Genomic DNA, 457,550 nt, shown 5'->3' with positions numbered 1-457,550 from the left:
CTTTGTTTATATAATTTATAGTTTTTTTTTGCGCGTCGCGCTGCACATTGTTCTTACCTACCCACTAGATTATTTACCCTACCTTACCAATTTGTCATTATGCAGGTTTCTATAGTTAATTTTTATTGTATAGCTATAATAAGTTAACTCAGTGCCCGGTAAAACCAACTGTGGTTTTTGTGGCGCTGAATGTAACAAAAACTCTCTGTACCTATATTTTTTAAGTTAATAAATAAGTAGAGGGAGTAGGGACCGCTGAGATATCCGCGGTGAAGTACAGACTGCAGACTGCGGTTCTTCATAAGTTCATAACAATGCTGTATGTTTCCGGAGGCCTGCTGCACATCAATGTCAGATTAATGAAATGTTCACTTTTCTGCATGTCATCAACTTACATTGTTACCTTGTTACTACTTACCTCATAAATCTGACGGCTCGATTAAATCTCAAAATGCTGATGGTCTTCGCTACTATTACGCCTTCGCCCTCGTTATGATAACGCCAAAACTCCAAATAGGTAGGTAACAACTTTGCAGTCTTGATAAAAAATGACTAGGTATTTTCCAAACACACATACAGTTATACAGGTAGGTACATACCTATATTACATTACAGGTACATTAATGATAGAAAAGTTGCATTCTAAGCCCAAACATAAAGAAAATATTATCTTTCTTGTACTATCGGTGACCGAGTTTATAAGTCCAATACCTAATACCAAAACAAGCTCCTTTTAGACATTATTAGTAGGTAACTACGTAATTAATTAGTTAATTGTACAAATTGTTAATTGCTCTGCAAAACTTTATCATTAAGTATACCCATAACCATTAATATTTAACTATGACGTTATTGGCAACAAGTTTCACTGTACTGAACTATATAAGAAATACAAACAAGAAAATATGTACTATTTTAATAATGATAGGTACCTAGTTACTAATATCAATTAAAGAAGCTACAGTTATTGAGGAATAGGTACGTAGATGAAAAACTTTAAGTAAACTATAAGGAAACACTAAAACAGAATAAACATAAATTGTATTTTGTGTCGTATTTGAGTCACATGCACCACTAGTCATTATACAACAGACCTTTATGCCAAGTTATTACATAAGTAATTTTCCATCCATCCATCCATCAGCCTGTATGCGTCCACTGCTGGACATAGGCCTTTCCAAGAGCGCGCCACCAAACACGGTCCTCCGCCTTCCTCATCCACCCGCTCCCCGCCACCTTCTTCAGGTCATCGGTCCAGCGGGCAGGAGGTCGTCCCACACTGCGCTTACCGGTACGCGGTCTCCACTCCAGAACACGTCTGCCCCATCGGCCGTCGGTTCTACGACAGTACATGACCTGCCCATTGCCACTTCAGCTTGCTAACCCTTTGAGCTATGTCGGTCGCTTTTGTTCTTCTGCGAATTTCCTCGTTCCGGATTTTATCCCTGAGAGTGATACCCAACATAGCTCGCTCCATAGCGCGCTGAGCGACCTTTAGTTTGTGGACGAGGCCAACTGTCAGATTCTGCTCCATACTTAATTAACGTATAAGTAATTTTACTAACATCATATTCATTATTATCAACCGATAGACGTCTAGGGCTGGACATACATAGGTATCTTGTAGGGACTTCCACACCCCAATGTCTTCCAAGGTGGTCTAAAAATAAAGATGAGTAAGACGAAAATCATATCTAATCGCGGAGATTGCTTTAATAAGCAATAAGGCCTGTTTTTTAACCGATTTCGAAAAAAGAAGTAGGTTCTCAATTCGTCGGAATCTTTTTTTTAGTTTCATAGGTTGTTTGGTGCAATAAAGTTTTCTATCAATCTATTTAATGCCCACGTCCCCACCTAAATAATCATTGCGCTGCACTCGAACTAGACGACTTATACCTGGGACACACAATCCAGATAGATAGGTCAAATTCCGAGAGAGGAACTGGACAGCGTTCCCGAATCTCGTCAATCCAAAATACCTCAATGATTGAAGACCGAAGTCTTCGAACAGTACGTATTGCCAATGATATATATGGATCCGAAACATGGTCGCTAACTATGGGCCTTATAAGAAAGCTCCGAGTTAATCAGCGGGCGATTGAGAGTTCTCTACCGTTTGGGCTGTCTATACGTGATAAAATCAGAATTGAGCAGATCCGTAGGAGAATCCAGAGTAACCGACATAGCTTAACGGGTTAAAAGCTGAAGTGGCAATGGGTAGGGCATATAATATTCATTGGTGTTATTTTCAGCAGGTCGCCTATCCACCGACGTAGACGTATTAATTTATGGCAACCTTTTATTTTATCAGTTGACACAGAAATGGAAAGAAAATTTCACTGTACGTTGCGCTCTAGTTATCTATACTTTAATACTTTAATATATTATAAATGCGAAAGTGTGTCTGTCTGTCAGTCTGTCTGCTACGTTTTCACGGTCCGGTTTTCACCGCTGAACCGATTTTAATGAAATTTGGTACAGACTTGGGATACATCCCGGGGAAGGACATAGGCTACTTTTATCCCGGCAAATCAAAGAGTTCTTACGGGATTAAAAAAAAAGGTATCGACGCGGGCGAAGCCGCGGGCATCCTCTAGTTATCTATAATGTTTTATTATGCTAATAATTGGGACCCTAGTGAGTATATAAGACGCTAAGTTAAACAGAAATTCCTAAGCTACTATTTTGATAGGCATAGAGCCAAATCTAGATACTGAGAATGTTTTTATTGATGCTAGTAACATCAGTGGTGGCGTTGGATGTAGATCTAGGAGATCCAGCAATGAACCAAATTTTGTATTTCAAGGAGAGAACGCAGGTAAGATTAACAACCCATACTTAAGAGTTATAATAGGTATATGTATGTATTATTCAATACCTTCATCAAAGGACAGTGGGCAACAGGTATAAAAGGTAAGGTTATAATATAAGGATACCAATATAAAGCCCAATTTTGTATGTAGGTACCTAGGTCACAGATTCATAGTCAACATAAGGGAGGTACTTACATTGATTGAATGTTGAAACCAGCTAGGAATTTAATACGTGGCTAAGGGTGCCTGATCACTAAAACGAAGCAAAGCAAATACGTGTTTAGCAGACCGATTAGATTTTCATTGATATTAATTTTATTATTGGAAATCTGATTGGTCTGTTGAATTCATCTCCGCTCGTTTCAGTGGCCAAGCACTCTAGTGTGTAATCATTTATAACTTGTTTACTTTTCAGAGTCCTGCAGGATTGACTACAAGCGCTGGCTCATCTGTTTCTCATTGTGAAGCTACCAGCACATTAAACTCTCGGCTGATGAATAATGAATTCTTTATGGAATCTATAACGCATAGTAATAGGGAAAGAATTCCTGAACGCAATGTTCATGCAAAGGGTGCCGGAGCCTTCGGATACTTTGAAGTAACACATGATATCTCACGCGTTTGTAAAGCTGACTTTCTAAATAAAGTTGGAAAGAAGACGCCGGTCGCAGTCCGCTTTTCACTAACTACGGGAGACAGAGGAACTTCAGATTTAATTCGAGACTCGAGAGGGTTTTCCGTCAAGTTCTATACTAAAGACGGGAATTTTGATATAGCTGGACTAAACACACCTATGAATATATGTAGGGATCCACTTCAATTCCCTCCTTTAACTCATGCGTCGAAAAGAAATCCTGCAACGAATCTATATGATCCTAACGCATTCTGGGATATCATAACTTTGCTTCCTCAAGCGTTATTCATGTATTTATACATTTTTGGTGATCGCGGTATTCCAGCTAATTACTGCAATATGCCCGGCTTTGGAATTCATACGTATCAAGTAGAAAATGAATTTGGGGGTACACAGTTTGTAAGATTTCATTTTATGCCTGATGCTGGCATTAAAAACATGTTTTCAGAGGAAGCCAGAAATATTAGTTTCTGGGACCCTGATTATTTAACAAGGAATTTATATAAATCAATTGCTACTGGGGATTTTCCTTCGTGGACAGTGAGCGTGCAGATCTTAACCGAATCAGACGTGAAAAAAGCGGGTCCTCAGGTATTCGATGTTACGAGAGTCGTTTCCTTGAAGGATTATCCCTTACATCAAGTTGGTAAAATGGTATTGAATAGAAACGCAAAAAATTATTTCGCAGAAATGGAACAGTTGGCATTTAATCCAGCTAATACAGTAAATGGTATCCTTGGAGCGCCGGATAAAATATACGAATCACGTCGCTTTGCCTATAGAGATGCCCAGTTATATCGCATGGGGGCCAATTTCAATAATATTCCTGTGAATTGTCCATTCCAAGTCAAAACAACTACTTATAACAGAGACGGCTCTCCACCGGTTGGTGATAATGAAGAAGATATTCCTAACTACTATCCTAATTCATTTAATGGACCTGTTCCCTCTGTGACAAAGCAATGTCCAGGATTAATTGACATAACTGAAACCAAGGGAGACAATTTAGATCAAGCAAAAGAATTTTACGCCAATGAAATGAAAGCGGACGAACGATCTCGATTGGTTGAAAATTTGGTGGTTTCACTGAAACCGGTTTGTGAATTTATCCAAAAAAGAGCGATAAAAGCATTTAGAAATATTCATCCAGATTTAGGTAATCGAGTTGCACAAGGATTACGATTGAATAGTAGATGGACGTAGGTAGGTAGCTTGTTACCCGATCAAAGAATATAATTATTATTATAAACATTCCTACTAAATAAATACGAATTTTTTGTAATTATTAAATTGTAAATAAAAAAATCCAGAAATCTATTTTGAGCAATTTTAGACTATAACTCACAAATTAGTCGATACTAGAGCTAATTTCTTAAACTGGACCCTTTCAAGTAAAGATTTTTATATAAACCTGTGGGGATGATACTGCCATTCTGACGAAATTTGGTACAGGATTAGCTTATATCCCTCGGACGGACATAGGCTATTTTTCATCCCGGAAAATCAAAGAGTTGCCACGGGATTCCCAAAAACCCATCCGTTTAACCGATTTGTATGAAATTTGGTACCGAGGCAGCTTACGTCCCTGTGATTGACATAGGCAACTTTTTATCCCGGAAAATCAAACAGTTCCCACGGGATCTTTAAAAACCTAAATCCACGCGGATGAATATCTCTAGTCTCTAGTAATCTATAAAGTAATATGTAATGTAAATTTACTTCGAGGATAGCGACGCGACGGATGGAAAATTATAACGTAATTAATTATGTAAATAATATGTATAGTTAGATATTTATTGTACCCATTTACTTTAATACGCAGCTTTGTTAAATAAAATGATAATATATTTTAATGATAATAATAATTATAGTGAACTACTATATTACATGACATAACATAATTTTAAGGCCATAAGGAATAATTTGTTCGACAATTACTAATTTGTATTGTACTTCGTTTGTCGCACAAGCTATGATGAAAATTCCACGAACATTAATCGGCCAAGCTGTACGTTTTTTAACCAAGATGTAGGGTTTGTAGAATCAGAGCTTGTAAGTAGAGTTATTTGTTATTTATTGTTATAAATGTGATATAGTCAAGAGCATTTAAGAGCTATATACTTTGGACTTGGGATAGGTCCCATGGCCAGCACAAATCTAAGCTCAGCTAGGGGCTTGGCTCTACTAGAGATCTCATAACTTTTTAACAGTGAAAACATTATGAACTAGTGAGGCTTGCTTGGCAACCTTTACATGAAATGTTTTGTTCTGGTGAGATTACTAATTACCCAACAGCTAGACTATTCCAAAAATTTTGCATAAACGTGTAATCATTTATAATTAATTCATGAACTCAGTACCCAGGTAGGTATATTTAACACGCTCAAAACTTAATTTTATTAGTGGGTAAATAATTTTGAGTTAAACAACACACTAATAAATAAATTAATTTAATTCAAGAAGTAATAACCTTAGGCGCTCATCATGAGAGTGTTTGTATTAGATATACTAATACTAGTATTCGTGGTAGCTATGGAAGAAGATCAAAGGGATCCAGTCGCCGATCAGATTTTAATTTTCAAGGATAAAACAGAGGTATGCTTTGTTATAAAATCATCATCATCATCATCTCAATCCATCGTAGGCCCCCTAGCACTAGTTTTCGCTCAGAATGATAAGGGTTTACGCTATGAATAATTCGCTATCATGGAGGACTCTCAGGCAAACACATAGCCATAAAAATTTAATGATTTGTGCCCGGCTCTAACTCCAGAACAGGAGGCTAAGTCTCAGACCACTAGGATACTGCGAGCTGAAAACTATAATGTGTCACTAATTTGTATAACAGTGGAAATAATTTTATACTTTAAATATTTATATTGAACTAGCTGATACCCGCGACTTCGTTCGCGTGGATGTAGGTTTTTTTAAATTATCGTGGGAACTCTTTGATTTTCCGGGATAAAAAGTAGCCTATGTGCTAATCCAGGGTATAATCTATTGCCATTCTAAATTTCAGCCCAATCCGTCCAGTAGTTTTTGCGTGAAGGAGTAACAAACAAATACACACACACACACACACACACATACAAACTTTCTCCTTTATAATATTATAATATAATATAATATTATAGTGTGATGTGATGGTTCTAAAATTTACACCTCGTTAACTTTTCAGGGACCTATAGGTGTGTTAACTACACAAGCTGGTGCGCCTGTCCCATATGATGAAGCTACAAATACATTGGAGAGTAATAAAGATTTAGTAGATAATGAATTTTTATTGGATGTTCTTAATTCAATATCGCGAGAAAGAATTCCGGAACGTGTTGTTCATGCAAAAGGTACTGGAGCATTCGGTTACTTTAAAACAACACATGATATCTCAAATATCTGTAAAGCTGACTTTCTAAAGAAAGTAGGAATGAAGACTCCAGTGGCAGTGAGATTTTCAGCAGCAGCAGGAAATAAAGGAAGTCCTGACTTAACCCTGGATTTTCGAGGCTTTTCAGTGAAGTTTTACACTCACGAAGGAAATTTTGATATAGTTGGATTTAACACTCCGATGTATTTATATAATGAACCACTTCATATTTTACCTATTATTCATACAGCAAGAAAAAATCCACAGACGAATGTTTTGGATCCTAATATGTTATGGGACTTATTAACTTTAATTCCTGAGACTATACACATAACGTTACTGGTGTTTTCCGGCCGTGGTCTTCCAGCCAGCTACCGAAATATGCCCGGCTTTGGAATCCATACGTATCAGGTTGAAAATAAGTATGGAGAGCCACATTATGTCCGATTTCATTTTATCCCTGATGGAGGTATAGAAAACTTATCATCGGAGGAAGCTCTAAATCTTACCGCTTTAGAGCCTGATTACTACACAAAAGATTTGTATAGAGCAATTGCGAATGGGGATTTTCCTACTTGGACCGTTAGTGTACAGATCTTAACCGAAGAGGACATAAAAAAGGGTAAATCCAAATTGTTTGATGCTACAAGAGTTCTTCCGTTAAAAGAATTCCCTTTACACAAAATTGGACAACTAGTTTTAAACAGAAATGCTAAAAATTTCTTTGCGGAAATAGAACAGTTGGCTTTTTGTCCAGGAAATCTAGTACCTGGTATACTAGGAAGTCCAGATAAATTATTTCAGGCGCGTCGGCTGGCTTATAGAGATACCCAATTATACCGCTTAGGGGGAAATTTCAAGAAAATTCCAGTGAATTGTCCATTCCAAACCAAGGTTTATACTTATAATAGAGACGGTGTCCCTCCAGTTGGAGATAATGAAGGAAATGCCCCGAACTACTATCCTAATTCGTTTAACGGTCCTGTACCCTATATGGCACAGCAAAGTTCACGTTTAATCAAAATTGATGAAAAAAGAGCGTATAACTTTGACCAAGCTGCAGAGTTATATAAAAACGAACTGACAACTGAAGAGCGAACTGAACTAATTAAAAACCTAGTCTCTTCGTTAGGACCCGTGACTAAATTTCTTCAAGACAGAGCGATTAAAATCTTTACAATCATAAATAAAGATCTAGGCTTTCGTGTTGCACGGGGATTGAATAGTACAACAATGTATTATAAGTTTTGATTATATAATATATTCTTAAAACACATGATATCAAATGTATAAGTATAAAATCATTTGAAAAACTTTATACTACTATTTTATTATATTTATAATTCGGTTTTCCAAGATTGTACCTATGTAGTGATTTAGCTTAAGGTATAATTTTCTACTTTGATTTAGCATTTTAATTATACATATTCAATCCTTTAAATAAATGTTGTTTTATTGATTGAAACTTTATATTTAATGATTTTAGTTTTACAATAAGTGAAAGTTATCGATAGAGCAGGCTAAAGAAATTAACACTAAAACGTCGGTAATTACTTATGCATATCAAAATAATTGATTATTGTAATTTATGGTAAATTTAAACTTATTCCAATTTCGTAGCCTTATTTAACGGAATGATAAGTATTATTCTTAATACATTATTTGTACGAATCGTTTAAACATGCTATAATATTATGGTTTTCCATGGTACATTAATGTTAAATTAAATATTACAAAGTAATTTTGTAAAGTGTTGACTTGTCTTGACGCTCAGAATGATTGTTCTCGTTTTATACGTGGTAAGCACTAATGCTTACCATGTATAAAACGAGAACCATTACTAATAATGGCGATGGAAAATGTACAAAGGGATCCAGTAGCAGATCTAATTGTGATTTTCAAGGAGAAGACTGAGGTAAGTTCATTCAGAATTATCATTTAAAACTAAAAGGGAACTGGGATGCCGACCTTTGCGTAACGCTGATAATATCTCTTTAAAAGGAGGTTCACGCACTAACTACGGTACAAAGAATATAACTTTTGAAGGAGCACAAATGTTTAATAAATTACCTACAGAAATAAAAAATATTACTAAGATAAACATTTTCAAAAAGAAACTTAAAGATTTTGTGATTAAAAATATCTGAATCGGCTCGTGCAATGTGTAAGAGCATTGTCGGGTACATTATAGATATTTAGATATTAGACTACCTTACCCGCTACTATTTTACGATTGTGTTGTTTCTTACCGCTGTGCCGAAAGATAAAATTTGCTTATATTAAGTTTATTACTGTAATTTCTCATTAAGTGAAATTTGTATAATTTCTTTTGAGAATAAAATTCTTTAACCACAAGTTGTATTAATTTAAAAACCGGCCAAGTATTTTATATTATTATTTCCAACATTTTGCGTGATAAATCAAAAACTGTTATGCATAAAAATAAATAAATATCTTTTTTAGAATGTACAGGTAAAGCCCTTTCACATGATACCCCACTTGGCATAGTTATCTAATTTTGAAAATTGAAACACAATTTTTTTTTTTAAATGATATAACCACAAATTCGTGGTTTTCAATTTTATTCCTGTACTTGTGCTATAAGACCTACCTACATACTAAATTTCATGATTCTAGGTCAACGGGATGTACCCTATAGGTTTCTTGACAGACAGACAGACAACAAAGTGACCCTATAAGGGTTCCGTTTTTCCTTTATCACGTTTAAAATGCATCATAATTTGATGCCAATATTACTTATCATTATCACCATCATCTTCCTCGTCACTAGCTACAGAGCATGTACATACTCTATTTGATAATATAGGCATTTATGAGGTAGGGCAAATTCTTTCTGTCTGCGGGCTTTCTCATCCAATCAGTTTAATGTAACTTTATACATGTCATCGCCTATGTCTGCTGGAATACTTTGTCTGAATCTGTAGAGGAGCACCGCTTCCTCGTTGCTGGGACATGGCCTCTACTGGAGAAACATTCAACTGCAACTTTCACCGTTTCCCCCCTTTAAAGTGATTCGCCGCTTCAATGTACTAGCTTATATTAAAAATGCATATAATTTTAAAATCATTTATACATCCATACATGTAATTTTTCAACAAATTATTATTGAGGATGCTCCAAAACATTTAACCCATTTTTTCATGCTTTTATAGGTGTGTTAACTACAAAAGCTCGTGCACCTGTCCCATATTATAATGATGATGAAGCCACAAACATATGCTGAATACCGAAATTAGATGACTATTCGTGGAACAAATTAGCAATTATGATATTAAATATGCACGACGTAAAAAAATCAATATTATGAAGAATATTGATTGGTTGATAAAATCTGTAAACTATTTTTTTACAAAAAAAAAAAAAATATTGTTCGAAAAATTATTCAAGTTACTAGATAAGTTGTTTAGTTTGAAGCGACTGAAGCTATGAGCAACAGCTAGGCTATTCTAAAATTGGTTTCTGCACTATAGTCTTATCATGTAACCATTTATTAGAATTATGTTGTGTAACTGTTTTTTGATAAGTACTCAATAAGTAGATTTACCACACTCAGTACTTAATATGAGTGGTATATGAATAGTTTAGAGTTCAGCACCACACAAAATAAGTAAATTATAAAAGTGATAGCATAACAACCAGACTATTCCAATATTTGTTTTTGCATAAACGTGTAGGGGGAAATAGGGCAGATAGATGCAATACACGAAAGATATTTTGTTTTGGATTAGTGATATTATATGAATCGTCACCACGCTACAAAAATATGTCTTTACGTGTGTTGCACATAATATACAGGGTGTTTGGTAATTAGTATATAATGACGACACGTACCCCTGCTACTTTGATCTGATAAATACAATGCTGAAGTATAATGACGAAACAAAATTATAAAAATTTCCATACAAAATTAAAAAAAAACATTATGTCAAAGTTTTCATGACCCTAACGTGCCCTAACTCACTGAGATCGTTGGCCATCTTTAGATAGGCTAAGGCCAACGATCTTAATGAGTTAGGGCACGTTAGGGCCATGAAAACTTGGACACTAAAAAAATTAAAATTTTGTATGAAAATTTTTATAATTTAATGGGTACGTGTCGTCATTATATACTAATTACCAAACACCCTGTATATTATAGTAGCAACCTGCAACATCCAGTTAGTTTTTGTATTTTAACACCTTTAAAAATGTTTTGAGTACACCTTAAAAATAATGCAGAAAGTAAAAATATTTTAGCGATCTCGTATGCAATCTTACAAAGATTTATACTATACGAAATGTTACTTAATGGATCCGGTATGTATTTTTAATGCATTTTTTAAATTAATTTACATGGTTTCAGTTAATCTACACTTTTTTTCTAAATGTTGTTTGTAGATACAGTTAAGTCCAGGTGATGAAGAAGCATCAATGCAACACATTATTTATTCTTAGGCTAGCGATAAAAATATCCAAAAACCGGCCAAGTGCGAGTCGGACTCGCGCACCGAGGGTTCTGTACTCGGGTATTTGTTTCGACATTTTGCACGATAAATCGAAAACTATTATGCATAAAAATAAATAAAAATCTGTTTTAGAATATGCAGGTAAAGCCCTTACATATTATGATGCACCACTTGGTATAGTTATCTTATTCTGAAAATTTAAACACATTTTAATTTTTTTTTAATGATGTAACCACAAATTCACGGTTTTCGGATTTATTCATTTATTTGTGCTATAAGACCTAGCTACCTGCTAAATTTCATGATTCTAGGTCAATGGGAAGTACCCTATAGGTTTTCTTGACAGACACGACAGACGGACAGACAGACAACAAAGATATCCTATAAGGGTTCAGTTTGCGCACAACAACAGGTTTTTTTTTTACTGTTTGGACCATTCATAGCAGAATTATAAATAATATCTAAAAATAATCAAGTTTTCCCCATTTTCAGTTGTCGTCAAAATGCTCCAAACGATGTTTTAATCTATCTCGTTGTCAGTGGGGCAGAATGACATAAATCCCGTTTTTTACTTAATAGGTATGTTATAACTTTTTTATCTCACTTATTAACCAGTTTTTAGGGTTCCGTACCTCAAAAGGAAAATGGAAACCTTGTAGGATCACTTTGTTGTCTGTCTGTCTGTCTATCCGTCCGTCCGTCCGTCCGTCGTGTCTGTCAAGAAAACCTATAGGGTACTTCCCGTTGACCTAGAATCATGTTTAGCAGGAAGGTAGGTCTTATGACACAATTAAAGGAATAAATCCGAAAACCGTGAATTTCCACAATTATAATATTATAATTAATAATTATAATTATAAATTACAACAATATATAATATTTATAACAATATAATATAAAGTTTGCAATGCACAGAGCAAACAAAAATATATTAAACTAGATGATGCCCGCCTCTCCGTCCGCGTGGATTTAGGTTTTTTTAAAATCCCGTGGGAACTCTTTGCTTTTCCGGGATAAAAAGTTGCCGAAGTTAATTTCCGGGGCGCAAGCTACCTCTGTACCAAATATAAATCCGTTTCACCGATTTATATGTGTTCATATAAATCGGTTAAACGGATTGACCCTTATGAATCCCGTAGGAACTCTTGGAATTTTCCAGGATAAAAGTAGCCTATATCCGTTCCCGGGATGTAAGCTAACCCTGTACCAAACATTAAAATCGGTTCAGTGGTTGAGCCCTAAAAACGTAGCAGACAGACAGACAGACAGACGGGCACACTTTCACATTTATAATATTAGTATGGATGGATAATATTTAAGAAGCGAAACATCATTTTCATTTTTTTCTCTGCATCAATCGGCCCTACTTCCCCCTCAATCATGTATAGTTATTTGGCATGAACTCAGCTGGTATGTAAGTATATCTAACACGCTCAATACTTAAATCATTTAGTAAATAATCAGTTTTGAGTTCAATACAATATAAATTCAATAAATAAATTAATATAAATTCAATAAATAAATTAATTATATTCAAAAAGTAATAAACTTAGGCGCTCATCATGAGAATGTTTGTATTAGATATACTAATACTAGTTTTCGTAGTAGCTATGGCAGAAGATCAAAGGGATCCAGTCGCCGATCAGATTCTAATTTTCAAGGATAACACAGAGGTATGCTTTGTTATAAAATCATCATTTGAAAAAAGTAATAATAATATTAGCCATGCTAATCATGACTAATACTCCCATTTGCCCTGCAATTAAGCTTAATTAATTTAAGCTTGTGCCAGAAGTGGGTAAGACAAAAGTGCAACGGGTGGGGTTTGAACCGCCGACCTTCCGGAATACAGTCCATCATCATCTCCATCTATCGCAGGCATTCTAGCACTAGTTTGTTCTCAGAAAAATAAGGGTTTAAGCTATAATTCACCACTAAGAAGAACTTTCAGGCATACACATAGCCCCAATAAGCTAAAGATGTGTGTAATGAGGCTAATGTATACACTAAGATTTATTTATTATTTAATTATTATTTATTAAGATGCAGTGAAAATAATTTGAAACTATAAATTATAAGTAAATTTTAAAAATTACTCCTCGTTAACTTTTCAGGGTCCTATAGGTGTGTTAACTACAAAAGCTGGCGCCCCTGTACCATATCATGAAGCGACAAATACGCTAAATACCGAATTAATAGATAATGAATTTTTTATGGACGTTCTTGATGCACTATCGCGAGAAAGAATCCCAGAACGTGTTGTACATGCAAAAGGCACCGGAGCATTCGGTTATTTTAAAGTAACACATGATATCTCACATATATGTAAAGCTGACTTTCTAAAGAAAGTAGGAATGAAGACACCAGTGGCAGTGAGATTTTCAACAGCAGTAGGAAACAAAGGAAGTTCTGACTTAGCACTGGATTTTCGAGGCTTTGCAGTGAAGTTTTACACTCACGAAGGAAATTTTGACATAGCTGGATTTAACACGCCGATGTATTTATATAATGAACCATTACATATTCAACCTGTTATTCATGCAGCAAGAAGAAATCCAGCGACGAACATTTTGGATCCTAATATGTTATGGGACTTATTAACTTTAGTTCCTGAGACTATACACATAACGTTATTGGTGTTTTCCGGCCGTGGTCTTCCAGCCAGCTACCGAAATATGCCCGGCTTTGGAATTCATACGTATCAGGTTGAAAATAAGTACGGAGAGCCACATTATGCCCGATTTCATTTTATCCCTGATGGAGGTATAGAAAACTTATCATCGGAGAAAGCTCTAAATCTTACCGCTTTAGAGCCTGATTACTTAACAAAAGATTTATACAGAGCAATTGGGAATGGGGATTTTCCTTCTTGGACAGTTAGTGTACAGATCTTAACCAAAGAAGACATAAAAAAGACTGGAACTAAAATGTTTGACTCTACAAGAGTAATTCCTTTAAAAGAATTCCCTTTACATGAAATTGGAAAACTAGTTTTAAACAGAAATGCTAAAAATTTCTTCGCGGAAATAGAACAGTTGGCTTTTTGTCCAGGTAATCTAGTACCTGGTATACTAGGAAGTCCAGATAAATTATTTCAGGCGCGTCGACTGGCTTATAGAGATACCCAATTATACCGCTTAGGGGGAAATTTCAAGAAAATTCCAGTGAATTGTCCATTCCAAACCAAGGTTTATACTTATAATAGAGACGGTGTCCCTCCAGTTGGAGATAATGAAGAAGACGCTCCGAACTACTATCCTAATTCATTTAACGGTCCTGCACCCTATATGGCACAGCAAAGTTCACGTTTAATCAAAATTGTTGAAAAAAGAGCATATAACTTTGACCAAGCTGCAGAGTTATATGAAAACGAACTGACAACTGAAGAGCGAACTGAATTAATTAAAAACCTAGTCTTTTCGTTAGGACCCGTGACTAAATTTCTTCAAGATAGAGCGATTAAGATCTTTACAACCATACATAAAGATTTAGGCTTTCGTGTTGCACGGGGATTGAATAGTACAACAATGTATTATAAGTCTTGAATAATAATAAATTCTTAAAGCACCTGATTTAAAATATTTTATGCTATAAATTCACTTGAAGAACTTTATATCATCATTATACTTCTCTAAGGGGTTTCGTTTGAAATAATTATTATATTTATAATTTGGTTTTCTAAGATTGTGTGTAAAGTGATTTAGCTTTATAATTTTCTATTTTGTTTTAGCATTTTAACTAAACTTAAATGTAGGTATGTATGTATATCCTTTAAATAAATGAATTTTTTGATCAATTGAAACTTTATATTTTATGATCTTAGTTTAAAATATTTACGTAATATAATTTTGCAGTAGGTATTTATTTTTAATTCTTTTCTCCCAGTTTTTGGTCATAATAATTTATTATACGCGATTATTATACGCAAATGTATTATATATACATTTGGGTAATTGTTCTTTGAAGCAACAGTTCATTTGGATTGAAAAAAAACCGGCAATGTGCGTGTCAGGACACACATAAGGTATGGTTCCGTAGCTATGCTAGTTGCTGAAAATTTAGAGGAGGGAGATATTATTTCTTCAATGGTTTTTTCTTCTAAATCATAGTGAACTCTTAAGTATCTATTAAAATACACTAAGGATATTGGTCTGTAAACTAGGTAGGTACAGATATTAGTGAAACTTATGAAGAAAGTAAGTTTAAGTTAAACTAATAAGTATTATTACTAGCCCACAGGCTAGATAGTGAGTAGTAGGAACAGAATAGAGCTAAATTGGTGTTTAACAGGGCTCTCTCCGTCACTCGTTTCTGCTCGTTTCATACAATCGTAGTTCCAATTTCATTTGAATACTAAGCAACCAAAGTCCATGAAATTTTGCAAACATATTCTAGAAACTAATATCTGTGTCTGTGGTGTTTTAGATTTTTCTAAAAATATGTAGTTTTAAAATTACAGGGGCTCAAAGATTTGTATCAAAATTTTTAAGACCGCGTAATTTTGAAACCGAATATTCTAACAGAAATCTGGAAAACCACAGACATAGATATTAGTTTCTAGAATATGTCTGCAAAATTTTATGGACTTTGGTTGCTTAATATTCAAATGAAATTGGAACTACGATTGTATGAAACGACTGACGGAGAGAGCCCTCTAAATCAAGATTTAAGATAGTATGATAAGATTTTATGATTTTATTATCATTCCTAGACGGCATGAATATCAAATCGTGAGCGAAGATCGAACATTTTCATTATTCCGTACCAAAATGGTGAAAAAGGAACGCTGGAACAATGTCCATCCGCTAATCTGTTACACTTGCCTATTTCAGTAACTAGTAATGCAATCGACTTTAAAGCATTAGTTTTTAATGTTTACAAGTAATTGTAATTTTATTCCAAGAGAAAAATTATAAATATTGCATAAAAAAATTTCAAAAGAAAAATAAAACCGGCTTCAAAAACCACAAACACTAAAAAGTAAAAAATATTTTTTGTTTCTACACGTGTAATGTATGTATGAAGTCGGGCAAGCTTCACACTTGGATTTCTAGTTTCTTTTATTATGCTCGCTCGACTTCATATAAAAAATATTATTTACTTTTTAATATTTGTGGTTTTTGAAGTCAGTTTTTTTTTAATTTCACAATTTTTAGTGAGTCACTGTACTATAATATGCTATGCCCAGTTAAAACCTTACTGTTTACTAAGCTATTTCACTGACCGCGAGCAATTTGCTCTTATCTATTGAGGAGTTCTGTTCTCCGTCTCCGAAGATATTAGCTCGTCAGCACAGCTCGTCACGTTCAAATTTCAACTCGTAGGTACTTCGCACGCTAGTGAGCAAAATTACCACTTTTCTCGCAGATTTCAAAAGGCAAACGAATCTTTTCAGAGCTAGTGAGATGAAAATAATATTTAACAATAAGTGAAAGTTATCGATAGAGCAGGCAAAAAAATTAACACTTTAACGTCAGTAATTACTTTTACTAATTATTAAAAATGATTATTGTAATTTATGGTAAGTTATTAAACTTATTCTAATTACGTAGCCTCATTTATCGGAATGATAAGTGATTATTTTTAATACTTAATTTGTACAAATTGTTTTAAGACGCTATAAATACTATATTTTTCCCGCGGTAAAGTGTTATTTCTTGACGCCCAAAATGATTGTTCTCGTTTTAAACATGGTACTCGTAGCATTAGTAACGTCGATGGAAAATTATCAAAGGGATCCAGTAGCGGATCAAATTGTAATTTTCAAGGAGAAAACTGAGGTAAGTTATTACTCCAAAACTATTAGGAAAAGCACGTTAAAAATTCGTCATAATTTGATGCCAATATTACTTCACATTATCATTCTCATCGTCACTAGGCAAAGTGCATGCACATGCACTATTGCATACTAGCTGATACCCGCGACTTCGTTCGCGTGGATGTAGGTTTTTTAAAATTCCCGTGGGAGCTCTTTGATTTTCCGGGATAAAAAGTAGCTTATGTGCTAATCCAGGGTATAATCTATCTCCATTCTAAATTTCAGCCCAATCCGTTCAGTAGTTTTTGCGTGAAGGAGTAACAACACACACACACACACACACACACACACACACACACACCACACACACACACACACACATACAAACAAACTTTCTCCTTTATAATATTAGTGCGTTAGACCTTTGTAAGGTAGGGCAAAATCTTTCAATCTTCGATATTTCTCATCCAATAAGTTTAGATCAGCTAGTTTATGGATGTAGCCTTTGTATGGCAGATCTCTCCCAATAGACTTGATTAGATACTTCAATGTACTAGTTTGTATCAAAAATGTGTATATTTTTAAATCATTTACATTTTTAAATAGATAATTAAAGTCCAAACAATTAAACCCCTTTTTTCAGGGTCCCATAGGTGTGTTAACGACGAAAGCTGGTGCACCTGTTCCATATGATGAAGCTTCAAATACGCTAAATACCGAATTATTAGATAATGAATTTTTAATGGACGTTTTTGATGCAATATCGCGAGAGAGAATTCCGGAACGTATGGTTCATGCGCAAGGCACCGGAGCATTCGGTTATTTTCAAGTAACACACGATATCTCACATATCTGTAAAGCTGACTTTTTAAAGAAAGTAGGAATGAAGACACCAGTTGCAGTAAGATTTTCAGCATCTTCAGGATTACGAGGGACTACCGAGTTTGAATCGGATTCTCGTGGATTTGCAGTGAAGTTTTATACTCGAGAAGGAAATTTAGATTTACTTGGATTTAACACTCCAATGTATTTCTATAATGAACCACTTCATGTCATTCCTGTTGCTCATACACCAAAAAGAAACCCAGTGACGAACGTTTTGGATCCTAACATGTCATGGGACTTTTATACTTCAATTCCTGAGGCATTACACATTCATATATTATCATTGGCTGGTCGCGGCCTTCCGGCTAGTTACCAGAATATGCCTGGCTTTCCAATTCATACATATCAGGTTGAAAATAGACACGGGGAATGTCATTTTTGTCGATTTCATATTATGCCAGATGCTGGAATAAAAAATTTAAAGGCAGAGGAAGCTAGAAATTTTGCCGTTTTTGACCCTGATAGATTAACAAAAGAATTATTTCGAGCAATCGAGAATGGTAGTTTTCCTTCTTGGACAGTCAGTGTACAGATCTTAACCAAAGACGACATAAAAAAAATTGGACCTAAAGCTTTTGATGTAACAAGAACTATTTCACTATCAGACTATCCTTTACATAAATGTGGAAAAATAGTTTTAAACAGAAATGCTAAGAACTTCTTCGCAGAAATAGAACAGATGGCCTTTTGTCCAGGTAACCTGGTACCTGGTATACTAGGAAGTCCAGATAAATTATTTCAAGCGCGGCGACTGGTTTATAGAGAAACCCAATTATACCGCTTAGGAGGAAATTTTAAGAAAATTCCAGTGAATTGCCCATTCCAAACCAAGGTTTATACTTATAATAGAGACGGTGTCCCTCCAGTGGGAGATAATGAAAAAGACGCCCCGAACTACTATCCTAATTCATTTCACGGTCCTGTACCCTATATGGCACAGAAAAGTTCACGTCTAATCAAAATTGTAGAAGAAAGAGCATCTAACTTTGACCAAGTTGCAGAGTTATACAAAAACGAACTGACAACTGACGAACGAATTGAATTAATCGACAACATAGTTTTTTCGTTGGGATCAGTGACTTATAAACCTCTTCAAGACAAAGCCATTAAAATCTTTACAACTATACACAAAGATTTAGGCTTTCGTGTAGCAAGGGGATTGAACATCACTATATATAACAAATCTTAAACAATGTATTCTTAAAACACATGATTTACTTGATAATTGCGTAATATCTATACATATAATAATATATTATAGAAAAGTGGTGTCTGTACAATGGAAATATATAAAAAAAAGTAGCAGGGGTTGTTATTATATCGATGCCGAATCCGAAATTGTAATTAATTTTTTTGTTGTCTGTTTGTCTTTTTGTCTGTGTGTTTGTGCACGCTAATATCAGAAACGGCTTATTCGATTTAGATACGGTTTTCACTAATATATTGTAGTAAACTTCACTTAGCATTTAGTGTTTATTTCATGTCAATCGGTTCATAAATAAAAAAAGTTATGTCAATTTAAAGAATCACGGCGAACATTTTTAACGTACATGCTGCCCGAAAAGTCACTATTCCACGCGAACGAAGTCGCGGGCACAGCTAGTTATTTTAATAAAAACATATTTGAACTTCTTAATCCTATGAAGAATCAGGCATTATTATTATTATTAACAACATATTAATAATAAAAGTTGACTAAAAGAATACCTTTTGAGTGATTTTCTCACTGTGAAAAATATTAATTTCATTACACCCTCGAGTCAAAATTCTTGTGGCCCCTTTATGACTTGCCGTGAACGCAGCCAAAGGCGTTTAGTTAGGTACTTCAGAGTCAGACTGATTTGAAAAAAAAAAAAAATTATCTGTTCTTTCTTTCTTTATCATGATAATCCATTTTTTGAATCGTTCAGTTTTGTCGTTGTTTCTCGGTTAACTTTTAGTTTTGCCACCACAGCTCAATTTTTGTCCCCAATGTCGTGTAACTTGGAAGAAAATAATATGAAAGAGGTTGCCCGGTTTCGGAACTACACTGGACAGCAAATAAACCGGGCCACCCGCTACCTTGGAAGTCTGATTCGATTTTCTCAAAAAGTATAAAACTTACAACTATCAAAATTATACCTGCAGAAAGTGCATTTCATAATGATTAAAATGAATGGAAATTCATTGCGATTAATCAATTAATTAAGTGTTTATTAAGGATTTTACAAGGAAGAGTCGTTTTCCAGCCATGTTAATCGTAAGTAATCATGAAATGAAAACAAAAATTAAAGCCAGAAACAAAGATAAAATTAAAAAAAAAGTTTTTGGTCAGTATTCAGTATTCCCTCTCCTTGCTCGGGTAACTGCCAGCATCCTCGTATTCATCCACCTCACGAGCCTGACGATGAAATCTCAAGGAATTGCATTCCGCTCCTCTTCAATTGCGATTCGCAGCTCTGGAAGCCTTGTTGTAGCCGATATTCGGGCTCGAACCCGACGTTTCAGCTCATCCCATAAGGGTTCTATCGGATTCAAGTCCGAGCTTCGAGCTGACCAGTCCATTGTACGAATGCCCACGTCGCATACATACTGGGTCACCACATGAATAACGTGACGTCGTGCATTATGATGCATAAACTGGCATATTCTGCGCGATATATCCTGCGTAAGGTACCACATGGTTTGCGAGGATTTCAGTAATGTAGCAATGAGATCAATCCACGTGTACGGCCCCCTGGTTCGATGAAAACTAACGCTGTACATGCGGTTAACGAGACGCCGCCCCAGATAATTACAGATACTTCTCCATTAGCAACAGTTTCCTCGATGCAACACTGAGAATAACGTTCTCCAGGGCAACGATATTGTCTTAGACGTCGATCATTTCAATGTAGACTCACCCTGGTCTCATCAGTGAAGAGTACATTACCCCACTGTCCTGACGTTCAGTCCCTATGCTCTCGAGTAAATTCAAGTCGTGCTTCATGGTGGGCTACCGTCAATACTGGGCCTGTTGCAGCTCTCTTTGGAGTCAGGTTCAATTCAACAAGTATCCTTCTGATGGCGTCTGGGCTTATGACCACTTGGCGTCCGTCACGCAGACTTTATTGGACTTGAACTGCGTTGAGGCGGCGATTTCGCAGAACAGAAGTTGGATATCGGACGTCGGCATTCGTACAATGGGCTGGTCAGCTCGAAGCCCGGACTTGAATCCGATAGAACACTTATGAAATGAGCTGAAACGTCGGGTTCGAGCCCGGATACCTGCTCCAACAAGGCTTCCATAGCTGGGAATTGCAATTGAAGAGTATTGGAAGGCAATTCCTCGAGATTTCATCGTCAGGCTCGTGAGGTGGATGAATACGAGGATGCTGGCAGTAATCCGAGCAAGGGGAGGGAATACTGAATACTGACCAAAAACTTTTTTTTAATTTTATCTTTGTTTCTGGCTTTAATTTTTGTTTTCATTTCATGATTACTTACAATTAACATGGCTGGAAAACGACTCTTCCTTGTAAAATCCTTAATAAACACTTAATTAATTGATTAATCGCAATGAATTTCCATTCATTTTAATCATCATGAAATGTTCTTTCTGCAGGTATAATTTTGATAGTTGTAAGTTTTATACTTTTTGAAAAAATCGAATCAGACTTCCAAGGTAGCGGGTGGCCCGGTTTATTTGCTGTCCAGTGTAGGTACTGCCTACTAGGTACTAGGTACTTCGGAACTAGGTAATTTTTAACCGACTTCAAAAAAAAAAACCGGCCAAGTGCGAGTCAGACTCGCGCACTGAGGGTTCCGGAAATAATTTTTAATATCTTTTAATCCATATGTATGATATACATGAAGTCCAGTAAAACTTTACTTTCTCTTTGAAAGATTGTAGAGGAGGTCAAATGCTATCAAGTTAGGGCTCCGAAAATGTACCAGAGTCATAATTTCTATGTGGTTACTTTGCCGAAAATGCTATTTTTTTTTGAAGAGTTACATAAATTTTTGGCCTCCAGATTATCTCTAAAACTTCTACACATTCTTGGCTATCTAATAACGTACAAAACTTTATAATAAGTTGAAAATTAGCTAAAAAAAAAAAACGACAAAATAATTGCACAAGGGAGAAATTTCTTAACTCTGAAATTTTTAATAAAATGGTTTTTTCTTTGTTTATAGGTAGTTTAAACTTAAAGGGAAGTAACAGTTCATAATAAGGTTTAAGGTATAGCAAAGGTTTTTCTTTCACGGTTTATTGCGATGTTCTAGCTCGGCAAAGAAATATTTCATACATCCAAACTATGTACGGAACCCTAAAAGAGCGAGGCCCGACTCTCACTTGACCGGTTTTTTCCTTCCTCAGATTGTATGTGTAACATAGCCCTTTAAAGAACTTTTTTTTTACGAACCTTGCTCATTTTCTTGAAATTCGACAGTTGGCTGGCGACAGGATCACTTTCATTGTTACACGCAGCCTCTGCTGCTACTGCAACTGTTAACAACAGTGCAAATATCTTCATTATGACTGTAGGTATTCGACTCAAGTGACGGATAACCACGAGACCTCAATACGTCGCCTTATATATCGGAGTGAGTTTTATTTGTTTATACAATCCCACCAAAAACATTTCATGTAAAAAGGTTGCCAAGACTCACAAGTTCATAATGCTTTCACTGTTATAAAGTTATGAGATCTCTAGTAGAGCCAAGCCCCTAGCTGAGATTAGATTTACGCTGCCCATGGGACCTATCCTAAGTCCAAAGTATATAGCTCTTAAATGCTCTTGAGTATATAACATTTATAACAATAAATAACAAAGAACTCTACTTACAAGCTCTGATTTTACAAACCCTAAATCTTGGTTAAAAAAGGACGGCTTGGCCGTTTAATGTTCGTGGAATTTTTATCTGATATGACATTTAAGCCCGGAATAGCTTGTGCGACAATCATGAAGTATAATACAAAGTAGTAATTGTCGAAAAAACTATTTCTTACGGCCTTAATATATTATGTTATGTCATGTAATAGTTTCACGAACATTAAACGGCCAAGCCGTACTTTTTTTTACCTAGATTTAGGGTTTGTAAAATCAGAGCTTGTAAGTAGAGTTTTTTGTTATTTATTGTTATAAATGTTATATACTCAAGAGCATTTAAGAGAATTACATTACTTTAGAATTTTTGACTAGAGGGGTTTTGAATGGCAATAAATCTGAAACCATAACAGGTAGACAATTGATACTTGGTACGTTTGATAAGTCTGCCGAGGACATATTATCCTGAAAATATCAGCATTCTAGCGATAGACTTTACAAATAATTTGCTTCCCCCAAACGTGGGATTTCGAATTTCATAATTTTTCTGTAGTTTGTATGCAATTTCTAGTCTACATACCAAATTTCAGACTTCTAGGACTTCGGGAAGTACCCTAGAATTACAGACTAGAAGTTTTGACTGTCAATAAATCTGAAACTATAAAAGCTGGACAATTGATACTCAATGCGTTAGTAAATTTGCCAAGGACATCTTATCCTGAAAATATCAGCATTCTAGCAACAGAATTTACAGATTTGCTTTACCCATAAGAGGCGTAGAGGGGGGAAATTTCCAATTTCTTAATTTTCCTGTAGTTTGTATTCAATTTCTAGTCTACATACCAAATTTCAGTCTTCTAGGACTTCGGGAAGTACCTTAGAGGTTTTGAGTAGAGGTTTTGATGATCATCAGTGAGGGACGAAATCGGCGTATTTTAGGTATCAATAAATCTGTAACCATAAAAGCTAGATATTTGATACTTGGTACATTTGGTAAATTTGCTGAGGACACCTTATAGTGAAAATTTCAGCTTTCTAGCGTCATCCAGACCGAAGTTATGACGGTTCGAAAATACGGCGAAACACTTCGAGAAAAAGGTACGTAGCGCCCCGGCCGCCGTTTGGCTCGTCTTGGCGGGGGCACTGCCGTGCCCCCTGATATTGACAATATTGCACTATTCGAACAAAAATAAACTAGATGCTGTCAGCATCTTTGATCGTCTGAAATTAATATTTTTCTAAAATATACAATTTTTAGGGTTCCAACGGGATCTGTTAATAAGCCTCCGCGGTCCGTCCGTCCGTCTGTCTGTCATGAACCGAAAGTAGAATTTTCTAAGTGTCTGCTTTATCGTTATCTAATATGAGCAAGTGAAGGTTACAGTAACTAGAAAAGAGGTGATAACTTTCAAACGGCTGAACCGATTTTCTTGGATTAAGTATAGCTAAGAACACTCTCGATCAAGCCATCTTTCAAACAAAAAAACTAAATTAAAATCGGTTCATTAGTTTAGGAGCTACGATGCCACAGACAGAACACAGATACACACGTCAAACTTATAACACCCCTCTTTTTGGGTCGGGGGTTAAAAAAACCTGTAATAGTTAGACCGTTAGTTTTATATTTCTGTAAAATACGTATTTTCTATTATCCATAATTATTTCAGATTTTCGATTGGTGAACTTTGGATATAAGGGGGGCGGGGGAAAAGGATTTTGTTTTGAACCTTTTGAATGATAAATCAAAAACTGTTATGAATAAATTAAATAAAAATCTGTTTTACAATAAACAGGACACAAAAGTTCTTTCATAATAATTATGATACCTCACTTGGTAGGTATAGTTAGTTACCTTACTTTGAAAATTCAAAATACAAACTATTTATTCACAAGTATACTTTTTTTTGTGATGTTTAACTACAAATTCACGGTTTTCGGATCTTTCCCCTTACCTATATAGACCTACTATAAGACCAACCTACCTGTCAAATTTCATGATTCGTAAGTCAACGGGAAGTACCCTTTTGGTTTCTTGACAGACATGACAAACCGACAGACAACGATGATCCTTTAACAGGGCTCTCTCTGTCACTTACTCCATACAATCGTAGTCCCAATTTCATTTGAATATTAAGCAACTAAAGTCCATGAAATTTTGCAGACATATTCTAGAAACTTATATCTGTGCCTGTGGTCTTTTAGATTTTTCCAATAATATGTAGTTTTAAAATTACAGGGGCTCAAAGATTTGTATGTAAATTTTTAAGACCACTTAACTTTGAAACCGAATATTTTAACGGAAAACTGGAAAACCAGAGGCATAGATACTAGTTCCCGAAACGTTTCTACAAAATTCCATTGAGTATAATTGGTTAGTATTCAAATGAGAGACGAACTACGTTTGTATGGAGCGAGTGACGGAGAGACCCCTCTCAAGGGTTCCTTTTTTCTTTTGAAATTTGATATTTTGAAGTACGGGACCCTAATAATTCAGTGTTACTTCCATGGAGTTCGGAATCAGCTTAGCTTGGTGATTCCGAACAGACAATGTGTTTCAGCATATCAGTATATACCTAAGCGCTATAATATAAATATAGTTTATATATTCTTGTGTTAAATACTTTAATACTTTTGTCTCTCGACTTCTTTTGTCTTCACCCACTTGTGCAAATGTGCAGTCATCAATAAATTTAAACCAATTTTCAATATTTTTCTTGCAATAATAACTGGAATTGTTCTTAAATTTGCGACACGTATATGATATTTGTAAAATACCTAAAAATAGCTGTAAAATAGGGAAAGGAAGATCTTCGTTGGGTACCTACCAGGGAATATTTTCGGTCATCTTTAAAAAAACTAAATCAAAATCGTTTCATCCGTTTGGAAGCTACAATGCCACAGACAGACACAGATACACAGTCTTACGTTAAATTTATACCACCCTTCTTTTTGCTTTTTGCGTCGAGGGTCAAAAAGACAAGCGCTTAGTCTTGACGGTTCACTGTAGATGAAATAGACACACACCGTCCACTCCAGGGCTTAAATATATTCAAGCTCTGGAGTCTGGAGAAATGAGGAACTTATGGGATTGTTTGAGACCACCCCTCCACCCTACCCTGGCGCTATTCAAGGACCCTGATATATAAAATTCAGGGGTTCCTTGAGAGAAAAAAGCTGCCCCGTTCTAATATAAGCTTATCATTCATCTAAGAAATAATTGAAATAAGTATTGGATATCGAATTTCTGATTTTTTATATTCGTTGATATTGAGCATGTTATTTGATTTTGAATAAGTAAGGAAATTAAAAGACAAACGTATGACATGTTTTGAAAATACTTTTTAATTAATAACTTCTCATGAGATAGAAAACGTAAACAAAAGTAAAAAAATAACAATTAAAAAAACTTGCAGATATTATTTTTATGCACGTACATAATATGGTAGTTTTTCAATATTTTAGATCAGGCAAATTTAAAAATCAGAACTTTAACACATTTTACCATTATATTCATTATACAATTATTATGTAGTATATAATTAGGTTTTAGTTAGAACATATAGTGATGTTCATTTCTTGTTTTAAACGATCGCCGAAATCTTGATTAATAGAGGTAAATAGTTCTAGCGCTCTCTTTTGAAGAAAGTGAGTCGCGGTCTTCAACTTAGACACTATATTTTTAATCAGCGTTGATCGTTCCTCTTCTGTCAGTATGTTGGCGTACAAATCTCCAGCTTGGTCGAAGTTGTCTGCGCCGTCTTTTTCTATAATATTAATTAAACCTGTACTATGTTTTGGTACAAACGGCTCAGGACCATTAAATGAATTAGGATAGTAGTTAGGCCCTTCACCTCCACTAACTGGAGGCATACCATCTCTATTATAAGTATGAGTTTGGACGAGGAATGGACAGTTAACAGGAATGTTGAATACATTTCCTCCCAAACGGTATACTTGTGCATCTCTGTAGATCAAACGACGTGCTTCATACACCTTATCAGGTGCTCCGTGTATACCTGGAACTAAATTACACGGACAAAACGCTAGCTGTTCTACTTCTGCAAAGAAGTTTTTAGCATTTCTATTCAAAACGAATTTACCGACTTCATGTAATGGATAACGATCTTCAGGAATAATCTTTGTGAGATCGAATACTCCAGGTCCTTCATTTTCAACGTCAGTTTCTGTTAAGATCTGAACACTAAAGGTCCAAGACGGATAATCACCATTTTCAATTGCCCGGTATAAATCTTTTGTTAAATAATGAGGATCGTCAGCTCGAATTTGTCTAGCTTCCTCAGCTTTCATATATTTGATACCACCATCTGGCAAGAAATGACATCTGATGAAATATTGATCCCCATTCTCATTTTCAACCTGATACGTATGAACTGAAAAACCAGGCATATTTCGATAACTAGCTGGAATACCGCGACCAGAGTATGTATACATCAGCATGTGTAAACTCTCAGGAACTAGAGTAGCCCGATCCAATGCCATGTTCGCATCCGGAGCATTTGTTGCTGGATTTGCTCTAGCTGAACGAGTTATAATATGACCGTCCAGAGGATCCTTAAATGGAGCTACCGGAGTATTAAATCCAGCTATGTCGAAATTTCCCTCACGGGTATAAAACTTCACTGAGTAGCCTCGATTATCTAAAACGAGGTCAGCACTTCCCCTGCTTCCTCCTGATGTGGCAAACCTTATGGCAATGGGCGTCTTCTGTCCGACTTTTTTCAGAAAATCAGCTTTACAAATATGTGAGATATCATGTGTCACTTCAAAGAAACCGAACGCTCCCGTACCCTGACCATGAACAGCTCGCTCTGGAGTTCTTTCCCGAACAAGATTACTCATCATGCCCAAAAAATGTTCGTTATTAATTAAATTGGTATTCAACGTGCTGGTAGCGTCAGCATAGGAAACAGGAGCGCCGCCACACGTAGTTAACCTACTAGGCCGCTGAAAAGATAACATTAACTTTTGAATTTGCAATTATCAAATTACATTTTACTTATTTATCATATTTTATCACTACATACATAACTAGTGGTTCGCCCCGAAATGAGGCCTACCATCCCAGCGCGGTATCCCATAATTCCCATCAGATAGTTGTAAGTATACATTGTAATAGAAAACAGTGACAATATTAATATTAGTGTAACATTATTGTATGTTCAAAATACTGATACCCATTAAAAATGTAATAATTTCGTTTATTTTACTCAGCTACTTTATCAGGTCTACTGTTCAGGAATCAGATTAATAATTATGATTGCTTAACAGTGCTCTCTCCGTCACTCACTCCATACAATCGTAGTTCCAATTTCATTTGAATATTAAGCAACCAAAGTCCATGAAATTTTGCAGACATATACTAGAAACTAATATCTGTGCCTGTGGTGTTTTAGATTTTTCTAAAAATATGTACATAGTTTTAAAATTACAGGGGCTCAAAGATTTGTATGTGAATTTTTAAGACAGCGTAACTTTGAAACCGAATATTTTAACAGAAATCTAGAAAACCTCAGGTATAGATATTAGTTTCTAGAATATGTCTGCAAAATTTCATGGACTTTGGTTGCTTAATATTCAAATGAAATTGGAACTACGTTTGTATGGAGCGAGTGACGGAGAGACCCCTCTTAAATACCCGTTGTAAACGAACCTTATTTCTGTTCTTGAAATTCGGGAGTTGGTCCGCGGCCGGATCACTTCCATTATTGCTCGTAGCCACTGCTGCTGCCGCGACGGTTAGCAAGAGTACAAACACCTTCATGATGTTTGGATTTGACACGACTAAAATCTGCCATAGGCCTTTTTATATCAACTTGAGTTACACATATTTGTTTATAGATTGACGACATTGTTTGAAAAGAAATTATAAACTAGCTGTTTTCAGTAACTTTTTCCGTGTGAAATGGGTGAAATGAATATTTGATGAAATTTTTTCTTAATCAAAAATAATCTCTGGAATAGAGAGTAAGTACTATGATAAATCATAGGATTTTCCTGGAAAATCTAGGCTTTAGTTTTAGTGGTGAAAGTCCAAACTAGACTGAGATTATCATTAATTTTGGACTTTCATCAGTATTCTTTTCGCAAATCCTGGATTTTTGCATTTCCTCAGATACGAGTACCTACATGTAAAAGTCTGAATAATAACTAAACCAGAACGAAATTCGAGCACCCTGACTCCACGCAGTCTTGTCTGTCCTATCCTTAAAGTTATTATCCTGAGGAGCTCCTGAATCAAGCGAGCTTACGAAGCATCTACTTATAGCGAAATGAAGGTCGAGCAGGAAAGTTGAATGAAGGCTGAAGGAGCAAGTCTTCTGGCGTAGCTCATTCATAAAAACAGCCAGTAAAAAATTCACTGAATACTGAATTCAAATTTCATACAACCGAAAATAGTATTATTTCAGACCAGTTCGGAATTTCGGATTATTACCACTGAGACCTCATTTACACGAGACCTTTAAAAGCGTACAAATAGAAAGATGTACCTATTCCCGAGTATCTGTTCACACCAATGACTTTCTAAGCAAGGACATCGCACTGGCGCGCAAAACAAGGGACCAAGTAAGTGTGCTTATACTCGGTGTAAGCACACTTTCTTCATTAGTCGCATGTTGACTGCTAAGCTGTCAAGATGCCTAAATGCGCGATCAAAAAGTGCCGAAATAATACGTTAACGACGCAGAAAAGAGATGGTGTGACTTACCACCGGTAAGTTAATTTTATTTACGTAAGGTAACATGCGAAAAAGTGTAAAATACTTAGTAAAACCATTGAAAACACTAGAAATATCTAAAATTATTTACAATGTTCCCATTCCTTTCTCTCACGCACATCGGAAAGAGACAGATGGAAGGGCGCGTCACGAATGTCGGAAAAACAAAACTGTGGAGTAGCTTTTTTTTTGTTCAATGTAAAATCTATTGGCCATTATTGTATCACATTTATTTTATTATCTTTTGACGACCTCCGGTGCGCAGTGGTAGCGCGGTGGATTTGTATGACGAGGGTCCCGGGTTCGATTCCCGGCTGGGCCGATTGAGATTTGCTTAATTGGTTTAGGTCGGCTGGTGGGAGGCCTTTGGCCGTGGCTACTTACCACTCTACCGCCAAGCGATTTAACGTTCCGGTACGATGCCATATAGAAACATCTATAACGGGTATGGATTTTACCCCACCCCTACAAGTTAGCCCGCTACTACCGTAGACTGTATCATCACTTTCCACCAGGTGTGATTGCAATCTAGGGCTTTTAATTTTTTTTTTAATATAAATCATCCCACGTAAAACCATATACATATAACTAGTAGGGCGCGTGAGTTCGCGGCCCGCAAGCGGACCGCAATTTTTCTGCTCATCAAGTTGAATTTAGGGTCCTGATCATTTTTTGCCAAGAAACCACTCTTCCATCTTTTATAATCTTCGAGATAGACACCGGCGAAATTTGTATGGCCGCCATATTGAATCCGCCATTTTGATTTTATTTTTCAGCTCCCTGTCTATTGGATGAAGTTCTGAGTTATTGAAGATAGGTGGGGGGTGCTCGAACAAATGTGTTCGAGCACCCCCCACCTATCTTTAATACCCTGGCCGTGCTCCTCACCGAAATCCTCAATCATCAGCTCTATCCATATTTTTCCTCCGAATCATTTTTTGTCCTCTATACGAAACTATCGGTAAAAAAAAACATACAAAGAGGTGATCAAATGAGTCAGTCAGTCAGTCAGTCAGTCAGTCAGTCAGTCAGTCAGTGAATCAGCACGAGCAGATATAATATAATAGTTATATAGTATAGATATAGTATAATAGTTTCATATTTACAAAAACGAAAAATCTCTCAAAGAAATAACAAAAATTAATAGTGCTACACTACTCCATTCCTTTTTTGTTCAAGTTTGCTTCTAAAATCACCTTATGAAGCTTCGAGTGCAATAATCGATTTACATTGCGGCTTAATCACTGAGGTTAGTTTACAGGACTTGAATGTTAGCAGGAATGTATAAATGGAGCAGTTGAAGCTACATAAAGTGAATTTAGAAACGTGTGCCATGTTTTGGCTCTTGTGTTGTATGCCACGATGTGTCCATATGCTTAGAAAGTCATTGGTTCACACGTAAAAAAGCGTTGACGTGTGAACATATTATAATTGGGAATACATTTGTTCTATCTAAAAGCTTTTTTAATGGACGTTAAAAAAGCTCTCGTGTAAATGAGGCCTAAGACTTTTATTTACCGGATAATTCGGATAATCCCATACAAATGACCAAAAACAAAAGTCATTCTTATTCAGTGAATGTTAACCATTTTATGTGACCAACCGATCTCTAACGAACCTACGTTTTGCGTACTCTGAGGACCTAGTTTTTTTTTAATTCTCCTTTTTTTTTGGGTTTGGTCAAAGATGACTATGAGTATTTTCAAAAAAATATTCGAAATTTAATTCGAAAACATAGGTTCGTTTCGTTTGTGAATGGTTAGTGACTCAAAATGGTTAACACCCACTGACTGTTTTATCAAAGAATTCATAAGACATTTTTAAGACCTAAACCACGCTGACGAAGTCGCGGAAGTAGTCTATAAATTAAAAAAAAGTTTAGTCAAATTCCAAACATACAGACAATGTGCTTCATCGTATCAATAGAAGTGCTTCAGTAACAGATATGTCATATTTGATTTGATTCCTATTTGATATTTTTTCTCTCGAATCGTCTTTTGTCTTCATCCACCTGTGCAATCGTCGATAATTTTTTCGATTTTTCTTTTTTTCTTTCAAAAATGTTCTTGTAGTTAGGTACACATTGAAATTCACATTCATTTATTCAAATATCTTTGCCTACTTCACGTAGGCCAACCACTTTCTCGACGATTTCTGGAGTTACATGAAATAGGTACTTATATTTTGAAAATTTTAATCAGAGGAAGCTTTACCATATCATATTTAAAATAAAGAACTGAGAACATTATTTTTTGTTTGTGTCTGTCTGTCTGTTTGTTCGCACATCACGCTGAAACTACGGAACGGATTTGTTCAGCCAAGATGTTGGCAGCGTAATGTGACATAGTTTAGGTTAAAATAAAATTACCAATTAGCCAAAAATCAGGCTATAACATAGTTAAATATATTTTTTTTTCACCCAACTGCGGCGAAGCCCAAAGGAGGGTTATTTATTCATTGTAGGCAAGCGCTTAACCACAATTCAAAATTCAAAATATTTTTATTCAATTAGACTTTTCAAGTACTTTTGAATCGTCAAAAGCATCTACCACTGACACAATCACACCTGATGGAAAGTGATGATGTGGCTTAAGATGGGATAATTAAGTTGCTCATTAGCACTAAGTAATAAAAAAAATATTATCAGACTTGGCGTTTTGTACACTCTTTCGTTTAAAGCTTGAACGAACTTTCAGTTGTAAGTTGATGCAAAATTATTATCATTGCCTACCTCACCTATAGATAATTTGACTTTCAAAAAGTTTTACAAAGTGCTACCAATTCATGTTTTCAGATGAAGATCGTTAGAAAAGTTGTTTTTTTCTAATATTTTTAAGGGGCTTTTATAGGTGTCTATATGCCAGCCCCATCGGTACAACCTAAATTAAAATTAAACTACAACCATTTGAAAGAAATAAAACTTAAAGAAATTGGTATTGCTATATAAGAAGTTCAGGAAGAAAAAAAAAGATTCCGACAAATTGAGAACCTCCTCCTTATTTCGAAGTCGGTTAAAAACTTAAACAGCACTAAAACCCGATTATTACCCGCGAACACCGATAGATAGCGAGAGATATTATAGTAAAATTGTTTTTCTTTCGCTCGGAATGTTTTAACATTGTACCTACTATATTTATATGTATTTATGAACTCAGAATTTTTCCCTCTTTCATTTGATATCCCAGTCTATACGAAAGAAAATAAAATCTATTAATTGACACCTGATTCATCAAAATCGGTCCACTAATTTAGGCACTACGGTGGAACGCACAGAATCTGATACAAACATACATACCTATAAGTATAACCTATTTATATTTATACCAATAAATAAAATTGGAGTGTCTGTCTGTAATTTCGAAATAACTACCTCATATTAAGGTCATATGGTTATTTGAACGATACCATAACTGAATCACACGTTTTTAAAATTTTTGTCTGTCTGTCTGTCTGTCTGTCTGTCTGTCTGTCTGTCTGTTTGAAAAGGCTAATCTTCGGAACGGCTAAACCGATTTTAACGGGATTTTCACATACAAGTAGAGGATTGACCAGGGTGTAACATAGGCTACTTTTTTAACCGACTTTCAAGAAGGGAGTTGTGTTTTTCTACCTATGTACACCGAAATCTCCGAAATTTCTGAACCGATTTGCGTCATTTCTTTTTTAATCGATAGAGGAACTTTGCGACATTGTTTCATAAAAAATTTGGATTCCAACTCCTCAATCCTGATGCTGCAGGGGATCTAACCAATCCACGCGGGCGAAGCTGCGGGCATCAGCAATATAGATTGTAGTATACAATATAGATTACTAAAATCATAACCCCTCCGTACTTTGCCGTAGTCGGGTAAAAAATATAGGTAGTTAATTGTATGGATTTTTTTTCAACATAGCAAAGATTCAATATAGCTTAATTATATTACAATTAGGTATTAGCTGATTCTCGCGACTTTGTCCGCGTGGATTTTGAAATGGCGGCTGACGCGGCTCTTTTTTTAAATTTTTTCCACCTGAAGACATAAGTCGGTGGGACTTGCACATAGTAACTTGACTATTGACATCATCTATATAAAACTTTCATGCACGCTCTCAACAATGCAGTATCGAGGACAAAAGTGACCTTGAGTGAATTTGCAACAATGTCAACAATATAGAATAACTATTTAGTTAATAATGAGGTAATAACATATATTTATCTTTACTCAAGTGTGTGGATTAATTATACCGGGTAGAAACGACACAAAAAGCCAGCGCGGTAAAAGTAGGTAGGTATATCGTATACGGCAATCTGTAAGAAGTATGTACCTACTGCTAAGTAGTAGGTACGGTGGTGTTGCTGGACAGGGTCAACTGAATTAGACCAAAAACAACGTGCCGCCGAGCGATTTAGCGTTCCGGTACGATGCCGTGTGGAAACCAAAGGAGTATGGGTTTAATGAAAACCCATACCCCGCTTTCATCAGCTTAGACTGCATCATCATTTACCACCAGGAGAGATTGCATTTTTCTCTAAGTTGTTCTGTTTTGGGTCGTCATTATTCATTTGCTTCTAGTGTACCTACTTGTAATTATTATTGTAACTAGCTGTGCCCGCGACTTCGTTCGCGTGGAATCAGCGCGCTTTATACAGCCACGGACGCTCAGGCGCGAGGCGTGTAGTACGTACTCTGTACGTTAAAAATGTTCGCCGTGATTCTTTAAATTGACATAACTTTTTTATTTATGAACCGATTGTCATGAAATAAACACTAAATGTTAAGTGAAGCTTACTACAATATATTAGTGAAAACCGTATCTAAATCGAATAAGCCATTTCTGATATTAGCGTGAACAAACACACAGACAAACAGACAAAAAAAATTAATTACAATTTCGGGTTCGGCATCGATATAATAACAACCCCTGCTACTTTTTTTTATATATTTCCATTGTATAGACACCACTTTTCTACAATTTTATTATATGTATAGATAAGTAAGAAGTTAAACTTACGGGAATGATAAAAAGTTAAGTGAAAGTAAAATATTCTTTATTGCATACCTACCAAAGTAATTACTACAACATAGTAAGTTGTACCATAGGCGGCCTTATCGGAAAACTGGGAGGTCCCCCAGGCAGCCTTATGGTATGTGATATAAAGTCAAAATCCGAGCCAATGTGTTTTGAAAACATTGAGCAACCTTATAGAAGTAGATACAAACTTGTTATAGATAAGAAAAGAATGTTAATGAACACATTTTCCACAAATGTAGAATGATACAAAAAACGATATGCCATTAGATATAAATAGTTAAATTCTGTTTTTTACCCCGTTTGTTGCACCTGTTTTTATCAAGTGATATATCGAACTATGCTTGCATTAACATCGATTCTGCTAGCTATGGCTACTGTTTCAAGAGCTGAAAATATTTCTACTTCTTTTACACGTAGCAAGCATGATTCCTCTGCAGATCAAATTGAACTTATCAAGGAGAAATACGCGGTAAGAGGATTCAAATTCTAACCGTAAAGTCAGTGCACTCATTACTTGGAAAAAACCGGCCAAGTGCGAGTTAGACTCGTGCACTGAGGGTTCCGTACTCGGGTATTTTTTCCAACATTTTGCACGATAAATCAAATGCATAAAATAAATAAAAAAATCTGTTTTAGAATGTACAGGTAAAGCCCTTTCATATGATACCCCACTTGGTATAGTTATCTTATTTTGAAAATTGAAACACATGTTAATTTTTTTTAATGATGTAACCACAAATTCATGGTTTTCAGATTTATTCCTTTACTTGTGCTATAAGACCTATCTACCTACGAAATTTCATGATTCTAGGTCAACGGGAAGTCCCTATAGGTTTTCTTGACAGACACCACGGACGGACGGACGGACGGACGGACAGACAGATAGACAACAAAATGATCCTATAAGGGTCCGTTTTTCTTTTTGAGGTACGGAACCCTAAAAAGGGATATTATTAAGTAACGGGTGATGCCTGCGACTTCATCCGCGTGAGTTAAACTTTTTTATTTATAAAAATCCCATTGGTACTCTTTGATTATCCGGGATAAAAGTACCTAGCTTACATCCATTTCCGGCATGCAGTATATCTCTGTACCAAGTATCCCAGCGATAAAATCCACGTGAATTTAGGTTTTTTAAATATCCTATGGGAACTCTTTGATTTTCCGGGACCAAAAAAAGCCGACGACTTATTATTTTAGTTATGTTGATAGTTTGATTTTAACTTCGGTCGTTCCATTTTCAGGATCCTATTGGAATTATGACAATCAGTAGCGGAGCGCCAGTCTCTCACAGCGACGCAACAAACTCGTTGAATTCCATACTAACGAATAACGATTATTTTATAGATAGTTTAACTCACTTTAACCGGGAAAGAATTCCAGAAAGAGTGGTTCACGCCAAGGGCGGGGGAGCTTTTGGTTATTTTGAAGTCACTCACGATATAAGCTATATTTGTAAAGCTGAAATGTTCAGCAAAATAGGAAGGAAAACTCCAGTTTCACTTCGTTTTTCGTCCTTAATACCCGAAAAAGGAGGTAGTGATGTATCAAGAGATGCTCGAGGTTTCGCAGTTAAATTCTACACAAAGGACGGGAATTTTGATATAGTAGGATTAAATATTCCAATATTTGTTCTAAAAGATCCGCTTAAATTCCCTAACTTTGTTCACGCGGCAAAGCAAAATCCGTCAACCAATCTCAGAGATTACAAAACTTTTTGGGACTTTACGACATTAAACCCTGAGAGTTTTTTTCATCTTCTATTTCAATTCGGAGATCGTGGGATTCCTGCTAGTTATGTGAATATGCCTGGCTTTAGTATTCATACTTATCAGGTTGAAAACGAACATGGAGAAAAACATTTTGTTAGGTTTCATTTCATACCTGATGCTGGAATAAAAAATTTAACGACAGAGGAAGCGTCAAGAATCGCAGCTGAAGATCTTGATTATTTTAATAGAATTTTATATAGAGATATTGCAAATCGTGAGTTCCCTAGCTGGACAGTCAGCATTCAGGTATTAACATTGAAGGATGTTAAAAAATCTCGGTACGACGTGTTTGACGTCACAAGATTAATTTCTTTGAAAAAACATCCTTTAAAAGAAGTGGGTAAACTAATACTAGATAAGAATCCTAAAAATTACTTTGCCGAAATAGAACAATTGGCTTTTTGTCCCGGAAATCTGGTTCCTGGTATCCTCGGAGATCCAAGTCAGCTATTTGAAGCACGTCGTTTCTTATATAGAGATGCTCAGTATTACCGTTTGGGTGCAAACTTTAATAAAATATCTATAAACTGTCCTTATCGTACAAAAACACTAACATATAATAGAGATGGAACTCCTCCAGTCAAAGACAACGAAGAAGATATTCCAAATTACTATCCAAACTCGTTTAATGGTCCAGTTCCGTATACGAACACACATAAGTCACAATTAATTAGCATAATTGAAAACCCAGAACCAAATAATTTCGAGCAAGCAAGTGAATTGTATGTAAACGAAATGACCAGTGATGAACGAAGTCGATTAGTGACTAATATAGTTTCCACTTTGAAATTGAGTACAGTAGTAACTCAGAAAAGAGCAGTGGTCATTTTTGAAAGAATACACCCAGATTTAGGTCGTCGAGTGGCACAAGGGTTGAAAGAAAATCATACATTATTAGGTTCAGTATGATTATAAAAGACAACAACCTCCGTAGACGGGATATTCCGAACAAAAAATTTTGCAGGTTGCAAGTTGCAACTCGTTTTTACTTACAACTAGATGTCCTGTAGTATTATACTAATTTCGCCAGCTTCATAGAAAATGATTTTTATTTGAAATAAATCTTCTATAGGTACTAATTTACTTTAATGATAAAAGGCTATAGAAGAAAAAACATCATATTATGGTATGTAACAAGATGATTAAAAATAAACGTTTTATTTGTTTAAATGCCTAATAATGTTGAATTTGTCGCTTTCAAGACTTACGATCATGCAGCAACCTGTTATAGATAAGAAAATAAAACACTAACCCTAATTTCCATGAAAATGGTTTTGATATAAGAACTGTATATACGTCAATATAAGCCGATAAATTTATTTTAGTTTGCCATTAGTGAATCATCTTTGTAGTAAATTACTTACTAAAATGTTTGTATTGATATCGATACTGCTAGTAATAGCTTTAGTCGGAATAAGTGGAAATAGAACTATGTGTATGAAGAATATAGACCCCGTTGCGGATCAAATTGTCCTGGTCAAGGAGAGATATGCGGTAAGAAGATCCAAAATTTCACTAGCTTCATCATCATCATCATCAACAACCCATGCCCGGCTCACTACAGAGCACGGGTCTCCACTCAGAATGAGAAGGATTTTGACCATAGTCTACCACGCTGGTCTAGTGCGGATTGGGAGAATTCACACACCTTTAAGAACATTATGGGAAACTCTCAGGCATGCAGGTTTTCTCACGATGTTTTCTTTCACCGTTAAACCAAGTGATATTTAAATTACTCAAAACCCATATAACTCCAAAAAGTTGCGTCGTGTCCGGAATCGAATCCCCGACCTCTAATTAGGAGACGGATATCACAGCTTTGCTTTTCACTAGCTTGCAATGTTATTACGTTAAATGGGTTAAATATAGTATAAATTGCTAGAATCTAGTGAAAGTGTAGTAAGTGTACAGGGCTAACGCAATACGCAAGTTATGAAGGCTTCAGAGGCGCAGAAGTCTGCGCTATCACTTTTCCTGGAGCTATCGATTGACACACCATACCTAATCATAAAATTCAATCTCTTGCTTTTAAATTAAAGAAGGAGATCAAAAAAATTTCGCTATCGAAACAGTTTGCCGGCCAGATTAAAACACCATCATCTTACTTTCAGGGTCCTATTGGAATTATGACAACCAGTACTGGAGCACCAATATCTTACACTGACGCAACAAATTCTTTGAATACTGTACTAATGAATACCAGAAATTTATTAGAAACATTAAGTCATCTTAACCGGGAGAGAATTCCTGAAAGAGTGGTACACGCCAAGGGTGTTGGAGCTTTTGGTTATTTTGAGGTCACTCACGATATACGCTATATTTGTAAAGCTGAAATGTTTAGCAGAATAGGAAAGAAAACTCCAGTTGCAGTTCGTTTTTCATCTGTGATAGCCGACAAAGGTGGTACCGATGTCGAAAGAGATGTTCGAGGTTTCGCAGTCAAATTCTATTCACAAGCTGGAAATTTCGATATAGTAGGAATTAATTTACCCATGTTTATTTTGAAAGATCCAGTTAAATTTCCTAATTTTATTCATGCGATAAAGAGAAATCCGGCCACTAATATTAGAGATTTCAAAACGTTCTGGGACTTTTTTTCATTAACTCCTGAGAGCTTTTCTCAGCTTCTATTACAATTTAGTGATCTTGGAATTCCGGCTAGTTATATCAATACTGCTGGCTTCAGTGTTCATACTTATCAGGTTGAAAACGAGCATGGAAAACCATATTATGTTAGATTTCATTTCACACCTGATGCTGGAATAAAAACTTTAACGACAGAACAAGCCAAAATAATCGCAGGAGAAGATCCTGATTATTACAATAGAATTTTGTACAGAGCTATTGCAAATGGAAAGTTTCCTAGTTGGACAGTCGGCATACAAGTCTTAACTTTGGACGATGTTAAAAAATCTAATTTCGACGTTTTTGACGTTTCAAAATCACTTCCATTAGATAAATACCCTTTAAAAAAAGTGGGTAAATTAATACTAGATAGGAATCCCAAAAATTTCTTTGCTGATGTAGAACAGATGGCTTTTAGCCCCGGCAATCTGATTCCTGGTATCCTCGGGGATCCAAGTAAGCTATTTGAAGCACGTCGCTTCGCGTATATGGATGCTCAATTCCACCGTTTGGGTGCAAACTTCAATAAAATATCTGTAAACTGTCCTTATCGTACAAAAACACTAACATATAATAGAGATGGAACTCCTCCAGTCAAAGACAACGAAGAAGATATTCCAAATTACTATCCAAACTCGTTTAATGGTCCAGTTCCTTATATGGATACACATAAGTCACAACTAATTGAAATTGTTGAAAACCCAGAACCAGATAATTTCGACCAAGCAACTGAATTCTATAATAACGTATTGAACAGTGATGCACGAAGTCGATTAATTATTAATATAGTCTCTACTTTGAAACTAAGTACCCCCATGACACAGAAAAAAGTAGTAGCAATATTTGAAATAATACATCCAGATCTAAGTCGTCGAGTAGCGCAAGGATTGAATGCAACTCAGACATCAGAAGAATGTGTCATTTAATAATAAACAGTAGTATTTTTATCCAATGTTTTTTTTTTCTTCCGTTACTTTAGTTTTCTGTTGTTTCTGTTATTTTATTTCTCTTTTGTTTCTGTTATTTATTGATTTTGTTGTTGCTGTTATTTTGTTATTTTATTTTTTGTTCTTTTTATGTTTCTGTTATTTTTCTGTTGTTTTTGTTATTTTATTTTAACTTCACTTGTCGGGGGTGTTATAAATTTTTAATTTACACTTGTTAATTAACGGAATAAAATGTACTATAGTTTAAAAATATTCCAATTGGTTAGGTTATAATTGATTCTACAAACTACTATTTTCAGTTTTCTTGTTAAAATAAAATAAAAAATATTTAAGTCGGTTCTCTTTTATTGATTGCTGATGACATTGTGCTCATCGGAAAAGATGCGTCCAGAGCAGACTGCATAAATGGCAAGAGAATATGAAGAGTGTTGGCCTGAGGATCAGCCAAACTAAGAGCCAAACGTCAGCTGTTCTGTTACTTCGGTGGCCCCTCCAGTTTGTCTGAAATCACCTTGGATGCTTTACTTACCTGAAAAGGAACCTACCGTCAAAATTTTAAGTCAGAGGTTTTGGTTGTGTGTTATTAGACAGTCAGTTAGTCACCCAGTCAGACAGTCAGTTAGTTCATCAGTGAGTCAGCACAAGTTATATGTATAGATTTTCAATGTAGCAATAGATTGCAGTGGTCACCGGAGGTGTGAAAGTAAATTTTCGCTTCACTTGTTATAAGATAGACAACGATAAAAATATGCTGTAACTCTTATTTTATACTAACTCTGTAATTTTCAATTTTGTATAAATGTTAATTGATATCATTGAGAAAAAATAATTTAGTGCATAGATAAAATTTTTTAATTAATGAAATCATAAATTTATTGTTACCTACTTTAAAATACCTTTAGGTACCTTTTTAAATAAATAGCTGATAATAAGATTTAAAAAGCAGAACATAATTATTTGAGTTAAAAAAATTAAAATACCACGTTTTAAAATAACTATGGGAATACAAACTTACTCTTATGATTTGAAACGGTAAACGTAGGGCGCATGGAATAACAAGTGTTTAGTGAGTACAGGCTCTGTCGTTGACAAACATATTATTATATCAGTTCATATCTTTGTTATTCGTAACAAATACATAAATAGATATTATATAATAAGCAGAAGAAGCACAATTCAAAGGTTATTGGGGGGGGGGGGGGGGGGGGGTTATTTCGGTATAACGATTAGTAAGTATATATAACAAAAAATACATTTACAACAATTTTGTGTAAATTCTGAATTGATAAGTTAATTGATTTCATTGAGAAAAAATAATATACATTTCGGTAAAATAATAATGGAAATTTTTAAAGAACAGTTACTATCTAACAATGCTAAGACGTAACATCAACTGTATTATACTTGCTGAAGTAACACCTTTTATTATTTCAGAGCAATAAAAAAACTGTTGGGTTACTTAAGACCCAATTCAAGCAATTACGTACGTTGATCAATTTTATTATACCCAGTTGGGAAATCGTGTCGGACTCTCCGTGGTCGAAGGAAGGTCACAATATTCAAAGCATTATAAAGCCTGTGGTGAGGTGTACCGAAGTTGTTGCTCGTTTGCATATGACAAGGGAGAATGTTAGTGGTTCTAGTGGTGTTGGCTGCAGTGGCTGTCGCGGACGAAAGGGACCCCTCAGCACAGCAGATCATCATGTTCAAAGAGAAGACGACGGTGAGTTTTACCATTTTTAGGGTTCCCTACCTCAAAAGGAAAAATGGATCCCTTATAGGATCACTTTGTTGTCGTCTGTCTGTCTGTCCGTCCATCGTGTCTGTCAAGAAAACCTATAGGGTACTTCCCGTTAACAGGGCTCTCTCCGTCACTCGTTTCATACAATCGTAGTTCCAAATTCATTTGAATATTAAGCAACCAAAGTCCATGAAATTTTGCAGACATATTCTAGAAACTAATATCTGTGTCTGTGGTGTTTTAGATTTTTCTAAAAATATGTAGTTTTAAAATTACAGGGGCTCAAAGATTTGTATGAAAATTTTTAAGACAGCGTAACTTTGAAACCGAATATTTTAACAGAAATCTGGAAAACCACAGACATAGATATTAGTTTCTAGAATATGTCTGCAAAATTTCATGGACTTTGGTTGCTTAATATTCAAATGAAATTGGAACTACGATTGTATGAAACGAGTGACGGAGAGAGCCCTCTTAACCTAGAATCATCAAATTTGGCAAGTAGGTAGGTTTTATGGCACAAGTAAAGGAATAAACCCGAAAACAGTGAATTTGTGGTTACATCATTTTAAAAAATGTGTGTTGTTTCAATTTTCTATGTAAGATAACTAAACCTACCAAGTGGGGTATCATATGAAAGGGCTTTACCTGTAAATTCTAAAACAGAGTTTTATTTGTTCTTATGTGTAATAGTTTCTGATTTATCGTGCAAAATGTCGAAAAAAATACCCGAGTGCGGAACCCTCGGTGCGCGAGTCTGGCTCGCACTTGGCCGGTTTTTATTATTTGTTGATAGGTTATTAGGTGATTAGCGTCGAGCAGATTCTGTGAAAATTTCAAATCTCTACCTATCACGGTCCATGAGATACAGCCAAGTTAAAATTTCAATGTGGCGAGGAATGTTAAGTTTCACTATATAAAATCATTCATTATACAGGTACTTGAAATTTCAATGCAATGGTTTTGCAATCTAGGTAATTTTAGAATTAATTACAGTTCAGTTTCTGATTTTTAAGCTAACAAATCACGCATAGGACATTACCAAAAACTGTGGTATTTTTATCGACTCTATAAAAATCGATCAATTTATCAATTATTTATTGATCAATTTATTAATATTAGTTGTAATAATGGTACTGGCACTCAGTATCATGTATATAAACTATCTTATTCCCGCGACTTCGTTCGCGGGGACTACGCAAATTTCATGCCCCTATTTACCCCCTTAGGTGTTGAATTTTCAGAAATCCATTCTTAGTAGATGTCTACGTCATAATAGCTATCTGCATGCGGAATTTTAGCCCGATCCGTCCAGTAGTTTGAGCTGTGCGTTGATAGATCAGTCAGTCAGTCAACTTTTCCTTAATTTAATTATTTTTATTTTGTACTGGAACATCTTGAGACGTATTTTGTGCCTACGGGCTTGGGGAGACTCAACGGTTCACAATGAGCTGTTTCTGGAAGTCCCAACTTTGATATTTTCCACGATTTTGAATTCAAACAAGGAGCACTGTTTACCAATACGTCCATTTATTACGTAGGCACCTATTCAGGAGAGCGAGACAGATACATATTAAACACATTTAACGGATTTTTAACCCCCGACCCAAAAAGAGGGGTGTTATAAGTTTGACGTGTGTATCTGTGTATCTGTGTATCTGTGTATCTGTCTGTGGCATCGTAGCGCCTAAACGAATGAACCGATTTTAATTTAGTTTTTTTTATTTGAAAGGTGGCTTGATCGAGAGTGTTCTTAGCTATAATCTAAAAAAATTGGTTCAGCCGTTTAAGAGTTATCAGCTCTTTTCTAGTATTCTTGTAGAAAAGAAGGTTAGATAACCGTTAGGTTCATAATATTATGTCAATTGACAAATGTCAAGCTGTCAAGATGGACGTTGCCTAAATACATAATTATTTATTTGAAAATGATGTTTTGGAAAACTCAGATACTTTGGATCGTCGGGGGTGTTATAAATTTTTAATTTACACTTGTTAAATACATATATTAAAACGCTGAACAATTTTATGATTCCAGGGTCCAATTGGTATAGTGACAACTAGCGCTGGAGCACCCGTTCCTCACAGCGAAGCATTAAATACGCTCAACACGAGGCTTCTTAATAACGAATTTTTCATGGATACCATGACACATCTGGTCCGAGAAAGAATTCCCGAGCGTGTGGTTCACGCGAAGGCTGGCGGAGCCTTTGGATATTTTGAAGTAACACACGACATTTCACATATTTGTAAAGCTAAATTATTCAGCAAGATCGGAAAGAAGACACCAGTAGCTGCCAGATTTTCGCCAGTCGTCGTAGAAAGAGGCGGCAGTGATACATCTCGAGACCCTAGAGGTTATGCTGTGAAGTTTTATACTGAAGAAGGAAATTTCGATATAGTAGGCTTCAGTACCCCTATGTATGTTTACAATGATCCACGCCTGTTCCCTACATTCGTACGCGCTCAGAAGAAAAACCCAGCCACAAACCTTTTCGATGCCAATACTGTATGGGATTTCTTAACTCTGCAACCTGAGAGTATACACATGTTTTTATTAATTTTTGGTGATCGCGGCATTCCCGCTAGCTATAGAAATATGCCTGGTTTTGGCATCCATACATACCAAGTTGAAAACGATCATGGCGACATACATTTTGTCCGATTCCATTTCACACCAGATGCTGGAATTAAGAACTTAAGATCAGAGGAAGCCAGAAAAATCGGAGCCGAAGATGCGGATTACCTCACGCGAGATTTGTATAAAGCTATTGGAAATGGTGAATTCCCAAGTTGGACTGTCAGCGTGCAGGTTTTAACATTCGATGACGTGAAACATGCTAATTTTAATGTGTTCGATGTCACAAACACTATTCCTTTAAACGAATTTCCTTTGAAAGAAGTAGGGAAAATGGTACTTAATAAAAATGCGGTGAATTATTTTGCAGAAATAGAACAATTAGCATTCAGTCCAGCGAATTTAGTTCCCGGTATTCTTGGAGGCCCAGATAAAGTCTTCGAAGCACGTCGCTTAGCTTACAGAGATGCTCAGTATTACCGTTTGGGGGCAAATTTCCATAAAATTCCGGTGAATTGTCCTTTCCGCTCCAAAGTTATGCAAGTTTATAATAGGGATGGTCGAGCTCCAGTTAAGGACAATGGAAAAGATATACCAAATTATTTTCCGAACTCTTACAACGGCCCCGTTCCCTATGATGACAAAAATAGAACACCATTAATTGAAATTACAGAACCTGAACCTAATAACTTCAGACAAGCAACTGAGTTGTATATGAATGAGATGACCAAAGAGGAACGCAGTAGACTGGTTGAAAACGTACTCTACAGTTTAGGGTCTGCTGCCAGTTTTCTTCAAGAAAGAGCAGTTAAAATCTTTAGCATCATACATCCGGATTTAGGTTACCGAATAGAGCAAGGCTTGCGATCAAATAAAACTAAGCAGTATCATGATTCTTATCAGCATTATTAGAGTAAGTTCAGTGAATAGGGAACATTAATTAATTGTAAATACTTACCTATTTATTATTTAAATAAACAATGTTTTTAAATTATTATTTATTAGCTCCAATAATAATAATTCTAATACTTTGTGTTACTTTTGTGATACTTTACGTGCTACAATATTTATTTCATCAGTACCTACCAGTTTACTAAGTGCCTATACCTACCAAGACGTCGCGTCGCATCGGTTGGCCTCCGAGTCGAAGGTCCAAGGGTCTGATCTTGGGCACGTACCTCTAACTTTTTAGAGTTATGTGCGTTTTAAGCTATAATTCAATATCACTTGCTTTAACGGTGAAGAAAAATCGTGAGGGAGGAAACCTGCATGCCTGAGAGTTCTCCATAGTGTTCTCAAAGGTATGTGAAGTATGCCAATTCCCTTGGCCAGCGTACTATACTGAGGCGAAATAATTTTCTGTCTGTGAGGAAACCCGTACTTAGTAGTGAGCCAGCGATCGGTCGATTATTATGATTATGATACCTACTATCATTCAAATCAAGAAATAATATGCCTATTCTAAGCACGTGCTTCATTATTAGGGTTCCGTACCTCAAAACGAAAAAAGGGACCCTTATAGGATAACTTTGCTCTCTGTCTGTCTGTCTGTCGTGTCTGTCAAGAAACATACAGGGTACTTCCCTTTGAGCTAGAATCATGAAATTTGGCAGGTATGTAGGTTGATTTTAATGTAAAGGGAAAAATCCGAAAACCGTGAAATACTTACATTACAAAAAAAAATGGTTGTTATTGTACGACGGTACGAGTCCAACTTGCATTTGACCGGTTTTTTTTTTAATTGATTGTAATGAGGTTAGAGTAAAAACGTTGCTTCTTATCAGAAAAACGTACCTATATAAAACATCAAAATAAAGCAAACATAAAAATATTTGTTTGAATACTTTTTTTGCGCGACTATTTTCAGGTCAAGGTTTCTTATAGCTGTGGTTTTCATAATAAGTAGGTATTACATCAACTATTATTTTATTTAATAAGCTAGGTCATAATATTATGCATAATCTATAAGTAAAGGGAGACACTGATTAACTAATATAATAATATCAACGTGTACAGGCGAAATCGTTGGGTTTAGAAACTTAAGATTTTGCAGGTTGGTTCTCTCATGTAGCTATGTTGTTTAGGGTAAAAAATATCCTGCATGTCTTAACTATAATTATATGTCAAGAGACACCTCTAACTTTTTGCAGTTATGTGTGTTTTTAAGTAATTAAATGTCATTTGCTTTAACGGTGAAAGAAAACATCGTGAGGAAACCTGTAGGTATGCCTTCTTGAGAGAGAGTTCTCCAAAGTGAGAGTGCTCTCAAAAGTGCGTGAAGTCTGCCAATCTGCATATTATGACATCTACAGAACACTATCTTATGAATCAAATCTCGCTTGAAGGATTTTTAATAAGCGATAGATATTCGCTGCTCGATTGATTAGGTATGCTTCGGACAATCCGCTTATATTTCGTTAAACAAATAGAATTAAATTGGAAATAGCATATACTTAGGTAAGTACCTTTTTTATTCCATTACAAGCTAGCCCTTGAATACGTTCTCACCTGGTGCTAAGTCATGATGCAATCTAAGATGGAAGCGGGCTAACTTGGGACGAATATGGCAGTTTTACTAAACCCATACCCCTTATAGGTTTCTACACGGTATCGTACTGGAACGCTAAATCGCTTGGCGGGACGCCTTTGCCCATAGGGTTGTAACTGCGGCAAAAGCATCCCACCAGACCAAACCTGAAACAATTTAGAAATTATAAATTTCCCAATTGCCCCTACCGGGAATCGAAACCGAGGCCTCTCGCTTATAAGACCACAGCGCTCACCACTGCGCCAGGTAGGTCGTCAAAAGTACAGGTACTCAGAACGAGGTGATAATCCGTAGCAGAACCATAGTTAAATGGATTAGCAAGCTGAAGTAGGCAGGTCATGTCCCAAAACCCAGGTCTTAGACCTACATTTTTTCACATTTATAGACTTGCGCTTGGCTGCAATCAGATCTGCCGTCTATGTTCAACAAAAACCTTGGTATGATCTGCACGTAAGACTAGCAAATGTATGAAAAGTTGAAATGTCGTTAATAATTTTCGCAGGCGCAAGATTTTTACGTGGGAGATGGCGAGTCAGACAAGGGGCTTCTTCGTCCGCGTGGATTTAGGTTTTTAAAGATCCCGTGGGAATTGTTTGATTTTCCGGGATAAAAAGTTACATATGTCAATTACAGGGACGCAAGCTACCTCGTTACCAAATTTCATACAAATCGGTTTAGCGGATGGGTTTTTAGGAATTCCGTGGGAACTCTTTGATTTCCGGGAAAAAAAGTAGCCTTTGTCCGTCCTCAGGATATAAGCTGATCCTGTTCCAAATTTCGTCCAAATCGGTTAAACAGTTGGGCCGTGAAATGTAGCAGACAGACAGACAGACACACTTTCGCATTTATATAATTAGTATAAACGATTTGGACCACAAAAATGCAAAAAGGTTGCTTTAAATTTATTTCTGTTGCCGTGTAAGTACCTACCTATAAATTAGTTGATTACATAATTAGGGATGTCCCCAATCAGTGCTAGACCAGGCCCCATCGAGCTCACGGTCGTCCCTGGAGTCAGATGTAACGCAAAAGTTAAGGTGCCCACGCACTTGAACTGAACTGCAACTGAACTGCGCGTCGCGGCAGCGCCCCGCACGATATTCTCTCCAGCTGCGACGCGTGTACCGCGTAGCGCGTCACTGCCGCGCGTCGCGGCTGGAGGGAATATCGTGCGGGGCGCTGCCGCGACGCGCAGTTCAGCTGCAGTTCAGTTCAAGTGCGTGGGCACCTTTAGATAGATGTATGGCATGCAGCGAAAGGGCGTGAATGATCAATATCTCTTAAGTGAACGGGCTATCTGTATCAGATGGCTTGTAAAGAGGAGTATAGGTGTTATTTCTATCGGCTTCTCGTGTTACACATATCGGATCCAGCTTTCTAGTGAAAACAGAGCGTTTGTGGTGCGTTGTGCAACGTACCGGAAGACCGTAAAAAATTATTGACAACTAGAGGATGCCCGCGGCTTCGCCGGCGTGGATTACAGTTTTTTATTCCCGTAGGAAATCTTCAATTTGCCTTCCCATCCCCGGGATGTATCCCAAGTCTGTACCAAATTTCATTAAAATCGGTTCAGCGGTTGGGCCGTGAAAACGTAGCAGACAGACAGACACACTTTCGCATTTATAATATTAGTATGGATAAATCAATTTAAAAGAAAAACTAAACATTAGATAAGAATGACTGTATCTTATCACATTGTATCTAGATCGTCGGCTAGACCAAAATGTTTTTGTTTTTAGGGTTCCATACCTCAAAAAAAAAAAAACTTAAAATATGCTCATGAACAAATAATGATTAGTTTCAGAATATAGCAAGTGGGGTATCATATGAAAGGGGTTTGCCTGTAAATTCTAAAACAATTTCTTTTTATGCATAATAGCTCTGAATTTATCATGCAAAGTGACGGAAAAAATACTCGAGTACGGAACCCTCTGTGCGCGAGTCTGACTCGCTCTTGGACGGTTTTTTACATATACATCTACAAGTAATATCATTGACAATCTTATTATTTTAGACGTGCCAGGGTAATTGACCTACAAAGAAGCTGATAAGTACAGCTATGAATAAAACTGCAGATTCAGAATCAGATCTCAGATGACATCAAGTACTTAGTCGTTAAAAATAAAGTTGTCGCTGTAATTATTAGGTAAGATTAAATTATTATTTTACTACGAAAAAAAGAGTTTTTTTTTAAATTCATCATATTAGTAGGTAAGCGCTTGACCACGATCACACCTGATAAAAAGTGATGCTGTGCCCTAAGATGGGACGCGTAATACCTAGAAGATGCGTATTCACTCTTGTTCTAAAGATACCTGCAGTATTGCAATCACACTAATATTATAAAGGAGAAAGTTTGTATGTGTGTGCGTGTGTGTGTGTGTGTGTGTGTGTATGTTTGTTACTCCTTCACGCTAAAACTACTGGACGGAATGGGCTGAAATTTAGAATGGAAATAGATTATACCCTGGATTAGCACATAGGCTACTTTTGATCCCGTAAAATCAAAGAGTTGCCACGGGAATTTTAAAAAAACCTACATCCACGCGAACGAAGTCGCGGGCATCAGCTAGTAGGTACATATAGTAAACACAGTCTCCCTAAGTAGTAAGTACATAATAATATAACAGATAAGCTTGACTAGGTACATTATTATTATAAAAGACATATTATTTTTGAGGCTCAATAGATCAACGGTTAAGGAGCGGAGCGCGGTTCAAACCCCACCCGTTGTAGGTACCATTGTCGTACCTATCTATACTCTTAGCAGAAGCTCTACGCTTAGTTGGGGGGAAAAGGGGAATTATAGTTATGTTAACATGGCTAATATTCTTAGTTCTTTTCCTCATTATGGCATAAAAATCATCTGTGACGCACTGGAATAGCGCGGTAACCCCATCAGTACTCTGAACCCGTTGTTATACTGTTCCTGCACCCCGTCAAAAATTTTAAAACGCTACGGCTCGGCCGCCATCTTGTTTTTCCAATTTTTTCCACATTTTCTGTTAACCGTTTACTACATTCTATAATAGTTAAGAGTTTGAACGGAGTCCCTTAAAAAACAAAGGAGCTGCAAAAATCACGTCGGCTGCCATCTTATTTTTCCGAAATGTCATAATTTTTCCCCAGCCGACTCCCCCACCTGAACACATCTCCCCTACATCATTATATCATTTTCCTTCTCTTTCTAGAACAATTATGTCAATGAGTGAGTGAGTGGTAATCGAGCTATTATTATGTGCGGGGTCCTGGCAGGTACAGTATAACATCGGCTTCAGATTGACCTGCGATTTTAAGATAGGCATCTTACTTTGACAGGTGTCAGGATCTACACTTGAGAGGAACTGACAAGTCTTGATACGGTTATGCATCAAACTGCATATTCTGATAAGACTCAGCTGTCAAAACAGTGAAGGGCATCCACGATGCAGTTGTTGCTACTTGTAGCAGGTAAAATCATTGTAGAATTTTTTGAATGTGATATTTTCAGGGTTCCGCAATCCGAAGGGTGCCAATGGGTGCCCTATTACTGCCTCCGCTGTCCATCCATCCGTCCTTTTGTCTGTCTGCCAGCGGGCCGCATATCGTGAATCGTAATAGGTAGAGAGTTGAAATTTTCACAGAATCTATTGCCGCTATTATAACAAACTAGCCGATGCCCGCGACTTCGCCCGCGTGGATTTAGGTTTTTCGAAATTCTGTGGGAACTCTTTGATTTTTCGGGATAAAAAGTAGCCTATGTGCTAATCCAGGATATTATCTATCTCCATTTCAAATTTCAGCCAAATCCGTCTAGTAGTTTTTGCGTGAAGGAGTAACAAACACACACACACGTACATACACAAACTTTCGCCTTTATAATATTAGTGTGAAGTGTGATAATAAAAATTTCAAAATAGCCGTCTTGAAAAAAATTAAACAAATTTTCTAATACGATGGGTACGGAACCCTTCATGTCCGAGTCAGTCAGACATCTTTTCCTATTATATCGTAGACTAGCTTAATTATTTAAATCTACTCAATGTCGTCTTCTTATTTCAGTAATAACGGAATTATCAGCGGTTGTGACGGAAACAGAACAATGGGATCCAGCCGGCGACCAAACTTTACTTTTCAAGAACAAGACTAATGTAAGCTCAATAAATAATAATTAACAGTCCGTACTAATAGGTATTCCAAAGGATTTACCGATTTATTAAGTCGAGCAAAAATCAATCGATCATTAAAAATATAATGACCGTAATGAACTTTTATCATAAATACTCCGAAAACTGAAATATTTGAATAAATGAAATTATAATACATAATATACATATATTATGGTGCTCCTAAAACTTCAATCTTAATTTCTGAGGGTCATGCCCCCTTTTATACTTATATCACATAATGGTAGAGGTTTTCTTGGAATAATAATGCGGTGAGTTTCCAAGTCCTTACTTGTAGTGACTGAGTATTATTTTAACTCTTTTTATCGATTTTTTCTAATTGTTAGTTAAATACCTTGGACGTTAAATACTTGTTAAATATAATAACCAGGACTGACAGCTTAACTGACAGAGCTCTGAGACACGGAAGAAATAAGGAGGTCTAATTCGGACCTCCAAATTATGTTACTCATACAGATGCCGACTTGGGAGAAATTTTAGTTTCTAACTAACATTTTCAGGGTCCCATCGGAATGTTAACTACAAGTGGTGGCGCTCCAGTTTCCTACGAGGATGCTACGAACACGTTAAATACTCCATTGATTCATAATGAATTCTTTATGGACACTATAACTCATAGAGTACGAGAAAATATTCCGCCTCGTCCCGTTCACGCTAAAGGCACTGGAGCTTTTGGGTATTTTGAAGTAACACATGATATCTCACATGTTTGTAAGGCTGCTTTTCTAAAGAAAATAGGAACAAAGACGCCAGTTGCAGTGAGATTTTCAACGGGAGAAGGAGAAAGAGGAAGTTCCGATTTAAACAGGGATAGTCGAGGTTTTGCAGTGAAATTTTATACGGAAGAAGGCAATCTCGATTTGCTTGGATTTCATACACCTGTATACCCTTACAAAGATCCGCTTAATGCTGGCACTCGGTGGCATGGAACTAAAAGGAATCCAGCGTCCAATCTTTATGACTTCAACACATATTGGGATGTAGTGACTCTAATCCCTGAGATGATAAACTTTTATTTATTACTGTACTCTGATGGCGGTATACCAGCCAGTTACAGAAATATGCCTGGCTATCCAATCCATACGTATCAGGTCGAAAATGAAAATGGGGATGAACATTTTGTCAGATTTCATATCTTGCCAGATGCTGGCATTAAAAATTTAAGATCAGAGGAAGCTAGAAATTTAAGTGCTATAGATCCTGATTATTTAAGAAGAGATTTATATCGAGCGATTGGGAATGGTGATTTCCCCAGTTGGACAGTAAGCGTGCAGATTTTAAGCACAGCTGACGTGAATAAAGTTGGATCTCAGGTATTTGATGTTACAAGAACAATTCCTTTAAAAGAGTTTCCCTTACATCCAATTGGTAAAATAGTTGTAAATAGAAACGCTAAGAACTTCTTTGCAGAAATAGAACAGCTAGCTTTCTGTCCAGCTAATTTAGTACCTGGGATACTTGGTGCGCCTGATAAATTATTTGAAGCGCGTCGATTGGCCTACAGGGATTCTCACCTGTACCGCTTGGGGGCGAATGTCAAGAAAATTCCTGTTAATTGTCCATTCCAAACAAAAACTTTTACGTATCTCAGAGACGGAGTACCTCCAGTTGGGAATAATGAAGAAGATGCTCCCAACTATTATCCTAATTCGTTCAACGGACCTGTCCCCTACATGCCAAAACATAAGTCAGCTTTAATTAATATTGTAGAAGGCAAGGCTGACAACTTTGATCAAGCTGCAGAATTTTATGCAAACGAACTCACTAACGACGAACGAACTCGATTAATTGAAAATTTAGTATTACCTCTGCAGAATGTTCATAAATTTATTCAAGAGCGTGCTATAAATATTTTTACAACGATTCATCCAGATTTAGGAAATCGTTTAGCACAGGCATTAAATAGTGCATCGTAAAATTTGATGATTATTTAATCTTTTCAAATTTTTCTAGTATTATTTCGTTATGTTCAATATTGCTTCATAATATTGTATCAATAAAATTGTTACGAGAACTACATAAATTGGAGTTAAAAATTCCTAGTGAAATATTTAAAATTATGTAGAGAACTTCATTGAAACCCATGCTACTGTTATTTAGAATTATCAGTAAAAAAAAAATCAAAAGAGATTTTTCGGGACTTCAAGTGAAAACTGATAATACAGACTGAGCAAAGAATTATTGTCTGTCTGTTTGAGATATCCTTATCCATAGGTAGTAGGTACTTAATGTTATAAAATAAATGCGAAAGTAGGTCTGTCTGACACCTTTTCACGGCTTATAATTATAGTTTAACCAACTGGAAAAAAAATTGCACAAAGATAGCTTGCATCCTGGAGACGGACAGTTACTTTTTATCCTGGAAAATCAAAGAATCCCCACAAAATTTTTAACACACTGATATCCACGCGGATGAAATCACGGGCATTTATTTATTTATACTTCAGGGCGTAGACCGCTCTTATTTTGTTAGGTACCTACTCGATCTTGAGGGTGTGGTAGTGTACGGATATAAATCCTCCATAATTAGTCCAAACTTTGTTGTTCTTTTTTATTTATGTCGTCATTAAACATAGTTAGGATTTGACTTATGGTGTGCCCCGAGCTGAAGCCTTTCAATAGACGGTAAATAGTATTATTAAAATATGATTTAAATAGAGTTTTAGAGAGTAAAGGCGGGGACATGACAAACTAAAATAAATCGTTGTTTAATTGGTCGAGTTTCACTGTTTTGATAAACTAAGATTAAGAATTAAATAGCTCTTTTAGTGGACTCAGTAAAGTAGTAAAATAGCCAATCTTAGCAAGTCCTCAGAAACAGCTCCGATTTTGATGTGATTTGTGTGTGGTCCGGCAAAGTGCGGATCGGTTTACTTCAAACACCTTTGAGAACATTATGAAGAACATGTAGGCAGGTTTCTTCACGATTTCCTTGAAACAAGACTAAGAAAGTTAGACTAGACATAGACACATAAATATAACCATTTATTAGATCTGATTAGTGATTGCAATCATAATTACTAATTGTTTTAGGAGCTAAGCACCTTATTTTGATCTCTATTACATTACAGATCCAATAAATATAGCTAATTAAACTAACAATGACGTTTTAACCCAAAACAAAGGACTATAAGCAATTTCATAGCCTTCCTGGAGTCTTATTCTGTGAACCAAACAAGAACTAAAGTCTACACTCAAAGTTTTAATTCCAGTCAAAAACTTATTTAGGTATTTAATTATGATTATTTATAAAATAAGCTTATTTATAAGACTTTTACGCCCTGAGGATTTTATATGAGTGTGAACGCTAAACTTAGTACTCTGAAGTCTGAAGCATGATCAACACGTAATGTAAAAAAAAGAATCAAAAACTTCCAGAGATTTATAACAGAAATTTGCAGAAACAAAAATACTACTAATTGTACTTAATTATTTTAAGATATAAGCTTAATAATTAATTATTAACTAATCGCGAGTTAGTTTTGAAGCTAATCGCGAATAAGGCTTCTGTTGAAAATTCGTTCAAGTTTCCATGGCGATCATAATACGGTCCAAATACCTTTATATAAATTTAGCTTTTATTACTAACGCTATAAGGTTCACAAATAAACACGGTGTACACTTTTACTCTAAGTTATTTTACCATGCCATAACAATAGGCCATTTTGACCACATGTAGGGCTAAATAAGGCTCAAGTATTGGGTCCGTTCTAGGTGAAAGCTGAGATGCAATTTTGGTTAAACGTGTTGGAGGTAATAAGCTAAGGCTTTTGTTTTTGTTTACGAAATAGGGATATGGCTGCAAGAATATGCCTATCTAGTACCTAGACATAAATCTATGTGTACAAAAATAAGCACTAAATTACATTTACTAAATATAATAATTTTTCAATGCAAGGAATTGAGAACGTCCTATTTTTCTGAAGTCCTGAAGGAACCAACTTCTCTTTGATTTTCCGGGATAAAAAGTACCTAGCCTATATCACTCTCTAGGTCTTTAAGCATATATAATAATCATGCAAAAAATCGCATCCATCCGTTGCTCTGTTGCGACATGATTGAAGGACAAACCAATAAACAAATAAACACACTTTCACATTCATAATATTACCTATAATGGGAGCTTTGAATAACAGCGCCGATGGTAACTTTGTAGGTATACGTTATTAAAACAATGCTAATAAATAATCAGGAAAAACAACAATCGCCTAACATTAAGTTCACACATAACACTACATTACCATGTCAATAGCGCACTGACCTCTACTGATATAAGTACGCTGGACCTGCGATTGCCGGTCTGTCTTTAAAGCCGCTTGATTTGTCAACCCGAACCTCCTCAGTGAGGTACTTTGAATCTAATAAAAGTATGCTCCTGGAAAAAATATTATATTATCGTTAATGACAAAAAATCATAGATTTGGCTCGCTCCAGCAATGCGCGAGGCTGCACTTGTTTCTATAGTATGGCATATTATTGTAAATTGAACACTTGAAAAGAGCAACCGCTGATTTATTTTCGGTAGGAACGGCATTCCGAACCAGTGGTAAATTATTTAGACGATTCAAAGTACTTGTAAAAGTATACTTGAATAAAATATTTTCCAATCTACTATATTTGAATTGGCACAAAAAATAACAGTCATTTTGTATGGCACACCTTTTCCAGCGTACTTGTATATCATGCTCCTCTCAATGCAATAATGCAAAAGCGACATTTATGATATTTGCATAATTTTATTGCCATCGTCTAGGTGCGGCCAGGATTTAGCGCTCAATTACTTCCTTATAAGGACATAATTGCTCTATACCTAAAGAATGGCAACAATTAGCTATGTATTAACCTGCGACTTGTCACACTTATCGCGACAGATAAAGTGAAATCTAGTCACGGTTCCTTGACAGTAATATAAATATGCTTGTGTAATTCTATCGCTCTATAGTCATAGAGCCTACCCGTGCCTCGGAGAGCACGCAGAGCCGTTTGGCGCCTGATCTCTCTCCTGTCGTGTCGGATTGTCGTCCCATTGGATTATGAAAGTGACGATATTATTATTTATTTTTATTTTTCATGTACCAATATTATAGTTACAACGTAATAATAAATTAAGTGACAATGGGAATGCTTATCTCTAAACAGAGATTTCTTCCAGCTTTTCGTTCAAGGTTGTGAGTAAGGCGCATTAATACGTGCAACAGTTTGCTTTTAAATTTTTTTACGGACAGACCGGTGGACTGGTCGTAGCCAAAATTTCACTTGAGTTGGAACGTGAGTCATGACAATTTTGTAGATTTTATGAGACTTTATTGTAAGCGTCAACCGAAAGACATCCACTGCGGAACTTAGGTCGTAGGTAGGGAAATACGCATACGCCACGGTTTAGCGCCGCCTAAATGCAGCGACTTTTTGCGACAAGTTTGATGTCGTCTGGCCACCTAGAGTTGAGTTTGCCAACACTGCGCTTTCCTGTGCGCACTCCGATCCATTCCAGTAAACATAGGTTAGTCTAAATTTTGAAAGGTTTGTTATGTCTTCATCCACCATTATTATAAATTATAAGATTGACCGTTTCCCTGTTACATAAAAATATAATAATTGAAATGATTATAATTGAATAATGATTTCGTTCCAATAGCTGCAACGGAAGTAGTGGTAACAAGCTGATGTAGTAACATCCCGTCTTCAATGAGGCTTCAATTTATACGGAACCATAAACCTTCTTATTTATTGATGATTTTTCCGTTATTGATTTACATTTGATGTGATTTGATCTGGTTACTAGCGGATACCCGGCATGTGCTACTACGCTAAAACGCTAAAAAAAGTCGCACTATTGCTTTCCTAATGAAATTAGTTGGATACTTTTAAAGTCTACAACGGGCATAGGTAGGAACAATTTTTTTGTTTCGGCGGCGTAAGACCCTGGCATATGGAAGTCTCTATAGGGGACCAATGTCCAACAGTGGGAGTCTATGATGACGAGGATGATGATGACCTCAAAACGTAGGTCTGTTTCGGAGGACACCCACAGGCGGGGGTACAAGAAGTTGCCAACTCCTGTCCTGTCGTTAGGCGCTGAGGTGGAACTCCGTGAGGTTTCTAGTCGGTCCACCCCTTTTTTATTCAGATATAGTACAAGTTAGCCCTTGACTGCAATTTCACCTGGTGGTACTTAACTGATGATTCAATCAATGATAGAAGCGGGCTAACCTGGAAGGGGTATAGCAGTGTTTATTAAGCCCACACCCCTTTGGTTACTAAACGGCATCGTTCCGGAACGCTAAATCGCTTGGCGGCACGGTTTTGCCGGTAGGGTGGTAACTAGCCACGGCCAAAGCCTCCTACCAGACCAGACCAGAGTTTTAGAAATTATATAATCCAAACCCCTGACGGGAATCGAACCCGGGACCTCCCACTAATAAGACCACAGCGCTTACCGCTGTGCCAAGGAGGTCGTCGATAACCCTACTTTCCCGCGGCCAGTGGTATCCATGTATCCATGATGGATTTTCCTTATGGGCAAAATGGCACTATACCTACTGATTTGTAAGATTAAGCTTTCAGTAAGTATAAGGTTCTTTAGGTGTACCTACTACTGCTTTTGATACGAATTCGTGAATTCTATATCACAAAATATAGCCATACAATTTGTATGAGGAATTGCGAACTAGATTCGAATTTCATTTAACGGCTTTGGAAAACGCTTACGCTGCAGATCAACAATTGTAAGATTCAGACGGGATCCAGTGCGTAAAGAGCCTTCATACCTAATAGAATAACTTAACAGGGCTCTCTCCGTCACTTGCTCCATACAATCGTAGTTCTAATTTCATTTGAATATAACCTCAGCAACCAAAGTCCATGAAATTTTGCAGACATATTCTAGAAACTAATATCTGTGCCTGAGGTGTTCAGGGGGCACGGCAGTGCCCCCGCCAAGACGAGCCAAACGGCGGCCGGGGCGCTACGTACCTTTTTCTCGAAGTGTTTCGCCGTATTTTCGACCCGTCATAACTTCGGTCTGGATGACGCTAGAAAGTTGAAATTTTCAATAAAAGGTGTCCTCAGCAAATTTACCAAATATACCAAGTATCAAATATCTAGCTTTTATGGTTACAGATTTATTGATACCTAAAATACGCCGATTTCGTCCCTCACTGATGATCATCAAAACCTCTACTCAAAACCTCTAAGGTACTTCCCGAAGTCCTAGAAGACTGAAATTTGGTATGTAGACTAGAAATTGACTACAAACTACAGGAAAATTAAGAAATTGGAAATGCCCCCCCTCTACGCCTCTTATGGGTAAAGCAAATCTGTAAATTCTGTCGCTAGAATGCTGATATTTTCAGGATAAGATGTCCTTGGCAGATTTATTAAACGCATTGAGTATCAATTGTCTAGCTTTTATAGTTTCAGATTTATTGACAGTCAAAACTTCTAGTCTGTAATTCTAGGGTACTTCCCGAAGTCCTAGAAGACTGAAATTTGGTGTGTACACTAGAAATTGCATACAAACTACAGGAAAATTAAGAAATTCAAAATTTTCCCCCTCCACTCCCACGTATGGGAGAATCAAATTATTTGTAAAGTCTATCGCTAGAATGCTGATATTTTCAGGATAATATGTCCTTGACAGACTTATCAAACGTACCAAGTATCAATTGTCTACCTGTTATGGTTTCAGATTTATTGCCATTCAAAACCCCTCTAGTCAAAAGTTCTAAAGTAGGTACTTCCCTAAGTCTTAGAAGACTGAAATTTGGTATGTAGGCTAGGGATTTCATTCAAACAACAGGAAAATAAACTTTTCCCAGTCTGTACATTTAAAAAATGTGTTTCCTGAAGTCCTAAAAGACTGAAATTTGATATATCTGCTTTAAAATTGAGTTGCAAGATTCCACCCAAACAAACATAGTTACATACATTGCAAGTGAAATAAAAGCTTTTAAAAAAAGAGGTAACGATAGAGAGCGGGCCATGAAAATGATGTAGGTACCTACAAAAAATAGATCCAAAAAAAAAATCTAGGGCACCTGACAAAAAGAAATGAAATCCCACCAAAAACATTTCATGTAAAAAGGTTGCCAAGACTCACAAGTTCATAATGCTTTCACTGTTAAAAAGTTATGAGATCTCTAGTAGAGCCAAGCCTCTAGCTGAGCTTAGAATTAATTGCGCTGCCCATGGGACCTATCCCAAGTCCAAAGTATATAGCTCTTAAATGCTCTTGAGTATATCACATTTATAACAATAAAGAACAAATAACTCTACTTACAAGATCTGATTTTACAAACCCTAAATCTTGGTTAAAAAAGTACGGCTTGGCCGTTTAATGTTCGTGAAACTATTACATGACATAACATATTATATTAAGGTCATAAGGAATAGTTTGTTCGACAATTACTAATTTGTATTATACTTCATGATTGTCGCACAAGCTATTCCGGGCTAGATAATGTCATATCAGATAAAAGTTCCACGAACATTAAACGGCCAAGCCGTCCTTTTTTAACCAAGATTTAGGGTTTGTAGAATCAGAGCTTGTAAGTAGAGTTACTTGTTCTTTATTGTTATAAATGTGATATACTCAAGAGCATTTAAGAGCTATATACTTTGGACTTGGGATAGGTCCCATGGGCAGCGCAATTAATTCTAAGCTCAGCTAGAGGCTTGGCTCTACTAGAGATCTCATAACTTTTTAACAGTGAAAGCATTATGAACTTGTGAGTCTTGGCAACCTTTTTACATGAAATGTTTTTGGTGGGATTTAGATTTTTCTAAAAATATGTAGTTTTAAAATTACAGGGGCTCAAAGATTTGTACGTGAATTTTTAAGAACGCGTAACTTTAAGACCGAATATTTTAACAGAAATCTGGAAAACCACAGGCATAGATATTAGTTTGTAGAATATATTATATCTGCAAAATTTCATAAACTTTGGTTGCTTAATATTCAAATGAAATTGGAACTACGTTTGTATGAAGCGAGTGACGGAGAGACCCCTCTTAGTGAAATACACGCACGTTACAAGATCTGGATTACATTAATTATATAGCGTGGCGATGTCGCTGACACAATACATTTTATTATGCAACGGACACACACAATGTTAGGCCGCTTGCACACCAGTTATTTGAAACCGAAAGTGAATTTATTTCCAGTGTCTTCCAAGCATCATCATTCATCACCATCATTAACTCATCGCCGGCTCACATACAGACAGACGTCCACAGCTGGATATACATAGGTGTTTCAGGGAGTTCCATACGCCACAGTCTTTCACCGCCTGAACCTAGCGGCTCCCTGTGACTCGTTGAGATCGTCTATCTACCTAAGTTGGCTGTCTTAAAGTTTTTATATTATTCAGATACAAGTTAGCCCTTGACTGCGATCTCACCTGGTGGTAAGTGATGATGTAGTCTAAGATGGAAGCGGGCTAACTTGGAAGGGGTATGGCAGTTTTTATTAAATCCATACCCCTTTGATTTCACACGGCATTGTACCGGAATGCTAAATCGATTGCCGGCACAGCTTTCCCCTAAGGTGGTAACTAGACACGGCCGAAGCCTTCCACCAGATCAGACTAGAGAAAATTCAGATAATACATTTATTAAAAATAATATTATAAATGGAATTGAATGGAGTTTCATTAATTCCGTGCCCCTCCTGATCGGTTAAAATATATCTCAGTATACCACAGCCCTATTCAGCCGTTATGAAGTAACTATTGACTCCTCGAGTCAACAGACGCGCACACTCATCAATACACTTCGGAACGGATTAGTTCCGCTGATCATGTATGGGTTAATCACTGTTACATTGTTTGTTCTGCTATTTGGATGACCGAGTGACATGTATGTGAGAACTTTCTTTGCAATCATCATGCCATATTTGCAAAGTGGAGCGGCGATAGTCTGATGTCTGCGGTATGTTTCCTATTTGATGGGTTGGGGGTTCGATTCCGTGCACGCACCTCTAACTTTTTGAAGTACCTAATAGAAGCCATGCAAAAAATCACTCTTAATTAATTGAAGGAAGTAACAAACCAATAAACTAACAAAAAAACAACGCTTTCGAATTTACCATATGGAGAGTGAGATAGAGATTCTTTACCTACCAACCTTTTAACAAACGAGCAGGTGGTCACCTCATGTTAAGTGATTACCGCTGCTCATAAGCATTTTCAGCACCACAACAAGAACCACCAATGCGTTGCCGGCCTTCAGGAATTCGTTGGTCAGCCTCTTGAAAAACCCCGCGTTGTTAATCTAGTTGGAACGCCGGCGAAGGGAGTTAGTTCCACAATTTGTTCTGGATCTGGCACAACGGATGGTCGAAATGCACCATGCACCCAGGGGGTGAGATAGAAATTGCTTACGGGTTTTATTATCAAATCTTTCGTAATCTCTTAGAATAAACACGGTCACAGACCTCCATTATAGGCATGTCAGTTACTAACTAGGGTAAAAATTAACCCACTTGAAGAGGTATTTCTATTTGCGGTTACAAGCGTCCAGTGATTAACCAATATGGACTAAGAGCCCGCGAGGACCAGACCTTCGCTATTTTATAAAAGTTAAAAGTTTCTCTCCGCATCGTCTCCACGACAGGGAGTCTAAACGATCAAGGACTATGAAGTTTGGATCTTGATGGCTTTGGTAGATAACAGGTAAAAAAGACAGATTTTTTTTTTGTCAAAGTAGTCAACTTTTTTTATACTTTCTTCGTGATAGTATTAGAAATCATGTCATGCATTGCCAGACACTTAGTAACGTGACAACTTCTGCCAGCAACCCAAGACCATTGATTTGATATCTAACCAAAGCCCAAAACATATTAAACTTTTAGGGTGGGATTTTTCTTCCCTGTGTTTGGAGACGATGCGCAGATAGACTTTCAGCTTTTATAAAGTGAAAACAGTCTGGCCTACACAGGCTCATTCTCTAATAGGTAATCTACTCCAATTGATTTCAATACAATTAATCACGTAATACGTCGTTTTATTCTTTATCGCTAAACGAATCTACTCTGTCACAATACATCGATTCTCATTCATTAGATCGGTCAATGGTGTCAAAAGTTAAATAATTAAGCCGATAATGATTTTTAAGGTTCAGTTTAGTTAAGCGACACAATGTTTAATCTACTTAATTAATACTTTGCAGCTTGTAGATTCAGATTTTTAGTATCACACAAATATGGGCTTAATCAGATGGTTATTAAATAACTGAGCCTACTCGGTTAAAAATAAATAAGTATTGAAATAGATCGAGATTTTTATGTCAAAAATAAATAAATACCCGAATAAGTGTCCGATTGAGATCCTCGTTTCGTCAGAATTGACTTAAATCGATTAGAAAGAAAAGCTCACAAGCATCTCTGTCTAAAGCTCGATGTATAATAGGTATTTACTACTAGATACCGTATCCATCGATTCTCCACTAGATTTCAACACGGGGTTATCAAGGGGTGGATTAATAGGTTCCAGAATGACCGGCAACACGCCGGCAACGCATTGGCGATTCCTCTGGTGCTGCAAATGTTCATGGGCGGCGGTAATCACTAAACATCATGTGACCCACCTGCTCTCTTGCTCTGTGTTGCTGAAACCAACCTTTAAATAAACGATCAGTCGATAAATACTGTTTGTCTGTTTAGTTAGTACCTACCAAATTTCGGTGACATAACGCAACGTAATCTTACGCAGAGCGATCTGATTGTATCATACGGCGTTTTGGATTGAATATCGCACTTCCTCTGTTTCACGTAATGGAGTTCCCATACGATGATTGCTTCAGTAGCGTTTCAGTAGGGTTGCCCCCTTGCGAGTAGCCACCTAAAAATAGTAATAGTTGAAAAACAAGTTAAGTGAGACTCAAACTGGCACACGAAGAGTTTTGTATCAGCGTACAAGAAATAGGTAACAATTTTTTTTTTTCAATTTAAATAGTTGCCATTTTGAAATTTTTACTATGAATGTATGAATGAACATATTTTTATAGTACGCCACAAAAGTGCGACGATGGGATTTTTTAAATTTTGATTGTATTTATTTAATGGGAAGACGCTTTATTATACCTAAATATTAGGTAATACAGATTTATAATACTTAAACCTTTTACCAGTGGTAGATGCTTTTGACGATTCAAAAGTAATTGTACAAGTCTAATTGAAAAAAAAAAAAAAATTTGAATTTAATTGTCTTCAATGTTATATTAGCTCTCAAGCATGATTATATTATTTTGATAATGGTTGTATTCATGGCGATGAGTGATGACAACCCTAGGTCAGAGTGGACGGTAAAGGCTCGTTCATATTTGTGAATCGTGTAAACGGGGTTACTGGAGCACGGCTTTGTGAATCGAAACAGATCGAAAGTGTGATAAGCGTCAGTTAGTTTTACCTTTTAACTTGAGTTATTGAATTTTAATTAACGAGAGCGGGAACTTTCTCAGGATAATTAGTAATTATGACTTTACAAATGAAACTTTTAATCTCTGACTGTGTTTGAACTGGCGTTTCAAGCTTGTATGATGAACAGTAACAGCTGAATCAATTTTGATAGAATTTTACAGGCACTCAAAAGCTCAATTTACAGATATAGGTAACTAGGTTCAGTAGTTTCAGAGTAAGTATTATATTTATTGCAACCTAGATATTACTTTGTATAAAATTAATAGAATTTAAAAAATTTAAATAAAAATATAAAATTAATAGAATTTAATAAATTTAAATAAAGAATTTAATAAAGATAAAGTAAATAAAAAAGTTACTCATTCCACTCCAATAGTTTCGATTATATTAAACTAGAGGATGCCCGCGGCTTCGCTCGCGTGGATTTCGGTTTTTTTTAGTCCTGTAGGAACTCTTCAATTTTCCGGGATAAAAAGTAGCCTATGTCCTTCCCCGGGATGTATCCCAAGTCTGTACCAAATTTCATTAAAATCGGTTCAGCGGTTGGGCCGTGAAAACGTAGCAGGCAGACAGACAGACAGACACACTTTCGCATTTATAATATTAGTATGGATTTAATAAATTTTCTAGGTATCTAAAGATAAAGTAAATAAAAAAGTTACAAATTCCACTCCAGTAGTTTCGATTATATTAAATTTATAGGTCTAAGCGTACAAATCTGTCATCAATAAAAACGTCTAATAAATCTTAGTAATTTCTTAAAATACCTATCTTACAAATCAAGATAAAAATCTCAATAAAAAGAAAATCAATTTCACTTTCATCGATCGATAAATCTAAATTAACTTGTCCGTTTGTCTAATGTTTCTTATCTAATGGTTATAAGTTAATAGTAGTATAATAAGTTGAGATATAAGAGTTATAACAACCTTCTTCCGTCGGATGCTAAGCAGCGGTAATCAACTAATCTATTTAATAAGTTACTTTGGTATAAGGTGTTATACACAACACAGTATTTTAGTTGATAAGTGATAACAAATTACTTAGCGCTCTTCTGTCTTTAGTCAGTTCTCACTTTATAATAATAACTAACTTATGCCCTACTTCGTCTGCGTGGACTACACAAACATTTAACTCCGCCTTTAGGGGTTGAATTTTCAAAAATCCCTTCTTACTGAATGTCTATGTCTACGTCATATTAATACGAGTACCTAGAGCAATCAGTCAGTTAGTCAGTCAGTCAGCTTTTCCTTATATATATTTAGATAACACTGAGAATCTACACAGATACACCTAACCAAGCAGCCCAAATCCTTCACCAAGAGCTTGCTCTGAAGTACGGTCTCCTGGATGAGAGGTTGCCTGGTACTCGAGTGCTATAGAGTCCGGCTCAATAGGGTCCTATATGTGTCCTATACTTTTCGTACTACCACAGTTCCCTAACTTTTTTTACGATAATGTTCTTATGGCCTGTTCCTATATTTGATGCTACTTATGTAGCCTATGAATCGCCTATTTTCCTTTGATTTCACGTCACCCATAGCCCAATATTTAATTTACCGTAGATTCAGGATCAAACCGAGAGTTCCCTCACTCTAGTTCACTGTGGTACTAGTCGATTAAAGAACTTAAAAATAAACCAAAACATAGGTTCGTTTTTGATTGGTTCGTCACGCCCACTGACTTGTTGTCTTTGTCATTTGTATGAGATTACGTAACAGAGAGAACCCCGTAGTAACTTTTCGCTGTGGATAGAGTATATACTCGTTTCCAATAAAGGCAGACCCCTAATAAACATTTCGATGGGTCAAAAGAGAACATTAAGTACCTACTCTACTACAGCCACCATTACGCAATCATCAATCAATTACCACCTGATAGATCCCTTTGTGACATCGTACATGAATCCTCATTCAGTGTGCAGACTTTGATCCCTACTAAACAGCTCAATAGGTAATCCCAGATTTAAAAAAAAACTAGTTGATTCGCCCCGACTTTGCCGGCCTGAAGTATTAATATATGTATCTGTCGGATCGAGCCGAGGATTGTTTAAGAATTGATGAAGGCAGGTGAAGACCCTTAGGGTCTGCTTCGATCACTAGGCGATCTTCAGACGTGTTAAGAACAATACTTCCGTTTACTGCATGTCACAACTACCAGCGTAACTAGGTAAACCTAACCTAACCTACCTAGACCGGCTCCTCCACCCCTTACACCGGTCCCAAACCAACCATCTAACCTAACCACCACAATAACAACTCGTTTAACCAACAGTACCACTTTAGGTAACCACTACTCTAAAACCTACAGTACGACAGACTATTCCTACTGAGAAGTGTTCTCGGCAACAACCGGACGAATAATGCCTCGCTACGCACAGCGTGTCTGATTTTATAGTCCAACGACGACAGTGGGGAGATGACGTAATGTTCAGTGAGCAAAGTATTGACAGCTAAAAGTCGGTACCGCCGACACGGCCATTCTGACCTGCGTACGTCCTCGTACGCTAAATGTCACAAAGCATGTGAGGACAAAACCATAACCACAAAATCACTATACCGCTCGTCTATCCTGACTAGCAGTTAACTGTCAATGAACATCTTTCTCATTCTAAACCTGGACATCAATGTCCCCTCAACCACTCAACACTAGTGGACCGGACATCAGCGTCCCCTCAGTCAGTAAACCTCTGTAAACCAGAAACATTACAATAATTAACGTACAATGCTATTGGTTATGATTCTGACCATCACGGCTTTTTCTAGGGCTCTTTGGCTTGACTAATTCATCACATCTCAACACTTGACGTGGAAGTTGACACAACCAACCTAGGTTAAGAAATCACTTTCAACTGATCATCTGTCTAAAAAATAGGCTAACACTGCGAGAAGAACCAAAACCTAATTACAAGAACCTATCTACTGACATGTTGCGACGCGAAATTTAGTTGAAACGATTCTAAACTACAGTTCATATGATTAGAGCGCAATTGCTATTGCAACTCTTAATCAATCATGATCTAAACATTATTCAAAACTAATTTACCACTGGTTCGGAATGCCACAACCTAGCGAGAAGAACCAGCAAGAAACTCGGTGGCGTCTAACTGAGTCGTTAATTTCATCTTCACGAGAAAAGATCTCCTTAAAGAATCATTGCATTGATACTCACATCTGAACTAGATCACATTATTGACTTCTCTTTACTTCAAATGTCGCAATAGCTCACCTTCTCCACTCTTTGCGAATTACAATACTAAAAGCCATAGTATCGTGCGCTACGGCGCCTTGAACACTATCCATAAAAGTATGCAATCGCCACACCACCGCGTATCCCAATCAAGGAATCGCCAGTAAGTGCCCGGTTTCCGAATGCAAGCTATTCGATTTCATGGGGAAACTCATTGTCCCAATTTATTTTAACTCTGCACAAGAGTCATCAATGATTCTTTACTAAACGGATTACTTGATTCCAAAACTGGTTTATAACGTCATGACGATTATCACAAAAGAGAACCAGAAAACAAAAGAACTAATCACAAGACTTGGCATCTAACTGAACTTAAAAACAAAAATTTTTTTTTTTTTTTTGGTTGTTGTTAAGGGTATGTGGTTAACTGTAACTGTGCGGTGTCTATGACAGTAAAACTCTTTTAACATCGTCGCGTCACGGCCATTCTGACGCGCGACCGTCCTCGGGAGCTAGCTGGTGACCGGTCCGTCCCCACCGTCCCTGATTCATGGATTGTCCGATATTGCTCGTGCGCGTTCGTGCTCGCCTTCTTAAATCAGCGCCGACATGGCCATTCTGACCACAGGTCGCCCTCGACCTGCCAAAGAAAAAAAAAAGAACACAGTACCGTTGTACGAAACAGATTACGCACGGAAGCCCTACTCCTCGTTGGACACGACTAATAGTGAAAGTAAGGAGGCCCTTGTCCTCAACTTACGTCACAAAACACAAAAGTAAGGAGGCCCCTGTCCTCAACTTACGTCACAAAACACAAAAGTAAGGAGGCCCCTGTCCTCAACTTACAAAACACAGAAGTAAGGAGGCCCCTGTCCTCAACTTACGTCACACACACAAACGTCACAAAACACAGAAGTAAGGAGGCCCCTGTCCTCAACTTACAAAACACAGAAGTAAGGAGGCCCCTGTCCTCAACTTACAAAACACAGAAGTAAGGAGGCCCCTGTCCTCAACTTACGTCACACACACAAACGTCACAAAACACAGAAGTAAGGAGGCCCCTGTCCTCAACTTACGTCACACACACAAACGTCACAAAACACAGAAGTAAGGAGGCCCCTGTCCTCAACTTACAAAACACAGAAGTAAGGAGGCCCCTGTCCTCAACTTACAAAACACAGAAGTAAGGAGGCCCCTGTCCTCACACAAAGCGGCAATATTAAGATTTTGAAAAAGTGCAGATTACCTGTAGCTTTCACCTCCTGGACTTGAATCAGATGTCCTTGTCTTTGTCACCATTAACCACTCGTTTCCAGATATTCCAAGCTTTGGTAATTGATTCACGTATCTCCAAGAGTTTTGGCTCGACCTTGCAACAAGCCAGCTATTTTCTTCGATGTGGTTAGGTGGAGCTGAAGAGGCTCCACGGTTCATCCCACTTCTGATGTCGGATCGAGCCGAGGATTGTTTAAGAATTGATGAAGGCAGGTGAAGACCCTTAGGGTCTGCTTCGATCACTAGGCGATCTTCAGACGTGTTAAGAACAATACTTCCGTTTACTGCATGTCACAACTACCAGCGTAACTAGGTAAACCTAACCTAACCTACCTAGACCGGCTCCTCCACCCCTTACACCGGTCCCAAACCAACCATCTAACCTAACCACCACAATAACAACTCGTTTAACCAACAGTACCACTTTAGGTAACCACTACTCTAAAACCTACAGTACGACAGACTATTCCTACTGAGAAGTGTTCTCGGCAACAACCGGACGAATAATGCCTCGCTACGCACAGCGTGTCTGATTTTATAGTCCAACGACGACAGTGGGGAGATGACGTAATGTTCAGTGAGCAAAGTATTGACAGCTAAAAGTCGGTACCGCCGACATATCTATGAAGGAATCTTCTTAGAGTATGAACTGGGGGAAACTTGAATAATTTATTTATTCAGAGTCTAAAAACATTTGAATCGTGCCTTGCTCGTGACGTCAAGGTCAAATGAATGATGTCACCGTTTTCCTGTAAAGGGTGAGCGCAAAAATGTTCGCATTTTCCTTGCTAGTTTAAAAAAGTTAGTGTGGAAGGTAAATTACAATTATTTAATCTGAAACAAGCACTACAATTTTATTTATTTTTATGAATATTATTCCGTTTTAGGGTGAAATACTTGCAGTCTTGCATCCCTTGTAAACAAACCCTCTGTCAGCACAATGGTAGTTGATAAAGCTGGTTTTCTTCTTACGCTGATTGTCAGCGCCGACGCTTAGCGCGTAGCTATAGTCTGCGCCGATCTGTCAGCGTTATTCAGGAGAGCTTCACAGTAGTTGAAAAGACAAAGCCACATAATGCGCGTACAACCACGCACAGCTCAATGATGCAGCTCAGCAGCGTAGATCAGTCAGTGATATTCAGGAACGGTTCTCACAAATGCGTATTGATCTGTCAGCGCTGACGATGGTGTTAACCATCCGTCCAGCCTTAAGCTGTCACATATCTAATGTGTGTGCAAGCCTAACCATCCCGTCAGAAAAAGTAAAAGTGAAACAATTATGTGCTTATTATTGAGATTAGTTTCCGAACAACCCAATTGACCTATCGTTTGTCCATTAATAGATAATTATGGTGCAACGGATCAACCGGTGCGCCGGTGCCGGGTGCTCATGTCGATATCTAAACTAAACTGACAGGTCTAAATCTAATGCTATCTTTTTTCACATATAGCAATACTTTTAAAGGTTTTATTATATGTTAGACTAGACACCCACTGACTAAAATCCCTGCTGGCTCCTTGTTGACCGCGAACCAGCGTTTTAGCCTACAACACAGCAACATTTTGTCTTTTTCATCTTTTTCCACTCCTTTTCCTCTTCTTCCTCCTCTTTCTTCATAAACGAGAGAGAGGGCTTTGAAGATTTTGGCCTGCCTAGTAGTCCGCCATTTTACTTCTTTTCCAAAATAGTTTATCCTAGGAGAGGATATTATAGGCTACTTTTTAAAAAGTCCCCACAGGATTTTCAAAAACTTGAATCGCGGACGAAGTCACGCTCATCTTCTAGTCTTAATATAAAAACATATATCTATCCTGAAATCTACCTGTATCATAGATAGACTGTATTGTATGTTTGTGTAATAAAGTCCTATCTGGTAAATACCAACTTACGTTGATAACATGACAGGTGCAAACCTAATTTTCTATTAACGACTTTAAAACTCTACCTTTGAAAAATACACACGGCTGTACAGTTTGTTTAACATGATAGATAAACTAACTTACTGATCTGCCCCGGTTTCGCTTGAGTGGAATTTTTGAAAATTAGTGAGAGATTAGAATTTCCAAGAAGCCAAGAAATACTTACCTGTTAACTTTTGGCCAAAAGTCCAAATACCAAATTTTTAAACACGAAATATAACTTTTACACTATCTTGGGCGTGCAAAGTCAACTGTTTCTATGGGATCTTGTCATTAAGAAATTCGTCAATTATTGTATGACTAGCTTAAGCCCGCAACTTCGTCCACGTGGACTACACAAATTTCAAACCCCTGTTTTACCTCTTTAGGTATTGAATTTTCCAAAATCCTTTCTTAGCGGATATCCATGTCATAATAGCTATGTGCATGCCTTTTAGCCCGATGGGTCCAAAAGTTTGAACTGTGCGTTGATAGACCAGTCATTCTTTCAGCTTTCAAATTCAAATTCAAATTATTTTTATTCAATTAAACTTTTACAAGTGCTTTTGAATCGTCAAAATAATCTACCATATCTTTGATATTATGCTTATCATCCTTTTCAGCAGTCTGTGGACTGCAGTGCAGATATTTTATTCGCGTCGATTTAAAATAGGCACTTGTTAAATTGTTTATGTCGAGTAGTAACAAGTAGCAATCACATAGGCGCAGCGGCTGCCATATTTGAGGCTGTTATGTCATCTCAACCCATTTTGCGAATGGACGTAATTTAAATAATCATTTCCTTATCTAACACAGATTTCTTAACTATGCCTAAAAGTCTACTGAAACCTTACTAAGTCTAGGTATATATGTTGCAGCGAAATGGCATTAGCCGGGAATTAGCCAACTCTCTTAGTGATATGGCTACCTCCCGGGAGATGTTAAAACTACTGCGGCCGGGCACATGATTATTTATGTTCTAACTAAATTCATACATTCGTAGGCTGGGCACTTATGTTCTATTGGGTAATATTATCTTCAATTCAATTTTAATTTATGGCGTGGAGCTGCACCAGGTGGGCGCGATTTACTTCGCCAATATCGTGTGGGATTGAAGAGACACGAGAACGGTTGGTGATAGCTGAGACTTTCGGGTAATTTTATAAGTGGCAGGTTTTTTCAGAATATGTTAATTTATAGGGTTAGTTTCTAGCCTGGAACGACACAATATATAAAATACACACTATATTACATGGAGTTATAATTACAACTTAATATTATTATATTTAACATATTTACATAAAAATTTACAATATGGACTAAACACAGACATTAACAAACACTCAACATTTACTGGACGCGGGAATTTTGATGGAAGAACATCATAGAGAGGATGAAGGAGTTTAGGACAAGAAAAGAATATGTGAGAAACAGTACCTTCGTCTAAGCCACATTCACACAGGGAGTGATCTCTAACTCTGATCTTGCACAGGTGGACAGGTGTGCAGGAATGACCAAGGCGTAAGCGACAAATCGTAGAGGTAACCCACCTATCTGCATGTCTATGAGAGAAGAACCATGGGCGTCTTGGAATATCTGGTTGCACTGAGGCATAGAATTTTCCTTTAACCGCTTTTGATTCAATCCAGTATGAGTTCCAGGACTTGTCCAGATAAGTTTTTGACAATGCACCTAGATCTTGGGAATTATTTTTAAAATGTTCATGGGAACCCATTTGTATCGCAGCTTTAGCACATGAGTCTGCTGTTTCATTTCCTACAATGCCAGAGTGACTTGGGACCCAAACAAGTGTCAAATCTAATCCGTTTTGATGACAGGAGAACAAAGCCTCCCTGACCTCTAGAATAATGGGAAATCTTGATTTATTCCGGAATGGGTTTTCCTTGATAGATAATAAGCAGCTAAGGGAGTCAGTAAAAATAACAGTTTGTTTCATGTTATGGGAGCGGGTAAACAGGATTGCTTCTAATAAGGCAACGGCCTCCCCTGTGAACACCGAGGACTCAGGAGGACATTTAAACTGTAAAATGATTTTAAACCTGGGAACCCAGCAGGCTGCACCGACACAACTTTCTGGAGACATCTTTGAAGCATCAGTGTAGATAAGAAGGTGATTTGACCAATTTTGATGAACTAAGCTTTGAAATTTTGAATTAGTATCAGGGGCTCCTTTGACCAAACCAAGATCAGTAACCACAGAGGGATTGAAAATCAGGGCTTTATATGCTGTGGAGAATAGAGGATTCTTTGGTAAAGATAACAAGGGATGAGGGAGATTGGTAAATTTACGGAAACTATCCAATAGATAAGAAGAAGGATTGCGTGGGCTAAGGACTTGCGACAACTGTTCTAATTTGGTCCACAGTGGGTGAGAGGAAAGCTGTAACATTTTGCTGACAAAGCGGTCACATAGGTATTGCCGTCGGAGATGTAAAGGAGGATCAACACATTCAACTTGTAGAGCGTTAGTGGGGGAAGACTTCATTGCACCCAGGATGATTCTGAGGCAACGATATTGAATTTTATTTAACTTCTCAGATACAGTTTTATTTAAGGGGTCTAAAACAAATGAGCAGTAATCAATGTGGCTACGAACTAAAGCATTATATAAGAGTTTCAGTGAGTAGGCATGAGCACCCCACCAAACTCCCGCTACTGCACGTAGAACATTGATGCCCTTTTCACATTTATTGGTTATATATTCAGTATGAGCCAATCCGTTCAGTCTGTAATCGAGAATAATACCAAGGAACTTTGCCGTATCTACTAAGTTGATGGGTTGATCCTCATAACAAAAGCTAAAGTTAGGGATAGACCGCTTCCTCGTAAACACGACTGCCTGGCATTTAGCCACTGACAAAGATAGGCCATGGTCAGAGAGCCACTGCCCTAGATAATACAAAGCAGAGTTAAGACATTGGGATATTTCCTCTACAGATCCTGAGCTATGATAGAGGACAATATCGTCAGCATACTGCAGGATGTTACAAAAGTTATTTACAGACAGTTCTAGATCTTGGGTATATATGCTGTACAGCAGAGGACTTAGAACAGAGCCTTGGGGAAGACCTTTCCAGACTAGTCTGGGGGGAAGAGTGGATGACTGGTGTTTTACCACAACTGACCTGCCAGAAAGCAGGTTACATATGAAATGTATTATCCTCGGTGGTACACTCAGCTGGTGCAGCTTTTGCCTGAGCGACGGAAGAAGTACATTGTCATATGCAGAAGCTATATCAAGAAAAACACCCACAAGGTATTCACCCTTACCAAAGGCAGTCCGAATGTCTGTAGTGAGTATACTGAGACTGTCTGCAGTACTGAGACCCTTGCGGAAACCAAACTGCGAAGGGGCCAGTACTCCTCTGCTTTCCATTATCCACTCTAATCGGTTTTTAAGGAGAATCTCCGTAACTTTTGCTAGGGTGGACGACAGTGCAATAGGTCGGTATGAATTTGGATGTGATGCTATTTTCCCAGGTTTGAGGAGGGGGATAACTATTTGAGACTTCCAGGAATCTGGGATTATTCCTTTTTCGAAAAAACTATTAATCAAATTTAGAAAACAATTTTTAGATTTATTATTTAAATTTACCAAAAAAGAGTAGGGCACACCATCTTCCCCAGGGGTTGAATCTTTCAGACCACTGAGAGCAATCTGAAGCTCTGAAAAGGAAAAGGGGGCATCCATTTCGCCCATAATGGGTGCTGGTGTAGAAACTGGAAAATCGTCCTGATGGGGAACATACGGGGGAGCGAGTTTGTCAGCAAAAATGCTAAGCCATTCAGATGGATTGTTGGAGCTAGGATCACAGTGGTTGAGGGTTCTGCGGAATCTTCTTATGTTTTGCCAAACAATTGAAGAAGGAGATCTAGGGCTAAGTGATTCACAGAACTTAGTCCAGCCAAACTTTTTCTTTTTTGACACCATTCTTTTTGTTTTAGCGTCAATATGTTTGTATTTAATAAAATTCTCTTCTGTCATATGAGCGGTGTACTCTTTCTCTGCTGCCACCCTCTGGTTAAACAAATCTTTGCATTCCCCATCCCACCAGGGAGGGGAAGGCAAATGATTTGAAACAGAAAGATTTTTACGAGGAATATTGGAGTCGGCCGAAGAAATAAGAGATTTGACAAAGAGATCATAGTAAATCAAGAGGTTTCCATCACACGAAAGGTCAGGTAGAGAGTCCATCAAGTCATCTACAGTTTGAGCATAGCGAGACCAATCTACTTTCTGTAATTTATATTTTAGCAAAGGTTCAGGGTTGGAGGTAGGGATTGATCTATTGTTTAGAGTTAAGATGATTGGGAAGTGATCGCTACCATAGGTACTGGGAAGAGTTTGCCAGGATAGCTGAGATGCAAGGGAAGTCGAAGAAAGAGATAGATCTACTGCTGATTTTGGGTTCTGATTGGGATAAACTCTACGAGTCGGAGAGCCATCATTCAGGATACAAAGGTTCATATCCTCAAAGATGTCAATCAACAATGAAGCGAATCCGTCACAGTTATAACACCCCCACAAAGTATGGTGGGCGTTAAAATCACCCATAATAACAGTTGGACTGGGAAGAGAAGCAAGGATAGTTTCAATTTCTGGAATCAGGGATGGGTTTGGGTGAGGGATATATAAAGAGAGGAAGGAAATATTTACAGCTCTCACAGCAACAGCATTAATCTGATTACTGTGAGGGGGGATAGGAAGAGAAGAAAAGGAAAGATTGTGCCGAGTAATATTATCTTAATATTATCAGATGCTCAGTATTCTATGATATTACTAGATTTGTTTATTGAAATAATCTAATTTCGTTTTAACATCTCCCGGGCGTTAGCCATATCCCTAAGGAAGTTGGCTAACTCCTGGCGTATACCATTATATAAAAAGAAAAGCTGACTGACTGATCTATCAACGCGCAGCTCAAACTACCGGACGGATCGCGCTGTTTTGTTAAAAAAAGATTTTTGAAAATTCAACCTATAAGGGGGTAAAACAGGGGTTTGAAATTTGTATAGTCCACCCGGACGAAGTTATGGGCATAAGCTAGTAACACTTTAAAGAGGTAAAGTTTGGATGTACTTAGTAGTTAATGTTTTTAGGGTTCCGTACCTCAAAAGGAAAAAAGGAACCCTTATAGGACCTCTTCGTTGTCTGTCTCTCTGTCTGCCTGTCGCGTCAGTATATTCAAGGGGAAAACCAAGGGAAAACCTATAATATTGAAGTTCGGCAGGTAGCAATGTCTCATAGCACAAGTAAAGGGAAAAATGTGGGACAGTAAATATGTGGCAACTTCACAAAAAAAAATATGGAAATCAGTGTTCACGATCAAATAATATATTTAGTAAATTACATCATAGACAGCACAGTATGTCATTAACTTGCAGTCTTGTACAGGTGTTAGAGCGATAATAATTGTTTGCTATACTGGTTTGAGATTTCTTGATGGTACAGAACCCTTTGTGAGCGAGTCCGTCTCGCATTTGTGCCGATTTTTAGTCGATGACAACCTCTTCTTTCTCTTGTTGTTGAATAATAAACGAATAATTATTTAATTGGTTTCATTCTAACAGCCGGATACCAAATTTAAAGACCGACGAATAATATCTATTTACTAATTACTACCAATGTAATGATATTCTCTATAAATTAAAATACTAATTTGTTGATTGTACAGCCTTCCGCAAACATTATATAAATTGTGTAACAGTTTGTCTTTCTGTATGTCTACACAATGCAAGTCAGTGTGCTTAGTATGAGATTGTACGGCGTACGTTATTGTATTTCGTACGCCGCATGTTACTCGTTTTCTTCCTTCCTTCCTTGGTTTACCCTAGATAGCTAACGTTCGCGATAAATTAACATTTTTGTATCATATTTTGTATTAAAATACAAAATAAACTATAAAAAATAAAAGCGACATCCGGCTTGGCATTTTATGATACATAACAATGGAAAGATTAATTATGGTAAAAAATAACAAACTACTAAAATCACTTTTATCTTTAGCTAACCATGCATCGAAACGACACAAAATCCTCAATTAGGTATATCAAAAGTTAGCATTTGTCAGTCCGATCACCGATGCCTACACAACTGCAGCGATCTCACTGGCGACTGAGTTGGTTAGCGGAAACAAAACAACGATATTCAACGATTCAACGGAGGTTAGTTTTCTCGGTTAGTTAATGCCAAAATTCAGTACCAGTGGTTTTAATTCGTTACGTTTTCGCTTGGAGCGCTGGCTGTAGATGTATGGCCGAACTTAAGCTTTAAAGCGAGGTCGTTAATGCCCAATTTATTTTAACGCTGAAGTGTTCCGACGCTCGAATTCTATCAACGTTGGTGTAATATAAAATCTCATACTAAGCACACATGGTTTGGTACATACTGTAGATAATTAAAACATGTACTGTTAAAAGTTAATTAGGTACATGTCTCGTTATTTTGAGTTATTGAGTAACTGGGACGGTGCCGTTGCTTTTGATTTTGATTTATATGATAGGAATAGGATTGCTTCTAAGAAGTCAGATATTATAGAGCAATGAAATCCGCATATTTGTTGTTCCCGATGTTTCATATTATTTCACGATGCAGGTAAGGTCCAGTTGCATAACAGGTAGTTAAAGTTACGAGGGTTACTAATTGATTTATTACATTTTTAGCTTTAACATTGATCATGCAGGTATTAATAGGTAGGTGCTAACTTGTGCTTTTCATTGGTGGTCAAAGTTAACGGCAACAGCAACGTAATTTTAACCACCTGTCCTGTCATGCATCTCTTCCTTCTCTTCAGTTGTATTTTTCAATTGCTTTGACCGGATAAAAGTTTTGATTGTAACACACCAAAACCTTAGGACTCAAGCAACTTTGATTTCGTTCTTAGAGGTAGCTATTTTGGACCGTCGCGTCGCGCGTCGAGTCTATTTTGTTAGCAGCAGAGTTAGACAATCTACCGATGGATAGTAACTGAAACCAAAGGCATAATGTGCTTTTAAACGTTCTTTTTCTAAACCTCAAGGAATAGCGGTCAAGTTCAAATCTATTTTCCATAAAACCATAACAATACGATTCAATATTCGGAACACATTATTTAAATGGAATATTTTAACAGTTCCAGATGAGAACAAATTGACATTTTACTGTGAATCAAATCGTTAAAACTAATTGTATAGAAAGTGTTGCAAACTAACCGACATGTGCGAAATGTTTACCACAGGCGATTCAGCAAAATTACTTTTGGCAGAATTAGTTTATGCAACTTTGAAACTTATTTCTGAAGCTCGAAAGGCCTTAACTGTGTGTAGTTTAATAAAATCGATTGAAAAGCTTTTATGCCTTGTGTTAGGGATATTTAGATTCTAGAGTGTACAGGCGATTACCGTTGATTATATTCGTCAGTAATAATGTCCGTTTGGTGATTCGATTGCTCCTATTAATTTTGTTACAAAGATTTAACGCGTAAAACGCTTGGGGCGTCATTGAGAATTTTTGTCCTTACATTAACAGATTTTTAGATCCATTTCTCTGTTACGTTATTGTGTCTCAGCGTTTGACTTCTTTCAACCTTGGCAGAGTGAACTAGAGTGAGGAAGCTCTCAGTATAATCCTGAATCTGCCAAATATTAGGCTAGGGGTGACGTAAAATCAAATACATAGTCGTTTTATAGCCTACCTACTACATTTGATGCCTGCCAGTGTAGTTTGACACCTCAACGTTTTGTTTAGAAGTTTCGTAACTGTCGGAAACTGTACACTGGTAAGATGTAAGATCTTATATTGACCCTATGTAAGTTCATTCTCCTTCGGAAAGTCCTTGAGAGGAGACCGCGATAAAGCAAGCGTAGTGTGGGACACCCTTCAGCACAATGGACTGACGATATAAAGCGGCTGGCGGGAAGTGGCTGGATGAGAACGGCTGAGGACCGGGTGTGGTGGCGCTCTATAGGGAAGGCCTATGTCCAACAGTGGACATCCACAGGCTGATGCTGATGATGATGAAGTTCAATAATAGTCAAAAATAAGTCAAATAATGTCCACGATTACTTGCAGAAGTTAGCTTTTAGCACCGTATACTCTGGTAGGAAAGCAACTTCTGCAGTTTTGTATGCTTTAAACTTACAGAACTTACTAGCATTTCAATGACAGAGACTTCTGCAAGAAAACTTGCCAGTGGGCATTTCGCCTAAAGCATTTGAACAGGTGCGGTGCGTATAATAAGTAACTATTAGTACGTACCAATCTAGTTTATAGCATCGATTGAATATACTTGTCATTAGCAGAAAACGCTTTCTATAGCCATTGAATGTAATAATCACGTTATCAATGGATTGATTAGATCGAACATTGTTTATGATTATTGTTGTGTTACATAAGTCCTAAATATTGACTCTAAGGCGTTAACGCATAGGTACCAGTAAACCGGACCCACATGGTCACTAGACCCGGGAAATAATCAGAGTGAACTAGAGTTAAGGAACTCTCGATTTGATCCTACGATTTTTGTCTGTTTGTTTGATTGTTAAAAAAAAATTGTTTATGATTATTGTTGTGTAACTTAAGTCTTTAATATTGACTCTAAGGTGTTCTGGAGTGGAGAACGCGTACCAGTAGACCCACATGGTCACATGACTCAGGAAATAAACAGAACCACGATGCGCCCCTTCGGCGGCACTCGCGTAACATTATCTCTTGTGTGTGTTAGGGAGAGAGAGAGATTAGAGTTAACGCGATAGAAAGAGAGGCGTTTATTAAATTTCAGGCAGCTTTGCTGCGCGAGCTGAAAATGACCACCTGTAATGGACATACTGTAGTGAATTTGTACATTTCATAGTCATATTTGTATGGAAGTTGTTGGCGTAAACAAATTAAAAAAAAAGTAAGTAGGTATAAAGTGACACTAGCCAACTACCTGTCATTATGATCATAATATTACAGTTATTTTATTCATTATTAATCAACAGCGTTACAGATAATAATTTTACATGTTATCAAGCAAGGTTATCAAGATGAAGATCTTTACAAAAGACCAATTTTTTCTATACTTAGTGCCATTTTTGTTGTGCGCTAGGTCTTGTATGTTTTCTAAAGTTACTTCATGTTTTTTACATGTTTTACTAGGTAGGCTTATAGCCAAGTCGAACTTTTATTTCGTTACTGAAATGATTTTAATTAAGCAATCATCGTCATCAAATGAAGTAAGTACCAATAACATTATGTAACAGTTCATTTGTTTTATATCGTTTAATCTGATACCGCTGGTGGGCAAATTGCTCAAATCGTCGCATTATATCACTCTGAATCGGTTCGCAATAGAGCAATTCATTTTACATGTTTACTTTTGGTTCGCTCGTTACCTACAATCTGAAGCAGTTGCAAAATAAAGGTCCTTCACAATAAATACAGCATATATTTCGGAGAGTGTGCTAAGGAACTAACTATTCGACCTAGTTTACTATCTGCAGTCTGCATAGTCCTTACATAGTTGAAATCCCACGGACTCGTACGAAGCGATTCGCTTCCTCGTTTCTTATACGCACTACTAGAATATGGAATGCCCTTGCGGCTTCCATCTTTCAGGCTAGCTATAAAGTCGCGAATATCCCTTTTAGCTTTGCTCACGTTCCTGAGTAGCTTACGTGATCAATTTACGACTATTAATGTAAACACTCTTATATGTACATTTCATTAGTATAGTTGTAAATTAATTACGTAAGCTACTTTCGTAAGTAAAGCTTACAGGTGTAATCGCTGCTAAATATTAGTATCTTCAAAAGAAGAGTGAATATATTCGCATCTTCTGGGCAGACGCGCTTCACCATAGGCTGCAATATCATCTTCCGTTTGGTAGGATTGCAGTCAAGCGCAATCCTACATAGATAAAAAAAAACAAAAAAAAATATGACACCCTTCATACTAGTATCCAAGCGTGTCCTTTTTCCGACATGCGTCGTAGGTATTCCTAATTGCTCAGAGTCGTGACCCCTTTATATAATAGTGGGGATTTTTTTGATATAATAACGAGTGGATTGTAAACCCTTTCGCATTCTTGGTTAGAGGCTTGGAGCGCTCTTTAGAATGTGTGCATGGTGCGTTTGCGGCGCGTCTGTTGCGCATGTGTTGGGCATGTGTTGCGCGTGTGTGGCGCGTTTATGGCGCGTGTGTGGAGCTTGTGTGGCGCGTGTGAGCATGTGTATGGGGTATCTGACTGTGTGGCGTGTTTGTTGCGCGTGCATGGAGCGTAAATAATTTCCAATCCCGAAAAATTAAACGGTTCCCGCGAGATTTTAGAAAAGTTAAATCCTCGCAGACGTAGTCGCGGGCATGATAAATAGTTGTATACAAATGTAAAGGCAGAGTATCAGGAAGCTTTAACTTTTCCGCAGACAGAAGATTTATTGTCTTCATTGTGATACGACATAAGAGTGACCATTACTAGTGGGTAATACAACTTATTAACATATCGAAGAGTTTACAGACTTTACAGCTAGATGATCGTTTTATATTGCAATTGATGAGTGATATCCGGAAGTCTAGTAGTTGGTAATAAAAACTTGTATAAGTGTGTACACTGTACGTGTGTGTGGTGTGGTGTACACACGATAGTTTCCTTGTAATGATAAGTTTATGGGTGTAGATGTTACCTGTTCTATTACGTATTCTGAGGCTACAGTCAAAACTCCTATCCAATCAAAGCCACTTAAAACTGCAAAAAAGAGCCAAAAGTACGTTTTTCAAATCGGAGCACCCCGATAGCAATCTTTTCTGTCAACGCGTTCAGTTAACGCTGACTGGCTGACTGACTGATCTATCAACACACAGCTAACACCATGTAGTGATTACATACCTACTCTTTGGCTAACACTACTGGACGTTCGGGCTGGAATTTGGCACGCAGACAGTTATTATGACATATGCTAAGAAAGGGGGTTTTTTTTTTAAATTCAACCCCTAAAGAGGTCAAATAGGGGTTTGAAATCTATGTAGTCCTTGCGGACGAAGTCGTGGGCATAAGCTAGTCTTTTATACGATAAATAGAAGTAAAGTTGACCGTGATGGACAAACAGTGAAAGCGGAAAGCAGAACTCAGAGATCAGAACTCTAAACTTCTCGCTATGACTGGCTTACTTTACAAAATATCTAAGTTAGTAGGTAAGCACTTGAATAAAGCTAATTTTGAATTTAAATTAGGTATCTCAAATGTAGGTGAATGAATAATGAACAATAGTGGCGACACGGTTTCCAAGAAAATAATGTCTTTTTGTTTGCTATCAGAAGACCAATTAATAATTTATAAAATGCTGTGAAGTAAGAGAGAGTAGCAGGAAACGGAAACCAATTATACAGATATGAGAAGAAATTGTATGAAAGTCTGCATTTTCCATAAAAATGGGGTAATGTTATAGTCGTATAATAAGTCGGCTAGACCCGTGATGGCTTAGTGGTTAACGCGTCCACCTATTTGGTCCTATTCGAGAGGTCGGCGATTCGATCCTGGGCACTACCTAACTTTTCAGGGATCAAATTATGTGCGTTTTAAGCAATTAAATATCACTTGGTTTAGCGGTGAAGGAACACATCGCGAGGAAACCTGCATGCCTTAGAGTTCTTCATAATGTTCTTAAAGGTGTGTGAAGTCTGCTAATCCGCACCCGGCCAGCGTGGACTTTGGCCTAAGCCTCTGCGTTCAGTAGCGGGCCGGCAATGGTTTGATCATGACGAAAATAAATTGTATGAAAGTCTTTGCATTTTTCATAAAAATGGAGTTGTACGTTACTGACGTCGGCGAGCTAACTTTAAGAGTTCCGTACCCGAAGACTTCCAACGGGGCCCTAAAAAGCCTCCACTGTCCGTCCGTCCGTCCATCCGTCCGTCCGTCCGTTCAGCGGGCTGTATCTCTAGAATCGTAATAGGTAGAGAGTTGAATTTTCTTAAAATGTCTACTTTTATTGCCGCTATAACAACAAATAATGAAACATTAAAAATGTCTGTCATCACAATTTAAAAAAATATATTTTAAGACTGGCTTCTGAAGCTACTACTTTTCTTATTAGAAGATAGGTATAGTTACTTAGTGAAAGTGATTTATGAGTTTTGTGATTCATACAGAAGTGGGTTCAATATGTCATTACTGGGTGTCTCATCCTGTAAGAAAATGTTGATTTTCCCCTGATTCATATCAGGGGAAAATCCTAGTGACACGTTCACTTTCGAGAAAATTACTCGGATTTACTTACCTAATTCTTTCGCTTTGTTATTAAATAGACCGTATACCTTTATATGTATACTTAACACGGCTACAATTTAATTCTTACATAGCTTACATTCCGAAGATGGACATAGGTTACTCAAAATCAAAAAGTTTTCACGGAATTTTTAAAAATCTCAATCAACGCAGACGAAGTCGCGCGCAACATCTAGTAATATTTAATAATATTATTATCATTTTATTATGACAACACTCTACCAGAAGCGTTTTAGTTACAATTGGCAATTGAGAACGCAAGAATCATCAGCATAATTATGCAATACTTACTGTAAGAAAAATATTTTTTAGGGTTCCGTGCCTCAAAAGGGAAAAAGGAACCCTTACAGGATCACTTTGTTGTCTGTCTGTCTGTATCGCTGTCCGTCAGTCCATCTGTTCGTCTGTCTGTCGTGTCTGTCAAGAAACCTGTAGGATACTTCCCGTTGACCAAGAATCATGAAATTTGGCAGGTAGGCAATTCTTATAGCACAAGTAAAGGAAATAAAAGCGAAAACCGTTTTGTGGTTCCATCATAAATTTTTTTTTTAAATGTGTTTATGATTTTTTTTATTTAATTACTAAGTAAATCACATAATAGATGGCGCACCGCGCAGTCCGTCATTAGCTTGCAGTGTTCTATATAAAAGTGTTCTGTATATGTATCTTGTACGATGGTACGGAACCCTTCGTGTGTTAGTCCGACTCGCACTTGACTGGTTTTTATCGATATTTCCTTAACACCTGTGAAATGTCAAGTATTGTTCGTATTACTCGATCTTTAAGTATGAAAACACTTGCGGCCGTGTGAGTGGCACATTTCAAATATAATTACCTATTTCGGATATTATCAAAACATTTGGAAACATACTTAGAAAGTATACGGTAAATATACCTTTTACTTCATCATGATCAACCCATCGCCGCGCTGGCCAACTACGACTAAGTAGGTAAGTATCTCCCTCTCAGAATGACAAGGTTTTAGGCCATAATCTGCCACGCTGACTCAGTGCGGTTTGGCAAAGTTCACACACCTTTGATTATATTATGGAGAACTCTCAGGCATGCAGGTTTCCTCACGATGTTTTCCTTCACCGTCAAAGCAAGTGATAAGCTTAAAACGGACATAATATAACTCCGAAAAGATAAAGGTGCGTGCCCGGGATCGAACCCCTAACCTTCCGGAAAGGTCTAGGCTATCACCACTCGCACCTTGTCAGCTTTTACTTACTGTTTATTATTATTAGGTTTTTCTATGTCAAAAAATTTCTGGAGCGGCCCGTGATTGGGTAACTTACACCCCGTAGCTCGTAGAACACGAAAAGCCATCTGAGCCTGAGCTCTTTTTAACCCCCGACCCAAAAAGAGGGGTATTGTAAGTTTGTCGTGTGTATCTGTCTGTGGCATCGTAGCTCCTAAACCAATGAACCGATTTTAATTTAGTTTTTTTTTTGTTTGAAAGGTGGCTTGATCGAGAGTGTTCTTAGCTACAATTAAAGAAAATCGGTTCGGCCGTTTGAAAGTTATCAACTCTTTTCTAGTTACTGTAACTTTCACTTGTCGAGGGTGTTATAAATTTTTAATTTACACTGAAAAGCGCAAAAGAGTACTCGGTGCACTTTTTGCGCGAACACTAATGTATGTTAGTCTAGAATCTAGATTATAACAATTTCCTTCGTACTTGGCTATATTAGTCTCCGCTAAGATTTGCAACCGTGGCCGAAATTCAGCTCCGTAAACAAATAAATACCTACTTAGATAATATTATAATGAGCTTTTAGTTATTTTCTAACAAGATAATTGATTTGATTTATTTGAGTCGTTTAGTTTGGCCGCTGATTGAAATGTATGTTATATTATATAACGTATCATAATAACACAGTTGATATAAATTGCTACATGGTTAGTATGACTGTGCAAATACGAACTTGTAAGAAATAGGTAACTTTTGAAGTCGGAAGCGAATTGATTGAATTTAAAAAACTGGTCAAGTGCGAGTTGGAAAACGCATGAGGTAGGGTTCCGTAGTCATGGTTGCTAAAAACTTTGAAGGTCACTATTTCGTAAACGGTAGATTTTTCCAAATAAAAATTGGTTGTCTGTAAAGTCGGTTTACTGACGATAGTTGAACGTGACAACAAAGGCCGATTGTGCTTCTTTGTCGCTCGTTCCGCGCTCTCGCTTGCACTTCAAGCCTTACATGGAACGCCTCAGAGCGAGGTAACGCCGCATGAGTCATGTTTTTTCGTGCGTGCAGCCGGCTCTATCGAATTATAAGACGTTGTCACGTCAAAAATATCTAAGACACTTCGTAATGATTTTAAACTGAAAATGCGCTTACCTTGCTCAATGGCTCTTCTACTTATATTGACCTACGTTATATTTTATAGTTACCTACGAGTAAAATTCAGTCTTGCTACTCGTATCAGCTGCACTTGCAGCAACTGTACCTGCAGCAATTGATTTTATTACCGCTACATAGAACCATAATTAAATTTTCAAATTTTTTTTCAGGGCATCTCCTGAACATGAAAAGCGTGAGTCGAAATAAAAACGATGTACCCCCTCGAGATATACCTACCTTGTAAGAAAGGTATTTTAAAATAATTATGGGGTTTCTCCCATACTTTTAGGAAAAAATTATATAAGAAGCGTATTATAGAAGCAGGCGTTATTTTGCGGAAGTCCATGATATACAAGGAACCAAAAGCTTAATTTGCTATAATCCGCCAAAGACCATACAGATTTCGTTGGTTTGGCGGATTATAGCAAATTAAGCTTTTGGTTCCTTGTATATATAAGAAGCCTCAAAGTGATTTAGCAATAGTATATAGATAAGATAGCAACTAGTATGGTTACGGAACCCTAATTTATACGTGTTCTGGCAGGCACCTGACCAATTTTGTTTACACATATTATAGCCCGAAAAACGGGAGCTCTATGTACATATTTACAGTACTAATTAATAATAATTATATAACGAGGTTTTATTTAAGGCGTTTTTTGTGCTCTGCTTTCGTTTGACCCAGTGACTTTACCGTGATTAATGTTTATCAAAGCACACACCGCGGGTTACGGGTCAATCTCATTAAAATCTAATACACGCGATTCGATAATACGATATTAGATGTGTTGGTTGGAATAAAATGTTAGGGTTATTAAAGTATTATTATTATAGACTTTATTGCTGATAGTTGAATATTTTCAACTATCAGCGTGTCCTGTTGACACATAGGCCTCTTCCAGCAACTTCCACCTTTGCCTGTCACGCGCTATACTTTTCCATGTTGCTCCTCCTACTTTTCCTATGTCGTCTTCCCCTATTAAAAAATATAATTATCATCCATACTTAATATTACTATAAATGCGAAAGTGTGTTAGTTTGTGGGTTTGTCCAACACCGTAACGGAGTTATCGACGTTATTTTTTTATATGGATATAGACTACTTTTTAATCTCATTAGCGTCGCCGGGAAATGCAGTTTTCCTAGAAGTTTACTGAGATTTTGTTTACTTTTAAGTCTGTTAAGGAAGTAAGTATAAATTATATCTAGGCCTGTATTATTAAGCCTCGGGATAAAACCAATTCATTTGCATTTTTATTCCTTACACAACTATCATGCTACAAATAACATGCCCAATATAATGAGTACTTTCCAATATCTTCTTACCAACGAAAATCCTCTACAAACACTAGTTTATACTTTATTCCTTTGGTATAGAGTTCAAAATAAAAGTTGATACGGTGTTTCAACTGCAAATGCCGATTAAAGTAAGACTTTATAGCCGAAGAACTGGTGGTGAAAAAGGCAAAACCTGATAAAAGCGACACGAAATGAGTATTACGTGTCCCTTCAAAACGAGAACTCACTCGCCATTTTTACTCTATGTGTCAACTGTCATGTCAAAAGTGCAGTTTACCTTTAAAATAACAAGTGTATTTTCTTGGATTATAGCTAAGAACACTTTCGACCAAGCCGCCTTTCAAACAAAAAAAAACTAAATTAAAATCTGTTCATTAGTTTAGGAGCTACAATGCCACAGACAGATACAAAGATACACACTTATAACACCCCTCCTTTTGGGTCGGGGGTTAAAAATGAGGACTCACTCGCCATTTTTACTCTATGTGTCAACTGTTATGTCAAAAGATGGTTTTCGTTTAAAATAAGAACTAAAACGTACTTTAGACATGACAGTTGACACGATAAGTTAAAATGGCGAGTGAGATCTCATTTTGTACGCATTATATCGTGTCAGGTGGTAGCCGGACTGTGATCCTGTGAGAAAAATTGCTATTGTTTTTCTTGACTTTATTAACTAATCGTGAACGAAGTCATTTGACTTCGTAGTAAATAAAAATAATACTTACACTTTTTATCTTGATTTTACACATTATTTAATATAGATACATACTGTGTAAGTTTCAGTTTTTACCAAGTACCTCATCAAAGTTTTCCGCCAGGTCTCGGAGTTGCATTAGATTTGCGCGTGCGCACACATCGAACGCCATTCATCATCGTAATGATTGAGGGTTATGTCACTGTTGGCGGTCAGGTTGTAAGCTTGGGGGCAAATATCGGTTAAATATTACATTACGAATTTTGTTAATGCAACGTGATTTGGCGCGATTGTGTTTCTGCTAATAAATAAAATTAGGCGGATGTGCATTTAGGTATCTAAAATAACGAGATCTATTAGATGTCTGAGTTTGTCTCCAAACAATTTAAAAAAAAAGAAGATTTACATAGCTCACAGGGATTTTGTACCAGGCAAAAAATACAGAAGATGTTAAGAACTATAAAATTGAATAAAACTAAGCTTAAACCTATTAGTTAGAAAATATCAAAAAACAAAAACGATTCCTTGTGTGAGCTAAAGCGGACGATGTCGCAGTGTTTTTAACCGACTTCCAAAAAAGGAGGAGGTTCTCAACTCGTCGGAACCTTTTTTTTTATGTATGTTCCCCGATTACTCAAAGACCCCTGGACCGATTTGGAATTTTTTTTTTGAAAGGGTATATTGTGCAGGTGGCCCCATAAAATTTGGTGAAGATCTGATGAATATCTTCGGAGATGGAGAACAGAACTCCTCAATGGATAAAAGCAAATTGCTCGCGATCAGTGTAATAGCTTAGTAAACAGTAGGGTTTTAACTGGGCATAGCATATCATATTACAGTGGAGCCACTAAAAATTGTAAAATTGTATTTTTTACTTTTTAGTGTTTATAGTTTTTGAAGTCTGCTTTATTTTTCTATTGAAATTTTTTTAATCCCCGTGAGCTAGATAAATATTTTTTTTTGTTAAATTTTTTGGAGACACACTCAGACATCTAAATTCTAAGCGCTAATCGTAACCAGCTAGCTACATAGTAAAATAGTTAAGTGCAGATCCATTATTAAAAGTTTTTCCTCTACCTTACAGATTAGATTACCTAGGTAATAAAATGTACATCGTAACAGCCTATCCATTCACAGAAGATTTGTAGCATTTAACTCAATAAACGAGTAGCTAGCCGCATTCGACCAGTTTTCCCGTTCCATTCAAACTCCTCACCTCGAAGTCCCATTCCTAACCACCATTGATGCATGGTGTTGACGTAACCACAGTTTAGCAACCATACAGTCAGACAGTCTATACCAACCGGCTCCTCTCACCAAAGGTTGTCTAGGACGGATTGTTTTAGTGATGTGACCGCCTTAGCAAGTTCAGTTTTTCCTTTTGTATGTTTTCCTTTTTTTTATGTGCAATAAAGTATTCAAACAAACACACATTCATTTGAGTGCGGGGAAAGGGAATGCAGTCACAATGCGTAAAATTTTGTTTGAAAAAAAAAACCGCAATTGAGAGGCTTAAAATAACTAATAATAAGCTGACCCTGAAAAAAAATCTAGAGTATGCTAGGGCAAAGAAGAAGACAACAGGACAATAAATAGACATGCACGCCCCACAAGCTTTGCAAGCAAGCATGTTTTTCAGATCAAAATATACAGAGTAGGTCGACTTGTTGTCATAATATATTATTATGTTTTTCTTATACTCAGTAGTGAAATTGGTGTTAATCTGTCAATTTTTTAGCGAAATTCTCATCATTTAAAAAATCTTAAACTATATTTTACTGTGTAATTGCTTCTTCTAACTAGAAAGGAGTGCAGTGTGAGAGAGTTCTGAAAAGTTCTAGCTGAAATTCTAAGTTCGTAAAATAGTGAGTAGGTACGCATTTCCCCATTACCAAGTTTTCACTGAAAAACAGACAAAGATTTGAAGCATGATTGACTATAAACGTTCTAATGCTAAGAAAAGAATCTCGTTGATGATCGCAATACGCAAAAGTTTGTAGTAAAGCCAGCTCTAGATTAGCCCGACTGTAAAGTAGCTAAACTGTGGCAATGGGATAGAGATGCTGTACGTTAGAGCGAGATAGGATTATTTGCCCTGTTTTTAACATTGAATGGACGAAGGTTCTGAGAATAACCTGTTTAGGGTCAGACGGACCAATTTGTTCTAATAATAAAAACTGAGCTTGACTTTTGAATCACTTCACACCACACATCATGAATATCTTCTAAATCTAGTTATATTATCATCATCGTCAACCGATAGATGTCCACTGCTGGACATAGGTCTCCTATAGGAACTTCCACACGCTACGGTCTTGTGCCGCCTGAATCCAGCGGCTCCCTGCAACTCGCCTGATGTCGTCCGTTCACTTAGTGGGGGGTCTTCCAACGCTGCGCCTTCCGGTGCGAGGTCGCCACTCCATCACCTTGGGACCCCAACGTCTATCGATTTTTTGAACTACGTGCCCTGTCCATTGCCACTTCATATTTGCCACTCGCTAAGCTAGTCAATACATATAGTGCAATGGTATACTGTCGCCTTTGCGAACGGTACGTACAGGGTTCGGTTGCCTGCCCCATTGGTATAGTCATCTAGTTGATATAGCTTATTCGGGTGCTAATCATGGAGTTCGAGGTTCATATTCTGGGTCAGCCCAAGTTAGTTATTGGGGTATGACAAGAAATTTTCCGCCCAGAGTTTGGGACATGGCAACATGTTAACTTATACCCCGAAGGAGTGCTTCGTTAATATAAATACTAGTTATACCCGTACCAAGTTACCTCTTTAGACTGCATCATCAAATGTTACCTGGGGTGTTATTAAATCAAAAAAATCATTGCGATGCCGTGTACCGATAAAAGGACTACAAAGGCGTTAAAATATTATGATTAAATAGAGCACGGTACGCACATGCAAGTTGGTAAACGATATCTGTTCGTTTGTCAACGCACCCGACCTACCAAACCTGTTAGTCGACGTTACTTGTAGGGTGGCAAGGATTCAATTTTTTAAATTTCGATACAGCAAGTCCTATAAGTACCTACTTTGCGAATTCTCTGGCAATTACTTATTCCTGCTTATTATTCATTTGAGCTATACTTGGTTATACTTGGTTAGCCAAGGAATAGCTCTTGTCATTTTAGTTCTAAAACCATGTAAGTCAAAATTAACAACATATTCTACATTATATAGTAGTTTACATTATACATAATAGTTTAGTTACCTACTAGTAAACAGGTAAGTACGAGTACATCTATTTTTTTTTAAAGAAAAAAGACTATCAGGCAAATTCAACATGGCAAATACTTCGCTTTTGCTGTCTACCATAACATATCTGACCATAACATGTCTGACTGTAAAACATGTAGCTAAAGAAGTAGAAAGACAGTAGTTTTTAAATTTTGTTATTGTATAAACATACGATAACAAAATTCAAATCTACTACAATCTTCCCGACCAAAGCCCTAACTTGTAATCGAATAAAAGTAAATAAGAATAATCGCAACCAAGCGCAGATATACTATAAGTAAATGAAAAAAATCTCGTTTTAGTTTGGCGCATGGTCACCCTACATAAAATCAGGTGCAGGCGCAGTTTACCTTGCGTGTAAACTGTACGGGACGTATGCTCACGTCAACACTGTGACTGGACACTCCTTTCTTACTTGCCTACTTGCCTACAATCCTTTCTTACTTAAGTACTTACTTGCCTACAATCTCATTTATTGCCTATTGGCACTGTTTACAACAGTTAGGGAACTTCTAACAAAACGTTGAGTCTTCGATGTCCCTGGCAGGCGTGAAACGTTAATACATTTGATGTAGGTATAGGTAGCCTTATTGTAGCCCTATTTTTAACCCCCGACCCAAAAAGAGGGGTGTTATAAGTTTGACGTGTGTATCTGTGTCTCTGTGTATCTGTCTGTGGCATCGTAGCTCCTAAACTAATGAACCGATATTAATTTAGTTTTTTTTGGTTTGAAAGGTGACTTGATCTAGAGTGTTCTTACCTATAATAATTCAAGAAAATCGGTTCAGCCGTTTGAAAGTTATCAGCTCTTTTGTAGTTACTGTAACCTTCACTTGTCGGGGGTGTTATAAATTTTTTATTTACACTTGTTCTATAATGATTTCACGTCACTATAGAATATTTGACATATCGTCCATTCAGGATCAAACCGAGAGTTCCCTCACTCTAGTTCACTCTGCTTTTGGTAAGAGATGCTGATGAGGTCTAGACAGTTATTTTTACCCGACTACGGCCAAGCCAAAAGAAGGGTTATGATTTTAGCAGTCTATTTATCTGTTGAATAGGTATTTGCTTGTGGCTTAGTGGTCAAGACGTCAGCCTTCTATTCAGTGGGTCTAGGGTTTGATCCCGGGCACGTACATCTAAATCTTCGATTTATGTGCGGAATTAAAATATCTTGCTTTATTGGCGAAGGAAAACGTCGTTTTTTTTCCTATTCACGCTAAAATTTTCATTCAGCTGTGAGATCCTGCATCTTATTTTGCATCCATCAGGTCGATACCTACAAGGTACAAGAAACCCACTTTGACTTTCCCATACCTGATAATATTCGAAAATATGATATACAAGAAGTTTTATCAGGACAATAACTTCGTATTCAAGCAACTAGTGACACCGGCCACAGCTATCTGTGGCGATGAATAATGGCGGAAATTTATGTGACCCCATGGCGAAAGCGTTATAAATGGATGACCTGGAGAAATATTATGTCGGTACACTACACTACTATCTAATACTATAGGAGAAAGTAGATTTATGTGTACGAAAATATGAGAGAAGCTGAGAAATAACATGAGAAATAAAAAATCGGTCAAGTGCGAGTCGGACTCGCACACAAAGGGTTCCGCAACATCGTGCAAATCTCAAATTCCTTGCGACTTGGTACTATCCAACACTAGCTTCTCCTTTCAGCAAAGGTTGCCTGGTAGAGATTGCTCTAAGCAATAAGGCCGCCTTTGCACACAATTGTCTTTTTCTTTCTGTGTTGTGTTCCTTTTCATGTTTTTATGTGCAATAAAGACTTCTATCTATCTCAAACCAGTATTATAAAAATATGCAAGTTAATGACAGACAGCGCTATCTTGATGTGATTTAGTAAACTAATTATTTGGTCCGAACACTAGCTTTTATTTTTTACATTGTTGCCAAAAATTCACGGTTTTCGGATTTTTCCCTTTCCTTGTGCTATAAGATATCGCTACCTGCCAAATTTCATGATTCTAGGTCAACGGGAAGCACTCTAAAGGTTTTGTTTCCCCGAATTGATAGACACGACAGATAAACAGACAGACAGACAGACGACGAAACGATCCTGTAAGAGTTCCTATTTCCTTTTCAGGTAAGGAACCATAATAAATTAAAAGACACAATATAGCTTCAATATGGCTGATTTTGTTACCTTTAAACTATATTAAAAATACAGTTCTAAATCTCTATTATCCCTTTCATATTACTCCCTGCCAAGTTTATTATCATGCGAAGTAAGCTTGCTTTCTTTAGACATTTACATAGAGGAGGACAATTATCATTCCCAAGCTTAGTGTTGGAAGGTAGAATTGCAGGCAAAAGAGTTCAAGGTCACCAAAGACGCAAATGGTTGGACGAAATAAGGGGGTGGACAGGGCTTATTTACCCGAAGTTAAAAGAGGCGGTTTTAGATAGCTTTTAGATAATGATCGCCAAACTTCGTTTCGAAGAAGGCACACGATAATGATTTTTCCCTGCAGCAAAGCACTAGAAACACTATATCCATTACCCTTCCTAGTCGGGTAATGAGTTTTTGTTCTATATACCTAGTATAATACCTATGTGTGTCGCTTGACAAAGGCCAAGCGCGGGCACGAGTTGAACCCGCGACCGATACCCATGGGAAACAACTAACCGTTACCATTGGTTCCCTTGTATTCCCAACTAGCTGACGCCCGCGACTTCGCGTGGATTTAGGTTTTTCGAAATCCCGTGGGAACTCTTTGATTTTGCAGGATAAAAGGTAGCCTATGTGCTAATCCAGGATATTATCTATCTCCATTGCAAATTTCAGCCAAATCCATCCAGTGGTTTTTGGGTTAAGGAGTAACAAACATACACACACACACACACACATACACACAAACTTTCGCCTTTATAATATTAGTGTGATAGTGTGAAGTGTGAAGTCCGTCGACCATGTGCACGGCTTCGGCAAGGTGGCGGCGTAACTAACTTCGCAAGTAGATGACGCAAAAGCTTTTAGGATTAACGCCTTTTGGATAAAATATGATAAACTCAAAAACGGATGTTTGCTTTTGTACAATAATTCGTTGTTATTAGAAACCCGGCTTGAATCCATAGCCAATCAGGGACCCATCTGAAAAACAGCGCTTAATGCTCTTGTGTATTACAAGGCAATTGCTTTATTCTGTGCTAGCTGGGAGCTTTTTGTCTGACGTACTGGTTCTTTATACCCTCAAAGTATCTCAACGACATAATTTATTTTAGTCAAAGAGTGTATGTCTATTGATTTATCTAAACAATGCGATGGTTATGGGAGACATTTTGTTTTTATAAAATCAAAATGGGCGTCGCGAGGAAAATAAAGTCGAATAATTGAGTGGCAAATATTTTAAAAGGTAAAATTTAACAGCTATAAGCTCCGTTAGAGAATATCTATCTATTTTATTCAATTATTGCTAATTCAATGCAGAATCTGCATTGGTGTAACTAAAACCTGACCTTTAATATCGCGGTCATATCTCAATATTATTACGTCATACAGTAACTATTTTCTGAAAAAAGTTCATTTTTACTATCTAATAAAGAAAAATAATTAAGAATAGTTTTAAACAATTAATAACACAGACCAATAGTAGGGGTAATAATGTACAAAGTCCAAAGGCGCCTTGCCCTCCGTCTTGATACCATACTAATGTACTAGATTGTAACTTTGAGGTCTGAATTATGACGTACAGTCAACCTATATCCCTGATAGAGAACCATGTCATTCTAAGCTCCAAGCCGAATCATTCTTAGCTTAGAGACAGTTTGTCGTAAAACTCAGTACGACAAGGTGGTAAAGTGTTATTGTTTTAAGGCGAAACTAAGATATTAAGCGAAAGTCTCTATACCATTGTCTTGTGTTGAAGTAAATTCGTATCTAAATGGGACATCGTGTGTAAAATTCGTACCGGTTGCGACGTTCGTATGAATAATGTTGTTAGTGGAGGAAACGATAGCGAAATGTAGAATAGTTTGTGATTGTGCCGCTCTATAAGACGTGTAGAAAACATTATTATTCCTTTGTAGTTTATATTACTTATGTACTTTTGTTTATCTTATAACGGGGCTCTCTCCGTCACTTACTCCATACAATCGTAGTCCCTATTTCATTTGAATATTAAGCAACCAAAGTCCATGAAATTTTGCAGACATAATCTAGAAACTAATATCTATGCCTGTGGTTTTCCAGATTTCTGTTAAAATATTCGGTTTCAAAGTTACGTGGTCTTAAAAATTCACATACAAATCTTTGAGCCCCTTTAATTTTAAAACTACATATTTTTCGAAAAATCTAAAACACCACCGGCACAGATATTAGTTTCTAGAATATGTCTGCAAAATTTCATGGACTTTGGTAGCTTAATATTCAAATGAAATTGGAACTACGATTGTATGGAAAGTGACGGAGAGAGCTCTGTTAAGGATCACTCACATGTTGGAATGCTGTAGAAGCTTTATGGCACTATTTTTTGACGCTATCTTTAGTGTGTTTACAAGGAAAGTTATAGAATACGATTTTTGGTAGACTAAGTTTTGAATTTTATTTTTGATAAAGAAGAATGGCAGTTTCGAGCGGCCAGTGGCTATTATTGAAATTAGTGTTAAATTAAAGTATTCTTGCTAAGGAATAACTTTAACTATGGCCGTCACAATCTATACATATAATAAAATTGTAGAAAAGTGGTGTCTGTACAATGGAAATATATAAAAAAAAAGTAGCAGGGGTTGTTATTATATCGATGCCGAACCCGAAATTGTAATTAATTTTTTTTTGTCTGTTTGTCTGTTTGTCTGTTTGTCTGTGTGTTTGTGCACGCTAATCTCAGAAACGGCTTATTCGATTTAGATACGGTTTTCACTAATATATTGTAGTAAGCTTCACTTAGGATTTAGTGTTTATTTCATGTCAATCGGTTCATAAATAAAAAAGTTATGTCAATTTAAAGAATCACGGCGCCTCGCGCCTGAGCGTCCGTGGCTATATAAAGCGCGAAAAGTCACTATTCCACGCGAACGAAGTCGCGGGCACAGCTAGTGTTCAATATGTTCTAAGAAGATCCGAAATTAAAAGATTCGCAAGAGTTGTGGTACAATAGTTGTGGTAATAAGTAGCGTCTCACACAGAAAAAGACTATTATTTTAAATCTAAGCGCTTTGTAAACTTACTGTTGGTGTTCCGAAAAATAATAAATAAAATAAAGGGGAATGCCCAACCTCACTCCATGAAACCCTCAGCAACCTGGGTGGTCTATTCAGCTTCTGGCGTCAGCTTGGATAGCTGGAGAGAAGATTGCGGCGGGGAGGGGCAATGCCACTTGCCAGCCAAGAGAGAAGATAGTAAGGGAAACTAACTGACTTAGGTATACATAATATCAACGTACAGTGCGAACCGCCAGGTCTAGAAACTGAATCGCAATTTACAAGTAAGCTTACACACTGTTACTTATGAAGAGTTTTCAGTTTTTTTTTTCAGAAAATTCAAGCAAAGCCGGGTCAGGTAACCAGTCATTGGTAAAGTGTGTACTCATCACACCACTGTGACTTGTGAGATAAAGCCAGCTAGTAGCTATTGTTTAGTAATAAACTCACAGTTTTAACTGGACAAGTGGCGTTTCGACATCGTTTCTCGTGTATCGTAACCGCGTGTCGCAAGTTAATTATCAGAACGAGAAACATGTTGACAGAAATTACTTATTTGTAGCATGTAAAAAAGTAAAATATATAGGTAGAGTTATAATCTAAATACATATATAAAAAGAAAAGGTGACTGACTAATCTATCAACGCACAACTCAAGCTATTGGACAAATCAAGCTGTTTGGCATACAGGTAGCTAAGTCCACGCGGACGTAGTTGCGGGTATAAGCTAGTCTGTATATTATATAGTATGTATAAAGCTAACTGACGCCCGTGATTAGTCGCCGTGGATTTAGGTTTTTAAAATACCGTAGGAATTCTTTCATTTTTTGGCATAAAAGTATTTTAATATACTATACCAAGTGGGGTATCACATGAAAGGACTTTACCTGTACATTCTAAAACAGATTTTTATTCATTTTTATGCATAATAGTTTTTTATTCATCGTGCAAAATGTCAGCAAAAATACTTGAGTGCGGAACCCTCGGTGCGCGAGTCTGACTCGCACATGGCCGGTTTTTTTATTAATGATTTATTGTTTGTCTCTACCAGTCTCTACTATCAAACAGATTTGATTCCACCTTACTCCGTCTGTTTGCGCTGGCCCTTAGAGTTGTTTCAGAGTAGCGGTTATTTTTGAGCACATAGGATCATTCTGTAAACAGCATATCTTCCCTTTAAAAGCAATAATAGATTCACATAACGACTCGTAGGTACATCTTTCTAGCTTACAAGTGCACTTCTGGATTTTGTACATGCGCTGAAGGTTTTGTAATAAATTCTACGCCAATGCGGTATATAACGACTACATAACTATATTCTGCTATCTACCACATGAACGAAATTATACAGGTAACTTGGAGGCTGAAAGCTTTCGGGGCAAGCTCTCAAAAATAGAACTTTTTGTATCTGAGGATACATTTAAATTAAAAAAAGCTGTGTAAAAATTTCCTGAAAAAATTCAAATAATAATTAATTTTTGTAAATATCATGAAAGAAACCCCTATGGATTTATACTCTTTTCAAAGTTTAATAACTTTTCCCCCCATCGATTTTGAACCAAATATTTACATATATAGAAAAAAGAAGCTGTGTAAAAAGTTAAATACTTACCTGCGCCAAAGTTAGATGGTGAACAAACTGCATAACAAAAACGAATGTCTATAAAAGACAAGGCAAAGTATGTAATTAAGACAAGTTGGAGCGAATGAATTAGATTAATTAGCAAAATTAAAATATATCTTCAAATAATTTCTAGTTTCTAATAACCAAGATTTATATTAACGCCTCAATAAGAAACCAATGAATACAGTCATTGAGTTATAGAAAATATGATAGAGATGCAGATCGCAGACCTTTTGACTAACTAAAGCTATTATTCAAAGACGTAGACAAAGAGTTGTTAATCATACCAATATTAGAATTGCAAGCGTGTTTGTATGTCTGTTACTTTCGAAAGCCTTAGCCTCTGAATCGATTTTTAAGAAATTTAGTACGAACTAGAGAAACTACATAGTACTTAGGTACCTACCTACCTAGTCGCTGGACGATTTTTACGAAATTTGACTAGAGTTGGAGATCCTGGAGATTTAAAACTTTAGTCCAAAACTAAGCAAACTTAAGTTAATGAGCATCAGCTCAGCCTTTGTTTTGGTTTCTTTAATCACTACGGAACGGTACGGACCAACAAATTGACTTGATTTTAAAGTTAAAGACTTGGAGAGTTACATAAGCTATTTTTATCCCGGAAAATGTAAACGGGCACTTTAGTATGGAAACCACACCCGCAGCGGCGGATACAAGCGAAATTAAGTATGTATTCAAATACGGCTCTGATCTATACCTACAGTCATAAGTCGCGTTGTTGTGGGTCATAGGAATCACAAAAAAATTCAAATAATAATTTTTGTAAATATCATGAAAGAAACCTCTATGGATTTATACTCTTTTCAAAGTTTAATAACTTTTCCCCCCCATCGGTTTTGAACCTAACATTTACATATATACAGAAAGGTTATAATATTATCTTTGATTATTTAAAACAATTTGGTTCATGTCCGCAAAGCAGGTCAATAATATTATGCCCGGTTAGATATCTTTCTCCGGATTTCACAATATAGGTCCATACAGACAAGGTCGCGGGCGTCATCTAGTCTAAATTATTTGAGTGCAAATACTGTATTTTTTTTGGAATCAGCGGATCTATCTGAAGACGACTGGTTCTATTGTTCATCAATTACATTGATGCCATTTTGCAGAACATCACAGCCTCTAGAACATGACAACTCTGATTACAGTAATCAATTATATTTACTTTTACTAAATATAATTTGGACACTTGAAAGAATAACCCTGAAAAAAATTGGAACGCATAAGTTTATTTGCAAACTAAAAGCTAATATTTTCTTTCGCAAGTTGACTGACCTCGATTATTTTAACGATGAAAATAAAAAATAATCATTATTATCGATCAATCACTAACCGATCGATATTATCGATCTTTACTAAGGCAATTGTAAATCAGCTGACCTAGTTATTACATTAGACATCGTAAGTTTAGAGTATAGCCAGATAAATCATTTTCTATTTTCGAGAGCTTTGTACGATACCTATAAGTGTTATAAGTATCTTTTTGTGTCGTACTACTCCTGAAAAGCTGAAATTATAATATGTCTGCAGGAAAGTCAGTTGACCATTCATATTATTAATTAGGTATTGTTATCGATGCAAACGTGCGTCTGTCTTCTTGTTACCGTGTCACGGTTCATTCCTTTAACCTATTAGGACAGTAAGTACAAAAATAAATTGCATCCAGAGAAAGACTTAAAATTTAAACACATTTAAATTTTTTTTTAATGATGTAATCACAAATTCACGGTTTTCGGATTTATTCCTTTACTTGTGCTATAAGACCTACCTACCTGCCAAAATGGTTCTAGGTCAACAGGAAGTACCCTATCGGTTTTCTTGACAGACACGACGGACGGACGGACAGACAAACAGACAGACAAGAAAGTGATCCTATAAGGGTTCCGTTTTTCCTTTTGAGGTACGGAACCCTAAAAATTAACTCTTTAGATCGCGCAGTGCCTTACGGTAATTCCTTTACAAATAAATTTATAACACCCAATATAAAGTCAACAAAATGCCCGCATAATTCATCTGAACTATTATGGAATTGTTGCCAAGTTGGTACTTTTGTTCCGTCCACAAAAGGATTACCTAATAAATTTGAACCCTAGATCTGGTTATAAACATTCTGAACGCCGACCAGGACATTTAGCGTCATTATTTATGTCGGTATTATGTTATTTACACGAAATAATTTAACCCCTACTACCAGTATATCTTTGTACATCGCCGCTTAGATCGAGTACTGTGATAGAGATTAATAATAATGATTACATGGCATGATACTGTGGCTGTGATCTTGTACGCTAATTTTTTAACCCCCGACCCAACAAGAAGGGTGTTATAAGTTTGACGTGTGTATCTGTGTATCTGTCTGTGGCATCGTAGCTCCTAAATGAATGAACCGATTTTAATTTAGTTTTTTTTGTTTGAAAAGTGGCTTGATCGAGTTTTATCAGCTATAATCCAAGAAAATCGGTTCAGCCGTCACTTATCGGGGGAGTTATAAATTTTCAATTAGCACTTATTAACTAAATTGATGGGGCTATCTATCTATCTAACCTTTTCATCAGGGTGAGCGTGTTTTTATGAACGGGATTGCAAAATATTTAGACCTATCATTTTAATTCATGGTAGAGATTGCGTAAAACAGAATTAGCCATGTGGTCTAAGTTGTAATTCGTCAACCTACATTTTGATACCTACAGCGTTAATTCGGAATACTTCAAATGCTGTATGAAGTCCGTAAAACTACCGCACTTCTTGTATTAAACTTTGATGACTATAATATTGAATGCTTACTTTTACGTAATTATTACTAACATACCACAAAGTGTGGTCATAGACAAGGACATACTTTTTAAAGATTACAAAATTAGAGCAATGCAGTTGACTGGATATGATCGAGTTTACAGTGAGAAAAGTGATAATGAATTTCAATGAGCGCAAATCTGTGGTAGCCCCGCTGTGTCCGGGTTATCAGCGGCTAAATGTTAATCGTGCGAACTGAGAGAAGGGACCGTGCGAATACTGGAACATTTCGTCACACCAGTGTTCCGTACCAAAGAGAATAACCATTGTGATTCACTCATACTTACCCTCAGACAATCTTGCACTAAAGTACATAGGTATGTTACCTAGCCACCTATGTACCTCTAGCGCATGATTTTTAACCCCCGACCCAAAAAGAGCGGTGTTATAAGTTTGACGTGTGTATCTGTGTATCTGTCTGTGGCATCGTAGCTTCTAAACTAATGAACCGATTTTAATTTAGTTTTTTTTGTTTGAAAGGTGGCTTGATCGAGAGTGTTCTTAGCTATAATCCAAGAAAATCGGTTTAGCCGTTTGAAAGTTATCAGCTCTTTTCTAGTTCTTACTGTAACCTTCACTTGTCGGGGGTGTTATAAATTTTTAATTTACACTTGTTAGACAATTACTCATTCACTTATCCATATTAATCCATACTAATATTATGAATGCGAAAGTGTGTCTGTCTGTATGTCGTCTGCTAGTTTTTCATGGCCCAACCGTTTAACGTTTAACCGTTGATGATATTAATGGGAACAGGGAGAGCTAGAAACTATTGAGTAGGGTACCTTATATAGGTACTTTGTTTCCATTATCTATGCTAGAAACGGGCTTAGGATGTTTGTTTTGTCTAAAATCCTAAGTTAGAAATAGACATTATGACCTATAGTACACTAGCTGATGCCCGCGACATCATCCGCGTGGATATAGGTTTTTAAAAATCTCGTGGGAATGCTTTGATTTTCCGGAATAAAAAGTATCCGTTGCCCGTTTCAAGATGCAAACTATCTGTCTGCCAAATTTCTTCTAGAGCGATTGTGAAATGAAAAGGTAACAACAGCAAGAACAACAATAACAAGATAGCATTTTCGCATAAATTATGAATATTTATTATATTGCCAGTGCCAGCAAATGAATTCGTGGAAAAATTAAATAGAGTTCAATATTCATGGTAGAGCAGTAAAGATATCACGAAACCAGATAAATCATATAATGCTTAGCATACTCGTAAATTATTAAAACGTTGGTATTTCTGGGGTTTCCTGTACTTATTTTTCACCTGCCTTGCAAAAGTTTTCCTTCGTTATCCTCAAATTGACTTCAATTTACAAAACCCATTGCAGTCTATTGTCTGGTTATGGTGGAGGAAAACTTACGTGCAAGAACGGAAATTGGATTTCTCAAACAAAAAAATCGCGGAAAATTGTTTTAATTTATGACTTTTAAGTTATGTTTCTCTGTCCGAAAATGTTCTGTAGGTAATAGATACCTGTAATTTGTTTTTGTAACTTCGTTAAAAAAATGTTGGTTGTTTTCCAAGCTTTTCCCGAAAATAATTAGCTATCATTTTCATTCATAATAATTTCATATAATTTTAAGTCTTTGTATTTACTAACAAATCGGATATTTTGGCTGTCCCAAAGAAATAATTATTTATTTAGTAAGTATACTTAACACATTTTTTATTTTTTGAAAAGCTTTTTTCTAAACTTTTCCTTTGATTTTAGCAAAAAGCACGCCTTTGCAAAAGTTAAAGGAGAAATAATCCCATAAGTAAGAAAACTTTTTACTAACTTTGATATATAAGTTTAAAGTAAACGCTCTTGGAAAATTACTAATGCACAAAATTAGTTACTGTCTCGAAAGCAAATTAAACAGACTGATTGATGTACAAAACGAGTGTGCGCGTGTTTTCCGATGCCAACAAAACAGCAAAATAGCACTACAAAAGTTCAGCGGCCCCATAAAGGCCTCAAAAGCCTTCCTCGGGGACTCGCTTCGCCAGACGGCGCGAACAAAAAACCAATTTCATAAAACTATGCACCCGACTGCATACGCGGTCCACAACAATAAATGAGCAAACCCAGAACCTGATGCCTAGTGCTAATATTCTAGCCCATTGACGTCCTACAGCCACGCATTTCCGTTTACAACTCAATGAATGCTTTACGTACAACGATACCAGAAAATAAGCTTTCAAATAAAACAGACGCAGCAATGTACAGCGCGCGTGGAAAACCACCATGAAACAAATTTACAGTAGTACCGGAATCTGCAAGTTCGTCACTCACACAGAAGCAGTAGTGACGTCGTGAAGGCTTTGACTGCACTGTTCTCTGGTAACTGGTTACGTCGCGTCAGTCTGCACCGAGCCGTCGTTCGAGTTGCATGTGTCGCGCGGCGCTCTATCGCCTCCGATCGCGAAAAAAGTTTAACACACGAAACTTTCTTGAGACTTTCCTTTCAACCAAACACTGTTGAAGTGGAACTGTCTTGTTTTTGACCTTTTTGTCTGGTGACCTTTTCGCAAAACCGGAATTCGGGTAAATCGGTATCCCGAAGAACGGGTTTGGGACCCGGGTCGCAGGAGCGTGTTGTGATAACTTGATTTTCAGTGTTTTCTGTGTTGAGTGTGACCGGATTTTTTCATTGCCATTTCACTGGTCCGTTTGTACTGACTAGTCTCTGCCTCTTAAGGTCGGCTGCAGATAACTGTGCTGTCAAACTTATCAGTAAGTATAGAAATTTTATCCTCGAAAAGATTTTTGTTTGAACGGCCAACTGTAATTTTTTTGTAACTACAACTGAAATAGTTTGATTTTTTATTTCTTTTTCCAATTATAAGTATTTTCCATTAAAAAACTATAAGGATTAAAAAGATTTTTAGGGATTATCATGAAGAATCCATAACCAATGATAGTGAAAATGACTCTACATTTTTCAAAGTCTTTATACTTTACTGCTCTTAATAAGATCTAGATAATGCAAGGGAGAACATGCATTTTTTTCCAGATCCAACACGAACTTTTGTAAAAAAGCACGTAGCTTTTAAATTCTCTACATATTTCTTATTTCTTGTTGAAAATAAGATAAAATCTTTAGAGTATGTTCTAAACCTGTAACAATACACAAATCATAACTTTTGATAATACCATAATATCCATCTAGCAACGTTACACAATAATAAATAACATTACCTAACATGAGGCTTAAAAGTTTAATTAAAAATCCGTAACAATAACACAATTTCCTATTGTAAAGTTGTTTCCGTTTCGTACAACAGCGAAACGCGCGGAGTGTAAATTATTACTTATTGAGTGAAGAAAATTGCCTTTGGAGTAACTACTATGTTGCTTGCTGGCTTTTTAGGAGAATCTGCTTTCCGAACGGAATGGTGGAGTCTTGACATTTTACAAGAGTCACAAGTTTGCTTATAGTGAGTTTGCACTAAAACATTGAACAAGATGAATGTTTGATAGACCGTCATATGTGACGAATCTAATAACTTGTACTGTTGAATTTACGTTTGCGCTATAGCAAATCGAGTAAATTCTTAGTGTGTCTAAGATTTGTTTCAAGATTTGAAATGTCACACTCAAGTTCTTCTTCAACAAAAACGACAATGCAAATGCAGTTGAAACCCCTTGTTTTCAGTAAATTTTCGTCAGAGCTCACGGTGACATCAAATAAGTATCTTTGAATTAAAAAAGTTACGATTAATTGACGATTTGTATGGCCAAAGGTCGCAATTTGATAATCCATACAAAGGGAGATTAACGCCAATAATTGCTGGTGAATTGGCAATCAAAATATGGAAGCTGTGCGATAGGTTTGGATATCTTTAAATTGTAATTCATCTTCCGCGCCCGATTCCGGTTTGACCAGGGGACTGCATAAATTAATTCAAATCGATTTGGTAGGCTTCAAGGTTTTATACTTAATATTATATTCCATACTCTATGTCTAAACTATCTAAATTATATTAACATTATGTACTTAAACAATTGTTGGTAAGTACTTCAGACATTGAAGTTTTTCCTCGGCCATGTTTAAAGACGTTCTTAGTTGCTCGAAAAGTTTAATATTATTCATTTTTCTAAAAATGACTAAACTAACTGACCCGTCCCAGCTTTGCTCAGGTAGACTTTTAGAAAACCTGTCTAAGAAAAGTTATAAGTAATAGAAAAAATGAAAATCTCAAATTTTTAAATATACTTAGCTGTTTGAGCTACACGTTCATATGTGAGTCAGTAAGTTTCTCCTTTTATACTCCTACTAGCTTCGTCAACTTGGATTACAAAAATCTCTTTCGCCCCCTTAGGGGTGCAATTTTCAAAGCTTCTTTCTTGGAAGATGTCCATGTCATAACTAATAGCTATATGTCAAATTTCAGCCCGATTCGTCCAGTAATTTGTGCTGTGCGATGGTAGATCACTCAATCAAGAAAGAAAGAAAGAAAGAAAATTCATTTATTCATCTTGTTAGTAGGTTGGTAGTTTTTAATAATTACTTAATAATAATCGAAAAACTTCCTGCACCCACATGCCACAAGATGAAAATTAGTTACAATCAGTCATTCAGTTACCTTTTCCTTATTTAGATAGATAAAAAAGAAGATAGGTCAATAATGTTACAATGTGGGCTGTGGCAGCTGAAAGAATGACTATAAGTAGAATGTCCGAACATGCTTGGTCGAAGTGAAAAATTGAATCTACAATAAGTAGGTCTCTGTTACTTTAGCTATGTCTGAAGATCAGATGAAAGCGAAAACAATTGAAAGATAAATTGAAGTTTGATTAGCAATCTTGTTTGCAATAATAAAGAAACAGTTGATGTTTAATAAGTTGAAGAAATTTTTCTTATCTAACAAAATCATTATCTTAAAAAAATCCATTAAAAATTAACTAGTGTTATATTATTTTGATGACTGTACCGTCAACTTTTAGGGATCCGTATCTCCAGAGAAAAAAGGAACCCTATAGGATCACTTTGTTGTCTATCTATCAGTCAAGACCTGTCACGAAATCAAAACCTATAGGGTACTTCCTGATGACTTAGAATCATGTTTGGCAGATAGCAGATGGAGAAAAATTCGAGAAAAACGTGATTACATTACAAATAAAAATTGAAAAGTGTTATTTCTTGTACGACACTACGGAACCTTTCGTGTGCGAGTTGAACTCGCACTTGACCGGTATTTTTGCACAGCAGCTAACTTACTTGTATTATATCACCCACGCAGGCAATTTATATGTAAAATACAAAAAGTCTAACGAGGTTACTATGATTTTGAATTTTACGTAAAACTATTATAAGAATAATAACTATGATAACATTTTACGTGTCAAAATGCTCAAATCAGAGCTAAATATGCTAAACTATCACTGGACACAATGAAGTATTTATTTAGAAAATAAATAGAATTCTTTTTTACGATCTTGACCTTTGAATTCAGAGGCTTAGTTGAGAGAGCGTAGTTATAGAGTAAGTAATCTAGAGGTTTTAGATAAACCAGTCACAGCTTTATTTGTTTCTAGAATATGTCTACAAAATCTTATCTAGTTTGATTAAATAAACATTCTACTCTATACTACAGCTGTTGTATTTATTCTGTCAATTTTTATGGAAAACGTGATTTGACAATTCACATAAACACTACCTAGTGGGGTGGTGAGTTAATTTACTCAAAAACTTTAATTTAAGTTTCTAAAGTCTAGACACTGGACACAGCTGCAAATACAATCTTCAAAGAGTTCTAGAAGTAATTCAGATTTAAAATACACACGTATTCGTACATACAATACCAATTTGCATGTAAAGGAGATACGACCTCGACCGCTCCGCATTTAAATCGAAAGTGCCATGTGTCCATTGGAAATCTATTTCCAATAGATGTGCAAAAAGCGATTAAAAAATCAACTATTGAACGTTTTGTGATGACAAAAAAGTTGCGTCTCTGACTTTATTATTTTTTATTTGCAAAGCAAAATTCGCTTTCGACGAGCGTAAGTAATGTGGTTGCACTCTTTTTGGTTTTTTTCTCGCTTTGAGAAATTGCTTATTCTTAGGCTTGGAGCATACAATATTATGAGAGTCGTACTCTATAAATGTGAAACGCCAAATGCCAAATGCCAAATTGAACGGTAACCGTTTAAGGGCCGATCCAACCATCAAATAACTTTTATCTGAGGAATAAATTTGACGTATCGACAGATTTCCAATGCAAAAACTGTCAAACCCTCTTTATTCCTCAGATAAAAGTGATTTGTCTTAGCTCAATAGTTATAAAAATAAGTATTTTAAAAGTACACCATCAACAGTTTCAATTATTGTTATTACATTCAAATACTACAAATATAGAAGTGAATATTAAAACAAAGGTGCATTTATGATATAATAATATAATATAGGATACTTGGCACGTAATTGTAACAGTGTACATAGGTACTGATTTACATCTCACACAAAGTGTTTGTGAATTTCGCTTCTTCTCGGACCTCGGAGTTTTTGTTCACTTTTTATTTGGCCTCGATCGCTCAGTGTTTAATATCGGATTTGAGATTTCATTTCATAACTGTACTTAGTTTGCGAGTTGGCAGTGTTTTTGTGTGATACAATTACTCAGTTCGGTTACAGCTTGTTTGCGTTATTAATTTGCAATTTTATTTCGAATTGGTTGATCTTTGACATAAGCTATACCTACTCTATCTAACTAAAAATCCATGAAGTCGAAATTGTGGGCCTCATTTAGTTTACTATAAGTAATAATTTCAAAGGCTTATATACTAGCTATGCCTGTCCATAAATGAAATGAGGTTTTTCGAACTGCCACTTCAAGTTCGCAACCCGTTGGCCTATGTCAGTTAATCTGGTTGTCCTACGGATCTCATTTCTGATTTGATCTTAGAGAAATTACTAACAAAATATCAATATTAATTGAAACTAGAAATTGCCATGACGTCGTTGCATTAAAACATATTTGCCATGCTTTATTTTTTGCGCTCAACGCAATAAGCGCGCTTAATTGATCTTTAACGGTTGTGATTTTTTTCTTGTTTTCACAAGGTTTATATATGAGGCTTAATTTAGGGGGTTTCTATACAGTACCTATACAACAAAGTCACTTGTCACTGTTCCAGAATTCCAGATGTTGGAAAAAATCAAGCCGATTGAAAGTTTTCATCTAAAATTCTGTCTGGTTCTTTTGAAATATAACAAAATAACCACACTGACTCTACATTAGTGACTCTACGTTTGGACCCGTGTTAAGCCGGGGCGGATTGCTAGTTATATATTTAAATGACCTTATTACTTACGAATGTACAATAATTCTACGCTCATACCTTATATTTCTATAGTGATATTGATATAAAAATATACATAGAAATCAGTCTTGCGTCTCCTTTTTCCGTTTCATTGAATTACATCACAAAAAATGATATCGGATCCATTACAGAGCAAATCTTGACATGAATGAAGAGATTAGAACAGTTCGACTCTTGAACAATAAATCTAAAGGTAATCGTTAGTATTTTGATTGATGAAATTCCAATTGGTAATGACGTAATTGCATTATTTTATTAATTGCGGTTCGTAAGAGTGGCAATCAAAATGTATTATTGTGCTTGAAATGTATTTGTGTTTTGCAGCACTACAATTGTTTCTAAGATTAGTAGACATTACATAAATAAGTTTGAAATCCCAAAAGATAAATTAGGTCTTCTTGGTAGGAAAGGCATTCCGAACCAGTGGTAGATGTTTTTGACGAATCAAAGGCACCTACTTGTAAAAGTTTAATTGAATAAAAATATTTCGAGTTTTGAATTTTGTACAAGTTTAGATAGATACTTAGGTACATGTATTCAGTAATCAATAAGAAAGTATTTAAGTATTAAAAAAATACTCTGTAAATCTGTTTCAATGGTTAATATTCAGTCCTAACTAATATTATAAAATGGAAAAATGAATCTGTTAGTCTATTTGAAGACTGAACCGATGTTGACAAAGTTTTATATTTATCCTGGTGTAAAACATGGGATGACGTAAATTTCATATCATAGCTAGTTCAGTTATTATAAGTAGGTAGGTATGAACATTATACCTAGATGATATAAAATTATCACCATTATTATCTTCTAAAGATTATGTTTCTATTTTCCGTGTTTTCAGTTGCAAGTTGTCTATCAATAATTTTAGATTAGAATGTCCAATACTATTGACAAGTACCTAACAAGTAATAACTTCTAATTAGCCACATGTTTCTTAACTACATAGTAGGTAATACAACGATTTGCAAAACACTTGTATGTTTAGTTTTGTCACTCGGCAATATTATCTTCGTTGCGACACTATCGCATATCGGTGTCAAAACTCAAGATTTGTGTAAGTGTTGCCAATATTTATTTTTGACAGTGTATTGATTGAAATCTTATGAGCTTTAAGCTTGCTTAACATAGTTCAGCGAATCTAAATATATAAAAGGAAAAGTTTACTGACTAACTTATTGATATCTATCGACGCATTAACTACTGGACCGGGTTAAAATTTGTCATGCAGACAGCTCTTGACCGAAACGAACAGACTGAACCGATTTTCTTGGACTATAGCTAAGAACACTCTCGATCAAGCCAACTTTCAAACAAAAAAAAAAAAACTAAATTAAAATCGGTTCATTAGTTTAGGAGCTACGATGCCACAGGCAGATACACAGATACACACGTCAAACTTATAACACCCCCTTTTTGGGTCGGGGGTTAAAAATATATGTTGTGTAAACGGAGTGTTAGACTGTATCATCATTGAAGTTAAAGGAGTACTCAAAAGCCAAACTGCTGCAATTAAAAAATCTGCGTAATTTCTGTGACTGCAACCGCGGGCAAAGGTTACTTAGTTAGTACTAAAACGTTGCATAAATTGGGTCAAACTGTTTCATAAGCATCTAAGCACAAAGATCGGAAGGCTTGAAACATTGTAAATGCATTAAACAGTATCTAATTGAGAAGGTCACGAACAAGAACAATGGACTCACAAAAACTGTGCACCGTTACTAAGACGAAGAAATTCTGGGGGTACCGATTGTAGTAATAGTAACCTATTAAACTTTTAAAGCATACGCCCGCGACTTCGTCCGCGTGGATTTAGGTTTTCAAAGATTCCGTGGAAACTGTTTGGTTTTCCGGGATAAAAAGTTGCTTAAGTCAATTACAGGGCAGCTACCTCGGTACCAAATTTCATACAATTCGGTTAAGCGCATGGGTCTATAGGAATCCCGTGGGAACTCTTTGATTTTCCGGGATGAAAAGTAGCCTGTGTCCGTCCTCGGGATAATATAAGCTAACTCTTGTACCAAATTTCGTCAGACTCGGTTAGACTGTTTGGACGCGAAAAGGTAGCAGGCAGACCGACATACAGACACACTTTCGCATTTATAATAGTAAGTATAGAATGGATTAGCCATGTCACAGTTAATCATGACTTTCCCCTCCAACTAAGCCTAAAGCTTGTGATAAGAGTAGGTACGACAAGAGTGCAACGGGTGGGGTTTGAACATTGAACCGCCGATCTTTCAGATTTCAGTCTGCCAGCTATTGAGGCTTGACTCTGATACAAAATATTTCTTTATTGCAAAAATAGGTGATTTATCTTATTTCACTAATCATATTTCACTTATCGAGTCTGTGATTGCTAACAATTCTTGACAAAAACTAAAACCAGGATAAATATTATGCATTTTCTAGGAAAACGCATCCGTCCCATCTTAGGCAATATTATTAGATCTTTGGGCGTAATCGTGGTTAAGCATGTGCTTATCGAACGAATAAAAAGTGTAAATTAAAAATTTATAACACCCCCGACAAATGAAGGTTACAGTAACTAGAAAAGAGCTGGTAACTTTCAAACGGCTGAACCGATTTTCTTGAATTATAGCTAAGAACACTCTCGATCAAGCCACCTTTCAAACAAAAAAAAAAAACTAAATTAAAATCGGATCATTAGTTTAGGAGCTACGATGCATACAGACAGATACACAGATACACAGGTCAAACTTATAACACCCCTCTTTTTGGGTCGGGGGTTAAAAAATGGGCACTCTAAAACTAAACCAAACTAAAACTAATACAAATTGTTTAATTAGAACCATGTTTATTGTTTCGCTGAATTTTTAAGAACCTATCTTAATTTGTAAGTTTCGTGTTGATTCTTCTCGCTGGAGAAGGCATTCCTATTCACTTGACAATACGATATTTCTATTGATTTCTTCTATATTTTTGCAACATTTCCTGAAAACGACGATTGAAGGTTACTACATATTTGTACTTAGATACACGGTAGAGCAGATCTTCAAGGCGGTAGTTATTAAGTAAATTAAAGCATATAAAAAATTCAATTTATTTTAAAATCCCTTTAAAACCACTTACTTATAAATCACTATAAACTAAAGGATATAATTATCGAGCCGGAAGTAATACACATCTAGGTAAATATGAAGGCAAAGTAGCTTTTTATAGAAACAACTGCAACTACGCGTATTACAGATGTTATTTGCATATTATAGAAAACGAGACGCAGCAAGAAATTCTGTATCAAATCCCGGATATTGACACGATATATACCGGATATTACTATCCGATGTACAGGTACACTAACTAACTAACTGTAATTATTATAAATTTCACCTCTTTTTAACCCCCGACCCAAAAAGAGGGGTGTTATAAGTTTGACGTGTGTATCTGTGTGTCTGTGTATCTGTGTATCTGTCTGTGGCATCGTAGCGCCTAAACGAATGAACCGATTTTAATTTAGTTTTTTTTGTTTGAAAGGTGGCTTGATCGAGAGTGTTCTTAGCTATAATCTAAAAAAATTGGTTCAGCCGTTTAAGAGTTATCAGCTCTTTTCTAGTTTTCTTGTAGAAAAGAAGGTTATATAACCGTTAGGTTCATAATATTATGTCAATAGACAAATGTCAAGCTGTCAAGATGGACGTTGCCTAAATACATAATTATTTATTTGAAAATGATGTTTTGGAAAACTCAAATACTTTGGATCGTCGGGGGTGTTATAAATTTTTAATTTACACTTGTTACATTTTTCCTTGTTTTCTGTTTTCAATCTACAAATACAGGGTTAGGACTGGATTCAGTAACAGTCAATAATTATGTCTGCTTAACATAATACGACCGATCAGCAATTTTTGCGGTTTTTATCACTATTTTATTATTTTTGTGATAGTGTTTATACCTACACTTCAAGGAAATTTGTAAATAATTTTTATATACATAACATAAATAAAAAAATATATAATAATAATAAATAATAAATAATGTTCTTTATTTCAGGCAAAATGTACCCATATTATTACAGAATTATAGAAGTTGTCTAGTGCTAATAGCACTAAACAAGGCGTGCGCGGCGGCCGCCTGCGGGAGCGGGGGGCTCGCGGTGAGGCGCCGGCGCGCGGCACGATGCATTCGCGGCGCGACCGCCTCCAAATTACCAGCGTTAATATTATTTGTATTCGATTTATAATTGATTACATTAAACATTTTATAAAACCATCAAAAGTGTTATCAGTACAGTCCATTTCAAAGTGCAGTGCAACACATCACTATACAGAAGTCAAATAAAAAAGCTTAGATCTAAATAGAATAAATAAAGACAAAAACAAGTAGGTACGGTACAATAATGTATTACCGTCTTATATTTATATCTTTATTTTCGATTCGCACTGCGATGCTGCGTCAATCAATAAATATATATGAGTATTTTTTTTAGCATTAGTTAAGTGAATCCTATTCGATACATTGTATAATTATCTAAATAAGAAAAATATTAAAAAATCATTGGAAGTCCCTAATAGAAACCTAATATATGTATAGCAATGGACGTCAATCGGCTGACGATGACGATAATGATGATATCGAACGATCTTGATGTACCAGATAGATTAATTTCTTTCCATAGTTCGGTAAGCATCTATACTAAGTAGTGATTAGCGAGGGTCAAATTTTCTGAAATAACATTTCTTGTCTTGTCAGATTAACATACTTAACACTAGGTAGATGTTAAATATAAATTAGGTACATGTTTTAAATATAAATTAGAAGGTTTTGTATGTATCGTTGGTTTGAAAATAAAGATGTGACCCAAATCGTTCAAGTGTTGTGCAATGCCACATATGTTCAAACAAGCTTAGCACATTGTGGCGCTAATTCTCAGGGCCGATAGCACCATGAAATTCGTACTACATACCTACTTCTATCTTGGTTTACCGTAACCTCTAAGTTTTATCAAACAGGTTTGGATCTATAGGCAACATGATGTTGACGCAAAACTAATAACAATATTGACTATTTTAACACAGTCAGTATCTAATATTTACTTTATATTATTTTGCTGCATATTTCTACTTGAAACAGTTATTAAAATTACCGAATCAATCTTGTATGAATTTTCAGTCATTTTAAAGTGTATTTTTGTGCTTTTTGCCTATCTAACAGATAAATTGACTGAACATAGTCTCTATACTAACATTTTTGCATGTAAGTGGTTTTTATAATGAAAACGTCCACGCCTTCGTGGATTTTCAAAAATTCCACCCTAGCAAAAGCAGGTCATATACCTGTGTAGTATAATGCTTATGAATTTCCATGCAGAGCCAAGGCGATTCAGGTAAAAATATACAAAATAATATTCCACTGTTCCACTAACACGTTGGTCGTCAAAGTAAACCACTAAAACGTAATTTGCGTACACAAAAGATTATGGTATGACGAAGCAATTCGTTATAATTATTAGGTACATATGTCATAACTTTACGATGGTTTAACAATTTCGATTATACTATACCGATACAGTGACAGATCCAAAGATACGAGTACTTGGAGAAGTTGTGGAATAAATACCCTAGGGATTGAAAAGTATGAGATACTTTGGAGTTTGGTTAAAGAAAGTTCTTGCTCAGGCCAAGGCTCAAAAAAGGCTTTAGCGCTCAAAGTAGAAGCATCATCTATCATCATCATTTTCATTTTGAGTCATGACCAACCCATCGCCCGGCTCACTACTGGGAATGGGTCTCCTCTCAGAATGAGAAATGTTTGGCGAAATGTAGATCGCAAGAATTCACACACCTTTGAGAACATCATGGACTCATCATGACCTCTTAGGCACATAGGTTTCCTCACGATGTTTTCCTTCACCGTTAAATCAAGTGATACTTAATTGCTAAACCGCTGTTGAAAAACGAATCCCGAAAAGTTAAAGGTCTGGGATCGAACCACTATTATGATAATATCACACTAATATTATAAAGGCGAAAGTTTGTATGTGTGTGTGTGTGTGTGTGTGTGTGTGTGTGTGTGTGTGTGTGTGTGTGTGTGTGTGTGTATGTTTGTTACTCCTTCACGCAAAAACCACTGAACGGATTTGGCTGAAATTCAGAATGGAGATAGATAATATCCTGAATTAGCACATAGGCTACTTTTTATCCCGGAAAATTAAAGAGTTCCCACGGGATTTCGAAAAACCTAAATCCACGCGGACGAAGTCGCGGGTGTCAGCTAGTGTTGCAATAAAAAATCTGAGATATGCTTCATCACAAATGGCAGTCGGGCATAATTCTCAAAAGCAATGTAAATTCAAACAAAACAGCAATAAACGTAATCACGCACACATGCCGGTGACGAGGCAACTTGTCATAAGTCATAACTTGATGCATTACTCAATGAGCCGAGTGCTCAATGCAGAGAGATGTCATTTTACTAGAGTGTGCAACGTCCAAACAAAAACGCCTTATCTTGATTGGTGTAAAGAACATTAATCGTGCTTTTGTCAAGCAGTAAATTGGCACTAGAAACTTTTACTGTTTGTTATTAGTATTTTTCCAATATTCTAGATCTTTATCATATTCTGTCGGTAACGAACCGAATGAAGGACGAATAGATGAACGGACGCACTTATGGTAGGTAGTTAACAAGACAAAGCACTATTAATTGCCAAAGAAGCTCTATAATTATTCAGTTCATGACTAACCGACTCAAGGATGGACTAAGATAGTAAAAGACTAAGAGATGATTTTCCAGTCATCAAATATAATAGTTAACTGAGAAATATCTGGTTTTAACAGTTTTTATACAGGTATATAAGGTATATTGCTAAAAGAGATAGATGTTGTTTACTTAAAAATGTGATGGTATTACTTCGAAGTTTACGTGTTGGTAATGATTAGATGGAGGCACGTTTTCAACGCTTAATATATACACCTCTAGTAACATGATATATCTCTGGTTCAGTGCACCTAATAGGCACAAGGCCGACAGTATTTGATCTGATCGAATTCATAATATTATGCTAAGCTTTAGATTTGCCGATTGCGTCACATTCATGCTCGACTGTAAAGACTATTTGAAAATAAACTGTGTCCAACGTCCTTGAAGTTTTTTTGCTTACTTTTGGGAAACTGCTAAAATAATGATGATTGTCAAGTGCTTAGCTAAGACACTTGAAGCCATTTGAAGCCTATATTTTATATTCGAGATTTGCTTTGAGTTCACGTCCGATTCGATTACATCGCAAATATGCTAAGTTATTTTAAAGGATATTAATTATATTTTGCTATTCATGAATATTTTAGTGAAGTTCACAAAATTCTATGAGAATCGTTTAGCGTTATAGATCTTTATAATAATTATGAAAAAGTTGCTCCGAGTACCCTGGTTTGACCGGGATAGCTGAAATTAAAATGAACAAAGATTTTCGTGATAAATAAATAAAAAAGTTAAATAGTGTAGATTCTTGAAAAAAAAAAAGGTCTCAAACAGTCTGTCGTCGAAGCGAGAAACATGCTCAGAAGAAATAAAACTAGGAAGAATTAATTTGTAAAACACTGCTAAGTATTTCCATCAGAAATTGAAATAAGTCTAGTAAAGTTTTTCTTCAAAAGCTTTGACTACACCATCTAACAATCAAATAGAGGACTGATAGACAGTCAATATCATCTAGCTGCATTGTTCAATGGTTGTTCAAATAGTACATCTATCAATCCTGTCAGAGTTACATAGAAGTGTTTGATCATTTCTAGGTCTTTATTAACTTATAGCCATGATTGATGGCTTTGAACTGAATTCGAGTTAGTGTCGGACGTTTTCTGAAATTTCTATTTAATTGGTGAAAGTGTTAACTTTGTTACCCTGGTATTATAATAATAGAATACAGTTTTCTAAAATGATCACTCAATTTTCGGTGGAACAGAACAGCGCAATTATATTTCGGAAGAATTCAATTGCTGAAATTTGTTAGCACAGTATATAATTCGAAAAAATCTCGAAAATACATTTGTATCGTTTATCCTTTTTAAGGAGGTTTTGACTCCGGGAAATCTTGGAAAAGGACAATGGACATTTTTGTACGAATCTTGAGCCCATTTTTCTGAACAGCGACGTTATATAAAAGCTCATGGGATGCACTTCATTTCATTATAGCAGCTAAGTTCAATGCCAAGGCGAAAATGGTATTTAGCCACGTTTGAAAAAAGTAAAAATGAAAATTTTAATGAATTTTTACGAAAAACTGACCGAAAAATCATTTTCGCGCTGGATTTGAACTTAGCTGCTATATTATGATGAACTGAAGTCCCTCCCATGAGCTTTCATATGACATGGGTCTCATAACTATAACAAAATGTTGAAAAATTTGGCTCAAAATGACGCATGGGCCCTTTTTATCCGACTATGCAAAGCAAAAGGAAGGGTTATGATTTTATTTTAGGGTAGGCGTGGTTTAATATTAGGCTTTCCTCATAGGTAATTACAACCAAACGACTTAACATTCCGATACAATGCCACGGAGAAACCTAGGTGCTATAAAACTGCCAATTCGCACTTTTTCCAGGTTAGACTGTATCTTAAACTTCCATTTTGGGGATTGCCTAGTTATGTAACTATTAACTAAATAAAAAACCTTGGTTTGGTAACTGGTAATCAAATATGAGAACTAATTTTTGGCTGGCCTATGACAAATCGATTTTTATTGTATTGAGCTGTTAATAATATGCAATTATAACTGAGCAATTTTAATTTGATATTTAGTTAGTTATTAGATGATAGAAATAAAGATATCTGGATATTTATAAAGATATTAAATTGTTTTTTAATAGTTATGACATTAATAGCCTATGTTGTAATTATGTTCTACCTTATCTAGATATTCACACCCACCGCGTACAATTTTTTATACTAGTTATAAGTACAAAAATATATTTAAAGTGTTCAGTCTTTACTGATTTTAAAATATTCTACTTTATTCAAGGATTTTGATCATAATATTTTTATTGACTTACTAGGCATATGATGCCCGCGAGTTCGTCTTAGGTTATAGTATAGGTTGTTACGGCTTATTGTAGGATATAGCATAAACCTGTCCATCTTTAGTGTGAATTTATACAGATTTTAGTGTTTACTTTAATCTATGCAGTAAATTACTCTTATAACTTGTAGACACCTGGTTTTCTACAATAATAATTATGCAATGTCATTTACGCGTTCGGCGCGCACAATCGGCGTCGTTTTCACGGTCACCAGTGGATCTTTCGCGAATTAGTCACCAATACCTACTGCTAATGACAAGGTGAACATCTTCATAACGCTTCAGTATTGCGTTATCTTCGCGTAACTTGGCTAATTGGTTTTGATAACCTTGAAGACATCCGGAATTCCTTAAGTCAATTGAATATTTGGAAAAGCAACCACCGATTTTCTTGCTAGTCTCGGCAGGAAGTAGGAAAGGAATTCTGAACTATTGGTAGATGCTTTTGACTATTCATTGTATTTGAATAGAAAATCTTTCCATTTCTATTTATTTACCTTATTAAAGGAATCTAACGACATGGAGGATTTATTTACGTGGAAAAAGAAAGCTCTAACAAGTGTAAATTAAAAATTTACGGTCCCCGACAAGTGAAGGTTACAGTAACTAGAAAAGAGCTGATAACTTTCAAACGGCTGAACCGATTTTCTTGGATTACAGCTAAGAACACTCTCGATCAAGCCACCTTTCAAACAAAAAAAAACTAAATTAAAATCGGTTCATTAGTTTAGGAGCTACGATGCCACAGATAGATACACAGATACACACGTCAAACTTATAACACCCCTCTACTTGGGTCGGGGGTTAGAAATAAACTGCAAACAGGATTAGCTTAAATTAGAGACGTCAGTCTAAAGCACGCTTCACCTTTTGAGGATTTTTGCCGCGCACAATGGAGCCTCATTCCAAATCGTAGGTACATTTGGTGTAGACTCTTGAGTAGAAATAGGTGTTCTAAGATTGGAGCAGTCTTAAATAGTTTCTCCACCTGAGGTGTCTCTATTGTTTGGTTCTGTGGTTTTGATTTCCAAACCGTTGTGAAAATACTACGGATTTACGAAATTTTGCCTTTTCAAAGACTTAGGGTAGCTAAACCATAACTTGACTAAGATATTTTTTTAAAGTACTCCTATTCACTTGCGAAGTGAGGTTAGAATATAAAGTAAAGCACGAAAGTTCTCAGCAATAACTTTAAAGCTTACTATAGCCAACAACAGGTTATGAGTTATGACAGACAGTGTTAATCTTGATAAAGTTGTGGATTTGAGCCAAAAGGGCAAAGCATCAGTCAAAAGGAGAATTGTAATAGCATCATTTCGTAACACAACAGGACCATATCGATGACAATAACTCTGCGATGAGATATCCTCGTGTTCATTGTAAGTATTTTCTATTTAAGTAGACAGTACCGTAACTCAACCTAATCGCGAAATTAGTAATTACAATCGGCCGACCTTTAGGGTGTAAATCGATAAATTCTCTCGGCCAAGAAGTTCGCAATTGGGCTCAGGGTGAAATGCGCCTCTGGCCTTAATTTCCTTTTAATTATGTGCCGTGGTACCGTTAATTGTGAGCAGCACCATTGTTGCATTGGGGTAGGGTCACCACCAGGAAAATCTATAAACTGGGACATGGAGCTCGAAACCTTGGACTTTTTATCGTAAGATCCGGACGTATACCTACTGTCTTTTCTTTTATACCTCACAAACCTACCTCATACCAATCCAAACCTCATGCCTGTCTCATATCCAATACTGTCCGAAACTTCTGGCTCTACGGAAGTCCAGCGCTGTGTCTATGAGCCCGCCACAGAGCCACATACAAAGCAAATATTAAGTGGAGTTAATTTTGGTACCTACTACACACCACGCATGTTATTTTGAATTATTATTTATTCCACACTCTCTGTGACTTGAAATAAACACTTTTTCTTTCTTTCCTTCAAGTAAGATATGTATTGATTGTTAATTTATGACGCAAAATAGTCGTTGGTAATAGTCATTTGGAAAAGGAACCAAAAGGCCGCGCTGGATGGATAGACATCCATTGCTGGACGTAGGTCTATAGTTGGGACTTCCACACTCCACGGTCTTGCACCTTCTGAATCCAGCGGCTCCCTGATTTCTGATCAAATCAGAAATTAGGAGATCCGTAGGGGAATCAGAGTAATCGATATAGCTCAACGGATAGCGAAACTGAAGTTGCAACGGGCAGAATACATGCTTACTTCGAAAATCCCATAGACGTTTTAGTCCAAGGTGCCAGAGAAGCTACCTCACACCGGAAAACGCATCTGACAGACTATCCACTAGGTGGACAGATGACATCAAACGAGTTGATATAACCCGGATAAGTATACTTATACAAAACCTCAGCCCAGACGGTCCCGGACACTCCAAACTAAGACAGAACAAATCCTAGGAAACATTGATGGATGGCAACCCTGCATTAAAGGCAAGTTGCAATTACGTTCTGGTTTGGACGGTAACTCAATTAACACTTTCCCGACTTTACTTGGGAATAAGGTCGCGGAAAACTGGAATAATTTGGCGCGTAAACATTCGGCAGCTCTTTATGAGTAATTCTTCAAGCCGGATCTCTTCGAATAACCACCTACTACCTATTATTTTACTCTGTCTTTATTTTTATTTGTTGCTTTGTATATACTATACATATTTTTGTTTTGTACATACAGTATACCAACCAAACTAAAAATAGGTGCATAATCCTTATTCTTGCTATTATTATTTTTTTGCTATTGTTAAACATGTAAAACTTAATATTTTGTTATTAATAATAATATTATATTAAAAAAAAAAAAGTTATCAAATATAAATTGGATTGATAGATGACGTTAATATTATATAAATCATAGGAATTAAAAAAAATAAAAAAAAATACTAGAATATTATTGTAATATTTTTGGTTTATATTTTTAGTTACTCGTTTTTTTTTTGTCTTCATTCACTTTTTGAAATATGTAATTATAATGTGTTTTAATATTAAGGAAATATAAATTTAATTAGACAGTAAAATTATGTAATAATGTACCTACTCAGAAAAATTAACTGTACATAATTTATTTTGGAAATAAATGGCTTATTATATACATATAATAAGCCATTATATATTATATACAGTATGTACACGTCTGGCTTAGGATTGGATTTAACTTTTATTTAGGTAGTAGGTAAACTATGTATAGATTTCTGTAACTATTAGGAATCCTTGATCTTATAAAAAGCAATTAGCATGATGATAAATGCAAATTCATAAGATTACGAACACGTGTTAGAAACTGGTTCTAATTTTATTGTACCTCAACCTTAAATGTTAAAAGTAATCTGACGAGTTTTATATGTTAGATTGATTTGAAGAACAATTCGCTCTTTATGTTGCTTTCAAATAAGTGATCGTGTGTATATCCCTGGTAAAATGATTGCCGAATTAAGTTTATGAAACTGCAAATTAACATTAACCACACACCTCGTGTCACAATTCGGAAACTGGCTAATTGCAATCCGGTTATGCTACAGCCACACTACCGTGTGATATGGCATTGGTTATGGCCATAATTGAAACAACAGCCAAACCTATTTATGGCCATAATTTTACAATGTAAGTCAATATGGCATATGACGGCAGGCAGGTGGCGGTCTTAATCGCATATCAAAGAGGATTACCGCGGTAATTTTTTTGTCTAGTGGCTACACCATACTTTGTTCAGTGTGCGACGTGGATTCAACGGAAATGCATGTGCCAACAGACATGGGAGTGAAATAGAAATCTATGAAAAAGACTAATCTATTGCGCTTTCCTTGCACTTTTATAATCTCTCATCTTCTATTTATATCATGGTTTGTTTGTTAAAATGTAAAAGATTCATGTAATAGTAACTGACACTCATAAAGTATAACGCCGTTGCAGCTTCAATTTCCATCTTGAATAATATCACTTTTTCCACCTAGTTCATTGTAATTCCTAGGTAAACTCTAATGCAACCACACTACTTTACGTGGTACTTTAGGCACTAATTTAATGCCATAATTATTGCGGTAAACGGGCAATAGACGGTAAGGTAGTGTGGCCGTAGCATTACATTATTATAATTTCAGAAATTGACCCAATAATGTTTAAAAGACATGAGCAAGGTTATTCATTGTAATCATATCAATACAATACTTATTGTTTTCACTTTGTACTTAACAATGGATCGATCTTGATAGACAAAACTTGAGATACTGCAATCAGGTACTCTAGTCCACGCACTTAAATAGAGACAACAAATATTCGTCTTTATTGCGTTGTAATAGAGTTTAAAATCGTATTGTACGAATATAGTCATGTCTCATATTGTTCTTGGATATATTTGAGGTCTAATCAGTCGAGGCAATTTTCTCTATAAATAGAATATATTGTTATTATTCATTTTATCAAAGTTATAACAATATAAAATTTCCGAATCAAATTATAATTAAATATTTTCTAAACTTCAAAACCTATTAAATAAAATGGAGTTAATTGTTTCAATATTTAGTGTTGTGACTGAGACCTACCTAATAAAATGCTAATCGAAAATAACAACCTGATCGTTTTTGAATATTTTTATTAACCCCCGACCCAAAAAGAGGGGTGTTATAAGTTTGACGTGTGTATCTGTGTATCTGTGTGTCTGTGTATCTGTGTATCTGTGTATCTGTGTATCTGTCTGTGGCATCGTAGCGCCTAAACGAATGAACCGATTTTAATTTACTTTTTTTTGTTTGAAAGGTGGCTTGATCGAGAGTGTTCTTAGCTATAATCCAAAAAAATTGGTTCAGCCGTTTAAAAGTTATCAGCTATTTTCTAGTTTTCTTGTACAAAAGAAGGTTAGATAACCTTTAGGTTCATAATATTCAAGTGTCAATTGACAAATGTCAAGCTGTCAAAATGGACGTTGCCTAGATATACATAATTATTTATTTGAAAATGATTTGTCGGGGGTGTTGAAAATTTTTAATTTACACTTGTTACAATTCGTTTTCCCTTTATTTTAATCTAGCCTCTTCTCGCGATTTCATCCGCAGTGTAAGTTATAGGCTAGGTATGGAGGAGCTCGGTAAAATAACTATGTATTATAATAAATAATTGGTTCAGTAGTTGCAGAGTTTATCGATTAGGTACAAAGTAAAACATATCTACAAACATGATTCTAGGTCCAAAGGAAGTAGGTACCCTATAGGTTTTCTCGATATACACGACAGATGCACAGACAACAAAGTGATCCTATAAGGGTTCCGTTTTTACTTTTGACGTACGGAACCCTAAAATTGTAAAGTTCCGTCTAAACGCGGCACTGTCCGTTTGATTAGAATTAGTTAAGTCACTGCGACGTAAGCGTTGGAGAAAACAAATCTGTTTCACTTTCATTTCTCACTTGACGCGTTTTCAATAGCAAGGTCGATTTTAGATTATTGTAGAAATTGAGTTAAAATTGCTTTTTTTTTGTTTTAACTGACAGAACGTTTGTGATAGCGATAGTATTTTTTTGATGGTAAGTACTTGATAATGGTGTCTAATGCAGGCCATGCACGTATCTTATTGTTTAACGTAAATTATTACATTAACACCAGCATGGGGTGCGTTAAAAAAAAATTATGCCTAACCACAGTGTGTGTTCTCTAAAAGAAGCGTTCCAACTTCCAACCCACAATCAAGTAATAATTTTAGATGTTAAGAACAAACTGATTGATCGTAAAAGGGCCATTTTAGTTGATTATAGAACCATAAATTATATGGAGTAACGGGATGCATGTATGTACTACTTCGAAGTATGTATCTACTTCGAAGTATGTATTCCAGATTAGTTTCTTTGTCTATAAACTAGAATATTTTATTACAGTACAGCCGTCTAATTTCAATAGGTATTATTTAGTCAGAAATGGATAAAAGTGGTTGCTATTTATAATCCAATTCCGTCCAAATAAAGACTCGGTTGACTAGTCATTTAAATTCTATCCGAAACGCAAATCTAATTAAATCTATCACCCAGCCAAATGGTCAGATTACGTTGCTCGGAAAGCAATAACGACGCATTGTATCGAAGTATAACCATTAGTTCCGCACGGGTTGCCTAGCTTCTTCTCGCACTGCAATCGATCCGAATCCAAGAATACCGCAAGGCATCGTCAAGGTTGCACCCGAACGTAGTCGAATTTCCACAGACATTTAAGGCATGAAGCGATTTGCTTCCTCGTTTCTAATTCGAACAATCGTCTTTGAGCGATGGTGGCGGCCAATCTCAAGAATACATAAGTAAAATCTGTCGAAAAGGGGCACAGTGAAAAATCGACATCCAAATTCAATCCGAGTTTTCTAGATATGATTTATCTCAGATTCGGAATAGATGCAGTGCGAAAAGAGCCTCAGCCTTCCTATTACTAATGATGCCAAATAAACAGCTTTCGCTCCAATCGGTAAGAATCCATTAAGGTTTTATTGTATCATTGCGTTTCATTGTCTAATACAAATAACGCAATGTATATCGTAAAACTATGAAATACATTGAATCATTGAATGATCTAAAATTGGTATGGAGAGCAGTATTAACTGATGCAGCCTGTTATTATTTTCTGTTATTATGAGGCTTTGCTGTTTGTATTAATAATAATTGAACTGTGGGAGATTTAATGTAAGCTTTAAGTTTTGAATTCATTACAATTAGGCGAGAGTGAAAATCGAATGCGATACTTATTTAGTTGTAAAACGCATAACTGTCTTACTAATTACTAATTGATGACTGTGACTTCATCCGCGTTTCAGTCAGTTAGTTAATCAGTCAGTCACCTTTTCGAGCGATCAACGCACGATTGTAAAATCGGTTAAACTGTTCAAAAATTAGCAGGCAGACAGACCGACACACTATCGCATTTATAATATTAGTATGGATTAATATGGATATTGATACGGATAGAATGGCCCTAGCATGTAATTTAACTTATGGACATATTAGGCGAGATAAGTTGTGGCCTGCCTCTGCATACAATGTTTTATTATTAGCGGTTTTGAACTGTTACTTTTCAAATAAGACAGTGCATTTATTTGCGCTCTTGCCCGATAGATACTTGATCCGGATTTAACTGTTTATGGGGAGAGATTGCCTCCACCGCCACTCTTATGGCACAGCTCCACTATTGGTACTCGGCAAACGACTCGAATAATTCCAAATATCTTCAAAGCAAGAGCATCTAGGTATCTTCTAGGCAAGCGCGTTCTAACTTAGACCTCATCATTGTTTTTTAAGCATGAATGTCCTCAAGTGTAAGCTATAACACAATAAAAATAAAAACTTTACGTTAGTTTGGCCAGCAACAAACAACTGCCCACACTAAAGTATTCGGATTTCGGGATAATGTTTTGTTATGGTTTAAATAAGTTTGGCAAATCAGAAGCAATATTCTGTGATAACGAATAGTCTCTGTGGTGTATTAGATATATATATTCCGGAAAAAAAATCATCCTATGTATGTGCAGAGCGATACTATTGCAGCCGGCCACATAATTCGTGCACCATATTTATGGTGTAGTCCCGTTGTCCCCTCTAGCCGCGTCCCCGTTTATCCAATTAAAAATTTTAAAAACTTGTCCCGTCGTCCCCGCTACCGTGTCCCCGTTAACGGGGACAACGAAATTCGAATAAAATTATTAAAAACTTGTCCCATCGTCCCCGTTTTCTACTCCTGTTTAACGGGGATTGCGGTAATTGAATAAAATTGTTAAAAACTATTCCTGTCGATTAAAGGATTGGTGTAGGTATTTTTGGCAAACGGCGCCTTACTAAACTATGCAGAACGATGGCACTAAGTTAAACAACCTTACCGTACACGAATCATTTGCCGAATACCAATAGTGGAGCCGGACCATTGTGCGGATTACTGTGCCTGCTATTATGAATTCATTTCGTCGTAATGGGTAACTTTATTGTCGGTTATTATTAGAAACATTAATGTAATAATTTAATCTGTATTATTAGGGCGGTTGAAAGTGCGAATGTATTATTTCATTTCATTTATTTATCTCATTGCTGTCATGTACATTTTTTAGTTAACTTAAAGCTAAATAAGTATAGGCACATAACGCCCTGCCAGGGCATCGCAATTTACAATATATTACATTTATTATAACACAATCATTGAATTATTATCTACGATCTCTAATTATCGACATTATTGTTCACGATGACATATTTTGTAGGGAAAACCTATGTAGTGGTGATAGCCTGGTGGTTAAAACGTCGGCCTCTGATTCAGGAGATCCAGGGTTCGATCTGTGGTTTGCATCGTTTGATCTCGGGTGCGCACCTGTTACTTTTTAGAGTTAGGTATAGGTAGTGCGTCATTATATTGCTTCGTGAGGAAATCTGGATGCGCATTGTTGGTCTAGATATTTGAATTTATGCTTTAGCTAGCTGTGCCCGCGACTTCGTTCGCGTGGAATAGTGACTTTTCGCGCTTTATATAGCCACGGACGCTCAGGCGCGAGGCGCCGTGATTCTTTAAATTGACATAACTTTTTTATTTATGAACCGATTGACATGAAATAAACACTAAATCCTAAGTGAAGCTTACTACAATATATTAGTGAAAACCGTATCTAAATCGAATAAGCCGTTTCTGAGATTAGCGTGCACAAACACACAGACAAACAGACAAACAGACAAAAAAAAAATTAATTACAATTTTGGGTTCGGCATCGATATAATAACAACCCCTGCTACTTTTTTTTTTATATATTTCCATTGTACAGACACCACTTTTCTACAATTTTATTATATGTATTGATTGATAGGGCTCTCTCCGTCACTCGTTTTATACAATCGTAGTTCCAATTTCATTTGAATATTAAGCAACCAAAGTCCATGAAAGTTTTGCACACATATTTTAGAAACTAATATCTGTGTCTGTGGTGTTTTAGATTTTTCTAAAAATAAGTAGTTTTAAAATTACAGGGCTCAAAGATTTGTATGAAATTTTTTAAGACCGCGTAACTTTGAAACCGAATATTTTAACAGAAATCTGGAAAACCACAGACATAGATATTAGTTTCTAGAATATGTGTGCAAAATTTCATGGACTTTGGTTGCTTAATATTCAAATGAAATTGGAACTACGATTGTATGAAACGAGTGACGGAGAGAGCCCTCTTAATATTATGTTCTCTATTTGGTAGACTCCCACTAAGAAAAAAATCTGACAATTAGTAAGGGGTTTAAAAAAACCGCCCCGGAAGAACTGCAAAAAGTTAGTTGAATGCAAGAAATATTATATCAATGTATTTCTATTTATTCTCTACTAGATGATGTCCGCGACTTCGCGTGGGTACCTATATGTTTAAAAAATCTCACGGGAACCATAATATATTTTATAGGATGTACAAACTTTCGCCTTAATAACATTAGTGTGATGTTTGCTGTAATATAAATCCACTAGCGACCCACCCCGGCTTCGCACGGGTGTTCCGGGATAAAATATAGCCTATACGGATTCGGAAAAATCCCTCTAAGTAATGGTAAAAGAAATTTTGAAATCGGTCCAGTAGTTTTTGAGCCTATTCAATACAAACATACAAACATATAAAAAACATAAAAATACAAAGGTTTCCTCTTTATTATTACAGTCACAAAGCTTAAAGAATACAAGCACTTGCTTGCGGTTAGACGCCCCGACTCCCCTTTAAAAGCTTCTACGAGTCGTTCATAGAGTTGCCCCTGCTTATAGTGCTGGTAACTGACAGCTGTCAGGACGATCCGACGTTGCGGTTCATCAATTCCTTAAGTAGCAACACTGGATTCACCCTTGCAAAAGAGTGAATTAATAATATTGAGAAAAAGGTTAAGTACCCATAGAGTAAACCTAAGATTCGCTTAACTGTATACAAATATGGTACGTTGGTATATTTGTTTATTAACGTACGTAAATAAGTTAATCTTTTTTTAAACATCGTGTATTTTACTTAACTAGTTTTCATAATTATTATTTTTTAATTATAGCCAGGATCACTCGACATGATGTAAGGATTCTAACGATAACCCCATATCTACGTCTAAATCCGTTCAGGCATTAGGAAGTTATGGCGGAATGAAGATACTCACATACATACTCGAACGAAAAATAATTCAAATAAAATATTATTTAAAAATATTAACAGTGATATAAAAGTAACGGTAAATGAGCGTACAATATGATGGCGTACAATATCCGGTAGCTTTTCTTACATTAGCCGTGACACTTTCATTTATTTGAGCGATGACCACGGCGAAACTACGTGCTCGAGATAATAGTAATATTGATTGTAAAATACCGGGTTCCGTACATAGGTGTAAAACGAAGATTACTTTACTTTTTAGCCCTTCTCATTCTGAGGAGAGACACACTATGTATAATGGTGATCACGATGACTTTTTAGTCTCACCAATGTCAAACAAGTGTAAATTAAAAATTTATGACACCCCCGACAAGTGAAGATTACAGTAACTAGAAAAGAGCTGATTACTTTCAAACGGCTGAACCGATTTTCTTGGATTATAGTAAGAACACTCTCGATCAAACCACCTTTCAAACAAAAAAAACTTAATTAATATCGGTTCATTAGTTTAGGAGCTACGATGCCACAGATAGATACACAGATACACACGTCAAACTTATGCTTTTTTTGGGTCAGGGGTTAAAAAGTCAAAAAAGATCCTGACATCAATGAAGAAAGAAAATTAGATACGAAAATCATATTTGTAATGATTAAAAAAATTTAATAATTTCATGGCTTTCGATTCGCAAATCTGCATTGTATTCGCGATAGTTATCAAAACATTTTAGACTGCTTCTCATATTATTTATCTCCAAAAAAATATATAAGGATAGTAGTTAAGTATTTCGTGGAATAGCTGTTAAGTAACAAGAAAAACTAAGCAATGTTTATTTTGGAATTCAAGCATTCAAAAAATGTTCCTCCTCTTCTGAACTGAATTTTATTTTTAAACAAGGGTTTCGTAATCTGAGTGTAATCTTTTAATGGATTCCGAAGAAAAAGCTTTCTTAAATAAGAGTAGAAGGTTTTGAGCTACTTTTCGAAGTAGAGTGGGTTTTATTAGAGAGTTTTAGAGGGCTTTCTTCCCTAGCTACAGTGACTGAGCTTTAAATACTTTCATAGATAATCCGGAATTTAAATCTGCGAAAAATTAGAAGATAGAGTCTTTATTACCTCCCGAAATATATAAGTAGGTACATAATTGGGCACTTTATTTTCTTGTTTATCAATTTTATTTTAATAATAATTGATAAACCGTAAAATAAAGTGCCCAAAGTCGGTCTCAACACTATAGTTAGCCTATTTGGGTTAAATTAAGAGGGCTCTCTCCGTCACTCGTTTCCACTCGTTTCATACAATCGTAGTTCCAGTTTCATTTGAATATTAAGCAACCAAAGTCCATGAAATTTTGCAGACATATTCTACAAACTAATATCTATGTCTGTGGTTTTCCAGATTTCTGTTAAAATATTCGGTTTCATAGTTACGCGGTCTTAAAAATTTTCATACAAATCTTTAAGCCCCTGTAATTTTAAAACTACATATTTTTAGAAAAATCTAAAACACTACAGACACAGATATTAGTTTCTAGAATATGTCTGCAAAATTTCATGAACTTTGGTTGCTTAGTATTCAAATGAAATTGGAACTACGATTGTATGAAACGAGTGGAAACGAGTGACGGAGAGAGCCCTGTTAAATAGGTAAAATCTCTAAGGATCTCTAAAAACCACAAGGTAAGTTACCGGTCAGATGTAAGTGTAATTGTTGAGTTATATAATATTTTTTAGTGTGAAACAAAATATAATTTGTTGTCTTGACAAATTGTTGTTAGGTAGGTGTGTAATATAAAGTGATTGATAGTGTTTTTCTGTTGTTTTGGTACCTGTTTGACCTCTAAAAGGGGCCATTTTGATATTCTTGCTATTTGCCTGTTGCCTTTTTACGACTAAACCGGTCTTCATAAAATTTGCCAAAGAGACATCTTTCTGGAGATTTAAACTTAAAATCACTTTTAGGGTTCCGTTCCTCAAAAGGAAAAACGGAACTGTCTGCCTGTCTTTCGGTCCGTTTGTCTATGTGTCCGTCTGTCTTCAATTTTCCAAGTAAGATAACTATACCAAGTGGAGCCAAGTAAACCCCTTTCATATGATATGAAAGGGCTTTAGTTTAGGGCTTTACATTCTAGAACAGATTTTTATTTATTTAGCTTTTGATTTATCGTGCGAAATGTTGGATAAAATACCCGAGTACGGAACCCTCGGTGCGCGAGTCTGACTCGCACTTGGCCGGTTTTTTCAAAGAAGTTCAGCACGCGACGCGGATTCATCTCATTTGGGGCTTGTGTCTTTGGCTGTACGATGGGACAGCTAGGACACAAGCCCCGCTGAGGTCAGTTTTTAGAACACTTTGCAGTCATATGCCTCGTGTTCAGATTGGACTACATGTATTGCGATCTTTGTTTTGCTTTTTAGGTTTACCGGATCTGGATTCCAGAGATAATAAACAGATAATAACTCTAAGTAGTATTGGGCTTTTATTAGCCTACTTTAGATATCATAAAATTCATAATATACTACTACTAACATGATAAGAAATAACATATTTAACATACCTAGCTACCTACCTAGTAAATTATGCTTACCTACATCATAGCACGTAGGTGGCGGACTTTCTCAGTATTAGATCTAAGGCATTCATTATCAAGCTACTAGCATACTACTAGGTATGCTTTTGAAGCAATTTTATAATACAGTATTAACACATGAGTAGATATATCAATATCAGTCGCTAGGTAAGTATTCCATGTAACTTTGGACCTCCAACGTCGAATTCACAAATTGATACGTAAGTTAGCTATATAGATTTCAATATGGTCGAGTTACATTTAACATGCTAAGCACACGGTGACAGCCTAGTGGTTAAGTCGTCGTCCTATTCGCGAGGTGCGAGGTTCGATCCCGGGCACGCACTTCTAACTTTTCGGAGTTATGTACAGTTAAATATTACTTGCTTTAAGGAAATTGCATCGTGAGGAAACCTGGATTGAGGATTCTCCATTATGTTCTTAAAGGTGTGTGAATTCTGCTAATACGCACAAGTTAGCCAGCGTGGTAGACTATGGCCAAACCTTTCTCATTCTAAGAGGAGACCCGTCCTCAGTGGCTAACCGGCGCTAATTTGATCATGATTAAGGCACATAAATATTATGTTCCGAAAAATAAAAGACCTTTAATAGGGCTCTCTCCGACACTTACTCCATACAATCGTAGTTCCAATTTCATTTGAATATTAAGCTACCAAAGTCCATGAAATTTTGCAGACATATTCTAGAAACATATCTGTGCCTGTAGTGTTTTAGATTTTTCTAAAAATATGTAGTTTTAAAATTGCAGGGGCTCTAAGATTTATATGTAAATTTTTAAGACGTACGTAACTTTAAAACCGAATATTTTAACAGAAATCTGGAAAACAACGGGCATAGATATTAGTTTCTAGAATATGTCTGTAAAATTTCACGGACTTAGGTTGCTTAATATTCAAATGAAATTGGAACTACGCTTGTATGGAGCGAGTGACGGAGAGACCCCTCTCAATAAGTATACTGTAGCTCGAAAAACTTGTTTTTGGCATAAAAATAAAGAAAACAAAATAATTAACCAAGAAAAGCCGAATGCACTCACGCAACGGATTAACATCAAGTAGTTAGGTAGGTACTTACCGTATTTTTTCGCTGTAGGTAGGTATAGCTGAATATAATATACGGTATGGGGCAAACGAGGTTGCACGTGATATTTTATAAGTTAAAGTAACCCCCAGGGTTTGCTCAATAAATCCCTTGAAGTATGGAGATGACCGCAATATCCGATTTTGGGAAATCATGATCATTTCAATTATTTAATACGTGAGTTAGTAAAATAATAAAAAATCGGCCAAGTTCGAGTCGGAATCGCACATCAAGGGTTTCGTACCATCGTAATATAAGAGTGTTTTTTAAAGTTTTTAATTTATACGGCTGCCATTTTGATTTTTTTTTATTTGTTGTTATAGCGGCAATAGAAATACACTCAGATAATTTCTGCACTACCAATTAGGTACGGTTCATGAGATACAGCCCGCTTACAGATAGACATACTTATAGACGTATAGAGGACGAACAGGGAGGCTTAGTTATAGGGTTTCGTTGGATCTCTTGGGGTACGGGACCCTAAAAATATCACTGGCTGCCTCATTTAATGTCCCAGAATGATTTTATTTCCCACTTGAAACTATTTGCGTAAATTGAAGTATCTATCAACTTCTGATATAGATCGATAATAATAGATAAACACATGAAATTGTCTTATCTATTTAGATAAAGCTGTTGCGGTGAAGCGATTCATCCTTTTAATACCTATTCATAATAAAGTATTTAGTTAATACAAGATTATTTATTGTTTTATTATTTTTGAGTAATAAAGACTTATTACATAACTAGCTGATGCCCGCAGCTTCGCCCGCGTGGATTGGTCAGATCCCCTGCAGCATCAGGATTCAGGAGTTGGACTCCAAATTTTTTATGAAACAATGTCGCAAAGTTCCTCTATCGATTAAAAAAGAAATGACGCAAATCGGTTCAGAAATCTCGGAGATTTCGGTGTACATAGGTAGAAAAACACAACTCCCTTTTTAAAAGTCGGTTAAAAAAGTAGCCTATTTTACGCCCTGGTCAATCCTCTACTTGCCTGTGAAAGTCCCGTCAAAATCGGTTCAGCCGTTCCAAAGATTAGCCTTTTCAAACAGACAGACAGACAGACAGACAGACAGACAGACAAAAATTTTAAAAACGTGTGATTCAGTTATGGTATCGTTCAAATAACCATATGAGCTTAATATGAGGTAGTTATTTCGAAATTACAGATTTTATTTTTTATTCCAATTTTATTTATTAGTATAGATGGATATTATATTTGATAAGACCTTCAGTTACAACGAAGACGGAGGGTGGAAGATTATTAGAATAATAAACCGAAACAGTAATATAAAATCTTCTTTCAGACTCTATCATTAAATATGCGACACTAGGTAGTTTCGTTTTGCGTTTCGGCGTAAAACAGCCTTAAGCACGCGTTGTGTAAACAAATTGTTATTCTTGAATGTTAGGCTGATGTTACGAGTAGGTATTATCCAAATTACATAATATCTTATTCCGGGCTTTTTGAAATAATGGAAATTAATTAAAATTCCGAGTTTTTACATTTTTATCGATATTACTAAAGAATTCCAAGTTTTAATATAATAATTAGGTACTACAGATGTATGATTATGCAATTTTTAAACAAATTTTTGGCAGCTTAATGGTAAGCTTATCTGACTGGAATGAGAACAGTATTTCTGGGACATTTATTTCAATACACGGTTACATATAATTATTGCCTTATCGGTTGTTAAAAGCTCTTATTATATCATCCAATGTTGAAATGCATTGAAATCAATGATTTGATTTTAGGGTTAAGTCAAGTTTAAGCTAGGAGACCTGTTCTCAGTAGTAAGCTGGCGAGTGGCTTTGTTGAGATGATGATGATGGTAGAGAAGCGCATCCAGAAGGTTTTGCACCATTCAGTAAGGCCCTGTAACGCCACTTAGCATTCCACTTCGTCATTTCGAAGTTATTATGAATAGAAACAGTAGTCGTCAACGTTACATAATACTCTTCCGCATGTGTATGTCGCTCAACTGTCACAAACAAGCTAACAAGGTTATGTTAAATTTTGTTTTGAGTGCCTCTGAATGCTTTTGAAGGTGTTTTTAACCGAATTAAAAAAAAAGGGGGAGGTTCTCAATTCGTCGGAATCTTTTTTTTTAAGTTTACACTTGCGGGATAGACATAACGGAACGAAATCTCTGAGAAAAACGATATCTCTGAGAAAACTTCTGGTCTATGTCTTTGTTAGATGGAAAGTTGAAACTTGGCGGAACCTTCTTTCCAACCCAAAAAGAGGGGTGTTATAAGTTTGACGTGTGTATCTGTGTATCTATCTGTGGCATCGTAGCTCCTAAACTAATGAAACGATTTTAATTTAGTTTTTTTTTTTTGTTTGAAAGGTGGCCTAATCGAGAGTGTTCTTAGCTATAATCCAAGAAAATCGGTTCAGCCGTTTGAAAGTTATCAGCTCTTTTCTAGTTACTGTAACCTTCACTTGTCAGGGGTGTTATAAATTTTTAATTTACAATGTTCCATATCGCTAATACTAACACTACTCTATCCCACACATTTTGTTTCTCAGAAAATAAGGAAAGTCTGGCGGTAGTGGGATCTTACTCTATTACAATATATTACTAATGTAACAATGCTCTACAGTCTACATCATCTTATGGATAACTGAAAGTGCTTCCGATAAACCACGACTACTTACTGCCAAAACACCCTGGGAATGAAGAAGAATAGTCATTTTTCACACAGTCAAACTCATGTGTAACTAATTACCATAAAACTTTCAAATTAGCGATCCATCTTAGACAGCATCATCTTAACATCACGTAAAATCGTGCTCAAAGGAACAACCTGCAAGAAAATACCTGAAATTATATAATATCGTTTAAACGATGTCTACACAGGTTTGAAATTTAAATACAAAACTGTGTGTTAACAATCGGGCTCATATTTCATAACCGGGCTCAAACAGCCGCAAGCTAGACTAAGCCTTAATAAAGCGCTGTCAACTGTCAAACTGTCAACTGTAAAAACGAAATGCACCGCAACACCCTTAGTACGACTTTGTATATCTCGACCACGTTAATAGAATATTGAAATATTGCAACGTCAAAGCAAACTGGACTTAAACTGCTTTGTTTTAAGAATTTGCAGCCAGCACCTCAAGAGGAATCTATCATAAGTATATAAATAATAAAATAATGTTTATTTGTTTGTTAGCTATACGTTCACGTATAGTTCATACAATTAAGTAAAAAAAACTTTATACAGATTACAGACGTTGCTGGCTCTTCCATAAAGATTTCTGCTATGGTAACATAACATTAATCATGTCATCAATAGTGGCATGCAAGTCGTTCATCGAAAGAGGCATTGCAATGCATGCAAGGCATAAGGTGCCAAAACTTCGGTAGCGCAGAATGTGCCACTTTAAAACTAGGTACTTTAGGTCCATTTCAGTACTCGAAATCTATCAACGTTGTCGAGATGTGGAAACTCGTGCTAAGGGTACAGTACTTGCGTGCACAATGTCTAACGAGAAGGGCTTCGCGGCTTTCTGCGATATGCAAAGTATAAGGGAAACGCTAATCTGGTGTTTGGTGCAAGATATAGGTGATAGAGTAGTAAGACTCTCCTATAAATATTATGTTTTTATGCTAAGCGCTCTCCACTTTATGCTGAATCATGATGTTTTGCCTGTAAGGTGCCATCTGCCAGTCTTGTGACAAAATTCGATACAAACTATCGCTGCAATACAAATATCGCACTGAGGAGATTATCCCATCTAATCCATACCAATATTATAAATGCGAAAGTGTGTCTGTCTGTCTGTCTGTCTGTCTGCTACGCTTTCACGGCTAAACCGCTGAACCGATTTTAATGAAATTTGGTACCGACTTAGGATATTTTCCGGGGAAGGACATATGCTACTTTTTATACCGGAAAAACAAACAGTTCCCGCGGGATAGCACTCTATCTTTCACGCATCAAATAAATCAATAAGAAATCCTAAATTCCCCAACAGACTGAGCCAGGAATGGAACTGAGAACCTTGCACTAAAAGACAACAACCCAATCCACTGGAAGGAGTGTGTTAAGACAAAATAAGAACTAAACTTAAAACTAGAAAACACAAAGAACAATATTTTGTGTATGACCTAAAAGGACTCCGCCTCAGCATAATGCTGCAGTATTTGACTACCGCAGCGCTGATTTTCAGGCAGAGCCCTGGTGTCACGACCTGATAGCGAAACAGTGCATTATTAGTGTTATGTATTAATAGGGTAGAAAAGATATTATAAATATCCATACTTAATATTATAAATGCGAAAGTGTGTCTGTCTGTCTGTCTGCTACGTTTTCACGGCACAACAGTGTAACCGATTCTGACGAAATTTGATACAGTGTTATCTTATATCCCGGGGACGGACATAGGCTACTTTTTATCCCGGAAAATCAAAGAGTTCCCGCGGGATTTCTATACACCCATCCACTTAACCGATTTGTATGAAAGGTACCAAAGTAGCTTGCGTCCCTTTAATCGAAATAGGCAACTTTTTATCCCGGAAAATCAAACAGTTCCCACGGGATCTATAAAAATCTAAATCCACGCGGATGAAGTCGCGGGCATTCTCAAGTTATATATAAACTAGGCTTCGCCCGCGTGGATTTCGATTTCGAAAATCCCGTAGGAACTCTTTGATATTCCGGGATAAAAAGTAGCCTATGTCCTTCCCCGGGATGTATCCCAAGTCTGTACCAAATTTCATTAAAATCGGTTCAGCGGTTGGGCCTTGAAAACGTAGCAGACAGACAGACAGACACACTTTCGCATTTATAATATTAGTATGGATGAGTGGAACGTTTGTTTTGTTCCTTGCACCACCACCCCACTACACTATGCTCTAGGCTTTGTTGATGTACTGTCCTCTAACTTTCACCGCGGTATCACTCAAATCTCCCATCTCATTAGAATACGGCTCCCGGCTACATGTCCTATGTTCTGAACCTATTTGTTTGACACCAAATATTAGAATATAAAGTTTACTTACTTCTTCTTATTATGTTTTTTTTTGTTGAAAATATTACAAAAAACTTCAAGCTAGCCTTATCTAATTACTATACAAATCAAGCCCGCGGGGAATGGTGCCAAGAATACTGGCTGCATTTCCGCGTTGGACAGCCAGGCTGATCCGTTGCGCAAAAAATGAGCCAGTCCTTCTGTCACCCGATGAGGCTATTAAACGCGGTGAAATGTCTCGTAAAAAATTTTTTGCACTAAGACTCCATGGCCCCAGGGTGTCCACGGCAAACGGAACAAAAATGTAACTCTCAATAAGAAAGCAATAAGAAAGGCATACTTGCGCCGCTTGCCGTTTTCAGCCATTTAGTTTGCTTAATAGCTTTTAGTAGTGTTCTCTTCTAAAAGAGAGTAAGGAAGTAAGTAAGAACTTACTTCCTTACTCTCTTACTTTGTTAGTAGAAACTATATAACCCTATTGAACCTATACTCTTATTCTTTATTATTACTCTAACTCAATTCTCTTCTTAGTAGAATCTGCTTTCTGAACCGGTGGTAGAGTCTTGCCTTATCATAAATGGCACATGCTGTCCTATCCATATCCATACTAATATTATAAATGCGAAAGCGTGTCTGTCTGTCCATCTGTCTGTCTTTCTGTCTGTCTGTCTGTCTGCTACTGAAATTTGGGGGGGCGGGCATCCTCTAATATGAAATAAATTCATTTCATTTCATTTCTTCGGTACTATAACTTTTTGTCTAAACTATACAAGATACGCCATAGAATAGAGGAATCGGACCACAACAAAAAGAAGATTGGATTGCATAGTAAAAATTCTACAGAAAACAGTAATTTTTATCGGTATGAAGGGCATTCCGAACCTGTAGTAGATTTACTTGATGATTCGAAAGCAGTTTGTAAAAGTTTATTTGAATAATAAACTTTTCTCTTTCTATGATATTAAAATATTATAATACTACTTCGCGACTTAGTTTGCGTGAATTTAGTTTTTATAAAATCCCGTGGGAATTGTTTAATTCTCCTGGATAAAAGTAATTAGTCTATTTCGTTCATACATGTAAAAAATCATGTCGTTCCGTTGCTCTGTTTTATTGCGGCATGATTGAAAGAATAATGAACTCACAAACACACTTTCGCATTTACAATATTAGTAGGATGTAAGTGTAGAAATCGATTTATTATTATTAGTGGGCACACGAATCTGTCAAAGGTATGCATTTGCCAATTAATAAAACGATTTCAAGGACTTTCTCGTTCGCGTAAGTTACGATGCGGTAACGAACGGTACTAGTTAAAACTTGTACCGGTTACATTAAGATTATTAGTTAGAAATTGTGTGTAATGTTTATATGTCTGTCAAGTATCGAATGGCATAGTGGCATGGTATATCTAATCTATGGCGCCATGCTATTGGCATAGTGTAATATTTTAAAGTTGGTACTCGAAATCTCTAGATAAGTATAAAAAAAGTCTTAGAATCTTCTTTAAACGGGTCTTCGATTATCCTTCTCAAGAATGCAAAGTGCATTTCACCTAGGCAAGAAGTCACTGCTTACCCCCTTCTTTGTCCTAACATGTTTAGTGACTTCGTACAGCTAAACAAAGCAATAAGTAAAACATTTCGTAAGATTTAAGGTCTACGAAGATGCAAGATGGATCGACTTATTTGATCAGTTTTAAAGATTTGCTTCGGTCACTGTTTTGGCTTTAAAGTCATTAAGTACATGTCTTGTTTTGGCATCTTCAAAAGATGTTCTATTAATCTCCCATTAGGCATCATAGTCAAAGAGTCGACATCATCTTTTGATTACTAAAAAGTACAAGAGCTACTTCCTACAGAGTATGTTAATAAGGCATTTTTTTATAGTACACGACACATATTTAACTATTAGACATTTTGCTTTAAAAACATTATCTACTAACTTAACTAACTTATTTAAAACTTAAAACAAACTAAATATTGCTTAGTTACTAACTCTGGTATTTATAATATGAGTAGTTATGTAATTAGGATCTCTAAGTTTTGCTAAATACGAATTGATTTTAAAACTTTATAACTATCCTATTTGTCCTGTTTAGTTTTTAAACAGTATAATTAGTAGAAACTGAACCTTGGAACTACAAAATGCCTTGAATGATACATACTCGTATTTAATTTACGTAGAGTTTAAGGGTCATATTGCATTTGTTTTCATAGTAGACCGTTGAATAACGAAGGTTTTTGGACTATAATGTGTCAAATGATCTTGAAAAAACTATTAATAGCCAAAACTGGACATGAGGGTCACTATGGCGATTATACCATATTTGGACAAGATCCTGCCGCGAATCTCATAAATGAAAAAAAAAACATCATTCATAATGTCAAATGTTGACGCAACTCTGCTTTGCTAATGTTATACCTACCTTGAGATTTTTATACGGAAATGAACTAAGCACACTGGAATATTCATTGTCACATCACACTAATATTATAAAGGAGAAAGTTTGTATGTGTGTGTGTGTGTTTGTTACTCCTTCAAGCAAAAACTACTGGACGGATTGGGCTGAAATTTAGAATGTAGATAGATTACATCCTGGATTAGCACATAGGCTACTTTTAATCCTGGAAAATCAGAGAGTTCCCACGGGATTTATAAAAAACCTACATCCACGCGAACGAAGTCCCGGGCATCAGCTAGTATTTATATAAAAGGTTTTAGATATACAAAAGTTAGGAGTTCGATTAAATACCACTTCTGGGCATCATCATAAGGTCCGTCAACCGATAGACATCCACTCAGCTGGACATACTTAAGTCGCTTGTTGGAATTTCCACACACCATGGTTTTGCCCCGCCTGAATTAAGCGGCTTGCTTCAACTCGCTTGAAGTCATCTGTCCATCTAAAGGGGGGTTTCCAATGCTGCGCTTTGCGATACAAGGTCGTAATTCGAGTATCTTGGGACCCCAACATCTAACCTTTCAAACTATGTGCCCTATCCATTGCCACTTTAGAGTCACAACCCGCTGAGCTTTTAACATTTACTCTGGTTTTCCTACGGATCCTTATTTCTGAATTAATCATATAGAGAAACTCCAAGCATAGTTCTCTTCATTGCCTGCTGAATGACTTATTGGCATAGCTATATCTAAATTACTATCACAGCCACTTCAGTTCAATCCTCTGGGCTTTATCGGTTACTTCGGTTTTCCTACGAATTTCCTCTCTTACACAGATGTCACAGCTCGCTGCTTTGAATTTGTGGAGGGGGCCAGCTGTCAGTATCCAAGATTCCTCTCCATACATCCGCGATGATATGGACTATGGTATCGACAACACTTAATAAAGTTTTCCAAATACTGTCCAACCCAGTTGGGTTTTTCAGCCATCTTCCTTTTCGACAACACTTTACTAATCGGGATAGTTTAAAAAAATAATGCGTAAGTTAGTAGGTGGTCTATAAACACTAAAACTTCAAGGCCAATTATTTGAATAAACCTACGATATTTACATACTTAATAACATAAACATTTAAAATAAACTTTATAACGTAAATATTTAATGTTTTTATAATTTTACATTGGAGGTTATTGACAAAATTGGTTATTGCTATTTGGTGTTAAAATATCAATACGTTAACGAACGGTTCTTATTCTGAGGAGTGACATAATACAGTTTGGTTAACCTTGGTGACTGAACACGACTAGAATATAAATAGGATAGAGAAGGCTGTATCACTTGAGATATATGACACCAACTTTAACTAAATGCATGTTAGTTTATTTTTAGTATGATTTTTTGGCTTTAAAAAACTTCGAGTTCAATTTCGAACTTATTTCATTTTTTCGTTTATTAGACACACATAACAAATTACGACAGTAATAACCAAGTAATACAAGCCATAAAATAACTCTCTCAAAAAGTCACTCTCCAAAAAAAGTGTGTACAGGTGGTGGAGAATGTAGATTTCTAGAGTTTTCAAGTCAGCAGTAGATGACTAAATGAAGTATAAAACCTAATCGATTTCACCGATGCATTGTGCCCAGAAGTAAAATGCTGGCAGAATTGCTGTTTGGATAACTAAGATTAAGTATTTTAAGATTTAAGTCTCTGAGAGCCGACAACCCTTTTTGAGTTCTTCAAAAGAAGGGATCGACCCTTTTTTTGAAGAACTCAACCCCCGATTCTTCAGAGTATACTTTGATAAAAAAAAAAAACTATTTCTATTTCATCCTAATAACTTACAAAATGTATTTTTAAGAAAAATAGAAAATTAAGAGTGACCTCGTACAATTTGGAATACTACCTTGATAATTCAACGCAAAATGTTAACAATCAGATTTAGCACCGGATTCAAAATGAAGTCGTCAACGGTAAGCGTTGACTTTTTCTTCCGCTACAAAGTAAAACCCAGTTTACGTTCATTCATCTGACGACAATAACCGACCGACTACTTTTTTTATCTGTTCCGTCGCTTTAACTCGAAATCTGTACCTAGGTGCATAAAAAACTACAAGGTTTTCCCAATTCTAAGAAATAAACAGTTGAAAGTTATTTTAAATACAGTTTTACTAGCATACGACGTTAGTGTTCGTGCCTACTTCGTGATTATTTACTAGAATGCTTAACTAAATGCCTATCTGAGACTTTAGCAAGCTCCTATCCATTTTTTATACAGTCCTATCCATTTTTTATACATCCTAGTATTTTTTTATACAATTAGATATAGAATATTATGTGAATTTATTTAAAATTTAAGTAAATAGGTGCTTTTATAGTTTTTATAAAAATCCATGCGTTTTTAATTGAATCATAATTAATTTTCCAAAAAAAGGGAAGACGTTCCCAATTTGACGTGATCCCAATGCGAGAGCACCGCCATAATTTTATCCTTTAGCTTTGTTAATATTGTAAATATACATAGAAAGAGAGAAAAAAGAGTGAGAGTGCCAAGGAAGTAATGAATGAAGCGAACCTCCGAGGTCGAGTGGGTTGGAGCTGAAGTATGTGAAGCTGAATAAAGGGACGATGAAGAGAATCTCCTGAAAATTTGATACCCTCGTAGCTATATCTTAGGATTTCAGGAACCGTCCCAGTTAAACGGGAAACCTTAACTTCAGTTTATCATTAGGTATAGAACGTTTCATTAAGAGGGCTCTCTCCGTCACTCGTTTCATACAATCGTAGTTCCAATTTCATTTGAATATTAAGCAACCAAAGTCCATGAAATTTTGCAGACATATTCTAGAAACTAATATCTATGTCTGTGGTTTTCCAGATTTCTGTTAAAATATTCGGTTTCAAAGTTACGCGGTCTTAAAAATTTTCATACAAATCTTTGAGCCCCTGTAATTTTAAAACTACATATTTTTAGAAAAATCTAAAACACCACAGACATAGATATTAGTTTCTAGAATATGTCTGCAAAATTTCATGAACTTTGGTTGCTTAATATTCAAATGAAATTGGAACTACGATTGTATGAAACGAGTGACGGAGAGAGCCCTGTTAACGTTCAGTGTTTTTCCATTTCACTAGATTTGTTTAGTGAAATGAGGTACGTAATCAATTATTGGGGTATATCTCATATCGCCATTTCCCTGCGACATAAATAACGTAAAGAACACGCGGTTACATCAATATGTTTTGAATAATGCCGTAATAATTTTGAGTAATCACCACGTGAGATTTATGAACAACTAATATTTCTTGCAAGTCAGTACTTTATACCATGACATGACAAGACTACAGAAGTCCGCAAGAAGTTACCGGCAGTCTCTGCGTCACCCGCTCCATACAAACGAAGTTTGGTTCTCATTTGAATATTAACCAATCAAACTAGATATGTATTTGTAAACACTTTCTAGAAACTAATCTCTATATCTTTAGTTTACCAGATTTCCATAAAATATCAAGTTTTAAAGTTACACGGGCTTAAAGATTTGTATATAATTTCTTGAGACCGAGTAACTTTGAAACTGAATATTTAAACGAAAATCTGGAAATCTACAGACTTAGATAACTCATCAACTCAACAATCATTGAGTTTAACTGGTTAGTATTCAAATGAGAGTCAAACTACGTTTGTATGGGGCAAGTAACGAAGAGACCCCTTTTAAGCTTCCGCGGGTAAACCAACAACTAATAAATTAACTTTCAACAAAGCAAAAGCTTACGTATATATTCAAAACACCTTGTTAGACCTCGCTAACTGCAGTCAACTATTACTACCACTGTTGCCACAATAATAACTATTAGGTTAGGAGCTAGTGAACGATTTTTCGAAGTATTATGTACGGGTTCGAATTTTCCATCACTACTTATATAATATTATTATAAACGTGAAATATTTGTTGGTTTGTCCTTCAATCACGCCTAAAGAAGCAACTGATCGGCGCGATTTTCTGCATGACGTAGACATAAGGTACTTTTTATCCTGGAAAATCAAGTAGCTCCCACGAGATTGTAAAAACCTAAAGCCACACGGATAAAGTCGTGTTCATCAGCTAGTAGAAATATACCTAAATACTCAGCAAGAATAATAAAGTACCAAATAATGAGGATATAAAGACTTGCACTTGACTGTAATCACTCCAAATATAGTAGGCGATAATAGTTTTGATCTTGGGATAGCAGGTTACTATGGCACAAGCAGTCAAAATCAAAATCAAATCAAAATCATTTATTCAAAATAGGTATAACTGTACACTTTTTGTTGGTCCGATTTGTTACATTTGAAAGATGATATAGTGATGATAATCAATTACGTAAACTTAAAACTAAAGTTACGAGGGTTCCAAACGTGCCTAAGTCTGAGAAGAGCCCACAACAAATTCATATCACGGACTGCGGAGGCTTAGTAACAGAGCCCCGTTGGCACCCTTCAGGTACAGCCTAAAAAAGCCGTCTAGTATCAATAAGTAAAGCGCTTCCCAGAAATAGTTCACCAGCTCTTCTCCTACACCAGAAATGGTAGTTCTCATTGCAATGAACAATAGCCAGTAATTGGCGTATTCACATCTATCGCAACTCCGCAACGGTCCCGTATTTGGAAAAGTCAAACGTGTTTTATTTGACCCCAGGACCCCGGTGAACTTCGGACCTTATTTACGCCCGGTTAGGGTTGACACTCGCCTACATTTTTGCATTTTCCCAGAGTGTCAGACAATGCAATTTTTTCTAAACTTCCTTTTGTCTTCACGTGGATATATTTTTTTTGTTTTTCATGTGACGATATTTTTGTGTGTATTTTTCATTAATATATAAAAGTGGTGATTGTGGTCAAGCGCTTGCATAGTAATGAATAAAAAAAAGTAACCTATGTCCGTTTCCACTTTCGTCTATGGGAGGCATCGGCCATAGCTAATCACCATTGCAAAAATGTGCCATCAAATGGTTTAGCGATATGGTACGATGCAGAGCGACCTATTAGGAATATGGGTTCTGTGGGTGGATAAACTGCCACACCCCTTCCAAGTTAGCCCGCTTCCATCTTAGACTGCATCATCCCTTACCACCAGGTGAGATTGCAGACAGGGGCTAACTTTTATTGAATAAGAAGTCCAACATTTGTAATGAAATAATTTGTCTACATTTCAGACAACTTATGCCACTTATCTCTACCACCAATTCGGAAAGCAGAATCTACTGAAAAGAGCCAACAAGAAACTCTTTGAGATGCAAACTAACTCTGACCACATTTCGTCTTTGGTTGAGCAATAGCCGTGACAAGAAAACAGAGAATTTTTTATCAGTATTATCTATTATGCCTATAAATATTTATTAAGTATACATCTTATTTTCATAGCTTATTCAATCCTTTTATTGATGACTAGCTGATACCCGCGACTTCGTTCGCGTGGATGTAGGTTTTTTAAAATTCCTGTGGGAACTCTTTGATTTTCCGGGATAAAAAGTAGTCTATGTGCTAATCCAGGGTATCTGTCTATGTAATGTAATCTATCTCCATTCTAAATTTCAGCCCAATCCGTCCAGTAGTTTTTGCGTGAAGGAGTAACAAACATACACACACACACACACACACATATACAAACTTTCTCCTTTATAATATTAGTGTGATAAGTATAGTATTCTAAACGCTTTAAAGCTTTCTTCTAGCTTTGTAAGCTGTTACACTGTATAACGACATTTTATTCTATAACCGGGAAATGAAAGTATCTATCTATAAGAGAAAATAGAACAAATCAAATTTACGACGGCGCGCCGAGTTCCATAAAGGTATAAAGGGGTATGAAGGGGTATAAACCCAGCCGCCGACCTTGACAGCAATCGGCCATTTCTCATTTAACCGCACACCCCCGTGAGCGTTCACAGGGATTATGTTAAAGGCCCTTTACACATTACGGGTGCGACACGAGAATCGATTAATCCGTTTCTCATTCATTTTCATATTTATCATCATTAACCGATAGACGTTCAATGCTGGTCTCTTGTAGGGATTTCCACATGCCACGGTCATGCGCCGCCTGAATTTAACCCTTGCGACACAGTTTTTCTTTGATTGCTCTTGTTGCTACGACAAACTAGTGGAGACAAAGATCTCGCCAGTGGTGTACAAAATCAGCGATTTATCACTTTTATTGATAAGGAATCACAATATATCGATTGTACGTTTCTTGAGCGAGAAAATAGTCGATAGTTAGTCGCTTCTCGGTCGGAATTGCCTTAGGTATAGGAAAAAAATGAATTTCCAGAAGTGGCAACTATAACTACAGTATGATTACAAATCAAATCTGATTTGTTTATCTGATCACTCCAATACAGATAACAATAGGGGTACAGTGTCAATGTCACATGCATAACAATAATTTGCATTGCATTTTGTTCATCGATTTGTATAAGAAGTCATAATATTACGCAATCAGTCAAGATAGTGAGGCGTTATGAATTATTCAAAGGCACCCTAAAATGTACGTCAATAAATATTTATATTTCTTCGAATATTCATTATATTTAATGCATGGATACCGATCTAAACGAGTTAGCTCAAATGATTAAAAAATGTAACAGTAAGCCACCTACAGAAAAATATTAACACATAGTATAGTGGCATAGGTCAGGGGCGGTGAACCTTTTCGTCCAAGTCTTGGTAAGAACAAAGGTTTAAATCATTATATCCTAGTGAAAATATATATATAACTAGATGATTAGTTTGCGTGGATTTACGTTCTTAAAAATCCTAGGCGAACTTATTGATTTTCTGTGACACAAATAAGACTTTCAGGGCTGTTGGATTGTGAAAAAGTAACAGACTGATAGACAAACACTTTCGCAATCATAATATTAGTATATATTATCTAGTATTAAATGGAGTTGCAATAATAATAAATGAAATCTCCTCCTTCAAGTCAGTTAAAACATTTTTGAATCTCACAAAGAAATACAAATTAAAATGCTTTCTGAAAAAGGTAATGCCACAAACTTCCGGTCTACTTTAAGCTGTTATCAATACATCATATAGTCTAGTAACTGTTCAAGGTAAAAACCTACTATATTAGTAACAAGCTTATTACGCGACTTCGTTCAAGTGGATTTAAGTTTTTAAAAATCACGTAGGAATTTCTTAACGTCCTTTCTTTATCTCAATTGGATGAACAATGCGTGAACGCATAGATAACAAACAGACCGGCAGACAAATATTAATTTTTATAATATAAGATGGACTAATAGCTAGTTTAGTTCCAGTTGTTAAGACCTAGGAAGTGTTTATGCCAGCCTATAATAATAATCTATTACGTCATATTTTTGCGGAGGAGGTCGAGTCTTATTGCAGCTATTATAAAAAGTTTAAGACAGATTGCTCTTAATAAAGATTACCGTAAAAGGCTGACAATGTCATGTCACAAAGGAAATAATTCGTTAAAATGTTGCCATATACGTAAATGTAGCATTTTAGGTTCGTATGACTCAAATCGATTATGTATGAGTCGGCTAAGCGTTGAGATTAAGGATTTTTCCATTTAATTTTTGATTTACGATTACAGCATTCGTTTTTGCACTGTGCAATGCATCGTACGCATTATGTATGTGTAGGTATTAAAAATGTTATAAGATTACAAGTTAAATAGATCGTAATTTTAATGAATCTAAGTTTGAACGTAGAACTTTTCTCTACCAAATGTTTATTAACTCTGTAAATCTCGTCAATAGTATGTGAAAATTCAGTAAAACTAAATATCAAGCGAAATAAATTCTATTTTTAAGGTTTAAGTATAGTTTTTAAGAGAAAAGTTCGATTTAAGTATAGTTTTAGTTCTAAGTATAGTAGTAGTTCTAAGTATAGTTCATCATTTAATCAGAAAGAGAAAAAAAGTTATTTCAAACTAAATTGAAGTTTTACTTGGTCGTGCAGTAATCTCCGAGGAATAAACTTTATGGGTGCCATATAAACCCTGAATTTAGGTGTCTGGTCGCCTAAAATATAATGCAGACTCCGGTAAAGACAGTCGGGTTCCTTTATGTGCGACTTGCTAAGGTAAAATAGACTCAGTCGTGTGGTGTAAAGATGCCTTTTTACTTAGGGCTGTCTCATTCCATTTTGATAAAATTTTAAAGTACGTACGCTCGTAGAAAAATATTATTGTTATAGACATGTTGCTTAAATACGTAATATTGTATGAATAAAAGTTAAACTTTGTATAGGTATACAAAATGGCATGGCAGGAGTGTCACCTGGTGATAAGTGGTTACTGTCTATATGAACATCTTCAACAATAGAAGAATTACTGTCAATGCGTTGCAGTTTTTTCGCAGTTTAGGTATCCGCCTATTAAATAACCCCATATCCTTGTTGCAAAATTTTAAAAGTTAATATATTTTTTATACCGGTAAAATTTTAATACTGGAACTATTAAATTTTTGTACGGAAATCGCACTAAAAATACATATTACATTTTTCCTACACAGTCGCTATTTAGGCTCCGAATTTAAAAGTCTATCTTATTAAAATTCTATGCAGACACCGACATTAAAAGCGTTCGCTTTTCCTAATGCAGGTTTTACCGGTTCTATATTATACCAGTTGTATAGTGTGAAGACGCCATTTTAGTCTGTAGTAGTATTATCTTGCTTTACCTTTTACATTTACGTGGAATAAAGGGTATTAGAATATCTTTACTCTACAATTTAATTTATTAACTAGCGAACTCGCCCCGGCTTCGTACGGGCAGCTTATTAGAATTTTTGTGGAGATCTCTAATTTTTTTGGAAATAAAATACAGCCTATGTTACTTAGGAATAATGTAGCTTTCTACTGGTGAAAGAATTTTCGAAATCGGTTCAGTATACTCGTAGATGATGTTAAAGAATAAACTGACTGGCTGACTGAAATATAACTCAAGCCTCTGGTTCTAGAAATTTAACAAATAGATTTTCTGTACAGTGTAAATTTCACCCGAGTAGGTAAAATTTAATCAAGTCGGGTCAGTTAGTGTGAATTTCGTTAAAATATTTTAGATATACATTTTTAATTCTTGTAATTTTAAAATATTTTTGCGGACAAACTATACAGACAATTTGTAGAATGTTTCTATAAAGTTTCATTAATTGTTGTTGGTTAATATTTTATTGAGAACCAAACCACGTTCGTAAAGAGAGCGTGTTAGGGAAAATTATTTGAAAAAAAAAATTATCCACCCTGTCTTAATTTGACAATTAAAATTCTTTACACTTGGTCACAAAAAAAATGTCTAGACAAAGAAACACCGCATAGGCTCTCTTTATGCTCTGAATTCAACTGTCTGTACCTAGTCGTTTAAAATTCAGCGCAGATGCCCCTAGATTAAAGGGAACTCGAATTCTTACTGCGGGATTTTATAGCGCCAATATTGGCTGCTAGTTTTAATATTTTAAGGTTTTATTCTGCTCCTATAATATTAGTTTAGTATTTTATAAAATAATGTATGCCTTAGAAATTATTACGTACTACAAAATTTTCTTTTAATTAAATACCGATGTGCATTTCTTTAGTTTAAAGAGTTTTTGCTTTAACAGGGCTCTCTCCGTCACTCGTTTCATACAATCGTAGTTCCAATTTCATTTGAATATTAAGCAACCAAAGTCCATGAAATTTTGCTGACATATTCTAGAAACTAACATCTATGTCTGTGGTTTTCCAGATTTCTGTTAAAATATTCGGTTTCAAAGTTACGCGGTCTTAAAAATTTTCATACAAATCTTTGAGCCCCTGTAATTTTAAAACTACATATTTTTAGAAAAATCTAAAATACCACAGACACAGATATTAGTTTCCAGAATATGTCTGCAAAATTTTATGGACTTTGGTTGCTTAGTATTCAAATGAAATTGGAACTACGATTGTATGAAACGAGTGACGGAGAGAGCCCTGTTAAGTTTAAAAATATATCAACCATCTTCAAAAAGTCACTGTTTACGTGTGGATACCTAGTTCGCTTAATTTTTAACTATTACTTATTTAGAACTTAAGTATTATTAAGTAGATAATGGTTAAAAGATTATTCAAATGCTATAAAAACTGTCTGTGTCTGTCTGTGGAATCACAATCGAAACCCTAACAAAAATAAAATCTTCACACCACATGTTTCACGCGATAATGTTCTGCATCAAGAACCCAGCTAGACATTTCAATATTTCCACGTCTATTACTATACACTGGGTAAAATTCTTCAAGACGTTGCTGTAATTAGCAGCTATAAAGCCAATATTTAGGTGTCTGGGCGTTTAATATTCAATACAGATAACAGTAGTTCAGGGAGCATGTTCTTAACAGGGCTCTCTCCGTCACTTACTCCATACAATCGTAGTTCCAACTTCATTTGAATATTAAGCAACCAAAGTCCATGAAATTTTGCAGACATATTCTAGAAACTAATATCTGTGCCTGTGGTGTTTTAGATTTTTCTAAAAATATGTAGTTTTAAAATTACAGGGGCTCAAAAATTTGTATGTGAATTTTTAAGACCGTGTAACTTTGAAACAGAACATTTTAACAGAAATCTGGAAAACCACAGGCATAGATATTAGTTTCTAGAATATGTCTGCAAAATTTCATGGACTTTGGTTGCTTAATATTCAAATGAAATTGGAACTACGATTGTATGGAGTAAGTAACGGAGAGAGCTCTGTTAATGCAAGGCTTTACCGGGCCAATATCGAGCCAGCCAGTGTGAAGATACCATTACTATTAGGGCTGTGCTTTCAAGTTTTGCTAGTTAATTGAGGGTATGAAATGTTAAGATGGTTCTTCGATTCTTGATACAGAACTTTTATGTATTTTTTTAGGGTTTAGATTGTGATTTCACTGACGTCAATGGTTAAGATGCTTTACGACTTTTCAGGTCAAGTTCAAGAACTAAATGTGTTTATTATGCATTATTTAGCTTCTGATCTTGTGTAATTTTTTAATTACTTACTGATACAATTAATGAAATGTCATATTTTGTTATTAACTATTTTTTCTTATAAAATAGGAAAATAAATAAATTTACAAACTTAGAATTACGGTCAGATAAATAAGTGAAAAAGATGTTTTATTTAATTCAGTAATTTTTGCGTAAGAAACTTATTAGTTTTTCTGTACTAAAGCTAAATTCCATCCAGCATCCATTCCATTCCATCAGCCTGCATGCGTCCACTGCTGGCCTGCCCTTCTTCGGGTCATCGGCCAGCGGGCGGCGGTAGTCCCACACGGCTGAATTTGTGTATCCAATAGAGATCCAGAATCAAAATTCCGGCTGTTCTAAATCTAATAACAGACTTTGCTTTAGGATTCCGCTCGCCTCCATCGTACCAACCCTAATGCGGGTGGTGTGTGCGTTGCAGACGCGGGATGCGATCGATACCGCCGTCTGCACGCGTCTGCACTGCGGCCTGACCTTGTACTGTATAATTATAGCCCGCTTGTGTATGCAATGGACCGATTTCTTTACTAATTAGCACAGCGTATCCATATCCATCCAATATTATAATTACGAAAGTGTGTCTGTCTGCCTGTCTGTCTGTCTGCTAGCTTTTCACAGTCAAACAGTTTAACTGATTTTAATGGGTACAGAGTAAGCTTACATCCCGGGGAAGGACATAGGCTACTTTTTCTCCCGGAGAATCGAAGAGTTCTCACGGGATTCTGAAAGGCGCATCCGTTTAACTGATTTTTATGTTTGGTACAGAGGTAGCTTGCATCCCGGAATCTGACATACACAACTTTTTATCCCGAAAAAAATCAAAGAGTTCGCACGGGAATTTCAAAAACCTAAATCCACACGGATAAAGTCGCGGGCATCATCTCCTTTTTTATATTGTAATTTTGAACCGTGACAGTCCGTTAAGTAAACTTCCGTTAAAATTTGTTGATCCGCCTTTGGGTAGCTCCTTGTTGAAAGGACAATCTTTTTGCCGGGATGATATTACAGCCATACTAATATTATAAATGTGAGTGTGTTGTCTGTTTGTCTATCTGCTATTCGTTTCCTTTTCGTGGCTCATTCGTTTCATCAATTTACCTCTAACGTACCCTTAACTTCGCGAAGTTGTGTACCATCATCTAGTGCTAAAAAATTTAAATAGTTAAATAATATCAAAGTATAACATTAGTTCAATTGTTGCTTAAAAAGAAAAAACAAGTTCTCTTTAGATTAAATTTTTGTAAGACCTGTTTCAAGTAAGCCAGTCGGCTTAACTTTTCAAGCACTCTACTGGAATTAAAATTTTGAACCTGTGTTTTAAAGCGAAATGGGTTAAGTATCCAGTAGAAAAATTTCATTTAGCTAGATTTTATTGAATGTAAATTTAAATTAATAAATTATATACTGTATTACTGTTAATTTTGTATCATTTATAAGGTGGATTTTTTAATCGCCATATAATTGAAATTGAATTGAAGAATATTTTTATAAAAGTAAGTATAAAGAAGAGAAAGTGCAATAACAATAAACTCATTATCGTCGGTTTAGTAAGAGATCAGCTTTTATTGAATAATTTTTCTATTCGATAATCTAATAATAAATAAAATGACATTTCTGAACGGCTGACAAATTGGGAAAAATTCTCGACCGAATTTCGGTTAATCTCCTAACCAACTACTTACGCGTAAGTATTTTTTTTTATTCATTATAAGCAAGCGCTTTACCACAATCACACATGATGGAAAGTGATTTTGTGGCCGAAGTTTATTTACCTAGAAGATGCATATTCTTCACTCTTGTTTTATAGATTATAGTGTCAGTATGTGCACAAAAGCATGCACAAAATACAGATCAAAAAGCTGGTAATCCATAAAAGGTAGGATTACTAATCTATATTAATATTATAAAGAGGTAAAGTTTGTAAGTTTGTTTGTAGGAAGTAATCTCTGGAACTACTGAACCGATTTTGAAAATTCTTTCACCGGTAGAAAGCTACATTATTTCTGAGTGACGAGTGACATAGGCTAGTATTTATTTTCAAAAAATTAGAGATCCCTACGAATTGTAATGAGCTACCCTTGCGAAGCCGAGGCGAGTCGCTAGTGTAATCATATTTTTATAATTCCAGTATACGGTAACGTCTCTTAAATGGATTTTTTACGATATAATATAAATTCAGTGTGTACGATCGTTTACAATACTAAACTGCGCGTTTTATTTATAAAATTATAATTAAGTATGATTGCATTTTTTGTGGCTGATGCCGAAATGGCAGTGATATAATACAATTACCTACTATGCTGCCACGACAAGTAGAGCAAGCAAAGCAATTGAGATTAAGTGCAGTGTTTATTTTATTTCAATAGGTATCATTAACTCAGGTGCGTGAAAAAGCGGGGATTTTATTTTGAAGTAGGTTTCTGTATCAGGTAAGTAGGTTTCTGTAAAGAGTAACTTCTGAGTTTCTTGCCGGCTCTTCTCGGTGGAATCTGCTCAGATCGGATGGAGAGTTATGAGTCAACGTCGAAGGTATACCTACGTTGTATACGGCATACGATTGAAATGAATTGTTATCAAGAAACAGTTAAAAATTATTTTGCTATAATCCGCCAACATATATCCGATTATAGCAAAATTATTTTTAACTGTTTTTTGCTAAACATGAACTTCCGCAAAGTAACGCCTGATTCTATCCAATATTTGAATTGTTATCAATAAAGACACCATGCCTCTGCTCCATTCCACTCTGCCAGTGATTTGCGCCTGAGTTATTCGTTCCTCCATCTAAAATGACCTAGGATGGCAATCACGTAAGTAGCCTATTACCACGTTATTACAGTCCCCTGTAAAACTACGGCAATGACAGGTGTTTAGTGAAACAATGCTCGGTCGCGCACCGCCGCGCGCCGTCTCTGCGCGACCTTCGAGGACGCTTCCGTCGCCTCGCGCCTCGCGCCTCACGTGACCGATGTGACAGCTAATTATGCGCACCTTGATTACAGATACGATACATAGGTCTAGCTAGTCTATTTCTAGTTAAAAGAAATCGACTTAGATTTTGCTTTATTTACTTTGGCATACTGTTGAAATTTTTGTTATCAAGGAGGACACCATGCCTCTGCCATGGCAATCACGTAAGTAGGCTATTACCACGTTATTACAGTCCCCTGTAAAACCACGGCAATGACAGGTGTTTAGTGAAACAATGCGCCGGTTCTGCGCGACCTTCGAGGACGCTTCCGTCGCCTCGCGCCTCGCGCCTCGCGTGACCGATGTGACAGCTAATTATGCGCACCTTGTTTTTTTTTTTTTTTTTTAATGGAGACACACAGTATAAAAACTAAACAATAGGTAACACAAACCAAAGCACATACACCACAACAGTCTCCAACGAAAAGTTTACACATATTAAAACACACAATAGCCGGGTATAAAAAGATAGTACAGAAAATAGGTAAATTACATAAAAATTATAACAAAAAGAAAAATTATATACAGGCTGTAACCAGAACTCTAGAAAAAACGGAGACAGATGATAGTACTGATGATTAATGATAAGATACACCCTGATCCTAAATTTTTAAATGTTTACAATATATTTAAACATCTGACAGACGCTGGAGGTCAACGAACGTTCCGTAAATAGGTCACTCGAAGTCAATTCCACGTCGTAGGTGGGGCATTGGCCCGAGTTTTGCACGCTATGCAATGTGGGTTCGAAAAGTACTAAATCACTAAAACTGCAAGATAAGACAAATGGTTATTGGCATTGGATTGTGTTACGGTAGTATTATAATATCGCCATGTTTTTGCTAGCGTAAGTATAGTCCAAGGTAAAAAGTGACCTAAAATTCTACCACTTAAAGTATCTGTATCCTTGTAATTTTTAACGACCCAAATGAAATAACTATCTCAGTATAAAATCTTCGTAAACGCAGGAAAGTATCATAATACTGATTGAATAATTATTAAACCTTTCAATCATAAAAAATGGGGTTCAGTATCCAAATTAGCATTATTAGCGGTTATTGGACGTAATAAATTACTACAAAATTTATTTAAAAGCAATAATTCATCGACAACAAGCTTTAAAAATAATGGCCTTTTATATCATCACCTTTCCGCTCTATATTTTTATTTGTTTTTTTATATAATATTATGTTATTTTTTACAATCAAATCCGTGAATTTATTTGCGATTCATTTTGTAAGACTTTTCCCACGGAATACATACATCCGATCACTTGGAATAAGGGACAATTTACACTTACCGAGTGCTAAGCTATCAAGCGTCAATTCTGACTGCGAAATTACTCATATACATACTCGACCTACGTACGTGATTGATAAGCTCACATATAAAAAGTTAGTTATTCGATACACAATGATTCCATTTAAAATTTTCCTTTATTCATTACTAATACTCCGTTTATTTTGATTATTCGTACAATTTTATCAATTAGGTCTGCTTTGACATGCCAGAAAAATAACATGACTTTCTTTTTTCTCCTAGTTGTTCTAGATGTTACCACAACAATTATCCAACGGGTTATAATAACCATAGAGTCTGAAACATTGAACGTACGCCCTATTAGATTTCAGTTCACCCCCTAAAGCGTTGATCTATCAGTAATTCAGGTATTGATTATTTTCAACATAACTAAACTCTCGATAGAACGAGTAAGTAACTCGCGTAATGTAAATGAAGCCTAAGATTCATGTGTAAAGTAATAGAATCGAAAAATAACGGTTGATATGAGTAGGTACATAAAATTTTAACGTTGGTTTATAAATAGTAACGTTAATATGCATAAAGCGTACCGTTGTCGATATATTTTTATGATCATTTTTTGAGAATTTTGGAACGACCCGTTAGGACTGTATCCATCCTCCGTCGATTTTTAGCCATATTCTGTGCGGAACTGCAATTATACTGCAACAAAACAAACAAAACTGCAAACTAACGAGCAAGCAGGTTATCTGATGTTAAGTGATTATTATCGCCGCCCATGAAGATTTACATCCGCCCCTTGATTAATCCCATGTTAAAATCTAGTCGAAATATCACCGAAGTATATTTTATTTATAGTGTACGGTACATCTCAATAAAAAACACCTACTGTGCCCACTCATACGCATAATTTACTAACACATTTATGTACCACACGCATAAAATTATTTAAATTTGAGTAACCGTGAAACTGTTGAGTAAAGTAAGTGTCCTATTCAAAAATTCGCATAATAAGTCAAAAATAAACTTTATCTACTAGTCATAGGGTTCAAAATACCTTGAAAACTAATTAAATTGACTTGGCAACGTTAGTAAGCACTGCTTATATGAATGAGCGCAATAATACGAAACAACCAAAAGCTAAACCTTACAATAGTTCTGCGCTTTATTGTCCTTTTTATGACAGCTATTTGGATTTCATAGCAAGTCGAAAAGGATTTGAGGGATAATTTTAAAAGCTTTAAAATTCACGATGTTGTGTTTCAGAGTTCGACTTTTTTGATTTGAAAAGAGAAACTCTTAGATTAAGGACTGGTCACCGCTACGGAGCGCGACGGAGACCAATCCTTAATCTAAAGAGCATTTGCTGAGTTTTTTACCGGCTCTTCTCAGTAGAATATTCATTCCGAATCAGGTGACTACAAACGTAGCAGAGACACTTGTCTTACATGAAATATAATAAAAAAATTGATTTAAGAGGGCTCTCTCCGTCACTCGTTTCCACTCGTTTCATACAATCGTAGTTCCAATTTCATTTCAATATTAAGCAACCAAAGTCCATGAAATTTTGCAGACATATTTTAGAAACTAATATCTATGTCTGTGGTTTTCCAGATTTCTGTTAAAATATTCGGTTTCTAAGTTACGCGCTCTTAAAAATTTCATACAAATCTTTGAGCCCCTGTAATTTTAAAACTACATATTTTTAGAAAAATCTAAAACACCATAGACACAGATATTAGTTTCTAGAATATGTCTGCAAAATTTCATGGACTTTGGTTGCTTAATATTCAAATGAAATTGGAACTACGATTGTATGAAACGAGTGGAAACGAGTGACGGAGAGAGCCCTGTTAATTTGAACGAGAGATTAGGTTATCTTTAGTTACGCGCTTAAAATACCTACTGCCAATATTTTAACTATAAAATATCAACCCTTAAGTTCACAATTCACATGCACTTAGTAGTTATTTAGACTTTTAATCAACACTACTCGTATAATAAATAATTAGTACAGGTTTCCTTAACTGCAGATTTTTTGGCTTTAATTTTGTTTTATCAAGGTCCTGTTGGAATTTTTCAATATCCTTTTCAGAGGCAGATATTTCGGGCAGTTAGCGCACCCTTTTATGATAGTGTTTATAAATAACTACAATATAATTAAATACCTAGGTATCTGTTTCGTCACTAAGCCAGACGTAGACTATTTCATGAAATAAAACTGGTCTACCTACGATTGCATTTAGCAGATCAGGTGGTAGACATAGTTTGTCAATATCACACCTACGCGTTGCACTGGAATTTGCTGTACCATTGCCTGTGAAGTCTAGACTTTTTAACACTAGATCTAACTAGGTATTTACCAATCCTAGGAGTGCCATAGAGTTCACACTTCGTAATGCTCTGATTTTATGCAAGCACTTTTATCTTGTCACTTAATCCACATCTACTGAGGTTTTTTTTATTTTTTTTTATTCAGATACAAATTAGCCCTTGACTGCCATTTCATCTGGTGGTAAGTGATGATGCAGTCTAAGATAGAAGCAGGCTAACCTGGAAGGGGTATGGCAGTTTTCGTTAAACCCATACTCCTTGGTTTCTACAAGGCATCATTCCGAAACGGTAAATCGCTTGATGGTGCGGCTTTGCCAGTAAGGTAGTAACTAGCTACGCCCAAAACCTCCCACCAGACCAAAGATTATATGCGAAAGTTCTGTTTATCTTTCTGTCTGAACTTTTCCCAAAATTCAATACAGCGGTAGGTAATATTTTTTGTAATAAAATTTATGTACAATGGGTTAGTTTCTTATTCTTATTGGTAGTAGGTATGTTACGTTTATGACATCGTGTGAATGTATGTCAACCTTGAAGCTTTCTTAACGAAAGCAGAGTGAACTAGGAAAGGGAGCTTTACTAAGTGGGCCACGAGGTTTCTCTCATATGTATACCGGAGTAACTGAGCAAATCTAGCTTCCGACTATAACTCTATAAGTTAAGTACAGAATACTAAACTTAACAGTACCACCCAGTAGTACATACCTCTGTTAACTTGGCAGTGTGATATATTCCATACTGAATTATAAATGCGAAACCTGTGTCTTTCTGTCTGCAAGTCTGCTAACAAGTGTTCGTTTTTAACGGGTGGTTTGGCGAAATAAGGTGCAAGACATAGCTTGCTAGTTTCTAGTTGCTACTTAAGATTGCACTACTAACTTCAAGAAGTTTAAAATGCTTAAAATTTAATCGTCTCGGACTATCTGTTTTGTGTGCACATACATGTAAAAAAAGTACGTGTACATACGTGTACAAAAAGTTGAAAAAATCGCTGCTATGGAAACATTAAAATAATAATTCAATTCAATTCAAAATTCAATTCAAAATATTTTTGTTCAATTAAACTTTTACAAGTGCTTTTGAATCGTCAAAATAATCTACCACTGGTTCGGAATGCCGTTCCTACCGAGAAGAACCAGCAAGAAACTCGGCGGTTGCTCTTTTCAAGTATTCAATTTACAATAATATGCCTGTTTATATTTTATTAATAATAATTTTATTTATATTAATACTAATTGACTGTTAAATTATGATAATGTTTTTCCACTACCCGAATGCAAAAAAAAAATACTTTTTAGTAATTTAATGTACTAGTCGCTTATTTCGGAAAAGTTAGTAAATTAAACGCTACTCTGATAACTTCAGTGGATTTTTCCTACATTAACGCTGAAAGCTGTGTATAAGAAACTAATGTAGGCGATATTATGTATCTTAAGATTTTCTGAGAAGAGAAAAAGCTTTGCCTAGTGGACCATGAGTTTTGCCTCAAGACTCATGTGTGGAAATTACGCCTTTTGTTGCTGTCGCGCGAAAAGAGGCGGGTTTTCCACGAAACTGGAATATTAGAAATTCCAGTTTTTTATTCAGCAAGTCTTAGAATAACTTGGATATTTCTAGTTTTTCATTTCGCTCGTGCTTTGGTGCCCTTAAGCGACCTTGGATGGATTGCCAGGTGTAACTGACATAAACGGATAAACTGACTGACTGACATATTCACCTTTTACTCGTATAATACGCTAGACGATTCGCCCGCGTAGATTTAGGGTTTTTAAAATCCCGTGGGAATTCTTAAATTTTCCGGGATACAAAGTAGCCTAATAATATGTCCATCCCCAGGATGCAAGGTATCTCTGTACAAAATTTCTTAAACAAATGGGCCGTGAAAAGGTAGCAGACAGACAGACAGACACACTTTCGAATTTTTAAGTAGAATAAGTATAATAAGTAATAAACTGTATGTATAATACCTACATGCTGAATAAACACCAATATCATAATTTCACACACTGCATTTGGTGTTGCATTGTGCTCGCTATGAGTACAATAGTTTACGCCAGGGCTCGCAAACTTATGGCATGCATTATGTATAATAAAAACATTTGCATGTTCCGGGACTAAAATAGTGCTATGGCAACCTCCGCTGCTATGAAAACATTAAAATAATAATTATTGATTGTTAAATTTTGATAACGTTAACGTCTGTTGGTTGTTTGTCTGTCAGCGAGCTATATCTAATGGAGCGTAATAGGTAGAGAATTTAATTTTCACAGTGTGTATTATTTCTCTTGACGTTATATCAACAAATAAAAAAGAAACCCAAGATCGCCAAGGTGAATTATTTCAAAATAGCCACCATGCAAATGCATGCTGCATGCCAAATTTCAGCCCGATTCGTCCAGTAGTTTAAGCTGAGCGTTGATAGATCAGTCAGTCAGTCAATCAATCAATCAGTCAGCTTTTCGTTTTATGTTTAGACTAGCGACCCGGCCCGGCTTCGCACGTGTGGACATTTATTTTTTCTATTTTCCGGGATAAAATATAGCCTATACGGATTAGGAAGAATCCCCCTAAGTAATGGTAAAAGAAATTTTGAAATCGGTCTAGTAGTTTTTGAGCCTATTCAATACAAACATACAAAAATACAAAAATACAAAGGTTTCCTCTTTATAATATTAGTATAGATTTAGTAGTTGAAGGGTTAGCAGCCCTGGCAGGCTTTGTGCAGTATATAGCAGCTAATCCCCTGAGCCGGGCGTAACTGACGCAACTTCCGGTTGAATGTCAAGTTCAAAGATTTACGGACGTGAAGGCTATCGTTGTCAACGATCCCCCGTCGATTTCCTACGTATGATATTATTGTTCTTATCTCTATCTGCCCTGGTTCGTGCATTCTCGGTTCCTAGATCGGTACATTTGTGATAACCAAATTTCAAATTGCTGTGATTGGCTGAATTTACCATGTTCTTGCTGCGACAGTGAGTTTGAGCCACTAGCGGAACAATGTTAGCCGGTCAGAAATGATTGCAATTAGTCAACCTGTTTGACGTCCGTGTTCTGTTTTCGATTACAAAAAAGAAAAAATTGTTGTTGCAATCATCAATTTTAGCAAATAGTGAAAGAGAGTCGGCCAATCAGAGGTCAAAACTACCGTCACACTTTCTGTCACACTATGGCAGTAGGCATACCGAGTAATGAAAACAATTTTTCATTTTGTCTAGGTCGAAGTAGGGTTGCCACCTGGCTCTTTTTGATTTACAGGCTACACGATCAAAAATACGGGGTTAAGATTTGAAGAAATTTGAAAATTTGAAGTATTTGAAGAAATAGGCGTTGGTTCTCTCTGAAATGCATGGAAAGCCTATTTAGATATTTCAGTTTATTTGTAAGTTTTGTATTTTGTCTCTGTATGTTGCCGTGTCTTGATTGGTGAACTGTGTTTGCAATGTGGTTTTAAATAAAAGATTTATTTATTTAAATAGCTTTTAAAAACTCTTAGTGTTGTAAAGCAAAATGTTATACATTTCATGCATACAATCTTCTCATTTCAACTTAAAATTACATTTAATTCGTAATTCCACCTTCACAGTATCAATACTATGGCCGTAGCCAGGAATCGATTGCGGGAGATGTTTTATTAGGGCCGGAACTGAATCCTGTCATGAGGAAAAAAACATTCGCTCAACTTTATGGGCTAATTACCTGGTTAGTGGAATTTCGCCTTTCAATTTGACAGTGAGATAAAATACAACAATAAAAAAGCGCGAGCGCAGTGAGCGTAAGTGTTTTTGGTTCAATACAGAAAAAATTAAAGTGAAAGGGAAACGAGTTTAGCCATAGCAAGATTTTATTTTTAAAGCTTCCTATCCATACTAATATTACGAATACGACAGTATATCTATTTGCCTATCTATTTGTTACCCTTTCACGGCCCATCTTCTTTACCAAAATTTTGGTACTTACTATTCAGAGGTAACTTGCATCCCAGACATTTTTTTTAGGCGGCTTTTTAGCCCGGAAAATCCCCCACGGAATTTTTAAAAATCTAAATTCATGCAAACGAAATTGCGGGGTTTACACCAAGTAATAGAAATTCAAAGCGCGAGTGAAGTGACCGCGAAATGTTTGATATATTTCCAAAAAAAAAATTGGTAAGCAAATGCAAGAAATAGTGTAAGTATTATTTTAGGCTTAGGTTTTTGACGGCTTCCCAGGCGCAGTCGCCATTTCAAAATTTCTGGTCTGGTGGGAGGCTTCGGTCATGGCTAGTTATATGGTTAGTATGGCCCTAACGGCCAAGAAATTAGACTGCATCATCACTTACCACTAGAAAAGATTAAAGTCACGGGCTAGCTTGTATAAAAAAAGGCTTACATCCTCAAACCAAGCCCCGCCGCCTTGGCTACGACCATGATCAATATCGAGTGGGTTTCGGCTACGCATTGCCGCAAAAGGAAAATATTCTTTCTACTGGAAATAACGTCAGTGTTTGATTTCGCCAGCCAGCTCCTGCTGAATTTGTAAAAAACCGGCCAAGTGCGAGTCAGACCCACGCACCGAGGGTTCCGTATTCGGGTATTTTTTCCGACATTTTACTCGAGAAATCAAAAACTGTTATGCATTAAAAAAATATGCATAAAAATAAATAAAAATCTGTTTTAGAATGAACAGGTAAAGCCCTTTCATATGATAACCCACTTGATATATGTAGTTATCTTACTTTGAAAATTGAAAATACTAATATTTGTTCATGAACACATGACAGACGGATAGAAGGACAAATGGACAGACGGACAGACGGAAAGACTGACAGACTGACAGACAACGAAGTGATCCTATAAGAGTTCTTTTTTGCTTTTGAGTTACGGAACCCTAAAAATATTTAGTTTTATTTGCCCCGTATTTTATTTTCATAATTACAGGTTTCTGTATCCTGAAATACGGGGTAACCAGTAAAATACGGGGCCTCTGGCAACCCTATTCGGAAAACACTGTCACATTCAAGTTAATGTCAAATATTTTGTTTTCAATTACAGAAAGCTGCATCAATCATTATTACAATATTTTCTTTGTTGTGATTGGCTGAATTTTTGAGTTTCAGCCAATAAACAGACTGTTTGCCAATTAAACGTCATAACAATATAAATGCCAGAAAGTTTAACCAAATAAAACAAACTTAATGAGAACCTAGTGAGAATGCAAACGGCACACAATTTATAATACATATTATGTTAGTCGTATATAATAGATATTATAGTAGTCGTTCACTTTGGTAATAGTCAGATTGTCATCAGTAAAATTGATATTGGTCGATGAATCGTAAATTATTGTTCAAATATTTTTATTATCTATTTATCTTTGAACAGAATGGAATAGAATGAAATGGAATCGAATACAATGATAAATTTTTATTCCTGTAAACTTTTAGGTAAACTTCAAAGTGTTTTTGGATGGTCAGAAAAATTTACCACTGGTTCGGAATGCCGTTCCTACGTTTTCTAGGGTTTCGTACCTCAAAATGAAAGACGGAACTCTTATAGGATCACTTTGTTGTCTATCTCTCTGTCTGTCGTGTGTGTCAAGAAAACCTCTAGGGTACTTCCCGTTGACTCAAAACCATGAAATTTGGCAGGTAACCTAACTGCGTAATTTTGGGTAGTTTTTTTAATCGATAAAGAAAGTTTGCGACATTGTTCAATAAAAAATTTGGATTCCAACTCCTCAACCCTGATGTTGCAGGGGACCTGACTACTAAAGCTAATGGGATTTAAAAAGTGTCGATTATTAATTGATATTGAAGGTATCTATACCAAGTAAACACTTTGTCGTTGATCTCAACCCTGATGCTGTAAGAAATTTCATTCCTAAATCCTGGTGATCCCTCGGGATTTGAAAAGGATCATCCGTTTAAATATTCTTACGTGATACGGAAACAAGTTGCATCCCGGGGACGGGCTATTACGGAGAGGCAACTTTTGTTCTGGGAAATGAAAGGATCGGGATTTTTAAAAACCTAAATCCACGCGAGCGAAGCTGCGGGCATTAGCTAGTTGTAAATATATTTAGAAGCTACTATAAGATAATAGATAAGGTACTTATTTCCTTATATTTTTATTGTATGGCAGCGCGCGGTTTTAAATTATAAATTGCACGTCCTGTCCTTTTCTGTAATACATTTTTTTCTCAATATCTACCGCTTTATCTCATAGCAAGAGTCCGTAAGACATAATACAGTGAAAATAGGCAAAATATACAATTTTTGCAGTTTCCACGTCAGTACCTGTCGAATTTTTCTAACAGTGTAAGCAGCAGAGCTGAGTTTACCATCAAGTGTTGATATGTGGGTGTTCCATAGAAGCTTTGCATCTAACATTATACCGAGAAACACGGGGTTCTCCTTTATTTTCAACATATGATTATTTATCAATGAATTTATGTCATTTAAGGTCCTGGTATTGGGCAGTGTGAATTCAACACACTTGGATTTCTTTGCATTTGGAAGTAAATTGTTAGCAATAAATCAGAGAGTGACCTGTGATATGGCATTACATATAGTATACATTGTCAAAAATTATAATATTAAAGCTGTGCGTATTGCGTGAGGAATAGGTTGCAAGAGAGTTGCAACTTGCAGGGTTTGATGCATGCGCTATTGCCAGCAAACATGAGACATATTTTTATCTACAGGCAACGTCTGAGTAGGTAACGCATACGTCTAACGCAAGTTGAAATGTACCAGTGTATTTAGTTAGACCTATTGACAAGTTTGGAGTTGGGTGCAGTCTAAATGTGGCCCGTGTGTTCAGACTGTCAGTTTCTGTCAGTTTCACGTGTCGTCCCCCGCACTTCACCACCCCGCTTGCACAAATCGAGACAGCACGAAATTTTCAAGATTTCTGGGTGTAATTTCTGGTTTTCGTAGTTCCCACATAATTATAACAATATAAAATATATAACGATAATTTTTTTACTACATAATATTCATTAAATTTTCTAGGTCTGTGGTTTTTCCAAATTTCATTAAATTGCTTCGTTGTCTAGAAAAACGAGCACAAAGTTGGGCCTTTTTTTAAAGAAAAATACAAATCTTTGAGCCCCTGTAATTTTAAAACTACATATTTTTAGAAAAATCTAAAACACCACAGACACAGATATTAGTTTCTAGACTATGTCTGCAAAATTTCATGGACTTTGGTTGCTTAATATTCAAATGAAATGGGAACTACGATTGTATGGAGTAAGTGACGGAGACAGCCCTGTTAATCCTTTGTGGCGCTTTGTTTCAGTGTTATGATCGGATCAAATTTAAACGATGTTTTGTTCATATTTATGTGAAAACTAATAAAAATATTAAACTGAAATGTACTTAATAGTAAATTTTTTTTTTTTTTTTTTAATTATATAGACTAGCGCTTGGCTGCAATCAGACCTGCTAGCAAGTGATGATGCAGCCTAAGATGGAGCGCGCTTGCCTAGAAGTTGCCTATTCACTCTTGACTTGAAGGTACCCATATTATAGGTGGAAGGGAAAACTGACGCCGGAAGGGCGTTCCATATCCTAGCGGTTCGAATTAGGAAAGAGGAAGCAAATCGTTTCGTACGTGTTCGAGGAATTTCGACTACGTACGGATGCAGACCTTGACGATGCCTGGCAGTACGATGGTAGAAAGGTGAAGGTGGAACCAGGGATCCCGGGCTTCTCTCTAACTGTTATCTAACTTTTCGGAGTATTATGCGTTTTAATCAATTGAATATCAATTGCTTTAAAGATGAAGGGAAACATCGTGAGGAAACCTGCATGCTTAGAGATCTCCAAAATGTTCTCAATGGTGTGTGAAACCTGCCAATCCGTATTGGGCCAGTGTGGCAGACTATGGCCTAAACCCTTTTCATTCTGAGAAGAGACCCGTGCTCAGTAGTGGGCCGGCAATGGGTTGATCATGATGACGATGATGATGACGGATCTCTCGGTGCACGAGTCTGCAATTTTTTGATTCGAGCCATAGCATGCGAAAAAATTATATGTATTATCATAATATTATGTACACAAAAGTAGCCCATGTCACTCTCCAAGTCTTCAGCTATACCTACTCATGCAAAAAATCACGTAAATCCATTGCACCGTTGCAAGTTGCAACGTGACTGAAGGACAAACCAACAAACATTCGCATTTAATATATTAAGGGTAGTGATTATACATGAATTCGTCACTAAGTCAGTGTTGAAAGCAAGGCTGTTTATAGAAAGACAGGGAATGTTTTGTAGGGATCTGTGTGGCTGTCAAGTGTCACGGCTGATCTCGGACACTTATCCGGCCCCGCGACACTATCTGCGAATTTACAACTAGACAACTACTAAACGGTGAAATGAAATATTCTCGTAATGCAGTTAAGAGCTTCCTGATGCCGACGTAACTCTAAATTTTGTAAGCCCGATCTCGGAAAATCGTAAAACAAAGTTGCAAACTATTTGTGTGTTCGCTTATAATCCCCTAAACTTCATTGCGGATTTCAAGGCCCCTTCCCCCCTAATACCCCGATTGCCATGTAGAGTTGTCGTGTACTATATTTAGGTGGTATTCATCTTTAATGTATAATACTAGACTCTTCTCAGTAGGATATTATACTTTCTGAGTCCGGCGGTAGAGTCCTAACATAATTATCATAATTGCAGATGCCCCATGAACGACTCACGCACCCCCTGTTAGTGCGTTGATGGTCCCTTGCCAGAAAACTTCCCGCAAGTCCATACAACAACTGTACAAAGTTTCATGGCAATCGGATGAATGGTTTAGCCTAAGCGACGAATAAACAAAATATTTTATATGAGAGGGCAGAATAAATCGCCAGGTAGCCTTGAACTAAGTCAAGGTCACCTAGCGACTTTCCTATTCATTTCTACAGTCCAAGTACAATCAGCGCGACACATTTTCTCGCGGTTAATTCATCAAGATACTCTATCGGCGTCTCTATTATCTCCATTTTACAAAAGGCGACTTTTCACTTGACGATGATGAATGATGACAGAAAATTAACTTATTTTCATGTCAATAAGCTTTCCAGTTTTTCCCAAAACGGCTTATAATGTTATACTTAACCACTTTTTGTCGATCGACATTTTCCTGACAGCTCGACGTTGCAAGTAAATAATAAATCTTCCAAAGCTTTTATCATCAGTAATCAGGCTAGAAAGGCCCGATTACTTTCTCTGAACATCTTTATGGTATGGTGTAGGCAAAAAGTGAAGAAAGTTCTACCGTGTCTAGAAACTAGGCAACGTAGCCACATTAACAATATATTGTGTATGGAAACGAAAATAAACGAGTATTTTCGTATTGACCGGCAATCTATACTAATAAATAAAATTGGAGTGTCTGTCTGTAATTTCGAAATAACTACCTCATATTAAGCTCATATGGTTATTTGAACGATACCATACATAACCTTTTTTAACCGACTTTCAAAAAGGGAGTTGTGTTTTTCTACCTATGTACACCGAAATCTCCGAGATTTCTGAACCGATTTGCGTCATTTCTTTTTTAATCGATAGAGGAACTTTGCGACATTGTTTCATAAAAAATTTGGAGTCCAACTCCTCAATCCTGATGCTGCAGGGGATCTGACCAATCCACGCGGGCGAAGCTGCGGGCATCAGCTAGTATCTAAATATAAAAGCAAAAGGAGACTGACTGACTGATCTAGCAACGCACAGCTCAAACTACTGACCGTGGGACTGAGGTATGCAGATAGTCGTTAGAAAAATTGTTTTGTGGCTTTTTAGGTATATAATGTACCTTTGATTTATTATTTAGCTGTGAAAATTAAGCACCACTTTAGAAAGTTTTTGGATCTCCATTTTGTTGCATTTTTATCACTGAAGCACAAATTTTACAAAAGGCGAATAAAAGATCAAAGTAATATGCATAATCGTGTGGTAAAATGCAAAATTGACTGAAGTCAGAACTTTCATCAAAGTAAACAAAGTTTAAATCAACTGTTATCAAAGAACCATCTAATGACAGCCCAACTCGTAATGTAGGTATCTCTAAACAGCCCAATAAAGCCTACACCCACTATTTACTTACTTCCTGAAGGTCTACAATTTTCTAACACCTAATGTCACTGAGTTGTCATACTTACTAGAGCAGCAATACATCGCAAAATAAACTTAAACTGACTGATATAAAGTTTACCAGGCGTTTTAGTTATGAAGCTGAATGCCAACCTTGCTTGACAGGTAGGTATACCCAATGATGAAAAATAAAAATTTGCTCTAAGTTTACATCTTCGAACTACGATACGCTCACTTTCATAGCGTGACCAGCAGGGTGATTCACTAACTTAGTGTCTAACACTGAATTATAGCTACCGAGTGCATTTGGCATAGGCCAGTTGAACATTGCTGCTTCACTGAGTGATATTAAAACGTTTTTCGTAGAAAACCTTAAATGAATCCATACTTATTAATATTATTAGTGTCTGTCTGTCTGTCTGCTACATTTTCATGGTCCAACAGTTTAACCAAATTCTGACCAAATTTGGTATAGAGCTAGCTTATATCCTGGAGACGGACATAGGCTATTTTTTATCCCGGAAAATCAAGCAGTTCCCACGGGATCTTTAAAATCCTAAATCCACGTGGACGTAGTCGTGGGCATCCTCTAGTTAAAAAATAAATTTCAAATGAGCTCGGTGGCTATAATTTAGTGTTAGACACTGAGTTAGCGAATCAGAAGGCTGGTTAGTTCATATCCATTCTAATCATCACTCACTACCACCCATAACTCGATATCGTAGTCAACGGGTAAATTGTCACTGAATAAAGAAAAATAAGAAAACTAAATACGATACGTCTAATGTAAGGATCGCTACTCCATAGTCGAACTCAGTGTCTAATAAGCTTTGTTTCCTGAACGGGACGATACAATCGGTGATGTAAAAACACAACACTCGTAATGTAGAAGTTGCACAACACCAGAATTGGCGGTGATGCCGTTATAATAGGCGGCAATAGGCGGTCTAGTGTGGCACGACCTTAATTCCCAAAATGGAGTACCGCAATTTATTGGCGAGCACGCGATGCCGAAAATGATTCTATGCTAAGGTAACGGTGAATCGTACATTATAGTCATGTTTTTTTTTTATTTTTTATAAAATAATATTAGCCATGCTAATCATGACTAATACTCCCCTTTCCCCTCCAATCAAGCGTAAAGCTTGTGCCAGGAGTGGCTACGACAATAGTGCAACGGGTGGGGTTTGAACCGCCGACCTTTTGGAAGTTAGTCCGCTCCTCAACCGTTGAGCTATCGAGGCTTTATGTATATTATGATATACAGGATGTAACCAGAACTCTAGCAAAAACGATGACAGGTGATACTGATAAATTACTGATAAGATACCATTAAAAAAAACTACGAATAAAAAACCTATATTTTTAAAAGTTCACAACAATAATTGCAAATAAAACATCTGACTGATGCTAGTGGTCAACGAACGTTCCGTAAATAGGTCACTTGAAGTCAATGCCGCATTGAAGGTGGGACATTGACCCGAGTTTTGCACGGTATACAATGTGGGTTTGAAAAATACTAAATTACTAAAACTATAAGATAAGGCAACTAGTAATTGGCATTGGATTGTGTTAAGGTAGCATAATAAAAACGCTAAATTTTTGCTAGCGTTCCCTGTTACACCCTGTATTTTATCAGCTAGTCAAATTTTAATGGATCGATAGGCAAGCAATAGGTTACAAAGTTAAAAAATCAAACAAAAATCAACCATCATAGAGAGTGTTGGTGATCGTTGATACCACCCCACTTTTAAAAGAAATAAATTCATACATACCTACTTATTTGGTTAATCCTCTACTTGTCTGTGAAAGATTAGCCGTTTAAACAGACAGACTGTTGGCAACAACTCGTTCTCACGTTCGGTGTTGCTTGGTGTTGGTGGTTATGCTGTGGTCGTGACGTCAGAGCCCCCTCCATCGAGACGAAAAAGATGGCGCTAGGGCGAGGACGTGGCGTGGAACGACAAGCTTCAGTTGCTGTTTGCGCTCCAACCGATTTACATTGCATTATACGGGTTGATTTTACTATCTGAGACTTTAATTGTTTACATCAGAAGTGTGTAGTAACTTACGCTTTGAGGAAAAATCGGTCGAAACGCAAACGTACTTTTCCACCTAGAGGTCTTCAAGTGCCAGGACACCGTCGGCCGCGATGGAAACGTAATAAGGTATCTCGTAAAGATACCGAAACTGTGAGTACTTTGAATAATTATTAAAGATTTAGTGAATATGGTTTAAATTACTAAATCGTATTCTCAAACTTTTGTATAGTCAGGTGAGATAATTCGTTACTAAACTAAGTTGAAGGTATCAGCTCAAAGTCTGGCACGATTTAATATTGCGTACAGTCTATAAGTGGTCCTCGTGGGAATAGTGATCGGTAAACGAAATTGTCATTTAGTTCCAAATTCAAAGGAATATGTTTTAAAATGGTTAATTTTTAGTTTGTTCGAATTTTATTTTGGAACTAAATGTTAAATTCACGTTTGTCTCAACTTTTTTTTTCGAACAAAATGTTATTTAAATTATAGTGGGTCAATTATTATAGTAGAATCAGTAATATACGTCCTTAGAAGATAATAATTTAAAAACTTGTGACGATTGAGCTTGTTATTTACATAGAAGTTTTTTATAATAAAAATTTTAAACATGTGGGTAGTATACGTGACGAACAAGTTAAAATGTTATAGTGGTAGTGGTAAAAGTAATCAAAGAATGTCTTAGGTTAGTCAAACTTCACAAGTGAAATGTTAGCTCAGATATAAATCATGATAACCAATCCCGAACTCGTATACTGAAATGAAATGAAATTTATTTATTTGCTGAATATCAGTTGTTGAGTTCAAAATTATAACTAAGCAGCGACCTTCATATTCTACTTCATAAGCATGCAAATATTTAATACTCATCAGGAATAATCCGTACAAATAATCCTGATGAGACCAAAAAGTGAATTAATTTCTATGGTAACATGTCTCTTAATTAAATGTCAATATTAATATTATAATAATAAGTTATTATATTAATTGTAAGTAAATGTTACATAATATATGGGGTTAAAAAGTGTATATTTTTGATACATGTCACGAGGCGTTTATAGATACCGGAAGTAGTTGTCCGCGCATATCAAAATCTTTAGTAAAGGGATTTCAGTTTAAAAACATTTATTTATCAATAAAGAGCATAACAGTCCTTTTAGATATCAGGAATTACAGCTATTTACATTTACAATGGTAGGTACTTACGCACATGATATCAAGTATCCATTTTAGTACTTCATATTATCTACATTGAATAATTGTGTGGGTAAGTAATAACATCCATACGTTTACAATACTAGTTTTTAGGGAAGTTTTCGTAATTGTTCTTCTTTTAAAGCATAATTGGGAGTGTATATATCCTGTTATTATTTTTCTGATAGGAATATAAGTTTGAAGCGCGTACGAGTGACTTATATTTAGAATTTTCGTATCTTTATAGAGGTAATTCTTTATTCTTTCTTTATTTGCATTCATGTCTTACATCATAAATAAAATAATATCATAATATTACAACATGAAACCCCGTTGGGGCGTTGCAAAGTAAAACATATGTAAATAATCAAAGGTAATATTACAATTCTTATGAAATATGAAATATGAATAGCAAAAATTATGAATTAATTATATGGTCATTAAATAAAAATAAAATAAAAAAGTCACATATAAATAAAGACTATGGGAGTTTTCAAATTATGTCCTATTATAATTAATCAGACTTTTAAAAAAAAGTACTTACAAATAAAAAGTGGTTAACAAAGTTATTACAATCTTCTTATATCGTATTATCGTATTATTGAGGTATATTCATTCAATAGTTCATGCACACTGTAGTAACATTTTTGGATTAGCCATTTTTTTAGTTTTGTTTAAATATTGTTTCTTTTGTTTCATCTATTATTATTGCTATACAGGTTATTTAAATCAGTAAATATTTAAAAAAGAGCCTTTGTTGCAGTTTTAAATAAGTACTGTACAGGTTTACCTTAGTGCTACCTAAGTAAATAATTAATTAGATAGATAATAACTTTAAATTATTACAGTAAAGATTATTTACATATGAAGATTTAGTTTTATTTTTTTTATATTCTGCGTGCTCATCGACATAAGCATCCCCTTTTCGATATTCAATATACAATAGAATAGAATAGAATAGACTAGACTAGAATAGAATATGATATAATATAAAAGAATAGAATATAATATAATAATTCAAGTAAACTTTTACAAATGCTTTTGAATCGTCAAAATAATTTACCATGCATTACAATATGATGTTTGACTAGAGCGATATAATATTAGGGCGTACTTTTGGCATACAAGATGAATAATTTTACGTAAGGTTTCTATTTAAAGATAAAGCTGAATTTTTTGTTGATACAAGGGTTTTTAGCAGAATTACAAAAAGGTAATAAAAAAAATGTGTTAACATTCCTTTTGATTCAATTGCGTTAAGCGAATTTATTTTTACGTTATAGGTATGTACCTACCTATTGGGTACTAGGGAGTAATAACTTGCTTGGACGGAATGTAACAGAGTGATCCGATTTGGTTTATCCCCGAGAAAAGTAATGTAATAGTAGTAGACTCGTATACACATTGACCTCTGAAAGCATTTTAGCTATTTTTTGTACATCCAAACAGAGAACCGTTTTGTATACATGTACAAGTCAATTAGATTGAACTAGAACGAAGGTAAAAGGATTGTACATTATATTTTAATAAAATAGACACAGACAGACTAGTAACGATGAAAGTAATATTTCTCTTCAGAGTTAGAACTATTGCCTGTAGTCTGTTCAATTCAAAAGTTTTGTTGCATTTGTTGGGTACCTGCTTCAAAAAAAAATAATAATTACGGATTGTGGTGTGTATAATATGATAATGAAGCTTTATTTAGTTTGTAAAGTTATAGTATATCATTAATAATGCAAATTAGAATAATATTTAAAAAATAACTATGATTTATGTTGGTAGTTAATACCTAATATTACAAATGTGGGTAAAAGCTTCACATTTGCGTTGAACAAAGAAATATTCTTGTCCGGATAGCTAAGTGGGTATTATTAACTTGAGAAATTCTCATTAAAAAGATTACAATAAGAGGGTAGACAAATGCAACATTTTTATGCTCTCAGCTGCAATTCTGTGCTATAATCAGGACGGGCCGAAAATAATAAAGAGTGACAGTAAGAGTATATTGTGCGAATAGAAATATTAAATAGCATACAGTGGCAGTAGATGAATTCCCTGCGCGAATGGACAGATGAATGAGTTAAAAAGAAAGTCTTGGTTTTGGCAGTGGCATGCATCGGTGTCGCTCATAATCCATGACTCTCTGTTTATCATTTTTAATTAGCCTAGTAATTATTTGAGATAGCGTAATTTAATATTTGCATATATGGAATATGAAATACCAATTATTATTATTGTTTGATACTAGAGTAATTCATGAATTAAAATAGTTTGTGGGTTATAAGATTATATTTGGTGACCAACCCTTGTAATTAATAATGCAGTGAACTAGTGAAATCATTAATATAACTGCAGTTAAGATATTGATTAGTTTAAAAAGTGATAGTTTTAGTATGATAATAATTATTTAAAGTTAACTTTGATAGCACCAGCTTTACAATCAAATGTTCCGTTTATAATAAAGCATTGATAGTTAAAATAAAATGGATGAGATCAAATATGATTCTTATGAGATCAAATACCTTGTATTATGGTGAACCAGGCACCGGTGATCCCTTGCGTGGATGCGCGGTAGATAAAGATAGTGTGGTGATTGCATACGTGGATGAATAGTGTCGGAGCACTGTGTGGGTGCACGATGCTATGGCATTGAGTATGTGTTCAGAATTTAGTAAAGGATTTTGAGATTTAGTAAAGAGGTATGATCTGATTTTAATCGTGAGTGCTAATGCATTGCTTCTTTAAAGAATATTCATGGAGTATTAAAAACCGTGTTGGCAAGGCTACCTTGTGTATTATGTTGAGTAATCTATTTAAAATTAAGTATGTATAGCAACATAATTGATACAGCGAGCCGTGATAAAATTTTGGAAGATTAATTAGTTGGAATATTGCACCATGGATATAAGATATCACACTGGGATACGAAGCTTGAACTTTGATAAAATATTCGAAAGATAATTGGGAATATTGTACCATGAATATAAAATATCACATTGGAATACGATGCTTAAACTTGAAGGCGAACTTGGTACGCTTAAGTGAGTGAAATGCTCTTTAAGTGCAAGTGGTCTTCAAGTGATCTTCTACGATGCTTGACCTTGATGGCGAACTTGGTACGCTTAAGTGAGTGAAATGCTCTTTAAGTGCAAGTGGTCTTCAAGTGGTCTTTTATAATGCTTGGAACTTGATGGCGAACTTGGTACGCTTAAGTGAGCGAAATGCTCTTTAAGTGCAAGTGGTCTTCAAGTGGTCTTCTATGATGCTTGGAACTTGAAGGTGAACTTGGTACACTTAAGTGAGCGAAATGTTCTTTAAGTGCAAGTGGTCTTCAAGTGGTCTTCACCAACTTGGTACGCTTAAGTGAGCGAAATATTCTTTAAGTGCAAGTGGTCTTGACCAACTTGCTGCATTTAAGTGAGCGAAACGCTCTTTAAGTGCAGTTGGTTTTCAACTACGACAAATCTGGTCCCCTAAGTGTGGCAAAGTCCCTTTAGATGCGGTTGTTTTGTTCTTTAAATTGAAAGCTGTTGTTGTGATGAGTGATAACGAATGGACAATATTCCTGGATCCTACGAGTACATAGTGGAGGTATCTTGTTAAGTTGCGAGCTGTCGTATGATTGTTAAGTGATAAGTGACAATGAATGGGCAATATTCCTTAGGAAGTTAGGAAGGATCCTTACAAGTAGGTAATGTGAATCAGGTGTTAACGGTTGTTTATTTTGCAGTAATTTTATCCCGACTCGTGGGGTGCCCGGGGCGGGCACCATGCAGCATGGCCGTGTTGGCAACAACTCGTTCTCACGTTCGGTGTTGCTTGGTGTTGGTGGTTATGCTGTGGTCGTGACGTCAGAGCCCCCTCCATCGAGACGAAAAAGATGGCGCTAGGGCGAGGACGTGGCGTGGAACGACAAGCTTCAGTTGCTGTTTGCGCTCCAACCGATTTACATTGCATTATACGGGTTGATTTTACTATCTGAGACTTTAATTGTTTACAAGACAGACAGACAAAAATTTTGAGTACTTGTGATACATTTATGTTACAGATCAAATAAGAATATGAGCTTAATATGAGGTAGCTATTTTTAGATTACAGACAGACACTTCAATTTTATTTATTAGTGTATCGTGATGTGTTATCGCACATCTTCGGATTATCAATGATGAATTCATTTCATACCTACCGTCACATTTGACGATAAAAACGTGATGATAGGCTAATTTGTAAATCATGCTGATTTGAATTATGCGAAAATCCCTTATGTTGCTTATTGCTCTCAATATCTTCGATAAATAGGTATGCCTAGGATGACCTATCTATCAGTTTGATTACTTGGAACGTGAATAATAATATCAATGTAATCTTACATTGATTGTAATGAACAAAATAATATGGACCTCATTATTTAGAATAATTTACAAAAACACTGGGGGGCGATTTTTCAATCGTCAAATAACTTTTAACTGAGGAAAAACTTTGACGTTTTGATTGATTTCCCATACAAAAACTGTTAAAACCTGATTCCTCAGATAAAAGTTATTTGACGATTGAAAAATTGGCCCTAAATCGGTACTCTTCTTGTCTTGGGTCTTGGAGTTATTAATGTAAATCTTTGAGCCTATGTAACTTTAAAACTACACATTTTTATATATATTATACTTTATTTTTGCTTGGAGTGCGCTTCGAATAAATTCCTCAATCTACATACACACAACCGGAAATACTTTCTACAATAATAATATATATTATTATGTACAATAAAGATAATCAGGAAGTATAAAGTAAAGCCCATTTAAGTGGCTACAACATTCCATTGTATCGGGACAAGTTTAAAATTAATTCATTTCGAGATTGTTTGTTTTATAAGTAAGTACTTATACTCGTAATTGGATTGAATTGAATTCTATTCCGTGTTGAAGTACTGAAGCCTTGAAACGATTTGTGCTATGTCAGGAATTTCCATTAATATAATATGGCATCCTATTAAGGGTCTTGATTTAAAAATTCCATTGTGAATTAAATATTTCTACACAAGCTAGTACCTATTCGGGATTTGGCGTTCATTAAACTAATAAAGGATAATAAGTCATAATATAATATTATCATAGTTAATACGACAGTAGATTTAAAATAGTTTATAATTTACAAAAATTAAAAATTAAAATTAAAACTGAAACTTGATTTTAGCGTCAGAAAGCTTCTGTTTAGGGACCAAGAAAATCCGAAATAATAATTTGAAAATTACCTAAGTATATTTTCAAATTATTATTATTATTTTAAAAATATTATTATAGGGAATCTTAATTTTCTAGAGTAAGCCGGAACGGTTTGAACTGCACGGTCATGTAAACTAGGTATCTGCTTAGCTTACGGTGTAAGTACATGTCAGTCAGTCAGTTTCTCTTTTTATACATTTAAATAGATTGTAATCTCTTCAATTAAAAATCAATCTGCAATCCTCAAAAGTCGAACTTTTAATTACGTTTTTACGCACCACCACTCAAGCGTTTAAATACTGGCCTTACTAACCCAGATACGAACTTGTTTTATTTTGAAAAAATGTTTATTTCCGAACTACTTTAGAATTGAATCCAAATACAGATTAAAAATTTCCGAACATAAACTTTGTATTGAAATAGGTTTGAACGGAAATTTTTTATCCATTACAGTCGTAACTTATTCATTCACTATCGGTTGCCATAAATCAAAATCTAGTAAGTGGCCATTTTTTCAAATACGAATATAGCGATTTTTTTTTAAATATTATAATAATTTATTGTACTTAAATACAAGAACGAGTTTCCTTCCCTCTGTACTAGGAAAGACCTTTATTGGATTGTTTGGTATGCTCTTGTATGTATAATTTGTATATATAGTTATATACTATATTGTTGTAAATCAAAATGAAAATCGTAACTAATTGTATGATATCCTTAAAGACTATATATTCTTATGGAAAATTTTTAATCGACAGATACATTTTAACTGAAGATATAGACATTTTGACAGATTTTCACAATTTTTTATTTGGTGATTGAATAATTGGTCCTTTATTTAGTGAAAATTCAGCTCTTACTATGTTTTTGTTTTTGTTTCTGGTGATTTTTATAAATCTATGATTACTGTTTATATTTAACTTGTAATAAAACTGTAACTGGATGAAATCTAGACGGTTTCTAAAATTAGTTAGGTACTATGTTTTAATAACATACATCTAAGGCGCTCCGGCGAAATGTAATGGAATATTTAATTTAAATAATTTAATAATAAACGTGCATTTCTACTTTAAGCAAAATGTCTTCCCGGCGAAGTAAATCAACAAAAGTTATGTAACTCGATTCAGACAGCATTGTACTGTGTTGTACTAAAGTCTAGAATATGCGCGTTTACCTTTTAACTTGTTTTATTTACTAATGGAATTGAAACCTTAAAGTATTTATCAGAAGGTTATTTTTTGATTGATGAGAATTCGCAAAGGGATGCAAAGTGAGCTAGAGTATCCGATTATGGAAATGTGTTTTCTTAGTGTCTATTCAAACAGGTCACACCACAACCACATCACAGCGTCATAAATGTCGCCAAGCAGTGAACGGTTTAAAGGTGGAAGTTGTGTTGTCACGAATGATTCGGTAGACCCGATGTGGTCAGCCGCTTGCGAGCTAAGGTCATGAGTGGTTATGTTGTTGCCACAATGTCGTCAATGTTGACAACGTCATATTGACAATAGTTGACAAAACGTGCGTGAAAGGAATTACACATTTTCATATAGTTTTGTTCAAGCGATATTTTTACCACTGGCATGGAGTAAGGACATGAAGATACAGAAGTTAGACAAAGCAATCATGTGGATGAAAAAGTGACCTGAACTGACCTACATTTACTTATGTTTACGTGTTTAACTTGACACGGCTAGACTGTAGGGTTGCGTTTATACTGTGACTGTGGTATTGTACGGTTGTGGCCCATCTATTAAGGACCCTTAACGTTTGTTTGACACACTGAATCTATGTCGCTTTATATAATTATTTGTCTTCCGCTAATGTTTGATATTAATTCTATATGTGGCTTTATTTGGATAGGTTAATGTTGTATCAATTATTTCCTCATCTGTTCGATAATGAGTAATTTAGATTCAATGCATCGGATTTGAATAAGACGTGATTAGCATTGTTACTTACAACTTTTTCTCGACACATTTCCCTATCTAGTTGGCAATTGGTTTCTCCATTTGACTTAATCTTCTCGGAATCTAAATTGCTGTTGCATTTTTATTTTTCCACTAGATCTAATTATTTTCAATAATAATTTTTGCTATAAGTAAATCAAAGCCATAGTAATACCATATTTTCAGTCATATTTTTCAATCTAACACGATATTTTTGTATTAAATTCTCAAAGAATTTTATAGTTATCTCATATTTTTCTATTTATAAAGCATATTTCTTATTTATTACATATTTTCTCAATTCCTTTGTTTATTTACTAAGCCCATTTTTGATGCCTCATTTTAACACAATGAAAAGTATTTATTTCAAATGTTGTACTCTAAAGAAGTGAATTACGTTTGAGGCATTTAAACCGCCTGGGGTTCTCCTTAATGATAGTATTTATAACAGAAACCGAAGTTTCTGTTTCAATTACATGGAGAAAGAGTAATAACCATTACCCAATGGTGACAACTGACAAATCCCTAACGACCGTGGCCGACAAGCCCTTAAAATATAAGACGTCGTTGACGGAAACTATTAAACCAATTATCTTCTATTACTTAACTTTGATATAGAGTCGCGGCGGTAATTATTATGCGTTGGCACGTGAACTATCATTTAGCTGTAATCGTAATTTTATGCAAACAAATGCGTGAATGACCACAGAGTGCTCATTAGCGGGCTATTAGGATGTAAAGGTTTACGCCTACTTATAAGTTAAAACTAGATCCCGTCTTCTTGTAGCATCGACATTTAGTAACTCGTCAATCATAAGCCAATATAGCCTCGATAGCTCAACGGTTGAGGAGCGGACTGAATTCCGAAAGGTCGGCGGTTCAAACCCCACTTTTTTCGTTGCACTTTTGTCGTACCCACTCCTGGCACAAGCTTTAGAGGGGAAAGGGTAGTCTTGATAAATATGGCTATTATGCTTTAAAAAAAATACGCATTTCTGCATATGAACAAAAGCGATTAGTTTGCCTTAAACTAAAGAAATAAAATAAGATTATAAAAACAAACACTTCAGTAAACGTAATAACTTAGTCTTAAAAGATAGAATGTGGCATATCAAACGCAAAGCGTTGCATAATTTGCCGCGATAGCAAATAAATTGTACTCATACAGTGTGCCTAGTATGAGATTTTACACTTTTACCGGACGTCGTTAATAGAATTCGAGCGCTAAAACATAATAATCACACTTAATATTATAAAGGCGAAAGTTTGTGTGTATGTGTGTATGTTTGTTACTCCTTCACGCAAAAACTACTGGACGGATTTGGCTGAAATTTGGAATGGAGATAGATAATATCCTGGATTAGCACATAGGCTACTTTTTATCCCGGAAAATTAAAGATTTTCCACGGGATTTCGAAAATCCTAAATCCACGCGGGCGAAGTCGCGAGCATCGGCTAGTGTCAAAGTAAAATGGAACTAACGGTCCACTCTACAAAAAACAATAAGCTCACGTGGCACCTGAAGTCACGTGGTGTGACAGGTCTAAATTAAATTAGGTTTGCCTGTCCTTTTCTATTCATATTTGTAAGAAAAAGATGCAATTACTCAAAAATTTAGTGACGCTTAGAATCAATTAACCATTATCTATTTTACCTTATTGCTGAAGTGTTTCGACACTCTAACTCTATCAACGTTCGTGAGATGTAAAGTCTTATACTCGTAGTTCATACTAAGTCTACTATTTATTGATTCAGGTGTCCCCTGTAATACTGACAAATGAAATAATAACTTCTCAGTGTCCAGTGTCCACCTCCGATGGTTATGTAAGTGTCCATAAGCCACGTCCGTCTTGTTTCAGACGTTGGAAATAAATGACCCAAATTCAGTACGCAAATTGTTTTCTAGCGGTTAATCTTCCTAAATAAATGCTAAGTTGTCTACTTATTACCTTATAGATAATATATATGTATGAATAAGTAATTTCGAATAATTCTTTGCGACTTGGTACTATCCAACACTAGCTTCTCCTTTCAGCAAAGATTGCCTGGTAGAGATTGCTCTAAGCAATAAGGCCGCCTTTGCACACAATTGTATTTTTCTGTTTTCTTCCTTCTCTGTCGTGTTCCTTTACATATTGTTGTGTGCAATAAAGACTTCTATCTATCTATCGATATATAGATATTATGGGCAAAGTATTTTGAAATGTTAGAAGTTTTTGATTTGTATGAGTAATTTATGGTCCCATAATGAATGGTATGAATAAAATATCCATGGGTAAAATACAATATGAAAAAGTAAATTATGTCACTTATGAGGTTTTCATTTTCATATGTAGCAATTACCTACCACTTACTTTTGCTTTTTATTCACTAGACTACCTGCGACTTAGGGTGAGATTTATAAAGCGCACTTTGACTTTGCTCAGACTTAAGATTGAGTTAAAACGAGACAGATTTATATGAGAGATATACATCTGTCTCGTTTTAACTCTGGCTTAAGTCTAAGCAAAGTCTGAGTGCGGTTTATAGATCTCACCCTTAGTCTGCGTGGATTTAGGTTTTAGAAATCCCACGGGAGCAAAAAATCGTTTCAGTATAGACTTACAGACCTGTCATGGACTTAAAGAGTGTCATAGGCTACTTTTTATTCCGCAAAATCAAAGAGTTCTTACAGGATTTTTAAAAGCTTAAATCCACGCAGACAAAGTCGTGGGAATCAGCTAGTAATGTAGGGCGATAAAGCAAGCTAATGAAATCATTGTAAAATGTACATTTCTATTGCTATTTGCTAATAACGCAGACCCAATAAAATAGGTAATCAACGTTTATATAAACACGTCAAATAATTGGCCCAGTGGTATGAAAACCACCAGATTCTTATCGCATTTAAATGTGGTCGGATAACTAGAAGCCTACTCTGTAATTCAATTTCTCTATTCCACGTTTATGTAAGGGCAGGTGCTATTTCTGCATTGTGAGAAGTACTTAAACATTTCCCATATTTCACCCACAACGACAAATTAAAAATATAAACTAAATGAAAATGTATGTCTTCACTAATGTAAGTTTGGATGGAGGGTGTAATATCCGGAACTAGTGATCCGATTTTGGAAATTATTTCACTGATCGATAGCTACAATATCCCCGAGTGCTACAGGGTAGGTATTATAGTAGGCTAGGAATAAATTTAATCACGTACAAGCGATCCTGCGAGGAAGGATCCCTGTGAATCGGTTGGTGTTGTCTGCCTGCCAGTGGGAGGTCTGCCAACATTGCGCTTTCCGGTGCGAGATCGTCATTCCAGCACCTTGGGACCCCAACGCCGTCTACAGTTCTTCAAACTATGAACCCCGCTTATACACATTTCAGTCACCAGTTTCGGATGCATGATCCTGGCTTTGAAAATGGCATCGTAAATCGTAATTGTGTATCTGTGATAATTAAATAATGCAAATTATACCTATTATATTTTTTTAACCTTCGTCCCAAAAAGAGGCGTGTTATAAGTTTGACGTGTGTATCAGTATATCTGTGTATCTGTCTGTGGCTTTGTAGCTCCTAAACTAAAGAACCGATTTTAATATTTTAATTTCTTTTGTTTGAAAGGTGGCTTGATTGAGAGTGTTCTTAGCTATAATCGAAGAAAATCGGTTCAGCCGTTTGAAAGTTATCAGCTCTTTTCTAGTTACTATAACCTTCACTTGTCGGTGTTATAAATTTTTAATTTACACTTGTGTTTTAATTTATAGACTAATGCTCTGTTATAACTAAGCTCTAGTTGCGATCAAACCTGCTGGCAAGTGCGCTTGCTTAGAAGATGTCTATTCACTCTAGCCTTACTTATACACCTTATTATGCCTATTTACTCGATTAGTCAATTGTAAGCGATCAATATTATGATATCGATCGTCACACCGCAGCTGTCAAACTACGTCAGCAGATAGCTTTGCTTAGGTCTGCTGGCAGAGTGAATTAGAGTGAGGGAACTCTCGGTTTGATCCTTGAATCGACGATATCTCAAATATTAGGCTATGGCCACTATGGCTACCTGCTTCAAATGAACATATTGATATCCGCCAGTGACGCCTCGGCGTTTTGTTAGAAGTTCCCTATCTGCCGTGGACTGTATTGCTGGTTTGAACGTGTTTCCTTGTGTTGTTACAGAGCATGCCGCCGCCCGCCTAAGGCATGAGCGGTCGCGGAGCGGGGGGGCAGCGCTGCCAGCTGATCCTGCAGCGTTGCCTCGCGATCCACCTCTCCAAGCCGGGCAACGCGCCAGATGACTTCTGGATGTACGACTCTGGATACCTGCTGTTCCAGGTAAGAGACTACAAACCTCCAAATGCAAATCTAATCAAAGGTAGCTGTGATAAGATGTGTGACCTGAAGAAAGTGGCGGGGAGCGGGTGGATGAGGAAGGCGGAGGACCGTGTTTGGTAGCGTGCTCTTGGAAAGGCCTATGTCCAACCGTGGACGCATACAGGCTGATGGATGGATGGATGGATGGATAGCTACTTGGATTAGAACGTCCACCTCCTAATCGGAGGTCGGAGGTTCGATCCCGGGCACTCACTTTTAAGCAATTAAATGTCTTGTTTTGATCGGTGAAGGAAAACATCGTGAGGAAACCTGCATGCCTGAGAGTTCTCCATGTTCTCGATGGTGTGTGAAATCTGCCAATCCGCAGCGTGGCAGACATGGCCTAAACCCTTCTCATTCTGAGAGGAGACCCGTACTCAGTAGTGGGTCGGCAATGGGTTGATCATGATGAATTTTAGTACAATTGGTGCCGCTTATGCTACGTCTGTGACTTTACCAACGGTTCGGAATGCAGAATTAAAAAAATATTGATAACTGGCATAATATGCCCGCGACTTCGTCGGTGTGAACACAAATTTTGAACCCCTATTTCACCCTCTTAGCAGTTGATTTTTCAAAAATCCTTTCTTAGCGGCTACCTAAGTCATAATATGTATGCCGCAGTCTGATCCATCCAGTAGTCAGTCTGATTGTCTGTCTATTAACATATTTCCATCACTCTTTGCACTGCACATTTTTTGCAGGACAAATCTTAACGAATTAGTATTTAGTGGCGCATACATCGAGTGTTGAACATGAAGGGATCCTTTCAAAATCAATGCATGGAACCATTCATACCTAGTTTGAACTGCAAAAAAACGTACACAATTTTAACCGTGTGATTTGAACTATTCTATTCTCAGTATTGAGACGAGCTACTACGTATTCGTTAAGATTAATCCTGCAAAACGACGTGCGGTGTTAATCACAAGTTAATGTCGTATTAACACCAAATTAAGATAAGTTCACACGTTGCGATATCATCAGTAAAATTAAACGCAAATAAAAATGGAAAATGTTTTTTTTTACGTCTGAAGCATCATAAAGAGACACATGCGAAATCCAATTCTAAAACACTTTATTACACTTTCGATTTCCAACGCGTGAGAACTTGCTGTGGCCGGACGTGGATGTAAACATGTCGGTTCGTTGGTTTGCTGTTGATTAGACTCACTGAAATTAACATATTAATACAAGTTCGCTGGAAGAGGTGTGCCATACAAAAACCGGCCAATTGCGAATACGACTTGTGCACCAGGAGTTCCGTACTCGGGAATTTTTTGCGACATTTTGCACGATAAATGAAAAACTATTATCCATAAAAATAAATAAAAATCTGTTTTAGAATGTATATACGTACATGTAAAGCCCTATCATATTATGATACCCCACTTGGTATAGTTATCTTACTTTGAAAATTGAAAATGCTAAGTAGTTATTTTTTGTTCATTAACAAATTTTAATTTTTATTGTGATGTAACCACAAATTCACGGTTTTTGGTTTTTTCTTTTATTTGTGCTATAAGACCTGCCTTTCTGCCCATGATTCCAGGTCAACGAAAAGTACCCTATAGGTTTTCTTGATAGACACGACAGACAGAGACGGACACACAGACAACAAAGTCATCCTGTAAGGGTTCGGTTTTTTCTTTTGAGGTACGGAACCCTAAAAATGGCAGTTAATTTTTGTGTTAATTTAGCGCTCTTCCGTGCGTACCGGAACTAAACATTGATACTTTGTGTCAAATGGTCTTGTTGACACTATGTTGACAGATGTTTCATCAATAACAATTGCTTCAAAAACAGCAATTACAGGTCCAGTGTACTTGAGAGAAGTCAGTGATTAGACTGGATAGTGCTTGCGGCGCAGTTCTAGCTCGTTTGTTGAATCTGCAAGAAAAATTTTTATAAAACATTACTCATTAAGACTAAATTAAACGAAATAAAATTGAACACCTTGACCTAAGCAATAAGTCTAATTATTTCTACCTTATTGACCTCATGGTCAAACTATTATTTTAGTTTTCATTTTTCGGGCCGCTTTTGAATCACACACTTATTACAAAACTTGCAGAAAATATGCAATAAGTTTCAAACTTTGTGAAGTTTTTTTTCATGATTTTTCAAAGGTGGTTTGTCAAAGTTCTTTTGACATCTGTGAAATGATATCTGTGAAATGATCCATCTCTAAACTGCAGATAAGTATCACGGACATTTGTTTACGTCTAGGTAGGTACTAGGCAGTTATATCTCACAGCTGCGCTTTGTTTAAATCACTATTATACTTTAACTACCATTGCGTCCATTTGTAATGCACGTTGATTGAAAGCAATGCGTGCTACTGTTAATGTATTCAAGATGCATAGAAAAGTACCTAATATAGGATTCTTAATCATCGTCACAACCCATCGCCGGCCAACTACTGAGCACGGGTCTCCTCTCAGAACAAGAAAGGTTTAAGCCATAGTCCACCACGCTGGCTAAATGTGCATTATCAGACTTAACATTTATGGAGAAATCTCAGGTAGATTTTGCATGTAAATGTCTCTATAACATAAAAACTAAGGCTGAGATATATAGAGCGAACTTTAATTTTACTCAGACTGAAGACACTATTAAAACAAGACAACGTTATACCGCTGACATAAATCAGTCTCGTTTTAACTGAAATTTTTAGTCTAAGCAAAGTCAAAGTAAACTCTAATACATCACAGCTTAAGAATCCACTAAGAAAAAAATCTGAAAAATTCCAACGGGATTTAAAAAACCTATGTCCGCGTGGGCAAAGTTGCATGCATAAGCTAGTTCATAATAATTATGTAACATAATACTCAATACAAGATGCCATTCAAGCATTCAATTGACTATTTTTGAAGATACTTCAAACCATAATTCTTTCTATCCATAGTCAATTGTATGCACTTTTAAGGGCTAATTCGGTCTAAATAAGCTATTACACTTAGGATATGACCTGAATAAATCATAAGTGCATCGGAGTTGCAATATACATCCAGTGAACTAAATAATTAATTTAGATGTTATTTGTATATACTCTTAGTCAAAAGAGTCTGCCCATTTGTCCAAGAGTACGCCCAGACCGCAGTAGCAACCGATCCTTGATCTTTCTTTAAAAAAAAGCGAGCAAACGAGCAGGCGGTTCACCTGATGTTAAGTGATTACCGCCGCCCATGAACATTTGCAGTACCAGAGGAACCGCCAATGCGTTGCCGACCTTTTGAAAATTTGTTGGCCCCTTGAATAACCCCATGTTGTAATCTGATGAATGATCTAAATTTTGTTTATTGTTTTGAGAGTAGAGTTTAATAAACACACGAGATTATTAAAAACCCTGGTAAAAGGTAAATACGCTTACCGTTCCTAACTTAAACCTACAACTGAAACCGTCTTGCTCGGCGACAAAGTTCACACATGCTTAATTGGACGTCAATTTAAATTGAAACCTTATTTATTAGACGATAAAATTTAATTTCAACTGCTTGATACACGTGATTCGTTCACAATAATTGGGAGCAAAATAATTATAGTGATATATTGTATGATGGACTAAGAGCCAGCACGTGCCAGACCTTCGTTATTTTATAAAAGCTGAAAGTTTCTCTGCGTACTGTCCTCAACACAGGGAGGAATGATCATCGACTATGAAGTTTGGATCATGGTGGCTTTGGGAGATAACAGGTAATAACGGTGTAAACAATCTTACGTCAAAGTATAAAGTCATTTTTTAAATATTTTCTTCGGAATAATACCTATTAGAAATCACGTCATACATTGCCAGACACTTAAGTGTCGTAATACCACACCTCCAGATACCACTAAAATTTAATAAAGTGTTAAAGTTTAAACTATGGTTTTCCAGATTTTCGTTTAAATATTCTGTTTCGAAGTAACACAAGAATTTACATAGTTATAACTTTAACAAGTGTAAATTAAAAATTTATAACACCCCCGACGATCCAAAGTATTTGAGTTTTCCAAAACATCATTTTCAAATAAATAATTATGTATTTAGGCAACGTCCATCTTGACAGCTTGACATTTGTCTATTGACATAATATTATGAACCTAACGGTTATCTAACCTTCTTTTCTGCAAGAAAACTAGAAAAGAGCTGATAACTCTTAAACAGCTGAACCAATTTTTTTAGATTATAGCTAAGAACACTCTCGATCAAGCCACCTTTCAAACAAAAAAAACTAAATTAAAATCGGTTCATTCGTTTAGGCGCTACGATGCCACAGACAGATACACAGATACACAGATACACACGTCAAACTTATAACACCCCTCTTTTTGGGTCGGGGGTTAAAAATAGTAATTTTTACGCAAAATCTCGTAAACCACAGACACAGGTAGGTATTATTAGTTTCAGAATGACTCTGCGAAATTACATCGAGATTGATTAGCTGAATTCAAATTAGTACTAAACTAAATTTCTATGAAGCTAGTGATGGGGAGACCACCGGCAAATCAACAGCAAACAAATGCAATAATAAATGATAATTGCCATGTGCCTATTCGCATTATAGTAAAGGGTTCGCATTTGACCCGCACGGATGCCCAACTTTCTACGCGGTAGCGTTCTGCCTTCACGTAACATTTCTTAAACTTTACTCGGATTCTGTAGTTAAATATTAATATCTTAAGCTCCGGCTACACGCTCCGTCTTGCCTGAGAGCTTGCCTGCACAAGCCAGTTTGCGCAGTTAAGTACGTGCGTGTGGACGAAAGGACGGTAGAGTCTTCTAGCACGACGATCCACCGGATCCAATGCTTCAAACTGGTAGGTACTTAGCAGAACAATCCCTTTTCCTCATCATCATGAGCCTGTGGACGTCCACTGTTAGACATAGGCCTTCCCTATAGAGCGCCACCACACCCGGTCCTCAGCCTTCCTCATCCAGCCACTTCCCGCCAGCCGCTTTATATCGTCGGTCCACCGTGCTGGAAGGCGTCCCATAAATGACTCTACCTAATGTAACTGTTTGCAATAGTTTTGCGTAGACAAAAGCCAATGCGAATTATTGGCTTTTGTCCTGCAAAATGGAGATAGGAGATAGGCTGTTAAAAATCCCTTGGGAACTCTTCTATTGCCCGGGATAAAGAATAGCCTATTGCCACTCCAGTGTGGTGATCTGCAGAGTTATGTCAGTTATTCTGGTTCTCCTACAGATCTCCTCATTTCTTCGACATTCAATCACGTATAGAAACTCCAAGCATAGCTCTCTCCATCGACCGTTCTTATGGGGCGCTATCGATATTATGGACCATCTATTAATATGTAGATTGTAGACCAAAATGTAATAAAGTGCAGCATATCTATCATCCATAATAAGTTAGTATGTACTTAACACTGAATGTTTTCGCTCATAAACGTCCGGATTCTGTCTGCAGGGGAAATTACGACTGGACAAAGATGAGATCGGACAAACAAAGCCTTCCAACCGAGCCATTGTTTGAGGCGTATTGAAAATAACCAGCTCGGTTTTTATTTCATTTTGATACCACTTTTATATTAATGTCTTTTGAGATTTGCTTTTTTTTGTGAAAGATAAATTATATTTTATAGTCTGTTGACAACCATTGTTTCTTTTTTTTTTCGTAAATATTGTGTCGATGGTCTAGATTCGGATTTGGGACAATAATATCGTGACTTTGGGTTATTTTTCTTTTGGTTTAAACACCAACTGTTTGTTTATCAGTAACGTTAACTCCATCACTTACATATCTATGCCATCACTGCAAACAATAGGTTAAATAGATCGTAGGTCTATTGCGTATCTCAGTGGCTATGTAAGTTATTTTGGATTACACTATAGAAAGGTACAATCTCATAAGTTTTATTGGGTTATTTCATCATCATCATGATCACCAATGTCTATCGACAGACATCCACTGCTTATTAACATAGGTCTCTTAGGTTAGGGGCTTTCACACGCCACTGTTCTAGCGCCGCTTGAATCCAGCGGCTCCCTGCGACGTCGTCTATCGTCCTAATAGGAGGTCTTCTATCGCTGTACTTTCCGGTGCGAGGTCACCACTGTAGCACCTTGGGACCCCCACGTCTATCTGTTTTTCCGAATTATGTGTTCTGCATATTGTCACTTCAGCTTTGCAACTCGCTGTCCACCGAGCCCACGTGAGTCCACCATGCTGACCCAGTACGGATTGACAGATTTTTGGCCTATGAGAACATCAAAGAGAACAAACATTGCAGCCAAGTGTTAGTCTATTTAAAAAAAATATAATGAAGAATTTACAGGTAGGTATGCAGGTTTCCTCACAAATATTCCTTCACCGTTAAACCAAGTAATATTTAAGTGCTCCAAATGCACATAGCTTCGAAAAGTTAGTGATGCGTGCCTATGATTGAACCCCGAATCCACGAATAGATGGCTAACATCTTAAATTAACCACTAGGCTGTGATCGCTAGTATAATTAGGTAATACCTTGTAAAATGGATGTTCTTTTTGAATCTGAGGTGTTTACCAACTTATAATAAGGGAGGTATCATAGCGTGTAATTCAATTGAGCGACCGTTAAGGTCGGTGATCGTGGTTTACTCAGTTTTGTAACTGATCACTAAGTTGGTCAGCCACCGTGACTGCCCACTATTGTTAAGGTAAACTTCCTTAATTATTTTACACCATCGAACAATTTCACGATTACAAATGTAACACCTATTATAAAAAGTTAGACAAACCTGCCAATTTGCCCTGCTTCGTTGAGTAGGCTTATAAAATACTAATATTAAACGAAACAAAGTCCCTTAAGATCTAACTTCTAAGATTCTCTTACGATAACCATAACTGAATATAATTGAAAAATACAACAGAAAATATTCTGTAATGTGGATACCTTAGCTATCCTAGCTAGCTAGCTAAAACTTCCTCTGGAAGTGTTCTAAATAATGACGGAAACCGCACTAAAATACTTAAAGAACAACAGAAATACTAAAGAGACTTAAGAAGTTATAAGCGTATAAACAGACAAAGTCAGGAAACTACATGTTGGAAAAAGACAGGGAATTAGCATCTTTTCCTAAAAGTATTTTAATGACCATACACTCTAATAAAATGGCGTAGCACACAAACAAGTCATTTCCTCAATTTAATTATAGAAAACGCTTAAAAGGGTTCACTGCATACTCGTAAAACGTAAAACTTTTACTGGTTTATTATGGATAGCGGCCGCAAAGTGGAGTTTTCGTCCCGGGTCGTCTGATGCTGAAATGTTTACGTTCACTACAGTACGGAACACCCTTTTGTTCTTTTACAAACTGTGTCGAAAAGAAAAATCGGCATTTCAGACGTTGCTAAAACATTTCTTCATATCTATACCATTTACTTGTACAAACTCAAATTTTGACAAAAGAATAGAATCACTAGCAGTCATATTTCTAAGAACAACTTTGGGTATCTGTTATCTAGACACTTGCAATCTAGATGGCGAAACAAAGAAACAGAGAGTGCTACCCAGGTGCTACCATAATGATATAAGCGTTATCATGTGCTGAAACGTGGACAGAGGAAAGGATAATTCACAGAACTCAAGTAGTTCAGAGTGCTACAGAAAGAGCTTGCAATTTTATAAATGGAATTAAATCCGGAACAAACTAATTAGTGTATGAACAGAAGTGACCAATAAACCTCTCAAGGCTGACGTTTAAGTGAGAGTGGGCCGATTGAAGTTTGCGTCCTTAAATCTTGGCAAGCAGAGGGTATGATGCACCATGATTACATCTGATGCAGTGATTACATCCGATAAGTGACTGTTATTGGCTAGATCCAACCTCTATCCATCAGCCTATATACATACGTCCACTGGTTAGACATACTTAGGATTTTTGGAGTGCGCGCTAACATAGTACAGTCTCCCATCTGCCTCATCCTGTTCCCTGGATTGGTTTGGTTGGATATGAAAGGCCAAATACAAAACGTTGCTACCATAAAAAATGTATGTCCAATAGTGGATACGCAATGGCCGATGAAGATGATGAAAACCATCAATTGATTCGGTCGATAAAAATCGGCTTAAATCATTAAGCCCTTTTAGATTTATTATCATTTAATAATTTAAAATTTTCATCCGAAAATGTTGAAATTCAATCAAAAATCGAAACTATAACTTGCGAGGTAGATAAATATTGGAACGCTGTACCAGACTTCAACACGTAAAAGCCTTTCATTTTGAAGCATATAATTTTTATTCAATAGCGTATAAATTCCGATAGCGGTCTCGCTCGTGTTAATGCACAGCAATGTTAAGTTTAATTTGTCATAGTTTAAAGTAACTCAGGCGTACTTTATGCGGCATTGTGTGAATGCACTTATATTGGTATGCGATTGACTTTAGCAATTTTATCGCTTTCCATTATTTAGATTCCAATTGATAGGATTATAATCCGTGAGAACTTTCTGCGAAATACTGAACTATTGTTACATGAAGTTGGATTCTGGATTGTGTTTATAAATTACTAGCTATTGCCCTTGGCTTCGCTCGCGTGGTTCAAGGGAAGAATAATTGAGGTTTTTGTTACAATACTTTTTGATGCAATTGTTGCTTATTGAGCTTAAGAAAAGAAGCTAATTTCACTGTACAGGTTATCAACTATATCTATGGAAAAAATACGTTGATCTGTAGGTCCGTAGCTGTTTTATTGAAAGACAAATTCTTGAAAAATTGCATGCTATCTTGCGGGAATTGTTTGGTTTCCCGGGATAAAAGTTGCCTATTCTGTCTGAGCAGCGATTAAAAGTTGCTATGTTCGGCTAAAAAAAACAGTTTTGTAATAGATTACAGAAGATTGTAGTAAAAAACACTTTCACAGGCCATTTTACTCACACATTAGAATGGAGATTATCATCTATAAATCTGAGATCATTTAAAAGATTGCACGTTGCATAAGCGATGATAACCTACAGGTGTTCATTATCTTGTAGCCTGTGGCGGATGATGGTTTAAGGGCTTTTGATTATTATCCGTGAGATGTTAGCGTTTTTGAACTATTATTACGAAAGTTAACATGTTAGAGAGTAAAAGTGTTATGTTTAAAATGGATAAATATTATGCCCACGCCTTCGTCCGTGTGGATTACACAAGTTTCATACCCCTATTTTACCCCTTAGGAGTTGGATTTTCAAAAATACTTTATTAGTGGGTGTTTATGTTATAATAGCTCTCTGCATGCCAAATTTCAGCCCGATCCGTCCAGTAGTTAAAGCTGTGCGTTGATAGATCAGTCAGTCAGTCAGTAAGCTTTTCCTTTTATATATTTAAATAATAATAATATTTTTTTAGTTTATTTGCAAAAAAAAGATTTACAAGGTATGCATGGACCCCTAACTCCAAACAAAGTATAGACTGTGTTATGGGAGTTAGTGCCTTCCCTGTTGCATTTGCTCTAATTTAACTTAAAGTAAGGTACGAATAAGTAAAAGTAAAGAAATTAAAATTAAGTTAATATAAATGAATAAAAGTATTTGTGTAGTATGGTATGTGTGTGTGAATAAAAAATAAAATAAATCATGAATCATTTTGATGTACTTGTCATTGCACATCAATTATACGATTCGTTACCGTTTCCACTTAATCTAATTTAATTGATTCGATAATAGGAAACGTAAATATATTCGTTACGTAAACAGGCCCTTTCTATTTAGAAGTTAGGGAAACAGGTAGTTTATTACTAAACTTTCTTCGGAGTGATGTTGTCTTTTAAATTGATCCTTATTAATAGTGTTTAACCGTTAAACCAAGTATCTACGTATTTCTGCCATCTTATCTCTAAACTGGTTAGGTAACCACAAAAAATAGTTTTTAGGGTTCCGTACTCCAAACGTTCTAACAGAATCCTTTTCCAGGATATTAAGCCTCCGCTGCCCGTCCCTCTCTTCGTCCATCTGTCTGTCATAGGTAGGCAGTTGAAATTTTCACAGAGTGTACCTATTTGTTGTTATAGCGACTATTGCTGCTTTAGCAACAATTAATAAAAACCAAGATAAGATTTTCAAAATGGCTGCCATACGAATAAAAAAATTCAAAATTAGTTATTATTCGATTCAAAGGCATCAAAAAACCCCAGCATGTCTTTTTGCTTTGTTAGCCTTACTTATAAGTTTAAAAATATATTGTATTTTTGTAGATCTAGGTATGTCATATTCAAAAATTCTATTTTATTTACTTTTAAGAAACTCGATAAAATAAGTATCGCAGCAGGATTTCAATTTGTAATCCACGTTATTCTGATATTACATGAAATTGCTTTCATACCTAATGTTCTCATATTATATCTATAGAAATGAAAGCCATTCCTACCAAAATGAGAGAGAATGCATCTCCAAGTTCATTGCCGTTCAGGTAGCACTTTTTCTATAACATAATTACAGCCATTAATAGAAGCTATTACGGCTGTGATTGAATGAAAATCTTCCCATACTTTAGCTCTATGTAATCAAGCATAAAGGCGATCAGCGTAATTATACTTCCAATTTTGCTTAAGTCATCAACGGTTAAACCTATAACGTCTATCATCCATCGAACATCCAACTGTATAGACATGAATGTAAAAGGAATTACTTGAATTGGTTACATTATCATCATCATCATCATCATCAGCCTGTGGACGTCCACTGCTGGACATAGGCCTTCCCTAAAGAGCGCCACCACACCCGGTCCTCAGCCATCCTCATCCAGCCACTTCCCGCCAGCCGCTTAATATCATCGGTCCATCGTGCTGGAGGGCGTCCCACACTACGTTTTCTTAAACGCGGTCTCCACTCAAGGACTTTCCGGCTCCAACGGCCATCGCCTCTACGACAAGCATGGCCTGCCCACTGCCACTTCAGCTTGCTAATAGTTTGGGCTATTAGCAAGCTGAAGTTGCAATTGGGTTACATTATGCAGCAAGTTAACTATCTATGAGTACCTACTTACATTGCTTGAATTTATTGGCAGCAGCGGTTTCATAATAAAGTCTATATTTACATTGCTTGAATCCTTGTCTGCAGAGGTTTTATGATAAAGTCGATTAGTTGTTTTAGACTTTATAGTCTCAGTTTCGCCTTGGTCAGCTTCCCGAGTAAAACCTTTCCTTTAGACTTTGTCAGGTGAAGCAAAATAGGGGCATATTTTACAGCTCGCACCAGTAGGTACTCGTATATTTGGACAGTCAAAACTGAGATGGTTGATTGAATACCTTATTGCACACATGCATACATACAAAAGAAATATATGAAATATATAGAGTATAATCAAGGTATTTCTTTTGAGATGCGACATACCATTTTACCGGAAACGCCACTATAGTAAATTTTTTCGTAATATCTCAATTTTAACTGGATTGTGGGTTTGAACGTTTTTAAGAAAACCATTTACAAGTGTAAATTAAAAATTTATACTTAACACCCCGACAAGTAAAGGTTACAGTAACTAGAAAAGAGCTGTTAACTTTCAAACAGCTGAACCGATTTTCTTGGATTATAGCTAAGAACACTCTCGATCAAGCCACCTTTCAAACAAAAAAAAAAAAAACTAAATTAAAATCGATTCATTCCTTTAGGCGCTACGATGCCACAGACAGATACACAGATACACACGTTAAACTTTCAACACCCCTCTTTTTAGATCGGGGGTTAAAAATTGGGCAGTTTGTAACATACGCTCCCTTCTTTACGCAACAATTTTCAGGTAATCCTTTGAGGTTCGAAGCATGTGCATGCGAAATCCCAGTACGACCCGCTTTTTATAGCACAAAATATTATATGAATGCAAAAAACCCTTCTTAAAGATTGTATATAGATTAGTGGATAGTCCTCAAATTGCTGTTGTATTTGATTATGTCTGTCATGATTATTCTTCGTAAAATAATTTTGACCCAAATTCTTAACAATACATAAAAAGAACAGCTATAGTGTTTGTTCATAGTACCCACAGTACCCATTGTTGATAGATATTAAGAAGCGAAAGTTAATCTATAGGCGATTTGCTATTGAAAATTAATTCATTATGGTGTGAAATTAATACTATCAATTTTGTACATAGTAGAATAGAAACAATCAATGTGGATAGTGAAAGAAAAATATTCCTAAGATTGAACATTGTGAAACGCCCAACCATAGATGATAATTTTCTTGTAATTTTGTATTTCTATTTCGATTAGATGGTATAATCCCAAGTGATTAAAGATTAATAAAGCAAATGAACTATGATATAACAACAATTGTGACAAGGTTTTGCCTTTGGTTTCGAAAAAAATTAAGATCAAAGTTGGGTTCTCGAGTGCGTTGTAAGTTGAAAGTATCTCAAATATTATCTGTGAAAATTGTTTCATAATCGATTTGCGTTTGCCAATATTGATTGCGTGATTTCATGATGATTTCAGAAACAAGAAAACTAACAAATTATTACAACATATAAATGAAAAAGATACAATATGGTTTTTCAATCTATGACAAACCCAATCAAAAGCTTTTGATAAATCTAAGTATCTACAAAAGAAGTAACGACATATTATAGGTGCATACTATATTTGTGATTCTAATGGTCCAAGATCCCACTGCTGCCAGACTTTCCTTGTTTTCTGAGAAACCAAATGTATGGGATAGATTAGTGCTAGTGTGTACTTTTCAACCCGCGACCCAAAATGAGGGGTGTTATAATAAGTTGGATGTGTGTATCTGTCTGTGGCATCGTAGTTCCTAAACTAATGAATCGATTTTAGTTTAGTTTTTTTTTTGTTTGAAAGGTGACTTGATCGAGAGTGTTCTTAGGTATAATCCAAGAAAATCGGTTCAGCCGTTTGAAAGTTATCAGCTCTTTTCTAGTTACTGTAACCTTCACTTGTCGGGGGTGTTATAAATTTTTAATTAACACTTGTAACGTACGCATATTTATTTGCTAATTTGTACCTCAGACCAATTTAAAGATATCAGTTGTTAAAGGCACGTAAAAAAACTAACTTTTCTTTATTTCTGAGTGCTAATTTTTATGTATACTTCCTGAGTATCATAATATAAAACTTATGACTCAGACTACAAGTAAGATAAACTATTTTTTTTTTGAGTTTTGAAGCGTGTGGCAGTACCTATTGAATATTAATTTATTAACAATACAGTTGACCCCCGGTAATCCGACAAACGCTTTTCAGGGCAGTGTCGAACTATCGATTTTGACGGATTATAGAGTACTGCCTCAGACCCCCTATAGTCCGGCTTTTTTTACAAAACAGTACCTTGTTATCCGACAAATTAAAGATCCAATGATAAGATTCTATATGTTATACATACTCTGAAGTACAAATCACAGGTACTTCACTATATATGTCAAAGTAAATTCAATAACAATAGACTTGTCGGATTTTAGGGGGTGCCGGATTAGACAGGGGCCGGATTACCGGGGGTCCACTGTATTCTGTAAAAAATACATGAAAATCAGCTGTCAGACTAAGAAAAGTAAGTAATGTTTTTAAATAGGTACTTTCAGTAGCTGATACCTAAAAATTGGCTCACGGCACAAGATAGCAGATATGCATATGTTACTAGTACCTACACACTACTCCATCCCACACATTTTGTTTCGCAGAAAATAAGGAAGGTCTGGCAGCACTGGGATCTTGCTGTATAAGTGAGAGCATAATACTATGTCAGACATATAACATATTGTCATTACATCCATTGTTGCTAGACATTTGAAGCGAAAGTTCATCAAGTGGTTATTTATTACAAGAGAAAAGGCAGGAATGTTACAGTGTAAAATATGTTAGTAAATTGAAAGTTGTGCGATCCAAAATGAAAATAAATTAGGCGTGACAACATCGCAACGGTTATTAAGTAACGGATATTAGTGTTTGAATAAATCGAGTACTTTGCATCTACTTACTTAATATTAGTTATGGTATTAGCGAAGCGCTACATCTTTATGGCGGAACTAGCCGATGCCCGCGACTTCGCTCGCGTGGATTTAGGTTTTTGAAACTCTGTGGGAACTCTTTGATTTTCCGCGATAAAAAGTAGCCTATGTGCTAATCCAGGATATTATTTATCTATCTTCATTCCAAATTTCAACCAAATCCGTTTAGTGGTTTTTGCGTGAAGGAGTAACAAACATACACACAAACTTTCGCCTTTATTATATTATAGTGTGATGATATTTAACAAAAGCTTCAAAATAAACCCATATACTTACTTAGTCTTTTTCGCAGATAAAATCATATTCTGGGTCTTCCTAAAATATCTTATCCTTAAATCGAGCATTGCGTCTCTTTATGAGGTCGAGCTTTCTAGGAACCTTATTTTAATATACGGATGCATTACGGAATGCATGAAATGAATGAATTTGTAGCATATGACATTACGGTACTATATAGAGTTATTTTTACCAGAGCTACTTTTACTGTTTCATTTCTTTCTTTCACCAGTTTTTTTTACAGCCCTAATATAAACTAATCAATCTAATACGAAATGTAGTTCATCATTATCTCTAGCGATCGAAATTTACATCTAAGGTCTCTTGGTAGAGATAGCCATACTCAGTGGTATTATGCCATTTGTGTTCAGCAGAGATTCCCGCGCCTCGTTCGATATCGTCTGTTTATTGTCTACCAATACTGTCTCTTCTGATGTGAAGCCCCACTTTAGTCAATTTCAGAGTCCATCGTTCCTTAGTTGTTAAAGCTATGTAGGTATGTATGGCGACTGTCAACTCAAATCTGACCACAATTATGTAAAGATATACAGTCAGTATACAACAGTATACAGTATCTAAAGATAATAAGTCCTGATTCACTGACTGACTGACTTTTCAACACCCAGCCATGATTATTGGGTCTGAAAAGCTGTAATTTTGCACAGAGGTTCCCTTTATACAAGGAATAAGGTCAGGTTTTCAAAATTCCCACGGAAGCGTCAAAAATAAATGTATTAAATAAAACTATAACTAATCATAATAACCGCAAGTGAATTCAGTTAAAATTAACATTTCAACGTATTAGTTCCAATAAAAATCATACAAACAAAAAGCTAATGATGTGGTCACAACGTGAGAACCTCCTATACTTTGCCGGTAATCTGTATGATGGAAAGCTATTAGATTATCTAGTGTAACATGAGCTTTACCGCCTTTGCGGTCACATGTAGGGAAATTATTTAATAACACATTTCCGTGTGTTCCGTAACACAAGATACTAGATATGTTAAGATCTTTCTTATTAAGATAATGTTATGATCGCTAGCAAATATTATGTTTCATAGCCCTATTTATTGTTAATTTCATTGATACATTATCTTAAATTTTAGTAGTTTTATACAAAATTAGGTAAAACTTTATAATAATAATTATCCTTCATCACATCTTCACGTAATTCGCAGTAAGTAAATCAAGAAAAGCAAAACTGTTAATTATAAAATCATGCCTTTGACTATCTTGATATACTTACTTTATTTTTGGTTGTTTGTTTATATTTTACACCTTATGTGGCTATACTCGGAGTATTGAAAATGAGGACAAAGTTAATAAAACTTTTACTATTTAGCGCGATTTGTATTATAAGTCTCATCTAGTAATTAATAAAGTTATTTTGTGTGATAATAATCGTTGATCTATCCAGGTTGCGCCTGTAAAATTACTGAGCGCATCACAAAAATGGTTCTCAGTGAAATTGGCTCGAATTTAACTTTGCAAAGTGTAATGGTACCGAAGTTATCCTCGTACGAAGTTGTTAGAGCGCTCCTAATACAACTTTTCCAGACAGGGCGCCGAACTGAATTTGCCGTTTTGTATATTTTTATCATGTGAAAGGTTTTGAAGTATAAAGGTTTACTTTGATTTCATTCCCGGAACCAGAGTGAACTGCGCTTCAACAATAATTTAGTAGAGTATGGAAAAAGGCTACACCTAGGTATTATTTCGATTTTATTTAATTCTTTATAAAATGGATTTCGCTTCTGTTCTTGTTTTCTGCTTTAGTTTGTAAGTATAATAAATACAAATTATACTTAACTAACAGTACTATCTGGGAACTTTAAAGAAAAAATTAAATATTAATTTTTTCGACAATTATGGAGGTGTTTGCTGATTTAAAAAAACTATTCGGGAAGTCGGGGGTTCGATCCCGGGCACGCATCTCTAACTTTTCGTGATTATCTGCGATTTAAGCAATTAACTATCACTTACTTTAACGGTGTAATAAAACATCGTGAAGAAACCTGAGAGTTCTCCGTAATGTCATTTAAGTGTGTGAAACCTGCTGATCCGCACTTAGCCAACGTGGCGGACAACGGCCTACACCATTCTAATTCCGAGAGGGACCGTGAGTTGGCGATGGGGTGATCATGATGAACTAACATAATTGTGTAAGTTACCTATAAGAGCAAAGCAAAGGTAAATAAGTAGGTTTTTCATAGGTGCATTCTACTTGATGAATACGCCATCATAATAAAGATGTGCTTCCGTGAAGCGTTGAAAAGTTGCTGACGTCTGACCTACGCCCCCGTGGCAGATCTTTAACCTCGCGATGACACCATATTACTCGGCTTACACCATGAAACTATACCGTTACTACTAGGCACACTAGATACAGGCTGTAACCAGAACGCTAGCAGAAACGAAGACGGTTGATATTACTAATGATTACTGATAAGATATTACCAATAAAAAACTCTAAAAATATAAAAAAATCACGTGTTTTTAGAAGCTCACAATATATTGCAAATAAAACATCTGACTGACGCTAAAGGTCAACGAACGTGGCGTACGTAGGCCACTCGGAGTCAATGCCTCGTCGTAGATACACCTGTATATCTGCTACTATACACACTAGATATAAGTTTGACGTGTGTATCTGTGTATCTGTCTGTGGCATCGTATCTCCTATACTAATGAACCAATTTTAATTTAGTTTTTTTTGTTGAAAGGTGACTTGATCGAGAGTGTTTTTAGCTATAATCCAAGAAAATCAGTTCAGCCGTTTGATAGTTATGAGCTCTTTTCTAGTTACTGTAACCTTCACTTGCACGAAAGTTCACAAAAAATTCTAGCATAGAAGTAAATCGTACCAGTATTTAAAAAGAAGCTTTGGCATATTTTATGGCTATTACGCCTCTTGCAGGTCGACCTGCATCAGACTATTTTTACTATAATCTACGTTACTTTACATTTACTATAATTTATTACGTAATTACTATAATTTAATATGTAGGTAGATATTATAATAATGTTACAAAAATTCACGAATCATAAGTTCCGCTAGGAAGCCGTAATGTTATAATTTACAGTCACTACAATATGGACATCAGGATAGCAGGCTACAATATCTATCGAAAAGACAGGGGTGATGGTTATGGAGGAGTTGCAATAATCACACATAAATCTATTAGTTCTCAGGTATGCCAGACTAGTTTAAATAATACAGAAATTGAATTTCTCCATGTCAAAATTCATAATTCTGAAAGTGTTGAAAATATTTGTGCCATATATTATTGTGCCCCATCAACAAGAACATCGCAAACCAATTGGGATGAACTGTTTTCATTAAATAGCCATAGAACTTTATTACTGGGTGACTTCAACGGACACCACTCGAACTGGTCAAACAAGATAGATTGTAGGGGAGCACAAATTTTTGAATCCCTTATTGAAAGTAGCTTTATAACACTTAACAATAGCAGTAAACCAACTAGAATAACATTAGTAAATGGGAATCTACAACAATCCTCCCCTGATCTATCCTTGTTATCGTCAGATATTGCGTTAAATTTCGAGTGGCAAACCACTAACGAATTACTAGGAAGTGATCATGTAGCTATTAAGTTGTCATTTAATTACTGTTTACCGGTTAATAATTTTATTAAAAAAAGGAATTTTAAAAATGCGAATTGGAAGTCTTATAGTTCAGAGTTAGAATCTTTATTAGCTGATTTAGTTATGCCATCAGAATTACAATATGCTTATAATCTATTTTTGGACTGTTTAAATAAAGCAGCTGATAAATACATCCCATATATTAAAATTAATCTGAGTCCAAATAATAATTTTGCGCCTAAGCCATACTGGAATATGATTGTCTCAAAATCTATTGCTGAACGTAGATTGGCGCTCGTAAATTTCAGAGCAAGCCCCACGCCAAATAATTTAGATACATTACAAAACAAAATTTCAACAGGCCAAAGAGTAATACGTAATTCTAAATCAAAATCATGGCAAAATTTTTGCGATTCAATTAGTGAAGTATCTTCAATAAATGAAATGTGGTTCCGCATGAAATGGTTAAAAGGACGATATTCAAAAAAAATTTTATTGATAGAGACTGTGCTAATAATCTTCTTCGAAGTCTTACGCCTGACTATCTTGTAAACAAGCGTCCAAAGTTTTACTCGAACAACTCACATCTAGAAACCCCGATCTCTAGACAGGAGCTGGAGGTGGCCATAAAATCTAAAGATACTGCCCCGGGGTCAGATATGATTTCATATTCGATGATCAAAAACTTACCAGAACGTGGCAAAGACTGGTTGCTACGATTATATAATATGTGTCTAGAACATGGATCTGTTCCACAACAATGGCAAGAAATTAGTGTCCAACCAATCCCCAAACCAGGTCAAAATCAACAACCACATGTAACATTACGACCTATTTCTTTAATATCTTGTATATGCAAAGTATTTCTCTCGATTTTAAATACAAGACTTGAATGGTATTTTGAGAAATCTAACGTATTTTCTGCATACACGAGTGGCTTCAGGAAAGCGCGCTCGTGTCTAGATAACTTAAGTCAGCTAGTTATTTATATTGAAACCAATTTAGGCCGAAAGACTCCCACGGTTTGTTGCTTTATAGACATAGTGAGTGCATACAATAACGTAGATGTTGACAGCCTTCTGTACTCACTGGATTGCTACGGTATTGGATCGAAATTGTGTGGATATCTATGGAACTATTTGAATTATAGAACCATGAACGTAATAGGTGTAGACAAAATAAATGTAAGCAGACATTGTAGTCGTGGATTAGCCCAAGGAGACCCCCTATCTCCGTTATTGTTTAATGTAGTGACAGCACACATTTGTAAAAAAATTCATGATGTCTCGATTTCCCAATATGCTGATGACTTCGTGTTGTATGCGGCGAATAAAAATTTGGCTATGGCGGGAAATAAATTACAAGTTGCATTGGATTCATTTGGGATGTTAGTTCAAAATTTGGGCCTCGACGTTTCGCCGTATAAGAGTAAAATATGCATTTTTAACAGAAGTCATATTGGGAAATCGATCAATCTCAGAATTGGAAACCATCCTATGGAGGTTGTTGAGAATGTGAAATATCTAGGGCTGTGGTAGGATCGAAAACTAAAATGGAGTAAAAACATCAACGAAGTTAAACAAAAAGTTTTAAAGTTTTTAAATATATTTAAAGTGTTGGTTGGGCCTGGTTGGGGTATTCATCCTAAATGGTTGAGGAAAATATATATTTCTCTTATAAGGAGTAGACTTGACTATGCCAGTTTTTTATTTGATAACAGCGCACGATCACATTTGGCCAAATTAGACGTAATTCAAAACCAAGCTATGAGAGTTATTGGAGGATTTGTGAAAACCACCCCCATACATGTCATGGAAAGTGAATTATGCTTACCACCATTGACTGTACGTAGACAATATTTAGGTGGAAAGTTTTGGTTTAAAGCAAAGTCATCCAAAGAAAATAAAGTAATTGCCCTACTTAGCAGATGTGCAGCTGATTATCAAACTGCCTATTGGAGAAGTAAGAAAAAACCCCTATTAGTTTCAATACACTTAGATTATAAAGATATCTTCATACATTCCAGTACACAGTTAGAAATGTTTTCATTAAATACATGGATGTCTCAAATTAATGTTTCACAAAATGTAATTTCAATACTACCAGAAGTTCATAAAGCTAAACGTTTATATAACTCTGTTGACCTTAGGTTAAAGTGCGCTGAACATCTAAATTCTAAATACCCTGATTTTTATAAAATATTTACTGATGCATCAATTGATAATGACAGTATTGGCGTTGCTTTTTACGACCCACAGACAGAGACCAATATTAAATTAAAGATAAGCTCGAGAATATCCATTATGCACGCGGAACTGATTGGTATAGCCGAAGCTATGGCTTACATTCAGACGATAAATTATGATAAGTTTGTAATACTCTCGGATGCGAAAAGTGCATTGCAACATCTGGCTCGGTGTACCTCATCTATACGAGGAACACCGATAGCCTATACTATATTAGATCTCTTACAAAAATTAAAACAAAACCGAAATATAATATTACAATGGATTCCGTCACATATTGGTATTTCTGGCAACGAACGGGTTGACTCCTATGCAAAGCAAGCCTGTAATGACGGAATCGAAATGAGCATTGCGCCGTATTATACAGAATACATATACGTGGTCAAAAAACGTTGCAAACAGATTTGGCATGAATACTTTGATCAAAGGTCCAAACAAAAAGGAATTTGGTACAAGACGATCCAACCTCAGCCCTGTGATATATCTTGGATGTACGACTGTAATAAATTGTGCCGGCAGGACTTAGTAATCTCGTACAGACTTCGCTCCGGACACATTCCGTTAAACAAATTTGCATTTTTACTAAAAAAAGTATCTTCACCTTTTTGCCCAGACTGCCCAGGTGCAAGGGAAGACGTTTACCATATATTGACGGAATGTATCCGAAGTGAAGTGCCGGACAGGACGTTGGGACACGTCAATATTATTTTGACAAACCCAACGTCCGATGCAGCAAAAGATTTGTATAGGATGGTCCGTAAAAATTTAAGACGTAGAGTTAATAGATAATAGTATGTAGATATAGTTTTAAGTGTTAGAATAATATTAGTTAGAATAATGTTAGTTAGTGTTAGAATAGGATAATAGAGACCTACCAGAGCCACATGGTCACACTGGTGACCCAGCTCTCTAAATGAGAAAAAAAAAAAAAAATATGTAGGTAGATATTATAATAATGTTACAAAAATTCACGAATCATAAGTTCCGCTAGGAAGCCGTAATGTTATAATTTACAGTCACGATTGTTATTCGAGTAAGTAATTGTAATAAGTTACATAAATAAACTATTTAATTACATCTTATGTTCTTCTGCAGGAAATTACAAAGTTTTAACAATTTGTACGGAACTTAATAAGGCATGAATGAACTATTCCGTATTAAGCACACAACGATATCGCCTTAATTTAATTTCTATAATTTAGTTATTATCTGAAGTAATACATTACATTTGACAAGTAACACCTAATATTATATTAAGAGGGGTCTCTCCGTCACTCGCTCCATACAAACGTACTTCCAATTTCATTTAAATATTAAGCAACCAAAGTCCATAAAATTTTCCATGTCCTTTGATTGAGACAACTGTGTGGAATTCCTCAGCTTACCTATTTATTTTTTATTTTTTATTCATTGACCTTGCTTGACCACAATCACACCTGATGGAAAGTGATGATTTGGCCTAAAATGGGACGCGTTTACCTAGAAGATGCCTGTTTGCTCTTGGTTTAAAGATACCCGGATTGTAATTGGTAAGAAACACAGATCGCGGAAGAGTATTCCAAACCTTGCCATGCATATGAGTTAAATAGGGGTGCGTCCACTACTGGCTACGCTGGCGGGCAAAGCAAGGCCTCGCGCGTGAAATTTGGACCCTGCTAATTTATTTCCTGTTTGTAAATCTTTTATAACTTCCCGAAGTTATTAATTGTATGTATAAATATGTATTTTAACTCGTGCTTTGACAAAATGTTTTACTGTTCAACAGCTTTGCTCGTAAAAATATTGATATTATCAGTTGTTTTGGTCCGGAATTGTAACTGATAAATTAATACGATGACCTTATATTATAAAGTGAAACGATACAGTCAAATCTAATGGCAAGTGTAAAGTACCGATTTGGTACTTAGAAAAAATTGAACTTTAGCCAATGACCTTTATCGCAGGGTTTATCTATATAACCTTTTCTTATAGGTAAAAATATACCAAATTACTTTTACTATTATTAAAAACATCCAGTAGGTATGAAAATTTAAAAACACACTACCTAGCCTATTGTACAGACGATTTTGTTATAAATACATTAGGTGTACAATTATGAATACTTTACCACTATTATATTATTCTATGACTTTACTTTTACTTTTACCTAGAAGAAGGTATGCCGTCATTTTTTCGAAAAGGTAAAGATAAGAAAATTTGCATTCCCACGTGTTGCAAGATAACAGTTACGTATAGTAGGTACCACATCGTAGTCAGTTATCGTGTCTAAAATCTAGAAAAACAAAGTTCAGTGCGGATGTTCTCACGCGAACGTTAACTTGAAATGTGTTATTTGATCGTCCTTAACTCATTGTCTAGACAGACTTTGTTTTAGTTTATTTCTTTAACCGGCTAAACAAAAGGAAAGGATTTAGAAATTCGACGTTCATTAAGTCCTTATTGTTCCAAGAAAGTGGTAGAATGGTTGTCTTCATCAATCAATAGAAATAACTGGACCATAGGTCTCTTTTAGGGACTTCCATACGCCATGGTCTTTCACCGACTGAATCCAGTGGCTTCCTGCATCTCGTTTGATGTCGTCTGTCCTCCTAAAGGCCGATTCACACCAAGCACGTACACGTGGCACGTGCGTAAACCCATAACACACTGGGTTACGCATACGTCCACGCTTTAGGTAAACGGTGTGCCATGTTTCATACAGTTCCATACATTACAATGGTATGCGCTACATCTACGCTTACGCAGTCTGTGTGAACGAGATATAAATCCTAAAGGGGTCTCCCAACTCTGCGCTTTCCGGTGTGAGGTCGCCATTCCAGTACCTCGAAACAGCAACGTCTATCGAACGGAAGAACAGAGTCAATAAACTCTTGAAATTATTCTAAAACTATCCTAAAAAGATATTATATCAACCCGCATTTAAACTACATCGCATAAATTAGCCGTATAAAGTAATATTCACACGGCGATGGCGAATCGCACGTGTTTTTGCGGAATTAATATAATATTATCGGTTGTTAAAATGAATATTATCTTTAATATAATATTTATTATAGAACTGAGACATTAGAATAGAACAAAACCATACCCATGCGAAGACAGTAGAGACATCCATGCCTTTGTATTACAACCCAATTGTATTAAGTATTAAGAGGTCTACAATGAAGTACATACTTATAACGGCTATCTGTTACAACACATACTTATTATAATATCCAAAATTAAGTGCTAAATTGTTAACGGAAATGGTTTTTGGATGATGAAGGCAAGTCATTTCATACATTTATTAGCGTATTTGAATGACATTGTGTATATGTGCTGGTTAGTTATGTAGTGAATAATGGGAAAATGTAACCGTGCGGTACCTCACCGTGTGAACATGCCCTTATAAAGCTCAAATAACGGTTTGATACGCAATTAGCAAAAACTCGCAAAAAACTGGTGCCATTGTCTGATTATACCTACTAATACCGTTATGTTGCCTTATTACTAGTACCTACTATGTAACAGGTTAGTCATATTACGTGATTAATATAATAAGCGCTTTGGCGATGAGCGTTATTATTATCATAAAGGTCATTTTTAATGACGCGTTTTCAATTTACCTAGACAAAGTTCACGTGCTCTGATTAGGGTAATTAAAATAGGTTTTTATATGCACACTTCCGTTTCGCGGATTAAGTATCCATTAATATTAAACTGTTACTTACAAATTATCGCCAGCCCACTATTGAGCGTAAGTCTCCTTCCATTATTATAGGGGCTTCTGGTCGTGCCATCATAGTCCACCACGCTCGCCAAGTTCGGATTGCCAGACTTTACACACCTTTGAGAAAGCTATAGAGAAATCTTGGGCAAGTTTCCTCAGGATGTTTTCCTTTACCGTTAAAGCAAGTGTTATTTACTTAATTACTTAAAACACACATACCTACATACCTATACTCCGAAAAGTTAAAGGAGCTTGACAAGCCTACTAGTAAGCTACTACCGCTTTTTTGCCTAAACATATTTTGCTTAAATAGGTACTGCATAAGCCAGGCGCAGGTGGAATGGTTCCAAGAATTAGTACTGCCTGTATTACGGCACTGAGACAGCCTTGCTGATTCTTTAAGCCAACTTTTCTCTTTTCTCTGTCTCCAGAAAGAACAACCGCATTGTGAACGTTTCACTTATATTTATTTAATCCGGAAGTCTATGTAAGTGAGTAAATGTAATTATGACGCACACTTCTAAAATGTCAGCGAATTTCAAGGCTCAGGTAGGTAGCTAGGTCAACTTAGATGTTACAAGTAGGCAGGTAAATACAATATCCGTTGCGTGACATTTCATTAAGGTGATTGCACATAACAGCAACAGCACGAACCGCACGCGCTGGCTCTGCCAAAAGCAAACGCATTTTAAGGTACTAAACTCTCTTTGCACATGTGGATAGTGGAACTTATTTGAACGCGTAGATATATTATACTTCGAGTATGGCTCTCCTGCTCACTCGCTGAGTGACTCTGTAAATAATGACACATTACCACTTACTACACGATGTTTTAATAAAAACACTCTATGTGCTATAAAACATGGTAGTGGTCAATGTTTATTATAATAAAATACACTAATCCGTATTTTTTTAATGATCACGTAAAGTAAAGTAATACTGTACAATTTAATAAATCTCACCCCAACCCAACTCATAAAACCCTAACATTATTTCGCGTGATTCAAATTTTAATTCATGTCTAGGGTTCTGTATCCGAAGGGTGCCAACGGGATCATAAAGGCTCCGTTGTGCGTCTGTCTGTCTGTCTGTCAGCAGGCTGTATCTTATGAACTGTAAAAGGTAGCGAATTGAAATTTTTACATTCCTAATGTGTATTTCTATTGACGTTATAACAACAAATAATAATTATTCCAAAATGAACGCCATTTAAATTCAAAATAATTAAGAAATACTTGAATCTTGAACGATGGTATAGAACTCTTCGTATGCGAGTCCGACTCGCTCTTGGCCGGTTTTTTCCTCAACGGTACATCGCAATCGCATTCTCTTACGAAACTTGTGTAATAAGTTGTAATCACCATCCTTTGAACCTTGGCACGATCTTCTTATCGTCGTACAATCGTGATTGTAGTTTATTTCCTTATTCTTTTGTCTGAATATACGAAGCATCACATTTTTAAACCACGACAGGTGTTTTAAGTAATAAGGTTGGCTGAGATTTAAGCAAAATATTTGTGTATATAATATATTTTGCTCTATTTCCAGACTGAGGTATATTTTGTGGTTGAACATTGTGATACACATTATCTCCATGAATAAAGTGATAAGAATAAACCGAAGTATGAAAAATTGATTTGACACACAACTCACAAGCAATAAAAAAATGATTTGCAAATTGTTACTTAAAAATACACCTTATCCTACGGGAAAAGAGTGTAGTTTTCCAAGACAATGAGCTACTTTACATGATTTTCTCGTTAATATTTTCGAGATCATTTGCAAACAATTACCGACCTTACACTTTCCACTCACAATGCAATTTCACTAAATTGTATTAAGCAATAAGTCACGACCCACCTAATAATACAGATCATTGTATTATGAAGTTATTCTTTAAGTAAATAAAGGTCATTATTGCATAGAAACTGAACTCTAGTTTATACTCCATGTTACTGTGATCAGATGAGGTCTGCACGCAAATTCCGAAAGGTTGATTGATGAGCATATTTGGATTAAAATGTTACAGTAGGGGAAAATTAATACCAAACAGAACATATTAGATAAAGATAAGCTACAAGCTCGTATTTTTGACCAATTGACACATCAAACTACGCAAGTTTCCACTATTGTGCAAATATCTTTTCTTGACTAGTAAACTACGCAAACGCATACTTGACTCTAGTTTTATATGAGTGAATTACAATACTTATAAAACAGACTTGAAACTACATTTCAATGCATTCAAGTACAGAAAAACATCCAGCAAAGATCCTCTGTCGAATATATTGGTAAAGTTTTTTAGTTCCACTCGAGTTAAGTTAGTTTAAGAGTTATTTTAGAAGAATCGCGTCAAATTATAAATATGTGAATTTATACATTAGAGGCTTCAGGCTTTACATAATACAATAACATAGTGTCATTAATCAGCTTCAATGCGTATCACGTAAGACGTAGGTATCTACCGGGATGTTTAATCTCACGTAACTAAACGACTGCAGTTTCGATAAAAATTAACATGCAATATGCCATTTACCAGTTTTTTACACACATACGGACAATACTAAGTACTTCGCACGGGGTTACTGCATGCATGTGAATTCCCAACAATGCCCGTTATCTACCCGGTACTTAATAGACCGGGAGCCGATGAAAGATTTAAGAGGTCTTGGTATTCAAAAGTACTTGTTAAAGTTCATTTGTATAAGTATAAAATATTTCTACTTATTTCTCAACCACAACTGAGCACAAGTCGCCTCTTAGAATGAGAAAGGCTTAGGCCAAAGTCCACTACGCTTTCCAAGTGCGCTTTCTATATTAAAATGAATGATATCTACCTGGCTTTAGGCCTTATAATAGTTATTATTATAGACCGTTTTTCATTCGTTTGCTTAAATACAACATAAATAAATCGCAGTAATCTTCTCGGAGAAACGTGTAACCGACGTGATTTGCCCGGCGCTTTAGACCTTCTGGAGTGGACCTTAAGTCTGTTACTTTCTGCTTCTATCAAGTTCCTTCTCAAATTTTTCCACCAGATTTTAGACTACACCTCTTTAGCTAAGTCTGATTCGTTTTTGTCCCGTTTAAGATTACTTCTTGATTGCCAAATGCCTGCAAAACATGTGTATTGTGTTTATTTTACTGTTACTTAGTACCGATTGTTCCAAGTTGTATAGAAAGATTACCGCAGATATTACGGGTTTTGAAGATGAAATAACTATAACAAATGAACTTTTATGTAAACAGATCGCACAGTCAGCACAAGAAGTTTCACCTGTCTGTGCTTTTCAATAATATAATGCGACATTGCGGCACACCACAGGGTCGAATCGTAAAATAATGCCCATTTTCTGATCTATCTTTTGATTTTTGTATGACACATGTACAAAATTGACATGACAATGCAGTCACTGGCCGATAACAGCAAATCTACGCTAAGTGGCCTTCTGTACATATAAGCTGAGTGCACTGAGCTGACCAGGTGCGTACGGCGGCGAGTTACTCGCACGCTTGTCTTGCAAGGTGGTGCTGGTCGGGTGCCAGGTGGCTCTAATGAGCTATGACCTTTAAGCTGCATTTTTCTGGATGCAGTACGTGTTGTGTGGATTGGTGTGCGTTCACGTTTACATAATTTGAAATAAGTATAACTAAATAATATTTTTTGCTCTAGACCGAGTTATAGATTAGTACACAAATAATAAATACATAATTAATACTCTCAGGCATTTAATGTTTATGAATGTCTTCAAGTTCCACCCCCTTTCACAATTGCCGTCGATGATGTATGCAAATTAAGAAAATCGATCATTACATCGATAACATCAATCACTCAACAACTTGTCTTGATAAAAGATTTTTATCAAAACAACTTTAAAGTACCTACCTATTTACATAGAGCTTCTATCAATATGCAAGCAATTATGTACTTAAATTATTTACTCAGTTACAGTTTATCTCTATGCATTTATTAATCTGTATAAAACAGCTGTGCATGTAAATAAACTAGTTAAGAAATTAATATTTACTAGATATTGAATAAAATTATTATGCTTGATAAACAGAAAGTTTAGTTAGGCGTTTCCCTTGAGGAAGGTTTCCGTTTTCCCCGCACATTACAATATTGGGACCTTCAAAAGAAGCGTTCTGATACGATGCCGTGTAGAAACCAAAGGTGTATGGATTTAATGAAAACTGCCATACCCCTTCCAGGTTAGCCCGCTTCCATCTTAGACTGCATCATCACTTACCACCAAGTGAGATTGCAGTCAAGGGCTAACTTGTATCTGAATAAAAAAGGCGTGATCCACCTTATTTTATTTTATTTTATTTTTATTGATAAGGTTCGCTAGCGATTTTTACAAAAATGATCTTAAATTAAATAAAGTTAAATTACATGACGTTGTATGTAAAATCATTTTAAAGCAAACACTACATGCACATTCATACAATTAACATTTAACAATTATATTAATCACATTAGCAACATGATACAAAAAGTAGCTAAAAACTTTCCGAAATAGTAAAAACATAAAAAAAATATTCAAGGTGCAATGGTAATTGAATAAATCTAAAACTATAGTAAAGTTAACCTAGGAGTAAGAATAACCTTAGGCTGCATCATCACCTACTATTTTGATGTGATTGCAGCTAAGTGCATGTCTATTTACATAATGAAAATAAAAAGGATAAGATCCGGAATAAGAAACTCCGCAAGAGAACCAAAGCTTACATAGCCCAAACCATCAGGTGGAACTGGCTTGTCATAGGGACGATGACCGTTGGATGGTGCCCTTCAGTACGATGAACTGACGATATAACAAGGATGGTAGGAAGCGGCTGGATGAGGAAAGCGCCACCAACCCCTCTCACAACAGGGGTTGGTGGTGCTTACTAGAGAAGGCCTATGTTCAACAATGATCGTCAGCAAACTGAGATGATGATGATTGCGTTCCATTTTTAAAAATAAGAAAACAACCCCTTCCTTCCTATAGAGCGGTCGATACATGGTAAGTATACTGAGGCCATAAAAACGTAAAAAATTGCAGAAAACATAGGAGTATACTCAATTATATAAGACTACTAGCTGATGCCCGCGACTTCGTTCGCGTGGATGAAGTTTTTTAAAAATTCCGTGGGAACTCTTTGATTTTCCGGGATAAAAAGTAGCCTATGTGCTAATCCAGAGTATAATCTATCTCCATTCTAAATTTCAGCCCAATCCGTCCAGTAGTTTTAGCGTGAAGGAGTAACAAACATACACACACACACACACACACACACACATACAAACTTTCGCCTTTATAATATTAGTGTGATATAAATAACAATACATAATACAATCTTGTTCTATTGTTCGCAGGTAATTAACAAGAGTTATTCAATGCACATAACTTATATCTACAGCGAACGTAAGTATAACAATAAATTATTGAAAATAGATAAAATAAGACCTTTTCTCATAACACGTCAACTTTCTACCAGCTTCAAACTTCTATCAAGATCAAATAAAAATTAATAGCTAGTTAACAGAGTTGTATTTCAGAGTGAGTAATTTCTAGCTTTGATTTTTTAGATCAAATGACCCGCCTAGTAAACATGATTATGCACTTCTTCCTATGAACATTTGCAGCACCAAAGGTACCACTAATGCGGTGCCGACTTTTTAGAAATTAGAAGAATCGTCCTACTAGTTAGGAATGCCGTTCCTACCGAGAAGAGCCAGCCATGCTGGCTCTTCTCGGTAGGAACGGCATTCCTAACTAGTGGTAAATTATTTGACGATTCAAAAGCACTTGTGAAAGTTTATTTGATTAAAAATCTATTCTATTCTATTGTAATAACCCCATATTAAAATCTAGTCGGAGCACCGCTGAAGGGAGGTGTTATTTACAGATTTCATTATTTTTTCTCGTCAAATTCTATTTCTTTCCTCGATTCCTCAGTAGGAACGTATTCTCCAATATTTTTTATTTCACTTAGATTTCATAGATTTTATTTTCTATACGACATTTTATTTCACAAAGATTTCCTAGCTAGTAGCTAGAATATAAAATACTAGATTAATTTCGCCTAGATGTCTTAAATCTCTACATCATCGTCCTTTGAGTAACACCAAAATTAATTTTCTCCAATCTCCGAAAATTGTACGCACGAGGTACACATATTAAAGTCTTATTAAATAAGAATTTTATAATCAAACTAATAAAAAATTCCATTATGTACCCGTCAATCATAATATGATCATAAGCTCATTGTACAAAATGAGGTGTTGAAATATTCAATATAGGTATGCTTATTATTACGATTTTGCAACACCCACTTTCCACAGCCTTCTGTTGTTATTTTAAATTAATAAACGTACGTAGTATGAAAACCATATAATCTTTTATTAATTTGGTAGTTATTCACAGTCTTATAAAAAAGTGTAATGAGTGAATGAAAATACACTGGGTCTTCAGGGCTAGCTCATACTCGAAGTGAAGTGGAAACGAGAAAATACAAGTGTAAATTAAAAATTTATAACACCCCCGACAAGTGAAGGTTACAGTAACTAGAAAAGAGCTGATAACTTTTAAACGGCTGAACCGATTTTCTTGGATTATAGCTAAGAACACTCTCGATCAAGCCACCTTTCAAACCAAAAAAAACTTAGTTTAGGAGCTACGATGCTACAGACAGATACACAGATACACACGTCAAACTTATAGTGAATAAAATACTTAATAAGCAAGTACTTACCAAAGTTCTGTTTACGAGTTTTAAACTAACGCCTTGCGTGTTATCTAATTTTACCGACATGGCAAATTACAAATAAAAAAAGTAAAAGTGAATAGCTAAGGTAAACAAACAAGATCTTTATGTTTCTGTTATATCAAATGGATCAACAAAAGACTTATAATAGCAGTGTAGTCTAGGAGCAGATGGAACGATTTCAACTTGTAAAAAATAGAACTTGAAATAGTAATTGTAAAAAATCCAGATATTGCAATCCCAGAGTAACTATGGTTTAAGAAAATGACTCTCCCTTGCATACTAAACTTTATTGTTCAATAAGCATAATGCTACTAACTGGGCAACCTTTCCTTAATACTTAAGTTAAAATCACAGTTTAAATAATATCTACTGAATTAGATTAAATTAAGGCTAATTTTTCGTGATTCTATTGCGTTCCTTACAACTATTTTATTTAAAGTTTTAAGGTATTTAAAACATAAAACAAACCAAGAGGAAAATGTTGCTATTGGTCCGTATAAGTTTTGTAGATACGAGAATTACTTAGAATCTTGCCGATGACTTATATTTCAAACGCATGGTATTAATTTGTTACCTGCTCTTAGGTTAATAGTAGAGGTACCAAGAAGCCTATTGCAAAAGATCGAAATCGTACAATTTGACTTTTTCTATAATGCCCAATCTAAAAAAAATATTTGATTGTTTGTTAAGTTCGGTTTGGTTAATAGGTTTCTTTCGCAAAAGAATAATTAGTAGGCAGTACGCACAAATATTTTTTTCTATTAGCTACATTTTGTAATTATACGGTTTTCTTTAAATGGTTTTTGCTTATTTTGAAACCGATAGGTACTTATTTCTATTGTATGTTTGATATTGCCTAATGTGTATATTATTATTTAAGTTCATTCATTTCTCTTCTACTAATAATAATTATGGACCTACAAAATACTCTCTAATATATCGAACTAGCTGATGCCCGCGACTTTGTTCGCGTGGATTTAGGTTTTTTTAAATCCCGCGGGAACTCATTGATTTTCCGAGATAAAAAGTAGCCTATATGTTACTATCCATCCTTTCATTTATCTCTGTGCCAAAAATCAAGTTGATTGCTTAGTTAGGGCATGAAGGAAGGAGAAACACACTTTCACAATTAAACAAACATACACACTTTCACAATTACAATATTAGAGTATAGATATATATTATGTAATTAACAAGTGTAAATTAAAAATTTATAACACCCCCGACAAGTGAAGGTTACAGTAACTAGAAAAGACCGAAAAGACCTGATAACTTTCAAACGGCTGAACTGATTTTCTTGGACTATTCCGCGCCTACGATCTAAAGTATCTGAGTTTTCCAAAACATCATTTTCAAATAAATAATTATGTATTTAGGCAACGTCCATCTTGACAGCTTGACATTTGTCAATTGATATAATATTATGAACCTAACGGTTATCTAACCTTTTTTTCAACAAGAAAACTAGAAAAGAGCTGATAACTCTTAAACGGCTGAACAATTTTTTTTGGATTATAGCTAAGAACACTCTCGATCAAACCACCTTTCAAACAAAAAAAAACTAAATTAAAATCGGTTCATTCGTTTAGGCGTTACGATGCCACAGATACACAGATACACACGTCAAACTTATAAAACCCCTCTTTTTGGGTCGGGGGTTAAAAAGGAAGGACTAAATGAAAAGTCTAGATCTACACCTAGCACTTTTATAATTTAAATTATATTAGGTTATATCGAGAGTGAGCTCTCTGCTTGCCGATAAGCTATCTTTTATAAGGTTTTACTCCAATTAAAACTTTATCCAATCTTTTAGATCACATACAGTATTCAGAACAAAGTCGTTAACCGAAATGTAACCAATTAATACGAATGCGATATACTTAAATAATCGTTAATCTTAAATACGGTCACCGACCTTTCGCCCGTACTATATCTGATCAAGGACAAACAACTTACTCCGCCTTTCTATGTATGGGTCTTGCAAAACTGTATACGGTCAAAGAAGATCCTTTGATACTAAAACCGCTCACCCAAAATCATGACTTGACTATAAAGAAATAAGCTCTAAAATCGCATCTAAATACTATTTATAAAGGTCATTTTTGGATGCTGTTGAAATGGTATGCGATGAAAATATTTGCTGCATTTTAGTGCATGTCGGATTCAACACGACTTCTGACATTATTTTGCGTAAAGTTTTTGGTCTCATGGGCACTTAAAGATACCGGACAGGCGCCGTTTTAGCCTTGGGCGTAAGAGGGGTTTTTTTTTTAATTATTATTTTTTACTGGACGTTCATAATCAAAAATGTTATAAACAAAATGATATCGGCGAGTTCATCCGCGTGGATTTTTTTAAAAATCCTATTAAAAATCCATGGGAAATTTTTCATTCGCCGGAATTAAAAGAAGCCCCGAGATGTAAGGCATCTCTGTAGGTACAAAATTGCTCAAATGACTATAGAAATCCATACTTCCATACTAATATTATAAATGCGAAAGGAAAATAAAAGGTCTGTCTGTCTGTCTGCTACAATTTCATGGCCCAACAGTTTAATTGATTTTGACGAAAGGTACAGAGTTAGCTTATATCCCGGGGATGGACATAGGCTATTTTTATCCCGGAAAATGAAAGAGTTCCGCTCAACCGATTTGCATGAAATTTGGAATCGAGGTAGCTTGCGTCCCTGCAATTGACATAGGCAACTTTTTGTGCCAAAAAATCAAATAGTTCTGAAACCATGGGATCTTTAAAAACCGAAATCCATGCGTACGAAGTCGCGGGCATCCTCTTGAATAGACATAAATAGCTTACTTTGTCAATTAAGCTTTTTCTTGAGAATCACCAGAAGTAGATAGGTAGGTAAGTACATGGTAAGTACGAAACTTTTTTTAAATTTCAATGACATGTCAACGATCTTATCTGGTGGAAGTGGTAAATGATGATGCTCCTGGTGAAAGTGGTGCATGATGATTCAGTCTCGACCTGAAATGAATGTGGAAATTATTTCCAGGTATCCAAATGATACACTTAGATAGTAAAGTATACCACACTAACCTTGAAGATAACACACAAATATAATTAATAGGTCCATGTTGTTACTTAGACTTGGCATTTACATCGTAATTCGTAACGTGATAAATTGCACGTCTTTCGGGAGCGAGTTATTGGGCAAGCGGCATTATTGTTTCAATCTGATTATCTGTTACAAATAAGTTTGGCAAAAAGAATTCTAGGCGTGAGACAGGTTTATTTTAAATTAAATGCGTGAGTTATTATAGATTTGGGTGTGAAATAGATAGAAAGATAGTGAAATACAATACTTGTAAAAACAAAAAGTATTTTTAACCCCCGACCCAAAAAGAGGGGTGTTATAAGTTTGACGTGTGTATCTGTGTATCTGTGTGTCTGTGTATCTGTGTATCTGTGTATCTGTGTATCTGTGTATCTGTGTATCTGTCTGTGGCATCGTAGCGCCTAAACGAATGAACCGATTTTAATTTAGTTTTTTTTGTTTGAAAGGTGGCTTGATCGAGAGTGTTCTTAGCTATAATCTAAAAAAATTGGTTCAGCCGTTTAAGAGTTATCAGCTCTTTTCTAGTTTTCTTGTAGAAAAGAAGGTTAGATAACCGTTAGGTTATTTGAAAATGATGTTTTGGAAAACTCAGATACTTTGGATCGTCGGGGGTGTTATAAATTTTTAATTTACACTTGTGTAGCAAGATTTGAACGAGAGTAAAGATTGACGCATACCGATGGAATGCAGTGCAGCCGAATTTTTTACATGACAACGGCTGCCCATGTGAAAAGAGACAAGGCTAATCAAAACTTTATCGAATCTTTTAGACTCTGAAGTTTTAGGCCGAGATCTTATAGAGCGTACTTTGACTTTGCTTTAAAACGAGATACTTAGATTTAATTATGTCGACGATATAGCGTTGTTTCGTTTTAATATAGATCTCAACCTCAGACTCAGACTTTTAGGCTGAGAGCTATAGAGCATGCTTTAACTTTGCTGACTCAAGACTTTTAGGCTGAGAGCTATAGAGCATGCTTTAACTTTGTTTAGACTTAAGTTCCGGTTAAAACGAGATAAAATTTATGTGGGCGATATAGCGCTGTCTCGTTTAAACAGTCCGTGCAAAGTCAAAGTGCACTCTTTAGATCTCAGCTGTAACCTTAAGTTCAAAGAAAAACTCACAATTGCTCATTTAGATTCAATGATTCGGGGAAGCAAGAGCGTGACACGGACTTTGCGAAATATAACAGGTTGGTCCAAGGTCCAAGGTGCAAAGGTTGTCCATCGCCATTCAGCGGGCAATGCTGCCAGCTTGATGAGCACTTTTGGTCCAGGGGCGTCCAAGGGTGGTCTTTTTGACGACGATAAATAGTGTTAATTTATTATTATTAATTTATATAAATTGGACGTAATTATATATTGCAATAAGTCAAAAAAAAAAATTGCGAATATCCACTGCAGTATTACAGTGGTATTACATGTAATACGTCATAATGCACCGAGGACAGCCCGTGATAGAAAGCGCGGGGCAAGTCACGACACGGCGCGAGAAAATCGCGCAATAAATTGCTGAGGATAATTGCAGGTAATAGAGCGAACTGTGACATCATTAACTGCCTTTGTAATTCTAGAGGCGAAGTGTGGAAGCCCATGTGAACTTTGAAGGTATTTCTTTTAGAAAACATTACGAATGTTGGGATCATTTGTGTGGATATAAACGTCAATACAAATGAAGGAGGAAAAATATATCGAGAAACCTATTGTCACGAGATGATTTTCATCTTCTTTATCTAATGCATGGAAGGAAAAATTGGCTGAGATAATATCAACATGCAACTTAAATCTTTGGGTCTAAATACTTCATATTTTGTACTTAGATTTTGTTTTTAATGTGAACCCCAAAAAGCAAGGTAAAGGGAAGGCAGGGAAGAGAAAGAACAACAATAGATCATAGGAGATATCAGGAGAAAGATTAGCGTCATATGCATTAACAGGTGTAAGAGATAACCAGAGAAAAAGATGGGGGAAGTCTTACCGACTTGTTAAACAAAAAAAAGAGCACTTTGTCATCACACTTCACACTCATACTATAAAGGTGAAAGTTTGTGTGTGTGTGTAATGTATGTTACTCCTGCACACCACAATGACTGAATCGATTAGGCTGTTTGAAATAGAGATAGCTTATGACCTAACTTAAAACACAGGCCATGTTTTATCTCGAAAAAAGTTCAAAGGGATTCAAAAAATAATCTATATTTATCAACCAGTGATTGATAAAAAGTCCTTACTTGTTTCTCAGGCCGATCGCAATCATAATAAAAACGTGTTAAAAAATAATAACCGAGATGTGCAGTAAGTTTTACAGGCACCGCATTGTACATTAAAGAGAATCGATTAAAAAATCGATTCAGTTGCATTCGGCAGATCGTTATCGTAAAAGCAATCGAGCAATAATGTGACTGGAGCGGTTGATTGCTCTTAGTAATGGAAGACGAATAGTTTTATTTTTAAACTTGCACTGCAGGATTATGACCTGCGATTAAGTGCATTCGTATGGAAGTACTCTCGTGACGTGAAGGTTATAAAGATTACGTACCTATGTAATTAATATCTACATCATCATCAATATCAAACCGATAGACGTCCATTGCTGGACAGAGGTCCCTTGTAGGGACTTCAACGCGCCACGGTCTTGAGCCGCCTGAATCCAGTGGCTCCCTGCGACTGGTTTGTCCGTCTATCCACCTAGTTGGGGGTCGTCCAACACGGTGCTTTCCGGTGCAAGGTCGCTATTTTAGCACCTTGGAACTCCAACGTCTATCTGTTTCTTGTACTATTGCCGCTTGAGCGTGTTATGTCGGTTACTCTGGTTCTCCTACGGATCTCCTCATTTAAATTGAATGGATTCGAACCTACGTCCCTCCTGGGCATCCCACCCAGAGGGCCTTTGACCACTAGGCCTTGGTACACTTTCTCAATGAAAACATTTCACCAAATTGTCCACGTGTTCTAATATTACCATTGTTAAATTCTTATAAATCCGACGATATTTTAATATGTTGAATCAACCCCCTCTTTGACGTCCTCCTTTCTACAGCCCTAATATTGAAAATTCATCCCCAAGTCTCTGTCACAAAACTATGTCTTAACAAAAATAGCTCGCTGTAAGTAGCGCTTATTAAAAATGCCTTCAAAATTGCGTTCACGTAATAAAATGGCGAAGAACAAACACAGTCTACTTTCAAAATTAACCTTTTATGTACCCCGGGGCGGCCGCTGTAATGATGCGCCGTGCAATGAGGATGTGGTGTGGAGTTTTAATACCGTTTAAAGGCTTAAACAAACAGAACTTCCGACAGCAGCATGGCGCAACAGAAAAACGTGCGACACGGCTTCTAAAAGTAATGCTCCGGTTAAAAGATCATCACCGTTGAAGGATGACTTTCACAAGGTAACCTCAAGAGTTCAGCAAGACTCGTATAGTTGTACTATAGAATATTTCATAGTAGTACCTTATAAGTACAGAAGGCTCATTTCGCAAGGCATTCCGAACCAGTGGTAGATGCTTTTGACGATTCGAAAGAACTTGTAAAAGTCTAATTGAATAAAAACATTTTGAATTTTGAATTTTGAATTTTGAATTTTGATTTTTTAATAAATAGGGACTCGTTACAATGCAATAAATTTTAATTCAACATAGAACTACGGTCTGTTTAACAAACGCCTCTCTTTCTATATGAATCTCTCTCTCTCTCCTTTTCATGAAAAAAAAAACTAATACGGGACCCGTTGAAAGGCAGCGCCGCCAAAGGTGTTTTTCTAAGTCACGTGACCAAGTGAGCCCAGCCTCCATATACGCCGCATTAACTTTGGTGAACAGCAGAAGATCTACATTGCTGTAATACAAGTAAGAGTTTATGTGACGAAGTGCATCTTAAATTGTGCTCTTTCAGTCGCTTACTGTAGACACGCGACAATTTGACGACCTTACACTGAACTCATGCACAAATCGTTATCTGTATAAGGGACTCCACTCAAGCATGGCTCCTACACCTATTTCACAGTTTGAACTCCTTTGTAAAGTTTCTTGCATTAGAACTACGCACAAGCCACGTTGTACGCTTGCCACCGCGCGTCGTGTCTGTTCAAGCCTTAAACTAATGAGATGGTTTTACAATGAGATTATAACTATAGGAAGATTTATACGTTCAAAGTGCAAGTTACGTAAACGACATAAAGAGGCTTCTCATTTGACAATGATTTATTTACGTTGAAGAAGTGTTTGTTATAATTTACGAGATGTCGAAGTTCACCACGAGATTTTTATGTGTTTTTTACTAGATTATGTCCGTGACTTCGTCCGCGTGGATTTATGTTTTTTGAATATTCCTTTTATTTTAGATGAGCCATGATAGACAACAAACGGATGGCCGAGGTAACAGACAAACACTTTCACATTCAAAATGTTAGTATGTATTTTATTGTACTAAGTCTCTTATTATATTAAATGCCGATCTTTGATTCTGTTTTTGAATTAGCGAAATACCTAGCTACAATTTGTTTAATAGCTTTAATTTGTTAACGAACAGTTACTTTTTCATGGCTCAATATCAATGGCCTATATATTTTGATAAAGGCAAGTTATTTATTTTAGTTTCATAAAAATGGAAAAATGGAAAAATTACCTAAGAATTAATGGAATATAAACAACCCGCCAGGAATTTAAGAATGTAACAACAAGCCAGTAAAGTAATTTTTAGAATCATTTTCATTGAAAAGCTTTGTTTTTACCTGTAGTACGTACTTAAATTTTTTCAGCTCTCAAAAAATATTTTTTGCTATTTTTACCCGGGGGTATCTCTAACTGGTCAGTATCCATAAATATTAGTTCTGCATGATTAAGCGCACTGGAGCACTTTTGTACTTTTTGAGTTGGATACGTTCCAAGTGAGCATGTATGGATTTGGGTTGGAGGGAGCATTGTTGGAAAAATATGCCACAGACTATTATATAGCTCCAAAACAAGGAGATGTTACACAGGCCACTTGAAAACTTTTAAGGAATTAAATTTACCAATGCAGCTTAATTTTGCGACGCTATTACTTTTTTGCCGATCAACAATTAGTTTTTCTTAGCTGCCTCCTCTCTTACTGTATCATATTTATTATTACTAAGGGTTGTGACCTTTTCCATTATTCATATACCAAATGGTAAGTCTTCTTGGCATAACAATGCGGTGAGTTTCATACGGCTCGATTCTAGAGTTTCGATGTATACACTAATTTTTGTGAATTAATAAATAAATTGATTGTTTGATCATATCTAAATTAGATTAAAATAAGACTGTTTCATAATAAAGAATAGACTGGTTGATAATAATTAATTAATCTGATATGGGAAGAGTAGCAAAAATATTTTCACATTTTAACGAAACGTTTGTTTCACTTTCATTATAATTTCTACGCTAACTCTAGTTAAGTATTGTTTAACTGGAGGGTGCTGAAGTCGACAACTCGACGGTACTTGACTGACAGCGTTAATTATAATTCGAGCCTTGGCGAAATGTCCCTTAAGTCGTGCTGAGAGCTCCATTCAGCTAAACTTTCGCCTTTATAATATTAGTGTGATTTTGAGCGCAGCTTAGTTTGGACTTTGGAGTAAAGACTTATACCACTTTATTTTAAAGCATGAAATCGACCTTGCATCATTACCTATTAACTATAAAAATAAACGTAAGTAAGTATATAATTAGACCCAAAATGTTCTAAAATAAAATTGTGCATTCCTTTTTTTTTTCAAATTGGAAAATATTTCAATTTTTTATTTAGTAAGTGGATCGAAAATACGTCTCTCCATAAAAGATTACATGAATTGATTTTTTTTTCAAGTCATTACTAATTTTGAGCATTTCGCCGTGCCTAAACGTTAAGTATAGGGGTTACCGTCTTGTGCCAGCCTCCCCTCTAAACGCCTGACTTGTCAAATTTTGTAATAATTGCTGAGGGACGCAACTTTGGGGGTAATGCCTTTTCTTCTCCAACTAGAAAAGGGGCCGTGTGTAGAACAGTCTATTTGAAACCAACCACCCGTAAATCGTGATAAATTTTTTGATTTATAATAAAATTCATTATCTATGAATTTGGATATATTAACTTAATAAGTTTTTCGTTTTATTAATAGTTGAAAAGATATTAAAACTTGATTTGGGCAATAAAATTGAATGCAGTGAAGAGAAAAGCTTGAAAAACATTATAATGTCATCAGTCAAAGTTCAACAAAATACCGAGTGCATTATTTTGATTTAAGACTTTATTACCGCTGCAATAAAATTTGAGAAACGTCTGAAACTTAGCTATAATATGATGCCATAAAGTAGATATAAAGTATAAAATTTTGCTACATGAAAGTAGACGCAAAAGTATGTTGTAAAAGTTTTGAATGTTATGGTTTTATTTTTGGATATAATATCAAAGTTTATGATGACGTAGAAGAGTAACGAAAGGTGTAAGTATAGGTTTAATGAAAACTGTCATACCCCTTTCAGGTTAGCCCGCTTCCATCTTAGACTGCATCATCACTTACTACCAGGTGAGATTGCAGTCAAGGGCTAACTTGTAGCTGAATTAAAAAAAGAGTTCTATGTATACAAAGGCGTAAGTTAATATTATATCACTGCTATGCGGTATCATACTGGAACATTTGCCTTAGCTTGGCTGGTTGGCGGCAGCTAGCCACGCCCAAATTCACTACTCGCTACAAGAGCTTAGCAAAATAAGCAACTAGTTTACTTACCCTGACTTCAATCAGGTGGAATTTTCGAACATCCGTTGTAGTAGGGATCAACAGGGGTCAACATGTTTTGTTCTATGTTAGTGACCTTGGTTCTCCTGCGGGTCTTTTATTTCGAATCTTGTCCTTCAGAGAAACTCCTAACACAACTCTCGCCATAGCTCGCTGAGTGACTTAATTGGAGGATAAGTTTGTCAGTACCTACTCGTAGTTAGTAAAAGTGGATTAAATACAACGTCTATCTATTTTTCTTTCTATCAACGTAATTCAAGGCAGTCTAGGTGCAAAGTTTTCCATTTTACTGTCCCGTCCGGTTATAAACCTGTAGAAAAACTCGCCACCAAATAAAATAGGTAGTGGGTACAGTTGGCACCAGAATCTGGTTACCGTCGGTTTGTTGACGCGTGCCAGCTTAAGAACTTGTGAAAACTTGTTTCCAATATAATGCTTCATTATTATGAGTGGAGGAAATATAACTTGATCATAATCGAGACACATTTCTTTTATCTTATACTCGTTTCAGAAAGTATGTTTTCTAACAAGACAGTCTATGATAAAAAGTTGCTATAGCCAGTAATGAGTTAAGCTCAGTCTTTATGGTGCGGTGTAACCACGGTGTGACCTTGTAAATAAAAATGTTTAGCGAAAGGTTGAGGCCCAGGTTTATTGCCGCCAGGAATAAGATGAGTAGCAAGTTAGAACATAACTGTGATGAACCTTTTGAAGTACTTACAAAAGCTCATACATATCAAAAGTCTGTAGAATAAGTCTAGAGTCAATACTCTAGGTATTTCATTTTAGAGTACTTTATCATCATCATTGTCAACGAAGACGTCCACTGCTGGACATGCGGTTTTTGACTTCCACACGCTGCGATGTTGCGCTGCCTGAATCTAACGGCTCTCTCCAACTCGTTTGATGTCGTCCGTGTACCTAGTGGCCCGGTCTTCTAACGCCACACTTTTCAGTGCGAGGTTGCCATTCTAGAAACTTGGGACTCCAACGCCTATCCAACGGCCAGCAACCCGCTTAACTATGTCGGTTACTCTGGTTCTCCTACGGATCTCTGCATTTTTAACCCCCGACCCAAGAAGAGGGGTGTTATAAGTTTGACGTGTGTATCTGTGTGTCTGTGTATCTGTGTATCTGTCTGTGGCATCGTAGCTCCTAAACCGATGAACCGATTTTAATTTAGTCTTTTTTTGTTTGAAAGGTGGCTTGATCGAGAGTGTTCTTAGCTATAATCCAAGAAAATCGGTTCAGCCGTTTGAAAGTTATCAGCTCTTTTCTAGTAACTGTAACCTTCACTTGTCGGGGGTGTTATAAATTTTTAATTTACACTTGTTGGTTTGATCACATAGAGAAACTCGAAGCATACAAGAGCTCTCCATCGCACGCTGATAGACTGAACTTATTTATGAAGTCCATAATTAGCGGCCATATCTCGGATACTATGTTTATACATACTCGGATATTATGTTAACACTGGTAAAACGCACTGTTCGAAGACGCAGTGTCTTCATGTACTAAGGATTTTTTATCACATTACCTTCTAGTCATCAACGAGTAAGACGTTAGCCAATCTAATAACCCGCCTACTGATAAAAAGTATCTAAGTATACAATTTCACTTTCAACCAATACTAGTGCCTCCAAATACACTTTCCTAACTCTATGCGAGTGGGTAGTGAACATGTAATGAAAAGTCGTTTGTTTTTATTATGGTGCCTACAAAGAAAGTAAAACTAAGTACTTAAAGTGGTCCCATTAGCACATGTCAACCTGTTCATATCAGCTGATATTGTACTTAATTTTTTTTGCGAGCTAAGTTAGGGTGTGAACTTTCAAATGAATCTACTATTTATTTTGTTAATAAAACCTTAAATTAGGTAAACGACATCACGACAACTGAATAGGTAGGTATATTGTAATATCCAACCCATACAAGACTATATTATATTATAAATGCAATAGTGTGTCAAAAGTTAACGCCGCCCATTAATATTTACAGTAAGTACCAGAGGAACCGCCGATGCGTTCCCGGTTTTTAGGGTTTCGTACCCAAATGGCAAAAACGGAACCTTTATGGATTCCTCATGTCTGTCTATCTGTCTGTCTGTCAATATGTTATATTATGCCATGTACGAGTATAAAAGCAATTAAGTTCAATTGAGAGTTTGAAAGTTATCAGCTCTTTTCTACTTACTGTAACCTTCACTTGTCGGGGGTGTTATAAATTTTTAATTTACACTTGTTTATTATAATATTAGTAAATAATTAAACTTTTTTAATAATTGATGGGCAGAAAACTCTTAGAAAACAATGTCTACTTTTCGTCTTCTTATTACATTGTATTACATACTTAGGTAACTAACTGGTAATTAGCAATATGTGTACACTTTCGTTAACGAAGTTTATTTTTCCCTACACCATTAACGGTAGTTGTGGTGTATATAGTTTAGGTTAACAAAGACAATAGCATGTGTCAGATGGACATCAAGTGTAAAGTGACTTTGACAGACGACAGTGACAAGTGAATAGACTGTGATTTGGCAGGAGAGCAGCAAACATGTAACCACGTGAGTTCTAGGTTATAATAGTGGCGACGAGAATCTAAAAACATCTCAGTGATTAGTGCGTGAAAATAATAAATTAGGCCGGGATTACACGGAAAAACGGGTGCTAACAATGTCCGAAATAAGATTTCAGGAATTTAACATAAAGAACGACGAGTGGGAGTCGTACATCGAAAGGTTTGGTTTTTTTGTCGAGGCAAAAGGTGTGACGGATATTTCAAAACAGAAAGCAATATTTTTCGCATCATGCGGCGCAGATTTGTTCGGTTTGGTGAAATCATTAATTTTCCCGAAAAATATTAATCAGATTACTTTAGGGGAAGTAATCAATGTACTGAACAATCATTTTAGCCCACGACCAAATGAAATAGTGGAATCATTTAAATTTCACATGAGAAAACAGGACAAAAACGAGCATATGCCGGAATACATCGCAGCACTAAGAAAGATGTCGAAGTACTGTAATTTTGTAGATTTAGAGAGAACTTTGAGAGATAGATTGGTATGTGGGGTGTACGATACAAAATTACAGGAAAGCCTATTAAAAAAACAGGTTTAACCTATGAATTGGCAGTCGAGATGGCATTACAGGCTGAGAAACGCGAAAAAGACCTAAAGGTCATCAATGTAAGTGAGGTGAAGGACTCAGAGCCGGTGGCAGGGACTAGTAAGATTAACAGTGAAGATGAAGCGATGGACGTGAGCACGGTGAAAGAGAAGAAGTCTTTCTGCTTCCGTTGTGGGGGGAATCACTTGTACAAGAAGTGCAGTTTTGCTGCGACAAAGTGCTTTAAATGTTTTCGGGTAGGCCACATTGCCCGAATGTGCTCGAAGAATAGAAAAGAGCAAGGGGAAGTTAAAGAAATAGATGAATTTATGAACGGCATGCACAGTGTAAGTGGAGCAGAGCGAGTGCCGCCTGTATTGGTCGAAGTCAAGTTGAACGGGAAGATAATACAGTTTGAAGTGGACTCAGGGTGCTCATACACCATTGTATGTGAAGACCAGGCCCGGGGCATATGGAATGGGGCATTGCCGCAGTTGACACCAACAAACCTAAATCTACACACGTGGACTTATAAGCCAGTACAGTTGCTGGGTAGTGTGGAAGTGCACATAGAATATGGAAAATTCAAGGGGCACTTGACATTGCTAATTGCAAGAGGACGGGGACAAAACCTGCTAGGAAGAAACTGGTTCAAGTGTTTAGGGATAACAATTGGGGGTATTAATTGTATGGAAGTCGACAGCCTAGCTAAGACCTTGGAGAAGTATGAAGAAGTGTTTAAGGAAGGATTAGGTGAATATACAGGACCAGAGGTAGAAATTACTTGTAAAGAAAATGTACAGCCAAGATTTATGAGAAGCCGCCCCATACCCTTTGCTATACGGGATAGAGTGTGTAGGGAGATAGACAGATTGGTAGAGACAGGCGTAATTGAACCAATACCGTTTTCAAATTGGGCTACACCAATTGTTCCAGTACAAAAAAAAGATGGAAGCATTAGGTTATGTGGTGATTACCGGTTGACAGTCAATGCAGCGACTGAAACGGATACATATCCCCAACCAACAATTAATGAATCATTGTCAGAGTTAGCAGGTGGTACAATATTTTCAAAACTTGACCTGAAAGAAGCATATACCCAAGTAAAAGTTACAAATAATACAGCAAAAATGCTAACCATAAATACTCCAAAAGGCTTATATAAAGTGAAAAGATTACCATACGGATTAAAAGCATGCCCGGGGATATTTCAAAGGCTAATGGCCAATACATTAGCGAGCATAAAGGGGGTGACAGTACTCCTAGATGATATATTATTAGCAGGGAAAAATGAGGAAGAACACATTCAGATTTTAGATAAAGTGCTGCAGTGCCTCAAAGATGTAGGATTGAGATTGAATAAAAAAAAATGTGAAATAGCGACAGACAGGGTGGAATTTCTGGGATATGTGGTAGACAGGCTGGGCATCCACCCAAGTGCAAAAAAAATAAGCATGATAAGTAATTCCAGAGCACCTCAAAATGTGAAAGAGTTACAAGCGTTTCTCGGGCTGTTGAATTTCTATGAGAGATTTATGAAAAACAAAGCAACATTATTGGAACCGCTGCACAGATTGCTAGATAAGGATGCAAAATGGAAATGGACAAAGAAGGAAATGGATGCTTTTAATAAGGCTAAGTCTGTGTTGTCCAGTGAAGACACATTAATACATTTTGATAATACCAAGCCGGTAGTGTTAACATGTGATGCCTCCGAATATGGAGTAGGGGCGGTATTGGCTCACAGGATGGAGGATGGAAGCGAAAAGCCGATTGCTCTGGGATCACGAACACTAACTAAGGCGGAGAGAAATTACAGTCAATTAGATAAGGAAGCGGCGGCCATTATGTTTGGATTAGAAAAATTTAATCAATATTTATATGGTAGACAGGTATTGATATATACAGACCATAAACCGTTACTAGGAATATTTAGCCCTAATAAGGCGATACCAAAAGTTTTATCACCTAGAATGATGCGATGGGCATTAAAATTGAATTCATATGATTATGAGTTGCAGTATAAATGTGGATCTAGCATAGTGGGGGCCGATGCACTGAGCAGATGGCCAATGGAGACTAGTGAGGAAAAAGCTCAGAAAATATCACCAGAAGTGTTGTTATTGGCCGAAAAACCTAGTGCTATAGAATATTCAGCTAAAGATATTGCAGACCAGACAGCAAGTGATGAAGTGATGGCAAAAGTTAAGTATTGGATCTTGCACGGTTGGCCAGATAGAGTTGAGGATGAAAGATTAAAAATATATTGGGTAAAAAGGAAAGAATTATCAATTAGCAATGATTGTATCATATGGGGAAGTAGAGTGGTTATACCGCCCCCTATACGTCAGCATATGTTACAGGGTCTACATGAGACACATGATGGTGTGGTGGTGTCGAAATCGATTGCTAGAAGTTATTTTTGGTGGCCGGGGCTAGACCATGAAATTGAGAGTTTAGTGGCAAACTGCGAGAGTTGTCAGGTGCATCGGAACATGCCTCAAAGTACTGCACATTCATGGATTACCCCTGCCAGCCCATGGCAACGATTGCACATCGACTTTGCAGGCCCTGTGGACAACAGAATATTTTTAATAGTGGTGGATGCTCACTCAAAATGGCCTGAAGCTAAGGTTGTTAGAACTACATCAACTGAATGTGCAATTAGAGCACTGAGAGAAATATTTGCAGAACAAGGGCTGCCCGAGGTGTTGGTATCGGATAATGGGACGGCTTTTACATCTGCAGAGTTCAAGAAGTTTATGCAGAGCAATGGCATAAGGCATATCTTAACTCCTCCATATAGCCCATCATCAAATGGTCAAGCAGAGAGGACTGTACAATCAATCAAAAATAAACTCAAGATTATGTCAGGTGGCAACCTAGAAGTTAAGTTGCCTAGGTTATTATTTGGTTTGAGGACAGCGCCAAGTACGGTTACAGGAAAGACACCAGCGGAAGCGTTAAATAGAAGACGATTTCGAACAAGGTTTGACATAATACATCCATTCTCAAGGAAACCAGTGGCAGATAATCAAATAGAAAGCAACAAAGAAGTCCCTGTAAGAACTTTTAAAATAAATGATAAAGTATGGCTACGGTCTTACTCACGAGGGCGAAAGTGGGTAAAAGGTGACATCTATAGGCTGAAAGGACCGGCAAGGTTTTTAATCAGAATAGAGAATGGCCCAGTGGTGACCAGGCACATCAACCAGATACGAAGGCGAGATGCAGACAGTGAGCTGAGCCCAGAGGAGATGCGGGACAGGTTAGGGATACCCCAGGAAGCAGTGGTTACGTGGAAGGGGGGAATAATGAAACATTAGTTAATGCAATAATAATAATAAAAAGACTAAAGGGGAAGGTATGTGGTGTATATAGTTTAGGTTAACAAAGACAATAGCATGTGTCAGATGGACATCAAGTGTAAAGTGACTTTGACAGACGACAGTGACAAGTGAATAGACTGTGATTTGGCAGGAGAGCAGCAAACATGTAACCACGTGAGTTCTAGGTTATAATAGTAGTTTTATTGCCAGCAAGTGTAGTGAAAGTGTTTGTTATTTACTAGGTGTTAGGAACAGGTTGCTACTGACGACTGTCATTTTTTACTGCCTTTATCTTAAACTCTACTATCTAACACAGGCCCAGTTGCATGACAAGTCGTTAAGACGCACAAATCACAAGAATGAAATCACGTGAAAGATTATTTACGCGAAATACCAAACAAGCATATCATTAATTAACCAGCCAAAAACGAAAAATTCCCAAATTGAAATGTTTGGGAACACCACACCCACATAGTTAAAAATTAAAAGGTAAAAATTTTGTACAAGTCTGGATTAGTTAACTTTTATACCAAAATTTTAATATCTCTAATAATATAGACTTGTGCGAACCACTTTTACTTTTATTGGTTGTCAAAGTTGAACTATAATCTTAACATAACTTTAATCGCCTGTCATATAACTGGACCTAACTAATAATAGGTAGTTTATGCTCTGAAACTACTACTATTTTTTTCGTAGTATTAAAACATTTTTTGCTGTTGGGTATAGCCCATTTTTGAAAGGAGACAGGCAATCTAAACTCCGCAACTAAAATTTTTAATTGACCATAATTCAGCGCTCAAGAGTGATGATGAATTAAATAATGATGCAGTCGTAATCCGGTTGACTCAGATATAGTTTGATGGAAGATTTCAGTAGCGAAAGAAACCAATTTGAGATCTCTGTCTACACTACGTTTGATTACCATAAAAAATTTAAGACACAGATATTAGTTTCTAGAATATGTCTGCATTTCATGGACTTTTGTTGCTTAATATTCAAATGAAATTGGAACTACGATTGTATGAAACGAGTGACGGAGAGAGCCCTGTTAAAGTTGAATACAGGAGAATCATATTGCTTTTATAGTGCAATAAGATTTTTTTAACATTAATTTAACAAATTCAAGTTTATTTTGTTTAAAAAATATGAATTAAGTTTTTTTAGGTACTTAGATACTACAGAATTCTAGAAAATCAAATTAATCCTTGATTGTGTATGGTGTATAGAATCCCTAATTTTCGTACAATTAAGTGTTTTTTTTTTACTTTTTAAAATGCCAATTGCCTTTTGTTGCAAAAAGGTGTCAAGAATGTCTTAAAATATATTGTTGCTTACTGCTGAATTTTTTTAAGACAAAAAAGAAGGTATTTGGGGTAAGAAACACGTATCAAAGGGTGCATTAGTCTCGCTGCTGCGTTTGACGTGTGGGGGATATCCCCGTTTCAGAACCAGTATAGCTTGAGCTCTGATTTTTACGTACGGCTATTTATGGAAGCCGCAGCTGTTGGAATTTATATAGGTTGTCAAAAACATGAGTGATTCTCGTGGTTTATTTGAAATAATATTTGGAGTATGCAGGCAACGTTGAGTTTTAAATGTTCACTTTATTTACATACTAGCGATCGCACGCAGTTTTGTCCTCGTAGGAATGTCGCAAACTTCAGCCTTATTCTTTGTCTACATTATAAAAGGAGCCTCTGTGCAAAATTTCAGCTATCTAGGTCTGATTTGGGCTGGCCGTTGATGAGTCAGGAACTCTCTTTTTATGTACTTACTTATTTAGATGTCCATGGTGAATAAATCTGGTATTTTGTTTAATATAGGTAATAATTTTATTACCGTCTTAAAAATAGCGATCCTACTGATGTCGGATTTCATGTATAATTTTTATTTCATAGAAAAAATACATATATCAAATCGTATCATATCAAATTATGAAAAATAATCTGCTAGGTAGATTAAGTAACTTTGGAATTATGGACAAATTAATCTCTTACTATCCGTTTAAGCTTAAGGCGAACGCTTATTAATACTCGAAGAGCTTTATTTGTTTGATAGTTACCATCTCAAACGACTATTGGACGGTGTGCAAACAAGGAGAGTTCATTATATGCTGGTGTGCCGGGGAAATATTTACCAGCCACTCTGAATGAGAGAGACGTCGCGTAGAGCTTAACTGGATAAGACATAGGATTTTATTCTGAAGGAACAAGATTTTCATATCATATATTTTTATGGCACAAACTTTGTTTGCCTCTTTGATTAGAATTTGGTGATGTATTTTTGCAGTCATTTAGCATTCCAATTCTTTAGGCAGAATAATTTACCATCAGGTGTGATTATAACGCTAACTTATGTTTGTATTAAAATATATTTAAGAACTTGGGTTGATTAAGGCTGCACCAAAACCTTAATCAACCCAAGTTCTTGCAATACAGATTTTTTTAAAGTTTATGGGTTATCTATCATATTCCAAAGCAACACCATCTTGTTCTCACTTAAGGGGTGCGCCGTAGGGCTAGATAATTTCGTTAGCTCCTGTAGTGTAGTGGACAGCCCTGACTTATGAGTTGCCAGTTTCCAATCAATACCACCTGTTTACTCTGCACTGCGGATACATCACATGACCAAAATTCTGTACAAAACTATAACTAAAAGTAACGAATATAATAATTATATCAGTTTTTACTTAGACTTATGCTGTTATTTAGAAGAATATTTTCAAAGCAATCCCACTTCTGAATATAAATCTAACTAAAAGTTAACTAATGACGAATATTACTCACGCAAGTTACTATTTTTTATCAAGGAATAATTACTTTTTAGACTATTGTTGTAAAAGTGCTTGTTCGTTATTTTATGAGTTTGCTGATTTGTCCTTCAATCACGTCACAAGAGAGCAAAGGATTGAAGTGATTTTTTGCGTGAGTGTAGTAAAAGACCTGGCAACTGATATAATGCTAATTGCTACTGTTTATCCCGGAACATCAAAGAGTGCTCACGGGATTTATAAAAACCTAAATCCACGTGGACCATATCGCGGGCATCACTAGTAAGTAATATAGTAAACAAAAAATACATTTAAATTACTGTAATAAGATTCAAATTAATTTTTCAAAAAATAAAAACTTCACTACACTAGGGAGTTACCAGCACGTTGAATCGTAAGAATGTAAAGTTTTCCATCTAAACAGGACTTAGTCAAAAGTATACAAAATTATAATAATTTACATGCCACCACAAAGACGTCATAATTTGAACCCATAACTTATCGCAGAATCCATTTAATCATATTGAAAGCTATTAACACAGGCATTCATCAAATGGTACAAAAGTATTCAAGTTTCCGTTTTATATCGGTAAGTCGTGAATATTACCACCTTTAAACTTTAAACTATCAAATGTCATCCGTGATAACTTATGTAACGAGTAGAAAAGTTTTAAAATAAGTACCTATTTTATCTCTAAAAAGCCGTATCCGTCCCCGTCAAAGGTTATCGGAAATAGGTTAATTGTTTATAATTATTTTGGGTGATAGACTGATAAAAGCTAAGGCGGAGATCTAAAGAGGAAAGCTGAGATCTTTGGACTTTGCTCAGCTTTAAATAGTTAAAACGAGACAGATTTATGTCAGCGATATAACGCTGTCTCGCTTTAAAAGTGTCTTGAAAGTCTGAGCAAAGTCAAAGTTTGCTCTAGTTATAAATCTCCTAACTTTTCAAATTATAAACTTTACGTTTTATCGATCGTAAAGAACGATTTAAATTAAGAGATTATTTTAAATTATCAATTAACAGATGCGCTTCGCTACTGTAGTCTGTAATTATTGTGGATTAAAAGTAAAAGCTCTCATTTATGATTCGTTGGCTCACTCGTAGAGCAAACATCGATTGATGCAATAACACGTAATCGAGGCAATCTCCGTTCATTCCGGACGACTGGACGGCACCGCTGCCATGGGATGAAAACTACTATGAATAACCAAAAAAAACAATTTTTTTTAAAGAATTTTTGTCAAGTTCATCGTAATGCGTAACCCCTTTCCCCTCCAACTAAGAGTAAAGCTTGTGCTAGGAGTAGGTACGACAATAACCTTTGGGAATCGAGGCTATCGAGAAATCATAATAGGGATATATCAGTAACTTTTTATCAAACGTCAAAACACACACAAGAAATACTGGATAGTGACGTCACAATGATTTGACGTGCTTTTTTATTTAAATCGATAATATAAAATGGTCATTACCCTTAAAACTAATAAGGACGTGGATTTTATGTATTTTGGAAGACCCTCTATTTAAATTTAAATTATTTAATAAAATTAAATCACTGAGAAATAATTTCTTTTTGACATAACAAAACCACCCTATCGGACATTAGATAACGAAACAATGGTAAGGAATTTATTTTTTAAAGTTTGAGTAAAACAGAAAAAAGGAGTGTAGTCTAAAACTAAGTGAATTTCTTTATTCCACCATAGCTTCTAAATGCCTGAACAGATTTAGATGTATGGGGTACGGTAGAGTTCTTACATCATTGAGAGTGGCACTGGTCATAAATTAAAACGCCAGTACGGCTGTGTTAACCGCACTCGAGTTTTATAACATGCAATTTCACATGTACTTTTCGTGATATTTTCAAAGAGCTCCTAATCGAACGAGTCCTACTAAATTTTCCATTCCCCCAATAGCCCTCTACGTCACAGACAATAGTAGTGACTGGCAGTTAAAGGCGCCGACGGGCGAAATTACTCCCGTAATAAATTGTCTCGAATAGACAACCAACTGAACGTTCGAAGAAATGAGAAGAGTCTTTTTGGTTTTACTTCTTTATTGAGTCAGATTGTTAAATCTGATACTGATTCTGACGGTAACTAAATTTTAGAGTACGCTCTCTCCAATACAATAAGAAAAGGACAGAAAAATTATTTTCATTTATAACCATAAAACCTCGAGACCTTAGGTGACGTGAACTAGAATGAGGGGTCTCTCAGTTTGGCCCTGAATCGACGATATATCAAATATTACGCTATGGTGACGTAAAATCAAAGAAAAATAGGGCTACTTTAGGGCTATCTGCCTCAAATGTACTAACATTTCAACCTTACAGCTTTTATAGATTATTTTTAAAATGGCTGTGACATGCAGACTGACGGACAGATGGACAGTGATAGATGGATCGGACGAGACTATAATCTGCTTTTCCACGGAACCCTAAAAATGTTATCTATACTCTAGACGCAGTAATAGCCTGTTTCCGGGATGGACCGGACAAACGGACGCACTAACACGTGGGACGTATTTAAAGCCACAGACGAAGATCTCATTATACCTATATCTAGGCTAGCTGATGCCCGATAGGTCTGTTGACCCAGCAGTTTGAAGTATAAATTGATATGACAATCAGCCTGTTTCTGGTCAGTTTATTTTTTTACCAGCCGTGCCCGATGGAATTTACTCTCCCTTATTTAATACGCTTGGATGATTTTCACCACGCACAGCACTTACGAATCTCAATGCGTATTTTAGAATTTATAGAATTTCGCTTCGATTCGCTGCCAGTGTGGATCGGATCTTAGGGATCAATTTTCAAAAAGCTTCTTAGCGTATCCCATAATAGCTATCTGCATGCCATACAGTTCGATCCGTCCAGTAATTTGAGCTGTGCGGTGATCAGTCAGTCAGTTATTCAGTCAGTGAACTTTTCCTTTTATTCATTTAGATTAGGATTATTATCCTTTACATAATATAGGTAACAGACAGGTATACTGAGGTGGTGCGGTAAGTTACCTAATAGCTATAATATATTATTAATATATTACTAAGTATATATAATATAGTTAGCTAAGTAATATAATAAAATACGATCGAATTAAAACAAGCAAACATCTCGTAGTATACAAAACTCAAAAGCAGTTATTTAATCTGTGGCAATTGACACAACAAAATATAAAAGCTAACATTACCACTCGCGAGGCAATAAAATCTCTGGCACAAGTGGGGCATTCACCGCAGTGTGGTGTTACGAGTACACACTACATACGCTATTGTATCATCAATAATGGCTTCTTAAACGGTCCTCTACATATATCACAATGAAATTGTCCGATTCTTGTTTCCGCGTGTAATGGAGAATGCATGATCCACTTATGTTCTACTTTGAATCTAGTTTCAACTAAGTAGCTGCCCGTTACATACCTAGTACCTACGTGGCTTCGTCCGCGTGGATTTGTGTTTTTAAAAATTCTGTGGGAACTCTTTGATTTTCTTGGATAACAAGTGTAAATTAAAAATTTATAACACCCCCGACGATCCAAAGTATTTGAGTTTTCCAAAACATCATTTTCAAATAAATAATTATGTATTTAGGCAACGTCCATCTTGACAGCTTGACATTTGTCTATTGACATAATATTAAGAACCTAACGGTTATCTAACCTTCTTTTCTACAAGAAAACTAGAAAAGAGCTGATAACTCTTAAACGGCTGAACCAATTTTTTTAGATTATAGCTAAGAACACTCTCGATCAAGCCACCTTTCAAACAAAAAAAAACTAAATTAAAATCGGTTCATTCGTTTAAGCGCTACGATGCCACAGACAGATACACAGATACACAGATACACAGATACACAGATACACAGACACACAGATACACAGATACACACGTCAAACTTATAACACCCCTCTTTTTGGGTCGGGGGTTAAAAAGTAGCCTATGTCATTCTCAGTTTTATCGGTTAATGATAACAAGACACACTTTCACATTTATAACATTAAATCGTCGGCTACTGTAGATTGACATTACTTTACAACTTGGAAAATTACTGGTGATACATTTTTCCGGCTCCCTGCCACTCGTTTGATGTCGTCTGGACACCTATTTTCTTCCAAAAATTCGTTTTCTAATACGAGGTCGCAAAGCATCTTGGGCCCCCAATGACTATCGTTTCTCCAAACTATGTGCACCTTTCATTGCCACTTCTGCTTCGTATTCCATTGAGCTATGTCAGTTACTTTGGTGCTTTTACATATCTCTTCATTTCCATTTTACCGAATCTAACTCGGCTAGGCTGCATTCTGAAAGATTCCAAATGTCTTCTCGTCCAATATTCCTCAGTGCCTGAAAACTAAAATCTTTGAACAGCGCGTGTTAACAGTGATGACATACGGATTCGAGAATCGTTAACTACGGTCCTCATAAGAAAGTTTAGAGCTAAATTTGTTTGTTCTAATTTTTTGTGTATCAAACCAAACGCAAATCTTTAAATTACGCAGGTCATTCTATTAACCTGCAAACCCTTTTAGTATTGACTGTCCTATTACGCTGATATATTAACTATCTATTTATTAGCAAACACATGGACCCAATATAAATCAAATCAGTAATGCTGACACAGCTATAAATCATGGTGGTCGTGTAATCCTGTTCTCGATCACTATCAATGATATTAATGAACATATCGGACTGACATACGATCAATACGAGCTTAACGTACTGTGTGTGTCTATTTGTCTGCCCATGACATGAATATGTCTTAACTGTGTAAATGGAATAATCACCCTGTAAACATAAACCTACATTACCTACGAGTATGTTAGGCCCACTTGCTTAGGACAGTTCAACGAGTTTAGTTAAATTTTGTAAAGCTGTCACTTCTTGGCAAGAGCATAACACGGTTACCAAAAAGAGACAGCATTATTTAACTAAATCAGTCTGGTACAAGTGATTCAAAAATAAATAAGAAAAGCATGAAAACAAAAAGCTTTGGTACTAAACGAATTTCGACAATGATCTCTTTACATGTTATTTTTTTAATCTGTAAAACAGAATAAAACTGATCATAAAATGAAATCTGTAAAGTACAAAGTAATTATTCGAAAACTCAATGCCTACATTACTGAAATATTTTTTATTTGTTATAGTGTAACGTCTCGGCTCTTTTAGTATAGAAATCTTGTAGACATTTTATTTTTCCATAGATACTCCACGATATTAAATATGCCACATGACGTGTTCCACAGATTTCTGGGACTCCTTTGATATCCTTTTTCCACTTCTCTATAGTCCGTTCTACCTTATTTTTCTTAAAGATAAACAAAACGCAGCAACCTCATCAGAGAAACGCGTAAGCGACGTGATTTTTCTGGTGCTTTAGACCTTCTAGAGTTAGGTTTTTCACTCTTATCATGAGTCCTTTTTCAGTCCGCGGTAACAAGATCGTATGGACCGCGTATACGCCTCTTACCTATTTCAGAGAGAAGCTACGCGTTTATCTTTTAAGTAAACGAAGGAAAACTAAAAAACACCTAAGTACCAACATTGCGTTTTCCGGTGTGCCATTCAAATCATACATTTATCTTCAAACAAAATCGTACAGGAAAACCGTTATTATTGCTAAGTTGTCTACTAGCGCTAATTCATAATTAATTGTACTTTATCTACTAAGGAAATTAAAATTAACCTGCGACCACCTATAGGTATAATACCTACCTATGCCTAATAACCGTTGTAGGTATGGTATGTAGAAATTATATCCACTGAATTACATCGTTAAGGCTCAGTCCACGAAATGCGTGGCCGGAAACGTATCCAACGCGGCTCAAGACCAGACGAGATTCTATTAAGAAATCACACATTTTGAAGGGAATCGAATTCAAAATCTCCCACCTATAAGATCACAATATCTTATCTATACTAAAATAAACTATAAATGCGAAAATACATTTTTTGTCTGTCTGTCTGTCTGTCTGCTAGCTTTTCACGGCCCAGCAGTTTAACAGATTTTGACAAAATTTGGTATCTACTTTTTATCCCGGAAAAGCCAAGCAAACCGATTTGTATGGAAGGTACACAGGAAATAGACATTTTTTATCCCATAAAATCAAAGAGTTCCCACGGGATTTTAAAAAAACCCAAATCCACGCGGATGAACTCGCGAGCATCATCTAGTCTGCAATAAGCTGAGCACTTCGTGTATGACGACGTCGCCCGACACAAGCACCACGATTTCTCCAGCGATGTCGCCGTCGCGCATTGAGTGTGACTACGCCTTTAGATTACACAATTGGCCTCTGACCCGTTGTGGCCAATACAGAATACCTTATAAATTATATCGATAGGAAACACTTACGGTATCCCATTATGCTGTCATGAAAGTTAGACGAATCAACGTTCTACCTGCTACCAGATTGGATTCATCGATAATTAGAAACATCAGAAAACATATTGACCATACGTAATTACTAATTAAAGATATGATTTAACTACCTAATCAGTCATATCGAATTTTAAACTGTGAATTAATTGACGATTAGTAATTAGTGGCTATATAAATAACAATTTGATGATGGATGATGGGTCTGAGATGAAAAATTTGATTTGACTAAGTTTTTTTATTCAGATACAAGTTAGCCCTTCACTGCAATTTCACCTGGTAATAAGTGATGATGCAGTCTAAGATGAAAGCTGGCTAACCTGGAAGGGATGTGGCAGTTTTTTACTCTTTTGGTTTTTACACGCTACACAACTGAAAGCAACTTACTTCTTTGTAACTCTCTCTGTTGCTAAGGAATACTAACTTTAGGACTAGTTAAAAATGAACTCTATCTGAACTATTAGATGTATTATCTAATAAAAGAAGTATCGCAAAAGGTAAAGTACTGCTGTTCATACCTTTTAAGCTAAGAGACATGGCGGACCTAACGGAAACACTTTCGTTTTCATTTATCATAGAAATAGGTTTACTATGACTAAAAATAACTCGATCAGTTTCAGCCGCGTAACAATTCTATATTGGTTACTAATAAAATTAAATGCTCAAGCTATATTTTTAAAGAATACGTAAACGGAAATTGTTATACAATCAAATTGAAGTAATGCGACTATTTTAAGGCTAATATGCCGATTTGAAGAAGGAATGAACCAAAGCCTTTCAAGTGCAGACTATATCGTAGCTGTGGGAGTTGTCCTAGATCCTTTGTGAATTATTGAAGGTCTATGGCCTTCAGCAATGAGAAATACGGCACAGAGTTCTTGCTTTTGCTAGTGTGTTTAAATAAGTATTATTTGAAAAGAGCAATTTTTACTCAAAGATGTGTTTTTCAGTAACAAGTGTAAATTAAAAATTTATAACACCCCCGACGATCCAAAGTATTTGAGTTTTCCAAAACATCATTTTCAAATAAATAATTATGTATTTAGGCAACGTCCATCTTGACAGCTTGACATTTGTCAATTGACATAATATTATGAACCTAACGGTTATCTAACCTTCTTTTCTACAAGAAAACTAGAAAAGAGCTGATAACTCTTAAACGGCTGAACCAATTTTTTTAGATTATAGCTAAGAACACTCTCGATCAAGCCACCTTTCAAACAAAAAAACTAAATTAAAATCGGTTCATTCGTTTAGGCGCTACGATGCCACAGACAGATACACAGATACACAGATACACAGATACACAGACACACAGATACACAGATACACACGTCAAACTTATAACACCCCTCTTTTTGGGTCGGGGGTTAAAAAGGATATTCCATCCTAGTGGTAGATTCAGTGACGATTCAAAACCACTTGTTAAACTTTATTTGAATACTTAAATAACCACCTTTGAATTTAAAAAAAAAACTGTTTTTATCTCTAATTTAAACAATTTAATACACGCAGTTTTTGGTGTTTAAAATATCGTTTATAACGAAAGTAATGGACAAAGCCACACGCAGTTTTGGTATGAGGCAATCTGTAATGTACAAGTAATGGATTTGTATGTTAAATAATATTGAATAACTTTCATAATAATTGTTATTATCGTCAATGACTCTATGTAAGAGTTATTAACGGGTTTTTGCTCAATCAAACAATTATAAAGTCTTTAGCCGCTATGGTCAAGTTATTTTGACAGGTTCCAGTTAAGTTCTCGCGTCCATTGATAGGTTTTCAATGGAATCGCTTTCTATTAATTCATACTTGTATGAAGGTACCTACGCACTGCTCTAAAGGTTGTTATTTGTTTGTTTTGCTTTTCACCGGATGCTTTTAAGTTTTACATCTAATGTAAATCAAATTAGATGATGTAAATACAGACGTAAAGACTTCATAGTACTCTTTCCTCGTTTTATTGAAGACTAGCTTATGTCCACGACTTCCTCTCCGTGGACTATACAAACTTCAAACCCCTATTTTAGCCCTTACGTGTTGAATTTTCAGCAATCCTATTCTAGCGGATGTCTACGTCATAATAGCTGTCTGCAATCTGCATCCCTTTCAGTCCAATTCATCCAGTAGTTTAAGTTGTGCGTTGATTAGATCAGTCAGTCAATGACTAGCTGATGTCCGCGACTTCGTTCGCGTGGATTTAGGTTTTTGGAATCCCGTGGGATCTCTTTGATTTTTCGGGGCAAAAAGTAGCCTGTCCCCATCCCCGGGGTGCCTATATCGGCACCTACAGGTACCTACCTATTTTATCTTGGAAAATCAAGGAATTTCTAAAAACCTAAATCCACTCGGATGAAGTCGCGGACATCAGCTAATCTAATAATAAATCAGAGCTTTCAAATTAGTAACTATAGAAGCGTTGCTGAATTTCTAAATCAGATTAACGTTTTGCGCGGCTTTTTATAATATTTTAAAATTTTGATCGCAGAATATTGATAGCCCTTTACTGAAAAGTTAAATATATACCTACAGGCATGATTATATAACCATATTGTTTTCGGGTGTTAAATATGCCGACACCGTCAATTCCCATAGCGTACTGTTTCCAAATTTTACACCTCAACAATGATTGCGATTGTATGCAAAATGCGTCGGTATTGTTCGAATTTTTTCACACGTTGTAAGAATATCCATACGCTGTTAACGTGTGCGTCCTTCAGATCTTGCCGACTTCGCAGTATTTGGAACCTATTTTTTTTTACCGAATGCCGTAAGGAATAATTGAATTGACAAAAAACCTTTTACTTATACAAAACATCCATTAAAATTCAAATAAGTGTGCGAAAAAGCTCTAAAATTCTTTGAATTTTAATGCCTAACTGCATCATCATGATGATCCATCGCCAGCCCACTACTGAGAATAGATCTCTTTCACTTTCCTCTCAGAATGAGAAGGGTTTTGGCCTCAGTCCACCATGCTGGCCAGTGCAGATTGGAAGACTTCACTCTTTTGACAACACAATGGAGAACTCTGAAGAAACAATATACTATGTATTTCAGGATTTTTGGAAATTTCACCCCCTCTTTCCCCATTGATTTTCAAAAGTTACTCTCGGATGAAGCCAGGACGGATGAGCTAGTGAAAAATAAGCGTTTATATTGTAACCAATAAGATAAACTCTTTAAATAATATGCCAGTTTAGTTTATCACACTATTATAGAGTAGGAACTAAGAAGATAGGTATTGTTACAAACGATTGTACCATAAGTATTATTTATTACATTACATAATAATTGTTTGTTGTGCCACTATCGATGTGTTAAGTCAAAATACGGTTCAAATGGTTGGCATTTACGATGACCAGTAGGGTTACTACGAGTATCCATGTCTCGACAACGTTGATAGATTTCTCCTACACCTCGTTTTAAAGTCGTTATTTCAGTAATACCATCAAACTAAATTGTTATCATAGAACCTGAAATAAAAATCATTTTCTATCATTCTATGTCAAAAGTAGTATCGCCCTAGACATCAAGTGTCAAAATGTTACTTCAGAATCCCCCGTCTTATGAGTAGTAGGTACTTAATCTAGGTCATTGTTGGTTGTGGTGTCATCTGTGTCTGTCGGGGGTAAAGGCACAGTAAAAGGAGACAAAGTAGTCTGACGCCTTAGGTCTCGTGGTAAACGTCCCTGCATTACTATGGAGATCCCGGGACGCTCGTTACCGGTTACCGCACGATTGCTCTGTCTAGATGGCTTCGTCGAACCTCTGTTAGGTAATAACATATCATCCTTACTCTGTGGCCTCCTTGCCCGGGCATGTCCTCTTCGATAGCTAAACTATGTAGACTTTTCAGGAGGTCATTGATTACTATCGATTTATATTGCACAAAGTTATCGCTTTCGCTGGCTGTAGATTAACTAACGAGCTTGAGCCTTAAAACAAGGTGGTTTAGGGAATATTTTACTCTGACGTTATAGTGTTTCAATATTCGAAATCTATCAACGTTTGTCGAAAAAGAATTGAACGAGAAGTGAAAACTCGTACTAAGAGTTGAGTTAGTATGATTGAGATTTACGGGTGCGCATTGGTTATTGTACAGATTTGAGTTTATAGCTACTTCAATTTTGAATGCATACAATTGAGATTTATTGATGCTTTATTATTTACTTGTATTAGGTACTTGGTTATTAAGTTAAAGTTACGGTCAATTGAAATAATCTTATAATTTATTTTTATTGTTTGTTTTACGTTTCCGTCTATTAATTTATAGTACCAGTCAGTCACGTAAATAATAGAGTTCCTTTAGTAATCACACTAATATTATAAAAGCGAAAGTTTGTATGTGTGTGTGTGTTTGTGTGTGTATGTTTGTTACTCCTTCATGCAAAAACTACTGGACGGATTGGGTTGAAATTTAGAATGGAGATAGATTATACTTTGGATTAGCACATAGGCTACTTTTTATCCCGGAAAATCAAAGAGTTCCCACGGGATTTTTAAAAAACTACATCCACGCGAACGAAGTCGCGGGCATCAGCTAATGAAAATTATGGACAAATCAAACGTAGTATAGTAGTAGAGTTTATTGATTTAGGTACTAGAATCTAGATGACTTCATCCATTTGGATCTAGATTCTTAAAATAGGACTCTTTGATTTCCCGGCATAAAATGTAATTTCCTTGGTCACTCTCCATCTTCTGAATAAGTTATACGTATAAAGGAAAAGGTGACTAACTGACTGATCTATCAACGCACACCTCAAACTACTGGACTAAAAGGCTTTTGAAAATTCAACCGCTAAGAGGGTAAAATAAGGGTTTAAAATTTCGGTAGTCAACACCAACGAAGTCGTGAGTTAACTATGATCATGTAAAAAACCATGTCGATCGATTGAAGAACAAATCCACAGACAAACACACTTTCGTATTTTAGTACTATTATTTATTTATTATTATTTAGTATTTTAGTTTATTTAGTTATTATTTATTATTAATTATTATTTAGTAGTTATTTAGTATTTTAGGTTCGTATGATTAATGAGAAAAAGCGCGAGTGCGAGAAATACTACATTGCCTTTAAATAAGCTTTCGTTCTCACAGATTTTTTATAGCCACAATTTTTATAGCTGTGCAAGAAACAATCATTCCTTGCATGATTATGCCTGCATGCTACAATAAGAAAATAATGACGCGCAGTCCTGGAGTGGGAGCCTCTCTCACGGGAACCGCCCGCCAAGCGTGAAGCATAGCCTACAATATGTGTGTGTGTGTGTGTGTGTGTTTACATACCATGAGCTTATGGGAAACAACTGTAAGGCAAAATGAAATAGAATTGAATTGTATCCCAAATGAAAGTTTTTGTTACTACATGTTATTTAATTTCATACTTAAGCCTCAATAGCTCAACGGTTATAGGAGTGGACTGAAATCCGAAAGGTCGCCGGTTCAAACCCCACCCGTTGCACTATTGTCGTACCCACTTCTAGCACAAGCTTTAACGCTTAGTTGGAGGGGAAAGGGGAATGTTAGTCATGATTAAAAATGGCTAATATTCTTTTTACAAAAAAAAAATACTAGCTTATGCGCGCGACTTCGTCTGCATGGATTACACTAAACCCCTATTCAAACTCAAAACTCAGTGAACTTTTCAGTGAAGCGAAGAACTCAGTTAGTTCTGTTTTGGTGTCCTCCGTCGTTATTTACCTTTGCCTGTGTTTGTTTTTCGGATTTTTCAGCGTCTTTTTTGTTTTTTTATATCCATAAAATAATGAATTAATAAGTATTAGAATTATTGTGTTTTATTTCATTTTCAACATAAACCCTTTCAACATACCTTTTCAAAAATTCACCCATTCTACTCTATTAGAGTAGACGAATAGGGTAACGAATAGGAGCTGTAGACCCTTGAGACAGACAGCCAGAACTTAATAATTGGATCACGCTTGGCACCCTTTGGTTACGGAACTCTAAAAACTTTCAGCTTCTATTAAATACCTCGTCAGAATTTCCCACCACTTCTACGGCTATTACGTTCGGGTAAAAGCCGCGAACTCCCAAGATGTGGACGATAACGAGTCGCATTCATTTCCGAGTTCCACGCTTAATTAATTGAATTGTTTGTTGTATTGTAATTAGCCGTGCGGACACCATCACAGCTGTTAAGCAAAAGTTTAATTAAAAGAAAAACATGTAATTATAATCTAGGATTATATTCTTTACGAGCTTTTATTTAGTTAACAATGTTAATTACAAGACTAGCAGTTAATTATAATAATCAAATCATTATTATTATCTAAATGTATGAAAGGAAAAGCCAACTAACTAATCTATCAAGACACAGCTCAAACTGGACGGATCGGGCTGTGAAATTCTTCTGAAAAATCCAGGCTTATTCCAAGTTTACTTTACAATACATGGAATAGGTACAATATATGGAAATTATACTATGTATACCTACTATTTTTAACCCCCGACCCAAAAAGAGGGGTGCTATAAGTTTGACTTGTGTATCTGTGTATCTGTCTGTGGCATCGTAGCTCCTAAACTAATGAACCGATTTTAATTTAGTTTTTTGTTTGAAAGGTGGTTTGATCAAGAGTGTTCTTAGCTATTATCCAAAAAAATAGGTTCAGCCGTTTGAAAGTTATCAGCTCTTTTCTAGTTATTACTGTAACCTTCACTTGTCGGGGGTGTTATGAATTTTTAATTTACACTTGTGTAACTCTGTTGTTATTAGATAAGTATTTTATCTTTTTCGATAGCTTAAAGTTTATTTTACACAAATTGTTTAAGTCCTATTAGACCCTAGTTTTCTTATAATAACGAGAATGTGCAATCGGGTTACAGGTAATAACCTGCTACACAGTGCTAAAATGAAGTCATGAGCCACAACTTACTGCGAATACTTACCACAAAACTGCTTATAAAAAGTTACGATTGGACATGTTTCCAGTTTTTTTAAGTCACAGCACACATAAGTTGCACCAAATTATTAAATATTTCACGCAATTTCCGTACTTATCAAAATAAGAAGATGGATCAGATTTCTTTGCGATTTCTTGTCAATTTCCATGAACTTTACTGTCAAGCTGTATAATAACTTGATGTCATCTAACGATACCTCGAATTTGGATGATGTCATGGTTCGTAAGCATTTCTTGGCTGTATACTGTGGTCATAAGGTCATTCACATAACCATAACGTTCAAACTTCAAACACGGTAATATTTTGTATCGCTAAAGATCAAAATAACGGGTACATACTTACGAGTAATGTACCTATAATTGTGTTGGTTGGGTTGTTTTATACCGCGTGCTCGTTTGCATAATATGCTAAGTTTATAATAAAGTTCGCAAGTATTTTATATGTTAATTTGACCATCCGTTAAATCCTAGCACTTATTACATTAATTCTATAATAAATGCTACTACTCAATGTCGATATACAGTATAGAGATAAAAGGTCACCTATCTATTTGACGCTTTGAAACACTGCAGCAGTGCTTTGGAACTTTTTTGGCATAATCTTCTTTACTCTGGGCAAGAACATAATGTTCCAGAGTTATCTATTTGTTCATCTTCGTCGCTAACCTACAGACGATCACTACTGGACATAAGATTTTCTAGGAATTCGCACACACCGCCGTCTTGTGCTGCTTGAAAAGCGGCTTTTTCGCGCCTTTTAATACTAGAGGATGTCCGCGACTTCATCCGCATGGATTTAGGTTATTAAAGATCCCGCGGGAACTGTTTGATTTTCCGGAATAAAATTCCTATGTCAATTACAGCGACGCAAGCTACCTCGGTGCCAAACTTACAAATCGGTTAAGCGGATGGGTTTTAGGAATCCCGTGGGAACTCTTTAATTTTCCGGGATAAAAAGTAGTCTATGTCCGTCCCCGGGATATAGGCTAACCCTGTACCAAATTTCGTCAGAATCGGTTAAACTGTTGGGCCGTGAAAAGGTAGCAGACAGACAGACAGATAGACACAGACAGACAGACAGACACACTTTCGCATTTATAATATTAGTATGGATTAAAGTATATAGTATATAATATATAGTATGGATAGCGTGTTACCTAATGGGGAGCTTGCCAACAATGCTCTTTCTGGTGCATGTTCGCCAGCTTCTTACCTCCTGCCCATTGCAGCTTTTCAATGCATGTTACTCTGATTCTCCTACGGATCTCCTAATTTCTCATGTTATGATCAGTCTAGTCCTAAGACTTATTTCTAGTTTCATCGAGATGTCAACCTAATATAATCAATTTCAGTGCTGCAAATTCTTAGTTATTATGTTTTCTAGTTCAAAACAAGATCGTAATACATAAGCTCTACAAAATCAGAGAACAATATCCTGTAGGGTGGTTCTACATAATGCATTGTTTCTGATTTTACCTCTTTAAGTGCAAACGAGAATTTCTATTACCATCAATCTAGGCAACAGGCGCTTGTTAAATCGATTTACAACGTATCTGAATTGATGCAGTTGGTAAAGCAATGAAAGCGGCCGTGCAGTTTTGAATTGCGACCTGCCGTTATTACTGACTGGTGGAATATCTACGTCTTGCACGCGAGCTTTAGGTCTATTTTTTAACAGGGCTCTCTCCGTCACTCGTTTCATACAATCGTAGTTCCAATTTCATTTGAATATTAAGCAACCAAAGTCCATGAAATTTTGCAGACATATTCTAGAAACTAATATCTGTGTCTGTGGTGTTTTAGATTTTTCTAAACATATGTAGTTTTAAAATTACAGGGGCTCAAAGATTTGTATGAAAATTTTTAAGACCGCGTATCTTTGAAACCGAATATTTTAACAGAAATCTGGAAAACCACAGACACAGATATTAGTTTCTAGAATATGTCTGCAAAATTTCATGGACTTTGGTTGCTTAATATTCAAATGAAATTGGAACTACGATTGTATGAAACGAGTGACGGAGAGAGCCCTCTTAATACCATAGCAGCTCTTCGTCAGGGTCGGTGCAGACGAGCTGTATTTGTGGTGCAAGTCAGTTGCAAAATTGCAATTTTACACAGCTAGACAAAAGGAGTCCTAATGTTTTCTGGGTGTATTTGTGGGTGGGGGTAATAGTATCTGGGTGTGTTGGAGTTTCTTATTCCACCATATCTTTTAAATGCCTGAACAGAGTTGAATGTATGTGGTATCATTAGAATCCTTATATTATCCCGAGTGATAGTGGCTATAATTTTTTTTAAAATTAAGAGGGGTCTCTCCGTCACACGCTCCATGCAAACGTAGTTCCAATTTCATTTGAATATTAAGCAACCAAAGTCCATGAAATTTTGCAGACATATTCTAGAAACTAATGTCTATACCTGTGGTTTTCCAGATTTCTGTTAAAATATTCGGTTTCAAAGTTACGCGGTCTTAAAAATTCACATACAAATCTTTGAGCCCCTGTAATTTTAAAAATACATATTTTTAGAAAAATCTAAAAACCACAGGCACAGTTATTAGTTTCTAGAATATGTCTGCAAAGTTTCATGGACTTTGGTTGCTTAATATTCAAATGAAATTGGAACTACGATTGTATGGAGTAAGTGACGGAGAGAGCCCTGTTAAACTATATTGTGCCTGTATGGCGATTTGTGGTTAATTCATTTTTACCACTAGGATGCTATTTTATTAAAGCGTCGTTTAGTTATTCAAATATAGTCAGTAACTAAATTTCGCGAGTAAGTAATGTGTATTTAAATAATGCTGTATAATTGTCTACATGTTTTAACACAGCGATGTTATCGGATTCCGTCTTGCTTAGCGCTAACTCACTGTTGTAACTATTGTACCTATTTTTTAACACCAAGATGTTATCTGAATCCTCGCTTTACGTTAATTAACATGTTCGAAACATAGCGAGTAATATTTGGCCAGCAAGTGTTGCAATTGCCATTTGTTGAGAAGGCGAAGTACAATATTTCGAAACGATAAAGGACGTTTTTGAAGTCGGTTAAAAGGCGCGACTTCGGGTCAAGGCAATGCAAATATCGTGCAGGAGGTATGTACTTGAATGAGGAGAAATGTACGCTCGCTTTCTTGGTAATTTTAACATCATAATAAGCTGAAATTGCTGCCAACGGGTTCACGTTTTGTATGAGGAAATAAAAGTAAAAAGAACCTAGAGAAAGAAAACTTTTAATAAACCTAGGTAGTCTCACTACTCACTAGGTACCTATAACTCAATCTTCCTATAACTTTTCCTTAGAACAATTTTTTATCGTTTTACGAGTAAGATCTACAGTGTATAAAGTTTAAATTTACACATTGGCAATTTTCTACTGCAACCAAAGGTTTCCATAGATGAATTGGTATCTGTTTGCCCAAAAAATTTCGTGAGACACCGGACAGAAATGAAGCTTCTTACGCATTGTACGAGTATATAAAATTGTATACTCAGTCTCGTCCACTTGGTAAAAATACTCGTTGCTCAACCAATGAGACTTAAATGCGTTACTGGCCTTGCAGGAATTTGTTGGTCCGCCCTTTGAATTTCCCCATAGACCCCCATAGAATTTTTAGTGATTAAACAGTTTATAAGATAACCAACAAAGCGGACAGGTCAGGGTTAATAGGCATCTGGTGTCAGTTTTTAAATCTTTTTTTCTTTCACAGAGTTTCCTGGCCGCAAACGCAAAATGCTGGTGGGCGGGGGCCCTCGCAGCCGCTACCGCGGAGCTGCGCTACGCCGGCTACGTAGCCCCAGGGGTCCTCCTGGTGGCGGGGGCCCCGAGAGCATTGGAGACCGTCCGGGGGGCCTACTCCCGCTCAGTGTTGAAACCACCGCCGACTTACCTCATTTGTGGCCTTGGTGAGTACTGTTTTTACCCGACTGCTGCAAAGCCTAGATTTTAGCAGTCTATGTATGTGTGTTTGTATCCAGATTCTGTGTGTTCCACCGTAGCGCCTAATCATACTTATATTCCTTGTAGCTCGTTACCTACTTGAAATAAATATTCTCCAATACTCTTTATATTCTATATCTACATTTTTAATCCGTGAATTTTTATTGATGGACTATCCAAGAACAATCTTTACTACGGAACTTAACTGAATCACCTAACCTAAGAAGTAAAATATGGAAGTTGACATAGAAACGTGAGGAATATGTACTAATACAAAACTGAGGAATAAACTTATTCCATGTTTAGGTCTTAGTAAAACGGCAGTGAAGCTATCGAAGCGAACAGTCTAAATATAAAAACTTTAAACGCTTTAGCCCCGTCTTTCCCATCCAACGCACGATAGGTACTATACTAAATACTCTTAAAAATACTAGCTTGTAAAGTTATACCTATATGAACTTTCTTCTCATTTTTGCTCTGTGAAAAAACCTACGGTGTAACAACTTTTCTTTCTACGATTTGGTACCTACGCCATTTAGGCATACCTACTCACGATCACTGAAAAGACCCCCACAATCCCACATATTTATCGTTTTTCAGCCATCAAAAGTTAGGGGAGAACCCTTTATCCGCATTTAATCCCTCAAGAACCTCAAGAACCTTATTTAGCCGATTCATACATTGTCATGTGGAGGTCTTCAATTTTTGTGCCCTCCAAATCGGTATCTTTTTTGAATAAAAGAGCCTTTCCGATTATAATCACAGGAAGTGTAGGTTTAAAACTTCCGTGGAACGAAAAGGGGTAGAGTTTTTCATGAAAAAATAAAAATGTAGGTATCGCGAATGACTAAAGTATGGATTCCAGCCGTAACTTTTGGATTTTTGTAGGTTTAGAACAGAAATGAAAGCTTTTTATTTCAATACACTTATACAAAGTGCTTTCAAATGATCAAATGAATCCACCATTGCATTGGTTCGGAAAGCCGTACCTACCGAAAATAACCAGCAAGTAACTTGGAATATGTTAGTGTAGCATTTATTTACATGGAGATAAACGCAATTATTATGATATTACGATACATAAGTAATATATTACGCATATATAAATACATACTACACTTACAAACATAATTTTTTTCATTTCAATTACAGGTATTTAATTTAATTATAGCGTTGGTGCTATAATTCGAAAGTGTCAGTGGTGTTGATAAAATCTTTATAAGAATCATGTAGGTATTTACATTGCGTAAAATTTAAACTCCTCACAACTGGTCAAGGCACTTTTTCTTCATGGTCAATTAACTGGGACATCCGGTGTAAGTTTGAGTTATATCTACTGGTAATTTGCTTTGACAATATCATTTTAATATCATGATCATCATCAACAATCTATAGACGTCCACTGCTGGACATAGAACTCTTGCACCGCCTGAATCCAGCGGCTCCCTACGACTCGCTTGATGTCGTCCGTCCACCTAATGAGGGGTCTTCCAACGCTGCGCTTTTCGATGCAAGGTCGCCATTCCAGCACCTTGGGACCCCAATGTCTATCGATTTAACTATGTACCCGCCTATTGCCACTTCAGTTTCGCCACCCACTGATCTATGTCGGTTACTCTGGTTCTCCTACGGGTCTCTTTATTTCTGATTTCATCACGTAGATCACGATAATAATCATAATCATAATAATATTCATAATCATAATCATATTCTTTATATGCTGAGTACAGGTACAAAAGGTGGTACAAATAGCATACAATGAGTCCAGTGTATTCAACCATTTCTGGCGACGATTCAAAGATTTTGATATTATAAGTATTATAATCATCATCATCATCATCAATCCATTACCAGTCCACTACTGAGCACGGGTCTTCTCTAAGAATGAGATAAGTTTCAGCCCATAATAATTAATCAGCCACGACAAGCGCTGGCCCAGTGCGGATCGGAAGACTTCACACACCTTTGAGAATAAAATGGAGAACAGGCATGTAGGTTTCCTTGCGATCCTTGAATAGGTACTTCATACTTGTCCTTGAATACTGGCTTTATAATATTGTATTACTTAGTAACAGCTCTGCAATACAATAACAATGATCGTCCTTGCAAGGCCGTGGGCCGATCGCGTAGGATCGTATAACATGCAGCCGTTGTTCACCGTAGGAAAACGGGATTTTTGAAGACCAGTCGCACTTGACATTAACTGGTTTGTACACGTGATTAATTCCTAGACAAGTTGTGTTCAGGTTTTAAATGCTTTGATGGTCAACTCGAAGAATCTAAATATGTCGTTTTGTGCATCAAAATTGTGGTGTAAGTATAATAGGTACAGTGGTCAAAATATGACTTTTAGTGTTACGTGTGCACCAAAATAGCAAAAGTTATACTTACTAAGTTAATAAACTATATATAAAATATCGTTAAACCACGAAATAAGCTTAAAATGATTAATTTATACCTACTAATTTAAAGTTTAGAATCAGCTTTAAGCATAGAAAATTATGAAAACAGTTTACCATTTAAACCTAGAAAGGTCTTAGAATTACTGTTACAAAACCAACATTTGAGCGATAGTCATTGCAAATTGAAAACAACTAAAATAAATCAAAAAGTACATGAAGCGTACATTGCAAACCACTTTGAAATATTTGTCCAACAAATATATTGTTCGCGTAAAGGTAAAGAGAATTTACAAGACACGGTTTTAACCATTGAGTTGTAGACCATAGAGGTACGGGCCTCAGGCATTTGAAGTCGCATGAATTCAAAAACGTATATGTGTCATGCACCACCACTACAAGCGTATTTAACGGTGGCGGTGGATGTAAACGCGTCGTGTGTCCTACATGTTTTGTTTTCAGCATACCATTTTCAATGGTATGAAGATTATACAGTTATCAAAAATACTCGACTCGGCGCTAATAGATGGAATAGAACGCCATTCCATATGTTTTCGCCTGTCCTTAGACTTCTATTTCATCGTACGATACCTTAGAATTTTACTACACTATATTACGATGGTAGAAAGAAATGTTATACACTACAAAAATAAAACTAAACTTAAAAAACTACGAATAAGAAAATAAAAAGTGTAAATATTTCAAAGAAACAATTAGTAAGCCCCTCCATCAGCTAAAAAAACCTTAGCAAAATGCTGCAGTATTTAACTATAGTAACGCTTATCTTTAGGCACTTTTTAGGAAACCTCCACCTCTAGTACGCGGCAACTCTCTGGTTTAACAAATGGTCTGGCGGAAAGGAAACGCGACCGCGACGTATTGTGTTCTTAACAAGTTTCCAAATAAATCTTCTTTTAAAGTTCACGAACTCGACAGTTCGTGCTCAATGCACATTTTGTGCGCTTTTTCATTGGATGCCAGCTCTATGATTATTACTGTTTTTATTAGAAAAGATTTCTTATTTCTTTTTAACTTTAACTGTATTAAAAATTGTCGCTCAGTACACGTGCGGAACCGTCATTGCAACTTGTTGCGACTGTCAACCCTCGCCTTCGGCTGCGCCTCGGCTCGGGTAGACATTTGTCGGAACTCTTTGCAATGACAGCCTTGCCACACTTGTAATGAAATATACTATTGTGTGACGCTGCCGGTCGTCTTCTTACAAAAGTGGACTTCTAATTTTAATTCATTGCTTAGTTGGTAATTAATAAGCTTAATATTTAGAAATAAATAAATAAATACCATTAAGTTAATTTGATAGAGTTAGAACAGTTAACAATTTACGATTTAAATATGTACACAATATCAATAGCAAATAAGTATGTATACAAATACCAACAACAATTAACACTGTACTAAAATAGTCCGTACAAAGTCAAAATTCAAAATATTTTTATTCAATTAAACTTTTACAAGTGCTTTTGAATCATCAGAATAGTCTACCACTGGTTCGGAATGCCGTTCCTACTGAGAAGAACCAGCAAGAAACTCGGCGGTTGCTCTTCTGAAAGTGACTTCTTTCGTTCCATTCAAACTCTATGGGTCATCTGTCACGTCAAAAGTACGGTTCACCTTTAAAATAGGACGAAAATCGTCCTTTTTCACTCACTTTTTACGCATTATACCAGAAATTTTACGAGTGCAAATTGGACTGCATAACCACGTTTTTATCTGTCAACGCTTTTCTCGATCTTCGAACAGATGTTTTAATGATCTACATTATAGGTGCAACCAATGTAGACCGGAACTACATAACTTTATAATAAACTGGTTGAAAATATTCGATTTTACTTTCTTCGAAGTTTAAGGGCCCCGGATTAAGTATGCACTTTTGCAACTGCACTCAAATTTCTCCCATTATTGGTAAAAGAAATTTCGTTGTAACTTTTCGAACTTGTGTAGAGATTAACAGTTTTATCAGTTATATTATTGGTATTGCAATTAATATTATGTATTATTGCAGCCAAAAGTAAAGTACCTATATCCAAGGGATTTTTAAAAGATTATAGGCAAGCGCTTGACCACAGACCACAATCACACCTGATGGAAAATAATGATGTAGCCTAAGATGGGACGCGTTTAGCTGGAAGATGCCTATAAATACTCTTGTTGTAAAGATACCCTTTTTTTTAAATTAATGTAAATTCTCTCTGTATAAACTCTGTCCTTATTTTGAATCAGTTATAAGTTATAACTCAGTCGCATAAACGTGTTCGCCCACGGGCCATTTAAGCCGTTTAATACAATATTGGATTCTATTTATCTCGCGTCGGATTAGAATGGCGAAAAACTAGTTCCAGCACCCATCTGTGCGCGTAATAACGCAGCGGGTGCTTGGTTGTTAGTGCGATATAAATCTGGATTAGTATTTTAGAACTGTTAAATCCTTGATAAATTTTACGCTTTCGATGTTTCGACTTAAAATATTTACAAGAAACAGATAGAAAACAGCACAGCTTTAGCAGCTGTTCACAGAGTAAAAACTGTATTGAGTGTCTTGGAGAACAGAGCAACGTGGATTGTACCAGAGGGCGAGGAAGGTCCCTTGCATGAGTATACCCCCAAAGACATCATTTCGTGATGATCACGACCACTCTGCCAAGAGTGTGCTACGACAAAAAAGATCTTATATTGTGGCTAATTCTGTTATACAGTCTTTTAAAATGAAGGTGCTATCTTGCGCTATCCTTTTCTGCAGGGAGCATTATTAAAAGGGTAGCAATACATTTCTGTCATTTTAGTTTAGTTTAGAGATTATGTAAAGAAAATCTTGCAATAACCTTGTAATTGGTCACGCATTAAGTTAGGTGATGAAAACATCTAAAAAACTTAATCCTTGATTGGCCTTATATTGTTGCTAATTCTGTTGTAGTCTTATTATTAAAGGGGTAGTAAATTTCTGTCATTTTAGTTTTGTTTTGAGATTGCGTACAACATAATTGACCACATTGGTGCCTACTTCCGTATTAAACTTGCAATAACCTTGTAATCGGTCACGCGTTAACTTAAGTGATCGAACCGCCTAAAAAACTTAATCCTTGATTGATCTTCCTCGTGGTGAATTGATTAGGAAATACATTAAATTCTATTTTGGAGCATATTACAAAAAACTCACTTTTTTGCGCCCGTGATGTTTTAATTTTAGAGTCTGTGTCAGGAATTGATAACGTTTATTATTTTAATACCTATAAAACTTACTCTTACGGACAGAATATAGAAACGTGAGTTATGTATTCATAAAAGCACTTATAGGTATATTTTTCAACAAAAGAGAACAACAGAGACGAATAATACCACATAGTGTTACATCAAAGAGGCATGAAAAAGGCGTATTTAGATGTTAATCTCAATGTTATTGGCAAATTGCTTGGGTTTTACTGTACACTGAACAAGTAAATAACTTTTCCTTATCATATTTCATAACACTACTTTGTTAAGGTACGTTTTGACTAATAAACGATATGTACGACAGGGTGGACCAATTTCTATAACATCATAATGATGACTGTATATGACTATATCTTTATAAATAGTATTACGAACTATAATAATAACACGATAATGATAATAATTCTACTATTCTAATCTAAATATAATAATCTAAATATACTACATTAACTATAGAGTACAGATTACTATAGAATACTACGTGTGGTAAACAAGAAATTAAAAAAGTAGAATATACCTGTATTTTATGATACCTATATCGACTTATATTGTAAATAGAAGAAAATTCAGATTCACATTTCATAAGTAGCTATACGTTGTCGTGAAGAATAATTTTATCAAAAGCGAAATTAGTAATATTACATAGATACGTATACAATACATATATAAAAGTATGCGCACAAACGAATGCAGAATTATTAGTGTACATATTATTATTATTTGCCAACAAAATATTTTTGTCTAGGTTTTCCCTAAGATTGTGGTCGATTAGTGTTAGGGGCTGTTATTATATTATATTATATAGATATAAGTACTGTTTCATTAAACTGCTCATGGCACAGGGCATGGGTTGCAGGAAGGTGACAGTTGAATAACGGAATTCAACGTCGCTGTCAGTTGTCACCCTTACAACTTGCACTCTACCCTGTCTACGACTAAAGCAAACTTCTGTCTGGCTATTAAAATGCACCTTTAAACATACATAAAATACATCCGTGTCGCCGATCCTTGTCATGATAACTATAATCAATTCTCTCTCGATGGACACCGATAGCGGGTGACATATCGAAAATTGATCGCACTTGTATTGCCAATACAATCGTCTAATGCTTTCAAAACAATATCGAGTGAGGAGGTAAGTGATTGAGCAATTAGCTGTAATCAGGCATTGCATTAACTATCTGATGCCCGCTACTTCATCCGCGTGGATTTAGATAAATCGCGTAGGGTTTAGGTTAGCTGTGTGGACTTTTAGATAAATCGCGTGGGAATTCTTTGATTTTCCGGTATAAAAAGTAGCATAAATCACTTCAAGACTTGAACTATACAAGTGCAAATAATCACGTCGATCCGTTACTCTGTTGCGACGCGATTGAAGGACAAACTAACAAACAAACACACTTTTGCATTTACCAGAAGCATTTGTTGTGATGGAGAGATACTGCCTATACTCTATCCACGGAGAGAAGTTAATATAGGGCTCCCTCTGTTACGCATACAAATGACAAAGATAAAAAGTCTGTGACCAACGAATACAAAAACGAGCCTGTTTTTGTTATCGTGGACAGAGTGGTACGGAAAACAGGCTCTCCGAGTAAGCAGCATTTAAACTGTCCCAAAGTTTTACGTAAATACGGGAAATCAATCAATGGCAACTAAAATAGAAAGAGTTAGTTAGATACCTACTGTTAGCGTGCTTATAGGTTTCCTGAAAGTAACGACATCCTGAGAACGTTCGCGGCCGAACTTTCAGGAAATCGCGGCTTGGACTAGTTTATTTGAATAGTAAAACTTCCTGGTTTCCGTGTATTTTGAATCAATTCTTACTAAAAGTTTAAGCTCTATAATCTGTCCATTAAAAAATTTGAATTCTATAAGTACTTAAGTTGTTTAGGTATTCTAGATATTGATGCGATTTTAGAAGGCAAAGTAATATACCTACCTACGTACATATCTATGCCTACGAACAACCAAGCAGGCAATACCCACCATCACGCAACACCAATAAAATTATATATAAAATAATATAATAAGCATGATTTACTCCGACACCGGAGTATATTAGGTACATATAAGAAAAAAATATTAGGTACTATTTAGTAAATATTTGGACACCGCTTTAATAGAAAGTATGAGAGCAAAAGTCTTTGACGAGCAGTGTAATGAGATAGTGTGATTTTCAGTATGATAAAACAAAGAAAATCATGGGAATTGTAACATCCGTGTGATAAAATATTGATAACATTAAAGAGAGATGCTTGGAGAAACAATGAGCCAGATTGTGATCTGTCACATCCAGGGTTAGTATTATTAAAGTAGGTATTCTTAGGGTAAAATTTATAGAACGTCCTTTGAATTTGCTTAAACTTAAGATTGAGTTAAAACGAGACAGATTTATCTGAGAGATATACATCTGTCTCATATTTACTCTGTCTTAAGTCTAAGCAAAGTCAGATCGAGATCTCATATTATACTGGCCGTTGTAAGGCAGATTCTGAGGTAAATTAATTTTAATCAGTTTAAAAAAAATTGAAAATCTATACATATAATAAAATTGTAGAAAAGTGGTGTCTGTACAATGGAAATATATAAAAAAAAGTAGCAGGGGTTGTTATTATATCGATGCCGAACCCGAAATTGTAATTTTTTTTTGTCTGTTTGTCTGTGTGTTTGTGCACGCTAATATCAGAAACGGCTTATTCGATTTAGATACGGTTTTCACTAATATATTGTAGTAAGCTTCACTTAACATTTAGTGTTTATTTCATGTCAATCGGTTCATAAATAAAAAAGTTATGTCAATTTAAAGAATCACGGCGAACATTTTTAACGTACAGAATATATGCTGCCCGAAAAGTCACTATTCCACGCGAACGAAGTCGCGGGCACAGCTAGTGTTACAATAAAACTTAAAGCTAACCTTATCTAAGTACATGCCCACCTGGATTTAAATTGTTTGAGCGTATGTAGCTCTCATACATTCCTCATATAAAAATTTCTAGTTATAACATACGAGCCAAATACTCAAGAAATAAATCTTGTCTTCGTGAGAAAACTGACTATAACGGATTGCGCGCTCGTTCAGAAGTAGGAACTGGGCACACTGACAGACATCCGTCCTTCGCTGCCGGAAGCATAAATCAACTAGGAAGGATGCTGGACAGATGTGCCTACTCGTAATACTATGCTATACAGGTCCGTAAGTAAGGCATAGTTTACGTTGCATCCTTTTACCCTATTGAAATGTATGTTATTTCATTTTCTGTATAACCATTGGCTCGGGTACCTCGTGGAAATATTGCTTGGCTAAATAGAAAGTAAAATAAGTATAAACTATATCTATACTAATAAATAAAATTGGAGTGTCTGTCTGTAATTTCGAAATAACTACCTCATATTAAGCTCATATGGTTATTTGAACGATACCATAACTGAATCACACGTTTTTAAAATTTTTGTCTGTCTGTCTGTCTGTCTGTCTGTCTGTCTGTCTGTCTGTTTGAAAAGGCTAATCTTTGGAACGGCTGAACCGATTTTGACGGGACTTTCACAGGCAAGTAGAGGATTGACCAGGGCGTAAAATAGGCTACTTTTTTAACCGACTTTCAAAAAGGGAGTTGTGTTTTTCTACCTATGTACACCGAAATCTCCGAGATTTCTGAACCGATTTGCGTCATTTCTTTTTTAATCGATAGAGGAACTTTGCGACATTGTTTCATAAAAAATTTGGAGTCCAACTTCTCAATCCTGATGCTGCAGGGGATCTGACCAATCCACGCGGGCGAAGCTGCGGGCATCAGCTAGTAATAAATATATATATGCATAAGCCAGTCCTAACTCATTTGTTGTCGGCGTATGCCCGACTAGTTTTTGTCCTGTACGTTCGTCAGTCAGTCGGGTAAAAAAAGTGAATTTTAGGCAGCTTTTAAATTTCATACCCAAAGCGCTTAAATTCACTACAGTTTATTTATCGATTTTTAGACGACATCGTACAAGATCGACGGATCGCTAAGTGGAACAGTTTTGCTAGTAGGGTAACTAGCCACGGCCAAAGCCTCTCAGAGCACCATAGGTTAACGGTTAGTTGAAAATAAACTACGGTTGGTTTACCAAAACTAATTATGTTAGCATCAAATTAGCATTATTTACTTACATACATAAATATTTATGTCCATATATATTACTCGTATCAATGCTGAGCAAAATAAATAATCATTGATGCCTCTATACAAAAGCGGCGCATCGAAAACCTTGTTCTAAAGCATCTGTGACCACAAACCAATATTGGTTTAAGCGTAAACGATTATATTCAAACAATTAAACTTATTGAACGTACTAATGTAAATACAAGTGTTTGTACATAACGACGTAGCTCCGTAACCTTGCTTATTATATATTAATATGTCACACGACAAAAAGTTGTTGCCACGTTGTAAGGAAACAAGAGAGCAAGTTATACTTGCATTCTCCATCCAGTTCCAGCCTATGCTTAAAATTGCAAGTTAGAGTAGACAAACAAACAAACAGATTGACAAGGAGCGAGTTAATAAAAATGTGTAAAACTTTAATGGAATTTTCGTAATATGGACACGACAAAAAAAAACTCATAAACCTAATTTTAAAGTACTTTTTGATTAAAAAAAAAAAACTAAATTAAGATCTTGTGGCCTCACAACCTGAAGTTCTTACAATGTAAAGGTGGCCTAATATAGAACAATAACTAATAACAGTGATCTGTATTGTAAATGTGTTAATATTTCATTGGTAGTAATAATAGTACCTACTAATTTTGCTAATGGTATACCTAATGCCTACGTTGGCCCTGACGGTGATAAATGCTGACACCGCGTGGGAAAAAGATCATTTCAGGATTTATGGCGCGAAATAGCTGTGTCAATACAATAATGAATATATTATTATATCTATTATGCGAAATGTCAAGACTGATTTGACTCGAAATGCGAATTACGCAAAGTGATGTGGAATGGTTGACTTAATTTGGAATAAATAACAAGTGTAAATTAAAAATTTATAACACCCCCGACAAGTGAAGGTTACAGTAACTAGAAAAGAGCTGATAACTTTTAAACGGCTGAACCGATTTTCTTGAATTATAGCTAAGAACACTCTCGATTAAGCCACCTTTCAAACAAAAAAACTAAATTAAATCGGTTCATTCGTTTAGGCGCTACGATGCCACAGACAGATACACAGAGACACAGATACACACGTCAAATTTATAACACCCCTCTTTTTGGGTCGGGGGTTAAAAATCAATAGCTGGCTGACTAGAATTTTAAACTTTAATATCGCAAAGAACCGTTATGTTTCAAGTTCAGATTGGACTGCTTATTTTGCGCACAGCTTCCAACTTAATGACTAAAACTGAATTTTACATTTTTATATAATTTTAGGCTCATTTCTTGGTTTAACAGGGCTCTCTCCGTCACTCGCTTCATACAATCGTAGTTCCAATTTCATTTGAATATTAAGCAATCAAAGTCCATGAAATTTTGCAGACATATTCTAGAAACTAATATCTGTGTCTGTGGTGTTTTAGATTTTTCTAAAAATATGTAGTTTTAAAATTACAGGGGCTCAAAGATTTGTATGTAAATATTTAAGACCGCGTAACTTTGAGACCGAATATTTTAACAGAAATCTGGAAAACCACAGACATAGATATTAGTTTCTAGAATATTCTGCAAAATTTCATGGACTTTGGTTGCTTAATATTCAAATGAAATTGGAACTACGTTTGTATGAAGCGAGTGACGGAGAGAGCCCTGTTAACGACTCATGCAACTGAGTCGAAATATCGATAATTCAAAATCATCATATTAATCCTGGTATTAACATGATTTTTACACTTTATTCAAATTAGAAACAACAGTCTTATAGGCACTAGGCAGCATCAAGTCAGCCTACAATTCGCCACCTGCTTATTACTTTCACCAGCACGACCTTCATGGACCTTGCGCTGCGCACGCGCTGAATCTCGCGCTCCGCAAAATGGCCGCTTATGTAACTCTTTTTGTAATAATATTATACTGCCAAACGAATTACATAATAGTGTAAACAAATTATAGTTGGCGCTATATTGTTTTACGTTTCAACTTAATATAAAATGCCAATGTGGCTAATCTTGCTGTACCTAGGTACCTACTTACTTAATCTCAAACTAAAATAATAGTTCTAAATCTATTGCTAGTTTTAGTCTATACTAATATTATAAAGAGGAAACCTTTGTATCTTTGTATGTTTGTATTGAATAGGCTCAAAAACTACTGGACCGATTTCAAAATTTATTTTACCATTACTTAGAGGGATTCTTCCGAATCCGTATAGGCTATATTTTATCCCGGAAAATAGAAAAAATAAATGTCCACCCGTGCGAAGCCGGGGCGGGTCGCTAGTACCTTATATTGTGGCTAATTCCGTTGTCCTTTTCCGCAGGGAGCAACTATGAAAGGGATATGTCATTTTGCTTAGTTTAGAAATTGTGAACAACAGAATCAGTCACACAGCTTGTGGGCCCCCGAATTGCAAAAAGGACACTTTCCATCTTCTTAAAGTTACAAAAAATATTATGCCACAATTAACGCACATAAGCTATAGGTACCTATACTAATTAGTAGGTAAATGTTCATTTATGAATTATAAAATTTTATTTTCAACCTTTTTATCACCCAAATGTTGTACAGAACGCAAATTATGAAGATAAAATCTTAATACCTACAGTACAGTTTACAGGCGAACAGCAAACTAGTTAAAAAAATATCTTACTATCATTTTTTTTTTAAATACTTTGTTCTGAATCCTCTACACATACCTAATTCTAACTCATTTTTCCAATCTTTTCCATTCTTTTGTATCGTATCTGATTTGATATCATAGAAAAACTGTATGTTACAACTTATTTATACTGTACAATAAAACATGCCGACTAACTGTTAGTGTAATACGTAATTGAATTTTTACAGTTACTTGTAGAGTAAAAAACGTAGAATTTTAACTTTTTCGTGTAAGAAATATTTGATTGTGGTCGTTTTTCTGTTTTCGTGTATCTATTACGTTTGTAACTGTCTCTCCAAAATATAATATAATATTATTTATAAAAATAGTGTCAAATAATCAGGTAATTTTTGACCAAAAAGGGACGCGGCCATAAAATTTTTGATTAATCTTGGACCTTCACCACAGATGTTCCTAAAGTAATTCTAAGCATATCCTAGTTTAAGAAACAAAGAAATATGCATGCATGCATGCATGCAAAAGAATTAGGCGGTGGCCATCTCTGTCCGACTCTTTCCCTTGCCAGGCGCATATTTCTTCATGATTCCCGGACTAGATATGGTTAGAAGTACTCAAGGATTCAATAATTTCTCCACTAAATGACGCGTGACGCATGACTCGTTGATGATGTTAAGCAATAGTACCTAATGCGAAAATAAATTTAATTAATGTTACTCAATAAAGTATCATTATTCACCGCAGAAAGTGTACTCACTATCAACGGCTGATTCATTACTCTAGTTTTTATTTGCATTATAGTAGTGTCAATGAAACTTCTGATTCGCCCACTCCGTGTGGTGTGGTGTAAGATATAAGAGTAGGCAGCCATAATATTTAAAATTCTAGGTATGTGTTTCAAATGAGACATTATTATCGGTAAAATATTTTACTATTTTAATCATTAAAAGCATCCGAACTTAAACGTAGATTCACATTCAAAAGTGCGTGTAAAAGTTTATTCAAAACTCTGCTAAACCTATTTTAATCTAAAAGTAAAGAAAAATAGAAGCACTTAAATAAATCTTATTAATGTCTTCATTGAAACCTAATTGAAATTTGAAGCTCATTGTATGTTAAAGATTTTCATAAAAAAGTAGAAATTATTTGTATAGGAATAGCAAAAAAGTTAAAAGGGATGACAACAATGTTATTATATGCCTTTTAATGTAGTAGTATTTGTAATGAAAATATTAATTTGTTCTGTGATTTCATCAGGACCCTGATAGACGAAGATAGAAACTATTTCAAAAGTGTTTACTTAGAGTTTAGACAGATCCCTTATTAGTTAGTGACTCGTCATAAATTACAAAATTTAATACATATTTTGAGCTTTTAAACGCCTAAAGCTTTAAACTTATACGCAAAAAAATCTTGGATTACCATATTCAGTTGGCGTCTATTCACTCTCGCCTATGTCCAGCCTTTTGCTTTCTCTCACCATAGATGGGAAGTTTTTTTGTGAATTTCTTGAGTTCTGACAAGTGATCGAGAGCGGATCAAATTCGATTATTAATTGATTTGCGTCGTCAACTATTTTATTGAAAGGTAAAAAAATAAGATAGTAAATCTTAATAGATGATGCCCGCAACTTACGCGTGGATTTAGGTTTTTTAAATCCCGTAGGAAATTTTTAATTTTCCGAGTTGAAAAGTAGCATGTGTCCGACCCTGGGAGGTCGACTAAATCTGTACCTTTCATCAAAATCGGTTAAACAGTTGAGCCGTGAAAAGCTAACAGACAGACACACTTTCGCATATATAATATTAGTATGGAAAATAAAAATTGATCAAGTTCACGAGAGTCGCACTCTTATAAGGTCTGCCTCAATGGGCCGCCTCCAGTTGTTGATAGATTGACCAGGTATCCATGCTGCCATTGAAACGCCACTTGAGCAGCGTTTCCCTTCTCTATCTACCTAAGTAGGTACCTACCTGTGAATAACCGATCACCTGTTATCATTCTTATTGCAAATCGATCGATGATCGACCATTGCGTCCACAATACAAACTCATTCAAAATTATACTTTACGTCAACGGCTTAGAGTCCATTATTGTAAAAATTGATTTACGGCAAAAAAATAGGCATCCGCTACAGTAGATGAGCGCACGTCATTTTTATTGTGCCAAAGATAGCATCTGATCGTGACTTCTGGTCACAAAACGCCTCTTTGATCTTCCCAGTCACCGCCGATTGCCTATTAAAACCTCAGACAAACAAAACGTTCTTGGTGTTATAAAAACTGCGACGCAAAACGTATATCTTAGGGTTCCGTATCCAAAGGGTAAAAAGGGAGCCCTATTAATGTTACTCTGCTGTCTGTCTGTTCGCATGTTACAGATCTCTAGCTCGTTTTATGCTAGGTATTGCAATCTCGCTTACAATGTGGCCTAGCCGCGTCGATCTTTTATTCGGGAGGGGTTCAATTCCACACGCATAACTTTTCAAAATTATGTGTGTTTTAATTAAGCAATTAAGTAGATATCACTTGCTTTAAAGGTGAAGGGTAACATCCTGATGAAACATGCGTGCCTGAGACAAACATGTTTTCAAAAAAACACTCAAACATAGTTTTGAACCCCCGACCCAAAAAGAGCGGTGTTATAAGTTTGACGTGTGTATCTGTGTATCTGTCTGTGGCATCGTAGCTCCTAAACTAATGAACCGATTTTAATTTAGTTTTTTTTTTTTTGTTTGAAAGGTGGCCTGATCGAGAGTGTTCTTAGCTATAATCCAAGAAAATCGGTTCAGCCGTTTGAAAGTTATCAGCTCTTTTCTAGTTACTGTAACCTTCACTTGTCGGGGGTGTTATAAATTTTTAATTTACACTTTCGTTTGGGATTGATTGGTGTCTCAAAATGCTTAATAGCTGCTGAGATTTTCGTCTCTGTAATTTGAATGGGATTAGAGACAGAGAGAACTCTACACACTAACTTCTTTCCGTTGATAGAGTTTAGGAGCCGATGTGGACACGTTACAATCGCGCCGCGCTGTGTGTGATTCAGACTTTAGAGTTACATAGCGTGTACTGAAGATATTAGCGAACATAAAAATAGGTAATGAATTGTCTCTTCAAAAGATTGAGCTTTAAAAGAAGAGGACTGTACCTACTTGGAGGCTATTTATTAAGTTTCTTTGACTGTGATTGATAAGTTGGTTTTGGTCTGTAGTACAGAAATGAACTTGTATGGAATTAACTATGTCACAAATGTTACATAAAATCTATATAAGGGGAGAAACAGAAAAAAAAAAACAATTTTAAAACTTTGTTTAATACCTAGTAATAAAGTCACATGAACAAAATAAAAGGCTACCTGCAACATTAATTTGCTTTAATCCACCAAAGAAGACAAATCTTTAAGGTGTACAAGATACAATATGCGATATGCACCGCCCGCTTTTCCAATTTATTAGTGGGGCGGGCGGTGAGAAGCCGAAAAAGCAAGCACCTCCCACCAGACCAAAACAGAGACAACTTAGAAATTATAAATTCCCGAATTGCCCATGCCGGGACTCGAACCCGGGATCTCCCGCTTATAAGACCGACCGGAGATCGTCAAAAAATACAAGCCGTTGTTAAATCTAACTCGATATTAACAAAGCAAATTCTAAACTATAAATAACCAGAAATTATAACAAATGATCGAATCGACGATGTGTGAATTTGTTTCCCAACCGAAGTTAGATCGGATGTTCTTTGGTTACGATAAAAGAACAAGTATAGCACGTTATATTGCAGCGAAAGTATTCTTAATGAGTTGCACCTCGGGCTATAGACGCCATACGCCATACACTGGCTCGGTATTGACGTTCATTTGACACTCTTCCGTCTCAAACAGATCTTGGACAAGGTCATTGTGAAATAGCACTTGCTTACATTTAAATAGAGCATAATTTCCCTTGTGATGAATTTTCAAATCGGAAGTAGCGTACTATGCGTTAGAGCTTACAGTCATTTGTATGTGAAGACAATTGGAACGAGAGCTCGTAGGAAATCTCAAGGAGGTGCTTGGTACTACTAAAAATTCCTTTGTAAGGCTGTCTCTCTGAATTGTCTTTGTCAGATAAACAGGATGCCTACTAGCTGGGCCACTATAAGTTCGTAATCGATGACGGTCGATTCTGGTGGCATCTAATCAGTAGTAGGCGTCTTAAAATTTGCCATAAAAGAGAAATTCACAGCACTGGTTTCATACCATGTAGATATGAAGTGCTGTTAGAAATTGGTTAAGACGACTCGAAATATCTAGCCTTCTCCAAAAATAATTCAAAAATTATGAATGCCAGCTGGTAGGTCCTGTTTGCTATGAATTAATCAGGCAACGCAAAACCATTTTACTATGGTATAATTCAACATTATTGCCTAAAAATTAAATTATGGCTTAATAGTTAGTCTTAGTTACGAGGCAGTGATATATTTTTGGACACCGTTAAATGTTCCTTTACTGTTTTTGCAGCTCACTTTTCAGCCGCCAAGAAGATTGAATTGAAATGCACCATCTTTCAGCTTATCAAGCATCTCCCAAAAATTTGCTACAAGCTTTCGGGCCAAATGTGCGTACGCAAGCAACGCCAACGACAACGCCTAGATCGATGTTGATGTTTCGTACTGACAAGCAAATTAGCCAGCCTTTGTCTCGTTTAGACGTATTGCCCGTGATAAGTGATTGAAAGAGTCCAGATAAGACGACCAGTGTGCTTAGTATGAGATGTTACAATTCACCAACGTTAATAGAATTCGAGTGTCGAAACATTAAAGCAAAATGGATTGTAGCTTTCTCGTCTTAAAGCTCAATTTCGTCTATACATCTACAGCCAGCGCTCCAAATTGAAACTTAGTGAGGTTAAAATCAGGGTACTGAATATTCTACTTTATATCAAGAACTTTTAGGTCCATTTTACTCTTGATGTGTTCGAATTGTATCACTTTTTGTAACGAATAATCTCGTACTAAGCACACAGACGTGGTGTTCAATTATGCAGTTCATTTGATCTTGTATGAATGGAATTACATAGCGATATGACCAGATTGTTATTCAATGTTAGTTAACTGGTGAAACTTTCTTCTATCAACGATATACATTGTCGAAAAGATTGTTTTGGTTGACGATTAAAACTTTCACCTTTAGAAAACAAACTGCCTTTATTAAAATCGAAGTAATTACATCCTAATTGGAATTTATATCGAAATTGATCCCAACGCAGACGACCGATAATACACGATCCGATTAAAGTCGCCGAAAATAGAACACAGGGCATTTTACTAATTTAGTGCGTTAAACAACTGATTTTTTTGTGGCATTTTAATAAAATGTTTAAAAAAATGGTCTATGGAATTATTTACTTTGCCAATTTTAGTAGAAGAGAAGGATAAAATGAAACCTACACTATGTGTGTGCGTGTGATAACGCAGACGGTAGTGTGCATTGAATCGACACTATCTCTTCTCTCCACCATCTGTAAGACGCTGTCGCCAAATTATATCCAATAGATATTTTAAAGCAGCCCCTTACATGAGTGCACTAGGAAAGCAGCCATTAGAGAGGACTGGCTACGCATCGCCAAGCGTGCCACATCATTGTAGTGACGACCAAGACCGCTTTGTGAAGAGCGTAACGACAAAGAAGATTTTAAATGAGCAGTTCTTTCTTATACGTAATAGATTATTTGTTCAACGGCTCTAGCAATCCAACACACCACAGGAATCCAATTTTAAATCTATGAGCAATACTTATGGATGATGTATTTTTGTAGATTTACCTATCAAGTTAACTAAAAAGGTGCCATCCCTGAGTTCCTACAGGAAATCTAATCGTAAAACATCGAGCTAAGCTTGGTCTCGCCCAGGTACTTGACTATATTATCGATGTTGGTTACAAGCATTCTCGGACAAAAGCAGTTGTTTCCGCTAGGCCTTATATTTCAAGTATCATAAAATACAATCGAAATTTTTCCGCAATGTTACGAATTAACTAAATCGCCAAAATTAACATAAAATATCGATACCAAATGGAACGGATTCATTCAGGAAACTATTATGCGACCGACGGAGCTCTGGCGGTGCTCAATTTTGGTTATACCGTTAAGAAGTCGACTAACTATTAACCTGGTTCCCGACAGTAACCGTAAACAATAACTAGCGAGCGGCAATTCCATAAATGTAAGAAGCCTTCACGACTATACCATGTGTGACCCCAGGGCTCTTAGAGTCCTTTCAGTCATGCCACAACCACTCTAATGTCCGCCGGCACAAAAATTGTATGAAAATAAACATTAGCGAGTGGCAATTCCATAAATGTAAGAATCCTTTATCGACTGCACCGTGTGTGGCCCCAGGCTCTAGGGATCTTTTGGTGGCACCTCTTAGGGCGCAACATCCACACCACATGATAAAAATATTACCGGGCACAAAATTGTATGAAAATAGACAGTACTAGAGAGCGGCACTTCCATAAGTCCGTACTTCACAACCGTAACTCGTGTGACACCAGGCTTTTAGAGTCCTCAGTCTCACATAGGTCGTATGGCGGAGGTATTCAAGCTACCGCAAGATTGGTTAGTCTGTTAGTCAGTCAATATTAGCTACATAGGTACCTACGTGCAGACAAATCCTTTCCAACGTTGTCCTGGAGTTTTATTACCTGAAATGAACTGTACCGAATCTTTAGTAGTTTCAGGCAGTTGCAGGGAGACCATTTACGTACGACCACTACTTGGTGACAATTTCGACACTGTAGTGTCTGGTGTGGTCGTGGTCCGTCTGAATAGACATTTATTACGATTGAAAGCGATCCCTGACGAGAAAGTTGCAGTAATTGTACGGAATTCACTTACACCTATATTAAGATTCTTGGAATCTGATAAATAATTAGGTAAAGTGTTCGCTACGCCCGCTTCTTAAAACCTTCGACTGTTCAGCGACGTTAATATGAAATTATTCATAATAAACACCTTTTATGGTACAGGCAGGATGTGTTTTTGAAAGCCATCTTTCATACTGCTAATTATTTTTTTCGGTGTCAGTGTGAAATCCACTACAACACGTCCAGTCTACTGACGCAAAAACAAAAGAGAAGTCTACTCGGAGCACGCTTTATACAAACGTAGTTTTCATTTGATTTATCATTAACTAGCCGATGCCCGCGACTTCGCCCGCGTGGATTTAGGTTTTTTGAAATCCAGTGGGAACTCTTTGATTTTCCGGGATAAAAAGTAGCCTATGTGCTAATCCAGGATATTATCTATCTCCATTCTAAATTTCAGCCAAATCCGTCCAGTAGTTTTTGCGTGAAGGAGTAACAAACATACACACACACACACACACACATACAAACTTTCGCCTTTATAATATTAGTGTGATCAAGTAGCTTGTTCCCGCGACTTCGTCCATGTGGACTACACACATTTTAATCCCTTATTTTACCCCTTTAGGGGTTGAATGTTCAAAAAGCCTTTCTTAGCGAATGTCTGAGTGTGGACTGGCAGACTTCACACACCTGTTACGTACATCATCCTCAGGCATGCAGTGATGTTTTCGTTCACCGTTAAAGCAAGTGATATAATTGCTTAAAACGCAAATAACTTTAAGGTTAGTTAAGAAAAGTTAGAGATGCTTGCCCGGGATCGAACCCCGTACCGCCAGCTAGAGCCAACATCACTAGGCTATCACCACTTAGGTAATATCAATTGTCTGTATGATATTAAATTCCTAAGATTAACAAGCAATTAATATAAAGTACGGACATATTTTCAGTTCAATAATAATCATGAATCATGACAGAGCTTCAGGCGTACTTGCCATTTATATAGTTTATAGTAGAAGCAAACTAATATTATTATTTGTTCATTACAATATCTTGTTACCGGAAACTTATATTTATAACAACTGCGTCTGACCAGCGATATAAATGTTCAATTAGATGCGGCGCATCATAATAACATCTTCCAACGAACATCGGTGTCCTAACTTCTGTCAATCGTAATCCATTGACGCAGTCCGTTTCTACGAACATATCAAGTTAGAATAGGTTATACTTCACACTATCACAAAAACCTATATCCACGCGAACGAAGTCGCGGACATCAGCGAGTAAGTACCTAACTAAGCTATGAAATATGATAACTTGAGTAATAATTTACAGTTATTTCGCAAGTTTGATTTTTACAAACAGACTGCATCTAAAGCAGATTGCGATTGATAGGCTCTATCAAGATTGATAAGATAGGGCCAATGATATTTGAATTTTAAGAACACGTTCTTACTATGAAACGCCGAACATTCTCATCTAGTGGAACACTTATATCGCTGCGTGCAACAGATTGAATGACTCCGTAATTCAATCGATCGCTTTCCCTATATTAGCTAAGCTTTTCCTGTCATGCCTCTGGTGAGTATTTAAATGCCGCTGATGCAAATCGAGGAAATAATACGGTTTCATTGGGTTTCAAAGATTTTCACCAGTCAACGATCTTCGCGATAACTGGACATTGATTTGACAGATCGGACGCGACCAAACACATAAGTCGACAACGCACAACCAACTTATACTTACAGCCAATCACTATTATATCAAAGTAATTGCGACCTTATTGAACCGAATAATAATTCAATCAGCAATAAATGACTTACGTAAATGTATCGTTAGAACAGTAGTTGACGAGCGTCGAATCGATCTTGATGGTTATCAATCTGACATAGAGGCAGCCGTAATCGATATTTACGAAAGTGAATGTGAAATTCGATAGACTCTAAAGAAAGCAAAGGTTAACCATTATGACGGTAAAGATGTACGTGAGCTCGGGTCTGCTATTAAATTATCGGAGCGATTCGCGTACATCAATTGGACTATTAGGATTAAGGAAGATAACGAATTTATGAAGCTTTCGTTTCGACAAACGTAGAATCAGAATGGAAACAGACAGAATTACATGATGTGTTTATAACAATCAACTAAACATCGACTTAAACAATATACTGATTCAATACAAAAGATTATGCTCCAATGCAAATGGTACCACGTTACCACTCCTTGTACCACGCTACTTGGGGTCGGCATGACATGCCTTCTTCTTCCACTCCCTTCTATATCATCCGTCAACGTATCATACACCCCTTTTATGACGTAGGAATGGATATGGACTTCGTCTGTGGTGCCATTTGCTGGCGCGCGTGTTGTGCCTTTTTAACCGACTTCCAAAAAAGGAGGAGGTTCTCAATTCGTCGGGATCTTTTTTTTTTTTTTTTTATATTTTTTATGTATGTTCCCCGATTACTCAAAGACCCCTGGACCGATTGGGAAAATTTTTTTTTTGTTTGAAAGGGTATACTATGCAGGTGGTCCCATATAAATTTGGTGAAGATCTGATGAATATCTTCGGAGATGGAGAACAGAACTCCTCAATGGATAGGAGCAAATTGCTCGCGATCAGTGTAATAGCTTAGTAAACAGTAGGGTTTTAACTGGGCACAGCATATTATAGTACAGTAGGGCCACTAAAAATTGTGAAATAAAAAATTTTCAAAAGAAAAATAAAACCGACTTCAAAAACGACAAACACTAAAAAGTAAAAAATAACTTTTGTTTAGCTACACGTGTAATGCACCTAGGTATGAAGTCGGGCGAGCTTCACTCTTTTTAATTTTGTTTTAATATGCTCGCTCGACTTCATACCTAGGTGCATTACACGTGTAGCTAAACAAAAGTTATTTTTTACTTTTTAGTGTTTGTCGTTTTTGAAGTCGGTTTTTTGGAGTGTTTTTTTGTTAGAAGTGGCCGGTTTTTGTGTTCTGCTGGTGTTTATTGGTGGTGGCACTGACTGGGAAGCGCTCTAAAGGGGCGCCGCGTGAATGTCGGCGGCCGCCGGCGCAGACGAAGTTCATACTTATACATATAGTTTCCCTAACTTGTAAATAACTACAAACTTGATATTGGCTAATCAGTGTAAAGCCAGACGAGAGAGAAAAAAAAAAGGAATGGATATACATACATACAAGTCAAACACATAGCCCTCCTTTTGGGCATAGTCGCAGTCGAGTTCAGATAGATTATTTGATTTAAAATCCAGCACTGCAAGCCAAGCTCAAGTACCTTCTGCAAAGGCCGCAATATTTGATATGTGTCGCGTCGTTTATGCCAAGTGGGTATATCATTGAGTCATATATTTTACGAGCGCTACAATAGTTTGCCAAGTTTAAACGGGTTTGCTTGAGGTTGACATCCGAACACCGTTAGATCGGCGGTGCCCCGTACCATTGACCCGTGCCTTTCTTTGTCCGGTCACATACGTACCACAATTAACTGTTAACAATCGTATCTAATTTTCTATCTTTCATATGAAATTGCTCCTTACTTTCTCTCGAGTGTGTGATGAAAACGGTTTTATATCTGTGTGTTCTTCTTGTTTGCTACCAATTGCGGTTAATACACATTTTTGAGATTTATCATTATCAAATACAGGAGGCCCTTATTTACGTTTCTCCATAATTTTTTCAGTGATCTTATTTTCTGACTTGATTTTAGAATCTGGCATTGATGTCCCAGATAACTTCACTGTCGTATACTGTATTGTCTGGTGCGAGGTTTCGGTCGTGGCTAGTTACCACGCTACTGGTAAAGCCGTCCCGCTAAGCGATTTAACATTCCGGTACGACGTTAGTAGAAACCAAAGGAGAATGAGTTTAATGAAAACCGTCATACCTTCCAGATTAGCCCGCTTCCATCTTATACTGCATCGTCACTTACCAGCAGGTGAGATTGCAGTCAAGGGCTAACGTGTATCTGAATTAATAATAAATAAAAAATACGTATATATATGAAACATTACAGTAATATGCTATTCATACAAGGTATACCAGATCAAATGCATACAACACACTTTCAAAGGAAAAACTCTATTACAAAATTGGTGTTGTTAGTGCCTTCGCGGTGATTTCCTCACATTACGTGTGCTATGAGAACTGACAAGATGGAGCATTCTATCCTACTTGTCATTCTTTTGTTACGCACCACGATTGTCTTGTTTAGGCTACGTTTAGATGGGCCACTTTACTACGCAATCTTTTTGTTTATAACATGCATCATCGTTTTATAATGTTGACTGGCTTTATCTTAATTTCCTCACACTTGATGGTAGATTAGATGGTATGCAGTCAAAACTGCAATGGATTGTACGAAAGATATAAAAAGCAGTGATTGATGTCGACCTCATATTTGGAAGATCCAGGCTTCAATTCCGATGCAAAAAATTCCGATTTAAAAAATCATTTTTGTAAGAAAACTATTACGGTCCTTTTTCTATATACCTATCTGTAATCTAGACTTACTAGATAAAGCCTACGACTTTATCCGTCGATTTAGATTTTTTCCTCGAAAAGCGGGTGGAAACTCTTTGATCCTCCCAGATAAAAAGAAGCCTAGGAAAAGTAACAGTCTTTGGGTGCAAAACTAACTCTGTATTGATTATAAAACAGATTGAATAAAGAAAAAACCTTAGTTGTCAGGTAGGTACTGCTAATGAGAGCAAACGCTTTAATAACAAAGTCTATCACTAATACTCAATGCTGCAAATAATGAATGTAGCCCATATAAGACAAGCCTTATGTTAGGTCTCATACCGCGTTGCACCCAGCGTTGCCAGAATGTTACTTTTGTAACATTTTACGTTACTTTTGACCCCCTCATGTTTCCTCCATGTTACACGACTCAAAATGTTACTTTACGTTACTTTTAGGACTTCATAAAAATATTCAAATTTTTCCCAGCAAACCAAAAATAATCGTGAAACGGAACGCATCCAAAACAGTTTTCGTTTGTCGCAATTGACCCATTTGTTAGTTTATTTCACTTTCTCTAAGTTATTGGTCTAAGTTCACTTTGTTTTGTAATTACTCTGTGATTAAAAAAGTGTTTTGTTTGTTTTTCTCTGTGACTCAACTTTGTTTTGGATAATAAAGCAAAGACTCTTTAGACTGTATATAGTGATCTGTGGCAAAGACCTTTATAAGTGTAAGGTCTTTGTAATAAAGTTATTCGTTGCGGGGTAGTGATATTGTAGTTATGTAGCTAGTTAAGTACAAAAAAAAATTGTATCTTTATTTCGTCAAAATTCGAAAGTGATTGGTTTGTTCGTTATCCTTATCGACTGTGTATATGTGTTGCTAACACTACTTGCTTGCTAAGTAAATGATGTATACAATGTAGTTTTAAGTAAATAAGTAAGTAGTTAACTAATTAGGGAATCAGTAATGCAAAAACAAAGTCATAGTATTTGCAACTGAAAGCAGTTCGTTTTTGTATTGACTGTCATCTTATTATTAAGTCACATTAGTTTCCAGAAGTTTATTTAGCTATTTACTACTTAGTTATTGTTGTAGGTAACTTCGGTTTTCTTTACAGGAATGAGAGCGAGCTGAGTAAGTAGTGTTGAATTGGGGATCCTGTATCAAAATCCATGGGGATTTTGGATCACTCTCGCTAACGCTCGTTCGCTACGCTCACCGTGATACAAAATCCCCATGAATTTTGATACAGGATCCCCAATGTAGGCTACTGTCCACAACAACACATTAAATAAATGGAGTATTCCTAAATCCAAGCAACAATTAATCACTATCAACAGTGAGACAAAATCCTCAATGACTAGTTATTGCGGATCCTATATCATACGCCCGCACCGCACAGTGGATGATATAATACGATGAGTTCGACGAGACTGCGGCATTCATAAGAAATGCGAACGAGCCCATATGCATGATAATTTTACGTCTAAAAGTTTGCTCTCGCATAGTTAACCATTTGATTTGTTGCGCTCAAATTATTTTTGTATATTGATCGTGTTTCTGCTTGATCCGGCATTGCTGTATTCATTAGTATGAATTTCGATCGATTGATTCGAGGCTTGCGCATACTTATAATAGGTTGGATAAAGGTAGACTCTTTAAATGTTTATAGCTCATCAGAAATATATTCGTATTACATTAACGATTGCTTTTCCACATATCGGACATAACATTTTATCCAACGATAAAGCACATTTAGTACACGTTATAGCATGACCACATGGTATATAACACGCAGCTACTTCTTCTACAAGACAAATTTTGCAGCAAAGTGTTTCTTTAATATTTTCAACACATAATATGTTTCTGTCTGCAAAAGAACTTATTATATTGTTATTTACAAATTGTTCAGATACTTTTGATGCACCACAAACATCTTTGCTATCACTTTGTAGGTATGTTTCACCCTTCACAAGTAAAACATAGGGACAGGACGGAAACCAGCGTGCGTGCTCCGACCATGGATGATCTTCGATGCCCCAGTCTTTGAGCCTGCCATCACAAAAGTAACAAATCACGCGATCACTATCTCCTGTATAAAAAAAACCAGCATCAGCCATTTCTTGAGGTTTTTGATTTAAATCTTGAGGCCAGGTATCAAAACTTCGCAATCTTGCGATTTGAGTTGCATAGCGAGGATATTTAGGATATATTAACTCCATTCTGATCTACAAACAATGAATTTTGGATAAAGATTTATTAGTAAAAATATATTATAGCAGATTTCTAGTAAGGTGTGCAAGCTTATCATACATTATTATTTATCGAAAATTAATTCTTTAATGATGAATTTAGACACATTTCCCGCTATTTAAATATATTTCGATTGTTATAAATACTTTGATAAATAGAGATTAATGGACGAAAAAAATACGTACAATGCGTACTAATATAATAAATTCACTGATGCCCCCACGACTTCATCTGCATGGATTTAGGTTTTTAAATCCTGCGGGAACTCTATGATTTTCCGAGATAAAAAGTTGTCTATATCTCTCCAGTTCTTTTACTATACCCACGAAAAATCATGTCGATTCGTTGCTCCGTTGCGACGTGATTGAAGGACGAACCAATAAACAAACAAACAGACACACTTTAGCATTTATAATAAGTATGATTAGTGATGCAAAAAGGCGTCTGTCTAAACTAAAGACTAACGGCTGAATCTTGCCGAAATTTGATACACAGACAATTCACATCTTGGAGACGGATCCAGGATATTTTTTGACGTCGAAAATTAAAGGATTTCCACTCAAGTTTTAAATCAAATTCGCAAGGAAGAAGATTGAAGCATCAAATAGGAGCAAATATTATTAGACCTTTCACAAATTTTATACCTACCTATGGAAAGTAGTAAAATGTATAACCTTTTAACATTTTAACTATCGCGAGTCCGACGCATACCATTCCTTTTACGGTTAGATCTCAATTCACTGCGTAACTATAAACAACAGCGTCTTCCATGCTTCAAAATCGAACACCTATAGCTGATGCGGCAATAATTTATACGTAAGACAGTGTTCATACGAATGTATAAATCTAGTCTGATTACTTTCGCAAATATAAGTTTTATGTTGTGATGATTTAGTGTTTAAAGTTACATGCGCAAATGTTTAAATCTAATTTATTTCAATCCATTTCGTTTATTATGAAAGAGGTTTTAGAATTCGAGCGTATAAATAGGTCGATCCTAAGCGTCACCATTCCTTTCTTTCCGAGTTTTGGATACGACGACAACAACAGTCGAAATAAAGTATGTAAGTATTTTTATTTTATATGTTTATTTTTGAATTAAGCAACTAGGTACCTATTGAATTTTTATTTGGAGTTTTCATGTTGATAGTTACTTAAATTGTTTTTCAGGGCCTCTTCATCTTTCATCAATCCATTTGACGAAGACGAAGACCCCATCGCTTTGGTGCAGCCCCCATCAACATCGAAGTCTCTTAAGAAGAAACGTGAGGTGAAGCGGAAGAAGACGATCAAGAAAAAGGAGGTGACTTCTTCTGCTCCGAAGAATCCGTTCGAATCGAGCGGATCGGAATCTGAACCCGAAACGTCTCCAAATACACCTACGAGTCCATCTGTTAAGCGGAGGAGGTTTATTACCGAATCTGAGGTGAGTTGTCTTATTTATATTTTATTGGATTAAAGCTTTTAAAAGACTTCCCAATAAGAATGTTGTTAGGCAATTGGTCTGTATATAAATTTATGAATATAGTTTGTTAAAGTTATTATTTTGTTAGGGATCATATCCGAAGGGTACCAGTGGGATCCTATTACTAAGCTACCGCTGTCCGCCCGGACGTCTGTCTGTCAGCGGGCTTTATCTCATGAACCATAATAGGTAGAGAGTTGAAATTATCGCAGATGATACTAAATTGAATATTTTTCAATTTCAGGATGAATCTACTAGCAAGCCAGTGCGCGCTGCGAAATTGAGAAGTTTTCTCAGTCGGCGCGTTGCGTCGGGGTATACATCCCAATCAGACCCATCGAAGAAAGGCAGCTACTACTTCGAGCTGCGCGTCTACAACTCTGAAGAAGTGGAGAAACTCGCGAACAATGAGCGTTGGAAGCATGCCATCTGCACACTAAAACTTGCAACTGATTTAAATTCGGTGGTATGGAAGTCCCTCACCAAATTAATTGATGATAGTAAGGCTGAACTAAAAAATATTCAGCCCATTTTATACCCTGCAAATGAAAATAATTTCTAAGATAAATTTTGTAAATTAAATTTTGTAAATCTTAGAAATTATTTTCATAAATAAATTCAAAAAATATTTCATCTGCAACATATTGTATATAATAAGTATGACAATTAAATTACTATCTTTATGTTTGTGCCTGTAAATATTTTTTAACGTGTTTTTTTTACAGAAATTACAAAGCCTAAACCATACAAAGCCTAGACCATACAAAGCCTAGATCATACAAAGCCTAGACCATACAAAACCTAGACCATACAAAGCCTAGACCATATGAAACTAGAAATATAAAAACTAGAACCATATGAAACTAGAACCATATAAAATTAAATTAACGTGTTTTTTTTACAGAAATTACAAAGCCTAAACCATACAAAGCCTAGACCATACAAAGCCTAGATCATACAAAGCCTAGACCATACAAAACCTAGACCATACAAAGCCTAGACCATATGAAACTAGAAACATAAAAACTAGAACCATATGAAACTAGAACCATATAAAATTAAATAAAAATGTCTAAATGTTCATATCGAAAGATTTGAAGTTGGGATATTAATAACGTGATACTTACAGCCCTTATACTCTTACTAAGTCTGCACATTGTCTGAAAATAACTAGATTACTTTATTTTAATACAGTCATCTCATAACTATCCAAAATTTAAAATCTAGAACTGAGAAACTAGAACCATACAAACTAGATACTTGACATGTTTGAATGTTGATATCGAAACATCGCATTACTTCCATTCTATTAATAACTGTTTACTGTTTATTAGCCAATAGCTTGATTTATTATTTAGCTGTATTTCCTTACCGATTTTTTATACGCAGAATATTAAAACCAGAACTGAGAAACTAGATACTAAATAGATAAACAAGATAAGCAATTCTATGAAATTGAAAATGTTTTTCTGCAAAGAGTGTAACCTTTATGTTAAAACATCTATATCGTCACATAACAGAACAAATACTCATAAATCTAATAGTTTATTTCAATCTAGATATGAGAATGTGCAAATTATAAAAACGGCTTTTAGAAACAGAATAATCAGTTACAAAGTAAATCCGACCTCTACAACTTTAGTTCCAGAGAGTTTTTTTTCACAAATATTTAAAACCACACGCGAGATCATAAATATATCTCTAAAGAAACACACTGCCATTAAAGTAAATTTCGAGTTATTTGTTTCGTATATTTTACCAAAAAATTTTGAAAAGTCTATTAAATCTTTCAGTACTAAATATGGTATTATAGTCCAAAGTACTGATATTGATAATTTTTTATTACAATGTGCTCAAAAGTTAACTTGCAAATGCGCAGAATTCGAACAGTCAGAATCTGGTTGGACAATTGATTCTATCAGTCATTTGGAGATAAATATTAATAAATATAATCCTCTGAAAGGTGGATCATATTTGGCATTACCATCACATATAAGAAATACAAAATCATGTCTAAATATTCATAATTTCGATGATTGTTGCTTTTTATGGTGCATTGCTGCTAAAATGTATCCTACAAAACTTAATTCCAATAGAGTTTCATCATATCCTCATTATTCATTGCTTTTTGACATAAGAAATATGACATTTCCTCCGGGAATTGAAGATATTAAAACCTTTGAGAAGAACAATCCAACTATTAGTGTAAATGTTTATGGGTTAGAAGCCAATAATACAGTTACAGGTCCTTTGTATGTGACTTTAGCTCGAAAACTTACCCATGTTAATTTATTATATATTACTAAAAATGACAAAGCCCATTACTGTTTGATTAAAGACTTTGGCCGACTTGTGCGAAGGCAATTAACAAAACACAAGTCTAAAATATTTTTATGTGATGAATGTTTTTTATATTTCGCAAATGAACAAAAACTACACAATCACGATTGTGCTAAAAGACAAACTGTACTTCCAGAAGATGGTAGTAAGTTGCATTTTTCAAACTATGAGAGAACTCAAAGAATTCCTATCGTGATATATGGCGATTTTGAGAGCTTGCTTTGTAAATATTCAAACGAAAATAAATCTCTTTATACTGAAGATATACAAACACATGAACCATCTTGTTTCGCTTATTACATATGTTGCCATTCTAAACCTGAGCTTAATGACTTTGTAAGCTATCGCGGACCAAACTGTGGTAAAAAATTTGTTGAAAGCATTACGCGAGATGTAAAAAGATTGCACGGTATTTTAAATACAAATAATCCAATGTTTCCTCTTACTACCGAAGAGTTGACTTCATATAATGAAGCAAAAATTTGCTGCATCTGTAAAACAATGTTTAAAAAATATGATATAATAGTAAAGGATCATGACCATTTTACAGGTAAATACCGAGGCCCTGCTCACAACACTTGTAACATAAATGCAAAAAAATGTACGTTTATACCGATCATTTTTCATAACTTGAGTGGTTATGATTGCCACTTATTTATTAAAGAATTATCAGAAATTACCGGAAAAACGAGCTTGATACCAAAATCTAAAGAAAAATATATATCATTCACAAAATTTTTACCTATTGATAAAACAAATGCTGCTCAACTGAAGTTTATCGATTCATTTAATTTTTTGAGTTCGGGTTTGGATAAACTGGCAAAGAGTCTTCATCCGAATGATTTTCAGCATATGCGTGTATTTATTAAGGATGAACACTTATTAAATTTGGCCTGTAAAAAGGGTGTCTATTGTTATGATTATATGGATGCATGGGAGAAATATAATGAAACAAAGTTACCAAAACATTCGATTTTTTTTAATAAACTCACAGGTGAAAATATTTCCATTGAGGATTACGAACACGCTTTAAAAATATGGAAAACTTTTGGTATAAAAAACTTAGGAGAGTATACAGATTTATACTTACAATGCGATGTCTTATTACTATGCGACGTTTTTGAAAAGTTCAGAAATATGAGTTTAGACTATTATAATTTAGACCCCTGCTATTATGTATCATCTCCATCTTTAAGTTGGGACGCAATGTTGTTATATACTAAAGTTGAGCTTGATTTGATTTCTGATGTGGATATGTATCAGATGTTAGAAAAAGGTATTCGAGGTGGTTTAGCCCAGTGTTCATTGAGATATGCTGAAGCAAACAATAAATATTTACCATCCTACAATAAAAATGAGTCAAGTACGTACTTAATTTATTTAGACTGTGTCAACCTTTACGGTTTTGCTATGATGCAAAAAATGCCAATGCGTGACTTTAAATTTTTAAATGAAAATGAAATTAAAAATTTTGATGTAAGGAACATTTCTAAAAAAAGTCAGTGTGGATATATTCTCGAGGTAGATTTATGTTATCCGGATAATATTCATGATGCTCATTCAGACCTACCATTTGCTGCGGAAAAATATTCTCCTGCTCAAAATCAAAGCAAAAAATTGGTGGCAAATTTATATAATAAACATCGTTTTGTTATTCATTATATGCACTTGCAAGAATGCTTAAAGAATGGTTTATTGCTTTTAAAAATATACAGAGTGCTATCTTTTTATCAGGACAACTTTTTAGAGCCTTATATTTTTTTAAACACAAGTCTCAGACAAAATGCCAAGTCTGATTTTGAGAAAGACTTTTTTAAAAAGCAGAATAATTCTATTTTTGGAAAAACGATAGAAAACAAAAGGAAGCAGGTTGACGTAAAACTAGTAAACGTTTGGAGAGATACTACAAATAATACTAATAAATTGAATGGAGCGGAAAAATATATTAGTGCACCACATTTTCACAGTTTATCAATTTTTTCTGAAAACTTAGTAGCTATTCAATTGAAAAAAACAAAAATTGTCTTAGATCGACCAATATATATTGGATTCACGATTCTTGAACTGTCGAAAACGCATTTGTATCATTTTCATTATTCGGTCATAAAAAGAATCTATGGAAATAATGTTCAGTTATGTTATACGGATACTGATAGTTTACTATATCTTGTAAAAACTGATGATTTTTATGAAGATATGAAAGATAACATTCATTATTTTGATACTAGCAATTTTGAAGATGATAATATTTTTAATATGCCGAAAGCTAATATGAAAATACCTGGATATTTTAAAGACGAAATGGGAGGAGAAATCATTTCTAAATTTGTTGGTTTACGCGCAAAATTATATTGTTTACTTTCTGAGAAAAAAACTATCAGTAAAGCAAAGGGTATCACGAAGCCTGTGACAAAAAAATTAAACTTTGAGAAATATAAGAAAGCCTTATTTTGCAATGAAAATATAAGAGATGATATGTTTGTCATACGATCAAAAAATCATCAGGTTTTTACTCAGAAAATTAATAAATTAGTATTAAATAGTGATGATAATAAAAGGCAAATAATGGAAAATGATTTTAAAACTTTGCCTTGGGGGCATTACAGCACGATTCTTTAGTAAAAATATTATGCTAAGTACCTATGTATTTTACAAATTTTTATGTGTCTAATTTTAATATTAGTTTTAATGGTAATTTAGCATTTAATAAATTTGATTAAGTTTACCACAGTGTTTTATTTCAAATAAAATCACAACATATTTTATATTCCCTTTATTAATTCAACCAATTATTTACATTACTTCATAAACTTAGTACTTAACATAAGATTAACGTATTATAAAAACTTACTACTTAATGGAAAATATTCGGACTACAACTTACTTGCATGATATGAAAATATAAAATATACTTTATACTTTAATTAGAACTCATTTATGCTTTTTATTTTTACAATCGCAAAATAACAATAAAATAATATTAAATTTAACTATTCAGGCACACTTAGCTTTTGTATAATCCTATTAATTAAATCTTCTGTAGCATCCATCATATTGTCATAATTATCACTCACTATGTACTGTACACTCAAATTAGTCTTTGCACTGTTCTCCTGTTCTTTACTATCAATTTCAAGTATTTCAATTTTTATAATGTGGCTTCCCTTTGCTTTATTTTTCCGTATAACAAAAGATGAATCTGGAGCTGGTGAAATCACATGATCTATTTTTGGAAGCTTCTTTTTTAAAGACAATTTATTTTTCTTTTTTATGGTTTTCAAACTGGTGTTATTTTCAAGTGTTTCATTATTTTTTTGCTCACGTAAAGCTTTCAATCTATTCTCTTCTTCTCTTTCTAAAATAGCATCCAAGTCTTGAGCTCCATAAAATGGATTATTCATACTTGTGTTTCTTTCGTCATCCGTGAAATAAAAGTCCGACATGATGCTGTAACAAAATACAAAATTTTATAAATATAACAATAAAACAACATTTATAAAAATATCAATAAACAAATTCTAAAATAGAAAAGAATACAGTCAAAATATTATATAAGTAATTTTTTTCACTAACCAGAAGCGAGTGAGTTCCTTGCGTGAGAAGATCTGGGAATGAAAATTGTTTAGTAACAAATCTATGGAGTCAAGTTTTCAAAACAATTGTATATACTTGTATGACATTCGTCCGCATTATGCAATCTCTAGCGACATGTTAGAACCTGTTTAGTATTAAGTTCTTACGAATTTCAATTTCATACTATTATCACAAGGTTTAAATTAAAATGTATACCTACATTTTAATATAATCATCGACAAATAATAGTGCGCTAGACAAGTGCGAAGTGAAACACGAATGTGATACCTACAAGCAATACCTTAAAATTTAAATCAACTAGCAATAATATGAAGTTATTTAATAAGTTGCATTTTTAAAATTATCATCAATCAGTAATATGAAGTTGATAAAACAGGCTGAATCATTAAAAATAAATTATATAGATGTTGAAACACCACCACCATGCTTTAGCCGACATAGTAAACTTCTACCAAACATAATTCGATGCATAATTTGCGGACCCTCCAACTGTGGGAAAACAAATATTATGATAAACTTATTATTGCACGAAAATGGACTTAAATTCCAAAATGTTTATATTTACTCAAAGTCCACTTTTCAATCTAAATATTGTTTCCTACAAAAAGTTTTTCAAAATACTCCAGATGTTAAATTTATTATGTTCAAAAATAGTGAAGAAGTTATTTCGCCAACTGAAGCCTTAAGAAATTCTATTTTCATTTTTGACGACGTGACTTGTGAAAATCAAGTTAATATTCGAAATTATTTTTCGATGGGCAGACACAAACAAATTGATTGCTTTTACTTGACCCAAACATATTCAAAAATTCCTAAGCAATTAATACGTGACAATGTTAACTTTTTAATTATTTTCAAGCAAGATGATATAAACTTAAAACATATATATAAGGAACATGTTAATTCTGATATGAGCTGGCATGTCTTTAAACAATTGTGTGCAAGTATTTGGAAAGATCCGTTTATGTTTTTATCAATCAACAAAGATTGCGAACTAAATAACGGTCGGTACAGAAAAACATTTGACATATTCGTGAAATTCGACTAACAATTTTACAATTATATACCACATACGAGACACAAATTTAGTCAGTCAAATGAGAGCACTGGTAAGAATACCTACCCATATTTAATTTAAAAATGGAAGCCGTTGTAAAGAAACAATTAATTAAATCAATTGAAACCATCAAAAAGAAAGCAAAACAAATGCGTGAAGAAGAAGATGATTTAGAACTAAAAAGGCGCAAACTTTTTAAATCCATAACGGATCCATTAGAATCCATAGTATTGCAAAAAAAAGAAAATAAAAACAATAGTCACCATGATTTACCAGATACATGTTCACCTTCAACTTCTGATAAAATTAAAAACATAGAAAATGATGATAAAAATTATGTAACACCAAAACCAATAACTTCTACCCAAAATTTTGAAGAAATCGAAGAATTCTATACTCCATCTCCAACGCCTGAAAAAAGCAATGAAATCTATAATTTGAATGTACCTTTTGGTGTACGTAATGAAAATAGTAATTTAATGATTGGAAATACAAAAGTAACATTTTCAGATGGTGATGCTCATAGCAAAAATATGATGGCTAAAATAGGAAATAGATCCTATGAAGTAACCCCAGGTTTGGCAGAATTATTATTTCAGAGTAAACCAGATGTAAAGATTGTATCTGATCAAGATAAATTAGTATATAAAGATATTTTATGCAATACTAGTGCACATAGGAGAGATTATAACCCTACGAATCAGATTAAAGGCGATAAAGGGACAAAATATACTAAAATTGTGAAACCTCTCTTTACTGATAGTGAATTAAAAGAAAAAAACAAGGTGGTTTTATGCCAACTCTTAAAACTTTGAAAAAAAAATACAGATTTCATATACTGGGATGATCCGAATGAGTTAGTAGATAGATTGAAGATTTTAATTGCTTCAAAAGATGCTGGCAACACTAGTCATGACAATGAGATTATATCAATAATTGAAGAACTTAAAGAAGCTGGTATAATAAAATAAGTATATAAAAATAAAACCTGGTTACATTTTTGCTTAGTTCTATAAACACTGTTGAACATGAATGTCAACAAGTTTGGTCATCATGTACACAAGAAACTGAAAATGGATAGCTCTGCCTTAGAAAATATCTTTGATGCTCAACATAAAATCATCAAACATGTTGGTACACCCATTGACCCAAACGACTGTGCTACTAAACTATATGTTGACAAATTCTTAGATGGGCTCTATATACGATTAAAAACAGTAGAGGAAACATTGTTGCAGTTAAAATCAGAAATAAATAGTCTAAAAAGGAATATAGAAGGTGTAAGTCGTAAATTCAAAAAATGAGCAAAGATAGTGTAGTAAATGAAATACATAAAAATGTTAGGAAAAATTTTCCTCGAAGACATGTTATACTTAAAGACATTGATGATGTATGGCAGGCCGATTTAGTTGATATGCAATCATTCTCAAAAGATAATTCACAATATAAATATATTTTAACAGTCATCGATGCTTTTTCAAAGTATGCATGGGCATATCCGCTTAAACTTAAAAATAAAGAAACTGTGACTGAAGCATTTAGTAAGTTACTAGAAAAAGGTCGTGTTCCCAAAAATCTACAAACTGATTTAGGAACAGAATTTTATAATAGTTGTTTCAAAAAATTATTACAAAAATACGGTATAAATCATTATTCCACTTATTCCACTAAAAAGGCGTCAATAGTAGAAAGATTTATAAGAACGTTGAAAACTAAAATGTACAAGCAATTTAGCTTGCAAGGGAATTACAAATGGAATGATGGAACCCTCGAGCACATCATGAAAAAATATAACTCCACATTTCACAGAACAATTGGTACAGCTCCAGATAAAGTTAATGAAAAGAATAAACAAAATATACTAAAAAGATACAGACTACTACAATTATCAGCACCATCGCAGAAACGTTCAAAATTCAAAATTGGAGATTATGTAAGAATAAGCAAATACAAAGGAACTTTTGACAAAGGATATACTCCCAACTGGTCAACTGAAATTTTTAATATAGCTCAAGTTCAAAACACTCATCCAATTACTTACCTTCTAAAAGATGCAAGACAGCGACCTATTTTAGGATCATTCTATACTGAAGAATTACAAAAAACAAAACATCCTGATATATATCTTATTGAAAAGGTTTTAAAAACAAAAGGAAATAAATTATATGTCAAATGGTTAGGTCTGCCGCCTAGTGAAAACAGTTGGATAGATAAACTAAATCTTTTATAAACACATTTTATGTTAACAACTTTCAGTCTCTTATTATCTACGATACTGAGCAGAGTTCTCTTTTATTAAAAATGGAGAAACAACCATCCAAGCGTAAAATGACTTTGAGAAGAAAATCTAACAATTTGAAAACAAGTAATTCTGGTGCTGGTTTTAAGAAAAGCTTTAAGGATATTGTATCTCGCGCGAAAAAACATATCCATAAATTGAAACCTAAATGCAAAAAAGCTGCAATCGAATTAGCTCTTGCTGCTGCTAAGGAATTAGCAGCGACATCTTCAGTTAATGTACCGCGTATAATACCCATACCAAAGACAGGTGGGGTTTTGCCACTAGTCCCCATATTTGCAGGATTGTCTGCCGCGGGCAGCTTAGCGGGTGGTACTGCTAGTATAGTGAAAGCAGTCAATGCTATTAATTTAATGAAAAAAAAATTTCAAGAACTAAAGAGACATAACGAGAAGATGGAAACATTGTGTATCGGAAAAGGATTATTTATAAAGCCCTATGGTAATGGTTTGGGAATATACACAGCAAAGGAAAAAAACTGATTCGGCGGCTACCTAATCGTGCTCTAAGTAACTTGGATATTCTAAAAATTTCAAAAAATATTCCTTATTTCAGAGGTGTATTTATGAGAAATGAACTTCCAAAATATCCTTTTAAAAAAGAGTGTGGTATCATCAACTTAGATAGCTCTCAAAATCCTGGAACTCATTGGGTAGCCTATGCAAAAATAAATAATTACATTGAATACTTTGATAGTTATGGTAATTTGAAACCGCCTAAAGAATTTGTAAAATATGTGGGAGCGAATATTAATTATAATTATGACAATTATCAAGGATCTAATTCTTATAACTGTGGCCATCTATGTATCAAATTTCTTATTAATTTTTGGAATAAAAATTGAAAATAAATAGATGATACAAAAATATGTAAGCTCATTTAACCATCATGTCTATTACACTCACGATCGTGGGTGATAAATCTATTCTAGAATCATTTTACGCCCCTCCTCTTATTTTGGAAGACGAATATGAGTGTGGCTTAGTATATTTTTCTGCATTTAATTCAATTCCAAATGTAGACTATAATAATAATGTGTTTGAATATGGAGAAGAGAAAAAAAGAATTCTTATTCAACCAGGTGCTTACGATTTACAAGATTTGTATGAATACCTAAAAGAAAGAGTTGAAAATTGTGAATTACAAATAAAATCTAACATCAATACAATGACATGCTCTTTGTACTGTACTGAAACTATAAACTTTAATTCAGAAAATAGTATTGGACCTATGCTAGGTTTTTCTAACGAAAAACTAAAAGCAAATAAATGGCATGAATCTACAGAATCCGTTAACATTCTACCACTGTCTGTCATAAGGATCGAATGTGATCTTGTACAGAGTTCGTACACTAACGGTTCTCCTTCACATATTATTTATGAGTTTGTGCCAAACATTCCTCCAGGTCATAGATTTATAGAATCTCCAAGTAATGTGATATATTTTCCGGTCAAAAGAAAGATAATTTCATCAATAACAATAAAAATTTTGGATTTGGAAGGCAATAATATAAATTTTAAGGGCGAAACTATTGTTTTGTGTCTTCATTTGAAAAAGTCAAAATGATCGTATTTAACAAAAGTAATTATTATAAAGAGTATAACCCAACTATTAAGAAAGTTATTACCAAGGAAAGTGTAAAACAAAGAAGACGTGTTAGAGTATATAAAAAAATTCATCAGAGTAATAAACAATTTCTTAAAGCCCTCGGCTTCAAAGTATGAGCCTCCTTCAGATCAACGAATTACCTGAATTCGATAACTCTATCGAGAGTTATGAGGTTCATACATATAATCCATACAATAACAGTTTCAATGAAAATGATGAAATTCGGATACCTATTCACCAGCAAGATATTTACGTGTTACCATCAGCCAGTTCCATTTACATTGAAGGAAAAGTTTCGGTGACTCATAAAGATCAAGCTGGCAAAGTTCAAAAGAAAAGTGTTGACTTCAGTAATAATGCAATTGCATTTCTTTTTCAAGATATCCGATACGAAATGAATGGTGTTGAAATCGATCGTATTAGAAATGCTGGAATAACTACAACCATAAAATCTTTCATTTCAATGAATAGCGGTGACAGTAAAGCGGCTGCTGCTTGGGGTTGGAATATAGACGGATTTAAAAATCAAAATGGAAATTTTAATGCTTTGATACCCTTAAATAAGATTTTAGGTTTTGCTGAAGACTACAATAAAATAATAATAAACTGTAAACATGAACTCATACTTAACAGAGGTAGTACTAACATAAATAGTGTTGTCATGGGTAGCGATGATATTGTAGACATTGATATACAGAGAATCCAATGGCGAGTACCACATATTAAAGTATCAGATCAGCAAAGATTAATACTTTTAAGGAAATTAGAAAAAGATAATCCCGTACAAATAGCATTTAGAAATTGGGATTTGTATGAATATCCATTATTGCCAAAAACTACCAAACATTCATGGGCGTTAAAGACTGCTTCTCAATTAGAAAAACCTCGATATGTTATATTTGGTTTGCAAACTAATAGAAAAAATGTTAAAAACAGAGACAGCACAATATTCGATCATTGTACATTAACCAATGTCACATTATTCCTGAATTCCCACTATTATCCGTATGATGCTTTAAATCTCAAGTTTGAGGAAAATAAATACAGTATATTATACGACATGTACACCAAGTTTCGTCAGTCGTTTTACAACCTTCCTATTGATCCACTGCTTGATCTTCATACATTTAAAGAAATAGCGCCTTTATTTGTCATAGATTGTTCCAGACAAAATGAAAATTTAAAAACTGGTCCAGTTGATGTTCGTCTGGAAATAGAAACGTCTCAGGAAATTCCAAGCAATACCAGCGCTTACTGTTTAATCATAAACGATCGTCTTGTGGAGTATAGGCCGCTGAGTAACATTGTTCGAAAACTATCATGAAAATTATTGTGGACGTTCAAGGTTTTAAAAATGATCAAAATTACTTTCTGCCTAAAGAGATTGCTATAGTGTATAGTGATCGAGTTCAAGTTTTGTTAATAAAACCACCATATCCCTATGAATGGCTAACAGACACAGAAAAGAAACAAGTTAAATGGATTGAAAAGAATAGAAAAATATTATGGAGCGAGGGAATCGTGCCTTACGAGACCTATAAATACCATCTAATAGATATTTTAAAAAATAATGATATTTATTGTAAAGGCCTTGAAAAGCAGTTATGGTTAAAAGATATATTAAGTAATCCTAACGTACATAATTTAGAAGATAAAGGATGTCCTCGTTTATTAACATTGTATGAGTTGTATAATTCACATTCTGACATATATAGTTGTGTTTATCATCCGACCATCTGTGCGCTGAAAAATGTAACTTGTTTAAAAAAGTGGTGTATGAATAATAAAGTTTTAGATGATTAAATATGCTTGTTTAATTTCCATATACCTGCTTCTTTTATTTAATTTACTGATTATACTCGTATTGAAAACACAATATTTGGTGTAGGTTGTTATAGCCAAATAGTTGTTTTTCATGTTGTAAAAATATTACATTTGAAGAGTAATTTTAAAATTCAAGGTTTCTTAGTACCTATCTAGTTTTATCAACATATTTGCTCGTGCAAATAGAATGAATATTTCGTTCTTAAACCATGTGAATAGTTTGTTCAAAATACGGATAGTTGATTAATTTTTGCTTGGATTTAGCTACACTCCATTTATTTAATGTGTTGTTGAGGACAGTAGTTTAGAATTGGGGAATTCTGTATCAAAATTGGTGGCGATTTTGGATCACGGCGAGCGAAGCGAGCGAGCGTAGCGAGAGTGATCCAAAATCCCCACCAATTTTGATACAGAATCCCCAATTCAACACTACTTGAGTAGATACCGGCCGGCGTAACTTAAAATTTGAGTTTTGCTATCGAATCTATCGATCTCTTTGCTGAGACCAAGGTAAGTAGTTAGGTACCTACCTAGTATTGTTCAGTTAACAAAACGAATTTGAAATTCCCGCGTAATTTTCTTCACTGCGTACCTACCTAGTGCGTTTTTTTTTTATTCTCTCGTCTGGCTTTACAAAGATTAGCCAATGTCAAGTTTCTAGATATTTTCAAGTTAGGGAAACTATAAGTAAGGACTTCGTCTGTGCCGGCGCTCGCCGACATACGCACGGCGCCCCTTTAGAGCGCTTCCCAGTATGTTCCAGCATGGTTCTAGCACCAAAAACGCCAGTGAAATACAAAAACCAGCCACTAAACAAAAAAAACGCTCCAAAAAGGCACCACACGCGCGCCATGAAACGCTACACAGACAAAGTCCACCTAGTGCGTAGCCTCTCAAACTCAAACAGTCCTGTGTTGCCAGATCACCCGATATAAGACGATTTTAATCTTTTTAACCCCCGATCCAAAAAGAGGGGTGTTATAAGTTTGACGTGTGTATCTGTGTATCTGTCTATGGCATCGTAGCTTTCAAACTAATGAACCGATTTTAATTTAGTTTTTTTGTTTGAAAGGTGGCTTGATGGAGAGTGTTCTTAGCTATAATCAAAGAAAATCGGTTCAGCCGTTTGAAAGTTATCAGCTCTTTTCTAGTTAATGTAACCTTCACTTGTTGGGGTGATAATATAAATTTTTAATTTACACTTGTATTATAAATTGATTAACAAAATAAGTTATAGCTATTCAAAGACATTTCTAAATCCGTTGTTATATTATTATTTTACATATTGATTTGTTTTTCTTTTTCAGGATCAGCAGTCAATTTATTCAATCAACAATTATTATTACGATTCTTTTTAAGTTTAACTAATGGGACAAGAAAACTGTTTAAATTTTTGTATAATAAAGTGCCATATTAACCTGTGTACCTTATTACTTTTATTTTCCACGAAAAATAAGGAAATGTTACTTTTCTCGTGAAAATGTTACATTTTGAGATGTCTCGTGTTACAATTGACTATCTGCCACTGGCAACACTGGTTGCACCGTTCAGTAAGCATAGAATCACCCAGCGTGGCCTTGTATTGTGTTACAACCGCAAACCGATACCTTAAAGTATGTTGTTACTCCTCAATTGATACACAGTTTCTACGGCCAGATACATGAGATATGGACCATCCGGGTCAAGGTTTATGTTACAACTCCATTCATTGTTTAATTTTAAACTAGCTGTTAGACTGTCTAGATTTTATCAATGAGAAGATTTGGAACTCCGCGCCCAAATCTCATGCACTGTGGACTGCTAGTCAGGGCTAAAATGCAGGTATTTTTATATCACTAGACTGTCTTATTTATTTTTTAAAGAAAATTCTACCTTAGTATTTTTTTAACCCCCGACCCAAAAAATAGGGTTTTATAAGTTTGACATGTGTATCTGTGTATCTGTCTATGGCATCATAGCTCCTAAACTCCTTAGTTTTTTTTTATTTGAAAGGTGGCTTGATCAAGAGTGTTCTTAGCTATAATCTAAGAAAATCGGTTCAGCCGTTTGAATGTTATTATCAGCTATAGTTACTGTCGGGGGTGTTATAATTTTTATTGAACAGTTTAATGTTCTCATTTTTTGTGCAAAGAATCAGCTTGTAAAGCTTGAAAACTAAGTGAAGAAACCTGCATTCTTCAGAGTAATTTTTTTTTGAGGGTGTGTGAAACCTTCCAATTAGCAATAAGCCAGCATGGTGGGCTTTGGCCTAATGCCAAGACGAATCCCGTGATCAGTAATGGAAGCTGAAAGGTACTAGTAAAGCTCGTTTGAAATGATGTGTGATAGTGCCTAGGTATGTAAAAAGTAATAATAGAATGATTAAATACCTATTAACCTTGGCATTGACTTTCATCAGCCCAATTCTCAAATAACCAGTTAGAGACGTTATTTGTATAATTGCTAATTAGCTTTTAAAGTGATTTCATTTCCGGTCGATACGTCGGACACAATATGAGAGAGTTTATTTATATTAATAACTAAGTATTGATATGATAGAAATTATCAAGTTTTACACACATAAAGACATAGCGAGTTCACACGCTGAGTTCCGGGACATTTCCTTTGCATCGAAGAATGTTGTTTTATTAACCCCCGACCCAAAAAGAGGGGTGTTATAAGTTTGACGTGTGTATTGTATCTGTCTGTGGCATCGTAGCTCCTAAAACTAATGAACTGATTTTAATTTAATTTGTTTTTGTTTGAAAGGTGGCTTGGTCGAGAGTATTCTTAGCTATAATCCAAGAAAATCGGTTCAGCCGTTTGAAAGTTATCAGCTCTTTTCTTCAAACTTATATATAACACCCCTCTTTTTGGGTCGGGAGTTAAAAATAGCGAGTAACTTCCCATTTTTCACGCATTATATCTTCACATGACATGCTTAGATTCAGAATGTGTACATTCATTATGGCCTCTTACATAGGTGCTTGATGATTCAAATGAGCTTGTAAAAGCTGCTCAAATAAACACATTGCTATTATTTTGAATTTGAATGTGAGCTTTGTTTGATTTGCTTTAATAGCTTTTTAAGTGCAGTTGTATCCGGTTAACATATTAAGAAACGTTTCTTTAGATATGACAAAATGATCGAGTACCCACTTGACCCACGCTAGTGATTTCCTATAATATTTTCTTTATTGTACCGATAAGTCATATTGTAATATTAATAACGTATTAAATTTCGTCGATTTATAACAATGTCTTGTGGGCTGATATGACAAATTCATATGTTGTAGATTTTTCATTGTGTTTACTCGTTTATTAATTTTAGTGAGTATTTTAATCGAGTAGATTAAAAATTATTGTTTATGATTGCCTAATCTACAGAACTTATTTTTGAATAAGTATGGAGTTTTTGTTTGCGATTTATTTCTTATAATAATTACCTCCATATGATTCTCTATGTTCGTTTAATTTTTTTTAGTTTATATATAGAAGATTTGTGAAATTCTGATACCATAATTGTTTTCCATAAGATTATGATCATCGTCAAGCGTAAGCCTATCTTGAAATAAAAAGCAACGTTACAAACACTTCACTTTATCAAGTAAATTTTCTCGGTAGTCGTAGTTTTACTTTAGTAAGTACCTAAATCGATAATCTGATCGATAATAATAACTTAAGCCTTGTTTCCCAACATTAGGCTTGTCATATCTTAGGAATAAATGTAATCGGATAAAATTAACTTTAACCGGATTCTAGTAAACGGTCATAATAATATCATTTTAAAGAGAAATGTACAGTTTGGATTAATGTTACCAGATTGAGGTTAAATCTGAATAAAAAAACGCAATATGTGATGTTTTGGCAAAATTAGAAAACGTTAAACCAAACCCACGTTTCTTTGCCATAGGTAGATTGAAATCGGCACGAAATTTCTTAAAACGCCACTTATGTCTCTGCCTAGAATCTGTATGGGGAAAGATCTTGTAAACATCGGAGCCCACATATATCTTCGCCCACGCGTACACCTCTACAATTTCTTGTTTAACAGATTTCAAAAGTTTCTCACAGTCATTAACCTGATGAGTAAAAGTGTCTTAAAACGGAATTTTATTAAGTAGCACTTGTATGCTACTTATTTTTAAAAGAAGTTGGTAAACAATATTGACATTCGAAATCAAGTATGTCTGCAGTTAAGTTTTCCCAAAATATTATCTCATCAACATCTCTTATGTAACGTTACTTTTTGTCCAATGCATAGGATAATTCGTAAGTACCCTTAATTAGAATTGACTGAAAAAATTACAATATTTTTAATAATAATAATCTAAATACAAAGGTGCAGGTACAATCAGTGTAAGAAAATAGTCAAACAATTAAAGCACAGCAATGCAAATGGTAATACCTAAATCTAAGGACCTATTTATTGTTCATCTAATTTTACAAAATTTTAATCATCCAGCTAGTTACGAGATGATTTTCCTCACTTGGCCAGCTTGGTGGACTTTGGGTTCGACCCTCCTCATTCTGTGAGGAGACCCATACTCAGAAGTGGGCCGACGAGAGGTTGACTTGAGTTGCGAGTATCATAATCACAAAAACAAAAAGAAGACCCAATAACGCGTGATGGACTTGTTATATAGAAAGTAAAAGCTGAGTGGCAAAAAATAGGAAGACGTTTCTATTAGGTTAAAAGAAATTATAACGAATACAAGCGGCAACAATAGAATCGACCATCTCGCTCCAATTCCCAGATGGCTGTGATAGTTTCTAATCCTAAATCATAACAGGGCTGCCAGGTGAAAAAATGCAACAAGTACGACTTTTTAGGGCTGGTCAGACTTAAAAAAGCCGCACGCCCAGGAACAAAATTGAAAAAGGTCGCAGACTATGGAAACCTTCCTTTTATTTGAAAAAAAAAAAAACAGCCAAGTGCGAGTCAGACTCGCGCAGTGAGGGTTCCGTGCTCGGTATATTTTTATCATTTTGCACGAGAAATCAAACACTATTATGCATAAAAATATACAAAAATCTGTTTTAAAATGTGCAGGTAAAGCCCTATCATATGAAATTTCATTTGGTATAGTTATCTTGTTTTTATAATTGAAAATACTAATTATTTCTTCATGAACACACTTTAATTTTTTTGTGATGTAATCACAAATTCACGGTTTTCGGTTTTTTTCCTTTACTTGTGCTATAAGACCTACCTATCTTACTTTCATGATTCTGCCCTTAAAGAACTCTATAGGTTTTTTTTTGACAGACACGACAGACGGACAGACAACAATGTGATCCTAGAAGGGTTCCATTTTTCATTTTGAGGTCCGGAGCCCTAAAAATCATACAAATGCAATTTAAATCGAACAAATGGCAGCCCTGAACCATAATGACTGGTGCCATATTCACACACGCGTGTAACGCTCCTGGATTCCACTTGCATTGTTTATGTTTAATTAAGCTCTAATAAGACTATCTATCGCGGCTCAGCGGTTGATAAAATAAGTGGAGTGAACTCTCAACTGTGTTCTATTTTTTTAATGGCATTTGGATTTTTTTAAGTAAAAATAGCGAGAAAACGAGCAGGCGGGTCACCTGACGTTAAGTGATAACCGCTGCCCGTGAACATTTGCAGCACCTAGGGAACCGCCAATGCGTTGCCGGCCTTTGAGGAATTTGTTGGTCCGCCCCTTGAATAACCCCATGTTGTAATCTAGTAGGATCACGGTCGAAGGGAGTTTTCCACAGTTTGCATGTACGTGGAAAAAGAACATAATACTATATTGATGTTTATAAACGCTATTTACCTTAACATACATTTTTATCTGTAATTTTTGAACTGTAGGTAACTACCTACTACAGATACGGTGAATAAATTGTCTCCATTTTAGCTGCTTATTTCTTCTCTTCATAAATTACGCTTTCACTAGTATAATAATGTGAAGTTAATTGTGAACCTAATAAACGCAATGAAAATAAGATATAACGATAAAGATCAAATTCATTCATGTTTACTTCCCATTCATTAAGTTCACACGTTCACTTTTTATTATTTTATATTTTCTCACCATCTATCATTTTATCGCCATCGCAATTAGCTGCATTTTGAGTTTGGATAGCTCTATTCGTTTCTTTAGGACTGATACATACTGTGACGTCCTAAAAAAAGATCTAGATATTACTCGTGTATTACCTAGATTAACGTAAAAGTCAGCTTAGTTATACTCGACACCATGATCTCTACTTAGACACTAGAAGAGGAAGAAAAATGACCCTCTAACATTAAAGTAAGACAACACATCTGTCAGAAAACTTTTGAACACAGGCGAATAACTCAGAAGGACAATTCGAAATTAGAACGGAATATTTCAAATCTACTAATTCTAGAACTTGTAGCAGCGGGTGTAAAAAGAGAGGTACAGAGCACCAGTCAGTTAAGTTGCGAGGACTCAAGTTTGATCGAAACTTGAAGCAGGAAGACTCAGTAAAGTTGTATCTTTGACCTGGTTCCTCCTTCACCTTTCCACCATCGTACTGCCAGGCATCGTCAAGGTCTGCATCCATACGTAGTCGAAATTCCTCGAACACGTACGAAGCGATTTGCTTCCTCTTTTTTAATCCGAACCGCCAGGATGTGGAACGCCCTTCCGGCATCAGTTTTCCCTTCCACCTATATAAATATGGATACCTTCAAGTCAAGAGTAAATAGGCAACTTCTAGGCAAGCGCGCTCCATCTTAGGCTGCATCAGCACTTGCTAGCGAGTCTGATTGCAGCCAAGCGCTAGTCTACATAATAAAAAAAACTAAATAAAAAAATAGCGGTTACTAATAACTATCTAAGTAAAAACCATCAATCAAGTGAACCGAGTAAGATAATGCAACGTTTACTTTGACACGCGGAAAGAGAGGTACCTACTGACTGCATGTGGGAGTACCCAACACAGGAAACTAATTGAGATTTTGATTTCTTGATTAGAAAATTCACTTTCTACTATGTAGTCACGCTCATTGAGCAAAACTTTTTAAAGCTACTTATATAAGTAAATACCTATACAATATGGATCAAATAAAAATGCGATTTTGTCGTTTTTAGGAATACTTTCAGCTTTTTTGGCAATCCCTTGATTTCTGGCATGGTTTGGACCGTGCATATCAGTCAGTATATCTACTACTGATTTTAACTAACTGAACTCTTTTAATAATATGTAGGTTGCTGACGCATTGAATCAGAAGAAATGTGATGCAAAATTATGTAGGTTAGATTAAGAAATATCATGTAAACAATAGCATGTAAGATTACATTATAATTATTGTTAATCCCAACCAACTGAAAAAAAAAATATTAATCATGGTATGTACCCGATATCTACAATATAATCAGCCAATACAACAGATTTTGTGATATGGAACCCCGACAGACAGATCCACTGTACATATGCCGACAATTTTATTAGTGTTCAAAACTTTAATTAAACATGATTAACCATGCGCGAACGAATAGGTAAGTTAGGGAAGGATAGACAAACAAACTTAATTTTTTACTTAAATTACATAGAAAATAAGTAAAAGAAACGATCAATATTTACAACACAAAGGAACTGTCAATCTCCTTTCATTTAGGGAATGCATAAATAATAATGTGTATGGAATGGACGAATCTGATTTCATAGTCCGATGATTTTGGCTGTATTTTCATTCGTTGTAGTGTAAGAGATGAATGTAAGTATGTTTCCAATGGATTGCATGAACGAAAGAGACAGCCTGTGGCTATGTGGTTAATGAAACCACTATGATTTTACAAATTATTTTTAATATTGTTAACATGACAAGAATTTACAGTTACCAGTAGAACAACTATAGGAAACTGCTCATTTTTTTACCAAAAATACTGAAAAAGATTGCAAACATTGAACCCCTAAGAGGTAAATAAGGGTTTGAAATTTGTGTAGTCCACGCGGACGAAGTCGCGAACATAACCTAGTTACTTAATAGTAATAGGTGTTACTTATTAGAAAACTTTTGAACTTTTGAGCATCGTAGTAAGGTCTTGATTAATGTGAAGCGTATTTTGGTCTTTGGGCTCTTGGACTATTATTCTTTTGCTGCATATTCTGGCAATCTTGGCATAACTGGTGTAGATCGTTGACCTTGTTGATAGAAGAAACGAAAGTAATGCATTGTAGTTCCGCGACCCGGGGTCAAAGATCTGTCGCCGGCCATCCGTAAGGTCTCTTCAATTCCATAGAATAGAGGGAAAGATGGATGGAGTTCTAGTATACAAACGTGTTTATAAAAAGTGAATATAGGTTAAGCGTGTTTAAAAAGAAGTTGGTAGGTATAGCCTTAAGAAATTACGACTGTTCGTATACAGAAACCTTGCAATTTTCGGACATAGCTTGAAACAGAAATAGGAAGAATTTTTGTACTTGAAATAATTTTGCTGCTAGACATAGCCGTGTCTTGTAGGGACTTCCACACGACGGCCGGCTCTTTGCGACTCTTTTAGTATCGTCTGTCCACCTAGTAGGGAGATTTCCAAATTTATACAAGTGCTTCTGGCTCGAATCATCTACCACTGGTTCAGAATACCTTTTCTACTGAGAAGAACCAGCACGAAACTCAGCGGTTGCTCTTTTCAAAAATTCGGGTATTCAATGAGGATCCCTAAAGTCTTAGGCTAAGATCTATAGAACACGCTTTGCCTTTGCTCAGACTTAAGACACTGTTAAAACGAGACAGCGTTATATCGCTGGCATAAATCTGTCTCGTTTTAACTGAAACTTAAGTAAGCAAAGTTAAAATGCGCTCTATAGATTTCAACCTTATAGCTCGTTCGCACAGGCTGCGTAAGCGTTGCGTAAGCGTAGACGTAGCGCGTACCATTGCGTTGTAATGTATGGAACTGTATGAAACATGGCATACCGCTTGCGTGAAGCGTGGTCGTATGCGTAACCCGGTGTGTTAGGGGATTCCGCGCGTCACTACGCATGTGTCACGTGTACGTGCTGCGTACGCAAATGGTGTGAATCAGCCTTTATAGAGGCAAAACTTTACAAGTTATAACTAAATTAAAGCATTTCGGTTCGATATCACGTAAAAAGCGATAAAGCATACTGTTCTAAAAGACTTCCTTCTCAAAATCTGCCTCATTCAAAGGCGGTCCGTTTGACAACTTTTTTATGTTATACTTATAATAATACGAAAACAGGAAGCAGTGGTGAAGAGAAGAAAGAAAGTAATACAGATATGTCCATGGATGAGTGTGATGATGAAAACAAAGGCAATGGGAAGAAAAAATTCGAGAGAGAAAAAGGTAGCATAAATTATATGAAATTAATTCAAAAATTGAAAGAGATATATTTGTCGGACTGTACTTTCGAAGAAAAGATTAAAGCATTCATTGGTTTTATTATTGAGGAGATTATGAAGTATATTTCGGTTTGGTTTGGGGACAATGACATCTGCACATGGCTGCAGCTTACTAAATCAAATTATGGGTAGTGAGAAAGACTTTGAATTTATTGCACTGTATTAAATGTAAATACATAGTTTGTTTATTTTGTTAGGTTAAGAATGTTGGTGTATTGTTATATTTAATTAGATTATAATAGGGCTGACATGTACATATAAAAGGTATAAAAGCCTTTAAATAAATAAAGAAAAAAAATAAAATAAAAAAATAAAAATAAAACTTTTTTATGTTCTTACGTTTTCTTGTAGTCCGTGTTTGTCTCACGAAGCAGCATCACGACGTTCCTCGTGATTTCACGAACGTCACGCCGCGATCCGAGATGATAGCGACTGATCGCATTCAAATTGGCGTGGATAATTTCGGAATTGTCTGCAAAGGTTATCAAGATTCAAGGACTGTTCATCCAAAAGTGTCCGAACTCCGAACGTCATGTTGGGCAATGTATAGCATTGTTTAAATGTCTATGTTACTCACTTTCCTATGACTAAACTTGTCGAATCGTGAACTTTGAATATGCACGATTGGTTACCATAATATTTTTGACATGTCATAACAATATAGGTACCTACCTAACTAGAATTCTTATATTATTTCTTTTATTATTCTTAGATTTATTTTCCTAACGAAAGTCAAAACATCGTGAGGAGACCTGCACGACTGTGAGATCTCCATACATTTTCAAAGGTGTGTAGTGTTCTAATCCACACTTGACCCAACGTCGTGGACTAAGGCCTAAACTGTTCTCAACCTAAGATTAGATTTAGTTTTAGTATAGAGACTGTGTACAAAAGGATTTCCACTTTATTAGCGTTTCTAAATCGTATATTTCGAAGAAAAATGTCTGCAGTTTTAACAGGGCTCTCTCCGTCACTTACTCCATACAATCGTAGTCCCAATTTCATTTGAATATTAAGCAACCAAAGTTCATAAAATTTTGCAGACATATTTTAGAAACTAATATCTGTGCCTGTGGTGTTTAAGATTTTTCGAAAAATATGTAGTTTTAAAATTACATTGGCTCAAAGATTTGTATGTGAATTTTTAAGACCGCGTAACTTTGAAACCAAATATTTTAACGGAAAACTGGGAAACCACAGGCACAAATATTAGTTCCCGGAACGTTTCTACAAAATTCCATTGAGTATGATTGGTTAGTATTCCAATGAGAGACGAACTACGTTTGTATGGAGCGAGTGACGGAGAAACTCCTCTTAAATCACAAGTTAATCTGGTGTCAGCTTATAACTGATCACCTAATTACCTCAAAGTATCCAGTCTAGTAGCATTAATGAAGGTAAAACTCGATATTCCTCATTCGAATAATGGTCAAAGTGGGGCACACCCGTGCCAGCAATTACGATTCTATATCGGTAGCTAAAAGTAAAAGTTACTGTGGACATCCTAATATTAAAAGATTCTTAAGTAAAAAGTTAATAAGTGTAGTTTTTGCTGCTTTATAATATGGTTTTGCTTCAGGCAAAAGCTGTACTGGATTTATAGTGCTAATGATAAAGACACTCAATAAACCTGAGTTGTGTTCTTTTTTATGGTTTAGAGAACGACTACTTTACTGTCTTACTTATGAAACATAAATAAATACGTAATTAGAAATTGATTCATTTAGCACTAGCTGACGCCCGCGACTTCGTCCGCGTGGATTTAGGTTTTTCGAAATCCCGTGGGAACTCTTTGGTTTTCCGGGTAGTGCCTATGTGCTAATCCAGGATATTATCTATCTCCATTCTGAATTTCAGCCAAATCCGTCCAGTAGTTTTTGCGTGAAAGAGTAACAAACATACACACACACACACACACACACACACATACAAACTTTCGCCTTTATAATATTAGTGTGATGAATTTTGAAAATCCCTAAATGATAGATCTTGCTGAAAGATGAGAAGATGAAGAGGATGTATTAGAAATTAGATATTCTAGATAGAATATAGAGATAGATTCTATAATAGATAGATTGAGATGAGAAGATGTATTAGAAATTAGATATTCCGATATACCTAAATGTTTCATTCAGCGCCCACTGCAGAACTTATGCCGTCTCCAAAGAGCGCTACCTCACCAGGTTTTCAGCCTTTCCCACCCAGCCATTTCTTGCCACCCTCTTTATATCGTCAGTCCATCTTGCTGAAAGGTACCTCCATACTACGCTTACTTATTGGCGGTCTCCACTCTAGAACTTTTCGGTTCCACCGGTTCCTACGGCAAGCATGGCCTGCCTGTTGCCATTTTAACTTACTGATGGTTTCGGCTATGTCAGTGGTCTTGGTTCTCCTGTGAAACCTTCATTTCGAATCTTACTTATCCTTCAGAGAGTGAAAACCTATACGTACAATAGTATTATTGTTTAACCGAATTTACATTACATAAGAGCAACATAACACCATAAACTCTCATTCACACACTATAACTTAGCCCGGGGGGCACACTTCATACTTATAATCGTTATTTGTTTTAACTACAATGGGTGTCGGCCATGAGACCCGCCGCGGGTGAAGAAATTGATTTTATTGAAGGAACAATCTTGATGACTTACCAATTCGAATATATCGATCTGCATAGAACGATTATGGCTTTGAAATTGGATAAATCGTAATAGAACGTTTTGAGTTGTATGCAAAATCTTTCATTATCATCATTATTAAATGAAAGACGTCCACCGCTGGACTTAGATAGGTCACTTTATATGTAGATAGGTCACTAGGTATGAATGAGGTAGGTCACTGACACTGTGACTCGTTTGATGTCGTCTGTCCACATAACAGAGCTTCTTCTTTCCGATGCGAAGTCGTCATTCTAGCGCCAATATAACACTCCAATATAACACTTTAAATTAGACGTAATAATATATTGTGACATTTGCTATTTATATTGTTATATTTTTAGGTAAATTATCTGACGATTGAATAAAAATATTTTGAATATAACACTTTTGTTAAATATGTCTGTTTATGTAAAAGCAGCATTATGATGAAAGCGAGGCGTGAAGGCCGCAGGTAGAGAAATTGATTCGCCTCATAAGATCTCATTAGACGCTCTGACCTTTGGCGCTAATTGCGAATTGTTTAGAGGTGAAGCTGAAGGTCGCGTTATGTAAACAGAACTTAACAGTTAACTGGAATGAACTTTGTGATTTTGATGCGAATCGATGACTGTTAATGGCTTTTTGATTGTTCTTTATGGTGAGTATTCTTTTGAATGTGTTGTGACTGAGTATTGTTCCTATATAACATTTAATTACAAGTGTAAATTAAAAATTTATAACACCCCCGACGATCCAAAGTATTTGAGTTTTCCAAAACATCATTTTCAAATAAATAATTATGTATTTAGGCAACGTCCATCTTGACAGCTTGACATTTGTCTATTGACATAATATTATGAACCTAACGGTTATCTAACCTTCTTTTCTACAAGAAAACTAGAAAAGAGCTGATAACTCTTAAACGGCTGAACCAATTTTTTTAGATTATAGCTAAGAACACTCTCGATCAAGCCACCTTTCAAACAAAAAAAACTAAATTAAAATCGGTTCATTCGTTTAGGCGCTACGATGCCACAGACAGATACACAGATACACAGATACACAGACACACAGATACACAGATACACACGTCAAACTTATAACACCCCTCTTTTTGGGTCGGGGGTTAAAAACGAAAACGATAACGGAAAGTTGTGCTACGTTGAGTATCCCGATCCATTCTCAGAATATATTCCTAGGCCACCAATTTTCTTTTACTACTGACGCTTCTCTTATCCTCAATTTTGCCCATCATGATAGTCTTAATGAGACTACAAAACATTCGAATACTAACCTAGACTTACATTTTTTATTAGGGTTCCGTACCTCAAAAGGAAAAACGGAACCCTTATAGGATCACTTTGTGGTCCGTCTGTTTGTCTTTCTGTCTGTCCATTGTGTCTCAAGAAACCTATAGGGTACTTACCGTTGACCTAGAATCATGAAATTTGGTAGGTAGGTAGGTCTTATAGCACAAGTACAGGAATAAATCTGAAAACCGCGAATTTGTGGTTACATCATTAAAAAAAAATTAAAATGTGTTTCAATTTTCAAAATAAGATATCTATACCAAGTGGGGTATCATATGAAAGGGCTTTACCTGTAAATCCTAAAACGGATTTTTTTTATGTAAGTATAATAGTTTTTGATTTATCGTGCAAAATGTTGGAAAAAATACCCGAGTACGGAACCCTTAGTGCGCGAGTTCTGACTCGCACTTAGCCGGTTTTTTTTTTAATTAAAATATAAACGGCTTGTTTAAATAAAAATTTCTAATTTCATTTGTATTGTTTTTTATAAATAGACAATAATTACTTCCATAACATGTCCTCCAAAGCCTCATAATGACAGGATGAAATTAATTTCCATCTTTACTTAGTCACGATCATTTACGCTGGCCATTGTTAGAATAATGACTGCTAGATAAATGTTGGTCATTAAGATGAATTGCTTATCAACTAACATTTAAGTAAGTAGTAGATCTATAGTAAGCTAAGGTAAGTAGGTATTTGGTTGAAAAAAAAAAGTGGCTAACTCACACACTGCAAAATCTGAATGAAATAATATTAAGTGCGTCAAGCTTTTAACTAAACTAAGTATGGTTACTTATGAAGTTCAATTTAAATATTTTTTTTGTTTGATAGTATTGAAGCAGAGAAGTTCTGAAATGGTCTATCTTTACATATCCTTCAAAATTCCAAAGTTAAAACAAATCGAGATTTATGCAACCCTATTTGCTTTTATTGTCGGTCAAAGTTTAACCGTAACCGTGACGTAACTTTAACTGCCTGTGAAACTGGACTTTAGAAACATAGAAAATATTAACGAATATGCAGTCAAACGTGGATTAAAAATATCTATTTAGAGAAGAAGATGAACAATTATTAGGAATAGAATTAATTAAAAATCTAGGTTAGGTACTAACAAAAGCCATGGTCCATAGATGCCGTTTCATTCTGAGTGTAAAGTAGTTTATTTTTGTTTCGGAAAAACCAGTTGTAAAACCACGCCTAAGACACGACTAAGTGCTTATTTTTTTGCTTTCCACAAGTTTTCACGCAGACACCTGCAAGTGTGCTTTGATAGAGCTCGGCCGTCTCAAGCATGCACTAAAACTGTTCCTAAAATGTTTAGAAAGAAAACTTCTTAGGTATTTGTTTTTAACCCCCGACCCAAAAATAGGGGTGTTATAAGTTTGACGTCTGTATCTGTGTATCTGTCTGTGAAATCGTAGCTCCCAAACTAATGAACCGATTTAAATTTAGTTTTTTTTTGTTTGAATAGTGGCTTGATCGAAAGTGTTCTTAGCTATAATCCAAGAAAATCGGTTCAGCCGTTTGAAAGTTATCAGCTCTTTTCTAGTTACTGTAACCTTCACTTGTCGGGGGTGTTATAAATTTTTAATTCACACTTGTCAGAAATCTATTCATTCATAGGAGTTGTGATAGACTAGTGGTTAATTCTTTTACAGTTCAAGTCCATTCAAATTTTTGGTTCAGCGGTTTTTTTCGTGATGTGCCCACAAACAAATAAACAGACAAACTATTGTAATTTGATAATAGTACAGATTAAAATTTAAATCCGATCACGTAAACAATGGTATTTCTGAGTATTATCATTTTATCGTATCATGCAGATACCGATTTCACCTCAAAAGTGGTTCAAAATCGATCCAAAAGCATGGATTATTCATGCTCACCGGAGGGTAATAGAATCGTTTATCAGATGAAAGCGTTTTACATGATCATATTGATCACGAGTCTTAAATTTTGATTTCTATTTTACGCGAAATTCACACTTGTAGCGTTACAAACTAAAGATATTTTCCCGTGGAAATTCTTTGCATACTTCTAACGGATTTCAAAGAATATTGTTGTCTTTGTATCCATAAAGAATATTTCATAAATCATCTCATTCGACCTCTATTCCTATTATTTGGTTTTAACAATGTGTTCGCTAAACAAAGGTACAATTAAACCATTGGTCAAGTGTAAGTAACACAATAAATCTTGTTTACTTTTACCTAGCAGCTATTTATATAATTTGAAAACTGTGATTTCTCTACATCATGCCACTATAATATTGTCTACACTATTATAATAAAGAGGTAAAGATACCCTTTGATTCGATTATGAAAATTCTTATTCTAATACATAGATAGCTAAATTATTCTTGAGTACTACAAGCTATACCTAGTAATGCTAAGTATAAATTACGTGAACAAAGTTTGCGACAACGCATATCAATGTCAGATTGTGATTGCTATTGTTTATAATTATAAATCTGTGTATATATTGACTCAAGAAATATTCATTTTTTTAGAAAATATCGTGGTGGGCTGTTAAGGATACAGCTACAATTTTAATTGGTTATCGTTCTGTTTTGATACTTACTGCCACTGCTTGGATTTCTATTTCCTCGTATTTGCTTTCTTCTACTAGGTATATTTCTAGCCATATTAATTGAATACCTAGTATAGATAACACATCAGGTAAGCCCTACGAGATCTCCTACCAGTTGTGATGAATGGTAAGAAGAAAGAATATTTGGTAAACAAGTGTAAATTAAAAATTTATAACACGCCTGACAAGTGAAGGTTATTTATTATACAGTAACTAGAAAAGAGCTGATAACTTTCAAACGGCTGAACCGATTTTCTTGGATTGTAGCTAAGAACACTCTCGATCAAGCCACCTTTCAAATAAAAAAACTAAATTAAAATCGGTTCATTAGTTTAGGAACTACGATGCCACAGACAGATACACAGATACACACGTCAAACTTATAACACCGCTCTTTTTGGGTTGGGGGTTAATTAATCGCGATATGTTATTTTTTTTTTTTATTCACTATAGGCAAGCGCTTGATCACAATCACACCTGATGGAAAGTGATGATGTGGTCTAAGATGGGACGCGCTTACCTAGAAGGTGCCTATTCACTCTTATTTTAAAGATACCCGGATTGTAATTGGTAGGAAACACAGATCGCGGGAGAGTATTCCAAACCTTAGCCATGCGTATGAGGAATGAAGTCGCAAAACGTTTCGTGCGTGTAGATGGAATGTCGACGACATAAGGATGGAAACTCGCCCGACGTCTTGCGGTTCGGTGGTAAAATGGTGAAGGGGGGACAAGATCGAAAAGTTCCTGTGCACACTCTCCGAAATATATCCTATAAAACACCTCGATATATATTGTTCAAAACACCTCGATGATCAGTCGGTACCGATAAGCTCACAAACATGTAATAGGCAGTGGTATGTCGATGCTGGCGCTTATTATGTGCTAATGATTAACTAGACAACGTAATGATACACGGTGGCACCCACTATGACGAGGCGTAGCGCCTTGCGTTAAATTGTTCAATTATAATATTGTTATATCTAATTGTAAGTAATAGACATAATTGTATGTTCGAAGATTCGTGTTTGGGACTCGATAAAATTATTCAAATCTATACTAATAAATAAAATTGGAGTGTCTGTCTGTAATTTCGAAATAACTACCACATATTAAGGTCATATGGCTATTTGAACGATACCATAACTGAATCACACGTTTTTAAAATTTTTGTCTATCTGTCTGTCTGTCTGTCTGTCTGTCTGTCTGTTTGAAAAGGCTAATCTTCGGAACGGCTGAACCGATTTTAACGGGATTTTCACATACAAGTAGAGGATTGACCAGGGTGTAACATAGGCTACTTTTTTAACCGACTTCCAAGAAGGGAGTTGTGTTTTTCTACCTATGTACACCGAAATCTCCGCGATTTCTGAACCGATTTGCGTCATTTCTTTTTTAATCGATAGAGGAACTTTGCGACATTGTTTCATTAAAAATTTGGATTCCAACTCCTCAATCCTGATGCTGCAGGGGATCTGACCAATCCACGCGGGCCAAGCTGCGGGCATCAGCTAGTCAATACTAATATTATAAATGCAAAAGTGTGTATGTCTGTCTCTCTGTCTGTCTGTCTGTCTATCTGCTACCTTTTCACGGCCCAACAATGTAACCGATTGTGACGTAATTTGGTACAGGGTTACCTAGCTTATATCCCGGGGACGGACATAGGCTACTTTTTATCCCGGAAAATCAAAGAGTTCCCGCGGGATTCCTAAAGACCTATCCACTTAACCGATTTGTATGTTTGGTATCGAAGTAGCTTGCGTCCCTGTAATCGAAATAGGCAACTTTTTATCCCGGAAAATCAAACAGTTCCCGGGATCTACCAAAATCTAAATCCACGCGGACAAAGTCGCGGGCATCCTCTAGTTGTTTATAAAATAAATTCAATTTCAATTGCAATTTATTTATTCAATAACCCAACTTTAAGAAAAGAGTTACAATGAGTAAGTAAAGTTTGTAAGTTTTGATGTACCTACAGAGTAAATAATCTTCGGTCGAACTAGTGATCTTATTCCGAAAATTCTTTTACTGATAGATAGCTAGGTACATTATCTCCAATTGATATTGGGTTATAAATTATTATGTATCTATGTATCGCGAACGGGCATTGCAAAGTGAAAATTTATATTCATTTTATTAAAGGTACCGTCGTGTCCCGTTACTTCGCCTGGTTTTTGACAGTTTTTGTCTTCCCGCCTAGAGAGTGCTTTTTATTTCAAGTCCTGCTTTTAATATATGGTGGCCTTTAGACATGACTATAAATTAAGACTGTTACGAAAAGTAATGCAGTTTTTAGAATGCCTCAAAAACTGTTTTGACTGAGCTAGGCGAAGTAAGGGCACAATTCCTAACTTCGCCTAGCAGCGTTTCTATGTTTATTGTCTATAATAACTGTCTCTGAAAAAGCGAAAGACCTATAGATTATGCCGCAAAATTATTTTGAAACGTATATGGCAGAAAACAAAGTTCATTTTAGAAAAAAATTATCGGTAGGCGAAGTTAGGAACTTAACTGCCGTTGTTTCCATACATTTGTTCTTTTTTGCTAAGGGTTGTCAAAAGAAAGGAATCATAAAAAATACATATTAATACTGAACATGGTTTTCATTAAAAAAAAATACAAATCCTTAAAAGTTTTTATGAAATTTTTAATGAGAAAACTAAAACCAAAATCAAATCTAAAAACTAAATCAGTAGAAGTACCATAAAAAATCAGGCTTTTTTAGAAGGTAGGAAAGCGCACAAAACAAAAAATGTTGCAATAACAAATAGAAACAATAATTTTTGAACAAATTAATTGTATATAACACATATATATAAAAGTAAGTAGTAAAAATTTTGATTGTCTATATTTTATATACAAACGAAAATAAATCAATATTTTTTCTTCTTGAACAGTACAAAGTACGAACCCACGAGACAGTTTTTTTTACAGTTTTTTTAAAAATTAAGATTTGTTTGTTCACTTGTGTTGTTGTATTCAGTTGGATAGGTGCCTATTATTATCTATACTAATCTATCTATACTAATAAATAAAATTGAAGTGTCTGTCTGTCATTTCGAAATAACTACCTCATATTAAACTCATATGGTTATTTGAACGATACCATAACTGAATTACATTTTTTGAATTGTCTGTCTGTCGGTTTGAACGGGCTGATCTTCGGAACGGCTGAACCGATTTTGACGGGATTTTCATAGACAACTAGAGGGTTGACTAGGAAATAACATAGGGAACTTTTTAACAGACTTTCAAAAAGATAGTTTTGTTTTTCTACCTAACTATGTACACTGAAATCTTCAAGATTTCTAAACCGATTTGTGTATTTTTTTTTTAATCAATAGAGGAACTTTGCGACAATGTTTCTAAAAAATTTGCATTCCAACTCCTCAATCCTGATGCTGCAGGGGACCTGACCACCAAAACTGATAGGTACAAATGAATTTATCAAAGATTAAGTGACAACCCTAGGGTTAGGCGAAGTACGGTACCATCATGGTGGCCGCAGTTACCTTGTTGATAAATCTTGATGTAACTCATTATCTACATAAGATATATTGAAAACAATTGTACAACATAAAAGACGATAAAGTAGTGATTTTATTTTACAATAAAATTTAGCCATACTTGTCGTAGATTCTTGGCGGCACGTAAAGTTTTTGACCGGTAGAAAAAAACATCTCACTTCCCGCAGCAGATAAATGGCTCTGGTCGCTATTGTTGTAAAGTTAGTTACAAATGGTCAGGAATAGTATTGCCGTAGATAACACTAGTATTGTATTTGGTAGGTTTTGAGCTGTTCGGTTCCCAACTTTAGCTGATTTTTCGATGTTTTTAAAATTAGGCGAAGTATGGTTTAGCAGGCGAAGTCAAGGGACACGACGGTAAAGTAACTTGTCTGAAACCAGATAAAATAAACTTAAAATGATTTAAAAAATATAATTTATTAGCGCACAGACGACACTAATAGATGCTAAAAGCTTCCGCTAAAACTTATTAAAGTTTATGCGATAGACTGGAACAATATTGAAATTCACTTAATTATCATTTTAATCTTGTTTGCTTTGAAATCTATTAGCAAAGAAATGCTTTATAACAAGCTTGACAGGCCATAAACTTGTTTACCATGGCCAGACTAGTGTTATCACGCTAGTGTTTGTGTAATAATAATATTAGGACCCTTCTCCACGTAGAAATGCACTGCAGGTTTCCTCACGATGTTTTCCTTCGTTGAATTAATTGTTGAATACTGAGTTGTTCAAAAGGAATTCAAAAATTCAATTGGAGATTAAATCTCAAAACTGCATTGAATTCTTGTGATTAAATTAGTCTAATCTCCATTCAATTTTTTTAATTTGTTGTATAATATGTATACAACTCAGCTTCGCGCATAGAACTCCGAAATGTAAGAGGTGTGTGCCCGGGATCGAACCCCCGACCTCCCAAATAGGAGGCTGACGTCTTTGCTACTAGGCTATCGCCGCTCAATCCATCTATTTAATATTAACTAGCTGACGCCTGCGACTTCGTCCGCGTGGATTTAGGGTCTGAAATCCCGTGGGAACTCTTTGATTTTACGGGATAAAAAGTAGCCTATGTGCTAATGCAGGAATTGTCTAAATGAATTATCTATCTCCATTCCGAATTTCAGTCAAATCCGTCCAGTGGTTTTTTCGTGAAAGAGTAACAAACATACACACACACACACACATACTCGCAAACTTTCGCCTTTATAATATTAGTGTGATTATTCTGGTAGTTACAACATTTAACTAATGCTTACAATTTTTATTCCTCCAGAAAACTATTCTGATCATACTTTCTTATTATATTTCATTTCAAATAAAAAAATGATCCTAAATAAAATTATTTAACAAATTTGTATGCTCCAAATTCTCACAGTTAAATCGCTTGTCGATAAACAAAAATGTGTAATGTAAAAGGTCTTCAATACATCAACTACTCCCAACAAGAATGTAAGTTTGCGAAGCTCTTCGCTGAAAGCCGTAAATTAAACGTTTCAAACTTAAAGCATCGCGTGCACGCCAATTATCCTGAACTCTGAAGACGAACGAGGGAAATAGATTTTGAAAAATCCATTTACAATTTTCTTTAATTTTTGAAAATATGTATATTTTTTGCTGTAGGTACTTTTTCAATTAATTTTATAGAATAAAGTTGCAAAAACTTGAAACAGAAACAGAAATAATTCGGAAAATATCCAATGGTTTCCAGCAGCGGAGTGATTCGATAACTCAGTATTCAACATTGAATGATAACCACGAGCTCATTTGACATTTATTTTTAATCCCTGGAAGACGTTCTACGAAAAATTACTTTATTATCACTCAGTGAACAGCAACGTAGTCCTGGCTTAAGAACCTTCGCCAGTGGTTCAATATGAGTACAAGGTCACTGTTTAGAGCAGCGGTGAACAAAATCTAATTAGCCTTAATGATTGCCAACCTCCGATTGAAGATGGCACTAGGAGAAGAAGAAGAAGAAGAACAGCAATGTAGAGCCAACCAACGTCAATTGAGCTCGGTGACTATCACTCAGTGTTAAACACTGAGCTAGCGAATCCATTGATCGAATTGAACCAGGAAACTCTAGCTTCCGAATTCACACTGTTGCCTACGTTAGCATACTAATGCTCATAGTCTTTAAAAACTTTATAAACAAGACTTTACCGCCAATGTGAATTTTATGCTAAATCGGCTGTGCGTTTAATTTAACGGTAAATTTTATCGTGCGAAGTAACCATTGATTTATTGGACAATTAGTATTATTAAATCCATTTATATATTGATTAAAATCCGTGGGCGTCTCATTAATTCAATAAAGCGTTGGTTACACAGAGAGCGGGAGCAACGATTCGAAAACGATTCCTAAAAGTTGTGATACAATGTGCTGTGGAAAGGCTATAAAGGTAAATGTATAAGTAGAAGAAGCAAAGAAGTGCTGCGATTGTATCTGTTATTGCGGCAAGTGACGTTGTCTTGAAATAAAATGTCTTCGAGATGTTTAAATCAACAAAAATCGGCCAAGTGCGAGTCAGACTCGCGCACTGAAGATTCCGTACTCGGGTATTTTTTTTTGCACGATAAATCAAAAACTATAATACATAAAAATAAATAAAATCTGTTTTAGGATGTACAGGTAATGCCCTTGCATATAATACCCCACTTGGTATAGTTATCTCATTTTGAAAATTGAAATAGGTACATTTTTTTTTTTAAATGATGTAACCACAAATTCGCGGTTTTCAGATTTATTCCTGTACTTGTGCTATAAGACCTACCTACCTACCAAATTTCATGATTCTAGGTCAACGGGAAGTACTCTATAGGTTTCTTGACAGACAGACAGACAGGCAGACAGACAACAAAGTGATCCTATAAGGGTTCCGTTTTTGCTTTTGAGGTACGACGTCAAGACCTGTTCAATGATTACTATGCCGCTGCATCGCACTGCTCACTGTAACATGCCTCGTATAACGAATCTCTAGGTGCTACGTCCACATCGCGTCACAGTAATCATGCTACCAGTGTGACGTCATTGCCCGGTACGGCCGTCGCACGTTGTTTGTGACTAGACCTTTAACATGGTTTTAACTCTGTAAAATGACCCGCTGGGACCTTGGCTTGAATCAGGAGATTAAGTACATCGCGAACTTGGGGTCGATATATTACGAACTATCAGATTACCGCGGCTTCGTCGATACACTGTGGAACTGGAAACATGGATCTTCTGTTTGTTTTCGATAGCTTTATGCTGTGGTTAAGTAAAAGCCGTGCTGGTCTTGTGGTTAGAAGTTACAATGCGTGGATTCTCACCTACGATCGATGGTTCAAATCATAGCCAAACAACTTCGAGTAGGATTTATAAAAAAAGACGTAAATTGTAACATAGACGTAGGTATTGTGAACTAACATTGATATTATTGATGAAGATACAATTTTTATCTGATGCAGGATGCCAAACATTTTTAATTTATTTTTAATTTAAATATAATAAAGTCATTCATGCAGGGTCAAGGAGACCCACCGAACTATTTCATTATTAAGAATCAATATAAAATCACTCATATATAACTTTGGTAGATCATTAATAAACCGGTGCGGTGCATGTCATGTTAGACTTTTATTATAATAGTGAGTGAGCAAATCTGTAGAAATAAACAAGGTTTTCTTTGCAATTAACCAGTCTATTTTATTTCGGTGTTTCAAGCTCATTGGATACGAAAAATATCCTGTTTTAATATATATATTATATTATATCCTGTTTTAGATATAATAATATATTGTTTCATAAGTCATAATACATATTTATGTTATTTTTAAAAGTTATCCATACATAGTCTTCTAAAAATTTATCCATCCAAAAATGTTCTAAAAAAAAACCGTCGGCAAACTACAAAAATGGCGCCCTATTGGCATCACGTAATATTTGCTAATGTACTGGTAAGTACTATGCAATTTACCTCGCTCAAGGGCACCGTATGACTCAACCATTAAGGCGGCCATACACAGCTTGCTTGGATAGTAATTTGATCGTCAAACAAATTAACATAGACCGCTGGTACTCAACCGCTAGAACAGTTGAAAATTAAACTGCAGTTGCAATAAGATGCTGGTGACGATTAATAGAGCCAAAGCAAGGCGTCTTTTAAGCAAGCGCGCTCCAACGGCCAACCAAGACCTCATCATTGCTTTTCTCAGCATGATTGTCGTCAAGTGCAAGCCTATCACGCAACAAGTGTAAATTAAATATTTATAACACCCCCGACAAGTGAAGGTTACAGTAACTAGAAAAGAGCTGATAACTTCCAAACGGCTGAACACTCTCGATCAAGCCACCTTTCAAACAAAAAAACTAAATTAAAATCGGTTCATTAGTTTAAGAGCTACGATGCCACAGACAGATACACAGTCAATCTTATAACACCCCTCTTTTTGGGTCCGGGTTAGTAAAAATATGATCGTACAAGAACTTGGCGATATCTTGGCGACGCGACGCAATAGCCCTTGCGTCTTGCGCCTCAAGATTTAAACTGGCCGTGTGTGGCCACCTTTACAACGTTGACACAAAAAGTGTACGCATTTTATATCTTTTTTTTCGCAACCGATCGTTAAGCTCGGTATTTACGATGCAAGCTCTCCCACGTGGCTGTGGAATTGAGAAATACATAGAGACGGCTTAAGAACCATAAGCTTTTGATTCCTTGCACAATCTAAGGATTAATGTGTGAAAGATTTTGGTCTGAATTGCTTGTTGATTAATTAATGCAGCATTACAATTCAATCGCCATATTCAAGTACATGATTTACACAATATACGAGATATGTAGACAGGTACATTACGAAGTTTTGCAATGTATTGGTAACAACAAAAACTATTACAAAAACTATACAGTGTTTTCAGATTCTAATCTTTAAAAATACGTTACGATTTGCGTTCGTCTCAAAAGTATTTTCCCACCATCTGAAGGTAAATGAGAAAAGAAAAACTCCTTTCCTACATACATTTTTAATAGTTTAACTTTATATCGCGAGTAATATCCAACGATTTTTATAATTCAATAAAAAAACGGATTTCTCACTTATTATTTTTCATCAACGTTTTGTAGGACAAAAGAAATTAAAGAAATAGGCCAGAAACCATTTGGCCATCCGAAATGACTTCTGTTCTATTATTTTTGAAGTCGCGTCAAAAGAAAGGGTCTCGATCAGGATCAGACCTATTTTGTGAAAAGACTAACTTACCTACATTTTTTTGAATTTCACTGAACCAATTTCAAAGAAATAGTGCTAATAATTATGGAGCCAATATCCACCGTGAAATACTTTCAATATTGTATATTAAAAATGGCTTCCTATCCAGCCAATTCATCAAACACGCAATCGATGCCGCAGGCATGTATAAAATAAAATAAAAACCGGTCAAGTGCGAGTCAGACTCGCACATGAAGGGTTCTGTATCCGTAACATTGTACAAGAAATCTTATAACCAGTAAAAATTTTACGCTTAGCTTTACAATACAAGTTTACGGACAGCGTCATCTTGATGTGATTTAATAAACTAATTATCTGATTTAATCTAATCTTTTTTGTGATGGAACCATAAAGTTTTTGGATTTTTTCCTTTACTTGTGCTATAAGTACTTAATATATTATTCGCTACCTGCCAATTATGATTCTTGGTCAACAGTAAGTACCTACCCAATAGGTTTTCATTCCCCCAATTGACACGACAGACAACGAAGTGATCTTTTAATATAATAAAATAAGGGTTCCTTTTTTCCTTTTGAGATACGGGACCCTAATAAATAAAGTTCGAAAGAGTATGCAGTAAAATTTCCATATTAAATTCTGTGAACATGCGAAATATTCGCGAACGCAAGTTCAATTTATTATCGCATGTTGCATTCCGCAGCCTTGGTGATCCCACACATTCCGTCATCCATAAATGAATATTTTATATGCGTTCGGCACCTTTAGGCTTTACAAGATTACACCCACATTTTATTGCTTACCGATTTTATCGAATACAAGATGCTTGATAGGTGTAGTTGATACTTGTTAACAGTGAGACAAGGATGTTATACGGATGTGCTTACAAAATAACCATAGTAATAGTTTTGGTCGTGAGAATCCATGCTAACATTATAAATCCGAAAGTGTCCTTCTGTCTATCTTTTCATGCCTTGAGAGGGGTCTCTCCGTCACTCGCTTCATGCAAACGTAGTTCCAATTTCATTTGAATATTAAGCAACCAAAGTCCATGAAATATTGCAGACATATTCTAGAAACTAATATCTATGTCTGTGGTTTTCCAGATTTCTGTTAAAATATCCGGTTTCAAAGTTACGCGGTCTTTGAGCCCCTATAATTTTAAAACTACATATTTTTAGAAAAATCTAAAACACCACAGGCACAGATATTAGTTTCTAGAATATGTCTACAAAATTTCATGGACTTTGGTTGCTTAATATTCAAATGAAATTGAAACTACGATTGTATGAAGCGAGTGACGGAGAGAGCCCTATTAACCACAAGATTCGTCTTGACAAAATTCGGGCGTTCCGGTGCCGTGTAGAAATTAAAGGAGTTTAATGAAAACTGTCATTCCCCTTCCAGGTTAGCCCGTTCCATCTTAAAGTGTATTATCACTTACCACCAGGTGAGAATGCAGTCAAGGGCTAACGTCTTGTATGTGAATTAAAAAATTAAAAATTGTAGGGTCTTCATGATAGTCGTCTAAAAAACTTAAAAGCGGACGAAGATGGACTAAATTCTGGACGGACAGTTAAGCTGTTAACTTAACTTCCTTGATTAGTTGAAAGAGAAGAAGGAATACCAATAACATTGGCTAATATTCTTTAAAAAAAAATAAGTAAAAATATACAATTAAGAAACCAAAAGATCCTTTTGCCAAAAATCTTCCCAGCATTTCTGAAGATGGTACCTACCTACTAACACGACAAGTTCAGCTCGTGTGTATGTAGGTTAGCTGAAGAGGCAATCTCGGAGCACTTCGTTATCCTCGCCTCACTAGCAAAGGAGGTAAGGACCTCTTTGAATCTGGCTCGTGATAAGCTATATCACTGCAGATTTTCGAATGTTAAGTTAACATGGTGATTATGTGTGCAAAGTTTATAGCCTAATAAAGTTTAAATAAAAAAAAGCAAAGTGGCTTTCACGAGACATGCCTCCATAATTAAGGTAAAATGGTCCAAAATTAACAAAATCTGACTTGTAAAACCTATTTTGACTTGAACTGCTTGTCATGCAAGTGGGCCTAAGTACAACTACTCCTGTACTAAAAGATGAAACTATCTAATATTAAAGAAAAATTGGCAGTCAGTGGGGGCAGTCGACAGAAGGGAAAACTGTAGCCCGGAAAATCAAAGAATTCCCACGGGATTTTTAAAACCTAAATCCACGCGGACGAAGTCGCACATCAGCTAGTTTATAATGTGGGTAGTGATTATAAACAGTAGAAGATGATACAGCAATCTGTAATACAACAAACAGCAAAAGCTACTATACTGTAATTACAAGGAAATGCCACTATTTAGGACGCTTAGTGCGGAAGAGTAAGCATTGTTAGCAATTAACACGCACAATTTGTTCACGACAACGCACGTATTGTCTGAGTGGACGAGCGGACGAGTAAGTCGATCCGTCTGACTGGTCTGCTTGAGAAAACCAAATATGCCGTGGTATGCATTCTACAGGCTAGCATAGCCGCCATGAGAATATTCCACGCTGAAACGTAATAGTTCAAATAATGCACGACAATAATAATATCAAAGACTACAAAATCAGCTTTATTATGTCAAAAGGCGCTTATTGACTGTAGGTATGTCGTGGCTTTTAAGTTATAAGTTACTAACTTTTGCCCGCGACTTTGTCCACGCTACCTATGTAATTATTTTATATCTTTTTTAATGGTGAAAGAATTATTAAAATCGGTTCAGTAGTTTCAGAGTTATCGATTAATAGCAAACAAAATCTTTCCTCGTTATAATATTAGTACCAAAAGATAACTGCTGATTTGTTACTGATTTGCTACTGATTTGTCACTGATTTGTTACGGATTTGTTGAAGCCTCCTAAGTCGTAATAATAATTGATATGTTGGATCAGGCATTCCTTGACTGCAATGTCATCACGTATTAGGCAATTTACAAATGAAACTAGTTCTTAGGTAATAGAGGAATATCATGAAATCGCCATCTCATACACCTTGGGGCAAAGCAGTTTGGCGCATTGCCAAAACAGGGCGACTACGTTGCGACTGCATTGTGAACACAATTTATGAGCACCACGCTAACTCCCCGGTCCCACGGCTATAGGATATGAGTTGCAATGGCGCTTCAGCACGGATATAACTTAATAAATGTACCACTAAAATTGAATGTCACTAAACAACGCCTTCATTTGTGGGACTTGAGTTCATGTAGCAATACAAGTAACGCTATTCCGGGAGTTGATTTTAAGAGAAAGTAGTTTGAGGTCAAGATCTAAAAAGTGCACTTACAGACATACATACAGATACACAGATACACACATCAAACTTATTACATCCCTCTTTTTGGGTCGGGGGTTAAAAATACTAAAACTAAAGCATTAACAGATTAGCTTACAGTATTACTCAATTGATAACCACGATAGAACCATGATAAAACTTGGAAAAATACGGAAAATAAATAGAAATACAAAATTTAAAACATAGATCAAGATAGAACACGCAACATTGTATTACTTTTGACCCTTTCTGCCGATGGTTCCATTTCAGATCCAATATTTGCGTTTGTATTGCCAGTTGCAGTTCTATTTCCCCTATGGAAATATAACTTTGCCTTTCACGCAGATACATGTTATTGGATGGTTTTAACGCATTCGCTCTTTGCAGTTTGCACTTTTATTCTTTGAGAAATACACCAAAATATTGTTTAAATTACCAACTTTACAAAAGGATAGGGTAAACCGGTGAACACAATAACTTCTACACAAAATCTTCTATACAAAATCTTACTCCAATATAGAACCGGTCTATATTTTTAACCCTCGACCCAAAAAGAGGGGTGTTATAAGTTTGACGTTTGTATCTGTGTATATGTCTGTGGCATCGTAGCTCTTAAACTAATGAACCGATATTAATTTAGTTTTTTTGTTTGAAAGGTGGCTTGATCGAGAGTGTTCTTAGCTATAATCCAAGAAAATCGGTTCAGCCATTTGAAAGTTATCAGCTCTTTTCTAGTTACTGTAATCTTCACTTTTCGGGGGTGTTATTATAAATTTTTAATTTAGATTTGTATACTCATACCTACTTATAGAATCAACTCAATTTACCATGTTTACATTTAAAGTTATAATTCCGTAAAAGTTTCCATTAATAAAATAAAGTAGATACCTATTCAAAATTGTTCCAGCAGTTTAACATCACGAGCAATAATACAAAGTAAATTAGATAAAAACACTATCGAAAAATGTATTCAAAACGAGACCTAAGTATATTTTTATAATATTTAGACTTTACAAAGTAAAAACTAATGAAATATACATAATATAATGCAATTAGAACCAGTATTAGTAGGCTCAAGGGGTTAGAAATTGGGATTAGTTTGAAACGATCTAGCGTTTAAGTTAGGTCTCAGTTCAGTCCTCCAAAGTTCTAACTTTGGTGGTAGAACTCAGTTTACGAGTAGTTCAAGTGGATAACATGTCTATTGTCTACTAAAGTTTCTATACTTTAGATAAAGGGTTACGAATGGACTGTTAGTGATTGTTCGGTTATAGCAACATTTTACGGCTCATCCGCTAAATTCATGACAAAAGTTGGCACTGAATAGCTTGCATCTTGGAGATGGGCATAAAATATTTTTGTCACGAAAAACAAATGACTTTGACGGGATTTTCTATAATTTTAAATCGTTTCAAAATAGTAATAAAATGTAGGCTTAAGTAATTTATTATGGGGCCACAAAAATTGGACCTCATCTAAGAGATGATTTACACAGGGTCAGTAACTGACTACAAATTCGAGGCAAGTCAGTGCTGACCCGAAAAAAACCCTGTGTAAACTGATTTGAAGTCAGTACAGTGGCTTGAAGTCAGCGCTGACTTGAATATTCGGACACGAATATTTTAAAGTCAGTTGGCGCCCCCCGCCACCCGCGCACCCCCGCGCCAGCCAAATAAACTCCGTGTAAACAGACAAGCCAGTGCGTGGTTAGTCACTGTCGCTGCGTTGTAGAGTGACCACGTTTTTTTCGCTGGCGATAAAAATGACGCGTAAGCTTAGCGAAGACGAAACCTTAAAATTGGTGCAATTATATGGCGAAAACGAGTGCCTTTGGGATATTAAATCCCTAAATTACCGCAATAAAGAAATGCGGTCAACAGCGTTGCAAAATATGGCTCAACAAATGCAAATCCAAGGGCTCACTTCTACTGAAGTAAAAAATAAAATTAAAGCCATAAGGGCTACATATTATTTAGAGCTCGACAAGATACAAAAATCCACCAGATCTGGCGCTAGTGGGGACGTATATGTCCCAAAAGTCAAGTGGTTTCAAGAACTGGACGGCTTTATAAAAAATGCTATTGTAAAAAGGAAAACAATGGTAAGTATTTATTGTAACTTATTTATTTTATTTCCATCCTAGGTACCTATACAAAATTAATGAATTCTATCCAATTGCCATGGCACACGTCCAGCACTCATGAAGAAGTTCCTATATAGGTCTCTTTTTTCTTTAGCAGTCATGGAATGGTTGCCTCTTTGTTGTTCTGAAATGCTTGATAGTGGATTTATTTCCGATCTCCATGTTCCTTCTATTATTTGTCCATCATTGTCCTCTCTGTCTACACAAGTAGATGTTATGTAGGAACTTGAACGCTTTCGCAACCAATTATGCAGGGCACAGGCTGCACAGACAATGGCATCAACTGTGTCCACATGGGTTGGAATTGCTTTTTCGAACACTCGGAATCTAGAAACCAGTATACCAAAAGCATTTTCACTTATGCGCCTTGCACGCGACAACCTGTAGTTAAAGACTTTCTCGGCAGTACTTAGCTGCGTACCTGGATAGGGTTTTAGTAAATAATTCTTCAGTGGAAATGCTGCATCACCAACTATTACTCCATTTGTAGGAAGCAATCCATCTTCCAACCGACGATATAATGAGGAATTTTTGAAAACACCTCCATCAGAGGCGTTTCCATTCGCTCCAACGTCTATATATGAAAAACAATAGTCGTGGTCTACAAGTGCTAACAATACTGTACTATTGGTTTTTTTATAATTATAAAATTCACTTCCACTATTTGGAGGAGCTTTAATTATAATATGCTTCCCATCGATTGCTCCATAACACGAAGGGAAATTCCACTTGGTATTGAAACCGCCTTCAATAATTTTCCATTCTTCCTCTCGTTCTGGAATCTGTAAACAAAAAAAAATAATTACAACCTAAATACGTATTATCATCAACTAATGATTTATTAAACATAACATTTTATTCTCATTAACAGGATAACTCAGGAACCAGCAACGATGACGCTGAGTTGGGTGAAGCTGAGGGTGTTGGTGACGGAGCTGAAAATGTATCAAGATCTACTGAAAATAATGATAATTCTACTGAAACGCCAACTCAAGCCATCCAGACGCCAGTTCGAAATTCTGTGATAGCTCCCAATCAACCTGGGCCTCCGCGATCAAAACGCTCCAAAATATCTCAGATGGCCGCCATGATAAAGGACTTAAAAAGTGTGTCAAATGATGTTAAAATGTCACCATCTGAAGAAGAGTCTGACGCTGATATTTTCGGTAAACATGTGGCGGCTCAACTAAAAAAACTGTCTGAAGAACAATCTGTTATTGCACAAGAAGAGATCCAAAAAATATTATCTAAAGCTAGATTGGCTAATATACAACAAAAGAAGTATACAGAAAATGCACACTCTTCATCCCCTAACTATATTATCCCTAGTCCGGCAGCAACTACAACAAGCAGCACAAGTAGCATGGGATTTTACTCCCTGGAGCCCAACCCAATGACTGCATCAAGCGACAACACCATAACATTTTACCCGCCAGAGGTTGCCGAGCCTGCCACTAGCAACAGCTCTTTAGGATTTCATCCTTCCGATCGATCAACGAACCCCACATTTGTAAACCCCAGGCAGGTTATTATTACACCCTCAGGTTTGAATTACAACACCACGATCAACGAAGAAGCTGAAAGTGAAAATAACACTGCTGTTAACACGATTATGCGTGCTTATGAAAATTCTTAATACTATTTTGATGTTGTATTTCTTAATTTTCTAATAATTTAATAATAAAAATTTTCTTACCTTAATATGTGTTTTTAGTGCCGTATATATTGCCCAACACACTTCTGGTATTAGTTTAGAAATTGCTGGTTTTGAGACACGATAAAAGTGACTAAGGAACCGATAGTACATTCCTGAAGCCAAAAATGTCAGCGTTATTTCCAGTTTAATTTTGGCTGGTAAAGCATCTCTCATGAATGTATCATGTCGTTGAATAGAGCTCGATATCATTGACAGCAATTCGTCAAAATTCTGTGGTGACATCCTCATAGCCAGTTTGTACTCCGCAGGATCTTCAAATCGCAATTGCTTCAGCAACAAAGCAGAGCCACCAGTTTCGTTTCTATCGTCAATCCATTTTCTTACCCATTGTCGTTTATTTTTAGTTGTCTCATTTTCTACCATTTCTATTAACTCATTCAACAGCAAAATTGATAAATTTTTCAACAAATAATTAAATCGTCGTTTCAGTTGTTTTCGCGAATTCATTTTTCCCACTGACTTCACACACGTGTGCTCACCGTGAGAAACGCACCACTACTACTTTACTTCATGTAAACAGTTAAAGTCAGTCGCGGCGCCGACATTGGCGCTGCGACTGACTTTTCTACTGACCCTGTGTAAATCAGCTTTTAATTTCAGCGACTACTGACCCGCAAAAAATCGAACGCTTGTAGATAGATCCAAAAAAAAACCGGCCAAGTACGAGTCAGAGTCGCGCAAAAAGAGTTCTGTACTCGGGTATTTTTTCCAACATTTTGCACGATAAATCAAAAACTATTATGCATAATAATAAATAAAAATCTGTTTTAGAATGTACAGGTAAAGCCCCTTCATATGATACCCCACTTGGTTTAGCTATCATACTTTGAAAATTTAAACATATTTAAATTTTTTTTAATGATGTAACCACAAATTCGCGGTTTTCAGATTTATTCCATTAATTGTGCTATAAGATCTACCTACCTGCCAAATTTCATGATTCTAGGTCAACGGGAAGTACCCTATAAGTTTTCTTGACAGACACGACGGGCGGACGGACAGACAGACAGACAACAAAGTGATCCTACCTTTTGAGGTACGGAACCCTAAAAATATATATAAAAATATACTTTGACACGCTCCTTGTTTCCGCGGGGATGCTTTGATAAATAAATATGTACAAAACTTTGATTTCTTTTTGGTTAATTCCACAATTTCATCCGGATATCTCGTGTATACCTCAGAAACATGTGTATAAAATCAATTTGTTTGTCGGCAGGTGACATAGAAGACTGCATCGTGACGCCTGCGTACCAGGGGCAGTTCACGCCCCTCCCGGAAGCGCTGTGCGACTGCATCATGGACCTCACGTCACAGGTAATGGGCTAACTTACTAACTAGATTTTGAAGTTAAGCTTTTTGACGTGACAACGTCTTATAATTCGATAGAGCCGGCTGCACGCACGAAAAAACATGACTCATGCGGCGTTACCTCGCTCTGAGGCGTTCCATGTAAGGCTTGAAGTGCAAGCGAGAGCGCGGAACGAGCGACAAAGAAGCACAATCGGCCTTTGTTGTCACGTTCAACTATCGTCAGTAAACCGACTTTACAGACAACCAATTTTTTAGGTGCTAGACTAACTAGGTAACTAACTTCTAGATTATTTGAAACTAGATGATAGAACTAGTCCGCGTGGATTTAGGTTTTTTAAAATCCCGTGGGAACTCTTTGAATTTTCTGGGATAAAAGTTGCCAATGTCAATTTCCGGGACGCAAGCTACCCCTGAACCACATGTAAATCGCTTTGACGGGTGGACCTTTAAGAATCCTGTGGAAACTTCTTGATTTTCTGGCATAAAAATTAGCCTGTGTCCGTGCCCGGGATGTAAGCTAACTCTGTACCTTTAATCAAAATCGGTTTAACTGTTGGGCCGAGAAATGTTAGCAGACAGAGGCAGACACACTTTCGCATTTATAATATTAGAATGGACTAGATAAAGTCAGATTTTTTGGACAGAAGTGGATTAGTTAGTGGATAGTATTATGATAACGAAATGGAAGGGTTTGGAAATCCGAGCACTAAAACTTTGTAAAACAGTGGATTCTAATATTTCATTGAAAACCCTGAACTGAGATGCTTATTATGATCTTTACTTCAATATAAGGAATCTAAAAGGGCAAAAGTTTATAAATATTGTGTAAGTAGGTAGGTAGGTATCTACCAACCGTGTATGCAATGAAGCACCCATTTAAATATTATCAGACGATCTCAATTAACAAATCGGTCACGTATACCTACTTTACTTTTGCAAAAGAACAAAAAGAACAAACTAGATACTAGATAGATATATCAACACAGACAGGCTAATTTTATATGCATAGCCAATAGCATTTTTATTGCTCTATTTTGTCTATATGGCACTTATGACCAAACATTAATGCAACGGATACAAAAGCTGACCTCATAGCGTCGTTATTTAGGGATGGGATATGTGAAAAAACTACGATTGAACGGACATGGTACAAGTTAATAGAAATTTCGGTTTTTAGCCCCCGACCCAAAAAGAGGGGTTTTATAAGTTTGACATGACTTTGTATCTGTGTAACTGTGTATCTTTCTGTGGCCTCGTAGCTCCTAAACTAATGAACCGATTTTAATTTAGTTTTTTTTTTTGTTTGAAAGGTGGCTTGATCGAGAGTGTTTTTAACTATAATCCAAGAAAATCGGTTCAGCCGTTTGAAAGTTATCAGCTCTTTTCTAGTTACTGTAAACTTCACTTGTCGGGGCTGTTATAAATTTTTAATTTACACTGTTATAGAAAATCTTTTTCGCCTGCTTATCGATTTTCTATCGGATATACTTTAAATGATAAGATCAGGAACTTCACAACCTTATTAGAAGGTTGAGATGATGGAAGGATCTGTTACAATTTTGTAGGATCATTTTCTTACCACCCAAGTGTACAAAAATTGGACCACAGGCTAAAATATGCGGCAGGACAGGTTAGCACACTGCTGGAAACCGGAATGGTATTTTTGTTTCACATTTCATGGCCAACAGTCATCATTCCGGTATTAGGCGCGCATCGGATTCGGTATGCAAAAATCCTGTTATAAGTATTAAAGCTGCACCCAAAATAACTGAAATTCAATGGAAAAAGCTCTAAATAACGGTTTTCTTTTTGTATTTTTTGTGCCGTGTGGCATTTCGCAATCTTTATAATCTGGAATGGAATGCCGTGGCCCGTGATCTCAGAGACCTATCGTTGAATTTGCATAGGAATAATCTTGTCTGATTTCTTTGAATGGATAATATGGTTTATGTAATATAAGTGATAGCCTTGTGTTTATGACTTCGGCGTCCTATTTGGTGGTCCAAGATTTGATACCGAGCAGCATCTTTGACTTTTCGGAGTTATTGCTTTTATACGAAAAAGGAATGCATCTTGAGGAAATCAGTTAGTAATGCATGAGAGTTCCCATAAAATTCTCAAAAGTGTGTAAAGTCTATCAATCCGTACTTGGTCAGCGTGGTGGATTTTTCATTCTGAGAGAAGATCGGAGGGTTGAAATCATGATGATAATAAATGTATGCAACTATAGATCAACGAGCTGAAGCTCCATAGTTTCATAACATAGCTGAACCATAGATGAACGAAGCTGAAGGCAATGACAAAGTTCTAAGAACAAAAGACGTTGAAGTCTCATGGTGCTAAAATGACGACCTTGATGGATTACATCAAACGAGTAACATGGAGTTGATGGATACAGGCGGTGCAAGATTGCAGCGTGTGTGGATACCCCTACAAGAGATGTTTGTCCAGCAGTCGAGGTCTATCAGTTGACAACGATGGCCCTTTAATTATTTTATTTTTTCAACTCTAAGGGTTGTTATACATTCCCATTACTTGTCGACTAACTCGTATGAGTTAAATATGAGGTTCAGATTGAATGCAAGTTAATACCAGAATTTAATAATGTTCTCCAATTCCAGATTCTAAAGATAGAGTAAGAAAATATACGTCCTTTGATTTCACAACAAAAACAGCCGATACCCAGGGCTATAACTTAAAAGCGCGATACCATTACAGAATAATCATTTTATAATAAACAATTTAGCCCAACATTCCAACGCATAATTTACTAAATTTGTCAAGCTTCATAAAGGCATTTGCACACTCTTAATTTTAGTATCAGCGATCGGCGATTTAATCGCTATTTGTTAGCTATCTGTTGACTATGCCAGGAGTGTGTCGAGATTACGATGCTACAGCGCTGGTCTTCCGTGGAGCCAGAAGCACGAGCATTTGTATCAGAGATTTGTGTCGCCAAAATGCGATACGACCTTTCGGTATTTACCTTCCTTCCAAAAATCTTACATACTACGATCGAATACCGTGAGTTGTTGAGTGATTAAGGAAATCGATACAGCAAAAATATGCATTTCAATAGTTTTGATACTGCGATTAAATCTGCATTATATGATGCAGCGAAGCAATTGAAAAGTTAGTATTAGACGCAGTTGCTAAATTCTTAATTACATGAAATTCACGATGCGCCTAGATGTAGTCACACCTAAGTTACAAGTGTAAATTAAAAATTTATAACACCCCCGACAAGTGAAGGTTACAGTAACTAGAAAAGAGCTGATAACTTTCAAACGGCTGAACTGATTTTCTTAGATTATAGCTAAGAACACTCTCGATCAATCCACCTTTCAAACAGAAATAACTAAATTAAAATCGGTTCATTAGTTTAGGAGCTAAGATGCCACAAGATACACAGATACACACGTCAAACTTATATCTTTTTGGGTCGGGGGTTAATAACCGATGACCAGTGACGACAATCCGACAGCGATTTGGTTAAAACAAACTCCTATAAACATGAAAGTGGCCTAATCGCCTGAGAAGTATAAAAACATGTAAAAGTATCGAGTGTGCGAAGGCCTTAAGCCCTTTCGCAACTGAATCGCAATCTTCAACAATAGAATGTCGCCGTCAGGTCTCACTCTAAATACCAAATGTGGGCTGGAAATTTGAACCGGATAATGAGACGTTTAGATCGCACGATTCGTAATATTGAATTGGAATTATCTTAACAAGGAAATAACAGTGTGGAAAGTTTATGCAATTTTGTTGTTATTGTTGTTATTTAAATTCTAAAGTGGATCGGCTATAATGTTGCTCGGTAAAGTAGCCGACGGGTTTGCTTGAAGGATTGCACCTTGATATCAATATAATGCTGTTTCTATTTAAACGTGAGCACACCTAAGAGTAGTTCTCCCTTTTTCTGCATCATATTCCTCATTTCTGAGGGTCGTGATCCCTTTCCAATCCTCTTAGGGCTTCAAACCCCACCCGTAGCACTATTGTGGTACCTACTCCTAACTTCTACCTACGCAAGCTTTACGTTTAATAATTAATTAGAGGGGAAAAGGGAATATTAGTCGAGTCAAGTCAATTAACATGGCTAATATTCTATTAAAAAAATATATAATGATATAGGAGTTTTATTATTACAATAATGCAGTGGGCTCCAGATCTTTCGGCATACGACTCGACAAAAAAACGAAATTTCGACTCACAATTCACATCTGCCTGAATTTCATGCTTATTGTGCACTAAGTACCCATGCTCAGATATGCTCAGATATATCTCCTCCAGTGATTTTCAGAGCTCCTGACCTAACTGTTCCGATATGGGACCGATACGATATGCGTATTGTGCCTAAGTTACCTATATTATAAAAGTTCCCAATAAATTAACGCTTACTGGAGCAGTTTGGCAGTGCTCAAGTAAATCACAACCGGTTTGTCACTAACTAAGGCAGACTATTTATAGGCTAAGAGATGGCCGTAAAAAGCAAATACTATGGACTGAAAAATTAAAGATTATTATTTGCATAAAATTCAAATTCAAATTCAAATTATTTTTATTCAATTAAACTTTTACAAGTGCTTTTGAATCGTCAAAATAATCTACCACTGGTTCGGAATGCTGTTCCTACCGAGAAGAACCAGCAAGAAACTCGGCGGTTGCTCTTTTCAAATGTACAATTTACAATAATATGCCATACTGTATACAAGCAATTGCAGCGCCGTGTATTGCTGGAGCGCATCAAATCCAAGCTTTTTTGTCATTTACATAATCATTAGACATAGCGCCAGAATATTAGATCAGACCATGTAGATGTACATAATTATAATCGTGTAGTGTCAGATGGCATCACAAATTCAAGTTAATGCAAGACCACTTCTGAATTTATAAACATTATTCCAGAAGCAGGCATTATTAAATTTTTTAATGTAATAGTTCATTTTCATTGCATTGTTTTGTGTGAAGACGAATAAATCGACAATTGATTGTTCAATTGTTCGATTCATTCGATTGTTTTTTTGCAAAAAACGCCCATCGCTACTGCACATTGAGCATCTTAAATTGTCTCTCAAACTAGAAGTAAGGCGGACAAATAATTTAGGACTTGTCGCGGTCTTGTATCGATTAAATATGCAATCGATATACGCCTATCTACCTTTCTCTGGAATTCGCGTCGACTTTATCGTGAGATGAGATTAGCCTTTGAATATCGAGACTAATTGCATTAATTAATTATTTACACGCACGCTGTCCTTCCTTGTTCGCTTTTCTGACGAATAAATGATGTGAAATAAATAATAAAATACCTCGAATAAAATTTCTTTAAGGTATTTTATATCAGCTATTTAATATCAGAATAATATTATATAAATTTTCGATGAATTTTTTACTTTTTTCACCACTCGATTTCACGCTAATGAAATCTAATTATCTTCCGTTTTTTGTCGGTTTTAGTATTAATAATGTTTAAATATAAAAATGTTTGAACTTAAACATTAATGTATCTTACGGTCGAAAGTTTATAATAATATTTTTGAATAAAGTCATAATAATATAATATTGATCAAACTTCACGGAAGTTCTTTTGATCACATTTATAAATAATTAATCCTATCTGTAATAATCTGTGTGTTATGTTAATTTATCAAAGTTTTTATGGTATTTTACAACGTCGCTAAGTAACTTGTGATCATTAATTTTGGCCGTTAGACTTAATATGGGAGCCTCCAAATGTCAACTTTATTAACATTTGATTATTCATTTCACATGATCAAGAAACCAAATGGTACATACGAGTACTACGGATATGATAGCAATCTAGAAGTGAATTTTCAATTCAAATACGTTGTTAAATCTCTGAAGGTCGTAGGATATATCAATGTCCAAGGAGATCTAGATAATACCTACCAATTTGATTGATGAATATGCGCATTAGACTGGAGTGGTTTCTTAAAATATTCATACCTACTTATTGAAATTGTGATAGAGTGATAACAGATAAAATACCTGCTGTCAGTTTTAGGAATTAGTTATGACGCCTATAAAGTGCTTATCAAATTCAATACTGACTTAAGTGTTTACTGCTTTGCATAGCGCTTACTGAGCAGTATTTGATCTTTAATATCATTTCATCTCATCAGATTAGTCAAAATCGGTTAAACGGATTTGTTATTACAATAATTTCTAGTCTTACATTGCTAAGCCAACAGTTATGACGAATTTTCTTCCTATCAACTTCTTATAGCAAGCTGAAGTGGCAGTGGATAGGCCATGCCTGTCGTAGAGGCGATGGCCGTTGGAGCCGGAAAGTCCTTGAGTGGAGACCGCGTTTAGGCAAGCGTAGTATGGGACGCCCTCCAGCTCGATGGACCGACGATATAAAGCGGCTGGCGGGAAGTGGCTGGATGAGAAAGGCTGGAAGAAGGTGGCTCTTTAGGAAAGGCCTATGTCCAACAGAGGACGTCCACAGGCTGATGATGATGATGATGATAAACTTCTTATTTAACAATTTCTTCTTGATCTTTTACAGGGGCAATCCGCAACACTAGAAAGCATAAGGACATCGCTGTCATCGAAGTTCCCTTCAATGCAGACCCCTTCGCAAGAAGTCGTGTACGACACGCTCGCCCAGCTGATGCAGGAGCGCAAGATCTACCAGACCTCGAGAGGATTCTTCATTGTCACACCCGAGTAAGAGCTATCTAATGAGTCTAATAAACATAAGAGTAAATAGGCTTATCTTCTAAACAGGTAAGGTAAGGCAGGGGAGTTTTATTTTAGACCGCAATGGCGCTGATTCTGTTGCCTTTCTTCTTCTTTCTCTAAACTTTTAAAGTATCTGCATCTTTTGCTTTTTAATATTATTAACAAGTGTAAATTAAAAATTTATAACACCCCCGACGATCCAAAGTATTTGAGTTTTCCAAAACATCATTTTCAAATAAATAATTATGTATTTAGGCAACGTCCATCTTGACAGCTTGACATTTGTCTATTGACATAGTATTATGAACCTAACGGTTATCTAACCTTCTTTTCTACAAGAAAACTAGAAAAGAGCTGATAACTCTTAAACGGCTGAACCAATTTTTTTAGATTATAGCTAAGAACACTCTCGATCAAGCCACCTTTCAAACAAAAAAAACTAAATTAAAATCGGTTCATTCGCTTAGGCGCTACGATGCCACAGACAGATACACAGATACACAGATACACAGATACACAGACACACAGATACACAGATACACACGTCAAACTTATAACACCCCTTTTTTGGGTCGGGGGTTAAAAAAGGACGGAAAATGAATTTTAGCACGCTACTTCTAAATTAAATTTAAAACTGTCAAACTCTGTCTATCCTTTTCATATCATATTAGTAATAAGAGGATGCGAATACCCTAAAGTTGTGCTCAGAATCAGTACCAATATCTATGAAGCAGGTAAGATTGTAGTCCAGTATAATTTCCATAAAAAGCGATGATAGCCTAGCGGTTAAGACGTCAGTTTCCTAATCGGAGTTCGAATCCTAGCACGCAATTCTAACTTCTCGAAGTTACATGCGTTTTAAGCTATTAAATATCACTTGCTTTAATGGTGAAAAACATCGTAAAGTAACCTGCATAGTGTATAGTGTATACCTTAGAGTTCTCCATAATGTTCTCAAAGGTCTAGGTCAGCGTTGTGGACAATGGCCTAAACCCTTCTCATTCCAAGAGCCGACACGTGCAAACAGTATCGTGGTTCCAAACATTTTCTTTGGAAAATTCAGAGTAGAGAGTTCATACCTATATTTTTTTTACTAAAATAACTTTTACTTACAGTGTACTTTAATTTTTGTCTAAATAAAAAGCGCGTTATGCACTTACATTTAAGACGATGAATTCAATTTTATGTAGATTTAAAATTAATGGACTAAGACTTAAGAGCCAGTGCGTGCCAGATATTTGTTATTTTATAATAGGTGAATGTTTCTCTGCGTATTGTCCCCAGCACAGGGAGAAACGATCAGCGACTATGAAGTTTGAATCATGGTGGCTTTGGGAGATAACAGGTGATAAAGGTATAAAAAAATCTGTATCTTGTATTTTCTGGGGATAAATACGCAGAGAAACTTTCAGCTTTTATAAAATAACGAAGGTACACGCGCACTCTCTCTCTCTATAGCCTTAAAGTATGCAATACAATGAAAGTAGTGCAATGCGACAAAATTTTAAATTCAATTTAGCGAGTGTTAATAATAATTACACACATTACCGCAAAGTTCCTTCACAGAAGGTAGGTAAGTAGCGCAAGTGTCGATTTTATCACCCAATTTAAGTGCAGTTAAATTTTATTCGCCGGATTATAGATATCGGTTGTGCTTTACCTACTTATACTAATGTAATTTGATCTTCAGTGAGTAGGTATGCGATTTCGATTTTTGATTACGCATTCAATTTTTTTTGCGTTATACAACAGTCCACAGAGGTCAAATATTAATGTGCTCTATTTTCGACTCGAAAGGTGACTCCAAGAGTTACCTACGTTACGCAGCAAATATTTATCATCATCATCATCAACAACAACTCATTATCGGACCACTAAACAAGAGTCTCCAATCAGAATGAGAAGGGCTTTGGCCATAGTTTACCAGGTTGGCCAAGGTGGATTGGCAGACTTCACAGATCTTTTTTTTAAAAAGAATATTAGCCATGCTAATCATGACTAATATTCCCCTTTCCCCTCCAATTAAGCGTAAAGCTTGTGCCAGGAGTAGGTACGACACTAGTGCAACGGGTGGGGTTTGAACCGCCGACCTTTCGGAATTCAGTCCGTTCCTCAACCGTTGAGCTATCGAGGCTCTATCTTTGAGAACATTATGGAGAACTCTAAGGTACACAGGTTTCCTCACGATGTTTTTCACCATTAAAGCAAGCAAGGCCGGAAGTGGGTGCCAGGTAATATACTTTCATAATGTTCTCAAGGATCACAGATCTTTGAGAACATAACAAAAATTATGTGGAAAATTGGTTTATTTGTTTGTTGGTTTGTCCTTCAATCACGTCGCAATAGAGCAATGCATCGACGTGATTTTTTACATGCGTATAGTTAAAGACTTGGAGAGTGACATAGGTTATATTTTATACCGAAAAATCAAGGATTTCCCATGGGATTTAAAAAAACCGGAAGAAGTAGCAGGCATCTTCTCGTAATAATAAATCGATAATATGTAGATGACACAGGCGCAACTTGCGTACAAATTGACGATTGTTTCGTCAGACTTGACATTGCGTCCATATCAAGGACATGCAGGGTTGAATAATTTGCGCCAAAATATTATTTAAATGTGATGGATTATTAAATCATTCTTAGGCCATAGATAGTATACATTATTCAACAGTAATTCTAAGGTCACGTAGCTGGATTGTATCATGAATGACTTATTTAATTCAAACTCATTCAGTTTGTTCTAGTTTTAATAGATATTAAATTGTTCGAAAAATTGCTTTACCATTTTACAACAAGTCTATGGCATTTTATGACCATTTATGATGAAACTTCCAGTAAACCAAAATTTTACTAAGCCTCATTGTTGTATAAATATATGTACCTAGGTCTTGTAAGCAAAAACAGACCTTGTAGTTTTATGATAATCATTGAGTAAACGATATGAATGGAAAGAGAGACAAAGCAATTTTCCCTTTTCCCCTCCCCTTAAAAAGGAGAAGTCCTTCCTCCTTTTTTGGAAGTCAGTTAAATGGAAAAACTGAAACTTAGTGTACCTATATAGCTTAATTAAACTGTTGAATGTAGAAACCTGAGATTTTGACTTTTCATATAGCTTTATATCGTATGCGTAGAAATTAAAATATAGATATGTATAAGAAATATTTTTGAGAAATTGTAACGGGATCTTTAGATACCTAAATCCATCTAAGCCAACCTAAGTCGCGGGCCGCATCATCTAGTAAACACATAAAGGTTTACACTCACTTTAATAACATGCTATTGAAAGATAAAATCAAGAGATTCTTAAACATGATAATAATCGACAGCGTTAACACACAATCTGTGGTAATTGGTCCGTGGGCGTTAATGCCAATGTCTTAAGAACTCAAAGCTTACTTACCTTTAATAGCTTAATTCATACTTAGATTTATCACTTATTGCAATATTTCTAAATTAGCATACCTACTTTTAAAACACGCATCTTTCTATCAGGCTTTAAACTAGAATCTAATCGTAGTAAGTATTTTCTTTCTTTTCAAAATATTTTCTTGAAATACAGTAAAAAAAATATCAAAACGATTATTTTTGCAATATATTATATGGATGCTTTGCATTTGACTTTCACTCTTAAAGGTTAAAAAATTAATGACTTTATTTTTATATATTAATAAGAAGATTAACTAATAATATTATATAATATTATTAGTTAATCTTCTATTAGTTTGTAGAGTCAAAGTCAAAGTCATTTATTTAAAGTAAGTACTATTGTACACCTTTTGTTTGTCAGATTTGTTAGATTTGAAAGATGATACAGTGGCGATAATTAATTACGTAAACTTATAACTAAAGCTACGCGGGTTCCAAACGCGCCCAAATCTAGTAGAGAATAAGCCCTAATTCGCAGGAGCGACAAAGGGCGCGTTAAAAAAGCGTTGTCGTGTGAACAGATACTTGGGAAAGCATTTGTTCTATTTGAACGCTTTTAACGGACGTTAAAAAAGCTCTCGTGCGAATGAGGCCTAATAATAAAGTTAAATAATAATAATACCTACTTTTGACATCGTACTTCTCTTCCACACTTTCCTTTTATTTTTTTTCCAATAATATATTATTTTATAACTTGTGTCCTGCAATATCACAGTTGCAGGTGTATCATCAAGTAAATCTATAAAATAATAATGCCTTTAGACTTTACCATGTCGATGGCACCATGTCGACCTTCTTATAGGTAGGTGTATTTCAGTCTGGATCATCACTTACCGTCAAGTGAGATCGTAGTCAAGCTTAAACATTTCATCAATAAAAATAAACGATTCGCTAATTTACCAGACGTCAAAATCCGGTTAGCAAACAAGCCAAGTTGTACAAATTAAATATTTATGAGATGGTAATAAGACACAGAATTGATTAACTCGAAATAGAAATTAGAGGTCACATCGTATCACCTGAACTTGAAAGTGCAAAAAAGATGATTAGTAGCCTAATAAAAATGCTTAGAACATGTTAAAAAATATTTTTTTTTATTATCTGTAGTCTCGACTCTCGATATACTAAGAGCTGGTGACTACTTGAACGAAATGTTTATTTAAAAAAAAAGTTATAAATTCAATTTTGCTTTACATTTCACCTTTACATTGCTTCAGATTGTATGAATATTTAAACTGTAAATAATTCATGACAGTTTTTAATAGTTTGATATTGAAAAGCTAGTTCTTATGTATGATATTAAAATGCATCCACATTTTTTTTCTCAGTTTTATCATCTATTGAGTACCATCTAATCAAAGTTTTTTCTTTGCCTTCGTTTCAACTAGTTTTTCATTTTTGAAATGTTTGGACCAGTAAAAATATCTCTAGCAAATAGTTCACCAGCTCTCGGTCTATTTTCCTGTTCAATTTTTTTACATAACGAAGTAATAAATGCAAAAACCGTCTTCACGGTTGTCAGTTAGCTTCAACTTACTACAATAATGTCAAAATATCAAAGACATGTATTGTGTGACTTTCACTAAGAAAATACTTTATACAAATGGTTTTTCAGTTCAGTCTGTATCTACTCTCCTACTCTATTACGTAATTGGGTAAGTACTGGTGACTTGACCTGGCTTCGTCTGTCATTGTTTTTTTTGTCTCATAGGTACATGATACTATAACTTTTTTAAATCCCGTGGGCATGATAAAAAGTAGCCTATGTCACCTATGCCCATGTAAAAAAACCACGTTGATTCGTTGCTCTGTTGCGTTGCGACGTGATTGAAGAAGAAACCAACAAACAAACACTCACATTTTATAATATTATATGGGTAGTAATGTCGATTATTCTATATCCCGTATTGCCTATCTCATCATTTCTCTTTTTTAGATGGGTAAGTACAAGTAGGCAAGTTGGTAGACGTTGTTTTTCTTCACATAAGAAGGTAAAAAGTTATTTTCAAATTGGTTAGTAGATACTTAATCAAGCACAAGATTTTATTAAATAAGATTAATTACGTAGCTAAGCTTTTAAACCTTGGATATAGGTTTTATATTAAGGACCTTTCGGTTTCCAGAGCAAACCTTAAGAGCACGATTAACTCCGGCTTCGGAAACCGGTGATTAACTTCCGGCATTTTCTGAAAAATTCAGGGCCTAAAGCAAAATTTTAGAATAGAATAGAAAAGAACAGATTTTTATTCAAATAAACTTTTACAAGTGCTTGTGAATTGTCAAAATAATCTACCACTGGTTCGGAATGCCGTGCCCACCGAGAAGGACCAGCAAGAAACTCGGCGGTTGCTCTTTTCAAGTGTTCAATTTACAATTTACAATAATATGCCTTAGTTCATTCCAATTGATATCGGAGTGCTCATCTGTAAATCTACATACACAAAATGTTAAATAAACTATTGTTATGTCCTCAGACGCCGCCGCTCCAGATCAAGGTCCTCCTCTCGCCACCACTCCACGGAGGACGAGTGCAGTTCCCCGCGCACCATCCTCATGTCAGACCAGGAGGCTCTGCACCAGCTGTATGGAGAGATCACCACAGTGCGTGATGGCGCTGTCACGCACCAGTGCGTGCAGACCAACCTAGCTGATGTTATTTGTGGTGGTGAGTACTTTATACTACTTTTAGTTTTTTTAATCAGTATTCTGCATAACACTGTAAAATTCTTCCAATTATTAAGTTAGTTCAAGAATTATTTTCCGTTTTTTTTCCTTTTTGCTGACAATCTAGTTTCTTATCGCAAGCTCTGGCGGCAATCATTGAGTCTACAATACAGCAATAATACATAATACAGGGTGTACCAGAACGCAAAAACTTAGCGTTTGCCATTTGCCTTATCTTGTAGTTTTAGTGATTTAGTTTTTTTTTTCAAACCTGCAAGATTCGGGTCAACTCCAACTACGACGCGGCATTGACTTCAAGTGACCTATTTACGGAGCGTTCGTTGACCTCTAGCATCTGTCGAATGTTTTATTTTTTTATTTTTTTATGGTATCTTATCAGTAATCATCAGTAGGTACTAACACCTGTATTCGTTGTTGTTAGCGTTCTTGTAACATCCTGTATGTACATATTTCATTTGTGTAGTTTAATAGAAGTATTGCAACTATTGTGACATGTTGATAGTCTATTCAAAATTTAAATAAATAAATATTAAAAAAGGAATAGTTGAGTTAAAAATGATATACCTATCTTTTAGCCCCTACGAATATGTTCTACAAAATCGATAACGGTAGATAAACTTCGCCACTCCCGAAAACATCGAACGGGCACTATTAAGTTAGGTCAAGAAACAGCGAGCTAAGTCCGTGAAATTGCGCTCGGCGCCGCCGCCCGGCAGATCCGCAAATCCGCAAATCTCATGACTGCAGGCAACAATCCCCTCAAAAGCCTCCAGGTCTCCTACAGATAAGTGCTATATTCCTTTGGACTTGCGGAAACAAAACAAAATGTAGGACAGGCCTGCAGTGCCCTGATTTACCGTCGCAACGCTTTGGGCTTCCACGATTTGCATTCACAATTTATGACTAAAGCATATTATTACTTTAGTGGTCCCTAATTGAAGAGTGAAATGGTTTTGGCATTGAAAAGTTTGAGTAGGTTCTTAGCCAAGTTTGGATTTCTTTGAAAATAGGTAGGTAAAAGTTAGTTGAATATGTATATTTCAGAGCTTTATAAATTAATAATCTACGAATCAAAATAAGCTTAGATATAAAATTAGCAACTATATCCTTACTGTTTATTTCTTCGGCTAAATCTAGTGTCCTATTAAATGCCAAAAACATTAAACTATTCGTAATTATGGTCATTTGTATGTTGTTTTTATATACTCGTATTTGTGAACCAAAGGAGCATGGCTGTACCTAAGTCGGTGCTTACAGTTTTGCGAGGGCTATAACTCGCACACCATATATCTATCCTAAAGAATGGTTTTAGGGTTCCGTATCTTATTTTGGCAAATATTTATGTTTTGAAATTAATGTGATTGGATGTCCGACCTAAATTTTTTAAGTATCCACCTACTTTAGAAAAAAGGCTTACTAATTTTTAGGTTAAGGTATAACTATACGAACCAAACATAAAGTAAGAATTTTCAATTGTTCATTTGTTCGGAAAAAAATTGTGCACGGATAAATAATAATTATTAATTCTAATATCATAATTAATAATCTAATGAAATTGTTCGCTATTATAGGCAATAAAAGGTTATTTGGTTGTAAAATACGAAATTAGTGCGGTCGCGGCACTATTCACAAATCTGTGGTTACTGTTCCCAGCGCAGCGTATCCAATTGTTGAGAGGTTATTAAATCGTTTGAATGATGTTTCAATAATATCTGGCTTTTAGGTACTAATTTGAGTGGACCAAAACGTGCCAAAACCTGATTTTGTGGATCAAAGCTTATTTTGTAATCAACAAGATCCCTCTCAAAAAGCTCAAAAAACTAGCTCACTATGAACAGAATTATAAAAAGATAGTTCGAAGACCCAACAGACGTTGGGGTCCCAGATCTTTATGTTAGTGACTAACCCCACACCAGAAAACATGGTGTTGGGAGGATCTTTTTTAAGGACTCGTTAGGAGTCGCTGGGCCCAAACGGCACAGTACCGTTTTCTGGATGCAATCTTTCCAAGAGCCCTATGTCCAGATGTGAACGTCTATCGGTTGAAACGACAAATGCAGAAATCTTCTAGCGTTTACTGCTCTTTCTTTGTAAAGAGAAGTACATAACTCCCACTGAACTTGTAATAAAATATTGGTCATCGCAACTGTTATGAATTTTAGGTTAGACATTCTTGTACCAACTGTTTTCTTAGTGTTAGAGTATACGCAAATATAAAGTGAGTGCCATCATCACCTCATAGCTTAAAGCTCAGTGCTAACATTTTTATTTACATGTCTATTTATTACCAATTTTAGTGTCAGGTTCCGTTTACTCAAAAAACATACGGTGCATACGGTACTCAACGACTTGGTATGAAGAAGTTACTGTTAACCACAAATCTTCACAGACTAACGGCCCGTTCACACATGGGAGTCCGTTTTACTGGTACGTTTTTAACGGATGCGTCATAAATTTATGCTGTGTTCACACATAGGCACCGTATAACGTTCAACGGATCCGTCATTACTGGATGCGATGTGTGAACAGAAAACTCGCAGTATACCGACGCTATTCTACAAGGATGGATCTATCCGTTAAAATTCTACGTATCCGTATATTTCCCTTCCGTTCGTCCAGTATTCGATGACAAAACGGAATGTAATTTTTTTACGGAACGATATTTTTTACTGTATACAGAATACTGTGCCATGTGTGAAATCGCTCATACAACTACATACGCCATCAACGAAAAAAAAACGTACACGATAAAACGGAACAGTAAAACGGAGACATGTGTGAACCGGCCGTAAGATTCGCTACCGATATACTTGTCCTTCCAACCCGATAAGCCATTATGGTTTCAATGGCTTTGAACTTGCGGAAGATAATCGCATGCGCATATCTCTCATAACAAGTTGCCAATTAGGGCATCTGGACTATGAGCGTACCCGTTACTTCTTCCTTTTACGGGGATGCCACTGACATTGTACCTATCTTGTTATGCTTATCAGTGAGTTAGATAAAATTAGATGCGGCCATGGGATATCTATGCCCTAAGCTGTTCCTAGGGCTTTATTTGAATAATTGGATAAAAATATCTTCCGCTCTGTCTATTTTACCTTCTTAATAGTTTCCCACGATACTAAGAACTTCTAAAAAATATATACTCAACAGGCATCTATAGGAAAGGAAAGTGGATCTTCCTTTGAGATTCCAGTTTCTCTCTGTTCTGAACTGTTTTTTATACCCGTCCACCTATCAGCTTGTATGTGTTACTGGAAATAGGTCTTTCGTGCGCCACCATACACGGTCCTCCGTATTCCTCATCCATCCACTTATCGACTCTTTTTCTAAGTCAGTCTAGCGGGCTAGTCGTTCAACACTGCGCAATTGAACTATCTTAGAAGGAAGATCTATCTTTTGTCGATTAGTTTCAAAATCTTTGAGGCCCTTTATCGTACCCTTTGACACGGTAATGGTAAATAGATAATATTACCGTGCCTTTGAGGACCTCGTCGTCCTGGTAGTAATAAATATGTCATTGATCATTATTTAACCAACATTTCTAAGTGATCGCGTTTCTCGATTTCAACCGTGTATTTTTAATTTTCCCAAATAATGAATTATTTATTAAGGGCATGAATAAATTCAGCTTTCGAAATGATAAGCCAAGTTAGAAAAAAGCTGTTTTTACATTAATTCATGTACGTTTGAAAGCACTTTAGAAACTTAGAATGAGCCATAATGTGCTGTCGTATAGCTACTTAAATCTCAATTTCCCAGCCCATGTCCATATTTGTGCTTCATAATTAGTTTGCACTACGCCTTCGGTGTGAAGTCAAGTTGAGGTTGAGACATCATTAAACTTCGTAACTACGACTTTTCACACGCACATCTAGTCCATAGTAGCGACAGGACGTTCTTGGTAAAAAATTAAACTCAACGTAGCATACATTCTTATACTAGATGATGCTAAATATAGTTTTTATTAATGCCGTGGGAACTCTTTGATTTTCCGGGATAAAAAATAGTCAATTTTCGTCCCCGGGATGTAAGTCTGTACTAAATTTCGTTATAATCGGTTAAGCGGATGAACCATGAAAAGCTAGCAAACAGACATACATTAAGTATGGATATGGATGGACATATGGATGGTAAACGAAACCGTCTTGCCGTCATCTCTCGATAAGGTGTTAGGAATTTGAAGCTAGTTTATTTAGGAACAAGGTCTATTGTTTGAATGGGTATAATTTTTGGAACGTGAGATATTATCACACGGTGCTTTCTTTAATTGAAAAACAATCGCAAGAATTGGAGCAACTTGTTAGAAAATGTCGGTGTTATCGTTATTATGCAAAAATTGATATAACGTACAAGTAATTTTACATAACACTTACCATATCAATATATATGATATATAATGATTATTTTAACAGAAATCTTGTAAACCACAGGCTCAGATATTAGTTTCTAGAATATGTCTGCAAAATTTCATGGACTTTGATTGCTTAATATTCAAATGAAATTGGAACTACGTTTGTATGGAGCGAGCGACGGAGAGACCCCTCTTAAGACTGTCACTAACTACGTGGACCTATTGCTGTCTGAAAATAAATAAATAACCTACTGTACTACTTTGTATTCTGTGGCTCTACTATAAAGCAAGATAAGATTTAAGGATACGCCCGATTTAATCGCTAAATCGTTGGGTACCTATTTTAGATTAACACAATAAATTACTTATCTCCTGTAGGTCAATGGTGAACTGTATATTTATTTGTGACATTGTTCTATATCCGTATAGCAAAGGTCACAGCGGTCACACGAGTTCGTGACTTCGTCAATTTGTTTGGCAATCTTACGGTATTGTGAAATATGTGTACGACGGCACAGTCGCAATAAAATAAATCCGATTCATTCCGTTAGATTGTACGATTAGCTTTTTTTGGACACAGTTTAGCAAATATACAGTTTGGGGAATAGCTGTACCTAGTTGCACGCAATCTCGAAGCTTGTTAAATGTTAGTCGCCTCTTATAACCAGTACATGCAGTGCAGAACAACGGCACGATAGGGCAGCGGCGCGCGACGAGTCCCACAAACATACTGCGTAGAAGTGTGATCAGAGTTTAGGAACAATACAGTTGGTCTAGTAAAAAAATATACTATCGCGTCGCGATGGATTTCTACGCATACTTAACTTCAGCGTTGCGGTGCGTGCTGTGCTTTACTATTTCTTTTTAAACTTTTATGATGCATGCTGTAACTTTTAAGTAGGTACTTACATTAATGTGGCAGTTTTAATGAGAATGCGCGCACTCCAATACAAAGGACCTCGGTATTTTTAAAATTTTTAGTAAGTATATATAGTCTTCAAATGCATGAGTTAGTGTATTGATGAACATGTTAATGGTGGCATAGCAATTTTACCAATTGTATGATTACTAGACCGTGTTTTTGATTGTTGACCAAATATGATTGATAGGCATGGAAGTGATCATATCATTATCTCTTGAGTGAGCTATTGTGAATTAAAAGATGGCTATTCCGCTATTGTATCCATGGTCTTGGAGGTCATGGCTCAGGCTATTGAGTGCGCTCAATGATTTAAAATCATTGAGCGCAATTAAAACGGGAGTCGAATTTTTTTTAACATATAAAACTTTGACTGTGTGATTGACGTGTGCGTAGTATGAGTTTCTTCACCTAACCATACCTAAATGCTGCGTACAATTAACGTAGCGTCAGTTTCATAATGTGGATGCGCACGCGCACGAATCTCAACAAATCATGGAAAGCCTATGGACGTCACTGTATCTTTGAGCACTTGCATGTCGCAGACGCAAATAATATCATTTTTTTATACTAATAATATAATCAGTAAGTCAGCTTTTCGGCTTACTGCTTGATTAGCAAACGTGCATTTGTGCATGTAACAAGCGATCGATATTACCGACCGAATTAAAGCCTGGACTTGATATAGCAAGCATCTCGGGCGCATAGACGCTAAGCTGTGAAGACAGAATGTATGGCCACTCTATGGAACGAAAGACAACAAGCACCCGTTCTTACTTATTTTACAGAGTGCCATACATTTTGTGTTCACTGCTTCCCGTCCGGCGCCCGGGGCGCTTGCTATATCAAGTCCCTCAAGAGATAAGATTTTTGTACGGTACTCTTTGATTCTCATCTTAAACGGATAGGTGCAGGGCTGCAATTTATTATCAAAGACCTGTATTTTACCCTTAAAATATACCTATGCACTACATACTACAACCTAGCAAGGCCACACATAAAACCCTCTACCTCCAATTTGCACATGCAAAATTGAGTCATATACCAATGGCATTAAAGTCTTAAACGGATGCAAAATAAAGTTGTCACTTAAAACCAGTGTGTAAGTAAAGAGATCAGTGGAAAGCCGGTCCGCGAGGCAGGAAACGACTCTAATCAATCTTTACACCATTATATCTTTGAGACACGCGATAATCACCTTTATCTGATAGGAATAAGAGTTATAAGATTTGTGTTCGGTGGTAAGATAACGCGCAGTTGACGTGACAGATGTGTTAGGTGTAGAAAAACATAGGGTTTGATACTTGGTGTGGCCGATAAGGAGACACGTCTGTTAGATTTATAAGTTTGTGAGGTTTACCAATGTTGCGCATAATTAGACATTTTGCAGAATGTCTTGCTATTTTTATGATAGGAGTAGGTACATAATACACATACTTATATCGAACCTTCCAATAATCTGATTTGAATAAAAAAAAAGGATTTAGAAAGATGTATAGAGATATGCTAGCTATGTCCTAAGAAATCCGTGATTTATAGGTATTTTCTGATTTTATAATACTTACCGACCTTGTATTTAACAATGTAGAACTTGGTAGGTTTTATAATAACGATCTTCTCGGTATAAAATCAGGTTTGGATCTATGCTAACATTCACCTATTTTATGGTTTTCCTAAGAATATTGCAATAAATATTGGTATTTTTTGAATAATTACCTTACAATTCACTAGCATAGAAATTCAAGGCAATCGAGAAGATAGATTGAATAAAATCAAACTGATATAAGTAATAATATAATATCTTTATTGAAGACATTTTATAGAATATTTTTTGAGATTCTCACTACTATGGCTTGATCACATGGCACACCGCTTCCATTGTACCTAGGTACCTACGTTTTTTTTTCATACTAAATATAAGCAAGCGCTTGACTGCAATCACACTAAATAGTAAGTGATCATGCAACCTAAGGTTAGCGCGTCTGCTTAGAATGTACAGTCGACGTCAAAAGTCCATATAGAATAAGTAAACAAGTTGCCTTGCATGCACTCTGTCACGCACACACTTGCACTGTAATATTATACAAGTCATTCAATTTGTAAGCCTGAGTTATATCTAAAAATTTCATTAATAAAGCAAAAGAGTTGAATGGCGCAGCGCGGGGGTACCCGGACTGCAAACGCGACGGTTTATGGTTCAAATCTCGGGTCCGTGTATGCTTTTTTCTATTTTTTTTTTTTAAATGATACGTTTAGACTAATAATAGCTTAAGTGGGTAGTTTAAAAAATCGCAGTTATGAAGTTAGATAAAATATGGTCACTGAGTACCGACGGACAAAAGATTTTGACAGTCGTTACTTGCAAAGGCTACAACATTAATTCATGTTGTTTCTTGAGTGTTGATAACGTTTTATTTTACTTGTCTTCAAGAATAATGCAGGCTAATGTGTATTGTTGATAAAACTGATTTTGAACATTTGCAATGAAACTGATTTCACCGTGAGTATTGTTTTTATTGTTAGATAACGTGTATTAGGTTAAGAAATTGTGTTCATAAACATAGCATTACATAAAGTTTTGTGAGTAAATAATACTCGAATACTTGAATAAGTGATCGAAGGAATATCCATAAAATTTAGACAAGATACTTAGTAGGTTAAAGTGTTGTTTTATTTGGTGTTATATTAATCTCACTGTTTGGTTTTTAGTGGATCACCGAAAAGCGTTGGGGGTGTCGCGCCACGAAGAAGAAGGTAATTTAACATCTAGACCGCGAAGTGGCCACCCGCGTCATATTAATGATTCACAGCGGAGATCTATGGTCGAACAATATGAAAATGTTGTCCCAAACATGGAATCTGGACGGATATCTGTCAATATGTGGGGCTAGATGAGTGCCGCTGCACCTGGTGAACTAGTGTCAATTGCAGGGCGCCCCACAGCTGCACATTATGTGGAAGTGTTACGTGACAGCATGTTGCCGACTGTGTGGTGTGTGTATCCAGTTGTTAATATGCCACAACTATCTTTTGTGCATGATAACTGTCCTGTGCATCGAGCACATATAGTGCGTGATTGGCTTAATGAAAACCCAGACATAACTATTATTCCCTGGCCAGCAAGATCACCAGACGGGATATGCGAAACGCGAGGACTGCAGAAGAATTAGAGGCTCACTATATGGAAGTTTGGGAGAATATTAGAAGAACGGATAATATCTGTTTCAATATAGCGATATAGCGATATAATATAGGATCCATGCGGTGGCGCTTGGTTGCTGTTATTGAAAATAGTGGAGGTTATATTAAATACTTAAACAATTTACTTATAAAGTTATATCCTTTTACTTTTTAAGTCTTTAAACATAGAACATAAAGTATTTTCTTTTCTTAACTTATATTATGTTAATAATATATCTTACTAAAATTAACAGACAACAAAAGCAGCGCCGCCGAATGATTACTAGTTTTTGTAAGGTTTAGCTTCAATTTTCTTTTCTTTATGAAAACGATTACTTAAGCTATAACCTTTAAAACAGATTGAAAAAAAAAATAGCTAATATTATCTATTTATTACTTTTTAGCAAATGTAAAAAGATAACAATGAAAAAATCACAATAAAGTCGATTATCTAGTAAAAAGTGTTTTTTTCTTATTTACTCTTTTTATAATATCAATAAACAATAATTATATAAACAAAAAGTCATTTTACTAAAAACAAAAAAAATGCAATAAGAGATTCGATCCTAGATCATTTGGAGCTAATGCATTATGTGCCGACTATGTTACTACGACACTGAGAGTGAGTAACGCAGAGATATGAAATAAACAATCACTAAAGTCAGTAGATAGGTCGAGTAGGAATAGAAAATTATTTTAAACTTAATGGTTGTTGTCTTAAGGTTGATATTGTAGACATTTTATGGAAGTATTGGACTGAAATCGTTTGAACCTTATGTAGTTTACTTAAGGTTGATAATATTATTGACAGTTAATATTTATTTGTGTGAGTGAGCATGCGAGTGATTCAAAGCATTCCTTGCTGCACGGATTTAGCCTTTAAGCTATGTATGGACTTTCGACGTCGACCGTACCTACCTATACACTCTACATTTAATAAACCGATTCAAGTCCAAAATTTTTAAACTAATCCACGGGAATGAAGTCGCGGGCCTCAGCCAGCTATTCTTAATTAATTAACATATTAAAACCACTGCGTCGCTTGAAAACTAAAAGTAACAATCTCTTACATCATTAATATCCACTCAAGAGCTATAAGGTGTCATAATTATAACAGTTTTCCCTCGCTGATTGATTCAGCATCAGCGGCGGGAAAATTGCGAACGGTCAGTGCTAATGACATGCCATTACTGTCAAATTAGAGATGACAGCTACGTGGAAAGTGATGCGTCTTTCCTGACATCACTTTCCATGGGAGCTCCCGTTCGCAACGAAAGTGTTTGCAGGAAATCAACGACATTATACCATAGACAATAGACATGCCGTACAAAAACCTGTTTTTTTTGAGTTGAAACAATTTTGATCTACAAAACTGTTTAAACTCAAAAAAACTGGTTTTTTCAGAAAGTAAGAAAGTTGATTGTTTTACAATCTACAGAATATTATATTCAAATTATACAAAAAGTTTAGAAAGAATTATTGTACCTACTTTGGATTAAACATAAAAGATAGGCTTAGTACTGCAGTACAATCTTCGGGGTTCAAAAACTGAGGTCATATCAAACGGCAAGGTTTTTGAGTTGAAACAGTTTTGATCTAGGGCTGTGACATTAGGTTCATTTCATATTACATGCGTATTAATGATAAGTGAGACAGAAAATACAAAACGCACGAGAACAGAACAGATAGCGCTCTACAAAATGTGACCCGTATCTTAGTTTTAATTTTTAACCGACTCCAAAAAAAAGGAGGAGGTTCTCAATTCGGCTGTATGTTTTTTTTGTATGTTTGTTACGCGATACTCCGCAAATAACGAACCGATTTTGATGATTCTTTTTTTGTTTTCACTTTACTCTACTTCTTTTTTACCCGACTACGGCAAAGACCAGTAAGGGTTATGATTTTCGCAGTCTATGTATTTACATTGTTATATGATATAAAATTTCACTGGAAGAAATGCTATAAAACGTGCTTCGAACATTGATATATTTTCGTTAGTAGGAAAATTTTATGGTGTAGATAGCCTAGGTACTTGCTCAAGGAAGAAGGTTAGGAGGTCTCATCAAATGCATCATTAATGTCACTTTCCATACGAACAGGAAAATTAATACATTGGTTCATTAAAGCCTGTTTTACGCCAGTGCGACAAATCGTGCTGTAGAATTGGATTAATTTTTTTTTTCTTTAAATCTGGCTTTACTCTGATTAGCCAATGTCAAGTTTGTGATATTTTCAAGTTATTGAATTTATACAAGTATAGACTCCGTCTGCGCCGGCGCCCGCCGACATACGCGCGGCGCCCCTTTAGAGCGCTTCCCAGTCAGTTCCACCACCAAAAAACACCAACTAACACAAAAACCAGCCACTCTTAGCAAAAAAAAAAACACTCAAAACAAGCACAGCACGCGCGCCAGCAAACGCCATCGCAGACCAATTGGATTAATACTTATTACGAATTGCTAATTTTTTTTTTAAATTAAAAAAAATTCATCATCATCAAAAATTGTATCATGCGGCCCTGTGGCATGTCGCAAAGTTATGTTGATTTGACGTCGTTTAAACAAACATCCATTTTTGGCCAAGTTTCGGTCATCAATGTGATAAAAAATACTCGAATCTTGGTCCTGAGATGAATAAAAAAACCTGTCAAGTGCGAGTTGGACTCGCACGCTTTTTTGTGATTTTCCTAACCATTAATTCACGGTTTTCGGACTTGTGCGCTGAGTCATTACTACCTGCCTTAAACGATTCTAGCTCAACGGAAAGTACCCTATCAAAAGGAAAAACGGATCCCTTATAGGATCACTTTGTTGTCTGTCTGTCTGTCTGTCCGTCGTGTCTGTCAAGAAACCTATAAGGTACTTCCCGTTGACCTAGAATCATGTTTGGCAGATAGGTAGGTCTTATAGCACAAGTAAAGTAAAAAACCGTGAATTTGTGGTCACATTATTTAAAAAATAATTATAATATGTTTCAATTTGTAAGATAACTATACTAAGTGGGGTATCATATGAAAGGGATTACATTCTAAAACAGATTTTTATTTATTTTTATGCATAATAGTTTTTATTTATCGTGCAAAATGTTGGAAAAAATACCCGAGTACGGAACCCTCAGTGCGCGAGTCTGACTCGCGCTTGGCCGGTTTTTTCCTTTTGAGATATGGAACCCTAAAATTAACTACTAACAAAAGTAACTAAATATTATAAAGGTAGTCCATAACAATTACTTAGCTCGTATAGGCGTGCATTAGAAAGCACTATCCCCTATACATTGTAGGCACAGTGTATACTTAATTTCGTTGACAGCTTTCTCGCAACCGGATCATTGTTCGGAAACACCTTGTTCATTACCGATTGTAATTGGACAATGTAGAAACTTCTAAACAATACCTATGTATATTAAATAATTATTTATTTAGAACAAGCAAATGTCAAAAGTGGTAAACTGATAGCCAAGCCAGAGCGGTGGCAGTCTATACTTTATCCACGGAAACAAGTTAGCACTGAAACATACTAGGCTCATATTTTGTGATTGGATTTGTCAATAGTTAAAAGGGCTCTCTCCGTCACTCGTTTCATACAATCGTAGTTCCAATTTTATTTGAATACTAAGCAACCAAAGTCCATGAAATTTTGCAGACATTCTAGAAATTAATATCTATGTCTGTGGTTTTCCAGATTTCTGGTTTCAAAGTTACGCGGTCTTAAAAAATTTCATACAAATCTTTGAGCCCCTGTAATTTTATAACTACATATTTTTAGAAAAATCTAAAACACCACAGACACAGATATTAGTTTTTAGAATATGTCTGAAAATTTCATGGACTTTGGTTGCTTAATATTCAAATGAAATTGGAACTACGATTGTATGAAACGAGTGACGGAGAGAGCCCTGTTAATGTCCACTGACTTTTTGTCTTTGTTACTTGTTTGGAATTACTTACGTAACAGAGAAAATCCTATATTAACTTCTCTACGTGGATAGAGTATAGCAGTTGAGTCCGTTACGGTTAAGTTATACTCCGACCAGATCCTGGTTCGCACCTTTAACTTTTCGGAGTTCTGAAGAAAAACATTGTTTGCATGCGTAAGAGTTCTCAATATTGTTTTCAAAGGTGATGCAGTCGGCCAATTCGCACTTGGCCAGCGTTCTGGACTATTTCATCAAAGCCCTTATTCAGAGAGGAGACACATTTCTCAGTAGTAGGCCGGCGATTGGTTGTGGTTGACGATGATAGTTAAGTAAAAGTAATATAAAAGTAAAATATTCTTTATTGTTCACCTTTACACAGAAATGTATAACAAAATGGATTTTTGTACAGGCGGCCTTATCGCTAAAATAACGATATCTTAACTTAGGCAGTGTAATCCTTAATACATATAATAGGTACTTAGTTTTGTAGAGTTGTTTTAAATTTTTAGTTACTAAAGTAGAAATATAGTATTTTTGTAGTTCAAACTTTCAGGTGTGGTATTCTAAAAGAAACTCATTTGCTTTAAGTAATAAATTGCGACCACTTTTCTCAAGCCCTAAACGTTTACACTCTTGACTCGGCATACTAAACTGAATGCGGTAGACCGCAGGTTGCTTCCTGGTGTGTTTGTTTATATTAATAACCATACAAAGTAATGCGCCTGCTTAGGCTGTTGAGAAAATTCATTAAAGTTGGTAACTTTATGTAAGTTTTCCATGCGCCACGTGTAAATTAGAAGTTCGAATACTCGATTATAGAACCACAAGCCTTTAAGTATTTCAGGAAAAGATTGCACCTTATGACTAATAATAATATACGTAATTACACACTTACATACCTAAAAAACCAACAGATTTAACATAACGTAATTGCTACATCCCAATAACCTAAATTGGAAAATTTTGTGCTTACGTGCTGAGGAACATAAATTCATCTTTTATCTCGAGAGATACTGCCAAACAAGTGTAAATTAAAAATTTATAACACACCAGAACTAACAGAACAGTAACTAGAAAAGAGCTGATAACTTTCAAACGGCTGAACCGATTTTCTTGGATTATAGCTAAGAACACTGTCGATCAAGCCACTTTTCAAACAAAAAAAAAACTAAATTAAAATCGGTTCATTAGTTTAGGAGTTACGATGCCACAGACAGATACACAGATACAAACGTCAAACTTATCTTTTTGGGTCGGGGGTTAAAAACAGATTGCAGCTTATGTCTAATAATATACTTACATAATTACACACTTACATACCTAAACCAACAGGTTTTATTATAAAAACATAATATAATTTCTACATTCTAACAACCTAAATTGGAAAATTTTGTGTTTATCTGCTGAGGAACAAAAATTCATCTTTTATCTCGAGAGATACTGCTAAAATGAAACCTCTACTTTTTGCACTAAATAATATGAGCCTACCTTTCTCATTCTGAGATGAGACCCGTGCTCAATAGTGTACCGGCGATGAATTGAGATGATAATAATGATGACAGTCGTTGTAAGAAAGCTCCTATGTGAACTGTTATTATGTTATTGAGAAAACCTTCATCTTAAAGCGCATGCCGCCCGGAAGGCGGAGAGGGCGCGTATGGGGGAGGTATCAACATGGTACCGGGATGAGAGCGATTCGGAAGAAAATGAAAACTTTTGACCAGACTGCTTTTCTACTAAGATTTGGCTGTCTTCGGGCCTAGCGAAGAAGATCAAACGTGAGTTGATCGTTGGTAGTGTGCTTCTGTTCTTCTCATATACCATGTTGCTAGTTTCGTGTATATGTTAATTAAGCTTGAAGTCATCATTTCCGTGTGCTGAAGTCCACTGCTGAACATAGGCCTTTCCCATAGAACGCCACCATACCCAATTTTCCCCTTAAGAGGGCTCTCTCCGTCACTCGTTTCATACAATCGTGGTTCAAATTTCATTTGAATATTAAGCAACCAAAGTCCATGAAATTTTGCAGACATATTCTAGAAACTAATATCTGTGTCTGTGGTGTTTTAGATTTTTCTAAAAATATGTAGTTCAGTAGTGAATTCACTTCCCGCCATCGTCGTCGGTCAACCTTACTCCCTGTACAGGTGTTTTTGTACAGATATTTGATGTATATATAGCGCCGTGTTCTCTACCAGGGTAGAAAGAAAAACAAAAGAAATGAACACTAAAAAATATATATATTATAATTCACAATTTTAAGTTACAATTTGTAAACGTCAACATGATACAACGGGCTAGATGCAACTGACGAATTACGCTACGTCGTGGCACGCGTAGCCTCAAAAATGATTACTCGCTAGTGCCTCTACATCACACCACCCCAAATTTTTATCTTAATAAAAATTAACTAAATACAAATTTCTGCAACCTTAATTTTATTTCACAATATTCGTTCTTTATTTTTCGACAACCCTAACAATGTTTCCGATCCGCTTACCCAACAAATCATAATTTAAACACATCACCCAGTTAAAGTGTTCCTTTGATTCGATGCATGGTACATCTCTTGACACATCATACTTGAGATGAGGTCACTACAACTTGAGCGGGTGGCGACGGGGTCGCTGTGGCAATACCACGTTCAATTGTTGCTATTCCCACGCCATCCAGCCTTCGTTGCACTCAACGCTTCGAATGTTGGTTACATTACATTTTACATTTACACACTATCCAATAAATTATAACAATCGTCAACCACTCTAACACTCTCAATAATAAGGTTTAGTTATGTTTTCTAATAAAAAATAATACATGAATAAAATAAAAAATAATATATGCGGATCGGGGCCATTTTACAATACTTATTTCGTAATACTCATTTGCTTAATTGCTAGTTGCTACTCGAATCATTCTACTGATACCTAACGGGCGTTTTGCTGACTCTCCCACTCCGAGTAGTACGGATTGTATGAGTCGGCAAAACGTCATCGTCACTAAATCTACATTTTTTCTTACATGTCGTTTCATCCGGCGTTTGTCGTGGATTTTTGATATCCAGGACAAAAGCTGGTTTCAACCTGTCAATTGAAATAAGTGCTTGTCTATTGGGTAACTGTACTAAGTATGCTTTTTCCAACCGCTTTATGACGTCATAGGGACCGTCATATGGTGGTTGTAGACACTTACGCATTACATCGTTTCTAACAAAAACTTTTTTACAGTCTTTTAAGGCAGGGTGCACAAAAATAGTTCGAGAGTCTCTCTGTGTCTCGGGTTTCGGTCTTAAATTACTAATTACCTGTTTCAACTGCTTTAGGTACTCCTCACCGTCCGTTATCTTACTATCCGATGGTTCGAAAAATTCTCCAGGGAGCCTCAGAGTTCGCCCGAAGGTTAATTCCGCGGCACTTACCCCTGTGTCACTGCGTGGTGCTGCACGTAGTCCCATCATAATGGTGTGCATTTCTTCAACCCACGATCTATTGTCCTTTAATCTCGCCATTAAGGCGGCCTTAAAACTACGATGCCATCGTTCGATCATGCCATTACTTTGTGGATGGTACGGTGTCGTCCTAAACTTATGAACCCCTAAATATTTCATTAACTGTCTAAAGAGACTGCTTTCAAATTGCTTTCCTTGATCTGAACTCAAATTAATAAAACACCCATGTCTAGTAATCCATCCTTCATACACGAGTTTGGCTACTGTCTTCGCACAAATATCTTTAATTGGAAATGCTTCCGGCCAACCCGTTTCTCTATCTATCATTGTAAGACAATACCTGTAGCCTTCCTCTGAAATAGTGAATGGACCTGTAATGTCAATGTGTAAATGACACATTCTATCTACTTTTGCAAATTGCCCTAAAGGTGACATAGTGTGTCTGTGAACCTTTGCTTTTTGACACTCTATGCACGACCTAGCCCAAATACCTATATCTTTATTCATCCCAGGCCAAAAATAATTATTAGTTACCATTTTCCTTGTTGTTCTAATGCCTGGATGGCTTAGGTTATGTATTGTTTCGTATGCGATACGCCTAAACTGTTTTGGTAAGTAAGGCCTAGCCTTATCGCCTCGCAAGTTACAAACAATCGGTTTATTTACACTCGGCAAGTCAATTTTTATTAGTCTCGTGTTACCGTTTTTTGTTCCTAGCAATTCTGTGAGCTCTGTGTCGTTCGCTTGCGCAATAGCCACTTCTGTGAAGTCAAGTACAGACGGGCACGAAATTGTTTCAACTCGCGATAACGCGTCCGCGGGCGCATTCTCTTCGCCTTTTGTATAGCGTATATCCGTCGTGAACTCACTAATAAATAATAACTGACGGGTCCTTCGCGGCGTTTCTTTACTACTACTTAGCTTTTTAAACGCAAACGTTAACGGCTTATGATCTGTATACAAAACGAGATCTCTACCTTCGAACATGTTCCTAAAATATTGCACTGACAAATAAAGCGAAAGTAACTCCCTGTCGTAGGTACTGTACTTTTGTTGCGTGTCAGTCAATTTTTTCGAAAAATAACCTAACGGAACCCATTCGTTATTTACTCTTTGTTGCAATGTGCCTCCAACGCAAGTATTTGACGCGTCTGCCATTATAGCAAGCACTTGACCTGTTATCGGATACGCTAACAAAGCAGCGTTCTGTAAATTCAATTTGCATTGTTCGAAAGCTTGAACAGCACTTTCTGTCCACACTATACTACTTTTGTCACGTTTCTTTGCTCCGTGAAGATACTTATTTAATTCAGCTTGATATTCGGCTGCCTGACGCAAATGACTTCTATAGAAATTTACCATGCCCAGAAATCTACGAAGTTCCTCTACCGTTTTCGGTCTGGGAAAGTCTACAATGGCTTGGACCTTGCTTGGCAACGGCCTTAAGCCACTGGCTGAGACCTCATGACCCAGAAACTCAACTTTATCCTGCGAAAATGCACACTTTGCTAAATTAATAGTTAGCCCAACTTGTTGTAATCTTTCAAAAACGGTCTCTAAATGTTTTTCGTGGAGCGAACTATTTTCGCTAGCTATTATTAAATCATCTAAGTATGAAAAAACAAATTCTGCTTTATAATTCGCGCAATCTGGGTTATTTTGCTGAAAATTTGCCTCTAAATCCTGTAAGACATAATTATTCATGAAACGTTGAAACGTCTGTGCTGCGTTTCTTAAACCGAAAGACATACATGGCCATTCAAATAAACCAAAAGGTGTAATGATTGCTGTTTTCTCCACATCATCCTCTGCTATCGGAATAAAATGATACGCTCGGTTAATATCAATCCTGCTAAATACTTTCTTATCGGCTAAAATAAACGTAAAATCCTTTATGTGAGGAATTGGGTATCTATCAGGCTTCGTAATTGCATTCAGCGCTCTATAGTCTCCACACGGCCTTATATTACCATCTTTTTTAGGTACAACGTGTAGAGGACTCGCCCACGCACTCTTTGACGGGCGGCAAATACCCATTTCCTGCATAAGGCGAAATTCTTCTCTTACCTTTTTAAATCGGTCCGGCGGCAGTGGCCTTGGGCGCGCATGCACCGGAGGTCCTGAAGTCTCGATGTGGTGTCTTACGCTGTGACGTGGTGGTTCTTTGAACGTCGCTGGCATTGTCAATTCCGGAAACCTACTTAGAAGAGAATAACATGGATGCGATTCGGCTATAGTAAAAATAGATGAATGCTCCGAGTTTACTATAGTGGAAATTACATACATGTTAGTCTCTTGATCTAACAATCGTCTATTTCTTAAGTCTACTAACAAATTATACTTAGCTAAAAAATCCGCTCCTAAAATGGGTTGTTTAACGTCGGCTATCACAAAAGTCCACTTAAACGCACGACGCAATCTTAAATTTAACACTAGAGTCTTTGTTCCGAAAGTCTGTATTTCACTACCATTCGCGGCATAAAGTTTGTATTTATTGTTTACTGTACTATCACATACTGATTTATAACTTTTAGGCAACACTGAAATGTTCGCACCTGTGTCTATTAAATAACGTATGCCATTGTCTTTATCCGTAATACATAAACGGTGGTTCCCTAATTCGACGCAGGTACCCACCGGTTCCACCTGCATCTTTACTAGTTTTCCTGCTTCGTATTCCAGGTGCACGGCTGTTCGCAGCGATTAGCTCTCTGCCTGTATCTAAAATGATGCACGCAGAGCCAGTCCGGGCTATCCGGGGTACGTCTGGATCTGTTTTCCTCTCGTCCTCGGGAACGCGAACGACCACGGAAACCTCCGCGACCTCGCCTACCTCGCCAACTGTGTCTGGACCTGTCCAGCTGGTCCAACCTCGCATGGATCCTGGCTATTTCAGCTGCCATCGACGAAGTTCCGGGTACTGCCTCCTTAACTGCCACTTCTGCTATCGGTTGGGACTTCATAGTTTCCATTACTTTGTCAGCAATCACGGCTAGTCTGTCTAGATCTTTAGCTTCTGTCGCAGCCAGAACGCCTCGTGCTGCTGCTGGTAGCAGATTCTGCCATAATACGCTTAGGGTCTCATTATTAATTTTACCCCTGGCCAGATCCTGCATCTTTCGGAGGAGGTGGCTGGGTTTCTGATCACCCAGTTCCATCTCCCCGATGAGCTTCTGTATCTGGCGGTTCTCCGACTCTTCATATATGTTCAGCAACCTTTCTTTAAGTACCTCGTACTTACGCTCTTCCGGAGGATTGATGAGGATGTCCGTCACTTGTTGTATGACATCCTTACCCAGCTTGGATACCACTATATTATACCTGGATGCGTCTCCTTGTTTTTGTGGTGCCAGTATTGCTTCCAGCTGGATAAACCAGACCCTAGGTTGGTCGGTCCAAAACTCCGGGATCTTCGACGTGAGAGATATCGACGCTAGATACGTGTCTTCATCCTTCACTACTGTTGTAGGTTGCGCCATTTTTACAGTTTTTTAGTTTTTCACTTCCTTGCACGTGTTAACTTGAGTTGCCCTAGCTTACGTTACGTTACTTTATTTTAGTAAAATTAACACGCGCTACCCTGGTAGTTCAAAGTCCGAGTCACCAATGTACAGGTATATTTGTACAGATATTTGATGTATATATAGCGCCGTGTTCTCTACCAGGGTAGAAAGAAAAACAAAAGAAATGAACACTAAAAAATATATATATTATAATTCACAATTTTAAGTTACAATTTGTAAACGTCAACATGATACAACGGGCTAGATGCAACTGACGAATTACGCTACGTCGTGGCACGCGTAGCCTCAAAAATGATTACTCGCTAGTGCCTCTACACTCCCCACACTACGCTTATTTGGCAGCTAATAGATGTATTCGAAACCTTCGTCATTATTTTTGCTGATCACAATGAGGCTATTATATCATTGTTATCAAGTCTTCACTCATGTTTTTTTTTTTATTTATCAGCGAAAGTATATCGAACTGGACGGCACGGTATATCCACTTGATATCTAAAACGTAAAATGATAGCGTTTAGAAATTATCGATTTCGTTTTCCCATCACTTGATTTGAGTAATCCGCCAGATCTAAGTTTAACGAAAGCCAAAATTAAAAGCATACCTTCCTTACTTCTTTGCTCTTCTTCTAGAAAAGAAGAGCACTTTTCTTTGATTTATAAATCCTTGGTTTAGTCCGGTATGTAGGTACCTATTTACTATGTATTTTATAGAGGACGTTAATGTATCTGGAAGTGATAATTATTCCAAGATAGTATCAATTGCAGTGACAATAATAAACTCAACATTCCAATTGCAGGAATGCAGTCTCACTATGGAACATTGTAATAAAATGTAGACATTACAGTGAAACCCGAGCTTTATCTTACTAATCCAGGCTAATGCTATTCGCCTATTGGCGTTGTGGTGCAGTCTTATGTAACTTGCGTGCACTAGAAGGGGTAGTAAAAATGGTGATTTTAGATCTGATACCTATCGTTCAGACATGATTTCGAATGTACCTACTACCTAATAATAATAATTTAGAAATTGATTTGTGGTCTTAGCTATTGAAGGGTTATAGTTATGTCTGATTTATTTTCGAGTTTCAACCGCCGAGTTTCTTTGCAACCGCCGAGTTTCTTGCTGGTTCTTCTCGGTAGGAACAGCATTCCGAACCAGTGGTAGATTATTTTGACGATTCAAAAGCACTTGTAAAAGTTTAATTGAATAAAAATAATTTGAATTTGAATTTGAATTTAATTTTTAGGTCCTAAAAATTTCATGAAGTCTTACAATTTTTAGGTTTCCGTGCACGAAGGGTGCCAACGGTTTACCTACGGATCCTTTTGAGGCAGATTTTTATTTATTTGTACATAATATACCTACTCGATTTAAATTTTTAAAAACCCTCGAGTAGGTACTCCTTGAATTTTCGGGATGAAAAGTAACCTAGTTAATACCTATTATGTCCGTCCCCGGGATGCAAGCTAGGTATTTCTGTACGAAATTTCGTCAAAATCGGTTAAACAGATGGGCCGTGAAAAGCCCGCAGACAGACGGATAGACATACTCTCGCATAATAGGAATGTAATATAGTATGAATTTATAAGTAGGTAGAGCATAAAGCGTCGAAAAAAACTTATTATTGAAATAAAGTTCAAAAATCTTTGGTAGCCCAAAATATTTCTTACTCATTAGAATTTCAAATTCTTAATTTGTTAAAAGGTAGGTATTTAATTTTTTTATTTATTTATACATATTAAATTGTATTTTGTACAGCCACAATATAAATATAACCATAACATAAGTAACAATAAAAGAAATCCTAATAATGTCTAATGAAAGCAATAATAATTGAATCTATCGTTTCTCTTACTAGGTCACCAATCACCACCAACCCATTCTAAACCGTATGCTTAGTATGAAATTTTACAACTCACCAACGTTCATAGAATTCGAGCGTGAAAACACAATAATTTAAGAGGAAAATAAACCTAAACTTCATTGATTTAAAGTCAGAAATTCGGTACCACCAATTATTATAATCATAAGTTTCAGCAATAGCCGCCAGAGTTCCGCTATAGTTATATTATAACATATTACATTGTAAATTGAATGTTTGAAAAGAGCAACTTCCGAGTTTCTTGCTGGTTCTTCTCGGTAGGAACGGCATTCCGAACCAGTGGGAGATTATTTTGACGATTCAAAAGCACTTGTAAAAGTTTAATTGAATAAAAATATTTTGAACTTTGAATTTTATGTAGGTATGCATATATAGCCGTGATAACCTAGTCATGGGGTTTGGGGCACGCACCTCTAATTAATAGGAGTTATGTGCGTTTTAAACAATTAAATATCATTTGCTTCAACCGTGACGGAAAACATCGTGAGGAAACCTGCATGCCTGAGAATTCTCCATAACATTCTCAAAAATGTGTTAAGTCTACTAACCCAAACTTGGCTAGCGTTGCGGACTATGGCCTAAACAACATTCTGAGAGGAGACCTATCCTTAGTAGTGGGCTGGCAATGGCTTGATCATGATGATAGTGATGATAAAAGTTTCCGTTTGAAGCGCTAGCTGTAGATATATGGACGAACTTGAGCTTTAAAATATGACGAACTTGAGCTCTAAAAAATGCAGCTAAGCTTAACTTTATCGTTGAAGTGTTTCGACGCGCGAATTCGATCATCGTTGGTGAGATGTAAAATCTCACACTAAGCACACCGATTTATTTTCACCCAGTAACAAAAATTGTGTATCAAATTTCTTAATAGATTGGCGTTCGTTACCCGCAGTAATCACTTCGAGTTATTTTGTGCTTTCGATGACTTTCGCTCTTTTCTATTTTGAACTAATTTGGTGTCATCAGTTCTATTTATTGATATAATCAGTTACTTTCTTATAAATGATACAGGCTTTTTTGGATTTTTTTTTGAGAATTAATAGTGATTAAGTATACAATTGTAAACTATTTTCCCCAGGTTTGAAAGTGGAACTATTCTTTTCACAATGCATTTAAGAATACCAATAGATAGAATAGAATAGAATATATTTATATTCAAGTAAAATTTTACAATTGCTTTTGAATCGTACAAATAATTTATCACTGGTTCGGAATGCCGTTCCTACCGAGACGAAACAGCAAGAAACTCGGAGGTTGCTCTTATTTAGTTGAATACTTTTTTACCTATCGTTAATTTTTACAATTTTTTGAAGTGTTATTACAAGTTGTTCATTCATCAGAGATTTGTCTAGATGCTGTGAAGTTCTACAGTTTTACAGTTTAGACTACAGCTTGAGAATGTCAGCTGTAAAAATGTAGCATGTTATCGCTAATTATTTCCTATTTCAGCTACATGCGATAGATGCATTTCGTTATTTAGGTCTCCCTTACTATAATCAATAATATTGGAGGTAATTAATTAAGTTTAACTCGAGGAACATTTAGGTTAAATGTTCGTGAAATTAACTAAAGCCAATTCGAAATCCGTAATGAGGTGTTGCGTCTAAAATCCAAGGTAAGTAAACCCATTTCACAAAAGACGTTTTACAATACACTAATAGAGAGAGAGTCAGAGAGGGCTAGACCTTCGTTTTTTTATAAAAGCTGAAAGTTTCTCTGCATATTGTTAACAAACTTAAAGTTCAATAAACTATGAATACTTTATAACAATTTATTCAACTTTAAGAGCGTCTGGCAGGGGGTTGCCACGACACTAAGTGTCTAGCAATGCATGATGTGATTTCTAATACTATTCCGTAGATAATATTAAAAAATAACTTTATACTTCGACGTAAGATTATTTAAACCTTTGTTACCTGTTATCTCCCAAAGCCACCATGATCCAAACTTCACAGTCGCTAATCGTTCCTTCCTGTGTAGGGGACAATACGCAGAAAAACTGTCAGATTTTTATACGATATAATTTCTATAAATTATAAAATCTCGAAGGTCTGACCCTCGCTGGCTCTTACTCCATAACGTCAATACAAATAAGGCAGTTTTTGACACCACTAATCAGCTTTTTGTACACTTAAGTGATAAAAGCGTGACGGAAAACGTAGAATTGATGAAGGGCCGAAAATCCATTTTGTACGGCCCTCCAAACAATTTAACATGATTGTCAAACAGTAGGCAATAGGTACCTACCAAGAATATGACAAAATAATTTATGGCAAGCCGTCTGTGGTCTAACAATGTCTGTCTGATTGTTTGATATCTTTTCACGGCTAAACCGCTGAACAGATTTTGATGTTTGAAGCTCAGATAACTTGCTGAGTTGACTTATAAGTACTTCTAAGTTCCGTGAAAAAACAGTGATTTGAAAAAATACGTTAGTACCAGACCATGGGCCTTGACAATTGTACCAGACAGCTTAAGTTTACCATACTTAGCGTTATACTTACATCCGAAATTGTGTAGGTATCAGTAATTGGTCTGTTAGCTTTTGTTAAAATTGGTTAAACGGATGAACCGTGAAAAACTAGCAGACAGACAAACACACTATCGCATTTATAATAGGTATTTATTGGCATGGATTAGGATTAGTATGAAGGAGACATGCTTTCGCATTTGCCACTAAAAGTAGCTATAGTACGCGACAGGTCGAGATGGCGATCGGGGTATGAGGCGGGAGGACGCCCCGCACACCCGCACTATCCCGCACCGGGTTAGCGCGGAGGCTGTGTGCGGGACGCATCGCGTTTGCCATCTGGACCTGTCGCGTGCTATACATAGCAGATATAGTAACACCGTGGCCTAGGTTCTATAGCTACTTCAATATTTCCTTTAAATTAGTATGCATTGCTACTTAAGATAGATGTCAGTCGTAGGCGCCGAGCCATATAGGGTCAAATCTGACCTGGAATCCACCGCGGGTCCTAGTGGCCTAAGCCACTGACACTCAGTCAAGATGTCGACTCGTCTTGCCGAATACGGCGTAGGAAAGTAATGAATTAACCATGTAATTTGTTTACTGCTTTGATTGGAAAATTACTACTAGAAAATTCATTTTAAATAATAGAAATTAGAAGGGTTATGAAAGATTTTTAGTTAAAGGAATAACTAGTCCACATAATAAAAAAACCGCATTCAAATCGGTCAAGCGAGAAAATCGCGGGCAGGAAGATACGTAGATATCTCTACACATTACACAGTATTATGATATATTATTATCTATCTTTTCATTCCATAGTGGAAAGATAATAATGATTATCATTATTTTTCTATATTTCAGTGAGTAGGTAAGTAATTTTTCTCTCTTAGATTTACGAACTATAGGTATTAATGTTAGGTAAAGTACAAAATATCACCAAAGCTCAAAAATTGAACTAAGTGCCCTAACACGATTTTTTTACTAGTTTGGTTTTTTCTCATAGGTCACCAACCGTAATTATAGTGAATATTTTCTTATAATATATTTTTTTAGAGTTTTAAAATCCTCAGAGCAGCGTGGAGTCTTCCACACTCATTAACCAGCGGTTCCGCTATTAGCATTGATTAGTTTTTTTGCTGACATCTAACCGCGAAAAGTAATTTACGAAAATTGGAAAATTTAGAGTCACCTTGACTCTGTGTGACTCCTTGGTTTTACACGGTCGATTACACAATGATTATTTACCTATTGTTTAAACTAAAACAACGAATTATGTAAGGTAGGAAGGTGTTTTAATTGGATGTCTTTGAAACTAAAATAATAGATTGACGTGAAATCAAAGAAAATAGGTGATTCATAGGCTACCTAGCGTCAAATGTAAGAAGCATTTGACGCCTGCCAGTGACGCCAAAGCCTCGATGTGTTGTAAGTTGTTTCTAACTACTAAGACTACTTCGTCGTCTTAGAGTGAAAACCTCGGGAACGCATTTTTGCTCAAATTTATTTTATTGCGTTTCTAGGAAGAAAACCTCGCAACGCACATCCTGATCTGACTAATTTGTTGTTCATTCGATACTCGTAACGCCATCTATGACATTAAATGAGAAACTCGTAAATACTCGCTTCTAATTTTACAGCACGCAGTTTTTTCTTCCTCCTGAAAAGTTACTTCTTTTATACTTACGAGGTTTTCACTCTAAGCCGTCGACTTATAATCAATTTCGAAGAAAGATTCTTTCAAGAGCTTTCAAGTCTTTGCAAACTTTGTCCAAACTAAAGACTTTTCATCGAGAATTTTCTATCGGCGCGTTCAATGAATTCTTTTCTCACAGCACGATCTTTCCTAGGCCTTGTGTGATAACTAGAGTTCTAGGTACCTAACCTATTGTGTGTTACTTAGTAGAGATAGAGTCTCACCAAGTCTTATTATATGGACTAGTTATGTGGTACAATCATCGATGGGTACAATCTACTTCTTATTTTAATTTCTATTAACACCACTCCTACGCATTTTATTTCTATTTATACAAGTCGCATCCATGAATGAAATAGCCATCCAAACAGCAAACCAAGCCATCAACAAATTTTATAGCCGTAGTATATCAAGCTGGTAGATCAAAGAGCAGGAAGGACATAATCCAATTTCCTGCTCACAACCTCCAATCATTATAACGAGCTATGGTTGAGATTTAACTAAGTTAAATTGGGTAGGTACGTATCTATATTCAGTGTTCTTAAACGCTCTCAAACTTTGATTTGAATGAATGTGACAAGAAAAATGTTTTAATTAGTACTGGGTTTAGAGGAAGTTCATAAATAAATATTTTAAATAATGAGATACTTATAACACTGCCCCTAATAGCCCTAGAAACTTAAACTATCGGGCATAAGTAAGGTAAGGAATGATGGACGCTGGAATCGGAAACTTCTGGAGTGGAAACCTGGAACAATTACCTAGAAAGCGCAGTTACCTCCAGCAAAATGGACCGGGCGATATAGTGTGGCTGGAAGTGTCTGGATGAGGAAGGCCGAGGACCAGTGTGGTGGTGCTCTTTGGAAAAGGCCTATGTTTAGCAAGACGTCTTGAAATACTGATGATGAAATAGATTTTAAGCTGCCAAACTTTCGAATTCAGTAGGTAGAATTAATTTCTTGATAGGTATAGGTAGGTATAATTTATTTGCGCCTTCATCATAACAATAAAAAAAACAGTGATATATTCTTACGTAGGTTGATATTGATATAGTTTTCGAAATTTGATATATTTGAACTAATTAACGATTTCTCTTCTATAATGAGCTACTATTAATCTTAATGCCTGTTTATGTAAATCAAAACTAGACATACTAGGCATAATAAATCAATTTCCAAAGCCTACCGGCTTGTTAAAACCTAGTTGAATAAAAAAATCTATTTCAATCGCCTTAAATTAGCTCTTATTTTATTAGATGGAATAGGTATACACAAATATTTTGAGTATGACCTCAAAATACTTAGTACAGAGTATGACTGGGATGGCATACGCGACCACTCACGTAGCAATCATTCAAACTGACTGCTCTACTCCACCAAATGGTTGTCATTTATTAGGGTTCCGTACCTCAAAAGGAAAAACGGATCCCTTATTGGATCAGTTTGTTTTCTGTCTGTCCGTCTATCGTGTCTATCAAGAAAACCTATCGGGTACTTTCCGTTGACCTAGAAATAGAATCATGAAATTTTGCAAGTAGATTTTAAAGCACAAGTAAAGGGGAAAAATCCGAAAACCGTGAATTTGTGGTTACATCACAAAAAAAAATTAAAATGTGTTCATGAACAAATAATTAGTATTTTCAATTTTCAAAGTAAGATAACTATATATTAGTGGGGTACATATTATATGAAAGGGCTTTGTATATTCTAAAACAGATTTGTATGCATAATAGTTTTTGATTAGCAAAATGTCGGAAAAAATATCCGAGTACGGAACCCTCGGTGCGCGAGTATGACTCGCACTTGGCCGGTTTTTACCTTATAAATAGAAGTGACGCCGGCACGGGCGGCATATCCTTGTATCTTCAAATAAATGCACTTTGCAGTTGCATTCCACCGCCTGACCCAGATCTGTGCAGCGCCGGCCACATCCGTTTCATTAAAAATAACATCGCTTTCATTAATAAATACATGCTTAATTCTGCCTGATATCAAAGTTGAAACTTACAGCTTTGGGCTTGCACTTTCAAGATTTTTTTAACTGAAGTCAAAAAGTTTTTTTTATACCTAAGTAGGTAATCTTTATTTACAGAGATTATTCGCTTGACGAATATGTATCTCTATATAGCTACAAATGGAACGAACTGTCTTATTGCACTATACTAGGTAGGTAGGTACATATAGGTAATTCTAATGGAGTGGTGATAACCCAGTGGGTCTGTGGTTTGATCTCCTAACTTAAGTAAGTAATGCGTGTTTTAGCTTTTAAATATCACGGTGAAAGAAACCTGCATGCATTAAGGTTTCATAAGGTAATCTCAATGCAAGTCTGCCAATCCGCACTGGGCCAGCGTGATGGACTGAAGCTTAGACCGTTCTCATTCTGAGAGGACACCGATGCTCAGTACTGGGTGATGAGTTAAGATGATGATGAAAAGCTTTACATTTTTGACGGCCTCCCTGGCGCAGTGGTCTTATTAGTGGGAGGTCCCGGGTTCGGTCTCGGCAGGGGGTTGGATTTTTATAATTTATAATCTCTGGTCTGGTCTGGTGGGAGGCTTTGGCCGTGGCTAGTTACCCACCACCCTACCGGCAAAGCCATGCCGTTAAGCGATTTAACGTTTCGATACGATGCCGTGTGATAAAAACTGCTATAGCCCTTCCAGGTTAGCTCGCTTCCATCTAAGACTGCATGGTAATGATTACCACCAGGTGAGATTGCAACCAAGGGCTAACTTGAATCTGAATTACAAAAAAAAAAAAACGTTTAGATCTGTCATTGAAGAGATTTGTGCGCACGCGTATTAGCACCATTATCTGATGAAATCCACCTTTCTTTTGCTAATGCACACTCGTTTAGCACAAAGACAATATAAATTAAACATACAACTACTTAGGTAGTCCTTATCTATAACCCCGTTTAATAATGCCCAGCTGGTCACTTAGCGGCGAGAATTTCACGTCTTACCAACTTGAACTGACAGATCCATTATACTTATTAGAAAAGCGATGAAACCCGGATATTAATATGTATGTTAATGTGTTTTTGTTTGCGATACTACCACTTAAGGTTTGTTATGATTGGGAGCAATAATGTAAGGCATACTATACGTTAAGATAATACTTACTTACCTATCTATTTTTAATCGATGACCAATGCGCTCGAAATAAGCTGCATTCTCGACACTATACCTACTGATACTTATTAGCTGATGCCCGCGACTTCGTTCGCATGGATATAGGTTTTATAGAATCCCGTGGGAACTCGATGATTTTCTGGGATAAAAAGTAGCCTATGTGTTAATCCAGGGAATAATCTATCTCCGTTTCTTTCAGCCAAATCCGTCCAGCAGTTTTTATGTGAAAGAGTAACAAACATACACACATACTTTTTTTTGCCTTTATATTAGTGTGCTATCGGTGGTTACAAAATTGTTTGAATCTACCAATCAAACAACTACACACCTACTACCTACATCTACCAATGAAATATTTTCTTCATCATCCTTTTTTCCACGCACAAGCAAACTGGAATCATTTTCGGCGATGTTTCCTAGATTACAACATGGGGTTATTCAAGGAGCGGACCAACGAATTCTTGAAAGGCCGGCAACGCATTGGCGGTTCCTCTTGTACTACAAATGTTTACGGGCGGCGGTAATCACTTTACATCAGGTGACCCGTCTGCTCATTTGTTCGTTATTTTATAAATAAAAACCATCATCATCATCGTCAACCGATAGACGTCATAGGACATAAAATGGGTCTCTTGTAACATTGTAGGGACTTACACACGTCACGGTCTTGCGCCGCCTGAATCCAGCGGCTCCTTACGACTTGTTTGGTGTCGCCTATCCACCTAGACCTAGTGGGGGGTCTTCCAACACTGCGCCGACGAAATGTGTTCCCATATTTAACATATTATTTGCCTGTAGGTAGGTATTTAATGGTTTGACATAAAAAGCCTTTCTTCAGAGGAAAGCCAATGCGAATGACATAGACGATTTCACCTTCAAACTAGCAATTTTGACATGTCATGACCCTCTATTGACAATTAATCAAGCAGACATTTCAATCTGCGAAATTTACGCGGACTTTTAGTATTTTGACGTAGGAGGGTAAAAGATCCAGTAAATGAACGAATAAGGACTACCCTGACATTGACCTAAAATTAAGGTATATGAGAATCGCTCTATATATAATTTTTATATTTTGTGTGTCTGTACACAGTAGGTATACACTCTTAAATTATTTAAATATCAAAAAATCAAATAAAATGCGTGGTATTAATTATTATAACTTATTTTATTTAACAAAAGGATAAATTGCCAGTAAATGAACTGGGAATTTCAGTGAATGAACGAACTCTATCTAGTGCATAAACTCTCGATTCCTATTAATAAATAAATTCTTAAATATATTTTCGGCTTGGAATTCAAAAAAAATTGTCAGATTTTCACAGTTTTTGACTTATTGTATATTTTTTTCTACATTTTGCGCGATAAATCAAAAACTATTTTACATAATAATAATAAATAAAACCTGTTTTAGAATGTATAATAGAGCCCTTTCTGTATAATAGAGAAAAACTTAATGCCCATGTTGCACCCAAGTCGCTGGAAGTGCAACATCAGCTGCTGAATGTTTTGAGAGTAGTGAGAACAATATACCGTAACACATGTTATCAGATTTGTTCCTTTGAGCCGAGAAGCCTCTGATGCTTTTTAGACAATCTAAGATCTCTCATTAAGTGGTCCAAATCATTTTGATTGAATAGTCTAAGTTGAGATGTAAAAGTCACTACATCGTCACTACCTTCTGAAAGTTCTTGAAGTAGATTGGAGGTATTGGGTTGGGGCTGAGGTACAGATTTATCACCAGAAGTCAGAATCGTTCTAATTGTAGACTGCAAGTTACAATAGAGTCGCTTGGAACAATTTTTTTGCTGTTTCTTCTGGTTATATTCACAATGCAGAAATAATAATCATCATGGTGTTTAGATGGTTCGCGCCAAATTATAATACTTGTTTTAGTAAAAGTAGGGTCTATTCTTATTTGCTCATAAACGCAATGAGGAAATACAGCTTCCACATATAAAAATTTGGAGTCCAGGCCTTGCTGTTAGCTGCTAATGGGTTCTCAAAGTAGCCCGAGTATGCTTGTTTTACAAAGTTAGACACACTTGCACGACATTCTTTAATACGTACTCGCCACCAAATGGTACAAAAATGATTGGAATAACTTGCAGATGTTCTTCTTGATGTTAACACCTCGATAAATTTTGGAAATTACTTGTGTGATCTTAATAAAGTGTGAACATACAAAGTGTGAGTATAGTGCAAAATATGGGGGTACCTGTATCTCAAAAACTAGAGCTGCTGTGTAAAAAATTAAAGTAGATCTGAAATCAGCGACGTCAAATTAGTAAGAAACAGTTTCAAAACCTAATAAAACAAAAAAGTTGAATTTTGTATGCCAGTGAAATGATTCGGAATCGGAAGCCACTTTATATATCGCGAAATTTGGAAATGTGGTCAAATTTTCGAAATCCATATTTATCAATGAAAAGCGACATAATTTTGTAAGTAGTACTTACTTACTTCAGTTTACTATTTTTGAACAGTTTCGCAGAGGTACCTACAACAATCGGTCTCATTCAATCAGCCGCCATATTTATAGTAACAGGCAAATAAATACAATTAAGTATTGGAACTACAATACCTATGCTCCTAAATGTATCTTAAAAAACAAGTCTTATTCAGCGTTACAAGTGCAGAAGAGGAAGTAGACAGACGGATTAACATCAGTTCGAACAAGTACTGGGCACAAAAGGAAAGAATGAAAGGAGCTTACCCAGTACATCTTAAAAGATCCGTTACAGATACATGCATCCTGCCATGCCTCACCTATGCCAGCCAAACATGGGTCCAGACAAAGAATATAAAAAGAATAATAGTGACTTGCTAAAGGGCGATGGCAAGGAGCATAACTTAAGGAAAAAATATTCAAAGTGAGAATTGAAGACATAAGAAAAAAGACAAAGCCTACAGACACCTTGAGACATGCCCTAAAACTGAAATGCAAATGGTCATATTGTATCGATTTTTACAGATGAAAGAAGGACAGGAAAAATCTCCCCTTGGCCGTGTCCAGCAGGCAAAAGAAAAATAGGTAGACCGAAGACGCGTTGGTCTAATGCTATTGTGCAAATCGCGAGAGAAAATTAGCTTGATAGTACCAAAGACAGAGAGAAATGGGGATACCCAAGAGGGATCCTTATCCAAGAAAGAAGAATACCAGAATAAATATTTTAAAAAAAATCTAAAGAAAAATTAAACCGACTTCAAAAACCACAAACACTAAAAAGTAAAAATAATTTTAGTGATTGTAGTTTTTGAAGTCGGTTTTATTTTTCTTTTGAAAATTTTTTATTTCACAATTTTTAGTGGCCCCACTGTACTATAATATGCCATACCTAGTTAAAACCCTACTGTTTACTAAGATATTATACTGATCGCGAGCAATTTGCTCTTATCCATTGAGGAGTTCCGTTCTCCATCTCGGAAGATATTCATCAGATCTTCATCAAATTTATATGGGACCACCTGCGAAGTATACCCTATCAAACAAAAAAAAAAATCCAAATCGGTCCAGGCGTCTTTGAGTAATCGGGGAACATACGTTAAAAAAAGAGATACCGAGGAATTCAGAACCTCTTCCTTTTTTTGAAGTCGGTTAAAAATATTTTTTAAATTTTGGTAACAGTTTCCTTTTTGTGATCCCAGGGAGCTTTAAATATCGATTTTGAACCAAATCGGTCAATTAACAAAGAATTTCAAAATGGCATCGACTTTTTTAAATTTTGGTAACAGTTTCTTATTTTGTGATGCCAGGGAGCTCTAAATATCGATTTTGAACGAAATCGGTCAATTAACAAAGAATTTCAAAATGGCGTCGACTTTTTTAAATTTTGGTAACAGTTTCCTTTTTTGTGATCCCAGGGAGCTCTAAATATCGATTTTGAACGAAATCGGTCAATTAACAAAGAATTTCAAAATGGCGTCGACTTTTTTAAATTTTGGTAACAGTTTCTTATTTTGTGATCCCAGGGAGCTCTAAATATCGATTTTGAACGAAATCGGTCAATTAACAAAGAATTTCAAAATGGCGTCGACTTTTTTAAATTTTGGTAACAGTTTCTTATTTTGTGATCCCAGGGAGCTCTAAATATCGATTTTCAACGAAATCGGTCAATTAACAAAGAATTACAAAATGGCGTCGACTTTTTTAAATTTTGGTAACAGTTTCTTATTTTGTGATCCCAGGGAGCTCTAAATATCGATTTTGAACGAAATCGGTCAATTAACAAAGAATTACAAAATGGTGCCAACTGTTTTAAGTTTTGGTAACAATTTCCTGTTTTGTGATCCTAGGGATCCTCAGATATTGATTTTGAACAAAATCTATGACAGTTCAAGAAAATAGATTTTAAACACTATTTAAATTATTATCATTAACATTAAATTAAATGAAAACACGACGCGCGACGTGTACTGCAGCCCCTGAGCTTGAGCACAGGCCGAACCGGTATAAACCGATTTCTCTCCGTACGCGACGTAGCGCCTGTGCTCACGCACACACGCGCCTCAAGCTTTTAGTAGTGTACCTATCGTAGCGCGCTTGTATGAAGCTTTGACTCTGTTCGCTACTCATGTGGTTATACAACGCAATACCAAACTCACAAACACTCGTACAAACATACAGACAAGTATATACTCACACACACTCACACACACACACATGGACGCACGCACACGCACTTTTGAACGGTTTGAACGGAACACGGTTTTGAAATTGAAATTGAAAAAGTGTAAAAATTTGTAAGAAAATATTTAAAAAAGGTATATCAGCCGGTTTTTTATTCCAGCTCTTAATACATGTAAAAACGTCCAATCTGTTCATTTACTTGAGCCTTTACCCTAGTACCTAATTATATCGACCGCCCCATATCAAAACAAAGTAAATGTCATTTTTCCGAAAATCGTTTTATGTCATAAGCCTAACTTTCATAGTATGTCCCGTTGTATTGTAAGGACACCCACATTAAAGTAAAATTAAAAGCTAGTAAGTCGCTTTGACCATTTTAAAACATAGTAAGTCTATGAACTCGCTAGGTTTTTTATAGATTAATGCGCCTTACTAAGTTTTTCAAAGGAATTAGATTAAATAAAATAAATATCACCCATTATCTAAATACCATGTCAAAACAATAAATACTTAATAATGCATTAAAACTTAAAAGTAAGATAGGAAAAGTCAAAAGGAGTTCTGACCTCTACATGTCAACTGTTAAATATGGTTTGCAAGGGAAATACTTTGCATACTTACATAATGTTTTTAGGGTTCCATATCTCAAAAGGAAACACGGGACCCTTATAGGATCACTTTGTTGTCTGTCTTCCTGTCCGTCTGTCCGTCTGTCGTGTCTGTCAAGGAAACCGATAGGGTATTTCCCGTTAACCTAGAATTATGGGCAGGTAGAGAGGTCTCAACTCTCATAGCCCAAGTAAAGGAATAAATCCGACAACAAATTTCGTGATTCTAGATCAACGGGAAGTACTGTATAGGTTTTCTTGACGGACGGACGGACAAATGGACAGACAACAAAGTGATCCTTTAAGAGCTCCGTTTTTCATTTTGAGGTACGGAACCCTAAAAAAGAAAATGATGCACATGTAATGAATAAATGTGTAGGCCAGTCTTCACACTAAAATATTTAAACCCCTTTAATTTAAAAACTGTCATAGCCTTTAGCCATAACTGGTTAGAACGTCCGCCTCCTAATCGAAGGTCGGGGCTTCGATCCCGGAATCACGCACTACTAACTTTTCAGTTATGTGCGTTTTAAGCAATTTAATATCACCTTGAATTTAAACCACTTACTAGGTTTTGATCTGAGAAAGAAATTTGACATTAATTGACAAAATTGAGAGACCTAAGCTTGTATAAGAACACAGAAGTGTCATAATTCGTGTTCACTTTGCCTAACGTCTCTCGGAGAGCAGAGAGAGATTTAAACTGTTTCTTATAATCACTGGCCATATTTCAAATGCGAAAGTGTGTTTGTTGGTTTAATATTCAATCACGCTGCAACGGAGCAACCAGTCGACGTGGTTTTTTGCATGGATACATTCAAAGACCGTGAGAGTGACATCTCTCTCCGCATCGTATTCTTTATTGCTGAGAGTTGTGACCTCTTTCCATTATTCCTACATCTAATGGTAGGTTTTCTTGGGATAATAATGCGGTGGGTTCAAATAGCCTTCGGAACTCGACTAGAAAAACGAGATTTTGACTCTTAGGTTTAACGGTTATGAATTAGTTATTATTATCAGTGATAAAATTGATTAGGGCTGCCAGGTAAAATGACATTTATCTCGGAAAATCAAAGAGTTTCCACGAGATTTTTTCCAAGTTTGCGCTACTAAGTACATAATATTATGAAGAGGAAAGGTTTGTTTGTTTGTTATCGATAAACTCTGAAACTACTGAACTACTTGCACTAAGACATAATCATCAACATCAACCGACACAGTGAACATAGGTCTTTAATAGGGTCTTCCACATGCTAGGGGTTTGCGCCGCCTGAATCTTTGCGCTTGAGCTTGACGACAATCATGCTTTAAAGAAAGCAATGATGAGGTCCAAGTTGGAGCACGCTTACCTAGAAGATGTCTATTCACTCTTGGCTTGCAGGTATCTAAGGTATATATGGCAGGAAACACGGCCGCCGACATGGCGTTCCAACCTTTAGGCTCTCCCCATTGCCCGCAGCATGAATCTGAGCTTTCTTATGATGGTTATATTATGTACATATAATATCTCATAAGAAATCTCTAACACACAATCCAGCTAAGTAAGTCCAATTTCGAAAAAAGCTAGACTAGCCGACAAATCTAACTCAGTTAGGCAGCCTTCGGGAACCTTCGAGATGTCTCTCGTCCAAAATTCCTCAATGCTTGAAGACCAGTCTTTGAATAGTGCATGATGTCAGTGATGAAAAATGGATCCGAAATATAGGTCTTTTTTGTACACAGGAAATGCCTGACGCATACCCCTCCGTCATGTGGGGCTTGCACCAAACTTGCACTACTACGAAATCCATTTCGGAACACGGCACCCGGAACGAGGCGCGCTATCTCCTAAAAAACATAGGTATAATACCTATTTAGAACACTTACTATCTGTCATCATAATCTATGACAACCTCCGAGTATTTACCTGGTAAAACCGTGACTTTAGAATAAATTTTAGTATATAAGCAGGCTTCATTTAGAAATGAAAAAATCCCTATTTTATTTTTCAACGATTATAAACACAACTTTCATTCAAAAATAATAAGCTTAAATTCATTTTAAATAATATTTTGCGACGAAATGACGCGCACAGTCCTTCCGCCATGACAGTCCAGTGGACACTGAATTCCATAGAGCGCCTGCAAGAAAATAAATAGCACAGGAAGTTTTTTGGTTAGTTTTAGATTATTTAAGAAATGAAAAACATTTAGTATAAAACTAACAGTTCGAATTGATTGCTAAACCTAAACATATCATTTTCTGGAGGTTGGCTTCAAAGTATCAAGATGTTAAAGAAAATTTTTACAGAACAAGTTGCGAACAGCAATGTTTTCAACTTGTTTTTTTTTTTTATTGGGATAATGTATACTAAATTAAAAGAGGCCCTTATAATCTTCACAAACTGAAGTTTTTAATTGCATGTATTTAATAGCTGTTAATGCTTTAGAAAAATAAACAATTTACTTCAAAGTACAGCATTTTTGCGATTTGTCACATAGCAATTACCTTCAGCTAAAATATTTTTATAATCCATCAAAATAAGACATCATACATAAATTACGCCTACATTTTTACAGGCGTTAAAATGCGCCCACATTAATAAATCAAACCGCAACATCGCCATATGCTGTGTGTACTATGCTGGTGGCATTACATTTAATTATTTTTAACTCGTAATAAGTACCAACACGTAAATCAAAAGCTAGGAACGCACTATATAAAAGATATCTTTTAAATTCATCTAGCAATTAGTGTTGCAGCAGAATGAGAGAGTTTGATCCTGGATCGACACTATTATATCAAATATAAGGATATGGGTGACGTGAAATAAAAAAAAATGGGCGTGTAATGCGGAGGGAACAAAATCATATAACGAGAAGAATGTTAAATATAAATATGGAAGGAAAAAAGAGGAAAGGAAGATTAAAGAAAGGTGGATAGATTGCTTGATAGATAATGCGTGTAAAAGGGGTGCATAATGCGTTGACGGATGACAGAAGTGAATGGAAGAAAAAGACATGTTGGGCCTACCCCACGTAGCGTGGGTTAAGGTCAGGAATTTGAGCCGTGTAAAAAAGATCGATGTGTCCATGAGTTGCCAATCAGCTTTGATAGTTCTAATAAGTTTATGTGATTTTGTAAAGTGGTGATAATAAAAAAAAAGAATACCCGTCTGAGTTTGTTGTGGGCTCTTTTCAGACTTGGGCGCATTTGGAACCCTCGTAGCTTTAGTTTTAAGTTACGTAATTAATTATCACCACTATATCCTACAAATTTAACAATTTCGACCATCAAAAGGAGTAGGTACAATTGTACCTACAAACTTTGAATAAATGATTTTGACTTTGACTTTTGACTTTGATCACAAATACCACGAGTATGGAGTACAATGTACACCCAGCTTGAGTTTGAAACTGTTCCGATATGCAACGAGTTGGTGATGTTGGTAGCAGTGATTTGATGGTCTAATGTTTATTTTCAGCTGGTTCACAAGTGCACTTGTGTTTATATTCACGCGTATCATCTCTGTAGGTTGTTCAACTCGGCTTCCTCATGCCGTATGCGATGAAGGTCATGGCTTTCGCATTCCTTTTTGTTTCCGTTTACTCTATTTTTTTAATCGAACACCTACTAGTTTTCCGGATAGGAAAAATGTGGGATTCCCTTTTTGAGTTAAGCGACTTTACCAGCACATGTAAAGATGTTTTACCTGATTGACGGTAAGATAAGTACATTTTTAGGGTTCCGTCATTGTGTCTGTCTGTCGTGTCAGTCAATTCGGAGGAATTAAAACCTATAGGGTACTTCCCGTTGATCTAGAATCATGTTTGGCAGGTAGCAATGTCTCATAGCACAAGTAAAGGAAAAAAATCCGAAAAGCGGGAATTTGTGGTTACATCACAAAAAATAAAGATTTGATTTCTCGCCCAAATAACTAGTTTACTAAATCACATCAAGATGGCGCTGTCCGTCATTAGTTTTGGCGATTTCTGGTACGATGGGTGCGGAACCCTTCGTGTGCAATTCCGACTCGCACCTGACGGTTTTTATTCGCTTTAAGATGACAGCCCTTCTCATAGTAGGTAAGTAGGTAGTTAATTTGCTAAGTGATTCAGTCGTGTAGCTAGTCATACTCAAGCGGCTCAATAATCGAAATCGCATGTAATCTCTGGTTCTTACTCAGGTAATCTTATCAGCTAAGTGCACTTACCATCTCTATTGGAAGCTGGCACACGACACAAAGGAAAACATCTCTCTATATTTATAAATCGCTACGTATATCTGTTACCTACCTCTTTAAGCCACACATCTAATAATTTAGACACTCCAATAAGTCTGTCTGTCTGTCCGTTTAACGTGTCTGTAAAGAAAACCTATAGGGAACCTTCCCGTTAACCTAGAATCATGAAATTTGGCACGTAGGTAGTTTAAAGCACAAGTAAAAGAAAAAATCCGAAAACCGTGAATTTGTTACATCACAAAAAAAAAATACAAATAAGATCAGTGTTTTCAATTTTCAAAGTGAGATAACTATACCTACCAAGTGGGGTATCATATGAAAGAGCCTTACCTGTACATTATTAAACAGATTTTTCGAATTCTTAGAAAAATTTCGAAAAAATACCGGAGTACGGAACTCTCGGTGCGAGAGTCTGACTCGCTTTTGGCTGGTTTTATTCGAACTATGTGCTCTACCTACTAACTTTAAGTAGATAGGTACATACCACTGGCGGTTTTATAAATATACAAGACTAACTGAGATTTTTTTGTACCATGTGTTTGTTTGTATGGTAATGCGCAGTCATTCGCCTCGTGTTCAAATTGCACTACTTGTTTTGCGCACACTATAGGTAGTTGGGTACCTACCAGTGACTTTGCTGTAACAAAAACACTCATGCAACCCTTCAAGCCTTTAAACGTAAAGCTCTTTGGATTCTAAAATGCTATGCGACGTCAACAATGTGGCACGTCGAGACTCCCTACAGTCGATCAAAACACTTCAGAAATTCGAGAGCACTCTAGAACGCGGCAGAGGTAGGGTGCTTGCAAAATGGCGAGCAACTCTGAGACCGGAGTGTATATGACAGCCTATTGATGGCGAAACAAACAGTGTTATGAAAACAATAGCAAACTTATAGCTCGAGTTTGTACCTACTGTGTAGCCAGCTGCTACCGAATCGTATCCATATGATGGGATGTGGTGTTCTTTAACTTCTTAAAAAATACCTAGTGTGTGCCGATTACCGTAGCACTGATAACCTCCTTTTTTCCACTGGTAAAAATGCAGTTATGCATCCCGAATCTCCTCCGTTTCTTGGAGTCGTAAAAACAAGGAGATAAAAGTTTTTCGAGAATATTGTATCTAAAATCAGAGAGGATGGAAGTTATTGTGAAATTGTTTGTCTGAAAGATCTGGACGGAGAATAGAAATACAAAAAAAAAAGAACTGGTTGCATCTTTTACTCATCCGTTCGTCGTGATCGTTTACTCTCCATTAACATCTACAGCTGGACATACTAGGTCTCCCGTCTCTTGTATTGTAGAAATTCTCATGAACGGTTTTGTGAAAGATTGTCCAACCAACCAACGTATTTTTCAGTGCGGACTGCGGAAGCCTATGTTGAATAAAAATAACGGAAGTGTACCTACTTCTATCTTTTAATGGACTTGATATGATTAAGAAAATCGACCTAAAATCTAAATCCTTGCATTCCAGGGACTCAACACTAGAACTCTGGTTGAAATCTACCTACTACGTGTCGATGTTAGAAATAAAATAAAACTATGATATAAGATAGGTGATAAAACCGTCTACCACTTCGCACATTCGGTTTTATTTCATTCCTGGTCTAGCTGGAGTTGAACTCAAACGCCCCGTGTCACATTCCGGTCTATTTCTGTAATTGTAACGGAACGCATGGCGGTATTTTAATGGAGAAGGATTCCACTCAACTGACGGATGAGACTCCGGCGTCTAGCATCTACATACATACCAACTTTCAACTCCAATTTAAAGCGAACTATCTTCCACGGGCACTCTCACGAAATCCACTTTCTTTAGCTCTTCTTCATAGTTTTAACAAAGATTTAAGTTCCTTTCTACTATTTCAGTGGCTAACCGACAAAGATCTTCGTTTGGATAACAAAAAATGGCGTCCATACGTGGCCACGCAATTGACTTCCTAGGATTAAATCCCCAGGATCCCAGGAGATCGATAAAACTTGGCAATAAGTTATGATAATAGGTACGCTTGAGCCTAAAAGATTACAGTTGTCAACTTATTGGGCATCATTAGCCTCTTCATATCAGGTGACTGGCCCCTGCTCATCATAAAATGTTTGTTTGGTTAGTCGACTCGACTCAGCCCAGCTGCCATTATTATTTTGGTTGCAAGTTGAAACATGTCAGCAGCCGACTTGTCGGCACATCTGTAGATGCCTACCCGTTTGTTTACAGAGTTTGCAAATGAGCGTTAAATTAGCGAGTGTTTGTATAGGACACAAATGTTTGGAGAGAACTTCAGATGGAGTTTCAGAACGGTACCAAAGTAGGCATGGATCTTGCGAATGAATCAGCGTTATAAATTATGAGCTTGCATTTCCACTGCCGCCTGCAGGATTGCGTTACGCATCATTATGTTTACTCTGAGTGACCGGTGGATTTGTTATTTTTGTATTGAGAAATAGCTTTATATATTTACTGAGGGCATTTTGTTAGTTTACTTTTACTTTTATATTTTGCCCACTTTGTTTTACCCTTTTCAAAATAGAATAGAATATAGTTTTATTCAAATAAACTTTTACAAGTGATTTTGAATCGTCAAAGTAATTTTCTACTGGTTCGGAATGCCGTTCCTACAGAGAAGAACCAGCAAGAACTCAGAGGTAGATAGGGAGGTTTGCAAACTTTGCAAACTTAGGTCCAATGTTACCTAGGGTACCAGGGCCGGTATGAGTATATCGTATTTTTGTAAAGATTGTAATCAAATGAAATGTTACCAAGTATACCAGATATCACTAAGTATACTTATAATTCTTCAGTAAGATGCAGCATGACTTACACTTTACATCTACAAAGTACTATTTGACTATCATTAAGGTTGATTGTCACATAAAATTTAGCCATAATTTGGCCCGATTCCTGAGGTATTTTCAAGAAAAAAACTCTATTCGAAGTTTCCAGTCTTAAAAAATTGCCAAAGGAGCAACATTGTATCTGATTGTATCATACTACTTATAGTTTCCACACTGACCACAATTTACTTACACATGTAAACACTCTTGCAACAATACGATACAGTCATATTAAACGTTTAGTAAGCACGCACTAAATCAGTAAGACAAAAGGATAATATAAAACCGTTCGGAGATCGTACATCGAATCGACTGTCAAGTTCACGTCTGATATATGGACGCATGTGCGGTGCTTCTTTGTGCGTCAGTGTACCTACTCTGATGCATCAGCTGCTTTTAGGTCCTTGCGATGAACATCGACGGTTTTAGATTCGTTATATTTGGTTACAATTAGTTAAGTACAGAGAAAGAGAGCATGGAAAGAACATCTGCATTACTTAGAAACATTAATTGCTTAGATATGTATTGTGCGTTACATGCTAAATCAATTAGAGCGTTAGCATTTTACCAGGAAAAAAAGAACGTAGGAAGTTATGTCAGGGCTCAGGACTCTACTGCTACGGATGGGACTGCTTTGTTAGTCAATCTTAGTACAACAGCGTACCACAAGCTCAGTGCGGAATAGGCTATGTATGATTAGAGTTATACCCCGATTGCCATTAGACGTAGATACCTATAGGGAAGCAAGCTATATAAGTATACTTACCTTAGGAGTTAAGTATACCCATAGGGAAGCAATTATTACAAGCTCTATAATAAGATTGTCCCCACCTACTTAGTCTGCTTAGTCCCGAAATAACTTTCCTATTTTTTGTTCCAGGTAACCCCAATGACAAAGTCCTCTACGGTAGACCAAACAAACGCCGAAGCGCCTCGTTCCCCGCGCCCCGCTCCCTCGACCGCCGCCACTCGCTGCGAATCTTCGGCTCATCCAGCAAATACCTGCAGCGGTGCGCCTCCACGCGCAGCTTGCACCATAAGAACGCCAACACGACCGATAGCTCGTCTTCCACCGACTACCCGCCTAGCGTTGAATCTGCATCGCCCAGTAAGTATCAGCTGATTAGATAAGTTGACGTACAACTTTTGTTTCTTGAGAAATCTCCTTCAACAAAAGTTGTACACTCGCTTCCATCTTTGAACTTTCGTTCAAACTCTCACCACTTCAATATTATTTATAAGTATTTGAGAAGATACCTAATGAATGGTACAAGATGGTGTATCCTGTAAGGACTAAAATACTTGAAAGAACAGGTGGCAGAAAAAGCTTTTCGTCGTTCTTTAATTAAACAGACAAAATGTATGCATTAGGCATTAGCTCTCTCAAATCTGGCGCTAAATTACTTCATACAGAAGCATGCTCCTGGGTATTCAACTCAATCAATTTTTTCACCAGGATTCGAGACTGAGTATAAAACTGACCAATTTTCATTCAATTCCATTCTTCATCTATCAGCCTGTATGCATCCACTGCTGGTCTTTTCCAAGAGCGCGCCACCAAACATGGTCCTCTGTTCCGTCTAATTCTATTTAAGGATCAATATTTAACCATTTCTTTTTGTCGTTGCAGAGAAAGTGTCGTTGCTCTCCCGCTTATTCAGACGAAGCGGCCGCAGCAAGCAGACCCGCGCGATGAGCACCTTCTCTGCGCAGTTCCCGCCCACCGAGTGGTTCAACTCCAAGGCGGTGCATCTGCACTGTGTCGCTACACAGACTGATTCTAAGGTGATTAACTTGAAGCCATCTTGAAGCTTACAATTTTCCATGGGTGTTAGGTTTAGACAAAGATTTCGCCTAAATGGTGATGAACGGATGGCAGTTTTATCGCCATTTCAACCCACCACCGGGCCACTAGGTCCTGAGCACGGGTCTCCTCTCAGAATAAGAAGAGTTTACGCCATAGTCCCCCACGTGTGGATTAGCAGACTGCACATACCTTTGAGAAGATGATATAGAACGCTCAGGCTGAAGAGTTCCTCACGATGTTTTCATTCGCCCAACGAACCTTTAACGTCGAAAAATCAGAGGTTCGTAATCAAGATCGAACCCACCGAATAGGTGGCCGAAATTTAAACCACTATATAATTACCGCACCAAGAAATTTATCAAAGTTTCTGTTTCTGTAAATTTATTGGTAAAAAAAATTGTTAAACTGATTTTTATATCTACTCTTATTCTCTTTTCAGGAGTCATTGCAGAGTCAAACATCAATCGTGTCATCGTACTATGATGGTTCGGAGATCAGCAATCGGTCGTCGACGCTTCCGAGGAGGCACAAGAGACATCTCTCCACAGAGTCGGGACTCGCGACTTCAATGCAATACGACCACTCGCCCGTTCGACAATCGAGTCCCAGTTCCGGCAGTCTTCCAAGATCAACGCTGAGCAGAAGTTCCACAAACAAGACCATCCTGGACCATTTTGGGTCACCTCAAAGACACAGCGACCCAAAATTACGAGAAAGCCCAAATGGAAGTTTGCGGCGTGTGGACTATTCAGATAACGTCATGTCCACGAGCGGCCCATCGAGCTTGGAGAGCACGAACACCCATCGAACACCGAGGAAAGATTGTAAAAACGGCCAATCAGACCTACATATGAAAAGAAGTTATCATACAAGCAGCAGCGGTCACTCCAGCCTAGAGTCGCACATATCCGACCGCACTTTAAAACCTTCACCTAGTCATAGTAATGGAGGGTCAGGTTTAAGCAGAGCACAGTCACTTGTAAAAGTTCAAAGCCTACAAAGTTCACCTAAAAGTCTGCACAAGTATAGAACGAAACCGCCCATTATTGGCGGCGAAACGATGAAGAACGGTACATCACCTAGAACTTCGCCAAAAAACTGCCCAAACACTCCCAAAAAAACTGCTACCCCTTTGCACAACAAAACCCTCGGATCCAAAGTAGATAACCCCGCTACCACATTGCTTTCTAGTTCTAATTCAAATAATTCAATTACTCTTAAGGTCACCACCAACACCATGTCCCAAAACGGTGGTACCAACACCAAAGTTTACGTACAAAACTCTCCCGTTCGTTCCGTGATCACTTTTGAAAATGGCAAAGTTACCGAGGCCAGTAACGGGAGTAACATCTACATTATTAACGATGATAGACAAGTAGTTTCGGTTTCCCAAAACGGAGGAACTAATCAAGCGTCAAAAAACCCAACAGAAACATCTTTCGACGTTTGTGTTGAAAAAAAGAAACAAATATATCAAGACGCAGAACCTGTGAAAGTACAAGAAAACAAGTTCAATAAGAACTCAATGAACGATACGGGTATGAATAACAACCGAAAACTTTCTTTACAAATTGGCGGTGTAGCAAATAACAATAGTTTTATCTACAAAAATCAGTTGAATAATACAAACGAAGTTGCGTCCAACCCGGCATCGCCAGCCATTCATAACAACATCCACAATGTTGAATCATGCGCTAACAGTAATCCATCCACACCAACTAAAAGTTACGACAATGTAATTGGTTCATTAGGGAATTTGAGATATCAAAAAAACGCTTTGACGTCCGCGAACAGCGGATTACATACGAACATAAATTCGAATAGCGAACTAAAGAGTGTCGATTTACTAAAGAAAGCAGCAGCTTTACAAATGTTAAATGGGCTTCCAAATGTACATAATAGAATGAGTTCAGAGTCGATAGCCAACTTATTGACGAAGGGTATCGATCAGAAGCCGACAGTGCTCGGTTCAGAGCCAAATCTAGCAGTAAAGAATCAAGAATTGATAAAAGATATCAATACTTCAACGGAGAAAATTCACTGTTTGGATAATAAACAAAAACGGTACAGCCTTAGTCAGGATGGCAAGAAAGAGCACCAGGATTTTTACAATTTTCCAAGTCTAAGCGACCTGAGCTTTAATTTCACTAGTTTAGCTGCACAAAAGATTTTGAAAGGGGTCAGTATAAATAGTGTAGACACATTGGTGGAGCTGAATATGGCGGCCAACGGTTCGGAAAAGCAGAACAACCGCGACGTGGCAGCCGTGTGCACAGACTTTGGCCTTGTATAGTATATAGGACATTGTTTATTTTGTTTAAATGTACAATAGTAGGGTTAATCATTACACAATGTAAGCTAGTTAAAACTTATTTTTAATAACTTCATAACATACCTTAGATATGCACTAATATATTTAGTTCAAACTTTGTACTCGAGGTTTTGTACTCTCAATTACGAAATTACTTACTCCTTAAAATATGTTTTCATGTATCCATTTATGGCTTTAGTCTATTAACCTACATCTACATCAGCGTTTCTTCACCTACTTTTTTGTGGCAGACTCCCTTTAACAAAGGCTTTCCAAATCAGGCGCCAAATTCTGGTCCAAAAAAAATCTTCAAACAAAAATTTCAAATAACCGCTACTTCACCTCAAACTCACAAATTTTTTAAAAACACCTATTTGTTAGGTATGCCAAATAATTCTGCAGGGTTTTAAAAACATCCTGGCAGAATCTTTAAGGGTCTTGACCCCAAATGTGGTTTTTTTATGATGGCCAGGGATCTGTCCACCCCAGGTCAAGGAATGCTGATCTATACTATTAATATAGATTTATATCATTCAGTATTCATTCAAACTACTGTAACATTCAGTTAAATCATAGTTTGTAACTCACTGCGAAAGTTATGCGACAATAACAATTTATTGTTTCATGTGAATCAATGGTGGCCTAAAAATACCCATCCAAATGTAATTTAGTGCCTATATTATTGAGTAGAAATGTAACCCTCTCACTTGTAGTACTATGTGTATCTAAACTTTACTAGCCTTTAGCACATACCTACCTATCTATCTATCAGAACAGAAAAAGATGGATAGAATCCTATTAAAGAATTTGTTTATTTAAAAATTCATACTCAATATGATAGACTCATTATTTCACTTTTTAGCCGAATTCCGAAAAGGAGGAGGTTCAGCCTCAAAATTCAAAATATTTTTATTCAATCAGACTTTTACAAGTACTTTTGAACCATCAAGAGCATCTACCACTGGTTCAGAATGCCTTTCAAGTTCTCAATGCCTTGCCTTAAGTTCTCAATTCAGCCCATTTTTGTTAGATAGTAACTATAGAGCAAACTTTAATTTATAAATCCAGCAGTATCCCTTAATTTAGCAATGCATAAGCACTCCAATCATAAACAAACTATTTAAAGAAATCAATTTAATTCCAGTTCAAATATGTTACCTCCCATTTCATTAGACATATTTTTATACGATTTTATTGAACAGTTTATCTTGAATCTACTGGTAACTATCTATCTTTTTCTTTAGTCTACTTTCTCTTCTTCACACCCGCACTTCTGTTTGTGCCATCACAATTTTTCCAGTGAAATAGTTGAGTACAAACTAGAAAATACATCTCTTATGAAAAACAGATTCCATCCAAAGATGGGAATTTACTGAGATGTTAAATGTAAATTATATGTCATGTATTAAGTGCCATAAACCATAATGTTATGAAATGTGATTAACCATGTTCACACCAAGAGCACGGCTCCTCCGGCTGCCTCGCGCGCAAAATACTCGATCGGCATTCTTCAACCGAGCAATGTCCATATTGCTGAGCATTTAGATCGCGCGGCAGCATCGAAAATTGATTTTCAGAAGTACAGCTATTTAGTATGGTCAACATTTAAGGATCACTGAGGCAGTCTGCAAGAAAGAAAGAAAGAGTAATGCATGTTTTTGACTGTCCAATGTCCATTGTTTTGAATCAGTCACATATCAAAAAAATTGAAACACTCCAAAAAGTCGCTCTGCTCACACGTTTTGTACTAGACCCTGTAGACAGAATGTTGCAGAATCAAACAAGGTTCTTTGTGCTGAGTGTATGTGACACAAAGTTTTCTGACCAACAATTTCTAATTATGTTCATTCAGACTGTCTTCTGGTATACTATGCATGTGATCATGAAGATTATCTTACTTTACTATGGTATATGACCCATTTATTACATGACCATACTGGTTGTTACAAAGATGTCTCAAAAGCCTGCATGCTTGGTAAGAACATGGTTATTCAAACTGTCGGTATCGGATGATTGGTGACCATTTATTTTTATTTGTTAACTGTACTTAAAGTACAGTCGAAATAAAGGGTAATATTTATTCATTAGAGAATATAATCGGAAGTCAATGCATATTAACGATTAAGTGTTCAGTAACACCATTTGTAAATGTATTAACAATATAAGTTGATGCTTTAATTTTCATGTTTTTTATTACCTACCCCCATAAAAACTCTACATCAAATATAACATTTTTTTTAAACTGTGCAATCCTACACATTTTTCAACCAATTGAGTTGAAAATTTTGTTAGCACTTATGTGAAAGTTTCTGAGATAGGTACTAAGGAACATACAATAAGTAGTGTGAACTGTTGAAACATAAAGAAAATTGAGAGGCAGTCCAAGGCATACCTGGCATTGGCTAGTTTATTATAAAATTAAAAAAGTTCAACAAATATTAGATAAAATAGAAAATCTTTATTAAATGCATTTTAAGTAAATTATAGCTAGGATTTGCTTACTCTGTTAAGAGCAAGTGATAGTACTGTGTTCCATTACGTCAGTCACTTGTGTTGGCTCGGTTTCAGTTTGGTTCTTTATAGAATTTAACCAGTCATCGGTAGGCTGTATTTTTCTCACTTCCGGATCAGAACTGTCAAGGTTTTCTTCATCAGTCATACTTTCTAATTTATTTTCTACAGTCTCAATATCCTTGCATTCATCAACCTCATTATCAATATTAGTTCTAGGTGCACTTACGTTTATATTAGTATCAAATTCCCGAAACTTTCTAGACACTTCGTCCGATTGAACGTTGACAATACATACGCAATCATCAGTTTCAGTTATTTGCTTTAGAGCAGCCTCTTCAATAGCTTCTATATCTTCTTTTTCAGTAATATCTTCAATGGTCTTATACGAATACATATGATCATCGTTTGGACTGATATAATCTTCTAATATAAAAGTGGTGTTATCAAAACTAAGTCTCTCGAAATCGATTACACCATAGTTACTTACGATATCTAACAACGTGGACTCGTTGCTGTAGCTTATATTAATGTTCTGAACACAATTTCTTTCCAATTCTTTGTTGTCTTGGCATTGTTTGCGTAAAGCATCGAGTTGTCTTAATGTTTTCAATTCCCTCGCCTTCAAACTCGCGTAAATACGCGCAAACGATTTTCTTACCGATGTTTTTAACTGGGAAGTAAAACACTTTAATAAGAATAATTAATTTAAGTAGTAATAACATATAGAAACGAATAAAAAGCTTACATTTTCAATATTTTGCTCCAAATCATCTGGATCACCCGCCATATTTGTTTATTATTTAATTTTTTTGCCATGACAGCAGTAATTGTCACTTGTCAAATCTGTGCGTGACTGAAACTGAGAGTCCGAGGCTTTTGAGCATAATTTATTTTACAATATGACAATACCAACTTTCATTTAAGCTATAGTCACGGCGGGTAACTTTGGAGTTACATGGAATATTAAAAAATGAGGCCCTGAGGGTAGTGAAAAGAAATCTTATTAGTTTAGTAGTTTAAAGATCCCTTTATGTTTAAAGCATATAAGCAGTTATTAAAGGTAAAAAAATGTTTACGACAGACTTATATTTCTGTGATATTATAAAACCGGGAAAAAATTAATATAGTTAGTGAATAAGCATAATATTAACCATTTCTCAATTATATTATTATTTTCAAACATTACATCTTATGATTTGGCCACTGTAGCTGCTACGAAACAGTTAGCGAGATTTCCGTAAAAATATTTAGTTTTTGCGGAAATTACACTGGCTCAAAGATAATGTATTATTAATAGCTATGTAGTATTTTAGATTAGAAAAATGACTTTGAAGATGTTGAAATAATATATAGGTAAGTACCTACTTTTTTAACACATCCTGTAAACTCTTGTTCATCTACCCGTTACTCTATCAATGTTACCCGCTTCTACCGTACTCAATAGTAAATCCAACTTTTTTCTATCTGGCAATATGTTCAGCTCAGCTCTGCCGTCCATGAGCTCTGCCAAGAGAAAAAAAAAACAATTATTGATTTTTCGTTTGACAGATCGCTTCAAAAGGAAAACATCGAATTCAGTTTTTTCTTCATTTTGAAATTAAAAATTTAATTATTGCCGTGTTTACCTGATAAAAAGTGTAGGTTCCAGTGTCTGTGAATATGAGTGAAATACGACACCGGCGTGGTGACGGTGATGGGCATGACAAAGCTGAGAACACCGCAGGCGAATCCGATCATGTAAAAAAAATTATAACTATTTCAAAGACTCAATAAAAACCAGTTTCTTTAATTTATGTATTGTTAATGGTTTGGTGGTTTAATAGGTGGATTCTGAAGAAGAAAAGGTTTTAGAAGAAAAATACGTAGACGAGCTAGCTAAGTCGCTACCTCAGGGTACCGATAAGACGCCTGAGATTTTGGATTCAGCGCTTTCTGGACTGTCTTCCCGGTAATTATACATGCATAATATTCAATTTAATACAGTTAGTTTAAGGCAGCTTATTACCCAAAATTTATTAATTAGTAGGTACATGACTAGAATAATTTAAATTAATTAATTAATATTACAAGCCTACATGAAATTAAAAATAGGTAAAAAGAAGTAATAAATTCAATTCAATTTCATCTCCTGAACCATTGTGAGTAAATCGGTTAAAATAGGAAAGAATAGATGTGATCATTTGTTGCATAGTCTTCTACTTGCCTGCAAAATACCTATTAAAAGCAGTCCATATATAAAGCAGCGAAAGTACATATTTTACTAGCGACCCGCCCCAGCTTTGCACAGATAGCTTATTACAATTTTCATAGGGATCACTATTTTTTTTTAATATTTATAGCCTGTCACTCAGAAATAATGTAACTTTCTGCTGGTGAAATATAAAAAATCAGTTCAGTAGTTCCAGAGATTACCCCCTACAAACAAACTTGCAAACTTTACCTCTTTATAATATTAGTATTGGAAGTATTAGATTTTAGCTAAGTAGTTTGCAGGCTGTAATATCTTTGTTCGGGATATTTCGCCTTATTTCAATATCATAGAATTTACTTGATTTTATTCAAATAGATGGAGAAATTGGGTGATCAGAGGCATCTTCACCTGGCTGATGATTGGGGGTTTCTGCTTGCTCATCTATGGTGGACCTTTAGCTTTAATGATAACAGTAAGTCCAATTTCTTGTACGATGGTACTGAACCCTTGTGCGAATCCTACACACACTTGACCAGTTTTTGAATATAGAATGTATAGAAACTATTATGAATGTATTTATTACTCTGACAGGTACTCTGTGTGCAAGTGAAATGCTTTGAAGAGATCATCAACATTGGCTATGCAGTGTATCGGGTCCATGGGCTGCCATGGTTCCGGTCCCTGTCATGGTACTTCTTACTGACATCTAACTACTTCTTCTATGGAGAGAACCTGATTGATTACTTTGGGGTGGTGATTAATAGAACTGTAAGTATTATCTTTTTATAAGTAAAATCTATATAATTTTTTTTTTAATATTTTAAATAGAGTTCAACGGATTGGCAAGCTGAAGTGGCAATGGGCAGGTCATGTATGTAGCAGAACTGATGGCTGATGGGGCAGACGTGTTCTGAAGTGGAGACTGCGTACCGGTAAGCATAGTGTGGGATGACCTCCAGCCCGCTGGACCATTGATGACCCAACAAAGAATGTGGGGAGCGGATGGATGAGGAAGGCAGAGGACCGTGGTTGGTGTTGCACTCTTGGAAATGCCTTTGTCCAGCAGTGGACGCATACAAGCTGGTGGAATGTAATGGAGAAATCCTCATAGACACCCACTGGGTAGTGCTGGACTTTTACCGGCTGAAACCCTTGCTGTCTTCTTGTTGTCAAACTACACTGTACACCCCTTTTAGCCCACAACAGGACAACATTATTTTCTTCTTTTGACATAGTAACATCAGTATCAGATAGATAACTTATTTCAACCAGCCTTAGTATAGATAGCTATTATATTAACTATCCACATTGTATGCTTATCAATTTCATAGTTATTCTCTATTTATGAAATTAATCATAATCAATAATGCTTTATCATAAAAAACTGTTGGCATTTTGAAAAGAAAATTTTATCTAAAATGTTCAGCTACAGTATTAGGGTTGTCAATTTTCAGTCATCGAAAGAAATCGGCAGTCAGATTGTTTCAAACTTATTTCCCAGAGAGAAAAGTAACAAAAAAAAAATGTGCTAATAATTTTGCGTGGTTTGTAATATTATCAACTTTTATGGTTTCATTTTAGAATCAGTCGTCCGTTCCCATTTTTTACTATTTCTGTGAAAAATATTCTTGACAACCCTACTGCTATATCCCATCGATCTATATTGAGTTTGATTGATTAAACCTATCCAATATAATCTGTCCTAACAGCCATATTGAACGTTCGGTCTTGAAAATATCCGTGGCGTAAGAGCATGCATAACTCGAATTTATGTAAACCACTCATAGTACGCCTCTACTATCGAAATTAGGTAAATGATTCGAGTTCGGCCATACTATTACGATAGATCGACATTCGGCAAATCTATTGGCTACACTATTCGGGATGCGCCGAATGTTTTGCTTGGCGAATTTTTAAATAAGTTTGTCTTGTCAAATCAGCCAACCAACACATATGTGATACTCAGTAACAGCGAGTAGTCCTCCCTGTGTGTTTTAGATATATACATGGTGTAACCAGAACGATAGCGAAACCGGAGACAGGTCGATGATTACTGCTAAGACATCATAAAAAAACTACGAAAAAATTCAAAGACTCCTGTATTCTTAAAAAAACTCACAATATATTGCAAATGAAACATCTGACAGACGCTAGAAGTCATCGAAAATGCTGTAAATAGTTCACTCGAAGTCAATGCCGCGTCGTAAGTGAGGGCATTGATCCGAGTTTTGCACGCTATACAACGCTATACAAACTAATCGTTTGCCAAATCCCGATAGTAGAGCCGTACCATTACAAACATCATAATTAACAAAATGTATATTTACGAAAATATAAGGTTATATAAACACGTTATCGTGTTACTTACAAGTAGGTGGATACATTAAGGTATCGGATATAGCGAGAATCCCTCTAATTGGTTTAACCTCGATTCTTACACGGATCCAAATCTGACTAGACTAAATTTTATAAATACCTGACATTTTTGCCCTTCAGTCAGGTCACAGGTTTCATAGGTACTTATAATACTATAAAGAATAAAGATTTGTTTGTCTGTATTCGATAAACTCTGAAACTACTGAACCAATTTTAATAACCCTTTCACCATCACAAAGCTATTTTATCCAAAACTAACATAGGCTATAATATAATATTATATGTATTTATACAAAGTATAACAAATCTCATCTGAGTGAAGCCAGGCGGATCAGCTAGTTTTATATAAAACTATCTTTTTCCGACGGCTATGTCCGCGTGATCTAATTATTATTTATAGCATATAGCACTCAAGGATAATGTGGCTATCCATCAGTGACAAAATTTTCGGAATAGGATCATTATTTCTGGAGATTACTCCCTACATCCAAACTTACAAACCTTACCTGTTTATATGCCTGTGATGCATGATTACCATTTTAAGTATCGTATTAAAATTTGTGAAACTTAAGGTATCCTTCCAAGGTACGGAACCCTCGGTCCTACTCGCACTTGGCTGGTTTTTATCATTTACATAATCTTTGATTTTATTCATCAGCTAGTATCCTATATTATGCTATTTTTAGGAGTATACTTTTAATAGATTGTTAAACTTGTATAAAGAGAAGTCTTAAATTGACTGTGGAATTTTATAAGAATAAAATATTAAATACAAGCATCCCCACAAATTACTTTATAACTTTCCTGAGGCGGAGTGTAGGATTTGTATTTGAATCACGTAATATTTTAATTAAAATGCCCAAAAAATGTCAACCTCATTCCCCAAGCACCACTGTGGCTAAACCTATTTAATCCATCCATTTACAGTTGCCCATGGGAAATCATTATAGTAACTTAGTACATTATATGTATTTATTAATACCCTATACATCTCTATTAACTTTGTGGCTTAAGAGGGCTCTCTCCTTCACTCGTTTCATACAATCGTAGTTCCAATTTCATTTGAATATTAAGCAACCAAAGTCCATTAAATTTTGCAGACATATTCTAGAAACTAATATCTATGTCTGTGGTTTTCCAGATTTCTGTTAAAATATTCGGTTTCAAAGTTACGCGGTCTTAAAAAATTTCATACAAATCTTTGAGCCCCTGTAATTTTTAAAACTACATATTTTTAGAAAAATCTAAAACACCACAGGCACAGATATTAGTTTCTAGAATATGTCTGCAAAATTTCATGGACTTTGCTTTGCTTTTATTAAATTGCGTTGCTTAATATTCAAATGAAATTGGAACTACGATTGTATGAAACGAGTGACGGAGAGAGCCCTGTTAATCCAATTTAATACAAATGTATACTTAGTGGAATATTTACGAAATTTTTGGTTACGGTCGGCTATTCATATGATATTCGTGCTTTTGTAACTTATTTGCGTATTTACTTAATAGCTCGTAATTTCTGTATTGCGGTGAAATTGCAACAAAACGCTGGGAATCTCTAATTAAAAATAATGTAGAAATGTTCAGTTATTGACTGAAACGAGTTGTGATGTCTACTGTACATAAACTTAAAAACTACTTATTAACAACTAAAGTAGTATTTCATTTAATTAAGTTAAAGTAGCTTTAGTTCTAAGGTGACAAAAATAGTTCTTAGTTCTTACTATCGCTACCTACATCTAAAAAAAATTTGATTTGATTCACCATGAGGAATTTCATTTACGAAGTTGTCTAATCCATACTATATTTCTTGCTTCTGAATCGGATTATCCTTAGCCTTCCCTTCTTTCTTCTTTTAGAACAGATATACGTACACATGTGCAGTAAAAGAAAAAAAATTGCAAAACAAAAAAGGTTTAAAGTCTATTAATTATGGAACTGAAAACTGAATTTCAGGCTTTCCTTATAGGTTCAAACGCAGTGAGCGTCATGGTAGGTATGAAGTGTACTTTGTGGACTTTATAGCCAACCATAAATGATTAAGATCATCACTTGGTTAAGCCCAATAAGCCGACCTCTCCTCAAGGATATCAAGTACTCCGACAAAACCATACATACATAAAGATACTAAACATGTATCCTTTTTTTAGGATTACCTCAAGTTCCTGGTCACCTACCACCGTTTCATCTCGTTCAGCCTCTACTGCTGTGGATTCGTGTGGTTCGTGCTTTCTCTGGTGAAGCGTTACTACATGCGCCAGTTCAGCCTCTTCGCCTGGACCCATGTGGCTTTACTGATCGTCGTCACCCAGAGCTATCTTATTATACAGAACATCTTTGAAGGTTAGTCTGTTATATACAAAAATTGGTTGTCTGTAAAGTCGGTTTACTGACGATAGTTGAACGTGACAACAAAAGCCGATTGTGCTTCTTTGTCGCTCGTTCCGCGCTCTCGCTTGCACTTCAAGCCTTACATGGAACGCCTCAGAGCGAGGTAACGCCGCATGAGTCATGTTTTTTCGTGCGTGCAGCCGGCTCTATCGAATTATAAGACGTCACGTCAAAAACTGTACCAGTGACTATATTTTTTCTTCAAACCGTTAACTACTGCAGTTTTGTTTTTTCGCTAAAACGACAGAAAACTGGTTGATATAGTTAGGTATATCTGAAATAGCGGAGGCTTAGTAACATGGTCCAGTTGGCAACCTTCGGGTACGAAACCCTAAGAAAATTTTCTGGCAACCCTGACAAAAAAATCACTCAGACCTATGATCTATAAATACCAATAGATAAGGCTGTCTGACACATTATCGCCGCGTGGACACTGTCACGGACGGGAAGCCGGTCAACCGTCTGCGTCCCTAACTAGGTCAGATAGGTGTAGGAAACACGGAGGAGGGGACGCGTTAACTCATACGAAGATAAATGCGCCTCTATTTATATCTCCAAGAGTCATGTAAATTGCAGCTATTTCAAAGAGGTGTGAAAATCCGGCCCAAATGTCAGCCGATAACGAAGAATACTTCGTTTGCTTCATGCAACTTTGTTATTTAGATTAGGCTTTTAAAAATATAACTTTCTAAGCAAATTAGGTACTCTTAATTCTCTCACATCACTTTAGCGTTAGAACACATAAAAACTGTTACATTGCAAATTAATTGCTTTAACTTTTTCAATTAGTCTAAAATTATCAATTTCATCGCGATCAAGGTCGTGGATTAAACTATTGTCAATCTACTAAAATACATCATTTCTACTCTGTTGCAATGTTCTCACGCTGATTATACTGGTCAGTAACCCCCGATAGCGACTTATAAAATTATGACACTGATAAAATAATATTATGATAATGCTTTGGATTGACATTTAATTGATAATTTAGTTCAAGGATATTATAATATCAGGAAGACAACAATGTTTTCAAGTGATGCTATCACTAGAGCTAAGACTTTAGTTATTCCGCTTTCATCTTAGGTTGAAATCTATAGAGCGCACTTTGACTTTGCTTAGACTCAAGTTTCAGTTAAAACAAGGCAGATTTATGCCAGCGGTATAGCGCTGTCCCGTTTTAACAGTGTCTTAAGTCTGAGCAAAGTCAAAGTGCGCTCTATAAATCTCAGCCTTAGACTACCTACATCATTACGTTAACGTTAATTGAAATCACAGTCAAGGGCTAACTTGTATCAGAATTGAAAAAAAAGACTTCAATGGATGAATGTTACATCCAAAAAAGTGGGGGTCTCCGAATTATTTTTTTTGCTATTGTATCGAGTGGGATACCAAATGAAAGAGGAAAACATTTTGAGTTCATAAATAAACATAGTACAATTTTGAAATACACCGAGCGACAGAAAAACAATTTTACTCTATCTAATCGATACCTATCGGCAGTTCGCGGGTAGTAGTCGAGTTAAAATCTTTAAAGTACGAATGTATGATCTTGCCTATCTGTAGTTTTATAGTATCTTTGGATTCATGATATTATTTCATACGTTGCGTACTTCGTAAACAATGGGTTATTATTAGGCGCCATATGATTTTATCCTCCTGTTCGCATTTCGACCGACACCGTATTGTTGCTTCGTAGCGCTTACCTAGAGTTAGTTTAACGTCACATTTCTATGCGTTATTGTATCTCAAAACGGAGCGTATTAAAAAGAGACTGGTGTTGATGAAACATATTAAAAAAAAAGGTTTCGGCGAATTGAGAACCTCCTCCTTTTTTGGAAGTCGGTTAAATATCATAATAATATTTATTATGAATACCTTTTTGTTAGACGATGCAAAGTTTCTGAATCAATCAATTTATGCGTTTGATTATAATGATTTCTACCATTATTTATTTCAGGGATTTTTTTTCAATCGCCAATTATGAATAGTATTAAGGGGTTAATATTGAAAGCATATCGTTTGCGAAGGGTACATTACTGAAAAACGTATCGCTTGCGAAGCATGCGAAGGGGATAGTACTGAAAAATACATCGCTTGCGAAGCGTGTTTAATATGCGATCACCATTTATCGATTTTATACTTGTACCCTTTGTACCCTTGTTCACTCGACAGAATAAAGCGCCCCATTCATGCCAGCATTTCAAAAGCCGTCACGAAGTCTATGCCAGTATTTCAATGGCTTTCATCGGATCTTCATAACCTATTTATTTATATTACGGGCTAGCTGTTTCCTTCGAACAGATGTGTTTTGTAGTATTTGAAACTACAGTTTGTTCTAAATATCTACATGGATAAATTTATTGCCAGAGAATGCTTGCTTTATTAGTTGCGAACTGAAATGAAGAAATTACTTACCTAAAATTTTAAATTAGGTAGATACAAAATCGACATACAAGCCGTGATAGCTTAGTGGTTAAAACCTCCGCGGTCCGTTTCAAATAATGACTAAAATACTTTTGACATGACAGTTGACAAAGTTAAAATGGCGCGTGAGAACTCATTTTGTTCGCATTATATGTATCTTATAATGAAGCACAAAGGTTGTACGTTAATATTATGTCAGAATCTTTTAAGTTGTACCTATACCTAGTTGGTTCAAATCAAATAATGTAAAGTTTCCACATTTTTTTTTTACCCAATACCCATACTTTTTTTTTGTACCTGTAATGCGAAAGTGTTTGTTTGTTAGTTTTCCTTTGAATCACGCTACAACGGAGGAACGAACCGGATTGATTTTTTCCATGTATATACCTAGTTAGTTAAAGACCTGGAGAATGACATAGGCTACTTTTTATCCCGGAAAATCAAAGAGTTCTTACGGGATTTCTAAAAACCTTAATCCACTAAGTGATATAAATAGTGGATTTTTATACAGTGTAGTGTATACAGTATATTTTTAGACTATAAACCTTTTTGATAGCGTTTGTAGTGTCGCAAGTTGTCAAGGCCAAAGTAACTAGTAGTTTAAAAACTAGTTTCGCTGTAATTATTTATGAAATGACAACCATCAATTTTATGTTATTCATACAAAATGTTGGATAATTAACATACAATGTACTTTGAAGTGGAGCAAACGCAATTTGAATGTTTAAATATACACCGGACCCTGTTACTAAATTAATTCAATCACGGTTTTCAAATGATTCCGTGTATTGCTTTAGTTTTGCTTTAACCAATTTTAATATCAACCTTCAAATTAAGAGTGAATAGGCATATTCTAGGCAAGCGCGCTCCATCTTAGGGATTTAAATAAAAATATTTTCTTTCTTTCTTAGACATCATCACTTGCCATCAGGTCTGATTGCGGCCAAGCGCTAGTCCATAAATTAAAAAAATGCTGGAATTATTAAATACTAGATAATGTTCGTGACTTCATCTGCGTGGAATTAGATTTTTTTTAAATCCCGTGGGAACTCTTTGATTTTCCGAGATAAAAAGTAGCCTATATCCGTCCCCGGGATGTAAGGTAACTCTGTGTCTTTGATCAAAATCGGTTCAATTGTCTGACCGTGAAAAGCTAGCAAACAGACAGACACACATCTGCATTTATAATATTAAAAGTATGGATTCCATTTATATGCAGCCAGCATATAAATAATATACTAACAAAAACTTAAGACGCGGTTCAAACAAATCTTAAACCCGTTTAGCCCATACGTGTTATTTTAAACCGTATTTGAATTTTTGTCGATGTTTATTATTACTCGGCTTTTTATCATCCTGAATTAATTAAACAAACATAATTTACTCCATCATAACAATTTAAAATGCACATTTGTAAACTGCAGATAAAGAAAAAACGGGCGCCTATCAGAATGACCTTTTGTCTCCTTTGAACCGTCAGGCAGACAGAAAACAAAGTGATCCTATTATGATTCCTTTTTTCTTCTAGAGATATGGGTTTCTAAAAACAAAAACAACTGTTATTTCATAGTTTTAAGTTTTCTCTTCTCTCAGCAGTCCCCACTTTACTGCTAATTTTTTTTACTAAAACTTGAACACATTTCCAGGTCTCATCTGGTTCATAGTGCCCGTGTCGATGATCATCTGCAATGACGTCATGGCCTACGTGTTCGGTTTCTTCTTCGGAAAAACGCCGTTGATCAAGCTTAGCCCGAAGAAAACCTGGGAAGGATTTATTGGCGGCGGCGTATCTACGGTTGTGTTTGGGCTTGTGGTATGTGCATTATTTGTGTCGTAAAGTGAATAAAAATATACACACATACACACAAACTGCGCCTTTATAATATTAGTGTGATAGTACATACTGTGCAGGCCGGAAATAAAGCAATTGCCGAGTAATGTTGGAAAGATGAGGTAAAGCCGAAGACTTCCCAAGTGATTTTAAAAGGATGAGGTACCAGCCGAGTCCTTTTAGACTATACGAGGTCATTAATTGCTATTTCGGCCGAGACCTGTATAATACTTTTCTCCCATTTGCAAGGAAGCAATAAATAAATGAATTCGAGGAACAACTTACATTGCAGTTTAGACAGTTAGAAAGTAACCCTTTTGAAACGTTTAAAACGCACACAACTTTTGAAACCATGAACATTTTTGCCAAGGAAAATGTTTATAATTCTTTTTTTGATGAATTAAACAGGTACTTATCAAACAACTTAAAAAATTATATTTATGAAAACGTCCATTTAAGTAATTATGATTCGCGTGGTGCTCTAATTCAACCGCGCATGCACATGCAATCTAGTTTAGTTTTTAAGCTTTTGAAAAGAGGTTTATATCGCATTCAGAATTTAAAATAATAAATCGTGTACCTAAAACACCTAATTTATCATAGTGTGCATTTAAAGAACTGGCTTACCAGTAAGAAACTGACCAGCAATTTCTATTATTGCCCTGTTGAAAATTGCTGGCGGATTGACGTTTTGCTTTTTTTTTAGGATTCTGTACCTCAAAAGGAAAAACGGAACCCTTATAGGATCACTTCGTTGTCTGTCTGTCTGTCCATCTGTCTGTCTGTCCATCTGTCCGTCTGTCCGTCGTGTCTGTCAAGAAACCTATAGGTTACTTCCCCTAAAACAGATTTTTATTTATTTTTATGCACGATAGTTTTTGGTATATCGTGCAAAATGTCGGAAAAAATAGCCGAGTACGGAACCCTCGGTGCGCGAGTCTGACTCGCACTTGGCCGGTTTTTTAATAATGAAGCGTTTTCCAGGAGAAAGTAAATAAACCGTTTTTTTTTTTTTCAGATCTCCTACATGATGTCCCAGTATCCATACTTGGTGTGCCCGATAGAGTATTCGGAGTCCCTCGGGCGAATGACCATGGACTGTGAGCCGTCTCTCTTATTCCGTCTGCAAGATTACACGCCTCCTCAATTCTTGCAACCCCTCATGAAAATGGTAAGGCAACTTTGGTAACGAAATTCATCTATTTGGTAGTGACACCTGTTGTATCCTCTCTTAAACTCCTTCCATAGATAGTAATTTTTCACTATAACTTAACAGAGATAGCATATTAAACCAGGCTAAACAATATTGCAACAACCCCTTTGTGGATCTATGAGGGTTTTCAGTGTGCTTAGGATGAATTATAGAAGCAGGCGTTATTTTGCGGAAGACCATGATATACAAGGAACCAAAAGCTTAATTTACTATAATCCGCCAAACCAATGAAATCTGTATGGTACGCAGCACCACACAAATTCCAACACCACTCGACGCGCGTTTCGCCCCGACACCGGAGCATCCTCAGGAGATGTAGACCTTACAGTGTCTAATTGCAAAGACAATTATTTAAGCTTTTGGTTCCTTGCTTAGAATGAGATTTTACATCTCACCAACGTTGATAGAATTTGAGGGTCGAAACACAATAACATCAGAGTAAAATAGACCTAAAGCTCCTTGATATAAAGTTAAAAAAAATCACTACCTATAACAGACAGACAGGCAGTATGAAGTAATCCTGTAGTGTTCCTTTTCTTTTTGAGGTACGGAACCCTAAATATGAACAAACTTGTACTTTGTTCACAGTTTGGTCGTGAGAAGTTCAATATGTACCCTTTCATGATCCACTCGCTTGCTCTCAGCATCTTCAGTTCCGTCATCGGACCATTCGGAGGTTTCTTTGCTTCAGGATTCAAACGAGCGTTTAAGATCAAGGTAAGTTCTGTTTTTTATATGTATACTAGATGTTGCCTGCGTGGATTTAGGTTTGCCTGTAGAAACTCTAATCTTATCTCCGCCCTTGGGTTGTAAGCTATATCTGTACTAAACGTCAAAATTGGTTTAACAGACGGGCCGTGAAACGTTAGCAGACAGACAGATACACTTTCGAATTTATGATATTAGTTTGGTTTGAACAACCAAACGGATTTAAGTGATCACCACTACCCATCAACATTTACAGGTCAACATCAACGAATAATTATTATCAATCAATCAATCAAATCAATGTATCAATGGGTAATGGTACAGGCAAAAATGTTCTGCAAAAGTAACTCCCAGAGTAAAATGAATAACAATTCTTGAACATTCTACCTATTATATTTTTTGTTGGAATCGTAATTGACATTGAAAATTCATTACAATCCGTGTTTTTTATGCTCTAAACTTTTTCACTCTAAATATACACTGATAGAGACGTAAAAACAACATTAAAAACTCTTCAACTTGCTACTAACACCAGGTGGAGGAAATTTTTGAACAATTGCCAATTGAAACAAAGAATTTTTTAGTTTACAATTAAAATACAGTGCAACAAAATTTTGGCGATTGCAAATTCAAATTAGAATTCCTCCATAGTTTTCACTCAGTAAACTGCTATATATTTGGCGTTAGAAACAACTTTTTATGAATTGTGGTCCATGGCGATTGAAAAAATTGGTGCGTGTACCTAACTGGGAAACAAAATATACATGCGAAAGAAGTGAAACTTCTTATAAAATGTATTTGCGTCCATTTGACAGTGTACAACGTAATAGTAATTTTTGAAACGATGTCGGTCATTTGAATCTTGAAATACACGTAATTTTCGTAATCAGCACCCCAAAAATCTAGGGAACAACCAGAATCGAGGCAGGGCTCTTCGGTACTTGCTCTTGACGTGTTCACTGGGCGCCTTCTTGACTCCCTATAATGTTGTCCCTTCTTCCTTTTTTGGGGCAGACAGTTTAAGGGAGAAGGGGGTTCCATGATGGTAATTTTATGATGGCTATGTGTCTCCAGGACTTTGGAGACGTGATCCCCGGCCACGGCGGCATCATGGACCGCTTCGACTGCCAGTTCCTCATGGCCACGTTCGTCAACGTGTACATCACCAGCTTCATCCGCACCGCGACGCCGCAGAAACTGCTGCAACAGGTCTGCACTTTGTAGAATAGAATAGAATAGAATATTTATTTAGATTTTTATTCAAATAAACTTTTACAAGTGCTTTTGAATCGGCAAATAATTTACCACTGGTTCGGAATACCGTTCCTACCGAGAAGAACCAGCAAGAAACTCGGCGTTTGCTCTCTTTTGTGTTATGTTCTGTCCTAGTGCTCAGAATAAAAGATGCGCTTTTCGTTCGTTATGTAGTCGCAATATGCGACGACTACATAACGAACTACAATCTTCCTTTACTTTCAAGTAAGGATCATTCATTCTCCATTGTAATGGGCTGGACAGCGAGCGTTCAGGAAGCTTCGAGATGTCTGCGAACGCAAAGATATTACATACTAGATAGTATATTTGATACTAGCTTATGCTCGTGTTTCGTCCGCATGTACGTTACAAATTTGATCCCTATTTGACCCTTTAAAGATTGAATTTTCAAAAATACTTTCTTACCGGATGCCTACATCATAATAATTATCTGGATGCTAAATTTCAGCCCGATCCGTCATTAGTTCGAGCTGTGCGTTGATAGACCAGTCAGTTACCTTTTCCTTTTATATTTTTGTTATCTTTACAGGTGTACAATCTGAAGCCGGAACAACAGTTGCAGCTATTCTACGCTCTGAAAGAATCGCTTGAAAACAGAAACATACTAAACATGGTACCATAGAGAAATCCATACACAAATACAGGTATACACGTGTGTTTTGTTTAGTAATAAATTGACGTTAATCGAAATTGTAAGTGTTGTTTCACACTTGACAAAATACCGTCGCGGTTCAATGGATGAAAAAATAGCAAACGTGAGGATAGAACAATACATAAATAGCAAAAAAGTTTCAGTCTATTTGAAATTTTTACTATCTTTTTTTTTATTATTATACCATAAGTTTTATGTAATATTGTTAAATTACTCTAGTTCGAATTAACATCTATCGGTTACTAGCTTATGCCCGCGGCTTCGTCCGTATGGACTACACAAATTTCAAACCCCTGTTCCTTGTGTTCTGTTAAAAATTCAATCTATCACAAATTTTGTAATTGCAACATTGAAAACCCCTTAGCGGATGTCTAGGTTATAATAGCTATCTGCATGCCAAAATTCAGCCCGATCAGTCCAGTAGTTTGAGCTGTCCGTTGATAGATCAGTCAGTTAGTATTTCCTTTTATACATACAGATATAGGTAATTTCATTGAATTTCTGATACGCAAACTACAATATTTTACCAGCATTTTGTGCATTACAAGAACGGAAACGGAATAATAGATACAGAAATTCCGATTTGTTAAGGGATATTTTGCCGTTCAAATAGTTACATTTTCTGTGTTCTAATTTTAATATTATCTATGGAAAAGGTAGTTTTGGCATTTATATTATGATGTTTTATTCCATTTCAACTGATCGCTTTGATTTTATTAATGAATGTTAATTTGCATTAAACTAAACCCACCGATAGTGTAAAATCGCCACAGTTTTTCTGTTGAGTGTGTAACGACACTAAGAGTTTTTTAAGAACAGTTTTTATTAATTATTTTATTCTAGTCTTATTTTATTGTGACTCATATCTTTACTCTACTATCAAAAACTAACTTTTCGTAAGACTTAATTTCAGAAAAAAAATATGTTAAAAGAAAACATCTATCGTAGAGAAAAAAGTGACGCAATCCATAATTTAGAAATTTTGACTTATAGTACAAAAAGCAAAATATCGTCACTTTTTTCTATATCGACGGTCCCTACGTACATAAAGACATGTCGAAAATGGCATTTTTTTTTTATTGCACAATTGGCTTTAGATTTTCCTTATGCACATACCTGTTTATATATTTTTTTTTAATATTACGTATTTAACGTCATTTACAAATCGTATATGAGAACAAGTATTATATTTACAACGAATAAGTGTCGTAGATGCGGATATCTATACGTATCGTTTTGTACGGTGTTTTAAAATGCGCGCCACTCGGTGCGGACGCGGCCTTGTCTGACATAACGTCATTCACGGCGGGAGTTCCCCAACAAGACGGGTCCCCATTACTAGCTCAATGAAATACAAAACCGATATAAATCAATATTTTTATTGCTTTTCTAACCTAGACCACTAGAATATCAGTGTAAAAGCGGTCATATCAGACATATCCGCTTATACTATATATATAGTCATGAAAATATAATTATTTCACAAATAATTATAATGTTACATGCTTGTTTAAAATATGATTTCCTAAATAATTATTACAAAGAAAACAAAGATTTTATTGTTATCGAAGTATATTCAAAATTCAAAATTCAAAATGTTTTTATTCAATTAGACTTTTACAAGTTCTTTCGAATCGTCAAAAGCATCTACCACTGAAGCATCTACATATGAAGTCATGTCCTACATGTTTGTACATTTTATTAACTGTTTTCTTCTTTCCTGCGTATAAAAAGGTATCATAGACATGTCTGACATGCTTTTATTTTAATATCAGCGTAGAAACAGTCATCTATCAGTTTTTCCAAGAAAATATAAAAAAAGAAAATATGTAGAAATACCATTATAAAGTTCCTAAAGCTAATAAAACATTATAGAAAAATAATAATTATAATTGTACATAGAATTATTTCTAGAGCGGTTTGAACATAAATAACGCTCTCCTGTAAACCTCTGTTTTTGACATGTCTTTATGTACGTAGGGACCGTCGATATACCTACTGTTAAAATGATATATTTTGAATTACATCATGTCATTTAGAAAATGTGTGTTAGCAAAACTATAAAGATTTAAAATAAAAAATACCTATTTAATAATATTTATAAAATATGCCAATAAATTTTTAAACTCGAATTTTTCAATTATAACAATACCTATGTTTAAATATATTTTTGTTCATATATTTATATATGTATAATAAACCTCGCCGTTATCTAAAGAATATATTTTAGGACCAAAGTTACTGGCATGATTAACATGTATTTTAGATTATTTTATTGCTTGAAATATTATTTATAGCCTTTTTATATAAAGCTCATCAATTATAGGGCGATACCACTTCTGAACTCATTGATTTTAAATGTAGTATAAGTGCTGGGATGCTTCCACACTGGTTCGAATCCAAGAAAATCCAGTCCAATCCAATTTTAGACAGAGACCAAGATACGTATTTTAAAAAGTGAAGCAATTTCGTACGCTTGTGAGTGAGTGGCACTGACAACTTGGATACTAGCGCGGTAAAAAAAGCACTGTTACCTAAAATTTATGCAGATATGGAAACTATACTTAGAAGCCATGTTTAAATCTTTTTATGACTTGATTTTTAATAAAGTTCAAGTCATTTTCCATAATGACAATGCGAACAATATTTTTTTTAGTTGGTAGTTGACTTTATGGTAACTAGTTACCATCAAAAAACTATTCACAAAAATCCTACGGAAAAAAAATGACAAGTGAAAATTGTGAAAAAAATCATATCTCCTAAACTACTAAAAATCACTGAACATACATAATTATGTGCGTTTTGGATACCTATTAATATAAAGATAAGGCATCAAAATATATTTACCTTAAATAATATCGTGGTTTGGATCAGGCTAGTGTAGAAGCAGCCTAATGCCTCTTGCCCTTATAGGAAAAGCGTAGTGATGCGCCATGTTCCTATCGATAAATAATCCTTATCGAAAATTCTGGAGCTAAGATTGTCGGAAATTATCACGTCAAGGGATTATAGATTCGTAAATTTTATTTGTTAAATTGTAATTGGATCAAACAGGGACGCTTTGCATTTGTTTCTATATTTTAGACTGAAAAAAAAAATGACTGTTAATAATCGTGTGCTAAATATTATTCATACATCTTTTTTCATTCATTTCGTTCATTACGAATTAATACTATTTTTCTATGTATTTATTACTTATAAATCAAACTTTTAAAAACACGGATTCCTCCATTTTGTATATAACATTTATGTAAACTCATATATTATGATAATAACAGTATATAGATAGTGTATAATTCACTTGCAAGTTAGTTTAATATATAAATAATTATTATTTACGGGTTCCATTTTGAGTATTTGATAACCAATACCACTCGTTTATTTTTTAATTTAAATAAAACTTAAATTTAAGTACTACGGAATTACCCCCAAAAAATATTAGAAATAGATATTATTTTTCTAAAATTCCTTTAATACGTATTTTTATTACTATCCTAATAGATAAGTAAACTCGTTTCTGCATTATCTTATCTTACTTTTATCTTCCCTTGAGTTTAATTAGACGAAAGTGTATTGAAAAGGGAGGATCGACCCCTATACGCTTGTTTTCGTTAAATCGTAGGCTTGGGGCAGGCGCGGCCGTGAAAATATCCAGCGTATGATGTAATGCCCGCTCTTCACTCTCGCCGCGACAGCCCACGAACGCCGCGAAATATTTGTGTGGATGCTCGCGACAAATTGACTGTCAGACATCCACACTAAGGCCCACATCCATAGAGAGCACTTTGACTTTGCTCAGACTTAAGACAATATTAAAACGATACAACGTTATATTACTAGCCTACACCTGTCTCGTTTTAACTGAAATTGAAGTCTGAGAATTCAAAGTACGCGCTATAAGATCTCAGCCTAATATAAAAATTTGAAGTGCAAGTGAAGGCGGGCATTAACTAACACTCTTGTTCACTTACGCGTCATAATACGCGAAGCGTGCTTTCATGTTGTTTTAATTATGTAAAAACGTCATTATATAGAATTCGTTAAGTTTTTGTGATTTATTTATGTGATTTTATTTTACGTTACGAGGTTGAATTAGTTTTGTGCTTGGTATTCGGGTTAAGTTAGCTTATAGTTTAGTTCCAATTCAGTATGCGTGCACTTAGAATTTTTTTGTTTGTTGTGTAATAAATGCAAACTATTTTTGCTATAATTTATTTACGCGTTCTTCTTAGACTGCGTCATCACATTCCATCAGACGTGATTGTGGCCACGCGCAAGTCTTTAAATATCGATAGTAATTAAAGCAACAAAATGACCAACCAAATGCGTTCAGGTACCTAAAGATAAAGTAAAAGTATTCTAAACGCCAAATAACCAGTTCATTTGATATATTATTCACTGTTATCTTTAACCTTTGAGTTTATTTGCCATAGGACAAAAGCGTTATATTGCGAAGTTTATGTATGCTAAAGATTTATTTGATGTTAATATTAAATTGTGTCGATACCGATATATTACGTTCGGGTACAATGTACATCACTAGTAATATGTATTTGTTTTAAAGGAACTATCCTTCAGCCTTTTGGTTTAATTTTATTTCAACCATTTTTTTTTTGTTTTTTTTTTTTTTGGCAATCAGATAATCCCGCGTGCCTCGCAAGCTTGGGTCTCAGGTCCCAGCTCGAAAACTTTGTATATTTTTTTTGGGTTATCGTAAAATAGATACATTTTGCTAGTGATTAAAAAAAAAATTAATTGTCGTGTTAGTATTAAAATATTGATGTTCGTATATGTAGGGTAGTTTTAAAAGTTAATTGTGCTAATTCTATGACGTATTCAATATAAATCTAATAACCGGAAAACTTTAATTTTGTCACACAATAGCAAATATATTTAATTTTTAATTGTACATTTTTGTTGTTTTAGAGTTTATTGAAAAGAAAACATGTAATTTTCTTGGTTTATTGTTAAAAAAATTGATATCAACGGATGCGAAATCGTTCATTCGTACTTTTTCGTGAGAGTAACAGATATCATCAGTATAATAGATGTAATAGGTTATAAAAATTAGCTTGTAATAAATTAAGCCGATCGCACATTTGGTCGCGCCTTTGAATATTTGTTATAAAAGCATCTAGCGTGAACCGCCAAATGTAGCATGCGTATGTCAAAACGGCCTTAGAACGCGCAGAAAAAACAATAGTCTGGAATCATCTTAATTTATTTTGACCACCTCGCTATCCTACTTTGACTGCTGAGAGAGAGCGAGAGGTCGGACCCCAGTGGTGTCCGTTCTAATTGTTAGTCGAATATGATAACGGAACGTAAGAATTTGCCTCAAGTAGATATTATAGAATCGCCTGATCCACCTTTATTATAAATTCATGGGTGAGTGCGGCCAAGTGTGTGATCGCTGATCAACTTACGTGTGACATGCGATTGGTGTCATCCTTTCCATGAGTAAAGGCGCCACTACACATTGATCCAATACGTTCGGCAAGTGCTGGTCTAGTTTTTCACCTATAGCCAGATCATTCGGTAAGCCGGCCGCATGCGGGCATTTGCCGAATGTATTGGCTTAATGTGTACTGGGTCCTTTACATTCAGAATAAATAATGTTAGTGTTAATATAAAATTCTATCAATTACTCTTGTCGTCACAAAGTGTATAAAGTTTAAAGATCTGATTTCAATATGCTAGTGAACTTTTTCGATTCAAATCTCAAAAGTCACTTCAGAAGGAAATTGTTATTAAAGATGTACACTAGTTGACTGGCCTCGGCTTTGCTCAGGTGAAAGTACTACAAATCGTGAGCGGACAGGCCGTTGTTCCGGTAGTAGTAATAGGTAATTAAATCAGTTTGCTGGAATGAATTCGGAGGTGTGGTAACTGTTGTTATAGAGAAGACCTACTTGGAAAATCTCAAGTTTCTAAGTCTAGCAAAAACTTGTCATCAAATAAAAAAATGTCTAGTCCCATATATTGATGAGGCTAGGTACATTAAATTTTTGCTTCTCCTGTTGTTACTGGCAGCATTAGTTCGCCAGGCCCACGGTTAATTTTTCCATTTGAAATAGGGAGAAAGAGTCAGGGCTGAACTCTTTGTTATTTGAATCGAAAAATGTTTGAAAATCTATCTGTATCTTAGTGTTTAGATACGTGTCTAATGATTTTATTTATTAATGAAATTGTGACTTATTGTATTGAAATAAATATAATAAATAAATGATTCCTGAGTCTTCTGTATTTTTTTTATTTATCAAACCTTTACATGTCCTCGGAGGTACAACATGCCTGAGAGTACTCCATCCTCCCAGAGGCGTGTGAAGTCTGCTAATCCGCACTGGGCCAGCGTGGCAGACTATGTCTAAACTCTTCTAAGAGGAAACTCGTGCTCAGTAGTGGACCGGCAATGGTTTGATCGTGATTGAAGTCTCTTTTATCGATAACTTGGAAATACATCCTATTTTAACAGGCGTATCTATAGAGCATACTTTGACTTTGCTCAGGCTAAAATTCAGTTAAAACGAGAAATTTATAGAGAGAGAGCCAGTGCGTGCTAGGCCTTCGTCAAGTTAAGTAATTTTAAAGCTGTAAGTTTCTATGTGTAATGTCCCCAACACGGAAAAACTATCACGACTATGAAGTTTGGATCGTGGTGACTGGAGATTTCATAGTCGCTGATCGTTTCTCCCTGTGTTAGGGGCATTACGAAAGTTTCAGCTTTTACAAAATAACGAAGGTCTGGCAAGCGCTGACTTAATCCATTAGGTATGTGTCTCTTTTTAACAATGTCTATGTCCGAGCAAAGTCAAAGTACGCTCTATGCATATGCCCGATAGTGTCAGCTCTACCACCAGGCGTGTCTGATGGCACCACCGACCACATCCGACAGAACAAAGAATATTTCACCCACCTTAACGCTATTTCCTTGTTAAGTTAATTGAAAACGGAGGTCAGAGTGCAAAACAATAGATTAATTAACCAAGGTTGTAAACACGTTTCTTAGGAAAATGATGCTTTGGAATCATCTTCCCAAGAAAATCTCTGCAATCAGCTAAGAAAGGATTTTTGAAAATTCAGGTCGGGGTAAAATAGATAAGCTAGTGTTAAAATAAAGTCAAAATTTTTCCGGCCGGTCTAGTTTTTGCACGCGATGCGGACGCGCGAAACCTACCGTCATTCTTTCCCACGCGCCTTACGTAAGAAACATTCGTAAACCTTTGCGTACGATTCGACAAAGATGCGTAGTTTATCTGTACAAAAATGGTCTCAATAGATTGCTATATGTAAATTCGGATCCAACTCTGGCCTGCTGAGTAAAGTACCTACCTAAAAAACTAGCAAAGTTTAGTTAAAAAATCATATTTTGATCCTCCCTTTTGGTTTTGCCACTGTCGGTAGAAAATCGATAGGTACCACTGGACGACACGTACCTATAGGTTGGCAGTTTCTAAATAAACAATTCTTCTAGTTATTCTAAATTTTTTAAAAGTTATTAAGAGTCTACTCTTTTTACAAACTAGCGCTGGAATTTTGCAAAGATGTTATTTTATAATTCACACCGCATCGGTTCGAATAGTTAATCTGAATAAAAAAGGAAAGTAGGTGTTTAATTCCTTTTATAGACGATTTTATTAGGCCTAAAGAAATCAGACTTGAATGCAGCGGCCTGTGATGAATAATAAGCAGTGATAAGATCTTTAAAGAAACCTTTGAGATATAGCCTGGCATCATCATGATGAACCCATCACCGGGTAACTACTGAGCACGGGCCTAGACGCTCTTAGAATGAGAATACCGGTTTGGAAGAAATTGGAAGACTTAACACACCTTTGAGAACATTTATTTTTTATTTGTACCGGAAAGTTGTAACAATAAAGAGAAAAGTAAATAAAAAGTGGCCAGCGAAGCACTTCTCTATAAGAGATCTCTACCAGTGACCCTTGCCAGTGCGAGAATATTATTGATGACTCTCAGCCTTCTCATTTTCTCTTAATAAAGTTAGAGGTCGGGATCGAACCCCCGATTTCCCGAATAGGAAAGGGACATTTTAACCACTAGATACACTAGGTAGCTATTATTATATAGATAGCTTCCTATTTATTCAGATAACGCAGAGAACCTATGAGCAAGTCAGTAGATCCCTAGATATCGTCGAAATTCCATCTACACGCACGACACGCTTTGCGTCATCATTCCTTATACGCATTGGTATTGGCTAGGTTTTGTAATACCCTTCCGAGATCTGTATTTCCTAATAATGATCCGGGTTTCTTTAAAACAAGAGTGAATAGGCATTTTCTAAAAAAACCCCGTCTCATCTTGCGACATCATTATTTTCCACTAGAGGATTCCCGCGGTTTCGCCCGCGTGGATTTCGTTTTTTTAAAATCCCGTGGGAACTCTTTGATTTTAGATTTAGGATACATCCCGGGGATAAAAAATAGCGTATCGCCGGGATGTATCCCAAGTCTGTGCCAAGTTTCAGTAAATTTGAAAACGTAGCAGACAGACAGACACACTTTCGCATTTATAATATTAGTATGGATCAGGCGTGATAGGTGTGATCCTGATAAAGCGTGTGTCTCAAGTGTTTAAAAAATAACAACTTAAAAAAACTTTGTTCTTTTTACACACGGTTACTACAGGCGCTGGCAAAATAAAAAGTTTGTCTAGGTTATTTTCTTCTTGAGAATCTGTGGTTCTGTCTGTGTGTGTGTTCAGTCTAGAGAGGCTAGACGCTTTTACGTCAGTAACCAATGTTTCCAGCCTTACCCTAACTGACAAACTAAGTAGGTAGGTATTACCCGTTGAAAGTTCCATCCTCCATCTCAAAAGATCACTTCGGAGTGTCGATAGCTCGTCACTTTTGACTATATATGATTATAAAAGAAAAAAAATTAATAGGTTCAGTCTTCAACATTCAAAAATATTTACTTGACCAACTTGCAGCTCTTATGAAATATCAAGATTCAAGACCATATCTTGTACTAAGGAATGCAGATTTTATTAAGAAAAACTCAGTCAGATTTATCAGTAACATGGCCAAAAACTGCAAAATGAAAACCTTCAAATTTTTTAAAGGTTGTTTAAAGTAGGTAACATGTTTGCAGTTTACATGAAACGTTATCTCCTAATTTCAAGGAATTAAGATAGCCGTCTTTGTCACAGATTTCCCTTCTGAGAGTTGCAACTACGGATGTCACATTATCGCGATGCTTACGAAGGCTCTAACACTTTTGTTTGCTCGTGTTTGCTGTCCGCAAACATAACCTATTTAGCTTTGTATGTGTACTGTGCAATCGTGAAAACCCCCTCATTTTCTTGCAATTACTTAGAAAATAGGTGCGTCGTAATCTATTTAGTGCATTCGCACACACATTCGTAGGTACATTACATCCCAGTAAAAAAGAGTTTCCATGGAATTTTCAGAAACCTAATTCCACGCGGATGAAATGAATCTACAACTCCTGAGGATGCTCCGGTGTCGGAGCAAAACGTGCGTCGAGTGTGTTCTGGTGGACTTGTATGGTATTGGACTTGCGGCTTGCTTGGTGGCTGGCTTTTCCTGCATGCTTAGCAGTGGGAGAGCACTGAGTAGGTTGTGCATGTCGCATGCTGCATGTTGTACATATAGATTTGCCTTTTTAGCGTGTTATGGCAAATTAAGCTTTTAATTCTGTGTACCTATATCATAGACTTCCGCAAAGTATACCTAATGCCTGTATGTCTTTTAAAATTATTGCTTTAGGTTTGTTTTCCTTTTGTAAAAAACGTGTCTCATCACAACATTAGGCACAATTCTGTTACAACTGTGTGAACGCATAATTTATATTCATTTGTTTCGAAATTTCACACACTTGTTATGCGTAGCAGATGTAATAAATAACATTTTTTTTTTTCGGTAACATTATACTTTGTACCTACTTAGTGAGCATCTCATTTTGTTGTATCTACTTGTACAATATTACGAATCGACGATACGAAGTGAAAAGTGGTGATAGTCCAGTGGTTAAGACGTCACTTCCTATTTGACCAACTGACCAATTGCAACGTGGTGGCCCTAAATCCTTTTATTCTGATAGGAGTCCTGTACTCAGTAGTGGACTGGCGATGAATTAATGATGATGATATTTTAGGAACGACTGGCTGCCTGATCTACTCGTATCAACGCACAGCTAAAACTACTGGACGAATTGGGCTGAACTTCGGTATGCTGGTAGCTATTATGACGTACACATCCACTAAGAAAAGATTTTTAAAATTCAATCCTTACCGGAGTAAAATAAAGGTTTAGTGTAGACCACGCGGACGAAATCGCGGGCATGAGCTGGTACGTATATGAGGAAAACCGAACAGCGCGATTCATCTGACACTGCGCATAGATCACGGTCTGCAGGCCCTCGATGAAATATATCAACACTATCAATGACAACTCCATATACTTTCTCTCATGATTATGCGGAGTGTGTTGGCGATTAGCACATGCCGGCCACCTGACAGCTGACTTCCAGACCAGTCTCGCGCCATACCTCGATGTGAGCACATGTGTCCATTTCACGAACAAATATTCATATATCCGCGAATGAAATGCGCGATCTCAAACCCGCTGTAGGAAAATTTGACTTCGCAAGATCTGTTTTGGACGTCTTTTCCAATAACTCTATCTGTTTTCAATAACGTATCGTTGTGTGTGTGTGTGTTGTGTGTGGACTTTGAAAGTTTCTTTTATTCTGGTCGCGTAGGCTTAGGATATCCTTAAAAAGGTAGGCTTGATTTTCTTATTATTTTTATTTAACATCTGAAATTATATCTGTAGCATGCACTTGAGGCTGTTTTGAAAGTATTCCTTTCGATGTAAATGTCGTTTTGAAGACCTTTAGCGTTGTGTAATTTTATTTATCCGTTGAAATAGATAACAACATTAAATCAAGAAGACGTTTATCAAAATCAATTTATTGAATCGATGGCTGAGAAACTTTATTGAATTTAGATGAATGTTCAGTTAAATTGTTTTCCTTTTATATATGGCTAGTTTATGTTTGGTAGTTATCATAAATAATTACTGCCTATATAACATGAATCATGAAAGTTACGAAAATTTTGACATCTCAGGCAATTTCTCGGGCAATTTAATGATTTACTAGCTGATGCCGGCGACTTCGTCCGCGTGGATTTGGACTTTTAAAAATCCGGGGGAACTCATTCATTTTCCGGGATAAAAACTAGCTTCTCCAGGTCAAACAAACATGCTTCCGAATTTATAATATTGGTAGCGATGATTTATAATTTCGTATGTTTCTATGACACAAAGAATCTCACAGTAATTAGGCGAATACAATAAATTTCGCATCCGTATTTTTATATTCTACTTAAATATAATTTATAGAGTAGTTTTATAGTAATTTATCTAGGTTTGACAGACCAAAATGGATTCTAAAATCTTTTGTATAAGCGCTGAAGTTGCTTAGCGAAGTTCAAATTAATTTAATTAAGTTTACTGTGCTATTTTATTTTAATTGGTCATTTTTTTGTAGTTAAAAACCTTGCAATAATAATGTAATTTCATTACGCACTCATTAGGTATGAAGAGCAGCGTTGAACTCTTTTATAGTGTTGATAGCTTAATGCCGTGCCTAAGCTCTAACGTAACGTAACGTGCCGTGGGTCTAAGCTTAATCCATGCTATAATAATTATTATAATATCATTATAAATGATAAAGTGTGTCTGTCTGTCTGTCTGCCAGCTTTTCAGGGCCGTTCAATCGATTTCCCGAATCAGGAAAAGCAAGCAATACACATCCATCACACAACATCACGCAAATCTTCTTATTTGTATGTGGACTTTCAGGTCCATCATTTTTAAGCTATATCCATGTAAACTGATATATAAACTATCGCTCAAAAATGAAGAAATGAAATCGGGGCGCCTTAGTTAGTTTTCTATTAATCTAGTTTAGTAGTTTTAGTAGTTTTCTATCTATCTATTGATTTAAAATATGCAAGATAGAGTTAAGGTGACCCATTCTGGTGCTTCCTTCATAAAAACTTAGGAGGGTGATTACTACATAATTTGATACGCTCAAAACTAAGTATTGTATTGATTCATCTCATCATTATCTAGGTTTATTGATATATAAAACATGAACACAATATTGATTTTAAAGTTATATGAGCCTCGAAAGATTCCCATTTTAACATTTTCATAACAACTTTGTACCTGAATAGATAAGATTAAGGGTATGAAAATTCCAAAACAATTTTAGGACATAGTTTATTTATTCATTAGTTGAAATAACTTTACGTAATGGACATAAATTTAGTAGTTTTTTCTCAAAAATACTATTTTATTACAATAGTACAACGATTATTTATTAGATAAGAAAGGATATTATCAAGAGGTCTGTCATCATCGTTTATCTGTATAGTACAGGAGCTGTGCCATTGTTAGTGGGGTCAAAGAGTGACCCGCACGCTCATTATCTATATGACATCGTGTTTGTAATGTTGACCTCTCGACGTTTCACCATTTCCCTGAATCATTGACTGCAATATTAGCTTAGACATAAAACTTGTTATAATAGTAAACTGTTTTAGAATACCGTCGATGTTAAACTATATGTATATTTCTTTAATAAAAGTTGCATAGTGAAAATGGTTACAACCCATGGCAACTCGCAGTATTATTGTGATAATTTCAAGTAGCTCGGATAACTTATAAGCTTGCATGAAACTAAAGCCATAAATACATTGATTTAACTATGCAGTTTAAATGCCTTAAGGGGCATGAGATGGGCCTGCGAAATTCAAAAATTTGGTTTTTCACAATTTGTAAACTAATACGACAACGTAGGCTTATGGTATTTTAATTGCGACAAAGGGTCCAGTTTAAGTAATTAATCCTAGTATCGACTAATTTGTGAGAATAGTCGATACTAGAATTAATTTCTTAAACTGGACCCTTTCAAGTAAAAATTTTTATATAAACCTGTGAGGATGATACTGCCACTGTCGAGTGATCAAAAACTCCCTTTGCGCGATCACGCCTCCCTAGAATCCCAATCTGCTTTCCAAACCGATGGTAGTCTTTGCACTAAATGATTGATCAACAACCCCCTTTACCCCGATTAACCCTTCCTAGAATCCCCCAGTAGAATCTTCTGTCTAAACCACTGGTAAGTGGAACAAGTTTTCTGCATGAAATAAATATTTAATTTCACATTATTTCATTTCATTAGGGTAGGCAACCATAGTGTCTGCCAAACACGATTTTTTTTCTATATAAAAAAGAATATTATTTGCTAAGATACTCATGACCCCCCTTTCCCCTTCAACTAAGCGTAAAGCTTGTGCTAGGAGTATCTAGGTAATAGCTATGACAATGTGTAACATAAATAGTTTGAACAGCTGTTCTTTTGGATTTCAGTCCGCTATTTTAACCGAGCTATTGCTATTATTGCGGTTTAACCATTTATGACGTCTTGAATGTACATCCGTCTAACAATTTTACGGACGTGAAAATTCCCCAAAACCAAGCGTCAGTCAGACGAATCACGCATAGATCTGTATCATTTGCAAAAACTCAATTGTAATGATTCTAACTGAGTTATCATAATAACTGGCTTTGGGTTGATGGCCCGAGGCATGACGTCTTTCGGCTTTCATGATCCCAAATGCGTTTTTAATAACATTTTAATGTAGCTAACTTATAATCCCAAATATATCTATTTTGTTTCTTTACACGACACAAGTGAGTTCACAAACTCACAAAAGAGACTAGATGAGGCCCGCGACTTAGAAATTAGCTGTAAAATGTTCGTCTCCGGGATGCAAGCTGCAATGTTTACCAAACGTCAAAATTGAGCTTTGAAAAGTTAACAGCGAGAAAGACAGCACAAACACTTTCGTATCTATACTAATAAATAAAATTGGAGTGTCTGTCTGTAATTTCGAAATAACTACCGCATATTAAGGTCATATGATTATTTGAACGATACTATAACTGAATCACACGTTTTTAAAATTTTTGTCTGTCTGTCTGTCTGTCTGTCGGTCTGTCTGTCTGTCTGTCTGTCTGTCTGTCTGTCTGTCTGTCTGTTTGAAAAGGCTAATCTTGGGAACGGCTGAACCGATTTTGACGGGATTTTCACAGACAAGTAGAGAATTGACCAGGGAGTAACATAGGCTACTTTTTTAACCGACTTTCAAAAAGGGAGTTGTGTTTTTCAACCTATGTACACCGAAATCTCCGAGATTTCTGAACCGATTTGCGTCATTTCTTTTTTAATCGATAGAGGAACTTTGCGACATTGTTTCATAAAAAATTTGGAGTCCAACTCTTCAATCCTGATGCTGCAGGGGATCTGACCAATCCACGCGGGCGAAGCTGCGGGCATCAGCTAGTTTATAATATTTTTATGGATTTAGCTACTTCCCTGGCTCAAAAGCTTGCATAGGAGTTTTCAGAGAGGAAGATGTGAAAAAACCTGACGGATTAAAATAATAGTGGACCCTGGCGTAAGCCGGCACGGTTGCTAGGAAGAAGGTTAAACTGTAAAAAACGTGGGGAGCTAGTACTGGGAGAATCTGGTCAAGATCAAAGAAAATAAGTTTTAATAAAACCAGTTTAACCAAACAATAAAACTGGTTACCTGTAACTGAAATGGTCAAACATAAATACCCAACATTATGTAAGAACACGTGCTATGGGTATTTATTGCAGATTGACGAATTATACGGCCCTTACAGGGTCGAACTACCTATAATTTATTTTGTAATCTGACCCGCGATGGTAGCAATAATGTTTCAACTATGCAGGTGGTACAAAGTCTTAGAAAGAAGTATTATGAATAATTAATTAACACTTTACGGTATATTATATTTTATAGTTATTTTAGTCAATTATGTAGTTTTTCTTCTATTTCAATTCGACGTCACGTTATCTCAGATTTTCAAATCCATAAATGCGAAACTTTGCCAGTCTGTTAGCTTTTCATACTTCGATAAACCGATTTGGAGAGAGGTACAGAGATAGCTTACATCCCGTGGTACTTTTGATCCTGGAAAAATCATAGAAAGCCCACGGGATTAAAAAAAACTAAATTTTTATAATCTACGCGAACAAAAGTGCGGGCCCATCATCTAGTCCAGCTATACTTTGCATTAACCTAACCCTGTGTATATTTTTGTTCTAGATTAATTTTAAGTTCTTCGACATGGCAATGAAATTCAAGAGGCTCACACTGCATTTGAGGACATTTTTAATGGTAAGTCCTTTCGAAGTCTCACATCCATTTTCTATGTTCTTAATCTTATAATATACTGAGAAATAGAATATTATTACATTCCAGAGTGTCCCAAGTCTCAACTGAGATTAACTAATGAAATAAATTAAGTATTATTGAGGACAAAATGTAGACCTAACTCGATATCTCTTTCAGGAGTCCTTCAAACTCTTACAGAAATCCTGAGGAAGAAACTGAATATTTCCCTATGTGTTTCCTCTTTAAAGTTCTAGAATGTTAATGAATTGAGCAAAAACAGGTTACGAAAAATATTTTTTGCATAAACCTCAATTCTTACTTGTTTTATGACATGCGTGTGTAACTGAATAGCATCACAATATTTCACAGTAGATTTAGGGTCAGGACAGATAAAAAGCGTCACGGTGCAAAATGACGTTCACTACGCAGTATGACGAGCTGAAATACTTTCTTGAATTTTTTTTTTACACTTTACAAGGAAATTTGTTACATATTTTTAATATATGATCCAGGCAGGGTTATCTGTAATACATGAAGTCTAAGTAAAAGATCTTTCCTGAGGGCGTGACACTCTGTTTATTCTCTAATATACGTATTGTATAAGGGCTTCCATAACGACGTGGGTATCACACTACAGTTCAAAGATCTGCGTTTTGCTGTAATTGAGCGTCGCTGCTCCGCGCCTTGTACGTCCAGGCCTTTACATCCTATACCGTACAGCTAATATTGCGTCACGCGCACTTGACACATGCGCCGACGCAACGTTTTATGGGTCAAACGGATGATTCGTTAGAAAGAGTGCAAGTTGTACAAGTATGTTACGGCATACAACTCTATTATGTAGATAATGTTCTTTTTAAACTCTTTTTAACCCAAGGCTATGGCCTTGCCGCTTTAGCAAGAGCTAAGTTGGGCCCGAGAAGAGAAGAAAACCAAATAATATACTAAAAGTACTAGCGGTTGACCACAGCTTCACTTAATCCGCTTAGGTAATTATCATCATCATCATCTCAACAGCCATTACTGCGCTGACAAGGATGTAGGCCATAATCCACCACGCTGACCGACAGCGTGGCAGACTTTTGAAAACATTATAGAGAACTCTCACGCATATAAGTATTATATTTAATTTTAAAATATTAGGCTATTCCTGACGGTGTTTTCCTCTGTCAACATAGTATAACTCCAGGCACGAATCTCTAACAAAGTTAAAGGTTCATATCTAGAATTGAATCCTGGACGCCTTGAATAGGAAGCTAAAGTTTTAGTAACTAGGTTATATCTGCGTTAAGGGATAATAGTTTAGTAAAAACTGCCATACATGCCTCTGCCCTCTCAGATTGAAGGCAAGGCCTAACTTATAAAGATTTTCTTTTCATTATTCATCATACCTACCAGTCTTACTTTACACAAAACTTCACACAAAATACCTACCTACTTATTTATTTATTTCATTAAAGACTTAATTAAAAAAGAATTACACCAATTGTTGTAGACCAAAGCACTAGATAAAAACTGAGACTGGTGTTTGAAATTTTGCAGCCCAAATAGACCGTAGTCTGTGCTAGGGCTGACAAGAAATAAAAGAGATTAATTTATTTTAAGATAAAAAAAAGATAAAAATCGTGATAATTATAGGTGCAGACATAATCTAATCTTCTTGTATTGTAGGAAAATATTGTAGAAACTAAAAATCTATTCCAGCTATGACACTATTTCTGGCTTGAGTTATTTAATTTGGTTTATTTTATTCGTGTTCAAAATAATTTGTATGGTCAAACTTTATAAATAGAGTCGATTGTCGAAGCGTTTTTCAGGCAGGTAGGTACATTGAATTACTACCTAGAAATCCATTCTCTAAAACTATTATAGGTACGAAAATAAACTAGGGAATGTTAGTGACCGTATCGAATTCTCTTAGATCCGTGAAACTGTCGCGCCATGACTCAAATACAATAAATTTCAATATCAAATGGACGCGGAGGTCTATAAATTTAAATTATTTACGCACTTGTATATGATTTGTATAACTCTATCCTTCTTCTGAAATCTAAGCGATTTATGAGCTCAAAGAGATAGAAAGATGCCTAGACTAGTGAATAAAACCCCGCGCAAACCATAGTTTCTATTATTATGGCGCAAATACACTGCAATTGACGCACGTTGGTCCAAAATGTGAACAACGCGGATCAACATTTTTGGTGTTATGTTGTTTTTTTTGCAAATTAATTGACTTATATTTTTTAATAAACTAAAGAGATGTGAAATTATTATCAGGTAAAGTTCGCATTAAAGACAATAGCTTTGCAAAATTTGTCTTGTGTACAACTTTACAAATAAATATAATTTAAGTGTAGTATACCTATTTATTATTTTAGGAGATAAGATAGGAGACAATTTATTATTATAATGGAGATATAAATGATATATCTGGCTTAGTTTTAGATCTAGAACAACAAAATAGAATAATTGGCGTTTATATGAAGAAGCGCGTAAGAAATGTAACCTTAACGACATATAACTTCGTGTAGTTTAAAGCATCATGGCTTGTATATTTGAATTGAAGTAGTGGGAACGCGCCCTAAATAAAACAATCGTAAAGATTCTCAAGTGTCATTCTGTAGCGCGTAACCGATGGTGGGTGCTCTTGCGCAGGTTTACATAACAAATCACCTGAGTCACTTTAACGCGGAAATCATGACTTCTAATGCGTTGATTCAAATATTTTGTGGCAGATTTGGCTGTCTGTATAACTATCAGTGACTTTGGGTATCTGTATAAGTACCAGTATCTTATGTCAAAGTAGATCTATGTTAATATTCTCGGCAAGAAGATAGATAGATAGATAGGTAGATAGATAGATAGAAGTCTTTATTGCACACAAAAACACATATAAAGGAACACAACACAGAAAGAAGAAAACAGAAAAACAAATTGAAGTTGTTGCAAGTGAAGAACTGAACTATCAGCAATAGTTTCCCCAGAGAGATGCAAAGGTTCTAATCCTTATTTTGATACAAGATGATGCCCGCGACTTCGTTCACGTGGATTGAGGTTTCGAAAATCCCGTAGGAAATCTTTGATTTTCCGGGATCAAAAGTACCCTATGATCTTTCCCGGGATACAAGCTATCTTTGTATCATTCATTGAAATCGATTCAGTGAATGGGCCGTGAAAACCTAGCAGACAGACATACAGACACACTTACGCATTTATAACATTAGTGTGGTAGATGGATTTAGTTAAAATTATTTAGAAATTTCCTTAAAGAAACTAACGAAACAGTATCATAAAAATTATTAAATATACTTAGTTTCTAGATAGTGAATTTTTTGCGAAAATTTTAATAGTTTCAAGAATGCACCACCAAACACGGCCCTCCGCTTCCTCATCCACTTCACTGTTCAAACCCGCATATTTTAAGTAATTATTTCAGCAGTCTAATTCCTAAATGTCAAATGTTTATAGTGCATCCAGCCTAACATTTCAAATTCAAATTCAAATTCAAAATGTTTTTATTCAATTAGACTTTTACAAGTTCTTTCGAATCGTCAAAAGCATCTACCACTGGTTCGGAATGCCTTTCCTACCGAGAAGAACCAGCAAGAAACTCGGCGGTTGCTCTTTTCAAAGATTTGATATACAATATTATGCCATGTATAAAAGCAATTGAAGTCCTGCGCATTGCTGGAGCGAATCGAAGTTCAAATCCACGCTTTTTTATCATTTACATAATCTTCGATAGTATAATATGCTTTTCTCAAGAGCATATTTTTAATAGATTTTTTGAACCTGTGTAAAGGCAAGTCCAAAATTGACTGAGGAATCCTTTCCGTTCAACTAACTTCGATGTAGCCAAAGTTCGAGCGAGTTCAATGACCCCTGGAAAGGACATTAATAGTTTAAATAACACAAAATTAGCAAGCAATAAATTTACTAGACAACCTAGTAGCACCTCATTTGGAAACTGACCGAATTAAGTTGAACTTTATGGTTTTATCGATACTTCATAATATTGTTTCTACCTGCATTGCCAAATTTTATGCAGATTTGTAATCTGTTTACTATTTCTATTAAATCATTGTCATCTGAATCGATGGATGCCCACAACTGGACATAAGTTTCTTGAAAGAGTTCCTATATTCCACAGTTTTGTGCCAAATGTATCCAGTTGCTCCCTGTTATTAGTTTGATGTCGTCTGATCATCGTCTGATCATCGTCTGATTGAGATAAACACCTAAGCTGTAGGTATCTTCTGAGTTCTGGTACAGGGTCCTTATTTACTATTTTATTTTGGATAACTACGTATATATTTATATCACTTAGTGAAAGCTTACCTACTAGTTAAAATGAATTAAATAACTTTATATATTTCTATTTACATTTGTATTAGTAGATTCATCATAGTTTAATTAGTGAGTCTTCCAATATTGTGATTCATAATCTAATTAAGATTTCAAATGGCTCATAAATTATTATGATATCTACTTAAAATTTTTGTAGAGCTTTACAAAAAGCGGTTATATTGTTTTAATTAAAACTGATGGAATCATAATATAGAATGCTGTCGTAATTTTGTTACTAAGCGATATTATTTCTTGTTATGTTCAGTTATTGTTCTTTTAGGAGATACCGCTGGGACCGGCAGTAAATATTATGTTAATGAACAAACATAATATCTGGTCATTTGTGTTGGTTGTTGGCCTTGAACTTGGCTTTAGTTTTTTGATTTGATTTCCAACCGACTCTAATTAATAGATTGGTCGAAGGTTGAGTCAGCGTGAATTCTGTATTGTTAACTTCGATTAGGTATGTATTCTTGTAATCTTCTATGTTTTGTTTCAATTTTTCTCCAATTTTTTTTTGACGATAGTTTTTTTGACTATAAGGCCGCAGTGGTAAGCGCTGCGGCCTTATAGTGGAAGCTCCCAGGATTACCCGCAGAGTTTTAGAATTTTATAATTTCTAAGTTTCTGTTCTAGTCTGGTGGGAGGCTTCGGCTGTGGCTAGTTACCCACCTTACCGGCAAAACCGTGCCGCTAAGCAAGTTCGCATTCCGGTACGATGTAGAAAGTATGTTTAGTAAAATCTGCCAAAACCCTTCCAAGTTAGCCCGCTTCCATATTAGATTGCATCATCACTTACCACCAGGTGAGATTGCAGTCAAGAGCTAACTTGTATCTGAAACAAAAGAGTTCAATACTTATTATAGTTGCTTTAACGGTGAAGGAAAATGTTTTGGGATTTGTGTGCCTGCGAGTTCTCCGTCAGCTCCTAAACCCTCCTCATTAGAACAGGAGACTCGTTCTTGTGTTGGAACTTGTGGGCTGGCGGCGCGGGCGGCGAGTTAAGATGATGGAGAAACTTAGAACAATGCTCGAGAAGAGTTTCTGGAAATCCTGTTCGAAAGGGTGTAAAAAATGTAAATGTTCGAATATTAACCTAGAATTAAATTTTTAGACATGAAAAGCTGTCTGACTTTTCAGATTTTTGAAAATTCAACCCCTAAGGATGTAAAATAGTGGCTTGAAAATGTAGTCGCGGTAATAAGCTAGTATAAAATAATATGTTTGTCTGTGTGGTTTGGCAGATTTCCATTCAAAAATACAGTTTAAAATTCATTTGTTGACCGTGTTCGAAATCCTCACCCGGCACGACACTCGCCCTTGCTCCGCGACCTATTGTCTGCTAAAGGTCTACGCTTCTGAGAACGTGGTTGCGAGTTTCCGTTGATATTTCCTCAATTAAATAAAAGCACCTCCAAGGGCGGAAGTTTTAAAAAGGTGCTTTTTACCGACCATTTTTTTCGAATGGATTGATGAATCAAAATGAATTTTCGAATCGATGATTCACCGTTGGATCTTCGACATAAAAAGAGCTCAATGACCCTAACTGGCCTGTCCTGGCTTCGCCCGTGTGGAATTCCTGAAAGGATACGTTAAACCTAAAGAAAAATATTTAGAGATGTCTCTCAACAAGTTCAAAGTTTTCATAAAAAGATTGAAAAATCCTATTACATTGTAAAGGATTATTTAAATGATGCAGAAGCTTGGAAATGAGTTAACAATAATAAATGGTGATAATTGATAATAAAAAGAAAAATAGTTTGTTATGGGCTTCTTCTCAGACCAGGGCGCGTTTGAAACTTGTAGCTTAGGTTTTAGATTAACGTAATTAATTGTCACCATTATGTCACTATCCAATAACAATTGATAGTCAAAAAATTAACTCATTTCGAATAAATGCTTTGAGTGAATTTTAAAACTTAGCAAAATCTCATGTTTCTAGACCCAGCAGTTTGAGCTGTGTGTTATATCCGTCACTCAGTTTCTCCTTTTTCCTACCCAGGTACAGAATATACTATGTTTAATAAATTTTTCCTATTTTGATTAATGTGGGTACTGATCTATCTATATCATTGAAATTTTTTAAAGAATACCACGAAGATTTGTTAGAAAAAACACTGGACAACTAGGTATATTCCTAGCTAACTGTTTCTTAACATGCGGTTTACTCAACGACCATTGAACACATTATTACGTAAACAAAATATGATGGTCGTAATGATGTTTATTTTATTGCCCAAACATGGCTCAAAGTAGCAATTTTAGGCATGATTAGCTTGGCTAATATTCTTTTTTTCAGTTTATTAGTTACATGACAAGCGGTTAAAGTTAAGTCACGATTAACGTTTAGATTTAAGAGGATCTTTGTCAACGATCCTCCGTCGATTTCCTACGTATGATATTATTGTTCTCATCTCTATCTGCCCTGGTTCGTGCATTCTCGGTTCCTAGATCGGTACATTTGTGATATCCAATTCAAATTGCTGTGATTGGCTGAATTTACCATGTTCTTGCTGCGACAGTGAGTTTGAGCCACTAGCGGAACAATGTTAGCCGGTCAGAAATGATTGCAATTAGTCAACCTGTTTGACGTCCGTGTTCTGTTTTCGATTACATAAAAGAAAATATTGTTGTTGCAATCATCAATTTTAGCAAATAGTGAAAGAGAGTCGGCCAATCAGAGGTCACAACTACCGTCACACTTTCTGTCACACTATGGCAGTAGGCATACCGAGTAATGAAAACAATTTTTCATTCTGTCTAGGTCTAGTCTAGGGTTGCCACCTGCCTCTTTTTGATTTACAGGCTACCACCATCAAAAATACGGGGTTTAGATTTGAAGAAATTAGAAAATTTGAAGTATTTGAAGAAATAATAGGCGGTGGTTCTCTCTGAAATGCATGGAAAGCCTATTTAGATATTTCGGTTTATTTGTAAGTTTTGTATTTTTTCTCTGTATGTTGCCGTGTCTTGATTGGTGAACTGTGTTTGCAATGTGGTTTTAAATAAAAGATTTATTAATTATTTAAATAGCTTTTAAAAACTCTTAGTTTTGTAAAGCAAAATGTTATACATTTCATGCATACAATCTTTTCATTTTAACTTAAAATTACATTTAATTTGTAATTCCACCTTCACAGTATCAATACTATGGCCGTAGCCAGGAATCGATTTCGGGAGAGGTTTTATCAGGGCCGGAACTGAATCATGTCATGAGGAAAAAAACATTCGCTCAACTTTATGGGCTAATTACCTGGTTAGTGGAATTTCGCCTTTCAATTTGACAGTGAGATAAAATACAACAATAAAAAAGCGCGAGCGCAGTGAGCGTAAGTGTTTTTGGTTCAATACAGAAAGAATTAAAGTGAAAGGGAAACGAGTTTAGCCATAGCAAGATTTTATTTTTAAAGCTCCCTATCCATACTAATATTACGAATACGACAGTATATCTATTTGCCTATCTATTTGTTACCCTTTCACGGCCCATCTTCTTTACCAAAATTTTGGTACTTACTATTCAGAGGTAACTTGCATCCCAGACATAAGCTTTTTAGTCCGGAAAATCCCCCACGGAATTTTTAAAACTCTAAATTCATGTAAACGAAATTGCGGGGCTTACACCAAGGAATACAAATTCAAAGCGCGAGTGAAGTGAGCGCGAAATGTTTGATATATTTCCAAAAAAAAATTGGTAAGCAAATGCAAGAAATAGTGTAAGTATTATTTTAGGCTTAGGTTTTTGACGGCTTCCCAGGCGCAGTCGCCATTTCTAAATTTCTGGTCTGGTGGGAGGCTTCGGTCATGGCTAGTTATATGATAAGTATGGCCCTAACGGCCGAAAAATTAAACTGCATCATCACTTACCACTAGAAAAGATTAAAGTCACGGGCTAACTTGTATAAAAAAAGGCTAACATCCTGAAACCAAGCCCCGCCGCCTTGGCTACGACCATGATCAATATCGAGTGGGTTTCGGGTATTTTTTTCGACATTTTACACGAGAAATCAAAAACTGTTATGCATTAAAAAAATTATGCATAAAAATAAATAAAAATCTGTTTTAGAATGAACAGGTAAAGCCCTTTCATATGATAACCCACTTGATATATGTAGTTATCTTACTTTGAAAATTGAAAATACTAATATTTGTTCATGAACACATGACAGACGGATAGAAGGACAGATGGACAGACGGACAGACGGAAAGACAGACAGACTGATAGACAACGAAGTGATCCTATAAGAGTTCTTTTTGCTTTTGAGTTACGGAACCCTAAAAATATTTAGTTTTATTTGCCCCGTATTTTATTTTCATAATTACCGGTTTCTCTATCCTGAAATACGGGGTAACCAGTAAAATACGGGGCCTCTGGCAACCCTATTCGGAAAACACTGTCACATTCAAGTTAATGTCAAATATTTTGTTTTCAATTACAGAAAGCTGCATCAATCATTATTACAATATTTTCTTTGTTGTGATTGGCTGAATTTTTGAGTTTCAGCCAATAAACCGACTGTTTGCCAATTAAACGTCATAACAATATAAATGCCAGAAAGTTTAACCAAATAAAACAAACTTAACGAGAACTTAGTGAGAATGCAAACGGCACACAATTTATAATACATATTATGTTAGTCGTATATAATAGATATTATAGTAGTCATTCACTTTGGTGTAGTATAATAGTCAGATTGTCATCAGTAAAATTGATATTGGTTGATGTATCGTAAATTATTGTTTCGGTGACAAATATTTTTATTATCTATTTATCTTTGAACAGAATGGAATAGAATGAAATGGAATGGAATACAATGATAAATTTTTATTCCTGTAAACTTTTAGGTAAACTTCAAAGTGTTTTTGAATGGTCAGAAAAATTTACCACTGGTTCGGAATGCCGTTCCTAAGTTTTCTAGGATTTCGTACCTTAAAACGAAAAACGGAACTCTTATAGGATCACTTTGTTGTCTATCTGTCTGTCTGTCGTGTGTGTCACGAAAACCTCTAGGGTACTTCCCGTTGACTCAAAACCATGAAATTTGGCAGGTAACCTAACTGCGTAATTTTGAGTAGTTTTTTGCGACATTGTTCAATAAAAAATTTGGATTCCAACTCCTCAATCCTGATGTTGCAGGAGACCTGACTACTAAAGCTAATGTCGATTATTAATTGATATTGAAGGTATCTATACCAAGTAAATACTTTGTCGTTGACCTCAACCCTGATGCTGTAAGAAATTGCATTCCTAAATCCTGGTGATCCCTCGGGATTTGAAAAGGATCATCCGTTTAAATGTTTTTACGTGATACAGAAACAAGTTGCATCCCGGGGACGGGCTATTACGGAGAGGCAACTTTTGTTCTGGGAAATGAAAGGATCGGGATTTTTAATAACCTAAATCCACGCGAGCGAAGCTGCGGGCATTAGCTAGTTATAAATATATTTAGAAGCTACTATAAGATAATAGATAAGGTACTTATTTCCTTATATTTTTATTGTATGGCAGCGCGCGGTTTTAAATTATAAATTGCACATCCTGTCCTTTTCTGTAATACATTTTTTTCTCAATATCTACCGCTTTATCTCATAGGAAGAGTCCGTAAGACATAATACAGTGAAAATAGGCAAAATATACAATTTTTGCAGTTTCCACGTCAGTACCTGTCGAATTTTTCTAACAGTGTAAGCAGCAGAGCTGAGTTTACCATCAAGTGTTGATATGTGGGTGTTCCATAGAAGCTTTGCATCTAACATTATACCGAGAAACACGGGGTTCTCCTTTATTTTCAACATATGATTATTTATCAATGAATTTATGTCATTTAAGGTCCTGGTATTGGGCAGTGTGAATTCAACACACTTAGATTTCTTTGCATTTGGAAGTAAATTGTTAGCAATAAATCAGAGAGTGACCTGTGATATGGCATTACATATAGTATACATTGTCAAAAATTATAATATTAAAGCTGTGCGTATTGCGTGAGGAATAGGTTGCAAGAGAGTTGCAACTTGCAGGGTTCGATGCATGCGCTATTGCCAGCAAACATGAGACATATTTTTATCTACAGGCAACGTCTGAGTAGGTAACGCATACGTCTAACGCAAGTTAAAATGTACCAGTGTATTTAGTTAGACCTATCGACAAGTTTGGAGTTGGGTGCAGTCTAAATGTGGCCCGTGTGTTTAGACTGTCAGTTTCTGTCAGTTTCACGTGTCGTCCCCCGCACTTCACCACCCCGCTTGCACAAATCGAGACAGCACGAAATTTTCAAGATTTCTGGGTGTAATTTCTGGTTTTCGTAGTTCCCACATAATTATAACAATATAAAATATATAACGATAATTTTTTTACTACATAATATTCATTAAATTTTCTAGGTCTGTGGTTTTTCCAAATTTCATTAAATTGCTTCGTTGTCTAGAAAAACGAGCACAAAGTTGGGCCTTTTTTTAAAGAAAAATACAAATCTTTGAGCCCCTGTAATTTTAAAACTACATATTTTTAGAAAAATCTAAAACACCACAGACACAGATATTTGTTTCTAGACTATGTCTGCAAAATTTCATGGACTTTGGTTGCTTAATATTCAAATGAAATGGGAACTACGATTGTATGGAGTAAGTGACGGAGACAGCCCTGTTAATTATTCGTTGTGAACACAGCATGCATCCAGCCAATTTTGGCCTACAACAAAAGAAGCTTGATTGTTCTTGATTTTCAACCTCTTAATTGAGATTTTGAAATTATTTACTAATACAATAAAAATATTCATCAGATAATTAAGTAGATTAGTTTTTATGTTATTTTTATGCAAAACTAGCAGAAAACCAAAGATCAAGCACTAATAGATCAGAAATAAATCATGGGCGCAGATTTTTATTAAGTAATCTGCAATCCGAGGAGCTATATCATAATAAGGGTATGATCATACTAGCGACCGGTCACTCAAGAAAAATCGAGGAGTCCTCTTTTTGGCCACTTCGGAGACTAGCTGAGTTCATAGAAGATATTGTAGATGCACCCTCTATTCTCTCACTCTAATAGTCCCATGGGATGGCAGTCCGACACGACTGGGAGAGATCAGAAGCATGGCCAACGACTTTAATGTTCTCCGAGGCACTCCCCGTATTACCGCTAATTTCACGACTCCAGGGTGCTACTAAATATTCATTGACTGAAAACCCCAAACATTTCTACGCTGATATATAATAATACAACGAGGTACTTACTTACCGACCGATACTTTTCATAGCGAGGTTATTGAATTAATTCGACATGTTGTTAAAATCATGTCCAATATCGGAAACAATTATCATGAGAGCGTCACGGGTTAGTGCAATCCCCTTTTCCCTGTAATGAAACTGGATTTGTTACATGAAGCGTTATGCAATTTGAAATTATTTGTGCGGGAAGGCGACAAGACAAAATGCTGCGAAAGAAAAAGTCGCTAATGTGACCTCACGATAATTTACGCTAATGAATGTACGTGAAACACAATTTCTCAAAGCTGGCAACACTGGTGGCGCCTGCAGCGGCGCCTAGGTGCCGGCTGGGTGGAGACGACAAATTGTCTTGCGTGGCATGGTGACATTTTAGTGTCATTGTTTAGATTAGCCTAAAATTCGCGGGGTCAGGTGACCTAGATATGCTATGGATATGCTAAATAGATACTAGAGGTTTAGAGGAATCAATTTATTTCAAAAACTTTATTACAAAATCATTGTTCTTAAGCATTAATCGGGGAAGCTGGAAGAAATCTCTGTTTAGAGATAAGCATTTCCTTTGTACATAGCTTAATTTATCTTAACTTTGTAACTACAATTTTGGTACATGAAAATAAATATATATATATTAAGCTTACATAAAAGTTTACAGATGATAGACTGAATGATGGATGATGGTAGATTGTAGATTAAATTAATGCCGCCACGAAAATGACAAAAATTCTAATACGATGGTACGGAACCATTCGTGTGCAAGCCCGACTCGCACTTGACCGGTTTTTTTTTCAAGAATTCTTCAACTCGAACTCAATGCGTTGCTGTTTCAATAATTCTTTGTTTCCAATGTTATTTTTAGCGAAAAGAACTATACGAACAGAAACAACTAGGGTCTATATTTGTATCAATCTGCCTAAGGCTTTATAAAAACAGCTACTACTTTTGGTAGTCGTAAGTAGCTGTACTTATCTTATTAAATAATTGTGAGGCAAAACTTTTACTTAGAGTGGTTTTGCATGCTGAGTAACCGAGTCACAAGTGCAAATAGTGACAGTTTGGTGATAATGTATTGTATCCAATCGACTTCGCATTGTGAAAGAAAATAGGTACTTAGTCCTTTCATTTTACATATCTTCAGAGGAAAACACTAAAGTTAGGCCCTAAGTTAGGTAGCATTTATTAAGCTGAGAAATAACCTTCCAAATTTATGTTTATCGTCGTCTTGTGCTGGAAGGTCACATTGATATACCTATTATATATTTTGTGTTTAATTACAAAGTACCTAATTGCTTTCAAAATCGTGTCCAGATATTATCTACATATCTGTCACGATGTTTGATTTGTTATAAATCTGATTGTCTGTCTATCTGATCACAATAACAAAGCCTCGTAGGAAATCCTTGAGGCTGTGACATGGTATCAATAATTAACTATAACACTGATTAAAATTAAATTCTATGTATTATTAATTAGTTCAGTGTACAAGAAAGGAAATATTTGTTCTAGTATAAAATTAAACCTACCTACTTAATTACTCTGTTGACTTATTTGTTTTTTGCTAATGTAAGGCGGTTTTTAGGGTACCTACTTTAGAGCCCCGCTTATCGTTATTCATCCCTGCCTGTGACAATCACTTTTTGACTGGGGTATTATTGCGCGTTTAGAATTTAAACTAGTTGATAACCGCGAGTAGAGGTTTTTTAAAATTCCGCGGGAACCCTTTGATTTTTTGGGATAAAAGTAGTCTATAATATGTTGATTCAAGGTTTAAGCCTAGCTCCATTCAAAATTTTAGCTAAATATTTTAGTCATTGTGGCGCGAAAGAGTAACAAACATGCAAACATTCACATTATTAGAATTAGGAATAAAGTAAGTTTTGTTAAGTATTATTTCATAACACAAATGACGATAAAATCAGGGCGGCCCGCCCGCCTAAATGTTAATGTATCTACTTGATTAATGGTACAATCTAGTTTGATATATTTTTCTAATATAGGTAATTTTACAGTTTAAAAAAAATCTCAACTTTTGTGTTCGTTTAAGATTCTTAAGTTTCAAAGTCAAAGTCAAAAGTCAAAATCATTTATTCAAAGTAGGTACTATTGTACTCCTTTTGATGGTCGAAATTGTTAAATTTGTACGATATTGTGGTGGTAATTAATTACGTAACTTAAAACTAAAGCTACGAGGGTTCCAAACGCGCCCAAGTCTGAGAAGAGCCCACAACAAACTCAGCCGGGTATTCAGTTAATGTATGATTATATTTTTAACAATGGGCACATAAAAATGATTTGACCTGGTAAGCGCGTGCGCATTTCACGTTTATAAAAGCCTTACTTGATAGTTCGTTGACCCGGACCTTTAGTGATTGACTTATTATGACTTGTGGTAGTTATAAGGTTTTGTGTCGATTGCAATAAAAACTGTAACATGGGCGTGGTGAGGTTGTTGTCACGTTTATTGTAAGCAGTCAGGATGACATATTATATTGCGTTTAAATTATAATAAATCAGGTTCAACCAAGCGTTATAGTGCCACTAACTTTTGTGTTCAGGTGGACAAAATTCAAACTAGAGCCGCGTCAGCAGCCATTTCAAAATCCATGCGGATGAATTTAGGTATCAGCGAATATTGCACTATAATTAAACTATATTGATTATTGAATCTTCGCTGTGTTGAAATAATTTTAATTCCGTTTTAATTAACCAAATCCTTCACTAGTGACTGTCGCCTGAACAGCAAAATTAGCGACACTGCAATGGAATTAATATCGAGTTACGAGTACATTCGATGTGACATCTGCAAAAGTAAATCTTCCTCCTTGCGTCGTATTCTTTATTGCTGAGAGTCGTGATCCCTACCATAAATCACATTAGGGGGTTTTTGGGATAATAATGCAGTGGGCTTCCAAAACCGGATAATACTGTCTACTCTTAAGCAACACAAGTACTTAACTACACAGTATAAAAAAGAAAATAATTAATGTACAACTATCCTACCTTTTCTGTTTCTATCAGCTCTGATTTAAGTTTTTTATTAATTTCAAAAGAAACCGTTTGTTTGCCTATTTCTATTTAACCATATACCATATGCTTGAACCTAGGAAGCTCCTATAAAATCATTAATTCAACACTCCCAAAACTGCTAGGTAGGTAAGTACTACATATTTCTATAGGTATCCAAATTCGGCTCGCTAAGTTATGAAACATCTCACACTATGCATTGTAGACTAATTATACACATGCAAAAACTTTTATAAACAAACAAATGTAAGAATGGACACTACGCCTTAGTGTACAACCATTATTAATACCGCACGTTTTCTTAATGACGAATTTTTCACGGTGCTGGTATTTTTCATTCAACTTTAAGAAGTTCGAATCAACGGGACTCTATTACTAAGGCTCCACTGTCCGTCCGTCTGTCAGTCTGTCAGCGGACTGTATCTCGTAAACCGTAATAGGAGTTGAAATTTACACACAATGTATATTTCTATTGAAGCTATAACAACAAATACTAAAAATCTCAAAATAGGTGCCATGAAAAAAAAAGAACACTTCCTGTGTGACTTAACCAAAAGTTTTTGATGTTGATTGCTTAAGAAAGGATTTTTGAAAATTTAATCCCCAAAAGGGTAAGTAGAAATTTATGAAGTCCACGCGGACAAAGTCCGTCTTTCTAAATAAAAGAAAATATACATTTTAAACCGAACTAGATCAATCCTAAAAGTCTCGTCATTTGAATGTAGTATAAATAAAATTGAACTTTACCAGTGTGAGACTGAATAAAAGCGGGGCAGAAAAATATGCATTGTGTACATAGCCTAACGGCTAGGTTAGATAGTGTAAATTATTATGCAGTCAACCATTGTGGTCTAATGTATGCAAGTGGAGCGAGGCTGTATCGTCGCGCGCTGAAGTGTTAACATTTCCTAATCGGATGTTATGGGCAGTAGTGAGCGTGAAATTGGCGACCACGGCTCTTTGTAAACATAAGGTGAACGTGTAAGACACCGTACCTAGTTTTCTTTTATGTGGAGACAGCCGGAAAATTATGTTGAGGACGATTGCACATTGATAAACCACTGACTGACAATTGACCGGTACCAGAGTGAACAGTGTTGGTAACTTCTTGCTCTTTTTTCTTTGCACAGTTTCGTACAAAACTCGGTTTTCGGATAATATATCTAAGCTGTGATCTGATGTATTATCTGATATATCACAGCTGATATTACAAAGGCGAAAGTCTGTGTGCATGTATGTGTGTATGTTTGTTACTCTTTCACGCAAAAACTACTGAACGGATTTGGTTGAAATTCGGAATGGACATAGATTATGCCTTGGATTAACACATAGGCTACTTTTTATCAGGATAACAATGCGTCAAAATAGAAGAGATAGCGCTCTATAAAATGTATAAACCAAGTGTCCCAGTTTTAAGTCTTCACTACACATACCTATGTAACATACCTTCTTCTTTTTTACATAATATAAATATTGTCTGTATCAGTATTTTTTGCGGAACCCAGAAATAAATCAGAAAAATAATCTTCTATAACAAAATTCCTCAGTCAATTTTGGACTTGCCTTTACACAGGTTCAAAAAATCTATTAAAAATATGCTCTTGAGAAAAGCATATTATACTATCGAAGATTATGTAAATGATAAAAAAGCGTGGATTTGAACTTCGATTCGCTCCAGCAATGCGCAGGACTTCAATTGCTTTTATACATGGCATAATATTGTATATCAAATCTTTGAAAAGAGCAACCGCCGAGTTTCTTGCTGGTTCTTCTCGGTAGGAAAGGCATTCCGAACCAGTGGTAGATGCTTTTGACGATTCGAAAGAACTTGTAAAAGTCTAATTGAATAAAAACATTTTGAATTTGAATTTGAATTTGAAAAATCATTTAACTACCCATTCCAGACCTACCTAGTATTCTAAATATTTAGTTCCGCTTGTTATAAATTGATTGACTCGCTATCAGTTGAATTAAATTGTCAATCTCAGACAGTGACAGCCCGTCATGAGTAGACCTTGGTCACAAACTGACTTAATTAACTGGGCCCAGGTCACGTACTGAGAAATGACAAAGTACTTAATAAAAGTATGCTGTATGCTAAACCTTCAGATCTCAGTTGACACTGGGCCTTCAAGGTTCTAAAAGCTCTAGGATTTGATTGATGTAAAATCATTAGATATTAACTTTGGAATGCTACGTTTTATTTTAATATTTCAGTTACTTGCCTATCTCGGAACTCTTTTGAATACTACGCTTCTGACACGACGAAAAAGTTAAACATCGCTTGCGTAAATTTATACTTGAGTACTTGAGTTTACCAAAATTGGGATCTTCGATGATAAAGTAGTTATTATAGTTTTGAAAAGTAAAATTACTAGTCAATCGCTAATTCTTTCTTTACGTTCTTCTTGCCGTTTGGACACAATGACAATTATTATGTACAATCAAAATAACCATCCTTTTGGCTTTGCCACAGTCGGGTAAAAAGGCGTCATTTCCAAAAACGTAGTCACGTAGGTTGGTAGGCACACTATTTTCTACGATTTTCCCTTTTTTTTAATAATACGAAAAGTTATTAAATTTTCTGCAAAAGTATTTACTCACGTAAAAATAACTTTGGTTGAATTATGTGAATTGGTATAAAAGTAATAATTTTAATTGTAATTATTTTTATAACTTTGTTTCTTGTGACTGTACGCAGTATCCTATCAGTTCTACAGTAATTATTTACTAAATCAGATAATAATGTTTTCATATGAATATTTCTCGGGAAACTGCGTAAAAAATATTATGTAGGTAACTGATATAGTTAATTAAAATCTTATGTTAGAGTGTTATTATGTTTTAATAGATTTTTTCTAGAATAGTAGGCGGGTTATTAGGTATAGCGCGTACGTAGAATTGATTTATGAATATTTATATTTTGTCGTTCCGATAAACCTAATTAGTTTGTTAGACAAAATAAATGACAAAACAAACACACATTCGCATTTATAATATTAGTAGGATATGAAGAATACGATAATGTGTACAGTACTGTATGTATGTGTACAGTATGTGTACAGTTGCATGTTGCAATATATGCAAAACTACATTGGTTCAAAAAGTAATTTTTTAACCCCCGACCCAAAAAGAAGGGTGTTATAAGTTTGACGTCTGTATCTGTGTAACTGTCTGTGGCATCGTAGCTCCTAAACTAATGAATCGATTTTAATTTAGTTTTTTTGGTTGAAAGGTGGCTTGATCGAGAGTGTTCTTAGCTATAATCCAAGAAAATCGGTTCAGCCGTTTCAAAGTTACAGCTCTTTTCTAGTTACTGTAACCTTTACTTGTCGGGGGTGTTATACATTTTTAATTTAAGTACACTTGATTTATGGTGAAAAGTCTTTTCAGTTCATTTTTGACAGAGCAGTTGGGCTTTTAATTTTTTTAATTACGATTTGTTCGTCTATAATTATGTCCGGATCACACTTTACCGACATTTTCCTGCTCACCGAACGGAAATTCTTGTCAGATTCTGTTGTAATTAGTAATTAATTACTGGTAGGTAATTGACAATTTGCAATTATAGTATACCTATCTACTAAGTCGGAGAGGCCATTCTGCCGGTGCATGGCCTTTTAATTGAGAATAATTATTTTAAGTAGGCATTCATAAAAATTCGTAAATAAATCTTCATTTACGATGCTGTTTAAAACCTTAACGTAACTTTGCAATTTAAAACAAAAACTTAAGTTTTAAGCTAACTGGAGAAATTAAAATAAAAACATTCAGATAACTCTACAACTTAACAGAAAAAAATTCAAACTTATTTCAAATTGAAAAGTAAAATCTAAGACTTGGAATACTCTACCGGCTTCCGTTTTCCTGTCACGAGTACCTAATAAATAATTAGTATTCTACCTAAGTACTACCTCCAATTAAAGAGTTACCTAAATAGGCAACTTCTAGGCAAGTATCATCCTCTTTGAACTGCGATATCACTTAACATTCGAAGTGATTGCAGCAAGCACTTTATTAAAAAACTTTTTTTTTTAATAAAGTGCTACCTGCAATCAATCCCAATGTAGGTAAATGTGTTCAAACTTTTAAAGCTTTCTTTATTTAAACTTCTAGAGTTTTATTTAAAATTGTTTTATTTAAATAAAAACTTTAGAAGTTTAAAGAGAAGCTTTTAAAGTTTATTAGGGACTACAATTTTAAAGGAAGACTTTACTCGTAGGTATGTCATGTCGGCGCATGGTTGTACCAGCATGTAATCGTGCAATTATCCAAGGATATTGCCTAGGTTAGTCTTGTCAGTTGACACAGCGCTTTCTATTGCATGCGCCCGCGCACGATTGTCACGACGCAGTGGGCGTGGTTGTGCACTATTAGCTATTAGTAAGCGTTTATATAAGGAAACTGAGCTTTAAGCTATGGTCTATATTCTAGATATAGGTACTTACAGTTTTTTTTTTTAAAGAATATTAGCCATGCTAATCATGCCTAATACTCCCCTTTCCCCTCCAATTAAGCGTAAAGCTTGTGCCAGGAGTGTGTACGACAATAGTGCAACCGGTGGGATTTGAACCGCCGCGCGCCGACCTTTCGGAATTCAGTCCGCTCGTCCGCTCCTCAACCGTTGAGCTATCGATGTTATTATAAAGGTCTGCGTTAAGTGTTTTTATTTCATTACAAGCTAGCCCTTGATCGCAATCTCATCTGGTGGTAAGTGATGATGCAGTCTACAATGGAAACATGCTAATTTGGAAGGGGCATGCTAGTTTTTACTAAAACCATATTCCTTTGGTTTTACACGGCATCGTACCAGAATGAATCGCTTGGCGGCACGGTTTTGCCGGTAGGATGCTACTTAAATAGACCAGAAAAGAAATTATAAAATTCCAAACCCTGCGAATCGAACCTGGGACCTCCCACTAATAAGACCACAGCGCCCACTGCGCCAGAGGCCGTCAAACTTAGTTTATTTCTAAAATGATTTTTTGTTTCATTTATTTTTGCTTACTTAAGTAATAGATAGGGTCTCCATCTCTTTCTCGGTAGGTACATGATAGTGATAAAAGTTTTTTTTCTTTGTGTAGATTTTTATAAGCTTTTGAGCACCTTCTTCCGCGTCCAAGGCGTGTCTCCAATAAAAGGTCGTTTAGCATTCAGCGCAAATACAGATGTTATCTTCAATTGCGCAGCTGACTTATCGTCGCTTTAGTCCACTTTCCAAATCCACTTGTAAAACCATAAAGCGTTATGTGAAATGACACTGGATGTAAATCTAACGTGTAATAAAAGAGATTCACTGGTTTATGTAACAACTAGCTGATGCCCGCAGCTTCGCCCGCGTGGATTGGTCAGATCCCCTGCAGCATCAGGATTGAGGAGTTGGAATCCAAATTTTTTATGAAACAATGTCGCAAAGTTCCTCTATCGATTAAATAAGAAATGACGCAAATCGGTTCAGAAATCTCGGAGATTTCGGTGTACATAGGTAGAAAAACACAACTCCCTTTTTAAAAGTCGGTTAAAAAAGTAGCCTATTTTACGCCCTGGTCAATCCTCTACTTGCCTGTGAAAGTCCCGTCAAAATCGGTTCAGCCGTTCCAAAGATTAGCCTTTTCAAACAGACAGACAGACAGACAGACAGACAGACAGACAGACAGACAGACAAAAATTTTAAAAACGTGTGATTCAGTTATGGTATCGTTCAAATAACCATATGAGCTTAATATGAGGTAGTTATTTCGAAATTACAGACAGACACTCCAATTTTATTTATTAGTATAGATTGGGATTTACCCGCCGCCTCGAGTTATTGTTGCGTTGATATTAGTAGGAATAGATACCACTGAGTACGGGTATTCTCCCAGAATGAGAAAGGTTTAGGGCTTTAGACCATAATCCAATATGATGGCCACTAGCCAAGTGCAGATCGGTAGCAGACGAATAAAAGGCCGAAGTTCACCTATACCTACCACGTAAACACTAAGCTATCACCGATTGTAGATAACCTACGTTAAATGAGAGTGTACCTATTGATAATATCGATCTTCATCATAGTAAGTTTATGGCAGAAAAGATCAATAAATAGACGCATGCCAAGATTACAACACAATGCATCGTAACCCACGTAATGCCATTGCTTCCGATTTTTTCCTGCAATTAACTTTTTAATTTCCGAGTTCTGCATTGCGTAACAATATTTTCTCTAATGAGATATTGTCTGTAGACATTATGACCTAGATTATTATCTACTATCAAACAAAGTTACTTTTATCAAAGCTTACCGATAGGGTATGTAGCCTAAAATAGTTTTTATTATGTCTATTTGGGGATCACGAACATTGATATTATGATTAGTCTAACTAGGTATTTTATGCCAGTCTGCCCATTCGTACTTGGCCAGTGAGGTAGACTGTGGCTTAAACCCTGCTTATTCTGCAATAGGAGACCCGTGTTCAAGTGAGCCGGCAATGGACTGATCATAATGATGAAGATTATTATTATGCTGTGGATTCGGTTTTCAGAAATCTCGTGGGGACTTTTTGATTTTCCGGGTTTAACCTGTTATTTGTGTTATGTGTTACAATAAAGTATACGTGTATGCATAGTATGGATCAATAAGTTACGAGTACTTAAAGGGACGTTAAAAAGTTATGTATACAAAATCACGAAGTAGGTAAAATTAGTAGATCATAAATTAAAACTATGTTATGTTATTGCCTGCAGCTACAAGTATTTGCATGAGGAAAACGCGCGCGTTATGTAAATGAGAGCTTTGTAGAGCGAACAATAGCTATCGCAGTTCGCTGAACTATTCCTATCAGTATAATTTACAAGCTCTACCAGCATATTTGGGTACTTATTCATAGGTAGTTAGAATAGGGTCTTGGACTGTAGTAATTAAATGATGTTATGTTTTGTATAGCGATAATAATTTATGGGGCTAGAAATTAGAATTCAAAAGAAAATAATTTAAAAAATTTTTAGTTTTAGATTTTTCGTTTTAAACATAATTTAATAATTATTAACGTCACGCTGTACGGAAGGCGATCAATGACGTCAAAAGGCGTAAACGACAAATATTTGACAATTTTTCAACATATAAATATTTTCTCGCAGAAATTACTCTATTAATCTAATCGACATGCGCCATTCATCCTGGTAGCTTAAGAATATATTTGCTTTGCACTCGCCCATCTTTCTATATTCATATTTCTTCCGTAAAAAATCAAATTATTTAGGATCATATTTTCAGACTCTAATTAGAACTAGTACTTCGCTCCTTGAGGATATTTTCTATGCTTTTATAGATCTTCTCATGAATGACACCTCTTCAAGATCTTGACCCCAAAATGTTTAATGGCCTGACACTTAAATGTAGGTACTTAACTGGATCATTGGTGCTAACGACAGATTATGTACCTGCCATTGTTATAAGATTAACGCGATTAACTGTAATTGCTTAGCCTTGTCCATTCCATTCACATGTCATCTAATTGATGTAGGAACCTCCATGTTTGCACTGTGAAAATTTCGCACCTGGAGCCATAATATTATGCAATAAAATCTATTTTCTATGTTATATTTCTTATACTTTAAGAGACTAAATCTTGTAATTGGTATCCCAGAATTTGATTTCGGCGCTCGCGCTTGCTGCAAGCCTTAAGCTTCGGCCAAAACTTCAATCAATTTTGGCCAAAGCTGAAAGACTGGCCGAAGGTGATTTTATTAGCTGAAGGCAGCTGAAACCGAACCTGAAGATTCAGTCAACAATAGGTTGAATGAGTGAATGAATATTTATTAATCAAAACTTGGTTACATATTATAAGTTTCATAGAATACTGACCCCTAAGCTAGAAGAGCCCGTATATTAGGGGCCAACGCTTGGTAGTTTTTTAGTATTCGGTTTAAATGTAAAATGCAGTTTACCATATTGGAAATGGGAATTCCATCCGATATTCACCAAGCGAGTTAGATTAGCTCTCAACTTTCGTTTACGTGATCCGAAACACTGATTATAATGTTTGACTCATCTAATGGTCGAAGGAAATGGTTTTGGTATCTTATGTATGCTAGTAAGTGATGTAACTTTTGTTTTAGTATTTTTGGGTGTGGAAAAAAGTATGTTGTAAACCGGATGAGCAAAAACGACGCACGCGCCGAACATAACGCATTTTCAGAGCCTAGAAATGTCGATTTGTCTGCGTATCCGCCTGTTGTGTCTGATCTTTTTTTCCACGTATATGCAAACTGTGGAACCAACTCCACTCCCTTCGGAGTTCGGCGGTGCTCCCACTAGAACATAACATGGGGTTATTCAAGGGGCGGACCAACCTGCTAGGCCGGCAACGCATTGGTGTAACAATTTGTAGAGTAGGTTTGGTAGGTATACAACTCTTCAAAAGAGTTTGCTTAGTGAGAAAATATTTGGCATTATTAGTCAGTTTTACACTACCTAAAATTAACTGTTACAGGACTAAAATATGGGATCTTTTTTCGCAAATGGATAGCACTCACTTTAACAGGGCTCTCGCCGTCACTCGCTTCATATAATCGTAGTTCCAATTTCATTTGAATGTTAAGCAACCATAGTCCATGATATTTTGCAGACATATTCTAGAAACTAATATCTAGAGAGACCCCTCTTAAGATATGTTTGAATTAGGTAACGTGAAAGCAAATATCGTACAGGCTACCAAAAAGTAATATATTATGATAAATAGCTCCACATTAACATCTAGACATAAAATAAAATACCTACGATTTGTTATTCAAATGAGATTGTCTAGTCAAATGATAAAATGAGTTGAATTAAAATTAAAAGAATAAAATGGCGAGTTATGAAAATATAAAACTGTGTCACGTCTTCGTGTAATATTACTGACAAATAGCTTTACTATTTATAAAAGCAGAGACCAATTTACCAAGATTTTTTAATTCAGATTTCAAAAGAATATTCACACAAAAGAAATATTATTTGCGTGAGAGTGTTTAAATAGGGTAGAAAATAAGGATAGTGGTCAATATGAAATATAGCATTTTAGAAATTGCAGCCAATGTTTTATTGTGCAGCCATTGTGCAGTATATTACGTTGTAATAAAATTCCTTAAAAAAATTACGTTTTTTCCCCGGTAACTTTTCTAACCTAATTCTTGCGTTGCCGTCCGCCTCCTAATCGGAAGTCGGGGGTTCGATCCTGGGCACGTATGTGCGTTTTAATTAAATATCACTTGCTTTAACGTTGAAGGAAAATATTGTAAGGAAACCTGCATGCCTGAGAGTTATTCATAATTCCGCACTCCGCACTTGGCCAGTGTGGTAGGCTATGGCCAAAATTCCTTCCCACTCTGAGAGGAGACTCGTGCTCCGTAGTGTGTCGGCTATAGGTTGATCACGATGATGACCATAAGCAAGTAATTATTATTATTCCATGGTTGAGATCTATAGAGCGCACTTTGACTTTGAAAACGAGACAGTGCTATAGCACTCAGCATGTCAGCAGTATACTGCTGACATAAAACCGTCTCGTTTTAACTGAAGCTTAAATTGAGCAAAGTCAAAGTATAGGTATGCTGTAGGTATGAGTCAAGTTACAAGTATTGACGACCAAAATAATAGGTTTGCAGTATTGACCTCGGAAATACTGCATAGGTACATACCGTAGATCAAAATGGAGCAAGGATTAAGTACCGCAAAGAATTAGGCAAGCGACATGTAGTGTAATTATTATAATGTACTTGAGGGTATTTCGATAATAAATCAGTTGTTGGTCGCCTTGCCTTGTTTTATTACATGGTGGCAGTGAGTGAGAGTGAAAAATGATAAAATAAAGAATAATTATAATGTTATATTGAAATAATAAGTCATAATAGTATTAATAGTGAAGTGATAATTAAAAAATAGTAAGAATGGAGCACGCTCGACCGCCACCCGAGCTTAACATTGAAGGAAGTCCGGCCGCACGGGCCGATGCATGGTCAAAATGGTGGAAGCAATTTGAAATATTCCTCAAAGCATCAGGAATAATAAAGGAAACTCAGGATGTGCAGGCCAGCTTGATGGTAAACCTCATCGGGCCAGACGGTTATGAAATTTATTCTACATTCACGTACAGTAAGGGTGAAAGTGCAGACGACCTGAAATGTTTAAAAAGTAAATTTGATGACTTTTTTGGAACCAAAAAGGCTAACGTGACGATGTTAAGATTTAAATTTTTTACAAGAAATCAAAGCGAAGGTGAGCCTATAGGTAAATATGTAACCGCCCTCAGATTACTAAGCCAAGATTGCAAATTCGAACAGCTCACGGATGATTTAATAAAAGATCGGATAGTATGCGGTATATCTAATAACGTCGTGAGAGATCGCCTGTTGAGGACGGATGATCTAAATCTGGCGAAGGCGGTGCAAATTTGCGAGGCTGATGAGGCATCCAGACATGAAAGCCGTCAAATACAGGAGGCAAGTACGAGCATACAGGTGGATGGAGTGGCCGGTCGGAGCGGTCGCGAGGCTGGACGAGGCAGGGATCGAGGCGACGGCGACGGGTCGGGGCCGAGGCGCGCGCGCGGCTCCTGGCGCGACGGGGCGCGCGGCGAGGAGCGCCGGCCGGCGCGGCCCGTGCGCCGGGAGGGCCGCGCGTGCGATCGATGCGGCCAGGATTTTTGTGACGGGCAGCGTTGCCCAGCTATTCAAGCTATTTGTTTTACGTGTAAATCCCGGGGGCATTTCGCCCGGAGGTGTAAATCAGTGGGAAAACGGGTTCACAAAATAAGTGAGTGTAGTGAATCGGACAGATCCGATGATGATGAGTTAATTTATGTGAATGTGATCGGTGAGGGCAAGCCGAAGGAATGGACTACGTTTTTGGACTTTATTGGTAAGCGATTAGAATTCAAATTAGATACAGGATCGATGATAAATATTCTGTCAAAATTCGATTATGAGGAATTAGGCCTTCATGTTAAAAATTTAAGTCCCTACAGTGGCCGTGTGCATTCTTACACGGGTAATATTGTGCCGATAATAGGACAGTGTTATGTATTAGTAAAGTATAAGCAAGTAGAATATAACCTAAAGTTTGTAGTGTGTAACATGAAATGTCAAAATATTTTAGGACTAAGTGCTTGTGTGAAGTTAGGCTTGATACAACGGGTAGATGCATTAGATATTGATAAGGATTATACGGATTTATTTAAGGGCATAGGGAAATTACCGGGAGTACACAGGATCACTATAGATGAAACGGCGCAACCGAGCATATGCCCAGCTCGTAAGGTTCCACTAGGGCTTAAGGATAAACTTTATAGTGAGTTGCAGCGTATGGAGGAATTGGAGGTGATTTGTAAAGTACAGCGTCCAACTGAATGGGTTAATGCCATCGTGATAACAGCGAAAAAGAACGGAGATATACGTGTATGCTTAGACCCGCGACCGTTAAATCGTGCTATCAAGCGTGCGCATTTTACTCTGCCGACGGTGACTGATCTAGCGACGCGACTTCGCGGGGCGCGGTTCTTTAGCGTACTCGATGCTCGCTGTGGGTTTTGGATGCTGCAGCTGGACGAGGTTAGCGCCGACCTGTGTACCTTCAGCACACCATTCGGCAGATACCAGTTCCTGCGGTTACCGTACGGAATAAGCTGTGCGCCAGAATTATTTCATTCGAGGGTGCGACAACATCTGGAGGACCTGGAAGGAGTCGATTCCTTTATCGATGATATAGTAGTCTGGGGTAGAACTCGCGAAGAGCATGATGTACGTTTAAAACGATTACTTGAGAGGGCACGGGAAATAGGTATGAGATTTAATAAGGATAAGTGTAAATTCGGAGTTAAAGAAATAACGTACTTGGGCCATATTTTCGATGAACGCGGTATGAGACCGGACGTTAATAAAGTTAAAGCTATTTTAGAAATGCCTGAGCCTAAGGATAGAAAATCGTTGGAGCGGTTTTTAGGTATGATTAATTATTTATCGAAGTTCGGTCCTAATTACTCGCAGTCCGTAGCTGTCCTTAGGCATCTTTTAAAGAAAAACGCGGAATGGGTCTGGGATTCGGTGCACTCGGAGGCGGTGAAGTTATTAAAAAACAAAATCGCAACGGCTCCGGTACTAGCGTTGTATTCCGGCGAGCTGCCGGTGGTGTTGTCGGTGGACGCGAGCTCGGAGGCGCTGGGCGCGGTGCTGCTGCAGGGGGGCCGCCCGGTCGAGTTCGCCTCGCTCACGCTCACCGACACGCAGCGACGGTACGCGCAAATAGAAAAAGAAATGTTAGCCATCGTCTTTGCGTGTGAACGTTTTCATCAATATATATTTGGAAGATGCGATGTCACGGTACAGAGTGATCATAAACCACTCGAAGCTATTTTTGCAAAATCGCTTTCCTCGGTTCCCGCGAGGTTACAACGCATGTTGTTAAGGATTCAAAGATATGATTTTAAGGTCACCTATACTCCGGGAAAGTATATGTATATAGCGGACACGTTATCTCGTGCGCCGTTATCGGACTGTATGTATGAAAAATTTAATGAAAGTTTAGAGGCTCATACTTGTTTTATGATTAATAATTTACAGTTCAGCAATCAAAAGTTGATGCTGATAAAAAAACATACAGAAAAGGATAAAGAATGCCAAGAAATACTTAAGTATATAGTAGAAGGATGGCCTAGAAATAAATACGACGTAAAAGGGGATCTTAGAGTTTTTTGGTCTTATCGGGAAAGTCTTCAATATGTGGATGGTTTAATATTAAAGGATTATTTGTTGTATATTCCAGCAGCCTTACGAGGAGATATGCTACAGAGAATCCACGAGGGGCATCTTGGTATTGACCGGTGCAAGCGGCGCGCGCGTCAAGTAATGTTCTGGGTAGGCATGTCGCGCGACATCGAACGCGCGGTGCGCGAGTGTGCGACGTGCGAACGGTATGCGCCGGCGCCGCGCCGCGAGCCGATGTTGCCGCACGCTATTCCGGATGTACCCTGGTTCAAACTGGGCTCGGATATATTTGAGTATAGAAAGAAGTACTTCCTCATTTTAGTGGATTATTTTTCTAACTTTGTTGAAGTTACTGAGTTAAATTCTATAAATAGTAAGTCTATAATAAAGGCTATGAAAGAACAATTCGCGCGACATGGAATTCCAAACGAATTACTGACAGATAATTTTTCGGCTTATGTATCTAGTGAATTTCAGGCCTTCCTTCGTGCGTGGGACATCAAGCATGTCACATCTTCTCCCTTATATGCACAGAGCAATGGCAAAAGCGAACGGAGTGTCCGTACGGTGAAAAATTTACTAAAGAAATGTTGCGACTCAGGCGAAGATTATTATATAGGGTTGTTAAATTTGAGAACCACGCCACGCGAAAATATCGATTCGCCCGCGCAAATTCTGATGGGTAGGAGATTAAATACGCGGTTGCCGACATATCACAAACTTTTTGATGAAACGGTTGATCGTAAAAGAAACTATAGCGCTATATTGAAACATCAACAAAAACAAAAAGTATACTATGATAGGTCTGCGAAAACCCTTCCACCGCTTCACACGAATGATAAGGTTGTGATAGTAGACGGCAAGGAACGCAAGCTCGCAAAAGTGGTTCAGCAGACTGCGGAACCTAGGTCTTATGTTGTAGAGGATCAAACCAGGCGTAAATATCGGCGCAATAGGCGACACCTGGTAAATAGACAGGGCGAGCAGGCGTCCGAGGGAAGGCACAACGAATGCGAGACGCGTTCAACGGAAAATAGTACAAATGCAGGTGAATCCGGTACGGTTACAGATACTGATCTCATGAGTGCGGGCTCAGCCGGAGCAACGTCGAAAGACGCTGTTCCACCGCAGGATTTTGCCTTGCCTCGTCGCACGAGAAGGGCTTGCCGTCTATATGATAAAAATAATTCAGAATAGTGTTGTTGCGTAGGTTGTTAGTGTACACCATTGTTAATTTATCTTATTTTATTTTATTCAATGATGAATTTTAGAAATGAATTATTTTAATTTAGTATAGGTGCTACTAATAATTTTATTTTGTGTTGTGCATTTTTATTTTATATTGGAGTATGTAATAGAATGGTTTTATAGTTTATACAGTAACAGATTTTGTAATTGATGAGATGAATAGAGATATTAAAGGATATTAATTTTTATGCATGCCTCACACATCAATTGTTTTTCAGTATAGAAAAAGAAAGATGTAGTGTAATTATTATAATGTACTTGAGGGTATTTCGATAATAAATCAGTTGTTGGTCGCCTTGCCTTGTTTTATTACACGACATATAGTTATATCGACAAATATTTTACTAGGTATTTATGTATGATTTACTAGATGCCCACGACTTTATCCTTTGATTTTCGGGGTTTAAAAGTACGCCGTTTCCAACTTTCCAAGGTGCAATATATCAAACAGACGGACAGATCTAATACACTTCGGCGTTCATGTAATTGGTATAGGTATAAATGTTTAATGATAGTTAACAATTTACCTCTAACATTGGTACATAGTCGAAATTCCACAGACTCGTACGAAGCGATCCGCTTCCTCGTTTCTAATACGCACTGCTAGAATATGGCATACCCTTCCGGCTTCCGTTTTCCCCGTTATCGCCAACTACTTACCTACACTATACTATCAGGACCTTCAAAAGAAGAGTAAATAAACATCTTCTAGGTAAGCGTCCTTCGCCTTAGCCTGCACTATCTAAGTACTACTTGGTGAGATTGGGCATGCCTTGATAGTTAAAAAAATAGCACCTTCAAATACCTAAGTGCCTATTGATCCGATCGTTCAATGCAATATACATATTGAATACTCCAAATTGTACGGACAAGGTACGGACCGTAGTTCGATGAGTAACGATGACATTGACATTTGTATCCAAACCAGTGGGTGTGTTTTTGAGTCGCGAGCACTGAAGCAGACATACAAGTTATGACAACGTTTAATAAACAATTGTGCTATAGGTATTATACAACGGTGGGTATGATAAATTAAATTACCGTTAACAACCGGTATGCCCAAGTGGTGAAGTGCTTGTACGAAAACGCCACCATGTCATTTCATTCCGTATACCGGACCAGACTACGAGACCAATCCAATCAGATTACGACAGGGAGTCCCATACCCATAAGTTCTTTACCGCTGAATTGGAAGACGTCTTTAAGTTTCTGGACCATATGTATTTGGTACCAAGTACCAACATCAATGGCGAGTAAATCACGCACCCTTGGTTGCGGATGATAATAATACAATCGTTACTGACAGAGATATTCTGGAATATTTTAATGTAATACTCAATGATATTTTCAGTAGCGCGAATAACCCATAATGAAATTTTGTTGCGGTACTGGTATTCCTCAATTTTGTCCATGCAATAAACATAGGCTTCCCATCCACAGCAGCCTTGCAGGTATAGGTAATGCTTGCTCGATGTAGACTGTGGATAAACCCAATATTTATCGTAAGTATATCCAATATAATTAGGATAACTCAATATGTAGAGGTCTACGGCATTCCGAACCAGTGGTATATTTGACGATTCAAAAGCACTTGTAAAAGTCTATTTGAATAAAAATCTATTCTATTCTATTCTTTAATTTGAATTTCTTATGTTTTTACAGATAATTTGGGCGGCGAGTGGAGGTGCCGGGTACAGCTGCCCCTACGGTCAAAATTGTGCCTTCGAGCCAGCCCCGCCGGGCCGAGCACCGTCCTGCGCACAACCAGGCCTCACCTACTGCCTACATCCTGATCCTTATCCTGAGTAAGTTGCATTTACCCACAGATACAAAATATACACCCACAATTACCTAAAATTCTGATAACTCTTTGAAAAGAATGAATCCTTTGACGACCAGGACGTTTGGGTTTATATGGTCTTGGTTTCCCGGCCATGCTACCTTATGCTGGTCTTATAATGACCGTTACTACCACAGTGCTATTAGTAAAGCTACATTGTACTGCCAGACTTCCAGTTGGTAAGATGCAACTACACCAGATCAGACCAGGAAATTATAAAATTCCAAACCCCTGCCGAGATTCGAACCCGGGACCTCCCTCTTATAAGACTACTGCGCCAGAGAGGTTATCAAAAAAATCTAATACCTATTGTAAATTTTTCAGAAAAGTGATACGCAAATTAGTCGAAGCGGGGCAGTACGACATCCGCACGCTGCTCTCCGACGAAAGCCGCGACGAATTCGACTCGAAGAAGAAAGACCCCTACCCCTATGGTTATGGACCAAACTCGCTGCCCCACGTTGACCAGATCTCACTCGTTAACGAAGGATTCGATAAGGATTACAACAATAAATTTTACAATGGTAAATTTAATCATGCTTAGTAACAAAACCTTCGCCTCTCTTCCTACGTTTTGCAGTGACATGCGTTTTGAGCATATTAAATTTTTTTATGGCTTGTGTTACCTAGCCATTATTATTGCCATAATCTCTTGTGTGTCTAAAAAAAATCACTTGCTTCGATGAAGAAAAACATTGTAATGAAACTGGCATGCCTAAGATTTCTACATTGTTCTGAACAGTCTGTGAATTCTGCCAATCCACGCTTGGCCACTGTGGTGGACTGTGGCCTAAAGTCTTGTCATTCTGAAAGGAGACCCATGCTCAGTATTTTAGGCCGGGCGTTGAGATAATGATGATGAAGTAACAAAATAAAACAAATAATATGGTCACAATAATATAATCTGTTAATGACTATGAGAAAATGGAAGTTGCGGACATAGATACCTACTTACTTCACGACAATTTAGAAAGAGTTAAGAGACGTTTTGATGTGATTAATTATAGCCATCGATGTATCATAGCTAATAACTGGTTTTTTCGATAAAAACTAAATCTCACATATTTTGTAATTGATCGAACTACTACGTAATACTAATGAGTGTAACGGTGATCGTTTACCTACACCTACTTATAAATTAATGATTAATCATGAGCCTTATGGAATAGGTGAACCTACCTAATCGTTGCGCATCGTTAGAAAGTAGGTAATAGGATAGGTATCACATGTGTAACTTAGTCAACGTATCTACCCAGACAGTAAAATGAAGTTAACAAGTTTAAGTTAAAAATAAAAAACTGACCACTTGGTCGGTTTTTTGGTTGGGTTCCGTACTCGGGGAGTTTTTCCGACATTTTGCACGATTAATCAAAAACTATTTTTTGTGATGTAAACAACAAATTGACGGTTTTCAGTATATTAATTTTTCCGCAGATATATTCTCCGACAAGACGCCCCTACAGCCGCCTTCGTCCGCAGACCCAACCCCATACAACGTGAAAGCCTACCAGACATCAAACTTCACCAAATTCGGCTTTCAAGGCTATCACAGCTCGCCTCCAACCTTATGGAACCCTTCTATCAACCAATACGAATATGACAATAGAAGATTGAGACAGAACAATGATGTGCCGAACCTAGATATTTATAATCCTAATTATTTTAATTCGCCGTTGTACCAGAATTATGAATCGGAGTGGTTGAGACAAGCGTCGAGTGGGGTGACGCAGTACAATCCTAGTGAATGGTGGAAGTAAGTTAAATTTTCATTCAATCGTTCACTCAGTCTAGTAAGATTTATTAGGAGACTCTGATTGTGACTAACCACACTACCGTAAATCGTACCTTCCAATAAGAAACAGGTTGATTTTATGAAGATGCCACGTTAGACACAAGGTAAAGATTTGTAGCCAGTAGCCACGTGTTAAGGGTAACAGCTGTTCATTTTTTGTTGATTCGGCATCCTTCACTTGAGATGAAACGTCTGAACACAAAACGAATCAAAGCGACAAACACAAAATGAAACAATCACTAGAGTGAACCTCGAATGAATCGTATGATATTTAACACCTTCCTTCTTTCTTCTCTCTGGGCTGGTTTCCGCACTTAAACGTCTGATACCAGCTTAACAGATGCAGAAAATAACGGTGACGGTGACGTTTTATCTCAGTGTACTCCTTTGCTTCGCTTCAAAATATGAATTCCTATAGTTCCACAATTTATTTGACGACCCAATTTTAGCTCTTTTGAGTAGGTAGCTCGTAGCCACCTGGGTGCCTGGTGCACATCGACCGCCCGTTGTGCCAGATCCTTTTTTCCACATACATGCAAATTGTGTAATCAACTCCCATATCGGTGTTCACTACTAGATTACAACACAGGGTTATTCAAGGGATGGACCAACAAATTCCTGAAAGGCTGGCATCGCATCGGCGGTACCTCTGGTGCTGTAAATGTAAAGCGGCGGTAATCACTTAACGCCAGGTGACCCGCGTGCTCGTACCAATGTACCATCAGTTTTCCATCTATGGAAATTTTTATCATCAGATACATATCCCCATCTCGGGCGAACGCTGATGTGACGATCCAAAGATCGGTGACGTTTCCGACGCGCACCACAACCCTGCAACACAAGAGACGAAGACGCAACGCCGAGCTGGTGGCCGCCGCTGCCAAGAGGACCCTCACTGGAGCCGAGGCTTTGAGGATTGCGTTGGGGCTGGCGAAGTTAGTAATGACACTTTCAGTTACTTTTTTTAGGGTTCCGTACCCTACAAGACTTCCTACAAGACTACAAGTTCCTACAAGAGGCATAAATGTTCAGCAGTAAACGTTGATCGGTTGACACTTGACAACGATGTGAAGACTCAATCTGAAGCAGAATTGCGATCACACTAATATTATAAAGTTTGTATGTGTGTGTGTGTGTGTGTGTGTGTGTGTGTATGTTTGTTACTCCTTCACGCAAAAACTACTGGACGGATTTGGCTGAAATTTGGAATGGAGATAGATAATATCCTGGATTAGCACATAGGCTACGTTTTATCCCGGAAAATCAAAGAGTTCTCACGGGATTTCAAAAAACCTAAATCCACGCGGGCGAAGTCGCGGGCATCGGCTAGTGCATAATAAAACGATATATTATTACATCATAATTCATAATGATATAGTAATTATATGATGTAGTAGACGAAGGGCTTTGTTAAGAGGGGTCTCTCCGTCACTCGCTCCATACAAACGTAGTTCCAATTTCATTTGAATATTAAGCAACCAAAGTCCATGTGCAGACATATTCTAGAAACCTATTTATGCCTGTGGTTTTCCAGATTTCTGTTAAAATATTCGGTTTCAAAGTTACGCGGTCTTAAAAATTCACATACAAATCTTTGAGCCTCTGTAATTTTAAAACTACATATTTTTAGAAAGATCTAAAACACCACAGGCACAGATATTAGTTTCTAGAATATGTCTGCAAAATTTCATGGACTTTGGTTGCTAAATATTCAAATGAAATTGGAACTACGATTGTATGGAGTAAGTGACGGAGAGAGCCCTGTTAACATAATCCGTAATCCGAACGTAATATTTATGATTGATTGATGTTTGTTAAATTTGGCTGATATTTAATTTAATGATAAATTAGCCCTTGACTGCGATTTGAGTCACATGGAACATTACGCAGCAGTATATTACAATATTGATAACAATGATGTCCTGTTAGAATGTGAACAGACCATTTAAAACCAAACTTAGAGTTATATAGAGTTATAGAGTGATACAGAGTTATCTTGGACTCGCACTTCTAACTTTTTAGAGCTATGCAGGTTTTAATCAATATAACTTTAACAGTGAAGGAAAACATCGTGACGAAACCTGTATGCCTGAAGTTCTCTAAAGTGTGTGAAGTCTGCTACGAGTAATTAGCGCTTGGCCATCGTGGTGGCCTAAATCCTTCTCATTCTTAGAGGAGACCCGTGCTCAGAAATGGGCCGGCGATGGATTGAGATGATAACGATGATGATAACACCCCTACACCTCCCATAACCCCACCATCCTCTCGGTTATATAAACCGAATCACGGGAGGGCACCCGTTCGGTGTAGAGTAACTACTCTTGATGATGATGATCAAATTTAAACCGTAATTTGTGTACGTTCTTAACCCATGTTTACCGTAGCGAAGACGAATCAGCAGAGAGACCGAGGCGCCAAGCGACAGCCAACACCGAGGAGCTGTGCCGCTTCCGAACACAGTACATCACGCCCCGAGCCGCCCTCAACAACAAGGGCAACTGGAGATACGTTGTCAACATGCCGGACAACATGACTCAGCTTGTACGAGCTGAAATTTGCACGTAAGCCTTTTTACATAGACTGTAATCTTGATAGACGCGGGAGACCGTGAACGACGTGACAGCAAACACCGAGGAAATCAGCTGCCGAGTGCGAACACAATACATCACGCCCCGAGTCGAAGTTACTACGCGAAATTGGAGATACATTGTCAACATGACACAGCTTGTACGACCTGGCACCAGGTATTCACAAACGTTACTATGAGGTCTCATAGTGTGCTCGAACGCACAGTGTCCGTTCCACGAATCAGATGACTGTATCACATCAATTTACAATGATCTGATTGGTGGAACCTACACTATGCGTTCGAGCTTACTGTGACACCTCATAGTAACGTTTGTGAATACGGCCGTTAAATGATAAAGTTATTTGAATACCAACAATCAACACGATCTACTTTAGAACACTTCAATAAACAGGTCTAGATACTATTGATTGAACAATATAATCTTTCGTAGATATTAGAAAATTGCTTGAGAACTAGGAAATAGGGAAGGACTTCTGTCTAGTGCGAACACATTTCATCACGCTCCGAGCCGCCCTCAGCGAGAGTAACTGGAGAATGGCGATATGTTGCCAACAGGCCTAATAGCATCATTCATCATTCAACATCTATCTGTCATTTCAAGACCCTTAATAAAACAACCAACAAAAACGATATTAAGTAATTTATTATTGCTGTTGGCCAGTAAAATTAGTATTCTATTAAAAATCAACATTACTAAAATCTATACGAGTTCATGATTCAGTCTCGAGGGCAGCTTTACTATATTTGACTTTCCCTATAATGTTAAGTATTCCTCTTCGGAAATTGAAAAATTGTCGCTCATTCATCGAACTCACATCTGGAATTAAGCTTTTCAGAAAACATTCGTACGGAGACAGCCTAGATGTTGTGTATTGTGAATAGTTTGATAAAATTTTTGATTGCGTGCCCTTTATCTTTAGCGTTTTTCCATAACTATGTCCTAATTTCAATTCGGGTAATGTTCTCACTTGTATTTTACCATTATATTCTGTACAGTCATCGTCTTTATCTGAATCCTCTTCACATTTTGTTGGTTCTATTTCAATCACACAATCCTCCTCGCTTTGGGAGCCGCTATCATCATTTGATTCTAAATCGCTGTCTATTTGCACGTCGTCTTCTGCATTGTCCTTCGATTTTGTTCTTATAAAGGGTAGTAAGTAATCCATATATGGAGATAAGTAGTATTCCTTTTTAGTTCTTTGACTTCGTGAGTATGAGGACCTGATAGATCTCCATTTTATTCTTATCTCGTTAGCTAAAACAAGAAAAAGCCTCATTATTGTACCTACTTAATAAAAATCTAGTGACAACCATAATATTATCAGTTATCACTTATCATTATTGAATAGGTATAGTTCGCGACAGGTCGACATGGCAAACAGGGTCGGATGCCCCGCACACCCGCACATGCCCCACGCTAACGGATGATATCCCCCGATGCGGGATAGCGCGGGTGACGTACGGGTACACGAGTCGTCGTCCCGCCTTCTAACCCGAAGTCGACCTGTCGCGAAGTATACACACCTACTACCTATAAAGCTTATTAGTAGGCGGTTGAACTAAGAATCTGTAAGTAGACAGATTACTAAAATTAAACATTTTAATAGATAGGTAGGTACTTTCCGAAACCAAGTTAGGTACATTCAAGCACAGATAATTCCCATTCAAGTTGTTTTATGGAGAATTGTTCTGAATGACCGGTCTATTGCTTATAATATGACAGAGAGAGGTCGTTCCTAATTAAAATTATAGTCCATTCAAATTGCATGTAGCGTTATCTACAGTTTAGTAGCGGATTTACATCAACAGTCACAGTCTAGGTAGCTGTTACATTACCATTATTTTTTTATATAATTTTCACTACTTTCGATAGATGGCACTGCAAGAAACATTTTATTTTTATAATATTTAAACAAAAACTATTGAATTTCTGCATTCCATCACTTGTCATTGAGCTTAAGATTTAAATATTTTACATTTAAACATGTATCTAACTAATTCTGAAATTGAATACTTAATTACTTAAGAGAACTAAATCAAATACCTAGAACCTAGGTTCTTCACATTATCTTACCAGTTAATCCAACAAATTTTTCTCCTACGGTTTTCCACGCTTTATCGATTGAGGGTTTATTATTATACTCTCCATGTTTGTTATTATATATGCACGGGTGTCGTTCAATCTCCTTGACAAATTCGATATTAAATCGCATGTCGTCATTCAAGTTCGACATTTTGACGCGCACTTTGTTCTTCCACTCACAACTAAATGTTTCGTGTAGCGCGTGTGACACAACAAAATGGATTCCCGAGTCGGTAGCGTCTGGTGAATAGTGATGTTCAAGTTTGTCTATCGAATGTCGATGTTTTTAAGTGTAATGCGACAGATCAGTTGTCAAAATTTCGATGTCCTCCTATTTTATCTAGATTTATCCTTGCTATTTATATTTGTTATCCTTTTCCCAATCTTTTTCCATCAAGGCGAAGATTGCTTCCGGCAATAATTTAAAAAAAAAATCCTGATTAAAAAGAAATGAATGTACCTACTTACTTGATGCTTGCGTTATTGCGTTATTAAGATTGATCTAGATAAGTAAAAATATCATTTTATGGTATTGTAGTTACAGTTTCAGTGAAGCTAATAATTATATTTCAACAAATAGGATCTGCAAATGACGAAGTAAATAAAAGTATTTTAACGTAAAGTCAAAACCAAGTAAAACCCGATGCGTTATAACTTTATCGATATAATAAAATTATAATTCTCGATATTTATTTTACCGAAGCACTATCGGGTACAAGAACAACTTTACTTTTGCCGGTGGTGGTTTTAAGAACTAACGAGAAAGCTTAGGAATAAGGTTCAAAATTGTGCGAAATAATGAATTGCATAGATGACAGCGCCACCCTATGATTACTGTACGATCACTAGGGACTTTTTGTCTTAATGTTTTATGTCGCCTTCCTACACAATACACACACTTTTCACACGACGACAACACAGACAAAACATTTTATTACCGACCTATTTAAGAGTGCAACAGGGATAGAAAATTCGAACAGAACCATTTGAATTATAATTATTTAGTTTTCTATCTTCATCGTATGTGTCCTGTCGATAATAGTGATGACGTCATCATGCTTGGCCTTCGTTCAAAATAGGGTAAAACTTTTTGTAGAACAACATTACAGTATTTTGATCTTCGAATGCATATAGATTATAGACGAAGAATTTATTCGAAAATATTATCTTAATTGACTTTAGTAAATAGATTATTACACTTGACAAATTTTACAAGTGACATTAATTATTATTGTTTAATATTTAATTTTGTTCTATTAAGTATACCTTTTTAATTTAATCGAGCTAGAAACTAATAATAATAAAAATAAATGCAATTAGAGGCGACATCTGTTGTACAATAGCAAAGCGTGCAAGTTAAAAATTTGTCGTTTCCCTTATTTTTAAAACTAATTAATATTATTTTTCTTTGCCAGGTCAACGGAATGCAGTAGATTATGTTCGATACCCCTTGGCTACAGTTCGCGGTGTGAGCAAAAATATATTCAAAAACGATTGGTGGCGCTGGAATCGAGTGGTCAAAATTTATATACAGATGTGTTTTGGATCCCAAGCTGTTGCCAATGCACTATAGTAAATAATAACTAATATTTTAATTGAATAGTTTTTGTGATGTAATTTTAAGTTGATGCTTGCTGTGGTTTGTAATTTTGTATGAGTAATGTGGTACCGCTACTTGACAGTAGATGGCGTTGTAAGTTCAAGCTTTTAAGTTTGGTGAAAGCTTTTAATTTTAAATAATATAATGCCAAACTTCGTTTGTTGAATGTATAGAATTTATTTGACCCAAAAACGATTATAAATGCTTTTTAAATAACTTTTTTGACAAAATTCTTCACTTTTTAACTCAACGTATTTTTTTTTTACAAAATGTCTACTAAATGTTAATAGAATCCTATAGGCAGAGTATTATGATCATGTAAATAAATTTTACTGTAGTATATGTATCACGTACGTATAGTTTAATCAAGTATTATGTAGTTTGTAAATAGTAGAAATATTATATTTGTTATAAAAAATTTAACCCTACCAACCTACTAAAGCTTTCAAAGTTTAATACCGTTAAAATATAAAAGAAGTTAAATAACAATAATACTCTAATGTTAGATATGCATTAGTCATTTGCTATCACCATTAGACTTAAGAATATTAGTGTTGTAACTTTGTATACTTACCAACTACATAAATAATAATCAAGCCTACTTAATAAAAATGCGAAAGTGTGCTTGTCTGTTGGTTTGTCGTTCAATTACGACACAAAGGAGTAATTTTGCGTGGATATTGTTAAAGACTTAGATATTGACGTTAGACTACAATTCATTACGGAAAATCAGAGGGAATTTTAAACCTAAATTCATACGAACGAAGTCGCGGGCATTATCTGATAGGTAAATTATTAAAATGATCTCTTGCAACTACGAGTAGTACAGAATATTATAATAATTGTACTCATTTTGTACTAAGCACAATACCTTTAACTATTCGGTAGAGTAAGGTGTTCTTAATAGTTTGCGATTAGGTACATTTAGTTATATTTTTTTATGGGTTATACCTAAAACTCTACAGGACCCATTTTCCGTAATAAAACAAGAAACCCTAATAATTTTGTCTCTCTGTATGTCACAGTTGTTTTAAAAATAAACTGTAATAGGAGTTGTAAAATTGAAAAACAAGGGACCTCTACACAGACTATACAGACAGGAAATATGAGTACCTAATATTAATTTAATGCACATAGAGACATAATATTTGAATTTTGAAAAAAAAATCATATGTCTTTGCTCGCGAAATATTTTGGACTAATTTGCCAAACATACTTCTATCTTTAAATTGTTTTTCCTACTGCCTAAAAATTAGTCTTGATTAATTTTAGATAACATAATATTATACATTCTTGTGAGATCCCAAAGTATTTAGATTGATTAATGTTTTATAATTAATTACACCTGTTCAATTTCTGAGATTTTCATTATGATTATTTTTAAGTTTTTATACAAGAAAATAGAATTTACGTTTATAACATTTTGTATGACATTATTTCTGTATGGAAAATTGTAATAATGTAATAAATTAATATTATAATAAATTGACGCTTTTTATTTTTGACCTATTTTACCATAGTAGGTAAACAATTTTATTTAAAAAATGTAAGTAGACACTAATATTATAACGGCGAAAGTTTGTGTGTGTGTCTGTGTACGTTTGTCACTCCTACACGCAAAAACTACTGGACGGATTTGGCTGTTTAGAATGGACAGATAATATCCAGGTTCAGCACATAGGCTACTTTTTATCCTAGAATATCAGAGTTCCTACGAGATTTCGAAAACGCGGACGAAATCGCGGGCATCGGCTCGTATAAAAATAATAGCAACCACCCGTGGCTTCGATCCTATGGGAATTCTGAAAAATTTGACCTTATTCCTTGTCTACATTATAAAAACAGTTCAGAGCAAAATTCAGATTAGATTCAGATTCAGTTAGCCGTTATGAGTCTGGTTCACTGAATTTTTTTGTCTTTGTCATTTGTATGAGATTACGTAACAGAGAAAGCTCTATACTAACTACGCTCCGTGGATAGAGTATCTATAGTAGTGGAAATTTTAGACCAATCACATTATGAGACTCATTTCTGTGATTCGGGCCTACTTATCCGATTGATTTAATACTGCTAGAGGGTGAAAATCCACGCCGTGGGGGCCCGTTGAGCTCACCCCGGGGTAAATGGGCCTACCTTAACAATTTCTGTCGTAAGCAGAAGTATACCATACATCTCTTATTTGTTGACCTCTAATTGTATGAGAAAGTGGCTATTTTTTACAGAAAATAATGTGTAAGAAATTAATTCAAAAAAAAAAGAAAAATATTTAAGTAGGTAAAGACTGTTTATCACAGTAAAAATTGAAGTCGGTAAGAATTTTTTTTAAATATCCTTTAGAAAAAATTATACTTTAGTTTCTCCGTCACTCACTTCATACAAACGTAGTTTCTTTCATTCTCAGTTTAGCTCTCATTTGTATACTAATTATATCAACCAAACTCAATGAAATTTTGTAGGCACGTAAAAAACTGTGTCATAGTTTTCCAGATTTCCATAGAAATGTTTATATTTAAAGTTACACGTGTGTAAAGATTTGTATGTAAATCCTTGACCCCATGTTATTTTAAACAAAATTACCGAAATTAAAAACCCATAGAAATGGATAAGTTTTAGTTCCTAGAACGTTATCTTACAAAATTTCATTGAGTTTTATTAGTTAATATACAAATGCGAGCCAAACTACGTTTTTTTTTGGAGCGCACTACGAATAAACCCCTCCTAACGCATCAAACCTATCTTAAAACATTTAAGAACGCTCAAAAGTTACAAGAAATATTCCATATTTCCTGATACCTACCATACACAAAATTGCTACGTGAAAACCCCGTACAAAATAAGACCAAGAGCACTCCAACCAGCGCCAAAACTCGCGCTTTTAAAATAAAATCCAAGCAAAAAGTCGCTCGACACGCGTAAAAGTAAAAGAGGAAGCGGGGAAAAAATCAATGCTTTGCGTTTTATGTTCTGTGCGTGTGACAGATCGGTTGTCATAGCGACCACGGCGGGGGAAACTGTGGCGGGAAAAAGGTCCTATGAAAATGACAGTTGAAACAAAATGGCGCGTCGGCTCACCGCGCAAAGTTAAGATTAGCGCGCATTACATTTTACGCTGTTATTGTTCTAATAGTCTTTGGTAGTTTCGTGCGTCGTGCGAGCGAGATGGCAGATGGGGTAAGGGAGCCGGTAATCGATATTACGCACTTTTGTAGCAATAAAATTGGCGCGTTGCAAGAACGCTTGCACGCATTGCAACCTTTTTAATTTTTGATTCCGTTCCAATTTGTGGGAATAATAATTTTTGGTGAACTCTTCTCTTGCAAAGCTTTTGGTTGTTTTTATTGTTTTATGCGGCTGAACCTTATAATGTTAAAATTAAAATTATAAAAAAATAATCTTTACCAAGGTTTAATAATAAAAATCTAACAGATTTCATTTTAACAATTACGTAAATATTTTTTAATATGTATAAATGTATGCGTCAAAACGCAACGATTTTCTATATTGAAATGAGCTCAGAATTCTTGTTCTAATCTTCAGACTAGAGTTTACCTTATCTAACTTACTCGTATCTGCTCGTATCATTTACTTTTACTGTAGGTATTCAAACACTTCATTTGACTTTTTATTACAGGGATGTTTTTATATTCAAAAAAAGAAAGTTTTAAAAATTAACGAAAGCATATCTTTTTAGAAAAAAGTTGTATTTTCAAGTTGATTTCAAGTGACATAATATTATGACAGGGCTCTCTCCGTCACTCGTTTCCACTCGTTTCATACAATCAACCTAAGTCCATGAAATTTTGCAGACATATTCTAGAAACTAATATCTGCGTCTGTGGTGTTTTAGATTTTTCTAAAAATATGTTGTTTTAAAATTACAGGGGCTCAAAGATTTGTATGAAAATTTTTAAGACTGCGTAACTTTGAAACCGAATATTTTAACAGAAATCTGGAAAACCTCAGACATAGATATTAGTTTCTAGACTATGTCTGCAAAATTTCATGGACTTTGGTTGCTTAATATTCAAATGAAATTGGAACTACGATTGTATGAAACGAGTGACGGAGAGAGACCTCTTAATATTCACTGTGTAAAACAAACGAACACACAACTAAAGTTTTAAAACTATTAACTACCTAATTTCATAATATTATTCATAGTTAGCATTTAGAATTGGATTCCAATTTCCAATTTCATATTTAATGATACAAGATATACAGAGCAACAGATGTTGAAAAATGATGATTATGGGAAACAATGTAATAACGTTAGAGGGAGAGTAGGTAATTTTTATGGTAGTGAAAATTTGATGAGTCACTATTATTTGGAGGGGCGGCGGTAGAGGCGTCGAATGACTCTACAATATCTACATTGCAAAATTACATTCATCTTGCATTAATATTGTATGGATCAGTTCATTTCACCATGGTTTCCTTTACGTAGATTCAATTGGTAAATGGAATAAAAACGTAGCTAGGCACTTTAACATTTTATGGCCAGCGCTTACAGATAAAGTGAAGCGGAGTTGAGTCTTTTTGATAAGTAATTAATTAACTCAGAGTTTAAAATTTTAAGCAAAGTATACAGATCGCAAAAAGTAGTCTAATCTCATATATTCGCGACACGAATATTCGCAACCACCATTTAAGAGAAACTTACTTAACGTAAGAACTTAATTTATTTATTTTTGAATATTGGTATTTTCAATTGTACAGCTACTTTTAGCAAACCTTTGAGCATTTCGACAATAAAAGTGTATTTTAAATATTGTTAATGATTCTCTCAAATTGCAATAGATTTATATTATATACCAATTACTTTAATCATAATTTGATTTGTAACGATGGGGGTTGGCATATAGATCACCTATTAAAAGTCCCTTAAAAATATCAAAAAGTAGTAACTGAAGTTGTAATATGATAGTTCGGGCAGGTTATAGATGAAGGATTAAGTACACAAACCCGGCTGAGTGCTTTATCACTTATTTATAATTAGATTTGACTGATTGTTTTGCATTCTCTATACAAAATAAGATGCGCGCCACGCTTTACCCCGCCTGAGTTTGCTGCGCACTCCGTTATACGGAAATAAATAAAGCTTAATTTGAATTGTTAGCAAAAAATACTCAACATCTTGGATCTGCTAACGTGTCTTGCAGTTAAGTATTTAGTTAAGTTAAAAAAAAAACTGTTAATTGCATGACTCTACAAGTAAACAAGTGAAAACAGTTCATGTAATATAATCTTGTTTTCATAAAAGACTTTTCATATACTCATACTGACAAAATCATTATGGCCCTAAGGCTTCAAAGTTTGGAGACCACTGCAGTAGCCAAATAAATAGGTATATAGGCTGTGGATATATCTATAGCTCGATGGAGCATATTAGGAATGATTATTGTCTAGACTCCAGAATAACGTTGTTAAAATTAGAAAAAAATTATATCCGGTTTGTATACTCGTACTTTGTACACTAAAGTATCTGCAATTAATTTTATACCTTTTACTTTATTACCATTTTTATAGCTTTGAAACCCGTGGAATAACCTTAAATTCAGTCTATAATAGTTTCGCTTGAATAGACCTTAATGACATGCTATTACGATTGGAACTGCACAATGGTTAATAACAAAAAACTCTTGCTCCATAGTTAAGGTAATTCATAGATTGCACGGTATTTCTTTACAAATTGCCGCAAATCTATATAAACCACATATTATGAACTTTCTGAAGTGTTGATCGGTGACTAGGTACTTTAAATGGAAAATATTTTCTTTTTTCTATGCCTTCTTAGAAAACTTAAAACAACAAGTGTAAATTAAAAATTTATAACACCCCCGACGATCCAAAGTATCTGAGTTTTCCAAACATCATTTTGAAATAAATAATTATGTATTTAGGCAACGTCCATCTTGACAGCTTGACATTTGTCTATTGACATAATATTATGAACCTAACGGTTATCTAACCTTCTTTTCTACAAGAAAACTAGAAAAGAGCTGATAACTCTTAAACGGCTGAACCAATTTTTTTAGATTATAGCTAAGAACACTCTCGATCAAGCCACCTTTCAAACAAAAAAAACTTAATTAAAATCGGTTCATTCGTTTAGGCGCTACGATGCCACAGACAGATACACAGATACACAGATACACAGACACACACGTCAAACTTATAACACCCCTCTTTTTGGGTCGGGGGTTAAAAAAGATTTTTTTTGTTAGTCATGTATAACATATACAACTTGCAACTTGTGTTCAACATGCAAGGATAACTTTAATAAGTTATCCTTATTAAGTTTAGTAAGTTCTAATGAACTATCAAAGCTGTTTAGCAACTCATTCCCAAGCTTTCTTATCATTTAAATAATCCTTTACATATTTAATATTATAATTTAGGAAAACCGCGAAGAAATAAGTATTACATTTGATACTATTATTAATTCTGATCAAAAACCGTGTTCGAATGAAGTTCACTTTAAAGCTCGCGAGTACTGCGCATTATCGATCGCGCAACCGAGCTTACTATGAGCTTACACTATACAATTAACTGTACAGTTAAATTTAGACCATATTACCTGTGGAACAAGAGCAATTTTTGTTGATTGTTTTGTCACAAATGATTGTAAGTCGCACTTTTATGTTGTTGGTCTTTATGATTTTCACATTTAAACCGTTTATAAATGGTACATACGTAGGTATAGCGAGTTAACTACGCATGGTCACTAGTTAAGTAATGGATTGAATTACAACTGTAAAAAAAATATTACATGCGAGATTACTATGATCACGATATTTTTGCGTAGTTTTAGGTTGGTTCATAATCACCAATAGATACAAACTCAGCCCATCTGTCCGGCTACTAAAGAACTGAATGGGTTTAGCTCAGGTTTTTATAGTAATAATAATTATCTTTAGAAACTTGCAAGCTATAATACCTAAGTCTTACAATGCCTGAAGACAACTAGGATCTTTAATCAGTGCCTACATCTTTTCAGTTTTGATATAAGTCCAGTGACAAAACGTGAACAGTGCATAATATCAATTAATTGCGCTGGTCAAGCCACCCAGTCGGTAAATGGATGTATGACTGACTTTGAAGGCCCAAATATATTATATTCCGTTCCTCCATAGCTCGGGGAGCACGTTAAGCCGTTGGTCTTCGGTTATTATCTGATAATAACGATATTCAATTCAATTCAATTCAATATATATAGGTAATAAGTCGAAATCCAATACTTAGGAGGTACCCATAGTCGAGTTGTTGTGTGAGCATTGTCAAAATAAATGATGCGCTTTTTGAAATTTGAAAAGATATTTCATTACAGACTTCTTTACTCCGTGTACAGTAATGCTTCCTCAAACTAATGTTGTAATGGAATTTGTGTGGTGCTACGTGGTGGTGGTGCGTGTGGCTTGCTTGGTGGCTGGCTTTTCCTGCATGTTTATCAGTGGGAGGGCGGGCGGTGCATGTCGCATGCTGCATGTTGCACCATACAGATTTGCTTTGGCGCATTCTTCAAACTGTATACTTACTTAAGTTTTCGAATCATAAAATTATTATTAAACAATACGAGTAGGTACTATGCGTAGGTGACAACACCAAAGTGTACATAATTTAGAGAAAATTGAGGTAAGTAATAGTAATTTATTGATCGATTTCCGAAATCAAAGCAATTTTGATTGCATTACGCAAATACCCCTTGGTTGCACAACCATGGGTTTTGCTGTGTAGACAGGTTTCTACCAATAATAAGTTGAATCTACGTTCTACAAGCATCTTTCCATGACGCAAGATCTCCATGCTTTCATATGTATCATAATATGTAATAGTACAGCTGCTACACCTAATTCGGTCACCGTAATAAATTCTAGTAAAAGTAGAAAGTTGGCGATAATTTTAATAAGTAAGTATATCTATTAGGTATTCATTATTTGGTTACAGTCAGTAAATGAGTTTTGACCCTTTGAGTTGTGATTGTGTGATGAAATCTATGTAGATACCTCGTAGGTACCTAAGCTACCTTATTATCGGTTTAACTTATGTACAACTAGAGGATGCCCGCGACTTCGTCTGCGTGGATTTAGATTTTAATAGATCCCGTGGGAACTTTTTGATTTTAAAAAGTAGCCAATGTCTCTCCCCGGGATATGAGCTATTAATCCTGTACCAAATTTCGTCAGAAATCGGTTACACTGTTGGGCCGTGAAAAGGTAGCAGACAGACAGACACACTTTCGCATTTATAATATTAGTAAGGAAGTATGGATATTGTGTACAATGTGTGTCCGGAATTTAGGTACAAGTACCTAAATTCCGGAGATGTTTCAAAATAGGCTACATCTTGTACTACACATCCTTAAAAATTGAGGAAACCCCTTTTATTCCGGGAAAATTACAAATAATTTCTTAGTTTAGTGATACGAAAATAATTAATTTGAGTCGATAATTTCATGGATTTTCTAAATGGCGATTGATAAACAATTTATCTACATGCGTTTTTATTTAAAGTGGGACTAAGTAACCTAACATCATAAATGCTTATTTATAATATTTAATGTAAGTATGTAAACTGTGATGATTTTGTGACAGTAATATGAGCTCCAAGAGTAGAGTTCCTACCAAGCAGTATCTACCAAGAGTACCTAGAGTTCTGGACAACGCATACACATTTGAGCTCAGTGATGGATTTTGGATGGATTTATTTTCTTTGAAATGTATTTGAAAGAGTTTTTTATTAAATAAGAATTGATTTAGTGATTACCTATCTATACCTTAGTACACACAGGTATTTAGTAATGCCCTATCAAAGGTTAATAAAAGCGACTTAGCGTTCTAGTACATTGCCACTTTTTAATGAAACTACCATACCCCATCCAAGTTCGATCCAGCCTGCTTCGATCTTAGACTGCATTATCACTTACCATCAGATGAGATCGCAGTGAAGGACTAACTTGTATCAGAATAAAAAATATAAAATATCTCATAGCCGAAACGACTTTGTAAACAAAGAAAGGCGAAGTATTATAAGACAACAAAGTCATTGCCCCATATGGTGGCAATATATGAAGGTGCGCGATAAACGACAAGATAATGAGGAGGGCATTAACTGGGTGAAGGGGATCAGCTCCGCGTGAGTCTGTCAAGTGTCTAGCTCCAAACCACGGGGCCCCGCGCCGAGGGGCCAGCGGATATAGGTGAACTGTGCACTGGGGTTCAGACCCTCCACGCACCTGACTCGCGAAACAATCGGAAACACCAACCTGCCGCGACATGGGGACACGTACCCTCGCCGAAATGCCTAAGTAACTCTGTTATCGAATGCAAACCGACCGAACAGGAAACGACATGGAAATGAGCCGAGAAAACCGAAGCAAGAAGTGCGTGAATTTCTCGTTATGCGTAAAA

The 457,550-nt window shown here is 36.0% G+C and overlaps 16 protein-coding genes and 4 long non-coding RNA genes across 31 annotated transcripts; 16 read left to right on the top strand and 4 right to left on the bottom strand.

Moving 5' to 3' along the window:
* The first annotated feature begins 2,716 nt into the window (after positions 1 to 2,716).
* Positions 2,717 to 4,662, top strand: LOC123866790 (catalase-like). The gene is made up of 2 exons (XM_045908492.1): positions 2,717 to 2,818; positions 3,229 to 4,662. The coding sequence occupies exons 1-2, from the start codon at positions 2,720 to 2,722 to the stop codon at positions 4,648 to 4,650; spliced, it is 1,521 nt and encodes a 506-aa protein (XP_045764448.1). The 5' UTR covers positions 2,717 to 2,719; the 3' UTR covers positions 4,651 to 4,662.
* A 1,317-nt stretch (positions 4,663 to 5,979) lies between these two features.
* On the top strand, positions 5,980 to 8,227 carry LOC123866710 (catalase-like). The gene is made up of 2 exons (XM_045908389.1): positions 5,980 to 6,042; positions 6,626 to 8,227. The coding sequence occupies exons 1-2, from the start codon at positions 5,980 to 5,982 to the stop codon at positions 8,060 to 8,062; spliced, it is 1,500 nt and encodes a 499-aa protein (XP_045764345.1). The 3' UTR covers positions 8,063 to 8,227.
* On the top strand, positions 6,684 to 45,031 carry LOC123866788 (catalase-like). Its single transcript, XM_045908490.1, has 3 exons — positions 6,684 to 6,791; positions 41,238 to 41,526; positions 43,580 to 45,031. Exons 2-3 carry the CDS (start codon positions 41,431 to 41,433, stop codon positions 45,029 to 45,031), a joined length of 1,548 nt encoding a protein of 515 aa, XP_045764446.1. The 5' UTR covers positions 6,684 to 6,791; positions 41,238 to 41,430.
* LOC123866787 (catalase-like) lies at positions 7,673 to 14,901 on the top strand. Of its 12 annotated transcripts, XM_045908487.1 has the most exons (5): positions 10,398 to 10,439; positions 10,971 to 11,128; positions 12,666 to 12,691; positions 12,883 to 12,950; positions 13,392 to 14,901. In XM_045908487.1, exons 4-5 carry the CDS (start codon positions 12,888 to 12,890, stop codon positions 14,820 to 14,822), a joined length of 1,494 nt encoding a protein of 497 aa, XP_045764443.1. In that variant the 5' UTR covers positions 10,398 to 10,439; positions 10,971 to 11,128; positions 12,666 to 12,691; positions 12,883 to 12,887; the 3' UTR covers positions 14,823 to 14,901. The 12 variants fall into 12 exon arrangements, with proteins under 12 accessions (XP_045764439.1, XP_045764441.1, XP_045764432.1 ...); XM_045908485.1 differs by lacking the exons at positions 10,398 to 10,439; positions 10,971 to 11,128; positions 12,666 to 12,691 and adding exons at positions 8,602 to 8,610; positions 8,681 to 8,726 and having other exon boundaries at positions 12,831 to 12,950; XM_045908486.1 differs by lacking the exon at positions 12,666 to 12,691 and having other exon boundaries at positions 12,886 to 12,950.
* Positions 16,947 to 19,109, top strand: LOC123866709 (catalase-like). Its single transcript, XM_045908388.1, has 2 exons — positions 16,947 to 17,057; positions 17,679 to 19,109. The coding sequence occupies exons 1-2, from the start codon at positions 16,947 to 16,949 to the stop codon at positions 19,107 to 19,109; spliced, it is 1,542 nt and encodes a 513-aa protein (XP_045764344.1).
* LOC123866707 (catalase-like) lies at positions 26,257 to 27,582 on the bottom strand. Its single transcript, XM_045908385.1, has one exon. The coding sequence runs from the start codon at positions 27,571 to 27,573 to the stop codon at positions 26,257 to 26,259; it is 1,317 nt and encodes a 438-aa protein (XP_045764341.1). The 5' UTR covers positions 27,574 to 27,582.
* Positions 34,827 to 37,140, top strand: LOC123866706 (catalase-like). Its single transcript, XM_045908384.1, has 2 exons — positions 34,827 to 34,928; positions 35,704 to 37,140. The coding sequence occupies exons 1-2, from the start codon at positions 34,827 to 34,829 to the stop codon at positions 37,138 to 37,140; spliced, it is 1,539 nt and encodes a 512-aa protein (XP_045764340.1).
* LOC123866789 (catalase-like) lies at positions 37,650 to 39,784 on the top strand. Its single transcript, XM_045908491.1, has 2 exons — positions 37,650 to 37,725; positions 38,343 to 39,784. Exons 1-2 carry the CDS (start codon positions 37,663 to 37,665, stop codon positions 39,780 to 39,782), a joined length of 1,503 nt encoding a protein of 500 aa, XP_045764447.1. The 5' UTR covers positions 37,650 to 37,662; the 3' UTR covers positions 39,783 to 39,784.
* Positions 45,032 to 50,084: 5,053 nt separating the features above from the next.
* Positions 50,085 to 52,749, top strand: LOC123866705 (catalase-like). Its single transcript, XM_045908383.1, has 3 exons — positions 50,085 to 50,117; positions 50,709 to 50,797; positions 51,334 to 52,749. The coding sequence occupies exons 1-3, from the start codon at positions 50,093 to 50,095 to the stop codon at positions 52,747 to 52,749; spliced, it is 1,530 nt and encodes a 509-aa protein (XP_045764339.1). The 5' UTR covers positions 50,085 to 50,092.
* Positions 52,750 to 63,155: 10,406 nt separating this feature from the next.
* On the top strand, positions 63,156 to 69,398 carry LOC123866631. The gene is made up of 3 exons (XR_006796233.1): positions 63,156 to 63,165; positions 64,476 to 64,482; positions 69,345 to 69,398. It is a non-coding gene; the product is annotated as an uncharacterized LOC123866631 (long non-coding RNA).
* Positions 69,399 to 101,384: 31,986 nt separating this feature from the next.
* LOC123866947 (putative uncharacterized protein DDB_G0282133) lies at positions 101,385 to 379,016 on the top strand. Its single transcript, XM_045908746.1, has 9 exons — positions 101,385 to 101,811; positions 178,816 to 178,971; positions 245,601 to 245,796; positions 318,978 to 319,075; positions 325,608 to 325,768; positions 331,687 to 331,877; positions 373,600 to 373,827; positions 374,350 to 374,504; positions 374,966 to 379,016. The coding sequence occupies exons 2-9, from the start codon at positions 178,840 to 178,842 to the stop codon at positions 376,817 to 376,819; spliced, it is 3,015 nt and encodes a 1,004-aa protein (XP_045764702.1). The 5' UTR covers positions 101,385 to 101,811; positions 178,816 to 178,839; the 3' UTR covers positions 376,820 to 379,016.
* Positions 207,518 to 221,925, top strand: LOC123866982. The gene is made up of 3 exons (XR_006796294.1): positions 207,518 to 207,528; positions 219,190 to 219,195; positions 221,785 to 221,925. It is a non-coding gene; the product is annotated as an uncharacterized LOC123866982 (long non-coding RNA).
* Positions 315,406 to 318,313, top strand: LOC123866962. The gene is made up of 2 exons (XM_045908772.1): positions 315,406 to 315,999; positions 316,913 to 318,313. Exons 1-2 carry the CDS (start codon positions 315,661 to 315,663, stop codon positions 317,675 to 317,677), a joined length of 1,104 nt encoding a protein of 367 aa, XP_045764728.1. The 5' UTR covers positions 315,406 to 315,660; the 3' UTR covers positions 317,678 to 318,313.
* LOC123866959 (protein ALP1-like) lies at positions 316,005 to 318,205 on the bottom strand. The gene is made up of 2 exons (XM_045908766.1): positions 317,738 to 318,205; positions 316,005 to 316,823 (listed from the first exon to the last, which is right to left on the bottom strand). Exons 1-2 carry the CDS (start codon positions 318,203 to 318,205, stop codon positions 316,056 to 316,058), a joined length of 1,236 nt encoding a protein of 411 aa, XP_045764722.1. The 3' UTR covers positions 316,005 to 316,055.
* Positions 344,288 to 346,111, top strand: LOC123866992. Its single transcript, XR_006796305.1, has 3 exons — positions 344,288 to 344,349; positions 344,594 to 344,597; positions 346,101 to 346,111. It is a non-coding gene; the product is annotated as an uncharacterized LOC123866992 (long non-coding RNA).
* A 257-nt stretch (positions 379,017 to 379,273) lies between the features above and the next one.
* On the bottom strand, positions 379,274 to 380,170 carry LOC123866968. Its single transcript, XM_045908777.1, has 2 exons — positions 380,097 to 380,170; positions 379,274 to 380,021 (listed from the first exon to the last, which is right to left on the bottom strand). Exons 1-2 carry the CDS (start codon positions 380,136 to 380,138, stop codon positions 379,344 to 379,346), a joined length of 720 nt encoding a protein of 239 aa, XP_045764733.1. The 5' UTR covers positions 380,139 to 380,170; the 3' UTR covers positions 379,274 to 379,343.
* Positions 380,171 to 380,867: 697 nt separating this feature from the next.
* LOC123866954 (phosphatidate cytidylyltransferase, photoreceptor-specific) lies at positions 380,868 to 394,524 on the top strand. The gene is made up of 10 exons (XM_045908762.1): positions 380,868 to 381,088; positions 381,175 to 381,299; positions 381,918 to 382,014; positions 382,134 to 382,310; positions 386,069 to 386,261; positions 390,380 to 390,546; positions 391,583 to 391,735; positions 392,366 to 392,494; positions 393,560 to 393,694; positions 394,290 to 394,524. The coding sequence occupies exons 1-10, from the start codon at positions 381,011 to 381,013 to the stop codon at positions 394,380 to 394,382; spliced, it is 1,347 nt and encodes a 448-aa protein (XP_045764718.1). The 5' UTR covers positions 380,868 to 381,010; the 3' UTR covers positions 394,383 to 394,524.
* Positions 394,525 to 398,708: 4,184 nt separating this feature from the next.
* LOC123866979 lies at positions 398,709 to 400,656 on the top strand. The gene is made up of 2 exons (XR_006796291.1): positions 398,709 to 398,830; positions 398,885 to 400,656. It is a non-coding gene; the product is annotated as an uncharacterized LOC123866979 (long non-coding RNA).
* A 4,295-nt stretch (positions 400,657 to 404,951) lies between these two features.
* On the top strand, positions 404,952 to 449,486 carry LOC123866958 (protein spaetzle 5). Its single transcript, XM_045908765.1, has 8 exons — positions 404,952 to 405,181; positions 409,610 to 409,681; positions 439,898 to 440,040; positions 440,400 to 440,599; positions 441,510 to 441,828; positions 442,623 to 442,802; positions 444,252 to 444,428; positions 447,959 to 449,486. The coding sequence occupies exons 2-8, from the start codon at positions 409,631 to 409,633 to the stop codon at positions 448,128 to 448,130; spliced, it is 1,242 nt and encodes a 413-aa protein (XP_045764721.1). The 5' UTR covers positions 404,952 to 405,181; positions 409,610 to 409,630; the 3' UTR covers positions 448,131 to 449,486.
* Positions 445,083 to 446,796, bottom strand: LOC123866969. Its single transcript, XM_045908778.1, has 2 exons — positions 446,535 to 446,796; positions 445,083 to 445,715 (listed from the first exon to the last, which is right to left on the bottom strand). The coding sequence occupies exons 1-2, from the start codon at positions 446,692 to 446,694 to the stop codon at positions 445,168 to 445,170; spliced, it is 708 nt and encodes a 235-aa protein (XP_045764734.1). The 5' UTR covers positions 446,695 to 446,796; the 3' UTR covers positions 445,083 to 445,167.
* Positions 449,487 to 457,550: the final 8,064 nt, after the last annotated feature.

Source organism: Maniola jurtina, chromosome 7, assembly GCF_905333055.1.
Source record: "Maniola jurtina chromosome 7, ilManJurt1.1, whole genome shotgun sequence".
In the NCBI taxonomy this organism is placed as follows: domain Eukaryota; kingdom Metazoa; phylum Arthropoda; class Insecta; order Lepidoptera; family Nymphalidae; genus Maniola; species Maniola jurtina.
Note: the sequence above shows the minus strand (reverse complement) of the source record. Positions and strands in the feature narration are given on the sequence as shown.

Bases quoted from the DNA above. Each gene is read 5' to 3' on its own strand.
- LOC123866790 (XM_045908492.1), top strand. From the start codon at position 2,720: ATGTTTTTATTGATGCTAGTAACATCAGTGGTGGCGTTGGATGTAGAT. The intron at 2,819-3,228 runs GTAAGATTAACA...TTTACTTTTCAG, and splicing joins ATTTCAAGGAGAGAACGCAG to AGTCCTGCAGGATTGACTAC.
- LOC123866710 (XM_045908389.1), top strand. From the start codon at position 5,980: ATGGAAGAAGATCAAAGGGATCCAGTCGCCGATCAGATTTTAATTTTC. The intron at 6,043-6,625 runs GTATGCTTTGTT...TTAACTTTTCAG, and splicing joins TTTTCAAGGATAAAACAGAG to GGACCTATAGGTGTGTTAAC.
- LOC123866787 (XM_045908476.1), top strand. From the start codon at position 8,658: ATGGCGATGGAAAATGTACAAAGGGATCCAGTAGCAGATCTAATTGTG. The intron at 8,727-12,830 runs GTAAGTTCATTC...TAATAAACTTAG, and splicing joins TTTTCAAGGAGAAGACTGAG to GCGCTCATCATGAGAATGTT. The intron at 12,951-13,391 runs GTATGCTTTGTT...TTAACTTTTCAG, and splicing joins TTTTCAAGGATAACACAGAG to GGTCCTATAGGTGTGTTAAC.
- LOC123866709 (XM_045908388.1), top strand. From the start codon at position 16,947: ATGATTGTTCTCGTTTTAAACATGGTACTCGTAGCATTAGTAACGTCG. The intron at 17,058-17,678 runs GTAAGTTATTAC...CCCTTTTTTCAG, and splicing joins TTTTCAAGGAGAAAACTGAG to GGTCCCATAGGTGTGTTAAC.
- LOC123866707 (XM_045908385.1), bottom strand. From the start codon at position 27,573: ATGATGAGTAATCTTGTTCGGGAAAGAACTCCAGAGCGAGCTGTTCAT.
- LOC123866706 (XM_045908384.1), top strand. From the start codon at position 34,827: ATGGCTACTGTTTCAAGAGCTGAAAATATTTCTACTTCTTTTACACGT. The intron at 34,929-35,703 runs GTAAGAGGATTC...TTCCATTTTCAG, and splicing joins TTATCAAGGAGAAATACGCG to GATCCTATTGGAATTATGAC.
- LOC123866789 (XM_045908491.1), top strand. From the start codon at position 37,663: ATGTGTATGAAGAATATAGACCCCGTTGCGGATCAAATTGTCCTGGTC. The intron at 37,726-38,342 runs GTAAGAAGATCC...TCTTACTTTCAG, and splicing joins TGGTCAAGGAGAGATATGCG to GGTCCTATTGGAATTATGAC.
- LOC123866788 (XM_045908490.1), top strand. From the start codon at position 41,431: ATGTTAGTGGTTCTAGTGGTGTTGGCTGCAGTGGCTGTCGCGGACGAA. The intron at 41,527-43,579 runs GTGAGTTTTACC...TTATGATTCCAG, and splicing joins TGTTCAAAGAGAAGACGACG to GGTCCAATTGGTATAGTGAC.
- LOC123866705 (XM_045908383.1), top strand. From the start codon at position 50,093: ATGCAGTTGTTGCTACTTGTAGCAG. The intron at 50,118-50,708 runs GTAAAATCATTG...TTCTTATTTCAG, and splicing joins GTTGTTGCTACTTGTAGCAG to TAATAACGGAATTATCAGCG. The intron at 50,798-51,333 runs GTAAGCTCAATA...TAACATTTTCAG, and splicing joins TTTTCAAGAACAAGACTAAT to GGTCCCATCGGAATGTTAAC.
- LOC123866947 (XM_045908746.1), top strand. From the start codon at position 178,840: ATGAGCGGTCGCGGAGCGGGGGGGCAGCGCTGCCAGCTGATCCTGCAG. The intron at 319,076-325,607 runs GTAATGGGCTAA...GATCTTTTACAG, and splicing joins TCATGGACCTCACGTCACAG to GGGCAATCCGCAACACTAGA. The intron at 331,878-373,599 runs GTGAGTACTTTA...TTTTTGTTCCAG, and splicing joins AGCTGATGTTATTTGTGGTG to GTAACCCCAATGACAAAGTC.
- LOC123866962 (XM_045908772.1), top strand. From the start codon at position 315,661: ATGACGCGTAAGCTTAGCGAAGACGAAACCTTAAAATTGGTGCAATTA. The intron at 316,000-316,912 runs GTAAGTATTTAT...TCTCATTAACAG, and splicing joins TTGTAAAAAGGAAAACAATG to GATAACTCAGGAACCAGCAA.
- LOC123866959 (XM_045908766.1), bottom strand. From the start codon at position 318,205: ATGAATTCGCGAAAACAACTGAAACGACGATTTAATTATTTGTTGAAA. The intron at 316,824-317,737 runs GTAAGAAAATTT...TTTTGTTTACAG, and splicing joins CACTAAAAACACATATTAAG to ATTCCAGAACGAGAGGAAGA.
- LOC123866968 (XM_045908777.1), bottom strand. From the start codon at position 380,138: ATGGCGGGTGATCCAGATGATTTGGAGCAAAATATTGAAAAT. The intron at 380,022-380,096 runs GTAAGCTTTTTA...TTTACTTCCCAG, and splicing joins TGGAGCAAAATATTGAAAAT to TTAAAAACATCGGTAAGAAA.
- LOC123866954 (XM_045908762.1), top strand. From the start codon at position 381,011: ATGAGTGAAATACGACACCGGCGTGGTGACGGTGATGGGCATGACAAA. The intron at 391,736-392,365 runs GTAAGGCAACTT...CTTTGTTCACAG, and splicing joins TGCAACCCCTCATGAAAATG to TTTGGTCGTGAGAAGTTCAA. The intron at 392,495-393,559 runs GTAAGTTCTGTT...ATGTGTCTCCAG, and splicing joins AACGAGCGTTTAAGATCAAG to GACTTTGGAGACGTGATCCC.
- LOC123866958 (XM_045908765.1), top strand. From the start codon at position 409,631: ATGGCAATGAAATTCAAGAGGCTCACACTGCATTTGAGGACATTTTTA. The intron at 440,600-441,509 runs GTAAATTTAATC...ATTTTTCCGCAG, and splicing joins CAACAATAAATTTTACAATG to ATATATTCTCCGACAAGACG. The intron at 442,803-444,251 runs GTTAGTAATGAC...TGTTTACCGTAG, and splicing joins ATTGCGTTGGGGCTGGCGAA to CGAAGACGAATCAGCAGAGA.
- LOC123866969 (XM_045908778.1), bottom strand. From the start codon at position 446,694: ATGTCGAACTTGAATGACGACATGCGATTTAATATCGAATTTGTCAAG. The intron at 445,716-446,534 runs GTAAGATAATGT...TTCTTGTTTTAG, and splicing joins AAAATTTGTTGGATTAACTG to CTAACGAGATAAGAATAAAA.